Raw genomic sequence first — 569,935 nt, 5'->3', positions numbered from 1 at the left:
TTCCTCGCCCTCTGCCTCCCCAACTCCTATGCACTCTCTCTCTCTCTCTCAAATAAATAAATAAAGTCTTAAAAGAAAAAAACAACCTGGACTAGTCTTGTTCACAGTAGCCAAAATGCAGAAAGAATGCACGTGGCAGCAGGTGGGTGGCCCCTAGTACGGTGGGATGTTGTTCAGCCACGAAGACGATGAAGTCCTGAGCGGCTGCCGCACAGATGAACCTTGAACACGTGACGCTGAGTGAAGGAAGCCGGTCACCAAAGGACATGTGCTGTGTGATGGCGCTTGAAATACCTAGAGTTTGCAAATACACAGAGAAAGTAGGCGAGAGGTTCCGGGGCTGCAAGCACTGGGGAATAAGGAGTTACTGCTAGATGTTTGAGGTCACGGAAAAGTCTGCAAGTAGATGGGGGTGATGGTTGCACAACATTGGGAAGGTCATTAATGCCACTGAATTGTCACTTTAAAATGGTTAAGATGAGAGGCGCCCGGGTGGCTCAGTCAGTTGAGCGGCTGTCTTGGTTTCAGCTCGGGCCATGATCTCAGGGTGGAGGGATCGAGCCCCATGTTGGGCTCCTTGCTCAGTTCAGAGTCTGCTTGAGATTTTCTCTCTCCCTCTCCCTACTTCCCTCCCTCTCCCCACCTCCTCTCTCTCTCTCTCAAAAAAATGGTTAAAATGGTAAATTCTATGTTATGTAGATTAGAACGCAATAAAAAAAAGGAAAAAACTGGACTAGGTTAATGACATCACTTGACTTAAAAAAGAAAATGTCCCACGTCTGTATTTCTGCAGAGCATGAACGTCGGCTCACAGGTTCTGCCCCACACAGCTGTGCTGTGCTGGCAGCAGACGGTGGACGCGCGGCCCAGGGTTGGCAGGGCGCTCTGGCCCGCACTCCGCTCTGTCCGCATCCCGCTGCCGCCCCGCTCGGCCAGGCCAGCTTTCTGTTCTCTTTTCCACGGGGACGACTTGCAGCTCCAGTAGCAGCATGGGCTTCACCCAAGACCTCCAAGCACCCACCTGCCTCACCTCCTGTTAACCCAGCCCCCTGCACGGCGCACCCACCTTGGCCTGGCCCTCTCTGATCACTGCCCCTCGACCTGGAGCCCCAGTGTGCTCCCCTGGCCTGCAGAGCTCACCCACCCTCTCCAGGCACCGCGAGGCCTCCCAGCTGAACCCAGCTTGTCCGGAAAGCGCAGGGGGGCGGTAGGCATTGTAAGGAGAGCATGGAACCGACGGTGGGAGGCAGGACAGCACAGAGGTTAGGCACAAGGGCTAGGAGTCCCCTCATCACTAACCCGCACGCCAGGCTGCTGTGGTTGTGAGGCGCCAGCTTGGACGGGGCTGCTGGGACATCCCATCTCAGGAGGACCCTTCCCCAGGTCACTGTCGGCTCCCTGCCTTCTTCCTGGAGTCAGCACATGCGTATTCATTTGTCGCAGATTTCTCGCTGGCCTCCCTCCCTCACTGGACGGCCAGCCCCAGGATGGGCATGAGATTCTGTCCGGCTCACTAGCGAGGCTGACACCCTGGGGTTTTGTGGAAGAGAGCGAGTCCAGTGTCTACCGGAACCGCGGTCAGACAAAGCTCCAGAAGCATTAAAGATGTAAATTGCACAGGTGGGACTCAGCGAGCAGGGCTGCTCCCTCCGTTTGCACGTGGCTCCTGGGAGCCCACAGGAAAGGCTACACGTGGCTGCCACACTGACCTTTCCTCCCAGCCTCCGCACACCCTGGGCCTGGGACTACTGGGGCCCGAGGGCCACTTCCGTCGAGGCGGGGCACAGCCACGTGACTGTAGGAGCTAATTGCCCCACCTGGAAGGTTGGGTGCACTTTGACCCACTTTCTGGGCCACGACACCGCGGGGACTGGAGACGCATTAACCCAGGACGCCTAATGTCCCCTAAAGACACCCTCTGGGTCTCCTCTTTCTTTGCTCCTGCTGAAGGCTGCCAGGAGACGCAGCGCCCCCTTCTCGGCCTGGCCAAGGGTTCGAGGCTCCATGTGCAGGAAAGAATGGTGAGATGGCGGTCTTACCCTGCCCCCCAGGGCTCCTAATCAAACTTCAGGGCCGGCAGAGTCTATCAGATTGTCTCCAGAAATGATCTCTGAGAGACAGAGCACATCATCAAGGATCATTCTATTTATTTTTATTTTTTTAATTAACATATACTGTATTATTGGTTTCAGAGGTACGGGTCTGTGATTCATCAGTCGTATGTAACACCCAGTGCTCATGACCTCACGCACCCTCCCCAATGCCCATCACCCAGTTACCCCATCCCCCACCTCCTCTCCACCCATCTCCCCTCCAGCAACCCTCAATTTGTTTCCTATGATTAGGATTCTCTTATGGTTTGTCCCTCTCTGGTTTCGTCTTGTTTTGTTTTATTTTATTTTAAGGATTTTAGTCATTTGTCAGAGAGAGAGAGAGCACAAGCAGGGGGAACGGCAGGCAGAGGGAGAAGCAGGCTCCCCCCTGAGCAGGGAGCCCGATGCAGGACTCAATCCCAGGACCCTGGGATCATGACCCAAGCCGAAGGCAGACGCTTCACCGACTGAGACACCCTGGCATCCCTCCTCTTGTTTTACTTTCTCCTCTCTTCCCCTATGATCCTCTGCCTTGTTTCTTAAATTCCGCCTATCAGCAAGATTATACGATAATTGTCTTTCACGGGGGTTTCTGAATCGTTCAAAGCAGAGAGTCTGTCGGCCTGAGAGGCCAGCCTCCATGCCCGGAGTGAGCTCATGAGTCCCCTTGGTTTCCTGTCTGTGACGGGGGGACAGGCACAGCGCCTGCCTGGCCTCGCACCGGTGCCTGTGCAGGGGGAAACATCGTCATTGTCACGGGGGTGGCTAATTGCTGACGCACACGGTTCCCCCAGCATCTGGCCTTTCAGAAGAGTTCTCCCGGGATGTTGCGGTGCACGCTAATGGGAACTCCTCATGGGCCCACCCCTTCGAGGAAAGACTCTACTGAATTGTCGAGCCCAAACTTTGAAAAGAGACTCGTATTTCCACCGGCAAGGAATGTTTTCCTTGAGGAAAACTTCTAAGTCTCTGAAGGCACCAAAGGGAACCTGTTTTTTTTTTTAAGATTTTATTTATTCATTTGACAGAGAGAGAGAGAGAGACAGCCAGTGAGAGAGGGAACACAAGCAGGGAGAGTGGGAGAGGAAGAAGCAGGCTCCCAGCAGAAGAGCCTGATGTGGGGCTCGATCCCAGAACCCCAGGATCATGCCCTGAGCCAAAGGCAGATGCTTAACGACTCAGCCACCCAGGCGCTCCCCGAAGGGAACCTGTTGTCCTGGACAGCCTGAGGCTGAACGTGGGAGCCAAGTGTGTCTTCGGATGGTCCCCCTTCTGCAAACACCCCCAGGCCCCTCCTCCGTCTGCTGCCTGGAACTTTCTGGAGCTCAGCTAAGGCTTGCAGAGTTTTCTGTCCCGGAATGTTTGCACTGGGATGAGAAGCCCTAGGGTGGCTCCGTCCGTGAAGCGTCCAACTCTTGATCTGAGCTCAGGTCATGACCTAGAGTCATGAGTTCGAGCCCCACACTGGGCTCCGCGCTGGGCTGCGGAGTCTCCTTAAAAAACAAAACAAATCAAAAAACCTAGGAGGCTCAGAGAGAGTCTCAAAGTGGGGCCATTTCAAGGGGCAGGATTTGAGGTCTGGGCTCAGAGCCCTCTATCACCCCAGAAAATTACCTTCCCCCACTGCACCCCCCGTTCCTGCCCCCGCCCCCCGCAGTTACCACAGTTTTAATGTTACCGTATGAACAACCCACAGCATTGATGAGTTTGCCGTGCTCACAATGCAGGGTCTGGGTGGGGTTCTCTCGGTGGGATTCCTTCACCGCTCAGGGCAGGTGACCCCGTTCCAAGTCCCAGTTCTGACAGGCAGGTAAGTCTCTTCCTGAGCCTCCTCCTTGGCCAGATGGGGCCGTAGGTTATTTGCTTCAGGAAGGCATTTGGCCTGAGCCATCAGTCTGTGTCCAGAAGGACACAATGAGCCCTCCCCCAGCCATTCCGTACTCCTGCCCGGGACCTCAGGGCACGTGCCGGGCGGCCACCTGGGCGAGCACCTCCTTCTCCTGGCTGGCAGGGAGCTGCGTCCCCGTGTCTCGTTTTATTTTACTTTACTTTGTTTGGCATATGGTGTAAATCTCTTATAACTGATTTTGCTAAATGATACATCACATTTTCTGTGTAATAAAATATGCAGACAGAATTCTAGGGAGCAAAACGCATTCTTCTTCAAGCGGCCTCTTCTCTCCGGTTGTGGAGTGCATTGTCTCAGTCTCGAGGTCCGTTTCTGGGATGTTCGGGAAGATCTGATAGTTACCTGGTTGTGTTCACGGGACGAGACAGGCCCAGGGCCCTACTCTGCCCCCACCTCCCTCCCCTCTTCTGCGTCCCTCTGTTTCAAAACATAGGTTGGGGTTTTTTTTTAAGTTTTTTTTTAAGTTTTTGTTTTTAATTTGAGAGCGAGCACAAGCAGGGGGAGGCGCAAAGGGAGAGGGAGAAGCAGATTCCCCACTGAGCAGGGAGCTCGACACGGAACTTGATCCCAGGACCCCAGGATCCTGACCAGAGTCAAAGGCAGATGCTTCACCGACGGAGTCCTCCAGGTGCCCCAGAATTATTGAATTATTGAAGTCACTCAGGTACAGTGAGGCCGACAGGTCAGGAGTCTGCTGCCCCTGAAAATACGGTGTGTTACAGATCCCGAGAGGAGGGGGCCCACCGCGCCGCGGGGGCCACATGGGAAGGCACCAGGGCCGGTCAGGAGGCAGAGGGAGCGGGAAATGTGGGCAGAGGTCTCCACTGTGGTTTCTGCAGGACAGACGGACGGCCAGAATAAACAGGCTGAGGCTTGGCTAATCTGGATAATTTCAGGGGATCGAGGACCCAGGGGCTGTCCCTGGCTGTCTGGGGCCTGCCCTGGACCGATCACGGCAGGAGACAGAGGTCCTGAGCGCGAGAGCCCAGTAAGACAGGTGGGGGGTGAGGGCTCCTAAGTGGGCTTCTCGGCATTTGAAAGTCCCCCTCTCGGGCTAGTTATTTGCCGTCTCTTGGAATCGCTAACCCAGGGAGGGGCAGTCCCTCCAGAGTCAGCCGGAGCTCCAGAAACACAGTAGACGAGAGACACAGTTGACACACGCGGGCCAACAGCACGGACACCTTGTGAGCCTCTCTTCCCTACACGCCAATCAGAGCAAACAACCCCGTCACCTGCCGGGCAAATCCAAATCAGTCACATGTGCAATGACGCTCCGGGCAGGGCAAAGACCTGTCCACGCCGCCTTCTCCCGGGGCGGCCCCTCACGCTCACACACACACGCACACGTGCACATGCACACGCGTGTACACACATGCACGTGCACACACGCACACACACGCACACACACCAGCCGGGAGACTCCCCCATGTCTCAAGTCCTCGCTGGGACCCAGAGTCACGCAGGAGGCCCAGGCTGGGGACGATACAGTCACCTGGGCAACTGGCCGACCCATCGACCCGCAAGGTAGGGGCAGCACGTGGCCAGGAGAGGACCCCCCCAGCTGGAGGGCCAGGCAGGCCTCGGTGCAGAGTGGACACTGACCGTGATGCCACTCAGGAACTAAACAGCACCCACCTCACAGTGCCCTGGAGGAGGGAAAAAGCTTGAAGGTTCTGGGAACTGTCCATCTGGTGGTCATTGCAGAGGAGAGGAAGAGGGTGCGAGAGGCCAAGAGACGCCATCACGGAAAGCTGGCCTGGGTAGAATAAATTGCTTTGTGGTCAGGTGGGGTCCCTGGGTGGCTCAGTCGGTGAAGCGTCTGCCTTTGGCTCAGGTCATGATCCCGGGGTCCTGGGATCGAGCCCCATCCCATGTCAGGCTCTGCAGGGAGCCCGCTTCTCCCTCTGCCTCTGCTGCTCTCTCTCCCACTATCTTTCTCTCTCTCAAATAAATAAAATCTTTTTTTAAAAAAAGAGTAAATAAGGGCTTTGCTGCAAGTGCATTTCGGCGCATCTCACGCTGTTTCTCTACTTCCGGTAACGTCTGAGCCGTGCTGTGCCCCGTGTCAAACTCCTTGCAGCCTGGGGCCAGCTTCCCAGAGCACAGCCTTGACCCACAGGAGGAAGGCCACCCGTATGTACACGGTTCTCAGACTGCATGCTCTGCTTCTGCTCCTGAGGGGCCCAGGCATCCTAGCATCACGCGGGGCCAAGTCCAGGGCCTCTGGCTACCCGGGGGGAGGGGGGGGGAGGCCAAAGTCCAAGCTTAAGCAGTCTGGGGCCTCCCAGTCCACCCCTGAGCACGCACACACGTGCATACTGCCACCAGGGCCAACACGGAGAAGGGAGGCAGCCCCATCAGGTGGTCGTGATGGGTTGAATTATGTCCCCCAAAATTCGTATATTGGACTCCTCACCCCCGGCACCGTGGAATGTGGCCTTCCTTGGACACAGTGTCATTGCAGATGTGACCCGTTCAGATGAGGTCACACTGGACTAGGGTGGGTCCTGATCCAATGTGACCGGTGTCCTTTGGAAAAGGGGCAACGCGGACACACACACTAGGAGGACACCCTGTGATGTGGGGAGCGACACAGCCATAACAGGGGAGCTCCCAGAAGTCAGGGGAGAGGCCCGGGGCAGCCCCGCCTGGCGCCTGCAGTGGAGCCCGGCCCTACCCACCCAGTGATCTGACTCCCAGCCTCCAGCACCCCGCGACTGCAAACGCCCGATGCGTGAGCCCCTGGGTCTGCAGGACCTTCATCCAGCAGCCCCAGGGAACGAGGACAGTGGTGAAGATGGGGGATGAACACATCCTTGAATCGGCCCTGAACTCCGATTCCCGTCTGATGTCCCACTGGCTCCCAGCGTGCGGCTCTGCCCAGGTCTCGCCATGGACTTGATACACAGGTGTTCTTCATTTTCCTTCAGAAGCCAAGCCAGCCTCCCAGAGACCTGGTTCTCCCTTGCCCTGGTGGCCTGTGCCCCTCCGGAGACTGCCCAGCATGAGCTGGCTGGACTCATGGATAAGCAAATCCATCAGCCCCAAAGGCCCATCCGCCAGCCTGTCCGCTCTTAACCTGGATGAGATGTGGCCCTGACCAGCCCAACTGCTAAGAGGTAACCTAAATCACCACGTGTCAGACCCCCTGGGGCAGTTAAGAGCAAAGACTCTAGTCCCAACCACTTCTCTTTCCTTCCGACTCCCATCCCTGCTGATCCCTTAACCCCAAATGCAGCCACAAAACCCAGGGGTGTCCCAAATGGAACCCAGTGGGTGTGTGTTTGAATCCATTGTAGGACATTCCTTGGTAATGAAAGGTCACCGTTCAATTGTGGGGACATAGGGCCAGTGCCCAGGGATGTGTAGGGAGATCAGGAGTTCTTTTAGGAATCGCTCTAGGACCATGGCCCGGGGCGCCAGCCGTGTGTTCTTCCAGGAACCCAGCCAGGACCCGGCACACCCCTCCTCCTCCTTGAACCAACCGGTCATGCATTCTGCCTCTCGATCCTTCACAGCGGTGCTTGGATGGGTCCTCCCAGATCTGCTCCCTGTGGCCGCACAGCGGTGACCTGACGTCTAGGTCACTGCAAAAGCCTCCAGGCCAGCCTCCATCCCTCCGTGTTTGTCCTTCCCTCCAAATGCAGCCCACAGCCCACCCACTCAGAATCTCACCAAGTCTTTTTATTTATCCCCCAGGGAGGCAGAGCAACCTGCAAACAATGACAATATAATCACCTGAGCCCCACACCGGTGACACACTCTTCCCTGACCCCTGGGTCGCTGGAGCCTGGTGCTGTATGTCTCCACCAGCCACGGAGCCTACCCGTGCGGTCAGCAGCCCAACTCTGCCCCTGTAAGCCGGGAGCGCAGACAAAGTTGCTTAACCTGTCTCTGCAAAATGGGCGAAATAACCGTGGGTAAGGCACTGAGGTGCTTGTTTGAAGTGGGCTCTACACCCAATGGGGGGCTCGAACCTACGACCCCGGGATCAGAGTCGCATGCTCTTACCCACTGAGGCAGCCATGTGCCCCAGTAAAGCACCTAGAGTCATATGAAGGATTTACAACAAGATATAATGTTGGGGCACCTAGCTGGCTCAGTCGGTAGGACATGCAACTCTTTTTTTTTTTTTTTTTTAAGATTTTATGTATTTATTTGACAGAAAGAGAGCACGCAAGCAGGGGGAGTGGCAGACAGAGGGAGAAGCAGGCTCCCCTCTGAGCAAGGAGCCCGACGTGGGGCTCGATCTCACCACCCTGAGATCAGAACCTGAGCCAAAATCAAGAGTCGGGCGCTTAACCGACTGGGCCCCCCCAGGCGCCCCTCTTGCTGGTTGTTTTTATTGCCACCGACAGACAGGGGAATATTTGGGAACCGAAGCCAAGCTTGAGGAGAGGGTCTGTCTTGATCTCTCATCACCGAAGAACGTATTTGCAATGGGTTCAGACACCCACGCACTCGGTTCCGTAGGGGAAGCTGCTGCCGTCTGCTGCTTCATTCAGGGTTAAGGGCTTTGAGTTACAACAGGACACTTGGTCCTCGAGGGGCTCCCAATCCCGTCTGGCCGGGTCTTGTCTAGTTATCAGTAAATACTTATTCACAATGAACGAGCTATCTTAAGATACCATTTCACTTGGGCAAAAATTGCAGAAAAGTAGATGTTTGTCAAACCATGGAATATCTCTGGAAGTTTACACCCGAAACTGGCACGAGTGTGTCCCTTCAGAGCGGGGAGCAGGGAGACCAGGGGACCGGGAGGCGTGCTTTCCGTATATCCGCTTCTGCACCTGTGGGATTTGGGCCACGGGCAGGTCATGACCTGCGCGAACTCATCCAGAACAGCCCCGGTGAAGCTCCAGCTTCACGACTTCGCATTCACAGGGTCTCTGCGTGGAGGCACACGCGCAGCGCGGGGAAGAATCAAGGACGAACAATCCCCGCCTCGCATCCAGAACTTAGCGCCGGCCCGTCGGCGAGTTATCACTCACCCACCCGAGTGCGGGTTCTCCAGAGAATCAGCACCAGCAGGGTAGACAGAGGTAGACGGGGAGAGATGTACGGTCAGAGATCGGCGCACACAGCTAGGAAGTGGAGATGTCCCACCACGTGCCGCGTGCAAGCTTGAGACCCAGGAGGGTGTGATTCCGGGCAAGCCTGAGGCCTGAGCCCCACGCCCAGGGCAGAAGACGGAGGCCCCAGCCCAAGCAGAGAGGGCAAACTCACCCTCCCTCTGCCGGTTTGCTCCATCCAGGCCCCCAAGGATGGGCCAGTGCCAGGCCCCAACGCTGGGGATGAGGGCGACCCTTTACCTTCAGGCCCTCCCGTCAAAGGCTAATCTCTTCTGGAAATGTCCTCGAAGACAAGCCCCGAAACTGTGTTTTCCCAGCTCTCCTGGATGTCCCCCAGCCGGCTCAGGCTGATGTAAAATCAGCCATCCCACCGTGCGTTTCCCACAGTCATCCTGCAAGGTGGGTTTCAGGATCCCTGCCTCGCAGGTGGCGGGCCTGAAGCTTAGAGATGTTGGGGGACACACTGCCCAGTGGAGGCGCCTGGATTTGAGGCCTACCTGGGGAGGTAACAAAAACGCAACCGAGCAAATGTAACGACCTAATGGGCTTTATTCAGTGATTCGTGAACCCAGCAGCAGCCCAGCTAGAGGGTAGAGGGGACTCCCGGGATCTGTACGGAATGGATGGGTTGATTTTATAGGCGGGAACAGGACGCCACAAGGAGGTTATTAGCAAAAAAGCAGAAAGGATTGTTTTAGGCAAGGTCACCTCCCTTTGGGGGTGCGGGGGAGGGGAGGGCCTAGCAAGCGGATGACCTCACCGGCCCCGGGAGAGGCTGCAACTACAGTTAGGTTACGAAGGAAGTCTCGGTGGGGCCTAGTGACAGTGAGTGGAAGGGACTCCACTCTGGGTCTGTTGTTTCTTTCCTTCTCTTTTTTTTTTAGTACGATTTTATTTATTTCTTAGAGAGAGAGAGAGAGCATGAGGGGGGGAGCAGAGAAGCAGACTCCCCAACATGGGGCTTGATCCCAGGACCCCAAGATCACGACCTGAGCCAAAGTCAGACACTTAACCGACAGAGCCACCCAGGTGCCCCTCTTTTTTTTTTTTTAAGAAAATATCCCTTTTATTCCCATTACCCAAATGCTACATCCTTCTCAAGAAGTAACAGTTGATGGCAAAACCTTCTGAACTTATTTCAACCCATTTATCTCTATTAAGTGTTATATAATGTAGTATATATTTTATTTATTTATTTTTATTTTAGAGAGTGAGAGAGAGCACGAGGGGGGGAGCAGGGCAGAGGGCGAGAGAGAATCCTAAGCAGGCTCCAAACCCAGCCCAAGGCAGGGCTCGACCTCACAACCCTGGGATCGTGACCTGAGCCCAAAGCTTAACCGACTGCGCCACCCAGGCGCCCACATTTTCTTTTTTTAAACAATGCCTGTAGGGGAGGGAAAAAATCTTTTCCTCCATCCGTGGGTTGTGCAATTGGGGCCCTGTGAGTGAGATTGCCAAAGACAGAGGCAGGAGAGGAAATCAAACAGAAGTTTATTAACACGCACATCGCCTGTGGCCACATGGGAGGAGCGACCAGTGCGGTGGTTAGATTTTGGGCTTAAGGGGCGCCTGGGTGGCACAGCGGTTAAGCGTCTGCCTTCGGCTCAGGGCGTGATCCTGGCGTTCTGGGATCGAGCCCCACATCAGGCTCCTCCGCTATGAGCCTGCTTCTTCCTCTCCCACTCCCCCTGCTTGTGTTCCCTCTCTCGCTGGCTGTCTCTCTCTCTGTCAAATAAATAAATAAAATCTTTAAAAATAAATAAATAAAAATTAAAAAAAAAGAATTTGGGCTTAAATATACCATCTTATAATAACCTTTAAGAGCCACCGAGGTTAAAATTAAGGGGAAGGGGATTTGGGCTGCAGGGTGGAGGACAGGTCGCAGGAAAGTGGGAGGGGGAAGAACGGTAATTGATGTGCGTTAAGCAGATTGGAGTCCCGGCCTTCCCCACTGATTTGCGTGGGGAGCCCTCCACTTCCTGTGTGAGAGCAAGAGACTCTTTACAAATGGAAATTACCTTTATAAATGTAAATTTCCTTTACAAAAAAACCCCTTGTGCCCTGTTTTTAGAGCTTTTCCTGAATCTGCTGGTTTTCAATGGCTATTTTGAGCTAAACAGACTCAAAATAACCCAAAGGCCAAAGAGGCCTATTTTGGGGTGGCATGTGCTGGTGACCCAACCCTGCGTCCGCCCCCCCCGCCCCCCCCCCCATGCCTGGGAACTGCTCCCAGGACCCTGCTCCGAGGATTCTGCGCCTACACAAGTTGACCCAAGGTGTTGATCTCACCACCCTTGATGTAGAGTGTCCAGGGTTCTGTGGGGTCGTGTGTGGCTGACGGAGGGCTGTTGGGGCCAGAGCAGCCCGCTCTGGGCTGGACTCCATCAAGACACAGGGTGACTTAGGGGCTCTGGGAAAAGGCAATCCCATCAGATGCTAATGTTTGTTTCTTTCTCAGCCGCGAAAGTACCTCTCCACAAACAGCCAGCCCTCACTCCAAGCAGAAACAGCTGAACTTGGAGAGGTTGCTCTGTGTGTGAGTGTGTGTGTGTGTGTGTGTGTGTGTGTGTGTGTGTGTGTGTTAAAAAGAGTCAACTTTTTGGAAAGAAAATCAAATGCAAAGTGAATGTCATACTTCGCAAGCCTTATGGGGAGGATTTGGCAAATTGCTTCAAAAGTATTAGCATTCACAAACTTTGGTCTGGTTCTATCAGTTCTAGGAATTTGTCTTGAGAGGGGCACCTGGGTGGCTCAGTCTGTTAAGTGTCTGCCTTCGACTCAGGTCCTGATCCCGGGGTCCTGGGATCAAGTCCTACGTTGGGCTCCCTGCTCAGCGGGGAGTCTGCTTCTCCCTCTGCCCCTTCCCCCTTGCTTGCGTGTGCGTGTGTGTGTGTGTGTGTGTGTGTACACTCACTCTCAAAAACACATAATAAAATAAAATCTTTTTAAAACAGAAGATAATCAGACACATGCGGATCTATGTGTGTCCCAGGACGTGCACCATAGCTGGATTCATACATCGTGAAAATGGGACAAATGTGGACCCCCAAGGGTAGAGGGTTGCCCAAGTAATTACATGACGGCCATAGGGGACCCTGTGCGGTTACCAAAGAGCACATTGATCCCTGCCTGGGGATGGACGGGGAGACACCCACGCCGGTCCCTGGGCTCTCCGACGGACAGAAATTGACAAGAGGCCAAATGGTTTCGGGCAAGGCTTTATTGGGGCTTACGCTCCAGCACAGGGGAGGTGCACAGAGGAAAGGATCCCCAGGCAGACTCCCCACGGAGAGTTTTTTAAAGAAACCCAGGAGAGAAAAGGGCCGCATGGAAGGATGTGGGGGTGTGACTTACTAGCACCTGCACACTTAAAGATCCTGCGTCTGTCGTGTGGCGTGTCTAATCGGCACATTCAATCTCCACTCCCTGGGCGTGGTGTTTGGTGTTACAGGGAGAGGAAAAGTCGGTGAAAGGTCAACACCGGGGTTCATCTTGGCGCAGACTAGTTTGGCCCGGTCTCTGCCAGGCTTCGTGGCAAGCATCCCCCCTCCCTCTGAATTTCTGCGAGCTAAGCTATGCAAGAGGCATAGAGCCTTAGCTCGCTCTTCTCCTTACGGAGACAGCCAAGGATTTTTCAGTCAGGGCGAGGGGACCCATGTCCAGCTCCCGCTCTGTCTCAGGGGCAGGGACCACCAAGGGGAAGAGGAACTTTTGGAGGGTGATGGATACATTCACTGCAGATTGTGGTGATGGTTTCCCAGGGGTACACGTGTGTCAAAACTTTCTGAACCGTATGCTCTAAGTATGTGTGGCTTATTGTATGTGGGTTACACCCCAATAAAGATGTTTTTTTAAAAGAACCATTAAAAAAAAAAAGAACCATGCATTCCTTAAACCATGTTCCAAAAATATTTAATTAAGCGGCACATGGTATTGAAATAACAAAATGAAGGGGGAGGGGGAATAATTTTGTACGGCCTTTTCAGAGAGTAATTTGGTGATTTGCTGAAAAATGTGAAGTGCCTTAACCTAGAAAGTTTCCTTTCTTGGTGTTGTCTTCCCAAGGAAATGGTTGGAATGATCTTACCTGCAGCAGTCCAGTGCTGTGATACCCAAAACAAAATCTCACTTCAGAGTTACCTACAAGCCTCTCCGTGACCTGGCCTCCCACCACCTGCAGGACGCTGGTCTTGCTGTTCTTAGAACCTGCCAAGCTTCTTCCCACCTTCAGACCTCTATGCTTGCAGCTCCCTTTATCTGCAATGCATGCTGTTGGGGGTGGCCCCTTTCCTCATCCCATTCAGGCCTCCGTGCAAATGTCCTCTTCTCACGCCTGGCTTCCTGCTCAAAACCCCTCCCTGTGCCAGGACTCGGCATGTGTCTGGAAAAAGGAAAGAAGTTGATGTATATTTCACATCATTTACCAGAATAAGATCCAAATGGAGCCAAGTTTTATTTATTGTTTAAAAGATTTTATTTATTTATTTGTTGGGGGGGCACAAGCAGGGGGAGAGGCAGGCAGAGGGAGAAGCAGACTCCCCGCTGAGCAGGGACCCCGATGCGGGACTCAATCCTAGGACCTTGAGATCATGACCTGAGCAGAAGGCAGACGCTTAACCGACTGAGCCACCCAGGCATCCCGCCCAAGTTTTATTTTATTTTTTTTGAAGATTCTATTCATTTATTTGACGGGGGCAGGGGGTTACAAGCAGGGGGCAAACAGACTCCTGGCTGAGCAAGGAGCCCAACGCGGGACTGGATCCCAGGACCCCGGGGATCACAGCCTGAGCCGAAGGCAGACACTTAACCGACTGAGCCACCCAGGTGCCCCCCACCCAAGTTTTAAATATAAAATCTGAAAGCATACAAGTGCTAGAAGAGAGTATAGGAAAATTTCTTCATATAATCCTACAGTGGGGGCAATTTTCTCCATGAATCAATATTCGGAAGCCATAAGAGAAAATAGATTTAACTATAGAAAACAAATCTTCATTAAAAAAATCAGTCAAAAGTTAAACTGGTTAGCCATCTGAAATAATCAAATCAAAACCATGATGAGATATTCCTTTGTCCCCACAAGGATGGTGTTAAAAAGCAAAATTCAACCGAGTAGATTCGAAGATCTAATTGGCTTTGTTAATGATTCCTGAATTGGGCAGCAACCCACCAGCAAAGAGAAAGGAACTCGGAGAAGCTGTACAAAATGCGAGGCTTTTACAGGAAGAAGGGGGCAGAAAAAAGAAGTTTCTAGCAAAGAGTGGCTTGCTTCAGACAAGGTTACCTTCCTTTGGGGGAAGGCAGGGCCTATCAGGCAGATGACCTCTCTAGTATTGATCTGGAAATTCTAGACAGATTTGTTTAAAATTCCGCTTCTGGGAGGGGCTGAAACTGCTGTTAGGAGCTAAGGTCTTGGTTTGCTGATGTGGGGATTAGCATAAGCAACTCCATTTGGGGGACTGTCATGTCTTTTTTTTTTTTTTTTTAATGTATTTATTCACTTTAGAGAGAGAGCATGAGAGTGGGAAGGGGCAGAGGGAGAAGGAGAGAGAAACTTTAGCAGACTCCTCGCTGAGCTGGGAGCCCCATGCAGGGCTCAATCTCACGACCCTGAGATCACGACCTGAGCCTACACCAAGAGTCAGACGCTCGACTGCGCCACCCAGGGGTCCCAGGGGGCCCTGTCATGTCTTTTTTAACAATGGCTATACTCAAAGCTATAGGTCATGACAAGTGTTTGTGAGGATGTGGAGAAAGGGGAACCCTCGTGCACCGCTGTTGGGACTGTAAAATGGGGCTTAGCCGAAAAGAGGAAAGAAGCTAAACATTTCTCAATAAAAGAACGCATAAACAAAATGTGGTCTATTCATATATTGGGACATTAATCAGTCATAAAAAAGGAATTAAGAACTGACATATTACAGCAGAGATGAGCGTCTAAAACACGTTAAATGGAAGAAGGCGGACATAAAAGGCCACGTAGCGGATGATCCGATTTGTATGAAATGTCCAGGACAGGCAAATCCACGCAGACCAAAAGGACATTAGCGGTTGCTTAGGCCTGGGAACGTTCGAGGGAAATGACAAGTGACTTTCCTGGTAATGAAATGTTTCTGAAATTGTGCTGATTGTTGCACAGTTCTGTAAATATACTAAAAACCATTGAAATATACACTTTAAAAATATATATATACTTTAGATGGATGAATTGTGTCATATAGAATTTTATTTTGATAATGCTCATTATAAAAAGACATGCTGGTTAAAAAGTTATTTTTTTCAGTTTAATCGACCAAAAGGTCAACAACCCAGCAGAAAAAATAGGCAAAGTCTATGAGCAGTACACCGAAAAGAAATACAAACGTTGCCCCAAGTTCCTGAAAAGATACTCAGCCTTACTCAAAATGGAGAAAAAAGGGGGGGGGCTATTGAAACTGCTTTAAGACATAATTTTTCACTTGTCAGACTGGGGAACAGCTAACATTTTGACAGACACTTTTGGGGAGACCTGGAGAAACACTGCTCTCATCTCTCACGGAGAGCACAGGGGAGAGCAAACCAGGACAGCTGCAAGGAGGGTGTGAGGGTTAATTTCATTTGTCAACTTGACAAGGGGGGGGCAGATATTTGGTCAAACATGATTCTGGGTGTGTCTGTGAGGATGCTTCCAGATGAATATTTGAATCAGTGGATTGGGTAAAGCCCTTCCCTAACGTGGGTGGGCCTCATCAATCCTTGGGCCTCATCAATCCGTTAAGGCTTGAAAGGATGAATTTGCCCTGAATTAGAGGGAACTCCGAACTGCCTGAAGGAGAACTAAGTGCCTTGGAAGTGGGGCACTGATTGTGTCCCGTCCCCCCCCCTTCAGACTCAAATAGAAACATTGGCTCCTCCTCGCTCTTGAGCCTGCTGGCGTTCCCACTCTGGAACCCTACGTTCAGCTCTCCTGGGTTTCCAGCGGAGCCTTCCTACACCGTTGAGCACTTGTCGGTCTCCCTAGTGGAAGGAGCAAATTCCTCACAATAAATCTCCATCTTACATTACGGTGTATGTACAATATCCTGTGGGTTCTGTGTCTCCGGGGAACCCTGTAACTAATACAGCGGGCAGTTCAGGGATATCCATCAACAGTGCACACACATGGCCTGGGCCCAGCTATCGCACTTCTGAGGATCCAACCTAAAAGGGAACCATGCCCGCGGGAGAATGGACCTTTGTGCAGTCGTTCATTGCCGCAAAGTTTATAAAGCAAACGAGAGGAAACTAAATGTCACAGCGCACAAATAAATCATAGTAAGATAAACTATATGACGGAACACTGTGTACCTTCAAACAATCTACAAAATTAAAGGAAGCTCTCTATGCAATTACAGGAAACTAACACCAGGACATATTTAAAAAGGCAAACAGGTCTACAGCAAGCCACAGCAAGCTTCCTTTTACACGAGAAAGAACAGAGGGACGCCTGGGTGGCTCAGTCGGCTAAGCCTCTGCCTTCAGCTCAGCTCGAGTCATAATCCCAGAGTCCTGGGACCAAGCCCCACGTCTGGCTCCCTGCTCAGTGGGGGGCCTGCTTCTCCCTCTCCCTCTGCTTGTGCTCTCTTTCTCTCTCTCTCTGTCAAATAAATAAAACCTTTTAAAAAGAGAGAGAAGGGAAATATGCATACTTTCTCATTTTTTTGTTGTTTTTCCTGATCTTTAAAAGTTTTTACTTAAATTCCAGTTAACATACAGTGTATTAGTTTCAGGTGTACAATATAGCGATTCAACACTTCCCTACATCACCTGGTGCTCATCACAACAGGTGCCCTCCTTCATCCCAGCACCTGTTTCCCCCATGCCCCACCCACCTCCCCTCTGGTGACCATCAGTGTGTTCTCTACAGCTCAGAGTCTGTTTCTTGGCTTGCCTCTCTCTCTCTTTTTTCCCTTTGCTCGTTTGTTTTGTTTCTTAAACTCCACATATGAATGAAATCATATGGTATTTGTAATTCCCGGACTTATTTTGCTTAGCAGTATACCCTCTAGCTCCATCCATGCTGTTGGGAATGGCAAGATCTCATTCTTCTTGATGGCTGAGTCATGTTCCATTCGATATATAGAGAGACCACATCTTTATCCAGTCATCAGTCAATGGACACTTGGGCTGTTGCCATAATTTGGCTATAGTAGATAATGCTGCTATAAACATTGGGGTGCATGTACCCCTTCGAATCGGTATTTTTGTATCCTTTGGGTAAATACCCAGCAGTGCAATTGCTGGATTGTAGAGTAGTTCTGTATTTACATTCTTGGGAAAAGTGCACACTGTTTTCCAGAGTGCCTGCACCAGCTTGCATTCCCACCAGCAGTGCAAGAGGGTTCCCTTTTCTCCACATCCTAGCCAACACCTGTTGTTTTTCTTTTTTCACACCCGCTGTTTCTTGTGTTATTGAGTTTAACCATTCTGACAGGTGTGAGGCGATATCTCGTTGTAGTTTTGATTTACATTACCCTGGTGATAAGTAACATACATACTCGGTTTTGCTTGTTTGTTTTTTTTTCTCCCCTTGTATTTTTATAAGGAAATACTGGAAGGATAATATAAGAAACATAAAAGTGGTTACCTGTGTGCCAGATAGGGCAGGGGTGGGAGTAAGACTTTTCCCTAGATATTTTTTTTAAATATTGATTTGGTATTCGAACCATATTAGTGATTTGAGCATATTCCCTCTTCAAAACCTACAACATGCCCTCCTCACCCACATGCAGTGCACTTGTTGACTGTGTTTCTAGAGAGTGAGCTGCAAGGGGATGGCAACTCTTTTGTTCACTATTATACTTCCCAGCCTGGGAAAGGTACAGCACACAGCAGGTGCTTAAGAAACACGTTTGGGATGCATGATTGAATAGAGTGAGACTGGAAACAAACTAAACACAAGAAACAACTGGGAATGCTTGAAATAAATAAAGGTGCTTAATCATAAAGCAGTGGAGAGGCGGTAGGTCCAGACCAACTGCTTTCCAAAACATACCGTTAAGGGGGCAGGTGGGAAGCAAGTTCCAGGACTATAGACACAACCCAATCTGATGTCCCTAAAAGAGATCCCTAAAATAAAACTGTGTTTCTAGATATATATAAGGTGTGATATAAGAAGTGGAAAAGGTCTGGAAGAAGATACAGCCCACTAACAATTTTGGTTACTTCCAGAGAGGGGAGTTGGATGGGGGTGGGAAGGGAGGTGACAAGGGGGATTCGGGGCAGCTGTCATTTATCCCGGAGACAATCGATCTACTGGGGAGAAGGAATAATGTTAAATCAAGAAAAACAGAATAGAAGCACTCATATGCCCTACAACTTTCATTTTGTAAACAAGCGGGAAAGGACGTGAAAAGATCCGCAGAAAGCAAAAGACAGGAGGGCGCGTGGGAAGCGCAGTCCGTTAAGCAAGGTAAGCCTCGGGCTCGCGGTTTCCTCTCAGTTCCCGATCTCAGGGTCCTGGGATCCGGCCCTGCCTCCCCTCTGGGCTCCCGGGACTCTGCCCGAGCTTCCCTCTCCCTCTGCCCGTCCCACCCATGCGCGCGCGCTCTCTCAAATAAATAATCCATCTTAAAAATAAAACAAAACACACAGAGAGAAAGGAAATGTCGCCCAGTGTTACGTAGTGAGATTCCAAGCAGCATCGTAAAGCTTTTTATTGGACCGCTCAGGGTTTCCTGTGCTTTGCACGACGAACGCACGCTAACTGTAATTTCAAAGCGTAATGAAGGCGGTCGGAGCAGCCGGCTGGCCGACCACCCCCGGGGCGCTGCGCGCGGGCCCCCGGGCGCCCCAGCCCGACGCTGCGCTGCCAGCCGCCCTGCGCGTGGGGTCCCCGCGCTCCGGTGCCCGCCAGACTCCGCGGGCCGTCCCCGCGCCGGGGGGCGCACCGCCCCACTCCAGGCCTGCGCCGCCTCCTCCCCCCGCCGCCTCTCCCTCCTACCCCTCCCCGGGCGCAAACGGGGCTGTGGGTGGGCCCCGAGGGCAGCCTCCGCCCGCGGGGCGGGAGTGCGCGCGCCCCTCCCCGGCCTGCAGGATACCCCGCCGCGCGGGGTGCGGGGGACCTTGACCGCGCCCTCGGCCGCGGCGGCTCGCGGGGCACCCAGCCCGGCCCCGGAGGGGCGGCCGCGTCGCTAGGTGGCCCGAGCTTCCTGCACGAAAAGCACAAAGTCCGGGGAGCAGCGCGACGGGGCGTTTTTAACTGAACTGCCTCCTGCAACGTCCGGCGACCTCCGGTCTGCTGCTCCCGCCCCGTCTCCCTCCAGCGGGTCATTTCCGTGTCCCCACCCCATACCACCCCCGAATTTCCCGGCTCCTCTCTCCTCCCAGCAAAAGCGAGCGATCTCAAGGAAATAGCTTATGCGGCGGCCAATTAGCATCCGGCCGATTTCCCTCTTTTCCATTCCACCGAAGCTTCGGCGCGTTGGCCGAGCGGGGCCTCAGGCACCGTCGCGGCTGCACTTCCGGATCTGGAGTGGGGCGGGGAGGCGCCTCGGGTCTTCGAGAAGGTGGAGTGTCCTGCAACCGGGCCCTGCTGGAGGACCAGAAGAAGGGATTGTCAGTCTCTTGGGGGGGCATCTGGGGAGAGACATCTTGGAGCAGGTGGTATCTGAGTTGGTGTATTTCAGGGTCAAGGTCAGAGTGGGAGCCAGGCACCTGCAGCCTCCAGACATTGGGAGCTGATGCGTGGGTGCTCTGGGCATCCACCAAAATGTAGTCTAGACACACAATAGACTATTAATCCAGCCATAAAAAGGAAAGGAGTCCTAACACCTGCTACGACATGGATGAACTGTGAAAACATGGAAGGACCCAGACACAAAAGGCCACATAGTGCTGGGTGTCATGTGTGTGAAATGTCCCAGGCAGGCAAATCTGCCCAGACAGAAAGTGGAGTGGTGCTTGCCAGGGGCTGCAGGGCTGGGAGGACCACTGCTATTGGGAAGGGGGTTTCTTTTAGGAAGGAATGTGTGGGGAATGTTCTGGAACAGCACTGTGGTGATAGTTACACAACCTGGTGTATATATTAAAAACCACTGAATTGTACACTTTCAAAGGATGAGTATTACAGTACATGTGAGTCACATCTTGGGTTTCTTTTTTTTTTAGAGAGAGAGGGCACTCGCAGGGGGCAGGGAGGGGCAGAGGGAGAGGGAGAGAGAGAATCTTAAGGAGACTCCACACGCTGCACGGAGCCCGACACGGGGCTCGATCTCACCACCCTGAGATCATGCCCTGAGCCAGAATCAAGAGTTGGACACTAAACTGAGTCACCCAGGCAGCCCATATCTTAGATTTTTAAAAAGGAGGAGGGCTGTGAGCAGAGGCCCACGTGGACGTAGCACCGGCCCGGTTGCTGCCCATTTTGCAACAGAAGAACGTGTACCCTCTCTGGGCCTCACAGGTGGGCAGGGCCACAGCCGAGCCAGAGCTCAGATGCCCTTGGAGCATTTTCTCAGGAGCGTCAGAACTACGTCTGATTTACCCCATCTCCCTTCCTAACATCTAGCCACGGCTCTGTACAAAGACAAGAGGTGAGTGGGGAAGGCACCCTGGGCAGCGGGAACAGTGGGAGCAGACACCCAGAGGCAGGAAGTGGGATGAAGTCTTGAGGCATGGAGCACAGAAGTCATGGAGGCTTATAAGCCCAGGCTGGGTGGCCCTTTAAGTGCAGATTTAGGAAGGCCTTCAGGGCAGGCCCCGTTTCACGGGTGTGCTGCCCACGCAGTCAGAAGAACCAGCAATCAGGTCCCTGTGGTTGCTTTAATGCTCAGTCGTCACCATCTTGAAATTCTTAATAATTTTGAACAAGAGTCTCTGCGCTTTCATTTTGCCTTGGACCTGACAAATGGCGCAGCTAGGTCTGCCTGAGGCCACAGGGTGCATCAAAGATGTTGTGACTCAGAAGGTGACCTTAGGCACAGCATGAAGAAGAACAGACAGGAGAGAAGTTTAGAGCGTCCTGAAGAAGACTTCGTGATGGGTTGAGGGCCTAGAAAGGAAGGGCCCAATGGGAGAGGCATGAGGGAGCTAATCCCCCATCTACCACCCATCCATCCACCCGTCCTCCCATCCATCCACCCATCCATCCACTCAGCCATCCATCCACCCGTCCTCCCATCTATTTACCCATCCAGCCATCCACCCATCCATCCATCCACCCGTCCTCCTATCTATTTACCCATCCAGCCATCCACCCATCCATCCACTCACCCATCAGTTAATCATTCAGCTAACATTTCTGAGACACTATGATGGGTGAGGTGGGGTTACAAGGGTTTCCACCCTTAGGAACTTATGGTCTATTGAAAATAATAAGCTAGCCTCACCTACCCTGAGCTAGGCCATGCACCCTCGGTCCCACTCCCTGTTTTGTTTTTTCTCCTTCACCCTTTCTTTTCACATGAAAGAGTATTTGCTGCTTGCCTGCCTCTCCCGCCAGAACGTGGGCTCCTGAGGACAGGGCTTGGTCTATGGGCTCTATCACTGCTGAGTTCCAGTACCTAGAACAATCCTGGCACTTTGGAGGTGCTTAGTATATATTTGCCGAATGAATGAATGAATGAATGAATGAACGAACGAATGAATGAATATGGGTCTGACCAAGGTTGGATTCAGATTTTTTTTTTTTAAGAGAAAGAGAGAGAACAGATACACAAGCGGGGGAGGGAGGGTGAGAGGCAGAGGGAGAGGGAGAGAGAGAATCTTAAGCAGACTCCATGCCCAGCACAGAGTCTGACGCAGGGCTCGATCCCAGGACCCTGAGATCGTGACCTGAGCCAAAACCAAGATTCAGCCACTTAACCGACTGAGCCATCCAGGAGCCCCTAGATTCAGATCTTTTGAGAGCCCTATTTGCTAAGAGAATTAGGGTGACTCCCTCATATGTAATTAAAAAGATATATACTAAACTAAAATAAGTGTAAGAAAATTCATCGAAGTTCTAATTTTCCCCTTGATGACTATTTGCTGCTTTCTGTGACACAGAAAATATCACACACACACACACACACACACACACACACGCTTTTCTCTGTGGCCCCACTCCACTGGCGCCTGAAGCTGGCCTTCTCCTTCTGGTGGGTAACTCAGCCCCGGGAAGCAAGTGGTCCATCATCGCACCTGGGGAGGGCCCCTCTGGTGAGGATTTGGGAGGCTCGGAATGGGGGTGCTATCGTGGTGGGGTGAGAGCTCGCAGGGGAGCACGGCTGGTGACCGAGGCAGGGCCAAAGTCAGAGGCTTGGAGCCACATCTAGGTTGGGAAGGGCAGATGGAGGTGAGCCAGGCAAGGCATCTGAGAACAGGTCCCAGGGGAGGAGGAGAACCTGGGGCGTGGGGTGACTCACAGGTTACAGAAGGAGAAGGCTCCGGGGAGGGGAAGATGAGGCAACAGTGAAATGCAGCACGGGATGGGATCCAGGGAAGGAGGCAAATGTGGTTTGTTAAGTGGCCTCTGCTGGTCCACGGGGCTCATGGGTCACTGCTATCACTTGTGAGCTTCGGGAGGACTTGTGCTGGACAGGGAGGAGGAGGTGCGGGATGGGATGGAGCACGGTGGAAGGGGGCCCCTGAGGATCTCACATTCTGCAGTCACTCCCTTGTTAGCTTGTTCCCTGGCATGCAGCAGGTGCTCAGTAGATGCTTAAAAGTTCTCCCACCGCTGGGAGAAAGCTCCACTGATGAGTTTGTTTATTCGACCCTCCTTCCATAAATGAGGAGGGCCTGCTAGGGACAGGAAGGGACTAGCCCGGGGCAGCAGTCGGGGCAGGGCAGGACTTGGAGCCCAAATGGTTCACAGAGCACAGGAAGCAGACTATGCGTGCTCTGTCTTGAACCCAGAATCTTGAAGTATTTTCTGCTCGGGATGAGGACCAAAGACAAGTGTTGTCAGGCTGGACAGTGCTTTCCTCAGGCCCTGATATTTCCAGTCATCCTAGAGCTTTTTTAAGGAAAAAGAAAATATGGAATACATTGGAAGTGTGAGGGTAGCAGCACGGGTGAGTGGAAGGGCATGGTACAAACTGTAGGGCTTGGGGAAACGGTCCTGTGGTTTGCCAGGCGGCCGCTGCTGGCCCAGGGGGCTTTGGGCGTGGGTGCCCCCAACTCTTTCCCAGCACGGTCTCCCCTAGGATTGCACTGCTGCGGGAAGATGCTATGGGCGAAAAGAGCACCCCCCACCACCCCCAGCAGCTGTCATCGTCTCCGCCCTCAGATAGGTTCCACTTTGGGCGGCCTGAGAAGTGAGTCCGTTTACAGCAAGAGACCCCAGAGTCCCAGGAACGTTCGAGGCCCCGCCTGTCTCACCCTTCATTCCCTGAGACGCTCTGCACCAGGTGTCAGCCCTCAGAAAGGCCCCGGCTTCTCAGGCACAGTAATGTGTGTCAGACGGGGTTCTCAGTAAGTCAAAAACGCGACTCAAATACAAAGGGAGCAAATGTCCAAGATGTAAATTTGTCAGTGAGGGATGTAGCAGGACCTCAAAGCAGTTCAAAGCAGGAGGATTCTAGAGGCTGAGTCCGGAGGCTCCGACAGAGGAGAAAGCTGGACCACAGAAGCTCCAGACCTTGCCCTACGCCCCTCCTCACGGGGCTGTTTGTCGGCACCTTTGTCGTGCCCTCTAATAAATCAGTAAAACTAAGTCAGTGTTTCCTGAGCTCTGTGAGCCGCTCTAGCAAATTCATCGGGCCTGAAGAGGGGTCTTTGGAACCTCTATAGCGGGTTGGTCAGAACAGGTGACATGTCACCTGTGGTCTGAAGTGGTGGGGATGGGGGGGGGCATCTTGTGGGATGGAGCCCTTAACCTGTAGGATCTGATGCTCCCTGGGCAGTGGGGGTTTGGTGACGGGAAGTGTCAGAAGCAAAGCTCTCTGCTGGGGGGTAAAGGAGAAGCACAGGGAAGAGACACAGAGCAGGAAGAACTCCATTTTCCCTACACAGGAAGGTGGACAAAAATCTGAGTTTTTCCTAAATAGGTCCCAAACAGCTTAACATCCTATAGGGCAATGAAACCATAACTTTGGGGAATACTTTTTTTTTCTACCGACAGAAATCCTTTGCATTTCTGTGGGACAAAAATCTACTGGGTAACATGTAACTTTGTGTAGTCTGGGGCCTGGTCAAGATACCCTTTCCCAGAGAGGAAGCGAATCCGTGGATGGGCCTGTTAGACAATGAGCCCGTGAAAGAACAGTCAAATATCCTTTTGGTTTATTTCCGACTTTCAGATGATTTTTCTTCACCTGTCTGAGCTGGGAGTTTGTCGGCGGGCTTGAGAAGCTCCAAGACTGAAATTATTTCCCTCTGTTTGGGTGTGTGCGTTTTTCTGAGGAAAGGGTTGTAGCTGTCAGCAGATGTCCGTTAGTGACCCTCCCCACAGAGCGTAACAGCTACTGACCCAAGGGGCTAGCTGCCCATCTCCTCCTCCCTCCAAAGGAGGGGGGATTTGCTGCTTGACACAGAAGTCGTCTGCCAACGTTCTCAGTCGGCTATTCAGGCACCTGCTAATAGGCGCTATGGGAGGGTCACCTCTCCCCATCTTTGAGGCCCCAGTCCAGGCGGGCCCGGCTCCAGCTGGGGACCGGTCCAGCTGCCGACTTCCAGGACGCCCAGCTCAGTGCTCTGCTTTGTACCCAGCACGCTGCTCTGCTCACACCTGGAAGCTCAGGTCCCGGCCCCAGAGCCCACTCTCCGGGCCGGCTGGGCTCGTGGGGACCTCAGAGATGACGGGGAGCTGAAGTCACAAAGGTGGCCCTTGAACTATTCTGACCTTTTAAAAAGGCTTAAAGAGGTTCCACATGTATTTGAAACGAAACTGTGCGGTTCAAAAGGCCCAACTTTTTTTTTTTTTGCCCTTGGCCCGCAATGCACCAGGTCGTGGCAACCTGGACTTTGGAAGAAACATCTGTTGAAAGCGAGACCAGATCGTGAGCTTTGGCTGTTGATCATATCTGCATTCCTGGTTAATAAACCAGGAAATAAGTTATTCATTGATTACATCTTACTGTTTACAAACAGAAGCTTTTACAATAGAGGCTCCACGGAGGGAAGCTAATATTCATAGTTAACACTTACACGGCACCTACTGTGTCCTGGGATGTTTAAGCGCTTCCCATCAGTTACTCATGTCATTTTCATCAAGGCTCTCCAAGGCCGCTTCGATTACTCTCCCCATATTACAGACCAGGACACAGAGAAGCTTAAGAGCACTCGGCAGGGCAAGCGGGAGAGTCAGGGTTTGAACCCAGGCCATGTGGTTCTGGACCTCACACCCCTAAGCCACTAGAATTACTGCTTCTCCAAAGAAGCAGTGGTAAGAAGGTTGTGCATTCGTGCCCAAGTGCCACGTCCTCACCTGTGTAGGTGAGGGAACTGAGGCCCGGAGAGGGGGGTGAGATGTCCACGCAGCCGGCCAGCGGCAGAGCCAGGCTGGTGGCCAGGTGTGCCCACTCCCGGGCCCCTGCTCTTCTTTATTGTGATGCTTCCCCAGTAAGGCAAGCTTCAGCCAACCTTCCTCGTGCCCACAGCGGGCCCGTCGGGGCGCTGGCTACTTCCAGGTGCAGAGGAAACAAGAGTGGAGTCCTGGCCTTGGAGGGGAGGCGTGGCAGCAGGACAGGGAGGAGGAGTGGAGAGGAAGGTGAGGGGCTGGGGTGTGCAGGCCTCCTTTGCCACTCCTGCCCACAGCTTTGCTACCTCCCAGGCTCTGGACACTGTCACTGCTGCTCTCCCCGCTGTTCCCCTGCACCAGCAAGAGGCTGGCAGCTGGCCTTTCCTCCTCTCCCTTCTAACGCTGCTGTGTCCCCAGGCGAGTCAACTTTGTCAGCTCCTCTTCATGACCACCCAGATGGCTTCACTCTTGCCACCAAGGGTCAATGCCGCACCTACCTCGAAAACTATTTTAATTTTTTAGAAAGATTTTATTTATTTATTTATTTGAGAGAGAGAGAGCGAGCGAGCGAGCGCAGAGCAGGGGCAGGGAGGGGGAGAAGGAGACGGAGAAGCAAGCTCCCCACCAAGCCGGGAGCCCAACACTCCCAATCCCAGGACCCAGGGATCATGACCTGAGCTGCAGGCAGATGCTTCACGGACTGAGCCACGCAGGTGCCCCTTAATTTTTAATTTTAAAAATTGAGGCTTCACACGCAGGTAGCAAGGAGCGTCACCACGGGCGTGATCTCGGGCATCCAGAGCCTGGAATTTCACATTACCCCACGAGGCCCCCGTGGGCTCCTTCCAGTGCTTCTCATCAATACCCATCACTGCAGTTAATATGCACCACTTGTTACAGAAATCGTACAGCGGATAAACATTCTGTGCGTTTGGCTTTCACGCAGCGTAAGTTCCATAGGATTTGTCCACTTGCGTGCGGGCGTTAGTTTACTCTTTTTCCTTGCCACTTATTTTTCTGCTCTGTGGAGAACCTGCAATGGATTTAACCGTTCTGTGGTGATGGCCATTTGGGTCGTTTCTGGATTTTTGTCCCATAGACATGTGCTCTCGTTTCTTCCCAGCGGATAACTGGAGCAGGATTGCTGGGTCGCAGGGCAAGCCTATTTAATGAAGACTACCCTTTGGTCGTTACTAGGAGCTCCTATCACCGGCACGTGGTCGAGCCGCGTCGGTCCCGTTTGCTGGCGTCTGCATTACCTCATTTTGTCCTCACCAAACCCCAGGGATGCTGGCTGAGCAAACATTATCGCCAGCTGACGTGGGACTGCTGCTATTTGCCCACTACCTACCGTGGCCCGGGTTCAAGTTCAGAGGGGTTCGAAGCCCCGGAGAGGAGCGAAAATTACAGAACTCGGGGATTACAAAATTGTTTCCTTTGGGGAGCGAGAGCCGAGTTCCACAAAGTCTCACACGCTTTGGGATCAGACTCTGCTGCTGGGAACTGCCAGCAAGTAAGCAGGCTGGCGGGAGAGTGGCCTCAGCTGTGCTCTTGGCAGCCAAGAGGGCCTTACAAGTTTTGTGTTAGAATTGTTCTGCTATTTTAGGTTGGACAATGGTATTGAGGGTGTATTTTGTGTGTGTGTGGGGGGGTGTTTTTTAAAAAGAACCTCAATCTTTCAGGGATCTGTACTCCAGCAGGAGCGGACAGAACTGCGGGATTTCTGGGTTTGCCTTCAAGAATTCCAGAGGCAGTGGCCGGAGGAGAGACAAACACGTTTGGCCCTCACTTGGTAATTGTCGAACCTGTTTTGTTTGGTTATCCAGGACTTTACGATACTGATCTTGTTAATTTTTAGATGCTTGAATTTTTCCATGAAAAGATATTTTTAGAGTAATAAAAGTGATAATAGAGTGATAATAGAGACGTAGGTGCATTAATTTGTTTGAAGATTTTATTTATTTACTTGAGAGAGACAGAATGAGAGAGAGAGCACACAAGCAGGAAGAGGCAGAGGGAGAGGGAGAAGCAGACTCCCGGCTGAACAGGGAGCCCAATGTGGGGCCTGATGCCAGGACTCCGGGATCATGACCTGAGCCATCATGACCTTAACCGGCTGAGCCACCCAGGCACCCCGACAGTAGATGCACTAAAAAAAAAAAAGGTTTCCTTAAAGCCACGATAGCAGCTGTCACAGTATGCTCCATTCAAACTGGGCAAGAATTGAAAAACAACAACAACAACAACAGCAACAAACTGGAGCTTGAGAAAGACTCCTCCAGTTTCTGAGGCCAACTCGGGAATATTTTTGGCCCAAAGGGAACATAGGATCCGACAGGCCTGGAGGTCCCCAGGGGCCTAGCTCCTGGGCTTTTTATTAATAGCGGCTGCCAAGCCGCCCTAGGGAGCTGCAGTCCCGGGAGCAGAGCCTGAGGAGGGAATGAAGCCTCTACGCTGCCGCAGCAACTGCTTGCTGGTGGGCGTGGGCTTGCTCACCGTGGCCCGAGAGCCTAGTCACTGGGGCACAGGTGACCGCGGCAACCCGGTGGCCCCAAGGACCGCGGTCCTGCCCTTGCCCCTGCCTCGCCAGGCCTGCAGGTGGCACCGAGGCGGCACGCGGGGAGAGGTGCATGGTCAAGGCCGCAGAGCCCTGGGAACATACAGGACGCAGGAATAATCCCAGAGGGGAGCACGGCAGGGCTCGAGTACCCTTGGGCCGGGACCTGCACGCAGTGGGCCGGGGTTCTGGGGAAAGGAGGGAAGGGCATCTGAGGTGAGGGTGAGAGTCCAAGGCATCAGCGAGAAAGGCCTATGTGCCATGATTGTGGAGCAGAGGACACAGGGGCCAGGCAGCCACGCGCTCTGTGCAGGTGGGCCCTGGCCCAGCCCACTTGCTTTCGTGGGCTGTAAAATCTTGAGGGGAAGGGAGGGGGTCGCAACCTGGGACCGCTCGGGGGCCAGACAGGAGCCAGCAGGGGCAGGAAATCTCCAATTTCTAGCTTCAAAGAAATGCAAATTAAAATAAGGAGCGTTATCTACACCCTCTCCTCTAAGATCCGCAAAGATGAAAAGAACGGATAGTGACGGACAGCGCTGATGATCTCCTGGAGACCGTTCGGTTCCCACGCCTGGGTCAGAAAAGATGTTACTAAGCTTTTTTGAGGGTGGCTTGGCAAGTGACACCAAATATGTCTCCAAAATGTTGCAGGTGCCTGCTCTCTGACTTGGTTCCTCCGCTTCTAGGACGTACAGAGAGAAACCAGAGCTCAGAGAGGCACGCTGACAGGCTGGTGCAGCTCTCTTTGTACCCGCAAGGGTGAAAAGGGGGTCTAAGTGTCCACGGGGCAGGTTAAACACTGCGAAAGAGGAGGTCATCTCTGTCTCCACGGGGAACTCTGTGAAAACAAGTGTTACAAATAGCACCTATCCTATGACTTCATTTAAAACAGCCAGCAGAGTGTGCATCGGTAGTTAGCTGCAGTAGTGGCAGTGAGGGGGGCGGGAACAAGAGGGAACTTTCATTTTCTCTTCTAAATCTTTCAGCGGTAACCACCAAATAATACAGACCAAAAGATGGAGGGAAGCGTGGAGTTTTAATAGCCAAAAGAAGTCATTGACCTTTAGGAGAGCCAGGTCTCTGTTCATATAACTGGTGCATTTACGAAGCACCTGCTGTGTGCAGGACCACCAGCTAGGGCCTGGGAGCATTTCAAAGGAAGAGGGGGAAGGGGCAAGGGCGGGTTGGGGGGAAACACTGCCCAGTCTTCCCTGAGCGCCCTGCGGCAGCTGTCCCCCAGCCTAGACTCCTGGGATCTGCCAGTGAGCAGTTTCCACCCCTGGCCCCTCTCCTGAGTTCAGTGGCTCACACAAGGATCTCCCCATCACTCTGTTCCCACCTCCAGGCACGTCTTTCCTGGGACCTACACTGCTTTAAGCGCCTGAATAATTAGTTTACCAAATCTTATCAAAGCCCCCGAGGGAGGGGGGAGCCACGCTGCCTCCGGAAAGCCTTAGCTGTCACTCCGGGAATAAGGTCGGATTTGGGGCATGGGCTCTGGAGTCAGACCTGGCCCCGACGTCGGATCCATTTTCTTAGCTGTGTGGTCGTGCTCAAGTTAGTGATCCTTTCTGCAGCCCCGGCTGGGATCAGCTATTTATAGGGGGTGCTTTGAGGATTATAGGCGGCAATGGCTGTAAAGGGCTAGCCTGAGCCAGGCACCATGCTAAGCGCTTTTATGGGCTTGGCTCAAATGAGCTGGCCCATTTTTCAGATGAGAAAACAAGAGTCTCCAGGGTGAGGAATCTCGTCTTGGGCCCCATGCTGGCAGAGGCGGAGGTGGCGAGTCCCCCAGCAGCCTCAGTTTCCTCACCTGACAGGCTCCCCTAAGAGCCGCCGAGGCCCCGCCCCGTCCAGGTCCCGCCCCCCGCCCGCCCAGCGCCGGGAGTCTCAGCCCCGCCCGCACCGCAGCCCCGCAAGCTTCAGCCAATCGGCTGCGGCCGGCGTCGGGTGCACTCGGCCTCGCCCGCGGCCCTCCAGCCCCCGGCTCTCGCTCACTGCGCGCTCAGTCCGCTGCCTCCGCCGCCGCCACAGCACCTCCTTTCGCTGACTTGGTAAGGCTGGGCCGAGGCTGCGCGCGCGGCGAGGGCGGGCGAGTGGGTGCGGGCCTGCGGGCCGCGGCGGGCTCCAGGGTGGGGCGCGCGGGGACTGCCAGGGCCCGGACCCAGGCGGGGGCGGGGGCCGCGGGGCCACCGCGCGGACGGGAACCCCCAGCATCCCCCCAAGACAGCGGGGTTCGTCAGGAGGCCCAAATGGGAGCGCGGCAGGGACTCCCCACCTACCGCCGTGGGTTGGGTCGGGGGGGGGTCTGCTCGGGTGCCGATCTGCGCGCGGGCCTCGGGTGCCGGTCTGGTGCGGCAGCGGGAGGGATGCTCAACCTTCCGAACTTGGCAGGATGCGCCAAGCTCGTGACTCCCATTTCTCAGGAGTGGGTTGGGTCTGGGGGTACGCCCGAGGCTCGGTCAGCCCGCCCGCTGGTACAGTGCCAGAGCTGGAGGGATGCTTGGGTCTCTGGATTTGGCAGGATGCCTCCGGCCTGGAGCCACTAGGGACGCCGGCTCCCTTTTCCTCTCATCCCACCCCTCTCAGGAATGGATTGGGTCTGGGGGTCCGTCCGAGGGTCGCTGAGGCTGCAGGAGGGATGCTCGGCCTTCTGGACTTGGCGGGACGCCACCAGTCCCCTTTCGATCCCGCCTCAACCCTTCCCCCTCCGGGTGTGGATTGGGTCTGGGGGGCCGTCCTGGGGTCGCGGGCTGGTCCCAAGCGGAAACTAGAGGGACGCTCGGGCCTCAAGACTCCCAGGTGCGCGGTCCACCGTCTTCCCTGCGGCTGCCCCCGCATTGCAGCCGTCAGGACACGCCCTTGACGCGGGGCTCCCGGCGCGGTCCGAGAGCCCGCCGGGAACCAGATAGGGAAGCCCGGTCGGGTCCCCGCTTGCGAGCGCCCCCCATCCCTTGGTGCGGCGCTGGGCGCAGGGCAGGTGGGCGCGGAGAGTCTGCCCAAGGTCGCGCCGGGCCCCCGAGCCGCTGCGCGGGCGTGGGGGAGGGGCGTCACGTGACCAGGCCTGGGCTCTCTTGGCCCGCGAGCCCGGACGGCGCGGTCAGGGCGGCGGAGCGACCCGGGCTCCCGGGCCCCGACGGGCGCAGCCCCTAACCTCAACTTCCTCGGCGAGACTACGGCCAGGCCAGTTCCTTTCGTTTTGTTCGGAAAGGCCGTGGGTCAGCGTCTTTGTAATGTAAATTGGTGGTTGGCTTTCGTTAAAGCTGGAGGGAACGAAGGTGAGGGCCCACCTTACTTTTTTTTTTAACCCCAGGAGTTAAAAATCCCGAGTAATTAACCAGGTTCAATACAGAACAGACAGTACTCCCCACTCAGGACAAGGCTTTCGGTTCCTCTTGTGCTCCCTGTGCTGTTAAAATATTTAAGGGCAGATTGTTGTGGGAAACTGGTAACTTTGTAAGTTACCGAATAAAATGAAAATCCGTTTAACCTTTTGGAACGTGTATATTGTTACACCATCTTCTTGCACCGGCATCCGGTTTCTGGTCATTCCAGATATGCAAGCGTGTGTATTTTCTTCCGAACCTCAAACCAAGTGATTAAAACATGGCCGAACTCACTGGTCTTTTATTTATGCCAGCAAGCATCACCCCTGCGCCCCGCTTTTCCAAAGTATTTAAGGGGACTCGCGGTAAGTGTGGCGTCCAGAGGACGTTAATGCTGATGGGCATGCCGGTCGTTGAGGCGAGGCAGTGTCGGCTTGTAAGTCATCTGGGGCCAACGTGTCCGATAGGACCCGAATGCAGCCCTCAGACCGCGCGTTTTGGGTGGTTCTGCCTCTGTGCGCCTGGAGGCTCCTTTTCGCATATAAACGACCGGTTTCCTTCCAGTGAAGCATTGCTAGACCTGACCTTGCATACTGAACTCCATCTGTAGGAATGGAATCAAACAGAGAAAAGGGCGTCTTTGGGAGTGCACATACTTTGTATCATAGTGGCAGAAATTGGCATCATGCACAGGCCAAAATAACCTTTCGAGTTTGTACTGAAAACAAGTGGCCTAACCCGGAGGCTATGGGAATAAACCTGGCGTCCTTGCTGCTGCCGCCCTTGGCCCGACCCTGGACCAGAGGTAACCCAGCGGCCAAGCCTGGGCCTCCGCGGAGTCCCGGGGGAGGGCCCGCGCTTATGCAACCCAGACCCCTCGTGCCCATTCATAGAAACACTGTTAATTTTTCCCTGGGCTTCGCAGCGAGTCCCTCCCGGACGCGCTTTGGGCGCGCGGGGACGCGGTGCTGCGGTGCCGCCGTGGGACGGCATCGGGCGCACTAAGCCCTTAACTGTCCCCAGGGCTGGCCACGCAGGGCTCGGCCTTCCCACGGAGAGGCGCTGCGTGTCGCCGGGGGAGGAGGCTGGCAGCGCCGGCGATGCGCGCCAGCTCGCTCCGGAAGGTCTCTTCGAGCCGGGCGGGTGGAACAGGATCTGAGCGCCTGGGACGCGCCAGGCCGGGGGCGGAGCTCGTGGTAACCTTTCCCCTAGTTTTCGCAGCCGTCACGTGACGCTCGCGGTGGGGGCGGGGCGGGGCGCGCCTGCCGCAGCTGCCGGCGGTGCCCTCGAGGACGCGTTCCAGGCGAGCAATTAAAGACGCAGCCTGAGCTGCGAGGGCGGTGGGAAGGTGGGAGGCGGAAACGCGCGCCTGCTCCGGCCCGGGGCTCGTTCTGCGCTTTGATCCAGAGCAGTTTTTCCTTTGTTCGAGAAAAGGTTTAGTCATTCTGCGTGGTTATTGCTGGCAGGCGGGAGTGCTGCTGGTGGAAGCCTCAACTTCACTTCCGGAAGAACTGGTGGTTTTAAGGTTAAAATAAAATTGGCCTGTTTGGAGTGTGTTTCGGAGATTCTCGGTCTCCTACTCGAATGAGGCCTGTCTTTTCCGAATGGCTTGAGCCACTCCTGAGCTTCTCCTGCGGGGACTTTTCTGTTTTAAAGATAATAGAAGCACACGGTCCAAAATGAAGGCGGTGCCTATGGGAACAAAGCGCAGAGCTGGCCTCCGCACCGGGTCCCCGCTCCAGAAACCGCCACCCTAACAGTCTTTTTGATGCATCTAGAAATAGTCTAGGCTGTACAGGGCGTGTTGGTTTTGTTTTGTTTTTTTTTTAAGTCTGGTAATTAACGCAAGTAACGAATATGTTCCGTTTGTTCATTTCTGATATTCTCTTGCCTCTCGTGAACTTCACCTTTTACCCTATACAAATACTGGGTGGACCTTGGGTTCCCAGCAGACCCTGGGCTGAAGCCAGCTGACGTTTTTGGGTTAAGGTGATTTGGACCCTCAGTTCCCCGGAATGTCCACCTTTACTTTAATGTTGCGTGGGTTGTTTTTCTGCCTAGGAATGTTTTTGGAAGTTAATAATTGAAAGAAATTTTGCTGCTGCGACAGTCTCCCATGTCTGAGTATACAGTGTGATGTTTGCCACCGTGGAGGGCGGGACATAGGGTGGCTGCTGCTCTCTTTGGGAAAGATTATCCTCTAGTTGTTGGACCCCAGGTTATTTAGATAAAAAAGAGGACTCCATACTCCAAGGGCGGTGGTTCACCCACCCTTCCCAGGAACCTGAGTGTCACCCTAGATTCTTTCTGACTGTCCCTAAGTCCCACCTGATATCTTTGCTTGCCACGTGGCTCTTAAACTCGGCTTCGCCCTCATTCCTGTGAGCCAAAATGGGCACTCATATATTCATCGAATGGAAAGAATGATTGAGACTCTTTCTCCGCTGGATTGCTGCAGCCTTCTGCCTCCATGGGGTCCTTTGGGGCTGGGAAGTCCCTGCAAGGGGCATGAGATGGGCAGGGGAAGGAAGCCGTTGGGTTCTTCCACTCGGTGCCCTTGCTTTGCCTTGTTACCATGGTTGGGGATTTCTGGGTGGGAGACCTGCAAACTTGTTACTTCCCACATCAAGGGACCAGTGACCCCTTCATCCAACCAGTATGCTGGCTTCCTCCGCTGGCTCTTGATACCCAGTGCACGCACCTCTGTTCATTCTGATGCACGGGTGGGAAATCAGCTCTGTGAGGACCGGGGATGTCAGGTTTCTGCGGAGTCAAGCTAGGGGTTAATTCCTTCAATTTAGAAGCCCCTCCCAGCTCCTCCCACTGCCCCACAAAAAAGCAATACAAGTTTGTATTACAAGCAAACACAAAATGATCTTGCCTTTAAGAAATTGCCTTAGGCTTGAACTCAAACTTTATTTTGAAAGGCTTCCTCATTTATGAGATAATGCATCTGTCACTAATTTTCCTAAATGTCAGCTCCTCTGCTGCCCTTAAAAAGATTTAACGTGAAGAGTTTTGGTTTCTTTCTACCTTTTCAAGCACGCCCTGTTGCACAGTGGGAGGTACAATAAGGTCTCCTAGAAATGAGCCAGCGACGTGCTGCAAGCTGAATGCCAATGTTAGATGGTCGGGGAGGTGTCAGGAAGGTACCAGATGCTCGGGGCGTGGGGCGTGCGGTGAGCGTGAGGGGGAGGGGTCTGGTGGAAAGAAGGCACATGCACCCACTTTCCTGGAGCTCGGGACTGCAGCTGTGAGGGGTGGATTTTCTGTGTGCTTTCTGTGCCAGGAAACAATCTTATCATAAGGCGATGACATTTGCTCAAGGTCTCTTTGTCTCTCTGTCTCTGTCTCTCTCTCTCTCACGCACCCAGGGCCAAGTCAGTGGCAGAGCTGGAATTCGAATCCAGATCTGTGTTCTCCGAAGCTTGCGCTCCGTGCCTGTGACCAGCTGCTTCCCGGACCCCTGTGCAGGCAGAGGGCCTGGGTGTTAGCCTCACCCCCACCCCCGGTGCCCGCTGGGTGAGACACTGACTCAGCCGTGTGGGTTTTTCCTCCTCTGTAAAATGGTGCGGCTGACCCCTGTCGTTCTCTCGTAGGAGGGAATCCAGTAAGAGGCCCGATGTGAACACAGTTCCAAGGGTACGAAATGGGCATGGGTTCTAGCAAAGAATACCATGGCCGCAGGCAGGTTTTATGGTCCCTGAGCTGGAGCTGGGGTTGACAAGTTCGGTTGCACTTGTGGGTACAAAGGTGAAGAGCATGTGTGGCCAATCCAGCCTGCCCGTGGTTTTAGGAACATTGGTGGGAACGATGTCCCGGTGTGAGGAGAGGTTCAGGGACCTCTCTTGGGAAGCGGGACCGTGGTCGCGTGGCTGGAGGCAGGCGCCTCTCTAGAAAATACCGGAATAGATAGTGCAGGGAGTTGGGGTGTGCCAAGACATTCTGTATTTTCTTTATAAAAATGTGCCCTTGGGGGGGCCTGGGTGGCTCGGTCTGTTGAGCGTCTGCCTTCGTCTCCCGTCCTGATCCCAGGGTCTTGGGATGGAGCCCCACTTTGGCCTTCAGCCAGCTCCCTGCTCAGCGGGGAGTCTGCTTCTCCCTCTTCCTCTGGCTTCCCCCGCCTTGTGTTCTCTCTCTCTCTCTCAAATAAATAAGTAAAATCTTTTTTAAAAAATGTGATCGTCAGTGACATTTCCTGAATTCTTTGCTCTTGCTCAGATCGTATTTCTCTGTCTTTATCTGACTAGCCATTACTTCCCGAAGTGGGGCAATAGCAGGTATAAATTTGAATTTGCTTTATTTTTACTGTAGCTCCATGGGCAGAAGCTGTGTTTTTTTGGAGCTGTAAAAACAATGTATAATGACTCAGAATTCCCTCCATAATCAGCCCCGACTCCGCACGTTTACCCCATAAATGTGAATGGGGTACTATGATATCTTTCACCGCAGTACGTGAACTGTATGGCCAGTTAATTTTTGCGAATATTAAATTCTCTGTCGTGAATTCAAGAGACAGCATTTCGCGAGTGACAGTTCCTGCACGTTTCTGGTACCTGAAGCCTTCCCAGAGACGTCAGGTGAGTTTTGAGTTTTACACTTTTGCTTCTAAGATGCCTCCATTAGGTTAGGGAAATAATCTGTTTGTATGAATAGCATTTACTGAGAAAACACAAGAGCGCAGTTAGGGACAATCCTGTCCGGACCCGGCTCAGAGAGCGTATGTGCCCACATGCAGGTGGAGAGGGGCTCTTTCTATGTATCTTCCCGTCACCGCTCCTTTTTACCTGCACCTAACTTCTCACCCTAATTGTGAATGTGATAGCAGGAATACTAAATACCGAAGGAGCAAGAAGGAACCTGAGCCAAGTCATGAGCCGTGCTCCACATGCAGGTCTGGGGAAACCCCTGGGCTCATGATAGCCTTCCAGAACCTTCTGCGTATTTTCTTGAAGTGCTGTGGGTAACAACACTGAGGCTGGCCTGGGTGCCACCTGGTAGCCCTACTTGCCAGGAATGTTGGCAAAACCAGCTTTGTGTAGCTGAGCAGAACCCCCCCCCCCCAGGCCCTGGTCGCTGGGCCTTGGAAGACGAGGCCGTCGATGGGAACTGCTCTGTCCTCCAGGAAAGACCGTGCTGCAGGCTCTGCCCACGGTGTCTCCTCTCGAGAGTGTTTCCAGGTGTGGTGGCCTGACTGTCAGCCAGCCCCAGCTTCCTCCCTGGTGAGGGACCCAGGCTCTGCTCCTGGAGACCCTGCCTGGTGTTCATGCTGCGCTAAGCCGTTGCTTCCTGTGGGCAACCTTGCTTCAGAGGATTCCCAACGCAGCAGCTGTCGACCCGCTAGAGGAGGTGGGCGGCTGGTCTCCGGATTTTAATAGCAGGCAGGGCCCGCTCCTGTGTGCGAGTAAATTATGCAATTCTAGTGGAGAGACTGGTGCCTGTGAATAAATTCAGCGTTGGCACCCGTCGCGCTTGCAGCTCCTGTAGTTCTATTGCTGACGGCAATCACATCGCTTCGGTTACAACAGAGTGACCTAATCTTATATTTGTGTAGCTTTCGGACTCTTGCGTGGAACTTTTAACGGAGTACCCAGCGCTTAACTTGGCAGGCGAACACGTGGGGCTTGGAGCCGGGCCCCGGGTGCGATCCCCAGCTCTGCTCTGCTCTGTGCTGGCTGTGACCTTGGGCAGGTGTCTTGATACCCTCACGTTGGGCTGCTCCTTGGTAAGTGAGTGTCCATTTGCTGGCTTCTAGTGGGAAACGCGGGTGAGACGCGTATCACCTTGTCCGGCCTATGCCAAGTGGTTTGGTAGGAGGGCTCTTTGTACCTTGGTTGTTAAAAGCACAGAAACCAATCTGTACGCCGTTATCTGTCTATCTGCCTACCTGCTTCCTCTCCCCTTATCTGTTGGTTTCAAAGGTAGGTTGAAAGACCTAGAACGGCACTTAATTGCATATTTCGGTTGGATGTCACAGGGCGGGTTTTATTGTTTGTTTATTACGGAGCTGATTTCCACATTTGAATTTTCCCCGGGCCTGTTTTGGAAGCGGGCTAAGCACTTTGCTGACCTTTCACCTCCTTTCCTTAGCCCGCTGCCTGTCCCAGAATCCGAGGGCTGGGGGTGGCGCTGGGCCAGTGTTCTCCTGGAGGGGAAGGGGACCCGGCTTAGGGATGGCTGGTGTTAGGGTTGGCGGGCCGCTGACCTTGTAGTCAAGGAGTTATGGTGAGAAATTACTGTCTGAGGAAGAGGTGGGTGGGAAGGACAAACAGGCACATTTGAAAAACAGACCAATTTATTGGTCAAAGATCTAGTGAGTGGCATTGGGCAGAGTTATCAAAATTAAAGTACTCTTACCGTAATGGAACAAGGTGGTGTAACATCACCCCCCCACATCGTTCACTTGGCATTCAGTGTTGGAGAGCTGACTGTGGTCCTCACTGGAGTCCGGGTTGAAGAAGGATTCGTGTCCTGGAGACGCCCCCCACTTCTGTTGGGAGACTAAATGAAAGATTGACAAGTGAAAGTCACCTCCAGCCGGTGCCGGGAGAATCCCCAGATGGAACTGGTGGAAGTCTGTTCTCTGGGCACGGGGGCTCGAAGGCCTCCCTGTAGGAGGGGAGTTTGAAGCGAGGTGTGAAGCCAGAAGATGGGAATGGAAAAAGAGCAGAAGGCATCCCAGCTGTGAGTTGGCCTTAGCAGGCCCCCTGGTCATGGGCGGGGCGGGGAGGGGTGCTGGTGCAAGTGGGGGAACTGGGGGAGATGGGCTTGGGAAGCCCAGAGGAAAAGCCACGGGATAGACCAGTGATGTGACTTTATAAAAATGGTGATAAATAGGTCGTTGCTGTCAACCAGAGTGCCTTCCTCTGGACTTGGTGTGTTTCCGAGAGCGGATTAGGGTAAGATGCTTAAGCGCTCTGGCCCAGACCTTGGAGAATCTCTGTCCTGTGGTGGCCTTCGTGATTTCTAAGTTCGCACCGTCACAGGGTGGCCATGCTCAGCCTGGCGCTGGGGCGCCCAGGTGTGTTCCAGGCAAGGAGGTTCGTGCACGCTCACGTCGGATGGGGCTCCCAGGTGGGCGCTGTGCACCTGACGCGGCCCGAGGGGATGTCTGCAGTGCCTGGGAAAATAAGCAGGCCCACAGCCCACCGCCTGCCAGACGGCGTAGACAGAGAGGGCTTTCTGTCTCGGCACGTCTCCATGGCAGCTGGGGGTTGCTGCCTCAGGTGCCCACCTCCAGTTCAGCCCTGAGCTGATCTGGAAGGTGCACAGTGACAGTAGTCCCCCAGGGGCCTTCCCTGGCCCAGCCAGCTCCGGAGGAGGAGCAGCCAGCCTGTGCCCCCGGAAGGTGCTTCTACGATCACTCTGTTCCCTCCCGCTCAGGTTTCTTTGTTTTTTTAAACCAAACTAGTTTTTTTTTTTTTTTAAAGATTTTATTTTATTTATTTGACAGAGAGAGAGACAGCAAGAGAGGGAACACAAGCAGGGGGAGTGGGAGAGGAAGAGGCAGGCTCCCAGCGGAGGAGCCTGATGCAGGGCTCGATCCCAGGACCCCGGGATAACGCCCTGGGCCGAAGGCAGACGCTTCAGCTTCACGACTGAGCCCCCCAGGCGCCCCTCCCGCTCAGGTTTCTGGTCCGAAGCTCCTCCAGTAGTTGCTCGGTGATGATTCGAGGGAACAAGTGAGTGACCGAAAGGGGGGTTAAGCTCTCTTTGCATGCGTCCGTGTTTTCTTTGCAACCTCCCCCTCGTCTTTTCTGCTCTTCCTGCCCACGTGCTGTGTAGCCGGCTGAGAACTCGGGGCGCAGGTGGATCCTGGTGGTCATGCCGTGTACACTTTGTCCCCGGAGAAGCCACCTCTTTCCACCCAGGTAGACAGGTGCTCAGGTGAGGGTGGTGCGGTGCGGGGACAGCGTACCTTTCCAAACGATGCGCTTTAGTGCTTGCATCCAGCGCAGGGGTGAGGCACGCGGTGAGGGCGCTCCAGCCTGTGTGTGTCCGGGCCTGGCAGCCAGCGGCGTGTTGCGTACGGCAGCAGACACTGTGGGAGGGCGTGTAAAAGCTGACGGGATTGATTTGCGGTTGACTCGCTTTGGTGTCGCTGGAGGCGTGCGTGAGACACGGAGTCGTGCGTGCACGTGCAAGTTAAAGCCCCAGGCAGGTCCTGTGGGGGGCTGATTTCTGGGTACAGAGGAGCTGGAAGAGGAACCAGTGACCCCCAGCTCAGAATCCTGACAATCCCTGAGAGGGGCGAGTGGCAGGAGCAGGGAAACTATGAGTCTACGTGCCCGGTCCCCTTATCCAGGAGGAGGAAGACAGTGAGGGAGGCTGGTGCCTGGAGACTAACGGTTTAGTTGTGCAGCGCAGGTGGGATGTGGCTGAGCCAGCCCCCTGACAGCCCCAGGAGGCAGGGAGGGGGTGCTGCCTGCTCTCCAGGCCCCTGGGGCCCTCCTGTGCCGTGGCCTTCACTGCCGTCCTGGAAGGTGGAAGGGATACGGAGAAGAGGCTGTCCAGTGTAAGTGGCCAGCATCCAGACGCAGGCCCGGCCTGCCAACTGGCCCAGGGCCCTTCCTCTTCCTCCTTGGGGTGTTGGGGTTCCCAGCTGCTCTGACAGAATGGCAGGACAGCCATGCCTCGCCAGGCACTCCACGGAGGCCGACCCAGCAACGGAGAGTTGGAGACCAGGCAGTGTCGAGTCCATAGCTATTATTCTGTGTTTAACCTGTGTGCGCGACGCCTTATGATTTCCAGAAAACAGTCTGCTGTGTGGTGCAGGAAAGTTTGCTGGGGCTCTTTTGAGGTCCCCTCATTCCGGGTCGTCTGTGCATGAATGAATGGCTTGCCCCCCTCCCCTCCCCAGGGCAGGTTGCCTCTCTATTCCGCCAGCCCCTGGTGCGGTCAGCCTTGGGCAGCGACAGTAGCCGTGTCTTCATCCGTTTCTCTGGCTGTCCTTCTGGGGAGACGCGGAGGCGGGGCAGGCTCCACCTGCACCCACCTGGGTGAAAGGGGAGGGTGTGCCCAGTGCCGAGGCAGCAGTTCCTGCCAGGGTGCGGTAGGTCAAGGGTGCTGTGATCCGACAGAGAGCCTTTGTTGTTGTTATCCTAGGTGTCGTTGGGTGGGTCGGGCAGATACTGCCATGTCGTGAACGCGGAGAAATGCAAGGGCAGGCTTGATGTGGGCGGGCAGCAGCCCTGGAAACGGACCCCTCCTGATCTGACGTGGTCTCCTCCTGTTGCTCTGCAGGCGCTGGCGTGGGGCTCGTGGGGCTCGCGGGGGAGACGTGCCCAGAAAGGCAGCCACTGACGAGCCCTGGAAGGGGCTGGGAGCTTTGCAAGTTAGTCTCTGAGTGTCCGACGTAGCACCGAGCTACAGAGGGACAGGTGTTTTATTTCGTTGAATCTATTTTAGGAAATGATTAAGAGAGGATCACAAACCTATAGAAGAAAAGAGACCAGCGTAGCAGAGCCCCTCCCCCGTATGGCCACTGCCCAACTTCACCAGTTCCCACACTTGGCCCTTCATACCTGTGTTCCTCCGCACCCTCCACCCCCAGTGATTTTGAAGCTGACCGTGCACTTGACAAAGGACGAAATCGCATTGATACGTATTTCAGTATGCCTCGCTAAAAGATAGCAGCCCTTTTAAAAAATAACGAAATATCCTATGTCCCCTAAGAATATTTAACAGTGATTCCTCGATGCCATGAGCTGACAGTTGTTCGGAGGAGTGAGTCCTCGGTGAGTGGGACACTGGCGGCCCTGCCCACTTGCGTCCTGTATTTGAGGAGAGAAGTAGTTTAAGTGCATTACTGTTGAATAGACGACCCTTCGGTTTCACGAGGCGGCTTTTTTTAAATCACTGCTTTATTGCGGTATGACTCGCCCAGCCGTCCCTATGCCCATCCAAAGCTCGTGCTTCTGTGGTTATGAGTCCATTTGCAGACAGGTGCACCCAGCAGCATAGTGGGATTTCGAACGTTTTCGTCACCCCAGAAAGAAGCCATCCCTCCCCTCGGCCATCTACCCCTCGCAGTGCCCCCCACCGTGTACCCCAACCCCCTATCCTGGACACTTTGCGTAAATGGAAGTGTGCGGTATGTGGCCTCTTGTGTCTGGCTGCTTCTTTCCCGCAATAGGAGGTTCTCGAGGTTCATCCGCGTGGTAGCGTGTGACGGTGCCTCGTTCCTCTTTTATAGTGAAAGAACACTCTGTTGGGTGGTTACACCACGTTTTATGTACCCACTCATCAGGGGAAGGACATTGGGCTGTTTCCGTTTTTTGGTTATTGTGCATAATGGTGTTTTACGAACCTCTGTGTACAGGACTTTGAGGGGACACGTGTCCAGTTCTCTTGAGCAGGCAGCCGGGAGTGGAAGTGCGGGGCTGTGTGCTAATGCCACGTTTAACCTTTTGAGAAACCGCCAGACTGGTCTGCAGCGTGGCCGCCCCATCACACATCCCCACCGGCAGCGCGTGGGGGTTCCGGATTCTCCGTGGCCTTGCCAGCACTCGTTACCCTCTGTCTTGCGGGTTCTAGCCATCCTGGTGGGCGGGTGGTGGCATTTGGCCTTGGTTTTGATTTGCATGTCCGCGACGGCTACAGCAGGTGGCATTATAAGCGCAGATCGTTTCTTCTTTCTTTAAGGTAGGCTCCCCACGAGGCAGAGCCCAGCGTGGGGCTTGAACTCACGACCCTGAGTGAGATCAAGATCTGAGCTGAGATCCAGAGTCGGACGGTTAACCGACTCAGCCACGCAGGTGCCCCTGTAATCGTCAGTGTTTTTAAACGTGAGGCTCTGGGTGCCAGGGTAGAGGGTGGGGTTTCCCTTTACTAGATTTGCACGGGGAGTGTTTCAGACCTTTGTCGGCCGGCTCACTAATGCCCGCGATGACATGAAGAGCGAGGTCGGCACAGGGCGGCCCCTTGGCTCCTACAGAACGAGAAAAAGATTGTCCATTTAGGACTCTTATCTTTGGTTTCTAGTTTGAACCAATCCAAACGCGCAAATCCTTAGTTAAAGTCAGGAATCTGACAAGGCCATTGACTCCTGCCAGGGAGACCGCGATCGTCTGTCTCGCCCACCTCTCCCGGCAGAGGTCAGATCCCCGGGCGAACGCTGGGCCCATACCTTCGGATAGAGTCAGTTACAGACGCTGTGTTTAGTTCTGTCTAGTGCCACTGATAATCCCTTGTGTCTGTGTAAACCCCTTGAAAGATCTTATAAATCATCGGAAGGGCGGCCAGTCTGTAACTGTTCGCCGCGCTTCCCGCTCTGCAGAACTCTCTCCGTGACACCCACCTCCTCCGCACGTGCCATCGGAAGCCTTCGTGGAGAGGGGTTAAGAGTTAACCTTGAGGCGCCGGCAGAATCCTCGAGCCACTTGGATAGCTTTTTGAGAAAAGGAGTCAGGGCTGTTGGGGTGCCCTCTTCCACTTCCTGAATTATTGGTAGGAGGCGTTCGCTCGGAGAGCTAGCTGCTTTCAGACATGGGATCTAGTTCTTCAAAGTTGGCCAGGCCAGGGAGGTTGGCCCCATACCCGCTAAAGGACACCTAGGTCATCGTGAGACTTTGCAGGTTGCCTCAAGCTAAGGTTATTCCCAGGGCCTTGCAGTTTTGCTGACTTGCTCTTTTCTTTCGTAATCATCAAGGTGGAGTCCTAGGTCCGTGTGCTGACACTTTCCAGGTGTGCCCATGCCAGCCTCTCCCTCTGCCCCCAACAACATCAAATGTGGTGGGGTCCACACACCACTTCTCCCCTCCCGCCCACCCCCACCTGTCGTTCCCCATGCAGAGACCCTCCTGTGTCGGGGGGAGGCTCCTCTGAGCGGACGGTTCAAGCCAGATGCCCCAGGGTGCCTCTGAAGCCTGTCTGGAGTGGGTCGTCCTCCCCATCCCCACTCATGCCACTTTGGGCCACCGTCTCCTGGAAGACTGAGCCTCCACTTCTTACCGGTCTTGCTTTCCTGCCCTGCCCACCGTCCATACTGCAGCCCTTCTTCCTTTTTTTTTTTTTTTTTTAAGATTTATTTATTAGAGAGAGGGGGCGAGCATGAGCAGGAAGGTGGAGGGAAAGGGAGAGAATGTCTAGCAGACTCCTCGCTGAGCACGGAGCCCCATGTGGAGCCTGATCTGAGACCCCGAGATCCTGACCTGAGCCGAAACCAAGAGCTGGATGCTTCACGGACTGAGCCACCTAGGCGCCCCCAGAGTGCTGTTCTTGAGAACAGAAACAGTAACTTAAAGCCCTTGGACGCTTTTCCTTTGGCCTTCATGTAAAACCCAGCTGCCTCCGCTCGCTGCCTCTGGGCCTTCTGCTCCAAAGTTAGTGGCCTGCCCTTGACCCCAGCCATCCTGTCCTTGACCTGCCCTTGACCTCTACCTAAAGTCCTGTTTTACCTTTGGGCCTGAAAGGCTTGCCCTCCTGCCGATCCGCTCCTGGGCTTCTGTGTCACCCGGGAGGTCCCCTCTGACACCCCCCCTCCTTTTGGCCTCCCTGTCTGCGCTGTTGGGGGGCAGGAGGACTCTTCTGTGGGTGTCTCGATCTTCCCTGTGGCGGGAACGTGGGAGGCGGTGAACAGACGCTTGCCGAAGGAGCAGATGAGTGCAAGCCGCGTGCCTCTCGGGGCCTCTGATGGGGCACTTGCTCCAAGCAGCCGAAGACTAAGCTAGTTCGGCCCTTGTAACTGGGCGTCTGTGAAAGCGCGGTACCCGTTGATTAGGGCCGGTCCTCCACCTGCGCTCAGTGGCTTCAGCAGGTAAAAACAGGAGAGATAGTTGGTGATGAGAAAATACACACGCGATTTTGGGTTTTTGTTATGATCCTTCATAGTTTTTCCTCCTCTGTTAGCTTCCTTTGTAGGCGGGGCGCTCCGGCAGAGGCAGGAGGGGGTGGCTCAGTCCCACGGCTCCAGAAGTTGGCAGAGGGGCTGGCTTGGCGGGAGGGAGGCCTGCGGGGAGGCATGTCAGGAGTCCCCAGGAGGAAGGGAGCCTGAACAGACCCTGCTTGAAGCCGTTGAAGGAAACACGTTTTTATTCGTTGGGGCAGGGCAGGTAGCCCAGAGCCGGGCTGCTTGCAGGAGGGTAAATGCCCCCAGTTAATGTTCTGCCTCTTGGGTTGTTGACCCAAGTCAGTCAGAGCCTCCGAGGAGGAGGAGGGGGACCTGGCTCCGTCCGTAGACACCCATAAACACCCACTCCTGAGGGTTCTGTGTGTCTCCTTTTCATGGAGTCTTTTGTGGCGCCTGAGATGGTCTCTCAAGACAGCAGCCACACACACCCCAGAGTCCAGTGCTCCTGCCTGGAGATAGGGATTCAGGGCCTCACGGACTCATCTGTGGGCCCTCTGGGTTTCTTCTGCGCCAGGCGGCTGGAGGGTGGCTAAAGGGCCACCAGCTCCCTGGGTCAGCTGGGTGTGGCCTGGACTGCTGGCCTGGAAGGATGGTTCAGTGGGATGGCTGGGGCCTGGGGGTAGGGATTTCCGTGGGCCTGGGGCCTGGACCCCCGTGGTAGTGGTGGTGATGGCGGTGGCGGTGGCGGTAGGGGTTCCGCTCCTAGACTCCGCTGGCCACCCCGGGCCTCCCAGTGGAGGTGACGGTGGGCTGTGTGGTGCTGGGCAGGCGGGGGAGGGGGCGGCACGTCGTCCTGGAATTGGGTCCGTGACTAGAATATTGAGTTTGTGAGATGGCTGGGAAAGACTTCCTGCAGAACGAATCCCAGATGTGGGTGAGGGGTTCTCTGACGTCCGGTGACGTGCTGGCTGTGTCACACTGTCCCCTCCCCCTCCCAGGAGGTTCCCGAAGATGGCAGAAGCTCACCAAGCTGTGGCCTTCCAGTTCACGGTCACCCCGGACGGGATCGACCTGCGGCTGAGCCACGAAGCCCTCAAGCAAATCTATCTGTCTGGACTGCATTCCTGGAAAAAGAAGTTCATCAGATTCAAGGTTGGCCAATGCTCGTTTGAACACGTGCGGTTCTTCGGGTCCGAGAACGCGTCTAGGCGCAGGGGCAGCGGGAGTGTTTCACAGTGCTGACCGGCTGGTACTCCCTCGGTACTTAGGGAGTGTTTCCGTGTACCCCGGCTCACTGAATTCTTGAGGAAGTTCCGCTGAGGCAGGCGGGGGCGTCGGCACCCTCCGGGCGGGTGAGTGGGGGCTCAGGGAGGATGAGCGACCTGCTCAGAGAAGCAGAGGAAAGACTAGAACCCATGCCTCTGAGTCCAGAACTCCTTACACCTCATAGAAAAAGGATTGTGTCCCAGCTGTGTGAACAGCAGTGAGTTTGTCTGACAGGTGCCTCGCTGATAAAATAGTCCGATGATGAAATACATGCGTAAATTCAAGCGAAGTTAACTTCCTATGTTCTCATTCTGTTTACCTGGAAGGCTGGAAATGTATTCACTGTTTTTTTTTTTTTTTTAAAGATTTTATTTACTTATTTGACAGAGATAGAGACAGCCAGCGAGAGAGGGAACACAAGCAGGGGGAGTGGGAGAGGAAGAAGCAGGCTCACAGCGGAGGAGCCTGATGTGGGACTCGATCCCATAACGCCGGGATCACGCCCTGAGCCGAAGGCAGACGCTTAACCGCTGTGCCACCCAGGCGCCCCCGTATTCACTGTTTTTAATCAAGTTCCAGTCTTGTTCTTTTACTTACTCGTAATTTAATTTATTTTGAAAATCAGAGAAGGAGTAAAAAGCACGTTTGGAAAGAATTCAGACGAGATGACAATTCATCAGGTTACCTGCCCTGGGGAATGAGGAAAATTCCAAACTGTATTTGTTTTCCAGTGTCCTTTTCAGAGGGTGTAGCTCAGAGAAGGCTTTTGAGAAGCCCCAGGAGCCAGAGTAGGTGAGAGCAGTGACTCAGAAAAGGGGGACGGGCCCCTGGGAACCGGCCCAGTTGGATGGCGGCCAGTGGCTCTGGGTCCCACGCCTGCCGTGGCGGCACCCCCATGGTTGCGGAGGCGCCACCTACAGGGGGAAGCGTGCATTGCCGCCTGACCTTGCCGAGAGCAACTCCTTTCTACACAGATCCAGGCAAGGAGAGACTTGGGTGCAGAGCTGTGGCCTTCGGTCACTGCAGAGCCAGTGGAAGTGTTCTCCGGTTTTAAAGACGTTGTAGTACAGCTGAGGAGGCAAGACCAGTAGGTCGGAAGAGAGGATAAACAGCTCACAGCCGCGCCTGACCGCGTGGTTACAGAGGCCTGCGTGGCTCGCAGCTAGAGGGGCTGCAGGGGGAGGCTGGGGTGAGCGGGAGACCTATTATCTGGACCCTTCCTGCCTCCGTTTTAATGTAATATAATGTAGTACGTGTGTGTATCTCTCAGAGAGCACCGGGAGAACCCCCACTTTGCTTAACATCTCTCTCTTGCAGCTCTAGACAATAAGAAATCCGGTGGGAATGACATGTAGGGATGCAAGGAGCTCCTATAAGAACTCAGATAAGCTTTGAGAGTTTTTAAATCCATTGTCTTGGTCAAATCAATCTCTCGTTAAGATGGCTTTAGTAAGATACATTTTTTTAAATTAGGTTTGAAACGAACACAGAAATAAAGAGAATAAGGAGCCACAAGGCTCACCTGGGTTCCAGAATTTTGTTTCATGTCCGCCTTCTGCTCCTGCTACTTTTCTGTGGTTTTTAGGGTGGGGAATGAGGGGGGTTTGGCTGAGGGATTGTACAGCAAATTCTCAACGTGGAGTGAGGGTCTCCTGAAAATAGTTGGGGACTGAGCAGCCTCTTGATTCAGGAGTGGCCGGAAGGGTGGTTTTGGAGCGGGGGTCTTGGGGCATCCCAGGCGTAGCAAACTGGGGAGAAGACTTCATGGTTGGCTCGGTGACGTCCTTAACTCCAAGGTGTCATGAGTTGGTCTGGGTGGAGCTTGGGAATCAATGTTAGACTCATGCCTCTGGTGATTCTAATGTCCTGGGGTCACTCTTGGGGTATCTGCTTCAGGGAGGGATTTGGCTCAGAAGTAGAGGAAGAGAAGGGTCTGGAGCCTCTGGGGAAGATTTTTCTATAGTGACAACGTGGTCACTTAGCCACCACGTGCTACAGTCGCCTTCTTCCCATTGCCAGGGCCTGTGGGCTCTGTGGGTGGGACAGTACTCATGGCACATGTTCTGTTTCCAGAATGGCATCATCACTGGTGTGTACCCGGCGAGCCCCTCCAGTTGGCTCATCGTGGTGGTGGGTGTGATGTCAACCATGTATGCCAAGATCGACCCCTCGCTGGGGATAATTGCAAAAATCAATCGGACCCTGGACACGACGTAAGTACTCTTTTTAAATCTCAAATTGTCTGGGAAGGTAGCGATTTTTGTTGCTGATATTTTTATGTCTTTTCAGATATAATGGCCATTACTGTGCCGATTCTATTTGAAGCTTGGCTATCCTCCTGTAGGCTTTCTTCTGTGTTAGGCCCCACAGGGAGTTTGTGGCTCCTCGTGGCCCTTTCTCTGAAGATGGCCTTGGTCCTGGGTTGCGCTGGGACAGCGTGTCAGGGCCCAAGGTTGTGGTCAGCGTGCTTAGTCTGGCTGCGGGTTCCTCAAAAGGAATTTCCGCTTCAGGAACTGGTCCTGGACACGGTCAGCTCTTTGCACTGGGGTCTGTGACCCCGAGAACTGACTGCTCTGGGGTGACCTCAGCCCCTTAGCTCCCTGTCAGAGTGGCTTAGAACCCCAACAGGAACCCCAGCGCTCCTGAGAGTTTCTGGTTTTTCTAGGAGCTTGAAAATAGGCTCTCTTTCTACCATGCTATTTGGCCTGAAGGAGCGTCTGGGCTGATATTTCCTGGAAAGGTATATGTGGTGCCTGGGGTCCCACGTGGAACATGGGCATGCCCTGGAGCACATTTATGGAACCCCTCTGAAATCCTACCTTTCCTCCAGTCCCAGGGATGGCCCTGACACCCGTGCAAGATCCCCTGCGGGTCGGACCCTGCGTGAGGGTGACCTTGCTCACAGGGGTCTCCATTACCCCGTTTGTGTCTGGCCCTCGCTCTAGAATACTTGTTTTTGTTTTCTGGTTGGAAAGGATCTCAGTACCTCCAATTCCATCATGGCGGTTCCGTGCCAGACCTTCGATTCTGTTTCTCTGTTCCTTGTTTACCCTGGTCTCCTACAAGAGAAATCAAGTCCTCGGCCCATAGTTAGGCTTTGGTTCTGGGCCAGGGGTTGCGTGGGGAGGGGAGGGCCCCCTGACTTTCCCGGGTTGTGTCTGTGGTGTCGGGGGCTGGCCTAAGCTAAGCAGATGAACTATGGGCCTTTGGATAAAATAATGCTTTGCTGGTTGTGTGACTTTAATATCGTCCCTTTAGAAAGGAATAAACTGGCAGGATAGGACTTCAGGCGAAAACCCCCAGCTCGTGACCGAATTAGATTCTGATTACTCTCAAGAAGTAATTCTGTGGTTTTTTTGCTTAAAGGTGTGAACTTGTATCTCCTGGCGTGGGTGCCCCTTCCTCCTGGTTCCTTCTTGTTCAAAGCCCAGAGTCCAGCCGAGTCGCTCACGGCCTGCAAGCTGCCACAGGAACGCTGGCTTGTGCCTTTATAAGCGTCTGCAAGGCCTCGAATAAAAATCCCGTCATTTCAGGGGAAGCGTGCCTGGGCTGGACACCTGCCAGATTCCATGCTCTGCCTGGCGGCCGGGGAGCCTGAGGCAGGGACCCCGACGCTCCCTGACACTCCAGGGAAACCTTGCTCCTCCTGTCCTTGCGACCCCTGCAGATAGCTGGCCCTCCACACACTAGGTCGTGCTATTTCTGTGTACTTTTCAGACTCTTGTGGGTGTAACATGGAGTTTTCATTTACTCTCTACTGCGGGCTCTTAACGCTGGATTATATTTAGAAATGCTGGCTATTTAGAGCCCTTTGTAATCTGGATCTTTATACGCTTTGTTTCTTTGTCCCTCTAAACCAATTGCAGTGAACTGGGCCATCTCTGGCCCAAATTTAGAAAGACCAGGTTAAGGGTCAGCATCTTCCCAGGCTCAAGGGTCGTTCTGGAACCGTCTTTCCGAAGAGCACCTCTGACAGTCCGAGGCGGCTGTTTTCACAAACACAGATGAACTTGGCCGGTCCGCTCTGTGTCCATCCAGCCCGTGCAGCCTCGGAAGGAGCGCGTTCTTTAAAAGAAAGCTTTTTTTTTTTTTGCTAATGCTTTCCGTTGACACGCGCATCTGTATACTGTAGGAAAAATCACAACACAAGATTTGACAAGTTATATGGGCATAAGTGTTGGAACGGAACAAAAGTATTTTACCTTGAAGATAATTTGTTTCAGGGTCACCTAAGTGTCCGAAGGTGTTGACTTGGTGGTTTTTAAATATTGGAAGTATTTTTAGGTTATGTACATCGGTGGTTTTCATAATTTGAAGCACACTGAAATAATTTTTAAAAACGAGACATAACTGGCCTGTAACGTTATATTAGTTTTGGGTGTATAACATAATACCTGGTAGATGTTTATAGCTCAGGCTGATTACCACAAGTCTAGTTCGCTCTCATCTCCACATATTGGTGCAGGTTTTCTTTTTCTTATGATGAGAACTTTCAAGGTCTACTCTCCTAGCAATTTTTAAAAATACAATATGGTATTGTTAACGACAGTTACCATGATCCCTAGGACTTTTTTGTCTTATAATTGGAAGTTTACACCCTTTTTTTGAAAGATTTTATTTTTAAGGAATCACACCCAACGTGGGGCTTGAACTCACAACCCTGAGATCAAGAGTCACACACTCCTACCAGCTGAGCCAGCCAGGCGCCCCTAGAACTTTGTACCTTTGGACCAGTGTCCCCCGTTTTTGCCCATCCCCTGCCTCGGGCAGCTACCAGTCCGTGCTCTGTATCTAGGAATTCAGACTTTTGTTTCAGATTCCACATGCAAGTGAGATCCTACAGTGTTTGTCTTTCTCTGTCAGATGTAGTGCTCTTGGCGTCATGCCCTCAAGGTGCACGGTTGTCACAAATGGCAGGAGTTCCTTCCTCTTTATGGCCGAGTGACATTCCGGGCATTTATATAGCACACCCTTATCCATTCACCTGTCAGCGGGCACGGAGGTGGTTTTCGTGGCTCGGCTGCTGTGGGCGATGCCGAAATGGACATGGGGGTGCAGATATCTTTTCAAGACAGTGATTTCACGCCCTTCCGATAAATACTCAGAAGTAGAGCTACTGGATCATAGGGTAGTTCTATTTTTAGTTTTTTTGAGGAAGCTCCATTCCATTCTCTACAGCGGCTGCCTACCAGCAGTGCGCGAGGGTTCCCTGTTTTCTGTGTCCTTGCCAATGTTTGTTATTTAAATACTTTTTATTTTATAACTAGCTTGTAGCTTGCAAAGCAACTAGAACTAAAAACAAAACCACAAAGATTTTTTACAGTCCCATCTTTACCGTACGCTATATCGCTTTCCTCTTTTTGAGTTCATTATTTAAATGACTATTTTACGGGGCGCCCGGGTGGCTCAGTCGGTTGGGTGTCCCAACTCTTGATTTCGGCTCAGGTCATGGTGTCAGGGTCCTGGGATGGAGCCCCAAGTGTGGTTCTGCGCTCAGCGGGGAGTCTGCTTCAGATTCTTTTTCTCCCTCTCCCCTCCTCCTGCTCACGCTCTCTCTCTCTAGATAAATCAACAAAATCTTTAAAAAATATATAAATGATCATTTTAAAGCATCAGTTCCTTGATGAGCGTTCCTGCCTCGATCAGAAACAAGCTCGCTTGACGTAAGCGGCTGTAATGGTTTTCCCAGATGACGTGAGTGTCTCACGAGTAATGGTGAAGTCCAGGGATGTTTGAGGAAGAAGGGGCAGGAAGGGGACGGCCCGGAATTGCTGCGAGCGCCCAGCCGAGGAGGTGCAGGTGGCCCGGGGTGTGGTTTCATCTCGGGCAGGCCACCACCTCTCACGTCCCGTCACCGTCCTAGACCCTGGAGGAAGTTGTGCGTCTTGCCCGAGGACGCAGGAGGCTCGGTTTGTCCCAAGGACGGGAGAGCGATGCCTGAGTCTTTTGAGACTTGGGCGGGCGCTAAGGCGTGGCGTCTCTCTTGGATTCGGGGCCCACGGTCTCGCTCGTGTCGAGGGACGGCCACGCCGGCTGGCAGCGCGTGGCGGCCCGGCTAACGCATGCTCGGCTTGTGTCGTCTCCCCAGCGGCTGCATGTCCAGCCAGACGAAGAACGTGGTCAGCGGTGTCCTCTTCGGCACGGGCCTGTGGGTGGCCCTCATCATCACCATGCGCTACTCGCTCAAGGTGCTGCTGTCCTACCACGGCTGGATGTTCGCCCAGCACGGCAAGATAAGCCGGGCCACCAGGATCTGGATGGTAAATGGCCCTCACTGCACTCTTGGTGCCGCACCGGGGTGCAGTTTCTCTAACCGCTTTATTTTGGGGGTACGCTTGTCGTGCGACAGGCCTTCTGGTTGTTTAGCGGTGTGCACGGCTGGGTGTGTCTGGAGGTGCGTGTGCACCTGCGAAACCGTGTCATTATCAGTGCCACACACTCGGCTCCCCGCCCCCCAAAGCTTCCTCGTGTCCCACCCCGCTTTTGCCTTGTTAAGAGCACGTAAGTCAGATCTGCCGTCTTAACAAAGGCTTAGGGGCGCTGGGGTGGCCGCCACCCCTCCCGCCTCAGTATCCGGCCTTTCGTGTCTGGCTCGTCACTTAGCACGGGCTCTTATGTGGGTGGCTTTTACTTTGAAAGGGGGATCCTTGGGGACCTTTCCCCTTCCACACATGGTTGGGTGACCTGGGAGCTACAGGGGTTGATTCACCGTGACTCATAAGTGTGGGCCGAAGGGTATTTTCCTTTGATGATGTTTGGGAGTTCTGAACGTGGTATATTCGAGTCTGCTGGATTTGCCATCCAGGTTCTCCATCAAAGGAAAGTGACGCCCGTCCACTTTGTAGCTTTTCTGACTGACTTCAAGGCGGGCGCTTGGTGGTTTCCCTCGCCGACCGGTCCGACCAGGTCTCCCTGACCCACCTTGTGCTTCAGGCTGCTCTGCCAGCTCTCCTCGGCCCACAGCCTGTGTGTCCCTTGGTTGCCACATACGTGGACGCTTGTCCCAGTGTCCCCCGTGACCGCTCCACCTACAAGCTGAGCACCACCTCCCGGGGGCTGCTCGTGAGAGGTACCCGGGCCCCCCACACCCACGGGCTGCACTCTCCCCAGACTGACTCCCTGCGCTTGCCCGGCTGTAAGGTGACTGGTTTCCAGAGCACCAGAGTCTAGCCCCCAGAGGAGAGTCCGAGGGGGCCCACCCTTTACGGAATAAGCCAAACGGCATTCCCTCGGATGGCATATTCCTGGCTCATGTCCGCCCCTGCGAGCCCGAGGAATTCCCCGGAGGTCTGGTTAGCGTGAGATGACCCATTGTTAACACCAAGTTCAGATCCTTCCAGATGAAAGCAAGGGGAGACTAGGCAGACGTGTGTTGTCCGCCAGGCGTGAGGGCCAACACTGCTCTTGCTCCTGAGCTTGGCTCCAGGTCCAGGCTTCTCAGCTCAGCCCCCGCCCTGCCCCTTGCCGGGGCTCGGAGCCCGTCCCCAAACCCAGAGCCCCGCAGAGGTAGCCGAGTGGATCTTGGGCCCTGTGCAGATGTGCAGCCAGCCGGCAACCTCAGGGTGCCCACCCTGGCCGGGGTGTCTCGAAGCATCCGTCAGACTTGGGCTGGTTTTGGGTTAGGGTCACCTGTTTGCTGGCGAAGGCCTGTGAGGTATCGGGGTGGAAAATACCCCGGAGGAGATGAGCGGCACAGAAAATCAGTCAGGAGTCGGCAAGTCGAGGACTGGCTTCACTTCTTAGCGTGGTCTCACGTTTCAAAACTCACCTTTTTTTTTAAGGGCCTGGTCAAGGTCTTTTCGGGCCGAAAACCCATGTTGTACAGCTTCCAGACGTCGCTGCCTCGCCTGCCGGTGCCGGCCGTCAAGGACACGGTGGACAGGGTAGGTGTGGCCTCGCTCCCCGGGACGCCCCCTCCGGCTGCCGGTCGTCCGGGGGTTAAGGTCTGTGACCTGATGGCAGTCAGTCTGTCGGCCTGTCGGTCTCGGCCGTGGGCTCGTCCGGCTGTCGTCGGAGGTCTTCTCCTTGCTAACGGGTCAGCGCGTCCGAGGTGTTCCTCGTAAAGGCATCACACTTGATAGAGATGGCTTTGTTGTGATATAATCAGTGCACGTCCGGTAGAGTTCCCCGGAGCGTCTGACTCAGCGGTCTTTGGTACGTTTTGTGACTAGTTGTTTTAAATTGTGGTGTATGCGTACGTAACATGAAAATGACCGTTTTTAACTACTTGAAACCGTGCAGTTGTGTGGCACTGAGTAGAGGCCCATCGCAGTCTCTGCCATGGTCTAGTTCCAGAACTTTCCATGACCCAAAACCCACACCTGTCAGCATCACGTCCCATTTCACCCCCCCAGCCCCCGGCACACACCACCGCGCTCTCTGTCTCTGTGGGCTTGCCTGTCCTGGGTGTTTCCTGTAGGTGGAATCCTGCGATACGTGCCTTTGCATCTGGCTCTTAGACTGTTTCGAGGATTTTCTGTGCCATGGTGTCTATCAGTGTATCGTTCCTTTTCGGGACCGAATAACATCCGAGTGGGTGGTCAGACCTAACTGCATTCGCACATTCATCTGTTGGTGGACATCTGAGTTGTTTCCACCCTTTGGCTGTTGTGAATGGTTTTGTTCAAGGACCTGCTTGCCATTCTGTTGGGTGTAAGCCTGGAACTGGGGCCCTGGCCTGAGGGGACCTGTGCCTCACCTGTAGGAACAGCCAGGCTGGTTCCCACAGCACATGGGTTCCCGCCGCAGCCAACGAGGACTGCAGTCTCTGCCTGTCCCGTGGCCCCATTTTTAAAACCTAAGCAGGCCACGTCTTGGCTTTTGAATCCCGGCCTAGTTATTTCGTCCCTCTTGGCCTTTTCGAGTTCCCTCCCATCTCTGCTCTCGTGTGCCCTCACCTGTGGCACGGTGGAGCCCCGTCCCACCCCACTCCACCCCACCCCTGCAGCTCAGGGTCCGTGAGCGCGGCCGTCTGCTGGAGCCTGGAGCCTAGCACCCCACCCCTGCAGCTCAGGGTCCATGAGTGTGGCCCCTGTGCCGGAGCCAGGAGCCCCGTCCCGCCCACCCCTGCAGCTGTGGGTCCGTGAGCGTGGCCTATGTGCCGGAGCCCGGTGCCTGGAGCCTGGAGCCCCGTCCCGCCCACCCCTGCAGCTGTGGGTCTGTGAGCCTGGCCGGCTGCTGGAGCCTGGAGCCTGGCTGGAGCCGCTTCACGGTGTGATCTCCAGTTCCGCTCACGGGTGACTCACTTCAAGTAAACTCGAAAACTTGACCAGCTGCTCAATTTCAGGAGTGGCGCCCTACTTTTAAATATTCAAGGAGGGGTCCCAGCGATCTCCGCTCCCCCAAAGCTGTTTTCGCGGCAGACATAATTTGGCGGATCGACACGTTTCCTGATAAACCGAGTGCCTTACTTTCTAGAAGTTTGCTCATGTGCGTTGTAGCAGCTGTTGACGACGGTCTCGAAACCCCACCACATCTGTGACCTGCCACCTGGGCAGCTCTCACCTCAGGGCGGTGCTGGTCAAAGTCAGGGTGCCCCAAAACCCTGTACTGGAGACCTGGCCTTGACCCGGGGCTTGGCCTTCCCTGTCTCATCGTTCCGGCTCCTCCTTCCTGCCCTGGTGTCCCGGGCTCGTCCCCTTCACTTTCCCGGCACTGCCCTGAGTCACCGTCGAGCAGGTGGGAACAGGGCTTTCATTAAGGGCGCAGTGATGGATGGAGACTAGTGAGGTGTCCTGTCGGCCGAGCTGTGATCTTGTCACTCTGGAATTCTCTTTGGTGATCTGTGGTGACGCTTGTCTGGAGAGCGGGAAGGCCAGTAAGGGACGAAGGAGTGTGATTGTGTCATTGTCGCGGATATAAAGCCATCTGGCTAACTTGTGTGAGGACCCACAACACCAACTTAGGGGAGTTGTTCTTTTTTTGTAAGATTTTATTTTTAAGGGGAGCCTGGGTGGCTCAGTCAGTGAAGTGACTGACTCTTGGTTTCGTCTCGGGGTCATGAGGTCGAGCCCCGCATCGTGCTCCCCACTGAGTGTGGAGCCTGCTTGGGATTCTCTTTCTCCCTCTGCTCCCCGCCCCCCACTTGCTCACTCTCTCTCTCTAAAATAAGTAAATCAACCTTTAAAGAAAGAAAAGATTTTAAGTAATCTTGCCCAACATGGGGCTTGAACTCACGACCCTGAGGTCCAGAGTTGCACGCTCCTCTGACTGAGCCAGTCAGGCGTCCCTACTTGGGAAAGATTTTTCAGTCTTTCAGATGGGTTTCTGTTTTTTCTGAGGCGCAGATGCGGGACCTGTGTGTTTTAACGTGCGTGTGTGCTTTGTGTTAACGCTAGTATCTGGAGTCGGTGAAGCCTCTGATGAAGGAGTCCGACTTTAAGCGGATGACGGTCCTGGCGCAGGATTTTGCCGTCAGCCTTGGACCCAAACTGCAGTGGTATCTGAAGCTAAAGTCCTGGTGGGCCACCAACTACGTAAGTATGCATACTCGCCCTCTGTCTTGGCGGACACGCGTCCGTGTGCAAACCCTAGTTGGTGCCGCACACCAGCTGGGCTCCCCGTGCGTGGCGGGTGATGCGCGGTAGGACGTGGAGGAGGAGGCGTTCAGCGTGGCCAGGCGCACCCAGATGCTGGGCGGGGCTGGGAGTGGGCGTGGCTGTGGGGCGAGCAGGTGCCTTCTGTTTACATCAGGCGCCGGCTGCACGGGCGCTTCGGCTCCCCCACGCGCCGTGGCGTGTGTCACACAGACGCACTTGTGCCACAGAGCCCTTGTTGCACCCCCGGGGCCCCGCCGGCCCTTGGGGCTCCCGCTAAGTTGCCAGTGGTCTGTCGTGTTGGCACCCCGCAGGTGAGCGACTGGTGGGAGGAGTACGTCTACCTGCGAGGACGAGGGCCGCTGATGGTGAACAGCAACTACTATGCCATGGTGAGTCCCCTGCGCGGGTGCGGCGGGCGTCCCCAGGGCCCGCGGGCCTCCCGGGAAGCTCCTGCCCCTGCTGCCCTGACCCAGGCTTCCCGCCGGGGCCCAGGACCTGCTTGCCGGGTCTGAAAGCTGCGCGGCTGGCCTTTTGTGTTTGCCCCGAGCCACTGTGGAGAAATTCGGACTGCAGAATACTCTCGAGGCGGTCAGCGGTCTCTCCCCCGTCGTCACAGCTGGGCGCTGCGTTGTGATGCCACAGCGGTGGGCGGGCCGTGTCCCCGCCACCCACGGAGCCTGGCGACAGGCGGCTGCAGCTCCCCGGGCCAGGGGCACGGCGTCCTTGTCTGCTGCCCTAGGACGGCGGGTGGCTCTTGTCTTCCAAGGCATCGATGGCCTGGGAGGGCACTTCCCATCGTGTTGTTAGAAGCCTCATAGTTTGGGCTCTGATAACTGGCATTTAATAGCTTTGATAACTGGCCAACCTCATTTTTTGTCTTTTTTCTTTCTCTTCTTCACTTTTATTTTTATGTAAAATACAAAACTGTCCAAGTGTAGGAAATGCAATTTCAATTATTTGTCTATCAGAGCAGATGTGATTTAACACGGATGGAGATATTTTAACGGTGCGGAAATGCCTTCCATGTCTTTAAGTTAGCGTGGCTTCTCCCCCGGACGTTCTCTCTGCTGACACGTGTTTACCATTTCAGGACTTGCTGTACGTCATGCCGACCCAGATTCAGGCCGCGAGAGCAGGCAACTCTATCCACGCCATCCTGCTCTACAGACGAAGGCTGGACCGGGAGGAGATCAAGCCGGTATGCCAACACACTGCTGTGTAAACAGTTCTGAAACGGCTGTGTTGACTTAGTGCACACGCTTGAGGCATACAGTTTTAGGTCCTGTCACGTTTATATAACGTGCCCCCGAATCCATCCCCGCAGTCCAGAGAGCCAACACGTCCGTCACCCCCAAAAGTTCGCTTGGGCCTTGTGCCCTCACTGCACCTCCCCATCGCCCGCCAGGCGAGCCCCCGTCTGCCTTCCTGTCCCTCTGGGTCACTTGGACTTGCCAAAGCTTTATGCAAATGAACTCATACAGTAGGTTCTCTCTCTCTCTCTGGTCCAGCTTTCACTCTGCACAGTTACTCTGAGATTTCCTTCGGCCTTTGTGTTCCAAACGGCTGCTCGTCTGTTGTACTTCATCCCATGATCTCCCCCGGAAGACGCTCTTGTTTACTTTGGAGGAAAATAATTGAGCTGGTCAATTATTCAAGAAGAACAAGACATTTCTTTATTAAATATCGCTTTGATTTAAGTGTCAGTTTGCAAACGGTCCATGGTGTGTCAGTTGATAAATGATCGATTAGAAGGCGTCACTTGGGCAGGAAGCGCGCGGGGCGCCGAGCCCTGGCCCGGCTCTGCGAGTCTTGCGGGGAAGGTCGGCGTCCCAGGGAAGGGCTGCTCTCCGCAGTTTGGAAGAGGGGAAGTCAAACACCGTGTGCACAGAACACAAATCCAGTGTTTCATTTGTTCCTTTCCCCCCTCCCCCCGAGGAATTTTTGTTTGTTTGAAATGTATTTTTGTTGCAGATTCTTCTGTTGGGATCCACAGTTCCGCTCTGCTCTGCTCAGTGGGAGCGAATGTTTAATACTTCGCGGATCCCGGGAGAGGAGACAGGTGAGTGGGGCTCCTTCGGGAAGCCCTTCTGCTCCTTACGAGCCGCGGACGGGCACATGGATTCATGATGACCCCTCCTGAGAGCGGGAGATTTTAGGCTCAGGAACATTTCTTCTGTTGAATTTCCTTGGTCTTTCTTAGGCCTGGGCATGTGACGTATCTTCAGACTTCAGGTTCTCTCTGGTCAAAGGCTGTCTTCCAGGGTGTTCTTCCCAGGTCTGGTTAGGAATATTCCTTTTCTTCATCTGGCTCCCTTGGGAGCTTTGCACTGGCTCACACAAAGGGTTATTGTGTAACGCACGCTGATGTGCTCGGGAGGCTGGACGTGCGGTCCGGCAGCCCACTTGGAGCAGCCTGACCTGGGACCCCTGATCCCCACCCCCGACCCTCGCAGAATGCCGGGCGGCCACGTAATCTGAGCCGGGACGCCCTCGAGAATACAAGCGAGAGACATGCCATCACTTGGGGCTGTCCCAGGCCAGCCAGGGCTCAGGCTGTGCCGCCTGTCAGCCTCCGGGTGGCCGTGCAGGTAGCAAACGCTGGCCGCTCACAGCTGACAAACTGGACCCTGCCTGAGACCTCATGGCGGGCTGTTGTAATGAACTCACTGCTGCTTTTGAAGCTGGTTGTGTACAGAGTCCCAAGCTGTTCCAGCTTTTGGGGGTGTCGTGACAGCAGGGTACCTCCAGACTCTGAGCCCTGGGCAGGAACTTGTCCCGTGGTGGCAGGTGTGGGGGTCCTCGGACGCAAAAGCCAGCCTCTGGGTGGGCTTCTGGAAGTGGATTCAGCTTTCCTTGGTCCGGGACCCAAGGCTTTCTGAAAACTCAGTCCAGCAGTGCACTCAGTGCTTTCGCTGTGTGGGGTGTTTCTGGCTCAAAGGTCAACCTTTGTCTCTCTCATGCTCTGGAGTCCAGTGATCTGTGGCCAGATTTTTGTGAAAAGCAGACGAGTTGGCTAAAAGCGGTTTTGGGACAGGTGGACGGTAATAGCATTCTTAAAAATTTTTTTAATTTTTAAAAATATTTATTTTAGAGAGAGCAGGGGAGGAACAGAGAGGGTGAGAGAGAATCTCAAGCACACTCTAAAAAAAAAAAAAATTAATTTGTCAGAGGGTGAGCAGGGAGCCCAATGCGGGGCTCGATCCCAGGACCCTGAGATCATGACCGGAGCTGAAGGCAGATGCTTAACTGACTGAGCCACCCAGGTGCCCCAGTAATAGCATTTTTAAAAATGATTTTCGTGAAGTGCCGTACAGTTGTTCCTCTTATCCGTGGTTTCGGGTTCCATGGTCTCAGTTACCCACGACCTGCCACGGTGTGGAAGCTGATGATCCCCCATAACAGCCTAACCCGGTGTCACACCTGCGTGACTCGTCTTGCGTTATCATGAGAAGAAGGGCCGGGACCAGGTATTCTGAGAGAGCGAGACCATGTCCACGTCACCTTTATTAGCACGTATTGTTATAGTTGTTCTAGTTTACTTTCATCGTTAGTCTCCTGCTACACCTGCTTGTAAATCAGGCTTCATCATAGGTGCACAGGGCAGAGAAAATGGGTGTTTCTGGGGTTCGGTGCGCTCCGTGGCTTCAGGCATCCATGGGGGTCTCAGAACACATCCCCCTCAGATCAGGGGGTCCTCCTGTACTTTCTCTGCCAGGGTCTCGTGCGTTATCTATTAGAGTTATTCCTGACTCCTTCACGGCTTTTGTTGTTTTTTTGAGTTGTCTTTTTGAGTTGTTGGCTTCTGAGTATATTAGTTTCTAGGGCCATTGCCACAAACCCCACAGCCTGCGTGGCTGAAACAGATGTTCACCGTCGTGCCCCCCCCCTCCCGTCCTGGAGGCTGACGCCCGGGATGCAGGCAGGGCGGAGGTCCCTCCCCCGGCCTCTCTCCTCGTGTGTGGAGGGCCGTGCTCTCCCTGTGTCCTCATGGGGTTGTCCCTCCGTGCCTGTCTGTGTCCTCATCCTTTCCTTATAAGTACCCCGGGTCCATCTTAATCACCATGTGTTAGCATGATTACCTCTTTAAGGGCCCTGCCTCCGAGCACAGTCACAGCGGAGGGTAGGTCTTCAGCCTGCAAGCAGGAGGGGCTCAGGCCGGCCCAGAACTCTAGGGGAGAGAAATGCAAGTGATCCTAGACCCTGAGCTTCTCCGCAGCTGTGTTCTCCGTGACTAGACAGCCGGTGGTGGGGTCCTAGACCCTGAGCTTCTCCGCAGCTGTGTTCTCCGTGACTAGACAGCCGGTGGTGGGGTCCTAGACCCTGAGCTTCTCCACAGCTGTGTTCTCCGTGACTAGACAGCCGGTGGTGGAGTCCTAGACCCTGAGCTTCTCCGCAGCTGTGTTCTCCGTGACTAGACAGACGGTGGTGGGGTTGGTTGGATGTGCTGGGGTTCACCGTGGCTACGAGAGGCCCGTGCTCCAGTCCGGGCGGCCCTAGTGTGCTGTGCTGCCAGGACCTGGTGTAGCGTCGAGCGGAAGTGGTCGTGGTGCATCTTCTTGTTTCTGATTTCGAAGTGAAGGCTTGGAGGGCGTGTTTGCTGTAGTTTTCCGGTGGACACCCTTGAGCGAGCTTAGGTCATTGGCCCAAGATGATACGTCCAGTGAGTGGCTGAGCGGAGCTGAGACAAAGTCAGACTTGTCTGGTCCACAGCTCTCAACTCTGATCTGTACCGAATGGTTCTACAGATTCTGGAGAAACGGATGGATGAGCCGCGTGGAGGGGTGTGGGGGGAGGGTCGGGGCCACGGGACGGTCGGTGGGGGGGCTGTTCGCAGCATCCGCTAACCTCCCGCCTCGGGATCCGTGTCCTGCCGCAGACACCATCCAGCACATGCGGGACAGCAAGCACATCGTCGTGTTCCACAAAGGCCGCTACTTCAAGGTCTGGCTCTACTACGACGGCCGGCTGCTGAAGCCCCGGGAGATCGAGCAGCAGATGCAGAGGATTCTGGACGACCCTTCGGAGCCTCAGCCCGGGGAGGCAAAGCTGGCGGCCCTCACCGCGGGAGAAAGGTGTGCGGCTCCTCGGTGACATGGGTTGTGCCCAGGGACCGCGGGGGCGCCTCGCGGTTCTCTTACCCAGGGACGCAGCTGGAGGAGGGGCACGTGGGGACGAGTTGCAGCGGCACTGGGGGGTAGGGCTGGAGCCTGGAGTCCCGCCCCGGGCTGGTGGGCCACCGTGGCTGTGTGTCCGTGGCAGGCCTGCGTCTGCACGCGTACCAGGGCTCATGACAGACAGGAGTTAGGCTCTGTCACAGGGCTGCGGCGGATTTAATTGAGGACACAGAACAAGTTGAAACCAAGGCCTCAGTGTCAGGGATGAATTTCCTGCTACGTTTCAAAAGATCATTCAGAGGCTTTGTTTCTCAGAGGAATTAGCCTGCGAGGACAGAGCGGGTTTCTCCGCCGTGGCTCTGTGCGCGCTGGGCTGCCTCAGTCTGTTCTGGGGGTGCTGTCCAGGGCTGAGCGGCATCCCCGGCCGCCATTGGCAGCCACCCCATTGTGACAAACAGAATTGTCCAGACGTTGCCCACCATCCCTGGGGACAATATCGTCCCCAGGTCACCACCCGAGTTACCGCAGGCGGGGAGCTGGTGGCGAGGGGCCCTTCTCGGAGCAGAGGAGAAGTCCTGGGTGCGCAGCGGGTGGCAGGGGCGCTGAGGGGGTGGGCTGCACGCTCCAGGCTGGGCACGGCAGAGGGTCAGGGACTGCAGAAGGCAAGGCAGAGAGGATCTCGTGGGCCTGGCTACACGGGGACTTGATTCGGCCGCTGAAGGGGCCACCACCCCAGGGACCCGAGCAGATGTATGAGATTATTCTGGTCCAGGGGCTCCTCAAGCAGCGAGGGCTGGAATGGGCAGTATGAGCTGGAGGGGAGGCTCAGTCCCAGACACCCGGAGTATTGGGCCATCGCTGGGGCTTCGCCGGGGCTGGAAGGAACGGCGGAGGGCAGCGTGTCCCAGGGAACGCGCTCCCTCCCTAGGTGCTCGTGAGCGTCAGTGGGCCAGGAGGTGGGTGGGCACGACGTGCTGAAGAGTGGGCCTGCCTGGGACCACCCACCCCCAGGGGCTCCGTGGGCACCTGGCCCTGATGCTCCCCCATCTCACTGCCGGGAGCCCTTCTCATAGATGCCGAGTGTATACATGGGCGTCTCACTCCCCGCAGCACCTCTCATAGACGCCGAGTGTGTACGCTGGCATGTCACCTTCTGTCCCTTCACACAGCACCAGCTGCAAAGTAGCCATCCTTGTCACTGTAGCCCCTGGCAGACAGTGAGGACAGCGGTCCCAGCCGGGTGTGTGTGGGGACCCTTGTGTTTAGGGGGTGTTGGCACCACAAGATAGCTTGGGGAGCACTCGGGGAGAGAAGAGGGTGGGAGACAGGCCAGCTGACCCTGATCTGGAAGGGTGGGTGGGGTGAAGGACCAGAGGAGGGCCTGAGTGAGGGGCCTAGGAGCGATCAAAGGAGCCACGGCTGGGGCGACTCTCAGGAAGTGGGTGTTACTTCAGCTCCTTGTATCCCACAAGAGGTGGGATGAAAAGAATCCTTTTAGTTGGACCCCCGGGGGTGCCCCTTATCCCCAGGGTGTCCTGTGGTCATTAGTAGCATGGACTTGGGCAGGACAGCTTGGGTTTGAAGCTCTCCCTGCCACAAAGTAGCCGTGACCACGTCTGTGTGCCTCAGTTTCCCCCTCTGAAAGATGGGAATGGCAGTGTTGATCAGTGAGCTAGTACGTGGACAGGGCTGGAGCAGGGCTGGAGCAGAGGTGGGTAGAATGTCTTCAGGGTGGACCATGGCGGGGGTGCAGAGAGCCCTGCCTCGAGGTTGCTGCCCCCGGGTCGCGGAGCTCGAAGGGTGCATTCTCGTTGCCCACCCGGTGTTTAGTGAACAGAGGTATATGCCGCGCCTGTGCTCTGCTCTGGAGTGCCTGCCCACGACGGTGCGGCCCCGCTGCTGACAGAGAGGGTCATACCTACGTAGTTGCCCTAAATTCCAGCGAAACTGTGAAAAACGTTGTCATTTTGAACGTCACGTGTAAGATGTCCCCACATTCCTATAGGTTTGACTCTGTGTAACCCTGTTTCAGGGTACCCTGGGCCAAGTGTCGCCAAGCCTATTTTGGACATGGGAAGAACAAACAGTCCCTCGATGCCGTGGAAAAGGCAGCGTTCTTCGTGACGCTCGACGAAACAGAGCAAGGGTACAAGAAGGAAGACCCAGAGGCCTCCATGGACAGCTACGCCAAGTCTCTCCTGCACGGCAGGTGTTTCGACAGGTAACGTGGCTGACAGCCAGCCTCGGTGTCTCTGCTCTGAAGGAGTAAGGCTGTCATAAAAACACAGCTTTGGTTCTCGTTTCTGTGCACGCACGCGCGCAGCTCAAGCAGCAGACTTGAGATTTCCCCTCCGTGCCCGGCCACCTCTGATCGGAGGCGCTGGTGACAGGCGTGGCCGCTGGCGCCTGGAACCAGGCGGGAGAAGGTGGTGGATGGGGCTGAGCTGGGTATCGGCTCCCTGAGCTCGTGACTGTCTGGAGCCTCCTTTCCCTTGTCTGTGGGGCCGTCCTGCCTGCCCCGCAGGTGGAGGTGAGGCTTGGCCCGGGCGGGGGGTATGGGGGCGCGAGGCCTCCCGGCTCCCTGCGCTTGCCTTGTGGGTCCCTCACGATAGAATAACATATTCCGTTCTGCTGATCTCGGCACGTAAAGGCTTGTCGTTGTGTCTGAGAACAGAGAAGTGACGGATCCGAGGCCTGTGGGTGCTCTTTTTAAACAGTTAAGTCTCATGACTGTTTCTTCTCCACGTAGGTGGTTCGATAAGTCTTTAACGTTCATTGTCTTCAAAAACGGGAAGATAGGCATGAATGCCGAGCACTCCTGGGCCGACGCGCCCATTGTCGCGCACCTGTGGGAGGTGAGTGTTCGAAGCTTTGACGTGTGTGGGGATTGCTGTTGCAAATCCAGACCCCAGACGACGTTTCGTTGTGTGATACCCGTTTGATTAGAGAAGGCTTCGTAACATGCGTCGGCACTTCGTGTGACATTAATTAGCTGAACAAAAGGCCTTGTGTCTTCCCTTCCTACAACTCAGTTTCCTTAGACAGAAACGTGTTTAATGTCCTCTCCGGGTGGAACCAGTGTAACGGAATGGCGGTCGGCTCTCGTGCGTGGACTTCAGGGCAGAGCTAAAGCAAAACCATCGCTTCTTTGCTGTGTTTTTGAGATTTTTCCCTTGTGCCAAGTGGTAGGCTGACTAGAAGCAAGCATATTAACATCCTGGTTTTATAAAAACGCAACCACATCATTTAATTCTTAAATTTATCAAATTATTTAAAAACCGCCAAACCGCAGTCATCCTGTCTCTCTACCCAGCTTGTTAAAATGCAGTGTTGCATTGGCCCTGCCACTTCTTTAAATTTTAAAGAATTCATTTCTCAAAGAATCATTGGACCATCTTCGAGTTTGGCACGAAGAATTGAAGGAAGGTTTTGCTTTCTTAACTCATCCGCCACGGTTCTTGTTTGAAGCAATTTCTAAACTCCAGGGTTGTCAACAGTGGACCTGACCCAGACATTCCGTATTATCTTGGTGTGATGAAACTCAGGGTAACTTTACGTTAAAGCAACAAGGCCCTTTGAGATTCACCCTGAATGCCCAGCTGTAGTTTGCAGTCTCTGCTGCTCTCGTGAATGGAGTGGAATAATGTGACCCTACATTCACTGCTCCTGTGGGAGCCACATCTCCAGGACTGCAGGCTGCGGATCTCACTGTCCTGCACAGGGCGTGGAGCTCCGTGGGGGACGTGAAATGATGAAATCGTAGTGAACTTGCGAAGACATCTTAATGCACGACCTTGTTCTTTTTTTTTTTTTCAATTTCTTTGAAGGTTTTGAATCCGACGTTTATTTTTAACATATTCTATCTGTCCATTTTTTCCCTGGGATCACGCAAATCCTAGAGCATGTCCTGCTGTCTGTTGCAGGGCCTTGGCACACGCCCCCTCCTCTGCCCAGTACACTCTTTCCCTGGCCTCCGGCCCCGTCAGACCTCAACTTGACCACACTCTCTCCAGGCCCCTCCCCTGCGTTCTCCCAGTCCTGGGTTAGGAGCCCCTGATACCCCTCCGAGACTTGTCTGGACCATCTTAGCCCAGGTTGGGGTCTTGGCACAAACTAACCTGCCATTTCTTCAGCTAAGTGAGGTCTTCTCTGTGGGGGAAAAGCATAAACAGGGAAAACAAAGTGTTACTCGTAGTCTTTAAGATAGCGGTGTGGTCCCAAGACACGAACACACGATACAAGCAGTCAGTACTCAGCAAGGTCTTCACCGCTGCCCGTCTGCTGACGCCGACAAAGGCTGAGTGATCCTTTCAGCCGAAAACCCAGTGAAGAGCCAGCCACCTTCGGCCCCTGGACAGAACAGCAAGACAGCTGGGGTCTGTCTGCCGGCGGAGTCGTCCAGGCCTCCTGCAGCCATTCCGAGGACGTCCTGGGTCCTAAGTGCATGACAGCTGTTCTTCCTGAAGGAGACAGAACCGGAGCTGCGGGCACTGCCGACACAGGCTAACTTCCCAGGTGGAGAATCTGCGTGTTGACAAGGCAGTGCTTCATTTTAAGGGCTCTGGAAGAGATAAGGGTGAAGCGATTGCGTTGTTAGCCCAAGGCGATCACTTGTGTTCCTGCCGGCGGACGGAGTGGCCTGTGGCTCCAGGGACGCCATGGGGGCTCCAGAGCTCCCTGCCGGGATGGGAACTGACCCGCTGTCTTGTCACGGAGGCCGGGGCCAAATTAAAAGGGGAGCTGGTCTGCCCGTGGCAAGCCAGTCGAGAACAAATCTGGTCGGAGCTGGATCCTGTCTGCTTCCGTGTGTTCGACTCTGGGGGCCTTGACGCGGAGCCGCTCAGATGTAAATAGGCTGGTTCCTTCGCTTGCTCAGATCTGCATGGACGCTGACCACGTGTGCACACGTGGCCACCTCCACGCGCCCCCATGCAGGAGCCCCCATGCAGCCGGACTTGGGGTGTGGCTTTGGTCTTTTTTTTGGCCTCCCCCACTAGGATATAAGCTCCCTGAATGCATGCAGGGATTTCTTTTTTTTTTTTTTTAATTCGTTATTACTTACGGAGGTACAATTGACATATCGTAAAGTTTACCTTCTTAAAGTACACAATTCGCTGGGATTTCGGTGTTTACAAGGTGGTCGTACAACCATCACCAGCATTTAATTTTAGGACGTTTTCATTCCCCCCCAAAAGGAACTCCCGCCCCCCACCGCCTGGGGCAACCACAAGTCTGCTTTCTGTCTCTGCGACGGTCTGTGTTGGCCACTGCGGGTGGTTTCCACATTCCGACGACTACAGACAATGCCCCTAGGACACACTCGTGCCCAAGTCTTACGTGAACGTGTTTTCCTTTCTCGGGAGTGTGCACCCCGGAGCGGACTGGGTAGGTCAGACGGCCGTGTTTAATGTCCTGTGGAAAGGCAGAAATTCTGGTCTGTTCTGTTCACCGTTCTCTCACCGGTGCTAGCGGGTTGCCGGCCCGCAGTAGCCGCTCAGTAAACAGAGCTGAATGCGTTGGTGTGGGTGTCCTCGCCGGGGGCAAGAGAATGTCACAGCTGCGCCCGGGTTCTGGTGCTCGGGGAGTGTGAACTGGGGCACACGGCTTCCCCCTAGAGGCTCAGCCTCCTCATTTACACAGTGGGAATAATGGGGCCTTCCGGGCTCGTTGTAAAACTCGGGGGGCAGGGGGACAGTCCCCAGCGGGCACCTGGGACCCAGAAACAGGCTCCGCATGTGCTGGAGTCCTGGCCGAGCTGCTCACCAGCCCGCAAGCCGGGGGGCTCCCCACGTCCCATTCCCTCCCCTCCGAAGTGGAAATACGAACTTGGAGGTTGGGGGGCGGTGCAGAGGGGGTCCGGTGTGAACAAGCGTGCCAGCAGCACAGCTGGGGAGTTGCTCCCGCTAAGGCTTCATTGCGTCTCCGCGAAGAGCAAGGATCTGTCTCCCCTGGAGGTCGTTTCAGAGATGCTCTAGGTAACACTGTTGACTGTCATCTTCTCTGACCTGACGCGTGTGTCTTTTCATTTGCGACAGTACGTCCTGGCCACTGACTGCTTCCAGCTGGGCTACGCGGAGGACGGGCACTGCAAGGGCGACCCCAACCCGAACATTCCGTACCCCACCCGGCTGCAGTGGGACATCCCGGAGGAAGTGAGTCCCAGTGACCTGGGTGGGGGATGCGGGTAAACCGTCACAGCCCCATTGCCCCGCGGACTTCCCGGGCGTGCACCAGCTCGGCTGGATGGAGCTCTCGAACACTGACCTGTGTCCACTCGGGGGTTTTTACTGGGGCCGTGGAGCCACTCGCTACAGCTGGCGAACAGTCAGCGAGATTTCTAGCTCAGATTTGGCTGGACGTCACAGTGAAAAAGTGAAAAAAGTCACTTCCTTCAGAGTAGAAATAGTCTGAGGTCACTAACTCATCATTTCTGTCTCTCAAAGATTTGCATACACGGGCCGCTCAATAAAAGGAAGCCTTTGAGGAAGGAAGTTTAGGGTTGGGAATACCACATTCCTGCGCATCTGATCCAAGCACGTATTCCTGGGCCCCGAGAAGTAGTTCTCGAAGTAGAAAATGCCACGCGTGGGGCCACTGTCTTTGCCAGGCCTTCCGTCCTGTGTCCCCGAGGGCCGGTGTGCGCTCCTCAGAGAGGTGTCACCGCTGCCAGGGCGCGTGGACTTAGCGTCCTTGTACCTGACCAGGTCGGTCAGCATGTATTTTAAGTTTTTCTTTCTAAATTTAACTTTTTTGAGCAGTTTTAGTTTCCCAGCACAATTGAGCAGAAGGTCCAGAGAGGTCTCTCCTACCCGCTTCCCCCCTCCCAGCACACGCACGCGCCCGTCACGAACGTGGGGTTCGGTGTTAGCGTTCTTGGCCTTTGGACGGATGTACGACGGCCTGTACCCACATACAGCCTCAGGCAGAGCGGTCGCACGGCCCAATCTGTGCGCTCCCTGCTCCTGCCCCCACGCCTGGGGTGCCCAGGGATCTCGTCACGGTCTTCACAGTTTGCTTTGTCCAGAATGTCCTCTTCTCTGAATCCTGTCACACGTGGCCTCTCCAGACGGGCTACTTTCACTGGGCACGTGCACTTAGGGTTCCTCCACGTTCTTCCGTGGCTTGGGAGCTCATCTCCGTGGTGTGGTCAAACCACGGCCCGTTTGTTTTTTAAAATTGGTTCCTGGGTTGCCACCATGGATTTCACAAAACTAAATTGTGGACTGTGCGGAGTGCCCTGTGGGGCTGCGCTCAGACCAGGAGGCCGCAGGCTCCCACCAGTGTTCCTCTCCCGGATCGCGGCTCCTGGATCACGCTTCCGGAAAGAACCGGGAAGAACATGGGGTGTGTGTGTGTTCAGGCAACAGCCCAGTGGGCCGCACGAACATCTCGCCTCTCCGAGGTATGTCAGCAGCCAGTAAGGAGCACCTCTTTCTCCATTCTTCTCCAGTGTCAGCAGGTGATAGAGACTTCCCTGAACAGCGCCACCATTCTGGCAAGCGACGTGGATTTCCATTCTTTCCCGTTCCACACCTTCGGTAAAGGGTTGATCAAGAAGTGCCGGACGAGCCCGGATGCCTTCGTCCAGCTTGCTCTCCAGCTGGCGCATTACAAGGTACAAGCCTGGGGTTCTGTCCCGAGCACTTGGGGTCCTGAGCACGTGCCCGGAGCCGTTTACCCTGGGGGTGGGGAAGGCCGGACACCTGTCCCAGGGGGAGCCTCTGGCGCAGGCCTTCTGCCGCAGACGGGATGGGACGCGTGGGGAGCAGAACCCCTCTCGGCGGGGGCGGGTCAAGTCAGGAAAAGAAACAGATGGACGACAGCAAAAGAGGTCACGTTAAAATCAGAGAAATGGGACTAGGTAGGCCAAAATCGTACGTACTTCAGCTGACTCTGCGGTACTTGACAACAAAGATGGTCAAATGGTGAACCTTTCTTTTCCCAAGTAACATACTCACTGAAGTGCAGGCCCGCAGAGCCATTGGACAGAAGCACAGCCATCATAGGAGCTCGTGGTCCGAAGGAGCGAGGGACTGAAAGATACAGGAACTAGATCGGGGAATCGGAGCTTAGAATTAATGAGCTTGAAATTTAAATGGCGCGTAAATATGCAGCGTTTGGGAGATAAAAGGCGGTGCCATCTCAGATACAGAGAAGATTCTCCTGAGAGAACACCAGGTTCCACGGTAATACATTTGCAAATCTCGAGACGATTTTCTGCAGCAACAGAAGTTAGCAAAGCTGACCCGAGACAAGGTAAGAAGCCAGGAGGTCAGTCTCCACGATGAAGGTCAGAAGCTGGAAAGCCAGCTGCTGACGTGAAGCTGCTTAGAAGCGGCTTAGGGTTCCAGAGGCTTCGGAAAGTGAGGGGCTGTCTGGTTGATGCCCAGAACCAGCTTCCCTCTGGGCAAGACGGGGAGCTGCATAGAGCTGCCCAGGTCGTGCGGGGTGCCTGCGGGAGCTCGTTAATCCCCAGAGCAGCCGGGGAGGGCCTTTCTCTTCTCTGCCTGATGCACAAGGAGGTGAGCCCCCTCGCCTGAGACCCACCGCGCCCAGGGCTGTGGCTGAGCTTGGATTCAGGCAGGCTGCTTCTGGAACTGGTGTCTTAATTGGAGAGACGGCGAGAAAGAGCCGTAGACCCAGTTTTGCTCACGAATGTACATGCAGAAAACCTAAATAAAATACCAGCAAATAGAATCCAGCAGTGTAATCACCAGCAACAGCGTGTGGTGCCAACGGCAAGGGGACGGTTTGGGATTCGTAAATCCAGTCACAGGTTAAGTTATGTTATCAGATCAGAGAAGAAAAAGGACAGTCATCTCGAGAGATACTAAAAAGACATTAAAATCTTGGGGTGCGTTCCTGATAAAACCGCTAAGTAACAGGAGCTGTTTCCTTAACATGATAGATAGCATCGTGTATCAGCTGCCAGTGTACGGCTTTAAAGGTGAAAATGTGGTAACCCCAGTAGTTCTTGGGGCCTTTCTGTAAGTGCAGTGGGTGCAGCTGATGGGATCACTGGACGGGGGGACATCCGTACGTCTTCTCGGGAGATGGAGTCAGCAGAAAAGCTTTTATGATGAAGGACAGTGCTCAGGAAGGAGCCCGGTGCAGTATCATCCTTGTCCAGTCCTTGGCCAAGTAGAAAGTACGGTAGCAAGGGGAGTGGGAACCGGAGCCAGGAGCCTGGGATCCAGGCCCACATTTATCAAGCAGGTGGGGCTTTGCGGGAGGAAGGCCGAGACAGTCTCTAAAAGGGAGACAAGGCTGTGGTTTGGGATGAAAAGTCTTGACCCCACAGAGGCGAATGTGCCCAGTTCACACGTCCCGTGTGGACACAGTCCACGGGTCTGGGGATGTTTTTGGGAAGGGAGCTCGAGCGACTGGTCCTCATGTTCATTTGGAAGAGATGACGTTTGAGAATAACCGGTGACGTTCTGAAAAACAAAAGTCACGAGGAGCACACTTGTTCTTCCGATTTCTACGTTTTGGGCTTTGGAGGGGATGAGTCCATGAGTGATGCGGGTTGGGTCCTTTTGGGAAGCAAATAAGCAGCCCTGTAGGAAAACAGAGTCAGAGCAGGTGCCGGTGGTCCGCGAGAGCAGAAAACTACACATTGTCAGGGAATGTCGTGGAAAACTTAATCTTGTTAGGAATCTGGTAAATGCAACGTAAGGAAGACTGAATTTTTGCCTCTGTGATTTGCAAAGGTCTTCTTCCAATTCGTGTTTGCCCAGGGGAGCTTAGAGAGGGAAGTGCGTGCGCGGCGTCTGGGCTCACACCGTTTCCTGGGCAAGTTCTTCCTTGAGAACCGTATCCTTTAAGGACAGAAAGCTCATCACAAAGATGAGGTGAAACTACCCCTTGGTAAAAATTTGAATCAGTCGAAGAGGTGATCAGTGTGAAACGTGCTAAATTGTGGTACAACCGATGATTGTGTGGCCGCTAAACGTGTTTATGGCGTGTTCTGTGAAAACGCTCGGCCATCAGACACCAGGTGAACGTTTGGCTTCTTTACTACGGTGATCTTCGGATTCTGGCCCACGGGCCACACCCCACCCGTCACCTGTTTTCACATGGTCCTCGAGCTAAGAATGGTGTTGTGTTGTTAGTAATTGACAACAAAACAAAACAAAAGGAAGAACGATATTCCGTGATGTCGGACTATCACATGTCATTTCGGCGCTCACAGAGGACGTTGTGTTCGCATTCGGTCGGGCTCAGTCTGGAGGGACTGTCCCTGGGTGTTTTGAGTGGACTGAGCAGGTGCCATAGAGACCACGTATCAGGCCCACAAAACTGTGATATTGGCTGCCTGCCTGTTACGTTCTAGAACACGGGTCCTAGCTCTTGCTTTTTGCTGTGCAAACTCTAGAAGGGACGGATGGAGAATACAGCAAGGGGTGTGAAGGGTGATCTTTGTTTTCTTAGATGGTTCTGTGTTCACATTGTGTGGGCAAGCGTGCATTACAATTGCTTTTTAAGAAACCAAGTTACTTTTTCAGCATTAGAGATCACTTGTTTTCCGTACTTATAGCTGTTCTTTTCCCTCTGGCTGGAAATAATCAGGATTTTATTCTCCACTCCGCTACCCCCCCCATGTCAGTTCTTCACGGAGCATTCAACCTATTAAGGAGGGTCCGTGTATTAAGATGGCCTGTTAAAAAGGCGAGGCTGATCTTCCCATGCAGAAGTCCTTCCGTGCAGGCTCGGTTGAGCACCTGCTGTGTTAGGGACACGGCTCTTTGCGGAGCTGTGAGTCCGACCCTTCTCTGCTCAGCCTAGAGCTGCAGGACCTCCCCTTGGCTCTGCATAAGTCCAGATGTCCTGCATGTCCTGGGGGTCCGTTCCAGGCTTCTGACTATTCTCTGTGCCCTCGACCCTGTAGGCAGTTTGGGAAAGCCTTGGGGATCCCATCTCAGAATAACATTTATAAAGCATTAGAGGAAATACGCAGGGTTACAAAGGTAATCAGTTAATACAAATGCACGTCAAAATATTGAATGTAAATTTGTGGCGCAGCGAGTGTAATTATGCACTAAATTTGGGGTGGCAGAGCTAGTAACTGCTGTAATTTTGAAGTCGTGATGAGCGTAGATGGTATTTTGGGACATCTACAACAACCATAATTTGTTGTGCAAATAGCTGTGATTTTCTCTTCAAAGTCACTACACTGTTCATAATTACTGTGGTTCGTTGACTGTGCTTCTCAATGCTGTATTTCAGTTTGAGGTTAGTAGACATTAAAATGTATCTATTTTTCCCTTCCAAGTTAACACGTTCTGAAGGTTAGTCACCATCGCTCTGATCCCCGTCTGCCCTTCCAACCTTCTCTCATAACACGTTTGGTCTCATTCACTCAGCTTTTGCCACACTGGCCTTTTTGCTGTCCTCCAATATGTCAGGCTCATTCCTATCTCAGGGCCTTTGCACTTGCTCTCCACCGGTGGTTGCTGATTCCCAGATTGAGGTGTGGTTGCTTCGGTCTTTGCTCAAGTACCCCCATCTCCTATTTAAAATAGCCCCCACCCACTTGCTCTTTGTCACCCTGCCTTGTTTCTGTTTGGTGCACCTGTCGCTGTGTAGTAGCCTATGTCCCCGTTTCTCCTGTTAGAACATTTGCCCCTTGAGGGCAGGGACATGATCTGTCCCCAGTGCCAGGCACATGCCAGCCACAGAGGAATAGGCATCCGTAAATAAGTCATGACCGATTGAATGAAGACACTTAGCGGGGGTCGCAATTTTGGCTTATAGCTGTTTGCTTCCACTTTTGGGTCACGTTTATTTTTCACTTAGAAACTAGAGGTGAGGGGCGCCTGGGTGGCACAGCGGTTAAGCGTCTGCCTTCGGCTCAGGGCGTGATCCTCGCGTTCTGGGATCGAGCCCCACATCAGGCTCCTCCGCTATGAGCCTGCTTCTTCCTCTCCCACTCCCCCTGCCTGTGTTCCCTCTCTCGCTGGCTGTTTCTATCTCTGTCGAATAAATAAATAAAATCTTTAAAAAAAAAAAAAAAAGAAACTAGAGGTGAAAAATTCCTCCGCGTGCCAGCGGCCTGAACCCTGAGCCCGGGGGCAGCAGTCCCAGCGTGTGACAGGTTTGTGTGCTCACACTGGGCGTGTCCGTATTTTCATCGATCATGTCTTTCGATCCAGCTCGTTAGAAACTGGAGGTGTTCTTCCGACGGCGGCTGGCTGCGGCAGGTGAAGTGGGGCTGCAGGTGTAACCCGGCTTGGCTCTCGGAGGGTCTGAGCACGCTAACCCCAGTGCCTTTGCCAAGAAGTTTTTAGACGATCGTTTACAAGTTGTGGTATCCTGCATGGCCGTGCTGACCACTGACACAATTAAAGTTTGGTCTTGGAGAGTGGACTTAGCATAAATCAGTGCATTATATGTCCCAAGCTAACGTTAATTGATGACTAAAATGCCAGATTTCTACTTTTTTCTTATAGCTCCTTCTCTTCCCGCCCTCCTCCCTCCCTCCTGCTTTGTCATGCGCCCCACGGTAGCTGGTAGGAAGTTCTCTGAAAGACATGTTTGACCAACAACCTGGACCCCCTGCTTACCTGTTCTATTCTTATTCTTACTCTGCATAAATAGAATGAGGAGTTAGAGCCCCTCTTGGACCCCACCCAAGGGCAAAGTAATGACTGGTGTATGGAGAAGTGTGGTGAGTTGGTGGCTCCTTGTGCCGGGCGTCGGGGGCAGCGGGGAAGGCTCCCGTGGGGGTCCCGCAGGTGGATGGCAGTCAGCGGTGGCGCGTCACAGACCTCCTGGCCTGTGTTCCTCACCCCGTGGCCTGCTCGCCTCGTCACTTCACAGGCAGGACTGGGGGAGGGACAGAGCTCCGAAGGCCACTCACAGGCACGGCCCGCTTGCCGGGGACGTCAGCCTTGACTCTGGCACTGGGTTTTGCTTCGCGGTATTGGCTGGTGGCAGGGTGTCCTCGGTCTCCTTGGGGTCAGCAGGGCCCCGACGCCGAGAGGCATTGTCTGGTCAGGAATAATTGGGGTCCACAAACTGCCGTGGGCCACTTTCCCGTCCATACTGGGAACCTGGGCGCCTTGGAGCTGGCCCAGCGGCTGGGGAGTTTGCAGGTGATTTCCTCCCACAGCGCATGTGCTCCTCGGGCCCTGCCCTCCTGCACCACCTGCTGCTGCTCCCTGGAGCCCCTGCTGAGCTGTTCTCCTGTCCCCCATAGGGTCCCAGCGTCAGGCGCTGCCTCTAATGTCCTTCTGTCCCCTTCTAGTCCCTGGACCCCACAGGGCCTCTGCCTGTCTTGCCTTCCCTTTTCCCTCCACTAGGCATGGACTGCTCGGCCCTGCACCCAAAAGACTGGCATGGCTGAAGGCAAATCCCAAGGGGCTGGCTCCTCCACTTCAAATTACTGAGCGCAGACTCTGGCAGGCCCCCGGGCAGTCCCCCTCTATGCCCCTCTCTGCCTCTTCCCCACGCCTTCTCTCTGACTCCCGGCCCCTCCCTGTTTCCCCACCCTCAGCAGGCCAAGCCTTCTTCTTGGTTCACGGAGAAAACGAGAGCGTTCCAAAGAGACCTCCTGACAGCCCACAGCCGCCCCCTCGGCTTCATTTCCCCTCCTGTCCAGTGGGGCAGCTGGCCGCCTACCCTCCTGCTGGGGGACATTGCTCCTGACCTGTCCCTTCCCTCCTGGGTCATCCTCATTGTCATCCAAACACGATGGAATATTTCCTGCCAACACCTTGTGTCTCTAACAATTTCCAGCTTTGCATGCCCATCTCCTTGTCATGTATTCCTTCCGTAAGCGTGTCTGCACTCGGGTAGGTGTGTGAAGCTCGGGAAATCGTGCCATGGCATCAGCTGCATCTGGAAATAGAACCTGGGCTACCCAGACACTGACCCCCCATCCCCAGGCCTTTCCAAAGCTAATGACGTCTCCATCTGCCTGCTGCACAAGCCCGTGTGAAGACTGACGATGACTAAAAACTAAAGCTGACCATAACCCATCCCTTCTTGTGCATTAGAGCCCATCAGCCGGCCCTGCCTTGTATTAAAATACTTTTCCTCTCCTAGGACATGGGCAAATTTTGCCTCACGTACGAGGCCTCCATGACCCGACTCTTCCGAGAGGGGAGGACGGAGACCGTGCGTTCCTGTAGCACTGAGTCCTGCAACTTTGTGCTCGCCATGGTGGACCCCACCCAGACGGTAAGTGGCGCGAGGCTGAGGGGATCCCGTGCACACCTTGTCCTGGGGCGCCGTATCCGGCTTCTCTCCCTGCCTCCTTTCAAAGGAGCTAACCGTGGTCGGGACGCCCCCAGAGAGATGTCAGTTCTGTGACATCTGCAAACCAGCTTGGGCTCCCAGGAGTCTCAACTACGGTCTCACACAGCACGGGTGGCACGGGAGCTGGAGCAGGGGCCGGTCCCAGGAGTCAGTGTGTGGGCAAGGAGCCTAGAGCCGTGCCACGGAACCTTCTACTCGGGGTTGATGGAGCCCACCTCCCACCCCCAAGCTCCTCGCACAGGCTTGGGGCTCAGGTTTTCCCTACCCCGTCTTTGAGGATCCTGGCAGTAGCCTGGGAAGTATTATGTTAGTTTGTTTTCATAGCTAAGGAACAGAGACAACTCTGAATTCTGTCAGCTGCCGGGCCACACAGCTAGGACGTGGCTTAGGCCAGATCCGTGCCCAGCCCGCGTGGCCCAGAGCACAGTGTTGGCTGGGGAGACATGGGCAGGGTGCTCTGCTCTGCTCTGGGGAAACTTTGTTCCCAAGAACACAGGCTTCTGGTTCTTTGGAGGAAATCAGTAGGTATGAGTGAGGGGTTGCTGGGCGGGCTGCACCCAGCCCCGAAAGCGCTTCTCCCGCCGTGTACCAGCCCCGCCCCCGAGCCGCCCCCTCGGCAGCATGAATCTGGGGAGGGGGCAGCTGGTGGGGCTTCCGCTCGGGCACGTCTCTCCTGGAGACCCCCAGTCGCCTGCTTTGCTGGTGCCGTCGGGCCACTGGAGAGAAGGGCGCCTCGCGGCATCTCGGAGCCTACGTGGTCCGTCCCGCACAACGTGACTCCCACCCTTCACTGCTCAGTTCGAGCAGAGGCTCAGGCTGTTCAAGGTGGCGTCCGAGAAGCATCAGCATTTGTACCGCCTCGCGATGACTGGCTCCGGGATCGACCGCCACCTCTTCTGCCTTTACGTGGTGTCCAAATACCTGGCCGTGGATTCCCCTTTCCTGAAGGAAGTAAGTCCCGTCTGCCGGCGGCAGCTCCCCCGGGTTTGTGGCTAAGCCGATAGCAAGTCGGGGCAGCCTCGCGGGTGAGAAGTGGCCTCACAGGACGGGTCTTCGGGCTCAGCTGTCGTCACAGTGTCAAATCCGAGCTGTGCGTTTAGCGCTGTGTCCCTCGGCCCCCCGGGAACGCTGTGTGTCACACGTGCCCTCCTGACCTCCTCAGGCTTGGATCGTAAGATATACTCAAGTGGTTAGGAAGTGATGAGCTCTTGAGTATTATCGGTCTCGTTTTTAATACAGTTTATTTACTTCTAAGGTGTAGAATTTAACTCTTAATAATGCCGTGTTGACTAAGCAGCTTGAAAAATTCCTGAAAATAGGGGTGCCTGGGTGGCGTAGTCGTTAAGCGTCTGCCTTTGGCTCAGGGCGTGATCCCGGTGTTCTGGGATCGAGCCCCACATCGGGCTCCTCTGCTATGAGCCTGCTTCTTCGTCTCCCACTCCCCCTGCTTGTGTTCCCTCCCTCACTGGCTGTCTCTCTCTGTCAAATAAATAAATAAAATCTTTAAAAGAAAAGAAAAGAAAAAAGAAAAATTCCTGAAAATCAGCCTCAGCACAGCACGGCCCCCTTTCCAAATCTTCGTTTGTGTACCCGCCCCCTTTCCTGCTGTGTTGGCCCCTCCAGCCCAGCTGACCTCCTCTGCCCCGTCCCCTCTCTGTGCACACAATGGCCCGAGCCAGCGAGGCCTTCAGGGACGCCGCCCGGACGCCCAGCGAGCCTTTCCCTGGCTGCTGCCCGGGCCGCGCAGGGACACAAGAGGGCAGCACTGGGGAAGGTGTCACTACAGAATCTCCTTGTTCTGCTCCACAGGTGTTATCCGAGCCGTGGAGACTGTCCACCAGCCAGACCCCTCAGCAGCAGGTGGAGCTGTTCGACTTGGAGAGGAACCCGGAGTACGTGTCCAGCGGAGGGGGCTTCGGGCCGGTGAGTGGCTGCGCGTAGATGTCCTCGGGGCTGCGCGTCGGGGGACTGGACGTGCCCGTCCGCCTCCGCTTTAGGTCGTCCTGGACTCTGCGCGCCCCTTGTTACCTCGTTGGGTTCCCCCCACCCCCCAAGGAATTCTGCAGATGATTAATTCAGGTGTTCACACGGTCTTGTATCTGGAATGTGAGGGAGTCCTGTTTCCTCATCATCTCGTCGCCCGACGCTAAACTTAGTCTCACCTGCTTCTGTAGGTCGCTGACGATGGTTATGGTGTGTCGTATATCCTCGTGGGAGAGAACCTCATCAATTTCCATATATCTTCCAAGTTCTCCAGCCCGGAGACCGTAAGTCAAAATGAAGTCCCCTTTCCTAAAGACCGAGTATTTTTACTGTTTTCTTTTTAATCTGACAGACATGCGCTTCCTTAATTTGACAGAAAATAGCAGTTCAACTATGTGTTTTTTTACTGGGTTTGGGCTTTTTCAGATAAATGAATTTTTAAATTATTTCACCTAATTTTATTTTATTATTTTTTTTTCGAGATTTTATTTACTTATTTGAGAGAGAACGCATGCACGTGCATGAGTGGGGGGCAGGGGAGGGACAGAGGGAGAGGGAGAAGCAGACTCCCCACCGAGCAGGGAGCCTGACACGGGACTCGATCCCAGGACCCTGAGATCATGACCTGAGCCAAAGGCAGACGCTTCATGGACTGAGCCGCCCAGGCGCCCCTCTTTAACCTAATTTTAAAGAAATGATCCTATTTGGTTGCAAGTATGTCTTTGCCCATAGCGACGGTTTTGAATCTTAACGTGGGAGTGCTCGTGTAACTCTCACAGTCTGATATCAGAGGGAGGACTGAGGTCAGCGCACACATGCTAAAAGGACACATACAAGATGACTCGGGGTCTACGGGGTTCTGTGGGAGTGGAACACCTGACCGCCTTCCAAGCGTGGCCCCCGAATCCGTGTTTCTGTTCTGCCTTTCCACATCGTGTATTGCCTGCAAGCATGGTCGAGGTCACCGGTAGCGGAGGACTGGGGCTCACTCACTCACTGTGCTTCATGTAACCCGTTGGCGTTCGGGGAGCCTTACATCAAGACCACACCCGCACGAGCTTAGAAGCGGTTCTCTCTCGGAACCCCCAGCGCGTCTCCAGAACGGGCAGCTTAGTGATGAAGCCCTTCAGGCAAAGCTCAGGGAACAGACCTGTTCTTTGCATCAGGTTCTGAGTGTAAGGGCGTGAAGCGTGCGATTCCCCCGTTGTAATGTGCGTTTTTCTTTCCTGATTTCCCACGAAAGGACTCGCACCGCTTTGGGAAGCACCTGAGACAGGCAATGACCGACATCATCCGTTTGTTCGGCTTCAGCGCCAATTCCAAAAAATAATCCACGAGGGCCGCCGCCGCGGAGGAGAACGAGCTCTTCTGATAAAACCAAATGAAAAGTAGCTGCCGGTCCCGATTGTAGTTCAGGATGCAAGATTGCTCTACTAAACTCAGACGTTTTCCTTCTGTCAAGGGTTCGGTCTTTTTCTTTTTATAGGACAGCAGGTCCCCACCGCGCGCAGTACAGCTCCACTACTTCCTGGCAGGTCCTGACTTTGGGAACGTTTTGATAAAGTGCCCCCTCCCCCCGAAGGTTTTTGCATCCGCCTGTGTGGCTGCGGGACGAGCATGGTTGAGCTGACGCAGGGACTAGTGGGGTTGTGACGTCACGCGTTGGAAATGCACGTGGCACGTTTCCTCGGGGGTGACCGAATACCTGGTCCTTACGGGCATTTACTTTTACCAGAGCTTGTTTTTGTTCAGAGAGGAAAGCGTTCGAGTTTTGGAGACGTTAACCATTCGTAGCTGATGCGTGTATTACGCACTAACGGAAACACTGTGCTTCTGGAAACCGTTTTTGTCACTGTGGGTAACTCTGTCATCGTCCGATTTTGGTAGTATTTGCCTGTCCTTGTCGGAAGCGAGTAGTACGCCACGTGTTTAGTTTTACTGACCATGCAAGTCCTCAAAACCCAGTGCCTTAAAGTGGAGGGCCCCAGGCGAAAGGGAGACGTGGGGAAGATTTCCTGTGTCAGGTCTTCAGGTGGAATTGTGAGTGTCTTACTCCCTTCTCACTTTACCGAACGAGTATCCCCAAATAAGTGTTTCCTATTGTTTCCCTGCCCCTAGAAAGACCAGTTCCCTCCTGAGGGCAGCTGGGCTGGATCCCCCTTCATCAGACTGCTTTCTTTGCATCATTAAGCAACAAAAGAACGTGTGTGTTTGTGTGTGTGTGTGAGAGAGAGAGAGTGTGAGTGTGAAAAATGGGGAGCAAGGGATGTCGTGGTCAAGTGCGATGTGTCGGGAGCAGTCACTGAAGAAGAAAGCATAAGCCATGCCTCAGGGTCACGCTTACCCAGGCAGACAGCAAGGAGGGCGTGACATTTACCACTGACAAAGGAACGAAGCTTGAGAAACCGGAAGAATAACCTCAAAATGGTCAGGAGAGTGCAGCGCCAATAGGCCCCGGGAGTGCTTTCCAATCCCACCTGGCGAGAGAGAACCATTCTCCTTTCCAGAGGAGAGGGAGGGAATGGAAACCGTAGGCCACGTCATCTCGGTGACGGACGAAAATGTCGCAGGCGACAGGTGCTAGGTTTAACACAGCCTGCCCTTCAGGGGGGCGTGCCTTTATTTGAAGCGTCTGATAGACCAAAAAGCAATTATGCACTGAATCGTCTTCAGTATTTAATGTAAAAATAAGCGATCATGAAATGAGAAAGACCCACTGCCTCCGGGCTGTAGCGACCAGCTTAGCTGTCCACTTTAGAGCCGTGTATTTATTTTTCTGACCACTTTGTTCTGGCGGGGCTTGCCTCTGTAAGAGTTGTGCACTCCAGGGATACGATGACCAGGCGGACTGTCGGAGGGGGTGGGCGCTTTGCTGCAGCGCACATGCGTATTTCATTTATGTATATGTGATCATGTGAAAATCCCACCTAAACGGGCCAAAGATTTTTTTCTCTAAAAGCAAGAAGAAATGAAAACAGACAAAAAAAAGCTAAAATGAAAACGAACAATTACAGTAATAACCCCCACCCCCCATTCATCTGTGGTTCATAGTCTAGGAGGTGTGGGGGGAAATCGCCCACTCTGCCCCGGGCAGGCGCGGCTTCCAGTCACAGCTGGTGTCAGTCATGATCAGAGCCGCCCCAATCCCGCACTATTGACCACTGACCTTAGTGTTCACGTGTGAATTCCAATGTCGACGTGTAGCACTCAGACACATTTGGGCTTGTCTCTCAGGTTTAAATATCTCAAATGTAATTAATTGTTAACCAGTGCAGTTATCAATGCAATTTTATATTTCCTAAAAGAAGGAAGAGTGGGTTTTTTATTGTACATGTTGAAAGGAGGAGGGAAGAGTATTATGTATTTAATTTAATTTGGAATAAGCCATAGTCTTAAAGGAGCTGTGGTTTGAATTTGTTACCTTGAACTGTCCGCTGCATGTAAATACAGGATGCTGTCTTGGATGTAAATCTGGGAACTGTAGTACGAATGTTATCATTAATAAAACATTAATCCCAGTCTTTGTCCCTGGCTCTTTTGTTATATGAATAAGGAGGTTATAAATCAGGGATGAAGCCCAGGCGCTGGAGACAAAGGAGAGAGAGACCACAGGAGGCTTGCATAGATGGCCTGGCTTGGGCAGAGTGGACATCACAAGATTCCCTGACCTGGCTGAGAAGGGCAGCTGCTGACTTGGGCTGTGGGTTTCCACTCTACGTGTATGCATTCTCTCCCTGCTCCCGTGCCCAGAACAGGGTCTGACACATAGTAGGTACTCAACAAGTACATGTTGAGTGAATGCATGAATTATTTTCTCAATAGTCTTTATTGAGCACCCACTGTGTGCTAAGCTCTGCTCCGTACAGTGGGGACTGTGCCAGGTTCTGGCTGTGGTAGAGATCAAATCCAGTGGGAGGAGGACAGAACCAAGCACCCATTCGAAGGATCTTCAGTGTCCCGAGGCAGATGTGTGGGCAGAGGTAGCTGGCTGAGAAAGGCGGCGATGTGCGGGGAGGCCTGAGTCACAAGGCGCTGGCTTCGGCTGATCCAGCAGGGCTGGAAGAACATCTCGGAGTATGGCAGAGGCCCTGGGCCTTTGAGGCTGGCCAGCTGATGACTCAGCTGGGTGGCTGTGCCCGTCGAATGCATGGGAGCTGCTCTAGAAGCATGTGAACGGTACGGTCTTGCGGGCTGATGTGCTTGCTCAAGCTACTCAGGCTCATGAGATTTTCTTTTATGAGGGCTCTTCAGTGTATATCAGCTGCCTTCTCCATCCCTACAGTTTGGGAGCCCAAAGTGCATTCTCAGCCCTGCCCTGAACTCAACTGACTTCAACCGTGATGTGATCGCATTTCAGCCATAGACTCAGAGTAAGGCCATCTATGCAGGCATCTGTTTGTGAGGCCCTGGAAAGGGCTGAAAGGATACACAGCTGACTTCAGTGTCCCTTTTGGCAGGCAGCATGACTGGGGACTAGGGAACCTCGGAGGAACCAACGTGCACTTCCTGTCCTCCCTGCTGGCCCCGCCCCAGAGTCCTGCTGTGGTGCCCCTGGGCGCCTGGGCCAGGGAAGGAGCCGCCCACCCCGGTGTCCGGGTGATTCCAGTAAGATCCATGTGGGAAGTTCCTTCAGGGAACTTCAGCTCTCTGTAATGTATAAATATTTCAGTATAGAGTTTATTATCCAACGAAAGAAAAAAAATCTATCCTAATTTTGATCTGAAGAAGTCAGACTGGTCTAGGGGCCTTAGTTTCCCCCACGTGAGCCTGGAGCTGAGGAGCCTGGGAGCGTCCTCCCTGGCCCTACTCCCCGCAGCAGTCCGCCCCCGCCCGGGCCACCTGGCTCTCCGCGAGCCCCGCCCCGCCCCTCCCCCAGTCAGGCCCCGCCCACCGCCGCCCCGCCCGCGTGAGCCCCGCCCCTAACCGCCAACGGCCGCGGGCACGTGAGGGGCCGGCTCACCGCGCCCAGCCCGGCATCCTCACTCGGCGCCCCGGCAGCCGCGGCGGCCCCAGGTGTGTCCCCCGGAGGAGGCCTGACCCCGTGCCCCTCCGGCCGCCGTCGGGTCTGCCCGCGGTCCCCCGGCCCGGCCTAGGGGTCTGCAGGTGGGGAGGGGGACAGTGGGTCCCCCGGTCGGCCCCTCGGGGGCGGCGGGACCCCCTCCCCGGTCAGGCCCTCGGGCGTGGAGGGAGCCCCCACCCCGGTCAAGCCCTGGGGCGCGGAGGGAGCCCCCACCCCGGTCAGGCCCTCGGGCGCGGAGGGACCCCCTCCCGGGTCAGGCCCTCGGGCGCGGAGGGACCCCCTGGGGAGCCCGGGCTGGACGGGGCGGTGTCCGCCTCACCTGGCCGCGTCCTTGCAGGTGCTCGGCTCCCGGCCGGAATCTGCGTGGCGAGGGGTGCGTGGCGATGCCCGGCCCGAGGTCCCCTCAGTGGACATGGAAGAGGCCCCTCTGCTTGGCGGGATGTCCAGTCCGGAGGAGGAAATCGTGACAGACCTTTTCAGCGCAGAGAGTCCGTTTGCTTCTGAAAACCTTACCCTGAAACCCCCGGTGGTGGTGAAGCACGAGGAGGATGAGTTCCACGTGTTTAAAGACGCGTATCTGAGCTCCGCGGACCCCAAGGAGCCCCTCTTGCACGCGTTCAACCCCCCGCTTCACGTGGACTGTGAGAGTCAAGTCAAAGTGGAGCTCGTGGTGGACGACAACGACGAGGAGGAGATGCTCCCGGAGTACCCGAGTCTCCCCGAGCTCAGCCCCCTGGAGGACGCCACGCTGCCTGTGGCCCCGCAGCCGCAGGCCTACAACGTGCACTTCCTGTCCTCCCTGCTGGCGCCGCACCGGAGTCCTGCTGTCGTGCCCCTGGGCGCCTGGGCCAGGGAAGGAGCCGCCCACCCCGGTGTCCGGATGATTCCAGTAAGATCCATGTGGGAAACTGGCTCGGGACTCTGTCGCCTCGTCCCAGATAGAGAAGTGAGACCACTGGCTCGGGCCAAGGTTTCCCTCCCAAGCCTTTTCCCTGCATCGGTAGCAGCCCGGGTTGGATTCACTCGTTCCAACTGAGCACCTCCCTTTGGAAGCCTTGCGCCTACCCAGCCAGGCCATTCTCCCTGCAGGATTAGGTCCTGCGGGGCAGGTTCAAAGTGGCCTAAGGCTGCAGAGAGCATACAGCAGGAGAGGGAAACAGCTAGGCAGTGTGCGGCCCTCGGCCCTGTGGCTATCACTCACTGGCTTTAGGAAAGAAGCCCCATTTATGTTAGAGGCACTATGTCTGGGGAAAAAATGGAATGTGAGAGCTTCTCTCTGCTAATGAGGGATTGTTCCTTAAGCATATGTAATATAAATCACAGTCTACATAAATTCCTGCTAATTCTCCACTAAGTACCCTCTTTTGCTATCACCACTGGTGATTTTCTGCCTTGTTTTTGCTGAAACTAAACAAATCAGTTTTTTAAAGGAAACGAAGAATCCCAAGGAAATGGGTACTGGCCCCCTAAGAGGATCTAGTTTGAAAAACTAGATTACTCAGCCATTAAATCACTGTTGTAAGTTACAAGTCAAGCCTCCGTGGAGCACTTTGGAGTTGGTGTTGGGATGACTGTCGCCTGACTTCATGTATCCTGAGCCATAGCTTCAGCAGCTTGGGTTTCTGCCTTTCTGGTTTTCCTTCAGTGAAATCCCTGCTCCTTAGTGTAAAGAAAAGATAGGGAGGAGAGGCTGGGCCTCCACCACCCTCTTGGCTTACACAGAGGACCCTAGAGCTCACCCAGTCCTACCAGCCTTCACCCACGGTAGAGGTCTTCCTTGAATCTTCCTCAGATGGTTTGAAATGTCAGCCACTCCATTTTGCTTCCAGGCCAAACTTGGGTTCCTGGCACCTTTGGCCTGTTGGGCCTCTAGTACGGCTGCCTTCCTGTACAAAGTGGATTCAGTGAGAATTCACCAGAACAGGAACAGAACTAGCTCATGTGAAAATCATAAGATTTATGCCTTTTCATATAATCCAATTTTAACAAAATGTGGGTTTGACAAAATAAAGGAGAGGCTATTTGGATGGTATTTCTTTGCTTTAAAATTTTTTTTTCCCAATTGCCTAGTTAACTAGTAAAATGAAAAAGATACAGCATGAACATATTTATCGTTTAAATAGAATGGGATTATTTTTTAGTAAATATTGAGGATGAATTGCTAATTTCCTTTTTCTAGAAATTCATTCCCACACTGAACTTTGTTTATATCTCTTCTGTAAAAATGGGACTTTACTGAAGTAGTTCAGCTCATAGTTGCCTGCGGCTAAGGAGCTGATGTATTTACTGGATAAGTACTTGGTAATGACCGGGTGGTAAATTTTTTTTAAAAGATTTTATTTATTTATGTGACAGAGATAGAGACAGCCAGCGAGAGAGGTAACACAAGCAGGGGGAGCAGGAGAGGAAAAAGCAGGCTCCCAGCGGAGGAGCCTGATGTGGGGCTCGATCCCAGGACCCCAGGATCACGCCCTGAGCCGAAGGCAGACGCTTAACGACTGAGCCACCCAGGCGCCCCTACAGGGTGGTAAATTAAATCTAAACTCTGATGGCTCCTGCCTGGTGAGTTCCTCAAAGCAGAAAGCAGAAGAAAATTTGAAATTTTCTCTTGCTGTAAAATGTGAATTATCAAAATAAAGCCATAACTTGAAATACAGCAAAACCTTCCTGTTTTTAAAGATTTATACCTTCATGCTAGTCTGCTGTGCTCAGGAACCTGCCAGTAATTATTATCTGTGGGAGTTGCTAATTTCACCCTTCCACATCTCCAAGTTTGCATCCACAGCCACGCTTAGAAAGGTCGTTATCTGTGCTGTGATTTTTATATGAGGACTTCAGAATGTTACCCTAGAATCACCCTCTTCTTGGAAGGACTCTAGGACCTGCCTCCTGGCCTTTGGGGAGGCTCCCCTGTACTCTGTCTGCAGTAGGCGCTCTGGGCAGATGGAGGCTCAGGAGAGCACGGCCGATGCAATCCTAACCCTCCTCACATTCTTAGCAAATGTTAGAATCCTCACGATTTTGGAACACTCAAATCTGATGGTAATTTTTTTAACGATTGAGTCTTTTTAGTTTTTAAATTCCATTGGTTTTCAGTAGTATCACTGGCACTTTGCCCTCTCTGGGGATTTTGCTGTGTGTCACTGAGTTGGCGGTTGTAGCAGAAATGGCTTAGAAACAATGTTGGCAGCTCCTCTTGCCCTCAGGCTTTATTAGTTATCATCCTGCCACTCATTACACAATTATGAGTTTTGCTGTAAATACATGATCAATATTACATCTGCTACGTCAGCAAGGATTGGAGGCTTCTTGAGTAAAAACCAAATCAACTGGAACATTTCATACAACTTAATGGGCACGCTCTAAGAACGGTGAGAAAGGGTCAGCATTTGAGGCCATTTTAAGGAAGGTCCCCCAAGGCTGCCAGCTCCTGTAGAATGGGGGGCTGTTGAGCAGCTCGGGGGCACCGGCAGCTGGGGCCTCTTCTCTGTTCCTTACGCCGTGTGTTTGAAACAACATGAGCACCACATCGAAATCACACCGCCAGCTTTGTGGGCAGACGGTCCTCAGGGTCCTTCCTCCCCAGCAAGGCCGATCAGACGACTTATCACCCCTCCTTGTTGCCCCCCATAGGGAGAATGATAGTGAGGGAGAGAAGAAGTAAAGGTAAGGGTGCTCTTTACCTTAAAAACATAGAATTTTCCATAGTATGCAACTGTGAACCCCGGTGTCCGCAGTGTGGTTTCTAAAATAACAATTGCTTTTTTTAGGTGGAAATAAAGGAAGCAGGTGGTACAATTATAAGTAACAATCCAGAGGAAGCAACTTTTCAGAACTCTCTTGGTCCAGAATCCTGTTGCAAGTTCCCCTCATCACAAGAAGCAGAGGACGCCTCTGGCTGCTCTCACAAGAAAGACTCTAACGCAATGGTAATGATGCCAAAGAAACTGTGTTTAAATGACATTATCTTAAATGTTTGATTCTGATCATTGGTAATTTAATAGGAATCATTGATTTCAGTCACTGTTTTTCATTCTGTTTACTGGTTAAGTCCACATTTTTGTTTGCCTCATCTATCAAAAGAGGGATGTAATTAGAGCCTTTCTAATGCTCCGTTCACTTCTGAGATTCCCATTTCCTGGGTCTTAGCAAACCAAACAAAGATCAGGACATCACTGTCCTTGCTAAGGAGGGTAACCACAAGGCCCCTCCGGGGGTGGGCCCAGGGTTGGGGCAGCCTGCAGAGCTGTGTGGTTTGGCAGGTGGGCGGGTAGAGGGAGCTGCGGTTCTGTGGCCGTTTCCCTTCCTGCCTGCCTCCAAATTCCTAATGATACCAAGTGACACTCGCATGACATAGTCCATAACGTGTGTGGTTCATTTAATCCTCCCGTCAGCGCTGTAGCCTAGACATACTTTTATCTACACTTCATGGATAAGAAAAGAGTGATGTTACATGGTCCGTTTGTGAGTGGCGCATCTGGGACCCCAGGTCAGAGTGTGATGAGGACTGGGAAGGAGGGGAGCTAGAGAATCAGGCTCCGACTGTTCCTCTAGCAAAGAGTCTGAAGAACCAGAGACTGCCTTTTCCTTGGTAGCTCTTTATTCCAAGAAAGGTGGCCTAAGCTCTAAGGCACATACTTTAACTAGGAAATAGCTTGAGAATGAGCTCATCATGAACTTTGGCTTAGCTATGGAATATAGCAGTACCTGTCTGTCTGTCTGCGGTTCTGCTCGGGTGCACGTGGGTTCTGAGAGCAGAGCTTGTCCAGGATGTGTGGACCAGGTGATCGGGATGAGAACTCTTCCAGTTACACCAGACTACCAAGCAGCATGCACGCGCTCCTGGTGGGGGTTGGGGAGGGCACAGCAGAGCCCAGGAGGACCCACTATTTCTCCCAGTTTTGTGCACCTCTGTGTGTGTGTGTGGCTATAACTTTCTCCTCTGAATACAAATAAAATTCCAACCAAACATGACTACTGGCCTCTTATCCAGTGTCAGGGTGATATAAAGGTTTGACCCAGCGATCAGCACTTTGTTAACATAGGCTCTGTAGGTGTTATTCTGCTAACATCGATCCTTTGTGCTTATTTGGGGTTTCCTGTCTGGGAAACCCAAAGACAACCTAAAGTCGGAAACCACAGCTTCTCTGGGTATCTGTGGTTTTACCATCAGAATTAGAAGCTGTGGGTGGGCAGAAGCCATGATTTTTCTTGCCTTCATTTTCACGCTGCATTGCCTCGGACGGGATTGCACCCAGCGAGGGCTCCCACCTATTCTTTGCCTGACTTGTGTCTTTGACTGACGGACTCACCTGGCTCACTGAGGAATCATTTATGGTCAGAATCCAACGAGATGGTCTGAGAGTGCCAGTCAGGCCCAGGAAGACTGACATGGCTTCTTAGAATCTTCCAGTTCTTGGATTAACCTTTCTAAACTGTACTTGTAGGAAATAAAGTAAAAGGGCATTAAAAAATGTGTAGAATAATAATATGTGTGTATAGCAGGAAAGAATAACTCATAAAATATAAGACTATTCTAAGGATGTGATCAGCTCCAGAGATGGAGTCGGGGATGAAGTCTTTCTTGTGGTTAACTGGATCTGTTGGGGCTGGGGCTGGGGCTGGGCAGATAACCACTCTCTCCATCTGCGCAGACAGTGGAGCATAAGAATGGGGAAGGAAGCTCGGTGCATCATCACCCAGTCCTTACCCTCAGCCTCCGTGGGCCGACACCTCTGTAGAGGAAGGCATGAGCAAGACTTGCATTCCACACCTGAGCACGTCTCACAAAACATTTCCTGGGGGATTTTTGCCCTGTGGTAGCTCCAGAGAGCATGTGATTGTAGAGTGAGAAATCAAGACCAGGTCTTTAGCTTGCCATTTTCCATTAAAACTTAAAATCTGGATTAAAGTTACTTTCTCAGATTTAAGTTGATTTAGGTTCATATTACTGGATATCTTTTAAAAATGAAACCTGATCATTATTTTTCATTTTAGGTGATATGTCAGTTGAAAGGGGGTACACAAATGCTGTGTATAGACAATTCTGGCACAAGAGAACTAAAAGCACTTCATTTGGTTCCTCAGTATCAAGACCAAAATAATTATCTACAGTCAGGTACAGAGTACATTAATAAAAAAATTATGTCATATATCATATTTAAGTTGGTAAGTGGATATGTTTGGCTTTGTGTAGAGAGTAAAAGTAAAACAGGAGGCAGTTAGGTTGTTAAATAGGCAACTTGGCAAGCCTATTAGCCCTTATGAGTGAACTAAGAATAGAAACAAAGCCTTTATAGACCAATTTATGTACATTGTGCTCTTGGACAGTCATCCTCTACTTGGGCTGTCAGAGAGCTTGTGATCCTAACAGGTGATTGCCGTTCCCAGCAAGTGCGTGTGCCGAGAGGGGACTGGGTTGAAACATTAGCCTTTCCCAGATGGGGTAGGGGGTTGACAGTTCAGATGTGGTTTAAACTGTATCCATTTTAATGGAAGCATTTTCGTGTAATCAGTGAGAGCTATGACTATGCTTTAATCACCATGAGTTTTGAAATATATCAAATGCTGATTTTTCTCTGCCATTCTCTCAGAAACATCTTTAAACTGGGAGAATAAATGACCTATAAGTACTTAATTATCCTCAAATTACTTATAAATGATTGAAGAAAGAATAAGTGACATAGTTTTAGGATTGTGTTTACAAAAGTTAGACCCTAATTCTTGAAAACTAGGCATCTCTATGTGGATTATATACATAATCATGTTATTCTAAATCTTAGTTAATCAGAATATTTTAATTACCAGATGCTTTGCTGACCTTGCCAATGATTTATTTTTTTGTTGTTGAAGTATAATTAACCTACCACATATAGTAGTTTCATTTGTACAACATAGTGATTTAAAGTTTGTATACATTTGGAACTGATCAACACAATAAAAATAGTTACCATCTGTTGCTACACAAAGCTGATACAATATTACTGACTCTGTTCCTCCCCATACTGCACTTGCCAATAATTTAAATCAATATTAAATACAAATGCCATTTCAATGGTACTTCAGAGTAAAAGAAATATTATAACTCCTATTCCATCCTGATAGTCTCTTTATTTAGGGACAGATAAAATGCCTTCAAGACCTTTGCTTTTCTGTGATACAGAATTGGGGTTGGAGTTTTGTCTTCAAAACTTTTGTCTGACCCACCACGGTCTTCTGGCTCCGTTTCCTGTAGGTTAGAGCGGCATCCGACCCTCTGCGTGAGCAGGCGGGGCTTCTTTCCTAATTCCCTTCCTTCTGGAGCATGACAAATTCTAATGCCTTTAGGGCCACAAAAGGAAAAGGTTTATATAATGTTCTCCAAATCTACTTCCTTGTTGTATAATCGTAACCCCCTCACCACGTACATCTGAAATGCCAGCATAATATAAATGCATCCTGTTACCAAAGTCTCAAGGTAACATTACTCAAAGGATGCCTAAGCCTGGAGCAGCAATTGTGTTCAGCTGGTAGGTGATTCAAGACACTAAGACCCATTTCTCCCTCTGCCTCTACTCATAAACACTGAGATTTGCAGGGCCTCTAGTGTCTCAGGAATGTTTTCCACAGCACCCTTAGACCAAAGCAATACCAGTCAGTTCCAGTAGTTAAATAGTTTGGTCCAAAGAGCCTAATAAGTATTTACATCCTAGCAAGTTAGTAACCGTTTGAAAAAAAGGATACGCATAAATTGAAAGTAGTTCATGTGGTGTCCAACAGATGTCGCTATGCTTTCCTCGAAAGTGTGACATCCAGGGACCCCCTGGTGAGTGCTGTGGCACCTGAAGGCTCCTTGGCACATAGCCACACAGTTTGGGAACCTGGGCACTAGCAACAGTTTTGTTTCGTTTTGTTTTTAGTATAGTAGGCTAGCCCTGGAAACAAGTTCAGCAGCTTTAGGACCAAGAAAAAGGGTGTAATAAGTAAAAAAAAAAAATTGACTCAAAAGGTTTTGCAGAATAAAAAAACAAATAGGATCAAGATAAGTTTAAATGATTTTGCACATGATAAATCCACGATACATGATCATTTTTGTACCTTCTTCCATGTGCGAGTAGAAAAGGAACGATATAAACAATATATGTTATCAATTAATTTTAATTGTCTTCCTTACAGATGTCCCTAAACCAATGACTACTTTAGTAGGAAGATTTTTGCCAGTACCAGCAAAATTAAATCTCATTTCACAACAAGTGAGTCACTGTTTTAATAAAAAAATACAATTGGGCACTATTTTCTCTTAAAATTTCAGTTGTTGAAGTTGGAATTACTCAGGAAGCATCATTTATCCTCTGTTTTAAAATCAGCAGTGAAGCTTTTACCAAGTACTCAGTACCTTCACTGCTGTGTCAGACCCTGGGGGTTGGGAGGGAGTGGCATCGGTTCAAGACACAGTTCTGGGCCAACCCTGTAGGGCTGTCTTGCCCTTTCCTATAGCCTCCAGACTATCTTTCTGCCCATTTGCTGAACTTGTCCTTTGTGGCCCTGCAGTCCACCCACCAGCACACCCATTCGATGTGGAGCATTCCTCACCTTCCTAGGTGGAATGGATATGCTTTTCTAGAGTTTAAAATGCTTTTATCATTGCACCATAAAATGCATATACTAAATATAAGACAAATGTGCTCTTTTCCCCAAGTCTTGATATAAAATATCACCGCCTCAGAAGAGCCTTTCATGACTCCCCAGTGTTGACAGCCAGTCACTGTCATGGCACCTGTCTGATTCTCTGCCCAGTACTGTCATGGTCTTGCATTTTTTGGTTTGTTCATTTGTCTGCTTCTGCCCTGAGTATGCCAGGTCCACAGGAGTAGAGATCTTGTGAGTCTAGTGTGTCTGTGTAAACTGAGACCTGGAGCGAAGCCTGGCACGTAAAGGGCGGTCAGATAGAGTGACTTTCATTCAGTAGGGCCGGTGCTGGTCTGAGCACTGGGACCACATCGGTGAGCTAATGCTAAGCGATCCCCCCCCAAACAGAAGCAAAAGAAAACATGTGACTCTGCTCCCTGCAGCTTGCATTTTAGTGTGGGAGACAGACAATATAGGGAAATCTCTTAAATAAATTCTACTGTATGCTAGGAGAGCAGCGGATGGGTATAGGGTACAGAGGTTCCTCGGGGAGGGTGCAAGTCACAGTTGGCTCCATCGAGAAGGTGACAGTTGAGCAAAATCTTGAGAGGAGAGGGTGAGCTGCGTGACTCACATTCCAGGCAGGCAGAACAGCACAACGCAAGGTCAGCCTGCTGTAGAGACAGCAAGGAGGAGGCCAGGGGGATGGAACGGAGTCAGCAAGAGGAAGGTAGAAGGACATGGAAAATGAGGAAGCACAGGGCTGGGGAAGGGCGGGGGCCAGGTGGGTGCAGGGGAAGCTGCCACTGGGTAGTCTCACAGTGCCGGATGGGGAGAGATGATGGCAGCTCAGACCGGGGGGGGGGGCAGGGGGGCAGTGGAGCCGACATAGCCTGTCCGGATCCCCTGCGGGCTAACAAGGGGGCTTGTGATGGGCTGGATGTGGGATGCGAGAGAAAGAGAGGAAGCACGGATGCCCCGAAGGTTTTCGTCCAGGACAAATGGAAAGATGGCGTTTCCATCAAGAGAGCTGGGGGAGTGCACGTTTTGTGAGGAGACTAGGAGTTAGGTCCCCGGTCTCGAAGTATTACGTTGGAGATACCCGAGTAGCGATGGCATGCAGGAGTGGGACTCGCGGGGCTAGAGGTCAGTGTGAGGAAGACCTGGGCTGGAGGGAAGAATTCACCAGGGTGTAGATGGCATTTAAGGCCTTGAGACCAGAGGAGATCTCTGAGGCAGCGGGTGTAAACAGAGTCAGATGTTTGTCGAGTGAGTAAATAAGTATTTCTCAAATGATGTGTTAGCCGGGAGCGGGGGGAGTATAGGTCAGTGCAGGAGATCCTGAGCCGTGATCCTGGGAGTGCCCGAGGCGGCGTCTGCTGGACACTGCACACAAGGCGCCTGCCTTCCTTTCCCCACTGGGTCAGCCCCAACCAGAGAGGCAGTGCCCCTTTGGGCCACAGTGTCCTCTCTTTCCACCTCCTCCCCATCTTCTCTTGGCTGTGTTATTCTTATCCCCATGTTGGCTGCCCCTGACTTCTTATCCAGCGTGGAGACCTTGAGGCAATCTCGTTAGCCATGCATTTGCTGCTTCCTTGCCAAACTCCCAATTCTGCAGAGATATTTTTAAAGATTTTTAAGTCATCTCTACACCCAGCATGGGGCTTGAACTCACAATCATGAGATCAAGAGTCACATGCTCCACCGACTGAGCCAGCCAGGTGCCCCGAAATTCTATATATTTTTAAGCACTTTACTACTCACAGTGTGGTACATGGACTAGGAACCTGGGCATCATCTGGGAACTTGATAGAAATGCAGGATCTCAGGCCCTGCCCCAGACTCACTGACCCAGAATCTTCGTTTTAGCAAGATCCCAGGTGATGTGACTGAGAGGACCGCCTTAGAGTCTATGTCTTTACTCCTAGGTGGCCAGACTTTGCTGAAGAACATCATGGGCTCCGGCATAAAGTTGCTTTAGCTGAACTGCCTATGCCATACTGAAGCCATTTATTTTTCTCTGCTTTACTTTGGGGCTAAATAAGCAAAGGGGAAAGGGAAATTGTACCCCAGTTTATGCAAAGCATTGCCTCAATCCTGAGAACTGTGAAATCCTTTCTCCAAAAGAATGTAAAACTTTGGACCGCCACTGGGGTCATGGGCCTAACAGGTGTCTGGTTTCAGTAACTTGTGAACACTTCCCTCCTGTAAATTGAGTGAGGAGGGCAGAGCCCCAGACAGAAGAGAGGGGCTCCTGGGGTGAGGCTCCCCAGAGGGACGGGGCTTTGTGGTCAGGGACATGGACCCAGGGTGGCTTCTCAGGGTCTTCAAACCCCACAGGCAGTGATGACACACAATTTAATAAGAGGCAGAAGAGAGAAAATGAATAGAATGAATAAAATGTTTGTTTTTCCAAGCCTGTATTTTTTTAAAAAATAAGTTTTACTTATTTAAGTAGTCTCTACACCCAGTGTGGGGCTCAAACTCACTACCCTGAGATCAAGAGTCACGTGCTCTTCGATTGAGCAGGCCAGGCATTCCCCAAGACTGTACTTTTTATATAAAACTTACTTTTAAATTTGTTCTCAGGGGAGGAAGGGACAAGGATAGGGTATTGACGTGTGATATATACAAATCATCTCAAAACCTAAATTTATGCAATACTTTACATTTCTTCCTTCGCATAAGAAGAGAATGAGGTCATTGCTGACTTCACTACCCTTTCCTTTTCCTGGGAATATCGTCTGTCAGCCATGCTAACCAGTAGTAGAAAGAAAGCAAAATGAGAGCCGGGGAAGCAAAGGACACAGAGGGGACAGAGGTTGTGACACGGCTTTGGATTTGTTGAAACTGACTACAAATTTTTTTTTTTTGACAAGATGAGACACTAATGGTTGACAAGACTTTGGATGTCCAGGGCTCTTATGTTATACTAAGAATGTCATCATAACTAAAGAACAGTTTCAGTGTATAGAAGTTTGTCATTGAATTTCATTCACAATTTGTAGTCATGAAAATGAGAAAGCTGTCCGTTCCAGTGTCCGCAGCCAGCGCCCGACAGCTGTGTGTGTCTGGCCGGGCCCTGCATCCTTACCCCTGCCTCCGGTCCACACAGGCAGGGCTCTCTCCCCCCGGGCACGTATGGCCAGGCAGGTCTGGGACACAATGGACTGGGCTCCCCCACTGCTGTGGAGAAGCCTGGGCCGGAGTCCATTCCAGGGTGAGGGGAACTGTCATGGTGGTGGGGCCTGACGTAAAGTGATTGTGATGTAAACCTCCAGAAGAAAACCAGTCATTTTTGTCTGGACCTAGAGATTGACAGGATGGAACTTTGGAAACATGATCTAATTCAAAATATGCTTGTCTTTGACTTTCTACAGCTTGAAAACGGAGCCTTACCATCGCTAGTCAACGGGTCTACCCTCCCTTCGGGATCCGCTCTTCCAGGACCACCAAAAATAACTTTGGCTGGGTAAGGATTAAAAGCAATCAGTTGTCACTTACTTTAATAGAAGAGTTTAAGAGGCTTTTGGGTACTTTGGTGGTTTTATTCTAAGTTATAAAATCAGCTTTACCTGTAAACCTTTGCGACCTCTAGAAACTATATTTTGCATTAAGCAGTGGCACCAACCGTGCGGCTGTGTGTCTGGTTTGTTGATGGAAAGGCTCCCATGTTGTCCACTGTCCCATGTCGGTGTTTCAGGGGCCCGCTGCCATCCAGAGCTCTGTCTTGGTCTCACATCAGTTTAAACTGAGATGCTGTTTTTCACGGTCAGCCACATAAGTAACAGTGTGGCAGGCACTCAACATTGACGGTGGTCTTAGTGGGCCTTTATGGGCCGCCTCCGCCTGCTGCCGTACCCCTGCTGGGTCAGCCCGCGTTCAGAGACAGGTGCCGAGGCTCATGGTCTCCGTGGGGAGGTGGGCTGCACTTAGCTGGGGACTTGTCTTGCCATTTGAAAGTCACGTCTATAATTGTAACTAATTAAACTAACCAAGTCTGTTGCAACTCCTCGTTAACATTCATGTGCTAACAGTGGATGGGACAGCCCTTTCCGCTCATGGAGCCCTTGAGTTGGTTATGGAGATCAGTCCTTTCCTGCCTCCATGAGTTTGGGGCACACAGTCTACTGTGGTCGGACATCCCCGTCAGGTCAAGTAGTTTGTGACATGTCCACTGTGGCTCTGGTGCCCTCCAGGCTCCTGCATGCTGGTTTGGCGTTGGTGAGTGGGAGGAGGGCTGTCTGGGGGCAGCGTGAAAGGCCAAGCGAACCACTTGGCAGAGCTCGAGGCCTTCCCGTCTGCGTTGCCACTGGAGCGTGTCGGTGGCTCACGTGGTTCGCAGCTGGGTGGTTTTAGCAGTCCGTCTTTTGGTGGTTGTCGCCAGTGCCTCGGCAGATGGTGACTTTCAGTTCATTTAACAGGATCGAGCTGTGTGACGCCATTCTCCTTGCTTCGTTGTCTCAGGGGTGGGTCAGGGAGGGTGTGCGGTCGCGGCTGTTATACTTGGTCCTGTCATCATGGCTCTTCGCACTTCTGGACAAAACAGAAGCCACGTAAGCAACTTCTAGGTCCTGCTGGCACCCCCCCCCCCCCCCCCGTCTTTGGTTACACTGCATGACCTACGATGTTACCATCCCGAAGACACTCCCTTTATCTTTCTTGTAATCTGGGAGTAGCTGGCCAGCGGTAGGGCACTACTACGTGCTTTAGTGCACCTGGAGCGGCCAAGGGGACTTGGCACTTCGAACACTTGATTTCGAGTGTGCGCTCTTGGAGTCCCAGTGCGGTCTGAGGAGTCTCTATGACACGGCCGGTCCACGTTCTCGCGGGAGCAGGAGGGAGCTTCTACGGCAGTGTGTCCGTCCACCTTGTCCCCAGGCTCTCCTCAGTTCTCTCAGCCACATGGTTTTCTTTCTTGGACGTAATTGTTGCAGGTCATCAAATACTTTTATAAATGATGTGCCGGGAACAGCGCGAGCTTTGTGTTTGTGCGGTTTTTTCTGCAAAGAATGACTTGATGTCACTCCACTGAAAGAGCCCTGATGGTTTTTATCTCAGCATCCCCAGTACTGCTGGTAATCTGGCGTCTCTACCAGTGTGTGATCCGTGTAAGGGAGCACGCAGAAAACCGTTCGCTGTTGCCTCATCCTGTAGGAGTTCCCGACCGCGACCAATTTGCTCTTATCTCCTTACCTCTTTAGATGCTTTTCCTTAGCGTTCCTTTTGACTTCCAGACGATAACAAGGTCAGATTAGGTCCGAAGACGTCAGAAAGGAAGCTCTGTTGGCCCAACGTGGCTCAGACATTTCTAAGCTAGCGTGTGGCATAGACACAGGTCGGCCGGAGCCTCCTGGCCAGTAGTCCTTTGGGGGGTGTTCACCCCACCGTCGTTCTTCAGAGTTGGGTGGTGAACAGGCTAACTTATTAACTAGCGTATCATATTAATGAAAGTGCCCTTCTAGTAAAAATTCATGTCCTGTCACTCTGTAAGATTTCCATCATCTTGTCGTCAGTCAGGTGTTAAAGTGAACTCTCATACGTTGTTGATCCTCTTACTTTGGTAACATACTGAACGTTATAATAAAGAACATTCAAGAGTCTGCTTCTCTGAAAATTTTTTCCATAAAGATGAGGTCCTATCTCGTGTAGTGCAGTTTATTTCTCATGCTGTTCTCAGGTGGAATTGTGCAGATCTCTCCTGACACCTTAATTTTCAGATTGGCATGAGAGGGTGGACCGGTGTCCTCAGAGCGGTGGCTTTTTCCCCGGTTTACTTCCCGTCCCTTTCCGCCCCTCGTGCACTGTGCTCACCCCTACAGCACCTTCGCTTATGCCGCTTCCTCAGCTGAAACCCCCTTGTGGTGGATGGCAAGGCTCACAGCCCTAACAGGTGGTGTCGAGTTCTAGCTCCTTCGAAAGCAGTTTAACTTCTTCCAGCTATATTAAACTACCATCTCTGAATTTTATATCATTGACAATCAGTATCAAATAATTTGATAGCTTATTATACGATACCTTCTGTCTTCCAATTTTTCAATCATATATCTATCTATCTATCTATCTATCTATCTCATGTCCCAAATTATTTGCTGGATTCCTCCTGGACAGGCACTATAAATTTTTACACACATATTTTTTGGTTTTTCCCTGAAGCTCTTATCACAGTCCTCATCACTTGATGATCTCTCAGGAAATGCCTATTGGTACCTTCCTGATACTGGACATTTACTGAACTATACTTTGTCCTTCCACAATCATGGCAGGTGACCCCTGGAATGTCCCCATGTATCCCCACCCCATTTTTTAAAGGGAAGAATTTTGGTTCCGCTGGACAGTTAGTGCCAGGCCACCCTGTGCCCCATTGTAGGGAGAGGTCTGAGAGGCAGAGGGCAAGAGCAGTGAAGGAGGTGTCCAGCAACTCTCTGAACAGCCTATGTCTGCTCCAGGGCACATGGGCCAGGGGGCAGTGTAGCCAGATCTGTCACCTCGGGGTGCCTGCGGGGACAGAAAGCTAGGTACAAACGGGAAAAGTAAACTAGATGAACCATAAATTAACATAGCATTCAGTGACATAGTTTGGGGCATTATCTTATAAATGGGAGAATCTCCAGAAGTAAGAGTTAGCAGCTCGTCCATGAGTCGGGTACCATGTGTGTGTGTGTTGGGGGTGGGGGGGATGTCGCTAAACAGAAGCCTAGACGGTGAGGCTGGGGTGGAGGCTGCGGAGGCAAGCATGCCCACGTAGGAGGAACGCACGCCAGGGCGCAGAGAATGATGGGCTGAGCTAGGACTCAGGATGATCCCCGTCCGGACTCCGGGTAGCTGGGTATGTGAGTACGCGGAGTACCGGCAAAGGGGCTTGCCTAGCCCGCTGTCTCCAGGGCATTTGTGTCCATTACAACCATGGCACAGATGGCGCGGAGTGCTTCCGCTCTCTGTGTGGCGACAGGAGACTGTTGGCAAATGTTACCTGTGTGCCAAGTACCCCTGCAGTTTCTGTAGGCAGCCCCAGACCCAGCAGTGTCCCTGCGACCTAGCAGAGCCCTGTCACCGTCTCAGCCTTGGTGCACCTGCCCTGCTTTTCACCGTAGCGTAGTACACGTCTCACAGAACTAGGAATCAGAGTTCCCGCGGCGAGTAGTATTGGAAAGCAGCGCTTGGGAACTCTCCCCGATTTTTAGCCCACAGCTGCCCCTCGTGTGTAGCTCCCAGGACTCGTTTGTCCTCCTCTGATGCCCCTCACGCTGGCTCCTGAGCTAATTCCCGGGAGCAGTGAGGAGGGAGGTCTCCACTGGAAACTTGCTTTGCCATGGCTGGTAGCTCTGCAGCATGGGCGGCTCTAACACTCTGGAACAATATAACATGATGATTTGCCTTTTAAATTATACTATCTGATAGTGTTCAGATTTGGGAAAACTCAAAAAAGTTTATTAAAGGAGCTATTTGGTGTGAGGGTCTTCACACAACAGGGGTTTAAACAGATCAAGGGAAGAACATCCAGAGGGCTTCTTGGGGAGGGGGCAGCAATTGGGTCCTGCTCTGCACCCCCTGCGGGGCACGCAGGCTGGGATTGGCCAGGCTCATTCCATTGTATTGTAACACGCACACCGCTTCCATTTCGTGATCGGGCACCGATAAATAATACCTGTAACTACCTGGTGCTGAGATTTTCAGTATTTGTTCAGAAACACCAGATGCTTAGCTAATTCTCCTTTTAAAGAGTAACGATCTGAATATTTTCTTTTTTAATCTTTATAGAGTAACTCTTAGTTCATGGGACACAAAGTCTAAAAAGCCATGTAACTGTACCAAATCCCAGTGTCTGAAATTGTAAGTAATCACAAATCCTTCATTATTAAATAGAAATAAGGTTGTTTAGAAGTCAGTAAGCGGCGCAGAGTCCGGACAAGCGTCGGCGGCTAGCAGTGCGCCAGCCAGAGCAGCGACACGCCGTGCCCTCTGCACAAGCCTGGTCCGGGGCTCTGGGGTTCTCTTGACCGACTTGGAGAAGGGCCCCGCCTGCACCGCACGTGGTGTGGCTTCCTTGGGTTTTGGTTTGCATGTCCGCCCCCCGACGGGTGCTAACCGCGGCACCCTGAGACATTCCCACATCCTAGTTCTTACAAGTTTGGTGGACTGGTTCACTCAATAGTGAATTTTCACAGAAAAATTCTCCCCCAGGGATGCCAGCTCACAGGAGGCTCAGTCAGGGGGTGGTGGGGCAGGCCGTGCAGCAGAGCCGTGGGCGGGGGGCACAGTGTAGCTGACATAGGAGGTGGCCCCCGCCTCCCCTCCTGCCCTGTCACACGTGGACGTTATTCGTGTCATCTGCCCGGCTCTTAGTTTGCCCAGTGTCTGCCCTGAAGGTCTGCCCAACTTTAAAGTGACACCTTGGAGGGGGCACACATCCTCGTCCTGATGGCTAACACTGTCTCCACGTGGTTTTTCCGTTGCAGAGCTCCTGCTGCAGTCACTGAGAGCTCCACTGATGGGATAGTGACTTGGGGGTACACACGTGGTTACAAATCCAGAAGCCCGAGAAACTTGGGTCACTGAAAAGACAAATTCATTTTTAAAAAGCAATGCTGAAATCTAGGGTTGACTATGTGAAAACATTTGAGCTGTCACTGGTTTAGTCTGTGAATGCGAGCCATCCACCTCTCTGAACGCAGACACGCCATGAGACCACTAACACGCGGCTCTGGGTGAGGCGGAAGGAAAACAGAGGGGAAAGCCTGGACTGGGTGACCCTGTCGAGCCAGAGTGGCCCGCCCAGATGGAGACGTCCAATGCGGTGGAGGACAAGGTGGTGGCATGTAGAGTGGACAGAACCAGGAGAGGAGCAGGGTCCTGTCCAATGGGGCTGCCAAGCTGCAGTCTTGTTTGGGGACCGGGGAGACCAAATGACCCATGAAGCCTAGAGCAAGTTTTAGACGATCACTGGGGTTGGAGGGAGGTAACCCCTGAGGACTCAGAAGTAAGGTGGGGCTCCAAGAAAGGTTTAACTTATTGACAACCCCATGATGGAAGGCCAAAGAAATAGCTTCCTGCCTAGAAGCAGCTTTCCGGATTAATGGGCGACTGACGCACTAAAGAAAGAATTTGCCGTCCCGGGTGGGCTCGGTCAGCATTGGAACAAAGGAAAAGAAGGTTCAGAGCGTGTCCCCTGCTGTCCAGAGAAAGGAGGCACTGTCTCTGAGGGACATGGGCACCACCTTCTCAGGAAGTGTCGTGCGCTGTGCGCGAGAGGCTTACCGCCCTCACGTCATGCTTGGGGACCCTGCACCTCCAACTCCCGGCTCAGCACGTCCCCGTCTGGCCAGTGACCCAGCTTCCTCAGTAGCTCCGCGCTGGGAAGCCAGGGGCCTTGAGCACTGGGGGCACTGGAAGGGGTGTGATTTCCACCAGAATTCACAAGTGGCATTGGTCAGTCTATCACGGTTTGTTGGATCAGTCAATCCCCGAGAAACCAATGATCTCTGGAAAGACCGTTTCCGGAAAGGCTAAGGAGTGGGTAAATTCACCCACTCCGTGCAGAGCCTGCCGCGAGGTCTCTTGGGGGCAGACTGTGCCGGCGGCACCGTGGCCGTCTCTGCGCGTGTGCCCAGGTGCTCGTGCTGGGGAGCTGGGGCAGGGGCAGGTGTCGGGAGTGGACTCGCCATCCTCGGCTCCGTGAACACGTGCCATGATCACGGGGAAGAGCCTTCAGTTGTCTTTACTCTTTTTCTCCCCACAACTAAGTTGTGTTCTTAAAGCGATAGAACGTAGTTTTTGTCCTGCTTTTTTGGGAGTACCTAGAGGATAAAGGTCAAGAGGGATTACTATTGATTGGCCATCAATGAAGAGAGAAACACCTTATTGTATTTTTTGAAAATCACAGTGATTCACGCACACGGGTAAAAAATCAATGACTATAGCCAGATTGCAACGGAAAGTCAGCGCCTTGCCCCACCTCTTCCCATTCTCCAGATTCTTCCCCCAGAGTGACTGTTTTATTGATTTTTGTTTTTAGGCTTTCGGTGGTGGGAGGGGGGGAATTATCTACCGCCTTGTCACTGCGGTAGAGAGAGTTTTCACTCTGCACCCGTGTCCCTCCCTTGCTCTTCCAGACAGAGCTGGAGCCAATCTTGCTAGTTCCTCTCCCAGTTACTCTTGAAACTTTAGATAATGGACTTCAACCTTTTCTTGTGGTTTCATTATCCAGCAAAGGTTGGGAATTATTTTTAAATGATAAAATTAGTCTGTATAAGTAAAACAGAATTGATGTAAACTTAATAAAAAGGTAGATAAGTGTTTTATTATTTTATTGAAAATTTATTATTTAAAAAGTTTTTAAGATTTTTCAAGTTGTTCCCTTCTATCTTTCCACTGCTGCTACATAGGACTTTCTTAATATTTTTTATACATTTTAAACATTGATTTGCTTCATAATTAGTTTCTCAAAGCATTGATTGTGAAAGCCACTTTTGTAACAGGATTTTTTTATATAGGCCGTGACATAGGCTGTGGTATCCCAGTCGTCGGGGCAGTAACTTCGCAGCGTGAAGGCGAGTTGCGCTCAGGGACTGGAGAGGGTCTCCGCCTGGGTCATGAGCATACTCTGAGAGGAGAAACCGGCTTTACGGGTGTGGATGCTTTCCAGGACAGTTTTAATTAGTTCTGAAATATGTTAGTCAACAAATCCAAACAGAGTTTTTAAGTATCCATTCCAATTCAATTCTTGCTGAGATACGGGGTGGGGCTTGTTGGGAGCAGTTGTATTACCCACGTTGTTTTTACCCTAATCACATGTAAATCAAGATTTTAATCATAGATTGGGCAATCTCTAATTTTGATTTCTCAAATGGCCTTCTGTCTCTGAGTAGATAGGTTAAGTAATTGTAATGAACTAACCAGAATCCTGCAGCTGGAAGATCAGAGCTGGGTGATCATTTTGTAAGGTCTCTTGTTTCTTACTTGTACTTTAGATTCCTTCTTTTATGTTTAAAACTATTAAATACTTAATTCATATTCAGTAGCTCCTAATTCTAATATTTAAAGTCTTTGCTTGTCTGAATCTGGTGTTTTCATCTCTTGATTTTACACTCATTATGGTTTGTTACCGCATGTATTTTGTGAATTTTTAAAAATTGTAAATTATAATCGCCGGGACTTTGTATATGGGAATTCTGAGGCTGATCGGAGGGCGCACTCCTGCAGAGAAAGTTCGTGTTTGCTTCTGCTTGGCCTTGGTGGCACTTCCAATCTGGACAACTTAAAAGTTCTCCTAAGGTGTTTTTTTAGGACACACAGTAGGAATTCAGATCTCAAACCCAAATGAGTCCCCTGCTCCCAAGCCAGTGCCCAGACAGACGCATTGTCTTGCCTTTCCTTCTGCAGGACGTGTTTTCCTAGGGGGCTCGTTCACTGGGTACAAACCTTCCACTGTTCAGCCTTATGCGTAGCTCCTGGAGCTGACCCCCCGCCTGGGTGTGCGCCCGACTTTGGGTTGGTACACGTAAAGCTCTCAGAGCGATGGCCGGCAGATTCTCCGTGCTCGCCACCGCTATGGCTGTCGCTGCCCCGCCTCCTCCGTCCAGCAGCGAAAACCAAAGCCTTTGGTTGTTGGGATGAGCAGATGCCCCAAGACGGCTGCAGGCTTCAGCTTTAGCTTACGCCTCTGAATTTTGGTTTCTCTTTTATTTTTTGGCCTCCCAGGAGTGTCCTTAAATATTTTACAGACTCAAATATGCATCTAAAAAGGTTTTAAATACTTAATACCACTGATTTAAAGTGTTTTAAAGAATTTGTCACGATGGTCAATGAATTAAAAATAAGTTCAGAATACATGTCATCGTAGGTCTTTTCAAACACATCAAGACTCTAAAAATTCTAGGGTACAGTGTGCCTGTGCTCACCTTCTTGTGAAGTCACAGCGTGGGTTACCCGGAAGTATTGAACCGTTGCCGGCCTGCTGGCACCGAAGCAATGTCTGCCTCGAGGGCGGCACGTTTAACACAGTGCTGCTCCTTCGGTGTGTTTCACGGACAAGAGGGGCCACCAAACCTCATGTGCTGGCTGCGGCTGTGGTTTCCGTGGCAACAGTAGGAGTAGACAATGGAAGGGGACAGTACACGTCCACAGAACAAGAACACGTGGACTGCGTACAGTGGTGGTAACAAATCATGGACTTTGAGTGTACTGCCAGAGGTCACTGTCCACACTGACTCGTCAGCCAGCCAGACTTTCTGCCGTTGGAGACTTGGAACCCTGAGGTCTGTCTCCACCGAGTCTGTCGAGTCGGGGAGCCCGAGACCACAGAGGACAGTGCTTTGCGAGCTCTCTTGCTGCTGCCAACTTGAATAGGTCAGTTTGGTCCTTTTCGGAGAGGAAAGCAATTTTGCCGAGGGGAAAGTCCACAGAAGTGGTAAGAAAGGGACTGGGAGTTCACGTGGGGACCAAGGTATATGTCCTGACGCAGCACATGGGTTTTCAACCCAGACAGCACTCTAACCCGGAGAAAAAGGCACAGAGGGTTGTAATTCTCATGAAGATGAGGACCGTGCAGAAGATCTGATGTCTACTGGGCACTGGGGACACGTGGTTCACAGTGAGCAGTGACTTCTGGTGGACAGAAGTTTCAATTTAATGCGGTCAGAGTTGTCCCTTGTCTTTATTATTACTGCGTTCTTGTTGAAGAAGTCCAGCCATATCCCAAGTCCAAAGTCATTGTGCTGTTAGAGTTTGTTCTAGCTTTAAAGTTTGCTTTTCTCCTTTGCGGCCTTAATGCACCTGGAATTGATTTTTATGAATAGTGTTAGGTAGGTAATTTCATTTTTCTTTTCTGTATGTACAACTAATTGTCTGGCACCATTTATTGCAAAACACGACTATAGTCCCAGTGATGTGCTGTCAGGGTTTAATGTCTGTGTGTGGGTCTGGTTCTGGGTTCTCCATCCTGCTCCGTGCACAGATCCCACGTCTCAGTTGCAATGATTCGTCTGTGGACTTCCTTCACTATTGTATTTAAACAAGTTGTCTGCAAATAAGGACCATTGACATCTTTCCCCATCTTTATCCTCTTTTCCTTCTTCTTGCCTGATCATGCCAGTGAGGGCCTCTGTCATGTTGGGCACTAAGTAGTTTGTTCCTGGTTTCCTAGTAATACTTCTAGCATTCTCTTGCCCTGCCCTAGATAAGATCCTTGCTTTAGGTTTTTGAGAGATACTCTGTGCTCAGGCGCTGTAGCCCGAAGACTGTGAACTACAGTCATTCCAGGACTCGTGGGGCGGCGTCAGCATTAGTGGGTCAGCTGCCCCGTCAGCTGCTCTGCCATCCTTGGGGGAGCGCTTCCCCAGCTCCCCAGCTTCACCTTCATTCCAGCCACTGAGGAAGAGAAAAGAGGGTACAGGCACACTTCCCACCTCTCGCGGCATAACCAGAAATTGCCCAAAGCACTTCCACTCACGCTCCACTGGCCAGAACCTCGTTCTGTGCTCAGACCAAGCTCAGTGGGAAGCGGGGAAATGTTGTCCTGAGTGGAGCCACCTGAGTGCTCAGCCGAAATTGCCACTGCTCTAGAATCAGGGGAGGGTGGCTACTGCCCAAGGGCTGCTTCTCCACAGCACGCCTGGCTCCGGCCAAGGACGCTTCCTTCCATTTCCTTCTATTCCTACACAGTCATTCTGTTTTATTCTTATTATAAATGAGTGGTGAATTTTTTTTATTATGTTATGTTAGACACCATACAGTACATCGTTAGTTTTTGATGGAGTGTTCCATGATTCATCGTTTGCGTGTAACACCCAGTGCTCCATGCAATACGTGCCCTCCTTACTACCCATCACCGGGCTAACCCATCCCCCCACCCCGAGTGGTGAATTTTGTCGAAATCTTTTTCCTGCAGTTATGGAAATGATCACTGTTTTCTTCTTTTAATCTTATAATAGGATCTATTACAATAAATTTTCTAATGTTAATCCACCCTTGTACGCTAGGGATTGAACCCAAATTGGTCTTGATGCACCGATTCTGCCTTGTTGTGAACACTGTAAGGTCTGGTTCTGGTTTCCTAATACTCCGCCTAGGGCTTTGCGTCTTCTCTGGAGGGGGGTAGATCTGCGATTTCCCTTTCTCACATGTCTGAAGTGTGGTTGTGGTATCCAAACCAGTGTTTTGTATTGCCTAGGGCAACGCACTCTCAGGCTTCCCTACCCCTCCCCAGCCTCCTCTGTGAAGCCTCTGAGAAAGTGCGGGTAGGGTGGCCCTTTTTATTCTCTGAAGAGTGGTCACCCTCTGCCCGCAAAACCATCGGAGCCGGTGTCTTTGTGGGCTGGAGTGGGAGAGGGGACGGGCTACCTGGTCATTTTCTGTCATTGCTGTCGCTTTTTCTAAATGTTGATTTATTCTGGAGTCTGTGTTGATATTTTGCATTTTTCTTGAAAATCGTTGAATTTTCTAAGTTTTTAAATCTACTTGTATATTCCTATTTATATGTTCTTATGTTGTTTTAAAAATTGTCTCTGCATCCGTAGCTACAGCCTTGTACATTTTCTAAGTTTCTGCTGTTTTTTCCTGTCCCTTTTCTTGTTCTCGATCTTTCCCATGGGAAGTTTGTCTATTTTGTCCATCTTTTCAGGGCATCGGCTTTGCGTTTTCTGGATTTTCTTGCTTAGATTTCTGGTTCCCATCTCAGAGGTGCATTAAGATTTGCTTTTTGCTATTTCCCCTGCACACCTGTTTTATAAAACTCTCTTGTTTTGCTAGCTTTTTGTGCTAAGTGCTTATTTATTTTGTATCCTTTTTACTTTTTAGGAAATGCCTTTAAAGCTTTAGATTAGCCCCCTGAACTGCTTTAACGCACCTACAAGAGTTGGTAGGAGGTGCTCTTGTTGTCACTCACTCACAATATTTTTAAATTGCCGTTGTAATGTTCTCTTCACCCATGAGCTGTTCAGGTCACACTTCACAGTGTCCAGATATGTATGTAGACATATGTTTAAAACTACATTTTAATGGTTAATCTTTTACTTTGATTCCACTGTGGTTAGATAATGTGGTCTACATGGTACCAATGCTGTGAATTTAATGAAGACTTCCTTTATGACTTAATGTTCGATTGATTTTTAAAATATATTAACTGAAACGCATATTGTCTGTGTGTTGGCTGTGTTGACTGTGTATTAGGTCAGGTGTGTTAATTTTGTTGCTTAAATCTGCTAAATGCTCGTTAGATGTTATGTGATTTATCTGTTCTTGATAAAAATATGTTAAAACCTCCACTGGTTGCGAGTTGCCTACTTTTCCCTCTAATTCCATTTTGGTTGATATGTATTGAGTCTGTAGTAAAGGGCATACAAATTCACGGTTGTTGTGTCTTTTTGGTGAATGCTTCCACCAACGGTTAACTCTACTGTGTATCCTGTTGCTTTTTGCCGTAAGTTCTTTCATGCTGATGCTCCTGCCGCCCCCATGTCTTCTCCTGGTGGTGTCAGCAGGCGCGCTCCCTCTCATCCCTTGCTGCACACATGTTCTGTGCGGTGGTTTTATTTTAGGTGTGTCCTCTGTAATCTGACTATAGCTGGATTTTAAAAAAAGCAAATCTAGGGGCACCTGGGTGGCACAGCGGTTAAGCGTCTGCCTTCGGCTCAGGGCATGATCCCGGCGTTATGGGATCGAGTCCCACATCAGGCTCCTCAGCTATGAGCCTGCTTCTTCCTCTCCCACTCCCCCTGCTTGTGTTCCCTCTCTCGCTGGCTGTCTCTCTCTCTGTCAAATAAATAAATAAAATCTTTAAAAAAAAAAAAAGCAAATCTAATAACCCACATCTTTCATCCATTTGCATTCTTTTTGTCATTCTTGGTAAATGTGGGCTTATTTGTACTGCCTTATTTTTTTGAGGTTTTAAAATTTATTTAAGTTCTTTTTTTTCTAGTCACATGGCAGCATTCTATACATACTTTGTACACCTTGGTTTTTTCTTTTTGTGGTAAAATATAACAAAAAAGTTACCTTCGTAACCATTTTTAAATGTACAGTTCACTGGATTAATTGCATCCACCAGGCTGTGCAACCATCACCACCATCCATTTCCAGGACTTTCTCATCATCCCAGATAGAAACTCTGCAGCCGGTCAGTAACTATGAGCCGCTCTCCTTAGCCCCTGGCAGCCTCTGTTCCACTGTCTGTCTCTGGATTCGCCTACTTTAGGGACCTGGTGTAATAAGTAAAACCATACAACACTTGTCCTTTTGTGTCCGGCGTCTTTCACCCGGCATCCGCGGTTTATCTGTGCCATAGCACGTGTCCAAATTTCATTCCTTTTTAAGGCTGAATAACACGCCGTTGTACATATAGACCACGTTTTGTTTAGCCCCTCCTCTGGCAATGGACATATGGGTTGTGTCCACCTTTTGGCAACTGTGACTAATGCTGCTCTGAGCATTGGTGTACAAGCATCTGTTTGAGTCCCTGCTTTCAATTCTTTTGGGTAGATACACCCAGAAGTGTAATTGCTGGATCATATAGTAAGTCTGGGTTTTAACTTTTTGAGGAACTGCCATACTGTTTTCCACAGTGGCTACACCGTTTTACATTCTCACCAGGAATGCACAATACCGCTTTATTTTGCGTTTTCTGATCATATTTTCTTTGCTTCTTTTTGCCTGATATATGTTTTAGGAAATTAGCACTGATAGCAAAGTGGAGGAAGCTGGAAGTGAGATTTGTTAGGAGGCTATCACAGGACTATGGAAGAGGTGAGAAGGAGCTGAACTAAGGCAGGGACGGTAGCAATTAAGAACGCCACAGAGACTTGAGTTATTTCAGACATAACATTTACCCATTCATTCCACAAATACTTGTGAATGCCTGTGATTTCAGAAATGAGAAAGACTGAGATGAACAAGAAAGTCATGGTCCCTGCCTTCTTGGCACTCACAGTCTAAGGGGCAGATGGACATGAATAAAATAATCATATATATAAAGGTCCAAGTGGAAATGTGGAAAATGTGGCAAAGGAGTGGTAGTGGGTGTGTGTGGGGGGAGGAGGTGACCAAGTGTGAAAGCCAGGGAGGGCTTCCCTAAGGAGAGGTGTTTGGATGAGGAGAGCTAATCAGGTGGAGGTGGATTCGAAAGTGGGTAGCTAAGAATGTTCTAGACAAAGGAAACAGGGGCGCCTGGGTGGCTCAGCGGTTAAGCGTCTGCCTTCGGCTCAGGGCGTGATCCCGGCGTTCTGGGATCGAGCCCCACATCAGGCTCCTCCGCTGGGAGCCTGCTTCTTCCTCTCCCACTCCCCCTGCCTGTGTTCCCTCTCTCGCTGGCTGTCTCTCTCTCTGTCAAATAAATAAATAAATCTTAAAAAAGATAATATTAGACAGAGGAAACAGCACATGAAAAGGCCCTGTGGCAAGAGAGGGAAGGTCAGTGTTCTAGGACCACAAAGGAGGCCAGTGCCACTGGTGTAAAATATATAAAATATATAAAATAATCTAAATGTTCGGTGTGAGGAGATTTATTAGCTGAATCATGTTGCTGCTGAAGAAGGGGACACCGTGCAGTCACTGACGTGGTGTATGAATCTGTGTACATGGGAAACACTCATAATATTGATAAGTAATAAAAACAAGTTGTTAGGGTGATTCGTGATACTGATAAGTAATAGAAACATATTGAAACGATGTTTGGAATATGATTTTGCTTTTGTTTGTATATAATGTGTAATCAAACGACATGTTTATTTCAGTATGTATAGTTTTAGAGAAAAAGTCTGAAATGTGTTCACCAAATGATCATTTCTAGGGAGTGGAACTCTGAGTGATTGTATTTTTTTTCTTTTTGCTTATTTATATCTAAAAACTTTCCTTCAACAAATGTGATTTACTTGTATAAAGGTAAAATTTAAAAAAAAAGACACTTCTGAGCCAGAATTAGTAGACTTGATAACACCTCGGGCATGGGGAAAGAGAAAGGAAACTGTCAGAAGGGACTTGGGATTATGTTAGTGCTGGACACACCACGGATGCAGAGAGGGAGCACGGCTTGAGCAGAGAGGAGTGGGAGAAGATCGCAAGTGAAGGCTGGACACACGGAGCTGGAGGTAGAAATGTCTGACAGGAAGTTGGAAATGTGGTTCTGGAGCATGAGAGTGTCGCAGCTGCTGAGACAACCGTGCAGTGAAGAGGGCCTTGCTTCTCCAGTAAGGAGGCTGTTGATGGCCTCTGAGAGCCCGTGGGGCAGAGAAGGTCGGAGTGCAGTAGGATAAACGGTGCATGGGTGACGAGGAAGGATAAGCAGCAGGTGTAGATAACCCTTTCATGATGTCAGTGGAAGAAGAAAGTGAGCAGTTAAGGGTAGGAGACAGAATAGGTTTGGTGACAGAGATTTAAAATTCTTCAACATAAATTTTTAAAAAGCAGAGGGTCAAGTGTGTAGAACAAGAGAAGAAATGTGCCTGGGCTGGGCCTCGGTGAAAGAGCATAGTTGGGGTATAAAATTCTAGATGGTTGGTTTTCCTCTCAGAGCTTTGAGGATATTGTTTTTACTATTCCCCATTATTTCTAACAAAAAGGAAGCCGTCAGTCTAGATAACCTGTCTTTTCTCTCTGGGGCTTTTAAGATTTTCCTTCTGTCTTTCCTTTTCTTTGTATTCACCTTTTTGGGGTTTCATTAAGTTTCTGAAGTCAGAGGATCTCTGGAACACTCACAGGTATCCTCATTCCACAGCCTCTTCCCTTTTCTCTCTTCTGCCCTGTGGTGCTGGTCCGCCCTATGCTAGCCCCTCGAACTATGCGCCGTGCCTCTTACTCTCTTCTCTGGGTGTTTAGTCTGTCTGTCTGTGATGTGCCTCGATCTAATTTATCTTTCAGTTTATCCTTTCTCACTTTTAATTCAGTTATTCTTATCCAGATAATACACACATAGAGTTTATTTTTATCTTTTTTATTTTTTTATTTTTTAAAAATATTTTATTTATTTGTCAGAGAGAGAGAGAGCACAAGCAGGGGGAGCGGCAGGCAGAGGGAGAAGCAGGCTCCCCACTGAGCAGGGAGCCAGACGTGGGGGTTGATCCCAGGACCCCGGGATTGTGACCTGAGCTGAAGGCAGACGTTTAACCGACTGAGCCACCCAGGTGTCCCTATTTTTATATTTTTAAAGATTTTATTTTGAAGTAATCTCCCTATCTCACATGTGGCTCAGACTCACAATCCCAGAGTCAAGAGTCACAGGCTCCACCAACTGAGCCAGCCGGGTGCCTCGACACACACAGATTTATTTATTTATTTATTTATTTATTTATTTATTTATTTGTTTGTTTATTTATTTATTTATCTGGAGCAAAAACGTGGTTTTATTAAAGCACAGAGACAGGACCCGTGGACAGAAAGAGCTGCTGCCCACACACAGAGTTTCACAAGCCAAGGAATTACATAAGACTTGAGACAAAGAATGGTAGCTCCCTGACAATTGTTCCCTATTTTCTGATCTCCAGGAATTTTCAACTCTTTGAACAGAATCTTTTAATATTTGTCTCCACATATGTAAATAACATGCCTGCTTCGCTAATTTCTTGGCTTTTCGGTTTTGTCACCATCTCTTGTTTTTGTACCATGGAAGATGAGGGTTTGGCTGTTTCCTCCCCCCGCCCCCACAAGCACACACGCGCGCACACACACACACATTTCCCACACCCGACATCAGATATATGTGGTTAGATCAGTCGTAGTGTTTGTATTTCACAACTAGGAAAGCACTACTCACGGCTGGACCTTGATTAATTTCCTTTCCTGCATGTCTTCATCTTTCCCCTTGAGTTAAGAGTTGGTACTTAGCTTTCTATGCACACGACACTAATTTCACCCTAAACCGCGCTCTGGGTGTATAGCTGTCTTCCCACCATGCTCAGACCTGCTACACACTCGGTCCTGCCGGAGGAAGCCTTTCTCAGAGCCGTTCACCTGCCCCACTCTGGACGGTGCGGCTGCCAGGCCCGATGGACAGCTCTGACCCTGGACTCTCCCTCTGTCCCCACACCCGGGCTTTCTTCTCAAGTTTGAGTCCCTGGTTGCTGGGGCCCATTTGTCTCCTTCACTTGACTCACGCGTCATTTGGTGCGGCACAGCCTCCAGGAGCGTCCCGAGAGAGAGCGCGTGGAGATCGTCTTTCCAGAACCCCCAGCTCTAAACCCGCCAGAGTCTGTCCTCACTCCTAACGATTGTTTTGGATTGGATAGTTGGATTTCCAATTTCAGTTCAACTTCAAATGTTGAATTTTTCTTCAGAATTTTGAAGATCTTGCTGCATTTTCTTCTAGTGTCCAGTGCTGCTGTTGAAATGTTGACATTATTCTTGTTCTTGCTCCTTGTGTGAAACCTGTTTTATTCTTTCTGGAGCCTCATAGGGTCCTCTCTTTGTTCCCAGTGCTCTGGAGCTGACAGTGACGTCTTGCTTTGGGGCTCTCTCACCTCTTGTGCTGGGCTCTGGCAGCCCTTTTACTCTGCCAACACATGCCCTTTCGTTCTGAGAACTGTTTTTAAATTATCTTATGTCCTTCATTTTCAAAATTCTTATCTTTCCAGATCTCTAATTACATACATTTTGGACTTAGAAAATGAATCCTACGTTTTTCTTTCCCCTATTGTTTTTACTTCCCTTTTGGGAGGGGGGGACAGGGGTCCTAGCTTTCACATTTTCTGTTAAGATAATCCTCTCTGTAATTATTTTTTTATTTTCTGTTTTTTTTAAGTGTCGTTTTCTTGTTTCTTAATCTGTCCAAGGCTGTTGGTACCCCTGCTCCGCCCAGTTTCCTTTCCCTGAACATTCTGTTTCTTTAGGCCTCTGCCTTTCATGTCAGAAGGTTTCCTAAAATGTCTGTGGATCTCTGGCTGTCACTCCACTCACACTGAAGAAGGAGGCATAAGATGCCTGGGGACTCTTGGTGGTATGACTCAGCCATCTATTGGGAAGCCTCGCTGTGGGGCTCCTCTCTGTAATCTGTCTTGGGCTGGTCGGCACCCCCAGATAAGGCTTTTCCAACATGGTGCTAGGATTCTAGGGGCCAAGTAGAAGAAACCTGCCAGTCTCAATATTCACCTTTCCTCCTTTGGTTCATTGTGATACCCCTGCCCTCAATTATTTTGCCCCGAAAGTAATTTCAGTCTCTTGCCACAGTGGTGGAGAGGAGGAGGGTGCTGGAAAGGGGAGGAGCCTGGGAGCTCACTCCCTCCTAATTAGAATTTCAACCAGTTCTCTTCTCATCCCACCCTCCCCCACTCCACTTCCAGAGCAGCCTGGAACCACTGAGTCCAAGTCTTCAGAGCTGCTTTCTCGCTCTCTTCCGCTGGCGCAGTGTTTAGGGTTCTTCAGTCTGCTGTCCATAACTCTCTCCCCTCTGCTTTCCAGCCTCCGAATCTCTGTCATCGGTTCCTGCTTCTGTCCATCCCAGTGGCCAGGAAGCCTTAGGGGACACTCTCATATTTCGCCCTGTGCTTCAGAGAGGATGTGTCTCCACCCCTTCTCTGAAGTAGATTTGTGGAGAGGTTTCTTTTCAAGGACCCATGCTTTATATGGGGGGAAGGGGGGTGTCTCCGGTGCAACTGCCACCTTTGGTAGCCAGACTTTGGCTTCCTTCTGTCTCCTGCACGAGCAGGCTCTCGGTCACCAGGGACGGGCAGATGCCCCAGGACAACACTCGGCAGCTACCGAACTCTCCCCTTTTGGCTCACAGTTTCTTCTTTATTTCGCCTCTGATAATCTCTTTCCTCTTGGCTTGACATGCATTTTACAATATTATTTAAAAGAATTAAAATAATAAATATCAAAAGAATAATGTTTAGGAATTCTATAACAGTAAGGTTTCTACAGACATCCAATCTCCCACGTTGCCAGACATGGGCCCTCCTGGCCTCACGCAGCACTGCATGGGAGACAATCCCTGCGACCCCTTGAGACCAGTAGGTTAGATGCCACGACTTCCATTTTATAGCTCAAGACGCTGACTGACACATAACGTCTATCAGATAACACGGGGGCCCGGTGGCCACGCCGGTATTACACACCTGGATCTGAAGCTCTCTTCAATGACTCATGCTCTCGGGAGGGCGCAGGCGGTCTTCTCCAGTCGCACACGGGAGCTGTGGAGTGGCTGATGAGCTCCCGAAACCTCTCTGGGGTACAGGTTATAGGTAAGATGTTGGGAGTCCTTGCCTCAACACGGAATTTTTAAGTGAGTTGAGGACACTGTCTTGTCCCTGCCCATACTGAAACCACGTAAGGCACGGACTCTAAATGCCTCTTCTGTACAGCACGAGAGCACGTGTCTTAATAGGCATAATCGCTGATGGTTCTTCAGGGAAAACCCTTTCTGTCACCAGAATGACCTCCAGAATTCCAGGACACAGTGGACACACTCAGGGAGAGATTCTGCTAAAGAAGCCACTCTGTAGACTCTGAATTCACAAACAACCCTTTATTATACGAGACGATGACAGCAGTCGTTGGTACGTGGTTCTCGCACCATCCATCTTTTCCTCCACACGCCGACAGGGAGTGGAAGTAAGATCAAACCCAAGCCACGTTCGGCCTCCAGGCCCCGTTAGTTTTCACTCACAGTCAAGGTCTGGCCAAGAAGAGAACTCCCCTTCGGTTGAGTGGGTGGACTGGGACTGCGATGGTTGATGGTTTCTGCCCGCCACCTGGGGGTGCTCCTGGGAGAGTGTCGGTGGGCACGGGGCGGGGGCAGGAGACGATGGACAGCGATGGGCAGTATTTGAACTGGTTTCTCTTTCTCCTCTGTTGGTCACTGGAGAGCACCATCCCAGGTGTTGTAGTTTTCATAAAAAAGGAGAGCCATCTAGGGGAAAGTCGTGCCGAACTACAGCGTGCTGGCGGGCTCTCTTCCCGTGTGTTGCTAGCGCGGTCTGCTCACTGTGCCGCCCGCGCCTCTGACGCGCCGTGCTCTTGCTTCACAGGTACTGCGATTGCTTTGCCAGTGGGGACTTTTGCAACAACTGCAACTGTAATAATTGTTGTAACAATCTACGTCACGAAATCCAACGGTTCAAGGCCATCAAGGTAACAATTTTTCCACTAAATACATGCATTCTGAAAGTGTTTAAAGGTGCTTGAGATATGGGGCACCTGGGTGCCTCAGTCGGTTAAGTGTCTGACTCTTGGTTTCGGCTCAGGTCTCGATCTCAGGGTCATGAGATCGAGTCCCTCATCAGGCTCCGTGCTCAGCAGGGAGTCTACTTGAGGTTCTCCCTCTCCCTCTGCCCCTTTCCCTGCTCATGCTCTCTCTCTCTCTCTTTTTTTGCTCTCCTCTTTTTTTTTTTTTTTAATTTTAATGTATTATTTGTTTCAGGGACACAGGTCTGTGATTCATCAGTCTTACATAACAGCCAGCACTCACCACACATACCCTCCCCAATGCCCATCAGCCACCCTCCCCTCCCGCAACCCTCGGTTTGTTTCCTGAGATTAAGAGTTTCTTATGGTTTGTCTCCCTCTCTGGTTTCGTCTTGTTTCATTTTTTCCTCTCTTCCCCTGTAGATCCTCTGCCTTGTTTCTTAAATTCTGTATATCAGTGAGATCATATGATAATTGTCTTTCTCTGATTGACTTATTTCACTTGGCATAATACCCTCTAGTTCCATCCATGTCATTGCAAATGTCAAAATTTCACTTTTTGATGGCTGCATACTATTCCATTGTATGTTTATACACCCCACATCTTCTTTATCCATTCATCTGTTGATGGACATCTGAGCTCTTTCCATAGTTTGGCTATTGTGGACATTGCTGCTATAAACATTGGGGTGCAGGTGCCCCTTCGGATCACTACCTTGTATCTTTGGGGTAAATACGCAGTAGTGCAATTGCTGGGCCATAGGGTAGCTATAATTTCAACTTTTTGAGGAATCTCCATACTGTTTTCCAGAGTGGCTGCACCAGCTTGCATTCCCATTTTTCTCTCTCTTTAAAAATAAATTTTTTTTTCAAAAAGTGCTTCAGATATTCACAAAACTATCTCCAGAGACTCCCAACCAATTTCAATATTGGGAAAACCCAAAGTGTTGAGGAGTATACGATGAGAAGGACTCTGTTCCTGAAGGTGGAATATTGGCCCTTGACCAGAGAGCTGTCCGGAGTGTGGCAGCCATGTGGGATGGCTTCAGGGGTGCAGCACTGTCGGAAGGTTCTGATAGAAGAACGTGCAAATGTCCACTTTGTCCTGATATGGGGTTTAGAGATTTGGGTCCTATCATGTAGCAGATAAGCCCAAGCATGTAGAGTGCAGTCTGAGAGGTGTCGAAAGCCTGCTAGTCAGAGAACTGGGTGGAGGCTCTGAGCCACGACACGTGTCTAATTTCCGGGTGAGGGGAGAATCTGGACTTTCCTCAAGGGGCCATCAGCAGCTCCTGCAGCCCCACACTTGCAAAAGGCTACAGGAGCTCGCACTTTTCACCCCTTCCTGCAGGCACGAAACATCATCAGAGGAGGGAAGACAGGTAGGCGTGGGGTTGCCAGCCTGCTCTGGGGGCATATTTGGTGCCCCCAGTTTACAAAAGGAAACCAAGGGCCATCACATGTGGACTTGAGACTGTCAGGCTGTGTTATGGTTGGTCTGTTTTGTTTCTACAATAATTTAATTCCCCTCTTGAATTATAGATAAATCATTCAAAAATATCTTACCCATTTTGATACAGCCAGATCCATGGGACAGAAGAAAATTTGATGCCTCTAAACTTTAGTAGTGTAGCATTTTCTTTAGGCTTAAAGGGTATTGTCTACAATTATAAGCATATAAAGTTTTATTTTGAAAGTGTTGGAATTTTCAAGCATTGCTGGTAGGAACATAAGTTGGTACAACCGCTTGGGGAAATTGTTTGGCAGTAGTTTCTGAAGCTGAACCTTTGTAGGTGCTACGCCCCAGCGGTTTCATTCCTAAAAACGGAGACAACAGAAATGAGTGTATGTGTCCACTGCAGACACACACCGCAGCCCCACCCTGGAAACAGCCCCGTGTCCATTGGGGTGGAGTGTTCTCTCGTACAGTGGAATACTACACACCAGTGAAGAAAAAAGCGTGGCCACGGAGCGCTCCTCGCGGATGAGTCTCGAGGGCGTGGTGCTGGTGAAGGCAGCGGGCATCACAGGGCACACTGCAGGGGCCCACGCGCCGTGGAAGCAGTCGAGGTCAGCACAGTGGTTCCCACCCGGGCATGTTGATGGGGAGGAGTCTGGGGGAGCCTCTGGGGGCTGGACTACCCTCCAACCTGACCTGGGGGGGTTACACCGGGCACACTCCTGCTCCATTCCTCACGCTCCACCCCCGGATGGTGCACTCCCTGTCCCTCACCCTCAGTGAGAATAAGAACGTGCACACAGAGCAGCCTTGCTCCAGGCCCGTGCTGTCCGAAGGACCTTCCGCAGCAATGGGAAGTTCTGGTGTCGGGCGGCCCAGGTCCTAGCTGTTAACCTCTGCGGGGAGAGCAAAGCACAGAGGTGCTGCTGTGACTCCTGTGCTGCTCAAGTTGCTCGAATCACTTTGTTAATAAAAATATGTATGCATCTGTCTGTCTAGACAGATAGTGGAAGGATAGGTGAAAAGAGTTAAACAAGCCAGGATAAAAAGCTGAGCGTGTCGTGTGAGCAGGACACAGCCCAGTGGTTGAGCCTCTAGGCTGGGCGTGAGCACAGGGACTGGAGGTCGCATCCGTCACTCGCCATTTATTACTTCACCTCGCGGCCTCGATTTCTTCATCTGTGAGACAGAAGCAACGGTGGTATTTATTCCCCAAGGCTGCTGTGAGGGTTAAGGGCAAGAGTGCACATAAATCACATGGAACGTGCTTGGAACACGGTCAGCATTTAATACATGTGAGCTGTTAGCAGAGCACCACGACCCCAGCTGTCTCAGGAAAAGCACACGAGACATGCTGGAAAAGAAGTAGGTCACACGGACACAATCATTTTCTTTGCATCTTTAACATTCAGTTATTTTACAGTAAATATGTATGACTTTGAAACTCAGGGAAAAAAAGCAATGCCTTTCATGGTGTAAAGGAAGTAAAATGAAACAAGAAGGGGACGCACTTTCTGAACTATGGAAGGACACACTGCCTCATGTGGTTCTTCCTATTTTTATTATTTAAATTCAGTTAATTACCATATAGCGTATCACTAGTTTCAGAGGCAGAGGTCAGTGACTATCCGTTGCACATCACACCCCCTGCTCCTCCCATCACGTGCCCCCCTTAATGCCCATCCCCCACTTACCCATCCCCACCCCCTCCCCTCCAGCAACCCTCAGTGTGTTTCCTAGATTAAGAGTCTCTTCTGGTTTGTCTCCCTCTCTGATTTCATCTTATTTTATTTTTCTCTCCCTTCCCCTACGTCCATCTGTTTTGTTTCTTAAATTCCACGTGAGTAACATCATACGGTGTTTGTCTTTCTCTGACTGACTCATTTCTTTTAGCACAGGACCCTCTAGTCCCAGCCACGTCGTTGCACACGGTAAGAGTTTGTCCTTTCGACGGCTGCGTGATACTCCCTGGTGTCCTGCGGCTCTTCCTAAAGCAACAGATGGATTAACATGGCAAACAAACGAGATGCCATTCACTGAACCTAATTTTTACATAATAAGGTGCATTTTGATAGGATTTTGTGTTTTCTGTCCCAGGCATGTCTTGATAGAAACCCAGAAGCTTTCCAACCAAAGATTGGGAAAGGCAAGTTGGGGGATGTGAAGCCTCGCCACAACAAAGGCTGTAACTGCCGGCGCTCGGGCTGCCTCAAGAATTACTGTGAGTGCTATGAGGTGAGCCGCTCCCCAGGCCACGGGGCCCCGTGCGGACCTTGTCCCCAGGCTGGCGCACAGAGACCGGAGCGGACCGCGGGCCTTGCCGCCCGGCAGAGCGCGCCGCGGTGCAGAGCAGTTCCTGGGCCAGAGCGTCTGCCCGATTCTCACGAGCTCACTGGCAGTGGAGGGACTTGCTCTCCCCCTTCGTCTTCCCCCTCTTTTGTTGGTGTTGAAGGAAAGGGAAGGAGAGAGGAAGGAGCCCACAGGCCCCAGCAGTGAAGCAGCCGGGAAACCCTTCCTTGAAAGGCTCTCCTTCGGTTTGCTTGCGGTCTTTGCGGGGTACCTGTGAATTTTATTTTTAAAAGGTTGTCCCAGATGGTCAGGCTTGAGAAGAGTCCTCATAATTCCGGGGACACACGTTGGAAGCTCTTGAGTAAGCGGCCCAGCCATCCCCCTGCTAGGATTTTGAAAATGCGGTCAAAAGGAGTGCAGAATTAGAGAATTCCAGCAGTGAGTGGCACCCCCCAGCGGAGCAGGTCTCAAATGCACTCACAGTGTCTCTGCCTGCTCTTCCCCACTTTCCAGAGGCTGAGCCTGTGCCAGGCAGCAGCCGGCATGAGGTGCTGATCTCCTGTGGTCTCTAGAGTAGACTAGAAGTCCTGAAAAGCCTCCTGCTCCAAACACCCAGGGGGCAGAGTAAAACATAATAGATACCCTCTGATGAGCATCTCCAAGCTGAAGAGAACAGAGGGACATCCGTAGCAGCTGAGACCAAGTGGGAGCCATGGTTGTTGGCCAGGCCAACGTTCAGACGGCCCCTGTGGCCGGTGTGAGCAAGGGCTTGGGCCCCGGCTTGCCAGGCATGCTGCCTCGTGCCAAGAAGCCAAGTCCACCCACAAGCAAGCAGCAAGGGCCTCCCCTAGGACAGCCCCGCTAGGCGGGCCCTCGGTGGGTTTCAGACTCTCCCCCGCCACACGTTCCCTGCCACGGCTGAGCCGGCAGGACAGACCCGCCTCGGAGATGCTGGGGGCTCAGGTCCAGAACACTGCAGTGAAGCGAACACTGCACTCAGGCCAGCCCAGTGCAGTTCTGTTCACACTGCACGACGGTCTGTTAGGTGTGCAGTGGCATGAAGTCTAAAAAGCAAGGCAACACCTCTGTTAAATAGTACTGATCACCCTCCGATGATCTTGGTCACCATCACTAAGTACTGATCACCCTCTGATGATCTTGGTCACCCTCTGATGATCTTGGTCATCATCACTAAGTACCGATCACCCTCTGATGATCTTGGTCGTCATCACTAAGTACCGATCACCCTCTGATGATCTTGGTCGTCATCACTAAGTACTTATCACCCTCTGATGATCTTGGTCACCATCACTAAGTACCGATCACCCTCTGATGATCTTGGTCATCATCACAAAGTACCGATCACCCTCTGATGATCTTGGTCACCATCACTAAGTACTGATCACCCTCTGATGATCTTGGTCACCCTCTGATGATCTTGGTCACCATCACTAAGTACCGATCACCCTCTGATGGTCTTGGTCACCATCACTAAGTACCGATCACCGTCTGATGGTCTTGGTCACCATCACTAAGTACCGATCATCCTCTGATGATCTTGGTCATCATCACTAAGTACCGATCACCGTCTGATGGTCTTGGTCACCATCACTAAGTACCGATCACCCTCTGATGATCTTGGTCGTCATCACTAAGTACCGATCACCCTCTGATGATCTTGGTCATCATCACTAAGTACCGATCATCCTCTGATGATCTTGGTCGTCATCACTAAGTACTGATCACCCTCTGATGATCTTGGTCGCCATCGCTGGGCACAGATCAAATTTGCAATATTGAGAGCATTATCAAACGTGACACAGAGACACGAAGCGAGCTAAGACCATTGGAAAACCTGTGTCAATGGGCTTGTTGGACGCAGGGTGGCCACAGACCCCCTGTGTGTGAAAACACAGTATCTATCAAGCGCAATGAAGGGGGGTGAGTTGACACCTGCAGGTTGGGATCCTAGGACCCGTTTCCGGTCAGGGACAATGCTCCGACCCCTCCCTCTGCTTAGGACTCATGCCTGCACTCACACGCCAGCCTTCCAAACCCCCTCCCCATGTTTGTGTGAAAATTGTGGATCACACACACACCCACACACATAAACAAAGAGTTATTTAAGGTCCAAATAGAATGTGTTGTTTTTTGATGAATTATAGGACAGTCTAATTTTATTGAAGCGTTTTATGTTACCAGGCCAAAATTATGTGTTCTTCTATTTGCAAATGCATTGGTTGCAAAAATTATGAAGAAAGCCCAGAACGGAAAACCCTAATGAACATGCCCAACTATATGGAAATTGGAGGGTTTGAAGGCAATCTTCATTTGTCACCAACTAAATTCTCAGGACTACCAAAATTCAGACAAGATAGGTAGGTACTGTGAACCAGCCCTCCAGAGAGGGGAACAGAGGTTAATTTGAGGAGAGTTAGTCTATACACTGGGAAGAAAGTGTGTGTGTCTATGGGGGGTGCGAGGGATGGGGGGAAGGGGACAGCCCCCCGTGCTTCTGCGGGGCCTCTGCTGCCGAGACCGCTCCGTCCCGTCTGTCCTCAGGGACAGAGCTCCCCACGTTGAGTATAAGCAGAGGTGCCCCGCAGGGATGGCCGACAGGTCAGTGCTCTCGGGCAGCGAGGGCGTGATCTCCAGACAGCGGGTACGTGACCCAGTGCTTACCATGCGAGCTGACAGGCTGCCTGCTGCGCTCCCTCCTAACAGGATGATGGATGGCACACTAGGTGGACTAAGCTGAGGCCATGTTGTAATCCTAGCAGGTCTCAAAGGTTGAGTGATAATTTTACTATACATCGGACTAGATTTATCCATTTAAAAAAAATTCCTTTCAATTCGATGCCATGAGCGATATCCTGATAAAGTACCAGATATCATGAATTCATAAAATTTTGAAAAGCCAGTTCATGCTAATTTGGTCAGAGACATCAGAGGTACTCATCACGTGACCTGCGGAGGTCTTTATCAGTAAAAATTTACCAAACACGGTTTCATCGTCTCTGAAAGGGTGAGCGAAGATGTTCTGTCCTGGCATCGGGACGCCTAGTGTCCAACCGAATGTAGGGTGGAGTCTGGCCTCAAAATGTTATGACTCTCCTTGACCTGAGGGCGGCCCTGTTTCTTCATCTTCAACAAAAGTCATTGTGAGTTGTCTGTAGAGAGAGATTTTAACCAATTCCAAGTCCTGTGTCTATTTTCATCATCCAACACTTGTCAGGACTTCCGGAAGTTTTCCTGAACTCCTGCACTTCGGGCCTACCTGGGCGGCCGTCTAGCTGAGCCACCATGGCCCCTCGAGCGCAGTGGGGGCGTGGCCCGTCTTGCACGATAGAGTACCTGGTTCAGGGCTCCACGGGCATTCGGAGGGAGGCCGTGCCGACAGCACCCCTCCACGGGGGCGAGTCCTCAGAGCCGTTGGCCTCCTGGCGCTCCAGGTGCCCCTGGGGGTGGTGGGGCCGGCAGCCAGGGTGCGGGCTTTCCCGAGCGCCCGCATTCTGCCCGGAGCTCCGAGCAGGCGGCTCGCCGCACCTCTAGGGCCTGTCTTATCTGAGATTCCTGCTTCTACCCCTGCTCAGCCCCTGGGCTGGACGCTGTCGCCCGGAGCCTCTGAGTGGTACGGTGGGTCTGCCTTTGAAAATCTCTAGAATCTGCCACGAGATGGGTGTCAAGAAGCAGACAGCTTCCTCTAAAAGCAACCCTTCCTATGGTCACGGTTTCCAGTATTAGGAAGATAACATTAGGTTCCGCTGGTGACGTTCTTTAAAACACCCGTTGACTCTGTGAGGTATTTCAACGTGGCGCTGAGGACGCGGCCTGTAACCGCTCTGTTTCTGCCAGGCGCTCTTCGTCGTGCATCTCCTGGGAGGTGGTGGAGGCCACGTGCGCCTGCCTGCTGGCCCAGGGCGAAGAGGCCGAGAAGGAGCACTGCTCGGAGTGCCTGGCGGAGCAGATGATCCTGGAGGAATTCGGGAGGTGCCTGTCACAGATTCTCCGTATTGAGTTTAAGTCCAAAGGGTTGAAAGTTGAGTGGAGCTCAGTGCAGTGAGGTCTGAAGGCCGTAGATTTTGTTTCAGTTTTCTGAGGGAAAGAAAGCCGTAGTTTAGACAGGCCCTTTGAGGAACACGAGGCCGGGTCCGGTCAACGGCTGGGTCGCCAAGGTCAGGCTTTCCCTCCGCGTCGGGGTGCCGGGGGTTTCCTCAGAGCGGGTGAGGGTCTTGGCGATCACAAGCCCCCCTTGTGAGGACGTGCGGGACACCGCTGACCGTTGCTGTCTGGCCCTGGGAGAACCGTGGGCACGCACGTAGCGGGCTGGAGGGTGGGAGCAGGCCCTGGAGCGATGACAGTCCCTTGCCACGGACCTCACCCTGTCTGGGAGGTTTTCCTCGGGAGGCTTCTCTGCTGAAAAGCCGTAATGATTTTTCACTAAAATTATTTTGAAATAAATTCTCCGGATGGGCTGCTAAGATACAATGTAAAATCTCCCGAGAAGTACCGAGTACCTTGAGGAATTCCTGAGAGTGGACTTTTTCCCAGAGTCCCACAGATTCTCGGTCTCCCCTCGCGCCACCATGAAACCCGGGCGGCGGGCTCGTGGCTATGACTGAAAGTGATCTCGTTTCTTATGTGTTTTCATTTGAATGTGGAAAAGCTCTATTGTCCAATTAACTTCTCCCTAATTACTGTTCTAATATTATTATTGTTTGTTAAAATATGGTTAACTAGTTGTCAGAAACCAGCAGGTAAGATTAGTTATTAAGTTGACTCTCTTTTGGTTCTTTTGGAAAAGCAAAGAGGATTAAAAATTTCAAATGTCCTGCGTTGTCATCATTAACTTAGTGACTGAGAACATAGTCGCCGCGTTTCTGTGCTTAGAGTAGCGTCGGCCCCTTGGGGCCCGTTTCGGAAGCTCGCTTCCCGGCCAGCGCTGTCAGCGCGGAGCCCAGCGGCCGCGGGCGTTAGTGGAGCTGGACCTGGAACAGCAAGTTCAGTCGGGGAACCACAGAGGGGGAGAAAATCCTTACTTCTTCACCATTTCTCTCCCCCTTTGGCTCCTTCGGATGGAGACTGGTGGCGGCAAGCCGGGCGCAGAGCCCAGCACCGGGTGGTGGCGGGGCTGTGCCCAGGTTGGGTGCCCCGTTGCCCGGGGCGCTTCTGGTCCCACGTGCATCTGCCCGAGGAGCCCCGTCCACGGCACCCTGGGGGCTGGGGGGGGGCCTGAAACAGGGCCTTGTGACCCCTTCCTGGGGGGCGGCCTTCCCTCTGCGTCTCCCCTGAAGTGCTGCCAATGGCAATACAAGTAACTTAAAATTTTCTGGGAGCCACACATTTTAAAGAGTGAAAAGGAGTAGGTGAAATTTATTTAATAATCTTTTTTTTTTTTTTTTAAGATTTATTTATTTATTTATTTAACAGAGACAGCCAGCGAGAGAGGGAACACAGCAGGGGGAGTGGGAGAGGAAGAAGCAGGCTCATAGTGGAGGAGCCTGATGTGGGGCTCGATCCCGTAACGCTGGGATCACGCCCTGAGCCGAAGGCAGGTGCTTAACCGCTGTGCCACCCAGGCGCCCCTAATAATTTTTTATCTACTGTCATTTTGACACATAATCAAAGTAAAAATGATTGAGATATTCCACATTCTTTTGTACGTACCAAATCTTTGGAATCCAGCGTGTGTTTTACACTCCCATCTCGGCGCACACCAGGCACGTTGTAGGGGCTCGGGAGCCGCAGGGCACAGGTGTGGAGGGAGGCAAAGGGAGCACTGTTCTCCAGAACTATTCGGAGGCAAAGAGCTGCCTCGAAAGGCCCTGAAGCCAGGTGTGGCCCACCTGCAGAGCCCGGAGAATGTCCTGGCCAGGGAGGAAGGAGAGCAGCTGCCCTGGGGTCGGGCACCCGCCTGACCCAGGAACTGCCCGGAGCCCAGGTTCATGTGGGGTGAGGGACCAACGGTGCTGGGCCAGGAGACTCCGGCTGCGGCCGGGGATACTGAGCCAAAGCCTGAAAATTAGGGAAAGGGCACGACCCCTGGAGAGTTTCTCGCCAGGGAAAATTTAGTAACCCCATACAGCTTTTGGAAAATTCAGTATGAGGAGTGAGAGCAGAGTAGAGCTGTGTAGCAAGCCGGTGTAACGCCCAGAGGTGAGAGCTGCATATGATGACTAAAAAGATATAAAAGGAGCTCTTTTGTTGCTGGAAAGAGCCCATGCCATTTTAAACCTCTATAAAAATAAACAGAGCATGTCCCTACTTCTGGTGTTACTGTGCTAAGTGAACCCTCTCTGTCTCTATGCTGTGTCTACATCTGTGATTAGGGCGAGACTATCTGTTGGGTTTTCAGGGGGCTTTTTGGTTTTATTTTTCCCCAAATGCAGCTTAGCTTAAACCTTGCCTATTCAAGAATCTGAGAAAAAGTCATAACAAACAACATGCAGAAGGAAAGCTGTTTCTCCCCTCAGAACACGTTGACACGACACACGTGGCATTTCCCCTCCACCAGTCAAGTCTCCATTTCTCTGGACACCCACTGGGTGTCCTGTTATTACTTCATTCATTCTGACACTGCCTGGAGCGGATGTCGGGTTACCCAAGGGAAGGGCTCAGTCCCCCAGACTGCCCCCAACCTCAGGCACCCACTGCAAGTACTGGGCCCCCAGGTGAACCCACACACTTCTGTGTGACTTGGCTGCAGCTGGCGGTCCCCAGGACCCCGCCTCGGGTCTGAGAAGCTGCCATAGCCGCTCACAGAGCTCAGGGAGACACTTCACTTACTGCTACCGACCTATTACAAAGGCTGTTAAAGGGTCATAGGAGCAGCCGGGTGAAGAAGTGCATGGGGCAAAGTTCAGGGGTGCACTCTGTCCCTGGGAAGCTGGGGGTGCCACCCTCCTGGCAGATCACCAACCCAGAGACCCCGAACCCTGTGTTTTAGGGATTTGTACGGAGGCTTCCTGTCATAGGCACAATCAAGTATCAACTCAATCTCCAGCCCCTCTCCCTTCCCCCGAGCACGTGGCTGGGTCTTTCTGGTAACCAACCCCCAGCAGGAGCCCACCCAGAGTCGCCTCATTAGAATAAAAGACACTCTAACGACCCAAGAAATTACAAGGGTTTTAGGAGCTCTGTCAGGTGCCAGTGCAGAGACCACATGTTTCTGTTACACATGCTGAAAATTTTCTCTCCTCTCAGTTAACCATGAGCTTGTCAACAATACAGAAAACACGGGAACCTATGACACATCCTGGAGAGAGAACCTTCTGTTGCCTGGAAAACAGCAGCAGGAACCTGTCTATGGTCCTCCTCTTGGCTCTGAAGCTCGTCATCCTTTTACAAAACGCTGCACTAATTACCTGAAGTCCTACCGAGGTTGGTCAAATTCCAGTGGGATGCAGCTTTCAACAACAATAGACAAGTGTTGCATGGGCTAGGCTAGAGTACTGGTTTAGGGAGCGGAAGATGGAAGTTTCTTCTAAGATGAAGATGGTGCCGGGGGAATCAGTTTGGGGAAAAGACGGGCAAGGGCGCTCTCCCTCGTCTCCCTCTGTCTGCCTACAGAGGACCCTGGGTGCGGGTGGGCAGGGGTGAAGTGGGACAGCAGCATCACACTGTCAGCCTTCTGGAGTTTGGCCCATCCCATAGGCGTGAAGCTGTATCTCGTTTTCAGTTGTGATTCCCTGATGACGTACGATGTGGCTCATCTTTTCATGTGCTTTCTTGCCTTCTGCATATCTTCCTAGTGAGGTGTCTTGTCCAGGTCTTTGGCCCAACACTGGCATGTTCATTTTCCTATTGCTGAGTTTTAAGAGTTCTTTGTATATTTTGGATAACAGTCCTTTATCAGATATGTATTTTGCAAATATTTTCTCCCAGTCAGTGGCTTGTCTTGTCATTCTCTCAATAGTGGCTGTTGCAGAACAGAAGTCTTAAATTGTGATGCAGTCCAGCTCATCGATTACTCTTCCATGGATCATGACCTTGGTGTTGCATCTGAAAAGTCGCTGCCATGCTCGAGCCATCTAGATCTCTATGTTATAGGAGCTTAAGTGTTGCATTTTATATTTGTGTAAATGATCTACTTCGAGTTAATTTTTGTGAAGTGTGTAAGATCTGGGTCTGGATTCCTTTTTTTTTTTTTTTTTGAATGTGAATGTCCAGCTGTGCCAGCAGCATTTCTTGAAAAAACTGTTTTTGCTCCATTGTGTTGCCTTTGCTCCTTTGTCACAGATCAGCTAGCAGTATTTATGTAGGTTTATTTCTGGGCTTTCTATTCCATTCCATTGATCTATTTGTCTATTCTTTTGCCAATACCACAGTGTCCTGATTATAGCTTTGTGGTAAGTCTTAAAGTCGGCTAGTTGTCAGTCCTTCAACTTTGTTCTTTTTCTTCAATATTGTGTTGGATATTCTAGGTCTTTTGCCTCTCCATATAAACTTTGGAGTCTGTTTTGGATGCCCACAAAATAACTTTCAGAGATTTTAATTGGGATTGCATTAATTCTGTAGATCAAGTTTGGACATCTTGAAAATGGACATCTTGAAAATATTGAGTCTTCCTATCCATGAACATGGAGTATTTCTCCAATTATTTAGTTCTTTGATTTCTGTCGTCAGAGTTTGTAGTTTTCCCTATATAGATCTTGTACATATTTTTTTAGATTTTATAGCTACGTATTTCATTTTGGAGGTGCTGACATAAATGGTATCATATTTAATTTCAAACTTCACTTGTTTGTTGGTGTTATACAGGAAAGCAATTAACTTTTGGTTATTTTTGAAGATTTATTTATTACTTGAGAGAGAGAGAGCGCAGGGGGAGGGGCCAAGGGAGAGGGAGAGAGAGAATCTCGAGCGGACTCCCCACTGAGTGTGGAATGTGGGGCGGGGCTCAGTTTCACAACCTTGAGATCCTGACCTGAGCAGGAACCAAGATTTGTCCACCCAACTGACTGAGCCACCCAGGCACTTATAAAAGCAATTAACTTTTGTATGTTAACCTTGTATCCTGCAACCTTGCTGTGATGACTTTTTAGTTTCAGGAGTTTTTGTTGTTGTTGATTTTCTGGTTTCCTACATAGAGAGTCATGTCATCTGCAAACAGACAGTTTTATTTCTTCTTCCCAATCTGTATGCCTTTTATTTCCTTGTCTTCTTGCGTTAGTTAGGACTTCAACCACAATGTTCCCAAGGATGTCCCCGTGCCATCCTTGCTTTGTTCCTGATCTTAGCAGGAAAGTTTTGGTTTCTAATAAGTATGATGTTAGCTATAGGGTTTTTTGGTAGATGTTCTATATCAAGTTGAGGAAGATTTCCTCTATTCCCAGTTTGCTGAAAATTATCATAAATAGGTGAGAGATTTTGCCAAATGCCTTTTCTGTATCTACTGATATGATCACGTGATTTTTCCTCTTTAGCCTGTTAATGTTATGATTACATTAATTGACTTTTGAATGTTGAACCAAACTTGCTACCTGGTTAAATTCCATTTGCTTGTGGTGTGTAATTCTCTTTATATGTTATTGGGTTTGATTTGCTAATATTTTGTTGAGGATTTTACATCTGTATTTATGAGAGATATTGGTCTGTAATTTTCTTGTAATGTCTCTGGTTTTGTTATTAGGGTACTGCTAGCCTCATAGAATGAGTTAGGATATATTCCCTCTGCTTCTATCTTTTGGAAGAGATTATAAAGAATTGGAATAATTTTTTCCTTAAATATTTAGTAGAACTCACTTGTGAACATATCGGGGCCCTAAAATATATTTTAATAGCTTAAAAAACTATACTTTTTGTTTTGAGATCATTGTAGATTCACAGGCATTTGTAATAAATGATACAGAGAGATGCTGTATGCCCTTTATCCAGTTTTCCCTAATGGTAACATCTTGTGTGCTATCACAACCAGGATGCTACATTGATACGGTCAAGATGCAGAACACTGTCATCACTTCAAGGAACCCTATCTCTAAGTCACCCTTTAGAGCCACACTCATCGTCCTCTTTCCCCACCCCTTTCTAACCCTTGGGAGCCACTGACCTAGTCTCCATTTCTACGCCTCTGTCATTTCAGAACTCTGTATAAGTGGGATCATACAGTGTATAACTTCCTAGGATTTTGTTCACTCGGAAGAATGGCGATTCATCTGGGTTGGTGCATGTCAGCAGTCTGTCACTTTGACTTGCTGAGTGGTAGGTGTGTGGTGTGGGTGGTGGCAGTTTAACCATCCATTGAAGGACGTTGGGGCTGTCTCTAGTTTTTTGCTATTATAAATAAACCTTCTGTGAACATCTGTGAGCAGGTTGTTGTGTGAAGGTGAGTTCTCATTCATCTGGGTTAAATGCCCAGGAGTACAATTGCTGGGTCGAATGGTACCTGCATGTTTCATTTTCAGAGGAACTGCCAAGCTGTGTTCCAGAGCGGCTGTACCATTTCATGTTCCCACCAGCCGCGGATGCGTGACCTCCCTTCTCGGCATTCTCGCTAGCGTCTGGTGGCATTGCTTTATTTTAGCTGCTCCGATAGGTGTTTAGTGGAATCTCACTGTGGTTTTAATTTTTATCCCCCTAATGACTGACAGTGTTGAACATAGTTTCATGTGCTTATTTTCCATCTGTTCATCATCTTCAGTGAAATGTTTGTTCCTGTATTTTGCCCATTTTTTTTAAAGATTTTATTTATTTATTTGACAGAGAGAGACAGCCAGCGAGAGAGGGAACACAAGCAGGGGGAGTGGGAGAGGAAGAAGCAGGCTCATAGCGGAGGAGCCTGATGTGGGGCTCGATCCCATAACGCCGGGATCACGCCCTGAGCCGAAGGCAGACGCTCAACGACTGCGCCCCCCAGGCGCCCCATGCCCATTTTTTAAATCGGATTATTTGTTTTCTTTACTGCTGAGTTTTGAGAGTCCTTTATATGCTTCAGAGAAACATATCCTTGGTGGGATATCCCTTGATGGGACATGTGGTTTGCAGATATTTTCTCTTATTTTAGCTTAGCTTGTCTTTCCCCCCTCTTCCTTGATAAGAATTGCATTAACCCTTATACCAAGTTGGAGTGAGTCAGCCTCTTTACTCTGTTGAGAAGACAAAAAAGGAAACCCAGAACTCACCACTGTATCATCCTTGGGGCCTGAGGTCTGCCCTCTTCTTGACCATTCGGAGTCTTATGCTTGCTTTATGCAATACATCCAGGGCTGTACTTAGCAAGAGGACCAGGGAGAATGACATCTCGTCTGTCTTCCTGAAAGCAGAAGCAGCAACCTTTTCTTTAAAAGTTGGATCAGAGGTGGTCAGGCTTTCTGCTTTCTAGAGCCATCTCAGTTTGTACCATGGGTAAAATAGGGTAAAATCCAGGCTGTAAAATGGAGCACAGAACCTCTCGTTTTGCAGTGTGTTAAAAACCAAAGTTCATGGGCTGCACGTCAGAGTGACCAGCTTTGATCCCTTGTGTCGGAGGCTCTGCGCCTGCACTAGGGCTTCCTTAGCCCCCACACCTCTCCCCGTCCTCCTCCTCCAAGCACCTCCAGAGCAAGGCTCTCTCCTCCTCAGGCTCGGGGCAGACACGGCGAGGGGCTCCCCGGCCCCGGCCCTAGACTGTAGAAGGAGGGTTTGGTCAGCTTTCGTGACGGCGTGTTCCTGGCATGGAGACAGCTGCCTCTTCGAGGAGGGAAATAACCTCGAATTCTCGTTCCTCTCACACTCAGCTGGTCATCTGGGTGGTTGTCAGGACTGTCTGTGAATTCTTCACTTCCCCTCACGGCTGGCAAACTTTTTCCCTTGAAAATGCTGCCACTGGCACCGCTGACTGAGGCAGCCCGGCTGTAGCCAGTTCCGACGGCCTTGTCCCTGGGAACTAGAGTGTCCTCCCCCGAGGCCCCCGAGGACTGGCCCTTCATCCAGCACGATGTTGGGCAGCCCAGGGTGCGACAACCTCTCTCAGTGAGTCACGTCCGTCCGTTCCCCGGGAAGGAGCCGAGGTGCGGGCCCTGAGCCGCAGCAGCAGCGGGCCCTTGTTGGGAGGGCAGGTGCGGGCGCACCCAGCTCTCCCGAACCACGCGCTGGAGAGCGGCCCGCGGAGCCGTGTTCGGACATTAGAGAATTCGATGTGAGGGAGGGAAACGGAGGCTGCTGAGGGCCGGTGAGGTCCGGTGTGGCCCTGAGCTGGGAGAGGGTAACCTGGGTCTGAGCAGGGCGAGGGAACTGTGGAACCACATGGGTGCGGCTAGAGCCTTGGAGCCCAGCTTCACGTCCAGGGAATGGCTGGCTTCACAGAGTGGGGAGAGGGGCACCAGGGCTCTGGTCCCTGCCATCGGGGCTGGGATCAGTGGCCTGGAAGCACGTCTTTTGGTGGCAATTCTCATGCTCGGTGGCACATGGCGGTCACCTGGGGCAACGTTAAAGACACGGTGGGCCTCCAGACTCGGCGTGCTATGGTCTGTGGGCCACCGGGGACCCCCAGGGGTGCTGACGTGGGCCAGGGGTCAGAGCCACTGCTGGCGGTCCAGCCCCGGGAAGGCGCCCCTCCCGCACCGCACCTGGCAAAGGCATAAAGCTCCGAGTTCCGTGCGATGCAACAGAAGGGCTTGGCCTTTCGGCCTGTTTTCTCTCCGGATGTTCGGGTGTGATCTCTCTGGTTCTGCTCTGCCGAGTCTGCGGTGCCGTCCCCACAGACAGCAACCACTTAGCACAGCTCTCCTGACCTCCAAGGTCACTGAGATGCGGGGACACTTAGTTCCCGGCCCGGCCACGCGGGTTTTACCGCTGCCTTCTGTCAGCCCCTAGCTGGCCCTGGGCCTGCCCTCCGGTGAGGTCTTCCCCCTCGCTTCTCACCCTCACGAGCACCACGTAGCTCCCTCGCTACTGTGCTGAGGGCTGCGTTAGGGTTTCTGCTTCCATCTTTCTAAGGTATCAGCCCCCTGCGGGCAGGGCTTCTGTCCAACCCGGTTTTGCTTGTTTCGATAACGATCTCCCGTCGTGGTTGCGTTTGACCCCCTGACGACTGAGTTACGGGCCGCAGCCGGCGTCTCAGACCCGCTGTGCAGGGTAGGATGTGGATTTAAAACTGTCGTCTGCTGCACGTGATTATGACGCAGCTTTAGCTGGTAACACGCACTGGGGGCGGTGGTGACAGACACGGAAGGAAAGGACAACCGAAAGCCATTGCTCTTTTTTATTTTGCTGCTCAGAAGAATTACCAAAGGGGGGAAAGTCTTAACCACAAAACCCTAACGACACAGCATCAGAGCAGAGGGGACAGGACTGGTCACTCTACGTAAGTTGGCACAAGGTTTTCTGTCGGGTTCAAGTTTGACCTTAGGCGACACGGCACAGAGGAACGCGCCCGGAGCATCGTCAGGGCTGCTCCCCGTCCTCCGCGGAGACCTCGGCTGGCAGGTCGGGCAGGTGCTCCAGGGCCCCGGCCTCTGCAACGAAGGAGTGTGCTTAGTAGATCCCAAACGTCAGCAGCAGGGACAGTGACAGCGCTCGTCCTCCCGGGGGTCTCCCAGGACCAGCCCCGAAATGGAGGGCATCACTTGCCATATCCCACCGCCTGATGATTCAAGTCTCCCACTTACTATGAGTTTGAAGCTGTCAGAGTATAATTCCTGTTTGAGTAATAAACATTGGTATCTCCGAGTGAAAGAAGTTCCGTGTTACAAAATTCAAAACAGAGCAAACTAAAAAACAAGTGCCTGGGAGAATGGATCCGCCCCTTTGCAGGAAAAGTCGCCTGCGGATTTTCCCGGCAGAGCTCCGAGCTCCCTGCAGGCTCGGCGGGGTTCCAACACAGCGAACTTGCTTACGGGTTTTGAGATTTCTATGTCGTCCTCCACAGTCTCCGTCCCCATGGACGGCTCCAGGGAAGAAGGCGCAGGCCTTGACCTCCTCCCTCCCACACCGTCCTGAACTCCCTCAACCAAGGCAATGGGTCCAGCCAGCAAAGAGCATGGATCAAAACAGAACCCAAGAATCAGTCTCGACTCTACCAAACTCACAACAAGATAGTTAAGTGCAAAACTCGACAAACAGAGGTCTCTCCTAGAGAATCCAAGCACCCCCTCCCCTGGGGTCCCCTGTCCCAGTCTCCCTGTGCTCTGCTCCCTGGGCACTGCAGCCGGCCTCTGTCCTGACCGCTCTCTGTTGCCCGGATGACAAGTGCCATGCAGAGGTCCTGGGTAGAAACAGACCCACAGGGAGGCCTCGCCATTTGTGGTATCCACGGAAGATACCAGATCTAGGATGGAGACTGCTGAGATGGGCGTGCAGCCTGCTCTGCGGGGAGGCTGCATAAGCAAAAGTCGGAATCTGAAATACAGGTCAGTGGACCACGCTTACGAGACGTGGAGTAAGACGGCCTACGAGGAACTGCGGCCCTGGAATGTCTAGCACTTGTTACCCTTCCAGGAAGTACAGCTCCAGTGGAGGGTATGGGACGGGAGGCCCTCTCTCTCCCTGGTTCCCCTGCAGCTCTGATGACCCTTTCCACAGCCACTGTTGGGGCCAGCAGCAATCCCAGCCCCTCGGCAGCTCTCCCACCCAACAGCGGTGACTTGAGGCATGGGAGTGGATGGTAGGTTACTTCCCAGGAGAATTCTACAGAATTCTTTTTTGACAAGCTTTTTATGTGGGCAGGGTTCTAAGAGGTGACATTTAAAATCAGTAATATTTCACATACCTTTGAGATGCAAGAAAGTCAGAAACTCGATTATCGTGCGCATAGCAGCATTCTCGGACAGCGGCCTGGCAAAGCCCCCTAGAAAACAGAATTGGCGTCTACCTCCTGCCACACGGTGCTGTGGATTTCCCAGCCCCACCTGTGGAGGGCTGGCATCTGGAAGCCCCTGGACTGGCCACGGCCCCTCCCCAGGGCCTTGCTTAGCATAGCGGTCAAGGCCAGACTCTTCTGAGGCCTTGAGCCTAGTGACTCTGGCTCTGTGGCCACCCTGGGCACTGTCGCTGGGTCCTGGGCTTGTACTTCTGGCAGATGTGGCCGGGCCAGGCTCAGGTCGGGGGGCAGGAGCTGGATACCCCACCGCCATGGGTGCCCTGGGAGGCGAGCGGCAGTGAAGTGACCCAGGCACGCTCACCTGGCCTTACTTCATCTTCAGGTGGGAGTTCCCGTTTGCCGGTGAGGCCAGACTTCTCGTGAAATGATCTGTGGTTGTCAATGGCATCTGTTTGCAAATGAAATGAGAGGAAAGCACCTGACCTCCTCGTTACTATAATGACACCCTCCCACCTCCAAAGGACACAGTGGGTGCTGATGATCGAAGCGCACACCCGCCTGGACTGTAACAAGTCACAGTAGTGTGCCAGGGCCAGAGGCATGGTCCCCCATGGGTGCTGGGACTCTGCCAGAGGAAGGAGCCCGCCCAGTCAGGAGGGGAGCGAGAGGGAGCACGGCGCCTGGTGGAGCTGGCCAGGCCCTGGGGAGTGCGGCCCAGTGCAGCGAGGGGAGTGTCGAGGAGGTCCCAGGGGTGCTGGCGTCTGACCTGGGTGCCTCTCGGGGAGACCACAGGGGTTGGGGTCCTATGGCCCTGAAAACGGGGGCCACTGAAGAATTGAAGTTCAGACGAATCAGACTTACTTTTCAAGACCATTCTGGCAGCTGTGTGGGAAGTGGACTGGAGCCAGCCCGCCAGCCAGAGACAGACAAGCCAGCCGGAGAGAGGGGGAGAGGAAGGGAGGCAAGCAGGGGGGCCGAGTGCGTGTGCACCTGCGCGTGCTCGTGCCTGCGTCGGCTGGTGTGAAAGGAGGGAATCGTGACGGCTAGCGGAGCGGTTCCTTGAGAAACTCGGCACGAAAGCATGAGGCCCTAACCCAGTGGCCGGGCAGGGAGCGAAGCACCCGATTTGGGGTGTTTAGGGGGTGAAGGAGAAGAGGCCACGAGGACAGGGTCAGGGTGGCTCGGGGCTTGTGGCTGCTCGCCTGGTGGGCTGGCATCTGCAAGGCTAGGCCAAAGGACACCGACTCCTCTCCCCGGAGCCGGAGTTCGGGGCACGGCACTCGGCAAGAAGAACCATGATCCTTGCCACGCGCCTCGAGTGCGGTCACACCCCCGAGGTGCGCGGCAGCTGCTAGAGCGTGTCCCACACTGACGACACTGGCGCCTTGTAAAGCTACTGACAACCTCGTCTAGGTGCGCGGCCTCTGCTGACCCAGCTGGACTGTGACAGTAAAAAGAGCTGTTCCTAACTCAAGATGCATGTCCTCTTGAATGTATTTTCAATATCCCAGAGTAACGTAAGTATCTTCGCTAAAGGGTTCCTTCCTTTTTATGGGCCAGAAGCACAGAGACGAGATGCTGTCTGAGTGACAGGGCTCAGGGTTACAAAGGGTTCGGGAAAACGTGCGCCCTTTGTGCCTATGTGCCCCTCCTGCCGGCGAGGCTATGGCACGCACAGCGACAGGCCTGTGTGGGGCCCGCCCTCTGACTGAGCCTGAGACCAGAGCACCCAGAGGGCCTGCTGTGGCCCTGGCTGGGCTCTGTCATCTCTGTGCCTGTGTTTCTCGAAGCGTCCTCCCGGTGATCAGAGACAACCGTCTGCAGTGGGACAAAGTCTGTGTTCAGTGAGGGATTAAGAACTCGTCCCCGTGCTGGTTTAAACGCACCGTTCTTCCCAGTTACGCTGGTGGGAATGGAATATGACCTACATGTTGTTTGCCTCCTTTCCTGGTGCAGAAGACAGTAAATAAATAGGGGAGGTTTTGGGTTTTTTTTTAGGATTGATGGCTGTCCCCAAACCAACCATACCTGCAAATTTGAAAGCTACAAGTGTGTAAGCGATTGGAGAGGAAAGTAAAAGGTCTCCCCTTGTCCCCTCCTCTAGGATAATTAACACCTGAAGGTGCCACGGCAGACAGAGGATGGTCAGGAAGCAGAGTGGGGGCAAGGAGCGGCGAGGGGGAGGCATCCACACCCACAGCCTGCGGGGTCCCAGAGCTGCCCCCTTTGGGGCCTGGGTCACCTGGAGGCGTAAGCTGTCTGCACACCGTCTCCCCATTTCCTGCTGCCTCCTGCCCCTACTACGAATTCCGCAGCCTGTCTGCGTGCCGCTGCCACCCTGGGGCATCTCTGAGGTCCCTGGCACCTCTAGGTCCACTGGGCTCTCTGCATCAGGAAAGCACTAAAGTCACGCTCTGTCCAGCCAGTGTCAAATCAAGGACAGGACACCGAGCACTAGTTCCCGCCAGGCTGGCAAGGTCTGGGAATGGATGGCTGCAGGTGAAACCACACACTCCAGTTCTGCACGCACGCACACTTGCACGCACACTCGCATGCCCCCACCCCACCCCGGCTACACGTTCTAGCTGGTAGATTCGTGGCACAGAGTTAAGGCCCAGCGTGGCCTGGAATGCTGATGGACTATTACAAGTCGGCAAAAATGTCCTCCCATTCCACGCCACCCAGATTTGAACTTTTGAAGCAGAGAAAGTGCTAATGAGGGCGATCGGGGGTGCAGGCCCCTTCTGGGAACATCCCAGGACTCGGATCAGCTGACCCTTTTCCACATAAGGCCCCTGGTGAGGCGTGTGGGCGCCTCCTGCCTCTCCACGGGGTCAGATGCAAGACCCTGCCCCAGCCCCGGCCCAGACTCAGTCCTGCCCAGTGAGACCTTCACGCGTTCGTCACCTGACTCCACCAACCCACGCCTGCAGGCCCCAGGCCCGCCCTTCTCGCCACTCCCCTCCTACCGTAGGCATTTCGGTCATTCGGTAATGATCCAAGTCCCGCTCTGTGCTGCACAGACGCCTGAGCAAGAACGAGCCAGGCTGGGAGGGGCACAGACGGGGGGGGGGGGGGTCAGGGGACCCAGGAATTTGTCCCCTGCTGCGAGGCCTGCGGTGGGGCACGGGAAAGGGGGCCGCCTATGGATGTGGCAAGTACTTGAACCCACGGATCCCTAACCTCCATGCAAAGCCATCCTGCTCAGGGTCTCATGGAGCCCCCCCCCCGCCCAGTGCCCTTGATCTAACCCCGGAATAGGAGTGTATCAGAAAGGGCAGGGCTCACACAGACGCTACAAGAGCAGCTTTGGCTCTGAGGGGCCCACGTGTCACTTACGGGGACCGAGAAGGTAGCCAGCACTGTTCAGGGTCCAGCCTCTCTTTTCCTTCACCTGAAATAGGAGAAAAGGGTCATGCCGGGGATAGGCAGCATCTGGCCCACATCAGACAGGCACAGAATTTATGTCACAAAAGCACTTTTTTTTATATACTCTTCACAGAATAGGCCAAGTGATGTAAACTGTTAAACCAGGTCTGCAGGAAAGGAAGTTCACCAGGCTTTACAGGCAAGACATGAGCATTTGAATAATGCATACACTTCCGGGGCTGCAAGAAATTCCAGCTCTGCCCCAAATAAGCTCTGTTTGACCTGAAAACAGGACTGCTTGCTTTTCCAAATAATTCACTCTAGAGCCACAACCCCCAAACACGTGGGGCACCCACTTGCTTCTAAGCCATGTTGAGGACACACGTGGTTGAGGGCACCTGCGGGTAACAGGGCTCCCTCCCCGGGTAACTGACTAATGGATGGAATGAAATGAGATTTGCTGGTAACTCGTCTAAGGAGTTAAGCACGGGAGCCTCCAGGTTCTCCTGGTTTATAGCCAGGTCATGCGTTGGCGGAGACCCCGGGCCCGGCGGATCCGGGAGCGTCTCAGCGCGACCCCGGCCCGGGCTGGAGGATCCCGGCCTCCCCAAGCCACCCCCTGGCGGCCCGCCCGCGGCGCACGACCGTTTGCGCGCACCCTCCTCCGGTCCGCGTCCGTGCGATCGCCCCCCTTAGCCCGGGGACACGCGCCCCGCACTCACCGGTAACCCGAGCCCCGGGGTGGCGGAAAGGGCCGCGGCGAGCAGCAGCCAGGCGAGCAGGAGGGCGCAGCCGCCGGGCATCTGCAAGGGAAGGCGCGGAACGGGCGTGGGGCGGCCGGCCGGTCCCCGGGCGCACGTCGGGCCGAGACTCGGACGCCGCTGCCGGGGGCTGGAGCGACGGCAGGCGCCAGGGAGATGCCGACCGAGCGTCGTGCGACGCCCCCGCGGCCGAGCCCGGGCAGAGGCCGGGAGCGAGGGGCCCCGGGGACGTCCAGCCGCGGGCAGGGCGCGGAGCGGCGGGAGGAAGGGTCCTCCTCCCGTTGGGGCCCCCAGGGCGCGCCGTACCTTGAGCGGTGGCGGCGGGTCCCGGGGCGGCGGCGGGACCGGGCGGCGGGGCTCCCGAGGTGGCGGCGGGGCTCCCGAGGTGGCGGCGGGTCCGGGGCGGCAGCGGTCCCGGGCGTCCGGTCCGGTCCGTCGGGTCTGGCGGGGCCGGGGCGCTCACCACATGGCGGGGCCTCAGGACCACGGGGAGGAAGCAGGCGGCTGGGCTCCCTCGACGTGTCGGCTGCCCCGAGCTGCCGCCGCTATTTATGCGGTGCGTCCGGAGCCGCGCGCCGCGTCACCGGGCTCAGTGCCCGCCTCCCGCGCCCGCGCCGCCCGCGCCCCCGCCGAGCAGAGCCCGAGCCCGGCGAGAGTGACTGGAGCGGGGCTCCTACGGGGGCGGCCGCGCAGTGGTCCTGAGCACCAATGGAGGTGCGGGGGCGGCGGAGAGACGCCAAACCCCGCGGGGGAGCTCCCGTCACCCCTGCAGTCTCATAACCCCTGCAGAGAGGTCTCATCACCCCTGCAGGGAATTCTCATCACCTCTGCAGATAGCCCCGCCCACCCCTCGGAGAGCCCGCATCACCCCCACAGAGCCCCCATCACCCCTGCAGAGTTCTCATCACCCCTGCAGATAGCCACACCCCCAACCCCGCAGGGAGCCCCCGTCACCCTGCAGAGAGCCTCCATCCCCCCATGGGAGAGCTGCCATACACTGAATAGGGAGCCCCCATCAAGCCCACACAGGGAAACTCGAAAGCTGTGGGGAGAGCTCTCAACCTCCTATGGCCCACGTCCTTGCTGTGTCAGTGAGCCCCACCGCCCATCACCCACAACCCAGGTCCTGGGGGGGGAGGCCCCCACCCACACACTGCATTCTCTTGCTGCAAAAGCTGGGAGCAGGGTCCTCCCCTGCCACACCCCCCTGGAGGGTGAGCCCTCAGTGGGAACTGGCCCAGTGGGGTGGTCCTGGAGCAGGGGTGGGGTGGGAGTATGGAGCAGGTGCCCCCTCCCTTTACACGTGAGCCCTGGCTGGAGTGTGGGTTCAGCCTCGGAAGCCATTCATGGCTGGGAGGCAGGAGGCCCAGCTTCACTGCCTCCAGTGCCCAGTGGCCTTTGGGTGCCCAGATCCCTGTCCTGTTTTGCTAAAAAAGGGGCAAACCAGCCAGGGCCGTTGGGCTGTCTCCTGGGGGGCTAGTTGACTTCCAGCCTGGGAGCTGTGCCCCCCACCCCAACATCCCACAGGAATTGCTGTCTCAGAAAGCGTCTCGGTGATGTTCCCCATGGCTCCCTGGTCCAGGACACACAGAGCTGTTCTGAGCAAGGTCCTATAGTGGTGGAGCCCTTGGGGGTCTGGGGAGCCCAGACTGAGACAAGCCCCAGCTTCTAGAGGCACAGCAGCAGAAGGAGGCTGTCCTGTGGCAGGTGGCAAAGAAATCACGCGGGAACGAGGACCTCCTTGCCGCGCTCCGTGAATACTTCCTTAGTTTGGGCCAGGCCGGCGCTGTTCTTCCTGCTGCTCACAGACATCAAGGGGCACATGCGAGAGCGGCACCTCCAGGCTTCCAAAGGATGAGGTCATCAGCTGAAAGTCGGCCGGACTCCTCCCCCCACCTGGCTGGACAGCACTGGCCACGGAAGTCCTTGGCAGCGGCCTGCCCAGGCGGCCCCCCGCCTCTAGGTGCCTGGAGGCCCCAGGTACTTACAGGGAAGCTGCAACCCTCTCCACGCCCACCAAGCTGGACGTTAGGCGGGTTGACGTACTGGGAACCCTGGAGTGAACAAGACACAGGACAGACGATCATGATGATGCCACCCGCAGGTGTCCTACTTTTAGTCTTACCAACCTTCCTACACACAGCGGGAGAGCCCTTTGCCTCTGCCTGGGTGGGGAAGGACGCAGCGGCACTGGAGGACGGGAGTCAAGGCCAGCTGGCTGGGAAGGAAGGAGCAGGGCCCTAACCTGGCGTGCTGAGTGCCCGCCCTGGTTTACTGGAGGGCGAGGAGGGGTGCTGTCCCGGAGACCCGACTTGGTGAGGGATCTCCTGGACAGATTTCTGGCTGTGATGGGGTCATGGGGAGGGGAGTCTCAAGGCACACTTGACTTCCTGTCACACTCATTTCGGCTGACCGGGGTGGGAGGAGAGTGAGAGGCCAGAGGCCTGACCAGGGGAAGGGAGAGGAGGTGGGGGCTGTCACCCTGGCTGCTTGGGTCAGTAGTGGGCAGAGGGACAACCGAACAGCTTTCTGTGACAGTGACAGCCCCTTGTGCCTTGCATGCTCAGAAGTAGGGGGCTTTGGGGAGCAGGCAGGTGCCAGGCCACAGGCGTCCCCAGCTACCTGAGAAATGCCACCACCTCTGACAGCTGCTGGAGAAACGTGCTCTCATTCTGGAATGCTCGCTTTGCTTGGGAGAAGGAGCTCATCCCAGCACAGGGTACGTCTTGGCTGATTTCCTGCCCTCCCGTACCTTCCATCAACGGGAGCTCAAGGACCCTTCTGCTCTCAACTTGTTTTGTCTGTCCGAAGAAGCAGAAATTATAAACCAAAGTCCTTGGGACTCATTAAAAAACGGACTCCGAGCCCACCCCTCGCGTGGCTGGCAAGTGAGGCCTATTAGGTTCAGCTTCCCACTGCTTTCTTTTGGGTCGGTGTGCTCTTTTTGTCCCCTTTATTACTTTATTTTTTTTCCTAAGATTTTATTTAGTTATTTGACAGAGAGAGACAGTGAGTGAGAGAGAGAGAGAGCATAAGCAGGGCGAGAGGCAGGCAGAAGGAGAGGGAGACACAGACTCCTCGCTGAGCAGGGAGCCCCACGCGGGGCTCGATCCCAGGACCCTGAGATCGTGACCTGAGCTGAAGGCAGACGCTTCACCAACGGAGCCACCCAGGTGCCCTGCCTTTTTTACTTTAAAAAAAAAACAAACTTTACAGTAGTTTTTCTGATAAGAAGGCCTTTATTAAAAAGACATTTTGCCTGTAAGTCATCTTTCTTGCAAATCTATAGCGTGAGCTGGTAGAGCCACGAACTTCTCCGCAGCACGTGACACTCGTATGTCCACCCAGGAAAAGAAAACGTGGCCACAGGCGGGCTGGGGGCCAGAGCGCCCTGGCCAGGGAGCCAGCGCTCAGGTTGCAAAGTGGGGAGAAGGCGGTCCTGCAGGCAGGTGGGACAGTCGTGTCACCCTGTGAAGCGATGCGCTTGGAGGGGGGTCATCACACTGTTTATCCACATAGCCCCCAGACCTTCCTGGAGGCAGAAGCCTGGGGCTTCAGGGGCACAGGGGCAGCCCGGGTACACAGCAGGGATGCTGGGCCCCAACCTAAGGGGACACTGACCCTATAATTGATTGAGAACATGAACATTCCAAAAAAAAAAAAAATCTGTCCTTCGGCCACTTTCTCCGGATCTCTTGGAAAACTCGTAAGTGAACGTAAGCGATCTCTGTGTGTGCTGTGACTCCACTTAACAAACGTTGGCTAATTCGGAGACGTGAGCTCCGAACAAACGTGCCTCCTCGAAGTTCATCAGGACTTTCACCAGACAGCACTTGGGAGGACACCCTCCGTGCTGCTTCTCCTGAATCCCAGGCCAGGGGGTTCTGTCCACGTCCTGGCAAGGGTACCGGCGACCCTGGCCTGGCGGACCTCGGTGGGCCCGGGAAGGCTGCAGGTGGAGCGAGGCCGCGGTGGGAAGACGCTGCGACTTCCAAAGGCCGGCAGATGCGTTCAGACAGAGACAGCACCCCTGGGAGGACAGGCGCCTGGCTGCCAGCGCGAGCTGTGCTGGAACCCACAGCCCGCGTTTTAATGGGTTCTGTGTGCTCAGCAGTGACCCAATGGGAGTCATTGTCAACCTGTCATCTCGAAGACCGCCCAGCGTGTGGCAGACAAAATGGATCACCATTAGAGTAATGGGAATCAAGCAGAAAGCATAATTTTACCCTCACCTCGTGAGCTGGCCCATCTTCCCCCAGAAGCCCTGTTCCCCACCACCACCAAACACCCACCCAAGTCTGACAAGCAAAAAGAGCCAGCGTCCGGGAAAACCTCGGCCGTGGCTCACACCGGGGCTCAGCGTGCACCCCCAGGAAGGGAAATCGCCTGCCCTGGTGCCCAGCCTGCGCTTCTGGACACCACAGTCCAGCAGAGACCCACACACGAAACAGTCATACGCACGACCACCTTGTTATGGTGAGAAGGAGGAGCTCTGTGGGCTCAGGGAGACTGACCTGACAGTGAGCAGGACTGGCCAGGTGGGGCCCAGCCCATTCCAGGTGGCGGGGGTCCCAGGGGTCGGCCCGCATTTAGGTCCTTTTACCTTGCTCCTTCCTGCTGCCTGGAATGTGGATGTGGGGGCTAGAATGGAGCAGCCGTTCTGGGCCATGAGGTGATGACTTTGGATGGCAGCGAGACTGGAGGAGCATGGGTCCCTGGGCTACCACCCTCCAGGCCCATTTCACAACAGGGAAAAATGAACTTCTTTCCTATTTAAGCCAATGTTATTTGGGCGTTTTCTGTTGTAGGCAGCTGGAATGACTCCTAGCTAATTCAGTGTCTCACACGAAGCCGTGAACAGATGTGTGATAATGAATTAATGAATGCAAACAAACGAAGGGATGTACCGCTGCCAGTGCTGGTGGGGAGCAAACCTGGCGAGCGGCGCTCCAGGGAAGGACAGGCTTGGAAGAGAAGATGACAAAGGGACACAGGGACAGCACCTATCGACCCCACCAGGACCTCAGCACTTCCCTGAACATCCTGCCGGCCGGTGGCATCCAGCTGTGATGGAGGCGGTGACGCGGTCTCTTGTCGTGGGCGGTGCTGGTGCCCCACAGAAAGTGGGGTTCCGTGGCCACAGGGAGGAGGGCGCAGGTTAGCGATTAGGGTGGGGTTAGCAATTAGCGGCTCTGCCTTGAGCGGGTCCAAGACAGATGTTTCCATGATGGCCGGTATTTGTAAAATTTGAAATGAGCTAAGAGCACAATCAGTCCAGAACTTTCCACATCACCTTCCCCGTGCTGTGGTTGCCCTGAAGCAAAGTGGTGCAGGGAGGCTGCTGGTGCTTCTGGGTTCTTTTGGGGCAAGCTGGATCAGGGATGCATTTCTTTGGGGTTCAGGGGAATGGCTCTGTTGGGTTCACAGTGAGGACATTACAGTGTGCACTTGGGGTGCTGCAGGGGGTCCTGGTGCGGGAATGGCTTCCAGGAACACCCCTGCTCACAGGGCCCCCTCCACTGGCATCGAGACAGGTGGCCGAACGTGCCCTACAGAGTTGCCGGTTCAGCTCCGCAAACTGCCGTCTCCCCAGGGGGACGGGCTTGAGCCGAGCCTGGGGGCCATCCGGTCTCCACTAAGTCCACAGCCACACACCCACGGCATCCCACACTCCATCCACGCCAGAGGCGGCTGCCGTGCAAACCTGCCCGTGAGAGCCAGGGTGTGTGGAGTGGGGCCCGTTGTTCTGGATGGTCCTGCGTCGCTGAAGTCCTGGGCCCTCTGGCCTGAGCCTCCCCACGCGGAGCCTCCCTCTCCCCTAATCCCACCCCCAGCATCTTCTTTCCTCCACCTCCCTACCTGCCACCGGCTCCTCCACTGCCCTGGGCTCCAGGCCCCTCGCTCCCCTGGCCGCTCCCACCTCTCCGGGTTGGGGGGCACCTGCCTGGCCTCTTCCGCCTCCATGCCTCCCCACCCCCCTCGGCCAGCCCGCGCTGAGCAGCTTCCGGGATCCTGGATGTAGCTGCTGGTCAGAGGCTCGGCTCCGAGATTCCATCTGTGCCCCGGGCTGACTCAGCCCGCTGGGTGTTTTCCTGGTGGCTCACCCTGGAGGAAGGGGAGAGCTGATTTTCTGCACTCGGGGGGCTGGAGGCTGGTGACTCAGCTGCAGGCCCCGCACAGCTGCACCTGTTTCCTGGCCCTTCGGCCCATGGGCAGCACCCCCAGGGCCATGTGGGAGCCCATCTGGCTAACAGGATGGGGGTGCAGAGGGAGAGGGCAGGCCGCTGGGGGGCCAAAAGGGAGGGACCGCGTCAGAAGCAAGGGGGCATTTCCACCTGGGGTCCTGAGCTATGCAGACAAGCAGCTTGGGACCCGAAATACTTAAGGGACTTCAAACAACAAACATTTTTAAAAACATTTAGTTGAAGAAAAATCCACCTACAAAAAGATGCACAAGTGAGTGTTGGGTTGGCTGAGTGTTCGCCCAAACACTCGGTGTCACCGGCCCCCCGCTGAGGTGCGACGAGCCCAGGTCCCTGGGCACCGAGCCGCTCCTGCCCCTACCCACCACCTCCCTCACAGAGGGCCCCCCCTGCCGGACTTCTAGCAGCAGGGACTCGCTTTGCCTGCTTTTTAAGCTTGATGACGACGGACTCACTGCGGTCTGCTTCCTCCCCTCGCCCCTCCGTGGGAACTTGCCCTGTGTTGCTTCGTGTCTCTGCAAACCCCAAACCAGGCATTTTGCTGACCCCGTGGGCACCTGCGTGAGCCAGCCACTGCCCTGAGCCAGTCAGGGGGTGACCGAGTCCAGCTGGTGGCCCACTCACGGGTGGATAGGAGTCTAATCAGTCCCTTAAAAGGCACTGGGCACCGAGAGTCACCATGGATGTACGTCCCTGGGAGAGCAGGGCCGTCGGGAAGAGTCACCTCCCTCACCGTCTTCATCCACTCATTCAGGGATCGATGATCCCCTCCCCGAGGGAGAATCCCTGCTGCGGGGGGGGGGGGTCAGGTGCCCCCTCCCCAGGAGGCTCACTGGCTGAGGTGGTTTGGGGCTGGGGTGCTGGAGACACTTCCAGTCACCCGTCAGGGTAGGGAAAGGAGCTGGTGGCGGCCGTCTTCAAAGCCTGTCTCAGCGTTCACAGGCCGTGTGACTCTGACTCTGTCACCAGCCCTCCTCGTGCCTCCCATCCCTCACCTGTAAACCTCCGGCTTCACAGGGTCACTGTGAAAAGTAAACGGGCGGTGGGGTATGGGGGGAGACGGGTCAGCCAGCACAGGACTCTGAATGATACTGACCGATTATCCAGAATGATCTGGATTCGAGGCTGGGCAGTTCTGCAGCTCCGGGGGCCTGCTGGACGGGGCCCTGTTCCTTTGAACACAAAGTGCGTCCTCCATCGTAGTCCGAGTATGGAGTTACTTTACTTTAAATGTTTATTGTCAAGGATGTTATATCTGCAATGAGCAGAAAAGTGTAAAACATGAAAGTCACCCATAATTGTCATATCACTTTTCAAAAAGTTTTTAAAATAACAAACACCAGGGGCGCCTGGGTGGCACAGCAGTTAAGCGTCTGCCTTCGGCTCAGGGCGTGATCCCGGCGTTATGGGATCGAGCCCCACATCAGGCTCCTCCGCTATGAGCCTGCTTCTTCCTCTCCCACTCCCCCTGCTGTGTTCCCTCTCTCTCTGGCTGTCTCTGTCAAATAAATAAATAAATAAATAAATAAATAAATAAATAAATAAATAAAATAAAAATAAAATAAAATAACAAACACAAGTCTTGCCACCCCTCCTCCTAGAAGGGACTTCTGCAATGAGGGGCGTGTGTTTTCCAGGTGTCTCTGTTTCCACTTGGGTTATACGCACAATTTTAAAAAAAAGAAAGCAAAATGGAATCTCGTGCTGTTTATTTTCCTGCAACTCGCCACTCTTATTTTACGCATCTCACGTGGCTTTCCAGTTGAGGACCAGCCTTCCGTGGTCGGGCACCACCACGGCGTCAGTGCACCTGCCCGATGACCTTCCCTGGGTCATGGAGGGTCACTCAGTTCCCAGCGTCCTTCTGTGAGACGAACTTGCTCGTGCAGACGTCTTCCAGAGGCAGGTGCCAGAGACTCAGCCCGGGGCGGGGGGGGGGGCAGTGTACCCAGAGTGGGCACATCTCAGCATTTGTTAGAAACACCACATTGCCTTCAGGAAAGGCTGCGTCCCGTTACAACCCCCTCACAGAGTCGAAATACTCTTTGCCCCAGCCCCGGGCTGGGTGCTACCGAACTTCTAGAATGTTTGCCAGCTGGACAAAGGGGAGCGCGTTGGTTTGCTGGGTCTGCCGGGACAGAGCACCGCAAGCTAGTGGCTCACACAGCAGAAATGTGCTCTTCCTCAGTCCTGGAGGCTGGCGTCCAAGGTCAAGGTGTTTGTCGAACTGGTTCCTTCTAAGGGCCAAGGGGGAAATCGGTCCCGTTCACCTGGTCGGGACATTTCCCATACAGCAATCATGATGCGCGGCCTTATTGGTTTGTCTTCTTCCGCTGAGTAGAACGTTCATAAGTTGCCCCCATGCGGTAGCAGGTGTCAACGCCTCGTGCCTTTCACGGCTGAAGATGATCTCATTTTATGGCGAGACCACATTTTTATCCACTCATCAGTTGATGGACACTGGGTCGTTCCCACTTTTTCGGCAATTGCCAACAACACTGCTGTGAACGCTGGTGTATGAGTTTTTGTCTGGAACACCTATTTTCAGTTCTTTTGGACTCACACTTAGGGATTGATCATTGGGTCGTACGGTAATTCAATATTGCAATTTTTTGAGGAACTCTATTGGAATGTTTGATATTTTGTTCACCATGGGTATTTTTATACTTTCTTTGATAAATATTGCGTTGAAATATTTATCTTGACCGTTGTGTTTGTGGTGTCCCTGCCATTTTGTACCCATGGCAAGTGCCTCCCTCGCCTTGTCCCCGTGCTGGTCCAGCAGGGTGGGGGCAGACGGGGTGGGGAAGGGTGGACGGAGTCAGGCCATTTATGGGAGGCAAACCCACCTCCATAATTTTGCAAGTCCTGCTTCCTTGGTCTAGAACGTTCTTCCTGCTGAGGACGAATAACCATCCCAGTCTGCATCAGCCTGAAGGGCTTCTGGGAAGTCCCGGGGAAGGAGGACCCCTGGTCACCCGATTCCCACCATTTCTTTGCTAGCTGCTTCCTCTCCCTCTTTGCAAATCTGGTTTAGCTGGCCGGGACTCTGTGTGTCTTCCTCTTTCCTCCCCCTGGGTGGTTCCCGCCACACCGAGCCCTCTGGCTTCTGTGGTTGGCCCCCTAGCTGACTCAGGTGTGACCTGCAAATACAAATTTGAATTTTAGATGAACAACGAGTATATTCTGAGTGTAAGCATGTCCCATGCAACATTTGGGACGTGTTATGCTAAAAACTTATTTGTTGTTGTCTGAAATTCAAATTTAACCAGGCATCCCTAGTGGTTGGGATCAGTCCTCCAGAACAGAGACTCTCAGCCACCGCGACCACCTGGTCAAGACTCACAGCTCCCTCGTTTCCGCTGACAAGTATTTGGGGTCAAGTTCGGCTCTGAGAAAAACGAAAAGGCTTGTGTGGGTTCTATATTTTTAAAAAAGAAGACATAGATCGGTTAGGACAGTGGACATGAACGGTAATTAAGAGGAAATCAGGCTGACAGGTCCTTCGTGGGAAGAGCTTTCCTCCCCTGTAATGCACTGAAAATGGAACAGATCGTGAGCAAGGGGAAAAAATTAAATTCTCAAACCCTGTTATTATATTTGAAGAGTCAGGCTGACTTGCCGAAGGAAGGACATTGCCAATTACCATTGCCAGGACCATCCTTTTCCGGGGAGCACAGCTGTCCTGCAAGCTGCCCAGCCAGCAGCCCCCTGCCCGACAGGTGGCCCCCCAGCCCGCCGGCGGCATTGTCAGGGAGACCGCGAGCTGTTGGCTTGGGGGTGAGGGCGGGGAGGGGTGGCTGTGATCTTTGCAGGAAACGACCCTTGGAAATGGCTATAGAGCCTGCCGCAGGCTTTTCCTGCCACTGCACTGGTCCCAGCCAAGTCCCGCCACGTGTCTGTCCGTGGAGTCCAGTCAGTCCTCCATCTCACCCTCCCCGTGGCCAGCGTTTCAGGCATTCATGGCCATGTAACAAACAGCCTCCAAACCTTGGGGTTGAAAACCTTGACCTGGTCACAGCCTTGCAATATGGGCAGGATTCGGCAGGGACAGCTCCTTTCTGATGCGAGCAGGGCTGGGGGATACACAGCTGGAGCCTGGAGCTGGGACCCCATCCCCCTCCACGCAGCTCCTTGGGCTCCCTTACAGGGTGGCAGCTGAGCTCCCAGAGGCAGGAGACGCCTGGACCTTCTGCTGTGTCCCAGGGGTCAGAGCAGTCACAGGGTCTGCCCAGATGCAGGAGTGGGGAGACACACCCCACCTTTCAGGGGGCAGAGAGTCAGAGTGTCTGTGGCTGGTCCCAGTGCCCTGCCCACCGCCTTGCCTGCCCCTCCCTGTCCAGGCCACTCCGTGGAAGCCCCTGGGAGCTTCGATCTGACTGCACCTCTTTCCTGCTGGGGCACCGGACAGCCCCTTCCTGTCTGAGGAGTCAGGTTCAGGCTCTCCCATGTCCGACCTGTAACCATCTTCCCACCGCTCCCCAAACATTTGGTCCACACGCCTGAGCCAGATTGTTTCCAGGGATGACCTTTTCTATTGTTCTGGAAACATAATATTTTATACACACAGGATACTTTCTTGCTGGGCTCAGCTCCAGAGGTTAGCAGCAGGGCTGGGTCCTAAGAACTGATTCCGTTTTCAGGTTGATCAAAAACATCTTCCAAGCCTCTCCTCCGTCCCTCCCGGCCACCTCTTATTCTGTGTGTATTTGGAAAAGAGCATGCTGGTGTTTGTGGGTTTTTCCCCCTCCAGTTTTGTTTGTTTGTTTTTAATTCTCAGGAATGAAAACAAAATAGAACAGGAAAATTTCAGGTATTGACAGTCTCTTTTTTAATTAAAAAAAACATTTTTTGTAAGATAATACATTCAAAAATCAAAATTGATGTGAAAGCAGCCCCGGGAAGCCTTCCATCCTCCCCACCCACCCCTCCTATTTCTGCCCAGACCCCATGGCTGCGACTCGTTAGGGATCCGTGGTGCCTTCCCGGGCCTCGAATGCACGCACAAGGAAAGAAGACTGTATATTTGTGAGCAGAAATGAAAGGAAACACTGTCTACACTGGTCTGCGCTTTGCCGTTTCTCACTCATCCCGAGGACCTGGGGCGTTTTCCGTGGCCATGCGTGGCGGTCAGTTCATCCATCCCTTGCTCTGGCCAGCACCCTGGCCGGTGGTCGCCACACCCCTGTGGTATCTGCAGAAGATCCCCTGCAGTGGAGGCAGGGTCCGGGGTGAGTGCACTTGGCATTTTCACAGACTTTGCCAAAATGCCCTCCTTGGGGCTGCACCATTCTGCTCGTGCTCCAGCCCAGCTTCCGGAGAGAGGTGTGTGGTCAAGCCAACGACAGGTGAGAAGTGGCAACTCAGGATAATCTTGGTGTGTGTTTCTTTTCTTTCTTTCTTTCTTTCTTTCTTAAAGATTTTATTTTATTTAAAGATTTATTTGCTTATTTTAGAGGGAGCATGAGCAGGGGGAGGGGCAGAGGGAGAGGGAGAGAGAATCTCACGCAGCATCCCCTCTGAGCGCAGAGCCCAATGCGGGACTCGATCTCACGACCCTGAGATCATGACCTGAGCCGAAACCAAGAGTCAGACGCTTAACCAACTGTGCCACCCAGGCGGCCCTTTAAACATTTTATTTTTAAGCAATCTCTACCCCCAACATGGGGCTCGAACTCATGACCCCAGATCAAGAGTCTTGCACTCCACCAACTGAGCCGGCCGGGCGCCCTGTGCGTTTCTTTATTATGAGTGAGAAAGGGCATTTTTTCACGTGTGTGGGCTGTTTGCACTTTGCTCAGCAGAGCCTCTGCTCCTGTTTCCCTCTTATTTTAATGTTGGTATTTTCCTCCCTCGGGCAACTCTTTCTGCAGGAGGAAGGTAAGTCTTCGGCCTGTTCGGTGAGTGACAAGTATTTTCCTGGTTACCATTTGACTCTTGCCTCTGCTGGTGTAGGCCTCCTTGTTTGTTTTGCAGGAAGAGCTGTTTTTCTTCAGTGTGGTAGAATTTATCAATCTTTCATGGCTTTTGGCTTTTGAATCCATTAGAAAGGCCTTTCTCGCCCCGAGGTTGTAAAGGAAACGTTCTGTGTTTTCTTCTAGAAACAATTTGTGATTTCATTTGTTTACAGTTTATAGGAACGGTTGCCTCGCTATTTCTTAGAAGGTCGGATCATCCCGATGATTTGAGACGCCACCTCCCTCTTATACCAACTCTGTGTGTGTTTTGGGGCTTATTTCTGGACTCCCAGTTCTGTGCTAAGGGCTGGCTGGCTGCTCACGGACCAGTAACCACACTCTTATTATTGAGGCTGATAATATGTTTTTAAAACTTTTATATTATGGAAAATGTCCAAACATTGCAAAACACAGTGCGTGGATTTCCTGTGGCTGCCATCCACGCCCCGAAGACTTAGCCCCTGACCACGGAGGGACGGTCGCACAGCTCCGGAGGCTGGGGTTCTAGAGTCCAGCGGTCCCCAGGGCTGGTTCCTTCTGGAGGCCCTAGGGGAGGATCGGTTTCTTGCCTTTTCCAGCTCCTAGAGGCGCCGCGCTCCTTGGCTCGCAGCCTTCTGCACATTACTCGCACCTCTGCCTCCATCACCACACTTCCTGCCCCCATGTGCTGACACCAGGCCCACCCGGACACGCCAGGACCATCTCTCACCTCAGGATCCGTGACTTCATCATATCTGCCAAGTCCCTCTGGCCAGGCCACCTGGCATATTCCTGGGTTGGGGGATTAAGGCGTGGGCATCTTGGAGGCCACACTACCCAGCCACCTCCATGTGGAGTTTCAAGTTCTCCTCACACAGTTTTTACCCATTTCTTGCTGCATGTAATCCTGATTGTTTCACCCTGTTTCCTCCCATTATAAATGGGGTCTTTTCCCATAAACTTGTCTACCTGGCTGTTGTTTAAAGTAATGAAGGTTTATAGTTTTACACATTAGTAAATGTCCCATCCCTTTGCTGAAGATTCTTACTGTTTGGCATTTGGTTTTGTTCTGTTTTATGTTGTTGATTGCTTTTGTTTTCATCGGTCAGTTCAGGGAAGGAATCATTCTTTGTTGTGTGGCCCGGAAGGCGAGATGCCCTTACCTGTAACTGCAGAAACACCCATGGCTTTTCCCTGGGTCTCTTCCCGTGGTCGTCTTGTGCACCATCCATTTGGGAATCACCACCCAAGCTCCCGAGATTGCAAGTGTATCTGAACTGTCACATGGTAACAGTGAACATTCAGTGAAACCCCCTGTCATCCCCTGCCCCAACACAAACGCACAGGGCTGATGCCGTGGAGTCACATGGGCAGGGCAGGGCTGATATATCCCCTCAGCCCTGAGCAGGCCAGAGGGCTGGTGTGGGTCAAGGTATGGTGGGGGAGGGCCCAGGCTTGCTCCTAACTCCCTTTGACCCCACTGCCCATTGGGCTGGTGTTGCTGGACTCCTCCGAATGCTGGCAAGGTGACACCACCCCCAGCACAGCATGTGACCTCTTCAGGCTCTCTGACAGTATCAGCAGTCACATAGATCAGAGCCACCAAGGGACTCCACCAGGCTTTGTCACCAGTGGTTTGGGGCTGCCTCGCACCTCTGTCCCACTTTTGATGGCTTTTTAGGTGACACTCACACCTGACACCTGAGTTAGAGGAGACCTGCCCATGCTTCTGAAGCTGCAGCCAACAGGTGAACAGGCCTCGGTCAGCTTCATGTCCACAACCGCAGGGAACTCCAGCACATGTGAGGGGCAGCCTGCCCTCCGGGGGGTTGCGATCCCACCGATTCACACGACCAGGTGTTTAATGCCATCACTCTGTCCAAGGGCAACTGAACACTAACTCCTGAGGTTTGGATGTACCATAGGTTGTCCGGGCCAGGAGTCCAACCAAACCACACGAGGATGCTCTTTCTAGAAGGGAAGGAATGTCAGATGACCACTGAGAGGCGTCCCAGGTGCTCAGTCCAGCCTAAGCACCCCTGTGGAGGGGCATGGAGATGGGCAGAGACGAGGCTGGGGGGACTGTGGGGTACCGCATGTGGGACCTCAGAACACGGTGCAGCCACGGGGGATGTGGGTGTGCAGGGGTGCCCGGAGCCTGCGTGTCCAGAGGCTCTCGGAGACGGGTTTGATTCTGGCCTCGAGGGCCGAGTCTGGCAGCACCAGCGCCTCCAGCCTGACGCCCTGACTGGCTCCGCGAGCTGGGGCTCCAGGGCAGATCTTCCCGGGGTAAGGCTCATGAGCTAGTTCTCTGAAGATGAAGGGAAACTGAGGCTAGCCCCCAGCCAAACTCAAAGGAGTGGCTAGAATTTTGGGGCCTGTTGTGAAGTGCCCACATGGCCCAGGTAGGGGTCTCAACCTGGCGCCTCCTCTTTCCTCCGGGGGGTCGGAATCACACCAGGGGCACTGAGAGGTGCTCCGTCTGGAAGTCCCTCATGATTCCTTTGTGCCCTCGGCCTTTCCTCACCCGGTTCCCCGGAGGGGACTCCGTGTTTCCGCTCTCTCCCTGGTGTCCTTTAGCTCGTTTCCCCCTGATGTGCTCTTCATGCCCGAGAGCCTCCCCAGCGGGCAGACCCTCCCTGCCCAGTGCTCTCTGAGGCCTGTCTGAGGGCTTGTCATGGGCTGATCAGGCCTGCTCTCCCCCCGCCCCCCACCCACCTGCAGGGAGCGCCTCAACCTTGTGTCCGGAAGAGAGAGAAAGACTGCCTGGGGCTGGGGACCCAGAGACAGACCCTTCCTCCCGGCTGGCCCTGGCCCCCACCCCCCACACGTGGGGCCCTCCCCTGAGGCTCACAGGTGAGAGGAAGGAGAGCCCTTGGAAGGGGCTGGCGAGAGTCTTCCTGGCTGGAGGGCCTGAGTCCCAGGTGGGCTGTCCGTCGGGGTTGCCCACCTCGTGCGGGGGCCGCTGGTAGGGGGGGAGAAGCAGGTGTTTTCAGGGTAGCCCGCCCACTGCCCTCTGTGAGAGCACCTTCCCCGCAGCCTGGGCCCCAAGGCCCCAAACACGGTGGAACCGGAGGGACCACGCAGCCAGGCCTGTGAGGACGGCTCCCGGGGGTGGTGGGGCCCCAGGAAGCCCCCCAGCCCCAGCCGGCACCGGAGCCCTAACACTGTCACAGAAGCAGTTTCTCTCGTGCCTTCAGGCCCATCCGGTCCAAACGCGGCGAGATGCACGGGACCGGGGGTGTTTATGGCCATTTTGCCATTGCAGTTTTGATCAATGAAAGGACGTATCGTAAGGACAGTGATTAGTTTTTGTAACTAAGGTGGTCACAAAGTCTAATCGCCATGACAAGGGAGAAAACAGCTTTAGTCTCTCCTTTTGAAAATCATTCCACCAGGAAAATGACTGTTTGCACGACAGCCTATTAACTGAGAAGGGATTTCGAAACTGTCTTAAAACTTTCCCTTCCCAAGGAACAGTGTAGAAAATAAAGACGTATTTTCACCAAGAATAAAATGTCCAGAAAGGAAAGTTCTTATAAGCAGAACAAATGACAATGAGCACACGGTGAGACTTGTCACGTCCGGGGGAGGGGGTGACAGAGGTGGGGACGGGGTGGGGGGGGGCCCGCAGGGGGCCCATTAGGAAGGCAGCAGTTTCTCAGGCGACAGTTGAGCCGGGAGACAGATGAAAGCCGCTGTCGTGCTTGAAGTCAGAAGGGCTGACCCACTTCCCGCTTGGGGGCCATTTGCCCAAGTCCCATTAGAGGCTGCTTCTCGGCTCTGCGTCTGAAATACAGTAATTTGGTTCCTTTGGTCACTTTTTGGTTTGATTTCCCTCTCTGCACCTCCGTGGAGCATGACAGGGTCCATTACAGGGACTTTCATCTGGGGCTCGCTTTCTGTCTCTGAGCCCCCATGACCCCGATGGATGGCCCTGCCCAGGGGAATGGGGCTGGGGAGCCGGGACACCCGGGGCAGGACGCGGAGGCTGGGCCGCTGGAGGCCGGGAGCCTGCTGGCCTTGCGGGGAGCTTTCGCGGGGCCCGGGCTCCTTCCCAGTCCCAGTGGGAGTGTGCGTGTGGGTCTTCAAGAAATGCGCCAAGTGTTTGATCCCGTTGCAGAAATGTGTTGCCCGTTTGTAGCGTTTTGGAGAAATTTTTCTTTTCAGTTGACGGATTGCCAGGTGGGGAGAGAAGGAGGGCAGGCCTCTTCCGGGAGTGGGCGGGGGCTCTGGGTGAAAGAGGGGTGCTGGGAGGAGGTGGTCCATGAAGCTATGCCGCTAGGTGGTCTTCACTCACCGGAGTCAGTAAGTTCAGAGCGGATGGCTGGGCTATGGCCCCAGCTGTGGGGCGCACCCCCAGGGCGAGAGGATGGAGATGGGTGCGACACAAGCACAGGGTTGGCTCCCCGCATCTGACTGTTCTTACCTCCCCATATGGCTTTCACCCTCCCCTCTTCTCCCTCAGGCTTATTGGTTTTAGCTGATGCCTTGTTCTTACTCGATTTACAGAGGTCAAATTAAAAAAGATCTAATCATATCATTACAGACACGGTGGGGAGCAAATTTAATTCACCCCCCCCCAGCTTGGTTTGCAGAGAAGAAATTCTTTTTATTTTGTCTATTAACTAATGTCCCTGGTACCTCTGCTTGTGATGAAGCCCTGAGCCACCTCTCAGGGTGTATCCTGACTCTCCCGTATAAATTCCCAACAGAATTACTGATCAAACAATCTGAATATTGTTAAGACTCTTGAAATCCGTGACTCATTTCCTAACTCCATGTGGTTCGTCATTCGTGATGCAAAGCTCCTTGAAGCCTGCCTCTTCCTGGGACTCCGCCTGGAGACACAGGCCTACGGAGCTGAGCCATTGTAGGGGCAAAGGCCTCCCTGACTTCATTCTAGTACGTTCTATTGCCAAAATGACTGGGTGTGTGCATAGCAGCAACATTCACAACAGCCAAAAGGTGGAAGCAACCCAAATGTCCATCAACGGATGACCGGATGAGCAAAGGTGGCCTACCTATGTCATGGAAAATTCTCCAGCCTTAAAAAGAAAGGCCATTCCGACACCTGCTACCACACGGATGGACTGTGAGGACACCAGGCTGAGTGAAAGATGCCGGTCACGAAAGCCTGGTCCCGTGCGATTCCACTCCCACGAGGTTCCTAGAGGAGTCAGAGCCATAGAGACAGAAAGCAGGACAGAGACCACCAGGGGCTGGGGGAGGGGAGAGGGAGTCGTGTTTAATGGGGACAGAGTTTCTGTTTGGGAAGAGGAAAAACTTCTAGAAATGACTAGTGGTGCTGGCTGCACAACACTGTGGATATATTTAATACCAGTGACTCACACGCTTAATGTATAAAATGGCAAATGTTACGTTACGTATGTTTTACCACAGTCTTCAAATGTGCGAAAAATGGTCAGAGGAAATAATTATCCTCAAAGTAATGTAATTCTTTACAAATTCCCCCCAGAAGGAGTAGTTTGGAAAAACGCTTTTACAAATTTCACAAGCCGGCTTCCAGACCCTGCTGTGTTCCTGGGGAAGCTGGAGGCGTTGGTGACAAGGCGACAGGCCCGTGGGGCGTGACTAATGCTGTGGCCATCCGAGACGTCCACGGCTGGGCTGCTGGGCCCCTTAATGTCGAAAATGCTTTCTGATTATTATATAAATTTGTGCCTGTCAAGAGAATCATGAGGGCGGCGTGACCCTTCTGATGGCGTTATTCCAACTTGTGGGAGATGCGTTTCTGGGTCATCGTGATGGAAGGGTTCCTAAATGAAGATTGCGGTTTAGATGCGAACGCTCCTTGCGTGCTGCTCATGCGTCTGAAATCCATCTGAATACGACAGTCCACAGCATGGGGTGCGGGGATGGTCCGCCCTCATGGGACTGATGACAATCCATTTCCCCAGGATGGCTCTCCCTAGGGATTCGGGGAGCATGTTGAATTGGGGGCCAGGCAGACATGAGCATGGGAGGGACCTCTTCCCTCTTCTTGTTTTCCTGCTCGGGCCGTCACCGAGTCCCTGACAATACTCGGGCACTTGTCCATCAGCCCCTGTCCGCAGCCCCCAGATCTGCTGTGCGCAGACCCCCCTGGGCACCCAGGGCCCTTCCAAGCGCTCAGGGCTCACCCCTGCACCTGTCCTGCAGGATTGCCCTCTGCCGCTGGGACCTGCCCAGCTCAGTGATGCTGGGAGGCGCCCCTCCCTCTGCACAGCCCCTAATGAATGACTGAAAGGTTCCATTTCCTTTCTCAAGATGGGTCAAAACTATGAGGCCACTAGCTCCCGGAGCTCCCACAGGACCAGGCTGGCAGTCTCCTGGCTTCTCCTGCCCTGTCCTGCTTCCCTCACCTCTTTAAAGGCTTGTTCTGAGGCCACTCCCTCAATAATCCACTTACAGAACAATCCTGTCTCAGGCTCTGCTACGGGAACCCAACCTAGGGCCAGAGTTAAAAACCAAGGGCTTAGAGTTATTGAGAACCTGGGCTCAAGTCTTGAATCTTCTCACTTGTGTGAGCCTTCCACCAGCTTACAGTGACCCCGTATCTTGCCCCCTTATCTGCCTGGGCCAGTACCTGGTAGCCTTTTTGTACTATGCGGTGTCCCCCCCACCCCCCGTCGCCTTGCCCAGGAGTTATGGGACCAGTCTGGGCATCTTGGGCACCTGATTCAGATGGGATCAGTCAGACCTCCTCCCTCAGAATTTGGGACTAAGAAATAGTAGTCTCGTGGGCCCAAGTCTGAAGAATGAAAGCTTCCTACTAGAAATGTCACTTCCTGCCCTTCAGGAGGCTGGGAGGAGAGAGCAGAAACGGAGCCGCAGAGCAGAAAGCAAGAGGCCAGGGACAGAGCAAGTGCAACTGGTCCTCTGCCCCACGTCCCAGAGCTACCCGAGGCCCAGCTGCCCTCTTGTCCCTGAATTGATTCTCCTTTTTAGCTTAAGTCATCTCAAGTTGATTTCCATTACATTAACCAAAAACTCCTAAGTAACTCCGAGCTGAAATCATTAACCCCCTTCAACCGCGGGGAAATAGAACCTCAGAGAAGGTAAGTCCCCCACCCAGAAAGAGCGGAGCCACGATCAAAGCTGGGTTGACAGACTGGGGCTCCAGAGGTGGGCCCTCAAGCAGGAGGACAGCTGGACTGCAGTGAACAGGCCAGGGTAACCTGCCCACCCCGCCCAGCCCTTCCCTCCCTGCTCTCACCCTCAGGGGGTCAGTGTCCCCCCCGGAGCCCTGCCCATCCCCTCCTCTTGGCCCAGGGGACAAGGCCCTCCTCCCACCTTCCCTGAGCCATTGCTTTACCCCCAGGTGGCCTGCCGCCGCTCCCCCTCCCCAGGGGCCAGAGCCACAGGGAAAGTGAGTCCCTGCAGACACCGTTCCATCCGGGAACAGCTACTTACATGGACAAGACGTTCCCGGAAACAATGTCAGACATTTTACAAACACCGGGCACTGTAGCTCCCAGTGTGGGAGGTGCACCTGCTCCAACTTCTAGACTGTTCCAGGCTGCAGGGGCTCTGGGGGGCTGCTGGAGGCTGCGCCTGGCCCAGCCCCTGGCCCGGGACACGAAGGTCCAAAGCAGCCCCAGACGGGGATCACGGGACTCGGGGGCAGCTCCCTCTCCCTCAGACCAACTCCCCCGCCCCTATGTCCTGCCAGGAGCTCTCAGGAGCCTCCCACAGCCGAGTTCCGGGCAGGTGCAGGCAGGCCGCGGGGAGGAGCAGTTTCCATCGTTGACACGAGCATGCGCTGTCTGCAGCCACAAGCGCCTCCCCGCGCAGATAAAACAGCAACAGGTGGCACGCGTCCGCTTAGTGAGCAGGTCATTTCAGACCGAGCTAGCGCGTGCGAGCTACACGTGCAAGCGTGCACCAGTAGACTCCATCGTGTAAATGGGTAGGGATGTGTGCGAGCCTTCAGACCCGTGAGTGGGCGCAGGTGGGTGCTGGGCTCTGAGTGTGGGGGTGTGGCTGAGTGTGCGAGAGCGTGCATGTGGGTGAGAGCATGTGCTGCAGGGCTCGAGCAGCGTGTGTGCGTGTGTCTGGCTGTGCGTCTCCGAGGACAACCCGACCCTGGGTTCTGGTGGCCTCACCCTGCCTGGTGTTCGCTCCACTTCCTCCGGGAGAGACACACCCTTTCCGTCCTCGTGTCCCGGAAATCAGGTCTCCCCGGCCTGGGCGGTCTGCCTCCCGAGCTCCGACTCCGCAGCAGGGACCTGCCAACGCAGGGATGGGACTGGCGTCTCGAGAGGCTCTCTCCTCTCCCCAGCCGGTGGCACGCTGCCCTCCTCTCCAGTCCCTGCCCGGCCCAGGGGAGTGGGCCTGGCGCTGGGGCACCTGCCCGCCCCGCCTGGAGTCCTGTCCCCCCCCCCCCCCGCACCCCCAGCCCTGCATGCTCCAGCCCCTCGCTCGCAACGCCCTTCCCGGCCTTTCCATCCCCGCTCCTGATCTGAGCCACATCGGCATTCAGCTACTCTGGAAACTGTACAGACTCTAGTTTGCCAATCGAATTTGACTTATTAGGTTATTTTTGCCCTTTAAAAAAAATCAACGTGCCTGGCAGGTTTCCTAATTGAATAATATATAGTAAATGAACTTTTCTTTAAAAAACAAACCAGTCCCATAAAAGTGTTCTGAAGTGGGGAGATACTGCTGCCTGCCTTCTGTTCTTGCTGGTTAAGCCCCTTCCTTAGCAGAGAGGATTGCCTCCCACACATCAGGGCCTGGCAGGCCACGAGGGTCTGCTCCCTCGTCACAGTCTTGGTCATGGAGGCAGGCAGGACCCTCTCTGGCTAGAGACACATTGCACTGCGAAGGGCCAGGTTTCCTGGCAGGAGTGGCCCCTGCTCACCCCTGACTCAAGGCTGGATGCGTCTGGAGCGTTTCTTGTCCCCGGTGGGCTGGGCCACTGGCTGGGGACAGTCACGCCAGCGAGCGAGAGGAGAGGCTAATGAGAACCTCTCACCATCAGCTCAGATCCCAGCTCCTTCCCAGCTGCCCACCCTGAAGCCCGGTTTTCCAAACGGGGCCTGTGCCAGGGAAGGGAAGTCAGATGCCCCGGGCTCTGGCTCCTCCGCACACACGGGAGGCACAGCCTGGTCTGGCCACCTGCGGACCCTCGACTGCCCAGTGGGCTCTCGGCACTGCCCTCGGTTGGCAGCTGCCCCCCACTCGGCATCCGGGCGCTCTAGTCTCTGTCTGCTGGTGGCCAAGGGGGGCCTTGGGCTCTGGGCTCCTCCCCCATCACCCAACACAGCTGTGGGTGGGGACGAGCGGGGTCCCCACCTCCCAGGGCTGCTGCGGAAAGGATGAGCTGAGCTCTGTCGAATGGGAAACGGAAGCGCCCCCCAGGTCCGTGGGGCTCCGGGGGAGTGTCTGTGCCTGACATGCTGGATGCAGGAGGGAAACAGCCGTGGGGAGAGGCCAGTGATAAGAACGAATCCACCCTGCACTGGAATCCGTTGCTTAAAGCACCGCCAATCCCTGCATGTTTCTTCCAAAAATGGCTCCGCGGTCCCCCACAGCCCGCAGAATAAAAGCCGAGCCCCTTCGCCTGGCCTTCAGGCTCTCCGCAATCCCCACCGCCCCAGCCGTGGGCGGGCGCCTTCCCACCTGGCCTTCCTGTGTCTTGCCGTGCCTTTGCTCATGCTGTTCCTTCTCGGCGATGCCTTTCCAGTGGTTGGCATGAGGCTCAGTGCCCAGGTCAGCCCGGGCAGCTCAAACAACAGTTATTTCTCCATGTCCCGAGGCTGGAAGCCCGAGAGAAAGGTGCCGGCCGGACCGGTCCATCCAGAGCCTACTTCTCCTCTCGCTGTGTGCTCCCCGGATGGGCACGGTGCAGAGAGAGCGCCAGCGAGCTCGCAGGGGTCTCTTCCTACAAGGGCACTGATCCCAGCCCAGCCCCAACCCCATGACCTCGTCTGACCCTAACCACCTCCCAGAGGCCCGCCTCCGAACACTGGCACGCTGGGGGGGAGGGCTAGGGCTTCAACACATGCGGTTGGGGACACGCAGTTTCGGCCTGTGGCACCCCCCTACGAGCCCGGCCCTTCCCTGCCCCTGTGTTGTGCCCCCAGAAGCAGGTGCCTCACCTGTGTGTTGGACGCCCGCTCCCCAGAGGCCCCTAAGGGGCAGGGGCCCCACCACAGTCTCAATCCACCCCATCAGGGCTCAGAGCCTCTCTCCAGCTGATCCGCCGCCCAGGGCCCACGGGGGGTGCCTGCCCAGGGTTGGGGGTTGGCTGCCCAGGATCGCAGCCAGTGAGTAACGGAGGAGCAGAGCCCCGGCCAGGGACACCCCCCCACCCCAGCCTACACCCCTCAAGCCTGGAGAGGAGAACAAGACTCAGCCCTCACTTTTCATCAACATGGAAAAGAACAGTTGTGGCGGCACATAATGGCCTAATTTTTACTGAAATTATCAGCAATTTGGGCCATTGAAGCTTATGGGCAGATGACTTCTTTTCCTGAACACAGAACAGAGATGAGCTCTTTAGGGTAGCAGTTTCTGTGGTTATACTTTGGCTTTTTCTTCCTCTAATGTGTTCACAGCCGAGATCTGAGCTCCTTCGCAGCGGAGAGCCTGGATGCTTCCCCTCGAACCGGTGAACAGGCTGCTGGGGGGCGGGGAAGGCCGGGCGGACTCTGGAGAAGGGCCCCGGCCACCGCCTGGGGGCGAGTCTCCCCCCGTTCATTTGCATTTTTATTCCTTTACTTGCCTCTCTGTCGATAACTTTAATATTTGAAAACATTAAAGGCAAATGGAGATTTATACTTGAATTTGCTTTGACGTCACCTAACAAGATTTGAGTTTCATCTGAAGCTATTAAAAACACATTTCAAGACTATTTGCCAGAATTAAGAACTTGAGCTGAGAACATTCTAGAGAATTGACCCTTCAGAGCGAGGGCCAGCTCGCGGTAGGCGGTGGGAGGAGGGCTGGTCTGCGAGGCCCTGACGCTGTTTTATGCCCCAGGGGCTCAGGGCACTGAGGGGACGCAGGCGTCCATCCCCCGGGAGGCCGGAAGGGGGCGCACTCGGAGGCGCGGCGACCACCTGGAGGCCAAGCCCCGCCCACCGTCGGTCAGGGGCGGGTAGGGAATGTTCCAGGCTTCGCGGGCCATCCCGTCTCCGCCACGACCGCGCACGGCTGACGCTCAGCGCGAATGTACAGGTGCGGCTGCGGGCCGATAAAACTTTACGAAACTGTGGCCCGGGGGCCACGCTGTGCCAACCCCGATCAAAACCCAGGCTCGGCGGTGACGGCCGCGGACGCACTTTCCCTCGGGCCGTTGGCAGGACTCAGCTCGCGGGGCTGTGGGCTTGAACCACTCGGTGTGGGAGACACGCCGGCCGTACTGATGCGGGCTGTCCGTGCCCCGACGGCCGTCACCATGCAGGAGCGGCCCCGCGGCCGCAGCCGGGCGGAGGCGCGGTTGGGGTGACGGTGGCCCCCGGCCCTGCAGGCATGGGGGGCGCGCGGGGAGCAGGGCGGGAGGCGGGAGCCAGACGCCAGTGTGCGGGACCTGAGCTCACACTGCAGGCTCTCTGGTCTCCTGCCAGGAATGTGGGATGTGGGACGTGTGGCTTGTGGCGGGCACTGCACCTGCTGCCAGCACCGGCGGACAGGAGGGGCTGCCCCACGGCTCCCCACCCTCAACAGAGACCACAGGCCCTGGCGGTCTCGCCATCCTTCCTGGAGAGAAGAGGGGCCAGCTGCCCTCAGGGCCCCAGCCTGGGGACCTCCTGCGCAGAGAGGGGTCAGCTTCACCTGCTCCTGCTTTCAGGGCCAGGACCTCAGGCCAGGTCAGAGGGCACAGGTTGGTGGGCAGAGCTACCCACCCCTACCTGGGCTCCTGGGGTCCTGGGCGCTCTGGTTCAGTGTGTCCCCCTGCACAGACCAGCTGAGCCCACACCCCTTCAGAGGCACCGACCGCCACCCGAAATCCCTCCCGTCGTCCAGGCGGTGCCTCACCACTGAGCTTTGTTTCCAGGGCAGCCTCTCCCCGAAGACGGTCGGCGCCGTGAGACAGCAGAAAGAACAGAGCACATTGTTCCGGGACTCGGTGTCCCCAGCAGGGACGTGGCAGGAGACGACAAAACTCCTGTCTAGCGCGATGACACTTGCTCGATAAAAATTGTGTCCAGGCCTTAAAATGTCACCTTGCAGGATAAATGCAAGTGGGGAGGACAGTCGGTGTGCCCAGGGGACCGTGCCCCCTGCAGCCCCACAGTCCCCCCCACCCTGAACAGCGGGCCTGGGACATGGGACCTGAACAGGGAGCAGGAGCGAGGCGTAGAGCCCTGCTGAGCAGGGGGTGAGGGTGGGGGCCGCAGGCTGTGACTCGGGGGCTCTCAAATTAGGGGGTCTTCCTCGGGGGACCCTCACATCAGACCACAGCACCCGGGGCCAGCTGAAGACGCTGTCTGTGTGAAAGCAGCAGTGTTTTGTGTCTGCAGCACGAATACATCACACGCCCGTCGCTCGTGGTCACTTGTTCGAGGAATCCCGCAGGGCACCGGGCGCCCGTGAACAAGGACCACATGCAGCCGCAGGGGGTGGGCGAGCCGGGGCACCCCTTCCCATCCACCCCGCGTCAGTGTACCCTCGGGAGGGCTGTGGGCTGGAAGGGAAACTGAGGTGCTCTGGGTGTGGCCACGTGGGTGGGCAAGAGTGTAGGATGGGTTCTTACAAAATACAACCTCAGCGTATCTAAGTTATGCTGCAGATATTTCTCTTTGAAGTCCGTGGTTCTAAGTGGATGACAAAGCCCACCATGGGGTTTTTTTGTTTTGTTTTTTTTTATAATAATATTTTTTTATTATATCATGTTAGTCACCATACAGTACATCCCTGGTTTTTGATGTAAAGTTCAATGATTCATCAGTTGCGTATAACACGCAGTGCACCATGCGATACGTGCCCTCCTTACTACCCACCACCAGTCTATCCCATTCCCCACCCCCCTCCCCTCTGAGGCCCTCAGTTTGTTTCTCAGTGTCCATAGTCTCTCATGTTTCATTCCCCCCGCTGATTACCCCCCCTTTCTTTATCCCTTTCTTCTCCTACCGATCTTCCTAGTTCTCATGTTCCATAGATGAGAGAAACCATATGATAATTGTCTTTCTCTGCTTGAATTATTGTTTTTATGTTGACTTTCGTGTGGTCAAACCCATCGCCCCCTGCAGAGCGCCATCGCCGGGGACTCAGGGATCATGGGGTCCCCGGGGCCTGACTTGCTCCAAGAGCCCGGCCAGACCACGGCTGGGTGTGAGGTGAAAGGTGGCCTGGCCTCCCACCCCCGCACCCCTGTTTATGCACGAGGCCACTCCCAGGAGAAGTGCCCGCAGAAAACGCAGGATCCGGGTGTAGGGCGCTTGCCTGGGGAGGGGGGCAGACACGTGGCGAGGGAGCAGGGTCGCCGTCTGGGGCCCAGAAATGGCCCATAATGGGCCCTATGGGAGATGGAAATGGGTCACAAGCGAGCACAAAGGATTCGGGATTGAGCTTGGCGGCAGCAGCGAACACAGAAGGAAGGGGTACTGTCCCCCTGCCCCGCTGGCACTCTGAGCAGGGCCACCATCCCGTTCAGTGCACGGGCCCCTAAGGGCTCCATGGGGGGGACCCAGCTCTCTGCCGTCCTGGCTCCAGGGCAGGGTCAGGGGGTGCGTGAGCCCCTGCAGCTCCCCTCGAGCTGTCCAGCACGGACCCCCATCAACCCCGTGGAGGCCTGTGGACGGGCCCCCAGAGCTGCTGGGCTTGCGGGCAGGGAGCAGACCCCCGCGGAAGAGCCAGCCCAGGGCCCTGGGGCCGCTCCGGCTGGCCGGCCCCTCTCCTGAGCCCCAGAGCGGAGCTGAACGCGGCTCGGCCTTCAGAGGCTCTTTCGCGTTGCCTGCCTAATGGGCTTAATGTCTGGGCTGGATTCTAATGTGAGTAATCTTGCCTCCCACGCACAGATTTCAGGGAAAAAAGCGTAAATGGTCCTCGTCTGACTTAGTGGAGGAAACAAAATAGTAGAAAAATAACAGTAAAAATTATGATGCAGCTTCCATGGCCTTCATGTTTTTATCTGCTTGCTTATGGGTTTTTTGCCCCATTTTCCTAAATTTCCAACAACGTAGGTTAGGATTCATTTCTGGATAGTGTAACCTTTTTGGAAATTCCGCCCCCTCTGCAAACACACAGCTGTGGTCGTGCCGAGGCCACCCTGCACCCCCTGCTCGTGCTGACTAATTGACAACAGCAAGCAGTAGCGGTGATGGGTCCCAGGCGTCTAACAGCATCGGGAGTGCCTATAATTTTCTCCGTGAAGGGGTTTTTGTGTCTCTTTTCAGTCTCTGTCTGCTTTCAGGGTTTGGACTCTGGGCTGTCCTTTTCTCTCAGAAAGCTCCCCTATTAGCCTGGTATTCAACAGCCGGGTTCTCTTTTCAAAGGTGCAGAACAGACTGTTGGGATCGAACACTTCATTTCGCTAGTTTTTAAAATAAAGAGCGTTGGCTCCAAAGTCGTCAGCACGTCCCGGGATTTGGCGATTGTGAGAACGGACGTTCTCTGATATCACAGGGGAGCCAGGCGCTCCGGACCCAGAGGCAGGATTTACCCAAGAAATAGCCTGATAGAAAAAGACCCTAAAATCTAATATGTGTGGTGTGTTTCTTTTTAAAGATTTTATTTATTTCTTTGACAGAGAGAGAGAGAGCACGACCAGGGGGAGCAGCAGAAGGAGAAGGAGAAGCTGACTTCCCCGAGCAAGGAGCCTGATGCGGGGCTTGATCCCAGGACCCCGGGGAACATGACCTGAGCCCCAGGCAGACACTTAACCAACTGAGCCACCCAGGTGCCCCTCTAATATGTGTTGTAAAGAAAGCAAAAACAATCAATATATATTTTTGTATCACCAGAAATTGTGTGAAAGGAAGTCTCTAAAACCCCCTCCAGGGAAGACTGGCCCTGGGCTCTCTTCTCCCTTCAGCCTTGCAGGGAGACAGCCTGGGGGCAGGGCCAGGTCTGGCTGGGTCCTGCGGGGCCAAAGCTTCGTACTTAATCGCATTCCTGAGAAAGGACGTGGGTAAAAGTGCCCGGGACAGATGAGACCGGCAAGTCAGAGCCTCTGAAACAGAGCTTTCCACAGTGGTTGCCACAGGCTCAGGACCTGAAATCACAGGAGAGTTTCCAGAGAGACATCATGGGCTTCCTCCGGGTTGAAGAATTCGTGGGGACAGAAGCGGAAGGGAGGCGATGAAGCATGCGCAGCAGGGGTTCCTAGGGGATCGGCCCAACCCAGCTCCCTGGCGGGGTGGGATGCGGCCTCACTCCTGGGAGCTTGCCCTTGGTGCCCGGCCCGGATCCCCTCCCCCAGGCTGGGGGCCCCGGCCGCTGTCAGTGCTGGCGGTTTACCTCTCACTGCAGCCCCGCTGCTGGAGAAGGGCCCTCAGCTGATGGAAACGGACTGATAGGGGCGTAAGGGGCCACCCCGGCCCCGCAGCTCTGGTGCTGGAAAGCCGCAATCTTCCCGGCTTGGGGGGCCAGGGTCCAGAGCCCAGGGCTAGCAGAGGAGCTGGAAATGGGGGGTAGAAATCCTGGAAACAAGATCACTGCAGGAGGACGGAGGCCCAGAATCTGGGTGGACACTCTGCCCAAATCCCTGGGTGACCGCCAAACGGCAGCCACGTAGCAAGAGACCTGAGGGGGCTCAGCAAAAAAACAGGCCGCTGGGAGAGGGAGTCTGCCCTTCAAAGACACAAGGGCACTGGGTGGTGCGCGTGTGTTTTCTCCTCTTCGGCTGTGTGCACTCCCCAGCCCCCGCACAGCCTGGGTGGCAGAGGGCTGAAGCCTTACTGGCTTGGGTGTCGGGGTAGAGGATGGGGCCGGCAGGGCAGCTGGGAAATTAGGCATCAACCCCCAACGAGGGAGCTGCAGGGGGAGGGAGCCTCTGCTCAGATCTTTGGAGGAGGGTTACAGGAACAACAACAGCAACAACAAAACGAGGGGAGCCTAAAATAAATGATTAACGTTAATAAATCTAATCATTGTCAGTAACTGCGCTCAGCATAAACGGACGAAGCCAAAGTTCGGCCAACTATGGCTGGCAGGCCAAATACTGCCTGCTGCCCATTTTTACAAATAAGGTGTTGTTGGGACACAGCCACACACGTTTGTTCATGACTGTCCGTGGCTGATTTCACGCCACAGCGGCAGCGGTCGGTAGATACAGAGACGGCCCGGCAAGCCTGAAACGTCAGTCAGTACAGGAAATTAACCCACTCCTGGACTAAACGCCCTAATCGAAAGGCAGGTGTTGCCAGATGAGATTTTTTAAAAAGCAACAATATTCTACATACAAACGATGTATTTGAAATACAAAGACACAAATAAGTTGAAAAAAATGGTGTAGATTTATGCATATACGGCCAACAAATATGTGACAACAGAGCCAAGAACACTCGATGGGAACGTTCAATAAACGGTGTTGGAAAACCTGAATATTCACATGTAAAACAGTGGCTCCCTATATCACACTGCTCACAAAAATTAACTTGAAATGGACATGAAAACTTAGACGCAAATTACATGGCCTTAACTCTTGCCAAAGGGCTAGAAATGGGGGGGGGAGTACGTGAATATTCAGAGGGTCTTAAATGTTTCTGCCACGTCTAGAAATATAGACTTAAATGTAAGACCTGAGTATAAAACTCTTAGAAGAAAACAGAAAAAAAGCTCCCTGACATTGGTTTTGGCAAGAATTTTTTGATAGGACACCAGAACATTCAACAACAAAAGCAAATATAAACGACGGGACATCAGACGAACACGCTTCTGCACAGCAAAAGAAACAGTCAACAAAATGACAAGACAACCGACAAAGGGGAGACAATATTTGCAAACCATGTATCTGGTAAGGGGTTGCTCTCTAGCACGCATAAGGAACTCCTACAACTCAATAGTAAAAATAAAATTAAAAAAATTAAAAACCCTAGGGGCGCCTGGGTGGCACAGCGGTTAAGCGTCTGCCTTCGGCTCAGGGCGTGATCCCGGCGTTATGGGATCGAGCCCCACATCAGGCTCCTCCGCTAGGAGCCTGCTTCTTCCTCTCCCACTCCCCCTGCTTGTGTTCCCTCTCTCGCTGGCTGTCTCTGTCTAATAAATAAATAAATCTTTAAAAAAAAAAATTAAAAACCCACTTAGTGGGCAAAGGACCTGAGTAGACAGTTTTCCAAAGACATACGAATGGCCAAGAAGGACACAAAAGAGTGCTTCAGCGTGACTCATCATCAGGGAAAGGCAGATCAGCTCCACGGTGAGATGCCCCCTCGCCCTATTAGGGCTATTACCAAGTAGATAGTAAATGTTGGCGAGCATGTGGAGGAAGGGGAGCCCTCTTGCCCTGTTGGGGGGTGTGCGAACTGGTGCAGCCACTATAAAAAACAGCATGGAGGTTCCTCAAAAGATTAAAAATAAAACTACCATATGACCCAGTCATCCCCCTTCTGGGTATTTATCCGAAGGAAATGAAAACACTATCTTGTCATATATGGCCCTTATTATGTTGGGGTACATTCCTTCTATGCCCAATTTATTGAGAGTTTTGGGTTTTGTTTTGTTTTGTTTTGTTTTGTTTTGAGAGAGAGAGACAGAAACAGAGACGAGGGGCAGGGAGGAGCAGAGAGAGAGAGAGAGAGAGTATCTCAAGCAGGTGCCACGTCCAGCACTGAGCCCCATGCAGGGCTCGATCTCACAACCCTGAGATCATGACCTGAGCCAAAATCAAGAGTTGGACGCTTTAACCAACGAAGCCACCCAGGAGCCCCTATTGAGAGTTTTTATCATGAAAAATGTTGAATTTTGTCAAATGCTTTTTCTGCCTCCATGATCGTATGACTTTTAGCCTTTGTCCTACTGATGTGGTGTATCACACCTGGTGTGTGTTCTCGTGTGCTTCCCCCATGCTCACACAGTCCTATAATCATTACATGCATGTTTTTCTTTGGTCATTCATATTTCCTTTAATGAGACCGTATTTTGTATACTTCCAGAAAATACCATTTTGTCTCAATGATATCCAGTAGACATCCCTCCGAGTCAACTGAGCAAGTGCGGTGGGATCGTCCTTTATCCCACATAGTACCCGAAACAAGTTCAATCTGAGGAATCATGTCTTCTCTAACCCTGGAAAATTGCCAGCTAATGTTTGCTAATATTTCTCCAGATTCCAGTTCTCCACAACCTTCCAGAACTCTCCTTAGACCACGTTATAGCGGTTGGGCCATCCTCCAAGCCTTCTGGCAGCTCTCATCGCGATTTTCTCTTCACGCAAGGTGCCTGCTGAATTTCTCGGTACCATCTTCCAATTCATCAGCGTGCCGCCGACTAGAGTCTGCAGTTCACCCTATCAAGGGTTTTTAAAATGTCAAAGAACATGGTTTTGGTTTCTAAGATTTCTAATTAGCTCCTTATTTGCCTCCTTTTCTGCTCATTTTGTTTGTAATTGCGTTTCTTTGGGTGGGGAGTAATTCACTTCTGTCCTTGAGTCTCCTAAGCATACTTGTTTCAGTCTTTCCAGGCTGTTCTACAAAATCTATTTCATCTGAAAAGGATTTCAAATGTTGAGTTGGATAACTTTGTGTTAACGTGAGAATTCTGCATGTATTTTGAAATTTTGGTTTGCAAGTGGCATGATTTTTTCTTTCTCCCTCTGTGTTCCCTGTTCTGGTGGTTTTATGGTTGTCTCTCCCAGCTCCAACCATCTCTTATGATGGTACTTAGTGCCTGACCTTCGAGGGAACCCTAGAAGATTCTGGATGTCATCCCCAAGTGTGGAGCGGGCTGATTTCCTTTCAGGTCTCCAGCATGTGCCCTCTGGTCTCTGGTGGCAGCTGCCCTGTGAAAGCTGGAGTCCCAAGCAGAGGCTGGCATCCCTTCTCCTGCCTGTTTCATGAGGGACTAAGCCCACTCTAGCCCGGGCGTCAGCCTCCCCTCTGCACGGAGCTCTGCCAATAAAAGCTCTGGGAATCCTGGAGCCACTGCCCTTCTCTCCAATTCCCATCTGCTCTGTTTCCGGTCTTGGGAGATGTTTGTGTTCCTTTTGGGTCCAGAGATGCCTTTTCAGTTTTCAATGTCTTAACTGTGTCTAAGGTACTGAGTTTATCTTGTGTCAACTTGACTAGATGTTCAAATAATTTTTTAAAGCGACTTAAAACACCACAGTACCCAGTGCTCCCCGGGCGTCTCTTATAAGGAGCGTGCAATTGCATTTAGTATTTTTTTTATTCAATCAAACAATATTTGTTTTTTCATTGGGCCATTGAGCCCATTTACATTAAGTTAAGCATATTTGGACTTAAATCTACCGTCCACTATGTGTCTCCTTTGTTCTTTACTTGTTCTTCTCTGTTTTTTGTTTTTGTTTTCCCTCTTCAACGCATCGATTAAACTTTGATGAGAAGCAGAGGGCTGCGGCGAAGTTACAGTGACAGAGGCTTGTCAGGACTAATTCTGTGAAGGGAAGGGGGCTGGGGGACAGTGATTCAGATCTGGTAATGCCCCCCCTCCCCACCCAGCTAGGCATTTCAGAGCAAAGATTGCCCGATATTACAAATATTGAATCATTACACTGCATACCTGAAAAAAATATATCAATCATACCTCAATAAAATTTTTTTTTAGACATTGCCCAATAGAACAGTTTCACTTTGGACTGAAGCAGCTGAGCTCCTACACCCCCGTGTCATTCATCACTGAGGGCTGGATGTGACCCCTTGCTCAGTCACTGGCCCTGCTGTAAAGCTGACGGCTGCCGCCCAACCACCTTCCCCACAATTGGTCAGCAGATTATCCTTCCTTGAAGAGGGAGCTGACTCAGCTCTGTTTCTTCCACTGACCACTCCTGGTGCTGCGTGGGTCCACTTTTTCATACATGTGTAGGAAGCAACCCTCCAGGGCCTCTCTGTGTGGGGAAACTTAGAAGAGGGAAGTTAGTAGGATGAATTACAGCCCGGCCATTACAGTAGCCTTGGGGCCACAATGGTCCCTAGCATCTCCCTCCTCTGCTATCCAGTCCAAACTCCTTACACACAACTACCCCCTGTTGGCCTCAGGCTTCTCTGGTGGCCTGATCCCAGCCCTGTCTCCTGAGGACTGTGAGTCCCTGGTAACCATGCCCTTCTTGGGCTCAAGTTGTTGCTCACGCCCGTTCGCAGGCTGAGTGGGAAGAGGGAGCGCTGAGAAGTGCTCTGGCGGGGTACCGGAACTCCACACATACCCTCCCCTGGTCACCTTGGCAGCAGTAGCCCCACCTCCTCCCGCTATTCAGAGCGATTTATCCGTCTCGGTGGCGACTTCCTTTACAGCTTGCTGGCCTTGGGTCAGAAGCAGCCCAAAGTGCCCAGACAGAAGCAGTAGCTTGTCGTTTAGAGGGACCCTTAGTCTATCCACTGGCAAGCAAACGCCCCCCCTTTGGGGCCAAGAACCTCTAAACCTGTAGAGCCAGGAGTTGAGGAGATGAAAAGCACAAAGTCACCTGCGGGTCACTGGGACTGATGCCAAATCCTGCTTCCCCTCTTGGTTCCCAGAACAGTGCACTCTTCCTATGGAGGATATGGTGCCATATTTAAGATCTTTGAGTCAACGTGGATGCCATGTCCCGGATGATGGCGCCCCATCCTGATGGGCCACTGCCTCCAAGTTTGTGCTTTGTTGTCCATTCAGGATGCTATTCCAGTGTTCTACCAGTTTGATAGCTTCTGGATGGAAGCTGCAACTGGTGGGTCTCATGGACATGGGCCCACTCCCACATCTCCTTCACTATAAAGTGGGTTCGCTGGTCAGAAGCCGTGTCGTGAGAATCTATGCTTATAGGTCAGAGATTCCACAAGCCCTTGGAGAGTGGCTCTCACTGGGGCTCTGGAGCCAGGAAAGTCAAACCCACACCCAGAAAAAGTGTCTATTTTTGTGCACACCACTGGCCCAATGTCGTCAGCTTGCCACCAAGTGGCTTGTTGGTCTCCGTGAAGAGCAGTGCCACGCTGGTGGCTCCGTGGTGGTCTCCAGTTGTTGGCAGGTCGGACGTTCACATAGAGAAGCAGCTCGGTCAGCCTTGGAAAGTAGGAGTCCACGCTGCTGGGTCCACGCGTGTCCCCCATCCCTGCTGCTGTGGCATGTCACTCCTGTGCCCGTCCTTTCGGTGTTGGCGTGGCTGCTAATGGTGGCTAACACCAACTGGTTGAGTAATTTCGTCTGCGTGATTGCTCTGTGCCTCTCTACTGAAAATGCTGGGCTGTACATGATCCAAAGACCTTCACCCTCTGTGTCCACTCCCCAAGCCATCGCGTGCCTCTATTCCACCCCTTCTTATCTCTGATTGTTCGATTTTCCTCCTTCTAGGTCCTGAACCAGCCAGCCAGGCCATTTGGCATTGACCACGAGTCTATGTGTATTCTAACCTCGGGCCACTTCTTCCGCACAAATTAATGAGCAGCAGCACCCCACTGGGAGGATTCCCTGCCCTTGTCTTTCAGGGTCACCCCTTGACCTTTTCGGTTGCTGTGATAATTGCAGTCCCTGGGCTTCTGGTGGTTAAGTGCTACGACCGGGCCCCCGTTGCTTTGGGGCCCTGACATCTCACGGACATCACTGAGCCAAGTTCTGTAACCACCGCCCTCACTGTCCTCAGACTACCTTCCTGGCCGTGCTGAATGGTCTGACCTCTGGGCCTTCCTGGAACCCTGTGGATTCCGGCACACCCATGTCCACAAGCCTCTCTCTGCCATGTGCATGGCAACTCGGGCACTCCAGTTCAGGTCCATTTCTCAGCATGGGTCCTTGCTTTTGACAGGCTTCTAAGAAAGTTTATACCTTCTGCAGGGGCTCTTGACGGGGTGTTAAATTTTGGATCCCAAAAGAGTGTCCTCAAGTCAATAAATGCTCCCTTATCTAACCTTATACTCCTGTGCCCTCACATGACCCTCAGAGCCCAGTCTCATGGAGAGTTCTAGTCCCTGTCAGCCTCCTGGATCATCAGGCCCAATGGGGTGCTGAGCGGGTTACACTGCATCTTAACCCAGGCCTGAGCCTTGGACGTCAGGAGAGGAAATGTGGCCAGTTCTTGCGAGAGACTCCTGCTGCCCTGGAGAGAAATACCACTGCATTTTCTTTACATATGGGGGAGGGTCGGCCACTTCTACAGACTCAGACAAGTTGGAGGGGTCAAATTCTCCATAGTCAGCCACCAAGGTGTCCCCATCCATGCATCAGGATCGCAGACTTTCCCAGCCAGGGCCCTGGTATTGGCAGGAGAGCTCTGCCTCCAGCAGCATTCAGCCATGCGGAGTACAGCGTCTGAACTCAGCTCTGGCTGACCTCCCACTGTGTGCGATGAGAGGGTCTGCAAGCCGCTAAAAAGACCCACTTTTCATCATCTAGCTGAGGGGTCTCAATGCAGCTTCGTAACATCGACCTGTTTCCACGATCCTTAGAGTTCCCACTCCCACGGCCCTGCACATTTCCAGCGCCTGTCATCACTCTGCGAGCACCTTTCCCCCACCAGCTCGTTCTTTCAAGACCCCGCTGGTCCACGCTCCACCCCGTGGAGTGAGCCAGTCCCTAAACTCCATCTCCCCACCTGCCTTCCTGGACCATTCCTGCTGTTGACTGTTGGGTTCTCCCGGAAGCAGACACCGAGACAGAGTTGGGAAAACAAAGGGCCTACTGGCCAGGAAAGGAAGAAGGATGAAGCCAGGTTGGATGGGCTCTCTTTCCGCCAGTGGGGACCGGAGCCCGGGGACAAAGATTGTTGTTTAGAGGGGCTCCGCCCTCGGCAGAGAAGGCTAGGACCTGGTACCACCACTGGGCTGAGGGCCAGTAGAGCAGGGCTGGGGAGAGGAAGTGAGGCAGGTGAAGGAGCTGTTTGCTGCCGGTTGTCATCCAGCCCCGTTCCGTGAAGATGAACGTCAAGTCCTTTCAAAGGGGAGCCGAGTAGTGTGTCCTATGCCTGCCACAGTCAAGTGTAATTCTGTTCTCTTCTAGGAACTTAAAAAAAAAAAAGATTTTATTCATTTATTTGAGAGAGAAAGAGAGAGAGAGTGGGTGCACAAGCAGGGGGAAGGGCAGAGGGGGGAGAAGCAGAGCTGAGCAGGGAGCCCGACGTGGGGCTCGATCCCAGCACCCTGGGATCGTGACCTGAGCCGAAGGCAGACGCTGAACCAACTGAGCCACCCAGGCGCCCCTCCTCTAGTAACTTCCAGTTACACTTCTTTTTTTTGGGGGGGGGTGTTTTTGTTTTGTTTTGTTTTGTTTTGGTGGCGACCCTAGAGAGTACAGCCTGCATCTTTATCCGACGATAATGAGTATTTTCAACACTAACGAGATAATGCCAGGACTTTGCAAGGCAAACTGTGTACCTTCCTCTGGCTTCTGCGTCGTAATCCTCTATTTCTTTTTTAAAAACATGAAGTTCTTCACTAGTGAAATTAGGCATTTACTTGCTTGAAAACATTTTTTGAATTGTGGTAAGAACACTTACTATGAGACCTTCTCCTCTAACCCTTCTAAGCGCAGAGTGACGACTGTTGAGCGCAGGTCCAGAGTTCGCACCTCCCCGGAGCTCACTCGTCCTGCTTAACTGAAACACGCCCACTGGAAGGACCTCCTGCCGCCCCTGGAACCGTCCCCCGCTTTGATCCTATAAATCGGACGGTTTTCATCAGCTTATCTGAGAGGAATCACACAATATGTATCTTTCTGTGAGTGGCTTATTTCATTTGGTGTAGGGTCCCCGAGGGTCATCCGTGTCGTCCTAGATTGCAGAGTTCCCTTGTTTTAGCAGGCTGGCTGGTTTTCCCCTGGACGTGTATGCCTCTTTACCCATTCGCCCGTCAATGGGCATTTGTTACTTCCACACATTGGCTACTGTGACGAACGCTGCCAGAACAGGAGAGCGCTAGTATCTCTTTGAGATCCTGATTTCAATTGTTTTTTTTTGGTAAATACCCTGACGTGGGATTGCTGGATGGTATGACAGTTCCAGTTTTTCCTTTTCTGAGCAACCTGCCCCATTTTGCATTCCCGCAAACCGTGAGCAAAGTTTCCAATTTCTCCACATCCTCTCCAACAGTTGTCCTTCGATGTGTTTTTTTTTTTTTTTTAAAGATTTTATTTATTTATTCGACAGAGATAGAGACAGCCAGCGAGACAGGGAACACAAGCAGGGGGAGTGGGAGAGGAAGAAGCAGGCTCACAGCTGAAGAGCCTGACGTGGGGCTCGATCCCATAACGCCGGGATCACGCCCTGAGCCGAAGGCAGACGCCCAACCGCTGTGCCACCCAGGCGCCCCTCGATGTGTTTTTTTTTAATAAGAGCCATCTTGACAGTAGGAGGGGGTAACTCATTGTGGTTTTGATTGGCATTTCCCTGATGATGAGTGACGGCCGACCCGTTTTTCACATACATAATTGCGTGTTGTCTTTGGAGAAATGTTTCGTCAAGTCCCTTGCCTGGTTCTTAATCAGGTTATTAGCTCTCTACTGCTGAGTTGCAGGAGTTTCTTACACATTTCGGAGAGTAACCCCTTAGCAGACACACGCTTTGCCAACACTTCCTCCCGTTCAGAGACGCCTTTTCATTTTATTGTTTCTTTAGTTGTGCAGAAGCTTTTTAGTCTGATATCATCCCACTTGTAATTTTTGTTCTCGTTGCCTGTACTTTTGGTGTCCTTTCCACGAAATCATTGCCAAGACCAATGTCATGAGACTTTACCCCTGTGTTTTCTTCTAGGACTTTAACAGTTGCGGGTCTTACATTTAAATCTTTGATCTATTTTCGAGTTTATTTTTGTATCTGATGTGAAGTGAGGGTTCAATTTCATTCTTGCGGGTGGATATCCAGTTTTCCCAACACTATATTAATCCAAGTATATTTTCAACCCCCCGAGACACAGACACATTCATATCTTTTCACCACTTACTTCCCTTCCCGGTGTTCTCGCTTCCAGCTGGGAGGAGTTCCTTCTACCAGGAACACTCCTTTTAATGCAGCTCTGCTGGCGTTGAAGTCTCTCGAGTTTTTGTTTTTCTGAAAACGTTTTTATTTTGCTTTCATTTTGGAGGGTAATTTGCTCAGCGTAGAGTTCTAGATTGGCACCTCCCTCAGCTCATAAAACGTCACTCCGCACGCCTTGCTTTCATCAGTTCCACTGAAAAGTAACGTGTCTGTTGAAGGCAATGTCTTGTGCTCTGGGGTTTGGTAGGGCCGCCATGACGCTGCTAGTTGTGGTTCTCTTTGCATTTACCCTCCTTGGCACCCGGAGAGTTTATTGAATGTAAAGCTTTATGCCTTTTGGTTAATTTTGGAAAATTCTTGTTGGTGTTTCTTCCACCCCATTCTTTTCCCCTTTGCTTTCTGGGACTCCAAATACGTGTGTGTTAACATTTTTGCTGTGTCCTCTATTTCTCTTAGGTGCTTTTCTGGATTTTCCTTCCTTTTCCTCTCCACACTTGTCTTCTTGTTTTCTACAGACCTAGCATAAGTTCCTAAATCTTATCTTCTGCTTTGTCCAATCTGCTTTTAAATTCATATGGGGTTCCTAATTCCAGTTACGCTACCTTTCAGTTTTAGAATTTCCATTTGATTTTTTCTCTTTTTATGTAATAATTTCTTTGGTAGAATTCTCCAATTGGACACCTATTGTCTTGAACGTATTAATAGTTTAAAATCTAGAATCTTCAAGATCTGGATCACCTGCTCTCTCCAATTTTCAATCACTTGGCATGTGTTGTCTTCTGGCACATCCGAGAAGTTTTTATCCAGTGCCAACGTGTTTGGAAAATGGTAGCAGCTTTTTGGATGGTTAGTTGTCCTGTGAGGGGGTTTATTTCTTCTAGTGGATAAGACTGTTTTGTCTCAGCTGTCCTCTTACTCCTGGACTGTTGTCCTCCAGTGTTTTCAACATGCGTAAGAGTCCCTCCTCCTTTGAAGTCCCTAAACTCTAATTCCTGCCGCCCCGGCACTGAGCTGCCTGGACTCTTCTTAGCCTCTTAGTTTCTCAGTGGCTCTTTTCTACTTGGCATTTTAGCGTCTCTCCCGGCATAGCTTAGGGGTCATCAAAGGCCTCTAGAGGTAAGTAGCGAATGTCAGGCTCACTTATGTTTCTTTTCTCCAAGACCTTGTGCCTTGAGTCCTGGCCTCCTTCCCAGCCCTGTAGGTGCGGAAAGCGCTGAGCGCCTGCTGTCTGCCGGGCCGGAACCAGCGAACTCTGCAAGGTGAAAAGTGGCATGGAATGTCAGGTCTGCTTGCGCGCGCTTCCTTTCTCGCTAGGACCCTGGCCCTTTGAGCACACGCAGCCTATCTGCTTTCCACTCACTGCCTTCAAACAGCCAAGATTTTAGAGGTTTTATTGTTGTCTGCGGGATGTTTAAACTGATAAAATCACTCCGATAGCTGAAAACAGAAGTCCCTTTCCTTGCATTTCTAGTAATTGTGTAGCTGCTGTTATTCCTGGCTTGATGCGCCAACCCTTAACCCTACCCGGCAGTTTTAACTTTAAATCCCACTTTGCTTGATATTGTCTTGTCTTTTGTTTGCATTTTCCTCGACTTTTTATTTTCAGCTTTTGTCACTTTTACGACTTTCATACAAAAAACCTATTGCCGGTTTTATTTTCAACCCCGGTCTGACACCTGTGTTTTAAAAAGAGAATCTAGATTTGATGTAACAACTTATATCCTTGATTTCTTACTTTTGTCTGGGAGGAGGATTAGGGGAACCCATCTCTCTCTACCTGAAGTTCAGAAATAGGTGAGAATTATAACGTGGAAGACAAATGAAGAGCACCTGGTTCGAAAGTCCGGCTTGAGGGGCGCCTGGGAGGCTCAGTCGGTTAAACGGCTGCCCTGGGCTCAGGTCATGGTCTCGGGGTCCTGGGATCGAGCCCCATATCGGGCTCAGTGGGGCGTCTGCTTCTCCCTCTCCCTCTGCTGCTCCCCCTGCTTGTGCTCTCTTGCTCACGTGCACTCTCTCTCAAATAAATAAAATCTTTATTAAAAAATAAAGAAGGAAAGAAAGTCCAACTTGAGACATGTGGCCAGACGGGCTTGTGAGTACTCACCCCTGATGTAGAATCACTTACCTAAGTACTCGCAGGCTGGGCAACCACAGGTCTTGTCCAGGGGGACAGCTTACACATAGACAACAGACTAGAACGTACTCCTCCACAGACCGGCAAATGTGAGAAAATGCACGTAAGGGATTGAACTGAAAATGCAGATCCTTTCCAAATTAAATAAAGCACTCTCCCCTCCCCTAAGAGTGAGATCAGTTAGAGAGAGGCCAGGAGTGTCAGTGTACCAACAGGATCCCACAGAGAAATAGGAGGTCAGGAGAAACAGCAATTGCCCCAAATATTACTCACTCGTTGGTCCTTTAACCCATTAGACTTAACCATGAAGCTATGGTCAACCGTGGGTGTGGCTGTCCCCCCAAGGGAGGGGAAGCAGAGCTGGGACAGTTCCAACCCCACCTTCATGCCACTCCCTCCCTGCAAACTGCTCCTCCCGCACACTTCCTCCTGTGACTAAAGGTTGTTGGTGCAGTTTTAGGGAAGGTAATAAATACCGTCCGCCCCCTCTAACCTTCTGAAGTACCCCTTTGGAGAGAAGACACAGCAAACACATGGATTCAGAACATCCGTTTTATTAATGAACCTGTATTGAAGGACATGGCTTGGGGGTTTCCCAATACTGGATCCTGGGATTAGACACATTTACCCACCCGGCACAGCAGCAGTGAATAAACGCAAACCTCTCCCTCCATAAGCACAGAAAGATGATTGCATGGAAAGGGCCAATCCAGAATGTACCATGGGCAGACAAATCCAGGCTGGATTCCAGAAAACACTAACCCAAGCCTGCTCGGATCCTCTTCCCAAATCCACCAAGATCTGGCCTCTTCTCCCCCGCTGGGGAGGAGGCCATGTGTCCTCCCTAACAACGTTCAGTGTTTGCTTGACTTTTTGCTTTTCCTTGTCTTAGAAAAAGTTTAAGGTATAAATTACACGCAGTAAAGTGCATAGGTGTTAGGTGTTGAGTTCAGTGAGTTTTGACCAGTGTCTACACTCCTGTAACTTCCATCACACGAGGTGCTGACTTCCATTACCCACAAAATTCCCCTGGGCCCCTTTACAGCCACTCCCTCCCTTCCCCTTCAGGAGCAGACCACGTTCTGATTTCTAGCACCCTCAAGTCTTACTGGTTCCAGAGCTTCATCAAAGCTAAGTGCTCTTGCTTCTGCATCTTGCTCCTTTCCCTCGACATTTTCAAGATCGGTAACAATACGCTGCATTTATCATAGTTCGTTCCGGTTTATTGCTGAGTGATAGTCCACTGTATTAATATGCCGTAACCTGCTGCTCCACTTTTCTGCTCTTGGACATGGCGGGGTTTTTTTTTTAATCTTTTGTCATTATGAATAAAGCAACAGTAAACATGCTCGTTTATCTCTTGTGGACATATATTTCTTCTGGGTGAATATCTAGTAGAATTGCCGAGTCCGAGGCAGAAGTAGCCCTGATTTAAGAAACTGGAAACTTGCGAAACAGAGTTCCACGTTGGACGCGGGTTATTTACACGGCAGTGTGAGTCCTAGCGGCTCTACGTTCTCATCATACTTGGTAGCGTCAGACTTTTGGTTTTTTGTTTTTAATCTTGGCCATTCTATTAGATGGGAAATGGTATCTTTTTGTAAAAGGTTTTAACGTGCATTCCTGGATAACTAGTGACATGGAGCAACTTCCGCTTTTTCTTGGCCACTTGTGTACCATCTTTGTGACGATCGGTTCAAGTCTCTTGCCCATTCGTTAAACTGGGTTTTCCATCTTATTTTTGATTTGCATTTTTCTATCTTCAGGGTAGGAGTCCTTTGTCAGGACACAGAGATTATTTTCTTCATGGCAGTCCAGGGTCTCCCTATTCATTTTGAAGAGCAGGAAAACTTCACTGTGGTAAAAGCCCACTGTCTTTTCTTCTGTGCCTTGTGTTCGTGTCCCAAGAACACTTTGCCCATTCCACAGCGGTTTAGATATTTGTTTTCTTTTAGAAGCTGAAGTGCTTGTGTTTGACATGTGACCTATCTTAGATTAGTTTTTGTATAAGGTGGACAGGTAGGAGTCAACGTTCATTTCTTCCCTGATACCCAGTCGTTGGTTACGGGCCGAACGGACTCTCCTCGTGTCGCTGTCCTGGCGATGCTGCCGAGGCCCACGGACTGGGCATTTGTGGTTCTAGCTGCACATTTTATTCTGCCTCCTCATCTATTTCAGGGGCTGGCAACCTCTCTCTGTAAAGGGCCAACAGTCAGTATCCTGGGGTTTGCAGGCCCCCTGGTCTCTGTTGCAACAACTCTGTCAGCGGATCATGAGAACAGCCAGTTGGGGGGCAGGTCCAGGAGCAAGTGGGGGCCGTCCCAGAAGTCGCCCGAAGGTCTCTACTCCTGTTGCCTGACTCATCAAATTTAATTCTCCCACACACACCGATCGGCTTCAGAACTGTTTTGAGCACTACTCATCAGTCTTTGTCAACTAACATTTCTATTGTTCGACGGGCTACCCAGCATTCCACGCGGCTGGTCTCCCTTCGTCGCGCTGCTCTGAAATTGAACCGTCAAGTGCTAAGGAAGCGAACGCCGAAAGGCTCCGACGAGGAGACTACTACGGGAACAGCTAACATTAAGGGCACGTGTACAGTCACGCGTTATCGTTAGATATTTAAACACGTTAACTTAATCTTTACAACTCCGTCACTTGCAAGCCAGGCATCCTTGGAAAAAACCAGCTCACCTCGGGGCCACCCTTGTGCATGTACAAAACAACAGCAGCTCTCCAGCTCAAGTCGCTGAGGCAAAGCGAATGCACACGAAGCACTTAGAACAGAGCCCGCCATAGAGTCGGAACCCCGTTCTCCATGAACAGGCAGAGAATCCCCCCAAAAATCAAAACCAAGGCAAACCACGCGCCTCACCCAAGGCAGCGTGCAACACCACCAGCGGTGGGCCTCGCCTGACACACGCAGAACGGATGTGGGGGGATGGCTGCAAAGGCAGCCCGCGTCAGCGGTTTTGGGGTAGGTACTGAGGAACTGGCGAGATGGGGAGGGCAAGTGAAGCCAGCCTACGCCGAATGCTGAACATTGACCGCAAAGGGATTAACAAGGATGGGAGCGGGATCCAGAGAGGAGAGGGCATCAAGGTGAAGAATGGACGCGGGGTGTGCAAGGTGGCCAGCAGGGCAACCCCTCAAGTCTGTCACCGCAGTGCAAAAGCGGCCATCCAGGGCATGCGCACAGCACCGTCCAGTCAAGCGGCTTGTGGACACAGGCGGCAGCCCCGAGTGGGCACAGGGGACGTAGCAGACCTTGGAGCCAGCTGACTGGACAGAAGGGGCCTGAGTTTTCAGGAGGCAGTGGCTTTAGGCAAAACAGCAGGCTCAAAGCCAGGATTAGAAAGGTCAGCCTGTGACATGATAGGGCCGAGAAGTGAGCAAAGAGTTAACACTAACATTTATTAAGCACTTACCACAGGCAAGAACTAGTGTATCTACTTTTAGGCTCGTAAACTTGTTACTATCAAGTCCCATTTGGCAGGAAAAGCAGCTGGGACAGACAGAAGTCAGTCCTCACGAGAGGGTGAGGTGGGACGTGAACACGAGCCCCTGGCCCCGGAGCCCTGCCCTCCACCAACCAGCGAGAGGCCTGCAGAGCCCCGGTGTGTGGAGCCATGTGCCTGGACCAGCACAGAGGGCCCTGGGGACTGGTGGGCTCTGGGGAGCAGGAACCACACTTGTTCATGTTAACAGGTGGAAGGAGCGTGAAAACCTAGCAGCTGTGACGTAGCACCATATGTGAAACATCATTACAGAACACCTGAGAAATTCTACCACTGAAGAGTTACTGGTAGGGCTGGAGGCCAAGGAATACAGATTGGAGAAGTGCAACCCACGGGGCAGGTGAGAAGCTAGAGGACCAGACCGACCATCGAAGTCAAGAGCTAGTGGCAGTTCTCCATCAGAAGTAAACTCACGGAGCACCCGCACATCAGACACGGATGGTTCCGGGTGCTCGGATGACAGCTGCGGCAAGACGAGGCCCTGCCCCTAGGGATGGCATACCCTGAACTCGGGATCTGGCAGACAGCCTGCGAGCTGATGTCAGGAAGCCCTGACCCCTAAAAATCAATGTTCATAGCAGCCATGTCCATGACAGCAAACTATGGAAAGAGCCCAGATGTCCATCGACAGATGAGTGGATAAAGATGATGTGGTGTGTTTGCACAATGGACTACTACTCAGCCAGCAAAAAGAATGAGATCTTGCCATCTGCAACAACATGGACGGAACTAGAAGGTATTATGCTAAGCGAAATAAGTCAGAGAAAGATAATTAACATATGATCTCACTCATATGTGGAATCTAAGAAACAAAACAGAGGAGTATTGGGGAAGAGAGGGAAATAAGACCAAATCAGAGACACAAACCGTAAGAGACTCTTAACTCTAGGAAACAAACTGAGGGCTGATGGAGAGGAGGGGGTAGGGGGATGGGGTAACCGGGGGATGGGGATTAAGGAGGGCACGTGATGTAATGAGCAGGGGGTGTTATATGCAACTGATGAATCACTAACATCTACCTCTGAAACTAATAATACATTATGTTAAACTGAATTTGAATTAAAAAAACAGTAAAAAAAAAATCAACGGTGCCCCCACACACCTTGTCTGGTTATTAAAGCCCAAGCAAGGTACAAGAGATTTCTAGAAACAAAGAATCAGGCTTTATTTTTGTTGTAGTTATTTTTAATACAGGTCTGTATTGTAGACATCGGTTGGTCTTGCAATTCAGTATGGCCGATACACAGAAACTAGAGACTAAAAGAGAGTGTACTTGCTCCTGGCCCTGGGGCTGGCACCTGTAAGACTTTCTTCTTTCCATCCTCGTGTCCTTTCCCTGCCACGTAACGTGAGCTAACCAAAACACTACTCCAAAGGGCAACCTCGAGTGCTCGGGCATCAGCAGTAGGTGGGACGACACAGATGCCGTTACCTTGGGTGGGATGGAGAAGCCAACTGAACACAAACGGCGCAGAGGCGGCAAGAGCCATCCCTGCAGCCAAGCCCCGGCGGTGGCCGGCAAGGCTCCACCAGGCGAGACGAGAGCGTACCAGCCGTCCACGGTCCCCAAGGTCCTGGGTCACGGAGTCAGCATCCTTGAGACAAGCGAAAGGAGCCCTGTCCTCTGGCGGCACTAGGTTCCAGAGAATGCGTGAGGAGAGTGTCTTCTGAGAGGAGCTCACAACAGAAAGGGTTCCTGAGGAGGCTCGCCAGGGCCAAGGGAGACACCCCACCATCCGTCCCAGGGCGCACCGCTGACCCCGCTGTCCTTGAGGGCTACGTCTGCCTCGGGAAGCCTCACACAGAATTTCTACACCATTTACAATGGAAAAGTAAATAAGAAATAAGGCATTAAACGTTTGATTTTTTTTTTTATTTCCATATGCAATGTAATGTTTAGGCACGCTGCTTGGGATGCTAGTTCTAAAAAAATCGTTGGCCATTATTCAGAATAACCTTTTGGTTTTAAATACTGGTCAGGACAAACAAATGATGTAAAAATACGTGAATAGTTTTCTATTACAGAAATGAAAACCTGATCTGCATCTAGAAGTGCAAGAGGTGAAGAAATTGAACCCTTTCCCCAGACGATATGGCAATATACGGTATATTGCTTCAGCTGTTTGAGAAGGCCGTGATGAATTTTTATATTGACATAGAAAATTATAAATTACATTGAATTAGTATCCATAATCACTATATATATACACAAACCAGTTCTAAAAAAAACCACACTGGTTTAGAATTTACGTGTGGAAACCTCACCAGGTGCAGAGGACCATTCCCATGCTCAGGCGCCAGGTTCCGACTTCCGGCTGGTAAGGAGCCTGTGAAACGAACACGCTCTAATCCATGCGCTGCACGAGCGTTCCTCGACTGGCCTGCCTGATACGGTTTAGGTTTGTTAAATACACAAACTGCTCAGAAATGTTCATTGGTGATGCTTGTTAACAAGGTCAATTTTGGTGAATGGGTTAAAAGGCAGAGGAACTACCAAAACAAAACAAAAAACGAAAACAAAAACGAAAAACAAAATAACTCAAACCACAAGCCATGTACACTCCAAATAGTCTAGTGTTTCACCTGTAGGAATAACCATTTCAAGCAAACAAGACTTTAACAGAACATATGGCTTTACAATAACATCAATTTATCAACTAAGTTGCAGCAATAAATACTTAATCTCTACCAATAGACTTAACATTTTTTGATCCGTTTAAAACAATACAGAAAACAGTTACCAATCAAAAACTGGTTATAAAAAGAACACCAAATATTTCTTATTCAAAATCACGTTTGTAAGTTAGAACAACCAAAATAACACTTAGAGGGCATTTCAACCCTATAACTCCTTACCAGCCTGGAGGAGAAATGAATTCAGAATTTTGTACAAGGTGAAAAATGTATGAAAACTGCCTAAGACTTTGGTCACACTAATAATTGTCAAATAGTTATGCTTCAAATACAATAGCTCTGTGTCCTCACTTTTATAAAACTATTCTTACAGCCGTTTTAACTAGAGTATTACTACTATTATTACATGGGCGGCACGATCTTATTTCACAGGCTACCCATTATTTAGAACAATACAATATAAACATACGCAAAAATTCTTGGTATTTGTCAATGTGCAATATTTTTACACTTCTGGATTTCTCTGTACAATGTCTTAGAATCTAGAATATAAAGGTTGCTGGTCCTGATCCCTTGCAGAGTGAGTGCAGCAGTGACGGCTTGGTGGGCTCCAGGTGTAGTCTCCAGAGGCCCCGAGCGGTGGCGGCCTGCGGTCCTCAGTCAGCAGCAGCAGGGGTCACTCATCATACAGGGCCGTTGACAGACGTATCGCCTGGCATGCTTGGCTGGTCAGTCCTGCGGAAGAAGAGATACACATCTTAGGCACTTAAAGCAAAATGAACTTGATTTAGCTCCCTGAGGGTGGGACGTTTGGTTTCTTTTTTTTTTCTTAAAGATTTTATTTATTTGACAGAGAGAGAGAGCCAGCGAGAGAGGGAACATAAGCAGGGGGAGTGGGAGAGGGAGAAGCAGGCTCCCAGCGGAGGAGCCCGTGTGGGGCTCGATCCCAGGACTCCGGGATCACGCCCTGAGCCGAAGGCAGACGCTTAATGACTGAGCCACCCAGGCGCCCCGTTTAGTTCCGTATTGTTTATGCAATGTCTAGCACAAAGCCTGGCACTTGGGAGTTACTTCGTGGAATACTCCACAAACGCATTTATCGAAAACTCCAGGCAATCGAACAGTTTTCTAAGCTTCACCTCAGCTGTGGCCAACAGGCGTTTAGCAAGGGCTGCAGCAGAGCAGAGCTCCATGAAGCTATCCCACCTCAGCGTCTCAGCACAAGTGGAGACTAGGTCAGTGGTTTTTAGACTGTTGCTCCCAGACCTGTCACGAGCCACGTGTTCATTCCCTCCTTTAAACAGCTTTTTATTTGTTCCATGTATTAGAATCTACATAAAATTTCACTTGAAAAGCAGGATTCTTCTACTGAAAGAGGGGGGAAAAAAAGGCTTGTAAACAGGACCAGCTCTTGAACGAGGTGTGCACTCTAACGACTGTACTCCGCCAGGCAAGTGTTAGGGTTGAAGTTGGGAGCACAGAAGAGGGAATGCTAGGGGTGCCCGGGTGGCTCAGTCGGTTAAGCCTCTGACTTTTGATTTTGGCTCAGGTCATGATCTCAAGGTCATGGGATCAAGCCCAGTGTCAGGAGCCAACTTAAGATTCTCTCTCCCTCCCCACCCCCCCGAGTGTGCCCTCCGTCCCTCTCAAAAGAAAGGGGGGGAGGGGAGGGGAGGCTAGATAACAGCATGGTGGCAGATACACAAATTTAACCTTCCTCCCTGAACACGTAAGACAGTCTTGGTGGCGTTCCCACAATTTACAAAGCAGGCTTGGGAAAGGGTGCTTTGAGACGCACTGGGATTTTGCCAGCAGACACACGGGGTACAGATCCCACCATCACCACTCACAAGCTGCCAGGTCTCAAGTCCATTTTCTACCCTCTCCCAGCTCAGCTACTCCCCCTGTGAAAGGGGGGACAACAATCCCCACTAAAGGTGGGTGAGTATGTGACGTGTGCCGAGTGCTTGGCACACTGGCCAGCACAGGCATCGCACGTGCTCGATCCATAGTAGCTGTAACATTAAATTCCGTGGCAGTGCAAGTCGTTCAGTGCAGTAGTGCGCACCTGTCAACCCAAGGGCTCACGATAACCTGGCTGGACAGCAACCACGTGGGGAAGAGCGCATCTGACAAGCCCCAATGGCTCTCTACCTCCCGTACATCGCTCTTAGGATGGGACGCGCTGGACCACTTACCTCCTCCCTGCCATCACAGCAGCTCAATGTCACCTTCTGAGAGGCCCTCCTCCACCGCCCCATCTAAGTGGGACTTCTGATCTCCCATGCAGCTGTCCCGGTCCTTCAGCAGCACCTTTCTACACGTGTGATCCTACTGCTTTCCCCCCAGGCCTAGACCACACTGGCTGCCACACTCCCGTGTGTTGGATGGAGGAAGGACAGACGGATGAACGCGTGGATACAAGTGACGCCCTTGTCTTTGTTCACTGGCCCGGGGTCCCCCCACCACCTCAGTCCAGCAGATTGAAAGGCAGGGCTCTGCACACCAGACGTCTCTAGGCGGGTAGAAGAGCAAGCAGGTTCTCCCAAAGCAAGCAATTCTGCCCTCCAGGGAGCCAAGGAAATGATCCCAGAGCATCCTATATCATTTATGTCCGAGAAACAAAGAGACTCCTGAAGCAGCTCCGAGCTGGAACAGACTTGGATTGCCCTGCCTTCTAAGCAGCTCTCAATATAAAGGAACTTTGTAGGTAGAAATTAGGGAGATGACATAACTGGCTAGGAATAAGATCCAAGGTATTTCCAAAATACCTTGGAAAAATATCCACGGAAAACCCCAGGTGAAAAAGGTGACTTGCCCAGGACACTGTGAAGTATACCTGGGGCTGGATCCCTTAATGCTGCCGTGTCACCATGCCTCCCCCTCCCGAAGCCTTCACTAGAGCCAACACACTCAAATAGTTCTTATAATTAATTTGTTTTATACGCCAATTTTTTTTTTTTCAATCATGGAAGCAAACCCCTCATTCTGGCTGTAATTCCCAAGAGAGAAACAAAAGCAGGGTTTGCTCCACTACAGAGATTTGCCAACCAGTGAACAGAGTGCGCCCCCTGCTGGTTCCCACTGGTCACATCACCCCTAAAGTGACAAAGATTTTGGGTGTGGGGGTCTGGTGAGGGGGAAAGTACAACTTCTCTGAAATGGCTTTAAAGGTTACTTTATTCCTTATGGAAGGAATGTACAAACTTAGATATATATAACAAAAAAGTTAACTCTGGGAAGTGCTGAGCAAAGTTCCTTGTGGTCCAAGGGCAAATCCTCATCTTCTGGTGCGAGCTCTGGAGCAATCGGAGGCCGCCCTTGCTCTACCTGCGAGGCCGTGCGTACGGGCCGGGGCGCCGGCCCTCGGCGGCTGAGGCTTTGGCTTGGCCTATCCCTTCAGACCACTGGCTCAGTCTAAGCAATAGGTGACTAGAAAGAAAACATCACATTCCAAATCACTCAGCTCTGGCAGTGGGGTTTTCACACTTAATCAAGACAAACATTGTGCACACACAAAACTATACAGGGAATCATCTAAGAGTTAAGAATATTTAGCTACATCTATAAAAGGGTCTCCAGGAAGGCCCTCCCCGTGTGTCACACATGCATGATTACGGGAAAAAGGGTACCAGGGGTTGCTTGTGGCTGGTGATCCCATGGACCCCGTGAGAACTTGGCTGCAACTGCCTAGGGACCTCAATCCCAGAGGGGCTCAGTATCAGCCTCAACTTAGCACCTCCTCAAAAACAAAAACCAAACCAAACCAAACCAACGCATGCAGGGGAAGGTATGCCGGCATCGGAAATCCTTCCTTTCCAATGAGTAATTTCTTAAAGAGCCAGTAATGTTACTGAACCTCCAAAAAGCAGTCCGTTTCTGGCTTTTGGGGTAAGGAAGTAAACTGTTCTGAGTTCTTGGCTCAGGGACCCTGCCTAGACGTGGCCTGAAAAAATGCTCCTGTGCTTAGGAAGTCCCTGAACGCCTGAGGGCACCTGTAAGGACCCCTCCCATCTCCCCGCTCCCCAGCCCTGGATGCCAACTTCCCTCCCAGCTCCCGGGAGACAACAGCCACAGCCGGAGTAGGACCTGGGCAGATCTGAGGAAGTGGGGAGTTACCTCTGCTCTGGGCTACTGCTGGGGGGCCGGGGGCCCGCAGACTTCGCCTCTGCTGTCTCAGGGCTCTCCTCCACATCTTTACAAGCAGCATCTTGAGAGGTAGACAGTTTTCCTTCCTCACTGCAGTAAAGAGGAGGACAGGCGGCGTTAAGACATCCCAGGTGGCGGCCCCCGTGGAGGATGAAGGCACATGCAAATGACCCTGGAAGTCATGGTGGCCATGGAGTAAAGCCCGGGGGCCGAGCATGCTCAGGGGAGGGGCCACGGGGACCACAGACAGTGACTGGGAAATCACGAAAGGAAAGGATCACGCACGAGAGGGAACCAAAGGAGGGACAATGTAATGCAGCTGGTGTCTGATAAAGAATGGCCCGCATTACTGTACATACCGATAGGATTTCAACACTCTGAAGCCAAGTGCGCAAAATAGAAAAAGAAATGTACAAGAGTTTCAGAATACTCCTACAAATGAGGAATGTGGGGGGGACTATGTCCACGACTGCACATAAGCAGAACAGCAGACTCGGTGGAGGTGTCAAATGAACCTGTTCGAAGGAATGAGTCTTTAGTTAAGGCATTTTGCTCTCAGGGCCCAGCCCAGCATTCAACAGTCAGCAGGAGAGACCCCTATCAGCTTGCTGCTCCTGTCGCAGGGGCAGGGTACCAGGGCCTGCACCAGCACAGAGCTCCTCGAGCTGCCCCCTGACAGTGCATGAGAAGTACAGACATCGTGAAGGAAGAGAGCCAAGAACGTTGGCCAGAAGAGGTGAGAACGGACCCTAAGGGGGCAAACAAAATACAGGAAGGGTTATCTCCGCCTTTGATGGCTCCTGGCAGAGAAAGACAAGCTGCAAACGCTTTTGATTGTTTGCGGGCTGTACAAGTAGACTGTTATCTGTCCTGTCTGCACTTCCCATTTTGACACCATGGAGGCAGCGCTAGAACCAGCTAAAGGGCAGCTGGAGGTTCCCTCTGGGAAGGGCCATCATTCTCAGAGCGGAGTCCCGTCCTGGATTTGCTTACAAAAAAACTAACTTTAAGATGATTTCTTGGGTGGCTTTTAAATGGGTCTAGGCAATTTATAAGGAGGAAACTGGACCAAAGTCTAAAGATTTGTTGACAACCCAAGTCACCTGGTTCCTTACTCCTCTTTATCCCCAATCTCCACTCCTTCCCCGTGAAAGCATCTACCCTGACGTGCTTCCTACGTGTTATTTTCATTCTTAGAAAATAAACGGTGGCTCTGAATTGCACACCTCATTGTATTTATCTCTGTAACTCAGCACAGTTTGGAAGATCCATGTTTCCGGTGTTGATGGCACAGCGCCCCATGGCGTGAGCCTCCCCACTCCACCAGCTCGTCACATGACTACTCTTTCTGGGGCTGCTTTTACCGGCACTTTTTTCTCTCTCGATATGTGGGTCTAATTATTTAGGAATTATCTTAAGTTTGATGTACTTTATGACTGGTACTTTGCCTTTTATTATGCATTCTAGTTGCTTATTACTGATGCGGAGAAAGGCTACTGATGTTTAAGGCTACTGCTGTTACCCAGCAGCTTTGCTGAACTCTTACTAGTTACAAAAGTTGGCTACTGACTTGGTGGTAGGCGATCATTATTATCACTTCCTATCTGATCTTCACCTACACTGTTTTCCTCTCCTCGGAACGTTGCCCAGGACTGTCTACACGGTGCCAGTGACAACGGACAGCCTTATTTGTTCCTTACCTTAAAGCGACAGCATCTGCAACTTCCTCATTAAGTGTAAGCTCTGCTTTAGTATTTTCGTATTTAACTTTTACAAGTTAAGGAAATTCATTTCTGTTCCTGTTTTGCTCAGCTTTGTGTGTGTGTGTTTTTAAGATTTTATTTTTACTTACTTGAGAGAGATCATGACCTGAGCGGAAACCAAGAGTTGGACGCTTAGCTGACTGAGCCACCCAGCTGCTCCTGTTGTGCTCAGCTTTAATCACATGCGGGTATGGAACTTGATCAAAGTGTTTTCAAAAACCTCAAATGATTTCCCCTCAGTTTGTTAACCTATTATAAATGACACTTTTCTTGATGGTCCACGGAAAACCCTAACTTATCATTATAAATTATTTTTAATAGGATACCGTATTCGGTTAGCAAATATTTTCTACAGCATTTCTGCATTTAGTTTTGCTTGTAAGTGATAAGAGCTAATTGTTTTCTGTAATCATCCTTATCTGATTTTGGAATTAAGATTTCTCGGCCTCATAAAAAGATCCAGCAGGCTTTGCACTTTTTCTACTTTCTGCAACAACTGAGGTAGGAATGAGCAGACGAAAGTGCATGAAACAGCATCGAATCATTCTGCATCCAGCACATCCTATGTACTTGTAAAGCTGGCCCGCTCTGGAGCTGCTTTGCTCCCTGTTTCCCGCCACAGATAATGGCTTGCATGTGTCCTTTGTCCATTTAAAACCTACTAATCAGCTTGACTTTTTCTTGTTGATATTAGGTTTTTCTTAGATCCTGCTCCTGAATCTTCCTTTGCAGGTAATGGTGGGTCTTTTCATTTTGTCATTTAGAAGACCAAAAATTGAATTCATCAACATTTTCCTCTATGGTTTGGCTTTTTTATGGTTAAAAAACCTTCAGCCTCCAAATTACAAAGATACGCTCTCATGTTTTCTTCTCAAAGCTGTAGTTTTGCCTTTCATATTTATGTCGAGACAGATTTAATTTTATTTTTCCCTGACGTGGGTAATCGCTACTCCTCAGTCCACTCTTTCCTCACCGACCTTAACGCCGCTCCCACACGCCGAGCTCCTGGAAGTGCGGGGTTTACCTGCACGGCACACCCACAAGGAGATCTCACCTATGACGCCTCCCTCCCTTCCTTCTTCAAAATGACCCTGGTTATTTCTGGCTCTTTGGTTTTCTTTTTGAATATCACCACCAGCCTCTTAATCACGAAAAGCTCCACCGCGATTTTGATTAGAAATGCATTCATTGTATACATTCGTTTGTTACAAAATGCCGAAGATATCCTCTCATTAACAAACACGACATACTTCTCTTTACTTAGGTCTTTACTATGCCTTTTGAACTTACAGACAAGGCTTATTAACATTTTAGTTTAAAAGGGGGAGCATCTAGCACACGTCCTACTGGTTCACAGGATGCACTTGCTAAACTTCCCTAGTTATTCTGATGCCTGTTCATGGATCTGTTTGGAATTCTTGTGTAGAAAATAATAATCTACAAACAAGCAAGAACCATTTCAGTCTTTCAAATCTTTATGCCTTCTCTTTATTTTTATTTATGCAGCACTGGCTAGGACTGCCAGCCCCATGCCGAAGAAGAGCGGCAGAGGCCGCAGGCCCGCCCCATGTCCCGGTGTGTCTTGGAGGGGCATATTTCTCAGGCCAGGTGGTGAAGAATCAAGTTCCCTAGAGATTTTCAGAACACTCCTTTAGCAGTTTCAAGGATCTACTTTCTATTCCTCAACTGCCAAAAAGTCGTGAATGGCTTTAATTTTCATCAAATGTTCCTCTCCAACTACCTAAGGTCCAAATGGTCCTTATGGGTCTGTCAATCACCCTCAGTGCGCTTCACCGGGTCACCCTATCCTTACCCACACCGACACGTCCTCCGTCATGACTCAGGAACACCCTGCTGGATTCGGTTGGCTAGCTTTTAACTTTGTGGAGTCTTGTGCATATGTGCCGCCATGGGGAATCCGCGCTCCCGTTCTGCGCTGCCTGTATTTTGCAGGGACCTCACCACGAGGTGGGCCACACCCCTACTGCTCCGCAGGGCTCTGCAGGGCACGGAGACGCAGCCTTGGGCGCCGACCCCGCCGCAGCCCCAGCTCTGCCACAAGTGCCGTTGCTGCTCTTTCACTTTATGTTCCTAGTTTCCAGTAGGATTCCTTTTTTGATCCATGAATTTACAAGTGAGGTTCATTTCCAAACGGACTGTTCAAGCTATCATTCTGCTGAATTCTACTAAGCGCATTATGTCTGGAGAAGACGCTGTGCAGGGCACCGACCCTCTGGTTTTGATGGGCCAGTTTCTACTCAGCTACAGACGTGTCCATTTTTTATTCTCCTGTATTCTGAACCCACTAGACTTAATCTACAGTCTTCTGAGGACTAGAAGAGAGGGGAAAGGCACTCAGGGACCCCAAACTCTCCCAGTCTTCATGCAGATTCATGGGGCGAAACAGAGGCTAAAATGATGTCAGGCTAATGTCCGAACCCACATCTGAATCAAATTAAAGATGCCAACACTTGAGGTGTTCCCCCGCCCCCCGCCCCCAACGACCTGAAGCTGCCGGCAGGATCTGGCCCTGGTTACCTTTTGAAGACTGCGGTTTCTGTCTTGGCGTCTACAGTGAGGCTGAGCGTTTCCTTCATGCCGCCATTCATCACTGTCTCAGTTACCTTGTCTGCACTTTCTGCGTCCTCCTCTCCGTCAGAGCTGGCTTCCATGGCCACACTGGCTGGTGCTGGGAAAGAACATGCAGTGGACGGTCACACGTACCGCATCAACAACAGGTGTCCCTCACCCTCTGTGGGGACCCACCTACCTGATGTTCCATCTACTGCTTGAAAAAGAGCGAGCCTAGGCCACTTCTTAACGGGCACAGGCTTCTTAAAAATGCCCACACCCCACAGGTTTTCTTCAGCACAGGACCAGCGGGCCCCTCTGGCCTTCCCAGTCCAGTGTCTACCCACTCTTCCAACGTCTCCCAGCCAGCCTTCCTATTCTGGGGGCGTTCCAGTCCACAGCCGAGGGCGCAGTAGGCAGGCAGATATATTCTAGCCTCTGCCCACGTCACCCCACAAGTACTGAGGTTATAGTTTATTCAGGGTACTATTCTCATGCATCTTTTTCCTTTCAGTTGGGTCCCACCTGGGTCCTTTTTTTTTTAAGCTATTTTCTTATGGTTCCTTGTGGATTATTTCTTTGTTCTGTAATAGGGAGCCATATGCTATCCTGGTTATAAAGCTTGGGTTCTGAAGTCACATTCCCTGAATGCAAACCCCAGCCTCACCACTTACTAGCTGTATCATTCTAGGGCAAGGGTTTTCTTTTTTCTTTTTTTTTTTTAAAGATTTTATTTATTTATTTGACAGAGATAGAGACAGCCAGCGAGAGAGGGAACACAAGCAGGGGGAGTGGGAGAGGAAGAAGCAGGCTCATAGCGGAGGAGCCCGATGTGGGGCTCGATCCCAGAACGCCGGGATCACGCCCTGAGCCGAAGGCAGACGCTTAACCGCTGTGCCACCCAGGCGCCCCATGGCAAGGGTTTTCTTGTCCATAAAATGAAGTTAACTAAACCCACCTGAAGAACTGAGAGATAAAATGGGGTCATTTACATAAAATGTTTAAAAAAATGACAAATATGACCCATATTAGTTACTTGTTTTATTACCTTTCCTGCCCCTTGGTTCTTGTGCCCCCCCATGTCCCCCTTTTTCTAAGAACTTCCTTCTTTCTCCCCTCCATATACTGATTCCTCACCCCTCTTTCACCAACCTCCCTCTCCCACCCCCCACCTCCCAAACCCCATTCATCAGGCTGAAAAGAGCTCAGGGCCTCTGCAAGGAACAACGTGTGCAGTTTGAACATGACAACCCACTGGATACCCTTGACCATCTCAACTGTTCATAAAGGTGAGAAGAAAATAAACGGCCTTATAGCCTGAAACATGCTGAGACACACACGGGTGCTCCAGCAAAGCAAACTCCAAGGGACAAAAGAACTGAGTACCAGATAGGCTTGAAAACACACACATCTAATTCTGATTTTATTCACACTGGGCACTACAGACCAAGACACTCTTCTTTTCTGGGCCTGTTTCCATTTCTGTACAGTGACAGGACTGAACAACTGGTAACTTAGATCCCTTATGCCTTCCAGAATCACCATGCCTGGTTCTGGAATGAATACACAATTTCTTTTCATCAGTTGCCCTGTGGACCTCAGGCCTACCATCTCAACTCCCTAACTCCTTTGAGTCCTTGAGCCTGAGAGTCAGGACTGGCTTCATAAACGGTTATGTGGACAGAAACAACTTTTCAGATCTAGAAAACTAAGTACACAGTCCAAGCCTGAGCAGCCATCACCTGAGCGGCCAGCAGGCTGTGTTGGCTGGTGTTCTGCTCTCCACACCCACCTTCCGGCTGCGAGGCCAGTGTGGCAACACTGGGAGTCAGAGGGCCCATCGGCTCAGTGCTGGTTTCCATTTCCACCGGAGAATTACTCCTTAAAGAATCTTTCGTACTTTTAGAAAAGAGAAAATTCAGATGTTAGCAATGGCAAACAGCCCTCAGTTACCGTGGTTCACAAAAACCCTTGGAAAGGCAGTTCTGGCCCCGCTGGGGCGACATGAGCACTCGGTCACAGACTCCAGCGACACAGAGGCAGAGCCAGGTGCAGAGGGCTGCTGGCGGTGCGGGTGAGCACGGGCTGGTAAATATCCTGCCACATCAGCAGGACGGGAGCACGGGGTGTCACAGAGGTTTGCAGAAAGGTTCAAAATGCACCAGTCTCTCACCCTCCCCCTTGTCACCAGGTTCCCAGGGCTAGGACAGCGGGGGCTGATGGTGTGCGCCATCAACTGTATCTGCGGGACCGATCTTACGAAAATCCCTACTCACACTGAGCCTGGCTGTCTGAGGGCTTGAATGATACTTAACGAGAAAACATGACCTGTGCACAAGGGTTAAAGGGAAGCGAGCTGCTTCAACAACATTCCCACTAACCAAGGGCTTGTATCCCCTAGTTACAAAAGACAGAAGAAAGCGAGAGGTGAAAACTCGACTGTCCAGTGCTAGAGTCGAGTCCGTGAAATAATCTGCAATACTTTGGAAACATTTCCCACAAATCTCACTGTCGCCCCTGCACTACAGCTTCCTACTATCCCTAGAACTGCCATAAAGCCATGTGGGTTTTAGCCAGCTCTCTGGTTTGCTGAAGACAGTAACCATGAGCTCCTAACAGTCTGTGCTCCTGGCTTGCCAGTGATTGGTTAAAAACACTACTTGTCAGAGCAGGGAGAGCAACAAATGGGGTGGTGGAGACAAATAAAACAATGTTTAGCAAATCAAACTAAGCCTAGGAAGACAAGAAATCCATGGCTACTACTCAAATGTTGGCGATATTATTCAGGAAAATTATAAAATGCCAGGTCGCCGTCATCAAGAATTCTACCAACAGTAAGATGGACAGCCATCCCTGCCAGGTGATAGCGCCAGACTAGCTCCAAGTGAAATACAAGTTCACAGTAGCTGTTAAATTCACGATACATTCTGCATTTTCTGTAACGCTCCCGAGAGGTGCCTGTCAGTTCTTGGCTCCACCTCATTTCTATTCTCCTCAATCCTGTTTTGTTTCGTTTTTTTAAAGATTTTATTTATTCATTTGACAGAGAGAGAGACAGCCAGCGAGAGAGGGAACACAAGCGGGGGAGTGGGAGAGGAAGCAGCAGGCTCCCAGCGGAGGAGCCTGATGCGGGGCTCGATCCCAGTACCCTGGGATCACGCCCTGGGCCAAAGGCAGACACGTGACGACTGAGCCCCCCAGGCGCCCCTCAATCCTGTTTTCTGCTAGCTCGGTGGGGCTAGAGAAGCCCGAGGAGTCGGCACCTCACTACATACCTCCCAGGGCCACACCTTCCCAGACTACTTTCTGCACAGCCTACTGCCTTTCCCAGCTCATCCTGGATAAAAGGAAGGAGGACGGAGACTGGTTTCTTTGTAAATCGTGCTGACCTGTGATCTTGTGTAGGGCACTCCCTTCACTAGGGAGTAAATCAAGGTGACACCCCATCCCCAGTTCGCCTACAGAAAGCTTGAGGGAGCCGGCACACGAGCACTCACCTCAGGGAAGACGTGAACTCTGAGAAAGAGGCCCAGCCTGTCTCCTTGGTCGGCATTGGCTCCTCTGTACTCCAGACATCAGACCCCACAGAATCTAAGGGAGCACCATGGGTCGTCTCCATGGGGACATCAAAGTTGGCTGACCAGTTGGGTGCTAAAAAGAGGGGAGAGATCTCCTTTTGAGAAAACTTCAGAAGTTCAGTGGACTCCAGGATATTTTTCCGAAGACTCGCAGAGGTTAAGGGCTGGGGACAGGGCACTCACATCACTGGTAGGGCAGAGACAGCACAATCACTACTTAGAGGACGACTGGTAACATCTATCCTATTCTAATTTAGGTTTCCTTTAATCCCTTAATTCCCATTTCTAAGACTTTTTTCTCCAATAGAAATATCACACGAGGATGTAAAGCTACATAAAAGAATATGTTAATTTCTTACTTTTGACAAATGTACCAAGATTCTATTAACACGGGGTAGAAGAACGGGTGAAGGAAGGGCACACAGCCGCTCCCTGTACAATCTCTGCAACTTTTCTGTAAATCCAAAGTTACTCCAAAATACAAAGTTCAAAAAAAAAAAAAAAAGCAGAATGTTGGATATTCAATTGCAATAAACTGGAAACTGTAAATGCTTCCCAATCCAGACATGGTCCTACTTCATACTTTTAATGGCCTCCCCGCAGTCCAGTGTAGTCAGCACAAACAGGAAGACTTCTGGTGACATGAGAAGAAATCCGTATCGGGCTCCACTCACCACCACCCCCAAACCCTCGGAATCTCTGAGGCAGTGTCTTTTTGTATGCTAAAGAGATGACGGGGGCTCTGGATGGTGCTCAGGATGGGGCTGGCTGCCAGGGGAACCAGCCTGCGGTTAGAGGGCTGGAACTTTCAGCTTAACTCCATAGCCCACCCTCCTAGGAGGGAAGAGGGGCAGGAAGTGTACGAAATCACGAGTGGCCAGTGATAAAAAACTCAAACTTCAGGGGTTCAGAGCTTCTGGGCTGGTGAGCAGCAGGTACACCCCAAGCTCCACGGGAACAGAAGACCCTGCGCTTGGGACCCTTCCTGCCCATGTCTGTCTAGTTCTCCCTTCATCTGGCTGCTCACTTCTACCCTGTACAACAGCCTCACCGCGCTAGCTGCCGGCAGAGGTTGGATCTAACCTGCAGGTCTGTTTAAATGTCACCTCCTCAGAGATGTGTCCCTTCAGGTGAACTTAGGCCTCCGTTCACGTGCTCTCACTGCACACCATGCCAGGCTACACAGAACGATTGTCCCAGAGGCTCGCCCCAGAATCTACCACCATCTCTCTGTCCTCGGGAGACTCTGGACTCAGAGTCTGTGAGCCACACCTGGTACACAGCCAGAACCTGACACAGGCATGTAGACTTGAACTGAATTACAGACAGAAAAGCCCGTTTCTTCCTCCTGAAGGCGGTGAGCTGGGGAACCAATGAGAGGAGAGAGGCCAAACTTCTCTTCCGCCATGGCTCTCACTTTCTGAGTCTGTCCCAGGGGGCTGTGCTGGGTTACTGCTAAGGTCCCAGCCAGCTCTGGGGTGGTGAGGCCCACCCGACACCCAGAGCTGGCTTTCAGCCTCCAGAACTGAATGCATGAAGGCCTTCCTGGGGAACAGGAAGCACTGTCAGCCCTGAAGGAAGTCCTGATATCAACCCACAGAAAAATGTACTTGAATTTTCAGAAGTTAACAGGATTTTTTAAAGGACAGTGAATGCAAGTCTTCTTAGCAAGTAGCACGACACAAATAAGCACTGAGCCAGACACGTCTTAGGGTTCCAGGCTTCATAAATCAACTCCGAAGAACCCATTTCAAATGGTTTCAGCTTGAAGCTCTTTCCTCTGGTTTAGTGCATTCCCGACTCCACAAACATAGCCTTTGCTCATCTTCTATAATCTCTGGTCTCTCCCCTGCTGCCAGGCACCCAGAGGCTAGACCCCCCCCACCCCCCACCAGTATGCTGCACCCCTAGCCAGACCCACGCGGCAGGTGTCCACACTGTCAGAGACACCCCATCATCAGAGGCTCCTTCCTTCAGGCCTCATCCTGACACTGACACCTCCAAGGGGACTCAGAAGACTGTGTTTCAACCTAACTCCCAGCCTGCAGATCAGGGTGCATTTTAAAACACGTTTCTAGCACACTAACACAGATGAAGAGAAGATGACTTACGTTCATTCAAGTCTACCTCCATTTTGTCCTCTGTACTGGCACTACTGGGTTCAAACAAGTCTTGTTTCGCTCCGTCTTCTTCTTCAGAGTCTGTACTTTCTTCACTGTCTGTACTCCCCGAGCTGGGGGGGGCGGGGGGGAGACCGAAACAGTTAATGCTGCCTATCAGTTACCAGCTAAATCCAGGACATTCTGAAGCTCATCCAGTAAGAAAAAATCCTATGCACTTCAACTGGCTCATTCCTGCCTTCGTGAGTGTGCCACCTAACCCTCCTCTCAGCTGTCCCCACTGGCCCCCGGCTTTGCATGGACATGTGGGGCGCACCTACAAACCGCCTTCTAATAGGGCCCAGAGGTATCTCACTGAGGCGCTCGCTCGCATTTCCCTCGTGGCCAAGATGCTGAGCGGCTTTCGTGTGCCGATCTACCACCCACACATCTTTTCTGAGGGTCTTTTCACATCTGCAGCACAGTTTAAAACACAGGTTACTGTCTTTAATTCTTATACAGCCCCGAGAGTCCTTCCTGCACCCTCAGGGAAGCCTCATGTCAGGTGCATGATTTGCAAATGTCCTCCCTGAGTCTATGCGCCGTCCTTCCTTCTTACTGGTGTCACGAGCCAAGTTGAAGCGCTTAATTTTGACAAAGTTGAGCTTATGAAACTTTCCTTTCATGCATAATACTTTTGGCGTCCTGTCTCAGAAATCTTTCCCCAAGCCAAGGTCATAAGGATTTTCTAGTGTAAGTTTTATAGGCTGACGCTTCACCTTTAGGTTTCAGATCCATCTGGAATCCATGCGTACATATGCCGAGAGGTATGGACTGTGCTCATTTATTTTGCATACAGATGTTCACCTGTTCCAGAACTGTTTGTTCAAAAGACAAGACTATCCTTCCTCCACGGAACTGCTTTTGCACCTGCATCGAACTCAGCTGTCTCTACCCCTACTTATTTATACTCTTTTCCGTCCCCCGACCCACTTTGTCTTACAGATCACACCGTCTCAGTTACTCTGTTCTGCGATCAGGCACTGTCGGTCTCCTAAGTCCGTTCTTCATGAAGCTTGTTTTCGCTCTCCTAGCTCCTCTGCATTTTCATTTAAATTTAAGTACCAGCTTGTCGACAGTTACTAAAAAACCTATTATCATTTTACTTGAGACTGTACCGATTCTAGATCAACCTGGGGAGAGAACTGGCATGTTAACAATATTGAGTTCCAAATCATAAACATTTATCAATTCTTGATTTCTCTCAGCTGCCTTGTAATTTTCAGCGTCCAAGTCTTACACATCTTACCAGATTTATCCTTACATATTTAATATTTTGACACTACTATGAATAGGCTTATTTAGTAACTTGATTATATAGACCTAGTACCACGCAATCATGCCAAACCTACTTAATTATTCTAATAATCTTTTCGTAGATTCCAAGAACAAATTTTCTACATTGACAATAACTGTTGTCTGTGAATAAAGATAATTTTTACCCTTTCCTTTCCAACCTAGATAGCTTTTATTTCTTTTCTTGGCTTATTGCACTAGTGAGAGGCCCCAGCAACAATCCTGCAAAGCTGTCGTAAGAGCAGACATCTTTTGTCTTGTTCCTGATCTTTGGGGGGAAATCATTCCGTTTCTACCATGTTGCCAGCTATAGGTTTATTGTAGAAGCTTTATCAGGTAGAAGAAAGTCTCTTCGGTCTCCAGTTTGCTAAGAATTCTTATCAGGTATAGATGCTGGATTCAGCCACAGGCTCACTGATTGATTTTCAAATATTAAACCAACTCAGCATTTCTTTTTTAAGATTTTATTTATTTTATTTGACAGACAGAGACAGCAAGAGAGGGAACACAAGCAAGGGGAGTGTGAGAGGGAGACGCAGTCTTCCTGCTGAGCGGGGAGCCCGGTGCGGGACTCGATCCTATCCTGGGATCATGACCTGAGCCGAAGGCAGACGCTTAATGGCTGAGCCACCCAGGCGCCCCCAACTCAGTATTTTTGGAATACACCCTCCTTGGTCATGATGTATTACTGCTGCATTTATTTCCTAAAACCTTTAAAGGAGTTTCTGCATCCACATTATGAGAATGACTCAGTCACTTTTCTTGTCATGTCAGCTTTCATTATCAGGTCACACTGATGTGGTCTCACAGAATGACATGGGTACTATTCCTTCCTTTTCCATTTTTTAGTAGCTTTTATAAAGCTGGTCTAATTCCTGAAATGTTTGGTAGAATTCACCGGAGAAGCCGTCTGGGCCTGGAGTTTTTGTGTGTATGTGGGAAGTGTGAAACTAACAATTTCACTTCTTTAATAGACGCAGGACTATTTGGGTTATCTTTGTTTGTTTGAGCTTTGGTAGCCTGTGTCTTTCAAAGATCGTCTAAGTTGTTAGATTTATTGGCGCAGAGTTGTTTACAATATTCCCTTTTTGTTCTTTTAGTACCAGCACTGATGCTGCCTGGCTCGTTCCTGGCACAAGCCGCTCCTTTTTCTCCTGACCCTTCTGCCCAGAGGTGCATCAACTTCCTCAATCTTCTCCAAGAACAGCTTCTGACTGCAGCACTTCCTCCCTGTGCTTCTGCTTGCCCTTCATTCTGGTTTCTTAAGGTGGAAGCTAAGGTCATTGGTTTGAGAAGTTTCTACTTTTAATATAAACAGTATGAAAAGGAGAAAAGGACCCTTTAAATACAATCCCCTCCCCCCAATTTCTTCTGTAACTCACGTGTTATTTAGTTTCCATGTATTTGGAGGTTTTCTAGAGATCTGTTACTGATTTCTAATTTAACTCCATTGGGGTCAGAGAACATACTTTGTAGAACTTGAAATCTTTGGAATTTACTGAGAGGGGCTTTAGGGCCCAAATACGACCTCTCGTGTACACCTGGAAACAGTGCCTGTCGTGCTGCTGTTGGGGGGAGTGCTTGGCAAACGTCTAGCAGTGTCACGACAGTTGACAGTATTACGTGTTCTGCATCTTTGCTGACTTCCGCCCATTATACATCACCGGAGGACGAGCACTGCAGTACAGGACTAGGACTGTGGATCTGTCTGCTTCTCTTGCAGTTTCCTCAGCTTCCGCTCCATGTATTCTGAAGCTCTGTTACTAGGTACGTAGGCATTTTGAACTGTTATGTCTTCCTAAGGACCTGACCCTGTTATGACCCCTTCTTTACCCCTTTCCTGAAATCCACTTTATTATTATTAAATAGGTAGGCACTCTACCTTTTCTTTTAACCAGTTTGTGTCTTCATATTTCAACTATTTCTCAGAGGCAGCATATGTCAGACCTGATTTTTTATCCAATCTGACAATCTCTTCATTTTAACTGGGGTTTGGGGATCGCTTATTTAACAGTATTCAATGATTCCTGATGCGGCTGCCTAGCTTTAAAGCTAGTTGTCTTCTGTGTGTCCCGGCTGCCTTTTATTTTTTTGCTCTCTTTTAGGTATTTATTTTTGATTTAATTTCCTTTGTTGGTTTATTAACTATAATTTCTTGTTCTGTCGCTGAGTTGTTTTAGAGTATACTATGTATCTGTCACTCACCACAGTCTATTTTCAAGTGACACCACAGCCCAAACTAGAAACCCAAATGCCAATCGGCAGGCAAACGAACAAAGTCACCCCTTCAGTGGGTAGTACACCCATTCAACAGAACACCACTCAACCACAGAAAAGAATGAACTACTGATATATCACCCAACACGAATGACTCTCCAAATAATGTTGGATGGAAGAAGCAACGTCAGGCAGGTAATGTGCAATTTGGTTTATATAAAACTTTAGGAAAAAAACTACTCATCATTTTAAAGGAACAAAAAGCAGATGGAGGGAAGGCAATATAAAAGGGCAGGAGGAAACTTTTGTGGGTGATGGTAAGTTCATGATCTTGACTGAGATGATGGTTTCACGGATGTATTCATGGATATTCATATATCCAAACTTAGCACACTGTATAATTTAAATAAATACAATTTATTATATGTCAATGATCCCTCAACAGAGCTGTTAAAAAATAATAAAAAGTTGCCTTTTCTCATCATCCTGTGTTCCTCCTGGGGATTAACTGTCACGTCCTCCAGGTACTGTCTTCACCACCCTACTTCTCCACACTCTCACAAACAGTGCCCCACTGGGCAGTACTGGACTGCTGCAATAACGCGTGAGGACAGGCTGTCCCAAGAGCACAGATGGCAGTAGGCAATGGCCATTTAGTGAATTCATTCAACATGAGGACCAAATGTCATAGCAAATGGTGACAACAAGTCTGACTAGAGCTTTATCTTTTAAAAAAACAAAAACAAAAACAAAAACAAAACAAAAACGCCATGAAGATATTTGTCTCTTGCTCCCTGGTCCTAGAGCTCCAGCTACCTTGTGATTACAAACCCAGCATGCAGAAGATGGAAAAGCGGGCATAAAAAAAAGAAGCTAGGCTTAGTGACCTTCAACAGCTATGGATTATGAGACAAATGCACCTTCCCTGGTTCGAGCCACAGCTGGGTCTTCTGTAACCTAAAGCAAGAAGCCTTCCTAGAACACACGACATAACCGCTGGTCACACAGAGAACAGGCAGGTGTTGCTGGCATGCTCTGACAGCAAGAGGAATAAATGGCTAGGAGACAGGGGCCGGGAGTGAGTCTGACTTTTCAGTGTATATTCTGTTTTCTCTGAATTGTATGCCATGCAGAAACATTACTTACTAAAAATAAATGAAATAAAAATGAAGGTTCAGTTGCTATTAACTCGACTATGAAGATTCCGGTAATGGATACTCAGATAACAAGAACTCCCTGTGTACTGAAGCAAATATATTTAGGTTTTTGGGCTAGAGTAACTTCAACAAATTAGAGAGGCAGAAAAAAAACAACAAGACAACTGGACTGATTCCAAAGGGTCCCCACTGACAGGACTCTCTCTCCCCAAGTTAGATTAACTTTTAGAAACAACTTTTTCTCTTTCTTGGGGAAACTTCAGTCTTTCACAGGAAACAATACGTAGCTCAGCTGCTGCCACTGTTCCTGGGAAGGGAACACCTACTCAGAGCACTTTACACTACGCTGCGCAGCAACGCCTTCCGTTCAGAAGAGGCTGTGTCAGGACGCTTTACGAACTATGTCTAAACACTTCCAGCATTTTCAAGTTCATCACCTTGACTCATCCACACCCTGTCACACTGCAGACAGGAGTACTGGTACCACCTCACATCAGTTAAGGGCATTTCCCTCTCTTTGTAAGGAGGTTCCACACCCAGTGCAGAGCCCAATGTGGGGCTTGAACTCACAACCGTGAGATCAAGACCTGAGCTGAGATCAAGAGTGCTGAACTGACTGAGCCACCCAGGTACCCCAACAAGGGCATTTCTGATCATGACAAAAGCACTGGTTTCTAGGTCACATGTATTTATTTGCACAGGATACAGTGTATGTCTCCTAACCATCAGCTCCTTTATGCGCTGGGTATTACTGCTGCTCTGACCGACTCACCTGGACCGTCTCTGGGATTCTGGTGTAAAGGCAACGTGCTTTTCTTCCCAGATGTCTTCCTCATCAGAGCCACCATCATCAAACTGCTGTATTCTCTCCTTACAACATGCTTCAAACAAAGCAATATTTCCCTAAATAAAAACGAGAGAGAGAGAAAGAACAAAACAAACTTAAAAATCAAGTTATTTTCTCCAAAAGTTACCAATATAAATTGTGTTTTTCATTTTTTTTAAGAAAGATTTATTCGAGAGAGAGTGTGCACGTGCACGAGCAGGGGGAGGGGCAGAGGGAGAGGGACAGAATCTCAGGCAGACTCTCCACTGAGCGTGAAACCTAATGTGGGGCTTGATCTCACGACCTTGAAATCATGACCTGAGCCGAAATCAAGTCAGATGTTTAACTAACTGAGCTATCCAGGTGCCCCCCTCATTTCCTTTCAAAGAAAGTGCCTATCATATACACCAAAATAAAATGTAAAAACATCTAATGTCAGCTTTTGTGTAACAACAGAAAGTTCCCCCAAAAAGAATGGATTCAAAACTTCAAAGCAGTTCCCCCAAAAGACTGGATTCAAAAGGCCCATAGGAGCCTACCCTGTCATCACAGACTCCCTCTCATCCGGTAAAGCACTGGGTTACTTCCGAGAGCTTCCCTGCCTCACCACCTGAGATGCAGTCCCACCTCTGCCCTCACAGGAAAGCAACTACATCTCCTCTCCTTTAAGCAGTCTGGCTCAGCAGTGATGAGTGTCAACAGTACAATCAGCAGTTTCCACCTTATCACACCAGCAAATAAACCAGTGGTCTCTTATGTTAATCAACATAAAAATCAAGACTGTGCCGGGGCGCCTGGGTGGCTCCGTCGTTAAGCGTCTGCCTTCGGCTCAGGTCATGATCCCAGAGTCCTGGGATGAGCCCCACATCCAGCTCCCTGCTCAGCGGGAAGCCTGGAGAACCTCTCCCACTCCCCCTGCTGGTGTTCCCTCTCTTGCTGTGTCTCTTTCTGTCAAATAAATAAATAAAAACTTAAAAAAAAAAAAAAAAAGACTGTGCCCATTCAAATGACACTAATCCCACATCACCTGCTAATGGGGCTGACCTGGTGTCTAAACCCTGCCTGGGGCTGACAAGCTGGCCCTGATCTAGCCCAAATTTCTGCCCCGGTGACATACAGCTGAAGTAAAAGGCGGCTGCCTGGACCCAAACTGCAGTCTTTGAAGCTATTTGTCTACACTGCAATCACCAGTGGCCCCAGTTTTCTCAGCCCTGCCACATCTTAAACCACGCTTGAAAACTCACACCCACAAGGAACACGCAGGCCATGTGAGTGGGTGAAGTAATACCAGCCTAAGATGAAGTTTCCTGGAGCAGAGAGGGTCCCAGCGCATGTGGCAGCCATACGCACACTCTGACAGATCCCAGCTCCCCCTTGTCCACCCCTCATATACCTTGTTGCTCGGGAGACGAAACATTAATACTTACACTTTCATTTGTATTCAGAGTAAAGTTGATGTCTGATACCCGATCGAAAGAAACACTGTAAAGAAAACATTAAGTATAGGAATAGTTAATTACCTATAGACTGACAGAAACTATTCATGAAACTTTCTAAATGTAAAAATATTCACATTATCATTAAAATCTCCACAGGAAAAATAAGAACAAAAACCTGCTTGCATTAAATGATGTTTCTTCCCTTGGTGTTAAGGAGCTCATACAGGGTGGAAAGGAAGGCAGGGAGGCCTTGTAAGACAGAATAAACACACCCTCTAAGCCTTCCTATAAAAGACTTAATAAACATCCACGGTAACAACCATAGTTCCCTGGGCCATACTTACTTGGCCAAGACATAGGCTATGTGCAAAGAAGAAACAAGTCAAATCATGAAAAAGTACCCAAGAGCTGCCAGACACCGAGCTTTCCTCCAGGGATGGCCAAACTCATACACAGAATAGACATCCCCTAAATCCTGTAACATGGCATAATCAGGAAGAAAGGAGGGGTAAAAACTCCTAGCCTGTGAAATGTAACTTTTTGAGTAAGTCTAATTCTTACAAGATCTGTTTCTAATCAATCATTATTCCAAGCACCCAATATAAATTTGTATTAAAGAGATAGATTCCTAACTAGTAACACTTACTGAGAGTGGAGACAGGGGAGCGTGGAGATGCCAGCGGGGAGCCTGCGTGCTCTGCCGTGAGCGCCCCAGGGGTACAGACGCAAACACCATGTGGACAGTCCTTGCTCTATTTGGATCTGAAAGAGCTGATCCTTAGGGCAGCCGCCAGCCTTTAACCCTTGCTCTGCTTACAGTGAGGCCTCCACCCTCGGCGCTCACACAGCATGTCTCATGGTACAATCGGAGCTTCTCACATGCTAGAAACTGCCACTGGTGACAAGACAGCAGCACCGGCCGGCGTTAAACCACGAGCTAGGAGCCACCCAATGACGGGTGCTGATGAGCACATCAGGCAGTGCCCCGTGACGCTTAGCTCTGTTCCCCATGAGCTCAAATACCCCCTCGGATATATTTTATTTATAAATACCTCTCCTTTCCTGAGGCCAGATGCTACACCATTTGTTTTCATTTCCGTGGATCACCCACACATTTTTTATTCATTAATTTGGTACAGTACCAATCACTGCCATCTCGCTGCTCCCCTTCCCTGCCTGCAGGACGAGCGGCCTGCCTGCCTTCCAAACAGCCAACTCTATCTTACGGTGAGTCAACCAGAGAAGGCACACATGGTGAGCTGCTCCCACCACGACAGAATGTCGGCTGCTGATGGGAACGACCTGGGCCTGCTCCAGCCCACGAACTACAGCAGGGACTTGCTACTCTAGGTCACACTATCCAGCGCGACAACGGAAAGGGGCAGAGCAGCGATTCCAGCTCCCAAGAGAAGCTCAGTGTAAAGAACAAGAAGCTTCTGAGCGAGGCCATGCCCAGCAGCAGCTCCTCTTCGTGGGAGTGACACTCTCACCCCGCTTGTCCTCTGGGTGCTTCCGGGCACAACAGGCCAGAATTACAGGGACACCTTGGAGGACAGGCTCCTCTCAACACACAAATGTGGCAGAGTCCCCAGAGCCCAGGAGAATCACAGCATGTCTCACAAAAAAGCAGGAGTGCACGAGAGAGGGCAACAGGAGGATATACTCACTTGCCAATGTCATCTTGATCTGCAAACTTCTCATCGTTGAAGCCAAACTGGTCAATAAAATTGGACGTCATTTGTTGCATCTGATAATCAGAAAAGGCCTGGCAGCCCCAGGACCAGTGACAGTGATATAATGATTCTAATGACATTCTACATACTATTTGCCCATTTGTGTTCCAGAAACCATCTTATTTATTATAGCTTTAGGGCTTAAAAAGTTGGTGTGTTTTTCTAAGGAAAAAATCAAATAATTTCAGACACAAATTGCCCAAAAAAGGAAATGTTTGGACTTTGGCCCACAAGTCATTCTAACGCACGTGTCACTATAAGGAATGTTAAGTGACCACTCTGTCCTCTACTGTGAATTATCTTTAGAGAGAGGTCTGGGTTAAGTCTTGTTCAAAGAGGTGATCAAGTGACATATGACAGTCTGAAATTATAAGATGTTTCTATCACCTCTGGACACAACCAACCTTAACCTAAGATCCAGTAAGTGGTGACCACCCGACCTCCCTCCGCCTCTCCCACCCCCCGTCCACTACGGTAACATCGCGCCAGAGGTAAAACAACGCATCATCACAGTCACCAGCCTGCAACACAATGTTCAGAGACACCTCAATTTCTTAAAAAAAGACTTCAGTCTCAGAGGCTGGGAAGAGTATGAAAGTAGCTTCTATCCTACCTACCTTAGGGAGAGAGGACAAAGTTTTAACACTGATCCAACATCACTCTGAAAAACCTACAACTGTAAGCTCCACAGAGGAATCCGTTCTGTCTCCTACACCATTTCTAGAGAGCACCAGGCTCACCTGGGTTTCTTAGGTGAGGAATGGGGGAATGTTAAAATGGACTTCACAAAAATGTTAATCTTCTGATTTAAAAACAAGCAGGCCCAGCGGAGCAAGAGAAATCTGCGAATGTGTTGTACGTTCTCAGTCAGGAGTGAAGGACAATGACGATAAGCGCCACTCCTCGTTCCACCCCAAACAATTAATAACGGAGGCAAGTAACGATGTACATGCTGTCTCGTGGACAGAGCTCTGGACAGATGAGAAAGCTCTTTCCTGCAGGTGAGCCCCATCCAAGGGGCATGAACAGTAGCTGGTGGCTGACCTAGAGACATCACACCCGAGGCTACGTGCCGGGACGGAGGCAGCTACCACTGAGAGAAAGCGAATCCTCCTCCGTTCTCCTTCTGAGCAGAGCCCACAGATCCCACCCTGCAAACATCGGCTGCAAAAATGCCTCTACCGTTAATTCCTGATTACTCATTCTGGTGGCAGGGAATTATGGCATGGATAATCCAAACTGAAGATGATTAAAAAATAAACCTTATATTTGGCTTTGGAAGGCATCTCTTCCTTAGGTCTGAAAAAAGAGGTATCTAGCTTACCGAGAACCTAAAACCTCACTTTTTTTCTAACTCAAGAGCCCCACAGCCCCTCTACTCACTCACACACTTCCATGCCATCCCCTTTCCTGCCCACAGAGGTGACACTGTCTGAACATGGGGGCCAGGGGGCCAGCCTCACAGGAGCGTACTTGGTAAGGCACGCCAAGGCTGAGCCAGGGGAGTGTGGCTGGAGAGAGAAGGGCAGGGACACGTTCTGCCAGGCAGAGCTGAGTCTTGGACATATGAATGAAAAATATAATATGCAGCACTCATATTCATAAAAACCAAAAAGAAGCCAATTCAAAAAAAGAAAGAAAGAAGCCAGTTACTCTGAATTGCATCTTTATCTTTTATAAGGTAAAATGGGATATGTGCCACCTTCAAAGCCGTGCTCAAGAATCATGAAATCATTCTTCCGAGCAAGCGGCATAAGCCGGGCTCTGAGTTTATTTACAAATTAGAAACATGGTCACACAAGGGAAAAGGTCCCTCCCCAGTTGTTTTGTTTGAGTTTCTCTTTTTTTTTTTCCCCTTTAATCTTTCTGTGACACTGGTGTTTATGTTATGAATCTTTTTGGGTACAAAAGGAAAGAAATGTTCCCAAAAGTGTTTCTTTAAATGCTTCATAAAGAGCGTGCAAACACTAAATATATTATAAATGTATATATGTGAATATACATACATGTGTACAAATATACATACGTATGTACACACATACTTACACTGTCTGTCTCCCTGTCTAGTCATTCATCTACCTAAGGAGATACACAGCCACTGACAGACCCAAGTAACTTCCATGCAGTAACTTATAGGAAAGAGAAAACCAACAAACTGTAGTCCTCATTAGTTCTAAGTCTGTTCCAGCTTCTAGGAAGATGCAAGCTAGCAAAGAACCTCAGGTTCCAAATACAAGTTTAATAATAAAGCTATCAGAGCTTCCAAAAGCCACGTTTGTGAAGACTGTCACTGTACTGTATTTAAACCTATAGAAACAGGACTCTGGAGATGGAAAATCCAAGTCTGGAAAGCACCATATGGCTGTGTAATTATTAAAAACTTAATTATTAGGAAAAAAACCCCAAACCCACACTTCCTAGAACTATCATCCTGGCCAAAGCCAGGGACCATTCAAGTCAGTGACAAGTGAGCCTACCGCTTCATTAAGCAAATCTCTTTGGAGGTGCCACTCGAGTAACGAGCAACGGAAAATCCTGGTGTGTCCCATCTCCTGTGACTGCCTGTGAACAAGCCTGCTTGGACGGGGGAGTGGGAGGTAGCCAATCAGGCCTCTAGAGCCCGTCTGCAGCAGTCAGCCCCAATTCTCCAGACCCAGCAAGAGGAAGACCCCCTCACCCTCCACACCTCTTTCAGACAGAATCAGAAGGAAGAAAGAGTCAAACACTAGAGGTGAGGAAACCAGAAGGGACAGAAGACACAACCAAACGGGTCGGGGGGGGGGGGAGCATTCCCTGAGCCAAATAAGTCCCCACAGGTGACACAGTCAGGTAACCTTGTTAAAGGACCTGCCCTAAGTCTCTACACTCAAGACTTTACCAACAGGAGACCTAACTTCAAATGTGAATGAGAAACTGTAATGGATATATATAAACTAATATTCTAATTAAAATGGAGACTAGCATAAAATTCTTAAGTTAACTTAAACTTGTCTTCCCAAATTAAAAAAAAAAAAAAGTGGTTTAGAAACACATTTTTTTATTTGCAAAACGATCCACGCATGATCTATAGCTTTCCTAGAGACTTCTCCAGCAGAAAGGACTGATTTTTCCTACTTCGGAGGGTCCCATGAAGCGGATGGCTGTCACAGGATAGCAGGCTGCTGAGGGCTCCGCCAATGCAGCACTTCTGTGACAGGGACAGCCGCATGTGCACGTCAGCAGTCCAGGCAGTCCCCAAAAATGCCAGAAAAATGTCTCCCCACAACAGCCATGGAATCAGATTTCACAAGAAGGGAACCTATTTTCCAGGGAACTAAATGTAACCACTCCTAGATTAAATCAGCTGCCCGAACTTCAAGGCTATTGGCTTATCTGCAAACAGGTGTTCGGGCATTCTTTTTCTTAAAGCTATCTGAACAGGTTCAGAATCCCCTCGGTAATTTACATTTTTAGACCTCTGAGCTTCACGTCAGGGGTGGAGCAGGGTGTGGCGCTGGAGTTCGAGCCAGGCCCAGAGGATTCTCTTAATGAATGTTAAACTGACTTATAATCAAACCTAAGCAGCTGCCTAGCTCAGCCTTCCCCAGAGTCCGACAGCTTACTTGGACGCCCAAAGACAGGGGCAGCAGAGTCAGCAGCAGCTTCACCCTGGCCCCAGTAAGAAATGAGCCTCGAAGACTGAGAAAAAAGAAGCCAAGCAAACATTCAGGGCCGGGTGGGAAGGGGACTCCATCAGTCATACTGCCACACCAAAGTGACTGACATGCCAAGACCTGGTCCTGACCGAGGACGATTTCTCCACGTGAAGAGCCGGTAACGGCAATGAGGGGCTTCTACTGTTAGAAGCCCAAATCCCATACCCCGTCAAGACAGCGAAATCATCGGTTGCCTCCCCAAGAACCACCAATGAGTGATGGATACATCCGTACATGTATTTTTATATCCTGTTTTCTCCCCCACAAAGAGTTAAACAGTTGATAAACAGAGATGAATGTGGGGCAGGAGGGAAGGGTGACAATGAATTACTTCAACTAACACTTAATTTAGGAGTCACTACAAAAGACCTTGAAGATATTAGGAACATGTAAGCCATTTAGTTCAGAGATTTTTTTGAAAGTTACTTTTACTGACATTAAAAGTGTTATTCCCATCATTCTTACCCACAGGTCTCTACTACAGGAATCTTTAAGCGACACCACAACTACTGCACAGGTGTGCAGAATGAGCATGTCTGAGACACCTGCAAAACCAGTTCATTCAAATCTGAAAATTGACCCGACTCAACATTGTTGTTATCAGGTACAAAACATTTCCTGGAACTATAATCAATGCAAACCCTCCTCTCATATACCCAACACTTCCTATTTTAAACGCTTTTGCCTAACTAATTAAATAACCCCAAATCACATCCTAGTGCATAATCTGCCTCCGAAGCTGACTCAGAGATGGCAACTAGACTAAGCATTTAAAATAAAAACGAAAAGCAAAGCTTTAGGCATGACTCACTTGCTGCAAAGAAGAATCCTGTGAGAAACCCGTTTCTTTAAAGTCAATTTCATCATCACTGGATGAATGAATATGGCAGGTTGTAACCTATATGCATAAAAATGTAAAAAACTATTTAACAGAGAAAAGTTTTGGACATTTGTATCAGCATTTAAATGGAAAAATCACATTTAGTTTTTCTCTCAATGTGTAACAACAGCAAGAACAAAAGTAAGTAACAGTTAAGTAATCCACCCAAATAATTCAAAGGCCCACTTCACACAATCAGATGGTCAGGTTACCTGTCCTTTTGCTGCCCGTCTGAATTATTACTTGTCTCATTATTGATACCACCAGAAAACAGGTAAGAGGTTACTCCATTTAAGTGATTTTACCAATTATCTCCAATTATTAATATTTACAAAGGGAGGGTAGAAGGAGTGGCTCAGAGAGAATATAATTTGGTAAGTGCCCAGCTTGAAGGGTAAAACTGCAAACCCCAGGCGTTGCTAAGGAGCCACCAGGAAGGTCAGGTTTCAATACGGCATTTCACCGGAACATCTTGCAAGGCCTGTCCGCTCTAAGAAAAACACTGTCCATAAGCACCAAATGTGACTCTGCTCCTAAGAAGACCCCAAATCTTCTGCCCCTTAAAATGCAGCCCCTGCCCTTGAGACTACAACCAACTCACAGGACTTGAACAAGAACACAAACATGAACTGCTCACCAATTCGTGGTAAGTGATTTTTTTTATTAATTCATAAATGACACAGAGTATTGGCAAAATGTGTTAACATTAGAAACAAAGACATACAAGTGACTAAGCGGAGGACAATAACAGCCACTGCTATAGAGCAAATGACAAATAGGAACAGACTGTAAAATTCTAAAACAAGCAACTGTACTTCTGAGGGTAACTTACACTGTATTTCCTGAGTTATTCACCCTTTACTTTTCACAGCAGTGTAACTGGCAGAGAGCACTGTCATCAGGGGAAGACATGAGCGGCCGGCACCTGCCAACCCTAGTAGTGGTGCCTAATAGCCTGGAGCTGCAGAAATTGGCCTGGTTTGCTTTGTGATGTTCCAACATCGGTTCAAGAAACCCAGAGTAGAATCCAAATAGGTCTGCGTGTGGGATGGCTGATGAAATTCTGAATACATCACTGCCTGAATAAAATCAACTGCTTTTTCCTTTGACCATCTTTGGTAAAGATACTATGCCAAGTGACTAACTCAGTGTTTCCAATTAATCCCTTCTTCACCCTCCCTGAGGTAGAGAGAGAGCATTCACACTTCGATTCTGAAACTGGCCCGATGAAGTCAAAGGCAGAATTTGTGATCAATGAAGGGAGCCTGCTTGGGTCAATCATAGCTTTAGCGAGTTAGTGGGGAAAGCTGTGTGGATGGGGGGGGGGGGGGGTTGGGGAACGTCCCAGGAGAGCCCGGCCAGAGTGCGGAAGGGAGGAGGCGGAATACTGCTTGGTCATGGCAGCTGGCATCTTCCAGGAGGAAGATCAAGCCATTCTACTACAGTGGGTTTAGAGGAACCCCAGGCAACCTGGGGGGCAAGTCAGTGCAGGAATCATATTAATCAATATATGTTTTAGGAGGGCAACCCCACGGCAGGGAGAAGAATTACAAGACAACTCAAAGAGCAGGCTAGGTCTACTAAACGAGAGAACAACAACAAAAAAGACTTGGCTACTCCCAGCACGTCTGGTTGTCCAAGTTCAAACAGGATCCTCATTGACAGTTTTACTCTTTGCTACGAAATGAATCCGTTCATTAATGAAAAGGTGAGAAAAATAACTGGTTTTTGTTGAGCAACTACTATGTGCCAGACATTCTGACCTCTCTTTACATATTCTCCATAACTTGTATCCTTAAAGCAATTCTGAGAGGTATTTAAAATAATTTTTTCTCCAAAAACCAAGTTTTAGAAAGTTGTTAGTAACACAGTGCACACACACTTTTGCGTTTATGTACTGACGGATGTGGGGGTTCTGATTCTACCCACACTGTACCTGGTCTGACACCGTTACTAACAGAACAGGCTACAAAGATGACTGAATCCGCCACAGCCCTAGCAGGGAAGGGGACTTGCTAACTGGAACCCCACTTAGTCCATCACACAGACGAGCTATGAGAGTCCCCGACCGAACCTTCCAAACACACCCCTTCTGAGGCATCTTCATCTCAGCAGAAGCCACTTATTTTCTCCTCTTTCCTCAGCGAAAATCTTGGCCTTCTGGTTTCTTCTGTCCCACCTGCATCTATTCACTCCACTGTCAAAACATCACCTAAAAGCCCATAGCTTCTCATCACTCTTATTACCTCTCTCCAGTGCGAGCCACCACCATCTCTCGTCTGGATTAACAGTGTCCTTGGTAGTCAACCGGTCTCCCTGCTGCGATCTCCTGCCCCACTACAGTCTATTCTCAATCCATCAGCCAGAACGATCTTTTAAAATGTCCATCAAATTATGTCCCTTCTTCATTCTGTACCTGATGGCTTTTCATCTCACTAAGGTTACAACCCGAGGGGCCTGTGTGGATTAAAGGCGGGATGCGATGTGGCCTGCAGAGCCCCTTGGACTTCACATCCCATTCTCTCCCTCTGGACAACGTGCCAGCTTCTGCACCAGCTCTTCCCCACTCACTTCCCTCAAGCCTCTACACAAATGCAACCTTCTCAATGAGGTTTTCCTAGACTACCTAATCCTAAACTGCACTTCCACCCAAAACAAACCCCAGCTCCCTTCCCTGGAGTTTATCCATCCATTTGTTTATCCATTTCCACAGAGGCAGGGATTTTTACTAATCAAATTTACTACAATAGCTTCGGGGCAGAGCACACAGTAGCCACTCAAATATTTATTGAATTAATGAATACCAACACCTCACTGAATGAGAATAGTCCTAACTTTCAAAAAAGTAACAAGTATATAAGAACACTCTGACCAAGCCAGATGTGTTCTAAGTATACTCTTGATGCTTCAGTGAATAAAAGCTTTTGAGATGTTCCCTTCTTTCATAATAAAATTTCAGTTTTATTAACTGTTGTTACAGGAAAAGCAAGTGAGTGTTTTCTTCATCGTGGCTGGCTGGCTTACTGAGAAGATCATAAGCAGGACTAGAACATTAACCTAAGTGAAATGTGGAAGTCACAGACTCTTCCTCCTGGGTACGGTGGGGTCCTGCTGTGGAACCCTGGCACCTACGTGACCAGGGCTGGCTAGAAACACAAACTCTGGGAGGTTCCACCCCAACCTGCTGGATCTGTAGGCAATTCACGACTGCACATGTGATCGTTCTCTACAACCTCCCTGGACGAACTCATCAGTGATGAGAAAGAAGCACCAATACTTTAGAAAAAAACACATTCTCCCCCATGGAGAGGAAGGCAGAGAATGAAGCAAACTCAGCCTTCCAAAGTCAGTACCAACACATCGATGTTACCTAGATATAATGTCTAAATCTTCACCAATTTTTACCCACAGACCCAAAGAGAGGTCTCTGGATGTAATTCATATTCATAATAAAACTCTCAACATAAACACATAACAATCTACGAGTCTACTGGGTATATACTTCAGCGTGATGAGGTCAACAGATTAAAGTACTTCAAAAGACCTCGGAGAGAGGTAATTAAAATGCTGCCCCAGAAGTGGTAAGAGCCTGGGACTGGCACCGCTTTTCCTACATCAGTGAGCAGACCTCAGCCCACAGCCAGGAGCACAGGTAAGTGTTGGGTGCATTAATGAACGAATCCTTGTGGCTAGAACGTAAGAATAGGCCGGGACCACGTAACAAGGTATAACCCACGCATTTGGTGCTCAACTACAGGTTGACCCAAGTCCTAGAAATATACTGGAAAGGACTCTCAGAGAGGTATCTGGGCCATGATAGAACCAACTAATAAGGCAAGGCATCAAGATGGGGGCTCTAATCTAATCTATTTGGGGAGGGGGCAGGAATTAAGCAATCTATTACCCAACTGCCAATTTTAGGAATGAATGTGTCTTAAACATTTTTACTTGGACTTCACGCTCATTACATGGGTGAACACCCTTTCTGTAGGACATTTTTGCAAGGGCAAGACCCACTGCATTTACCAAGCTGGGTTTATAATAACATTCACTGGAACATGGTACCCAACCCCCACTAGGATATAACCTGAAACATTCCGGGCACAAAAATGGAGAGCCTGAGGCTGCAGTGAAAGTCTCCCTCATGGCCTAGGATGCTTAATTAAGCATCCTCAAAAACGTGGAACCTACATATCCCTAAAAATACGAAACAAAGCAAAATTCCCTCCTGGAAGGCCTTAAAACTAAAGGGAGGTGGTATTTAAGTACGGGGCACGTGGGATTGAGGAACTGAACGGGTCTCGAGACATCAACCTGGAAGTCCCAACAGACAATAAAATTACAGAGCAGGGCTAACTCAACGTGGGATATGAGCAGTATCAACAGGGCCCTAGAAGTCTGATGACTTTTAGCAAATGAGAACTAAGCTGCCATTAGTGATAGCTGGGCCCAGGGTAATTTTCCCTTCAACACAGGTATAAAAGTCCAGATGTCAGCTGCGTCTGCTGCACATGAGTTGTGCACTGCATGTTCACAGTCTGTTATGTAGACAGACGTAACATTTACACAGTCACAGACCAGATTACTGATAGCATCATGCGAAGTAGCCAAGTGTTATCTGAATTGCAATGAGGTCTTTCTTTACACAAAACTGCTCACAAGAGAAATGAGTTTGAATTACCAAAGATACATTTTTGAAAACTCCTGGTAACAAGTTTAACTGGAAATTCTGATGTCTACCTCTGAAGTCAATCCTTTGAAGGACAATTTTTAAAGGAGTTTCCCCAAACAAAATCAGAATTAATATTCCTTTATAAATAAGAAAAAAGACAAAAACCCATTAAAGGAGATTACATTGCCTGCATCCTTAACAAAAAAATCAATATGGGGCTTCTAAATTAAATGGTTCAATTTAACAGTATGAGAGAACAATTTCACCCTACAATAAAACCCTGATTATCCACAATTTTAACCAATTTGATTGGGGAAAAAAAGCAATCCACCATGGATAATATATTCATCAAAAATTACTTAACTCTTCCTTGATGACTCAGGGCTGTCAAAGCGGATGCCAGTTTTTCTGCTGGGCTATGATGCACTGAGACACGAAGGGCCATCAGACATATTTTAATTAAATGGCCTCATGCAGCTCCCCTTACAGTCATCTCTTAACTTCATAATTCTTCCAACTCCTACTGATTCTATCATTACACCCATCCTTAACAAGCCATTACCCAACCAATCTGTGAAGAGTCTGGAAAAAGATAACCAAATGTGTTAGACAATCTACCAAGTAGGAGGCAATGGCCCTTTGGGGGTGGGACACAGGAAGACCTAGTGACCGCTCCGTAGCTGTCAGGGTCTTTGTTTCTAAACTCTGCTCCGAACTGATAAGGCTGCCAAACACCGGACTGCCTAACAAGCCAGGCACAGCGTGTATTAGAAATTCAGGGTGCAGCGGCTGAATTCCAATCACAGAATTAAATGCCTGACACATCGACTTCCACGTGGAGTTAAGGCCACCACCTCAATTATCAGCGGCGTGTGCTTATGAAAGCAAATGCTTTTCCCTAGCTTTAAAAGCAAAAGCAAAAGCAATACTTACCTTAAAGCTTAATGCATTAAAAAAAAAAAACAAAGAATACATTCCAAAGTCCAATATAATTTTTAAAAATATTATCAATGCCATTATTCCCTGGCTAAAAGTACTAATCTGTTAAAGATGGGGTTTCAAAGTCATCTACAAAATCCCACCCCACGCCCCCACCCTGGGAACAATCTAAAATGAGGGCAAACTTAACTGAGTAATGTTAGAAAATATCCGAAGGAATCCTGGCTTATCTGAGGCATAAGGCGACAAACCCAACAGAGTAGAGATGCTTAGGGAACAGGGCACTGAGGGAAAGGGCGGGGGGAGCATAGAGATCAGTGGCCTCTCTGTACCCTCTGGTCATCCCAGGCAGGAATTAGGAGCTGACTAGACAAGTTATCAAGATTATGGTGAACACTGACCTCTCTTCCTGGTAAAGAAACATGAACTTATTCTTGGCCCCAAATTACCGAGACAAACGAAAGATCTTGCATCTCTGAATAAGCGGGCAAAGACTGAGAGCACTGGGGTCACAGAAATGTGACCTGGTAAAACCTACTAGATCTACCGTGTTCCTCTTGTTAGTTTCTCCCAAGGAGCTTGCACAGAATGCCTCCCATCGCTCCCTGACTGCGTCTGGAAGGTCTGCAGAGGGAGAAAGAGAAAAAGGCATTGTCACTCCAATGACATCCACACAGACACGTAAAACAAACAGGACATACAAGAGAGTGCCACCCACTTGGTCCATCAAAGGCACACATGTTCCATCAGCTGAGCACCTGTCTCTTGGAGAAACAGAGTTTATAAAGCCTTGCAGCCTGAGCCCCAGGAATTTCAGGAATCAAAACTACTCCCAAAATGGCCCATGCTTGATGCCAAGGGCGTTAAGTAGCTCTGTGAATTTAACAAGCTTTTAAAAATCTTTTGGTAAAACTGAACCTGGAAAATGTGTTTCCAACAAACTTCCGAGGAATTAGCAGGTCTTTAAGGTGGGAGGAAAAGCCGTCTTTTTCCATGATCACTCAAGTTTAGGAAATGCTGCCAACGCACGCTCCTGCACACTCCTCAGATACCGTGGCTGGCATCTGGCCAGTGAATGCTCCATGGAACCCGGTTTGGCTGTTTCCTAAATGTCTGTGCCCATAGGCCGCCATGCACATACATATGCAATAGTGAATTCTACCTACTACAGAAGTTTTATCTATTTATTTTTAAATATTTTATTTATTTGACAGACAGAGAGACACCGAGAGAGTGTGCATAAGCGGGGGTAAGGGGCAGAGGGAGAAGCAGACTGGACTTGATCCCGAGACTCCGAGATCATGACCTGAGCTGAAGGCAGACACTTAACAGACTGAGCCACCCAGGCGCCCCTCTAAAGAAGTGTTTTTTTGTTTTGTTTTGTTTAAAAGATACACAAATACTTTTTCTGAGAAAAAGAAACTCTGGCTATAATCTTGGAGAGCTTACTAGAGCTGTCCTCTGATGACTGGTTTCAACATGCATGCGTGTGTGACCCTCCCACACCAGCTGGTGAGCAACTTCGGTAAGACAAAGGCTGATCTGAAGACCGTGATCACCATTTCTCCTTGATGGTCAAGGTGGTCACCTTGATGGTCACCAGGTGACCATTTCTCCTTGATAAGAACATCAACTGTGATGGTCTGGCGTGTACCTCTCTCAAGAAGCAAAATTAGAGGGGGGCAACCGCCAACTGCTCCCTCACTCGGAGCAACTCTTTCAGTGCGGGCTCCACAGGCAACAGCCTCTCGAACACATAGACTTACTTTAAAGACAAAGAGAAAGATAGACCTGGAAACAATGTCCAGTTTCAGCAAGTTGAGCGTGGATGAGTTTGGTACCACAGGGGTTAAAGATTTTCACATTTGGAGTAAGTCACAAGACTGGTCCAAACCCCAGAGTCCACAGAGTTACGTTAAGGGCTCTCAGTTTAGAGACAGACTCACAGCCTGGGCGCCAGTGTAAGAGGGGGGCATCCTTCCCAGGAGACTCGGGCTGATTACATTTAAATGCTGGTACAGAGAGCGTCCTTTAGGGTGCACTCTCCCTCATCTCAGCAAGAGAGAGATGGCAAATATGCGGATCGATGTTTTATTTTCCCAGCTAAAGGAACTCAATCCATAGACTACATAGGGGCTTTCAGAAGAAAATAAAAAGCAAGCGTGACCATAGCTCAAGTGACTCAACAGTCAGCCTGTGGGGACCCCGTGCACACCCGAGCAGCGCACTGAGCAGGCCCCTCGAGAGTGAGAGTGGGTAACTCGGCTGAGCCTGCCATTACTCACTAAAAGGACTGCAGACATAAGACATACAGCCAAGAACTACATTGTTCAAACACATTCTCAAGAACTTCATTCAAATCTCCAGATAATTTGCAAAGTATAAAGGAACTCCATAGACTGCTATTAAAAACGCTACGAATATTTCCACTTTACCCTTAAGTCCTTTCTCCAATCCAACAAAAATATAATTAAACTTTCATAAAGCACTTACCTTTAATAAGCTGCTGTACTAATGCACTGTTGGGGCCCTTATCAGTGCTGTGCACGATACAGTTAGCTATCCTTGTCAGGTGTCCCATGTAGCCGTGCCGCCTGCCTCCCTCGGCCCTGACAGGGGGAGAGGACAAACACTCAGACTCCCGATCGGATGCAGTGACGAAACAGCTTAGTAAATACAGTGGGCTGGAGCAATCATTCTAAAAACTGAGACCCTAAAGATGAGAATGGACAGAAAAGGAGGTGCCAGAGTCACCAGGTCAGGCAGGGCCCACCCCCGTTCAAGGATCACCTGGTGGCCACACTCGGCAAGGTTTATTCCATATACAAACCAATCATTAATCTTCAATTACAGACCACCTTAAAAAAAAAAGCCCAAGCACTCACTGACGCCTAACATTTCTGTGACTTTCCTTTGTATCTTTTTATGAAACTATTTTTCAGACTTTAAAAAGACCGTAGGAACGTAAGGTGAGAATTTTGCTAAAAGATATAAAATCTTCATAATCCCAGTTCAATTAACAGACGTAATTGCCTACCAGTGGCACTTCTCAAGTTAAAAGGGTGGCCGATTTTGAGGATTTGGCCAAGGTGAGGGGTAGTCAGCTGGTCTCTGGCCTGCCCTGCACTTGGAACACATGTACACCAATTACTCCCTGCCCCTTTTCCCCACTTAGGGTCTACCCTTCTTAACCAGGACCCACCTTTACTAAATCCACCCACCTATCTATCTATCTACCTACCTACCTTTTTATTTGGGGGTGGAGGGGCAGAGGGAGAGAGAGAGAGAGAATCTCAAACAGGTTTCAAACCTGATTTCACAACCCTGAGATCATGACCTGAGCTGAAACCAAGAATTGGACACTCAAGTGCCCCAAGTCCACCCATTTTTATTTTTCTAAAGATTTAGTTATTTTAAAGGGGGAAGAGGAGGGACAGAGGGAGAGGAAGAGTCCCAAGCAGACTCCGCACCAACTGTGGAGCCTGACAGAGGGCTCGATCCCACGACCCCAAGATCACAACCTGAGCTGAAACCAAGAGTCGGATGCTCAACGCACTGCGCCACCCAGGTGCCCCCCAAATCCACCAATTCAGATAAACTTTTCACACTGCTGTGACTTTTCTGCCTATTTATAGTGTCAGGACTGTAAATTCTATTTGCTCGAAGATAGGAGGGAACAAACTGAACAGATTTTTGTTTAAAGGGAGAATCTTCCAGGAGCCACTAAAAAAGCTGTACTACGCTTGAAGGCTTGCCTGAAAAACAGAGTATCTGCTAATAATCTTAGAATGTCTGGGGACAGCTAAGGGCCAGAGGCACAGAGCTGATCTCAACTGAGTTGCTAAGAGCCTCTTTTGGGGCTTCAGAGGGGAGGGGGTGGGGGAATGGGATAGACTGGTGATGGGTAGTAAGGAGGGCACGTATTGCATGGTGCACTGGGTGTTATACGCAACTAATGAATCATCGAACTTTACATCAGAAACCAGGGATGTACTGTATGGTGACTAACATAATATAATAAAAAAAACATTAAAAAAAAAAAAAAAAAGAGCCTCTTTTGGTTTTACAAGAAGATCCCAAGACCCCAGTGTTCCTTGCAGGCAACTTCTCAGTCAGATACCATGCTGTGCTCCCACAAGTGAAAACAAACGCCCACCTGCCGGTATTCTGCCCCAAGGAAACATTAGAAAAACTCTTTCAGGACCCCCCAAATTGGGGACTATTAATAGTCAACCTTCTGGAGAATGGAGCTGAGGGGAAATAGAGCGAACAGGACACCTCAGCAGTAGTGATGAGAAGGCAGAGAGTGAGGGAGGTGAGGGAGGGCACAAAGGGGCTAACCTGGGGTCACACACAAAACCAGATGTCGATCTGGCCACACAAAGCAGCCCCAAAGGAGTTCCATTTGGAAGAAAGTACCTGAGGTGTACCAAGATGAGCCCCCTGCCACACTCAATCTAAATGCATGTTTCCCACAGAGTCAAGTCAGAATCCTACCAGTGCTAGTAGGCACTTTTTAAAAACCAAATATTACAGAATAAAGCTGACACCTCCCTTTAGTTCCTAGCTCCTCCAGGGGCCACAAAAGAAGTCTGAACAGATACACAGAACAAGAAAACTCCTGGCACAGTTTCAATTATGAAGGCACATGAAATGACTTTTTAGGCCGATGAAATGCTCTGTGTGCCTGACCACAGTGCTTACAGAACTGCATGCATTCGTCAGGTTTCTAGAAAAGTACACCAAAAAAGGATGAGCTTTCACTTTATGAGAATTGTACCTCAATAAACCTGACTTAAAAAACAAACGCAAGAAGTGTGCCCTGAGAGTGTTTCCGACACACACCCTACGCCACCTGCCTCAGAATCTACGGGATGGCATAAAATGGGAGAGAAAAAAATCCATATGGCAAAGCTACTCACACGTGTCAATACATTAAACTTGCCAATCAGCTAACAGAAATTTTCTAAATGAAAAATACTAGGCCAACCCCCCACATCCTCCTCCCACGCATGAAGTGATTCTCTCTACAGTGAGTCCATGGGGTAAGCAGGACGAACCTAAGTTAAAGCATCAGCAGGGAGGACTTGACTTTATGACTCTTTTCTTTAGTCTCCACATTCCTGCCAGAAAAACAGCTATTCGAACAGGACCAGGAAGTTTCAAAGGCAGACAGCCCCTGGATTCCCCTCAAGAGAGGTAGAAATACAGGGCACTCTAAAAATAAATTGTGAGAAAAATATCTGCTATGATAAATAATCCAGAAGTCCCGAGAGAACCAGTTATAACTATAAAGTGGCCTACACCACGTAATTATCTCCATTGTTCTCTAAGGCAAGGCAGATCTTTTCTTCAAATTAAAAATCACATTGAATTTCTATGGGAAAACAATTTACTTACTGTTTCTTCTCATTCATTTCCCAGGCATCCAGTATCCGTTCTATTAGCTGACATTTTTGAAAAAGCTGAATAGAAAGGAATATTCCAGTTAACATGTATATAAATGTCAGAGTGTCAAAATTTTAAAGTGAAATAGAACTCTATTCAAATAGAACAGTGATATGTGTTAGCCAGCGAGCTAAATCTAGCTGTGAATTACAGGCTCCATCACATGCAACGTGGTAACACATTTACTCGAGGCCGTCAGAACACTACAGGGACTCGAGACCAGATCCACGCCTTCAGCAGGGCAGCTACTGGGAAGCGGTATCTCAAGTACTTAACCTAAAGCAAAGCCAGGTTCTATTAGCCATGAAAACTGAGCTCAGAAATACAGAGGCTGACCACAATTTAGAAGGAATCAAGAAGATGAAGCCCTGGCAAAGCTCTCTCTCAGACTCCGCAGCGGCACTCGCTCCCGCATGCCCTGCCGCTAGCGCTCGGACTGAACACCAGCGCCACACGCGACGCTGGCGGGATGCGCGCAGCGCCGGCTCTCTCTCCCTTCTACTTGTTACTGCAGGTGGCTAGCCTCTCCCGTCCCCCAGGGTTGGCAGGAAGCCAGTGTGAGCCAGGAAATTTCATACGACCACAGAACTTCAGAGCAAGAAGAAATGTGAAGGCTGACTTAGTGAAATCACCTCGTATTTAACAAAAGGAAACACCCACAGAAGAGGTTCACTCAACACAGCACGGAGCCCACTTCTGCCACCCTTCTGTCCCATGTTTTGCCCACAAATTAAAACTGGCACACCAAACAACTGTTCAAATGCTTTCTGCGGTCTTTAAATTTTTATGGTTCTTTTCACGATATGGCCCACGATATGATTTATACAATCACCGGCCAACAGCACGACAAACATGAGTTAAATACCTGGACTCTAAGATTTAACTCCCTGCCCTTAAACTCCAACTCATTTCACACTGAAGTGGGAAAATGCTATAACCAGGAGCGACAGAAAAGGGACCCTGGTTAGCTTACGTGTTTCAGTAACAAATTGTCACCAGTGGAGTCTTGATCAGTAATTGTGCTATTTTCTGTATTTTCAAAAGGACTTGCAAGGATCAGTGCAATACAAATTTCCACTTGTGTATGTAAAAAGTTATTCCACGTATATTTGAAGAACATGTCCTACAAAAGAGAAAAACAATGCTTTCTTTTATCAGTTACCTCAATATTTAAAGCCACTACTCCAACACATTGCCCGAACAGTGATTTAATAAAATAAAAATGTTATTTCTTAGTCCAAGAGGACTAATTAAAAGGAACACAAGTTTACTTTAAAGGGGGTCTGAAATGTCACTGCACAGCCTCAATAGCATATTTGCTCATTCGACATGCCAGCATTTGCATGGAATCTAGCAGAAAACAACAATGAACACAGGAGGACAATAGTTAGTTCCTCAAAGAGACAGTATTTCTCTATGTTTTCCAGGCAACTAATAACAGGTATTCAGTTTAGTTAACTTCCAACACTTTTCAAAGAAAAGAGTTTTGAGAGTTTTATTTTGGCTCAACAAACATTTACTGATGGCTTCTGTCCAGGGCATGGTATTAGCGCAGTACAGGAGACAGAGACAGACAGAAAGACAGTCTCCAATCTGAAGGTACGCACACCCGACTGTAAGAACTCAGTTATAACCACTCAGGCATCTGAAACTCATGAAACTATCAGTGAATGGAGCAAAAGAGGACAGGTCTGAGAAGCGGTGACACGTGGACCTCCTCAAAGGACACGGGTTTTCCAGATTGCTCGAAAAGTTGACAGTACCACAAAAAGAAAAGACAATTCCTAAAAGCACAAAATGCATCAAGAATATATTCAGGACGTTCTTTGAGTCTGCTTATCTAAACTCAAAAAAGAAATGATTAATGACCCACTTAGGAGTTTTGTCAAATTTGTTGTCACTCAAAAGTAGTTCTAAAGATTAACAATGGAATGAATTAACAACAGTTGCATACTTACTATCAGTAAGATTAGAGGCTAATAATCGATGACTTCAGGGCAGGAGTAGAAAGTTATATGCCTCGAGTTTTATACAGCAGTCAGAAGGTAGGGCAAAAACTATGTCCCCAGAGGGCAACGGTTAATTTCATCAGAGAGACTGTGGTCCTTTAACGTTTCGCCTTGCTCTAAGATGTTCCTGCTCTCTATCCCTATACTGCCATCATTTAACCCAAAGCTGAAATCTAACTAAAAGTATCAAATATACCAGTGGCATAATGGTGTGGTTGATAAAGCAAGCACTGGTTTGAAACTGAATGTGAATTCAAATCTTGGCTCAGCCACAGAATAAGTCCCCTCTCTGGGCACAATCCGCAAAACAGATCCTCTCTCTCACACAGGCATCTATACCCAGCATCACATGAGAAATGTACATAAAGTGCCCATTACCATGCCTTTCATGTAGTGTGCAAACAGCCCAAACTCCCCCAAATGTACGCTTTGACCAGATGTCTTATGACACCTGCTAAGTGTTAGCTCTCATGCCTTCTGTGCTGTAGGATGGCAGGACAGACAAAGCAAGCATGGGTACCCAAGCTGGGCCTGTGGATTCTAAGCACAAACCTTGGAACGGGAAACTTAGGGGTCAGGGAAAACCAGATAATTCCCGAGCTGTCCGTTTTTGCCTCTACCAACAAGCAGACTAATAGCTGTGTGTAACAAGGAAGAACCTGGACTCAAATCAAAAGACCACATACAAATACATTATACAGATCTATGCCAGTGCAAAGATGATAAACACCTGTCCCTTTGCTAATTAGGACATGAAAACGATGCTGTAACCAGCACTCATTTATTGCCAACACAATCCCCAGGGGAAGACGACTACACTCGATCATTTGTGCCACACTGAGCTTCTTGAGGGAGAAGTCTAGGTCCTCATCATCTGAAATGTTCTACTGTACTTCTTTACACCCAGCAATAACAAATACTGAAAACTTAAAAGCACGAGAAATTGACAATAAACTGAAGATGAGAACTGCATAAAAGACCATTTACGCTCAGAACAAGGAGAGTCACTAGATGTACTGTAAATTTGTGAGGTTTTAACTTGAGTTGTATATCCATAAAACATCATGGGCAAATTAAGTTATCTTTGGGGGGGGAAATCTTACCAAAATGACCCCAATGCTATTCAGCTCCATGAGGTCCTCATTGATACTGCTGGTGTTTGTCTGAAGGAGGCTGGATATCAACCTGATCACATTTAATCGGGTATTGCCCACCGGAGGGTCCAGCACACCCCATGTAGTCTTCATCACACTTTTCTGAGGAAGAAAAAGCTTTCCAATTAAATCCAGTTCAGTAAACAAACATAAGGGGGGAGGGGTGTGTACTAATATGTAACACTAGGTAAACTAACCCTGTAAATCATGTGGCCCGAGTTCCACATCTGAAGGAAAATCCAAAGCTGCTTTTGAGATCTTCAAGATATGATGAAATAACCAAGAAGGGGGGAATCAAGTAATTCCCCTGCACTAGAAATTCCATAGGAGATCAGGTACCCCCTCCTTCAACATTCCAAACTGCCATAGGAAGAAAGCAGAAAGCTGCAGAAGTTCGGAGGGGGGCGGGGGGGAGTGCAATATTCCAAACCCGACCAGAAATCCTGAAACTAAGAGAAGTTGCAAGTGGTTTGGGAACACAGTCCTCAATCTTCGCAAAATCTGTGAGAAAAATGCAAACTCAGAACTTGCTTCTGGATCACAGCCCTGAAACGGGATCAACTTCAAACCCGTTATTGCCCATAAAAAGAAGTCTCTACACTTTGTTCACAGAAGACAGACACAGGACACTTGAGAATTTCACAGGTTTGAAAGGAAAGGGTGGTGAATTCTAACCCAGCAGCAAGGCTGCCGTTTCCTGACTCCCCTGCCTGCTCCTCTCAAGGCTTAATGGAATTGGAAGGCTGACTCCTGTGCTCCACGCAAGGCAGCTCCACGGAACAGACATGTTAAAAAGCTTCCGGAATCTACTCATATACCACATCACGTAGTAAAACCACGTACAAACTGAACTCACGGACTCCTAGCAGTAAAAGAAAGGAAGCCCAGACAAGACACTGCCTTGCTTTTGAATCAGGACCAAGAATACAGTGTAAGAATCCACACTAGATGCTGCCTGTTGCCCACTTAGAAAGACAACAGGCAGCCAACAAAGACACAGGCTGGAGCACCTGCTCACACATCCTCTTCTCTCCCAGCTCCTTCCCCCACCTCCAACTTCTACCTGGGATATTCTCTCCACATCTCCTAAATAAATCCTTTCTTTTTCTTTCCTTACTCTCTCATTCTTCTCACATCTTCCATGAAGGACGCCACTGATCATAACCACTAAACACCTACAGAGACACCGTCCCTGAGAGTGAACGCCAAACACTCTGGCCCACATCCAGCACTGACTGAACACAGACAAGACAGCACGACATAGGCAGGGCCCCTGCCTGCTAACTGGTAGCATCAGCCGTCTGAAGGGACCATCTGGAAGCTGAACTCGACTCCCTGCGTCATGGACATAAATTATTCTGTGTCCCCCTCCACAAATGCTAAAATACACAGAAAGCATCTAACATAGAAGGGAGAAACTGGGATCCTAAATTCCCAATACCCCGCACAGTAGATGCTGCAGAGGCACGAACTGCAACAGCGAGGCCACCTGCTTGTGATGATATAGGGCAGGAGGAAAAAGGGAAGTATAAGAACTGGTGCTGGCAGGGGACCTCTCCCGGACCTGAGTCTTCCACAGAGATTCTAAAAGGAAGAGCTCCTGACCCTGATCTCAATCTCTGCACCACCCTTAGGTGCTGGGGAGCAGCAGCAGAACAGCACTTAGGGGCTGTGGACAGCTCTCTCTCGTAGGGCCTCACTGCCTGTCATTTGTGATCTCGGTGGGCTCCCTGATTACAGTGACTGTTGGATTAGCATGCGGACGCTCCCAATGGGAACACTAGCACTCCGAGTCACGCTCAGCCAACCAGTCCTTAAATAAGATGACCTGCCCATCAGACTGATACACCCCTCCAACTCTGAATAAGGCAACTCAGTCTCAAAGACCAGTTTCTAAAAGATTAACCTTACCTCTAAAGTGAAAACAACATGCTATGAAAAGAGGACTGTTTATTTTATTGGCATAAAAGTACCAGAATTTACAGAAAGAACAAAAAGCTGAGTTTCCTAAGCAGATAAATATTTTGCTTAATTTTAATTCTACCCCATTCATCAATGTGGACACTACACATAGACAAAAGCAATACAAACAACTGGAAGAGCTGGTTTGTACATGCCGGTCGTAGCCGGTTCTATGACCCACAGGGTTCATATACTTTCTCATAACTGTTTGAACCAAATTATTGACCTGGCCAGCCACGACCCAGCCGTGCGTAAGGCAGCTGCCCTACCTTGGGTGGCTCAAGCAGGAGTTCGTGAAAAGATCCAAGTCTTCCTCGGATAGCTTCTAGAACACTCTTGTTGACCGAACAAGCCGAATGACTCATGCCTGGTGGACAGATCTCTATATGGCCTTCAAATCTTGAAACAAAGCAAGTTAATTTTATTATAATTTCAAAACAAATCAAGGTGCTCCCTATCAGCATGTAAGTAGATAACATAATAGCTACATAAATATGATTATATCAACATTTCTGGAGAGACAAGAAGCGGGTGTAATACAAGCTTGCTGGGGAGCAGTAACATGACCTGAAATCCACAGACCTACAGTATCAGGGGAGAAATTACATGGGATTTTTTCCCATTCTCCCAAACCTTCTAAGCTCTTTATACCTATGATACTAATAGCAGGTTTCTACCAGAAAATTTGGAAAGCAAAAGGAAGATTCAGATTGCTGAATTATAGGGCATAGCATACCGTGTGCCATTTGGGATGCTGATATATCAACAGGCCTGTATCTGTTCCATACAGTTTTCCTTGGGTAGCCAACATCGTTTCCTACTTTAAAAGCATAAATCACTCTTCCACATAAAGCTCAACCTATACTCATTATAATCTACTCCTGACAGGAAAGCAATTATGAGTGGAATGAGATGCTCAATCCCAATGGGCTTAATGAGCACATGAGCCAACGGGTCCTGCAGTGGGAGGAGGAAGGACCTCAGGAGGGAGAGGGTCTAAGAATGTGGGCGTGCAGTTCAAGTGAAAAGGCAGACACGAGAGTAGCACGTCAGTTGGACGTCAGTGCAAACCAGTAGTCGACGATGCACCTGCAGAGCCCAGCCCTGGATCCTCACTCACCAGCTGTGTGTTCTACAACGGACACTGGGAGCGTCTACACGGTCTCTCCCAGGCCTGCTATGAGGGGCGCGCTCACGCAAAGGGAAGAAAATGCCACCTGGCATGGAACTAACACCTGGAGAGCAATTATTAGGACTACTTTTGGAAGTATTCCAAATGTGTAAACCACTTCTAACTCAGAGCTGCACGTAACACCATTCAGAAATTCAATGGAATGGAAAAGAAAGGACTTTTACTTTGGTTAGTGTTTTTTAATGTTTAGGGGATTTAGTAAGTAACTGATGTGGCCAGATACAGCTTTCTTTTATTATAGTTTCTGTCCAGGGAGCCACGCCTAAAAGTTCTTTACAAGCCCATAATTCTAAGAGTATTTATACACTTTTCCTCTAGTACTTTAATTTAATACATTTGGAATTTATTTTTTACACAAAACAGGTATAGGTATGTTACTTCTTCTCAAATGGTGAGTCACTTTCTAAGCCACATTTATAGAAAATCCACATTTCCCTCCTTACGTGAAAAAGCATATAAAACCATACACCAAAATTCCGTAAGTATTCATATAAACTTTATTTGTTCATTTAATAAATATTTAGTGGGCATCATTTTCTGCACCAGCTCTGACCTGGGTACTACAGTCAGTATCCGCAGTGTTTAAGAAGACTTCCGCTGGTATCACGCCGTCACATCTCTCATAACAATGATGCAACTATAAGGCGCAGGAGGCGACTTAATCATTGGTATTGCTCAACACCTCTTGGCTAGTCTCACACTTTCACTCTTCCAAATGCATGTAAGAATTCGCTGATTCCAAAACAAAAACCATGTTGATACTTCCAAGCAGAACTATGTTAAATTTAGACGATGTTAAATTTGGAAAGGCACCAGAGATAACGAATGCTTTACGCATCGGAGTCCACTCCCTTTCCCTGCTGAAGAGCAATCCACTGTGTGGCTGTGCCGCAGCCTCTGCCTCCATTTACCAGCTTAAGGACACTCTGGGTTGTTTACAGTTTTGTGTGACTGTGAATAAAGGTGACATAAACATTCACTTACAATTTTGTGTGACACATTTTCCTTGTGACAATATCTAAGAGACTGCTGGATAATACAATAAATGTCCATTTAACTTTGTAAGAACTGCCAAACATTTTTAGAAAGCGGTCATAGGACTTTGCATTCCAGCAGTAATGTGTGAGACTTCCAGTGCTCTCCAAGGACCCTAGCACTGAGTACTGTCTATTTTGTTTGGCTTAGCTGTGCAGTGGGCAGAACGGAGCCCATCCCCTCCCCACCAAAGATATGTCTACACACTAATCCCCAGAGCCTGTGAATGTTACCTTAATTGAAGATGTAATTAATTAAGGATCCTGAGATGAGATTATCCTGGATTATCCAGATGGCCCCTAAATGGCATCCCAAATGTCCTCCAAAGAGAGGAGAGACAGACACACAGCAGAGAAGGTGATGTAAAGGTGGAGAGAGGTGGCCACAAGCCAAAAATTGCCAACAGCCACTAGAAGATGGAAGAGGCCAAGGGCTAATCTCTGCCAGTGCCCGGACGCAGCGCAGCCCTGCTGGCGCCCTGCTCCTGGACGTCTGGCATTCACGGCAGAGAGTAAGTGCCGCTGTTTCAAGCCACAGCTCGTGTTAATTTGTTACGGCAGCCACAGGAAACAGATACAAGTCACTCAAAAGGTGTGCAGCGGCATCGCAACGTGGTTTTAACTTGAATTTCAGTAATGACAAATGATGGCCATTTGTCGTGTATTTATTTGTATACAAATACATTTCATTCATTAAGTGTCTGCTCAAATCTTTTGACCTTAAAAACTGGATTGTTTTTCTTGTTATTAAAGTTTTGAGTGTTCTTTATGTATCTGGATATAAGTCCTTTCTCACACATGATTTGTAAATATTCTCTGACGGTCTGTGGCTTGCCCTTTTACTTTCACAATAGAGTCTTTTTTTTTTTTATAAAGATTTATTTTAGAGAGAGAGTGTGTGTGTGTGTGTGAGAGAGAGAGAGAGAGAGAGTGAACGAGAGAGTTTCAGCAGGAGGAGGGGCAGAGGCAGAGAAATCATCAAGCAGACTCCCCACCGAGCAGGACTGGAGAACTCAGGGCTTAACCCCAGGACCTCGAGACCACAACCAGAGCCGAAATCAAGAGCCAGATGCTCAACCAACTGAGCCACCCGGGCGCCCCACAACAGAATCTCTCACAGAGCATTTTATGGAATCCGCGTTGTCAACTTTTCGTTTATGGATCGGGCTTTGGTAATACATCTAAGACATCTCTGCCTAACACAGGCCATGGATGTTCTCCTGGAACATTATAGTTCTGGGATTTACATTTAGTTCTATGATCCATTTTGAGTTAATTTTTGCATAATGTGCAAGGTACATATTGAGGCCCCTCACCCCCTTTTTTTGCAGATGGATGTTCTAGCACCATGTGTTGAAAATGCTATCCCTTCTCCACTGAACTGCCTCCACATCTCTGTGAAAAACCAACTGACCACATGCTGTGTGGGCCTGCTTCTGGACTGTTTTGTTCCCAAGAGCTGTGTGTCTATCCTTTCGCTAATCCCACACTGTCCTGACTACTGCAGCTTTAAATCAGAGAGTGCCAGTACTCCAATTCTGCTTTTCTCTTTCAAAATTGTTTTGGCTACTGTATTTGCTTTGAATTTCCGTGTAAGTTTTAGAATTAGCCTGTTAATTTCTACAAAAACTCCTGCTTTGATTTTGACTGGAATTACACCGACACTGCAGATCAGTTTGGGGAGAACTGATATCCTAACAACACTGATTTTTCTAATCCACAAACACAGCAGCTCTCTCCATTTATTTAGATAGTCTTTGAGTTCATCAATATTGAGCGTTTTCGGCATTAAATCCTGCACACGTTTTGTAAACAGATGTATGTCCAAGTGTTTTCTTTTCTCTGTGCTATAGTTAACGGTATATCATAAAAATTCCAAATTCCAGTTGTTTGTTGCTATTATAAAGAAATACAACTAATTTCTTATGGGGTGCCTGGGTGGCACAGCGGTTAAGCGTCTGCCTTCGGCACAGGGCGTGATCCCGGCGTTACGGGATCGAGCCCCACGTCAGGCTCCTCCGCTATGAGCCTGCTTCTTCCTCTCCCACTCCCCCTGCTTGTGTTCCCTCTCTCGCTGGCTGTCTCTCTCTCTGTCGAATAAATAAATAAAATCTTTAAAAAAAAAAAAAAGAAATACAACTAATTTCTGAATACTGACCTTATTATATCTTGCAATTTTGCTAAATCTACTTGGTAGTTCTAGGAATTTTTTTATATATTCTTTAGGATTTTCTGTGCAGACAATCAATCCTGACCTCTGCAAACAGATTCAGTGTTCTATCTTCCTCTCCTGCCTTACTGCGCTGACTGGGACCTCCCCGCATGAGGCTGACTGGGACTGGCAATGGCGAAGATCCTTGCCATGTTTCTTGATTTTAGGGGTATCATTTTAGTCTCTGATCATTAAGAATACTGTCAGCCACGGATTTTTTAAAAAGGGGGCCTTATCAGTTTCTAAGATTCCGTCCACTACTAATTTACTAAGAGGTTTTTATCATAAAGGAATGTACTGAAATGACCAGATGGTTTTTCTCCTTTAATCTGTTACATGAGTTATACTGATTGACTTTTTTACTGAGACTTTATTTCTATAGAGCAGTTTTAAGTTCATAGCAAAGTAGAGGGGAAGGAACAGAGACTGCCCCCACATGTGCACAGCCTCCCCCATTACCAACACACCCACCGCACACCCAGAGTGGTTTATCCATTTCAATCACTGAACCCACAATGACACAACATAATTACCCAAAGTCTACAGTTTACCATCATGGTTCGTTCTCGGTGCTCTGCATTCCAGGGATTTACCCAAATCTATAATGACACGTATCTATCATTATGGTATCATACTACTTTCACTGCCCTAGAAGTCCTCTGTGCTCTGTCTATTCATCTCCCCACTGCCAACCCCTGATCTTTTCATGGTCTGCACAGTTCTGCCTTTTCCTGAACGTCACACGGTTGGAATCATGTAGTCTGTAGCCTCTGCACTGGCCTCTTTAAAGCTCTTAGTGATATACATTTAAGGTTCTTTCATGTCTTCTGAAGGCGTGACAGCTCATTCTTTTTCGCACTGAGGAATATTTGTTTGGATATACCACGGTTTATTTATCTACTCACCTACTGAGGGACATCTTGGTTGCTTCCAAGTTTTCACAAGTGTGGATAAAACTGCCATAAACATCCATGTGCAGGTTTTTGTGTGAACATCAGTTTTCAACTCCTTTCAGTGAATACCAAGGAGCTGGATTATGTTTAGTTTTGTGAAAACTGTCTTCTACAGGGGCCGTACCATTTTGTGTTCCCACCAGGCGCAAATATGAGTTCCTGTTCATCTGCATTTTCACCTGCATTTGCTGTTGTCAATGTTCTGGACTTTGGTCATTCTCACGGGTTGATCTGTGAAGGATGAATGAGCCCTGCATTCCCAAGATACACCATAGTTGGTCATGATATACTATCTTTTTAATATGTTGCTGGATTTAATTTGCTAATACTTTCTTGAGGAATTCTACAACTAAGCTCTTGTGGAATCTTGTTAGTTTTCTTTCCTGTAATATTTTGGTCTGGTTTCAAAGTAACGATGGCTTCATAAAGCGAGCTGGAAAATGGCCTCTCTTCCATATTCCTGTAGAGTTCTTAGATCTTTGGTGGAATTCACCAATGAAGCTAATCTGTGCCGACAGTTTTCTTTGTTGGAAGCTTTTAAACAGGAATTAAATTTCTTCGATAGGTCGAAGTCTGTTTCTGCTAGCTATTACTTTCTAGAGTGGGCTTTGGCAGTACTACTCCTTTAAGGAAGCTACCGTCTCCTCTAAACCACTGAAACTGTCTACCAAGTTGTTTACAGTACTCTCTTATTATTCTTTTAATGTCTGTAGGAATGCAGTTATGTCCCCGCTTTCATTCCTATAATGTGTATCTTTTCTACATTAAGTTAATCTGGCTAGATTTTAGGTCTCACTGATTTTCTGTACTATTTTTTCCTTCTCAATCTCTTTGATTTCTGCTCTTATCTTTATTATTTCCTTCCCTCTGCTCACTTTGGGTTTCATCTGCTCTTCCTTTACTAGTTTAAGGTGGGAGGTTAGATCGTGGACCCAAAACTTTGTCTTCCTTTCTTCTTCTTCTTTTTTTTGGTCTTCCTTTTGTAATTAATATAAACATTTAATGCTAGAACTTTTCCTCTACTACTTTCACTACATTCCACAAATCCTGACATTCCCTGTTTCCATTATTAGTTAGTTCAAAATATGTTCTCACTTCTCTTGTCATTTCCTCTTTGACCCTGGGGTTATTTAAGTGTGTTGCTTCATTCCCAAATATCCAGGGATATTCCAGCAATCTTTTTTATTGATTTCTAGTTTAAACCCATAATGGTCTGAATAAACACTGTGTATGATTAAACTATTTTAATTCACAACGGTTTGTTTGATGGCTCAGAATCTGGTCTATCCTGATAAAAGTTCCATGCGCATCTGAAAAGACTGTGCACCGTGATGTGGCCAGGGGACGGCTCTGCAAGTGTCACTCATGTCAGCCAGGCTGCCACTGCTGTTCCGGTCTTCCATACTCTCACTGGGTTTCTCTCGAGATGCTATGTTGATTTCTACTAGAACCATTTCCAACTGACAGAAAAATTGCAAAGGTGGTACAGAGCATGCCCACCTAACCCATACCCAGTTTCCCATTATTAGTACCTTACACTAGTACAATGCATATTCCAATTAATAAACCCACGTTGATGCATAAAATCCACATGTTAGTCAGATTTCCTTAGTTTTTACCTGAAGTCCTTCCTTCATTTTGGAACCCCACCCAAGACATCACATTGTATTTAACTGTCATGGCTGCTCAGCCTCCTCTTGGCTGTGACAGTTACTCAGACTTCACTGGTTAGGTAGGTACTGTGCAGAATGTCCCTTAACTGAAATTTCTCTTGTGTTTTCCTCATGACCACAGGGTCTCGGAGAGGTGTTAACACCACACAGGTAAGATGTCATTTTCACTACACCACGACAAGAGTGCAAACTGTCAACACAACTCATCGTTGCCTATTCGCTTTGATTATCAGGCTGAGGAAGTGTCTGTCAGAGTCACCGTCAAGTTGCTCTTTTTGTTATCTTTCCATACAGAACTCTTTGGAAGGAAGTCATGGTGTGTGTTCTACAATGAAAAGTGGGCAGTTATGTTCTTCCTCCTTGAGGAGGGAGCATCTACACGAACTGTCTGAAGTTCCTCCGCAGGGAAGATTTGTCTCTTCTCCGTTTACTTGTATCAGTGTGAGCTAATGACTATTTTGTACTTGGGTTCTAAGACAACACAGCTTTAGTTTATTGTACAAATTATTACGCTGTTGTTGCTGATTGTGTGAATCTGCTTTGGCCAATGAAAGCTCTTTCAGCTGTCTCCTGTGTTCCTCTGACATAACCCCTGCCACTTACACTGTGGGGTTTTCTAGGGTTTTTAGTACTTCCTTATTTTTGTACTACACGATGCTCTAGGCTCCTCTTGCCTCTCGTCGTAAAACTGACCATTTCTCTGAGAATCCCTGGTTCCTTTCCCTGGAGAATGGTGTGAAAAACCAAGATCTGGGAACTCATCCTTGTTCCCAGTGGCATGTCATTACTTCTAGACCCTTGTAGCCCACAAAGCAAGTCTTTTTGGTTTAACTCTTCATGGCTCAGTGTGGGTAATTTCTGATGTCCTGTACTAATTCTTTTCTTGAGTCGGTCCAAGTTCACCAATAAGCCCATAGGCATTCTTCATTTATGCTGTGGTTTTTAGTTCTAGGATTTCCATATGATCTTCCACCTCTCTGCTCAAATTCCCCACCTGTTCACATATTGTCCATTTTCCCCACAATCTTTTAACATGTTAATTAGAGTTACTTTAAATTCCCTGTCGGACAGTTCCAACATTTTTAAATCTAGTTCTATAGACTACTCAGGCTCGTGAGTTTTTTGGGATTCTTTTTATCTTGTTTGTGTTGCAATTTTTGGTTGAAAGGTGGACAAGTTGTGTAGGAGTAGAAATCGATGTAAGCATTATTTCTGGAAAGAACATATCTCTTTTTCTCTAGACCTTTAACGTGGGGTTTAAATCAATCTAAGGTCAGCAGCTGAACTAGGTTTGCTAGGACTGACTTCCCTCAGTGTGTTACAGACTTCAAATGCATCTCAAGTTAACTTTGTATTTATAGTTAGGGCTGGTTTGCCAAGTTTTTCTCTACGTCACTCTTTAGCTTACTCTTAGCTCAAGTTCTTCCCTTTAAGCTTGCTCCTGTGCCTGACAAAGTCTCCTCCCACACTAGCCTGTCCTGTATCAGCTGACTGCTGTTGTTACTGGAGGCCTGGCGGAATGGGAGCAGCGGGAGAAATGCTATTGTTTTGGTTCAGCCTGTCTCAGGCAGCTGAAGGGTCCCTAGGTCTCACTGACCCTGCTTCAGTGGAAGAGGATCTCTAATTGTTGGTGCGTGCCCAGAACATGTCCCTGCCTCTCCCATGGGCTACAGGATTTTTTCTGTTCCCTTCTCCCCACTGCAAATGGTCTTCACCTGTGTCTTTATGACTACGGGATTTCCTTAGTGGCCTAAGAGCTCCGTTCAGCAGGCACTAGGGGAAGGATTATGGTGGGGATTCGTGCATTTTCCCCAAAGGCTGCTGCTGTGTTTCCTGAGGCCCATTCTGCAAGGGAGGCTTTCTCTGGCCTCTCGGCCTGCCCCGCCACAGCCATTTCCCTGAGAAGAGCCTGCAGGTGTGCGCGAATTCCCCTGGCATCTACAGCTCTCAGGTTTCTTTGCTGTCCTTGTCCCCTAGGGAGCTCTGGGAATTACCTAGCCTACTACTGGTCTGCATTTATGGAAAACATATCTGAACTCTTAATTTTACCAAGATGAAAAATGAAACTATGAAAGTACCCCAGGTCCTTGGTGTAAGGTAAGAGCTAATATATACTAACCTACCCCTTCTCCTTATTTCTTGAGTTTTATTAAAATAATCTAAAATGTATTGTTTTTTCCAACATGTGGCTTATTCAATTATTCATTCTGAACATTTAACCTTCACATTCATATTAATAATAATTTTCAAACCCTATCCATTTCATTTATCATCACTTTTATGAATATTATTCCTTTAAGTTCTTTAACTTATTTCTGTTTGGTTTTGGTCAAGTCCATCTTCAGGTACTTCACGCTGGGAACAAAAGCCTGATGGAACGCTGTGGTCGCAGAGTCAGGGGAAGGCCTGCTCTGCCCTCACGCATCCTAGCAGTCAGCAGCAGTGCGCCAGGGGCACGGTCCTGCCCTCTGCCTTCCGCCTTTATTTCGCTTCACATATGAGATGCCTGGCAATCTGATTTGCTTTGTGGTTGACCCATTTTCTCCTATCCAGACACTTTTAGGATTTGTCCTTTCTTCTTGGGATTCATAAAGCTCATCAGGAAAAGGCTAAAATCTGAGCGCTGCCCTCCCTTTTAAATTTAATCTTGCTTAGCATCTGATCACTTTCTGATCTGAAGACAAGTTCCTTCTGGTCAGAAATTTCCTTCTATTGTTTCTCTTTTTGTTCTATCTTCTCTGCTCTAGATTATATAATTATGTGTTTTCTTTCTTCCATTTGAAAAGATGTACCTTTTTTCTCAGATTTATTCCTTTCTCAAGTCAGGGTAGTTGATACAAGCCTCACAGCACCATTTCAGGTGCTTTCAAACCATCTGAAGAGATGGTGCAACTGTCGTGAAGCCTGAGAAGCAAGAGGACAGTCCTGCACCACTTGATTAATACCTTAAAAGTCACTGGTTACATTCTTTAAAATAGAATTTGCAGGAGAAGACACAGACAAAGTCAAAATTGCAGACACAATCCCCAAATTACAAGAGCTTTGAAGCAGTGCTGCCAAACTGCCCTTCCATTACCACTAACCAAAGACTCAACAAACCGGGAATAGAGATTAGGAATTTGGGAAGTGGAATGACTGTGTTCACTACTTTGCTAGAAACCAAAATGACATCACTGAAAGTACATCCAGAAACCCCGGAGGGCTGATATTTTCATATGCTGACAGCAGCCTCCTCTGTCCTCTTCATGCCCTCTCGTTTACTGGAGAAATCTAACAGTGAGTGAGAAAATACAAACTCTAATCTCTAAACCACATACTCCTGGAGTGCTCACATATACATACCTCTTTAAATCCTCATGCTCCAGGGAACAGTCAGAAAATTCTGACAATTAGTAAGTGAATTAGCACTGGACATGAACTGTAAAGAGTAACATGATAAACATCACCTGGCTGGGCCAGGGCACATACATGGGAAAAGCAGACCACACTTCTGATTCTGAAACACCTGACACAAATCTGTCCTTAAAGGCCGTAAGCCACCTGCCCACCCATTTTAAAATAGCCTCACGAACTGCAGCACCCTCACATGTGAAATCCCCGAAGAACCAAACTGAAGCCTCAAGTTAGTATGTGTAGAAAAGAATCATAAGACAGAAAGCATCCTTGAACTGCCACTTGCAGGAGAGAGAGCTGCCCACTGACCAGGAGGAACACCTACTTTCAATTTCATAATTGAGAAATACGCTTCTCTTGTGTTACATGTTTTGTTTCTGACACCACTTGTTATAGCTACCTTCTCATGCTACTTCAAATAACCAAACACTGCCAGTAAACAGCGCTCACCAAACACTATCTTAACTGTATCCCTATATCCCACGCTCACAGGAAACTAACTCAGAGTTCATATGACGGAGAAAGACTCAGCACCTGCAATTCAAGGGCATGAGATTGTAGCATATCAACCAACAACTCTTAGTTTCTAGAAAATCTAAAAGCAAAACAAAATGGCTCAGCATTTGTAAGACAAATGGAAAGCTTACGTGGGCCGCCGTGTCTCAAGTAAAGTCAGCAGTATCTGGATTGCACTGACTATGGCTGATTCATTTTTCTCCTTGTGGAAAATATTTGATAGAAGCTGCTCTATAATTTCTTGCCTAGGGAAACAAATAAATAGTCAAGTCCTAATTGTAACATCAATTAACAGTAACGTCAGAGAAGAAGAGCATGGCACCAGTAAGGCAAGTACTCTACAAGAGCTCAACCTCACTTGGGCATATCTGTTTCACTTAATATTTAATTTTTAATACATTTATTAAACTAGACAAGTGATCCTGCTTATTCTAAAATCGAACTCTCCCTCATGTGTTCTCCTACTCCCGCCCTCCTTTCTGGAGAATCACCTGGGCCCTGCTTGCCTTTGCCAATCTTGTAGAGCCAACAAGTATTTCAAGACTGGAAGTCACCTTCCACTCAGACCAGGGTGCTGGTGGTGGTGGCTGTGGGTGGTAAGAAGATTTGGAACTCTTCAAAAGGGGGGAATTTTTCAAAAAAGGCTAATTAGAACCCACAAATGTCTTCCCACAAAGGCATTAGTGTATAATTAAGATCTAAAACACATAAAAGACAAGATCAATTGTTTCGTTTTACCCTATAATTAAAATTTGGTAAATCAAAATAATATGGTAGCAATGAAGTGGATTTGCCTGAACTATTGCCCAAAATGTATTTTCTATAGGCTCTTCCCATTACACACTCAAGGCCATGATGAATGTAAAACACAAGGGTAACTTATTAGGTAAATTTATATGGACATTCTCAAGGAAGATCTGTTTCCTAGAATCTCAGTAATTTTCAGCAGCCAAGTGAATGAAAAACTGGAACCTCCCTTACAATGGGACATACAGCTGGGCCGTCCCTGTTGCTCACCCAGTGGAGATGCCAGTCATCCCGAGGTACAGCTGTGCTCACTGCATCCCAACACCAGTCCCCTTACCAGGCTAAGGCAGCAAGTAGGAGAGATCTCTTTTTATTTGGGCGAAGCAAATAAAACTGGTATCTAACCTAACTTCAGAGGACCCCCACCCCCTTGATGGAAGGAGCTTTTAAGTACTCCCAGACCAGCACTAAAATGGTGAGAACTTTACCCAGAACAGCACTATAAAAGTCACTCAACACACAGCAGTCTATAGAATAAATACTAGGTTTGGGATCGGGCTCTAGAAAACAGACAGCTTTTTCACAGTAAATATATATATTTTTCAAAGACCAGCCTCATGCCCCATACAGGACTATGAACACAGCATCCAACTGTAGCTGTCCACCTCCTCATTCAAGGGTCGTGTTCTTACCTATCAGAGAGCGCAGTTTCACAAATGCCAACGCCTGCGGCAGCGGCTAGCAAAGAGGCCCTCGCTAGCTCACGGTTTCATCAGCTGACTAGATCTACGAAAGCAGCCTACTCATCAACAAAAACGATACGACAAGCAGCAAAAATGTGATGGTCAAGATGTAACATAATAGCTGAACCATGAGTCTTATCTGAACACACAAATATCACCCAATACAGACGAAATCATAAACTGAAGGACTAAGCTATTCAAATAGGATAAAATGAATGCCTTCGTATTCCTTAAATAAGGCATTTATTTACATGAGAGAGAAAACAGATTTACTCTCACATTTAACAAAACCGGAGTTCTAGGATGAGCATGAGTAAACTCCCCATGGGAGTTGTTCTGGGCATGTAACCCTCCAGGGACTTTTATCCAGGCCTTTGAGACAATGGCGCACTTCTGTTTTGATTCTGCTTTCTATATGGGCAGTCAGAGGGAAGCTAACTGGCTTGACTGGGATCAAACCCCAATTCATGCTAAGCTCCTCTGTATCAAAAATTAAAAGCTGCACAGTCCAACCTTCTCTAACACAACTGGTTTTAAAGGAATTTTTAAACTTCAGAATTCCTGAGTCACTAAATTGCATATACTCAATTTAAGCCCTGATGGCTTCCCAAGCTACTCACCATCTAACACTTCCATCCACTTTCTCAGAGACCCTCTGGCATCCCTACCCATCTTTATCATTCCCTCTAACCTGAGCTCATTTTAAACTCTTCCTTCCATGCTGCACTACACATATCTCTGTGTTTATATAACCCCAACTGAGGGCTGTCAGGCAATATAAAGAGCTGGGTAATCTGTATACTACGTCTTGCCAGTAGATTGGCCTAATAATACAATATTGCTATACTATTCATTGTTTATCAAATATAAACAGATATTATACATTAATACCTAATAATATATCAACCATATACAAATGCTGTTATGATTAGTAAGTTTACCAAGCCCGTAGAAGCCTTTGGTCACTGTGTATTTCCTTAATCAACAGATACTAAAAGAACCATCATAACGTGGGAGCATATCTGATTATACTAAAAGGGGCTGGTTCTCATTCTCAAGAGTGCAGGAGGCTGTGGTAGAGTAAGTCTTCCCACTGCTAACTGCAGTGAAGATTTAACTCAGTGACATCATCAGACCCCTGACTCATCAGGTCCATGAATTTGAAGAAATCTACTCCAACTTCTATTTAATGACGCCAATCCTGAGCACGCAGCTGCATGATTCCATTTACAGCTGCCCGATCCAGGACTAAAGACACAGTCTGCCTGTAACAGCTAGTGCCCACACAGACTCCACATCGGAGAGGGCTCCGGTGGCACTGACACTCGGTGCTCACTGCTGACCAGTCCGGCATCCGGGGGGAACCTGCTGTCCCAGACGGCCACTGTACTCAAACCGTAACGAGTCTGAAATGACCTGTCCTAAGTGTAAAATACACACCGGCTTTTCAAAACTGCATACAAAGAATATAGACTACCTCAGTAATTTTTTTTAAATGAGCACATGTTCAAATATTTTGTATCAATTAAATAAAATACATTGTTAAAATTAATTTCACCTATTTTTTACTTGAATGTGTCTACTAGACCATCTGAAATGACATGTGACTTTTATTTCTATTGGACAGCACAGCGCTGTCATGAACCATATGAGATTGTTGGTATTCAACATTTTTTTAACTTACTCAAATGGCAATTTTACATGGTTCAACCTAACACTACTATAATTACCAGCATTTGAATGTGGAATGTCTTATATTTACAAAAAGAGTACATATGCTATAATGCCAAGAATAACGGAAATGGGGAAGGAAAATGACATTTTACTTAGAAGCTGATAATTTAAGTTTTGCCACTTCAGAGAATTAGTCAACTCCCTTCCTGGGAAAATACAACTCTACTTCTCGGATGACAAAGTTTAAAAATGATACCACGTCTCTTAATTTGTTCCTTGTTCATCTAACACCTGCCAGGTAAATAATACACAAAATGTTTTCTTTTAATACAAGGGCCTTCCAGGCAGTTAAGCCAAAAGAAGCCAAGTGAGCATCAGTATCTAGAAGGACCGGAAGAGGACTGACAAAGTCATTAGCCGGGACAAGAGCGGTGGCAGCGAGCTGAAGCAGGGCTACCATTCACACTGAACAGTGCTCACTGTATGTGCACTCTTTCCATTTCCTTGTCCAAAGTGGGGAAATGCCTGATTGTTCTTTACTAAAAACACTTCCAGCTGTGTAGCTGCAGGTCAAATGTAGGCCCGTGCTCAGTGGCAAATATTCTTTCAGAAAATGTGTAAATCTAGGAAAGCTAGTACCCATGAGTTGGCCATTCATAAATTTCAAAACAGCACACCATCCTCAAACTATTTTCCACCCAAACATGAGATGGCTGCTCCCAAGGAATTGTCTAAAAATAAGGGCAGAGCAGTACAAAGACAAAAAACATACAAGACTTGTAACCCTTCAAATCAGGTCTGGTCAGGTTGCCCCAGTCAGCTGCAAAGGTATAGTGAACCCCAAGGAGAGCTTCTGGTAAAAATCCTTGACTACAATGGGTCAAGTCAGTCTGTGTAGCAGACGATTCTTCACCAAAGACCTGCAGAGAAGTTGACTGCTGTCATATGAGGGCTTTATGGAATTCTAGTTCCAGCTTTTGGAAAAGTTCGAAATCTACATATAAATGTCATTTCTTTACATTCTTACCCTCCAGGTAAGGTCGCCACTTGGCATCACAAATGGCTGAGATCAGATAAGCCAGTTCTCCTACCTTCTCCCCGACCTAGGGTTTTTTGCAGGGTCTTTTGCAGGGTCGTGACTCCCACAGATGGAACACTTACCAACCACTCACACTGGTAACACATTAAACAGCATCAATTAAAAAAAAAAAAAAAAAAGAACAAGAACAGAGTTTTAAACATACTTTTCTAGAGTGGCAAGCAGGGGATCTGGTTCTGTACTGTTCTGAATTTGTAACATCTGGTCTCTGCTCAGGCGAACAATTTCACAAAGTGACTGTGAAGCATTTGAATGCCGCTAAAGGAAAAAAGTACAATTTTAACTATAAAACACGTCAAATGTCAAATTTATAACAAAACGTTAGCGAGGAAATTGCTTAAGAAATACAAATGAACACTGGCCGTGAGAAGCTGCAGTGAGTAAAAAGTCAAGGTGAGAAGAAGTAACGTAGACACAAGAGTATGATTCTGCCAGGCTAATGAGCTTCATGCACCAATACCGCACAGTACAGATCACTATGTGTAGGGACATGGGATCAAAGTTCTAGCAAGGAAAAATTTCTACAACTGAGAACTTGGAAAAAATACACCCCCCAAATACAGCTGACCTTTGAAACATGGGTTCGAACCGCACAAGTCCACTTACACGTGAATTTTCTCAATATGGTATACTTATTTAAATGTATTTTCTCTTATGATTTTCTTAATAACATTTTCTTTTCTCTGGCTTGCTTTATTGTAAGAATATGGTAAGTAATACATATACAAAATATGTGTTAACTGGTGCTTTGCCTTATTGGTAAGGCTTATAGCTAATAGCAGGCTATTAACAGTTAACGGAGTCAAAAGTTTTACATGGGTTTTCAATTTCATAGGAGGTTGGCACCCCTAACCCCTATGTTGTTCAAAGGTCAACTGTATATATTTTTATCAGCATAGAAGCTGATAAATCGGCTTTTAAATCAGCACTGATTAAAAAAAAAAAGACAAATATAGCTTTCTGGAATATACCAATGGGTAAGAAATATTACATCTTCTCCCAGTGTACAGTGTGTTTACCTTACATGAAAGGTCTAAAATCTCAGCACCCAAATGCATTACGTTCTGTGGCACGCGGCACAGCCCACAGACGGAGCAGTTACGTGTCCAGCACAGCTAGACAGTGATATTCCAGCACAGATAACTACATACACCAGAATATCAAAATCCATTGACTAGAATTAGGAACCTAACATTCTCTTAATAAATATAAACTGGTCACTATGATCTTAGCATAGAATTTATCACTTAATACAAAGCAGAAGTATCGAAAGGACTGTCCAGAGGCAAAATTAACTTTCTTGCAAATCAAGTAAAGAAGCTGCTAATCCTCCAAATGCTTTGTCCAAGAAAGAAAGAAAGAAAGAAAGAAAGAAAGAAAGAAAGAAAGAAAGAAAGAAAGAGAGAAAGAGAGAGAGAGAGAGAAAAAGGAAGAAGAGAAAGGAAGAAAGAAAGAAATAAGAGCTGCAGGTGTGGGCTTCTTTACCAGTTTCTCTGAGCCTTGCAGACAAGTATACTTTGCTGTTGAGCAATCAAGTGGTGTTTGAGAATGTGAAAACCTAGCGACAGGCAAGCCCCGTCCATGGACAGGTATTCCCCATGAACGGGACAGGCCACACTCCCGTCATCATTCTCCACGGCCCACACTGGCCACACTTGCATCACATGGGAACGTGCTCAGACCGTCCAACTCCCCTGGCCATAGGAGGTGTTATCAGCCCAACCAGACTGCAGGCTCCCACTAAGCAGGGCTTCTCCCACTCCAGCACCCGATACTGGCACACACTGGGATGTGTTCTGAATGTTAACAGGAACAATAGCGTAGGGGAGCACCAGGTGCACTGTCCCAAAGGGAAAATGGGGAATCAACAGAACCTTTAGTGATTAACTTTTTTTGGTGGGGGGAGCCTGTTTTAGATAAATTCCAGGTATCAAAAGTTTTTGAACACACCCGAGGGACTAAATCAAGCTTTGTGAGTGAGAATAAACTCTGGTTACACACCTCTCCCTTTGTGCTATTCGTCCATGGTCTCACTCTTCAATCTAATTGGCAATCTAAGGCACACCAGAAGGTCCCCTGACCTCCCCATGACATACCCCGCGCATCTGCTTTAAATCACCTCCTTCCCAGAGAGCAGGTTGGGCTGCAGAGCTGTCATGTCCACAGGCAGAAATGGCTAAACACGGGCAATCCCGTGGGGCTCAGGCGGCGACGGAAGGTGGCAACCAGAGGAGCAGCAGAGCTGCCAGCTTCCTCTACCAGGGCTAGTCCCGGAGACCCCACCCAGACAGGATCCCCCAGCACAGAGCTCAGTCTTCAAACTCCAGAGCAGCTTCAATTCTACATCCAAGTCAATCCCCAGCTCCTGGGACAAAGCCACGCCTGTCAGTGCCAGAGGCCAGGCCAAGAAGTATGAGTGCCAAGGGCCTAGCACTCTAGGGGTTCGACGGTGGCAAAGCTTCTGATGTGCTGCCTGGACAGCATAGCCAGAACAGAAAACACGAGGGCAGATGTGACCACACCATTTGGGCTAACGATGTGCATACAAGGAAAACGAAGCAGGACAGAGGAGGTCTGGAACAAAGGCAAGCAGACTCAGCACGAAATCCCAATCTCCGAAAGTTGGTGCTAGAACCAGGGTCGGCTGTTTTCCACATTTCTGAAAATGTTTCAGGCATCAGCAAAATGTAATATTTGTTAAAGCCTTTAGTGCTTAGAAAATCATCAACTTTAAGAATGCCAGATTATGCCGGTCCTCTACCTTCATGTCTCGTACAATTATGCTGTATGCACAAATAAACACGGTTCCATTTTTGTTTTTTAAAAATCAAGTTTACAGTCACACAAGAGAACTTACATCTTCTTCTTGCGATGGATGAACTATTTCCACAAGTCTCTGGATAATTTGCTCCTCATTTAACCACTGTAAAACACATTGTAGAGGTAATCATAGCAATGCGTGGCTCTTGTTCAAGCCCCAATGAAGATTAACATACTTGGAAATATCCATCACATTTTAAGTAGAATGTTACAGGTTTCTCTGGACTTTGAACACTACAGGAAATTAAAAGTCCCCCAAGGAAAATGCCAGTGAATATATTATTTAAACAGTAGCCAACACTACCAACTATGCCCAAAATTACAATTCCCACATACAAATATTCTAACCTCAGCTTCTTAGCCACAGGGTGATTCTCAGACACTAAGCACTAAAAGGGCCTGTATTTTGTTTGGGGTGTGTGTGTGTGTGTGTGTGTGTGTGTAATTTATACATTTTCTATTAGACAGTATTCACCCTAAGACAGCATCAGAGGGTCGCCTGGGTAGCTCAGGCAGTTAAGAGTCCAGATTATGGCTCTGGTCAGGATCTCAGGGTCAGGCTTCACCCTCAGAGGACAGTGGGCTTGAGATCCTCTCTCTCCCTCTGCCCCCCCCAAAATAAATAAATAAATAAATAAATAAATAAATAAATAAATAAATAAATCTTTAAAAAAAAAAAAGGCTTCAGAAAGACTGAGAAAAATAGAATTTAGTATCAAGCCTGTGGGTTAAAACATAGATGACCTTTTAGATTCCAAAACCAGTTAAGAGCCACAGGAAACAGGGGCAGGGCACCACAGCAGGAGAGTTTACCTGCCCTGTCCCGAGTTAGTACAGAACTAGTATCCTGTCCAGGACAACCCTTTCTCACCTATATATGCAGTACTGCTGGGAATGAAAACAGGAAGAGGAGAAGAATAAAGGAGAATAAATTAAATATCAGCTAGTAGAATGTTAGGAACAGAAGCAACATAATAAACAAGGCACTTACAACCAAGAAAGGACACAAAAACAAAAACAACCTCAAAACAAAAGCCAAAGGTTAAAGGGAAATTGGGGGAAGGGGGGAGGCACGGGGCTGGGTGGCAAGAAATCAAACACAATTTGCTAGGGCACAGCTGCCTGCTCCTTAAAGAGAAAGGTGCCCAAGAGAAACACAAGAGGGCACAAAGCTAGAGGTTCAACTTTACATTTCAAGATCAGTTTTTAAATGGGGACATGAATCACCCTCCTGGGGATCTCGAAAATGCAGATTTTGATTTAGTAGGGCAGAGGTGAGACCTGAGTCCCCAGGTGATACCTGGGGTCACACTTCAGTAGCAATGGCGGGGGGGGGGGGGGGAGGATCCTGACCACAAGGGAGAGGAAGGAAACTTTGAGGGCTATTTTCATAGCCCCACACTCCTACTGCCTCCACAGCCATTAATAAGCATTTACTCCCCCATGGCGGGCACACAAATCAAAGTTTCTAACTACCTTTCCCCCAACCTAAGCCTTTATTAACTGCCTATCACCACAACCCTCCAGAAGCACATCTATTCCTTTAGAAATGGCCCTAAAATTCAACCCAGAAGTGACCAAAGGAATTCTAAGAAACTATGCTTAGTAATTTCCCCCTAGAACAATCCAAATATAAAGGTGACCCCTCCCCTCGCCCTCAACAACTCTCCTGGAATCCTCAACATCTTCTGGGAAAAGATATTCACAAAAACACACCTAAAAGGAACCAGCACCCCAATTTAGGGTCCCTTCCCACAGGTAACTCCAGGACATTCACTAGGTACCCTCAGCTGGTGTCCTCACAATGACAACAGTTCTCAGGAGACTTCTGTCTGGTTCTACAGACCCAGCCCTAACCCCAAGCCCCGGGCACGCCTGCTCACCTCAGCACAACATGCCTTTCCTGGAACACCACCTGACAGACCCTCCTGCCTCTCCTCTGGCTGTTCAAGGCTTTAATTAAAATCAGCATTTCCAATAAAACTAATTTCAGAGAAATGAGTAAGTGCTAGGGTTCGAGGGTGCGTATTACGGATGGAATGGGTTGGGGAAGGTTCTGGAAGAAGGCAGTGAAGAGAACGAGAGAGGAGGAGACAAAAGATTAAGAAGCAGCAGCAAAGATAAGAGCCCGTGAGAAACCTCATCTTCCAGTTACTCACACTCTCCCTCTTCCTACCCAAATTCCACTTACGACAGCTCTTCAAGAGGCACACGCATCCTAAAATAACCACCTACCAAAATTTAAAAATGTGTCCTTTTGGAAATAAACCCCATTCCCTTTCTTCTCCTATGATCTTAACTACCCACAAGAGGAATGTTACCCTGAAGGCTGATTTCCCGGAAACACCCGCACCCATCCTCGCAGCCGTGACCCTGTGGTGTGGTCACGCTCTCAAGAGCAACGCCACATGGCATCCTCAGAGATCTGTAACTCCCAATCTTCTGCTCTTACCACCAGACATGCTTTAAACACATGTTCAACCCATTCTCACTGCCCCACTCCCACTGAAAATCAAACCAGCAAAGGGCAAAGAACCCCTCACAAAGAAACATCCCAGGAACCTCTGGATGTGTACATCTCGAAAACTAATCCTGGGGGGAACATGAGAACCTACCTTGGAACCACGTTCCTTCCCCACCCTGCCCTCCCCCCACCCCACCAGTTTCCCAGACAACCTCCCCCTCCCTACCCTCTGGAATCCCTCCCAGCACCGAGCAGCCCCGTCGGCTCCTGGACCACTCCCCACCCTGCGGCAGGAGTCCTAATTCTACTCACGTTCAGCACGTCTTGCCTGGGCTGCGGAGGCTCAATGCACGTCAGGAGCCTGAGCAACAGATCCATGATGGCCGAAGTTCCTATGTGCTTTATTATAAGGTCTACAAAATCACGTTTCTTCTTTAAGAAATCCACAATCTAGAGGAGAACAGACCAAAACTGAAAGACACATAACTGGGGAACTATCAACTTTAGAATGTATTCCACCCTGACCCCTCAAACTGGCCCCTCTCAAATCCCACCACCATCTGAAGTGGAGGAATGGCAAATGCTGAGGTAGTAATCAGATGTAAAAGCAGAAAGCCCGCTAATTGTTAAGTATGCAAAAAACCCCTTAGGAAAAAACTCCCAAATTATCACACATTTCCTCATATAAATATACCATAATAGAATCTTATATTTCTGTTGACTTTTATTATTAATTTTCAAAGAATAAGGATAATTTAATACCCTATAAAGAGCACGAGAATATACCATTACACAGTTTATGGACATAAAGCAAGTCCATCAGACTGCACTAATATGCAGAATAAACATTCAAAATCCTAATTAGTCCCTAGAAAGTAAGAAAAAAACTTCGAAACATCAAGTATTTTTAAGCGAGTCTAAGTGGCTAACTCACCCGTTACAGCAACACCACACATGGGTCTGATGTCAGCTGTTCCCCTGACTAGATTAACACAAGGAGGGGGAGTGTGGAAGAGACGGGCAGCTACACAGAAGGGACACGAGAAGTCGCAACTGTCACCTGGGTCTCTCTGTGCCAGAAGAGGGAGCACATTCTGTCCTGCACACCCATGTGGGCCTTCTGTCCAGAGGCACGAAGTGTCTCTTCAAAAGTCCCAGAAGCAGCGAGGCCAGCGTGGCTGCAGCTAAGTCTCACCAAAATCTCTCAGAAGCCCTCGAGGTGGGGCTGCCCCGCTCAGCGCTCTGGACAAGGAACCAAGGCGCAGACCAGGTCAGTCTCTTGCTAGAGCCAAACTGTGGCTGCCCTGAGGTTTGAACTTAGGTCTGTATGCCACAAAAGCCACAAATCCTGCCATCATCCCACGTGTAGAAGTCTATGAGCCAGAGATGACAAAAGTGCTTCAAGCTATCCGGTACAAACGAGCAGCAACTCTCACAGACTGCTCCTCTCAACAGGGAGGTTAAACATCGCAATATAAAGCTTCAAGAAGTTAGACGCAAATCATCCACTCACAACTGAATCACACGGTAGTTTTTAAAAGCACAGCAAAGGAGAAAAGAGGAAAAAGTCCGACATGACCAATATACCGCATGATTCAGTGGCGAAAGCATCGGCTCAGGAGCCCAAAGGCACAACCTCCAGCCAGTGCTGTGGACAGCACAGCAAGGACAGCAAGATGCCCTCTATGGAGGATGACACCACTGAGACACTAACCCTCCCAACACTGTGAAGCCACCCGGCAGCTGGATGTCCTGGCCCGGGGGCAGATGAACGACTGGGGCGGGCCAGCCAGGCCGGGCCTCCAGTTCCCTCGTTACCCGCAGCTGCGTGCACGCTAACATCTCGTGGGATGGGAAACCTTCATTTACACTCTCAATTCTCAAACGGAGAGAGAGGTGCCAGGTTTGATCTTTTCCTAGAGCTAGAAGAGCGAGGGTGACTGAATCTTCTCATTCTCATTCCAAGAGTCCTAAGCCAAGAAGCACAAGGAGCCGCAGTGACCAGGCCCCTTTCTCGGCACTTCATTGCAGATGCCATCACCTGTGCACAGACAGGTCTGACCCCGAAGGCCAGCGCACACACTCAGAGTCCCAGCAAGCTTCAAGCATTCTCGCTCTATATAAAGGTATGGAGAGAACCGGAGCCCCTGAATTTGGGCTTCCCTAGCATGAAGTGAAGAGAAAAAGCATGATGAAGGTGGCCGGCCTGTGTCAGTAACAGCTACAACCATCTGAAAGGACCAGGACCTCAGGCTGATCGGACAGTGTGCACTTTGCCAGAATGCTCAGCAATACTGTTATTTTTCACCAGAAGGCAGAAGAGGGAAAGACAGCCTGCCTGTATTACAATAATCATGATTTGGGGATTACTATCTAAGAAAAAAGAACCTCAATTCCAATACATTTAGGAGAATAATCCTGCCTAATTAAGAACATGAAAGAACAATCTTGTCTTTCTACAATAAAGCCATGCATCCAGTTTGCCTTGGCAAAGGACAGACATACTGGGCCTGAAATAGTTCCATCCCTCCATGTCTGCTGATGGCAAGGACGGGTCACGGAGCCTGTGTTCCAGCAGAGAGGAGGCCAGGCTCGGCCGATCAGACCAGCTACAGCCCTGGCATCACACCCTTGCTCGCTGCGCTCTGGCGTCTGTTTGCACGTGAGCATCGGAGGCTCTCGTTGGTCCTTGGGTGCCTGTTTCCAGAAGTGGATCACAATCTCCTGGTAAGCACATCCTTCTTCACACCAGTATCCACTACAGCAGTGACTCTCAAATTTTAGTACACGTCAGAGTCATTTAGAAGACTTACTAAAAATCCCAGATCTCTGGGCCCCACCCTCAGAGTGTCTGATTCACTACGTGTGAGGTGCGGCTTACAAACTTGCCTTTCTAACAAGTTCTCAGGTGGTACTCATGCTGCTGGTCAAGAAACCATACTTTGAGAACCACTACACATATAGTAGATCCTTGGAAAATCAATTTCCCAAGTGTTTCTGAGTTGTTTAGGAACAAAACAGATGTGAGGGGCGAGGGGAGGAAGGGCAGGAGGAGAGGGAGGGGACAGTTCATGCCACAACAGTAAAGTAGGATTTTCTGCCCTGAACTACTGGATAGGAACGGAGTCTAAACAGAGACGTCTCGAGGCACCTGGATGGCTCAGTCAGTTAAAGTGTCTGTCTTTGGCTCAGGTCATGATCTCAGGGACGTGGCATTGAGCCCCACTTGGGCTCCATGCTCAGTGGGGAGTCTGCTTCTCCCTCTGCCCCTCCCCCACCTCATGCTCACGCTCTCTCTCTAATAAATAAAACCTTATAAAATAATAATAAAAAAATAAACAGAGACATCTCAAGCTTAACACTAAGTTTTTGAGTGGAATCAAAACAGAAAATAATCACCATTTGTATGAACTAGTCATCAATTACATTTATGGAAAAGCTTTTTGATTTAAAGCCTCATTTGTGTTGTGCTCATCATTAGGGGAAAGAAAAAAAAAAACAACTGTCGCTTCACCAGAGTCACTACAACTCCACTCACACCTTCAACCCTCAGTATGAGCCATGGTGCTACCTTCGCAAATGGACACCCCACGTTCTCATGCTTGTAACTATTTGTCAAAAGAGGAAACCGAAGTATACTACAGAGCTGAGCTGTGAGGCACTTCGAAAAGAATATGTCAAGTGAGAACGTGGTCATGAACGTGTAAGTCAGGGTTAAGTCCGTATACTTAAAACACACTCGTCTACAGAACCAGTCTGGACTGAAGGCACACTCAGAACACAATTACTGGGGGATCATCTCAGGGGGATGATCAGCCCTCATACTTACCTTCTGGAAAACGATATTTACCTGTTCTGGTTTTCTGCTGATAAGAATACTGAGCACCTTGCTGAAGAAACTGGCAAGTAGTGGGTTCAAGGGGGAGTCGTTTAGGAGGAAGCTATATAACCTCATGAGCAAGGACTCGTCTTCCCCCAGCCTATCGTTCATCTGGGAGACATCAGAAGTGAGCAACTCACAAGATATATTTGGGTACCTAGAAGAACAGGACACTTGTATCATCATCTGTGTTAACAGTTTCATTACAGAAAGTAAAACACAAATCAGAAAGGCTTCCTAAAATTTTGTGAAAAATAACAAAATCATCTCTGGGAATTAGAAAGTTATTTCAATCCATTCTGCTCAACCTCTAGATTAAAGTGAATATTCTAAAAATTACTGTATCTAAAAATTACTTCTACAGCAAGCGTGAACAGGATACACTTTCCCCAACAAAACTCGAGCGCACCTAGAGCTCGGGAGCCCGGGGAGGCCGCGCTGCAGGGCAGGGTGTGGGCTGACTCCAGCCACAGCCATCCGCAGCCCGCTCGAGCAGGAAGGCAGCAGAGCTTGCAGGACAACCGTGGGGGATGCTGGTTTCCAGGAAACTGCACTACACTCGGCACCTGGTAAGTCCTCAAGACACATTCAGGTTCCAAGACTAGCCACCTCTATTTTCACATAGGCTGCAACTGGTACTAAAAAGCTGTTTGGGGGGGCTTATCAAGTGTTCAGTCCACACTACACCTTAAGAGAATCAATGTTCTAACACAGGGAAGTAGAGAACAAGACACCAGCCTGAGTCACCCTAATGGGAAAGCTGTGTACAAAACACAAGCTCTCCACGCCAGCCTTCCCAGGTCTTCCAGGGATCAGCCCACTGTCAGGTCTCACTGCTGTGGGACACAGACCTCTTCCAGAGACCCCACAGCCCTGGAAATAGCTATACCCCTAAAGCATGTTTGCCTTTGACCCCCAGAGCACTCTCTCTCTCTCTGAAAACCAGAGAGCTAATCCATTTTCTCCACTCACTCCTTTTACCACAATTTCTCTTCTGTTTTCAACAGCAACAAATGCAGACTCCAAGGCCGGCCCACACGACACTCTCCGCCACCAAGTTGACTTCTCTGCTCTGTACGCCCCCCTGTCAAGCAGCCAGGATCCAAGACCAACTGGAGTGGCCGTCTGGAGTGGCAAGTCAAAGGCTGGCTGGACAGGGAGGTGACAAAACAGCCACAAGTTGCTGTCTGACAGGAGAGGCAAGGATTGTACTCCAGAGCACATACGACACCCCTCGAGGCATCCAAGACAAGCAAAGGCAGCCCGCTGTGAGGCCCCTGGCTCGAGAGGCCACCGGCCACAAACCAGAAGGCTGCAGCCCCCTGAGAGGGTCTGCTGTGAGGTCGGAAGATGGAACAGTATGAGAAATGTCCCCAAGTGAACCTTAGAAGGGAGGAAGAGAATGGGAAAGAAAACAGAACTGGCAGGTGTGTGGGCATGAAGAGCAAATTATCAAATAGCTGTCTTCTTCTGTGGCTCAAATTAAAGTCTTTCTTTCTTACTTTATGGAACATGTGGGCTCAAAGATGCCGTAATATAGTCGCCATTATGTCAGGGGCAGGATAATGCAGTGGTTGCAGGTGTGGCTTCTGAACTCACACCACTTAGGTTCAGACTCTGTCTCGACCACTTATGAGCTGCGTGACCTTGGACAAGTTACTTAACCTCCCTGGGCCTCAGTTTCCAAGTCTGCAATATTAAGACAAGAGCCTTTACCTCACGGGGAAGGATAACACAAAATACTAAGAATAAATGAAAGCTAGCTACTTTTATTCCTCTTTATTTTCTACTTTATAAAACTTCCAAAATGCTGCTGTGGGGGGTTGGGGGGCACATTGTCTCAACTGCCCCAATTTGAAACTATTGGCAAATAAAGCACTGGTAAACCAAATGCATAGGGTGTATTCTCCAAATTCTGACATACAAGGTCCAGAACAGGGCATGGGCATTTAAAACATCTTTTTCATGAAACTTTCGGGTATTTTTCCACAGTGACTGAGACATTTGATCTAGATAAAGAAGCACAAATATGGAGACTGGGCACTATACATAAGGCTCCAAGTCCTGGTTCTAGACGGGCTGGGGCTCCTCTCTCTCTCCTCAACATTAAACAAGCTTTTAAAACACCCAAAGACCCCCTCCATTTCTCACTGAGGCAAGGCCTCTCCCCCTCCCCCACTGCATGCTCTGACCTCAATTCCTTTGTAGTGAGAACACAGAAGCTATGAGAAGAATTGCACCCCAACCTGCATCTGGGAGCCTTCCTCCTCCCTGTCTGCAGAGCCAGCTGCTCTTAAAGCCGCCCTCCACCTGACCTTTTGCTCAGACGGCCTCCCACCTACACAGGCACAACACATCCCTGGATGGCCCACTCCCTCTGTCTGTCATTTCCCTCCGTACTGCATGGCTCTCACCAGCATACAAACGTCCCACTATTTCTCCCACCAGGGATAAAAACACCACCACACCTCTCCTGACTCCCATCTGCCTGCAGCATCCACTTTCTCTGCTGCTTTTCCGGGAGACTCTTGAAAGAGCCGTCTCTGCTTTGTCGCCAGTTCTTCCTCAAAGGCATTCCAGCCAGGCTTTCACCTCCACCACTCCAGAGAACCTACACTGATGGGGCCAAGGGCTCTGCTGCAAACGCCAATGGTCACATGGCCTGTCAAGAGCAGCATCTCTCCTTCCCTTGGCTTTCAGGGTGGCAGCCCCTCTGTAGGAAGCTTGACCCAACCAACAACATCTTAGCTTTAGGATTTATTATACTACTTAAGGACCTATTCTCAAAGTTCTGTTAGTTCAAATTTCTGCTAAATTATTTAGAACTGAGGTATTTGTCATTAAGATTAAAAAGGTTAGTGCAAAATGACAAACGTTTAATACCTTGTATATGATCACTGACTTATAACAGCGATGAGTTCAATCCACGTGTGTTAACTAATATGAAGTTATGAGATTCACAAAATACAGCAATCACTCTACCACCCAGACTCTATAAATACTAGTCTAAATTTTCTGAGATGACCACAGGTCAACCTTAACTCCAAAAAGCTTTCAGATCCCATCTGAAATATCCCTCTGCATATTCAGCTGTATCCTGTATCTTACGCACAGCTGGGGGCTCCATCCCGGCCAGAACTGCAGCAGAGAACTCATCTGCCCAACGGAAGGCATGCTTCCTCAAAATGGTGCCATCCAGAAGGCTATGTGTCCAGGGAGGCACACCTGCTCTCGCATCCTCAGAGTTAGCACAAAAAAAGCGCCGACCAAGGCAATACTACAAAGGCCATGACTACTTTTTGGTAAAATAAGCACCTTCCCTAAGGTGTGCTGTGCCTATTCTTCCCAGCTAAAGAGGTATTAGCTTCATTCAGCCGGCGAGGAAACCAAACCCAGAAGGGTAAGCCCTTCGGCTCATGTTCTGTAAGAGGGGAGTGTGACACCCCTCTTCAGGTGGGCCGGATGCAAAGCCCGCAGCACACCTGCTCCTACCAGGATGAGCCCCACGACAAGCCACACCCACACGTCCTGGTTCACTGGGAAGGGAATTCCAAAACAGCAAAGTGTCTGTCTTCTGGGAGACAGGAGTACGCTAGTCTTCCTGATGCAAAATTCCTTTCCTCTTCTTTTTTAGGGCATTGATTTGAGTGGAGGCTGTCGCTAATGCTAGCTGTCAATCTAATGGCCAGCAGAGAAAATAACCTCACCTCCTTGAAAGTCTAAACCACCAGTAACCTGAAAGCATTAATAAGTCTTATTTCTCTGACAGCAAAAATCTCCCCACAAAGAAATAAAAAGGTATCTGAAAAGAAGAGACTGGGGGAGAAAGGGCAAAGAAGAATCTACCAAAAGCTTTAATTCTTCCTATTCCATTAAGTTTATTTAATGCATAATCAATGACCCTTTGTTCCTGAATCTGTTCTATTTTCTGGGGAGGAGGGAAAGAGTCAAATACTTCAATCAGAGATGGAGATGGGAAGATAGTTCACCGAAACCTTAATACTCTACATGCACACGGAGTGCTCACAAAGGGTTTCCAAGCATGTGCAGTCCAAGTGTCCTAAGAGATGGTGAGGAAGCCCCCCCGCCCCCGGGGCACTACTACTCTGCTATGAGCAGAGGAAACTAGTGAGGACAGAAACCCGCTACAGTGATCCAAGGTGCTAGCTACTTAAATTTAGCTCCACTGATTCACCAAGACCCACTCCCTTATCTTAACAGAAGCCAGAATTTCTTGTACCAGTAACAGTATTCATAACCCAAGCTCTGGCTTAGATTTGCCATGTGATCTTGGGCAGTCACATAATCTCTATCTTCCTATTTGCAAAAAGAGAAAATACTTACTTGAATCGTCTTACTATTTTCAGAAACTTCATCACTGTTTACAAAGCACTTTGTCCCTCCACAAAGCCTTCTGACTGCAATTTAGAACGCTCATTTTAAAAACCCTGTGATTTCACTGGACTCGGTTCTAGAATGGATGAAATGCTCCACTGAGTCTGTCACTCTTGACCATCTTAACACTCTAAATGTTCTACAACAGCTCTGCGGAATTGCTGGACAAGAATAATATTCTACCCCACTTCACTTCAGTCCCACCCTAAAGAGAAGATTGAATTTTCTTACTTGTATCTGATCTTTTCATCCATGTCTTGAGGTGGTTCTTCTATAATGAATGAGACTAAATCTTCGAGACATTCTGCTTTTAACAGAAACTCTATAAGTTTGCGGTTCTGAGCTTTACATTCCTGTAAAACATCTTCCTCATCCATTAACTCCTTCAGTGTTACATCTTCTCTTTCTAGAAGTGTGTCTATGTGGGATGATGAATGAAGATCAAATTTCCAAAACATGCTGGTCTAAACAAAATGCAGAGAGTATTTCAAATAAAATTTCAACTTCACATATTAATTTTTCAAATTTCAGTTGAGTTTTACAATCTAAAATGCCAACTTGAGTCACATAAGTAAAATAAGTGTCTATTAAACCTATAAAATACTTTCTAAATAAGTAAAATCGGCAGGATTTTTCCTTCTCAGAAAATAGTTTTACTGACAATAAAAAATTTTGACTTAAAAAATGCTTAAAGAATGCTTAAACTTGGGATGATTTTAACCTACAAAATTAACCCATCCACACTTTTAAGAATTTAACGCTGGAAGGGGCGCCTGGGTGGCTCAGTCGGGTAAGTGTGTCCGACTCTTGATCTCACGGCCATGAGTTTGAGCCCTAATACTTAAAAAAAAAAAAAAAAAAAAAGGCAAAAAGCAAAAGACATTTAAAAAAAAAACCTAACACTGGGAAAGGAAGAAAGTAAACCCTTTCTTACAGTTGAAGAACACATTCTTACACAAAAGTAATGTCTTCAAGCCACAAATGACAAGCACTGTGACCTAAGTACCTAGTATTCTTCAGAATACTAAAGAATTAAACAAATCACCACCACACACTAGCACTTTTAGCCACTGAGAGCACTTTCACAGCTAAAAGTCTGAAAGTCATAAAATGATAAAATCTGTGCCATTCTTAATAAAGAAACTAAACAACTGGAACCTAGTTCTTGCTGAAATAGGGAAACCAACATCCTCATGTATCAGGAAAACCAATGGACACTAATAGGGCCACATACATACTCCTCCTTCCTCTTCCTCCCCCTTCCTCAACAGTGAGAATAGGAAGTTTGTTTTCCTCGAGTTACAGAGTTAAAGAGGGTCGTGAGTGGTTACAACCGGAAACAGGAAGCACAGGAGCCACTATGTCATCTACAGCTGTCATGACAAGACACTCTCAAATGCAACTTTTGAGCAACATATGACAAGATGACAGCATCAAACAAAAGTCCTGATTAGGGACAGGACTATTCACAAGTCATTCCTATCTGTCGTAGATGCTCACTGCAGAATTCCTGACAGAGGGTTTGGTAGGACACATTCTTACTTCATGTAACCCCCAAACCTAGAGATCAACTGCAGCTTTACTGTCCACCCAGTGCAGTGGCTCCTGTTACCATTATCACCAAATAACATGGTAAAATGCACATGTGCTCATGTAAAATCCTGTGTTGGAACAGCCTAGGCAGAAGGAAGGACGCTGCGAAGGTCATACTTATGTAGCGCGCACACTCATTGGGAGAAGTGTTTATTTTGGCTAGATCGTCCATACCAGAAGATCGGTAGGAATACACCCTGACTTAGTATTTTCATAAACATCTGATCAAAACAATGCTTTAAAAATTAGACACCACGGAGGGCAAATTTTATGTATACAGCCAGTCTTACTGATTGATCCGGGAACAGAAGAAAGATGTGCGCCACGGCAGGTCATTCAAGGACGTGTAGAAGTATACGCACTTCACGTGACTTAACTATTACGTATAAAATCAGAGTTTAAAATATAAGCAAAGTTTTAAGGAATTTTTTTTAAAAAAGCGTTCCTTAAGGGAACAATTTTTAGGTAAGATTATGAAATATGGTGTTAGAAAAGTTGTCCCTGCTTCAAAAAAAAACTTAAATGTTTCAAAAGACACACATGGCAATATGCTCACATCAAGTTAGCAGCAACAGGAAGACACAGTTAGGAATGAGAAGTGACTGCGACAGCTCCCCTGAACCAGACCGGCAGTGCCTCACTCTGGAGAAGCCTGCACGTGGACACGTGTGCCACACAGCTCAGTGGATGACACAAGTATAAAGCACAGCCATCTCTCTCTTAATGATTAGGCCACTAATTATGCACAGAACACATCACAGAACGTGCTAAAAAAGCGGGGTCACAACTGCCAGAATGGTCAGCAACCACCCACATGCTTAGGCCTCTCGCCTTCAAGGCCAGGAGCAGGCAAAGGCTCACTGAGAGTGTAACACTTTTGTTACTGAAGGACAGAAACACATACTTCAAACACAAGAGCAATCTACTTCTATTTCTAAGGCAATTACTAAGGAAATAAGGGCAAAGGTGATATATCCCTAACAAGAATGGAAGTTTAGGGAAGAAGATGGTGGAAATAAAACCACAAATTTTTTTTGGTTTCCAGATTGTGGAAAATGGCAAACAAACAAAAGATACGTTATCATGCCATTTTATCCTCATCAAACAAGGAGGGAAAAAAAGACACCAGGATAGCAAAAGAGAACTCCGAAGTAGCGCTGTCAGCACGGTCTCCGATGCTTCTGCCAGAGCAGTGTGGCTCATTTATCTGGGAGTTTAAAACTGCGAATTCTAAAAACAGCACACTCTACCACTCTGTCTCTTCCTTGCTACTGAAGTGTATGGGGACACAAACAGCTGTGTTCACACACAGACGCAACACGCAAGTCACAGGCCGTCCTTGGACTCCATGCACGTATTAATCTGCTCTGTTTTTTAAGGGCAGATGCAGGCACCCAGACAGACGGTGGAGCTCCAGTTCAGCTCAAGGAGCAAAAGCACCTTAAAGAACTCCAAAAACCTCATCCTCATGTCAGTACACCTTGTCTTCAAAGTCAATCATGGAAATTTTGATCCTGGGATGTCTATAAAGTGACAAAAGAGTTCGTTTTACCTATTTTCTCAAAAAATTTTAAAAGATTTTATTTATCTATTTGTCAGAGAGAGACAGAGCACAAACAGGGGGAGTGGCAGAGAGAAGCAGGATTCCCGCTGAGTAAGGAGCCCAGTGCGGGACTTGATCCCAAGACCACAGGATCATGACCTGAGCCAAGGCCAGATGCTTCACTGACTGAGCCACCCAGGCATCCTCATGTTACTTATTTTAAATACTTCAGCAAAGTCACCGACTGAAAAGCTACCAGGTGTATTCAAATACTTTCCCATGCTCCACCGACATCAGGTCAGGCTGTGCTTATTTAGGCCTGTAAATCAAATTTTTGATAATCTAACAGAACAGTCTCTCCACCTGAATTCAGAAAACTGGACACAGTTAATAATTTAGCCTGAAGTATTTTTTTTTTAATTAGGTCTCATTTAAAGTAATATGCATTTTTAAGGGCACCTGGGTGGTACAGATGGTTACACATCTCTTGGTTTCGGCTCAGGTCATGATCTCAGGATTCTGAGATCCAGCTGGGCGTCCGGTTCCACTCAGCACCAGTCGGCTTGTCCCTCTCCTCCACCCCCCACGCTCTCTCCCTGCACCCACACTCTCTCTCCCTCTCTAAAATAAATAAATCTTAAACAAATAAAGTGGTATGCCTTTTTAGGGTACCTGGGTGGCTCAGCTGGTTGAGTGGCCATCTCTTGATTTAGGCTCAGGTCATGATCTTGGGGTCCTGGGACTGACCCCTGCTTCCAGCATCAGGCTCTGTGTTTGGCTGGGAGTCTCCTTCTCTCTCTCTCCCTCTGCCCCCCCCAACTCACACCCTCTCTCTCAAATAAGTCTTTAAAAAATAAAATAGTATGCCTTTTTTATTTTTTGTAATCCCATACAGAAAGGCAAAGTATAATGAAAAATACTAAGAAATCAATTACAAAAAAGCAAAGTTGATTATCAAGACCTTACGACTGACTAGTTATAAACAAGATATACACTCACATCCATCAAGTGGAAACTATAAAAAGTCCACAAAGTAGATAAAGTCCATACTCCTCAATTATGGATCAGAATATAATCACATCGATATACTACAAGTAAAAACTGACTCCCTAAATTTCAACCTCATAAAGGTAACTCATTAAATACAGGATTTATAAGAAGACTGATAATTAGCCATGATGACGTAAGAGCGCCCACAGACCAAATCCAGCCCACAGCCTGCACACTAAGAATGGTTTAGATATTTTTAAAGAGTTGTTTTAGGAATAAAGAAGAAAGAGAAGAATTGTGTGACAGAAATCAAATATGCCCCGCAGAGCCTGAAATATTGACTACCTTGTCCTTTACAGAAGAAATTTAGCATCCCTTGCTCAGGAGAAATCAGGTTCCCACGAACTCTAATTTTCTTTCCTCTCCGCTATCTCTGAGACTACATGGGTCTCCACCCTGGACCTTCTCAGCCCACCCAGCAGCATGCAGTCACACGGTGCTGGGCCAGATATCTAGAGGTATCTAGAGATATCTTTCCCTAGGGGCTTACGCAGACCACGTTGCCAATTTCTTGGGCAGGCAGGTACTGCCACGTGACAATGTCTTCCCCAGTGTGCCATAAACCATAAAAACCTCCATGCACTCCCCTCTGCATCTGGCTGGACGCCCAAGACAAAAAAGGCTCTAAGGGATGGCAGAGCCAAAAAGTGGAAGATGCCTCCACATGCCCAAATCACCACCTGGAAGAAAGCTGCCTGCCAACCTCAAAGCCATCACACTCCTGGTCTGTGTGTTCCAGCAGTGTGTCCTACCTGATCAGCCAGCTCCTCTAAACCCTGAGCCTGTGACTTCTTGTTTTATTATTCTTATTTAAGCACGAGAACAGGAATTTTTTAGCAACTGTTTAAAAATGCCTAAGTCCTTTCATTTTCCACCATCCTGAATTAGAATAGCATTTTTAAAATGAGAACACTTTGAAATATGCATTTCCACAGTGCACTTTCTTTAAACTGGGTACGTTACAAACTTAAAAATAAAATAAAACCACAGTAGACTCCTTAAGCAAACATTATGCATTTTATCTTTTGTCCAAAGAGCAAATTAACTGGAAATGAATGGCACCAGTAAATTAGTTACCCTAGCTTCTATTCATGTCCTTTGAAGTAGAAACAAGCTAGGTATGAACTAACAGTTACAAAGTTCAACCAGGGCCCTGTGGTAAAATGGAGACCTTTCAAAAATACAACTAAGATACTCAGAAAAACTGAAAAGAGTCAGCACTTCAACAGCTAATTTTTAGTTAATATAAATACACTTTAAAATTCACACCCTAGCTATAACTGAATAGGATTTAGGGATAAAAGGGAACACAATTTCCTACAGTAAACCAAATCACTGAATAGGATTTAGGGATAAAAGGGAACACAATTTCCTACAGTAAACCAAATCGAGGGCTTTTCTATTAACAAGACAAAGAGGGAAATGGTAAATAAAACCAAACTATCTTTCTTCAAAATCCTAGAGTTGTTTTGTTTCTTTGGGTTTGGGGTTTATGTTTTGTTTTTCAGATTTTTACTTACCTATTTGAGAGAGAGAGTGTGTGTGTGCATGGAGGGGAGGAGCCAAGGGGGAGGGAGAGAGTTTTAAGCAGACTCTGCCCTGAGTGTGAAGCCTGACAGGGGCTCGATCTCACGACCCTGAGCCAAAACCAAGAGCTGAATGCCCAACTGACTGTGCCACCCAGGCACCCCCTTAGAGTTGTTTTATAAGTTGGATTAAGTAGCTTGCAAGAAGTGTTTTCTCTAAAAGAGCTGAAGGTCAGGCAGGCGGGTCACTGGGGAGTGACCTGTCAGCTTGCCACAGATGGCCTCTACTGTGCTCTGCACTCCCCAGACGTCAAGACACAGGTGAAAATGACCATCTTACATGCACAAAACAGGATCCATAAACCTATTCAGCTTAGACCAACCACTTTAATTAAAGGTCCTCTAAGATTATTGAAATACCTTCCTTCTTGGAAGCAAAATCTGGGCCATGGTACCTTTATTTCAAAGCAGTTAAGCAATAACACTTTGTTTCTGAGAGAAAAGGTGCCACTCTGTGACATGGGAACTAGTATAGTCATGTGGTTAAATTCTAAATTCTTTGTAAAAGGTATGAGAACATCAGACCCTCCGAAGAATTTTCCAGGGTGCCGCCAGCATAGTACAATCAATAGGGGCCCATCTGTGGTATATGTAAACCACCTACAACCACGTGCTTTCATCGAATAAACAGCATTTCCTCCCCAGCCTTGTGAGGACTGTTAAGCATCTAAGCAGACCTGGATTCCCATGCTGGCTCCACTACTGGCCTGCCCCGAACCCTTGGGAAAGTGACTTTACCTCTCTAAATCTCAGGATCTTCACGAAGCAAACTGGCTGTGAGGAGTCACTGAGAAAGGCCTGGCATGGGAGCTGGACCACACAGGCACCGCGACAACGGGAAGCGCTTGGGCAGTAGGCATGCCCCCCACACAAGTGTTTGAGGTTTAAACCAGTGCTCCCAAATGTTCCCGGGCATAGGAAACACTTAGGGGTCTTGTTAAAACACAGTCACAGATTCAGATACAGTAAACCAGCCATCAGGCCAGAGATTCTGCGTCTCTAGGAAGTTCCCAGATGCTGCTGCTATTGCTGCCCTGGGTTTAAACTACTGCTGTCATTTGCAACAAACTGCAGTAAGCATATTCAAAATAATCACATAACCATGAGAAACAGAGAAAAGCATATGATGCAAATATGTGACTATGTTTTTTATTTCAGAAACTCCCTGTGGACAAGCTGATATTAGAGGGGTTTTTTTCAACATGACAGATGTAGAACGTAACATATTGTATCACTTTCTAACAGGAGCCCAGAAAAACTGACAGGACAAACATGGTGAAAGATAAACTAGTAGCACTCTGAAGGGAGAAAGTGCTGACTGTCCTGCCTATAAATGACAGGCGCAAACCGAGGGAATGACAAAGAAGAGTGTTAATGAATTTAAAACTCAAACTCTCCTATTCCTAAGAACTGTGCTTAAAGTTAGCAATGTTCTATCCCAGAAGGAGAAGCTGTTCTCCATAAAACCCCCACCACACACTACTGTTAACTGTCGCAGGGCTGGCTGGGTCCAGGGCAAAATACTCAAAGATTCAAAAAAAGATTCCAAGATGATTAAGAATTTCTGAGCTTATGAAGAACAGCTGAACATGAAAGCAAACACTTGGGGGCCTGGGGCCCCGAGACCACATGGGTGGCGCATGCATGAAGACAGCCTGTCCACACCATGTCATCACTGGCCTCACTGGAATCGCCAAGATCCCGTGTCCTAAGTGAGTATTTGCTAATAACATCAACTCTTCCAGTTTCATAGCTGCAGTCCCCTCAATATACAGAGTACAAGCTACAAAGGGAGAAGGAGCAGCTGTTTACGTCCAAGACAACACAAAGGAGAAGACTTAATCTATACACTAAACGTTATAAATTTTTTTTAAAGATTTTATTTATTTGACAGAGAGAGACAGCCAGCGAGAGAGGGAACACAAGCAGGGGGAGTGGGAGAGGAAGAAGCAGTCTCCCAGCGGAGGAGCCTGATGTGGGGCTCGATCCCAGAATGCCGGGATCTCGCCCTGAGCAGAAGGCAGACACTTAACCACCAAGCCACCCAGGCGCCCAGATGTTATAAATTTTTAATATTTTTTCTATTTATGTGTGCGACGAAGGAAATATTCATAATATATTTTTCATGGTCTCAAACAAAGGTGTACAAACACATACTGTCAGAGTTCAGACCCCCGCGCACCTCAGGGGGTGCACTCCTCCCAACGCCCGTGGCTCCCCCCTGAGGGAACAGAGCTGGCTCCACCTACCGGCTAACATGGCCCTGCCAAACAGAAACAGCACGTGAGCCACAATAAGAGACACATGTAAGTTTAAATTTGCTAGCAGCCACATCAAAAATGTAAAAGAAACTGGCTACGTCAATGTTAATAGTGTATTTTATTTAACCTCATATATCAAATACTATTATTTCAACATGTAATTCTTTTGGTACGAAGTCTTCAAAATACGGGTGTATTTTACACTTAGAGCACATCAAATTTGGACCAGCCACATTTTATGCTCAAGAGTCCTATGTGGCCAGTGGTTACTGTACTGCACAAGACAGTTCTAATTATGTATTACTACAATTATGATTCAAAGTTTCTCCCCTGCTACTAAAATAACCACCCTCCCCTCAATCTCCTTCCACAGCCAAAGTCAACAGTTAACCACCTTTTCCACAAAGGGCTAATGTGGGGTTGGTGAGGAGAGATTATGGGCCATGTTTTTCCTTGCTTCTAATGTAAACATACATGAGAAATCATGTTTATTCTTATATATATAAAGCAACTTGTACAGTCTTCAGCTTAGAAAAAGCAGGTCACAAGAAAACTAGAACTGTTTTTTAGCCTCTAATATTTAGAAATATTTGTAGGAATAAAAGGGAAGTTTTCACATCTTTCACCTTGAAACATGAAGGACTAGAAGAGGAGGGCCATAAGTGGCTCACTACTGGTTTTGATAAACCCTGCCAAATTGTAAAATAGGTGCAGGTCTGTGGGAACTTCATTTTCTAAGCTAACTCAAAAATATCACAGGGGCGCCTAGATGGCTCTGTCAGTTGGGCGTCTGACTCTTGCTTTCAGCTCAGGTCATGATCTCATAGGTCATGGGATCGAGCCCCGTGTTGGGCTCCATGCTCAGCCAGGAGTCTGCTTGAAAATTCTCTCTCCCTCTCTTTCTCTGCACCCCCCCACGAAATGAATAAATAAATCTTTTTAAAAATATAAAGAAGAAAAAAGTGCCTAAGTCACTCAAATACATTGGGAAAAAATGATGTTTCATCAATGTAAAAAAAATAAACAAGCCATTAGACTCCCCCCTTCACCTTGGAGTAAACTGAACCTTCACGGCCCCCATTTAGATCAAAAACAACTTACTTATTCCAGGAGCAGCAGACATAGTTACTCCACACCTCTGGTCAAGTTTACAAGCAAGCTGGGAACTGGATGTATTAGGCAAACTGAGCTGCTGAAAGGCTGCGCATACTGGCTCACGCACTCCTGCCAGCAGCCAGACACCTGGAGTATCAGGACTCTCCTGGGCTTGGATTCAGGTATTCGGGGAACTTAGTTGGGCAGCATCTGACAAGACCTAAATGGGGAAGTGCCTGGGCTCAAGAAGGGTGAGTGGCTGCTCACTTGGTGCGCTGAAAGCTGCATGCCACAAACAGGGGACAGGGAGCAAAGTACCTATAAACAGGAGCGTGCAGTGTCACTCTGAAGGCAGATCGCTTCTGTGCTATATGTTAGCGATAAACTTCCTCCTCACAGCAAAGCTGAATGCCTAGGCAAACATTCTTTTACATGAAGAGGCAGAAACATGGAACACAAAGAGTAACAGCTGGACTCTGAAGGCGGCTCTCGCTCAGTACCCAGGGAAAAGATCACAACGGACTGGAAAGTCCACCCAGTAGCTGCTTCTCCATTTCCTACAGTTGCCCTCCCTCAGCCCCCACCCAAAGGCTGGACTAATTAAATCAAAGATCAGCGTGCCTATTAGAGATACGTATTTCTTTGGAGGAAAGGCAACACAAACTCTGAGCCAGTTTCATTGTATTTGCTTTGCAACTGCTTCTTCCAAAGAAAATGTCAAAGGCAATCACGTTTCTACCACCCAGATATTCCAGAATCGTTTTCAGTTTTACTTTGTAATTTCTTTGATATTTCAGCTTTTCTTTGAGAGTAATAAATAAAAGAGTCAATTCCATTTAGTATGTCTTATATTAATCAGCAGATACTTTGAATTCAGGAATATTATGATAAATGGTCCCTACCCCTTGAAAAATACAATAAAACTGGGGGGGGGGGAGAAAACACAGAGAATGAAAGGTATCAACTCCAAGCTTGTTCCGTAGAAAGGGAGCTCAAGAGAGGGGAGCTTGACCAGAAAGACTTCCTTATACATGAGGCCCAAAAGACAGGTAGGGTTCAGCAGGTGATGCTACAGCAAAAAGCATTCCAGGCCAGTACACATATGCCTGCAAACGCAGAGAACAGGCCAGAGGTTTCCAGTAGCTTCAGGAAATTCATGGCAGGGAGAAGGCCCTGCCAACAAAAGGAGCCATTCAGAAGGTGCAAGGATAAGCTTAGGCATGAAGACCCGGTCTCAAAGGGCCCAGAAGGAATACAGCACAGAGCAGCATGGGCTCGCTGTAGAAGTAGAGAGAACAAGTGAGTTTTGACTGAGATAAACATGCTTTAAAATATCTACAGTAAAGATGACGCAACATATTTTAATAACATATGGAAAGAAACAATTCTGAGCAGAAGCAGAGGAAATCGACGCAGAAGAGATGACATTTAAGCTGTGGAGGCACACTTTCAATAGAGGCTGGACTCCTACAAAGCCCGAGAGAGGGAGAGGTCTAACCTGTTCTGGGTATGGCCAAGTGTTTGGGTGTGACAGAAGTACGGGGCAGGGAGGGAGTGCTGAAGACAAGGCCATGAAGGTGGGGCGGGGCAGGAACCGGCAATACATCAAGACCTAAGCAGTGGAGTAGGCAAGACAGGGCAAATAAGCAGCGAGGTCAGATGTCTACTCTACACACCGAACTATCCACAGGGCAACAGATGGACCAGAGAGAAAGAAGCCTAGAAAGGGAGCAACCCATCCAGAAGCCTCTGTCAAAACCCACAGAAGGTGGGGAGCCCTGCAACAGCCTCCACTCTGAAAACCAGGGTATCCCCTGAGAGATTTCCCACTAAGCTACCGCTCCTCCTCCAACATCAACCACGATTCTGTCTCTTGGAAGCCCGATTTTCATTTTTCTTCAATCCTGGCTATACTTTGCAGTATCAGATGACAAATTTCTGGCTTGCCTTTGGAATTCTAAGCTGCTCGGGAAATACATGACCCTCAGAAACCAAACGTCACCCCCACGCTGGAGCTAACTCCAAATCCAGCACTCAGATGCTAAGGGCAGGGCGCACGCCGCAATCTCATCACACACTTCACCTTTACATTAAAAAGGCCAACTGCCAACCAAGGAAAACCCAGTCCTACTTTGGTCACCTGGTCCACATTAAAACAAGTTACTGTGTTCCTATACAAATTGTCATTATGAAAACTCAAATGTATATGAAATTTTATGCATAATTTCCACAATTTCAAAAACTTCAGTCCAAGGATATGTAAAGCATAGTATTTTACTACAAACAAGTTTTGTGGGTCTTTTCAAAGTGAGACTGAGGGCCTGGGAAGAGAAAACCTAAGTAATGAGGGGGATACAATGGTAACCAAATTCTTGCCAGAAGCCTTGATAGAGAGCAAAGGAATGAAGGCAAGGAAAACCCAGCAGCATCTAAGTGCTGTGTGTGTGTGAGAGAGAGAAAGACAGAGAGAGAGAGACAGGCACAGGGACAGGGAGGGGGGAGAGAGTGCACATGCAAACAAGCAAGGGTAAGACGTACCATCAGAGTCACACCAGAGAATTCTTAAGGGGTCTAACAGCGGATTTTCCATCTCAAGCTGCAGGATTCTCTGAATCTCTGAAACCAGGCAGAAGCGTCAACAAATCAGAGGCAAACATCAGAGAGCAGCAACATGTAACTGGACAGCAAGAGGGGCAGCTGTTCTCTTCCCCGGTGCTGCCTGTGGAGGTGGCAGCCACCTCCTATCCAGCATCATGGTTGCCCTCAGACCTCTGCAGAAGCCCAAGATCGTTAAAAAGAGGACCAATAAGTTCATCAAGCATCAACCAGACTGGTATGTCAAAATTAAGTGCAACTGGCAGAAACCCAGAAGCAATGACGGTTGGGTGCACAGAAGAGTCAAGGACCTGCTTTCGATGCCCAACACTGGTTACGGGAGCAACAAGAAGACAAAGCACATGCAGCCCCACAGGTTCCAGAAGTTCCTAGCACACAACGTCAAGGAGCCTGAAGTGTCGCTGATGTGCAACAAATCTCAGCATGCAGAGATCGCTCACGATGTCTCCTCCAAGAACCACAAAGCCCCTGTACAAAGAGCAGCCCAGCTGGCCATCAGTCACCAACCCCAATGCCAGGCTGCACAGTGAAGAAAATGAATAGACAGCTCATGTGCACGTTGTACTTGTGTTCATAAAACCATAAAACTACAAAAAACAAACAAACAAAGAGGGGCAGCAGTAGCTGGCACAGCACAGAATAGTTCTGAGGTCTGCAGCTACAGGGGGTGGCCCCAGGAGGAGAGCAGTGGCAGACCTGAGGCATGAGCTAGAACGAGCGGGTACAGTGTAAAGAGAAGCAGGTCCAAAGATTTAGCTGATTATAAGCTCCACATGAAGTCATATTATGATGAGACTAATAAGCAAAGCAACCTCCGAATAAAGTCAGAGATGAATCCTGTCTAGGACCGTGGAAGATCTAATCCCACTGCAGCCTTCCGGGACAGATCACCCATTGCCAGGCAACACCACACCCTGTTCTGGGCAGGAGGAAGGGATTGCTGATCACATGGCACCTAAAGAGATGACCAGGCAAAAGGACTCATCACTTGGGGGATAGAATAACTAGCTCTGCACATCTTAAAGCTCTTTTACACTACCATGTATGGCTCCCAAACATAAATGAGAGCCAGTGAGCGAAAAATAGAGATTATGTGTGAGCAGAAGCAGGAACTCGTTAAAGATCAGGCTAAAGGTTATGGCCATGAATACACGCAAAACCCTGAGACTGGAGGAACTCTGGCCAAAGCCTGGATGATCCTCTCTGAGGGCATCCGTTCAGGAAAGGAAGGCGATACTAAGTGCTGTTTTATAAATCTCTTCTCAAGTCCATTTGATATAAAAGGGATGGTTTCATCTGGGCTGACACGGAGCCTCAACAAGAAAATGAAAGGATTACACAACCTTCCAGATGTTTACTGGGTAAACATAATTCTCCACTCCTCTGGCAACTCAAGCAAGACAGCAGTAAAGGACAAAGAAAAAGAAAAAATGCCAACAAATGTATAAAAAGACAGAAAATAGAGAAATAATTCAGAAAGTCCAACATCCAAGTAACGTAAGCTTTAGAAGAACATATTACAATTCACAACCACCTGCCTCATCAAAACAACCCTTTTTTTCTCCGAGTATATGGAGTAAGGACTCTCCCCACAGGACCCACACATCCTATCACAGTGGGTCATGGAACAGACCTCTAAGGCACAGTGTGAAATCCCACAGTATCAGAGATAAAGACAGTATCTCAACTTTTCTAGTGAGGAAAAAATACTCCAAAAAACACTGAAAATCAGAATGGTATCAGCTTCCTCAACAGTAATTCTAGAAAAGAGCATTTTCAGACATGGAAGGTCGGAAAGATTTATTCGCCCTTTCTCAAAAAGCTACTAGAGGGGCACCTGGGAGGCTCAGCAGGTTAATCCTCTGCCTTCGGCTCAGGTCATGGTTCCAGGGTCCTGGGATCGAGCCCCGCTTCTCCCTCTCCCTCTGCCTGCTGCTCCCCCTGCTTGTTCTTGCGTGCTCTCCCTCTGTCAAATAAATAGAAATCTTAAAAAAAAAAAAAAAAAGCTATTAGAAAATGGGCTCCACCAAAGCACTGCAATAAGCCAATAGGGGCGCCTGGCTAGCTCAGTAAGTAGAACATGTGACTCTCGATCTCAGGGTTGTAGGTTCAAGCCCCATGCTGGGAGCAGAAAGTACTTAAAAATAAAATCTTAAGGAAAAAAAAAAAAAAAGCATGGTAATAAGCCATGAGAGGAAGACACAGAACACATGGAACCAGGGATCCTACACACTGAGACACTTAAGCAAAGAAAACTTTCAGAAGAAAAGTAAGGAGGGGACACCTGCCACCACAGAGCGCGTCAAGAGGAATCAGCTCAGAGTGAGGCATGCATGAGGCAGAGGGCTCTGAAAAGATGTGTTCACACAGGAGACCTATGTGCCAGATGTATGTGACCATGCTGAGAAGAATTTTACTAATTAAGTCAGAGACCTAGGGAACAATTCACCAAAATATACATACTTTTATACTGATTTTCACCAAAGCGTGCTTTAACCATGTTGGAAGACGGGGGAGGGAAAGAAGCAATGCATATGTAAAAGCAAACCTTCACCTTCCTTGTTAGAAGTCAGCTAGATTAGAAACGGCTACCTATAGGCACACAGCTCAAACACGGAAGGAATAAATATAAGAAAACAGCTCAGAGATAAAGGTAGTGGCCCCTAGGAAGTAATTAAGGGATGAGGATGAGAAAGGATAAGAGAGATAGAGCAGATGATTGTTATTTTTTGCTGTAAATCTTGTGGTACTGTTTGACTTCTTACACTATGCACCAATACAAACTATGTGCCCAAGTACGGTATGATATTACGAAAGGAGAGAAAATGGAAGAGCGCTTAGTACAATCCCTGGCACTTAATAAGAGCTCTACAAACGTGGGCTCAGTCAGAAATCAAGATATTGTGAAAGATTAGCTAATCTGCCCAGTCATATGGAAAGACAGGAAGTAGCTGCGTACACTTAAGAGTCTGTGTACTGGGGCGCCTGGGTGGCGCAGTCGTTAAGCGTCTGCCTTCGGCTCAGGGTGTGATCCCGGCGTTCCGGAATCGAGTCCCACATCAGGCTCCTCCGCTGGGAGCCTGCTTCTTCCTCTCCCACTCCCCCTGCTTGTGTTCCCTCTCTCGCTCACTGTCTCTTTCTCTGTCTAATAAATAAATGAATATTAAAAAAAAAAAAGAGTCTGTGTACAAAAAACAAGCAAACAGAACAAGCCAGTCACCAACCAACAGCAAAAACCACAATGGTACCTCTTCACATTTAGGTCCTTTTTGTCACCCCATTCTTTCTACCATCAGCAAGTGAGCCAACTCCAGAGCCCTGGGACACCTGGGGGTACAGTAATAAAGTTGCCAAATCTGGTCTGCCACCTATTTTTATATAGCCCCTGAGCAAAGAATGATCTTCCTATTTTTAACTGGGGGGGGAGGGGATCAGAAGAATGACATTCCATGACTTGTGAAAATTCTCTGAAATTCAATTGAGTTTTCCTGAAACACAGCCACACCATCCATTTACATCCAGCCTCTGGCGGCTGTCACACAACGAAGGCAGAGCTGAGGGTGACAGAGACCACATGTAGTGCACTCATCACTCCGCACTGTTGCTCTGCTGGATGCCTTCCAGATCACAGTGACAGAGCTGTAACCCCACCGTGCTTTGAGCGCCATGTGTTGAACCGTGACATTTTATTATTATCCTTGCATCCCCAACACGTCAAAACAAGAAAAACGGGACTTGGACTGCTGTGCTTGTAAGACAGAGCGGGGTGGGGATTCTCGTGTCCTGCAATCCCACGGCCAAGCGCCGTGCCTGCCCCGCATGCGCCCCGCCCCGGCGCTGGGAGCCGCAGCACGCACCCCCATCTCCAGACCATGCAGTGGCCAGCGCTCCCGATGCACAGGCAGGCTCGCGTCAGAAACGTTTACACATTTTCACCGGAACATCTAAAAGGAGAACTTCTTCACAAAAATAAAAGAAGAAAATGAAACTTCAAGCAAAGCTGGTCTCCAAGTGGCCTGTTAGCCAAGCGGCGAGGAAGCCGGTGATAGCTCTCCCTTGGATTCTCGAGGGGTTCACGAGGGGTTCACAGATACGACCGATGCAGCTCCGCTGGTGTTTATCTGAGTGTCTGAAATGATGACAAACGAGCCTTTATGAACAGTCCCTAAGAAACAGCCACAAGCCGAGCGTTTCCAGAGCAGCTGAGTGAAGAGAAGTCACCAGAGCGTGCAGGAGAAGCCGCTGTGACGTGTTACCACGGATGGGGGTCAAGTGATGTGTAGAGGAAAAAATGGCTTAACTAGACAATTTACAAAACCTGTGAGGATGTACTGTTCAAAGCTTATGGCTCTTCTTATTTTCATCAGAAGCTCCTCCGAGAGGTTTTTTAAATTCCTCATGTGTTACTGAACCGGTAATGTCAACAGTGAACTTCATTTACTCTCTCAGACTTTATATCACCTGCAAGCTTATGGCTTATCAGGGGTTAATGTTTTTTTTGCAACTTTTTGAGCCCAAGGCCAAGACTGAAATTTTCCTGAATGAGAGGAACAAACCTCAACCACTACTACTGAGCACTGAATGGCTCTGGAAATGGGCGTCTGCTGAGGTCTTGATGTTTCTTAGTGAATTCAACGTGAAACTGCAAGGCTAACCAGCACTGATCTGCAAACCTTCTGCTGTGGTAAGGTCATTTCAGTACTAACTTGTTAGGATCATAAATTCAAGCTGCTTCATACACTTCCCATGCTGTCAGAACTTGAAATTGAAGTGAGATCTCTGTTCCCATACAAATTTGCAGTGGGTACATTTTCTGAGCTCAAACTACAGTTAAAAAGCATTTTTCAGACCTTAATGCAAATGTAAAGGAAATTTTCCTATTACAAAATTCATACAGCTATACAAATGAGGATTTTCCTATCTGTCAACTGAAGTACTTAATCTACAATGTAATGACCTGCTAAAAGGCAAACACCAAGAGTAAAATTTAAAAGAATTCTATAAATGCCTTTCGAGTGATGAATATACATGCCTGTAGACTGACATCAGAATGTGGCAGCACCTATCTGTGTAAAAAGACATTTTCAAAGATGAAATATGTAAAATCTCACTACAGATCAGCATTAGGAGATTAGATGAACGCAATAGAATTTGAGAGGGGGAACTCTGGCTATGAACACAATTTAGATGAAATGTTATCCCCCTAGAAAAAGAATTCCATTCTTCTCATTATTAGGTCTGTATTACAGAATATTGAAACTCAAGTATTTTTTTATATTTTTAATTTCTTCAATAAAATCTGTGAAAATTTGCTCTCTTGTTATATAAATACCTATATAATATCCTCTTTTTTGCCTCTTTGTCTGCAAAACCTAAAATATTTCCTACCTGGGCCTTGATAACCTCTGGTCTATAGGACCCTATATTTAAAATGCTGCTCCTCTTTGGGAATCCTTCTCCACTGATTCTAGGACTCCTGGAGACTAATGGGTAACTTCTCAAGAGAGGAGTTCACCCGGCATCACACAGCATCTGATGAGCACAGAGTGAAAAAGAAACAAGAGGAATACAGCTAATGGTAAGGAACTGTTCTATAATTTGCCACAGCTAAGAGTCTTTGTTAGAAAAACAAAATAAAATTTTAAAAAAGAGAGAAAGAAAGGGAGAAAGTCCTAAAAATGTTATCCTGAGAAATATCTCTGAAATTTTAGCACTATCACTAAACAATTAATGATACCTATTACGTAAAAAGTACTCAAGACATAAAGTAGGGGGTGCCTGGGTGGCTCAGTAGATTAAGTGTCTATCTTTGGCTCAGGTCATGATCTCAGGGTTCTGGGATCGAGTCCTGAATCAGGCTCCCTGCTCAGTGGGGAGCCTGCTTCTCCCTCTCCTTCTGCCCCTTTCCCCACTCATGCTCTCTATCTCTGTCAAATAAATAAATAAAACCTTAAAAATAAAGATATAAAGTAGAAGTCAAAACTCCTTGCTCATAGAATACTTAAATCTACTCAAAGAGAAAAAAATAATCCTAAAATAATTTAATGAGATATTCTAAGAGTTCAGAAAAAAGGAGTGGCCACGGAAGAACTGGAACAATACAGAAAGGTTTGACAAAAAAGGTAGAAAGAGAACTGAGCCCTAGTAAAAAGGTAATCAAATACACAGAATAATAATAATAAAACCCTATGATGGAAGGTGGACAAAATGGTGAAGGGGGTCAAAAGATACAGATTTCAAGTTATAAAATAAATCATGAAATGTAATGTACAGGGGCACCTGGGTGGCTCAGTCCATTAAGCGTCTGCCTTTGGCTCAGGTCATGATTCCAGGGTCCTGGGATCAAGCCCTATGTCAGGCTCCCTGCTCAGTGTGGAGCCTGCTTCTGCTTCTGCCTCTGTTGCTCCCCCTGATTGTGCTCGCTCTCTCTCAAATAAATAAATAAAATCTTTAATAAAAAAAAAAATGTAATGTACAGCATTGTGACTATAGTTAATAATAACACTGAATTATACATTTGAAAGTTGCTACGAGAGATCATAAAAGTTCCCATTACAGGGGCGCCTGGGTGGCTCAGTCAGGTAAGCATCTGACTCTTGATTTTGTTTTGTTTTTTAAAAAACAAGATATTTATTTATTTATTTATTTATTTATTTATTTATTTATTTATTTATTTATGGGGGGGAGCAGGCACCCACATGAGCGGGGGGGGGGGGGGGCAGAGGGAGAAGGAGGAGGAGGAGGAGAATCCCAAGCAGACCTCCTGCTGAGCCCCATACAGGGCTCGATCCCACAACCCCGAGATCATAACCCAAGCCGAAACCAAGAGTCAGATGCTGAACTGACTGAGCCACCCAGATGCCCCTGACTCTTGATTTTGGCTCAGGTCATGAACTCAGGTTTATATCAAGCCCCATGTTGGGCTCTACACCGGGCATGGAGCCTGCTTAAGATACTCTCTCTCCAGGGTGCCTGGGTGGCTCAGTCGTTAAGTGTCTGCCTTCAGCTCAGGGCGTGGGGATCGAGTCCCGCATCGGGCTCCCTGCTTTGCTGGCAGCCTGCTTCTTCCTCTCCCACTCCCCCTGCTTGTGTTCCCTCTCCCTCTGTCAAATAAATAAATAAAATCCTTAAAAAAAAAAAAAAGGATTATCTCTCTCTCCCTTACCCTTTGCCCCTCCCCACCTCCCTCTTTAAAAAAAGGGGGGGGGGCCGCCTGGGTGGCTCAGTTGTTAAGCATCTGCCTTCAGCTCAGGGCGTGATTCCAGGGTCCTGGGATCGAGCCCCACATCAGGCTCCTCCACTGGGAGTCTGCTTCTTCCTCTCCCACTCCCCCTACTTGTGTTCCCTCTGTCTGTCAAATAAATAAATAAAATCTTAAAAAAAAAAGTTCCCATTACAAGAAAAAAATGTAACTGCGTGATAATCAATATCAACTTGACCTACTGTAGTGATCATTCCAAAATATATAGAAATATCGGATCACTATGTTGTGTGCCTGAAACTCACATGTTTTATGTCAATTATATCTCAATTTTTTATAGGCTATGTATGGTATTATAGAAACAGCTTAAAAAAAATCATTCTTGGGGGCGCCTGGGTGGCACAGTGGTTAAGCGTCTGCCTTCGGCTCAGGGCGTGATCCCGGCGTTCTGGGATCGAGCCCCACGTCAGGCTCCTCCGCTATGAGCCTGCTTCTTCCTCTCCCACTCCCCCTGCTTGTGTTCCCTCTCTCGCTGGCTGTCTCTTTCTCTGTCAAATAAATAAATAAAATCTTAAAAAAAAAAAATCATTCTTGGAACTCTAGCGTCACAATAGAAAAGTGGGTAACTTAAAATTTACAAACAGACAAGAGTCCAATAAACACAAATAAGATGTCCAACCTGTAAAAAAACCAGCTGAATTCAAGCTAGAGGTCTCTGCGGGTACTGAAACTAGTGCCCCTCTTCCTGTCACCCTCAGCTCTGAACCGGCTGATGAAAAAGGCAAAGTACCAGCTCATGTGCATATAAACTGCCTTCTTTATGATCAGTGGGTCTGCAGTTCTAAGTACATGGTCCTGACCTTCCCAAACCTAAACCTTCGACGTGGGCTGAATTCTCCACACAGTCAGGCAGGTGGGCAATGGAAGAGGCTTTACCCACAGGGTTAGGATGTAGCCCTGGGCAGAGAAAGAGAAGGAGCAATGGTGGGACCAAAAAAAAAAAAAAAAAAAAAAAAAAAAAACACCTTACCAGACAAGGTGCCAAGAGGTGAATGAATACTCAGGAGAGAATTTTCCCCGCCCAGATTTTTACAGAATAACAGAGGAAAAGTTGGAGAAGTCAGAAGACTCATAAAGGAAGCCTGAATATCAGGCCCAGGAGGCGGAGCTTCACTCCGTAAGCACAAAGGGAGGCCACAAGGCGGAGGAGAGCCATTCTTGAGGGGCTGAAGGAAAAACTGCCCTGGGAGGAGAAGCACGGACCTGCTTCAGCGCCCACCTACAGTATCTCCTGACACAATGAAGATGATTAAGTGGTTTATGCCCACCTTCTCCTCAAGACACAATGGAGCAAATGAAGATGGATTAAAAACGTGTCCTGTCCCCCAAAGACCCTACTGGGCCACTTTCTGAAGTGCCAACTGTCAAACATGCAAAGTCGACCTCTGGTCTTTAAGAGGAAGTTTCAGTGAAGAGGTCTAAAATGATAGCAATTAGGACTCGAAAGGAGTCAGATGGCTGGCTAAAAGCCAGAGATAGCGCTTGGCTGGTGTAAAACAAAGACGAAACAATCTCAAGCTCAATCTCTCATGCGCCTGCACACACGGACTTCAGGTGACCCAGAAGCAGCAGCTGAGTCTCCACAAGCAGTCTTTCCCGGCATGCTCCTTCAGCTTGCTAGGCCTGGCTTATCCTTGGGACCCAGACCAACCTCCCTAGGAAACAAGGAATCCCACAGATGGGCTGCTGCAGATTCCAAAACGTGCCAGAGCAAACTACAGAGGCTATTTAACTTCCTAAAATACCACAGTGCCACAGAACCATACTGTACCTGGTCTAGCCCTGGTCGACCTAGACTCCAGGGTCTCACAACAGAACACTGCTTTCCTTGATGTAACTCATGGAAGGAAACTCCTGATAATCGTTAACGGTCTTACCTTTAAACCAAGTTTAAAAATTAAAACAAATGTTTTCTTCTCTGTGGCTCCTTGCCCATTACAGGTTATCCTGTTAACAGTTGTCCTCCAATTCACTGCATTAGCAGATTAGCCGGAGTAAAGTGGGATGTGGAAGCAAAACAGAAGCTCTCCTATAAAGAAAAAAGAGCGTATGTTCACAGCATGCTTTGTTTTGGTCTGACAACAGCTGCCATTAAAAATACTGGTTAAGGGTCCTGATTCACATAGAACTGCACCTCAGAAGATTGAAAACTACTAGTTAACTGAAATTTTTTCTGTGTGAAAACAGGAAAGAAAAGCATTGTCATCCCTCTACCTCAGCTTTTATCCTACACTAAACAATAACTCAGAAACAGAGACACCATAATAGCATTATCAGTGAACAAACAGGAAAAACATATATATTACCTCTATCTTATAAAAACATCAATGATGTTCTTATCCAACACAGGGCTGATTGTAATGGCACCATACTTTAAGATGCTAAATCAAATTTTAAAAGTAGCCCAGTAGTCCCATGTAATACCTCTAAACACCGTAATGTTCACCAGGAAATGTAAGCAGAATACTGAGGTCACTGCAGTACTAACTATAGCCAAATTCTGTGTCTAATGTCAATTAATCAAACGCTACAAATGAAAGGACTATAAACCATCTTCCAAGGCACTTCACTGATAACACTGTAAAAAAAACACACAAATAAAACACTCAAACTATAGACAATATGCTAATTAGAAATCCTGTAAGAATGCAGTCTACAAGGCGTCTCAAAACATATGCTGTTCATTGGATGTGTTTCTTCCATAAAACTCACTACACTCAAGTCAATGTTTTCCATCAAGTAAGATAATAAATAGAAACAATGCTGACTGCTTGTTAAAACCATAAAATTAACCAACCAAAACAGTAACAAACCCAGGTTAAGAAAAAATTAAGTTCTAAACATTTTACCAAATGCTTTCTGAACATACACTTGAAAAAGTGTAACTGATCATCTAAATTTTTGCTTTAAACTGTAAGAGATCACGTGCCACCACCGTGTGATACTACAGTCCTCAGACACGACCAGGTTAACACGTCATTGTAAAAAGTCCATCACTAAATGTTGCAGGTAATTCTAGCTCCATCCCAACCATTCGGTGTGCTCAGAGTTCCGGATCCTTTTAAGAATCTGATAAATTTACATGTTCCACAAAATGCACACCTGCACACGCGCACACGCGCACACGCATTTAGCATTTCAAGTTGAGTGGTTGTAGGACCCTCAAAGATGACCTACAATTGTTTCTTCCAGTAGCCAAGACCACCCACTGCCCCCACTTGTAGGCAGGTCACGGGCTCCCAGCAGAGTTGGACCAAGCTGCCTGCCTCACCATGCCGCACACTCCCGTCCAGGCAAGCCAAAAGAAAAAACGGTTATCAAATGTGCTCACAGCACTATGAATCTGGGTGCTTATTAAACAGTAACAAGTATGCTCAGACTTAATCCACTTTTCTGGAATAGGGACTCTGTATAATTGCTCATACTCTTCACTCAGACTAATAAGGGAAAAGAGTGGGTCAATAATACTGATGGTAAGAAATATGGTAACTGTGAAGTGTGAGAATATGAGAAACAAGACCAAACAATGGAAAACAGAATGGAACAATGTCCGAGTGCAGTAGTGGGACTCCTGAGTAAAGAGTGTATATTGAATACACACTGAAATTCCTCTAGATCTACAGTAAAAAGACTATTTGGGTTGTTTTGCCTTGTTTTTTAAAGACACGATCCACGAGGACCAGGAGAAGGCAACAAAATTGGAGAGGTGCTGGAAGGGAGCAAAAGGAGTACTGGCTGAAAAAGTTATGCACCGAACACTGAGATCCCTGAATATCCTCACCCTCTCCCACCCTGCCGGCCCGGCCGATGACAGGATGGAGAGCCCTGAAAGCGGGCCTCTGCACTGGGAGAGCCCAGCCAGCACCACTGGGGATAGCTTGCCACTCTGACGACAGAGGGGCTGTGTGAAGTGCAGAATAAATGCTGAGACACAGGCACACCCCACTGCCCTCCCCAGCTCCAGCCAGATTCTCCTACTGGGCTCTGACATTCCCAGCCAGGCTGAAGACAGGAATGTCTTCAGAGTGAGCTAACTGACCTTGAGAAAACAGAACCTGAAAATCCTGACACTGGGGACTTCCCAACCAAAGAAGCACTGTCAGTCACTGTGTTGGAAAGTTAATAGTCAATGAGCCCCTCCCATGATGGGAGCCTCTCATCTACCACTCTTAAAAACTAGTATTTAAAAAAAAAAAAAAAAAAAAAACAAAACAAAACTTTTCATCACAAATTTGCTGAACAGCTGAGAGCAGGACAAGACACTTCCCCTAAGCCTTCCCCTAGACTCGCAACAGATCACTGTTGAGCGCCCCTCTCTCCACAAACCCCCAAGGGTTTCAGAGTTACTGCACATCACTGACCTTTCCGCCAAACAATTCACTGTGTATTTCCTAAAAACAAGGGCATTAATTCACACAACCACAGTACACATGTCAAAGTCAGGAATTTAACACAGTACTTGTTGACTATGGATTAAATAATTCATATTCCAATTCTGTCAAACGTCCTGTAATGTCCTCCATGGCAATCCTTCCGCACCTTCACCCAGGATTTTATGTCCTATTTCCTTCATTTCCTCGTGTCTAAAACAGTTCTGCATCATTTCTTTGTCTTTCAGTTCACTGCCATTTTTGAGGAATACAGGGTATGCACTTCCAGCAGGAATAAATGAAGTTTTGTTGTTCCTAGAGTTTCACATAAAGAGGACAAACATCCGTCCTGTTTCTGGCGAGCATCTTGATCACCGGGCTAAGAAGATATGTGCTACATTTCTCACTGTAAAATAACCACTTTTCCCTGAGTAATCAATGAGTAAGTAATCTGGAGGAAGATATTCTGAGATTACGTTCTTAAAACATGCACTCAGTAGTTTTACTACCCACTGACAATTTCTGCTGAATCAACTGTTCTCTGATGGTTATCAAGTGATGTTTTTGTAAGTCTACTCTTCTTCCTTCATTAGATAACATTCCAACTTTAGTAAAGTATGCCCCCTTCTCCCCACTCATCAATTCCTTAATAGTATGGACTCAGAGATTCTTATAAATGCCATTATCTACTCTGATGCTCAAATTATCCCACATTTGGCCAGTGAGAGTCCCTTCAAGCAGACTCCCGTGCACTTTTCATACTTTTTGAGCACTTCCTTATTCCCTGGCATAACAACACGTTCCAGATTCATCTTGAACATTCTCTGCCCCAGCTCTGAAATCATCTATTTCTCCAAGGAGCCCTGGGTTCTTTTAGTGGAGAATGTAATGTAGAAATAAGATCTGAGAGCCAACGATGTTCACAGGCAGCAGAGAAATCTGGGAAAGATGGTAATTTCATATAATTCAACTCTATGTGCTGTGGGTACATTTTCCTGACTTTTAAATATGAAGGAAAAACCAAAGAACACCAGATATCTCAGGAAAGCCACTATAATGAAAAGTTAAGGGCAAAACAAACAGAAAAATACAAGCTGGAGGAAAGACTACAAGAAAAAAAGAACATGTAAAAATACTAACGGATCTCCTCAGAAAGATAACACATCTACTGAACAAACACCAGAACACTATCTGAAAGAGCACAGAGAATAATTAACAGACTAATACAGAAGGAAAATGATTTCCAACCATCAATCGAGAGTACGCAGAAAGCAACACAAAGTCAAAAGATTTACCTCCTTCATAACTTATTCAGAGAAAATGCTGAGGAGAGAGCCTGTGTTCCACTGCCACAGACGGAGAGCTACAATGAAGACAAGAGAGAACACAGGAACAAGAGAGAGGCAAGAAGAATCCCTGGGGTCCTGGGAGACGACTGTGCTCCCACCAGAGAAGGTGAAGAGGGCAGACTGCCGCAGGGCAACAGTTCTTCCGAAAGATAAAGCTGATGGAATACCTGAACATGTAACTGACTAAAAGTCTGAGGCTAAAGTGGTGATTTTTTTTTTTTTTAAATGATGGGGCGCCTGGCTGGCTCAGTCAGTGGAGCATGTGATGCTTGATCTCAGGGTCAGAGTTTGAGCCCCACGGTGGGTGTAGCGATTACTCAAACAAACAAATAAAAGTGATACACTTTCCAAGGAAAAACAAGTTGTTTAGGAAAAGTATTTGTAATTCACCACTTAACATAGAAACAGCATACAGAGTCACAACCATTAAACCAAATATTGATTTAACCACAACTGCAGTAAAATTATCTTGGAAGGATGGGGAATTTAGAATGTGGGAGGGGAGAAGAGAGAGCTAATCCCTACCTTCTTCATCTTTTCACAACAGGAAATCAGTAGATAGGCTTGAAACTAAAAAGAAAAATCAGCATACAAGCACGCAAGTATGAACTCTTCAAATATGCTCTTCAGATACAGGGAGTAAATATAAATATTTTTTAATTGGCTAAAGGAGTTCAAAGAATTAAAGAGGCCTTTGGGAGAAGGGAAAAGAGGGTGGGGAGGCTAAGGAAGGCTGTTTATCTCACCCAACCTCCTAGAACTAGCCCACTCTTAACTGTGGATATGTAACACTTTGACAAAAAAAATTCCTTTAATCAATTGTTAAGAAGAATGCTAACCTGGGAAAAGGTATTAAATGTTGAGACCAGGCAGCTATAACACATCAGCAACTCACTAGCTCCGGACTTGAGGCTTCTAACTGAGTATCCATCCATTTCATCATCTATGAAATAAAGAGTTGGACTGCTTAACTCTAAACATTCTTCCTGCTTCAATAATTTATGAATCTAATACAAAAATGAAGTAATCTAGGCTTTAAATATGGTGCCAGTGGCTACAGATATTCGATTAAATTACAAAAAGAATTAAGCAGGACTAGGTGAAGAATAAATGGAGGAACAAATAAAATGGGGAGGGGGGATTTGCTGACAGCCCCGGGGTACTGAAAGGCTGCTGATGGTGAGGGAGGAGTAGACGTGCACTGTTCAGGGAATGAAGACAAAGAGTTCCTGCTCCCAGACCAGGAACAATTTAATACTGATAGTATCCAGACAAACTATGACATGAGACCATGGGTAAAAAGCTAAGTAAGCCAAAGAGAGATGTTTGCTTTGAAAGTTAAAATATACAAATGATGGTGGAATCCATGAGGATGACAAAAGGTGCTTCCCTCTCAAAAGGGGGGAACCCTCCCTAGGTATTTAACTTGTAGGAAACCCTGAGTTTCACATCATAAGAAAAGGGCCTGGCCAGAAAGCAGAGTATTCAAAGAGTGGGAGCAACAGCACAGTGTGTGGAGCTAAAGGAGGAAAAGTAGGGGCGCCTGGGTGGCTCAGTTGGTTAAGCGACTGCCTTCAGCTCAGGTCATGATCCTGGAGTCCCAGGATCGAGTCTGGAATCCCAGGATCGTCCCACATCAGGCTCCCTGCTCAGCAGGGGGTCTGCTTCTCCCTCTGACCCATCCCCCCTCATGCTCTCTCTTTCTCTCTCTCAAATAAATAAATCTTTAAAAAAAATAAAAATAAAAAAATAAAGGAGGAAAAGTAAGGATTCGCTAGTAAATAATATAATGTGAACTGTAATAGTCGATGTCCTAAGTCTAGTCAGGTCACTGTAACAGAATACCATACCGATGGCTTATAAATAAATTTATTTCTCACAGTTCTAGAGACTGGAAAAGTCCAAGATCCCAGCATCTGCAGATTCAGTGTATAGTGAGGACCCGCTTCCTAGTTCACAGACAGCTGTCTTTTTGCTGTGTACTCACATGGCAGGAAGGGGCCAGCAAATCTCTAGGGTCTCTTTTATATCCCATTCACAAAGGCTCCACCCTCATCGTCTAATCACCTCCCAGAGGTTCCCCCCACCAATACCATCACACTGATGAGGTGTGAAGATTAGTTTTCGACATACAGATCTTGAGAAGGGACACAAACATTCAGTCTATAGCAGTTGGTATCATTATTCTCTCAGAGGAAATGGATCCAGAGGGGCCCCTTCAAAAAAGGAAATCAAGATTTAAAAAAGAGATAATACACTTTTATATTTATTTTTGCCAACCATTCCTTAAAGGAGCCACATTTTCTTCAACAGCCATACAACCCAACCCTATCGCAAAGCATTTCCACTTTCAATACTCTGACCAAGGCCAATAAGAAGAATGCAAGAACAATATAACTATAAAAATACCAGTCAGAAATGAGGACTGGTTTAGCCTAAAACAGTGAAAAAACAGATTCTCGACTCAACAGTATCTAAATATGTACTTGCTTAGTCACAGAATTTGAGAATAACAAGAACGAACATCTACCCTTACAAATCCTTTGTGCTAGTTATACAAGAGCTTTCAATCCTCTTAGGTATTAATTCCTATATTATAGTTGAGGACAGTAAGAAAGACCTCACTCCATATAAACCTTATGTGAACTAGGTTGTTTTTTTGTTGTTTTTGAAAACTCATCTTAGGAAAAAACCAATGAAAATCTCTCTGTGCTGTCATGTAAATTCCACGATATTCCTCACATCAGTTCACAAGAGGAAGCAAATTCACAAGAGGAAGCCACAGATATTACAGAACATGCAAGAAAGCATTTTTCTCCTTGTATGCTACATCAAGCACAAACAATAAACACCTTCTCAACTACAGACAGGTGATACAGCCCAAAGGTGATACAGCCCAAAGCCTGAACACATAAAAGCAAGTAACTCTACTTATTACTAACATCAGGAAGCCCTCAAGTAGGCCGGCTCGACAGAGCAGCACTGGAACATGGATCTTGATCCCACTTCCGCAAGTATTCTCACACACAATGTTCTCCAAAACATTCAAGTCCAAAGAAATGGAATATAAAGAGATGGGAAAATAATCCATCTCTGTGAGGTCTTGTTCACCATTTTATCATCAATGCCTAGCACACTGTGAATAATAATTTAAGAAGTCCGCAAAAATTTGAATAAAAAAATCATCAAAAATGAGCATACAAAACAACTCATAACTGGGAGGAAAAGCCTAAATAAATTATTTATAATAATAATATTTATAATAATAATAAATTATTATTATTCAGAGGCATCCTTCAACAAAAATTTAAACATATATTTGCATGTAAATATTTATATTTAAATACATATACCACACACAAAACTCAGCTAATTTCAGAAACACCAATCATTTTAATACAAGCCATGGCAAGAACACCAAGACTTCTAAATCATTAATCAAAAATCACTATACCAGGACGCCTGGGTGGCTCAGATGGTTAAGCAACTGCCTTTGGCTCAGGTCATGATCCCAGGGTCCTGGGATCAAGTCTCACATCAGGTTCCTTGAGCAGCAGGGGGCCTGCTTCTCCCTCCCCCTGCTTGTGCATTCTCTCTCTCTCTCTCTCTCTCTCTCTCTCTCTCCCCCTCGGACAAATAAATAATCTTTAAAAAAAATCACTATAACAAGAATGCAAAAAAAAAAAAAAGACTTTATTAAAGTATAAAGCATCCAAGGTAAATCCATACTACTACCTTTTAAAAGCAAAATCATACATGAAAAGTACTTCAGGTAAAAACTTTGGCACCTGATTGGATTACAGCATCGTCTGGCTATGCCCCCTAATGGACACCCGAATCAAGCAGTCATGCATAAAGCCAACCCAATCTAAATTGCTATTAAAGTGAAGCCAAGTCATAAATTAGTAAATTATCCATCCAAAGTAAAGCCCAGAGAACCAACTCTGCCTGTTACAACAGTGTGCAGGGATGTAGAGCAATGGGACAGAAGACTACATGATCCCAACTGCCAGCTATACTTAACTGGCTCAGCCATGATAAACAAGTTAAATTTGATGTAAGCGCTGAAATTTCCATAATCCAGAGTACAACTGCAAGAAAGGCATCAAAACTTTTTGTAGGGCATCCTGGTAACCAAGTGATTAAGAAGTGAAAGAAAAGTACAGAGACTGAAAAACGTGCTAAGCACCATGAAAGTGAAAAGGATTTGTCCACTGAAAACTCAACCCAAGAATGGGATTTTCACTGGCAAAACAAGAGACAGAAAAAGAAATAATAAAGAAAAGATCTTCATAAAGGTTTCTGATTACTTTCCTAAAGAATGGACTTGATATGAACTAAGAAAAGGCCCATGCCACAACCAGTTGTAGCCCTGTCAAAAGCTCCAGGAGTACGTTTTTTTCTCCTAGCTTTGAACACAAGCCTAACTTCTAGCTGGCAATTCTAATCCTACTCATAAGCCTTGGTTTCTACCACTGATGCTTCAGCAGTTCTCAAAACAATTGTTTTTACAAAGGTAAGTGCAGGGCACCTGGGTGGCTCAGTCAGTTAAGCATCTGACTCTTGATCTCAGCTCACGTCTTGATCTCAGAGCTATGAGTTCAAGTCCCGCCCTGGGGTCCAGGCTGGGTGTGGAGCCTACTTTAAAAAAAAAAAAAAAAGTAAGTGCCCTAGAACTGCTGTCCAGCACAGTAGCTACCAGTCACACATAGCTATTAAGTACCTGGAAATATGGCTGGTAAGACTAACAAACTGAATTTTCAATTTTGTTTTAATTTAAATAGCCACACTGAGGACGGATAAAGAGTGTCATTACACAAAGTTCTACCGGACATCACTACTCTGACTCACCTTACAAACTAAGTAGAGAATAAATGTTTATGGTCTATAATCTTGGATGAGTAAGTTCACATCTCTCGGCAACTTTCTCAACAACAACAACAAAACGTAAAAAAGAAAAAGTTCAGCTAGATTGTCTCTGTGACTATAAATAATTTAGTGCAGCATATAAATTATCTTCATTAGAACTGCGGCAATGTAATTACAACCGCATCTCCCTCAAAATCACAGCAGGTTACTACTACCGGATGAGGCAAGCTACCACACCGCCCCCCGCACATCACCAAATTTAATGGGGAGGACTTAAAGAGAACACAGATTCGGGTTAGTCAACCTCCGAACAAGTAATTCATCTCTCTAAAGGTATTCTCTTATCTGTAAAATGAGAGGATTAGATTAAATTATCATGCTTCAAATCCTAAACTTCTTGAAATATAAAATAAAATACAAAATATAAGAGAAACCAGGATACTCAAAGAGATGAAGAAAAGGAATCAATGAATAACCACAGTCTCAAACTCTTAAGAAATTAAGTAAATTTAAACAAAATCTTAAAATATAGAGTCCCAGTACAGTTATCAATGTATTCTGCTAGGAAACTGATTTGGTCTCTTTGGGTATGCCTGGTTTTCCATTTTGCTTTAAGTCCACATGTGAACACTCTATCTCCAAAGAAGGCCAAACTGCAAAAAGGTCAGTGGAAGACAGAGCTCACAAAGGTTTGTACTGTCTCTTTCCCCCATAAAAAGTGGACCAAGAAAGTCTTCCTGCTACATCAGACTAGTATAATCCCTGTTGCTACATTCGGGGTTCTCAAACATTATCATATGCTTGCTTTGTCAATGACCCACACCAAGTACAACTTAATGCCCTTTTGATAGGAGCTGTGGTTATTTTCAGGTGCTGTAAGGTAAACTGGAGTGTGAATTCATCCAGGAAGCTTGTAAGATACACCACACCCACCTTTCCTGTGGGTACATGTATAAAACAGGACAGGGTCCTTGGGAAAGAATCCTAACAGGTTATCTAGAGAACGGAATTTAGCTTAACAACTTATGTGAGATGTGTTAATAGGCAGAAGATCAAGGCAGAATGAAAAGTTTAACACAGCTCTTCAAAGACACATTTACAAATACCTTCTGTGGACCATACTGGACCTAACATTTTTCTCCGTCTTTAAAAACGGAAAAAAAATCTCTTTCAAAGAGGTTGATTTATAGCATGGTTGGAAAAAAACAGAAACAAATTCAACTTTCTTGCAGAATAAAATGTTTTACCTACAGACTTTCCTTTGCATTACAGCTGATTTAACTAGACCACCACTAATGACCAGTTAGTTTTCAATTTTTACTATTACAAACAAATGCCAGATTTCCTCGGAGCGGAACTGTTGGATCAAGTGTGCATTTCTAATTAGAACATACTGGCACGCAAATGGCTCTCCATGGAGGTCACACCTACCCAGACTCCCACCAGCAACTTGGGAACGTCGTTGCCCCACACCCTTGTCCTTGCTGGTTTTCTCTTCTGACCACTGTTCATATGTTTGAGAGACATTTAACACTTCACTTTTCTGCCAACTGTTTATATCCTTTGTCCATTTTTCTATTGGGCTGGTCTTCTCAATGATTTGTAGTGGTTATTTCAAAGTAAGAAAATGAGCCCTTTGTCTGATAGCATTCCCTCTTCAACTCATTCCAATCTGGTGTCTATCTGTACCACTCAACTGAAACTGCTCTTTCAAGTCACCAGTGACCTCCAGATGGGGCCAAATCCAAATGAAACTCTTTCTGTCCTCATCTTACCCTCACGCTCAGCAGCTTTCAATACAGCTGACCAGTAGACCCTCCTTACTAGAACACTCTCCTCACTTGGCTTCTTTGGTATCATAGGCTCCTTGTTTTCTCACTGGCTACTTTAGTCTCCTCTGCTAGAGGTTTCCTCCGCTCCTTTCTTCCCCTTATACACGCCTACTAAGGTAGAGGCTGATGCAGGGTTCAGACCGCAGACACTGCCTATTACAATCTCCGGAGCTGACCACATTGGTTGCGGTGTCAACTCACAGCTCTTTTATTCACGCTGTTGCCCCAGAAATGGAAGCAAAACCCAGGAGACTTAAAACAAAACAAAACAAACAACAACAACAAAAAACTTCTGTTGAATAAATGAAGCCATTTCAGTGGGTTTTAAAAATACCTCTATAAACAAAGTCGAGATGCAAATTTATAAAACCAAAAGACCACCTTTGCACTTCTAACACAGGCACCCAACTACTAGCAGACCTTTTCCCTTGGATGCGTCACAAAGGCATCAAACTCAGTATCTCCAAAACAAAGCCTTTTTTCGAGTCCATCATACTGACCACCAACCAAACCTTTTCCTCCCCAAGTGTTCCCTGCCTCAGAAAAGGCACACCTCAGTTGTGAAAGACAGAGCCTAGAAACTGCCCTGGCTCTTCTTTTGCCTCCCAATCCAATTCACCCAATTCCACCCTCTGAGTGTCTCCCCTCTTCCACTTTCTGCCACCACGCAGAGAGCAGAAAGAGCTTCCTAGTTCATCTCCCTGTGTCTCCTCTGCCCCCTCTAAGCCACTGTTTACTCGGGTTCCTAGTCAGTGTCCCCTGCTACTCCATGTGAGCTATTAATAATTCTGCTCGATGTGGTCCACTGGAGAAGCCACAAGAAAGCTCTTGAAATGTAGATAATCTGAACTGAGGTGTGCTGTAAGTGGAAAATACACGTGTGATTTCAAAGGCTTAGTACAAAAAAACAGAAGTGTGGGGCGCGTGGGTGGCTCAGTCGTTAAGTGACTGCCTTCGGCTCAGGTCACGATCCCAGGGTCCTGGGATGGAGCCCTGCATCAGGCTCCCTGCTCAGCGGGAAGCCTGCTTCTCCCTCTCCCTCTCCCCCTACTTGTGTTCCCTCTCTCTCTCTGTTAAAGAAATAAAATCCTAAAAAAGGAGAAAAAAGTGAAAATATCTCATTAATAATTTTTATAGGGAGTCTGAGTGGCTCATCACTTGAGCGTCCTACTCTTGATTTCGGCTCAGGTCATGATCTCAGGGTGGTGGGATCGAGCCCCACACCAGGCTCCACGCTCAGCAGGGAGTCAGCCTGAGGATTCTCTCCCTCTGCCCTGCCCCATCCAGCTCACACGTGCCCTCTAATACAGAGTGTTTTTTAAAAAATAATAATTTTTATATCAATTACATGCAGAAAATTTTAAGATTATGTATGGAGCCTGGTTATATCCCTTACTGAGACACAGTCCTGAGCATTTCACGGAGAGCACCAGCACCATGGCCATTTTTGTTTTTCCTAAAGTAGGCTCCACACCCTACGTGGGGCTTGAGAACTCATGACGCTCACTCAGATCAAGACCTGAGCTGAGATCAAGAGTCAGACGCTTAACCAACTGAGCCACCTGGGTGCCCCCTTGGCCATCTTTTTTAACCCTGTATGACTAAAGCATGGAAAGTGTTGCGCCTGGCATGGGCCAGGCACCGAGACATTTCTGAATGAATTATGGCCAAGAATCAGTATCATCAATGTGTGCTCACTTAAAGGCAAAACACTACAAATGTAATTCTTACTTGAAGTTGAATGACACTTTTACAATACATCTGGTATTAAGAAAATTTTCTATGTTTAAACTGTAGACACACATGCATCTTAAATGATCTACTTCTTTAATGTTCATTCTAATCACATCGTCATTAATTTTTCTAACTTCTCATGACCAAAATTTCTGCCAGGAGAGAAAAAGACAGGGGAAGACAGGAAATCCAAGCTCGCCTAAAAATAACTTAAGATTCTGACTCATCAACTCTTAAAATATTGGTCATTGCAACTCAAAAAATCAGTCACAAGAGAAGGAAACTTAGTGGAAAGTACAAAGAGAAAAAAGCAAATAGAGGATAAACATGGAAAGTCTACGTAATGAGAGTTGGACCTCGTTTTGTTATGCCCTCAACATTATTAAACCACTGGAGAGGGTGTGGTATACGCTCAAGACGACAAGGCATACAGTTAGTATGCTGTCATTCTACAGAAAACACGGAAAATGCACTCTCAGATAACCTCACAAACACAGAAAGTGATGGAGTAGAAGAATGCACACTCCAAAACGGTCATCACATTTTACGTACAGAACTCTAACCTGAATGAATTTCAATGTGATTTCAGCTGGAAGCCCTTTACAAGATTTCAATTTAGATCCTCATTCAGCCTCCAGAGACAGATCACAACCAAAGAAGCAACACCAGTGAGAGTACAACAAAGTTCACCCTCAAACAGAGAAACTTACAGCTACCTGTTAATAGGACATAGAAAACCATGGAACACCACACAACAATCCAGGTCTTCCAGAGATAGAGGGTAAGAGGGGAAAAAGAGTGATGAATGGGGAATCTACCGATTTTTTTAAACTGGTAGATCGGAGCACCTGGGTGGCTCAGTTAAGCATCTGTCTTCAGCTCAGCTCGTGATCGCAAAGTCCTGGGATGAAGCCCCTGCTTCCCCCTCTCCTTCTGACCCTCCTCCCTTGCTCGTTCTCTGTCTCTCTCTCTCTCTCAAATAAATAAAATCTTAAAAAAAAAATAAATTGGTAGACCCCATTTGGATCCTGATTTGCCAAAATTAGAAAAATGTACCAAAAAATTATAATATTTGAGACAATTGGAAATTTCACTCTGACTGGGTGTTGGATAATACTAAGCAACTACTGTGTGGGTTTTTTGGTCTTTTTGTTTGTTTTTGTTTTTAGATATGAGAGTTTTATGGTTATGTTATGGTTAAACAATAAAAAACTGTTTACCTTTGAAAAATTGTGTGTGTGTCTATACTGACATGTACGGAAGAAACAAAATAATTATTTTGGGATTTCCTTCAAAGTAATATGGAAGAACTAACCATAAAGGGAAAAGTAATAAACTGAATTACATTCATAATGACTTCTCTTCAAATGACACAATGGAAACCCAAGGAGCAGGTGGAGACATCCACCACACTTAGATATCCCGAAAACCTCAGATCCATAATAAAAGAAATCCTACCAAGCGTCATGTCTGAAAATATGTCCTGAGGACAGGACACGGAGGATCCCCGACAGAGGCCCACATGAAGAGAACTGTGGCCTGCCACCAAGAGCCAGAACTAAGCTGCCATGCGTGTAACTGAGCCACCCTGGGAAGGGTCCTCCAATTGCAGACAAGCCTTCAGAGGCGGACTCAAGTTCCTATCCCACAGAAGCTGAGACAGTAAAGGTTGTTATGAGCCACTACAAGTTTAGGGATAATTTGCTATGCAACAACAGGGAGCTAATAGAATAAGAAAAGCAAAGAACAAAAGACTTTAAAATATACTCTTCATAAAAAAGGGTATCCAAATGACCAATAAAAAAGCATGAAAAGGTGCTTGACTTCACTAGTGCAAATTAAAACTATCGTTAAGATATCACTACACAGCTGGGAGTGTAGCTACAATGAAAGGGATGGAAAATACGAGCTGTCAGAGACGATATGGCGTAAGTGAAAGTCTGACAGACTGCTGGTGGAAGGGTAATTTCATTCGGTACAACTGCTACAGGAGGTGTAGCCAGTTTTGCAAAACCAAATGTACGCATACCTCTAAGACCTAGCGATTTTACTCCCAGATATATTCCCAAGAGCAACACATATGTATGTGCACAAAAAACCAAACTCTGATTGTTCAGAGCAGCACTATTTGTAACAGCCCAAAAGTGCCACCTGTCTAGATGTCCACCAACAAGTAAATTCATACAATGAAATTTCATACAGCAACAAGAACAGTCAAGAACTGCATGCAATAATGGATAATCCCATACACACGCCAAGAGAAAGAACTCCGACACAAGCGAACCTACTCTCAGAGTCTACTTATTTAAGGAACAAAACTGGGCAAACTCATCAGTTCAGGTAGATGTCAGGATACTGGGGGGGGTATTAAAGGGAAGCAGACAGGGGCACCTGGGTGGCGCAGCGGTTAAGCGTCTGCCTTCGGCTCAGGGCGTGATACCGGCGTTGTGGGATCGAGCCCCACATCAGGCTCTTCCACTATGAGCCTGCTTCTTCCTCTCCCACTCCCCCTGCTTGTGTTCCCTCTCTCGCTGGCTGTCTCTATCTCTGTCGAATAAATAAATAAAATCTTAAAAAACATAAAATAAAATAAAATAAAATAAAATAAAATAAAATAAAATAAAATAAAATAAAATAAAATAAAGGGAAGCAGACAAAGGGGGGCATCTGGGATGCCAAATTACCCAGGTACATTTCATCTTGTGAAACTTATTACAATCTCAGTCTTTTCTGTATTTCTATTATAATTCAATGGAGTTTTAAACTAGTAACAATACAGGAGAGAAGTGAGGAATGGGGGAGGAAACAAGACAGCAGTGTCCCCTAGTACATGGCTGTTTGGAGCTCCGTAAAGGAAGGGTCATTATACTATTCTGTCTATGTTTGTGCATGTTAAAATTTTCCCCTAATAAAAAAGGATTTTTAGGGGTGCCTGGGTGGCTCAGTCAGTTAAGCGGCTGCCTTTGGCTCAGGTCATGATCACACACCCTCAGCCTCCCTGCTCAGCGGGGAGACAGCTTCTCCCTCTTCCTCTCTCTCAAATAAATCAATAAAATCTTTTTTAAAAAGATTTTTAAATTTCCTAATATAAAACTGGCTGGAACTGCTGGTAAAAGTATAAGCTTACATAACTGTTCTGATCCTAGATATCAAAAGGTGTTGAACTCTTCACATTCTTTGACCCAATTATTCAACTTCTTTGACTTTATCCTAAGGTGTTTATCCTGAGCAAAAAGTCTTATATAAAATAATGTCCAAAAAGTTTAAAACAGAAAAAAAAATGTCTAAATATAGAGGACACAGGACACTGTGGGGACTATCACAGTAATCGAGGTCATTCACAAATACATGGCACCTAAATATCTAACAATAAATAACAATGATTTCATCTGAACCAAGGTTTTTTTATCCATCCGATGAAATACAGTCATTAGGGACGCCTGGGTGGCTAAGTCGGTTAAGTGTCTGCCTTCCCTAGGTCATGATCCCAGGGTCCTGGGGTCAAGCCCCATGGCAGGTTCCCTGGCTCAGCAGGGAGTCTGCTTCTCCCTCTGCCTCTCCCCCCACCCCAGCTGTGCTCTCTCTCTTGCTCACTCTCTCTCAAATAAATACATAAAATCTTAAAAAGAAAAAAGAAATATAATCATTAAAAATGATAGGATCATCTGAAAAGATGCTCCACATTATTATGTCATGAGGGAAATGCAAATTAAATTAACATTTAGACACCACCACAGATCTATTAGAATGGCCAAAATCCAAAAAAAGACACCAAATGTTGACAACACTGTGGAGCACTGGGAACTCTGGCTCGGTGCTGGTGGGAATGCAAGATGGTGCAGCCACTCTGGAAGATAGTCTGGCAGTTTCTTACGAAACTAAAAATACCATACCCTCTAGCAATTGTGTTCCTTAGTATTTATCCAAAGGAGGTGAAACTTATGTTTACACAAAAACATGCACACAAATGTTTATAGCAAATTTATCCATAATTGTCAAAACTTGGAAGCAACCAAGATGTCCTTCAGTAAGTGAGTAGATAAATAAACTGTGGTCCATCCAGACAACAGAATATTATTGGGTACTAAAAAGAATGAGGTAGCAAGCCACGAAAAGTCATGGAGGAATCTTAAATGTATATTACTAAGAGAAAGAAGCCAATCTAAAAAGGTTATAGACTGTGATTCCAACCATAGGACATTCTGGAAAAGGCAAAAGCATGGACCAGTTAAAAGACCAATGGTTGTGGGATGGGGGTGAATAAGCAGAGGACAGAGGATTTTAAGGGCACTGAAAATACTCTGTATGATACCATAATGATGGATACATGTCTATGCATTTAACAGAACGTGCCAACACCAAGGAGAGCCCATAATGTAAATATGGACTTCTGAGTAAATGTGATATGTCAATGTAGCTTCATCACTCTTAACAAACGTACTACTCTGGGATGCTGGTAATGGGAGAGGCTGTGCATAGTATGTAAGGGGGGGGACAGTGGGTATATGGGAAATCCCTGACCTTCTCCCTCAATTTTGCTGTGACCTTAAAATGCCCTAAAAAAGTCTTTAAAATGATATAAACAAAACTCTTAGAAAAAACAGGAGTAAATCTTTGTGACGTTGGATTAGGCAAAGCCTTCTTAGATGATATCAAAACTATAAGAAATGAAAGAAAAAATAGATAAACCTGGTTTCATCGAAGTAAACATGTTTGTGCTTCAATGACACTATGCAGAACATGCAAAGACAATCTACAGAATGGGAGAAAGTATTCGCAAGTTGTACATCTAATAAGGACTTACAATATATGGGGAAAACAGCTCAATAATAAAAAGCCAAGCAACCCAATTTAAAAATTGGCAAATAATTTCAATAGATGTATCTCCAAAGAAGATAGACAAATGGCTAATAGGCACACTAAAAAAATACTCAATGTCATCAGCCATCAGGAAAATTCTACTCAGAACCATGCAATGCCACCAAATACCCACACTAACATGGCTATAATCAAGAAAACACACAGTAACAAGAGTTGACACAGATGTGGAAAAACCATAATTCTCACACAGTGCTGGGAGTGTACAATGATACAGTCACACTGGAGATTATTTTGACAGTTTTTCCAGTTTTCTCTTAAACACAGAATGACCTTATAACCCCAGCAAGTCTGCTCCCAGGTATAGATCCAAGAGAAATGAAAGTGTGTGTCCACAGAAAAATCAGCACACAAATGTTCACAGAAACATTATTCATCAGTCAGAAAGTAGAAACACTTAAATATTCATCAACTGATTAATGAATAAATATAGGGTGGTATTGCCATAATATTTAGCAAAAAAAAAAAAAGTACTGGTACATGCTACAGCACACATGAACTTTGAAAACACAGTGAAGGGAAAGAAGCCAGTCACAAAAGACCATATATTCTATGATTCCATTTATGCGAAATGTCCCGAATAGACAAACCCATAGAGACAGAAAGTAGATCAGTGGTTAAAGGGGCCAAGGGGATGGGAGAGAAATGGGAGTGACTGCTAAAAAGTATGGGATTTCTTCTTGAAGTAATGAAAATAACCTAGACATGATTGTAGCGATGACAGCTGCACCCATTGTGAATATACTAAAAAAAAAAAAAATCAACACGTGTGAACTGTATGATATGCGCCTATGTCTCTAATAAAGCAGTTATATGATACAATACATATCTGCAAAGAAAGGTAAAAGAAAAAGTTGTTTGTTTTTAAAAAATGGCAGAATCTACACTTTACCAAATGTATTCATATGCATTCTCATCCGAACCTCGTAACAATCTTACATGATAAGTTATATTGCTCTTTACAAAGACAGTGAGTGAGTGACTGAGGTCACAAATGAGGAAGTGGCTAGGCCAGGGACTTGGAAATGCCCGCTCTCCCCACCATCGTGCCACCTCCCAGGCCGCTGAAAGTGAAGCTTACACTACTACACGTGGAACTACTGCAACAGCTGCACCACTTAGGGCAGGTCTAGTATGAGCCAAGGGGTTCTTAAACCTTTTCATACCTGGCACTTCGCAGGCACACCAAAATTTTGGTGAATAAATCATACTTATTTCTCATAACTCCATTTAAAATTGAAAGCACTAACACTAAGAAATTAAGTAACCCATCATGATTATATTGTAGTAAACTTATCTGATATGTGTTTTGGGGGGCTTATTATAAGCATATTTCTCAACTACAGAGGTGGGATGACCATAAATCAGAGTCCAGAGAGGAACAATGATTTAAAAGCACAGGAATTAAAAAGGCACAGGAAGCCCTTTCAAAATGTGGATGGGAGTAAACTGAAAAAACATTTTTTAAGCATATACGATGCCTAGTGGGAAACCAAGGAAATCGAAACCTAATGGTCAAAAGATCTGAAGAGAGCACTCATTCATAAAAAATAAAAAACAAAATATAAACCAACATGTGAAAAACATTTAGCATGGCTAATTTTTGAAATAAAAAAAATCCGTGAGGTATTCTTTTATATCCCATGAATCAGCAACAGAAAATAATTAGAATTAAAACTGGTGGGAGAATATGGGGAAACAGGGATACTCCTCTATCACTAATACACTATAAATGGGTACAAGCTCTTTAAAGAATATGATGACATACAAGATGAATGACAGTACTGGGGCACCTGGGTGGCTCAGTCGATTAAGCATCTGCCTTCGGCTCAGGTCTTTATCCCAGGGTCCTGGACAGAGCCCCTCATGAGGCTCCCTGCTCGGGGCGGGGGGGGGGGGAGTCTGCTTCTCCCTCTGCCCCTTCCTCCCCCCACCCCCCGACCCACTCGTGCTCACTCACGTGCTCTCTCAAATAAATAAATAAAATCTTTTTTTAAAAAATGTTTTAAAATGATAGTAACTTTAACTAGGTAATCTCATGAAAATTAAAAGAATTTTATCAGAATGGGGAGAAAATTATTTGTACAAAGGATAAGAGTAACTATGGTTATACTTGCTACCTACAACTCATGTATGCTGTAATGTGGACGTTACATGAACTATCATTTAATCCTCATAAATATATCATTGCTGTTGTACAAGAGAGGAAACCAAAGCTCAAAGCTCAAACAACTAGGAGTTGGCAGTAACGGGACTCAAGTTCCTAGTATTTAATCCCTACCCTACTAGGTTCATAACTCAGCTTGGGACAGAAAGATTATGAATGAGAATGCTCTGCAGGCAGCTGGAAGCCAACAGAAAATCGGCTAGAGACGATCTGAGCACTACTAGCACATACCTGATAAATTTAGCCATGAAAGTAGAGACTGCACAAGGCAAAGCACGGAAAATAAAGGCTGAAGAACAAAATGTGAAACTAGCCTGGAAGAAAATTTAAAAGGAGGCCAAGAATGGTAAGAAGAAAACCAAGAAAATACAGTGTCAGAGAACTTGTAAATTCTACAGAGAAAACTCTTCCCTGGCTTTTGCTGCCAGTAAGATTTAAATAACAAATAGTGTTCTAAACACCTTTCCATAACCCATGGAAAAACACTCAAAGAGATGTGCTTAAGAGGAAAAACTGGAGCTCTTGTGCACTGTTGCTGGACTGTAAAATGATGTAGCTTTTATGGAAAACAGTACGGTAGTTTTGCAAAAAAAAAAAAAGGAAAAACAGAATTAGATTATGCTCCAGCAATTCCACTTCTGGGTACATACCCCAAAAGAACTGAAAGCATGTTGGTCAAAGTGATATTTGTACACCGCGTTTGTAGTACATAAATCAAAACAGTCAAAAGGTGGAGGCAAGTATCCACAGACAGATGAATAACAGAAGGTGCTACACATACAATGGAAGAGAATTCAGCTTTAGAAACGCAGGAAGTTCTGATCCATGCTACAGCACAGCTGAACCCTGAAGACTTTATGCTTGAAGTCACTCAACAAAAGGACAAATACCATCTGGTTGCACTTCTATGAAGTACTCAGAGTAGTCAAATACCTAGAGACAGAAAGTAGAATGCTGGTTCCCAGAGGCTGGGGGAAGAGGGGATGGAGAGTAATTTATTTAACAGGTATAAAGTTTGAGAAGATGAAAACACATCTGAAGATGGACGGAATGTGGTGAAGGTTACACAGCAATGTGAACGTACTTGATACTGACAAACTGGACACGTAAAATGAACTCCCAGTTTCTTGCCCGGCCTGTAAGAAGCTTCAAAGCTGCCACTCTGTCCTAGCCAACAGTAAAAAGTTGAACTAAACAATCAACAGCTCTTTTTAGATTCATTAGAGAACTAAGGTCATAAGGCAAACTGCTGCCCCCAAAACTGTGGAAAAAGAAAGGCAAATACAGAGAATCACAACTTACCAGTCTTTAGTGAACAAAAAACTTCCATGGAACTACTGCCAGGGTAGGAAAACCTGAACTAAAACTAACGAACTGCTGGCGGCTCAGTGAGAACAACTCGTAGACCCACAAAATCCAGGAGGATTTTGAGTTTTACCTCCAGGAGTTCTACCAGATCCTAGGAGTGAATATAGGAGAAAAATCTCCTGCTTCTGGAGATCAGTTCTGAAATACGCCAGAGTTTTCTGTTCTTAGCAAGGCCTGCCCTCCCAGAAATATTTTTCCAGAGCTTAACCTCTCGGGTTTTATCAGAGCCTACCCCACCTGAAGGAAGGGAAATACACAATTCCACGCCCCTCTAACCATCCTGTCCCATCTAAGGAGAGAAAAAGTGGAGAAGCACTCAACTTCAGTCGAGGGGCACAGGCTCACCAAAAGGCTGAGACGTAACCACGGGACTGCACCACGGCCTCCCCTCCCTGACACTTCACCACATTTCTAAAGGCCTATTTACCACAGTTCCTTCTACCCAGGGCATCGTGTCCCCCTTTCAAAAAAAGATTAAAGGCAAAACACACTCTGAAGAGACCGAACAAGCGTCAGAACCGAGTCAGATATGACACGGATGTTGGAATTATCAGACCAGGAATTTTAAAAAGCTATGACTAACATGCTGAGAGCTTTAATGGAAAGGCAGACAACATGCAATAACAGATGGATAATGTAAGCAGAGAGATGGAAATTTTGAGAAAGAATCAAAATGAAATGCTAGAGATCAAAAACATTGTAACAGAAACGAAGGATGCCTTTGATGGGCTCATTAGAAGCCTAAACAAGGCTAAGGAAAGACTCTCTGAGCTTGAAGATATGACATGAGAAACTTCCAAAATAGAAAAGCAAAGAGAAAAAAGGTTGGGGGGAATAAATAGAATATCCAAGAACTGTGGGACAATAACAAAAGGCGTTAACATACATATAACAGGGAAACCAGAAGGAAAAGAGAAAAGGAACAGAAGCGATATTTGAAGAAGTGATGACGGAGAATTTCCCCAAATTAACATGAGACACCAGACCACAGATCCAGGAATCTCAGAGCACACCAAGCAGGATAAATGCAAAATACAAACAAACAAAAGCCAAAAAAACTACACCAATACATTATCATATGTCGTCTACCACATTAAATATAAAGACACATACAACTGAAAATGGAGAGAGAGCACACTAACACTAATTAAAACAAAGTGGGAGTAGCTGATTAATTAGATAGGGCAGACTGCAGAGAAGGAAAGTTACAGGGATAAAGAGGGGCACTACGAAATGAAAAAGGGGTCAATACTCTAAGAAGACATAACACATCTAACAATAGAGCATCAAAATACATGAAAGAAAAACAACTGCAACGAGAAATAGATGAATCCACTACTGTAGCAGGGGATTTCACCACCACTCCGTCAGAAATGGACAGATGCAGGGGCGCCTGGGTGGCTCAGTCCTTAAGCGTCTGCCTTCGGCTCAGGGCGTGATCCCGGCGTTCTGGGATCGAGCCCCACATCAGGCTCCTCCGCTAGGAGCCTGCTTCTTCCTCTCCCACTCCCCCTGCTTGTGTTCCCTCTCTCGCTGGCTATCTCTCTGTTAAATGAATAAATAAAATCTTAAAAAAAAAAAAAATGGACAGATGCAGCAAGCAAAAAATCAGCGAAGGTATAACTGAACTCAACACAGCACCATCAATCAACTACGTATAGTTGACACGTACAGACTACATCCAACAACAGCAATTACACATTTTTCTTAAACTCACGTGGAACACTCACCAAGACAGACCACACATAAAACACACCGTAACAAATTTAAAAGAAGAGCAATCATACAATGTCTGCTCTCAGACCACAATGCAATTAAACTAGAAATCAGTAACAGAGATCTAGATCCCCAAAGTACTTGAAAATTAAACAGCACACCTGTAAAGAACACATGAATCAAGGAAAAAAATCTCAAGGGAACTTTAAAAACTTTTTGAACAATATGAAAATGAAGATATACAACATCTCAAAATTTGGAGGATGCAGCAAAAGCAGTACCTAGAGGGAAATTTATAGCACCAAAAACATATATTAAAAAAGAAAAATTTTTAAAAGTCAATAACCTAAGCTTTCACCTTAAGAATCTAGATAAAGAGCATATTAATTCCAAAGTAAGCAGAAAACTGAAATAATATCCGAGAACTTAAAGAAACTGAAAACAAGAAATCACTAGAGAAAATAAATAAACCCAAAAGCTGGTTCTTTCAGGAAAAAAAAAAAATCAATAAAATGTATAAGCCTTTCTCTTGGATAAAGAAAAAAAGACCCAGGGATGCCTGGGTGGGTCAGTCAGTTAAGCATCTGCCTTTGGCTCAGGTCATGATCCCGGGGTACCAAAACCAAGCCCCACTACGGGCTCCCTGCACAGCAGGGAGTCTGCTTTTCCCTCTCCCTCTGCCTCTCCCCCTACCTGTGCTCTCTCTCTCAAATAAATAAAATCTTAAAAAAAAAAAAAAAGAAAGAAAAGAAAAGAAATGAAAAAAGACCCAAATTGCTAATATCAGAAATGAAAGCAGGGATATCACTCCAGATTCCATGGCCATTAAAAGGATAACAGAGGCACCTGGCTGGCTCAGTCAGAGGACCGTGCAACTCCCGATTTTGCGATTATGAGTTCAAGCCCCACGCTGAGTATAGAGATTGTTTAAAAATAAAATCTTAAAAAAAAAAAAAAAAGGATAACCAAAGGATGAACAACTCTATGGCCACTAATTTGATAATCAAGATGAAATGAACCAATTCCTTGAAAGATACCATCTGTCACAACTCACACAATAAGAAACAGACAATCTGACTAGGTCTGCATCTATTACAGATATATCAGTGATTAATAACCTGCCAAAACAGAGCATACCATGCCCAGATGGGTTTACTCATGAATTCTACCAAACATTTAAGGAAGAAATAATACCAATTTTCTACAATCCCTTCCAGAAAACAGAAGAAGGAATACCTCCTAACTCATTCTATGAGACAAGCATTATGCTAGTACCCAAAGCAGACAAACACCTTACAAGAAAACTACAGTTCAGTATCTCTCATAAACACAGAGGCAAAAATCCTCGACGACAGATAAGCAAATCAAAACCAACATATAAAAAAGAAATATAAACCAAGTAGGATTTATCCCAGGTATGTAAGACTGGTTTAACATTCAAAAATTAATTAATGTAATTCATGTCAAGAGGCTAAAGAAATAAAAAAATCACATGATCATATCCATAAGTGCAGAAAAAGCATTTGACAAAATCCATTTGTGACTAAAAATTCCCAGCAAACTAGGAATAGTGGGGAACTTCTCAACCTTATAAAGAACAGCCACAAAAACCTACACCAAACATCATACTTAAAGGTGAGAAACTCAAAGCTTTCCCACTTAGATCAGGAACAATTCCATTCAAATACAACCAAAATCCCAAGTTATTTTGTGGATACTGACAAACTGATTTCACGTTTACACAGAGAGTCAAAAGACCCAAAACAGCAAACTCCATATTGAAAAGAACAAAGCTGGAGGACTAGCACTACTCAACTTGAAGACATACTACAAAACTGCAACAATCAATACAGTGTGGTGCTGATGAAAGAGCAGACAAACAGATCAATGGAACAGGACAAATAGCCCAGAAACAGATGCACGTAAATGCAGTCAACTGATCTTTGACAACGGAGCAAAGATAGTCTTTTCAACAACGGGAACACTGCCATGCAAAAAATTAATGTACTCTTCACAAAAATTAACCCCGAACACATCACAGTCCTAAATGTAAAACGCAAAACCATAAACGTCCCAGAAGATAACACAGGATAAACCCTAGATGACCTTGTGCAAATAAGTCAGTATTTTTGTCCCTCAAAATTCATATGCAGAAATCCTAACCCACAAGGTGACAGTATCAGGAAGTGAAGTCTTTGGAAGATAATTAGGTCATGAGGGTGGAGCCCTCATAAATAGGATTAGTACCATTATAAAAGGGACCCCAGAGAGCTCCCTTGCCCTCTTCTGGCCATATAAAGATATGATGAGAAAAATGCCTGTCTGCAACTCTAAATTAGAGTCCTCACTAGAACCTGATTGCGCTTGCACCCTGATCTCAGATTTCTAGCCTCCAAAACTGTGCAAAATCAATTTCTGTTGTTGATAAGCCACCCAGTCTAATTCTGTTATACCAGGCCAAACTAAGGAAACTTGGGCTGTGGCAATGACTTTTTAGATACAACACCAAAACCCTGAACAGACACCTCACTAAAGAAGATACACAGGGACATCTGGGTGGCTCAGTTGATTAAGCGTCTGTTTGCCTCTTAATCTCAGTTCAGGTCTTGATCTCAGGGTCATTCAGGCCCCACATCAGGCTCCATCCTGGGCAAGGAGCCTCCTTAAAAAAAAAGATATACAAATGACAAATAAGCATATCAATAGATGCTCAACATCACATGTCATTAGGGAATTGCAATATAATACAAAAAAATGGAGGGTGCCCCGAAGTGGCTCAGTTGACTGAGCATCCAACTCTTGGTTTCAGCTCAGGGCATGATCTCAGGGTTGTGAGATCGAGCCCTGCGTCAGGCTCCATGCTCAGTGGGGAGTGTGCTGAGATTCTCTCTCATCTCCCAGTGCCCCTCCCCCTGCTTGTGTGTGTCCCTCTCTCACATATAAATAAATAAATATATATATATATATATATAAAATATAAATAAATAAGACACCACTACATACCTATCAGAATGGCCAAAATCCAAAACACTGACTCCACCAAATGCTGGCAAGATCGTGAAGCAAAAGGGACTGTCATGCACTGCTGGTGGGAATGCAAGATGATACAGCCACTTTGGAAGACACTTCCGCAGTTTCTTACAAAGCGAAACATACCATTACCATACAATCCAGTAATTGTGCTCCTTGTTATCTACTCAAATGAAGTGAAAATTTACGTTCACACAAAACCCTGCATACAGATGTTTATAGCAACTTTTTTTTTATAACTGCCAAAATACAGAGGCAACCAAGATGTTATTCAGTAAGTGAATGGATAAATAAGCTATGGTCCACGCAGGCTACAGAGTATTTATTCAGCACTAAAAGGAAGTAAGTTCTCAAGCCATGAAAAAACATGAAGGAACCTTAAATGTATATTACTAAGTGAAGGAAACCAGTCCAAAAATGGTATATACTGCGTGATTCCAACTATATGACATTCTAGAAAAGGCAAAACCATAAAGACAATAAAAAGATCAGTGGCTGTCCGGGGTTAAGGTAGGAGGCAGGAACGAATAGGCAGAGCACAGAGAATTTCAAAGGCAGTGAAACTATTCTGTAGGATTACAATGGGGGATATGTGTCATTATACATTTGTCAAAACCCACAGAATATACAGCAAGAGTGAACCCTAAAGTGAACTGTGGATTTGGAGTGGATACTGATGTGTCAGTGTAGATTCACGGATTGTAACGCATGCTGACGTCCATGGCGGGGATAACTGCGGGACGGGAATATGAGGCAACTTTTTTACTTTGGCCTCAATTTTGCTGTGAACCTAAAACTGCTCCATGAAATAAAGCTTATTAATTTTTAAATTGTTAAAAAAATAAATCTTGTTTGTATTTTACAGTTAAAAAGATTTGTTAAATAATTGTTCATTTTTAATGGAGCTTAAAAAGTCATGTTATATGTCATTTGAAAAGGAGATAAATGAAAAGTTTTCTGAAAGAAAAAAAGGTATTTTTCACTGCTTAATAGTTGTACTGTACATGCAAAAAACAAAGAACAAAAGAATTCAGCTTATAATTTAGCATTTACCTATTTCTGCAGCAAACTCTGTACTTCTAAAAGCTTCTAAGAACACTAACATAATATAATAAAAAATCATTTAAAAAAAAAAAAAAGCTTCTAAGAACAAAGTACTTTATTATGCCAAACTAAGCAAGCTGAGTTACTGGCGATTAAAAGGAAAAAAAAAACAAACACCTCTAAAGCCCACCAGTGTGGGACACGGCTGCAGTGGACACTTGCACCACGCAGCGACCAAAGAGGAGGAGGCAGAGAGCTCTCCGTTCTGCCAGGACTCAGTGGAAGTGATGAGTGGTAAAAATGTGTATATTCTCAACACTGTGTAGCTTCCATAAGCACATATATAAGCACACAAACACACAGGAAAAAATCAAGAAGGCAGACACAAAACTGTTAACAGCAGAATGTGGAAAAGGATTGGGAGAAGGTGATCAGAAGAGAGTTGGTATTATCTATGACTTTACTTTTTTTCAAAACAAATATAATCACATATTTGAGTAATTGAAAAAAAAAAACTTAAGAGTTTTCAGTCCAAACAGAAAAACAACAATAGAATGAAAAAGAAAAATTCACAATATCCTACACCTCTTGTCAAAATCTCAATACCAAAGCCAGTAAACGCTCATCAAATAAGCTATTAATCATTAAGAAAGTCAGTTTGGCCCGGGGCGCCTGGGTGGCACAGCGGTTAAAGCGTCTGCCTTCGGCTCAGGGCGTGATCCTGGAGTTCCGGGATCAAGCCCCACATCAGGCTCCTCTGCTATGAGCCTGCTTCTTCCTCTCCCACTCCCCCTGCTTGTGTTCCCTCTCTCACTGGCTGTCTCTATCTCTGTCAAATAAATAAATAAAAAAAAATCTTTAAAAAAAAAAAAGAAAGTCAGTTTGGCCTGAACCACTTGTTCCGTGCAAGTCTATGACGTCTACATTAGACTACTTGCAAAAAATAAAAAATAAACACCCAAAAATTCAAATTACCTCTTTTCTATGGAAAAGGGAGGAGAACATTAACATCTCCATTTTACATGTGAAGAAATTAGCTCAGAAAGGTAATGTGCCCAGTCAGACAGCTAATCTGGTCAAACCAAGGTTCCAATCCAGTTCTCATGAACTTAATCCACCGGTCCTCTAAACCATTCTGGCCAGACTGCCTCCCTCCCTCCCAGGAGGCTCCTTCTTGATATGAAAGATGAACATCCCACACTCACCTTGAGGGAAAAAGTTAAAAATAATGCATAATGAATCAAACACAAGTGGTAATTGTAGTAACAGGCTCAGGGCAAACAAACTAGGAAGAGACGCAATTTACACACACCAGGGTAAGGCATGTAAGCAACAGACTTATAATTTCTCAGGTCTTCTGAATACTGACTGACACTCATGCAAAACATGTATCTGGTACGTGGTTATTCAGAGGTAACAAGACACAAAGAATAATCCAAAATAACAGATAATGCCACCAGGCTGCTGAAGGTTTACACTAATCAGGAGGCAATTCAGCAGTAACTGACATCAAGAATTGAAAAACCGGGGGCGCCTGAGTGGCACAGCGGTTGGGCATCTGCCTTCGGCTCAGGGCGTGATCCCAGCGTTATGGGATCGAGCCCCACATCAGGCTCCTCCGCTGTGAGCCTGCTTCTTCCTCTCCCACTCCCCCTGCTTGTGTTCCCTCTCTCGCTGGCTGTCTCTATCTCTGTCAAATAAATAAATAAAAAAAAATCTTTAAAAAAAAAAAAGAAAGTCAGTTTGGCCTGAACCACTTGTTCCGTGCAAGTCTATGACGTCTACATTAGACTACTTGCAAAAAATAAAAAATAAACACCCAAAAATTCAAATTACCTCTTTTCTATGGAAAAGGGAGGAGAACATTAACATCTCCATTTTACATGTGAAGAAATTAGCTCAGAAAGGTAATGTGCCCAGTCAGACAGCTAATCTGGTCAAACCAAGGTTCCAATCCAGTTCTCATGAACTTAATCCACCGGTCCTCTAAACCATTCTGGCCAGACTGCCTCCCTCCCTCCCAGGAGGCTCCTTCTTGATATGAAAGATGAACATCCCACACTCACCTTGAGGGAAAAAGTTAAAAATAATGCATAATGAATCAAACACAAGTGGTAATTGTAGTAACAGGCTCAGGGCAAACAAACTAGGAAGAGACGCAATTTACACACACCAGGGTAAGGCATGTAAGCAACAGACTTATAATTTCTCAGGTCTTCTGAATACTGACTGACACTCATGCAAAACATGTATCTGGTACGTGGTTATTCAGAGGTAACAAGACACAAAGAATAATCCAAAATAACAGATAATGCCACCAGGCTGCTGAAGGTTTACACTAATCAGGAGGCAATTCAGCAGTAACTGACATCAAGAATTGAAAAACCGGGGGCGCCTGAGTGGCACAGCGGTTGGGCATCTGCCTTCGGCTCAGGGCGTGATCCCAGCGTTATGGGATCGAGCCCCACATCAGGCTCCTCCGCTGTGAGCCTGCTTCTTCCTCTCCCACTCCCCCTGCTTGTGTTCCCTCTCTCGCTGGCTGTCTCTATCTCTGTCAAATAAATAAATAAAATCTTTAAAAAAAAAAAAATTGAAAAACCGGCCGGACAATATGGTAAATGGCAGGAATGGACATCCTCCACATTTTTCTGGAGATACATACAAACATGCCCAGTAATGTTTCTTTTTAATCCTCACAACAATTCTGCTAAACCAGCTCGCTCGCTCTCTCTCTCCACCCCATGCCCCCTATAATTCTTTCTCATTCTTTCCTCAATGCCCCAGAAGATTATCCAGCTTTATTTTTTTAAGTTTGATGGAAACAATAGTTACATTGTCTATGCATTTCAAACTCTCTGTCCTCACTGAAAAAACCAATGGGATAGGACTAGAAGTAGCTATTAAGTCTTTGCTCCCGATATCAGCAGTGCTGGCACCAAACCCAACCCTCTCCAAGGAGGGCTGAGGCAGAAGCAGGACCACAATCCACAGGGCCACAAAGTGAGTTCCAACCCTAGCCCGGCCTACATACCTATAGGTCCCTCAATGCCTCTTTTGTTTCTGATTGTCTTTTTTTCATTTATTAGTCAACATAAGAAAAGACTTAACATAAAGAAATAAGTACAGAACAGTCCCTCCTCTCCTTCGGAATAAGGCCATGTGTTATAAATGTCTCCCTTTCCTCTTGGCTCATAATCTATTTTGATCCACATCCCTTTTCCTGATTGTTTTTGGTGTTCTGTACTTGGCTAGTCACATGTGAGGTCCACATAAATGTTTTCTAGCAATAAATGATCCCATTTTAAAAAGGTAATTATCCTTGAAATCTTTCCCATTTCTGGATATAAAAATGAGCTAACTAATGTGAAGAAGCAGAAAATCTCTAAGAAATTCCTTACTGACACAGGACCACTCCACACCAACAGAGGAAAAAAATTCATATTTGCCAGATCTTAACAAAATGAACATCCTCTATTACTTGTAACTTCTCACGTCTTTTGAATACTGATTGACACTTATGCAAAACATATATCTGGTACGTGGTTATTCAGAAGCAACAAGACACAAAAAATAATCCAAAATAACAGATAATGCCACCAACCTAAAAATGGAAGAGACTAAACATATCTCCTGGACTGACCAACATAACAAGTGCTTTAGGTACAGAACGCCTCAAATTCCTGGATAAGGAAAAACTAACAGCTAACTTCTAACTAATCTCAATAGCAGCAATTGGAAAAAGACAGGAAATGCTGTCAAAGTGCTAAGGGAAAATAATCATCAATCCAGAATTGGGTATTAGGAAAAAAACTACCTTTCAAGAATAGCAATGTATAAAAAAGGCAATACCGCATCTGTGGGATTTTAAAAGCAGCAAAATGAAAACCAGGTAAAAGCAACATATAAATTGGGAAGAGGTGCAGACTAGAGCATTTGGGGGCTCTCAAAAGGGTAGAGATATAATGGGGCGCCTGGGTGGCACAGCGGTTAGGCGTCTGCCTTCGGCTCAGGGCGTGATCCCGGCGTTATGGGATCGAGCCCCACATCAGGCTCCTCCACTATGAGCCTGCTTCCTCCTCTCCCACTCCCCCTGCTTGTGTTCCCTCTCTCGCTGGCTGTCTCTCTCTCTGTCAAATAAATAAATAAAATCTTTAAAAAAAAAAGGGTAGAGATATTAACTACAGGCTGCAAGTTAAATATGAAATGTCTTAAGATTACCAAGAAGAACAGTGTCTAATCTCCATATCACTGGGTATGGGCACAAGAGGTAGACAGGAGTGAAGAAAAAAAAAATCCCACAATACATAAGGCAAGAAAAGAAAAAGAACAACAACAAAAAAAGACAAGTTAAAAAGCAGAAAATAATATAGCAGAAATAAACCAAATATTTTAATCACAATTAACATAAATGTACTAACTCATCAGTTTCAAGTCAAATTATAAGGAGGGTACGTGTTGGATGAGACTGGATGTTACACGCAACTAATGAATCATAAAAAACACTAACATCAAAAACTGATGATGTACTATATGTTGGCTAATTGAACGTAATAAAAAAATAAATAAAAATAAAAAAGAGTCAAATTATAAAAACGCAATCTAAGGGCACTTGGTGGCTCAGTCAGTTAGGCGTTCAACTCTTGATCTCGGCTCAGGTATTTGATCTCAGGACCGTGAATTCAAGCCCCGAGTTGGGCTCCACGCTGGACATGGAGCCTACTAAGAAAAAAGAAAATTAAAAAAAAAAAATTGCAATCTAGCTAGTTAGTCCTGCTTTCAAAAGGCACATGTAAAACATTAAAGCCATAAAAAGCTTGTTAGTGAAAGGGCAGAAAAATAGTATCAGGCAAACATTAACCAAAAAAGTCACTTGGTACAGCCTCACCAATACTGACAAAATATACTTTAATGGAAAAGTATCCCTAGAGAGACCGAACGATTCTAAACTTACAGGCACAAAGCACAACCTGAGAGCACTACAGAGATGTGACAGGTCTCCCATCGTAACAAGGGACTTTGACAACACCCCTCTGTAAGTGACGTAACAGCAGACCAAACCAGTTAAGGATACTAGTTTGAATGTGAACTCAATTAATTCATTTCATCTAATACACATGGAAAAACCTCACCTTAAAACCAGAAACACACTGGCTTTTTAAACACAGACAGTGAATACTGATAAAAATTTGCCACAAACCAGGCACCATTAAAAGAACCTCAAGAAAATTCAAAAAAATCAAAACCACACTGGACCACATTTTACTAACATAATATATGTCAGCAATCAATAACAAAGATTAAGACAAAAATACACCAAAATTTTTCAATATACTTTCTAAACTCTTAAGTCAAAGAAGAAATCATAATAAAATCTGAATATATTCAGAACTGAAAGATAAAAATTCTACATAGTGAAACTTCTGAGATGTATGTAACCAAAGTGGTATTTAAATGGAAATTACTACTTTACTTAGAAACATATGTACATATAGGGGCACCTGGGTGGCTCAGTTGTTAAGCGTCTGCCTTCGGCTCAGGGCCTGATCCCAGCGTTCTGGGATCGAGCCCCACATCGGGCTCCTCCGCTGGGAGCCTGCTTCTTCCTTTCCCACTCCCCCTGCCTGTGTTCCCTCTCTCGCTGGCTGTCTCTTTCTCTATCAAATAAATAAAGAAAATCTTAAAAAAAAAAAAAAAAAGAAACATAAGTATATGAAAAAGCCAAATATTAAGGACCTAAGCATCCTGTTTAATAAGTCAAAAATTAGTGATTAATTCCAAATTAGGCAGATTCAAAAGAAATTAAGATGTTCTGCCAATATATTTAAAAACGAAGACAAAATAAATTTAGAAAAATGTAAATTACCAAATGTGACTCAAGAAAAATAAAGACTCTAATGATCCTGTAAATATTAAAGCAACCAAATGAGTAATTTTAAAATGTCAGAGAGAGTGGTGCCTCGGTGGCTCAGTAGGTTAAGTGTCTGCCTTCAGCCGAGGTCATGATCCCAGAGTCCTGGGATTAAGCCCAGCTGGCTCCTTGCTCAGTGGAGAGCCCTCCCCTCTGTCTGCTTCTCCCTCTTCCTGCAGCTCCCCCTGCTTGTGCCCTCCCTCTCTCTCATTCACACATACACAAATGTCAGACAGAAAACACCAGCCAGGCTCTGATGGTTTTACAGGCAAATTTTATCAAACACTGAAGGAACAGGTAATTCCAATTTTAAATATTCTCTAAGAGAATAGGAGGAAATACTATAGCTTATTTTATTAGACTAAAATAAACTTGATGATAAAATTTATCCAGGTTGATACAAAAAAAGGGAAAATTATAGACCAATCTTACCAATTAACAGATTCATAAATTCTAAGATATTAGCAAGCCAAAAACATTAAACAAAAAAAATATTTTAAAAAACAATACAAATTACAATACAATATTAGCAAGCCAAAAACATTAAAAAAAATTTAAAAAACAATTTTTAAAAAAGATATCATGTGGGGCGCCTGGGTGGCACAGCGGTTAAGCGCCTGCCTTCTGCTCAGGGCGTGATCCCGGCGTTATGGGATCGAGCCCCACGTCAGGCTCCTCCGCTATGAGCCTGCTTCTCTCTCTCCCACTGCCCCTGCTTGTGTTCCCTCTCTCGCTGGCTGTCTCTATCTCTGTCAAATAAATAAATAAAATCTTTAAAAAAAAAAAAAAAAAAGATGTCATGATCAAGATGGATTTATCCCAGAAATGTAAGGTTAATTTCAGTATTACCTTAATTTCAAAATTACCTTAATTTTTTCACATTATCAGATTAAAGCTGAAAAAATCATATAATCATCATCTTGGTAGATGCAGAAAATGCATTCAGTTGAGTTTAGTAACTACTTTTGATTTTTTAAAATTCTCCATAAACTAATGAAGGAATCTTCCACAACCTGTTAAAGGGGGAAAAAGTACCATATATTTAATGGTGAAAGATAAAAGCATTTCCTTTAAAACCAGGAACATCATCACCAGATGACGTTTAAAACCAAGTATCATCACAACAATGGCACCTGCCATTACCAGTTAAGTCTCCACTGCAACAGTTCTGCTGAAGCAGTGCAAAAAGACTAGAGTAAGATATAAAAAGTACAAGTACTGGAAAGAAATGAACTGCCATTATTCAAAGATGAGATGATTATCTATATAAAAACCCCAAGAGTCCACAGGCAAATTTGTTAAGTTAGAGAAGTTACCACAAAATGGGGAATGACTGCTGAAGGGGACAAGGTTTCTTTTGGGGGTGACGAAAATGTTCCAAAATTAGACTGTGGTGTTCATTATACAATTCTGTGAATATACTAAAACCCACTAAACCCTACACTTTTACTTTTTGGGTTTTTGGGTTTTTTTTTTAAGATTTTTATTTATTTGAGAGAGAGAGGGAGCAAGTGTGGAAGGGCAAGGGAGATCATGACCTGAGCAGAAAACAAGAGTCAGACACTTAGCTGACTGAGCCACCCAAGTGGCCCTAAACTCTACACTTCAAATGGATGAAGCATATATGTGAATTATATCTCAATAAAGCTGTTATTTAAAAAAAAAAACCACCAAATTGGCAAATATAAAAAAATTTGACAATATCAATTTGGGCAAGGATGCAGAACCACCGTGCTGGCAGGAGGGTAAATGGGCAGAACCATCCTAGAATAAAATTTGCACCATTCACAAAAGTTAAAAATGTACTGGTCCCACTACCCTGCAATTTTCTCCAAGGTCTATACCCTGGAGAAATGTTTCTGCATTTGTTCAAAGTAGTACTGTTTCTTTCCTGGAAACAATCCTATCCTCCAATGGCTGGACAAACATTAAAAGAGATACACACAGTCTGAAACAGAACACAGAAGTGAAAAGGAATAAAGCACAGCTCCATGCACCAACATGGTCAAACCTCTCTGTCTACACGCACTCACTTCCCTCCTTTCCAGGGGCAATTCCAGGGGGCCCCCTCACCATTACAATGACCCCCTTGACCTTCTCTTGCTTTGCCACTTATGCTCCAGAAAAACCACAACCCCAACACCACCGCAGCAGTGCCTGCTCTGCTTCCGGTAAAACAAAGGCAAGAGCCATTTGTTTCCACTTCAAACTCGGGATCGGCCTCTTTGTGGTGCTGGCCCATTCAGTCTTACTTCCAACAGACTTCCACACCTTCCCCTCTCTCCTCTTCCCCACCAGCCCCCACTCACCCTCATTTTCACTGACTGCTGATAACTTCTCCCTATTTCACCAGGAGAAAAAAAGAAAGAGGAGAACGCCCACATGCTTCCACTATCCCAGCTCCCCGACCCTGCTCTCCCAACTCTCAGCAAGGAGCCCGCGGGCTCTTGGCCCATTCCCTGCTGCCTTCCCAAGAGCACGGCTCCAGCCAGTGTCTGCCTCCCACTTCGCTGGGCTGCTCACTCTGTAAAGAACCATCTCCCACAACAGTTACCAAAATGCTGTCATTGTTCCCGTCCCAACAAGACCTGCTCAGGGCCCCAACGTCCCATCAGTGTCAAGGCATATGCCCATGAAAGAACTTTACCTGCTGTCCTCTTCTCTCCATCCTCTGTGAACCCTCCCTCCCACGCTTCGCACACATCACCAGGTGGGAACTGCTCTGGTCAAGGCTGTCAGCAGCTGCTACGCCGCCAAAGCTGCCCAACAAGCCTTGGCCCGCTTTTTACTTGACCTGACGGCGGTAGCAGTGGCCACGGGTTCTCACTTCCTCCCCTGTGACACTCTAATTGGCTTCACAGACAACACATTAGCCTGGTCCTCTACCTCAGAGGAGGCCCTTTCCCGTTGTCCCTGCTAACTCTGTCCTCATTCCTCAGTGCCCCCATTCCACCTCAGGGTGTTCAAGTGTCATCCAAACTCTGAAGCCTCAAACATTTCCAGCTTCAGCCCTCTCCCCTCAACTCCAGACACCTTAATCCTGCATGTGTCTGGCTGGCTCTCCAAAAGCTCCACAAACTTCACAGGTCCAAGCTTAACCCAACTCTCGATGTGACGTCCCCAACCCACACCTCCCGTAGTCTTCCCTCTCTTCACAGATGACAACTCCCACTGCAAGCAAATCCCCCAGTACCATCCTTCACTCTGCTCTCACGCCCACATTCAATCTGTCCACAAACCCTGTCAGCTCTACCTTCAAGATGCATCCAGAACCCAACCACTTCTCACGGCCCCCCTGGGCCCCCTCAGCCTGAGCTGCCATCACTGCTCTGCTGGATCCTGCGGCAGCACAGGGACAGCTATCCGACAGCTTCAGGGGGTCCTTCTGAAAACAGAAATCAGTCTCAGGTCACGCTTCTGCTCAAAACACTATAATGACTTCCCATCTCACTCAAGAGAAAAAGATAAAATCCTAACAATGGCCTGTGTGACTGGCTCCCAAGGGCCACCGCTACCCCCTCTGACGTTATCTCCTGCCACTCTCCCACCACTCTCCCTTGGGCTCTCCCCCTCCAGCCAGCGGGCCTCTCCAGCATCCCTCAACACGGTAGGCACAACCCTTCTTAGCACCTCCAGCAGGACCCTGCCTGAAAGGCTCCCCCCACACCTCCACTCCACCCCCACCCGGGGCCGCAGGGCTCCCTCCCACACCTCCTTCTGTTCAAAGGCCCCCTTCTCAGGGAGGTCCACCCTGCCCATCTTTCAATCTTCCCCCGGCCTCCATCCGCCCACTCCCCTGCTTCGCTTTGCTCCCGCTACATCATCCACCATGTTACTGCTATGTCCTCGACTTACCCGTGAACTGTCTTTCCCCACCTAAACGTAAGCTCCACAAGGGCGGAGACTTCTCTGCTTTACTCATGCTAACATACCCAGCATCAAGATTCTGCATCTTAGCGCCTAAGACCTAATAAGTACTCCAACATTTGAATAAAGGAATTTCAAAAACAATGTGGGGGAGGGGGGAAGTCACAGAATAAAATGATTCTATTTGTATAGTTTAAAGACTTGCAAAAAATTAAGTTACATTATATAAGGATATATATGGCAACACCATAAAGAAAATGATACATGCAGGGCAGTTGCTTGCCTTCTGGAGATGGAAGAGGAAGAGGTGGTCAGGGCAAGACAGAGCCAAAGGCAGCGGCAACGTTTTATTTCTTAAGCTGTTTAGTGGGTACACAGCTGCTGGTTTTAACACATAGTACCTACACATGCCGCTATATACCCTCTGAATACAGGATCTCATTAAAAATTAAAATAAAAAAGTTGATTAGAGCAGGACAGACCAAATCCAGCCCACCACCTGTGTGTGTGTGTGTGTGTGTGTGTGTGTGTGTGTGAGGTCTTGGTTTTCAGAATAGTTTTATTATTTTTCCATTGACTTATAATTGACAAACAATATCATATTCGCTTGAAATGTACAACCTGGTAATTTGGTATTTATATACTCTGCCCTGTTGTTGTAAATAAAACTTTACTGGAAGACAGCCACCTTCATTTTTTTTTTTTTAGAATTTCTGTTTTGTGGGTTGTTGTTTTTTTTGTGTTTTTATTTTATTTCTTTTTGAGATGGTGGAAGAGAGAGGTGGGTGGGGACAGAGGGAGGGAATCTTAAGTAGGCTCCAGGCACAGAGCAGAGCCTGAGGCGAGGCTCGATCTTACTATCCTGAGATCATGACTTGAGTCAAAAGCAAGAGTCGGATGCTTAACCACTGAGCTACCTGGGTGCCCCAACAGCCACCTTCATTTGTTTACATGTTGTCTATGGCTGCTTTCATATCACAAGCACAGAGCCGAGTAGTTACAGAGATCACACAGCCTGCAAAGCCTAATATATTTACTAACTGGCCCTCTACAGAAAAGTGTTGCCCAGGGGCACCTGGGTGGCTCAGGTCATGATTTCAGGGACCTGGGATCCACCCCCCCATCAGGCTCTCTGGAGCGTGAGTCTCCCTCTCCCACCCCCCAGTTCACGCTTGCTCGGTCTCTCTCAAATAAATAAATAAAATCTTTAAAGGAAAAAAAAAAGTGTTGTCTGGTTATAATGTGGAATCTGTAAAAGAAATTAAGTGCAAAATAAAAAAGATTCAATCATCTGTTAAAATGCGCTGATCCCTCAGGGCATACATAATTTTCTTCAAGAGCACAGTACACTGAAAAATATGGTGCTATGTAACACAGGAGACTCTAAAGCAACTGGAGTTACCTTTATAATGTCATAAGTGCCAGAAAGAGAGATTTTAAAGACTGTTTAAGAAAGCATAATGCAAAACCTCAAATTTATGACCTCTACTCTCATCAAAGAAAATATTATCACATTGACCTAAGTAAAGCATAATAACATGATCCAAATATGGGAAGAAAAAAACAAGTTGCATATAAACACTAATTCCATAACCTCTCTTAACCTGTACCACCATCACCCAGGACCTCCCCAGAGCAGCTAGTCAGACTTCAAAGTTCTCTAAGATCCCTCATTCCATTTCACTTCTTTAGGATATCCACTGCACCTTGTATTAGAGTCATTTCTGTACTTATTTCTATTGTTATTAGGAAGAAGACTGATAACAGTAATAATATTAATAAAAATACTACTCTGCACTAGGCATTGTGCTAATCAGTTTACATTTAATATTCATGTCACAGATAAGGAAACTAAGGAACAGAGATGTGATCTAATATTAGGATTACACAACTGGAAGACTGTGGGAACCAGAACTCAAAGCCAGCTATTTCAGATCCTTACGTACTCCTGACCTCCGCAACATACTCTGACTTGGGGAAGGACAACAGTATTAATCTGTGAAAACTCCCTCAGTTTAAAATAGTATGCCTACGACAGGTGCCAAATGCATAGTTGCTGAATCCATGTAAATGTGTACTAAGTCGAGGATGAGCGATCCATAGCGGAAAGAGCATTCTTTAATCAGAAGGGGCAGTCTTGCTTGCAGGCAACAGAGGCAGGAGAGTCGTGCCCACTGTCCAGAGGCAACAGAAACCCTGTGTATCTCCAGATCAACGACAGAAAACTGGAGACACTATCCTCTCGTCTACTACAAGGACAGAAACCTGACATTGTGCTACCACCAAAAGGAAACAACTCAGAAGTTAAGCATTTAATCTCAACACTCGTGAGATCCAGTTGCGATGTCACTCTTGAAATGACACTAGAAATTGTGCTCTAGTGGAGCCACCAAAACCCTAAGGAATCACCCAGGAACTGAGATTTGTAAGCTTTTCCAGCAAGCCCTATATTTTCTCTAAGAATCAATGACCTCTAAGGTCTGTTCCAGCTCCAAATCTATGACTCTTGAGAAAGAAGCCCCAAACACCCAATCAACTCTGTGCTTTTCAGTATTTTTCCTGCCACTGCCCCCATCTATAGGCTGCCAGCCCAGATCTCACCAAGGTCCAGCCAATGTCTATGAACTATACCAAGCCACCACAGAGCGTGCCTTAGTGGGTAGGTCACACACCTGCTTTACTTGCCCTGATTACGGTCGCAGGGTGCCTTGCCTTCTCATGTAAGCTTTCATTTCTCTTCTTGCCAAAGTAGGTCTCTGACATCAGCACTATTGTTCAGATTTATATCCAGGTATAAGAACTCAAAGCTCTAACCAGCAATCCAAATTGCTTTCTCCAAATCTCCAAATTCAGCCAGACTCCTATTTCAGCAGCCTTTTTGTCCTCTCTAATGTTTCAAAATAACAATCCTTAAGTCATCTTTCCTTTAGGTCATCAGATTTCATGGTAGTCAACCTCTGGGGCACACACCCCATTCCAAGTCAATATACAGTCCTACTGTAAGAAATTTTGGAAAAAATACGACCCTAGTTTTCTCCAGAGTCACCAAGAAGTACAAAATCAGGGATTCTTTCTGTCAGTAAGAAGATGTTCAGAACTTATCAAACTTTATTTGTATAAATTCACAGTTGACTATATAAGTCTTCACTAATACTTATAAAACAGCTCAACACTAGCCAGCTCTAAGTTACAAGTAGTAAACACCTCTGCTCAGAGTAAACCCAGATCTTTGCCAAGTCTGTGACATGAAAATGTCCCGTTAAGGTGAGAAGCCTTTCAACTACTGCCAAGGTTCCCTTCCCTTTTACTTGCTTCTTCACTAGGAGATCTACCTGGTATCCAGATGTCAGTGCATAGTCATTCAAATCCTGAAATAAACTGGGTATTTATCCGACTAGTAACTATCTCCCCTCTCCAAGTAAAATAAATAAATAAATAAATAAATAAATGGGAGGGAGAGAGGAAGAAAAGGGGTTACCGTGGCAATGAAATCTAAGCCAAAGTCAAAAGGCCAAAAAAAAAAAACAAATCTCCAGTCAGCCTAGGTCCAACTGCAGCAGGAAAAAAGAAAAAAACAAAAAACCCCATCCCCACTGGTGGCACAATCAATTTCAAGGATGCTCAAGATATTTGGCGCAAACCTACATCGAGCCTCTGATCAGTAGGGAACCTGTCAGTGTTCCCAGTATGACTGACTTGACAACCAACATCTACGGAGCAAAAAAACAACACAAACCAATCCTATTTGTCATTACAAAACAGCTTCACCAGCACTGAACAATGGCACTGCTTTCTAAAACACACCAAACCAAGGAGGCAAGTCGAAGTAACTGCTTAATACATGTAAGAAACAAAGGTGTAACTACTTTATTATTTGGCAAGAGACTTTTGGCAAACTCAACCAGCACAGGAGCAAACCTAACCTCCTTCCTCCCAGGCCTACAGGGCCTCCCTAGAGCCTCCCAGCTAAAACTGCATCCCTTTTATAACTGCTACCTCTCCCTCTAGACTGCAAGTCCTTAAGTGCCTGTTCATGAGTGAATACCTAATACAGTTCCTGGCAGAGTAAGGGTTCAATTACTATATTTGCTGATCAAATAAATGAAGATTAGAAGAAGCTGGGGGGGGAGGGGTCACTTGTCATTCTCAGCAACAGCCATAAGCCGAATTTCACGATGAAAGATTACAAAGTGCCTCCACAATCTTCTCCTTTTATATATCCAGATATATATGTGTATAGTTTTTAAACTAATATTCTTTCATTCAATAAGCCAGACGATCTAAATTGTAAGTCATGTGTGAGAAAAGGACCTCTGCCCTTCTACTTTTTTTTTTTTTTAAGATTTTATTTATTTGACACAGAGAGAGAGCGCGCGCGCACAGGCAGGGAGAGTGGCAGGCAGAGGGAGGAGAAGGAGCAGACTCCCCGTGGAGCAGAGAGCCCGATAAGGGCTCGACCAGGGATCGAACCCAGCACCCTGGGATCATGACCCAAGCCGAATCTGCCCTTCTACTACTGAAACTCATTCCCCCTTCCCCCAGGAGAAACACTCACCCATTTGGGCCAGAGTCCAGGGCCCAGAGGAACCCTCTTTTACTAGCAGGCAAGGGTCACTGTGTTACACGTGAAGCATGGAGCGTGCCTGTCTCGCTTTCAACATGCACAACGGGCAAACGGATCCAGGGCTAACTCTCTGGAAACAGGTCTTCATCACAAAGGGAAAAAAAGATAATGATGAAGCTGGCATCAAAAGCCAGAACTGACAGCTGACTCACAGGATGAGAGCAAAGGATATAAAACTCAAAAAATCACAGTATAAAGTTAGTAAGTGTAGGAGCAAACAACCCTAAACACCTGAGAGCGCTGCTAAGTTTCAGCACAATGAGGGAATATATTTTCATGAGGTAAAAAGCAAAGAAGTGTCTAAATTATATTATAAAATCAATTCATTTAAAATTTCTTTTAAAATTCAGTCTTCAGGCCCCTGAAAATAATGTGCACCCTCTCTCCCCACTACTAAGTAGTCTCCGAGGTAGGACCTGCAGACCACAGAGACAAAGCTCACAGATCACCTGAAGGATTCCTTGACCCCCAAGCAGTCATCAGTATCTATGGTCTTGAACAGCAGTTCCAAAACCTTGCTGCACTTCAGTATTCCCTGGGGAGCTATCTAAAACTATATTCTCAATACCATCACCAATTTCCAGAGGGGGCCCAACATCCACGGTCTTAAAGATGCCCCAAATGATTCTAATGCACGCCAGTGCAGCATCTACCTCGAACAGGGTTTCTCAGTTTCTGCACTATTAGTATTTGGGGCTGGATAATTTTAAGGTGCTGTCCTGTGCATTACAGGACGCTTAGCAGCGTCCCTGGTCTCTACCCCCTAGAAGCCAAGTCGCATATCGCCCACCCCTACAGGTATGACAAGGCAAAATGTCTCCAGACATTGCCAAATGTTTCCTTGGGGGCAAACCACCCCCCAACTTATCTAGAGTAAATAAAAAAACAATTACTTGAGGTTGTTGTCTTGAGGAAAAAAAGAAATAAGAAAGCCGCTTAAAGCCAAGAGCCCAGGCCTATTTTTTCAGTCCATCTCACCTAAGAAAAGTAGCTAACAAACTACTCAGCCCGCATGGGGACTCAGATCTTGACTCATGAGGACCAAACCACAGCTTCTTGTTCTTTTTATGAAATAAACTCAAAGCTGAGTTTTAGGTGAGCAGATGATTAGAAGAACTTCACTGTCACTATCATGTACTCATCTTAGGGGTATTAAAACACTGTAAAATTTTAGACCAATATACACTCATGCTGCCTCTCAAATATCCGAAATATAAACTACAAGACACAAGTTCATGATAGCAACAAACTAAATACTGATCCTAACAAATACTGTTTTAAGGAAGAGTACAGTAACTAACTGGAATTTAAATACAAACGTGGGGGGGGTAGATTTTGCCTGTAATAAGCACCAAGTACCAAATCGATACAAAAATTATCTTAAAGAAGTGAACCTCACCCCGTCAAATCTTAATTTTATTACCATTCATTTTCCGTCCAGCTATGGTCTGATTCTTGTATTCTCAAGCAGTTAATTCAAACTAGCAAGTTTTTGTTTTGTCTTGCTATACTTTACACAAAAGCTAAAGTTTTCTGATCCAAAACAATCTTCTTCCTCTCCTTAAATTACACCAGCAAGATGCTCACCTCTACTTAAAACTGCGTAAAAACATTTCCCCTGTGCAATTAAAGCAAGCCCGGTCCCAAGCAGTGATACCAAGGGACAGGCAAGCATGCTTTCAAGTACCAGGGAAAAGCGCAAAGGGCAGGAATTAAAAGATTGTGACTACTCGGGGCGCCTGGGTGGCACAGCGGTTAAGCGTCTGCCTTCAGCTCAGGGCGTGATCCCGGTGTTATGGGATCGAGCCCCACATCGGGCTCCTCTGCTGGGAGCCTGCTTCTTCCTCTCCCACTCCCCCTGCTTGTGTTCCCTCTCTCGCTGGCTGTCCCTGTCTCTGTCAAATAAATAAATAAAATCTTTAAAAAAAAAAAAAAAAAGATTGTGACTACTTGTGTGACTGAGTGGATGGCATTTTGTTAGATACTGTAGACTCCCCAATCAGACACACTGAGAGGCAAAACAGCTTCCTAAGCATCCATGCAGGACAACAGTTATCGCCCAAACTAGGTTCGATGAAGTGTATCTCAATACACACCAACCTTTCAAACCTCAATAACCCAGGAGTACACGGAGAAACCTCGGAGTTGATATGGGGACCAATCACACTCAGGACCTAGTATCCCAAGGGAAGTAGGAAGAGAATCTGACCTGAGCTCTTGATGGGCTTTTCTTTATTCAACCACCTCTTAGAGGAAACATGAGGCACCACCAATTTACTGCCCCACAAAACATCTGTAATGAATCTTCAACCACCCCTCTCCTGAAAAACTTAAAAGAACTTCCAGTTCATTTTCTCAGGAGAACTGTTAAACACACAGAGCTTTCTAAAGATAGTCACCAAGTCACTTAAACACTCATTTGCCTTCCAAATAGTAAGCTAAACATTTAAAAATCAAATTTAAATTAGTAATAATAGCCACTAATTGCACTAAGCTGATTCTACATGCCAAGCACAGTTTCTAGCCCATTTACTCCCGACACACTTACGAGGCAGGCACTATTATTATTGTCACATTTCAGGAAAAGCAGAGAGGCGTAGTAACTTGTCCAAGGTCACAGAGTTAGAAAGTGGTGAAGCCAAGACCTGAATCCAGGCAACCGAACTTCACAGTAAAGAAGCGGAAACAGCACCACCACTTAGGAGACATTTACTCCAGTGGCTGGAAATCCGGAGTCCCTTTCCCACTTGCTGCCTACCTGCCACATGACCTTGAGGGCAAAATCTAAGTAAACTTCACATTGTTACAAAGTGGGACAATATCCACATTAACAAGTGCTGTGGGAACGAAAGGAAAACAATCACCAAGTGCCCCTCCCACAAAAGCAAAATATAAACAAAGCTCCAGCCGACCCACGGAGAAAACGTTAAGTACCGGGAAAACTACACGAAGCCTGAGGTTGAAACGTCAGGACTGCAGGGATACATCCAAGGACTCATTCCGTGCACCTACAACCGAAAGTCTAAGTTGTGATGAGAGCACGCAGGATCTAGGAGGAAACCCCTCCAACTTAACAGCGAATGGGCTTCTTTAAGAGGGAGGTACTTCCAGCCGCTCGAAGGACCACCCCCCTTGCTCATATTCGCCAGGGAGGCGTTCGTGACCAGGTCTACATTCGAGTCACAACACCGGAGTTAAAAAACCGCTCGGAAGGCTATTTAACTACTCCGAGCCGGGTTCTGCGTATGCCGATGACTCTGCGGCGAAAGAGCAGAAACCCACAGAACTTGTTTCCCGCAGAACGGAGTCCCAACAATGGCCTTCGCGAATCTACGGCGAGATGCCGCCTCAACTTGACACGCTCCCGGGCCCGCGCCCAGAGAAGTTCTCCCGGGCGGGCGGCCCGGCGGCGCTCGGGGCTGGCGGCGGGGCCGCAGCAGAGCGGGGCCCGTCCGGGTTAGGGGCGCGCCCCGCCCGCCGCCGCCGCCGCGCAAGGCCGCGGACGTCAACCCGGGCGCAAAGTTCGTCGCCGGCCCGCCGCCCGGCCCCGCACCCGGCCTGGCGCAGCCCCCCGCGGCCCGCGGCGGGCGGGCAGGCGGCTGACAGGCGCGGGCGGGGACGGCCCGGGGAGCCCGGGCGCCGCGCCTCCCCAGCCGCCGAGCGGCGAATTCCGGGGGGGAGGGGAGGGGGCCGGGACGCTCCCTCCCCGCGCCGCCGAGGCCGGGCGGAGGGGCCTCGCCGCCGCCGCCCGCGCGCCGCGCGCCCCGCGCCCCCCGCGCCGCAGCCCGCTTCCCCGCTCCCCCGCCCCCATTACCTGGAGGTGCCCGCGACCCGCCGCTAGTTGCGCTCAGGCGGGAAACGCGCTCACCGACACCATCAGCGAAGCGCCCAAAATGGCGGACGTATCAAGCAGGCCTTGAGTTCCCCCCGCCCTCCCTCCGGCCGCCTCGAAGCCAATCGCGGCTCTATCTCCGCCCCCAGACCCACGCTCATTGGCCTTCCTCTACCGCCCCCTGCAACCTATTGGATCGCCCAGCGGCCCGGTTGCGCCCACTCCGATTGGCTCACAGGCCCGGTCAGTCAAGCGCGAGGGAAGCATTCTTTTCCCATGGACTTGACGGATCCGGAACCTCTAGGACCCCGGAGTCTGGAGAAACAAATCAGAAACCGGGAGAAACCTGGCTGGGTCCCCCTACGCCGTAGCAACAGCAGGGCCTCCGTTTGACGGACGCTTTGGACCACCAATCCGATAGCCAATGCTTTTTAAAACTAAATGGAGCCAAACCAATCCTGGCCGTGGAGCTGGGAGCAGCAAGGGAACCAATGGGGTAGCGAGACTAGCGGGCCGGCAGGCGGGCGGGTCGGAGGGCCCAGAGGAGACCCGTGATGACGTGAGCCACGATACGTTTCGGCGGCCAACGCGGGCCTGAGCTGGGGAATTAGCTCAAATGGTAGAGTGCTCGCTTAGCATGTGAGAGGTAGCGGGATCGATGCCCGCATTCTCCAAGGCTGAATTTTACAGGGGGCTGGGGTCGTCTGTCTCGGTTCCTTTACCCGTAAGTGGTGACTATTCCAGGAGTCGGCCTCCAGGTGAGGAACGGTCTTAGCCAGGACTGGCCTCTAGGTGAGGGGCTGATACCCCCCAGCTGTAGGAAAATGTGCGGGCGGTGGGGTTCCTTTTATCCTTCAGAAGGATTTACACGGGAGCCTCTTCCGAAATGTTCGCCCGGAGTCTCCCATCCCCTGTCCGGTCTGCCTGGGAGGGCGGGGCCCCGACACAGAAGAGTAGCCCACCTTGGCCCATCCCAGGCACTTTCCAGTAACCTGTCCGTCTTCTAAATAGATGCAAAGCGTCGTCCCGAATCCCGAGTAAATCGACAGAAGGGCGGAAGGTGGCAGCAAGGCTGAAAAGCTCAGGCCAGGTGAGGGTCCGGCGGAACCCAGCCCGAGCTGGGCAGAACGCTGCATCGCACCCCCGCTAGTGCGTGTGCGCTAGCGGAGGCCTGCGCTCGAGTGGAGTGCTGACCCCTCGTGGGCAGCCCTCGGGCGAGTACTTGGCCTGTGCCCCGCCTGTGCGGGTGCGTGGGGAGCAGAGGGTCCTGGCTCTGACGGTCTGTGGGGGATGGTCAGACACCCCCTGTAAGTAACACAGGCCGCAGAGTGGTGGGGGCTCCTCCTGAGCAGGTGGCATTTCAACCCACGAACAGGGAAGACAGAGCCGTGGGCTCCTGGGTCCAGGTGGCAGGGAGAGAGACCAGAGAATCCCAAGGCCGAGCTTTGGAGTGCTGGGGAGACAGAAGTGGTTGGGTTGTGGGGAGAGAGGTACATGGAAGTGGAGGTGGAAGAGGTGGCTGCATGGTTGCAGGGCCTTGGGGACAGTGCCACCATGCCCAGGAGAAACCAACAATCCTCAATGCCCAGACTGCACTTGGGCACCAGGCCTGGAGTCATAATGGGGGCTCCATGCAGGGAGGTTGGCGCTCTCTTGCAGTCTTTAGGGCAACTCACTGCAGTGGTGCTGGCTTGGTCAGGGATGGCCACTCCAGCTCAAGGAAGGCAGGGCACGGTGACTGTGGAGATTCCCCAAGCTGCTTCCTGAGAAAAGTGACGTAGCTTGGCCACCGGGGGTAGGGAGGGCAGGACCAGTGGAGTTGGCCACCGGCTTGCCTTCCAGATGCTCAGCATCTTTCTGCACCCATACCCCGTCCATCACACCAACCCCAGCTGGCCTGAGCTCCCTCCATCTCACCAGATCAGGCTCTCTGAATCCCCATGCCAAACAGCAGGGAGAACAAAACCTAATGGAGCTGGGTCAACCCCAGCATGTGGGAAGCTGGGCCTCTGGTGCAACCATGCCCCTCCCCCAGCTCACCCCTTCAGCAGGGCCTGAGGCAGACTCTCTAGAAAGACTGTGGGGCTGGTAGCCCCAGAACAGTACAGTATTGTCATCTGCATTTTACAGATTAGTTAACAGAAACCCAGGCAGCATTCGAACACCAGGTGTGGCTCGTATTAGCTGAGTAAGCTTGGCTGGGGATCTAACCTCTCCGACTCTCCAGGTCTTGTCTGTAGAGTACTGATAATACCTACTGACCAGTGTCCATGCCCAGAAGGGTGCTGGACCTCTAAGGAGTTAGCCTCCAAGGGCAGATGTTATTGGCGCCGGTCCGGCTGCTCAGAGCGGCTAAGGGCCTTGTCCAAGGCCGCCTGGCAAGTGAGGAACACAGCAAAGATTGAAATCAGTTCGGGAGGTGCACTGGTGGAGAGGGTTAGGGGAAGGACAAACACACAGATATTCTGGGGTGCGGAGCAGGTCGGCCTGGCAGAGAGAACGGTGGAAGGATGGTGCGGAATGCACATTTGTCAGAGGATCCGGTGGGGGTGATCGAGGTCTGGGGGAGGGGAATGGGAGGCATCGGAGGATAAGCAAAGGAACTTAGGGTTTATGCTCAGAGAGGGAGGGCCAGGAAAAACTTCTGAGTAAGACGGGCGTGTTCAGGGCTGGCCACAGTTTGCAAAGGACAGATTAGAGCAAGGGCGGCAAGGCCGTGCTACCGGAGTAGCACGGGGCCAGAAGGGTGGATCCCAGGAGCTAGATCAAGGAGCAGGGGAGAGGCTGCAGGAAACCCCTGGACAGAGGGTGGTGCCTGAGAGGGAGGCTGGGCAAAGGCTGGGACCTGCCCTCCTGGGAGCCTGGGGAGAGCCCAGCCACACGCAGAGATCCTTTACTCATTCATCATCAGAGAACTTGCCAGTACATGCTTCAGGCTCTTCCATTCCAGACTCTGAGGAGGGTCACAGGGACATGTGCACTATAATTAAATGAAATAATGCAGTACCTCGCCCAATATAAGTGGGCCCCAAAAGTCTCCAATTATGATGAGCTAACCTAACTGGAAGGGTTGAAGTCAGGGAGGACTTCCTGGGAGAAGAGGAGGTATCTGAGCTCAGCCTATCTCCCTGAGAGCCCTAGAGAGCCATTGCCAGCCTTTAAGCAGGAGAGTGACTTTGAACCTTTGCATTGGCCTCAGCACCCTGAAACTTCTGGAGTCCATGGACCACCACCTTCCCCTTTCCCCTCAATCCTTTTATGGCTTAATTTTTAATGTTTAAAAATTAAACCCAGGGGCACCTGGGTGGCTCAGTTGGTTAAGCATTTGCCTTTGGCTCAGGTCATGATCCCAGGGTTCTGGGATCAAGCCCCACGTTAGGCTCCCTGCTCAGTGGGGAGTCTGCTTCTCCCTCTCCTTCTGCTGCTCCCCCTGCTCGTGCTCTCTCTCTCTCTCTCTCTAATAAATAAAATCTTTTAATAAAATAAAATAAATTTTCAATCCATCTAGACTTTAAAAAATTATATGAATACTTTCAGATCTATTCAACAGTAGAGAGAAAAGTGTAATGAATGCCCACATACCCATCACCCAGCTATTACCCCCTCAACTTTAGGGAAAAGACACAAAGCTGCGAAATTGTAATTCTATCAAGTAATGATTTTTTTTTTAATTTTAAGTCATGATTTTTTTTCATGAAAGAAAGAACATTTTAACGCATACATACACTCAGATAGAAAAAGGCTTTAAATTGAATAAGCTCAACTTGGGGAAACCAGCCACCCATTATCTTCCCTATTGTCATGTCCCCGGGGTGCAGACATGGTCTGAGGGCTAGAGTGAGGCTACCCTAGCAGAGGTGGGCAGGTGCTTCACCAGGTCACCTGTGAGCTGAGGGTGAGGTCCAATAAGGGGGGACCCAGTGATGTGAGGGGTCAGCCAAGTGGCTCTCAGAAGGGAACCCTGCAGGAGCTAAGTCCCATCCAACTCCCCAGCCCCCATGTTTCTCAGGGACAGAACCTTCCACACCTGCCACATCCCTGTTCCCCAGCATCCTGCTTGGCAGTGGACATGACCAAGACCTGGCCACATGGATTCTGTTCAACTGCCCAGGGCAGCTGTGGACCCAAGGGCGTTGCTGGGCCTGGGGCAAGGAGGAGCTCCACATCCATCCTCGATGAGGGTTGGAGGGCTGAGCGGAGCAAACGATAGGGCCAGTGGGGAGGGAGACCCCACAGGACGCAGAGATGGGTGACAGAGACTTGGGGAGTAGTGGGTGTCACTGCGGGGGGGGGGGGGGCTTGGAGGGAAGGTGGGAGCCCTTGAGTAGTGCCCAGCTGTCAGTACTATTTCTCAACCAAAAGAATGGTTGAATAAATGAGTGGAAAAAAATTCTGTTTTTATTATTTTCCCCCAAGCCATGGTTTTCTCAACTACAAACTGGGGACACCAGCTGGGCTGTTGTGAAGTTTCAATGAAACAAGCCAGGTTAACTTCACCCCCTCACTTAAGACACAGCTCAGATATCACATCCTCCAGGAAGCCCCCCCACTCCTGCCCTCCCATCTGAATAGGATATTCACTCTGGGCCCCCGGATATCTCAACACAGTGCTCTGGCCCTTAGCTTTGGAAACTGTCTGCAAGTTTCAAGAGAGGGGCCCGCATCTAATTTCGGGGTCCCCCAGCATGTGATTTAAGTTCAGGGCTCTGCATACAGTGGGTGCTTACTGAAGGCTGGCAGATTCCCTGGAAGATAGTAGGCGGCCAGCAGGTTGGCCCCCATTCTTCCTAGCTGTCCTCATGGCAGGAAAGGGTCCAGCACGGTGGCCTCTGGAGACAGGCCTGGGATGCTGGGGGGAGGGGGAGGGGGGAGGAGGAGCTGGAGAGTGGACTCCCCCTATGCAGTCCCTGCTCCTGAGTCAGCCAAGCCCCCACCCCCTCTGCCCCAGTTGAGATTAGTGCTTTCAGTAGCACCTCAGGGCTCATGGCCCGACCTGGAAGAACAGGAACCCCGAGTACGCGGGAGGCCCCAGGCCCCTGTAAGCAGCTCTCTGGGGCAGGGGACCCCACCTTGGTCTTGAGAGCTCTGGGTGCACCGTCTAGCTCTGCCGGTCCTTAGCCGTGTGACCTTGGGCAAAAGCCTGTCACCTCTCTGAGCTTTAATAGGTCCCAGCTTCCGTTTAGCAAGGCAGTGCTACTTGCCAGGCGCTTACTGGGCAAGGTCTCTCCCCGACAGGCATTATCTCGTGGAAGCCTCCAACAGTCCCGGGGCGGAGGACGGCGCCCTTCCTTAACAGATGCGGCCAGCCGGGTGAAGTGAGTGGGAGGTGAAGCCGGCCTTCCTCCCAGGCAAACCCAATCCCTCCTGTCTACAAAGGGTCCTCTAGTGTGGGTCCCCATGGGGTGAGGGGCATAGCCACCCCGGGTCGGTACTCAGGCCTGGACTTCCTGAGCTCACCGCTGCTTGCACTAATGGCAGGTTGCCCAACCCTTTCGTCTGCAGTGTCTGCTTTTGGTCCCAGGGGCATCACCACCAGTGCTAAGCATGACCTTAGGGAACTCCTGCACCATCAGGGATCAGGGGAGGCAGCCCCCCGAAAGTCTCCGGAAACCAGATCTGGCAGGCTTCTGTGCCTGATGTCCCCAGCTCTGTCCCCTGATCGACCAGTCTTGGGAGCCCCCAGGGCCATCACCTTTCCCAGCCTGCCTCCCCGGCCCTGAGATCCCAAGATCTGAGTGTCCTGGGGTTTCCCCATCCTAGAGGCTGTCACCTCGGCATTCTAGGCGCTGGGGGTTGACCAAGGGTTCGATCTCCAGTCTTGCTGGGAAGCCCTTCTTCCAGATCTTTGTGGGTTTTTTTTCTTTTTTTTTTAAGATTTTATATATTTGACAGAGAGAGAGGGAACACAAGCAGGGGGAGAGGGAGAAGGAGAAGCAGGCTCCCTGCCGAGCAGGGAGCCCAACTCGGGGATTGGCTCGATCCCAGCACCCTGGGATCAGGACCCGAGCTGAAGGCAGAAGCTTAGCGACTGAACCACCCAGGCGCCTCTCTGTGTTGATTCTTCAGTGGAGTGTGTGCCGGGACTCCCAGTGGTGGTTCTTCTCTGACCTCCCTGCGACTTTCCGATTGGGGTTAGGCCCTTCCTGCCTGGCAGCCGGGCAGCAGCCAGGCTTCCTCATGACTCATGACTTGCTGACTTCTCAGTCTCCTACAGGCTCGAGACCCCCCAGGGGCAGGCGGCAGGCCTTATCTCTTGGTCTCCTCCAGTACCACCCCAGCGGGTAACAGGGCAGACCTGGGGCCGTGTTTCCTGACTACCTCTGTGAAGACCAGGCTCTCCCCGTCTGCTGGAAAGGACAGGGCGGCAACCAAGGAGGGCAGGAGGGCTGGGAGGTTCCCATCCCACCCTGGGCGAGCGTGGCCTGGCAGCCCCATCCACTGGGGTCCACACGGATGGCAGGGCCAGGAGGGAGCCCCTGGACAGCAGAAGCCTGGGGCGGCCAAACACAGAGGTCAGATGGTAGCAGAGACTGGCCAAGGAACAGCCCAAAGCCCAGGTACACAATCTGCGGTGCCCAGTGCAAGATGAAAACGCAGGGCCTCTTTCTTAAAAACTATTCAGAATTTCAGCGTGGCAGCAGTGGCGCACAAAATAAGCACAGGGGCCCTTCGTGACGACACGAGTCCGGCCTCCAGCCGGCACGCCTCTGCCCGGGCCTTCAGCCTACCCTGTGGGGGCCCGACAGAGAGAGACACGGTGCTCAGGAAGACAAGTGCGCAACCCTGACAGCTGCCCAGGGCAGGGCCAGAGGCCGGGATCCATTCCGTGAGGACACTCGATTCAAAAACACACATGGCACAAAAGAATGGCAGTGACGTTTTAAAAAAATTAAGTTTATAAATATTTTCTCCACTGTACAAAGTTTTCCCAGCCCTGCCCACCCCATCACTGTTCACATTTCTTGTGTTTTTAAAATCCCAACTATATTTATTTTTTTAAATCATAAAATATATTTTTTTCTTTGTTCATATTTAAAACTATTTACAAGGGCGCAGAGAGGCCAGGCTGGGCCGGCAGAGGTCAGGACGAGTCCGTGCAGGGGGACGAAGGGGGTGCGGAGAGGCCAGGCTGGGCCGGCAGAGGTCAGGACGAGTCCGTGCAGGGGGACGAAGGGGGCGCGGAGAGGCCAGGCTGGGCCGGCAGAGGTCAGGACGAGTCCGTGCAGGGGGACGGAGGGGGCGGGAAGAGGTGGAAGTAGCTCCGCTCGGTGGCGGGTGAAGGGGGGCAGCTGTCCTCCGCCGACAGGTACTGGCTGTGGGGCGTGGGCGGCGGCGGGTAGGGGTCTGAGTCCGAGTTCAAATCCAGGTAATACTTGCTGGCCTTCCAGCGGTTGGCACTGTAGTCGCTGTCGCAAACATCGGTGCTGCAGGGCGTCGTGGGGGGCGCCATGCCTCGGATGATGTAGGGCCTGAAGGGGACACACGAGAGGGGGGCCTCGGCTCAGGGAACAGGCACGGGGGCCCCTCACTATGTGGTCTCTCTGAGCCACGCATCCCCACCTCTAACGTGGGCGTGCCTGCACCCAACTCCAGGCGGCAGAGCCCAGGCCCTGACAAGGACGGCAGCCCTGGGCCAAGGTTGCCTTTATGGAGAACACGCCTCCAGAGCCTGCCTGCTTGGCCTTGGACGACTGACTTAACTTCTCTGGGCTTCAGTTTCTCGTTGGTAAAATGAGGAGGAGAAAACAGTACCCGCTTCCGAAGGGGCTTGTGAAGGTTAGATGAGATTCTGCATGGAAAGTGCTAGAAAAAGTGCCAGACACCAGAAAGTGCTTGACAACCGTTCCCCATGATATCATTCCTGTAACTATCGGAGACCAATGGGCCTGGAAGGGTCCCCTACTGAGTTAAGGCAGTCTGACCCAGGGGACGCCTCCCAGACGTCTCCCACACCCAAAAATTCTATGTGGGCCTGAGCTGGGGGTGCAGACCATGGTGTGTTGAAGAGCCCCAGGGGGCTCACCGAGGCCGAGGAGGTGGAGCCAGCGCCTTGGGGCCAGCGAGGGGCACGTGGTACTGAGAAAGTGCAGCAGGAGGACATGCCTCACAGGACCCCGGGGGGCAGGAAGGGACCCCGACAGACGGTGAGAGGGAAGAAGGGGCATAAAAATCGAACATAAGAAGTAAAGCCAGGGGTGGACCGGAGACTGAGGGATCTGGCCAGTGTGCATGTGACAGCCTGGGGACAGCCACCTATAAGGCCGCTGGGGACACAGTGGGACGCTGACCACTGCAGGTCCCTGACTAGGGCAGTGGCCCGGTAACAAGGGGTGCCTCTCCTCTTCAGGCCCCAGAGTTCCTGAAATGGCCACCAGATGGCAGGCGGCACCGCCCTCTGAGGCTCCTCTGCCCCAGCAACTCTGGGGAAGAGGAGGAGGAGGAGGTGGAGAGGAAGAGGGGGAGGAGGAAGAGGAGGGGAGGAGGGGGGGGAGGGAGGGAGAACGACGAGGGGCCCCCACCCCAAGCTTCTGCCTCCACCTGCCCCTTCAGGTAGCTCACATGGGGTGAGGGGTCCAGCGCACCTGTGCGAGAGGCCCTGTAGGCTGAGAGCACTGGGTTGAAGGTCACCTCAGGCCCAGACCTGGCCCCCGGACAGTGTCCGCCCTGCCCCGCCCCCCACCCCAACCCAGGGAGGTGGGGAACGCAACCCCAGCTGGACAACCTGGGGGGCGGAGCAGACCTGCAGGTTTCCCTGTAGTGGATAGGAAGAGAGGATCGTCCAATCGAGGGCCCACTGTGGCAGGTGCCCCAACGGCACTCGTGTGACTTGGATCTGATCCTTCCGGGACGGGGGGCGGCAAGCGGTGGACTCAAGCACGGTCAAACCCTGGCCCCTGTGCGTTGGCCTCTCTGGGCGCTGGGGCCTGGCCACGCCACAGTGGGAATCCCCTGGTGGCGCCATTCAAGGCCACGCCTGCCTGGATGCGTCCCAACTTAACAAAATACCCCCAGAACTACTTCTCGATTCCAGAGCCTGCTCAGAACATGGGATGTGGTTGGTTTCTGGACTCAACGGGTAGGCCCGGCTCATTCCACGAGGAGGCAAGCCGAGTATGGTCAGAGGGCCCAAGACGGCCCACCAGCACCCTGGACTTCTCTGCCAGGTTTTCTCACCCAGGAAATGGGGACAGGGCCCCTGCTGTACCACAGGCTTGTCCGGAGGCCCAGACGGCCACGGGCGTGCAGGGCTGTGGCAGGGGCTTCGTACCTGTAGGGTCTCGTGGTGCTGGGAATGTTGGAAGAGTAGAACGTGTCCGCGTTGTACAAGGAGGGGTCCGTGGCGGGGGATGGCGGTGGGTTCAGGATCTGGGGAGAGCCAAGCAAGGGTCACGCCGGCCTGTCGGAGCTGCGCGCGTCTGGTGACGTGCCCACCCACCCGAGCAGGCGGACAGGTCGGCACGGGGCCTACTTGGCTAGGCAGACCTCACAGCGTGGGGAACCAACAGGTGTCCTGTCACCCCTGAAGGTCATCACAGTGAGAGGCAGCGGTGCCTGTGGCCCAAATACCCGTCCTGCAGACCAGCAGGGACCCCAGGGCTGGAGGTCTACGTCAGCCCCCTGCATTGCCCCCTGCACGCAGCCGCGGAGGTCCCCGCAGGCCCTGGGCTGTCCCCCGGTGCCGGTGGGCACCTCGCGAGGCTCCTCTGGGACTTCTCGAACTTCCCTTTTGCACTGTGACTTCCCCATCTCTCTCCACAGGGTGCGAAGACTGATTCCTACAAGACCCTCCTTACTCCTTACACAGGCGGCTCCGCATGCCAGCTGCAACCCTGACCACGTGCGGCGGTCAGCCTGCTGAGGGAGGGGCCCCAGCCCCGCTGCCGGCCCACACGGCCCCTCCACGCAGATCCGGGGAAGGGGCCCCTTTCTCGGGATGTCTTGGCCCCAAACTCTGACAACAAATGATAATGATACGATGCATCCCCCAGAGCCAGGCAGCCCACGACCGGCCCCAGAGAGGGACAGAGGGACCTGGCACCCCCGGTGACCCACCCAGCTCTGCATCTTCCCCAGCAGCCGACACCGACGACGCCCCACCCATCGCGCGGCCCTGCTGAGCATGCAGGGCTTTTGTGGGGTCACAGCCGGACCCTGCTTCTGGAGCTCCCACCGCTGAATGGGAACATGGCTCTCACCGCGTGTCCTGAGGGACCGGAGGGCAGGAGAAAGGGCACAGCCCTTCCTGACAGGCCGGTGCGTGTGGGTCCTGACCCATCACTTCCCGGCTGTGGCACGCCCCCTGGTGACAGTGGTGAGGAACCTACACGCAGCGCCCTTTGGGAAGTGGCAAGGGCCCCTCTCCTTATTCGGGGGAAGGTCCTCTTGGGCCCAAATAGCCAGCCTGGGGATTCCTCAGGATGTGCCCCCAGAGCTGGGAGGGCACGATGCTGAGGGGGTGTCATTCAGAGAGGGGAGCGGACACTAGGTGGGGAAGCCCCGCAGAAAGGGCCCCCTAGAACTGCCCCCGCACCCCAGGCCCTTGGGGTCCTGTTTCCTCTTCTGCCCATGAATCTCACCGGATCTGGTTTCCCTTCACCTCCACCTGCAAGGTGAACTTAGGCATTCTGCCCGAACCCCTTCCTCTGCGGCTCACTGCTACTTCCCCAGCGCACGGTTGTCTGGCTGTTCTTCCCAAGTCTGGGGGCAGGGGGCAGCCCCTCGGCCACGCGAGCTCAGGATAGCGCCCCCTCCGGTCGGGCTGATGTAGCGCGTGGAGAGTGCCTGCGCCGGCCTGGAGGGTCAGACGAGCTCAAAGAGGCCAGCTTTGACTTTAGCAGCGAAAAGCAAAGCTGGGAGAGGGGCTGTCATTGCCTTAGTACGTATGAAACTGCTGTGTGTGACCCTGGAATGGTGGATTTGTGTCACCGCACGCGTGTCCACACCCACAGAATGCGCAACACCCAGAGGGAACTGTACCATCGGCTGTGGCCTCTGTGTGATTGTGATGTGTCCACGCGGCTCCGTCCGTTACTATAGCACCCTGGTGCAGGACATCAGAGGTGACAATGAGGGAAGCTGCCCACGTGGGGGCAGGAGGCATGTGGGAAATCTCTGTACCTTCCTCCCAGTTTAGCTGTGAACCTAAAACTGCCCTTAAAAAAAGTCTTAAAAACGAAAAAAGCACATTTGTAAAACTGGTAAGATCTGACTAGGGCCAAAAAATACCCTACCACCGCCCTACTACTTACGCTGTGCTGTTGCCCCAGACTGAACATTTGTGCCCCCCCTCGAAGTCCTATGCCGAGTCCTAACCCCCCAGTGTGACGCTATCGGGAGCCGGGGCCTCCGGGAGGTGATTCAGTCCCGAGTGTGGAACCCACACGACCCCCTTCTGCTCTGTGAGGAGGATGAGGCGGCCATTCGTGAACCAGGAACGGGGCCCCCACAAGACACCAAATCTGTCAGCGCCTTGACCTTGGACTTCACGGCTGCCTAAGCCATACCCAGCCTGTGATCCCTTTGTCAGAGCTCAGGAGGACCAAGACGTTAGTGATGCGAGACATTACCTTGGGGGGAATCTGGGTGAAGGGCACATGAGACCTCTCTGTGTTCTTACAATCGCATGTGAATTGACAAGGATCTCAAAATACAAAGTAAAAAAAGTTACTCTCTCGGCTGGGGAAACAAAGTCCAGCCTCCGGTATACTCGCTTGTGAGGACGCACGAGAAACTTGCCACGGGATGTGCCTCTGGGAGATGGGGGTTCTCGCTCAGAGTGAGGGGGTGACCGACCCCCCTTCTTTCTGCTGTACATTCTGTTGTACCTTTTGAATTTTGTACCCCGAGCCTATATTACTGATTGAAATAATGCAGTTAATTTGCTGGCTTCACACAGGGTTTCTTTTTGGCAAGATGGAAATGCTTCTAAAACGGTGGTGACGGCTGCACCCACCTGTGAATACCCCAACCACCACCGAATTCTCCCCCTCAAGTGGGTGAACTGTATGGTATGTAAGTTGTATCAAAACAAAGCTGTTTAAAAAAATAGTTGGGCTGGTAACAGTGTCATCTCTTGCTGCTAATAAGACCCCCCAGCTCCCAGCAGAGCCAGGGGACAGAGAAGCCAGGGCCCTGAGCCTCCTGGTGTCTGCATGGGGGGCTTGGGGGGGGGGTCCTAGAGTGAGCTGGTATTTCTAGCTGGTCACATAGCGCGTATGAGAGTCAGGGGATGGTGGCAGCAGAGAGGACCAGCGGGATGGTGGGGAGTATTCTAAGCTCCAGATTAGCCACAATGAATAAGGAGGATCCTTTCTAAACAGAAAAACATGTCCCAAGAGAAAAACGACAGGATGCGCTCAGGGAAGAAAGTGAACGCTCCCACCCTTCTCTGTGGTGGTAGGACAGCTGAGAATTCTAGGAATCCTGAGGTCACAGGAAATACCCCCTGGCCAGCCACTGATGGTGCAGAACCCCCCTGGATGGCCAGGCCCGCTCCCACCCCCACTCACCGGAGGGTACAGGGTGGCCTTGGTGCTGGACGAGCTGCTGGACGAGGCCCCGGTGACGTGGTTCCGGTCATAGAGGGGCACTCCGCCCCGGCCCCCCATCAGGCTCACAGAGCTCATCATGGACTTGCCACAGGAGATGCCTGCCGGGGGGAGGGGGCAAGGTGGGTCAGGGCCAGGCCACCCACAGACACAGCACACGCTCCGTGGCTCCTGCTGCCCGTAAGCCCCAGGCTCAGGTGGGCGAGTCCTGTCCTGTCCCTGCCCCCACAGGCCCCTCTGCCCACCCCCAGTGTGAGTCTGACCCGTTCACCCCACACCCTGCCCCGCCTCGCCCACGGCAGCTTCTTACCTGTGAAGGGACCGTGCTGTGAGCTGCCCGGGGCTATGAAATTGAGGGGAACGTGGGGGGTCCCACTGACGTACTCGTGCGGAAAGGGCCCGTTGGCCCCGGCGTAGCGCTGACACACCACGCGCTGGCAGACGAAGTAGACCCCGCCCATGACGAAGAGGGACAGGATGATGCCGATGACTGGCCCGATGGCACTGCTGTGGGCCGGGCTGTCATCAGACGGCGGCTTGGTGATCTCTGCCCGAGAGCGGCCAGGAAGAGACGGCGGATGTTAACCGCCAGGGCACAGGCTCTCCCGTGGGGGCGGACACTGTGTGTCCCCGAGGGGCCGTTCAGGCCCAGCACCCATGGGTGGACATTGGGAAGAGGGAGGTGCTGGGGTCCTGGGACACAGGGCTAATCTCAGTACCACGGACACGCTGTCCCCCTGGCCTGCCCGGAACACCCTCCCCCCTCCTCCTTGCCGACCCCCTTCCTCTCTCATCCCCCTTCCCCTGCCGGCTGGCTAATAAGCTTTACCTACTTTCCAACAGCCCCTCAGCCGCAGCCTCTATAGCGGCCTCGGGCTCATCCCTGCATCTTGGGGCTATTCGTGCAGCTGAAAGCATGTGGCTCTGTGAGTCACAGCCCCCAGACAGCTGGGCCTGGAGGCCCCCAGAGCCGGGTCCCTGAGGCTGACTATGGGGCCACAGATGTGGGGCAGGTCGGCAGGGCCCGGGGGCTGCGAGCCTGTCTAGCAGGGGACGTCCCCACATGCAGGGGCTGCACTGGGCTGATGACGCACCCAGGGCTGGAGGCCTGCACTAATTAAGCCCCACGCACCTGCCTGACCCAGAGGCCCAACGCGAGGGTAGCGTGAGGGGCACAGTGTGACAAAGCCTGGGGGTGGGGGCTCTGCCAAACCTGCAAAGCCGGAGCCCACTCAGGGCTGCAAGGTGCCCAGGAGTCTTTCTGGGTGCCCTGCCAGTACAACGGCCAAGTGGGGGGACTCCTCAGGCTAGCTCTGCTGTCAAGCCTTGGGGGATGGGGAGGGAGCACAGAGGCTCTAAACTCAGCTCGGACAGAAGGATGTTTACTTTCCCATCAGGCGGGCCCAAGGGTTCCAAGGGCAGCCCACTATGTCCCTCCTGCCAGCCGGAACCCAAGGGGAAGGAAGGAAGTGCTGGCTCGGGCGACAAGACCAGACTACGGATAAATGTCACCCCGACACCAGAACCACCGTCACGCCAGAGGCTGAAGAGAGACACTGTCAGACTGCACCTGCCCAGCTAAGGGGCAGGGGCTCAGACCCCCGGTGGCCTCCATCTCTGCCCTCTGGCCCCAGGTTACTCACTTTCTTGAGATGGTAACCGAGGTGCCTCACCTGGCTTCACCCGAAGGTATAAAAGTGTTCAGGGACCCCCTCCTCCTTCCCCACTCACAAGACCGCTCTCCTGCAATCAGCTCTCAGCCTAGGTTCCTCTACAGTAAATGGAGAGCCCATGTCCCCAAACATGTGTGCACATTCGCGCTTCCTGTCTGGGACTCCAGCTCCCTTCCTGTCTGAATCAAAGACAGCCTTTCGAGAGCCACCACCTCCAGGGAGCCTTCCCTGACTGCCCTGGCCTCACATCCCGTGGCCCCCGTACCCCTGACTACACAGGCCGCATAGCTCAGAGGCCACAGAACAGGCTGCCACGGGAAGGGCCACCGCGACCCCATCAGAGTAGTCCCGCTGCCTGACATGCTGCTGCGTGAGGTCCTGGCAGGCAGAAGCACGCCCTCTCAGGCACGGTCAGCCACAGCCACCACACCCCCTCCACAGGGGGCCTGTCTCTGTCACAGCCAGAAACACCCCAGGGCCCACCAATACGCCCCTCCGCCCCCTCCCAGTTCAGCCTCATCACTGCCTCTCCTTCCCGGAAGGCTTCCCTGCCTCCACCCCCACCCCCAAGGCTGAGTACCCCCAACCTTCTAGTCTCTTCATTCAGCCCCCCGCATGTTTCCTCCCCCTCGACCCCACACTGGCCCCAGGTGGCCCCTCTACGGGAAGCTGGCTCACCGCACATGAGCTCATCGGAGCCGTCGATGCAGTCGGGGAAGGAATCGCACTGCTGCTTGATGAGGACGCACTGGCCGCTGGCACAGCGGAACTGGTTGGGCAGGCAGACGGCTGCAAGGAGGAGTCTCGCATTCAGAGAGGCTATGGGGTGTGATGCGGCCAGGTGCGCTAAGTGGAGAGCGACCAACCAGTGCTCCCTGCCCCGCCACTAAGACCCAACAGGAAGGTCTGGGTTCCAAATGCAGGGCAGGCAAATGGGACCCTTTCCAGGATGGGGTCAGGGAGTGGTCACAGCAAATCCAGTCTCCACCCTCCCCTCGATGTCCCATGATCCAAGGCCTGTGCGATGCTGGGGTAGGGCTGGCAGGGAAGAGACCTCAGTGACCCCTGGGAAGCATGTATCAGGCTCCTACCATGGGTCAGGCCCAGGCAGAGTCAGGCCCCAAGGCTTGCCTTAGTTATGCGGAGGCGAGAGCCAACCAGAGGAATGACCTAGAACGGGTGGGGCAGGGGACAGGCGCTATCTCAGCAGAGCTCCCAGGGTGGAGGATCCGGAAGGTGGAGCAGAGCTCGACCAGGAAGGCAAAGGTAGCTAGCTCACAAGCCTCTTGGACTAGGAGGAAGAAGGCTGGGTATGGCTGGCCGTCTGTCTCCCTCCGTATTCCAGAATGACCTGGAAGGAGCTACAGCTCTGCGAGGAAGGCACTTCCCTGGGGGGCTCAGCCATGGCCCACCCCCAGGGCTTGCTATTTAAGCTCGCCACCTGCCTTGCCCTGAGTGCCCCTCCCTGGGAAGCAGAGATGAGGGGACCCTGTCCTTGCAGAGGGTGGGACAATCTGTTGGCAACAAAGCAGAGGAGGAGGCTTCTGAAAGAGAAGGTAAAGCCCAGGGTCTGAACACGGTTTGCTGTCAGTGCCGCACTTTGCACCAGGATAAACATTTACAGGGGAAGAGGCGGGGGCTCCTGCCGTCCTCTGAGATTGTCCCCAACAACCTGTGCTAGGGCAAGGGCGCATGGGGGGGCTCAGCAAACTCTCCTGTAAAGGGCCAGGTAAAGGTATTTAAGCTTTGAGGGCCATAGATCTCTATTGTAAGGACTTAACTCTGCTGTTTCAGGGCAAGACCAGCCACGTACAATATGTAAACAAAGGAGCCTGGCTGTGTTCCAATAAAACTTTACGAAAACTGGTGGCGGTCCGGATCTGGCACTCGGGCTGCAGTCTGCCAGTCCCCGGTCTATCACCTCCCTCAAATTCGCAAAGGGTCCGTAAGCGGGAAAGACTTCACGGCGGCAGCTTTAGAGAAAGAGCTGAGAAAGTGGCCCCCCCACCCCCAGGCCCTCATCTCCCACAAAATAGCCGCTCATCACGAGCGGGGACAGTGACCAACGAGCACGTGAGTTATCTGAGAACAGCATCCGGCGGCTGTGGGGGAGGCAGAGCAGCCCACTAAGCTCAGACATGGGCCGTGGCGCTGGCCATCCGTGGCGGGGAAACAACCGAGCCCATCGTTTACAAAAGGAAGATTCGGAGGATGTGCACAGATAGATGTTTCGCTGTCAAGGTCTAAAGGAAGATCCTGCTGGTCAGAGTGTACCGGGGATGACTAAGCAAATCTTTGGGTCACTTTCGGCTCAGTGGGGTGCTAAGACCACCAGGGAGTAAGCATTACCCCACAGACCGCTCTGTGGGGGGCAGCACTGCCTTTTGGCACGGGGGTAACCAGTGCGCGCACCATGGAAATCACCCGACTACGGGATTTGCCTTGGGTTCTTGTGAAACTCTTGATCCAGTGAGGGAAGACAAGACAGGCTCTTAGAGTCCGCCCTCCGGCCGCACTGCCTGGCAGGACAGGACAGGGTGGACAGCGAGGTTTTCCTCAGCCGGGCTAATAGTACCATTTTCCTCTCCCAAACTGAGGAGGGGCTGGCAATTTCGCCGCTGGCGAGGGTCCCACAGCGAACCCACCCTTGTGTGGCCAGACGGAGCCCAAGCCCCAGAAGGGCAGGGCAAGGGGCTTGCAGGGGCGCCTCTCAGGGAGGGGGCAGCCAGGATGGAGCAGGCCCCGGGTCGGGTGGGGGTGGGGGCGGGGCCAGGGCAGGCAGGGGCAAGGAGGGGCGGGGCCAGCGCGGGGGGCAGGGGCGGGGCCGGGGCCGGGGGCGGGGCCGGCCTCACCGTCGCAGTCAGCTTCGTCGGAGCGGTCCTGGCAGTCGGCCTCGCCGTCGCAGCGCAGGCGCAGGTCCACGCACTGGCCCCGCGCGCAGGGGAACTGGGCGGCCGAGCATACCGGGCAGCCCTCCTCGTCGCTCTGGTCGTCACACTCGGGGAAGCCATCGCAGCGCCAGGCCCCGGGGATGCAGTCGATCTCCCCGGTGGCACACGCGAACTGGTCCGGGGAGCAAGTGGGAGGCTCTGCGGAGAACACAAACACCATCACGCACCGCCCCGCGGGGCCACGCGCTGCTGGGCTTCCGAGCAGGAGACGGTTCAGCTCGATCGCGGTGCTGTACCCACACGGTACACAGGGCAGGGTGACCTGTCGCTGTCCCGCCTCTGGCCCCAGCGTAAGATGAAGGTGGGGTCATAAATGTTTGCTGAAAGGAGACACGAATCTTCTTTGTTGCTTTTTTTAACTGTGGGGAAAGGGTGCTGAATGGAAACCCGAGCTTCAAGCAGAAGGTGCTACACCAAGCTGAACAGAAAACGCTCTTCGCTAGAAACTCAACCCTGACCACTGAGAAGCCAGGGCCGACCCTGTGCGTCTCCATCTCCTCACTCCAGGCACTGGGCCGGGTGTCTGGGGATGCCCACTGGAGCCCCACCTTTGCCGGCCTGGGGTCCCAGGCTGGGCGGCCCATGTAGTGTAGAGTCCGTACCCATGCCCACCTGGCCACATCTGAGCAGCCACGGCACGCACACACACACGCACGCACACGACACACACACAGCCCTTGGGAGACGGAGGGTCAGAAAGCAGGTGCTTGGCATTGGCACCTGTTCCAGGTCTGGGGCAGCTGGAGCAGTCGGGCTGGGACTCTGCGGGTGACCAGCGCACCCGCAGATACGGCGGGGGGTTGGTAGAGGACCTGCTGGCCATCTTGCTGAGGAGCAGGCTAAGGAGAGGCAGGAGAGCGAGGACACCACGGTGGGAGGGTGCAAGGGGGGGTAGGAAGGCTGCCGGTGGAGGCAGTCACCTGAAGGTGGGGACCTGGGTGAGCAGGAGACGGGAGATCTGGGGCCATCTCCTCCCAGGTGACCATGGCCAGTCGCTCCACTCCTCATGTCCACCTTCCTCAGTGCAGGCCAAGTCCCGGCCAGGACTCAGTTGGGAGCAGGGTGGGGCTGGGTGGGAGCTGGACAGGTCTGGGGTTGAACCAAGGCTCCCCTCGGCAACTTTGCACAACCAGACGAACTCCCCAACCTCCCAGAGCCTCCGTTCCCTCATCCCTAACACAGAAGCAGCCACACTACGTCCCACGCTCCTCACAGGATAGCAAGGTAAGCGTGGGTGTGCGTGGCCGCGCCTGGCTCGGGAAGGGCTCAAATAGCTTTAGTGGTGCGTCACTGAGAATGCTGAAGCACGTGACTGCACCTTCCGCCGTCTGGCTCCTGCCACTTCGTGAGGTATGAGTTCCTACGTCACCCCTGACAACCCCTCCGAGCTCTTATGCTTCTGTGCTCTCTCCAGAGAAGCAGCCAGGCATCCACAAGTCTGAAGGGCCCAAGGTGGGGGTGGGGAAGGGACAGAGGGGGCACGTCGTTCAAGTAGAGGCCCAGGGCTGGGGTCCAAGGGAGAACTGAGCGCTCTGTGCAGTCCCCTCTTTGCCAGGGCAGCCTAGACATCTGTGGGAGTCTGCCACTCAGGCCACAAAACCACGTGAGCCCTGGGGCTGGAACTTGGAAGAAAGCCATGAAGAAGTTCAGAAGGGTCAAGGTGGCCCCCACCAGGGACAGCCACAAGATGTCCCCTCGGCTCTAGGCAAAGCCCTCTGGGGTTCGCAGTGTAAGGCAGGGCAGTAGAAAGCTCCAGAAGGACAGGCCCTATGGTCCTACCCCCTGAGCTCCAGGGGCAAGGCGAGCCGAGAACAGGCATCCATGTACTGACGGGCACGTGCTGAGCATCTGCGGTGCGTAGGACACAGTGTGGGTGCCGCAAGGGGCGAGGATAGGCAGAAAAGGGACAGGATTAATACCAGCCTCTGAGGTCACAGAGGAGATGGGGAGATGTGAGGATACAATGTCACCTGGGGGCCACTGGGGGCAGCAGAGAGGAAGTCCTGGGATTTGGGCTTCCTCACAGCGATAATAATTATCACTTTTTATTAGGACTGCCCAGTGTCCCACAACTAATAGCAGCTGGCAGTTCTGTGTGCCACATGTCAGATCATGCAAAAGTGCTCGTTACATAATACTACAGCAACTCCGAGGTAGGTGCTCTCGACCTCTCCATTCCACAGAAGAGGAAGTGGAGGCTCAGAGAGGGCAAGGGACCAGCCCAGGATCGCTCAGCTGGGAGGTGGTAGAGCTAGGATCTGAACCAGGTCTGTCTGACCCCAAAGCTTACATTCTTGACCACTCCCCACTCAGCTTTAGGGGAAGAAGAGGATCAAGGGTGGAAGGACAGAGAGAAGACAAAATTACAAAGAGAAACAGACAAGCCCACTATTGGAGAATTCGACACCCCCGCCAGTAACTGAGAGCTCACGGGCAGTCAGGAGGGACACAGACGGTCTGACCAACACCATCATCAACTGGATCTAACGGACGTCCACAGACACTCCCCTCAACAGGAGATGACACGTCTTTCTCAAGCTGACACGGAACACTCACCAAGAAAGGCCACAGGCTGGGTCATAACACACACCTGAACAAAGCTAAAAGGCTAGAAATCATACAGTGTTCTCCGACCACAGTGAAACTGAACTAGAACCCAAGGGCTCCTGGGTGGCTCAGTTGATTAAGCAACCAGCTCTTGATTTGGGCTCAGGTCGTGATCTCAGGGTCCTGGGATCCAGCCCCACGTCAGGCTCCGTGCTCAGCAGGGATTCTCTCTCTCCCTCTGCCCCTCCCTCTACTCGCACTCTCTCTCTCTCAAATAAAAATAAATAAATCTTTAAGCTAGAAATCAGTCACAGAGAGATAGCTGGGAAATCCCCAACTATTTTGATATTAAAACAATACACTTCTAAGTAACTCAGGAGCCAGAGAAGGTCTTAGGAGAAATGTTAAAACAATGTAAGCTAATGGAAGAAAATAGAACTTATCAAAATTTGTAGGATGCAGCAAAAGCAGTATTTTGAGGGCCATTCACAGCCCCGAATGCATACGCTGGAAAAGGAGGGCAGATGAAGAGACAGTTGGCCCTGGAGGCTGGATGCCACCGTGACTGTGATTTTAAAAGGAGGCTGGGCAGAGACCTGGCAGGCGGGGGGCCCGGTGTCCCAGGAGAAGGTGCTGAGGTCCCACCTACCACCACACGCCAGCAGGTTCTGCAGGAGCACGAGGTGGACCGGGCATGAGCACCGTGGTGTCCCGTCACCCTTGGCAATGCAGATGTGAGAGCAGCCGCCGTTGTCCCGGGCACACGGGTGGGCCGCTGTGGAGACAAAAAGAGGGAGGGGGTCGGGCTCTGCCTCTCACCTCAGGGCTGCAGCCCAGGGGGTGCTGGAAACAAGGGCCAGGCGAGAACTCAGAAGAATGGGTGCTTCCGTGGGCCAGGCCCCTACACATCGCCCCACTTAATTCCCAGGGCAGCCTACAGAGTCTACTTCCTCTGCCGTCCATTTTACGGACAGGAACACGGAGGCCGAAAGCACTCACGTCACCCCCTGGCCCATCCGCACCAGCTCCCGCTGCGCCCACAACCACCGCTCTGCACTGCCTGTCTCTCCTGGTGCAGTGGGTTGGGTGATGGTCCCCACATATCTATGTTCTCATGCCTGGAATCCGTGAATGTGACTTTATTTGGAAAAAGGGTCTGCACAGATGTAATCAAGTTAGGGATCCGGAGAGGAGATCATCCTGGATTTTCTGGGTGGGCCCTAAATCCAACAACAGGTGTCCTTCTAAGAGACCACAGGGGAGGTGCAGACGCAGACAGACACAGGGGAGAAGTCTGTGTGGTGACAGAGGCAGAGCCTGGAGGCCTGTGGTCGCAAGGAGCACCTGCCACCACCACAAACAGAAGGGGCAGTGAGCCGCCCACACCCACAGCCTCCAGAAGGGGTGCAGCCCGCTGCCACCTTGATCTCGGACGTCTGGCCTCCAGCCTGTAGAAGACACTTGCGTTGCGTTGAGTCACCCGGTCTGTGGCGATCTGTTACGGCCGCCACAGGAAGCGAAGACGCGCGGGGCTAAATAGCAGGACCGCGAATCCCCGGGGAACTTGCAGTTGTCAGTACAATGAACTGAATTAACCAACACCTGACCCACAGGAAGAAGCCTGGGAGCGTGGGGGCCTCCGTCAGGTGAGAGGAAATGAGAGAAAGCATGACCCGCAGCCCCAGCCCCGCAGAAAAACCGGTGCCCTGCTTCAGCCTCGGGGATTAAGTACTTAGAGTGACAGAGGCCACGGTCTGGAGCAGGGGTTGGCACACTTTTTCTATAAACAAGAAAGTAAATAGTTTTGGCTTGACGGGCCAGACCATCTGTCACGAGTCTGCCAGCTGTCACACAAAGGCGGCCATGCGTGGCACATAAACCAATGGGCGTGGCTGTGTGCCAATAAAGCTTTATTTACAAAATCAGGTGACGCCCAGATGGGGCCCAGGGGCCACGGAGCGCCAGCCGTGGTTTAGAGCTGAGCTGTAGAATTTCGGGAGTAACCAGGTTGGGTGCCCCACGTCCCAGACCAAGACAGGAGAGTTCGCTCAGGGATCTCCCACCCTTACCCAAAACCAGAGGCCTCTCCACGTCACCCTAGACATTGGACATTAGCACTCACAGGGACGCCCCAGTCTCCAACCTCATCCCTGTTTGTTAAACATTTCCTGGCTCTCCCACCCCGAGGTCCAAGGAGCTGCTGGTCGGCAGGCCGGGCTTTGTGCCAACACCAGCAGGCCTGGATGTTTGCGGGCTCAAAGTTCACCATTCTGACCACGGGCCAGCAGTTCTCAAGGCTGTGACACCCAGGAATCCGTGGCTTCACTGAGAATGGTACAAGGGGCCAGGGGACTCAGGCGCCCTGACCCACATCCATCAGGCACCTGAGCGATCTGGAAGCCGCTTACCCAGCTGCTTCACTTATCCAGGAACCGGCCAAGAACCCACAAGTCCAGAAACCAGCCACTCAGCAGTCAACACAGAAGTGACCGATTCATCAGAGGGGACGCCCCCAGCTCAAGAGAGAAGCTTATCCACTGAGAACATGACACTTGAGCCAAGGGGGAGCCAAGAATTAGCAGGAGTCACTCAGAGCAGGACAGGAAAGGTGATCAGAGACAGGGACTCTAGGGAGGGGACACACACGGCCAGTGGGAGGGTGAGGGGCCCCGGTGAGGCAGGCAAGTGGGGCACCCCCCAGGGCCTCGAAGATGGGCAGCTTGAAGGTAGCTGGACAGGACGGGGCAGCGATGGCCCTGCTCACCGCTCTGTCCCAGCAGCGAGCACCCAGCTGGCAGCCAGGGTCTACTTACCGAACAGAGTGGGCAGACAGACAGACAGACAGACACACACACACACACACGCTCCCAAATCCATCTCTAGCCATATACGGAGGGGACGGAGGAACAAGAGTTCCCAAGGGTAGGGGTCCCTCCTTCCCCGCCATTGGGCGCAGCCCAGACTGTTGTAAAGTAGAATCCTAAATCGCAGTCCCCAGCCTGATCCCCCGCACAGTGGATGCAACGAACCGTCACGCCCGTGCTTTTGTTACCGTGCGCGGCAAAGGGGTTTTGCAGATGGCAGCGAGACTACTCATGAGTTGAGCTGGAGTTAATCAAAAGGGTTACTAATTCCAAGGTGCGTGAATCTAATCACGAATCACGGGAGCCCTGAAAAGCAGAGCAGCTTGTCCAGCTGGTGGTAGAGGGGGAGGTCAGACGCGGCTCCGCTGCTGAGACGGAGGGGCAGCGAGGCCCGTCGGCCAACAGCCCGTCCCGCAGCCCTCACCCTGGCCAGCCCCCTACTCGCTCCGAGGGGTCGGTTCGGGGCTCTGCACAGATGCCCACCCTCCCGTCAGGCACCTGCCCACAACACCCTCCACCACGTACAGAACTCCTCTAGGCTGACATCCTCCACGGCGTGGATGCCGGTCAGGTGGGCGACTCGGCCCTGGACTCGTGTCCGCTTGTCCCCGGTGGTCTTCTCCACGCGCTCGATCATCTGCTGCTGTCGGTCAATCCAGTAGAGGTGCTTGCCCAGCACGGTCAGGCCCACGGGCTGCACGATGTTGGCATCCTCCAGGGTCAGGCGGTTGGCCCCTGCAAGTGGGACAAGTGCCCCCCGAGGGGCGGCTGACCCCCAGAGCTCAGCCCATGCTCAGCTCAGAACAGAGGGCTGCCAGGGACCCTGGGGGGTTGTGCGCTCTGGCCAGGCCCGGGAGCTAGAGCGGCCTCCCCGGAAGTGGGCCGATCTGCAACCAGCCCTTAGACAGCCCTGCTCCCGTCTGGGCTGCCTCCCCCTGGGCCAGCCCCTCCCCCCGCACCCCACGCATGGAAGAAAAGCCCCTCGGGGCAGCTACAGCGTGGGGGTGCTAGAGGCGGAGGGGTCAGACTCCTGCCCCAGCCCGCGCTGTGGGTCCCTGGGCAGGTCACCCACCCTCTCTGAGACTCCTCTTCTGCCACACCACATGGGGATCATTCAGGACCTATGTCTGGAACATTTAGCGGGGACTGTATGTGGTGGACACAAAGCCCCGGCACAAGGCCCACCCGAAACAGACCCCTGACAAACGTGGCAGCTGGTACCAGCGTTACTGATGACCAGGGAGGCCGGCTGGCCCGGGGAAGGTCAGACCTGTGGGTCGCTGGGGGACTCGCCCCCGGGGCGCCCCGAAGGCACATACCTGACAGGTCACAGCTTTCGATGCGCTTCAGGTCCGCGTCCACCCAGAAGAGCTTGCCCAGCCTGTTGTCCACCACGAGGGCCACGGGCCGGATGAGGCCGGTGGTGAAGAGGACCTCACGCTCGGTGCCATCCAGGGCGGCTCGCTCGATCTTGGCCGCGCGGTCCTGCATGTTGGTGAAGTACAGGTACCTGCGGGAGGGGGCGGGGGAAGGACAGGTGTCACGACCTGCCGTCTCCACGGCCACACAGAGCAGTCCCGGACCCGGCAGGGCTGGCCCCCACGGCTGTATGGGGTTGAATGGTGTCTCCCCCGAGAACTCGTATCTACCCAGAGCTCAGAATGGGATCTTAATTGGAAACGGAGTCTTTGTAGATACCATTAAGAATCAAGGTGAGGCCATCTGGTCCACACCTAGAGCCCCCGGAAGCTGGAAGAGAGACAAGGAAGGGTCCCTGCAGAGCCGCCCGAGGGGGCACAGTCCTGCGGACACTTGACTTTAGACTTCTAGCCCCTGGAACCGTGAAAGGACAATCCTCTGTTCTTTTAACTCCCCGGCTGGTAATCATTTGTCGTGACAGCCTTGAGGACTGGCACGCACGCTGGCTAAGAAGTCCCTGCCTCCGTGGAGGCCGGCCTCAAGAGGGTCTCATCAGGTTGCTAAGAGCCACCTAAAATAACTAGGCTTGTGCTCCCTGAGCCCTTGTGTGCCGCAGGGACTGACACCACCATCGTCCTCCGATCCCTGAGCTTGCATCATGTGCCCAAGGTCACAAGGGCAGTAAGTGATGGGGTCAGGTTCCAACCTTGGGTCTGCCCGGCCCAGGACCTGTGCTCCCACTAGCTGTCCCCAGGAATGCGCCCTCTCAAGCGGTGCCTCCCGACGTCTGAGCCCCACCTGGTGGCAGCCCTGTAGGTACCTGAAGGTGGCCTGTCGTGCGCCTGCCGCCCGTCCCCAAACCTTCACATGACTAGCTTTATTTCCGAGCTTTATGTCACGTGGCTCTCGGCCTCCCTCTCGCCCTCGTTATTCCGTTTGGGACCCTCCCAGTCTGCCTACATCTCCATGGAAGAAAGAAGCTCCAAGGAGTTGAGGCTGTGCCAGAAGAAGTAGTGAGCTCCCTGTGATGGAATGTATGCAAGTGAATAAGCAGCCATCAGCTGGGACGCTCTGGAAGGACTTTGCACTGGGTTCAGATTTGATAGGGATGGTACAAAACCTATGAACTAAGACTTCTATCCTTCCTGTGTCTCCCCACTGGGGTGCAGAACCGCGCACTGCGGTGCCCACCCACCCCTCGGCCTCGCACCCTCGCTCGGCGTTGACGACGATGGCCCGCGGCTTGTCTCGGTCCCCACGGAGCACCACACCCATGGCATCCCCATTCAGCCGGTGGACGTTGATGGTGTTGGTAGCCTCACACGTCCAGAACAGCGTCCGGCTATAGATGTCGATGCTGAGGTCGTGGGGCTGCCTGTCCGGGTTTTGGCTCTGGCTTGGAGAGGTCAAAACGAAGGGCTGTAAAAAGGAAGAGACGAGCCTTGGCTACGGACATCACGGGAGGGCAGAGGCCTTGGTGCCTGAGTCCAGACGGCAAGTCGAGACTCCAACCCTGTCTGGGGCCCCTCCCCGTCGGATCAGCGCACACCACACGCCTGCTTGAGGGAATCTGACCAGGCAGCAGCTCCTGGCAGGGCTCTCGGCCGTGAGCTCGGATCTCCAGCCCACCCATCCGCACGTTCACAGCGGGCTGTCAGCTCCCACGCCCTCTGGTGCTGTTCCTGCCCCACGGAAGAGCCGCCCGTGGCTCCACAGTCAGCCCAGGACCACAGCCTCCTTCTCGAGACATCTTTTCTCTCCTTGCCTATTGTCTTGGACTCAGGCTTTTGGAAGTAGACCTTCAAACCTTGTGATTTTTACATTTAGGGTACCGGGACAATAGGTGCATAGAACAGAAGTGCACCGCTCTTAGCCATCTTCCCCAAGGGAGAGGCCAGGGGTGCGGGCCCGGCTTGGGGTGGGGGGGTGACACACACTGCATCTCCAGAGCGAGGGGCCAAAACCCCCTCTCGGCGGGGGTACTGTCCACACCCTGGGTCTCTGCCCTGGGAGTCTCCCCGGAGAACTCCACCTGACTCTCAGCCATCCGGGGCACCTCGGGGTCGAGCCCTGGCTCTCGGAGCTACCGGCACAGGATACCCTGTTTCACGAAATGCTGCAGGAGGAGAGGGGAGCCCCATGGCACCCTCATCTCCCTTACCGGCCAGAAGCCTGACTCCCTGGTGGATCTGGGCCCCTTGGGTTACCCGTGAAAGACTGTGTTCAGATTCTCAGGCGATACGACCCGGTGCAAAGTGGGCTTCACAGAGCTGCTACCTGTGGTTTGGATGAAAAGCCCCTTCCTCTGAGAAGGGTGTCATTGGGACGATGACCTGCTAAGAGGTCACTGCAAATTTCACCGATCTCCAGTGAGCAGTCAAAACAAAGTCTCCTGGTGCAAGAAGGGGCTTGCGGCCAGAAAGAAGCCCCTTCACCAGGGCCAGCCTCTCAAACCCAGCTGGAAAGGGCCACCCCCCCACACACGAACAGCAGCTTCTGGTCCAGTCCCACTGGGCAGCCAGAAGCGTGTGACTCACGTCTGAACACAAGGCACCGATTTAAAGGGCCGTGTGTCTCTGCAGGTTAACAAAATCCACTTCCCAAAGAGCTGGGGGCTCTGGGAGCCAAGCGTCATCTCCAACTGGGCACATTCTTTTCCCAAAAGCCATAGACTCTGGCCAAAGACCACAGTGCTGAGCAAGTGCCAGGCTGGGAGTGAAGCAAGATTCCAGCCGGCCCTCGTAGCAATCAGGCTCCCGGGGAGGGCGGGTCTGCGAGGGCCGGGCACGCAACCAGACTTTGGGACACCGGTCATCGGAACAACCAGCTGTGAAATGCATGGGGCATGAGGCGACACACTGCCCACACCTCTCCTCAGGCAGACGGACTGTAACGACCGGCCAGTTATAAAACCCAAACTCCAACTTTAATGTCAGTAACGATACTTATGCAAATGCAGAATTCCTTAATAGAACCCTATTCGACACCACAATCAACACCCCGCCCTCCTCACCAGTACCAAGCAGCCCCTAGCCACATGGGAGTGTCCACAGCAGCGTGGACATGACAGCCCGAAGACCCAGGGTCCATCAGTGGATGGACCCAGAAGCAAACTGTGGTCCGTCCACACCGTGGAGTATTTTCTGCCTTAAGAGGAAGGACCTTCTGACACCTGCTATGATACGGATGAAACTTGAGGACATTATGCTGAGTGGGAGAGGCCAGACACAGAGATGAATACTGCAGGATCCCACTTACATGAAGGGCTTAGACAAATCAAATTCATAGAGACGGAAAGTAGAAGGGTGGTGGCCGAGGGCTGGGGGAGGGGGGAAGGGAGCGAGTGTTTAGTGGGGACAGACTTCCAGTGCGGGAAGATGAAGATGACAGAGCTCTGGAGATGGTTGGGGTGACAGCAGTGTGACGACGTGAGTATACTTAGCACCACTGAGCTGTATACTTGAAAATGGTCAAAACGGCAAATTTTATGTTATGTATATTTTTTAAAGCTTTTTTAAAAATTTTACTTATTTGCCAGAGAGAGAGCGCGCACAAGCAGGGGGAGCAGCAGAGGGAGAAGCAGGCTCCCCGCTGAGCAAGAAACTGGATGCGGGACTCGCTCCCAGGACCCTGAGCCGAAGGCAGACACTCAACTGACTGAGGCACCCAGGCGTCCCAATGTTATGTTTACTATAATAAAAAAAGTTTACTGGAAAAACAGTTTAGTCAAGTAGATGATAATTTAGAACATCATCCCTAGGCCAGGGGGGAGGGGCACCCGGGCGGCTCAGTCGGTTAAGCGTCTGCCTTCGGCTCAGGTCGTGATCCCAGGGTCCTGGGATTGAGTCCCATGTCGGGCTCCCTGCTCAGCGGGGAGCCTGCTTCTCCCTCTCCCTCTGCCCCTCCCCCTCCATGTGTGCGCTCGCTCTCTCGCTCTCTCTCTCTAACAAATAAATCTTTAGAAATAAATAAATAAAATGAAACCTCATCCTTGGGGGTAAGGGGTCCCTCTAATGAAGGATCAAAGCCACCAGAAGGTGGAGCTTAGCAAGACTCACAGGGAGAGAAACAGATGTTTCCCAAATTAAGTAGAAACCCAGAAGGTGTCCCTAAAGGACTTTTCCTTCAAAGTCTCTCCCTGCTTTTGCAGGACACCAGGAAAGAACACCTCTTGATGAGACGCTAAGGCAATTTGCGCCCAGTACCTTCCTCGGCAGGGAAGCCACGAGCCATCAATTCACACTTCCCATCCTCCAAAGCACTGCGTGTGACTGTCACGTGCGGGAAGGGATGAAAGGAACACATTCCCACCATTCCACCAGGCTCTGCCCCCCCCCAGAGAAGACACCGCAGCTGCCCAGGCTCAGCTGGGACTTTTATCACCAACCAAGGACACAGACGGCAGGGGACGGCTTGTCCACACTGTGCTGTCGCTGGAGCTCTGTCAGAACCAAGGCCCAAGCCGGACACACAGCGCTGGCACCCAGGTCAGGGTGGAGAACAGCCAAGGGAACTTTGCAGACACAAAAATCATCTGGAAGTCTCCACTGGCAGCATTTCTCTGCGTCGTCTTGTAACAGCACCAAGTTTCCACCATGATGACGTAAGGTCCTACCCTGACCACGCCACGGAGAAAGGGAGCACTGGGTTCCGTGCCTTCTGTAAAAGGGGTCCTCGGAAACTGGCAGGATGAGCCAGCCATGTCGGTGAATGCCACACTAACGGGACGCCGGCCACAGCCACATGGAGACCCCGAGTGGGCCCCAAGGCTGCCGTGACAATGTCTTATGTGGAACAGGCCACCGAAACCTAACACGAAAGCAGTCAGTTCTGCTACAAGAAGCATTTTGGGAAAACTCGTACTTGTTCTGGGCAGCAATTCACTGGGGCCAGTCTGAGCCTAACATGGATTTTGCATTTGCCAACGCACGATTCCGTCCATGAGAAACACTAGGGGAATGCGAGGACGGCCCGCAGCACCCCGCGAGCCACATGGGGACCCCTCCGGCGCCCTCTGCCTCCCGTGTGCCACGAGCCACGCCTGCGCACACTGCGCGTGTAAATCCCCGCCCCACCTCAGACAGGCCACCTCCCGTGGGGTCACACAAACCCAGAGCTGCGGCCCTCCGGCCCCAGGCCTCGGCCAGCTTCAGGTCTCTTCAAGGTCGCTAGGAGTTTTGTCTTGAATCATTTACATATGCGGAAAGGCACACCTGTATCTACGAGGTCCCTATGTTTTCTTCACGTGTCCCCGACGCGAGTTCTGAGTGCTGTGCACCCCGCGCCCTTGTCCCACAGCCCTGCGGTTTTACTGTGACTCGGCACGGTGCGGTGGGGTTTAGGAACGTATGTGTTTCATTATATCAAAACTGACTCTACAAGTCCAATGAACTAAGAATAAATCCAGAATAACCAACACCAACTAGCCTTGCACAAAACCACTGTGGAAAGAAAAAAAAAATCCCATTTCTACATATAATCACAATCTAAGGGTTTCACGCTGCTTGGGATTATACCCTGGGATGGCGTAATTAGAGCCCAGATCGTGGTTGACGCAAGCCGTGCTCTGTTGGCACCCCCCTGCTAAGCAAAAGGGGGTGGCAGCCTGGAAACGGGTGAGCTCCTCGCGGGAGTGTCCCCCGTGTCCCCCAACAGGCACACTTGCCTGGGTCCCGTCGTCCTTGGCCCGCTTAATGTTTTGGCGCCCATCCACCCAGTAGATGAACTTGTCCAGTGGGTCATAGTCGATGGCCTTGACGTTCCTCAGCCCGTGCAGCGGCAGGATGAGGTCCGGGCTGTGCTGGTCGTCGGGGATCATGCGGCTGATGGCACATTTCTGGCTGAACAGCAAGAAGGCGGTGGGTGCTAGAATGGGGCAGAGAGACGAGGGGGCTGCGTGTCAGCGTCCGGAGCCCAAGACGGGGTCGGCCGGGAGGGACGGCGTTCCGCCTTCTCGTGAGAGGCCGACGTACATGTGTACCTACTCAGAGCACTGGGGAAAACTCTGGAAGGACATAAAGCTCCTTCCTGGGGATGGACAGGGCGGATTTTACTCTCCACGTTCTATGTGCCTCTGCTGTTTCGATATTTCATAAGTGTGTGAACTATTTTTAAATCGATAGCATTTTTAAATTATCAAGACTTAAGACAGAAGGAGGGTAATGCTAGTAAATATCACATATTTACTAGCATACCCCCTCCCATAAAGCACTTACTGCTTGGAAACCGTATCATTCGCCGTGGGCGTATGTGTGCTCGCGTGACCTGCTGAAACTGAATGAACTGAACTTGACGCGCGTGGGGGGAGGGCTTTAGGGGGGTGTCAGCGAGCCAAACTGCCTACGTGCAGAAACTGCACTGCTGAGAATGTGTCGGAGGCAAGAGATAGAGCCACTGTCTGAGAATTACAGTTGGGTGGTTTGAAACGAAGTCATGGCCCCAGGTCTGCCAGCCGCAAGAGCAGAGACTCAAGTTATAGGCATCCCCAGCGGTGGTGGGTGACTGCATCTCTGCTTGACCGTTTAAGGTGATGGCCCCCAGGGGACCACAGGACCAAAGGGAGCACAAGAGTAGGGAGGACCAAAGGGAGCACAAGAGTAGGGAGGCCCAGGCTGGGTAGAGGACCTGTTGCTTCATCAAGACACAAGTACACGGGGCAAGCTCTCAGCTGAGACATTCCACAGAAGGATCCTTGGATATAAAATCCAGTCACTGGGGAGAGCCCTCACTCACAGAGCCAGGCCTGGGCTCCAGGTAACATGCAGCTTTATGCAGTGTGCAGCCTACTCAACCACCCATGAACACCAAGGTACCTCCAGACAAGAGTCTCCTTTCTGCCCCAGCCCCCGGGCCAGCCTGATCTAACACGGGGGGCGGGGGGCGGGGGAGGCACCGCGAGACACTTACGGCTGCAGTTGCGGCTGCTGGGGTCTAGGGTGTAGTGGGAGGCACAGCCACAGCGGTGGCCGCCAGGGATGGCGAGGCACAGCTGCCCACACTGCCCGTTGTTGTGCATGCAATCATTGAGGCCGTCCTGGCGGGAGGAGTGGAACACCAGGATGTCCATCACGAAGTCCAGATGGCCCTGGATGAGGGTGCGGTTCCGGCCGCTGGTCTTGTCGGCCCTCTCGATGCTGTGCAGGTTCCAGTCGGTCCAGTAGATGTAATCGCTGTACTGCGTCAGGCCGAAGGGGTGTGGGAGGTCGTCGGCAATCACAACGCGCTCCTGACCTGCGTGGACACGCACGGGCACCGCGTCAGTGACACGCGGCCGGGCCGACTGGTTCAGAGCTGCCTGGCAGCCTGTGTAAAGTCCAAGTGTTCCACCACTTTGGAAAAGAAGCAGGGACGACTGCAGCTGGGGGCCACCTGCCCTGTGACCGGGCAAGTCCCCTCCTATAGCACAACAGAAACGCACGTGCTGTCCACTCCCATTGCGGACTATAATGTGTACGGGGCCACACCCCGGAAACAACCCAGACGTCCATCCGTGGTAGAGCGGACGGAGCGCCTGCGCGGCGCAGGCAGTGAAGCATCTGCCTTCGGCTCAGGTCGCGATCCTGGGGTCCTGGGATCGAGTCCCGTGTTGGGCTCTGTGCTCGGCAGGCAGTCTGCTTGAGAGTCTCTCTCCCCCTGCCTCTCCCCAAGCTCGAGTGTGTGCATTCTCTCTCTCAAATAAATAAATCTTTTTTTAAAAAATTAAAAAAATTGGGGCGCCTGGGTGGCTGATCCCGGGGTCCTGGGATCGAGTCCCACATCAGGCTCCCTGCTCCGCTGGGAGCCTGCTTCTTCCTCTCCCACTCCCCCTGCTTGAGTTCCCTCTCTCGCTGGCTGTCTCTCTCTCTAACAAACAAATAAAATCTTTAAAAAAAGAAAACAAAAAAACAAATAAACAAAAATTAAAAATTAAAAAATCAATTAAAAGGGGGGCCCAGCTGGCTTAGTCCGTGGAGCATGCAACCACTGAATGGTCGTGAGTTTGAGCCCCACACTGGGGGTAGAGATTATTTAAAATCTTAAAAAAAAAAAAAAAAATCAATGAAAAATTTTGAGACTAGAAAAAAATACGCCAACATGTCACAAGTGATTATCATGGGGTGGTGAAAATTATGAATAATCACTGTTTCTTCCTGTGTTTCTGTGTTTTCAAAAATGTCCGACATTGATTATTTTACCGCCAGAAACAAGGCAGTTATTACATAAAGATGCTCCCCAACAGCCTCCATCAAACATACACTCACGCACGTGCCCCCGGCCCCGCACCAGGAGCGGACCCCCAACGATCAGCCTCGATGAGTAGCGCTTTCAGCCCAACCGCCTCACTTAGTTCTGCCCACGGCGGCTGCGTGAGGAAGGTGCCATCAGTATCAGGGAGCCGAGGCTGGGTAGGTTAAGGCACGGGGCTGAGGTCACGCAGGAAGAGGCAGGGCCAGGACCGCGCCCCCACAGCGAGGCCCCTGTCGTCAATGTCTGTCGCATTAAACAGAAAGCTCGCTAGAGCAGAGTGACAGCCAGGCCCACAGCACGTGGCCACCCTCTGTCTGCAGGGCCGTGCAAGCATCCGGGGCTCGCACCGATTTCCACCCCAGTGCGCCTTCCCTCCAGGGCAGTCAGTGAGCTTAATTATTTCAGGCAGCCTCTCGTAATTCACTGTGGGGCTGGCATGGCTCTTGAAGACAAGTTCAAACCTTCCTGTTGGCCTCAGAAACCTGGGTAGGCAGCGTGCAGGGCAGGTGCAGCCCGCCCTGAGCAGAAACCAGGACACCAGGGTTCCAGCTCTGGCTCTGCTCACACAGTACCTGGGACAAGACATTCAGCCAGCCTATGCCTCTGTTCTCTTACCTGTAAAATGGGCACAACCACACCCATCACAGGGGGGCCGGAGCGGCGATCAAAAAATCAAATTCTCTCCATCACATGGTGCAGCCCTATCACCCGGTTACCCAAGAGAGCTAGCACGGCCACTCCCTTCCACAGTAGAAAGTCGAGATTTGCACGTCCTGTGCCACTGGTGGGAGACGTGGAACGAGGTATTTTTCTTTTTTTTTAACCTAATCCCAGGATGTTGGGTGCGGCCTATGACTGGATCGGAGAATAATGCCCAGCACACAGTAGGTGCCCCGGTCAGATGGAGATGAACTGTGTTAGCCCTGGAGTCTGGGCAGCGCTCTGTGACCTTAGGGAAATCCTGTGACCTCCCTGGGCCTCAGTTTCCCCATCAGTGAAAACCTACGCCATATTAGAGCCCCGGCGCAGGGCTTAGCTGGGCCCCGGCTCTTGGTAGCTGTGCAGGAAGCAGCTGTCCCCGGGGCCTCTACTGACGTGCCTATGGCAAGGGCACCGGAGTGGAAAGTGACAACCCCCAGGAAACAAACTGGATAAGCAGCCAGGGCTGTGTCCACACTTCCTGTGGGGCTTCAGGGCTCATAGACCAGAGGGGTCGGTGCAGTGGGGGCTGGGAGGTAGCCGGCGCCCCAGCCCAGCAATGCCCCCGCCCAGCAGGACCCCGCCTGGCCCTCACCCAGCATGTCAGATGACTCGATCATGTTGGTGTCCAGGTCGGTCCAGTAGAGACGCTGGTCCGCATAGTCGATGGTGAGGTCGTTGGCCCGACCCACCTTGTCCACCAGCGTCATGCAGTTGGTCCCATCCATGAAGGCCCGCACGATCCTGGGTTTGCCACCCCACTCGGTCCAGTAGATGTAGCTGGAAGACACAGGGAGGGCAGGGCGGGCTCAGGGGCATCCGCTCTCACTGTAGGGCAGGGGGACACGATCACCACCGTCCTCAGCATGGCCCATTCTACCCTGGAGAAAGCTGCATTGATGATGTCCCTCCAGGAAGCGGGAACGGGGTGACACCCTGGGAGGCCCCCACGACCCTAACACCCCTCCAGGTGCTGTCACCGTGCTGCCTCCTGAATTCCCACAGCAGCTCACCCGCAGGGTAAGTGCGAACATATCCGTTTACAGACCCAGACCGGGGGCACAGACGGGGTGACCTCGTACTAGAACTCCAGGTGGCATACTTTCGTCAGAGACAAATGCTAATTAAGCCGGACAGTACGCCAGGGTGACAGGGGAAGGCAGGATGAATGTGGGTGAATCAGGACATACAGTCCCCTTACTCAAAAGGGGCAGAAGATAAGAATCCGAGGCCAGCAGGCGCTACAGGGCCAGGATCCAAACCCGGCTTTCCTGCTTCCAAAGGGTCCTCCCTCCTTCTTCCACAGCGCCACGAAAGGAACCCCCGTTCCAGAACCATGTGCCTTCTACCCGCCCTTTGGCTAAAACTGGGCCTTTCCCTCTGCTTTGCCGTCCTGCAATCTTTCCTTCCTAACGGTGTGCGACAGGCAGCGTCTGCGGTACACCGTACACACCATGGATGCGCTGGGGGCAAGCACTGTGTCCCCAGCAGAGCCAACTGGTGCAGAGGGAGACTCAACCCTGGCCCCTCTGGCTCTGTGCCCAGGGCGGGGCCCCCAGGCTCCTGACGGGTAAAGGCACGTGCCTTGCGGGCCAGGTGGAACCCTGCCTAGGAGGCCTGCAAGGAGCCCTTTCTGAGCACGCTGGAGTCCAAGGCCCTCAACGCCAGCAACACGGGGTGAGGGAAGGAGCCCAGCTCTGCTCTGCCTGCTTACGTGACCCTCGGTAAGTCATTCAGCTGCTCTGAGGCTCAGTTTCCACATCTGTAAAATCAGGGACAGAGACCCTTGCCCCTTGGAGTCCCCTCTCGATGCTGCATTGAGACAACTCGGGTAAAAGTGCCCAGCAGGGCACCCAACACAGCAGCCACCCCTCCTTCCTTCTGCTCTGGGCCTCAGTTTCCCCTCTGTGAAGTAAACTAGATACCTCCATGGGTCCTGCCAGCCCCAGGCACCTCAAAGCTAGTGGCGGTCAGGGCTGCTCTAATGAGAGGGCCAGCTGGACAGCCACCCCCTCAGCCTAGGGTCGGCACACGCGGGCTGATGTACGGAAGCGGGAGGGGGGCGGGGACACGCGTGACGAACAAAAACGGCTCTTACCCTTTGGTGGGGTCCAGGGCCAGCGACCTGGGGTTGTCCAAGTCCCTCCACACGAGGACCTGCCGGAACTGTCCATCCAACCGGGCCACTTCGATCCTGTTGGTCCCAGTGTCTGCCCAGTAGAGGTTCTTGCCTACCCAGTCGACGGCCATACCCTCGGGGTAGTCGAGGCCAAACTCGATCACGTGCTCCACGGAGCTCCCGTTCATGAAGGCTCGGCTGATGGTCTGGGGGCAGGGGAGGAGGCAAGGGCCGCGGGTTAGGAGCCAGCAACTACTGGCCACACGTGGCGTCAGATCGCCAACGTTTGACAGTTTTTCAATAAACGCTTGAAATGCAGCAAAATACGACGTTTTTAGAAAAAAAAAAGGAAAATAATTAAGTTTTTATATTTACATATGTATATCACATAAAGATAGGCCCTTTCATCCAGTAATCTTCGCCGTGAAGTTTTATCCAAGGGAACTGATAAAAATGCAAGAGATGAGGAGTTACGGAAACAACACAGAGGTGCTCGCGATCGTGCATTGTTCAGAGCGGGGAAGCTGGAAGCCACTAGAACATTTAAAGGAAGGGAATGGTCACATAAACTAGGGGCTATCTGTGCAGTGGAATACTTCACCATCTAAAGAACTGAGTTACAGAGTTCCTAACAGCGTAATCAAATACCCCTTACAATGTGAAGTGAAAAAACCAGGATACAGAATCCTCTAGAGCCCCTGACGGGCTCATGACCAACACTGACATCGGGAACTCCCCTGAAACGTCAGCCGGGGTGGGGGTGGGGGTATGAGTGATTTTTATCTTTACTTTTATTTTCTTCTTTATACTTTTCTGTCTCCGCCCTCTTTCCCCAGTGAGCCCCCATGACTTTAAGAATCAGGAAAATCTTGAATCTACCTTCGGTAGAATAAAAGACAAATGAGTAGGTTACCCCTGTTGTCCGGTACTTTAGAACAGAGGCCAGCAAACTCTTCCGTCAAGGGGCAGAGAGCACATCTTTAGGGTGCAAGGGCCACAGATCTGGTGCAACTACACGATCCAGCGGCACAAACGCAGGCGCGGACAACCCATAAACAGATGGGCACCGCTGTGTTCCAATAAAACTTTATTTACAAAACCAGGAGGCCGGCCCACGAACTAGTCTGCCAAATCCTGCTTTATGAGAGGAAAAGGCCCTCTATGTATTCCTGTATATTCAGGCCACACATAATGACAGCACTTGCCACGCAGGTGGGCACCGCCGAGGGAGTGAATCCGAAGACCGTGTCTACTTAGAACGAGACGTTTCACAGATCCACGGTCACTCCAGAAAAGCCCATCTGTGTGTCTCGCAGATCTGCTCGTTATCATCGCTCATGTTAGTTTATTAAAATAGTTTACTCATATTTTATTATTGTAGATCACGTTACAATAAACATTACAGCCCTTTCTTTCCTTCCTTCCTTCCTTCCTTCCTTCCTTCCTTCCTTCCTTCCTTCCTTCCTTCCTTTTGTTAAGTAGGCTGCACGCCCAGTACGGAGCCCCACATGGGGATAGAACTCACAACCCCGAGATCGAGACCTGAGCTGAGATCAAGAGTTGGACACCTAACCGAATGAGCCACCCGGGCGCCCCTAAACGTTACAGCTCTGTAAAAAAGAACCTGAAAGTCTCCGAGGTGGTGCTGTCACAGGCAAGGCGCTCGCAGCCAAGCTGCATGCGTCGGACGTCTCACAGACCGTACCTTCAGGCTGACGTCCGTCCAGTAGATGTGGTTGTTGGACACATCGAAGTCCAGCGCGGAAGCCTCCTTGACGCCCGTCAGCGGGATGGCCACGTCATTGTTGTTGGTCTCCAGGGAGATTCTGTGGATGGCGGCTCTGCTGGTGAACACCAGGAAGGCCTCGGGGACGATGCAGGTCTTCAGGTCGCTCAGTAGCTCCAGGCCGATGGGGCAGCCGCACTTGGTCGCGTGAGGCGTGAAGAAACACAGGTGGCTGCAGCCCCCGTTCCTGTCCGCACACGGGTTGGTTCCTGGAAGCAAGCACACCGGCTCTAAGCCTTGGCGCCTCGGCGCCCAGCAGAGACAGACGTGCACGGATCCACGGCCACGTGGGGCTCCACCTCAGCCGGATAGCACATGGGGACACCGGGTGGGGGTGACAGACGCCGACGTCCTCCCCTGCGACGGGGAAGGACAGAAACAATGACGACACGGCTGGCTCTGGGCCCGGGGCCACCCAGTGCCTGTGAACTCGGTCCGTCCGCCCAGCAGCCTGGGAGGTAGGAGCCACTCCCACTGCTGTTTTCCAGTCGCAGCAAGCGAAGCCCAGAGGCTGGTGAAGGTGACATGGGCAGGAAGCGGCACAGGTGTAAGAATGCCACGTGATGGCACAAGTCGCACACACGCGCACACACACTGCAGCCCTGGACTTCGGGCCCGCTGACCGGACTGAGCGCCGGGCTGGCCCTCCCAGGCACCAATGCCCTGCCGACTCAGACTCGCCCAGGCCCGCCAAAGGGGTCTCTTCACCGTTAGAGCAGAGCACTTAGGGTGTTCATTTATTGTCGGCCAGCCTGTTAATCTCACTCACCTCCTGAGGCAGCGGTAAAATGGGCTTTAACGTAGTGTTAAGTAGTTCGGCTAAAAAAAGAACCCCTTCCCCATCTCTCTGTCAGTCCTGAGATGAGAGAGAGGGATGAACCCAATTTCTCAAGATAAAGCACACACGACAGACACATCTTTTTTCTTACCTGTTGGGTTTTATTTTTTGTTTTTTTTTTTTAAACCGTCACTCACAGGCCTCACCTTCCAGGGTGGATAATCAGCATGTTCTAAAAGGCGACTGTGACTAAGCTTATCGGTCCCATTGCCTCTTTATCAGGAACCCAGGTCGCTGGACGGTAAGGCCCGTCCCAGCGACACAGACACAGCAGCTGCTCTCAGCAGCCCCCCCCGCCACGGCTCGCCTCCACCTTTGAGCAGCTGCCCCTCAGCCTGGTCAACCTTGCCCCCACCTGCTCCCTAAATTCCAAGCTCAAGTGACCTCCCGTGTGTGTTAGAGCCAGGCGTCCCTACCATCCCAGCTGGAGCCACTGCCTGCCAGTAGAGCTAAGAGTGTCTCACCGTCTAGACTGAGAGACTGGGAGCTACCCGAGGACAAGCACTGGATCCTCTCTGCTCATTCATTCATTCATTCATTCACCCAGGAGAGGTCTGTGAGCTCCCCGATGTGCTGGTGCTGTAGGAGGTGCAGAGGCCCCCACTGGGAACAGAGCCCCAGCCCGCATGGAGCCCGCGGTCCTGCCCCCACCACACCTGGACTCTACTCTCTCCAGGGTAGCCTGATGACCCACATTTGGAATCATTTTCATAAAGAGACAAATCACGTTAAGCGAGCTTTTTGCAGATCCTGGCTTTTAGATAAAAGGTGTGTATTTGGGGTGCCTGGGTGGGTGGCTCAGTCGGTTAAGGATCTGACTTCAGCTCGGGTCATGATCTTGGGGTGCAGGGATCAAGCCCCACATCAGGCTCTGTGCTCAGCGAGGAGCCTGCTTGTCCCTCTCTCTCTTCCTCTGCCCCTCCCTCCCCTCATGCTGTCTCTCTCTCAAATGCATAAATACAATCTTAAAAAAAAAAAAAAAACAGGTATGTGTTTGAAGGTCCAGCCTGGCCACACTGGACAACAATCACAGCCACCCCAGTGATGAGGCTGAGGCAGACTGGAGTGAGCCCCGAGCTCAGCCGCATCACTGATGGGGCCATGCGTCCCTCCTTCTTCCCAGTGTAAATGGGGCAATGCTGTAATTAGAGTAGGGGGTTGCTTCGGGCACGAAGGCTCTTTGCCAGAGCCTGGCACACAGCAGGCACTTAACAAACATTAGCCGTGATTATAATAATTATCACCAGCAGCGCCCGTTCACAACCCCTACCCAGTCAATATCCCCGGCCGAGATGCCACGTCCATTCCCACCTGTCCTTACCCAGATTTCACCATATCCTGTCCCGCCAACCCCCGGGGTGGGCGCCCGTGGACTGAAGGGCAGCCATGAGCCCACTGCTTCTTCCTGGTGCCAGTTGGCTTGGCTCACCCGCGGCTGGAGGCTGAACAGACTCACCGACAACCTTGGCCACGTTCACGGCCTTCAGCCCCATCAGGTCGGGCAGCTGGTCGATGATGACGTCCCGGCTGGCCTTGACCTTGTGCACACGCTCAATGCTGCGCCTCTGCCAGTCGGTCCAGTAGATGAAGTCCCCCAGCAGCGTGAACCCGAAAATGTGTGGGAGCTTGTCCTCCAGGAGCGTCCGCCTCTTTGTCCCGTCGACGTTGATCACCTGCAGGAGAGCAGACAGAGGTAAGAACTGGCCTCGGGCCTGAAACGAGACCCGCTCAACGCCTGGGATGCTCGGCTCTGTCTGTACCCTGTGAGGCCATGATACGAAGCTAGGTGCCGTGGCTCCCTGGCAGAGCTGGACGAATGACGTTTTCTGGGATGGGGCTGGTTCAGGGCTCTCCCGCAGCCTCCCCTAGCTGAGCACGGACACTGTGCTGAGAGGGCCAGGCGAGGCAGACGGCTGTCCTCTCCCTTCCCGTTGGGGACTGACCAGCAGTGGCTGCCTGCAGGACCGAGGAGCAGGTCTCAGAGCAGGTGCAGGCTCTGATAGCCACGTCCGCCTGCACGCAGCACCGGAAGGCTTCAAATCACACGCTCAACGTGGACTGGAGTTTCCAGAGGCTGCATTACTAACACGCGTGGGCCCTGGGCAAGACCTCCCACTGGCCTGTGGACCGATGCCTTGCTTGGTCAGGACCAGACGGACTCTGAGGGCACTTCTGGCCTTGAGTCTGAGCCCGTCATTCTTAAGACGCTTCCCACCCCCCACACACTAGTGGCCATTGACTCTGAGATATGAAAGCAAACTCTTTTTCTTGAAGAATCGGTGCTGATTAAAAGCATTAACCACAAAAGCCACAAAGGAGAAAACCGCTGCCAGACGTAAAAACGCCTTAACCAACTGAAACACACAAGTGGGGTAACATGGGATTCCGACGACAGATGATCCTACAGCGGTTTATGCTGAAAGGAAGACTCGATAAAACACCATGTGGAGATTCTCTGGCTCTCAGGCCAGGATGAAAGAGACATGACAAGTCCCAACAGGCCTTGGGACGATATTTCCAGCCAGACGATATTTCCAGCTCCTCAGAAAAGCGACAACCCCTGTGTTTTGCAGGCGGTGAGAACAGAAGACAGATCAAATTCATGCTGAACAGAAGAGACTTGGGTCCTCTGCTGTAGGACAGCGCAGGACAAAGCTGCTAGGTCACCCGGGAGGGGTGGGCAGCTCTGGGCCAGGCCCAGCAAGCCCCTGCGCCCCGTGGACCTCAGTTTCTCCACCTGTAACTGAGGGGAGCAGCTGACGTCATCCAGGCAACTTGACCAAAGACAGAACAACGCCTGGGCCCCAATCTGAGGCAATTCAGGCAGAAGTGGGGGCATCGGCCCAGGTATAGATCCTGAAAGCATCTCCCCGCAGGGGGTTCCAACGCACTGCCCAGGGGAGAATGCGGGATGGGGGGATGCCCTTGTACCAAGAGCTGGGGAGCTGCCAGCCTCACCTGGAGGGAGGAGCCCAGGTTGTACGGATTTGTGTGTTCATTTCCGGGTACCACTCCTGGCCCCTCCGCGCTCCGTGCAGTAAATGGCAGGTGAGGGACTAACTCTTCCAAACGGTTTGGGCACCGGCCCTCAGAGAACGCTCAGCTCAAAACTTGTCCCCAGGAGGGGGTCTCATCCTGGGCTCGTGGCCTAGGAGGTGAGGTTGGGAGAAGAGAAAGACTATCTCCAAGAATACATCCCCTCAGGGGTGGGGCTCAAGCAAGGCCTGGGGACCCTTGCTCCTTCCTGGGCTCCAGATAACGGGGGCCGCGCCGGGGCGGGGGGGGGGGGGAGAAGCGGTCCACACCCGCAGGACATTCATACCAAGAAAATCATCCACATCTAGAAAAAAAGACTCAGCTTTAATGCACCAAAATGTCACCACCACCTCTGTAAGAACTCTCCTCGTCCTTCGGTATTTCCATATTTTCTCAATTTTCTTTAATAACTGAATTCCAGACATAATAAATACACGTTCTATTGAACTGAGGCAAGGAAGTACCTTTTTCCTGGCTCAAGAACAAGGAAAACAAGCCCACGGAGGACGTGGGGCCAACAAGGGTGACGGTGCCAACTGGCAGCGCCTCCTCTCTCCCCGCCTCTGCCCCCTCCTTGGCTGCCCAGCTGTACCCACCGCGAGCGCAGGATCCCCTCTACTCGGAAGCTGCTCCCCCACCCCGCTCCCCTTCCACACCAACTAGAGAACCCAGGAAGCACCTCGCAGGCTCTCCATCAAGACTCTAACACTTGAGAAAAATACACGAGCCCAAAGTGGTTTTCTATGGAAGCCTTCTATTTCAGCTTTCAGCGTGAGCAAATCCAGCCCCATCTGTAAAAGTAACCCTGCTGGACCAGGCCTTTCCCCAGTCCCAGAGCACCCGTGTGGCCTGTCTACAGGGAGCACATGCATTTCAACATCCCAGCTTTCCTACAGCCTGGAGAGGAGCCGAGGGTGAGGAGACGAGACGCGGGGCACGTGTCCATCGGACTCCTGCAAGGGTAACGCGTCCAAACAGAATTCAGGCATACCGGAATCGAATTTGCACACCCAAGAAAGCTGGAACCAGGGGAGAGTATGGGAGTCAGATTTTCCAGGTCAGGGGCTGGCAAACTCTTCCTGCAGAGGATCATAAATATTTCCAGCTTTGCGGCCATATGGTCGTGCAAGAGCAACCGCAGAGTGTGTGTTAAGTGAGCGAGCATGGCCGTGCGCCAACAGGACGTCGTTAGTGCAAGAAACAAAAATAACTTTGTGGACGCGGAAATTTAAATTTCGTGTCATTTTCACACGTCATGAAATACTACTTTACTTTCGATTTTTTCCCATCATTTAAAAGTGTGAAAACCACTGTCATTTTGAGCGTGGTAAAACGCAGGCAGTCAGGCGCACAGGCTGTAGAGTCTGACCCCTGCCCTAGAATCGAAGCGCTTGTGCCCTCGATTTTCAGGAAAGGAAACTGGACGTCTCTCCAAGAAGTTATGTCAAAAACGACCACGCCAGATGCCAGAGATGCCCGGGGCCAGCCTTGCTCTCTCTGACCTTTGGCTTCCGTCCTCCTGCGCTGGGCCGCCTCCGCGCTCCGTGCCCGGGTCTGGGGTTGGGGAGGGGGCGGCAGAGAGGTGGGACGAGCAGAGCAGACCCCTGCAGGTCCCAAAGAAGCCCACCCTCAGCGGCGCTCGGAGGGGCAGCACCCACGGAGGTCCACAGGGAGGCCCACAAAACGGTGGGCCCCAGAAAGCCACCATGCGGAGAGATAGGAGCCCAAGACCAACGCTTTGAAAGCACACGTTTCAAGGGAAAAGGCTTCTGTTTTCTGAAGGAATGATTATCACAGGCAGACATAACCACCGAAATTAAAACTGCCCTGGTTATGTTGTTTCACGGAACAAAAAGATCTTAAACACACACTCGTGTGCACAGGCACACGGCTCAGCTGCGCGGGAGCCCCATGCCCTCACTTCTTCCCTGGGGGACGAGGGACACAGCCACCAGGCCTTGTAACCACCACTCTTGTGCCGAGCATTCATTCTGGTTGTACCGGAAGTCCCCTCCATCGACCCAATACGTGTCAGGAGCGGGGAGACAGAGATGTATGTAACTTCTCAGTCTGTGACTTATCCTCAGCCCGCCAGCCCGCCCCCCAGGTGCGTGGATGGGGTACTCCATCTGAGAGCCAACCCTGGACGGCAGATGTCACTGTCCTGGCCAGAGTGAGACAGCAGGGGGCCTCAGAGAACCCAGATGATCTGGGGGGACCCCAGCAAGTCCGTGGCAAGCCACGCACAGGCGACGCTTCCTGCCGCAGAAACAGGCTAAAGAGCCTGGGTCGGCCTGCAAGACCCCTGCTTGTTCCATCCTCGAGTCCGAGCAGCCCAGAGGGAAACGGCCGAGGATGAAGCTTCAGAAAGACTCAAAGGGCCAAGACCAGTCCCTGCTCTGAGTCAGGTAACAGCTGAGACCACCCTCCACGGACACGTGTCACGATGTGTGTGCCCGGCTGCTTTAATGCTTTGCCTGTGTCAGCACTGCTAATGGGCGCGATTCCTCCCCCGTTCTAGAAACAGAAGGCAAGAGAATCTGCACAAGTGAGAGAAGGCAGGGCTGCGGAACAGACGCGGCTAGAGAAGCAGCTGAGGCGCTGTCCGGGGAGCTAGGCTGTCACCCCCGCCCCCGCCCCAATCCCCTCCTCGGCGACCCTCTAGAGCGCGGACAGCCTGCGACGTGCTGCCGCTGCCCTGCGATGTGCTGCTGCTGTCCCGTTAGCCCGGGTCTGTCTCCCCTCTAGGGCACCTGCCCCATCAGGGTGCGGGTCTGTCTTTGCGGCTCTTCCAGCACAAGGCGGCCACTGTGGATGCTGGGGAGTAAACAGGTGCTCGCCAAGGGGTGCGGAGGGGGCTGGGGGGACATGATGGGAACTCTGAGCGGCCAGGGGAAAGGGGAAGTGGGAGCCACAGACAGAGTGTGGGGCGGGCCCCCTCAATACAGACCCGGTGTCCTGAGTCCATGCCCACCGTCAGCATGGAGACCCTGGGCAAGCTGGACCCGAGAGCTCCCGTCTGCTTTGGGGGCCAGGGCCACTCACAAACAAGTGGTGGTGACGGTGACGATGCTGACGATCTGTACGCTAAGCCAGAGCGCGAGCTCTGGACGGGCGTCGAAGCTGCTGCAGCTTCCGGCCAGGAGAAGCGGCCTCCAGGCGGGAACCGGGATGTCAGCATTTTGCAGAAGGTGAATCGTCCCCATGCACGAGACCACAGCACGTGGCAGAAGGTAAGTCTGGGCTTCCGAGGGAGGGGGCAGCTGGGCATGTGGGCTCAGAGGGCGCCTGGGAGGGAAGGAGCTGCCTGGGGGCGGGGGCACGTTGGGCTGTCGCGAGCCTGGTGTCTGCCAAGCAGCAGGAACAGAGGCAGAAAGGGCCTGGCGTCTGCCGGGAGCAGGAGAGAAGTGCAGGGCCCAGTGGCCACTGGGTAGAAATAGCTTAGGGAGACAATGAGCCCTGGTTGCTTTTATGAATCCGGTTGACCCTTGTGACATGAGACCTAAGACCAGCAGCGGGGCAGGGGAAGGAAAGTGCTCTCGGGGTGCGGAGCCCAGCAGGGCAGGGGAGGGGAGGGAAAGTGCTCTCGGGGTGCAGAGCCCAGCAGGGCAGGGGAGGGGAGGGGAAAATGCACAAGCAAATGGTGGGCCGTAGGAACGCTGGAGGCCTGGTCCTGAGGGCACGGCTGTGGGAAGGGCTGCACACGAGAACTAAGGGCACCCATGAGGCAGGACCCTCCGGCCCAAGGGCTCTAGCCCCAGGAAGACAGGTAAGGAGGTGTCCCAGGGAATTCCTAGCCCAGGAGGGTGGAACATGAAGCAGAGGCAGCTGTGAGGACACAGAAGGGAATGGGGGGCTGCGTCCATGGACCTCAGCCCCCACCCACCCCACGTGGCTCTAGTCTGCAGGAGTTGGGGAGGTTGGGGGCACCTCCCAGAGTGAGCCTGGAGGGAGCAGCATAAGCCCACCCCCACTGGGGGAGCCACCCCGCCACTCCCAACTGTCACGATGGCAGCTAGCTGGCCAGCTGAGGGGCTGCCCTGGGGGCGGGGCTGAGCCTGATGTCCAGGACAGCTGTCACAGACAAGGCCAGCGGAGGCCCCACCTGCAGGGCAGCCCGCGATTCGGCCTTGTTCTGTAAGTCGCATCTCTGCGCCGCTAGTGCCATCCAGATGGATCCCCGTTTCATCAGCCCGGCCTCTGCAGACCTTTGATCTCCTCCCAGTTCATCAAGGGATTAGCCACAGCTGCCCTATCAAGTCCTTCTCGGGGGGCCTGGTGGGCGGAACACGGGAGCCCGATTACCTCTTCAAAGGGGCAGCCAGTTTATCACCGTCTACAGTTCCTTTCCTCCAGCGCCTTCCCTCTGCGTTCAGAGCCAGGCCGTGCGCACAACAGGCCACACGGACTCCGTTCTCGCCATCAAAGGCAACCGTGCGAGGCAGGCCCGAGGCCAGCACTCTGGCTCCTTAGCACGTGGCCCGGCCGTTCCATGGTCACTGAGCATAATTTCTTGGAAACATTACCACTGCTAGAAGCACGTCCTGTTGCTGTCCTAGCCCCGTTTACACCTCTCCTGACCATCCCTCCCACCTGGAAACCGAAAAGTAGACACGGCCCCTGGTCCCTCAGTGGTTCCCCCGGAAGCCCTCGGAATCCTCTGTGACCTCCAGCACTCCAGCAGGGGCTTCTGCACGAAGCTGGTGGCCTGACCCGAAGCTTGGTCCTGAGAGGCGCACCAGAGGAACCACTGTTGGGCACACGCACCAAGGGGGCCCGGGCACCTAGAACAGAGCTGGCGCTCACCAGGTGCTCAGCGGCAAACCCCGGCACCCGAGAGCGAGGGCCAGGAGGCCACAGCAGGAACACGGAGGCAAGGCCCCTAGCACGCTCGGGCCACCTCCAAAATGTCCACCCCTGTGTCTGGGGTATTTCCGCCCTGGAGAGAATGCTGGAGCCTGAGAAGCCAGCACGACCCGAGAGCACCCGGGACTTACCTGGGACATCTCCCACTGGGGGGAAATGACGCACTGAGTTTACATGGAGGACGGTCTCCATGTTCGTGCACGTCAGCAGCCCCACAGCAGGGAAGGGGCCGAGGGGGTGTCCAGCACAAACCCTGTGGCTAGGGTCAGCCCCCAATGCACGGGAGGCGGCAGCGACGGTCCCTGCTGGTGCCGGCATTCCCAAACTGTGTGCCACCAGAGCCCAAGCAGGGAAAGAAAGGGACCCTCGATTGTGCAGTTTGAGAACACATACACGTCTACATTTCCCAAGTCTGCTGATTAAGATTCCTAAATACTTCTGTTCTGTAGCCTCTCTCTTCACACTTCCTGGTGATTAGCTCCAGACAGACAGGTAGCGTGCTCATTGTGCGCGTTCCTGGTTTGCCCGCGTAGCCTCCGTGCCGGCGAAGACTCCGTCCCTTACTTGGGGCCTCCCTCACCCTCGCGCTGCCATGCCGGACTGTCTTCAGTCCCTCTGTTGGTTACCCTCGGAACTGTGCTCCTACCTCTCCCCAGCCTCGTGCCACCTACCTTCTGTCCCTTCTGCTTAGCCGTTACCGAGAGGATAACGTTCAGATTCTGTGCGGAGCCTGACACTGTCTCCAGGCTTTGTGTGTGGATTGATTCTAAAAGTGGAAAATCAGGGGCGCCTGGGTGGCTCAGTCGTTAAGCGTCTGCCTTCGGCTCAGGGCGTGATTCCAGGGTCCTGGGATCGAGCCCCACATCAGGCTCCCTGCTCCGCTGGAAGCCTGCTTCTTCCTCTCCCACTCCCCCTGCTTGTGTGCCCTATCTCGCTGGCTGTCTCTCTCTCTGCCAAATAAATAAATAAAATCTTTAAAAAATAAGAAATAATAAAAGTGGAAAATCAAAACTCCCCACTAGCCTCATGACCCTGAGCAACGTACCGTCCCCCCAGACCTCAGTTTCTCATCCACAAACGGGGACCATGCCACATGCTTCCAAACACAATTGTGGGACAAACACACGGAAGGTGCTCAATGTCACCAGGAAAACGCAAATCAAACCCAGGAGACACCACTGCGCAGCCACCGGGACAGCTACGATCACGATAAAGGACATGAAACGTTACAGAGGCCGAGGCCGCGCTGAGAGCAGAACACTCGTCCGCTGCTAGCGGGAGAGCGCAGGACGGCGCAGACCATGGGCCAGTCTGACGGTTCCTCAGCGAATCACACATGAAATTCCTACACGACCCAGCAAATCCGCTCCTCGGTACGTGCCCAAGAGAACGAACAACAGGCGCTCAAACAAAGACTTGCACACAGAGCTCCGACAGCACTGCTCACGGCGGCCAGAAGGGGCAACAACCCGAACGTCCACCAACAGACGGGTGGATGACGTGCGGTCCATCCACGCAACCGAAGTTACTCTGCCATAAAACCGGAAGGCCGACGGGGGCCACCGCGCGGACGAATCCCGAAAACACTGTGCTGCGCGAGGAAGCCAGGCCCGAAAGGCTGCACGCCTGATGACGGCGCTCACAGGAAGTGTCCGGAACAGCCAAGCCCGCAGCGACAGACAGGAGATCCGTGGGCGCCGGGGGCTGAGGAGGGGAGACGGGACTGGCTGCTTAATGAGTACGGGGTCCCGGGTGACGAAAACGTTCTGGAACTAGGTAGCGGTGATGGCTGCTGTAGTTCAACACTGAATATATGAGAGGCTGCTGAACTTTAAAACGGTTAAAATGACCCCTGTAGATGACGTGTATGTTGCCACAGTAGACGACCCCAGCACCCTGCCGTGGGCGTACACGGAGCCATGCCTGTGACATGTCCGGCAGTGTCGACTAGACACAGGATGCGTCCCCAGCCCCCCAGCCCGCTCCCAGGGGTGGGTGGGGTCCATGGAGACGAAGCCTCGTCGGCTGACCCCGCCGGAAACCAGGGTCTTGCCTGCAGGCTCAGAGGCTCAGGAGAAACTGGCTTTAGCAACAAGGTCGTTTGTAGGGACTCTGACAGGAAACGGCCACTCTGGCAGCAACTTGCGTGGGAGAGGCATCGACCCAGCCCTGAGTCCCCTTCCAGCTCCTGCTCAGCAGCATGGCTTGAAACCCCGCGACACAGACACACATCGGTATCCTTGCTCCCATCCCCACCCCCGCAAGCTGCCTGGTGGGGGGCTCCCCGCGAAGCCAGGACAGGCGAGAAGGTGACCCCTAGGTGGGGATGTCAATAAGCGGTCATGTGACCAGAAGCAGACGAGGATGATCCAGAAGTGACCAGAACTGAGGGAGGCGTCCACACCGAGGAGAGGCATAAACGTCGGGGGCTTCCCTGCTACAGGAACAAATTTAATTATCATATCAAGAGCGACTCAAAAAAAATACACCTGTGAGCAAAAAGCAAGTTGCCAAAGAACACATGTGGACAGTGCTTAAATTAATCACGTAAATTACGCAGAACAAGACTACATACCGTTCGGGGAGATACCCGTGTAGTAAAAGAAAATGTTTTGGGAACGCATCACCAAATTCAGAGCAGTGGTCACCTCTGGCTCCAACTACGTTCATAAGATTTTCTGTCTTAAGCTGGACGGTGGGTTCGTGCACGGGATTTTTCATTAAGATTTTGTATTTTGAGGGATGCCTGGGTAGCTCAGTCAGTTAAGTGGCCAACTCTTGGTTTTGGCTCAGGTCATGATCTCAGGGTCATGAGATCGAGCCCCACAACGGCCTCCATGCTCAGCAGGGAGTCTGCTTGGGATTCTCTGTCTCCCTCTCCCTCTGGCCCTCCCCCTACCCCCAAACTCTTGCTCTCTCTCTAAAATAAATAAATAAATTTAAAACCAAAGATTCTGTATTTCGAAATAGTTCAAGACACACAAAAAGTCACTCAAGGAGCCCCCGCGTGTCCTTCGCCCAGCTTCCCCATGGAAACATCTTACACAACCATAGTAGACCCTGTCGTGGCTTCGCTCGGCCACACATCTTGTTAAAGGCCTCTTGCGTGTCAGAAATGTTTCATGATAAATTATTTTTCAAGGATGCTATCTGGCCAAATAGCAGAGCACAGGGACACCTGGGTGGCTCAGCTGGTTAAGCGTCCGACTCTTGAATTGGGCTCAGGTCATAGCTTCAGCATCATGAGATCGAGCCCCATGTCGGGCTCTACACTCAGTGCAGAGCCTGCTTGGGATTCTCTCTTCCTCTCCCTCTCCCCCCCAACCCCGCTCACACGTGCACCGCCCTCGTGCTCTCTCTCTCTCTAATATAAATAAAATCTTTTAAAAACCCCAGCAGAACAGAGGCATTCGTCTGATGCCAGCCTGGTACACGTGACGGGCGGCAGGGGCGGCCAGGCCTGGCTTCTGCCTAAAACTCAGGGCTCCAGACCTGCCGGGCTGTGCCAGACGGCACAGCCTATATTAAACAGCTTCAGGAACCAACGCCCACCGGTGGGGATGACTCACCTCAATTTTGTCCGTCTTGGCATCCCCCCAGTACAGCTTTCCCTCCTGCAGGTCCAGGGCCAGGCCGTTGGGCCAGCCGAGGGACGTGTTCACCAGGATGTGTCGCTCCTGCCCGTCCAGGTGGGCGCACTCGATTTTGGGGTTTTCCCCCCAGTCCGTCCAGTACATGAGGCTGGAGAAGAAGCACACGTCCTTGACGCTGTCTGTCTTGTCCCTGCTGCACCCCCGGGGCTGAGGACCACACCCTCCCCATCCCATGGCAGGTGCTCAGGAAACGCTGGCTAACTGGACAGGTGAATGCAAGCCCGGCACGCAGGCCCGGGGGCTCCACGGGAAACAGCGGTGCCCACAGTGCGGGCTTCACGACACAGGGTCCTGGGACTCGAAGGGGGCTGGTGGGACTCCTCTCCCGTCCTGCAGGTGGGCAGACAGCAGACGCCCTGCTGAGAGACCCATGGGCTGGAGGGGCCAAGCACCAGGGAGGAGGACAGGTGGAATGCAACTTTCTTCAAAGAGCCGAAGGGCTCCCGCGTGCAAAACGCAGGCTTCACAGGCAGACAGGCCAAGAGGCCCAGCTCTGCCAGCAGGCACCTCGAGCAGGTCTGCGCATGTTCTGAGCCTCAGCCCTGGGGGGAATGAGACAAGCACCTCAACGCCCGTGGGTGCACCACAGATGGCAGCCACTGCCGGTCACCATGGTTACTGTTACGGCAGCCCTACGACTCCCCACGAGGCACAGCTCCCAGGTCTCCCTCCTGTCCTTCCAGCTCCTCCTCCAGGCTGTCTCCAGGACACTGCCCGTATCCTGCGAGGAGGGCTGGAGGCTTCCCCTGCAGCCCCGGCTCCACCCACCAAGAGCTCCAATGGTTCCTCCTCCCTCAGGATCTGCCAGTTTCCCATTGTCAGTCATGAGCCCCAGGAAGGGGGCTGCTACCCTCCCCTGAGCTGCTGAGGTTCCCAGAAAGGCTCCTACATCGATTGAGAAGCTGTTCTCACAGAATCCTAAAATGGAAAGTTGGAGCCACACTGCCAGGTCTAATCCCAACCTCCTGGCTGTGTGACCTTAGGCAAGTCCCTTACCCTCTCTGGGCTTCAGCTTCCTCTACTGTACAACTGAACCCACCTCATGGGAAGAGAGGAGAGGGTAAAGATTCACCGTGTATAATGTTTAGAAGAGGTCCGGTCCATACGCAATAAGTGCGTACCGTGATCAGCCTAGAAATCACCCTGGTGAACCATTCCATTTTACAGGTGCGAAGGGTGAGGCCCAAGGAAAGAAATGACTCACCCAAGCTCTCCAGGCCCTGTATACTTATACACAACAGCCTGTGTCAGAGCTTCTCAAAGTCTGGTCCCTGGACCAGCGGCAGCAGCATCACCAGGGAGCTGGTGAGAAATTCAAGTTCTCAGGCCCCACCCCAGACCTCCTGAATCGGAACTCTGGGAAGAGGGCCCAGCCACCTGCATTTGAACAAGCCCTCCTCCAGGGGATTCTGATGCCAGAGAAAGTTCCAGAACCACTAGTCTCTCTCACTTCCGGGTGGCCTGGCTCCAGCCCCCGCCAGGTGGGAGGTCCGCCTACCCCCCAGCCTTACCCCATCACGGGGTGCAGCACAATGGCCCGGGGCTCGTCCAGGTCCTCGGACACCAGGATCTTGCGGGAGGTGCCGTTGAGACGGGTCACCTCAATGCGGTCGGTGCCCGTGTCCGTCCAGTAGAGGTTGCGGGCCACCCAGTCGACCGCAATGCCGTCAGGGTCATTGATCTCGGTGTTGACCAGCGTCTGTGCCCCCGACCCGTCCAGGTATGCCCTGCGGATGGCCCGCACCTCGTCGTCCGTCCAGTAGACGTAGCCCTCCAGCGGGTCGTAGTCGATGGCAATGGCGTGCCGGATGTCATCAACCTGCAGCACGATGTCGGTAAAGTCCGGCGTGTCCAGCGAGATCCTCCGCAGGTCTGTCCGCCGGGCCAGCAGCAGCACCTCCTCGGCCCCTGTGGACGGACACGCAGTGGGGTCAGAGGCCTGTGCTGGGCATGGCAGGGAGGGGCTCAGCCAGCTCCCGGGGTCAGAGTTTCCTCACAACAACCGGTGACTTTGGGTAACACTCGCCGAGACCTTACTACGTGGTCACTAGTTCATCCTCATGAGGGCTCTACGAGGCCAGCACTGTTTGTATCATCATCTTACAGATGAGACCACGTAGGCACAGAGAAGTCAAGTAACCAGCTGAAAGCCACACAGCCACCTGACTTCAACCACTGTAGAAGGGCTGCTTCACACTCCGTCCCCTTTGCCACTTGCCTGGTCTGATGAAAGGCCCAGAATGGGGAACGACCCACCTCAATTATGCAGCAACGCAGGATGGGGACAGGGACAGAACCAGCCAGGCACATCCGTCAAACTCAGGCCCCTAGGCCCAGCCTCTGCAGCCAGCTGCCTGGTCAAGCCACAGCCCTCAAACAGCAGATGCTCTCCTGTACCCGGCGCTAGCTCCCTGCTACGGTGGCAGAGCCCTCGGAGCCCGGTGCCTTGCAGAGCCCACCTGGGGTCCCCTGCCCGGCTTTTCAAGTAAGGGTGGGACTCAGATCCTCACTGTCCTGCCCCAAGGCCCAGAGCTCATAATCCAATTCCTCCACTAGAGGGCGCACACATGCCAGCAATGGCTTTATGAGCCCAGGGCTGGGAAACTGAGGCAGACAGTGCTCAGAAGGCACCTCAAGTGCCTGTCTGCTTTGGAAACCTCCGAGACCCAAATTCAGATTTGTTCCTGAGTTGGTATGTGTTGGAAGGAGGGGAGGGGAATTCTGAATTTCAACAAACTGTCTTCCTCTGGGCTCCATTCCCAAAATGTTCTGTTGACATCTGACCTGTCCTTCAAGGCCCTGGTCACACATGCCGCCGCCGCCTCCTCCTCCTCCTCCTCCTCCTCCTCCTCCGCCTCCTCCAGGAAGCTTTCTTGCCACCCTTACCCCAGCAGATGGGCTGACGGCACACACACACACACACACACCACACACACACACACACCACACACACACACACACACACCACGCACACCACACACACACCACACACACACCACACACGCACACCACACACACACCACACACACGCACACCACACACACCACACACCACACACGCACCACACACACACACGCATCCCACACACACGCACACACACGCACACCACACACATCCCCCACACACGCACACACACGCACACCACACACACACGCACCACACACACACGCACCACACACACACATGCATCCCACACACACGCACACACACGCACACCACACACACAACCACACACGCACACGCACACACCACACACACACACACCACACACACGTGCACACCACACGTGCACACCACACACCACACACACGCACCACACACACACCACACACCACACACACACCACACACACACCACACACACACATCCCACACACACGCACACCACACACACCACACACACACGCACACACCACACACACACGCACACAGCACACACAGCACACACAGCACACACACACACCACACACACACACCACACACACCACACACACATCCCACACACACGCACACCACACACACACGCACACAGCACACACACCACACGCACACACACGCACACCACACACACCACACACACGCACACAGCACACACACCACACACACACACCACACACACACACACACCACACACACCGCACACCACACACACACACACACCACACACGCACACACCACACATGCACACCACACACACATGCACCACACACACACTCCACACACACCACACACGCACACACACCGCACACCACACACACACACACCACACACGCTCTGCCCCTCGGCATGGGCACCACACTGAATGGTTCACTGGGATTCAGGCACATGCCCCCTTGGCTCCGCAGACCCCAGACCCACACCCAGCGCAGGTGCTGACAGCCTAAGACAAGCAGGGAGAATGCAAGGCAGAATACTCTGTGTGACTTTGGACAGGTGCCTAACCCTCTCTGGGCTTTGGTCTCCCCATTTAAAGTGAAGAATCAGCCCAATCCGATGGTGTCTGACTTTCTGTTTAGCTCTGACATCAAGGAAACCATAAATCAGACTCCATGCAGGGGTCTGGCTTCATCTGCCACCAGGGAGGGACAGGGGAAGCCCCCCAGGGCACAGCCAGGAAGAGCCCCGTCCAAGAGGGCATCTGCAGAACTGTCCGAAGAGACCATCAGGCTCCCAAGCTGAGGCCGGGGCAGCTCACTGTCCAAGGGTGTGTGTCAAACCCCACGTGACTTCAAGCGGCACTTCCTCCCTAGAGAAAACACTGGTCCCCAAGGGAAAACGATGCTCTGTCCCAAAACACACTTTCTAAAAAATTTTTTATTTTATTTATTTGAGAGAGAGAGAGAGAGAGCGCGCGTACGAGCGGGAGGAGGGGCGGAGGGAGAGGGAGCAAGAATTCCAAGCGGGCTGCGTGCTGAGCAGGGAGCCTAATGCGGGGCTCAATCTCACGACCCTGAGATCATGAACTGAGCCTAAACGACTGAGCTCCCCAGGCAGCCCCGCAAAACACGTTTCGTGCCTGTCTCACCCACCCCCGTTCCTATGGTCCTCCAGACACAATCACCTAAGACAGCGTGATCCACACACCAGTCCCGGAGGTATTGATTATGCCCCATCTTACTGACGAGGAGCCTGATGCACAGACAGGTCAAGCTCCCCGATCAAGGGCACACAGGAGCAAGTGGAAAAATGAGGTCCCACAAACACCTGGATCTCACACAGGAAGCCCGAGGCCGATGCGCCGCCCAGCTAGCGTGGTCACCCGCCAGCCACTATCTCTGTAGGCATCTACTTTAGACCAGGCCCTGGACCAGCAACCGGGGTGGGGGTGGGCAAAACAGACACAGGAGCCACCGCCACGGTACTCCTGGGGTCACAGGGCAGAGACCTTCAGTGAGGGAGACCATCAGTGAACGGGGACTAGGAAGGAGAGCTGGGGTTACAGGTGGGCCTGCTAAGGGGGCCGGCTGAGACCGGGGAATCCGGCTCCAAGAACCTCGGATTCATGCAGCTGTGACCACGTACTAGATTCCGGCAGAGCGTCCCCAAGGGCCACAGAGCCATCAGGGACTAAGTGTGCCTGGCCCCAGCCCTCCATTAACCAGGTCAGTATAAAGCCTCCAGCACACCCCATTGCCAGGGAACCCCATTATCAGCATCCCTTAGAATTAAGTCTCTGTGGCTGAGGCAGTAATTAAATGCCAGGATAAATCTGTAGGTGATAATTGACTCCAAGGGGGGGTGTCTGACACCCCCTGGGCTGCAGAGCCTTTGAAGTCTTTATTTGAGCTTTGCCTGGAAGACAGGGACACTCGAGGTGAGAGCCAGAGCCCAGCCTATCGCCTCAAGCACGGAGGGGGGAGCATTCTGTCCAGGACAGGCCGGTGGGGGGGCAGCTGCAGAGAGAGAACCCCCGGCCTGGGCTCCGTGCTGGCGGCTCGCAGAGGCTGCTGCCCACAGATGACCTCCAAGGCTGTTTGCAGGGAGGTCTGAGCGGCAAACCTGGCCTCGGGCCACCTGGGTGGGTGCAGGGCACTGTACCGGGCCAGGAGGAGGAGAGGCCACCCCCCTCCCTGGGACCAGACACAGATCCTGGGTAGGAGTTTGTTTAAACACCAGGGAAGTAAATTGTTTAGAAACTAACAGTTTGGCCAAATGGTTTTCTTTGGGGTTGTTTAAACCAATAGCCGGCCCCACATCGCTGCCAAGGAAAGTGAACCCTTCCCCTCGCTGGCTGGGCAGCAGTCCCCGGAGCCTCCTGCGGGCGGACTCCTGACCTCTCCCCTTCCTCCCTGCACACACACACGCAGGAAAGAAGGGCAGCGCCCTTGTTCTGGGGCCAAGCGCAGGGCACGGACCACAGGCCAGGCCGGGGCACAGCCTTCCTGGCAGCCGGCGTTCTCAAAACAGAACAGCAGACCTGAGGGATGGCCCAATGTCACAGGCATGTCAAGTTCAACACCATCCCTCCCAGCCAACACCCCTCTGGACCAAGCTGCCTGCCATCACAGGACACCGTCCTGCGGGTCGCACAGACCAGAAGAGATTCAGGAAAAGGCTGCCATTACACATCAGCACAAACGGGGGGCTCGTGACAGCGGAAACGGACCCCTTCATGGTTCTGGAGGCCAGAAGTCAAAACTCCAGGTGCTGGCAGGCCCATGTCCCTCTGAAGGCTCTGGGGGAGACGTCCTTGCCTCTTTCAGCTTCTGGCGGTTACCAGCAATCCCTGGATGTTCCTTGGCTTGTGGTTTCACCACTCCAACCTCTCCCTCTGTGCTTATACAGTCTCCTCCCCTGTGTCTCTGTGCCTCAATTCCCCTCTTATAAAGTCACTGGCTACTGGATTCAGGGCCCACCCTACTCCAGTATGACCTCATCTTAACTTGATTACACCTGCAAAGACCCTGTTTCCGAGTTAGGTCACATTCACAGGTTCCGGGGATTCAGCATGTCTTTTTGGGGGACACAGTGCAGCCCACAAGAGGTGGGGAGTAGAGGTGAGAGGTTCTGTGGAAGGACAGGCAGGTCCAAGGGGTGGGGGGACCCCAGGCAGGGGGAGCAGTGTGGCCAGGTCATTGCTGCAGCCAGGATGGACGGGAATGGGGCTGACCCACAGGACGCGGGGGCAGCTCTGCGCCCACCGCTATCTACAAGGAAGCCTCGTGCAAACAGCATGCTGTGCATGCAGCAGGAGCCCAGCCACAAGACAAACAAAGCCTCCCTGGAACAAAAGCCTGGCAGGAAACACACGCAAATGTCCACAGCGGCTATCTTTGGACCTTTCCCGGTCTTCCTTCTGGTCTCCAGCGGGGGTCTGCACACGTTTTCCGTAAAGGACCAGCCGTCAGCGCGCTAGGCTCTGCAGGTCACGACCCCCCTGTCGCCGGCGGCCAGCTCAGCATCATAGCGCGAAAGCTGCCGCAGACAGTGCATGAGCAGAGGGGTGCGAGCCAGACTTCACGTAGGGACACCGAAATTCGAATGTCCTCTGCTCTTCCCACGTTACAAAACATTCTTCTCGTGAGTCTCTTTTCATCCATGCAAAAATGTCCAAACCATTCTGAGCTCCAAGGCTGCACTAAAATAGGCTGCGAGGGGCGCCTGGGTGGCACAGCGGTTAAGCGTCTGCCTTCGGCTCAGGGCGTGATCCCGGCGTTCTGGGATCGAGCCCCGCGTCAGGCTCCTCCGCTGTGAGCCTGCTTCTTCCTCTCCCACTCCCCCTGCTTGTGTTCCCTCTCTCGCTGGCTGTCTCTATCTCTGTCGAATAAATAAATAAAAAATCTTTAAAAAAATAATTAAAAAATAATAATAAAATAATATAGGCCGCAAGCCACTCGGCCCACGGGCCATGGAGGTTTGCGAACCCTCGGCCGACAAGTATGCGTGCCTTTCACAACATGAGACGGCCCGTCCTAGTAACGGCGGAAACCGTGTCAGGAGAGCAGATACACAGGAGCTCTCGGGACCCTCCGCTCGACTTTCCTGTAAACCTAAAACTGCTGTACGAGATAAAGTCTGCACTTTTTTAAGTTCACTGAAAGGCATCTAAGTCAAGAAGAAAGCCGCCCAGACCCCAGCAGCAAACAGGAGAGAAGCGTAACCGGAAGAAGGTACTGCAGGTGGAAAATGCCGGCCGCGCAGCGGGGCTGCAGCAGGGCCCCCGCCTCCCAGAGGACGGTGCCCAGCACGCACTTCCTGGACGGCAGTGTGGCTCGGGGACCCTCTGCCCCAGCCATTTCCCCTCTGAGAACCCAGCCCGAAGCAGCTGCTAGAAATGCACGCGGATTCCTGGTCACAGATTCCTGGCTGCCCAGGGTCATCGTGGCCTCGCGATCACAGCAAAACCCAAACCCACGGAGAAGGGCCTGCAGGCAACGTCAATATCCCACAAAGCGAGAACATCAAATAAATGAAGGGCCCACGAAAGCACCGGGCTCTGGAGTAGGGCTGGGGGAGGTATGCCCTCCGAGCAGTGGAGGAGGTCAGGCCCGACGGGGGTCCCGCGCTAAAAGACATCGTGCAAACCCAGATCTGAATGCAAGCAGAGGGGACAGAGGAGCGAGAAACAGCCAAAAGTTAGCAGCGGTCATCTCTGGGCAGCAACGTCACGGTTACGGGTGGTTTCTATTTACTGTTCTTTTGTGTGATGGTTTCCTTTCGAGGGTGAACGCAAATGTTACTTTTCAACAAGAAAACATCAAGACTTTAAAACCTGGTGCCTGGCTTATGCCGAGAGGCCTCATGGTTCCAGCGGTGGGGGGAGGGGCTGGCCTCTGGGGACAAGGCTTTCTCACTGGCCAACCAGTGGGAATGGAACGGCCACACAGGGCTGACCTATTTGGCCTCCAGGTTCTGAGCCAAGTGGGAGAGAAGAATCACAGGAGGAAGGATGGGGCAGAAGGATCCACAGCCCCCCGGACAGCCCAGGAGGAGAGCCCCCTGCCAGGGGGTCCAGCATGGAGACCTGGAAGATCCTTAACGGTTAATCCCCTCTGCACCCCAACATAGGAAAGTATTTTTCATGATGAGCAAAACCACACGTCCCAGGATGTGGACCAACCAGGCCCTGCATTCCCCCCTACCCGCCACCCAGCATCAGGCCTGGCCCTCCCAGCGGGCAGAGTGGACATCACAACTGTCCCCTTTGAACCAAATGCATCTCTAAGAAAGGACGGTCCCCACTCAGAGGCTCACACCACCCCAGGGCGGCTCCTTCTACCAGCTTCTTTTCATCACGCTGCACTTGGGAAGCGGAGCCTCCTGTCTCCCTCCAGCCCCAACCCCCCTCGCTGCCCCCCACCTGTGACTTTGTGCAGGCAGAGCCAGGTCCCAGCACAGGCCGCCCTCCACACTACCGTCTCTGAGGCCATAAACAGCTTCACAGCTGGTAGGCAGCCAACTTATTTTTGTTTTTAGCAATTGATTAAGTTTCTCCATGGCCCCCTGGGGTAAGCTGTTGGACAAGCACGGAGACCACAGCCCGGCGTCATGGCCCAGGAGACCGTGCCGAGTGACCACAGGGGAAGTGGCAGGGCCAGGCACTGGCTCCACTGGAAACCTGAGGCCCGAGCAGCTGTCTGCCTGCACAGCCCACCCCGGGCCTTCCCTGAGCGTGTGGGAGGCTGTCGCCCACCAAGAGCGGCCGGGCAGACGCCTCTGCCCGGGGTCCAGCCTCCATCTGCACAGCTCTAAAATGGGGGAGTCACTCGTCTGCCTCGAGGCCTGGGGCGGCCAGGGCAGCAAAGTCAGTGACAGCCTCGTGCCTCCCTTGCAGCCAGCCCCTTCCTCTCCTATCACCAGGAGTCAGCCCCTCACATGGTCTTCTACCACCCGCCCTCCCCACTGCCCCTCAGGGGCTGCTCACCGTACAGGCCATACAGCCCAAAGGTCACACCCAACCGCGGCTCCCAGCCACACCTCCACACCTCCTCACTGAGTGACCTGGGGTGAGCAACTTGACCTCTGTCTCTTCACAGGTAAGAGTCAGGAGTGGCTAAGGCTCCCCAGCGAGGCTGGGAGGTCCCGTGACAAAGTCAGTGAGCCTCTGAGCCCAAGGCCACAGCCCCAGCACAGGTGTGTCGTCCCCCCCCCCCCCCCCCCCGTGGCACTGAGCACGCCCCGGGGACCTGCCTCAGGCCACGTTCTCTTCACGACCCAGGCCAGAGGGTCTTGAGAGAGAGAGAGAAACAGGAGAGCAAAATGCAGCTGGTTGGACCAATTAAAGGTGGGCGACCCGGTCACCTGAAATACGGGAACATGGGGAAATACGGGACGATATAAAACAGGGGCTCACATGATGGAAAAGGCCCGGTCCCACGTCTCTGGGCACGTGGCTCAGCTCTAAAAAACCGCACAGAGGGCACCGGGTGGCTCAGTGGGTTAAGTGCCTGTGTCAGCTCAGGTCATGATCCCAGGGTCCCGGGATCGAGACCGGCATCAGGCTCCCCGTTCAGTGGGGAGTCTGCTTCTCCCCACCCCTTGTTCATGCTCTCTCTCACTCTCTCAAGTAAATAAAATCTTTTTTTAAAAAACCCAAAAAACAAGAAAAGCACACAGAGTGCCTTCCCGAGCCCAGGTGCTCTGTAAATAGCAGCAATCCTTCTTCCTCCCGATGACACCCTGTCCCACAGCTCCTGGAGGTGGTGACGGCCACACCCCACTGTGCCATGGCACGTGAAAGTCCCCGGGGCCCCGACAGAACAGGGCAGGCTGCTTGGGTCCAAATCCTGCCGCTATCCCTTCTTCTGGGGCCTTGAGCAAGCTCTGACTGCCCCAACTTCTGAAGCAGGCTGGCCCCAGACCCTCTCTTACCCAGCTCCCGCGAGGCCCAGTGATATGGCGCTCCGAAGGCGCCTGCACGGCACCCCCGGGCAGCATTCTTACTGCTACTGTCCAGCCTGCCCTGGCGGTGGAGGCCAGAACCACGGAGGAGGCTGGTGGGGGGGCACCCGTGGTTCACGCAGTTCGACCTAACTCAAGCGCACTGCACCTTACAGGTTTTTTTGTTTTGTTTTGTCTTTTTAAAGTAGGCTCCACGCCCAGCATGGGGCTCAATGTGGGGCTTGAACTCACAACCCTGAGATCAAGACCTGAGCTGGGGTCAAGAGTCGGATGCTTAACTGACGGAGCCAGCCAGGCGCCCTAGCACCTTACAATGGATAAGGTGCTTTAGGACATGTGAGCTCACTTGATACTCCCAGGTCAATGAGACCCGAAGATCTTGCATTTCGTCAGGTCACGGCCACATCAGATGCCCTGATTCCCACCTAACCAGGGTGGCAGGGAGAGGACAAGGCGCAGTCACCAAAGTCGTTGCCCACTCCGGGATGACCAAAAACCTCAGCGCTTGCCACGGCAAATGCTCTTGAAGGCACCTACTCAACTTTCCCAGCATCTTTCCTGGGCCTGACGTTGGTCCCACGGGAAGCCGGGATCCCTCCGGCGCAGTGGACATGGGAGCGCAACCTAAAACATGCCCCAGGGGGACCGGGGCTGCCTGAATGGAGGCCTGAGGGAACAGGAGGTGAGCAGCCACGGGGAAGGGCACTCTAGGCAACGGGTGCAGCACAGGCAAAGGCAGAAAGGTGGGTGGGAAGGGAGCAAACCATCCACTTCTGCTGGAGTAAGAGGCCAAGGGTGGGGCGCCTGGGTGGCGCAGTCGTTAAGCGTCTGCCTTCAACTCAGGGCGTGATTCCGGCGTTCTGGGATCGAGCCCCACATTAGGCTCCTCCGCTGGAAGCCTGCTTCTTCCTCTCCCACTCCCCCTGCTTGTGTTAATAAATAAATAAAATCTTTAAAAAAAAAAAAAAGAGGCCAAGGGTGAAAAAGAGCCTCCTGGCCTCGGTCCGAGGACACACCGGAGGCCCAGCGTCAGCCCAGCACACGCGGGCCATCAGCTCACCGCCTCCAGGGCTCTGGGAATTGGGGAGGGTAGACGCACCGAGGCCCGGTCCGGGGAACCAAGACAGAGGAGCTGCAGCTGTCCGCAAAGCCAGAGCAGGCATGAGGGGCACGCGGCGGGCCGGGCTGCGGCAGCCTGGGGGCTCCCCGGCCTGGACCTCAAGCCCAGAACCCAACTCCACAGGCGAAGGAAGCTGCTGAGCTCTGGGGCCGGGCGGGAGCTGGACTCGGGTGAACCAGCGAGGAGGACGCTGCACGGGCTGGGGCTGGGGGACAGTGACTGCCTCGCAGCTCTCCGTCGGCGGCCCCAGGGCACCCAGGAGGCGCCGCCTGGCCTTACTGCCGGCCCCAGGATGACAGTTTTCTCTTTCTAAGAATACAGCGTGCTCCCCTCTTCTCTTTTATTAGATTTAGAAGTTAGTCTTGGGGCTCAGACACAAAAGAGCACGTGCAGTGCAGTTCCATTTCTGTGACGCCCCAGAATAGGCAAAACTAAGCCATGGTGACAGAAGTCAGGACGGGGCTGCCCCGGCGGGGCGGGGACGCGGCTGCAGAGGGCACCCAGGAATTCTCCGGGGGCCGGAAATGTTCTGTATGCGGACTGGGGTGGCGGCGAGGCAGACGCGTACAGCTGTCAAAGCCGATCACCGCGGACACTTAGACGGTGCGTTTTACTGCCCGCAAGTTATACCTTCATTTCCAAAAAGAAGAAAAAAAGAAAAAAAAGTGGGTGCTTGGAGTTGTGACACCATTTCCTGGGACTGTGCAATCCGATTTTCTTGCTGTTAAAAATTCACGGTCCATGGCTGAGAACAGCAGCTGCCTTCTGTTTGCAGAGTCAACGCCAATCACGGCCCGGGCGGCGTCGGCCTCGGCCACAAGGGCCTCCATTCTTTTCCCTTTGACCTACTTCCCTGATAAGTGACAAGACAGCCAGACTGGGAACAAACGCGCCCCTTATTCCTCGGCCCTGAGCCTCGGCTAATCCGCCCAGAGAGACGGATGGATGTGAGGGGCTTTGAGACATCGCCCCAGTTGTCAGTCTGCCCGGCAGACCCGACAGTGACGCCTCTGTTCCCCCACCCCCCGCCACCTCGGCCCACCACATCCCCTCGTCCTTTTGTTTCCTGTCCCCGCGAACATCTGTTAAAACTACTTCTTGGCAAGGTGCAGCAGGCGGCCCCGTAAATCACGAAGCCCGAGCCTCCCGCCCGCCCCAACATGCAGCCACAGCCTCCTCGCGGAAGGCCACAGTGGAGGGCACAAAACGGAGTGGCAGCCTGGCCCCCTCCCGGGGCTGTGAAGCCACATGCCCTGGACACAGCCCCAGGGAGTCCCCTGCCCAGGTCATTCGGGCCCCCAAGCAGGGATGCACACTGCCCAGAAGCCCCCCGTGGTGAGGCGGGGACAGAAGTCACAATAGGGCAGGTTCCACAAGGAGCCGCCGCTGGAGCAAGGGGAGCAGCAGGCTTCTTCGGACAGTGGTGGGAACTCCCAAATAAGGCCCCGCTACTGCTGTTTTTAGCCCGTCCCACATAATTGGAAAAACATGGGGAAAAGCAAAGCCAGCTGGGCGCCTCCATCGGCCAGGCTGCTGGGGGGTGGGGGAGGCTGGCGCTGGAGGACGCACGGTGCGTGGGATCGCAGCCTGGCCCAGCCATCCTCCCCGCTGGCTCACGGGACAAGAGTCACTCAGGACCCCAGGGTCTCACCAAGCCTCCCCCCCAAAAGAGCTGGGGTCCAGGAGGGGGCTCCTTGCTCCTTCCTAGTCTCAGAACCCACAGGACCCCCACCGGGGCCATGTCAAGAGGGGCTGGGGGACCTTGAGACATTGCAACCCACAGCAAACGGGTGTCACCCTGCCCACAGGGCCACGGGGACACAAGACACTGTTGATCCAAGGCAAGGGAGTCTGGTCTCCCGTCCTGTCCCTGTGGCCCCCACACAGGCACCGTGGAAAGCAGCCTCTCATCTGACCCCCCAGCTGCACGGAGGGGAGTCATCCTGCTCTCCCCATTTCACAGGTGAGAGGGCTGCAGCTGGGACGTGACCCGGCCACACCCCGCCCCATGCCATCCTCTGCTTCTGGGGCAGTTTGCAGGCCCTGGGGTCTGAGTGTCATGCCACCCCAGCCCCTTCCTTGGGGGAAGGCACCAACTCCCTGCACAGGGCTGGCTTTCATTTGCTCAAAAGCAGGGAAAAATAGGACTCATGCAAATCATGAAAATTTCTTCCGATTCAACTCCACAGCATAAATGGTCAGACGCCCAGAGTGAAAGCCCCAGGAATCCGCAAGTCATGCCTGAGGCCGTGGCTTCGGGTCCTAAGATGTTTCCGGCCTTGTGGAGGGTTCCCCAACTGCAACAAAGCAGCCTGCCTTGGGTGTGTGTCAAGTGCAGACTCAGCCCTCTGCCTCCCACGTCCGTCCCTTGTCCTGGAGACTCGGATTTGCTGGGGCTGGGCAACCTGGATGTGACGGCGGGGTCTGAGTAATTCTGACACATCCAGACCCCTGCCTCGGACCCCAGTCCTGCCCAGCCATATGCCTCCATCCCTGGAAAGGGAGCCGCGTGCCCAGTGCACTCAGGACGCACACCTCACTCTCCTGCCCGTTCCCGCCCCACACCCCCTCGAACCTCCTCTTGCCGCCACCCAGCCTCATCATCTACTTCTGATTTTAAATGATCAGCGAAGAACTGCTCTTCTGACATCACTCCCTGCCTGGCTCCAAGTTCAAGTTCAAATTTAAGCACAGCTCCTATCTATTGGGCAGCCAGGGCTTCCTCCCAAGAATCAGGTACTATTATCATCTCTTTTTATAGGTGAAGTGACTGAAAGCACAGAGAGGCTGAGTTATTTTCCCAAGATCACACAGCCGGGATGTGAGTGCTGGTATCATAAAACGATAACTGGACACACAAAGCCATCACGTGATTGGAAATTGCTCTAAATTCTGGGTCTGAATTTCCTCACCACCCCAAAAGTCTCTGGCAGACTCTCAACTATCAACCAAAGCCATGTTCGATACCCCGAATGTCGCCTCTGACGCCTCCCCTCTCAGAACAGTGGAGGTTGGTACCCTCCGTTTCTCTTTCCCAAAGGCCTTTCCTCTAGACCAGGACCTCCTGACCCTCAGCGTGCGGCCTCAGCATTCACCCCCGGGGGCGCGGGACCGCACCGATTCCATGGCCCAGAGGAGATCCTCCCGAGCCAGCCCCTGTATCCCATCCTCCCTCCAGCCGCCAGGAAGCCTCTCCTGAGCGCCGGCAGCGTCCACGCGGGCGGCTCAGTTCCGGCCGGCAAGGGGCCCTGCAGCAGGTTCCTGCGCCGGGACCTCCGAGCTCCGCTGTCGGCGGGGCATTCAGCAGGACTCTGTCTGCCTTCTCCGTTTTACCCTCATGCTGCCGGTGACCATCTCCAGGCCGCGTTCACAATCACCTGCACAACGTCCGCAGTCAAAGTCCACACTCGCATGTCATTTACACCCACCAGCAGCCAAAACCACACGCGCCGGCCGACGCGGGCAGCCAGGCGAGGAAAGGAAAACACCCCAGTGTCTTCATCAAACATTTTTCCTTTAACGTGCTATTCCGAGGCAAGGAATAAAACCCGGAGAGCAGGAGATCTGCACCCTAAAACCCAGCGGCCGGCGGAGCTGTCATGTGCTGTGAAGTCCCAAGCCCTCGGGCCCCGTTCACGGCCCCGTCTCTGACTCGCTGTGTCTGTCGCCCAAACAGGAGGAAAGCCCTTCAAACACAGAATCCACTCCCCACACATGCCCCGATCCCTGTGGATTAAGAAATACGGACAGATATCCCCCACATTTCCACCCCGAGTTTCCAGAGAGCCACCTTGCTGGAAAACCCTTGCAATGCTGTGAGAAGTGCCTGGATTTCTTCTCAACTCAAACCAAAACTTCTAGGAAACTCTGTCCCTTCCCAGCCCAGCTTCGAGTGGTTCCAGGGCAGGAAGCTACAGAAGCCCCACGCAGCCCCCAGAACCAGCCAGGCAATTAGTGGGAAGCACCTGGGGCGGGAACCCCTCTTAGTGAAACACGGAACCCAACGGTCGGTCACGCTCTCGCGCAGAACAGGAGCCCCAGCCCGTGCTTTCTGGGTCCTCTGGGAGCTTCCCTCTCCGGTGACATACCCTACAGGGCATCTGCAGCCAAAGCAGAAGGACGCAGCCTCAGCCCAAGAATCCCCTGAGCTGCTCTGTGCAGACAGATTCCCCCACCCACCCGCACGCCCACCCGAGCCGGTGGCGCCCAAAAACAGCAAAAATGATTTTCTTCCTCACGCCTGGCATTCTCCAACTGAGTTATTTGTGAAAGGGCCCTTTACAGTTAGGAGATGGAAGCAGCTCTCACAAGAGCAGGGAAGGTGGCCTCGCGCCGCTGGGTCCCAGGGGAATCTGCAAGCCGGCCATCCTTCCTGGAGGAGGCCAGGAGCTGCAGATCAGCCCCCTGCCAGACAGCTTCCCACAGGACAGGCCTTGCTGCTAATCCACGAGGTCCGCTCCACAGGGGTTGCTGTCAGCTCTTCACCACAGCTTCCAAGCCCCCACCCCCGTGCAGCCTCCTCCAGGAAGCCCTCTTACCCCAGGGTGCCTCCTCTGCTCTGCCCCCCGGGCCCCCCCCCCTCCCGTGGATGTTTGCAGAAAGAACAGAATGCCCTCAAGAGGCTCAACCACAGGCAGTGGGGCCCAGACTCCTCTGCCTGGAAAAGATGACCGGCAGCCATTTGTACCCCAGGGTAGCCTGGGTATGTCCGCTGTGGGTATGGTAGCCTGGGTATGTCCCCAGCTGTGCAGCCGCACTGGGCCCTGACTCTGGGATTCTAGCAGGCCCCACACTCCAGTCCTGCATCCCTGATGCATGGCTCTCCTGCCTCCCAGGGCCCCTTCACAAAAGCGGCCTGCACAAGTTCCCCGACAGGGCAGGCTCTATTGCACGATCCACCTTTTGGGGGGTCGTGTCCACCGCTTCCTCCTCCCCCAGATGTCCACGTGCAGCCCGGCTCCAGACCCCACAAGTGCGCAGAGATGGCAACCATGCCTGCATTCAGCCACGCCTGTCCTCCTCCCAGAGCCGACCTCACCTCCCCATCCAGCGCCGCGGCTCGGGCAGGATCACCAATCCACGGCAGCAACAGACAACAGATTCAGCCCCCTCGAGCCCCGTGGCCAGGCCCCAAGCTGGCTGTCTCAAGGCAGCACGGCTTGGACATAGCAAAAACACAAATAAAACACAAATGCCCAACAGGGGAAGGATGGTTCATTGGATAAATACTTTTCAGGCACTGAAACTCACGTTTTAGAAGCATATACACCTCCCGTAATTGCAAATACTCCTGCAATAATATCAAGTAAGATGGAAAAACCACACTTGGAAAACCAGCGGAAAAAGACACACCAAAATTCGAAGATGACCTCCAGACCGCCCTTCAGCTTCTCCTGTATACGAAGCAGGACCGGCTATGTCACGTACAGGGCCACTGCAAAATGAAAATGCATGGCCCCCTGTCCAAAAATAATTAAGCATTTCAAGTCAGCAACAAAAGAGCCTTAAACCAAGCACAGGGCTCCTCTGAACTCGATTCCCTGAGTGATTGCACAGATCAAACCCCTGTGAAGTCAGTCCTGACACCACCTAGCTCTCGCCTCAGGGCTGCTGCACAGGCTGTTCCTTCTCACTGTTCCTTGCCCTTCCTCCCTGTTAATCCTCCAGTCCCAGCCTGAATGGTGTCTCCTGGGAAGGACCTTCTCCAGCCTTTCATCCCAGTCCTGCCCCCGCCCATCTGAGTCTCTCCTTTGTGTCCTTCCTTACTCCGACCCAAATCTGAATTGGCTTTATTCATTTGTGGGCCTGCCTGCCTCCTGTCAACCCAACTAGCACATTTGCTCCAAGAAGGTCAGGAGGAACAGGCCAGTGTCGCTGACGGCTTTTTTTCTCCGCGCCCAGCACTTAACAGTCACTGCTTGTGAGTACGTGGAACTTAGTATACTCCATATTTTTCAGATTTGGCAGGATAAATTTTTGATTTTTTTTTTAAGATTTATTTATTTGAGAGAGAAAGCACACAAGTGGTGGGGGGACGAGGGAGAGAGAGAATCTCAAGCGGACTCCATGGTGAGCATGGAGCCCGACGCGGGGCTCAATCCCATAACCCCGAGATCATGACCTGAGCCGAAACCAGGAGCTGAACGCTCCACCGACGAGCACACCAGGTGCCCCTGAACATTGTGTTTTAAACCTGTGCTCATGGGGCACCTGGGTGGCTTAGTCGGTTGGGAGGCTGCCTTCGGCTCAGGTCGTGATCCCAGGGTCCTGGGATTGAGTCCCGCATCGGGCTCCTTGCTCGATGGACAGCCTGCTTCTCCCTCTCCACCGCCTGTGCTCTCTCGCACACTCTCTTTCTCTCAAATAAATACATAAAATCTTTAAAAATAAATAAATAAATAAACCCGCGCTCAAGTTCTGGTGACGCTCCCTCCCCTCTGCCCCCAGGTCCCCAGGGAAGCCCCTGGTCTCCCTTTCCTTCCTCCAAGTGTGACTGGCCCAGAGGTGGCTGCCCCCTGACGTCTGTCACTAGCCCCCCGCCAGCCACTCCGGCGCCCACTCCGGTGCCAGCCAGCTGCGCTGGGCCCTGGACGTCCCCGGAGACGGCCGTATGCTGCACACGCATTGTTTCCGGAAAAGCGCACTCTGAGCCTGACACCAGCAACGGAGAGCCTCAGACAGTGCCCCGGACGACAGGGTGACACTTCGGTAAAACGCAATCGCACTAGGAGTCCTTGAAGCAGCAACTGCTGAGAATTCGGGAGGAGAACGAAGAAGTGGACGAACACCCGAAGCAAAGGGAAACACCTGTGTGCGGGGAGGGGCAGCAACTGATCTCCGTGCGCCCGAAGTTTTCTCCCGTCGAGCACGTGCTTGCAACCTGAATTTCCATGGGGCAGGTTATTTGGGCATGAAGACCCCATGGAAATGGGATGCAAGGAGCAAAACGGATCATAAATTCCATATCAACGTGGAAAAAGCAGAAAAGCAGGAGACGAAGCCACACTGTCAGGCACCGGATCGCAGGGCGCCTCCCGATTCATGGGGTCCTCCCCCACTAACGTCACTGTTCCAGTCCCCACAGTTGTCGCCTGGCAATTCACGACGGCGAGCGTTTCGGCTACAATCACAGAAGGCTGGCGTCCCAACGGACCCCAGTCCCAGCTGCTGGGCTGCCCAAGTGCCCTTGGACGCAGAGCCTAGGACGCGAGACACCTTCGCTGGGGAGCGGACAAGGCGCTGACCGCGTGGCTGCCCCCCACCCCCTGCCATGCCGGCCCCCAGCCGGCGCCCCCGTCTCACCTGCCTTGCACGTCTTGCCGTTGTCCTGAAGCTGCACACCAGTGGGGCAGGCGCACGTGTAGAAAGGCTCCCTCGGGGACAGCAGGCACAGGTGCGAGCAGCCGCCATTGTCCTCTGCACACCGTGTGTGGACTGGGGAAGACAGGACGGAGTGAGGGAAGGCTCTAGAACAGGACCCTCGACCCCGCTCCCACCCCCACACACCACTCCTGGGGGGGCATCCTCCCTGCCCCCCCCCCAACCTCCTATAGCAAGAAACCCTCATCTTCTTCAGGGCCCTTTAGACGACACGTCCTCTGGGAGGGCCACCATCAGTCTTCCCGCCAGGATCTCAGGACTGCCCGTGCAGTATCGACTGGGGCTCTTGGAGCAGAGGCCTGTCTAATCTCTGTGACGTGCCTGGACCCCACGGGATCTGCACAAATGCTTGGTGGCCATGCCTGGACACTCTTGGTGCTGACAGCAACCCTTCTCATTCTCCCAAGCCCGTCCACAACCAACACACAACTGAACTGAACACTGCTGGCATTTCCCTCTGCCCGGGGCAGGCTGGGGTGCAGTACCCCGAAAGGCAGAGTATGAACCCCCGTCAGCTGGAGCAGACTTATGGGGTGGTGTCTCTCCTCTCCCTGACACTGTCTTCCATGTGTGGGCTGCCCCAAGTGTGGATGCGTTTAAGGACCATGATGTTCTCACCAGAAAACAACTCCAGAGAGCCCCACCTTCCCTTTGGCGCTGACAACGGTTGCCCCCACTGTTAAGTTCAAAGCTGGAACCTTCTACAGCACCCTGGTCCCCCAGGACCCTGCTAGCCCCTTGTCACAGGAGCCCTGAGCCCGTGTGTTGCAAGCTTTTCACCAACAAGGACCCCAGCCACCACCCTATGGGGACCCCAGGCCGAGAGCCTCAACTTACAGCAGATTGTTCATCAATAACTATGTAATTTCTGTTGGCCCTGAAAACAAAGCAAGCTTCCTTGGGAGTCCCCCTGCCACCTCCAGAGAGAGGACAGCTGGGTGGGAGGCCCCACCGGAAGCAGCCCCCATCCAGGCTCTGCAGACGGCTCTCTCAGTGGCCCCCCAGTCTGGCCCTGCACTCTGCATACACCTCCCTCCCCTCTACCAGCACCTTCTCTCCTCCATTGCTCTGAGGCCAGCACCCCTAGGCCAGGGGCTTCCGCCGGGGGAAGAGGCCATCCACCCCCCGCCCGGCCCCCCACTTACAGTAAGGCTGCCGCTCTGAGCTGAGCACTTGAATATCCATGGGCGAATAAAGGGCACTAAGGATCTCCTTCCTCTTCTCTCCAGTCCTCTTGTTACAGGCGTGGATGGAACGGGTCTGCCAGTCCGTCCAGTACAGAGTGTCCCCAGAGAGCGTCAGGGCAAAGGGGTGCGTCAGGCTGCCCTCCACCACCTTCTGCCTGCAGAGGTGGGAGGCAGAGGGAGGAGCCATCAGCAGGTTCCCCACAGTCCTGCACGTTCGCAGCTTTGAAAACCCTCCACGGCCACTGTGGACCCATTCACATCACACGGGACAACAGTGTGATGGCATCCCAGGCATCCCAGGAACCGTCCCAGTGCGTGCGGGGCACCTCCCAGACTCAGCCAGCCTCCCACCATCCCTCCCAGAGACACGGGCCTCCCCTCCCAACCTGTTTCTAGAAAAGTGGCTAATGGCAAAGGGCCCCACAGGGAAAAAAGGAGGCAGAAAAATGGCGGGGGTGGGGGCAGCCACAGCCGAGGACAACGAGCTGGTGACCAGCACGCCTGCTCTGCCCTGATGTTGCAACAACTTAATACAAATCGGACCAAACGCACTTGCTCACTCCTGTAAGGCCAGTACTTTCTAGGATCAGAGTAAATTGAATTTGATATCGATGCAAGAAAAAGCAGCTCTCTTCCATGTATTTTCTATAATGCCCAGCAAACGAGAACTTGTTTTTATGAGATTATGGACACTGATAACGATTCAGAATTTTACACCTGGTAGCGTGTATGATTATCTGGTTTAATGACCCTGCCCTGCCTCCAGCCTCGCTGGTGGGGGTAGGGCTGCAGGGAGCTGGTCCTCAGCACATCCCCAGCCCCTGGCACCGCACCTTGGAGACAGAAACACTTACAAGGTGTCACTGAACAGCTGAAGGCCACATCCCCTGCTCTTCCCTGATCTGACCCAATGTTGCCTCCTTTTTGTTTCCTTGATATCACTTTTTAAGATTTTTATGTATTTATTTGTCCGAGAGAGAGAGCACAAGCAGGGGGAGCGGCAGGCAGAGGGAGAAGCAGACACCCTGCTGAGCAGGGAGCCCAATATGGGGGTTGATCCCAGGGTCCTGAGAACATGACCTGAGCCGAAGGCAGACGCTCAACCGACTGAGCCACCCACGTGTCCCCTTGATGTCACTTTTTAAATAAACGTACTGAGGTGACCCCCTCCTCAATCACTGCCACCATCACTGCCATCGTCATCATCACCATCATCGCCAGCACCGTTATCACTACCACCACCCTTATCATGTCTTAAATGCCACCACCATCCTTGCTGTCCTGTCACAATCCCTCCACCAGGCACCCCCAGCCTGCAGCCTTTCTAGCCTCTAACACCCCCTTCACAATGGCCAGGATCACTCGGCTCCCCAAGGACCACAGCTCCCCAGGCTGCCACACTCCCCGAGTCTCCATGCAGGCCCCAGCCTAGTCTGTGGCATGGTCAGCAGAGGTCAAGGAGGAACTGAGGCCTCCTGCCAACAGCCATCAGAGTGATCCCCCAGCCTCGGTCAAGCCTTCGGATGACGGGAGCCCCAGCCAGGAGCTTGACTACAACCACAGGACACGCTCTCAGCTAAGCCAGCTAAGCCACTGCTAATTCCTGATATCCCTCCCCCGCAAAAAAACCCCTATTTGCAACAGATAACTAATACGCAGGCCTGGATAAATGCGGCAAACTCGCTAACATCCTCAAATCTGCTGGAGTTGCCATGTGCCTGTGTGTGCAGAGAGCTGGCCGAGTCCTCCCCATGCCACGTGACAGCCCACGGCACCAGCACCCACCTACTCCCCGCCTAGTTCAGGAGCTCCACCGTGCAGCAACAGGGTTCTGTCGTCCCAAGAGAACCCCCAAGACCTGGCACAGAGCTAGCAGGCAGTCTTTGGTCAATAAATAAAATTAAGTAAGCGCCTGTGCATGGAAAGGCTGTTCCCGTATCTACCGCGTAATGAGGTAGGGGGCTGTAAGGCTAAGCTCTCCAGAAAGCTCTCAACGCAATTACCTAACAAGTAAAAAATTCTTTGTAGCTCACTCATTTAACTCATTTTACTGAGGAACTGCTAGGTGTAAGGCCCTCTGGCAAGACTGGGGAAAGTGGTGAACCCCAAGACCAACCCCGCTCCTACCCTCGGGATGTGAACTTGGTGAGGGGAGGAAGGGGGTATAGTGAACTGTTCACAACCCCGTCGGACTCCTGGGCGTTCGGTCTACAATCCTTTATCTGCAATTCTGAAATCCAAAAAAACTCTGAAAATGGTGAGAGTTTTGTTACTGATTTGGTGGCAAAACTGTGCGTGGATGTGGGGCTATTTACGGTCTTCCGACCCCACTTAGAACGAACATTCGGTGTTTTGGTGCAAACATATTCACACAGTGGATGGCAGACGCCCCCCAGACCTTGCTCGGGTGTGGAGTTAGACGTGCCGTGTGCACTCCACTACTGTTTCGGGTTCTGAAAGTCCAGAACTCCTCAGGCCGCCAGGATTTCAGATACGAGACCCCGGGTCTGAGTTAAGAAGCTTCTCCTGCTGATGCCCAGCCCGGACCGGCCAAGGCCGTGGTTGGCGGTGGCTGGGGAGCAGAGGGAAAGGTGGGGGCCCACAGTGGGCGGGCACTTACCGGAACGAACCGTCCAGGTTGGCACGGTGGATAAAGCTGAGCTTGGCGTCGGCCCAGTAGAGCTTCTGCTCCTCCAAGTCGATGGTCAGCCCGTTGGGCCAGTAAATGTCGGAGTCCACTATGATCTTCCGGGTGCTGCCGTCCATCCCCGCCCGCTCGATTCGAGGTGTCTCGCCCCAGTCTGTCCAGTACATGTACCTAACAAGGAGCCAGAGCACGAGCAGAGACAGCTAGCCCGGGTCTGCTTTCTGTCTGTTCTCCGTCTACACGAGTGCAAACGCTAAGACAGAGACAGTGAATTCGTCCTCAAACCTCGCCCACGAGAGATAACCAGGGCTCAGGGGCCCGGCTCTTCTCGCTTCCCATTTGTTTCCTAAGCAGTATTAACTTTCAAACGAAGTTGGGTAATCAAAACATGCTGCTCCAACTTGTCCTCAGTTACCAATATACTCCGGGTAGCCTCTCTTTCCACTAATAGAAATCCTCCTCGTTCTCTTAATGGCGATAGAGTATCGTAAATTATTTACATGACGCCACGTCGGACGTGTGAGTTGTTTATGATTTTTTGCTACTATGAAAATGCCGTAAATGAACAGCTAAAGCCAATTAAAAATACGTTAGGATGGAATGTTATTCAGCAGATAAAAAAATGAGCCATCAAGCCATGGAAAGTCATGGAGGAATCTTAAATGTATATTACTAAGAGAAAGAGCCAATCTGAAAGGGTTACATACTGTGTGATTCCAAGCACAGGACATTCTGGAAAAGGCAGAACTACAGAGACAATAAAAAGATGAGGGGCTGCCAGGGGTTGCGGAGGGAGGGACAAACAGGTGGGGCACAGAGGATTTCTGGGACAGTGAAACTCTCCTTAAATTGACAATGATGTCACATCTTTGTCAAGACCACAGACTGCTCACGGGCCTGCGGGCAATCTCTACGCCTTCCCCTCAATTTTGCTGTGAAGCTAACACTGCTTTAAAAAATGAAGTCTAAAAATAAAATAAAATAAAAAATAATAAAAAAAAAGTCTATTAAAAAACCCCACATGAGTGGGGTGTGCCCCGAGATAGTGACGGCAGTCTTGCCTGGGTGGGTCTGTGGGTGCTTTGGTTCTGTTTATCCTTATCCTCCAGCTTCCAGTAAAGGGCAGGTGTCTCACATCCGTGAGAAGCCACCCCACAGCCTTAAAGGCTTTCTTACGTGACGGCCCCCAAGTGAGCGGGCATGATACGCAGTGACACTAGGCGTCTGGGGTAACTGGTTCAAATCCCACCAGCACCGAGAACGCAGCTAGTTCTCCAGGTGCGGCGTCCACCCAGTATGTTCCTCGAAGCTGGGCATGGGTCTTAGTGGCAGCTGAGAGGGACCACACCAAGCCTGGAGGACACGTGACCCTCAGGTTGCAGTCAGACGTGGACGAGCCACGGGACACTAGGGTGGCAGACCTACTTGATTGGGTCTGCCCAGCGTCCCTCTGCCGACGAGGACCAGTGTCCGATTTCCCTTCGAGAAGCCCCGCTCCCACGTGTCGTCTCTCAAGATCTCCCGGTGGTGCCGTCTCCCCCACCGCCCTCCTGCCAGGGTGGGCTTGGGTGGGTCTTGGCTAACCGGCAATCCCATAACCCTCGGCCTCAGCGACTGCTTTCAAGACAGGCAGCTCATCCACGCCCGGCCAGTGGGAGTCGGCCTGGAACCCTGACCCGGGAAGGCAGGGCACTCCGGGGCCCACCTGCGCCACCCACGGGAGGGCCTGCGGGGTGCAAATCCAGGCATCCCACTTCGCCGGCCACAGACTCTCTCCTTGCTTCGAGCTGCTTCTCTCTACCTGGCAGGTCCCCCGCCGCGCTGGGCTCGACTTCTTCCCAGGTAAGCTCTCCTCCCCTCTCAGCAGCCCCTGAGCTGCTGCTGTGCGCCAGGGGCCGGCGCCCTCACCAGGGGCAGGGGACGCACAAGCACCACCTTGCCTTTGGGGGGGTCCTCGTCCAGTGGGCCCCCTGCGGCCACAGGAGGTGTGGGTGCTGGAGGGACCCCCCCATGTGTGAGGCCGCGCAGCCTTCCCAGAGGGGTGTCATTTCTGAGCTGGTGCCAAAACTACCTGCTGGAGGAGCTGTGACAAGGTCACTGAGCGTGAGGCTGTAGCGGCTTCAGCAGGCAGCCTCCTCCCCACGTGACAGCAGGTCACTGTCACCAAGCGCCCCTCGCACGGAACACCTCTCCCATGGGTCTCTCTTGCGCTCTCTCCTCTGCATCTAGTGAGTTGTTAGCGACACAGGGGAAGCAGGGATTACTCTTCCCACTGGACGGATGGGAAAACTGAGGCTCCAGACGCTGACCTGCCCCAGGCACACGCCAATGGCTCTGGGAGCACGGCGTGGTTCCCTGAGTAAGGCCAGAGCCCGGCCATCGTGGGACTCACCCCTGTGCCAGCAGGCCTGGGGCGCTGGTGCACATTTTCTGGCACCCCAGGCTCGCAGGTGCTGTGGGCCAGCTCCGCGAAGGCTCCCGCTGGCCTGCTGCAGACGCCTTTCTTCCCAGTGCTTTTCCCGCCCCCAGCAGCCTGGAAAGGGCCCAGCCTTCCCACCACCCGCCGAGAAGATATCAGGAGACTAAATCTCCAAGCAATCCACCCATGACCTCCCTGAATGCTCCACTGCGGCCAACGAGAAAGGCCGGAAAATGGGAAGGCGCGGGACCTCCGCGAGGAGCATAATTCAAATTCCTTCCCCCGGGTTTCATAACAGAGGCCCGCTGGTTTCCTTAAATGGGGAACTCGCAAGCCACTCCGTTACCGGAGACCCGCTGGCGTGGACGTGCTTTTGCAAAATCTTGAACACTGCCACAGGCCCAGCCAAATTCCACGGGGGAAAATCAACTTCCGAAGGCACGCACGGCTGCTGGGTCTTCGTGCAGCGGCTGGCTGCGGTCATGGGTCGGGTCGCGGTTGTGTGTTATTTTAGGGAAGGGCCATTTTGCATTTTAAAGAAGGGGTTGGGTTTCAGCCTGGCTTTGACGTGAGACCCAGGAGCCACTGCAGCCCCTCGCGGCCGTGGCGTGGCCAATGCAGGCCTGGACCTCCCCCCCGGCGCGGGGCTGGTGTCTCCCCCGCTCCAGGTGCTCCAAGCCAGAGGGCCCTCGCCAGAGCCTGCTCTGCCGCCCACGCCGGCCCTTGGCCCTGGGGAGGGTGGTGTCTTCCCTCTACCCTGTCTGGGCGCTTATACTTTGCTACCTGTGCTGTGGAAACCGTGCCAAGCCCAGCCTCGGGCCCATGCGCCCTCCTGGCTGTGGGCCCTTGGTCGTGTGCACACTGAGACGGACTGAGACTCTTCCTTCCTGATGAGGTCCAGGGGTCCCCTCCTCTAGCATGGGAGACCATGTCACAGGAGGGCACAAAGATGTGGCAGAGGGGCGCCTGGGTGGCACAGCGGTTAAGCGTCTGCCTTTGGCTCAGGGCGTGATCCCGGCGTTCTGGGATCGAGCCCCACATCAGGCTCCTCTGCTATGAGCCTGCTTCTTCCTCTCCCACTCCCCCTGCTTGTGTTCCCTCTCTCGCTGGCTGTCTCTATCTCTGTCGAATAAATAAATAAAATCTTTAAAAAAAAAAAAAAAAGGGACGTGGCAGAGACTCCAACGGGAGAGGGAAGGGGCATTGCCGCTCCTGCCACCTCATGCTTGTGGCCAGGACAGAGGGCAAGACCCATGCCCCCAGTCTCAGGACAGCGCTCCTGCCCCCAGGACTCAGCCCCAACTTGTATTCGGCAAGAGTGCCGGTGCTGCCCGCGGCATCTGGGTACTGGCCCGGAGTCCTCCCCTCCCGGGCAGCACGATGCCTGAGGGGACAGAACGGGCATCTCAAACCTTCACCACAGGGGAAGCGTGGGGGAAAGGCCAGCTCAGAAGTCCTTCCCGGGGCCTCAACACCAAAGTCAACTTCGCCCCAGGGCCTGGGGGTGTTGGAGAGAATTCAGAGGCAAGATCAGAAAGGATTTCAAACATTCAATAAGAAAAGCCAGAGCTAGAGACTGACTGACTCCCAGCGATGGTACAGGCAAGGCCAGCCTGGAGACGTGAACGTGGAGAAGACTGCTCTCAACCAAGCACCAAGCACCTTCCAACCAAGCGCTGAGCACCTCCCAACCAAGCGCCGAGCACCTCCCCACCAGGCACCGAGCACCTCCCAACCAAGATGGCAAGAGATCATGAGGAAGAAAAAAGAGAACACCGTGCACAGACATGGAGACTATATTTGGGGTGGTGAGGGAGGGACACTTTTAGTGTGAACAACAACTAAGACTTATCGAAGCTGCTAACTGTTCTTGGTGTTTTCTGCATGCCACGGGACATGGTCACACCCTGAACAGATGGGGACACTGAGGCACAGAGCCGCAGTATGCCACCCCTGCTTCTTGTCTTTCTCTCTAATCCACATGCAAAGAGCCAGCAAACCCGTGTGATTCTGCCTTCAAACCAGATCCCAGATCTGGCCACTTCTCACCCACAGCCCACTAGCTTCCTGATCCAAGCCTCCACCTCCTGTCGCCAGCTCACGGTGACAGCCACTAATGAGCCCTCGGCTCCCACCCCAAAGTTCACCCTCACTCCAACGGCCAGAGGGACCCCTTTACACGTGAGTCAGATCCAGCCACTCCTCCACTCTAAACAGGACCTACCCCTTCCTCCGCTGTGTCCTCCATTCTCCCCCTCACTCCACTACAGCCCCTCCAACAGGCCGAGCCTCCTCCTACCCCAGGGCCTTTGCACTGGCCACTTACACTGCCTGGAATATCTGTCCCCTGGAAGGCCACATGGCTCTCACTCTCATCTGCTTCAGGTCTCGGCTCAAATGTCACCAACAGATGTTCTTAGTCTCCTGACCTACAACAGGAAGCCCCCTGCCTCACTCTCTTTGTCCTCGGGCCCCACATGATTCTCCTCTGCGGCACACATCCCTCTTGGACATGCTATCTGTTTATGGTCTTCTCCCTCCGGTGTGTCACAGGGGCCTCAAGGTGGCGCCCCTTAGCCTCTCCCATCACTGACAATGTGCCCTCTCAGCCAGGGAGACTCAGCCCGTGCCAGCTGCCACCTCCTGAAAGGTGGCGGTAACCCCAGGAGTCCTGGAGTCACCACGCAGAATGGGGGGGGTCTGAAATGGGGAACATCCTGGAAGGTCAGCCTGGCCCCGGGCAGCTCAGCCTGCTTGGAAGGCGGGGCAGGAGGGGCCTAAGGGAAGTCACTGTCGGGCCTGGCCCCCCAGGATGCTGGGGTGGGGTGCTCTTCCGGTGGCAGAGGCACCAGGCTTGTCTGTCCTGACGTCAGGGAGTCAGACACCAGGGCTGTAAATCACAGACCATCCTGACCTCGTGTGCGTGCATGTGGTGGACACTAGAGCCCACGGGGTGCATTTTCTAAGTCAGCATGCCCAACACGGCTGACGTAAGGTGGACAGCACCCCTTCACCCAAACTGTTCCCCCAGCTACCCAAACACCAGCCTCGGCAGGACGGGCCTCCACCTCCTGGCCCTTGTTCCTTCCACCCTGGGGCAGGCTGACCGGGCAGAGAAGGCACCGCAGGGACAAGAGCAAGCGGGCGACATCAGGAGCAGAACCCAGGGGTCCTACTGTGTTTCTGTTCGAGATGCCAGGGAGCCATCCACCTCCAACAACCAAACCAGCAGAGAACGGGACACACAGTCGTAGGTGGGCTGCCGCCAGCAGGGAGGAAGGCACCTGCTGCCCAGGTAAGGCTGTGTCACTTCAAGGCTATGGGAGGAGGGGACCAAGGGCAGAGGGGTGACTGAGCAAACAGCTCCCACTCCGAAAAGTCCAGAATGGGCCTGGCCGGGCTGGGCAGTGACACTCTGCCACCTCCCCATCATCTCCCCCTCCCAGCCTTCAAATCCAAGGATGTTCTTGGCTTCACTGCCAATCACACGCTCCCACCTGGAACTCAGGCCTGGGTCCTGAGCTTTTCCGGGTCACGGTGACCTCCACCAGACCGGGGAGCAGAGGGGGGCAGAGAGCATCCGCGAGAGGCCAGAGAAACAATCCCCGTGGCCAGTTTCACCTCCAGACAAGGACCTTGACCTTTTATACCATTGTCAGCAAATGCAGTCAGAAAGGTGTGAGAGGTAGATTCGACCCGCTGGAGTGTCCGTGCCTCCTCGGACGCCATCACACACACAACAGAGACACCTCCTGACTCCAAGCCACGGCAGCCACAGCCGGTGCCTCCGACGGGGCAGGTTGCAAACAGAAACACAACTACGGCCTATCGAGCAGAAACCGTTCTCAACAACGGGTTCTGAGAGGTGAACACCTTTGAAGACGGCCAGGTTTTCTCCAACAAAGCTGCTTGGGCTCAAGTAAATTCAAGAGGGAAACCATGACCCCCCTCCCCCCCACCAAGGAGAAGGGCAGCTGGGTTTACCCGTGAGCGGGGTCCAAGGCGATGGCCCGCGGCTGGTCGAGGTCCTGCCAGAAGAGGACCTTCCGGGACGTCCCGTTGAGGTTGGCCACCTCGATGCGGTTGGTCTCTGAGTCCGTCCAGTACAGCTTCTTGCCGACCCAGTCGCAGGCCAGGCCGTCAGGTGACACCAGGCCAGAGATGACCACGTTCTGCACGGCGACCCCCGTCTGGTTCAGGTAGGTCTGCTTGATGGCCTCCTCGCTCACGTCTGTCCAGTACACGGCTCCCTTGGAGAACTGGAAATCCACGGCAGCCGCGTCCTCCAGGCCGCTGACCACGACGGTGGACTCCAGCTTGACTCCGCCGGCGTCCACCAGCCGCACGTCCCGGCGGTTGGCGAACAGCAGGAGCGGCGAGGCTGCGGGGGTGGAAGCGAACGGTGAGGACCGCGGGCCCCAAGTGCTCCCGGCCCCGCCCAGCCGCACCCCGGCCCCCATGCCGCTCCCTTCCACACCCCTCGGCAGGCCTGGTCCAGGCCGTCACTGAGCTCCTCGGGGGGCTGCCATCCCGCGCCCCCGGGCCCAGGTGACTCTTCCCGCACGCCCGCCGCCTCATGCCGGGATGCCACGGCGACCACGCCACACTGCACCTCGAGGGGCTGCAGAGAAGTCACATTGGCCTGATGCAAGAGAAGGGGACGTGGGGGCACAGTCCCAGCCGGGCCACAAAACCCAGGCGCAGCGGAGCCTCAGGACTCCCTTACGATTCCCAGACCCTCTGTCCCAGCTCAGGCCCCTTGCTGGGACTGCGGCCTCGGCTTCCCACTCGGCAGTGCCACCCCTTAGCTCAAACCCCTTCGACAGTGCCCTGTGCCTCGGGGGCTGAGGTCAGGCCGCCATAGCAACCCCGGGCTCCTACCCAGGCCACACCTCTGCAGGACATGGGGACACGAGCACGGGGCTCCGCCATTGCCACCATCACCATCATGAGGCAGGGGGGGACACTTGTAAAGATCAGACGGGGGTGGTGGAGCTGCACCTGAGCTGGGCACCCTGACCTCTTTCAAGGAGGCGATGGCCACAAGGGACATCTGTCCCCGGATCTCGCCCTCCCTGCCCCAAGCAGACGCAGACAGTAAAGGACATTCATCATCACAGGCTGACAGCTCTCTGCAGCCCACACACCACGCGCAGAGCCGTGTGGGCTCCCCTGTAAGCATCCTGGGGACCCCCGTGCACGGGCTTGGGCCGTGGAGGCCGTCGTGCCCACTTTATGGAAGAGGAGGAGGAGACTCAGAGAGGTGCTCGCACAGCCAAGCTCAACAGCGCACCGAGGGCCTCTGCGCTTCGGACCACTTTTCGTGTGCTGGTTGCGTGGGTGTATTTGGTTTGTAAAAATGCATTACTTTCCTGTGTATATTTACTTCACTAAAAAGTTCTTAATAATTAAGAAATGGGACTTGTCCTGTTTTCCCAGCTTCTTATAGGAATCGCTCCCAACCTGCCTGCTAAGAGCGCTCCCGGCCCCGCCAGGGCCAGCACACAGCAGCTGCTCTACATGGTTCATCCGCCCCACCCAGCCTCCAGCACCCCACCTTTCAGAACGTGCCTTACCTCTGCCTGGGAGAGATGGGAAGGAAAAGAGGGACTGTCCGGAAGGGGGTAGGCCCCCACCCCCAGCTAGAAGTTCCGGGGAGTAAAGAGATGCCCACCGCCAGCAGCCTGGCCAGCGGTTGGGTGCCATCCGAGACTTAGGTGCCGGTCAGCCGTACAGCGCAGTGGGGGAAGGGAGATGATGCCCGGGACTAGGGAGGGTCCAGAACACTCAGAGGAGGAAGAATCCATGAGGACCAGAGGCAGGGGGGCCTTCACTGCAAACAGGGTCGTATGTGGGATCTGGAGGACACAGGGATACAGGCAGGCAAAGCCACCACAAACAAGGACACCCCACAGCACACGTAGGGTGAGGTGGCGGGCCTGGGGCACGCTCCCATTCATCATCGCCGTGCTGCTCCGGCCACCCAGAGCAAGGATTACCAGCCATCCCGTTCCGCCGGCGAGCTTTACGGTGCCCAGGCTCCCCAGGTTCCCTGCGGCCAGGTCCCCTGGCTCGTCCCCACTCATCCAGCCAAGGCACAACCTGCCCGGGCCTGCGGAGTCGAAATCCCACACTATGGTTCTCACCTTCTGAGGACCGCAACGCTCGCTGATAAACCGATCCTCTCCCCAGACAGACCCACGCAGGCGCACACACGGTGCTGTCACCAAGGCCCTAGTATGTCCCCCGACCAGGGAGGACCCAGCTCCGGCCTGAAGACCCCTTGCTAAAGCAAGCAGGGGAAGCTGCTGACCTCAGCTCCTGTAAGTTACCATCTGTCTCAGGAGGGAGCAAGCTCCCTGTGGCCACAGGGATTCAAGTGCTAGTCGGTGACTACAGGGGAGGGGCCGCAGGGGAGACTCACCAAGTGTGAGCGTCATCGGTGGACGGCCCCACTGACAAGCGGTCTCCAATCAGCTGCTCTCCAGCCGGGAGGGGAAGCTATGGAGGAGGCACCCCGGGGAGGGGGGTGAGTTGCCAGTGCCGGTGTTAGCCAGAAACCCAAAACACCCTACTGCAGGCTGGGGAGATGGGGGGGGAGCTCCTGGAAGCTGCCCCAGGCACAAAAAATCCTAGCTCTGCTCTGTACTTTCTCCCCAAACTGGAAAGACCACATTTTCACCACGGTTTACACTCTGGGCAGTTCAGGTGCACCCTTCAAAGGCCACAGATTGGGGGGGAGGGGAGTTCAATTTCTTGTGCTTTTCCCAAAGTGAACCTCTTGGGGAGGGGAGCCACCCTGGAGAGCCAGGGGTGGGTGGGTGGGCGGCGGGCCAGCTTCCGTGCAGCCCAGGCGGGTGTGGCCCCAGCAGGCAGGCTCTTTCCAGGAGGAGCGGCTGGCTGCTGCTTCTTGGATGTTTAGAAAGCATGGCACACTCCACTCCTGAGTCCCCAGAGGCACCTCACCCCAGTCGCCCTGGGAACTCACCGCCGGGGGGCTTCTCCAGCTGACACAGGCAGCACCTACTCTCCCGGTGGCCTGCCCCCTGGCCAACGTGGCCCTCCCACTGGGAGACATGGCCTCCTTGGGGTCTCTCCTCTCCCACCGGTGGAGAGACACTGGGGGCAGGATGGACAGGAGCCAGCCTGCCATGGGGATGCCGGTGGGAGCAGGGCCAGTGGAAGAGAGGAGAGCTGAGCAGAAAGGCGAGGAAGCTCTCAGGACAGCAGTCGAGACGGGTGGTGCTCTGCCCTGAGACCAGGACAGAGCCGGCCAGGAGAGTGGGGGGCAAGAGCCATGTGGCACCATCTGGGACATGCAGAACCCACCTTCGTGTCCTATATTACAGTGAGAAACAGACAATAAGCAGTAAATATAATGGACAGGCCAAGCTAGTACCTTGAAACATCAATGCTATGGTTTGGAAAAAGAGAGCAGGGTAAGCTGTCTGGGAGTGCGGGCTGGCATTTCATGTAAGATGGTCAGGACAGTCCCCCTGAGAAAGTAACAATCAGGCAAAGACATGAAGGGGTGAGGGAGGGTGGAAGGAAAGGTATCATCAGCAGAGGGAATGGCTAGTGCAAAGGTCCTGCGGGAGGAGCAGACGCTGGTCCTATGTGCTCCTTCCCTGCCAGGCACCATGCCCATATGCCCAAGACCCTCTCATGCCACAGCCCCCTGCGGGTCAGGGGTCTCAGCTGCATATCCCCCAGCTGAGGTAACTGCAGTTCTGGGAAAGGTACCCTGACCTGTTCCGGGTCACTCCACCCGGCGACAAGTTGTTGACTCATGGCCTGAGCTTCTGGGCAGTGAGGAGAAGGCATTGCAGGAAGAAAGAGTTCTATGCAAGAAGGAAGGGGGGGGAGGGCAGACGGGCCAAGAGCGGAGCCACTGGGCCCAGCCACCTCCCAGTTCCCGAACCCACATGGGTCGCCATGAAAAATCAGACTGTCACCTGGTGGCCACGGACGCCAGGAAAACCTTTTCAAAAAACACGGTGGCAACCGGTATTAAGGACCATGAAAATGTCTAAACCCTCTCCCCGGGGATCACCCTTGCGGGAATTCATCCCAGGGAACACCGGAGTAAGGGGAAAGGTCCTGGTCGCGATACTGCTGCAGCCTTGTTTGTAATAAAAAACGAACAAAGTATCCCCAAAGTCAGGGATGACCAGACTGTTCTCTCGGCGTAAAATCACATCCACAAAAGTACTAAGAAAGTGACTGCAATGACAGGTGTACGATACCGCGTTAAATCGAAAGACACCCACCCAACCAACTATAAGCCCTGATTTGTACTCGCACAGTTATGCCGACAACGCTAGGTGGGAACCAAGCCCACGGGACACTGGGGAAGATGACCTTGTTGGGCCTCCGGGAAGATATACTTTTCAGGGTTTTGCCCTGAATTCCACTGATGTTGCTACGAAGTTATCTGTGCCAATATATTTTCAGGACCACATATCAGAAGGGCCAAGAGACCAGGTCAGTGCTCCGAGTGTGAGCCCCGGGGCCAGCTCAGGGCGACCGCTCAGACCCGGCCCTCTCGGACCGCAACATCTGGTCTGAAATGGGGGTGGTCGCCTTACCTCCACTTCGGAGACCGAGCGGCCTGACCAGGGCGATTCATCCAAGGGCTCAGGCCAGAAGCAGCACATCTGAAATGTTCAATAGCCAGCAGCCAGGGTGGGGTAGTAATTATTTCCTCCATCCAGCCCTGGACCAGCTCTGCTCCAAAGGCATGTGGACAGACTTGGACTCGGGGGGCCTGGCCTCTCGCCGTGAGATTTGGGGCAAAACTTTAGAGGCAGGAAATGAGATCTACTTTTAAAAGGCACCCCAGTGCCCCAAGCAGACTGAATCCCCCTGGTCCTTGGTTTAACCAGGCAGAGATTACCCATTCTCCCAGTTGGTTTAACCAGGAGCAGATTACCCTTTCCGTGACCCTGGATTTCCACGGCCCCTTCTTGCCACGACCCTCAGGACACCCCAAAGAGTCCTGCGGGTTCTCCATGCCTTCCTCTTAGGGGACTGGGAGCAGGTCCTCCCACCTGTTTGCAGGTGGTCTGATGTTCCTGGGCCCCCTTGGCCAATCAGCATCGGACAAAGGCCGGCCCCCTCCCCCTCCTCCCTTTGGGGACCAGGACCCGTGACCAATTTCCAGGCCCTACCGCAGTAGGATCGGGAGTCTGAAAATCCAGCGCCAGCCACCCCACTCTACCCCATGTAAGCATATCCAGTATTTATATATAGAATTCAGAGCAGATGTCTGGCCTTCCATTCCAATAGGCTGTATTTTACACTGTTCACATGGTTACACTAAACACGACCCAGCTCACGGTAACCCAATCCTCCGCTGCTCCAGCAAAGAAGCGACGTCTGTAGTACCCGCCGTACTGACACTCAGCAAGCGTTACAGGGCTCACCAGAGCGGGCGAAGCCGGGACCCGAGCTGCGGGCTTATCAGCCAGGAGTGACCCCTCGTCCCACACCAGCTCTCGAGGGAGGGAAGGCTACGTGGGGCCACGTTCAAGGAGCCTGTAATTTAGTTGGGCATGACACAAACTGCACACACACAGTTAACCTAGAGGAGGAGAAACGGCAGGTGAGTGCCACGGACGGGAGGTATCTGGAGCCTGAAGGAGAATGAACCTTCGGCTGGACCTGGCAGGCTTCCTGGAGGAAGGGAGATCAGAGCCCTGAAGGATGAATAAGACTGTGAATGCCAAGCATGCCCAGGGTTGATACCAAGATCCATCTATGCACTCAAGGTAATTTACGCATGATGGCTTACGAGCAACTTACCCAACGCCTAACAGCGCTGGGTACCTTCTAGCAGTTTCTCAAACTGGGTATGGGCACCGCCCTCCTGCACACCCCATCCCCAGGGGCAGGAGTTCCAGCACGCCTCTCCTGCTCGTGCCACACCTCCAGCTACGCCTGGGCCCACTTCTGCCTTCCCTCTGCTCTGCTCCCGTCTACCTGCCGGCTCTGAACCAGCACCACGTGCCCCCACACCTGGCAGAGCCAGCCCCTCCCGATCCCTCCTCGGCGTGTCCTGGCTGTCCCTCTACACCCCCCTGCACACTTTACAACCAGCTCCCTGACTTCCACAGTCTCTGCGGCGACGTTTTATGGAACCTTAAAGGGTTCCCAATATGAAAAGGCAGAAAGGTCACAGCATAGCCGGCAGGACAGAAAGACACACAAGGACGCTTATTGCACTGCTGTCTCAGCGCGAAAGCCTGGCTTGGGGAGTGTCTCGACGTCACTGTGGGAGGTGGGGGGAGGGGACGCTTGCACAACTTCGTGAACGTACTCCATGCCACTCGGACTGGATGCTTGTACGTGGTGAAGACGGTAAACTGCATGCGATGCGTGTTTTCACACAATAGCATAAAGCAACACGGACGGTGTGGTAACATTACAGAATATTACAAGCTACTGAACAGAGTGACAGAACTACAGGTTTAGCCGCATCCGGGGTTCTGTTCTTAAATGTTGGGCCGTCATTAAAGCGTGTCCGCAATGTGCTACGGATACATGTATTTGGGCCAGTGTAGACTCACCTATTCCTACTCATTAAATGGGTTACGATCCAGTATTCCCGTTTACTCTGATGTTCATACCTCCCTACTTTCAGGCAGTGAGATTCCCTTCTCGCTGGCTCTGGTGTCCTCTTGGCACCTCCCCACTGCGCCCTGAGGATTTCTTTACTTTCTGGCCCCATAAAATGCTCCAGGCACAGGCGCCCCTTTCCCTCCCTCAGGCCTGGCGCTGGTGTCGCCTCTGACGAGCTCCGGCTCCTCTCCAGGGACAGTGAGCTGTGGAAGCCCGGACCTGGCCACGGGCTGTGCTCACTGCCACTGGGAAGTCACTGTCTCTGGGGTTGTCAGAAAGAGAACGCAAGCGTAGGCCACCCCCATTATCCACACACACCCCATGTCTGAGTTGGCCCACTCACTAAATTTTATTTACGGCCCTCAAAGTCACCGGTGGAGCATCTGTGATCGTCCCCAGACATGCACACGCAGAGGCAAAAAGGAATGTCGCCCGACCTGCTGTCCCACCCAGAGGGACCCAGGCGACACTGCCTTGTTTCCACTCTCGAAGCGTTAGCAAGTGTCCCTTCTGCGGCCTCGTGAGTGCCGTGTTGTTCATATTTCTGTGCCTGTGGGTGGTGTCACCGTTAGGAAACGGTCCCCAGGCACGGTGCCGGAGGGCCGTGTGGCCTGTGTGCCTCGTGCCAGATGAGCTCCCTTCAGGCACGACTCCCAGCACTGCTGGCCTTGCGTTCAGGGTTCCCGAATCAGCACCGCATACGAAATAAGGTGTCTTTGAACAAGAGCACGTGGGAAGCAAGGTTCCGTACTGATCGGTGGCTGACGCCGTTGTGACCAGAGGCTCACGGGAAGCCAACCCTCCATTTCCCCGTCTTCACTAATTCAGTGTCGGCAGCGACTTTCCAGAGCGCACAACTATAGACAAGGAGAGCCAAAGGTCGTGTATACACGCACTTTTACACACGCGCACACCTAGAACTATTCGTGTGTCTCCTGCGTGTGTGCGCACACGTTACAAATACACCGGTACACAGCAGTCCTCCTGATTTCACACATTTCCCCGGGGTGCTTTCTAATCTTTCCCCTTGCTGGGTGGGTCAGCAGCTTCTCCAAACCGGACACAGGGTGCTTGTGACCGTCGATCAATTTATTTACTTGCTCAATATAACCGACTTCCCGACCGCCCCCAGCCTCTACCGCCCACCACTGCTCACCGCACCCCTCCTTGCTTGTCGGAGGCCAGGCGCCCCGGGGCCATGTCACCACCAGCACCACAAGGACACCGCGCCCCGTCCACCCCACTCCCTCACGTGCCAGAGGCCAGCATCTGTGCCCTGCGAAGGAAGGACACTGTAGGACGGTGCCGAATCCTTAGATCGTCGGGGAAAGTGACATCTCTAGGATAGTGTCTTCCTATCCGTGAACGTTTATTTAAATCTTGTTTAGGGTCCTTCTATAAAACTGTATTCGTTTTTCCAAACAGTCTTGTACCTTATCACTTAGATATAATGCCAAATACTTTAAAGTTCAAATCATCATTTAAAGAAAAAAAATAAAGTAGCCCAGAGAGAACGGCCGGATTCCTTTGGACGTTAAGACAGAGCATACCTCAAAGGCACTCAGCTGGGGCGGGAGCACGTTTAAGGAGCCTGGAAGCCTCTCCCCACCCCCAGGCAGAAAAGTTGTATTTCCCCTCCAATAGGAAATGCATGAAAGCTGAGCTGGCTAAAATAACAGGGATGAGGAGAAATCAGTGTGGTCCCCAAAAGTGCAAGTGAGCCGGCCTCTCCAGCTCTGCACTCAGAGAAGCTCAGTCCCTCCCCTCCAAGTACAAGAGAAGCGTGCCCTTGATCTCCCAGCATGGCATGCAGGCATGTTAAAATGTCTGGAAATGTCTGTGGCTATACCGTGAGCAGCGATCTCAGCAAAACCCCACTGCGCCTTCTCACGGCAACTTCTCGATTACGGTCATATTAAATGCCCAAACTCCCTTTTACGTGGGCAGTTCCTCAAACCCGGGAACCTCCCCACCCTGCGCCTCTTCCCTGGAGCCCAGCGCGAGGGAGGCACCCTGTCACTAGGGCGCAGAGGCCGCATGCGACCCCTCGTGCTACGGCGACCGGGATCCTGGCAACAGAGTTTCACCGTCCAGCTGGGGCTTTCCACCCAACTAAAACAGGCTCCCCTCCGTGACACCTTCTGCAGCTCCTAAACATTCTGAAGGGGAGACTTGACATTTACAACGATAATAAATGTTGGGTTTCCTTTAACTGAACAGATGTCCTGCCTTTTACGGAAAGCTCCACAAAGTCAAAGCTGTCAGCCTGGAAGGGCTGAGCCTGAGCGGAACCCTCGATAACCTCTCCCAAAGCCCTGGGAAGACTGCTCCCCCAGCTCCCACCTCACCTGCCCTGTCATAGCCCCTAAAGCCTCCCCTACCCATCTATTCACCCCAGACCCACTCAGCCGGGGATGTGCCAAATGCCTCTCCCACCCCCAACCTGGTCCCCGCCCCCCAGGCTCCCTGCAGGCCTCCACTCCCCCCAGAGTAGACCAAGGAGACCCCCATTCTCTATCACGATGCCTCTAGCCATACCCAGCCCCACGACCCCTCCCTGGTCCCACACCCCGCCCAGGTGGAAGCGGGGTCCTCCATGAGACTGCCCATCTCCCCCCGCCTCCTCGGGGCAGGGATGGCCAGGGCCACCCACGGGCCTATGCTGAGCAGGGCCCAGCTGCCCAAGAGGACGTCCACCTCCCTGAGGCTGGCCTGGCACATGGGGCTTCTGGCAGAGGCCCTCCTTCGGCCCTTCCCGTTCCAGGTGCTGGCCCGATAATGACCCAGCCATCCATCAGGTATGCTGACGTTTGCACAAAAACAATAAATAAATCTCCTATTTTGCTTCAAATCCAGGGCAGATATAGCCAAGGCTGGCATAAGACGATAACCCACTACAAAGGACTGCTTATCCACTTGCAAACCAAGGCTGCTCGGGATAAAAAGAAAGAGCCTTTATTATAACCACAAGGGTGGGGAGCTCAGAACAGACAAAACTTGAGTGGTGCCTCCTGGGACAAGGCGGGCAGGGGAAAGCTAGAAAAGAGCTCGAGGAATCTTCCGGAACCTGGAAGTTCTACTCTCGACGGGACTGTGATGGTGAGCTGTGGACCTTCATCAAGCTGCTCTCCTGAGGTCCATGCACATCACGGGGCTGCAGAAGCAAGGCCACCACCTCTCATCCCACCTTCCCTGTCCCAGCCAGTCACGTGGGTCGGTGCCTAGCCCCTACCGGGCTCCCAGCATCTCCCCACCTGCTCCTCCATCCACAGGCTTGCTGGCCTGGGCTCACAGCACCGCTCAGGGCCAGCCCTCTTCCTCCAGCTTGGTCGCCCCATTTCTGCTGTCCCCCAGCCACCGCGCTAGTCTTACACACACACACACACACACACACACACACACACACACACACACACACACACACGGTAATTAACCCTGAGGCCCAGGCAAGTTTCCCGAGCGGGGACCACATTTCAAAGGTCAGGAAAGCAGGCAGACAGGAAATGACAGGGGCAGGTTTGGGGGGTGGGGCAGGAAAAAAGAAATCAGTTGCAAAAGATACAAAGAAAGTGAAGTTTCAGACACCTTAGAGCACAAAGAACCTTTCAGGAAGCCCTTAAATAGGGTTTTCATTCAACAGGGAGATGGGCTGGGGGGGTCCCCGCTGTTCCCCTGCATGAGGGGTCTGTGCCCTGGGGCAGGCAGGAGGACCCTCCGGCCTGGGCTCGGCTACTCTGTGAAGTCCTGGGAGACAAGCCCAGGACCTGGCACAGACCCACTGAGAGCCTGCTAGAGGGACGTGAGTAGCAGCGGGGTAGTCCACTGCCCCCAAGAGCCCCTCTGAGGGTCCCAACCCTGGCCCAAGTGACATGGGCCCTTTCCAGGGGGCACTGTGTGGTCTTAATCCCCACCCAGCACAGGCTCACCGCCAACCCAGGACATGTCCAGGGATGACTGTCAGACGGTCAGCAAGCCTCGCACCTTGCAATTCCCAGCCCCCTTCTCAACTGAAGCCAGCTCCCCAGCGCCCAGCCCCCAGACCGACTCCCTCGGGTCAGCGGACCCCAGAGGGATGGGCAGGGGAACGAACTGGCATCTGCTGTGGGCCTACTGTGCGCTCACCACCCTCTACCTTAACCCAACTCAATCTCAAAACACCCCCCCTGCCTGATGGAGATGACGAATCTCTCCAGCAGCTCACTGAGGCCACACAGCACACAATGGGGGTGCTGAGGGGTGGAGCCCCCAATCCTAAGCTAGCTTTTTCCTCCACTACCTCCCACCGTGGCACTCCTCACCCCGGTCTATTTGAGGGGACAAATCCCAAAAGCAACCAACAAGCAACCTCAAAGAGCGTCGAAGTTGACAAATCTCGCTGAATCTTTTGACGGGAGTGGGGAGGAGCTTAGTCTGACCTGGAACTCAGACATGAACTTAGGCCATTCCATACAGTCAGCAGTGAGACCAGTGCCCAGAGGTGACAAGTGCGAAGCAGCCACACCAAAGTGAGGGTGACAGGAAAGAACAGTGCCGGTGACATCCCACGGCACTTTGGGAACAATCCAGCTCACACACCAGTAACCACCCTCTTTCCCCAACCTGTAAAGTGAGCCGAGGGAGAGGGGGACATAGTCTAGCATGTAATTGCCATTCTAAGGGCTCTGAGAAGTCCTGCAGTAAGGAAACCTAGTTCATGTCCTACACCCAGGATTTCCCAAGTATATCTGATGAAAGAGCACCATGTCGTTTTGACCTAGGGAACACATTTGAAAAATACTGGCCTGAAGGTGAAGTGAAACAGAAAACACAAAAGCAAAACTGAACAGGACACATCAGCAGGGACCGAGCAGACGCAGCACAGATCCTGGAATGCCGGCCATCTCCAGATCGGCACACTCACTTCCCACCCCCCAGCCACCTCCTCCCCTTTTCGTGGACAGGAAGACTGATGTCCAAGGCTGGGGGCTCTGTGGGGCCACACGGACTTCCGACCAGAGGATGTCGGTCCTAACAAAGAGGTTTCTCCATCTGGTTACTGGGAAATCATCTGCAACAAACCACCCCAGATACAGATGCCCCAGCAAGCTCCAGGACGCTGGTCCACACGGGCAAGAGAGCACCCTACCCCGCCAACACAGCACACAAGCGGAAACGACCCCAGCTGACAGGGACCCAGGGCCACGTCCTTGAACTCGGCCCCAGAAGTGCATGCGGCCCCCAGAGCTGGTCTCAGCGTCAGTGAGGGAGGACACAGCCCACGCCAGGGCCAGTTACCAGCGACAAATCGCCCTTTCCAAAACCGAGTCCCTTAACAGAGCCCATTGGTGGTGGATGTCAGGGTCTGGTTACAAACACCGCAGAGATTTCCCTGTGAGGGAAAGTGCTCCTTCCTGAAGCCATTTCCTCTACCAACTATGTTTTAATTGGGCAAATACATCCATTTCGCCGCAGTGACCGTGTCGGTGCTGACAGGTGAGGGGGCCGGAAGTGGAGGCCCAAGCACCTGCAAGGGAAGGAAACGGGTGGCCCAGGCTCACCGACAGGCACCCCGGCGTCTCCCTCCCGCTCCCCTGTGCTCTCTCACACACACGAACGCAGGCACACACGCGCACATGCACTCTGCAAGCCCTAATTCAGCAACTGTGGAATGTTACCAACTCAGTGATACCTAGGACAAGTTTGTAGGAAATACAACATTTGATTTATGTTTGCAAATGTGCGTTTTTCACTAATTAGAAGGTTTAGGGCAGAGCAGGGAAAAATATGTATTTCAGAGTCCCAGTTTGACTTGCCAGAAACCAGCCCGTTACTAACATTCTTATTTTCGACAAAATATAGCATTCTGATTACATACCATTTCGGTTCAACAGCTCCCCGCTCCCGGAAGTGGCCCAAGGCCATGGCAGAGACTGACTCGGGGGCCCTGGGGGGCTGACGCTGCCGGCCCATCCCAGCACAGGGGGAGGCAGGAGCTGCCACCCGGCTCCTGGAGGCCCCATGGAAACAGGCACCAGGTGGCCGCTCAGGTTCAGTTCCCACAGAAGGTGGGGCCACCCAGGAGAGCCCTCTGGCCTCAGTGTCCTTCCCCCCTTATAATGAAAGCTGCTTATTCAAATGCACTGGGGGCTCTCTGCAGCCTATTTCCTTTATAGATGAAAGAAAACACTTTTATAATTCAAATGGCAATTAAGGGGTAGGCAGGGGGGCCTCAGCCTGCCAATTTTAGTCCCTGTGTGACCTTAAGCAAGTTTTGCAGGCTCTCCTAACCTTAGTCTGCTCATCTGTACAACGGGCACCCAGTCCCCGGAGCAGCTGCAAGGATTACATGAGTCCACTGAACATCCCTGGGAACCTGCCTGATACGCTATAAATGGGCCGTGACTACCCGCTGTGTTTATTTATTAAGTCTAGACAGTTGTATCGTGGGTGTTCTAAGGCAGGATGCATTGACCAAAACGTAAAGAGTACATGAAATGCACCCCAACTAGAAACGCACACCCTGCACAAAACAGTCTTAATGGAGACCAGTATCAAAACCACCCTAGGTCAAGCTTCTGTGGGTCTCTTCACAGTCCTTGGAAATCAACCAAGAAGGTTCTAAGGGTACTGCACGTGGGTGCACGCACGTGTGTATCAGGTGTGAGCCTGGGCAGCTGCGGGGTCCACAGCTCCCAAGGAGCACACCTACCACCCATCTCGAGTGAAAAAGGGGGCAGGCCAACCAGCCGAGGAAGGCCTGAGGCCCTGCTGACTTGGGGGAGGCCCACCCGGTTCTCCCTGGCTTTCCAGCCAGCTCGGCACCTGCGCTGTGTCCTGGATACCTGCCCTTTGGCCAGGGACCAGTACTGGATGCAAGAAAGAAGGGGCCAGATCAGCTCCAGGGAGCAGAGACAGTCCCACACCCCGGGGCGCGCAAACGTGATGCACACATAAGAATTTAGTGCAAGGCCACACAGCAAACTCAGGATTCAGGAACAAAGGTGTAGACCGCCCGTGCGTCTAAGGCCCCACCCTGCAAGTTCCCACCACAGGCATGCGGGCTGCCAAACCCGCAACAGTCAGCGGGGCTCTCTCCCCGGCCTGGCACCGACTGGTCGTTTCCACTGAAGTGGGAGAAGGTGGGACCACTGCAGCCCTCCCTCCAGCCCCACTGGCGAGGAAGACTGCGTTTTCCCCCCCGTGTGGTCACAGAGATCTCATTGTTCTGCTCCGCAGAGAGGAAATGAGAACTGAGCTCAGAATGCATTTTAGAATTGGCAGAAAAGAACATCTGGGAAAGGAAACGCATTTCAGAAACAAACATACCTTTGTACCAGCTTTTATTTTCTTTAAGTGGTGCAAAAAAAATAATAATAAAGGCATGCCAAATTTACCATCACTCTACAAAATCTCCTTTTTATGGGGCAGAACTGGGAGGCTCTGCTTTCAAATGATCTACTGTTCCTGAAAAAAAGCAGCCCGCTGGGTGCCGAAGGCCTCGAGGCTGTGACCAGGAGCCACACAAAAGACCTCAGGCTCGCGACACCTCTGTTCCAGGCAGAGCAAAGCAGACAGACAGAAACTGTCCTCACCGCGGTCTGCTTCAACCTCTTGCCGCTCGGTCCCCACCGAGGCCTCTGCAAGAGCTGGATCTTCTTGGTCCTGAGTATCTTATGCGGGTCTGGGGCTGCCTGCAACGCTCAGCACTGAAGACCAGCTCTGATTACCCTGGGAACAAGCTAAGTGTTGGGTCTGGAGGGTCATGAGAATGTGGAGAAGCCCGAAATCAGGCATGAGGGAGCGGGGTAACCTGCCCAAAGTCGCCCTCCACTAATCAGCGACACGGGAGAGCAAAGAGTGCGGGCTCTTACCGAGGTACTTGAACTTCATTCATTCTGCCTAGTGGGGCACCTGAGTGACCCCAAGATCTCTCTGCAGATGGGTCAGACAAGGGAGCTGCATCCAGCCCCCAAGGCACTGCAGTGACCCTACCACACACCAAGGAGGAAGCACAGCCCCTCGGCCTCTGCCCCTAGGGACAGTGGCCTCCCACCACCTGACCACATATCCGGGTCCTGTGTTCCAGGACAACCCCTCCGTCCCCAGGGAGAAGAAACGGAACAGAGAGAGGTACCTACAGCCCGGGGCTCTGCACCGCTCCTTCTCAGGCAGAGAAAGCAGGTCCCAGAAGGGGACTGATGCTTTGGAGGGGGAGCCGGGTCAGGCGGGCGGGTCAGCAGCCTCTCCTGCTCATCTCTGCGGCTCCTACCCCAGGCGCCCCCCCATCATCCCAGCACCACCTTGTACAGGGTCCAGGTTGTCCTCAGAGTCAACATTCCCATCTGTAGGAAGGAGGCATGGACATGCCAAGCATTAGAAGCATACAGCACCCCAGGAGTGTGAATCCACACTCTATGAGGGCCCCCTCCCAGGGACCACTGGGCTCTAAGCGTGAAGCTCCACGTCTCCCTCGCGACAGGGCCTAACATTCCTATTGCACACTGAGCAGGGGAGAGGGGGGAGGGAGTACCTGTCCCCCACTGTCTCACTCTCCAAACCTAGGTCAACACTCTGAACCTCTCCGGTGACCATGGAGATGCGGCCAGCCACCCTGCCTCCAGGGCTGGTGTGAAGGTCGAAGCAGCGGAAGAATGGCCTGGCAGGCAGCAGAAGGAAAACACTGCAGGGAGAGAGGTCACCATGCTCTCGCGAGAGGGTGTGACCAATGCCAAGGAAGTCGGGGTCCAGATGGCACAGGGTGGAGGGGTGCCCGCCCCTCACAGCCTCACTTCCATACAGTCATCGTTGGCCAAGGGTCAGAGTGTTCTATTCCCGTCCCTGGCCTGGCCTGGGCTGGCCACAAGGACAGAACCACTGCCTGCCTGTGTTCATCCTGTTCCAGGGGCCTAGTCCCGGGCCAGGCACATAGGAGCACCTGCTAGAGGCTTAAATTACTCTTGGGCTACAGGCAACAGGAAGTCAGGAAAGCCAGCCTAGGCCGAGGAAGGGATGGGCAGGTCCCACCTGGGCTCGCGGCCAGAGGGCAGGTGCAGAGGGCAGGCCAGGAGTTCAAGGCTGCGGGGTCTGCGCCCCTCCTGCAGGCTGTGGAAGACGCAGAGGTGGCAGTGGGAGCCCAGTGTGGCACATGGGCTGGAAAGCAGCGTCTCTCACTAATTACGGAGTGCCTACTGGGCACAGGGCCCCGTCAGCCACCCGGGGCAAAGGCACTGACCATCCCCATCCCAGGGCGGGGAAGCCGGATGGAGCAGGGACTTCCTCGCCTGAGGGTGAAGTCTTGGTGCCCAGGCTCCCTCCTCTGCCTTCAGCAGGAAACTGATGGGGCGGGAAGGCCGACAGATACAAGAGGACAAGAGACAACTGCTGGCCATCCAGGCGGCCGATCCACTGGAGAGGACGCCCTGCCCCAGCCCGGGAGGCTGTCAGAAGACAGGCAACAGGGAGAGAAGGAAGCGGGGTCCCTAACAACTTTCCCTGAGGAGGGAGAGCCAGGGGGTATGTGGGCAATACCCTACAAATTGATGGGGGAGGGGGTCTCCAGAAGAAGGAACGAAGCCCAAAGCACCCCCTGGCCACACCTCTAACAGAGCCAAGGCCCAGGAAGCATCCCCGCCCCCCCCCCGACACGTGCACCTGCTCTCCCAGGCCCAGGCCTTCCAGAGCCCACCCCTGCCAGGCTTCACCTAGGCACAGCAGCAAATTCAGTGCAGGGCGATCAGACTCAATACGGCCATTAGCGCGACCCTGCACTCCACCCTCTAACGAGTCCGAGCTAAGACGGTTTCAGCCAAGCCACCACTTAGCTGGAGTTGAACCTGACTCCAGAATCCCCTGAGGGCCCTCTCCCTGGAGAATAACAATTATGATTGTAATAATAACCCTAATAGCTAATAATTATTGAGTACTCACAGGGAGCCAGCCCCGTGCTAAGCACTTTGTAGCCTCGCTGCGTCCTCGGGCAACGATTACCACCCCCCCCACACATGTGAGGAAACTGAGGCCCAGAGGAGTTAACTCACTTGCCCAAGGCCGCAGAGCTGACAGCGGAGCCAGGAACGTGGGCCGGGCCAGAACAGGTGGAGGAGGCCTGCGCCGCCCGGGGCTCCAGCCTCCCCGGGGCCCTCCGGCAGCCCCCTCAGCTGTTCACAGTGAACCTGGGGGAGTCGGCAGGGAAGGAGGCTGGGGTGCAGCAAGTCCTCGGTCCGGGGATACCCAAGACAGTGACTCTGCGGGGGGCTAGCACCGGAGCGGGGGGCAGCTGCTGGATGCGAACATGCACCACGCCTCCCGGGCTACAGTGGGGCGACCTTCCCGAGTAGGTGACCCAGCTGGCCTTTGGTACTACAGGCAGGCAAGAAGAAACAAGGCCCACCTGCTTTCTTCACACCAACAAAGAGCGGAAGGGGGACACTTTAACCAATGTGTCTCCTGTCACTTTTGACAGTGAGGACCTCACTGACGCAACCGTGGACGGGAGCACGTCCCTAACTCTGCATTCCCACCAGCTTCTGGGTCCATGCTCTGCTGACACAACCTAGCGAAACTCAAGAAAACCCTGAACCTCTCCAGTGCCCAGATCCCAGCCAGCCAGGAGAGCCCTTACACCCTTACCGTGGTAAGACACAGTGATGACACGCCAGGAGACCTTGGGAACTCCGTCTCGCAGGCCCACGGTCAGGCAGTACCCAATAGGATCCCTGGGCCTGCGTGATGGAGTCCCACCTCCGGGGCCCCAGGAAGGCCTTGCTCCGTGGAGAGGTCCCAAGAACTGGGCCACACAGGGATGCAGGAGCCCGGCTGGAGGAACACTTTGGGGTGGTGGGGAAGGGGGGGTTCTGAGCAGAGCTTTCTGGATCCCTGCAGAGGGAGCTGAGCAAGGGGCTGCTGAGGCCCAGCGCCCACCTGGTGGCCAGACCTGCCTGGATTCTGGAATGATTCCACCTCACCACTCTCCATATCAGTTACTCCCAGCCCAGGTCCACAGCCCAAGGGGCCACAGAGGTGTCCTGGCTCTGAGAGGTGCTTTTGGTGCAGAAAAGCCGAATGAAGACACCCCCATGGGGGCAAAGGGAACCCGAGCCTGTTTCCAGCATCTCTGCATCTGGTGGGCCTGACAGAGCTCTGGCCAGCCACACCGGGCCACCTGCAGGCCGAACCACAAGCAGAAAAGGTGAATGCTTAACGAAGGCCCTCTCCTTGAAGGGATACAATCTTTCCAAACACAGGGAACATGTTTTCGAGACTAGAAATGGTAGCCCAATGGACAAAAACCGCTGTTAGTTCTGCTCTTTGGTTTCGAGCGATTCCCCGCACGCTCCACCGCCCACAGTGCGAGCCTCTCTGGGGAGGAGGTGGGGATGCCACGAAAACGAGCAGAGCCTCAGCGGGCCAGTCCACTCCCTGTGCTGTGGTCACCTGGGGGCAAGATGGGCAGAGACCTCCCCGGGGCCGCAGACGGCCCACACCACGTCCTCCCCAGGGATGCGGCACTCTATACCCAGCCCAGCAGGTCGGGGGCCCCAGCGAAGGGTTACTTGCTTCGGGGCTGTTCTGCCCAACAGACGCAAGGCCAGGTGGTCACCTGCTCTGTGGGGAGTGGCAAAGCTGGGCCCACACTCCTCTCAGGCAGGCGGCACCCACACAAGCCCCCTGTGCTGGGGCCGCTCCCTGGCAGGGCTGGGGATCCAGCCTCGGGGCCCTCGTGAGCTGATACTGCGTTGGCCCGTGGGAAAGGAGAACTCTGTGCAAACATAGGTGACACGGTGACAGCCGGCATGCACCACCCCCCACGGTGGGTAGGTATTTCATGGACAAGGACTCCATGGTGAAGAGCGTCCAGGATGCACTGGGTTCTTGAAGTCAAACAGCTCTATTTGTAGCGGGCCCTCTCAGCGTCCACACCTCAGGAATACGGGTCTCTATTGGCGGAGTGCGTCCCACACTTGGCCCCACAAGCCTTCTGCTATGTAGGACAGGTGTTCTATAATCCAGGGAACACAGCAGCGCTGGATACCAGGATGGGGGTGGGAGCTTACCACACTATAGATCTGGGGGCCAGAGCGGGTAAGGATGGATAAGATGTGCTCCCTGGACAGATGAGGCCTTGGGAATCCTCGAGACAGCTACTGAGCAACTACTGCATGCCAGACAGCAGGTGGAAACACAAGCATGAAGGCGGCCTCTGACCCCAAGGCCCTCTCAGGCTGGGTGGGCCATGGAAGGTTCTAGACTCCAAGGAGACAGATCTGTCTGGAGAGGCACTCAACCCAGGGAGCAAAGAAGAGGGCTAAAGCCAGCCCGGGGGCCGCACGGAATACCAGGCCAAAAAGCTCCAACTTCAGATGTTGGGAAACTGGTGTCATTTTCTGAGAAGGGGAAGGACATGATGAAACTAGTTTTGGAAAAACGTATTCTGGCCAGAGTGAGAGGTAAACGGGCAGGACGAGGTTCTAGGAGACCTGCTGGTGTAGTCTACCACTCCAGGCATGAGTGCTGTGGGGGCTGACAGGTGAGGCCTCGGAGCCAGACAAGTGGGGGGGGGAGGGGGTGGAAAGGAAAGGAGCACCCGAGCTTTCCAACGTGCAGGAGGGAATGGAGACCAGGCCGCATCGCAGAGCAGAGGAAGAACTGGTGTCAGAGGAAGAACGGGCGTCCGGGTCGGCCCCACGCTCCAGCCTCAATAAGGAGGAATCCCGGGGGGGTCGAGCCCGTGCATGCTCCCATCAGGCTCTTTTTGGAAACGAGCCTGTTCTGGAGAAAGTTCAGAGAAATGGCCTTCCCCCAAAAAAGCAACTCGAGAACACACCTTGCTCTGAACCCATCTTGCAGTGAGGACACCACTTCGGCTCCCACAGCGGAGAAGGCGGGCTGCTCCTCCCAGGGCGGACTCCAGGGTGGCAGCTGCTGCGAGTGGACAGCCTGGAAGGCACCCAGGCACCCGGCTGACATGTTCTGGCCAGGGCCACGCGCTCGGGCAGCTTTCAATGCCCGATTGAGCAATTCCCTAAGACTTCTGCTAGGCAGGTACCGCCTCCCCATTGGGCTAATAAAGGGGTGCAAGCCAGGTAAGAAATTAAAGTTACTTACATTTTGTTCTGGAATGAACTAGGGGAGGGGAGCAGTAATTTACGCGGTAATTATATTTGCTCCAGGCTAACACTGGAATTAGTTGCATTAGAGCTCGTCTCCTGAGCAGACGCTGGTGTGAGCCCAGGAGCAGGAGCGCGGCAGGCAATACAGCACAAATGTCACCTCAGAAGCACTCCACGTGCAGGAGGAAGCAAAAATAGGAAGGCCAGCTCCTTCGCCGCGGAAGATGAATTGACTTCCACAGCCAGAGGCCAGCTTGCTTGTCAGAGACCACTTCGAAAGTCCAGCCCTCTGACACCTGTTGAATGTGGCCATTTACTGTCTCCGGATCAAGAGATCAAAGGATGGAACCTGATAGGCTGACTCCGAAGTCTGTCACAAAAGAATAAATGTACAAGAACAGTCGACACAACTTTTTGAAGATGACAATGAAGGGGGAGTGGCACAGTCAGTCTCTAAATACACTGATGCTACAGGGGTGCAGCTTACTGGTACAGAAAGACACCCAGGGGTCCGCGGAGAGAACGGAAGGTGCCAGGACACGGAGCCACGCCATCTGTGAACACTGCACACGAAACAGTGAGTGGTATTTTAAATGAATGAGGATAGGATGGGCCATTCCAACAAGGTGTTGGGACAATTCCCTATCCACCCATGGTGGGGGGGGGGCACATCAGGGACAGTTCAGATCCCTACCTCATACCATAGACCTCCCCAAAATCAGATAAAATAACGTCTGAATATAGAACACAAAACAACAGCAGCTCCGGAAGAAAATAAAGGAAGAGGTGTGTATAATGTGGAGGGAGAGAAATAAAGCACAACACCCAGAAACCGTAAGGGAATAGACATAGCTTGTTTACATGAAACTTTTTAATGCCTGTATGATAATAAACCACCAGAAATAAGGGTGAAAAACTAAGTATAGATCAGAAGAAAAAATTGGAACAAATTTCACAAAGAGTCCACGCCAAATAAACAGCTCCTACACATCAGTGAGAAAGATAAACGACTCGACAGAAGAATGGACTCAGAATAAGAGCAGGCAATTTTCAGAAAAAATACATACAAAAAACAAACCGATTTCAGAAAAATGGAATCTGGTCATTGCCAGCACCAACGAGGGCATGGGAAAACACATACGTTCACAGACTCTTTGGAGGAATCTGTTAGTATCTTTACAAACTTACATGTGGATATACTCTTGGACGAGGAACATATCCCACAGAAATGCCTGTGCGCAAACGCACGGAATCGCGTGAATGAGGGGTCACCGCGGCAAGCCTTACAGTAACAAGAAAGTCTGGAAAGACATACACGCTCCTACAAGGGATACGAGCTATGAAGGATGGTAGATCCATACTATGAAATACTGCTTGGCTTTTAAAAAGAATAAAGATCTGAAAGTCCAGATGCAGAAAATGTTTAAGGTAGCAAGTAAAAAAGGCTACAGAATCAGGGGTAGAGAGTGATGAGGTTTATGTAAAAAATATATGAGCACCGTGTTCAAAACACTGTCCTACATTTGTTACAATATGCGTTAGAGGTCTCGTCATCTGTGAGGAGAGAGAGAAAACAGGCAATAAACAAAGATATTCAGCCTCCTGGAAACAAGAACCATGGCAAATATTTAAGCAGTGTGTACGCACCCACGTACGTCCTGCATTTAAATATTTATACATATTTATGAAAGAAAACGGCCAACAACGCGAAGGTGCTCGATGTCCTCGGCCACCAGGAAAACGAGATCAAAACCACAGTGCAGTACCGGCCCGTACCTACTAGGATGGCTAGAACCATCCAGCGCCAAAGAAAAAAAAGCAAAGCAAGCAAGTGTCGAGCAGGTTGTGGAGAAACTGGAACTCCTGGGCTGCTGCCGGCCACGTCAACAGGGCAGACGCTGAACAGCGCAGTTCGATGGATCCTCAAAAAAAAAAATCAAAGACAGACTTACCCTATGGTCCAGCAGTTCTACGTCCAGGCACATGCCCCAACGTGAAAGCAGGGACTCAGAGAGATGCTCGCACACCCGTGTTCTCAGCAGCAGCGTTCACAACAGCCAGAGGGGTAAAGGGCCCCGGGCTCCATCGACAGGCGCGTGAACAAACAAAACATGTGCGATCCACATGTGAGATCGATTCAGCCATAAGAGGGGTCGGAGTTCTGTCCCTCACTACAGCTCGGATCAACCCGAAAACATTACGCTACATGCAGTAAGCCAGGCACCAAAGGACAAACGCGGTACGATTCCGCCAGGAGGAGGCAGGTAGAACAGGCAGATGTGCAGCCACGGGACAGTGGAGAGAGGTTAGCAGGCGCGGCGGAGAGCGGCGAACACGGTCTCACCAATCCACAGACACAGCTTCTGTTTCAGGCAATAAAAAAATTGTGGAACTAAGGGACGTCTGGGTGGCTCAGTCGGTTAAGTGTCTGCCTTCGGCTCAGGTCATGATCCTGGGGTCCTGGGATCTGCTCAGCGGGGAACCTGCTTCTCCCTCTCCCTCTGCCCCTCCCCTCTGCCTGCCACTCCCCCTGCTTGTGCTGTCTCTCTTGTTCTGTCAAATAAATTAATTAAATCTTAAAAAAAAAACCAAAGAAGCAAACAGGTTCATGGAAGGGAAGTGCACCCCGGACACCACAGGGAGGCAGTCAGGGGCCCAGTGTGTGCACCACTCTGGCTGGCTCCTTCCAGCAAGAGGAGCCTTGGCATATTCTGAAAGGGGCACCCGAGACCCCAAAAAGGCTAAAAACTACTCTCCTCCCTGAGCGAATCTTTGCTTCCCTTTAAGCACTAGAAAATTGCAACAAGGCAAACTGAAAGCACTGAATTAAATACCAACCAGGGGCGCCTGGGTGGCACAGCGGTTAAGCGTCTGCCTTCGGCTCAGGACGTGATCCTGGCGTTATGGGATTGAGCCCCACATCAGGCTCCTCTGCTATGAGCCTGCTTCTTCCTCTCCCACTCCCCCTGCTTGTGTTCCCTCTCTCGCTGGCTGTCTCTATCTCTGTCGAATAAATAAATAAAATCTTTTTAAAAAATAAATAAATAAATACCAACCAATAAAGCAAGTAAGAAAATACCCAGAAAGTACAGTATACCCCACCCCTGCTCAGACGTGACATCACCCCGGGAGGGGTCCATGGCAAGAGGGAGCTCAAGCAAGAAGGACACAGTGGACATGTGACTCTGGGCATGGACTCCATCTGGACCTGACGTTCCAGCGCCACGCAGCCACTCTGAGGGGAGCACTCCCCTGGCCGGTGAGCTGAGGGTGGAGAGTTAACTGCTCCCGGCCAGGTGGGCAAAGGCCGGCCTGGGAGACGCACAGGGCACAGGGCTGCTCAGGGCTCGGGGGGGGGGGGGGCAGAACGGACGTGCACAAGGGCCCCGAGCAGCTTCGGGGAGCGGGACAGCCTTCCTTACCAGGGAAGGGTCAGCAGCCAGGTCCACTCCTGGTTGGGGCTCTAGTCAGGTTCAGGGCTACCAGGCATCCGTCGGGGACAAGCCAGCACCAAACGCAGACTCCCAACAGGTCTCAGCACTCCCGACCCCCCACTGGGGAAGGTGTTCTCCACCTTGACTCGAACCGTGCCCTCCGGCACTTTGAAAAGGCCACCTGGACACCTGGGGCAGGACCTCTTGGTGTCCTTCCCACTGAGGCCTGTCTTGAGGGACGAGCCTCCTGGTTCCTCCTCACGGACCCCCGAACCCCACAAGCCAGACGCCACAGCCCACTTTTGCGGAGGAGGGACCTGAGGCCACGAGCCAGCGAACCATTCCCCAGAGCCCGGCCTGGAGCAGCAGGCAGGACCCGGGGGCCCGGCTCTTGGCCAGACCTGCAGCTGCTTCAGCAGGTCAGCCCTGGGACCCACACTGTCCCCAGGACAGCCCCAGGGGGCTGCTTCGCAGCAGACATACACCACTTCCCGAGCAAGCGTGTCAGCGAGCCCCGGACACAGCCCCTCGCTCCATCAGAGCCTCCCTGTGCTGACGGCGTGTGAAGCGACTGCCCAAGCCACAAACGTCCGGTGTCCCTCGGCTTTGGCAATACTGAACACGGCCCCAAGCCCACCTCCCAGCAGCCCTCCTCCCGGAGGCCAGCACCGGCCCTCGGCTTGTCCCCAGCCTCGGCCGCCTGCTCTCACGTCTCTGAGCCGAGATGCAGATCTGAGGACAAATCTGTTCGTTCCGGGCCCAGCTTAAAACAACTTCCGCTGTTCCAAAACCATTCGGACAGCACGGCCCGCCGAGAGGGCCCCAACCCAGGTCGGTCCATCGATGGGTGACTGGATAAGCAAAATGACCATACGATGAATACTGCTCAGCATCAAAAAGGAATGGAGCAGGGACACATGCTACGGCGTAGATGAACCTAGAAAACACTGCGGCTCAGTGACAGAAGCCGCCAGACACAAATGGCCCTCGTATCATATGACTCCGCGTATAGAAATGTCCAGAACAGGCAACTCTATTGAGAGAGAAAGCGGGCTGGTGGCAGGGGAATGGGAAGCTCTTGCTAAATGGGTGTGGGGTTTTATTTGGGGGAGACAGAAATGTCTGTAACTAGACTGAGGTGGTGGTGGCAGAGCTCAGTGAACATACTAAATACCAAGGAATTGTATCCTTTCAAAAGGTTCATTTTATATTATGTGATTTTCACCTCAATTTAAGAAAAAAATCAATTCAACACCCTTCACCTAGGACAGACGTGACAACACCGGCCTGCATTTCCTATCCTATTTCCTATCCCTGACTAAATTCTTCCAGAAGCTTCCATCGCCTTCTGGAGCACATCTAGACTCTGCACTGTGATCTGGCCTCTTTCAGTGGAGGAGACCACCTGGTCGTTGAGGACAGGACTCTGGGACTGCAAGGCAAAGACCCCCTCCACCCCCGCCGGGCCCACCTCTCCCACAGCAGCACAAACGGCTTCTGTCTGCCTGTCTTCCCGCCGACACAGAACGCCCTGACAGCAAAGGCCCAGCCTAATCTGCCATTCTGTCCCCGCACTTCACGTGGCTCCGGGGGCCAGATACTAACAGCAGCAACAATAAGATCTGACGGAGTGCCAGGCAGGCGTTAACTCACTGAGTGAGTGAGAAGAAGTATTATTATCCCGTTTTACAGAAGAGAAAACTGAGGCACACAAGGTGGGTTTGACCACTGCAGCTCCCCCACACAAGCACCAAGGCTGACGTCGGCCCCTGGCACTCGGGCTCTGTCCCCACTGGGAATCACCTCACGAGCCCCCACCAGTACTGCGGCAATAAATGAGTCAGGACCGTGGACTAGATCTCCAAGGTCGCACGCGGAAGAAACATCCAGATTGTGTAAAGAGAGCTTTTGGACCTCTAGGCCAGAAAGATCAAGGACTCCACTACACGACAGGCACTGCGTTTCAGCCACCCCTGGTCCCACACCCGGGCCGGCGAGGGTACAAAGGGTTTCACACACATTTCATGCTCCTGAACTGCCCAGGGTGGGGGTGGGGGGGGGTCTAGGGGAAGACACTGGGCGCAGAAAAGCTAAGTCAGTCATCCACAATCAAACAGCTCCTGAGCATGGAAACCCAGGCTGGTCTGACCCCAGAGCCCCCATTCTCAGCCCAAGCTGCAGGGCAGGCAGCCATGCTGAGTCCCCCTCACCTGACTGCACCCCACCCCCAGCAGTGTGCAAATTCTGCTAAATGCCTGAGCGGTGATACAGTGCAGATGAGATTAAATGGTTCCAAATGCGACAGGATCTCCACAGCAAATGTGGGATCATACAGGTTGACGGGGTAAATTCTTGGATTTGAACGGGGAGGGTTAAAAGCACATGGGCCCTGCTTTGAAAACCGGGGGTGGGGAGGGTGGGGGGGGCCTCCCTCAGTGGACTCCACACAGCATTTAGTTATTAACTCAGCACCCACCTGCTGGAAGGGCCAGGCAATAGGCATCTGCAGGAACCACCCTCGGGGGAGAAGGGGGGGTCCTGGACAGGTGGTCCCGTAGCAAGTGCTGTGGGGCCGGCGGGGAGAGGCCTGGGCCTGCGGAGCCGGGGAAGGCCATTCCCAGCACCGGGACCACTAAAACAAAGGCATTTCCGTGGGCTCACAGTTTCAAATTGCAACAGGAAGCAATCAGGAAAAATAATTAGCTACCAACTTACGGGCTCCACTCTGGACCAACACAGAACTCTAACACAGAAATCAGGGGCATAACATGCCAAGAACAGCCAAGCAGTTGTGCAGAAGGAGTCCTCCTTCTCCTTCCATTTTAGGACTGCGTGGCCACATTAGCCGGTGCTGTTGACATGCTTCCTAATGTTAAAATAATCAACTCTATTTTTGCCTCCTACACGAAGGAGCTCCACAGATGTGATTCCTTCTCCTTAGGGGCTCGAACCACAAAACGACAGGCATTCGACTCCAGCAACGTCACCCCGAAAGGTACAGGAAATCCAAAACAGCAACGAAGTGAAAAGCAACATAGCCCGCTGAGAAACCCCACCTTTAAAACAAACATCTTCCAAAAAAAAAAAAAAAAAAAAAACCTTTTGCCTCCGTGATCCAGGCATTTCCGGAAAGAAAAGCAGCAGCGTTGGCCTGAACTACCCAGATACTGTCATTGTTTTGTCGTCACCTTGTTTTGCTAGTATCAGACATGGCCGAGAAATGTAAACACGCTCCTGAGGGAGATAAATTTGGGGTGAACCCACCAACATTCTCGAGGCTTGGGCTGGGAGGCAAAGGGACTTGAGGAAACTATCCCCTCTACGCCCCCCAAACCTCAATGAAGGGGCCGCAGCACTGGGAATGTGACCACAGCGCCTGGCCAGGACACCTCCCTGCAGTGTCCCACACTGGAAATATTCAGGGAGACAGCTGTTTGCCTTAAAGAGGCCCAGACAAAGGGACCTGAGCTACCCACCGCCACCACTACCACCACCACCCAAAAAATCTGCTACCAACAGCAGAACAGCAGCCCCGGGAACCCAGGGCTCTGTGGCCCTGTCCAGTTTGGCCAGCCACACTCCAGAAAAACAAAACACTCACGTCCGAAGAGAATGATTTAGGTAGCAAGAGATTTGCTTCAAAACCACATGGCAATCTCCAAATTAAAAGAACATGTGTAGCGTTTCACAACGCGCTTAGGTTTCCTGAGTCCTCCTGACCTCAACTCCACCCCCTGGGACACACCAAAAGTTGGAGAGAAAGGTCCCCAGCCCTCGATCTCCCAAAGGGTGTGCACAAGTGAGGGCACCGGCGCGCCTCCCGACCACGCCGTGCTCTGCCACCACGTCACCCCGCGCGGCGGCCCCCCGAGGCCACCCCTGCCGTGAACACCGGCCCGGTGCCACCGCGGGGGCCCCGGCGGCCAGACGAGTCCTCCGGGCACCTGGCAGGTGTCCGTCCGCTTGGAAACCGACAGCCTCGCAGATGAAAGGGGGCAGCGCAACAGGCCAGGCCGCCCGGCGCCCGATCTTAGAACTTTCTTTGCAACTTAAATCAGTTCTCGGGGCTGGCAGGCCAGCCGCGCGGCCATCGGAAACCGGCTCGCCGAGGAGTCCCCGACGCAGGGCGGCGAGGCCTGTCTCTGGGCCGAAAGTCCCCGCTCTGCGCCGGCCCGCGGCCCGGGGTCCACACGGTCCCGGCGCGGCCTCGCCCGGCCGGCTACACGCGGCCGCACTTCGGAGCGCGCCCCGGGCCGCGGACAGGTGAGGACCCGCCCGCGCCGCACCTGGCGGGGTCGGCGCCGCCCGCGCGCCCTCCTTGCCGACCCGGGACACGGGACGCGGCCCGGCCTTCCCGGGAGGGGCCCGAGCGGGCGAGACAAAGGGCCCGCGCGCGGCCCCCGGGCGGCGGGGGGCGGCGGGCACCCGCGGCGCGCGCCCCAACTCGCCCCCAACTTGCAAAGTCGCTTCCGCGCGCCGCGCACTTGGCCGCCGGGCCATTGTCCCCGCGGCCCGCGCCCACCTACCCGCGGCGGGGGCCAGGCTGCAGCAGAGCGCGAGCAGCAGCAGCCGCGGCGGCGCCGCCTCCATGTTGTCCGGGGCCGGGCGGGCCCGCGCGCGCTCACTCGGGCTCCATGGCGCGGCGGCGGCGGCGGCGGCTCCTCGCGCGGCTCCCGGCGCCTGCCGCCTCCCCCCTCGGGCGCCGCGGACCAGGACGGCGGGGGAGGAGGGAGGAGGCGCGGGAGCGGAAGCCGCGCCGCGTCTCCGCCCCCCGCGCCGCCGCGCCCTCCCGCGGGCGCCCCCCGGAGCCGGCCCGCGGCCCTCCCCGCTCCCCCGCCCCGCCGGGGGCTCCGCGGGGGGCGAGGGGTCGGCGCTGGCTTCACAGCCCGCGAAGGGGGGGGGGGTGCTCCGGGGCCGATCGAGTCCCGGAAGCAGGTGTGTCACCTGTAGAGCCCGCAAGGACCCGGCCTTTACCGACGGGGAAACTGAGGCACGGGGGGCGGGGCGTGGGAAGGGCACACCGCGGGGCAATTCCGCCGTCGGAAGCCAGGACCCCGGAGCCAGGTCTGTGCGCTTTCCCGCGACCGCAGCCACCCTGGCAGGGTCCGGTCGGTCGCTCAGGGCGGCCCCAAGACACCTGTTCTCACCGGTGAGGGCGCCCGGGAGGGCAAAGGAGGGCGACCGCGAGTCCGTCCGAGGCAGGGACAGAGCGGTTGATGGACAGAGGCGGGAGCTGCAGGGGCTGAGAGTGGAGGTGAACGTGAGGTTATTTTTTTAAACTAAATATACACCCTATTAGTTATAGTACCCGAGCACTGAGCAGTGGACACGCTGTTCTTCCAAATAGGATTCCAGGCCCGCTGAGGCAGGAAGCGCCTCGAGGATGGCCGACCTCACCTTTGGTTCATAAAGAAAGCATGCATCCGAGCTCCCCCCCGCCCCCGCCCCATCCTCCCCGCTCTGTGCCCAGCTGAGCAGCTCAGCTCTGAAGCCTCAGGGCACAGAGGGGCATGGGAGGGGGCAAAGCACTGGCCGTGGAACTGTTGAGCCCAAGTTCAAACTGTGGCTCTGCTGCTTCCTAGAACCAGGTGTGCCCTTAGGCAGGTCTAAATACAACCTCTCAGGTAGCTTTTCCTCCCTTATAAAATGGGTATAGCAATGCCGACCTGGCAGGTGCTGAGAGCGCTCGCTGTAACTCACATGAGCCGCCTCACACCGGAGCACATGCACTCTCCATGTATTTGGGACAGCTTCACAAAGCTAGTGACCAGACAGAAGTCTCTGTCCCCCTGGGGCTTATATTCTAGAGAGGGAGACCAAAAAACAAAACAAAACAAACAAACAACAAAACAGAGATAGATAAATTTAAAACAGAAAACTAAAAACATCATTAACAGACTACAAGGGATGCCATGAAAAATGGATGGTGTTGGGCTGCAAAGTCTTGGGACATTGTGACTTAGGAAAGTGGGGACATTCCAGCCACAAGGCAAAAACAGGTGCACTGTGGGGAGAGCAGTTCAGAGACAGCATCAAGGGTGAAGGCCCTGGGCAGGGACCCGTCTGAATGCTGGACTCGTGGGAGGAAGCCCGAAGGCCAAGGCTGCAGAAGCTACAGGTCAGGGTGGAAGGGGGCAGTGCTGCAGCGGGAGAAGCTAGCGGGGGCCAGCACATACCGGACCGGGAAAAGGGGTCAAGAATGTATCACAAGAGTAACAGGAAGCCATTACAGGGGTTTAAGTAGCAAGACCCTTGCTGTTCCTCGTGCAGGCCCGTCCTGCTGCCTCTCCTGGGGCCCGATGTAGAGTCCCAGTTCTTGTAGCCCCTCCACTACCAACACCTCCCACGCCCTGATGGATCTCCCACTTCCTGCTGTGACCCCCATCAGCCTCCTCTCACAGCACCCAGCTCAGAGTGAGCCTGTTGAAACAAGACAGATCACATTCCCTCATCTGCTCAAGAATCTGCTATGACTCCCATCTCAGAAGAGAAGCCAAAGGCCTTATGGCACTTAAGGGCCTGATCTGGCCACATCTGTTCCTTCATCTCTCCGACTTCCTAATGCACTGCCCTCCCTCTTCCTTACCCTGCTCTAGCCACAGAGGTCTCCTTGCTGGTCCTCAAACACACCAGGCACACTCCTGCCTCAGGGCCTTTGCACTTGCTCTTCTCTCTGCTGGTACTCTTTTACCCCAGTTATCCCCCTGATTTATTCCCTCACATCTTCAGCTCCTCAGCCAGGCCTTCCCTGTCCCCCTCTGAAAATAGTAAACTGCACCCCCTCCACCACCCACCCCTGCAGATACTTCCTGCTCCATTTCTTTGTTTTACGTTTCTCCTTGGCTCTGACCAACATCTGACATACTGTTTACTTACTTTTCTGCCCTCTGCTAGAATGGGAGCTCCAGAGAACAGAGATTTTCATTTGTTTTTTCCCCTGTGTATCCCCTCAGTCTAGACCAGGACACAGTAGGTGCTCGACAAATGTTTGTTGAATGACAGAACGAAGCGAAAAGCTCTGAATTACATTCATAAAAGGAGCACTCTGGCTGCTGAGTGGGGCAGGACAGGAGACGAGAGGGGATATGGGACACTGGTCAGCCTATGGGTCCCACAGCAGCAGCCAGGAGAGAAGGTGGCTTGGACTGACGGGGGCGGGGGCGTGGGGGGAGGCAGGAGGCTCACGAACGCCAAGAAGGAACCGGATTCAGCATGCTTTAGGAAAAGCCAATAGGACTCGCTAAGGGCGCTGGGGAAGAGGGCCCAGGGTGGCCACTATAGGGGCTCCGCTCAGGGGACACCTACAGCAGCAGCTTGTCCAGAGTTCGAATCAAGGTTCTAGATCTGAGAAGGAACAGAGAGAGCCTGAAGACCCTATGCCCAGTTATGCAAATGATTAAAAGGGAAATGAACCAGATAAAAGGACACACAGACAGACATGGAGATTGTTTATTCTCAAGGAGGGAGATGGAAAGCTTGACTCTCAGAGCGGGGGAATTCAGTCAACACAGAGGTGCCATGCAGGGCAGGGGAGGGCAGGCTAGAAGCAGCTCCGGGCGTGCCCCGCAGTTTCCTGTGCTGACTCCTGCGATACCAAAGGTGAGGAGCCACCAGAGACCACCACCACCCCCCCAGCCAAGAAGGAAAGGACTGAGCCCCAGGTCTCCAGGCATCAGAGCGAGATCCTAGGTTGCCTGACTCTTATCAGAACTTTAGAAAAGTCGTTTGCAGAGAACACATGAGAACGCATCACTGTTTGATTCTGCAGGATTCCGTCGTCACGAGGGCAGTCATTTTTAGACTCCTCACTCATGTAAGAAGCAACTGGAGAACGTGCTAAGCCCCCACTTCCCCAGAAGACTGCCTGTCACAGCTCATCGCACCACCGACCTTTTCTTAGGCCTCCCATTTGGAAGCGTTCACTCTCAGTTCACCCCTCAGATGCCAGTTCCGTCCCAGGGAGGTAATGGAGCTCGGCACCTGTTGGTTCTAATCGTTTCCGGGGACAGGGGCTCAATTGGGGTCCATTGAGGGCCCATCAGAGGAGGACATCTCAGCTCCGTGACACGGGGTGGGGGGGAAGTACCTTTTTGGTTTCCCTCCCCAGCTGGAATGTGCTGACTCTGGAGAGAGAGAGATTCTGGGCTTGAGAGCCCTCCGGCCGCTGTGATCAGAGGTGTGCACCGGGTTTCCAGTGTTCCTGGGCTCTCCCAACCACAAGCATCCTCCCAAGGGCTGCTCGGTAGAGACGCGAAGCCGGAACGTCACTGAGCCCCACCAGCCTCTCCCCTGCACCACCGCCTCCCAGCAACCAGCACCAGGGGCAATCAAGGAAAGGTGGCCACTGCTGTGTGGGGGTGGGCTGTGGAAGGCTTAGAGGGTAGCGGGCATGGTGGCTATGCAAGCAGCTGGACTTTAGCTCTCTCAGCCTCAGTGTCCTCATTCATAAAATGGGATTGGTGCTATCTGATCGACTTCTTATCTGTCAGTGCTGACGTGAACCTCGAATACAAGGAGACTCAGAAGAATGCTCTTCAGACGTTAAAGCCCCTCCTGAATGTGAACTGTGATGAACGTGGGCCCCAAACAGGGCAGGAGGATAGACATGCTGGTCCCCACTCGGTGTCACCTCCCCAGCTCCCCCGCTCCCTCTGATAGTTGCCACCAGCCCTGACCTTCTGCGGCCCTGAGCTCCCGCCCTGCCTGATGGTGCAGCGGCCATGTACGCTGCGTCCTTGGGGACCGTGTTCTTGACCGAGCCACACAGAGATCTGGTCCACCTTGGTTTTTTTTTTCCTGCAGATTAAGAAGCTGATGTTCCAGTTTTCTTTTCCTTTTAAGGCACTTTAAAGACACTTGTAGGGGTTGAATGGTGTCCCCCCCAAAAGACACAGCCACATCCTAATCCCAGGAACCTGGGACTGTTAGCTTACTTGGACAAAAGGGCTTTGCAGGTATCTTTAAGTTAAGGATCGTAAGATGAGGAGATCATCCAGGATGATCCGGGTGGACCCTAAGTCCAGTGACAGTTGTCCTTATACCAGAAAGACAGAGGTCGATTCGAGACAGAAGAGGAGGAGAAAGAGGAGAAGCCCGTGTGACCACGAGGCAGAGGCGGGAGGGACGCACCCCACCGCCCCGCCACGAGCCCAGGAGCGCCCGGAGGCCCCAGAAGGTGGAAGAGGCAGGAAGGATCCTCCCCCAGAGCCTCGGAAGGGAGCGTAGCCCAGCTGACACCTGCGTCTCGGACTTCTGGCCTTGAGGCTGAGAGAGGATACGTTTCTGCTGTTTTACGACATCCAGTCTGTGGTTTGTCTCAGCGGCCACAGGCAAGTAATACAGACCCCTACTTTTCTCAAACCCATTTTACAGGGAAAGAAACTGAGGTCAGAGAGGGAAGGGTTTGTCCAGTGTACCATGCCCCAACAGTCTTCCTACCATAAGGGCAAGGAGTTGCCGAAAATGTTTGCTATCTGCTCCCTTTCAGACACATTTCCCACCCATGCTCTGGGGAGTCATATGGTAATGCCTGTTCTGGAAAAAAATACAGCAGGGTAAGAGGGTCAAGGGGTATAGAAGGCAACATCCGTACAGGCACCTGGAAGAAGGGAGGGAGTGAGCCTTGCAGCCAGTGGGAAAGGCCAGTGCAAAGGCCCAGAGGCACAGTGAGGGACCAGAGGAGCCGAGCAGGGAGAGTGCCAAGGTCAGAGAGGCGTGGGCCAGCTCTGCAGGCTCTTGGAGGCCATCTCCTTTCTGAGTGAGACAGGGGTCCCTGGAGGGCCAGGGGGAGCATGGGATCTGATTTCCATGTCGTGGAATCTCTCTGCTACTATGCGGGAAATAGGCGGCAGGGGCAGGAGAGGAGCCAGGCCAGTGGAGGGGCCGCTGCAGGGGTCCAAGTTCAAGGTGGTGGGGACTAGGATGGCCGCAGTGGAGACAGCGAGAAGGAGTTGGATTCTGGGTCTCTCTGAGGGGAGAGAAGACATGGAGAGCAGTATCAAGGCTGAGAGAAGGAGTCGAGGATGCCGCTAAGCATTTGACCTGAGCACCTGACGGCTGGGCTGCCATTCCCTGAGACTGTCGGTGCTGCTGAACTCAAGGCAAGAGACCCCGGGCTCAGGGTGGGCGTCCTGCCTTGAACTTGTCTGCCTACTGACTTCCCAGCGGAGGAGGAGAACGGGAGGGTCTGGGGTTCAGGGAGGAGAGCTGGGCTGGGTATAGAAAGGTGGGAATCTTCAGTGTGAAGCCACAATCCTGGAGAAGCGTCCAAGCAGAAAGAGGTCCAAGACAGCATGTTGGGGCCTCCAAGCTCCGAGGTGAGGGGCCCAGGAGAGAGGGGCTCCCAGAGCCAGGGGAGAAAGTGAGCAGAGGGCCAGGGCCAAGTGTGGCCGCTGCCCAGACGAGTAGCCTGGGGATGGAGACTTGTGCACTGGCCTCAGCACATGGCTGGTCGTCTGTGACCTTAAGGAGCTGTTTAGAAATGCACGGGGCTCCCACGCACCTGTTTTCCCCAGGGCCGGGCACGCAACGCACACTTCACGGAACACGGAGGACTCTAGTGGTGGCGGCAGAAAGCACCTGGGGCCGTGCACCTGGGTGGAAACTGAGGCAGCTGCCACTCTCTGGTCACTCTCAGGTGCAGTGAGGTCCTTGGGCCCCTCCTGGTCCCCAAAACCGCACTGGTTAGCAGCTGTAATTTCAGTTCTGGCGTAACGATCAAAACTCAGGTTTATTCAAAGTCACTGCTTCTCCCTCCCTCCAGCTGGACTGCGCTGGGGGCAGGGGAGACACAGCGGGAGAGGGCTAGGTGGCCTCTGCTCTCTTCCTCAAGGCTGGGGCAGGGGGAGGGAGGGACGTGGGGGCGGGAAAGCACTGGCCGGGGGCAGGGATCCCTGTGACCAGCCTGGGGGCCTATAGCTTTGGGGATTCCAAATGTCGATTTTTTCCCTCGCGGGTTCTTTGTGGGCCCCTTGGCTACTTCTCAGATGCCATCTGACCCCCGGACACGTGACTTTGCCCAGTTCCGTGGCTGGCCAGACTGCTACAGCAATGGCCTTGGCCTTTAGTTTATCAAGCATGGAGCAAGCACCAGACACAGACCCAACTCCAGGGACATATGTCCCCCTGGTGCCTTGGAGCCCCTTTTGTCAGGTCTGGAGATGAAGGGGACCCACCTCAGAGCCTCTCACTCTTCTCACTGTGCCTTCTCCTCTTCCAGGCTCTCATGGTGGGCAGTGGTTTAATTAGGCACCCAGCCATCCCGGTTTGCCTGGCTCCGAGGGGTTCCCAGAACGCGGGACTTTCAGAGCTTAAACTGGGAAGGTCCCAGGCAAATGGGAACAGGGGGTTGTCCTAAGGCTGGTGGAACCAAGCTCCCCTCTGCAAGGCCCTGACCCCAAGCACATGGGGGACCCAGGGCAAAAGTACAAAGCAGGCCCTGCACTGTGCCTGCCGCCTAAAGGTTGAAAATCCCTCTTGAACACACTGATGTTGGGGTTTGTTTGTTTTTTAAGTAGAGGGATTTTCCTGAATAAAAAGAGGCAAAAGAGAGATCCTGGCTGATCATATCCTGATTAAAAAATAATTTTGATGATATTAAAAATTATAAGCATTTTTCAAAGATTTTATTTACTTATTTGAGAGAGAGAGAGAGAGCAGATGGAGGGGAGGGGCAGGGGGAGAGGGAGAAGCAGACGCCCTGCTGAGCCGGGACCCCCGATGTGGGGATCGTGACCTAAGCAAAACGAAGAGTGGGACGCTTAACCAACTGAGCCACCCAGGCGCCCCCACCACTTTTTTAGATGTGACAAACTGTGTGTATAGAGAATTTCCCTAGATCTCTTCCAAACCGTTCGGTGGAGAAACATCATATAGTCTACGACCGTCCTCAATATTTGTATTTTTGGCAAATGCGGCAAAAGCTTAGCAAATTTACAACGTAGGTAATAAAATTATGGGTGGTCACTGAAAAAAAGTCATAAATGAGTCCACAGACTACGGAACACGGAGTGGTCTGTCCTCCCAGCTGGACAAACACACCTTCCTAACATCAGGAAGACAGTGCTGCGTAGAACTTTGCGGATTCGTCGGAGTTCTGCGTTGGAGCCTGGTAACAAGAGTCAGGTGAGCTCACCTGACCTCTGCCCCAGGTGACATCGGCAGGTGGGACGGTGGGTTTGAGGAGCCTTGCACACAGCCTGGACTCTGTGCCCTGTGTTGTTGAAGCAGGGATTCAGGGTCCAAGGTGGGGTGGGACAGTGAGCGTGCCCGGTGTGGGGGATGGGCAGGCTGGAGGGGGTGCAGTGGGGGTCCCCTAGAGCTTGGAATCCCAGGCAGGATGGTACTTCCTATTTTGTTTGAGGCCTTCAATATCAGGCGAAAGTGGGGTGGAAAGTCCCACAATAACCCCACCCCCGAGAGAGACGCCACTGCTCAGAATGGGCATGGCACCTGCCCGAAGTCACACAGCTGGAAAATGGCCAGGCTAAAATTTGAACCCAAGCTCTGCCGTGGCCCTCCTGCTGCCAGGCTAATCCCTTTCCTTGCACCGACCACCTCTTCTTCCCAGGAACCCCTCCTGACCCCCCCACTTCCAGCTCGACCTGCTCAGCTTGCAAACTGGAGCGAGGGTCTGTCTTCTTAAAAAAGCACAACCCAAACTCACCATTCCCCTTCCTTCTTTCCTCTGTGTCCCCTCAGCTGCCAAGCCTCTCCAAGCCACTGTCTACACGCGCTGCCTCCTGTCCTCACCTCTGGCTCATTCAATCCTGCCCCTGCCGTGATCTCCCCGTTGCCAACCCCAAAGGCCGTTCCTGCTGTATCTTGCTTCTAGAATCTGCAGCTTCCTCCACCCCAGGCCTCCCTCCTGTGCTTCCTTGAGTCACCACCAACCCCCCTTCAGCGGCTCCCCTCTCCCAGTCCCGGCCCCTCCTGCACACACATTCCCCTGCTGCAGGCCCAGCCCTCCACTGTGCCACTTTTCTCCCTCTCCACGGCTAGCTGTGGGCCCCCTGGGCTCTCCCCACTGCAGTCTGGCCATCAGCATAACCAGCCCAATAATCCTGAAAAGCCCATCTGACCGTGGCCCTCCCTACACACAGACCCTCTATGGCTCCCCAGTGCCCCATGGCTCCTGCTTCTACCAGGTTCCAGATCTGGAGCCTCCTCTCCTGCTGGCATCCATCCCTTCCCCGCCAGCCAGGCACAGATTCTCCAGGCTGGTCACAGTCCTCCCAGGCCCTGGCTCTCTGGATCTGTCTGCTGCCTTTCTTCGGGCATGATGGTCCCCTTTCACTGGGTGAGGCCAAGGGGGCTCAGATGGGGACAGAGGGAGGGGTGAAGAGAAACGAGGTGCTGCAGAAACGCCGTGTGAGGGAGGCCCCCGCCAGCCATCAGTGAGGGTAAACCGGGTGAACTATGCCGTCACGGAGGGTCAGCTGGGACGGGCAGCCATGGAGAGGCTGGGGGCCCTGGTAGGAGACAGGGCATGCATGGAATGGTGACTCTTAGGTCTGGGGCCAGGAGCAGCTGGTTTCTGGGGTGCGAAGGGGAAGGGGATCTGTAGGTAGGCAGGCTGTAGGGACAAGGATTCAGACAGCGGAGCCCCCCAATGAGGGCTCTGCACTGCTGGAATACTGTACATTGTCCCCTCAGGGCACTCTAGGAGCCCCGCTGTGGGGTGGATCTCAACCCGTCCCTTCCTGCAGGACACACTCCCTCCCAGTAGAATCCTGGGATGTGGACACCCCGGGAGCCGTGATGGGAAGGGAAGTCATGGAAGGCACCCAGGACAGGAGGCTTTGCCAGATGGAGGAGGGTGCAGGTCTCAGGGCTGTTTGTGGCTGAGGGCATGCCGAGGGGGTCTTGTGTCCCTTCTAGTCCCGTGACGGCCCTTCCCTCCCCCTGCCGAGGTCTCAGAAGCAACAGCAGCCCCTAAGCTCTGGTGGGAGTGGCCTCATAGGGTCAGCAGGATGTCTGGGCCTGGCACTGAGCCGTCAGGGCAGCAAGGACACGTCCCTACAAAGCCGGCGAGTGAGACCCTGGGCTTGCCTGCACCTCTTCGGCCTTGGCCCTCAGCCCTTCCCAGCTGCAACAGGTGAGGCTGAGAGCCTGAGGCTTGGGGGTGCCTAGCCATGGGGGATGCGCCTCCTGCCAGTGTCCCCTCCCAGGCCAGGATCACACGTCCTTCCTGCTTTTCTGTAATTCTCTGACCAAAGATCACAGCGGGCAGTGGACAAGGGCACCTGGCGCCTTTGATGTGCGGCCCCCGCCTCACAGTCAACAAGGTGCTGCAGACTTTGTACCACACTCTTTTCTCCTGCAAGGAGGAAGTGGACCGCAGTCCTTCTCGATGCTCTCCCTGTGCCAGAGGCTGCAGGGAGAGCTCTCCAGAAGCCCCGCGGAGCCCCTTGTCCTCTAACAGCCCTTCAAGGAAGGTCTCACTTCTTTATGGCCATTTTACAGAGGGGGGACCTGAGGCCAGGGGCAAGGTAGGTGACTTGACTGAGGTTCCTCAGCAAGCAAGGGATGGAACTGCAGACTCCGCTATTTCTCCTCTCCACAGGGCTCTGCGTCCTTTCTAGGGAGAAGCCGCTGAGGCCCGCGAGGGTTGACTCAGGCATCTCCGGCGCAGGGCGCTCCGGGTGCTCGGGCCTGCAGTAAGCCATGCCGCCAGGAGGGGGCAGCCGCATCCCGCCCGGCCTGGCTCTCCCCGGTGCTGGGGGAACCAAAGAAAGCGCTCTTGGGAAGACGCGAAGACCGACCTCCCCAGAGAAACCACCGCGCACACCAGATGCTGTCAAGATAAGAGGAAAGAACGCAGGCTCCCTGATCAGTTGACGCTGTTGGAATGCCCGCTTGGGCAAGTTGTTGAACCCCACCCCCGCGCAAGGGGTCCTCCGTTTTCTAACCGGTGCTAATGTTACCAGCAGGGTTCAGAGGGCCCCCAGGGGGATTCAGCAGCAAGGACCAGGGCTGGGCTGCCAGCATGTGCCCAGAGGAGGGGTCCTGGGCATCCAGGCTGGAACCTCATACACTGAGGTCAGTGTCCCTCAGGGCAGGGCCACTCCGAGTCTCCCTGATCTGCCCACGACTTTCAGAAGCAGGGCACGTAGTTCCCCGGCCCACGCTGGGGACCTGCACATCTAGAGACCCATGACAGCCACTGAGCGTCCGTGTCCCGCCTGCAGGCAGACTCTGGTATCTCCATTTTGTGATAAGGACACAGGCCCAGAGAGGCTGAGCACCTCGTCTGGATCCACCGCCTGCATCGGCCAAGGATCCCAGGAGCTGGGAGTTGCGGGGGTGCAGGCGGCACCCTCCAAGTCCTGCACAAACCTGCACTAAAGGCTGTCCAGGTGACCTCTGCCGGGTCAGGGAGGTTAATTTCCTCCCAAATCCCCTCAACCAAGGTGAGAGCTGCTGACGGACACTTCGATGGTTGTCCTTCCTCACATCTGCCCTGGGCAGGTTTGCCAGATTCCCTTGGAAAAACTCTAGGCAGAGCTCCACTGTCGGCCTGCCTTGCCCCCCTCCCCACTGGCTCAGGACCCTCAGCCAAGGGCAAGACAATGGGCAGATGGTGGGGGTGGGGGTGCAGTCAGGATCCCCCCATCCCTTGCCAGCCCCAGTAGACTGAGGAACGTGCAAGTGGCCTGGGGCAGCCCTATGATCATTATAGTAAGGCTAGTGTCAGTGAGGCTAAAAGTCAAAGAGAGAGGAGCCCAGTTTCAGAGGCAGTGCTTATGGTTTCAATTAGGTTAGTGCGATTTATTTTGTATTCTGATTATAGAATTCGTTCATGCTCTTTGCAGATAGGAAAGGATAAAGAGGACAACAAAAATCATATATAATCTCATGACAGAGCTCTCACTACTGTTAGCATTGTTATTTATTTCCCTCCAGTCTTTTTTTTTTTTTCTAGGCATATACAGATTTTATTTTTAAGTGATCTCTACACCCAACATGGGGCTCCAAGATATAACAGTCACAGGCTCAACCGACCGAGCCAGCTAGGTGCCCCTGAGATGACATTTTTAAAGCAAATTGTAGTCAGAAGCTTCTGTTTCTGGCAGAATGACAGGCTAGATATCCAGAGAGCCTCTTGATTACAGAACACGTAAAAATACTGAAACAATATTAATTTTAAAAAACTTAAGGCACGGTGGAGTTGGCGGGACAGCAGGGGACATCTTTCAGGCCAAAAATAAAAAGAAAGCAATAATCCTATTTTTGAGACAACTGGCAAGTTGAGCGCTGATTATAGCAGAGACGTAAACACGGATGATACTAGGGAATTATTATTTTAAGGTTTTGCTGTGTGAATACAGATGTTGCGGCTATATTTTTTTAAGAGTTCTCATTGTTTGGAGACGCATATTGAAGTAATTTCAGACGGACAACACAATGTCTAGAATCTGCTTCAAAACCATAGTGAGGGCAGGTGGGCTTCAAAGTGGGCCGTGTCATTAGTTCACTGGAGTCGCTGCATTGTTCTCTGTATAGTGATGTGTATTTGAAATTCTGCATTAAATGAAAACACAATCATGGAGGCTTGCAGCTGACTCTGCCCTGGGGGCGTCTCAGCCCCCAAGACTACAGAGCTCGGGTGCCCTCTGAGGGCAGCATGTTGCAAACAGGAGCAAAGCTCGGGGCCTGAGCAAGGAGGAAGGTCAGATCAGAAAACCCCAGGAAGCTGAGAACACCCCTGAAAAGAGACATCCTCAGTGAGTAAACAGCAACAGAATTCTCTGCCCCATGGAGGGCTGTGGGGGTGAGAGGGAAAAGACTTCCTCACGTTGGCCTTGGGCTCTGAGTAGAGCAGAAACAGAAGGAAGAAAGAAGTCTCCCTGAGAATGTGTCGGCATGGCACTGTGCTCACAGAGGCTTGGAGCAAGAAGCCACGTGAAGTTTGAAGTTGAGGGTGTCCTCGAAAGTGGTCCCCGTAGAGCTCCACAGAGCCTGGCAGGGCAAAGGAAACTCGGGAGCAAATGCACTTCCGATCGAGCCCCCAAAGGCTTCCCGCTAATCAAGTTATGGAACTGGCTGAGCACATCAGGACATCAGGAAACGAACCGCCATGCGCGAGAGTCAGCAGGAAAAGCAAACTGTGGTCCAGAGCCATAAAAGCGGCCGACTCTCAAGTTCCAGAGAAAGTTCAGTTATGAACCATTAAAAAAAAAAGTGGTTAAAGAAATAAAACAGGGGGTGCCTGGGTGGCTCAGTCAGTTAAGCGTCCTGACTTGATTTCGGCTCAGGTCACGATGTCAGGGTCGTGAGATCCAGGCCCACGTCGGGCTCTGCACTGAGTGTGGAGCCTGCTTAAGATTTTCTCTCTCCCTCTCCCTCTGCCTCTCCCCCTGCTTGTGTGCTCTCTCTCTCTCAATAAATAAATAAAATCTTAAAAAAAAGAAATAAAACAGGATATTGAAAGTATGACAAAGAAGCAAGAAATCATCACATTTTCAGGGAAATTGCAGAAAAGGACTAAAGAAGGATTCCAGAAATAAAAATGATCATTGCAGCTGGGAACCGAATGGCCAGGTTAAGGGTCTGACAAGACTGGTGAGTGCTCCGGAGACCAATGGAAGAGATTGCCCGGAGTTAAGTCCAGAGAGAGGAACAGGTAGAAAGAAGTTGGCTCCACATTCCTGGTGGGAATGTACAATGGTGTGTGCTGTGCTGTTTCTACTGGAAACGCTCTGGGAGCTCCTCCAGAGGTTACACATAGTGCCACCACGTTTCCAGGCATCTACTCAAGAGAAACCAAGGGAAAAATCCACAGGAAAACGTGCACACGAAGTTTCGCGGCGGCATTATTCATGATAGCCCCAAAGTAGAAACACCCCAAATGTCCTGAGGTCCAGAATGCGATTTATCGATACAAGGGAATATTATTTGGCAATAAGAAGGAACACGGTGCTGTTACACATGACAACAGGGAGGAACCTTGAAACTGTTAGGCTAAATGAAAGAATCCAGGCACAAAAGACCACATATTGTATGATTCTGTTTACTTGAAACATCCAGGAGAGGCAAATCCGTAGAGATAGAAAGCAGATTAAGAGTTGCCAAGGGCTGGGGGCATGGGAGGATGGGGAGCGACCGCTGAGGGCCGCAGCATTTCTTCTCGGGGAGAGGAAATGTTTGGCGTCGGATGGTTGCACAACTCTGTGAACATATGAAAAACTATTGTATTCTTCACTTGAAATACGTGACCCGTGTGGTATGCGAATTATATCTCAACAAAGATTTTTTTAAAAAGAGGTGAAGAGACACAGGTTGGCGGGGGGTGGGGGGTGGAGTCAAGACGATCTAACATCAGCCTGCAGAAGGAAACCACAGAGGGGCGGAGGCAACCTTCAGTGTGCTAATGGTTGAGAGTTGGCAGAAGTTTACAGAAGTGGTCCCTGACCCAAAGTCCTGAGACTCAGAAAACCCAGCGAATCTCAAACAGGGTTTTTTATTTATTTTAGTATTTTTGATTTTTTAAAAGATTTTATTTATTTGTCAGACAGAGAGAGCACAAGCGGGGGGGGGGCAGAGGGAGAAGCAGGCTCCCCGCTGAGCAAGGAACCTGATGCTGGGCTCCATCCCAGGACCCTTGGATCATGACCTGAGCGGAAGGCAGACGCTTAACTGAGGGAGCCACCCAGGGGCCCCTGCAAGCAGGATTTTTTGTTCTTTAAAGAAAGGAAAAGAAAAAAAGAAATTCACACCTAGGCACGGAGTGATACATTCAGGTCTAGTTAAGAGACAGAAATCACACGATCATTGACCAAGTTTGAGCTAAAGAATAACGTGACGGGGAGGGGAGTGATGGGGATCCAGGAGCAAGAGGTCATGAGAGCTCCAAAGCACACAGGAGCAGCAGATACAAGGGCTGAGACAGAGGGCCCAGCAAAGATGATCCCCTGGGCGGTGATTCAGCCTTCACCCAAGAGGGCAGAAGAGGCCAGAGAGGTCACCGAGGTGTGATGCCAGCAGCACTCACTGGAGATCCACCCTCGAATGCCAGGGAAGCCTGTGGTGGCGAGGTGTCCCGCTGGTGGCCCTCCACGAGGAAGGGGAGGGAGGAACACAGAAACAGGACAAGCAGTCGGTCCCCCACCCCACTGTCCCTGGCGCCCTCCGAGTCCCCTGCCACTGAGCAGGAAGCAAGTTAGCAGCTGGCCCAGCTGCAAGACCGCAGGACAGAAGAAGGAGCTCCCAAGCTGGCCAGAGGGCAGGACGGAATGCCGACGGGCCAGTGCCCGCAGCCTGGCCGGGTCAGCGGGGAGATCCTCGGAGCAGAACCACCGGCACCGCGCCTCCCAGACCCAGCAAATCCGTTTCAAGCACGGGGCCAAAGAAAGCCCGTGCAGACAGAACAAGAGTTTGCCAACACACCCTCAGCGGTGACGCTGCTGGAACATGCTCTTCAGGGGAAAGGGAGGCAACAAAAATGGTAAACATTTGGTGAAATCGAAATAAATGGCTGTACGAGGTAGCGGTAACGTCCGGTATGTGTGCGGAGGAAGCCACGTGCGCCCGAGAAACCGTCGGACGGCGTTCTGCATTTGTTCGGTTTTCTCAGTCATGGAGGCCAGTGTGGACCCATGGATACTGTTTTGTTCTCTGGGTCATAATCGCATCCCGCCCTTATTTATCTTGTGAGGGCAGCTGTTGTGGCGCTCGTCATGGGAGCTCTGGACTTGGCTCTGGTCCCGGTAACCTGCTGCCGGAAAGAGAGAGAGTTTTACTCCCTCCTTTCCAATACCTCTACTTACTATTCCATTATTTTATCTAACTGCGTTTTATTTTTTTTTATTTTTTTAAAGATTTTATTTATTTATTCGACAGAGATAGAGACAGCCAGCGAGAGAGGGAACACAAGCAGGGGGAGTGGGAGAGGAAGAAGCAGGCTCCTAGCGGAGGAGCCCGATGTGGGGCTCGATCCCATAACGCGGGCATCACGCCCTGAGCCAAAGGCAGACGCTTAACCGCTGTGCCACCCAGGCGCCCCTATCTAACTGCGTTTTAAGTACACGTTTCATTTTTGGAACAGTTTTGGATTGGGAGTTACGAAGAGTACAGAGCGATCGTGTACAGGCCACACCCGGGTTCCCGTGTTATTAACATCTTGCGTGAGCGTGGTACACAGTTTATGAACCAATAACATTCTTAGTGTCTGAAGTCCATGCTCTGCTCAGATTTCCACAGTTGCGTGCGTGCGTGTGTGTGTGTGCGCGCGTGTGTTACGCAGGCTCCGTGCCCAGAGTGGAGCTCAACGCAGGGCCCTACTCTCCACCCTGAGGTCAAGACCCGAGCTAAGAGTCAGATGCCTAACTGACTGAGCCACCCAGGCCCCCCAGATTTCCACAGTTTTCCCCTAATGTTCTTATTGCGTTCCAGGAGCCCCTCTGAGATGTCCCCTCACATTTAGTCCTGTCTTCGTAGGCTCCTCTGGGCTGGAACAGTTTCTCAGACTTTCCTAGCTTTGGCTCGCCTTGAGTTTCGAGGAGCCCTGGTCATGGTTCTGGAGAACGTCTCTCCTTTGGAATTTTCCCCTCATGATTAGACAGGGATTTGGGGGAGGAAGACCACAGAGGTAAAGCGCCTTCTCATCACTTCACATCAAGGGAACGTCAACATGACGGACTTAACCGCTGTTCATGCTGACCGTGGCCACCCGGCTGAGGTGCGTGTGTGAGATTCCCCCGCTGCAAAATTACTCTCTCCCGTTTCCACACTGCGCTCTTTGAACGGAGTCCCTCCTTGCAACCCACGCGGAAGGAAGGGGTGGTGCTCCGCCCCTCTGAGGGCGGGGCATCTGTAGAATTTTTAGGATTTCTCTGCATGCGACATTGAACGTCTCCCCCTCCTATTTACTTAGTCATTTACTTACATCCTTCATGGATATTTATTTTATATTTAGGGTTCAGTATAATACTATTTTACTTGTTTTCTTGCTCAAATTTCTCCAGCTTTGGTCACTGTAACTCCTTCAGTTGGCTCCTGTGTTCTTTTGACAAACACCCTCCATTAGGGGTACTTTATAATTATAATAATGATAATTATTATTATTATTAGCATTAGCATTTCCCTACTTGTTGCCTCTGAAAGGTCCTTCAGAATTATTTGGTGTATTCCCTGCCCAGCCCTAGAGTCAACCACTTAACCAATTCTCCAGGGAGTCTGTTCCTTTTTATAACGAATAGTAATTAGGGGCGCCTGGGTGGCTCAGTCAGTTAAGCGTCCAACTCTTGATCTCAGCTCAGGTCTTGATCTCAGGGTTGGTGAGTTCAGCCCCATGTTGGGCTCCATGCTGGGAATGGAGCCTAAATGAAAAAAAAAAAAAAAAAAAGAATAGTATTTAGAAACAAAGATCAGGGGCGCCTGGGTGGCTCAGTTGTTAAGCGTCTGCCTTGGGCTCAGGTCATGATCCTGGGGTCCTGGGATCGAGCCCCGTGTCGGGCTCCCTGCTCCACTGGGAGCCTGCTTCTTCCTCTCCCACTCCCCCTGCTTGTGTTCCCTCTCTCGCTGTCTCTCTCTCTGTCAGATAAATAAATAAAATAAAATCTTAAAAAAAAAATAGAAACAAAGATCAGGGGTGCATCTTTTTTTTTATGTTGATTATCTTGGGCTCTCTAGCTGTTTAATCATTTCAGCTAAAAAAAAAAATAGAGAGAAAGGGGATGTTTTAACAAATTTCACCCCTACATTTATACATATATTTTCATTTTTAACTGCATTTTTTATTTTGTTCTTTACATTTTTAAACCAGCAATACATTCACATGAAATTCATGAGATAGAAAAGAGTAATTGCATTTCATATGCAATTTTTTTAAAGATTTTATTTATTTATTTGACAGAGAGAGAGACAGCCAGTGAGAGAGGGAACACAAGCAGGGGGAGTGGGAGAGGGAGAAGCAGGCTCCCAGTGGAGCAGGGAGCCCGACACGGGGCTCGATCCCAGGACCCCGGGATCACGCCCTGAGCCGAAGGCAGACGCTTAACGACTGAGCCACCCGGGCGCCCCTCATGTGCAATTTTTATCTTGCTTTTTTCCCACCTGATGTTGCGTCCTGGGCTTTTCCACATATTCTCAGCAGTCCTTCGCAGGCATCGTTTTTAGTAGCTGCTTCGTAATTTTGCTCTGGATATGCGGCAACTTCCTTGAGCTTTCTGCATGGCATCCAGCCCTCTCCGTGTTTTCAGCGTCGGGCCAAATGCTGCAGCTGACATCCCTGCGTGTGCATCTTTGGGTCTCTCTCCGGATGTGGCCTCGGTGTGCATGAGAGTCACCGCTCAGACCCCAGGTTCGGAACGTAGCCATGACACAGGGCTGGAAGTTGGGAAAGACACGGGGGTCAGGCTCAAATCAGAGCTGAGACGAAGGGTGATGCACAACTTTACTGCCCCTGTGCGCTCCGTCCACGGACGACTTGGATGAGTGTTTCTTCTATCAACCTGCATTTGCTCGTCCCGTATTCACTGGGCACCTACTGTGTGCCAGGCACTACTCTAGTCGCTTTGGATGCCAAAAAAAAAAAGACCCCTGCTGTCATGGAGCTTACGCTTTAGAGGAGGAGAGACAGATAACGAGTAATACATACATTTTATAATATGTTAGAAAACTTATGAAAAAAAAGAAAATGGGAAGCAGGGTTAGGAGATCAGGACATAGGGTGGTCAGGAAAGATCTCATTGAGAAGGTAGACTGAGAAGCAAAGGCTGGAAGGAGCAGAGGATGGGGTCAAGAGGACATCTGGAGGAAGAACAGTCCAGAAAGAAGGAACAGCCAATGAGAAGTTCTTGGGTTGAGAATGTACCTTTTTAAATTTTATTTTATTTTATTATTTTTTTTAAAGATTCTATTATTCATCTGAGAGAGAGAGAGAGAGCACAAGCAGGGGGAGTGGCAGGGAAAAAGAGAGGGAGAAGCAGGCTTCCAGCTGAGCAGGGAGCCCGATGTGGGGCTTAATATGACGACCCCGGGATCACGACCCGAGCCGATGGCAGATGCCCAACCAACTGAGGCACCCAGGCGACTCTTAATTTTATTTTAATTACAAGAGCATTTTTTCCATCTTTTAAATGTTATAAAACTGTTTTCTGAACTCTGTAGGAGCAAGTAAGCCTGTTCTTTTTTCCCTCACATGACGAGGGGGTAACTCTCCGTCCCCCTCACTGCTCTCTCTGCGCCACTGGGCTGTGTGGCAGGTCCTGGGATCGGTGACTTGCTGAGGGCTGTCATGCCGTGTCCCAGCTAGTCCCAGCACAGAGCGCCAGATGCCAAAAAAAAGAAAGAAAAAAAGAAAAGAGTTAATTCTTGGCTTTTAAGTTTCAAAACGGACCCTTGAAGCTCACAGAAGAGGTAACAGATGCAGGGAAGTCAGGGGAGAGGGTGAGCTTGACTGGGGAGAGGACGGGACTCCGAGGAACTTCAGCCTTCAGAGCACTGGGTCCCAAACCTTGTGGTCTCAGGACCCTTTTACACTCTTAACATTTCTGAGGGTCCCAGAGCGCTCTAAAAGGGTTCAATCAATTGATATTTTCCATAGTAGAAATTAAAACCGAGGGTGCCTGGCTGGCTCAGTTGGAGAAGCACAAGACTCTTGATCTCAGGGTCATGAGTTCAAGCCCCACGTTGGGTGTAGAGCGAAAGAAAGAGTGAAAGAAAGAGCGAAAGAAAGAAAGAGTGAAAGAAAGAAAGAAAGAAAGAAAGAAAGAAAGAAAGAAAGAAAGAAAGAAAGAAAGAAAAGAAAGGAAAAAAGAGAGAGAGAAAGAAAGGAAGAAAGGAAGGAAGGAAAAAAGGAAGAGGGAGAGAGAGAGAGGGAGGGAGGGAGAAAAAAATAGCCTTATTTGCCAAAAGAAAAATTTGTGAGAAGACCAACATTGTTTTACATGCTCACAGATCTCTCTAATGTCTGGCCTCTCGTATCTGGTTCTGCAGTCGATGTATTGCAAAATGGTTGTTTGGGTGGAGTATACGAAGAAGACAGGGCCTCACACGGTCACGGAGCTGGAGAGAAGTGTGTTGGCAACCTTTTCAAATAATCGTGGCTGGTCTCTGTTTCTTCACGGGAACCCAGCAAGTGGTGGTTTCGCAAAGGTTCCCTGTGGCGTGGAATCGGCAAGCATAGGAATTAGCATTCTGAACTTCATAACATTAAAGGCCGATGGGGCTAAGCCACTCAGAGCAGACAATACTGTCCTAATACCAAACTGGTCCTGGAAGTGGGGTGCTACTGTCAAAACAACAGGAGGGAGACACCACAGTATGCGGTGCCCGCTCAGCCACTAGGCAGTGCGCGGGTGGAAATGGGTACGAGACAGACCCATGCAACCCGGAGGCGGGCGTTAGGTTCCACGGTCGCCCGGGAGGGCTTGGCAGGTCAGCTATATACCTGTGGAGCCTGCGGCCCCGGGGCTGAGGGGGCTGGGGGGTGCGGGGGGGGGGGGAGCCCAGAATGCTACCAGTGCACCCTGGCTGTTACCAGTCACTTTTCGCCTCGTGTTAGAAGGAAGTGATAGGTTCACGCAAAACGAACCTATTTTCAAGCAAAAGGAATAAAATAGTAAAGAGTCTGGAAAGTTGGAGCCTCGTGGGTTAAGAAAGTCCAATTGCTTCTCGATGCTTCGTAGCGTGAAACAAGGGCCCCAGAAGTGGTAAGTGCGAAGGCCCCCATATGCTCAGCTCGGGGACAGAGACCAGACTCTTCGAAGAGGAGCAGCTCCCGTGGTCAGAGGACGAGGAAATGCAATCGTGGCTCAGGGTGTTTAGGAAAGCGTCGTGGGTGTGGCTCCTTGCACGCGCAACAGCCAGGAAACTGGTCCCTCGAATGCTTGGAGGGAACTGCTTTGCTAACGAAGTCATTAGACCAGACTTTAAAACCCTATACAGGGGCACCTGGGTGGCTCAGTCGGTTCAGCGCCTGCCTCCGGCTCCGGTCATGATCTCGTGGGGATCGAGCCCCAGGTCGGGCGCCCTGCTCAGCAAGGAGCCTGCTTCTCCCTCTCCCTTTGCTGCTTCCCCCTGCTTGTGCTGTCTCGCTCTCTGTCAAATAAATAAATAAATAAAATCTGAAAAATAAGTAAAATAAAACCGTATGCAGTTGAAGCTTCAAAACAAAAGTGACCTGGAGCGCCTGAGTGGTTCAGCTGGTTGGGCAGATGATTTGGGGTTTGGGCTAGGGTCATCATCTCAGGGTCATGAGACAGAGCCCTGGTCCAGCATTTGTACTCAGTGTGGAGTCGGCTTGGGATTCTCTCCACCCCCCTCAGAAATAAATAAAATTTAAAAAACAAAAACAAAACAAAGCAAAAACCCAAAACGAGTGACTCATAGGCCTGCAAGCTTGCACATGCAGGACGTGGGCTGCCAAAGCTGGACATCCCCCAGGGAGGGCCTAGTCTCCAAGCGCACACCTCGGATGTGGCTGCAGGGGACCGTGACCAGGGAAGACTCCCAGGGGCTGGTGCCAGCGCTGTTATTCCCGCCATCCCTACCCCATCTCTACCCCCCTTTCCCTTCTGGAAGTTCTGTCCTTCACAGCAGAGGGCTTCCAGATCTGACTTGCGGATCTCTGCTCTCTTTTGTGTTAATTTCTATTTTCACTATAATTTTGTTCTCTGTTCTCAGCTTTTCCATCTGATCTTTCAGAAGTTTCTCACCTGTGACTACTGTTTTTTTATATTTCCTCTTTTGAATTTTTACTGTTGGAAATGATGTCTTTTTGGCTTTGGGAAACTGCACAGCCTGTGTGCATCCGCGCCGAGGCTCCATTAGTCTCTCTCGGCCTGTTCGGGAGCTCTGACTCCATGAGAGCCACCTTGCTCGGCTTGGCCTCACTCCCTTGAGGCACTGAAGTCCACAAGCTGACCGCCATCATTTCCTCCGCAGACGCAAACATGCAGGTGCTTTGGCTTCTGGTAGGGCAGCCTTTGGGGCTCTGCGCTGCATCCGGACAGACTCCCCGTATCCCTTCTCCCCCGGAATCAAGCACTCATTCCCCGGCCGCTTGGGGTGCCGGCGGCCGGCTGCTCTCAGTGGAGTCCTTCTCCTGAACTTGCTGTTGGACAATGGAAGCTGCCTGTCCCAAGGTCACGGCCCCTTCCTGGGGCAGCTGCATTCAATGACTGGTTGACGTCAGGGAGTAAAGGCCCAGGCCCCTGGTCCCCACTGCAGAGATCTCTGTAGGATGAGCTGAGGCTGTGCTCTGGCCGCCTCTCAGTTCAGCTGGTTTTTGTCCAGTTCTGTGTCCCGCACATCTCCACAGGGGTCCATCCCAAAAACCTCCACGATAAACCTCTCACACGCAGGTCCGGGCATCTCAGAGTTTGACTTCCAGGGAATCTAACTGCAAATGTGTCTCTTGGGCAGCAGAAAGCCCACAGTGGTGGGCGACGAGGGAGCCTTTGTTCGAGGGGCCTGGCTGCAAAGCCCGCAGCAATCTGGGCCCTCCGCAGAGGTGTGTCAGGCAGGGCGCTCTCTTTTCTCAACTGCAAGCCGAGGTGCCCATGGGGTAGACAGGAATGCTCTGCAGCCCCCGAAGAGGGCTGCTTCTGCTGTAGTGAGAGAGATGAACAGCAGGTGTGGAAATAAGCAGAGACCACCCAAATGAAACAAGCCGAGGCTACTGAGTCAAGCTGGCGACGGCAAGTCAACCACCATTGCTTGCGCTCAGCAGAGACTCAGGGCAGGCAGAGCAGCGGGGAGGTCTTATTGGGGGGGAAGGAAAGGCTCCAGGTGTGCCCTGACTGGAGGCTGCTGACCTGGGAAGTTGGAGGCAGACTGACTAGGAGTGGGGTGTCCTCTGTGACTGGCGAGGGGAGCATATGGCTGGCCTGTGCTTGGCCTAAAGTTGGAAGCAGGGACAAAAATTATGGAAATCGGCAGTTATTCGTCAAATCCTGGCCATACTGGGCTGGTTGTTATGGACGTTATTGTTTAGCTCCCTGCATTGTTACCAGAGATCTCAATGTGGCTTCCCCCAAGTCTGACTTAGAGCAGGCTGCTTTCCTGGGTCATGATCTCACTGTCCTGGGAGTGAGCCCTGCACCGGGCTCCTGCTCAGTGTGGAGTCTGCTTTAGATTCTCCCTCCCTCCCCGTGCCCCTCCCCCTGCTCGTGCTTTCTCTCTCTCTCAAACAAATAAATAAATAAAATCTTAAAAATAAATAAACTGATATGCACCTAATAACACAGCCTTTAAGTAAGTAAAGCAAAAATTGATAGAACAGCAAGGAGAAATGGAAAAGCTACAATCCACAGCATTTTTTTTTTTTTTGACAGAGACAGACAGCCAGCAAGAGGGAACACAAGCAGGGGGAGTGGGAGAGGAAGAAGCAGGCTTCCATCAGAGGAGCCTGATGTGGGGCTCGATCCCAGAACGCCGGGATCACGCCCTGAGCCAAAGGCAGACGCTTAACGACTGCGCCACCCAGGTATCCCAATCCACAGCATATTTTAACCCTTCTCTCACGAACTGACAGAACAAGTAGACAAAAAGTCAGTATGGATATAGGAGATTTGGAAAACATAAATAACGAATGGCTTGATTTATGGGTATAGGGCACTGAAGATCACACGTTCTTTTCAGGCACTCAGAACATTTGTGCGAAGTGATCATATACTGGCATAAAGCAGTTTCAACAAATCTCAGGAACTAAAATAATACAGAACATCCTCTCTGACCACAGTGCAATTCATCTAAAAATCAAAAACAAACAAGCAGTTGGAAAATCCCTATTTGGTTGGAAATTAAGAAACACACGTTCAAGTAACAAATGGTTCCAAGGAATAATTCAGATAGGAATTGAGAAATATTTTGAACGAAAAAATAATGAGAATACTATATCCCGAAACTGTGGGGTACAGTGAAAGCAGCACATAGAGGATGTTTTTAGTCTTACCTGCACATCTTAGAAAAAAAGACAAGGTGGAAAGTTAATGGAATAAACATCCATCCCAGGAAGTCAGATGAGTGTTGCACTGTTAATGGGAGATGCCAGTAGAGAGGGAGAGGTGGGGAAGGGGAGTACTTGGTTGGCAGGCTTGGGTTCTACAGCAAACACTGGAGACCATGTGAGGAGATCATCTTTTACAGCAGAGAACTCCTCTTCCAACTTGGCAGGAAGGGAGAAGGAAAGTGGCTGTGGACCAGGCCCACCCGTGTGCAGTTGGAGAGAGTGAGTGAGGGGGTTTGAAGAGGGTGGAAGGAAGTGGAAGCAGAGGGCCTCCCAGAGAAGTATAGGATTTCTGGCAGCCCAGAGGGCCCTGCCAAGGCCAGAACCACGGATCTTCAGCACGCAGGCATGAAACAGGTACACAGCGGGATTCATCCGGGGGCGTGGTGTTGCCATACGGGTGTGTCGAAGGACAAGGAAGTTGAAGACACCATGTTGGCAAAAGACTGACTCCCTCGTTGGATCACAGAGTCCCCGCTGGAGGACAGCAGGACAGAGGGTGAGAAAGCAGAGAGGGGAAGGGGCTGCGGATGAGGATGAGGCTTATGAACAGGTGAGGTGGGTTAACTGGAAGGATGGCTCAAAAGCGGGGAGGCTCGGCACATGACCGATGACAGGGTCCCGACCGCGGCCTTGGGATGGCCGACTGAGGTGGAGAAGTCAGGAAGGTCACTGTGACAGGGGCAGAGAAAGTCAGAGCACACAAACCATGGAGTCTCCCCTTGATGATATCAAAGGAGGGGTGGGGGATGACAGTGGCCTGACGCCATCAGAGGTGGGATGGGGAGGTTGGTCGAAGGCAGTGCCCAGGGGTGGTAAAGGGTGGCACATCTTCCCTGAAGCTGAGGAAGACAAGCATCATCCATGTGCATTTTTCAAGGCACAGGGCCCTTTTCGGTAGGCTCTATGCCCGACATGGGGCTGGAGCTCATGACCCTGGTATCTGGAGTCGTGCGCTCTACCAGCTGAGCCAGCCAGGCACCCCAAACGTTAGAACTATTTTCTCAAGTTCCAAAAGAATACAAGATGAGGTTTTTTTTTATTAGAATTGCATTAAACCTACGGATTAACTTGGGAAAACTGACATCTTTATAAGATTTCATTTTCCTGTCCAGGAACATAATGTACCTCTTCATTTATTCAGGCTTATTTTTAAGTTCTCCGTATAAAGCCAATTAGAAAGCCTGCTTAAGTCCTGAATGTTGCTACTAACATATCCCGAGGTATTTTATAATTTTGTTATCAGAGTAACTGACATTAAAAAACTTTTAAGGGCGCCTGGCTGGCTCAGTGGGTAGAGCACGTGACTCTTAATCTTGGGGTTGTGAATTCAAGCCCCACTGTTGGGTGTGGAGCCTACTTTAAACAAACAAATAAATAAATAAATAAATAAATAAATAAATAAATAAATAAATAAATTTTTAAAAATGTTTTCAGCTCGTTACTGTTGGAATACAAGAAATCTACTGACATGTATTTATTTTGCATCTAGACAGATTGACTTGTTCTTACAACTTGTAATTGACTTTTAAGTTGACTCTCTTAGACATTTTAGGTAGTTATCATATCACATGTAAATAATGAAAGCTTGTCTTTAAAAAAAACCCTTATAGTTTTTCTCTCATTCCTTTGACTAGAACATTGTTCACTAAGAGCTTGAGAATAGTTATCTTGCTTCTGATCTTTCTAGGCATATCTCTAGTTTTTCTAAAATTTTAATCAGTAAGTACGATGTGGGATACTACTTTGAAGTAATCATTCTTTATCATTTTGAGTAAAGATCCTTTTATTCCTCGTTTACTAAGAATTTTTATCGAACCACATTAGCCAGTTTTTACTAAGTTGTGATAGAGGTTTCTGTCATTTGCTCTCCATCCATGTCATACATACTGAACACGTGCTTGCAACAACCACCCAGAACTCCTGATCAAGATTTTTAACGACGATCTCTTCAAAATTTTGGAAATCAGGATATACAAGATATGCTGTTTGCTAAGTAGGAGATATATATTTAAAACCAATTTTTAAAAATCAACCATGTCTCATGACAGTCCCTGCTTGACCTCGAAGTCTCTGCACCCTCAGTTTTTCATTTCTTGGACTCTGAGCCATGCTTCTTGGGTTCCTGGAATACGAACGCCTCCAGCAACAGGCGGCTCTGCAGCAATGAGAGAAATGCTGGTAACAGCCTCTCCTTAGACTGGAGAACCTCGCAGCAGAGCAGAGTATCTGTATTTGCTGCCTGGGGGCCCCCAGGGTTTGCCAACAGACCCTTCTCTGCATTGCCACCCTCCACACAGCCGTGGACAAGGTGGCCCCGTGGGGCCAATCCAAGGTTGAAGGTGAGCCAAGACACAATTGGTCAAAAATCCAGTATTAACTGTGAATTTGATAAGCATACCCCCCCTTTTATTAAGATTTATTTATTTTAGGGGCCCCTGGGTGGTGCAGCCGTTAAGCGTCTGCCTTCGGCTCAGGTGTGATCCCGGCGTTATGGGATCGAGCCCCACATCAGGCTCCTCCGCTGTGAGCCTGCTTCTTCCTCTCCCACTCCCCCTGCTTGTGTTCCCTCTCTCGCGGGCTGTCTCTGTCAAATAAATAAAATCTTAAAAAAAAACAAGATTTATTTATTTTAGAGATAGCATGAGCAGCAGTGAGAGAGGGACAAGCAGACTCCACACTGAGCATAGAGCCCGACACGGGGCTCGATCCCACAACCCCTCATGATCTCAGTTCATGAGATCATGAACTGAGCTGAAATCAAGTCAGATGTTTAACCAACTGTGCCACCCAGGTGCCCTGATAAAGCATACTCTTAACCCTTTCCGTCAGGACACCCACTAATGCTACTGACTATTCAGTTATTGGGTGGAATGATCTGTGCATGTCGAGGCCAGGATTTATCAGCTGTGTCACTCGAGTCTTGAATGATCTTACTGGGTTTTATAGCTGTTGCTGCTGTTGTTTTGTCTGCTCGTTCTACACATTACTAAAAGGAACATATTCAAATCTCTCCCTATGTTGGGGATTTTCTACTTTTCCTCTGCCAATTTTGCTTTGTATATTTTGAGGTCTTGTTATTGGGTGTATACCCATTAGAATATTTAGAAATGTTACCTCTTCCCCTTTTTTTCTTTTTTTTAAAGCGTGGAGCCCAATACGGGGCCAGAACTCACGACCCTGAGATCAAGACCTGAGCTGAAATCAAGAGTCAGACACTCGGGGCGCCTGGGTGGCACAGCGGTTGAGCGTCTGCCTTCGGCTCAGGACGTGATCCCGGCGTTATGGGATTGAGCCCCACATCAGGCTCCTCTGCTATGAGCCTGCTTCTTCCTCTCCCACTCCCCCTGCTTGTGTTCCCTCTCTCGCTGGCTGTCTCTATCTCTGTCGAATAAATAAATAAAATCTTAAAAAAAAAAAAAAAGAGTCAGACACTCGACCAACTGAGCCATCCAGGTGCCCCTCTGTTACATCTTCCTACTGAGACGGATTTTTGGATTTTGTATCAATTTGAAGTGACACTCTTTTCTTTTTTAAGATTTTATTTATTTATTTGAGGGAGAGAGAGAGGGGGCACAAGCAGGAGGGAAGGGCAGAGGGAGAGGGAGAAGCAGACTCCCCACTGAGCAGAGAGGCCAACGCAGGACTCGATCCCAGGACCCTGAGATCATGACCTGAACCAAAGGTAGACACTTAACTGACTGAGCCACCCGGGCGTCCCATGAAGTGACACTCTTTATCCCTAGTGTAATTTTTTAAAAACCAACTTTATTGGGGTATAATTTACATGCAACAAAATGCGTCCATTTGAAGTGTTCAGTTCTACTTACACACACACACACACACACACACATGTAACTGACATCACAATCCTTTAATTTTTGCCTTTCTTTACAGCAGAACATTTGTTTTATTCTTTCAGTTAAATGTATTGAGGCATAGTTTACATTCAGTAAAATTCACATTTTCACGAGTTGTAACAAAAGTATACAAGTCATGCAACCATGAATACAATCAAGATATAGAATATCTCCATTACCCCCTGAAATTCCCTTATGCTCCTTCATTAGTCAATCTAGAGTTGCCAGATTTAGCGTATTTAGCTGGGCAACTTGTATTTTATCTGGCAAGTCTAAGCCAATTCCTGTTCCCTCTCCCATCCGCTGGTGACTACTGATTTCTGTTTCTACACTTCTGGCTTTTCAGGAATGTCATATAAACGGAATCATACTGTATGTAGTTGTTGGTTTGTAACCTCTTCGGGAGCTTCCCATGTATAATCTGTAACTGGCCCCAAAATGCAGAGGGCAGGAAGAGACCAAGCCTACATCCTTGGAGCAGCCTCTGGGAGCAGGAAAGGCAAGCAGAACCCACATCCCAAGGACAGGGGAGAGGCTGAGTAGCCTCTGAGTGCCCAAGTCCAGCTCACAGGTCAACCGGAGGTCACATCCTGTCGATGACCTTCCTCAACAATAGTTTCTTCTGTCTAGTTGGTTTCTCTTAGCATAATGCCTTTGAGAATCTTCAGTGTTGGTGACTGTATCACTAATTCTGCTTTCCATGGCTGAGTAGTAGTCCGTTGTATAGATGTACCGAAATTTTATATCCTTTTACCCACTGTCATTTGAGTGTTTCCAGCTTTTGGCAATTGTGAATAGAGTTGCTGTAGACATTTTCATGCAGGTCTTTGTGGGTACATATGTTTTCACTTCCTTTGGGTAAATAACCGAGGAGATTGCTAAACTTAGTATTTCTGAACACTCTTAAGTGACGGGTCAGGAACGTCAGTCCAATAATGCATACAGAATTATATTTCTACCCTCAACATTAGCCATCTTTATTCTACAAATTCTCATAATTTTCATGTCCTTAATTTTCTGTTTATAGAGTAAAAAGGAACCTTCAAGTAATAATGACAATGAAGGGTTGAGCATGAAGGGAAATATTGCCCTTGTGTCTTTCCCTAGGAGCGATGGCTCAGAATTCACTAAGTTGGTCTTCATGGAGACCTTGCTGAACAGAACTACCATGAGTAACAATAAAACTTAGGCACAGGAAGTCTAAGCCTCTCGCTTGCTGGTCACTCAGCTAAAAAGTGGAGCTGGAGTTTGAAGCCAGGCAGGGTTCCTCCAGAATTCTTTACATGTGGAATCTAGCACAGACTATATTCAAATAATAGTGTAATTCAACAACTAAGAGCACTGGGCTCTGAGTTTATTATTAGCTATTTTTGTATAGAAAGCACCTGGGATGATCTGTACCCAGAGACAAAGCCTTCTCTTAACGCATCACTGCCATCAACAGCAGCGTACCAGTCCTTCTTTACTCTCCATATACTCCGCAGAAGCAGCTATGTGGTTCCCAGAGCTGTGCTCACCACGAGGTTCCAGGTGACCCCAATCCACTGAAAAGGTGCAAGATTCCTCTACAAGAGAATGAGTTTCCCTGCATTCTGGACCATCTTGGCAACATAGTCCCATTGTTGTCTGAAAACCATTTTCTAGTAACACATTAGAATGGGGGCTCACAAATATTTTCTGTAAAGGACCAGACAGTAAACATTTCAGGTGTTGTGAGCCATACAGTTTTTGCTTCAATTACTCAACCCCGCCCTTGCAGTGCAAAAGCCTAGAAAATAAATAAAAGGTGTTAACTGTAACCCAATAAAACTTTATTTACAAAAGCAGACAGAGGGCCAGCACACCCCTGCCCTAGCCTATGAGCTCTTCCATAAGGGCGCCTGTGTCTTTATCTTTGTAATTTCAGCCTCACCAGTAAAAACTGTCCTGATTTTACCAGAGGAAAACGGTCAGACTTTTTTGTGTGTGTGTGAGGAAGACAGGCATAGAACGACAACTGGCTATTTGGGTATATTTTCTCCTGAACATAGATACTGTACTTCTCATGTTAGATCTGAGCGAGTTGGGAAAATCAAAGCAAACACAACGCAAAAGGATCTTGTCTTCACAAATCCTCCCAACTGGCCTGGGTCTCGGCAAACTTGTTTTTGCAGGGTAAGTTCTACACAACTTGAAACTATGAACTATGAGGTTGAACTGGAGATGGCAGCTCTAAACTGCATTTCAGGTACTCCCAGAGCTCAGAGCAGGGAGGTGATCTCGTCTTTGCACACCGTGTTTTCCCCGTCCGGTTTAGTTTCTTAGCCCAGGACCCAAACAAAGGTTACACAACGGTCTGAAAATAAAGTCTTTTGTTTATTCCGAGATCATCCTTCACAGACAGGCTTTCTTTGGACTTGGGGGTCCTGAGAGAGTTTTACACATAATGGGATTCAGTCACGCAATTAGTAATTTGCAAAACCTACTTCTAAGTCGAGTCAAGTCCTATACACTTCCCTTTACGCTCTATTTGGCCCCATTGTTACCCCGCGTCTTACAATTAGTAAACATTGAGTGTCAGCTTCTGCATTTGTAAAACAGGCACAAAGCCCCTACAGAGCGGTCGCAGAATTAAAGCAATGAACTTGCCTGTAAACCACGGAACCCAGCGCGGGGCTTGACACGTGGTAAGCGCTCAAAGCACGGTAGCCACCCCCAAGATTCCTTACTAACTGGACCCAGGTCCAGGGGCTGGACCAAGTGAGAGGGAGGACGGCAGCACCGTGGGCCACCCCCAAGGCTCTGGAGCCCGCGCGTCGTCCGGATACGGCCGAGCTCCCACAGCCCAGCGGCCGAGGTCGACCACCACCACTTCCGCCGGACACTCGTCCGAAAGAGCAGCTTCTGGCGGCTTCCGGCCACGAGCGCGACGGAGCCCGAACCGCCCCGTGCTGGGCGGAGTCTGCGGGCAGCCACGCCCCTCGGTTCCGGCTCCCTTTCGGCGACGCTTGGCACCGCCGGGCCGCTCCCTGCTCCGGCCGGAGCTGCCCCGCCCCCGGACCCGCCTCCGGTGACGTCAGTTCCGGGGCGGCCCGGGCGGGGCCCGAGCTGGGGCGGCTGCCTTGAGCAGTGTTGGCTCGGGTTCGCTGCTCCGCCGCCGGCCACGTCTCCACGCCGGGCCGCGGGCACTTCCCCGCCGTCCGACGGTCGCCCGGCCGCCGCAGGCCTGCCGCGCCCGGGTAAGGGGCCCGCGCCGCCGTCCGGGGAGCTGTTGTCACGGCTCCCTGAAGCGGCTTGCGACCGAAAGAGGGAGGTGGGGGCAGGAGGAGGCTTGAACGGGGGCACGAGAGGCAGGAGGGGGACTGAGAAAAGATCAGTGGCGGCACAGGTGCAAGACGAGGAGGACAGGAGAGAGGAAGGAACGGAGGGACTCAGTTGGGGCACGGATGGGGGACCGAGAGGCTGGAGGGAGGAGGAGGGCTGCAGGGGGATCCCAAACCGGGGAAGAGGCCCGGCTTGTTCGAGTTTGGGAGCGGAGGATGGGCGAGTCGGGACACTCCCCTATGCGCGGGGGGGACCTGAAAGGTTTCCCCGGGGCAAGGCTGGGCCCCAGAAGTGCTGCCCTCCAAGAAAGAGCTGGCCTTTTAGGTGACCCAGGCCTTCCCCAGGCCCTCCACCTGGGAGGGGGTTGCGCCTTTCCATCTGCCTGCCTGCCTCCCCCGTGCGAGCCTGGTGGCTGCTTACTGTGTGCAGTTAACGATCAGGCTGACAGGAGGAATCAGCATCCACATGGTTTGCCAGAAGACATAAACATCATGCTTAGAAATCTGCTTATACCAACGTGCAGTTATTTTTACCTCCTGGAGGAAGCATCTTTAAAAATTTCAATGAAATCGGTGAGGCAACTATTAAAAATACCAATTTTCCACCTATATGCTGGACTTGCTTCGTGGACAAGGGAATGCCAGATTTGCCCACATCGCCAGCAAAAACTAGCCTTTGATCAGCGTTTAGCTGTGATACCAAAACTTAAAGAAACCTGGAAGCAAGCAGTGCAATTAAGATGATATCCACTTCAGGTTCCCAACTGCCACGAAGTCACATCCTTTAGACCACAGGGCAATGTCTATATACGCAAAACCACAAACGTGTGTTCCTTGGGTTCTGCTGCCAAAGGTCAGCCAGGTGACGTGTTGGGATTCGGTATCTGGCGTTTGCCTTGTATTTGTTTCTGCACTTCCTGCTCCTTGGTTTATAAAGCTTCTCCAGCTTGGAGTAGGGGCCCAGGCCTTCTTGGTGCTGATTTAAATCTTACTAGAGTGATGGAATGTGGGGGTGACACTTATAATCCCTTACCAAGCCTAAGGATTACTTGTATTGGATCTTAGGAACCTGTCTAGGCCAGAAAAAGGAATCCAGCAATTTGGAGTCTGATTCCATGTAACCTGCACACAGCTCTCAGCATATAACAAACAGGTTCATAAAAGAGTTTTGGAAAAAAGCCAAGGGGCAACCGGGTGGCTCAGTCGGTTAAGTGTCTGCCTTCAGCTCGGGTTGTGATCTCAGGGTCCTGGGATCGAGCCCCATGTTGGGCTCCCTGCCCAGCGGGAAGCCTGCTTCTCCTTCTCCCTCTGCAGCTCCCCCTGTTCATGCGCTCTCTCTTGCTCGCTCTCTCTCTCTCTCTAAGTAAATATATAAAGTCTTTTAAAGAAAAAATCAAGCCAAGGTTGGAAACACAAGAATTTGGAGACAGGACGTATTGGAAGGCATCACAAGATTATGGACCAGAAAAGGATCAGGAAGTTGATACCTAAGGCCACAGTCTGGGGGTGCCTTTTTGATGGAGGGTCACCTGGCTCAAGGGGTGCTGCCCCTTCCCAGCAGAACTTGTGGGGAGCTGACTGCTGAAAAGAGGGACTCCCAGCACCAGCCTAACTCCTGTCTTTCCATCTGTGGGTCTTCCACTTAATAATAACTTAATTCTTTCTTGTTTATTCCCTTCTTGCCCCAGAGGTCTCTTTCCTTTCCATCTATTGTAGTCTGAGGCCTCGGTCTACCTAGTCTCCCTGAACCCTAATAATGAGAATGACTGGCTGGCCCCTCACTTGAGGCTCACTAAAGCCTTTGCAGGACAACGTATTATTTTAAATCTTGTTAATGGTTCGTCCATTGTGAATCAACTTACAAAGATTAGTGCAGGCCCCCACACGTGAATCTTGACATTTAGAACATGCTTTTGGAAAGTGGAGGCAGACCATTCCAGAGAGATGAAGTCATGGCCCAACGAGAGCCGTTCTCAGTTCTCAGCTCTACGACGGCAGCCAGTTCCCATCTCTGTGGGAGTGATCACCAGCCCCACAGGCTGGGAGTGAAGAAGCAGTGACAGTACCCAGGAGAAGTTTCCTGAGAAACTTGTGGAGTTTCTTGACATAGTCTTAGGAAAATGCACCTTCTGTGCACTCACCTTTGTGTTTGTACACACACCTGCAGGTATCTGCGTGTGGCACATGCAGGCATGTGTGTGCCTGTGCGTGCGTGTGTAGCTGGATATGCACGCGGCTGTGTGCACACGAGTGTGACTGCACACAGGCATGTGTGTGCTTGTGCATTGTGCGTGTGTGCGGCTGTGTGTGCACTCGTGGGCGTTTGCATTAAAAAAGTGGGCCCATGCGGTCCACACGCATCACCTCCTCCTAATATCTGGCCCTTTAGGAGGTGAGGAGCTATTTCTTAATCTCCCGAGTTTACGTTAAATATTCATCAATGAGAGAATCATTTGTGCTAGTTACTATCTTTGCATCACAACTGTCCTGGTTCCTCTAAAGTTTTGGTTGGCTCCTAGAAAAATGCAACTCCTGTTATATAAATTATGGAGTTTCTCTAAATTATTAAAACCTACACGTGAAACTATATCCAGTGGGGTTAACTCTGTGCCTTTCTGCCTCATAACTCAAAATACTTGAAGAAAATCAGACATTGTTTTCTTTCATGAGCCTTTCAGAAATGTTTTCCAAAAGCAATACATGCTTGTGCAAAAAAAAAAAAATATATATATATATATATATGTATGTATGTATATATATGAAGTAGAAAATGAAAATCGGGGCGCCTGGGTGGCACAGCGGTTAAGCGTCTGCCTTCGGCTCAGGGCGTGATCCCGGCGTTATGGGATCGAGCCCCACATCAGGCTCTTCCGCTATGAGCCTGCTTCTTCCTCTCCCACTCCCCCTGCTTGTGTTCCCTCTCTCACTGGCTGTCTCTATCTCTGTCGAATAAATAAATAAAATCTTTAAAAAAAAAAAAAAAAAGAAAGAAAATGAAAATCGCCAGTAAATTCATTCCCCAGGCATAACCATCATTAATGCTCTGGTGTAAATGTCTCCAGACTCCTTAACAAATGTCTATTTAAATAAAAAGAGAATCATGGTGTGTATACTGTTGTATGACCTGCTTTTTTCATCTAATGATACGTGCGGCCCATGTCAATAAATAGATATATATTTTCGTAAGATTTTATTTTTAAGCAATCTCTGCACTCAAGGCGGGGGCTCGAACTCACAACCTGAGATCAAGAGCCACGCGCCGCACCGACAGAGCCAGCCAGGCGCCCAGAAGTGGTGTATTTTTGAACAGCCGCCATGGTATTTGATATGTGGATGGGACTGTATCTTCTGTAACCATTCCAGTGGTTTTGCTGTTATAAATAACGCCACGATGAACATCTTTTCAGACCTCCATCTTTAAACATCCATCCACTTGCTTCCTTTGAAGAAATTCCAGCAGTAGAAAGTGCTAGCTACCTCGCGAGTCTGGACGCCGGAAGTTCTAATACGCGTTGTCGTTTTCCCAGCATGATCCATTTAAGGTTGCTATTTCAGTGCCTCCCTCCTCCCTGGGTTTTGTCCCCTGTGCTTTACCTAAGGAGTGTTTATGCTTTTTCAAACCGTAGACGCGTCTGTTCCCAGAGCGGGGCATCTGCCCGTGTCCCCCGTGCCATGGCCTGCAAGCGCTCCTCCAAGCTGCTCTCACCTCCTGCGAAGCCAGACCTCACCCAGCAAGCACACGGTGCCAAGCCTGCTGCTCTCCAGGGAGGACAATGGCCCAGCCCAGGAGCACGCCCTGAGCAGCTGCCTCTGGTGAGTGTCCACGGCCCTGCAGGGCCACCTACTTGGTGTCGGGACCGTGAGCCCGGAGAGAGCCCGGAGAGGGCTTTGCTGCAGAGCGGGGAAAGGAAAGACAGCAAAGCCCAGGGTGCCCAGCTTTCCCACCAGCAGGAGGGACCTGTTCTGTGGCGCTTCATCGTCAGAGGCTCTGCCCTCCAAGGTAGACATGGAGGGTGGGCCACGAGCAGGGAGGGGCAGGAGGAACTGGGAGCATGTGGTCCTCTTGGCCCTCTTCTGTTCTTGCAACACAAACGCCTGATACCGCAAGAGGTTTTCTCTTGGCCTGGTGTTGAAATATCGCGATGCTTGTCCCCTCACTGGTGCTGGGGGTGGAGGAGGACCCGCCTCGCAGCCGCCGTCCCAGGAGGAGACAGACTAGAGGCTGTCCCCAGACCACGAACGAGACAGTCCGGTCTGTGTCTGTTCCCCATGAGGAACTGAAAGAGGAGGAAATCCATTGGGCGCAGTGCATCAGCTCCTCCCGCCCTTAGCTGGATTATCCGCTCTGAAGTTCATGGCAGTGCTGGCGCAGGGTTGGCAAACTGTGGCCCATGGGCCAAGTCCCGCCTCCTGTCTGTTTCTGTAAGTAAAGTTTTATTGGGACACAGCCGCACCCATCGTTTACAAATGGCCCACAGCTGCTTTTGCGCCACGGCAGCAGACTTGAGTAGCCGAGACAGAGACAGGGTGGCCCACAGAATCTAAAACATTTGCTGTCTAGCTCTTTACAGAAAAAGTTTGCTGACACTGCCCTAGAGATTCGTAGTGAGGGGGTTAGCAGAAGGCCACAAGGCCTGGGGTACGTGCAGGAAGCCCTGGTCACATCATCCCACCGCAGCGGACCCCAGATCCAGGCCTCACACACACGGAGCATGTTGGGCTCAGCAGTGGTGGCATTTTAAATACATTCAGTAGACGTGACCGGCCAGAGAAAGAGCCATTTAAATACATTTATTTACCAAAAGCCCAGCTGCATCGCCTCAGCTCATGGGGAGTGTGGGTTCTTTGTTCCTGAAACCTTCCAGTTTCAGTTCTTTCTTCTCATGGTATTGGTCTGTTTCTTCTCTCCCCACCCTGCCCCCACTGGTTTCTGTCAGAACAAAGAATGCCTTTTGCACTCTACAAAACAGATGCAGGGGCGCCTGGGTGCCTCAGCCAGTTGGGCGTCTGCCTTCGGCTCAGGTCGTGACCCCAGGGTCCTGGGATCGATCCCCACATGGGGCTCCCTGCTCAGTGGGGAGCCTGCTTCTCCCTCTTCCTCTGCCCCTCTCCCCGCTTGTGCTCTCTGGCTCTCTCTATCTCTCTGTCAAAAAAATAAATAGAATCTAAAAGAGGGAGGAAGGGAGGGAGGGAGGGAGGGAGGAAGGAAGGAAGGAAGGAAGGAAGGAAGGAAGGAAGGAAGGAAGGAAGGAAGGAAGGAAGGAAGAAGATGCACATCAGTAGCTTGTAGGGCTGAGTCCTCTAGACCTGTAAGCTCCCAGAAGCCCTTATGAACAGTTTTGGACAGAAGGTGCAACTTGAAGCTAAAATAAAGCTAGGGACTCTTGCAAAGGGGTGAGAAGCATCAAGGAATGCACCAGCCTTCCAGAAGAGTTTGTGCTCAAGGGGCTTTCCAGTCATGGGGCCACTTTCCCGCAGTCCCCTCTGATCACAGATGGCAAAAAGCCACCATGTGGCCACTCTCTGCACGTCCCTTTCTGCTGCATGGGAGCTGCTTGGCAGAGCGCCCAGCAGGGCCAGACGTGCTTGTTGGGGCAGACTGGCGGCTAAGCCTGGCGCTGGGTCGGAACCTGCAGGAATTCCACATGCCCAGTGGGGCTGGGCCCATGGGGCAGAGGTAGCAGGGCCGGATTTTGAAGGCTACCTTGGCCATGTTAATGAGTTTTGGCGTTATCCTGGAATAGTATGGGGTCTGAGCAGTGCAGGCTGGGTCACCTTTGTGGGTTCCAAAGATCTTTCTGGAAGCTGTGGGGTGGTATGTGGATCAGGGCCGGGATGGGAATGCATGAAGGTGATTCTTTGGTGACTCAGGGCTCATGGAAAGACAGCGAGCCTGCCCCGATCACCAGAACCCGGCCTAGTTGCGGGGCCATGGAGGGTAGCCGGTAGCCTCCATGCCGGGTGAGGAGCCGCTCAGGATGTTTTCACTTAGCATGACTCGAGGGCTGCCTTCCATGACGTTCTGTGCAACTCAAGAACTTCATGGTAAGGGCCAGTGGAAAGACCAAAGGCCTTGGGTGTCTTCAGGCAGAACTGATTTCAGAGGTACCCTCAGGAGCCCCAGGCTCATTGCCTACCCTCCAGCTCCCGGCAGGCCTATGTTCTGTGTACCCTGTGCCCAGATCAAGCGTTTAGTCACGGGACCAACCGTGACTGCATGGGACTGCATCATTGTCTGGAGAGGACCTGGGCCCTGCAGACAGCTACGCAGGACTCAGATGGGTGGGCGGCACCGAGGACAGGATCAGGGCACACCCAGGACCAGCAGGGCATGAAGTGATGGGATGCTGGAGGCCAGTGGGCCCCTCTGCTCCCTAGTGCACCCCTGCAGTGAGAGACCCCAGCCTGCCAGCACACTGGAGGGCCCCAGGGTGAGGGTGGGGAGACCCCTATGTGCTCGGGAAGCCATCTCTGGCTGGACCCCATCCTCCTCTTGGTGAGGCTCAGCTGTCCTGGTATTTCTGGAAGTTTCTGCAGACAACTGGGTGACCAGATCCTCGCAACTACCTCTGTCTCTCACAGGGGCACCTCCTGGTCCAGTCCTTCAGCTTCCTGTGGCCTTGTCTCCTCGTGCCTGCATTACCACCCCCGCTGCCTCCTTGCTGGGCTCCTGCCCCTCTTCTGACCCTCCTGCCCAAGCACCTTCCTGTGCTGGTGACACACCGGCCTCAGCTCCCCCACAGATCCGACTGCCCAGTGGTGACCCACCAATCTCTGCTCTAATCCCAGGTCTCAGCACACTGTCCCTCAGCCTCTGGCCCTGCTGCTGTCATCTGCTGCACTCTCCCATCCGCTTCCCCCACCCCTTCCCCACCAGGTGGATCCCATCCATCTTTCAGAACATGGCCCACCTGTTGCTTTCCCAGGAAGCCTTCCGTCGCCACGCCCCTCCACCCACCAGAAATCAGTGCCTCCTCTGGGCCCCACAGCACCCTGTCCTCCCCTACCCACCTTTGGGGCCTCCACACAGAGGACCAGCCTCCACTTACACGTCAAAGCCTTCCCATGTGCCATCCCCTGCCTGCTTCCAGGCACTGAGTCACACCTCTGCTCTGTGCTTGCAACAGCTTGCTGTGACCTCTTTTCTGTGTCTCCTACTGGATGGCAGCCTCCCTGGAAGAAAGAGTTGTGTGGCTTTCGTCTTTTTGTTCTACATGCACTGCCTGGCACGGGGAATATTGGATGGATGGCTGGGTAGATGGATGATGGATGGCTGGATGATGGCTGGGTAGATAGATGATGGATGGATGGATGGATGGATGGATGGATGGATGGATGGATGATGGATGGCTGGATGATGGCTGGATGATGGATGGATGATGCCTGGATGATGGATGATGGATGGATGGATGATGGATGGATGATGGATGGATGATGGCTGGATGATGGATGGATGATGGATGGATGATGGCTGGATGATGGCTGGATGATGGATGGATGATGGATGGATGATGGATGGATGATGGATGATGGATGGATGGATGGATGATGGCTGGATGATGGCTGGATGATGGATGGATGGGTGGATGGATGGATGATGGATGGATGGATGGGTGGATGGATGGATGATGGATGGATGATGGATGGATGGATGATGGATGGATTGGTGGATGGATGGATGATGGCTGGATGATGGATGGATGGATGATGGATGGATGATAGATGGCTGGATGATGGCTGGATGGATAGGTGGATATGAATGGGTGGATGGATGGGTGGTGAATGGGTGGATGGGTGGATAGGTGGGATGGGTGGATAGATGGGTAGATGTTGGATAGGTGGATTGATGGATGGGCGGATGGGTGGGTGGATAATAGATGGGTGGATGGATGACACATGATGGATAGATAGATGAATGGGGGGTTGGTGGCTGGCTAGCTAAATGATATTTCCCATGTGAAAGGTGTGGTCAGGTATCCTGAAGTGTGCAGAAGTACGTTGGGGCTGATACGTGACCTTGGCCGATCTTGGTTATCAAAAGGCCTTGGCCCTGTGAACATGGTCAGGTCTTGGCCCTTTCTCTACTGCTCTTTCACACTAGGAGCTCTGGGTGGGAAACTGGACACTTGCAAAGGTTGAGACACATAGTGAAAGTGGGCCAAGAAGTCCTTTACACCCATCAAATGCAGGCACGGGGCAGATCACTGGATCACTGTGGTTGAGACGCATCACACGCTTCCTGGGTGCCCAGCCCTGGTCCAAACGCTCGGCTCAGTTTGCACCCTGGACCTTCCAAAACTGTCCACGGCGGGCACCATGCCCTGCCCCATGTCCCAGGTGAGTCTATGCATTACTGACCAGACACCTTTCTTGACCACAGATCCTTCGGCCAAGCAGCAGGGAATCATTTGCAGCCTGAGGAGTGGCCAGCTGGGAGCCTCAGGGACCGCCCGGCCTTGCTCCTGGCTCACCCACAAGATGTGGACAGCCCTTGTGCTCGTTTGGATTGCCTCCTTGTCCTTATCTGAGAGCCACGTGCGAACCCAGGATCTAGGTAGGTGGGAAAGCTCTGCGGCTGCTGGTCAGGCCGACAGTGATCGCAAAGCACCCCGAGCCCGAGGGATGAGTGCGAGCCCAGGCCAGAGAGTCGGGAGCCCCAGAGCCGTCCGGGTGCTGCGCCGGGGAGGGTTGTGAGGCCAAGCTCTTCCAGGGCCGGCTTGGCTAGATAAGCCCCCAGGGGACTGGGCCTCTGAGTCCTGAGAGGGTCACTTGCTTGGCCCTGCAAAATTTCTTCTATCAACCCGATATTCGCTGGAGACTTCATCTGTTCATGCAGCAAATATTTCATGACACTCCTGCCCTGTGCCAGGCGCCGTTCGTCTCCAGGAATTCCTGCCACAAATCCTTCCAGAAAGCCAAGAATCGTTTTGTGGTGTGAATATCTGGACAGTGATTATCTGCTTTCTAAAGCCGGGTGTGTGTTAGCTGGGTTTTGTTAGTGGTGAACCACACCTCTAAGGTGAGACTTTCACTCTGTCTGATGTTTTGGGAATCGGATCAAAGAGTGAAGTTCTTGAGCCTTCAATGGGCTCAGGCTCAGAGGACGAGGGAGTGTTTACATCAAAGCGCCACGCGGCTCTCTCAGGCACAGCAGGCTCCACGCTCCGGGGGAAGATGAGAGGGAAACGTGTTCACACTTCACCTCCTTTGTTCTGACTGGGCTGAGGGGAAAAGGCCACCCAGGCCAGGCCAATAGACCAGAAATTAAGACGCTCTCTGAATCACCTACCTGTACGGGATGGAAAGTGATGGTATCTTCTTCTCCCTTTTCTGACTTCAAGGGCTCTTGGTCCTCAACAGGACAGATAATGCAGCCAAGAAAAATGTATCTGTGACGACAGTTACGAGAGTCCTTAATGGAACGTCTGAAACAATGACCGGGGTGACACCTTCTCCTGTCCCATTGGCCACAGGGACCCCAGTGGCCCACGCCAGCTCGCCTGCGGTCACATCAGGGAGAACACTCAGGACAGACGTGGGGACGGAAGGTGCCCCTGACCGAGTAGCCTCCGGGCCACCCCCGCCAACTGTCCCGGCGGCATCGTGGCAGACTCCGCCCTCCAGCACTGTCAGTGGCCCCCGTGAGCCGGTGCCGAGCGGCAGCCCGCTGCCAGGAACAGCAGCTCCGATGACACCGGCCACCAGCTCTCAGCCTGCCGCTGGGACTACAGCGAGTGCCCGCGGCCCAACGCACAGCCCTTCCCCGCACACCCCCGGCAACTCCACAGCCAGCCCTGCACCCCCCTCGAGTCCCCAAGCACTTAACGCGTCCACACAAGCCCCCACTGTCCAGGCGTCGACGGCCCGGCCCATGGCTGGCACGGCAAGTGAACCCACACCTACCCTCTCCAACACAACCTCAGAGCCCACACGCCCATCCGTGGCTTCCGTGGCCACCACAGCAGTGACTGCCACCACGGCACAGGCCCAGGAGCCACCTACCAGCACAGAGCCAGCCCCTGCACCTCACACCAGCCTGATCCCTAAGGTGGAGGCCATGTCCCCCACGACCCGGCTGAGCCCTGCTCCATCGACCCCAGGGCCCACGGGGCCGGGCACAGCCCAGACACCCGAACAGGTGCCGCCTGAAACCTCTCTTGGTCCCGTGTCTACCGCCCCGATTCCCGGGAGTCCCGGGGGCTCGAAGATGCCAACCACGGACTTGTGCCCGCTCAGCACCCAAGGCCAGTACCTGGTGGTCACCACCAAGCCCCTTACCCAGTCCCTGGTGAACAAAGGTTTCCTCCTGGCGCTGCTCTTGCTCGGGGTGACTCTTTTCATCGTAGTTTTGGTTCTGTTGGCCCTGCAAGCCTACGAGAGCCACAGGAAGAAGGAGTACACGCAGGTGGACTATCTCATCAACGGCATGTACGCAGACTCAGAACTGTGAGCGGCCGAGGAGGCCGAGCCCACGCCTCCCTCCATGTTGCCTCTGAGACCAAACCAAGTGCTTCCAGATCCTTTCGGTGCAATTAGGAGATATGCCGGATGCTTCAACACATCGACTTGCCGTCAGATGAATTCCACGATCACTCAAGAGTTGCTGCTTTTTCATATTTATTTTTGTAAACAATCATGTCCATGGAACGGGCCGTGATCCCACCACGGGCGGGACTGGCAGGGCCCCGGTGTGGATCCCGACTCGAATTAAAGCAGTGACCGCTTCCCATTCAGCCCCGTGTCCCCCCGTTTGTGTAGGCTCTGTCCTGCCCACCGTTGTGCCAGGGTGGGCCTTCCTGGGACGCGTGTGATGGGGTTTACGTTGGTCAGCGTTTACGGTAACACCGGGTTCTGGGGTCTTCTGTGTCTGCGCCGTTTTCTGGGGCCTCACGGTTATGCCCAAACGTGCCTCATGCTCAGTGTGAGGGGCGCCCCAGGCTCTGGGCATCTCTGGCACCCCTGGGGGTGGGGCCTCCCGCAGACGTCCCTTTTCTGATTTGTTCGGTGTGCAAGCTTAGAGCCTGATTTGGGCACAAGAGACCCGAGTCCACCACGGTAACCGGGTGAGCTGGCCAGTGTGGCCGGGTCAGCCTGGACCTGCTCGGACTGAATTCTTAGGGAACCTGTGAGGTTCACTCAAGCTCTCCACTCGCCTCGTGCAAACCCAGTCAGCTGGTGTGGCGGGACCGTCACCACTAGCACCTTGCCCCACGTCACCCTGGAACTCGGGGGAGCCCCAGGCCTGAGTGCTCCCAGGGCCCTCTCTCCCGAGCAGGATAACATCCTTGGGTTCCCAGGTTCCAAACAGTCCTCAGAGCTGACACGAAGTGCCTGTCTTGCACCAGCCACTGTCCTCGTGCTTAACGCATGAACCCACTTAACCCCCACCTCAACCCCAACACCGAAGCGCTACGATCCCACCTTAAAGGTGGGGCCACTGAGGCACGGAGGAGGGGAAGACATACTCACCCACTAAGGGCCAGAATCAGGGTTAACCCCACTCTGGAGTCTTGCCTCTTTGCCGACTCACCAGCCCCGCGGGAGCGTGGCCTTCGGCCCTGCTCTGCCTACCTGCCCAAGGCAGTGAGAGCTGGTGAGCAGCACGGAAAGCTGTGTTCCCAGACCAAGTGTGCAGCTACTAACTGTGACTTGGAGCAAGTGTGGCTTGTTCCGGAACCCCGCTTTTTCATCTGTGGAATGGGGAGACCTAGAATCACCTAGAAATCCCATAGGAGCCAAGGATGGAGAAATAGAGTGAGGAACACGGGGATCAGAACCTCCCCGTGGTCCTCGCCTGCCTTCCAGCTCTGCCCAGGTTTTTGCATCCTGTCTGTTCTGTCTGTCTGTAGTCGGTCCAGCAGCCCCCTTTCCCTTCTCTGGCCTCTGGCTGTCTCTGAGCCACGCTGTGTGTCCCGACAGCTGGGCCTCAACCAGCCTGTGCCTCCTGTTGCTCGTTCCCCGGTGGACCCATCACACACCCGAGCCCATCCACGTGTGTGACCACGGGTAGCGGCGCCGGCCGTGGCTGGAAGGTGCATGTTCCAGCCCCAGGCTCGTCGCTCTTGCTCCCGGTCTGAACGCCGGCCGGCCTGCGCCGCTATCCCCGGGCAGCAGCTCTCCACGTCAGCGCAGAGGATCGGCCTTCGGAGGATGCCCGTTCCTCGGCCAGCCACCACCTGGCAGCCTGGGCTAGGACCTACCTGCCTGCAGAGCGCAGGTTTCACACCCTGGCTGCTTGAGTCTCATGCGAGAGCCAGAGACTTGGACCCACGTGAGCCGGAGCTTGGAGGCTGTCCCCACAAACTGGGTGCTTTGTTCCCTTCCAGGGAGGTAGGATGAGGGGCCACCCACAGGGATGGCTTTCACCCTCAGCTTGCGACCGGCGGCCTCCACCCAGCACCCCTACTCACAAGGAGTGGGCGCTTGGGATGTCAGGGCCTGCCTGTCCCCCTGCCCCAGCCAGGGACTCCCTGCCCCTTCATCCCCTGAGAACTGGTTGCAGTCTCCATCCCTCCCTCCTTGGGGGGTCATATTCCCGACCATCTAGTCATTTTGACTCGCCACGTGGGCCACAGGTGCCTCAATCCCATGGCATCCACGGCCAAGCTCAGCCCTGGCCCCGGAGTGCGTTGGGCCCTCGGGTTCTTCCTGGACCTGAACGCATTACTCACCTGAGCTAGAGACTTGGGCTCAGCCTGGAGTCCCACCAACCACCCCGCATACTTTGGGTTTGTTTTAGATTTTATTTCTAAGTAATCTCCACATCCAATGCGGGGCTCAAACTCACAACCCCAAGATAAGGAGTCACCTGCTGCCCGCACCGAGCCAGTGAGGTGCCCCTTCTCCATATTCTTAGGCACGGGCCCCTGCTGCTGCCACTGGGGCTGCGGGGGACCCCGCCACCAACTGCCAGCCCCAACCAGCCACCCTCCACCCTGTGGCCAGGGGCCGCTCAAAGCACAAACATGACCACACCTTTCCCTGCCAGTATTCCTTCCCAAGAGAAAGGCCGCGCTGCTCTGCCTGGCATCCCTGACCAAGGCAAACCTGCTCGTGGGGCTGGCCAAGCAGAGCTGGAGGGAAAGAGCCAGGCTCGGGAGACCATGGGTGTCCAAATCTAGGGGGGCCACGGGTTTGAGCCCCCCTGCCTGGGAGGCCGCCACACTGCAGTGAGCAGGCAGCCGTTCCTGGCCTGCCCAAAAGACCCATTCAGCATTAGCTTATTGGGTATTTATTGAGCGCCCACTGTTGGCCAACCAATTGCGAATTCAGAAATCAATCTACCTGCCCTGCCCACAGGGGCTCACACCGTGGTGGGTGAGATGGGAGGAACACAAGGAAGGAGGCAGGAGGTGGGCCCACAGAGGAGGCCCCTGACCCTCCTGGGAAGGTCAGGGGGAGCTGCCCGGCAGAGGGAGCTCAGAGCCTCTCTTCCTAGCTTTTTACTCGGGGGGGGGGGGGGGGGGCAAGGGCTGCAGCTGGTTCAGTGCCCAGAGCCGCAGGAGTCTGAACGGAAGGCCAAGTTTCAGTGAAAATCAGATTTGGGGCTTGACCCCCAAAGGTCTCTCTTCCCTACAGTGAGGAGACCAAGGTGTGGGAAGGCCTAGAGGCTTGCCCAAGACCACCTTCCACGCGAGTGGCAGGACAGGATTTACAGACACGGGCAGCTGAGCCACCCAAGGCACAGAGCCGGCCCGTTTCCCCTGGGGGCGGCCCTGTATCCCCAAGCCAGGGAAGTCCAAGGGCTCCCCCTGGCGGCCAAGCCTCCCTCCCTCCCCCTGGGTGCCGGTCCTGGCCGCACCCAGCACCCCGGCTCTCCCCGACCCAGGGGCATCCCTCCAGCCTAGCTCTCCTGGCACCGGGAAGCCTTCCTGGTAACCCCACACTGAAGAACTCCCACCCCTGCCTGCTCCCGGACCAGGGTCTCTTCCTGGGGGACAGACTGCTCTCCGCTGAATTCTGTCATTTGTGCTTGCAGCCGTCTCCCCACCAGCAGGAAGCCAGGAGTTCAGGCAGAACCCCCACAGGCACACCCCTGCTCTTCGTCCCAGAAACAACCAGCCGGGTTACGTGGAGCCAAGCCACCCATGTCCACACTCAGCCACAATTTTTATATCTACAACTTTGCTTCAAAACAAGAGAGACCAATGTCTATGCAGCACAGGGATTGATAACAACTGATGTTTTTTGAGCACTTACTATTTACCAGACTTTGAGTGCCTTATGGCTATAATCTCATTTAATTACCTCAGAGTACGGTCTTCCTGCTCCCTGACCCCCACCCACAACTCATCCTCCAAAGCAGCCAGAAGGATGATTTAAAAATACAACCCAGATCATGATTACCGCCCTCCCCCAGCCGCCTAGGTCCCTCGGTGGCTTCTCGCTGCAGCGGGAAAAAAAACATCCAAATGTGGACCAAGGATGCACGTGGCCAGAGGGAAACGTTCACGAAAAATCTGGGAAATGGGGGATCCAGTCAGGGGGAGGAGGGACCGCAAAGCCCCTGGACAGGGAGAAGCTGGCGAGCATGGACAACAGAAGGGCAAGGGGACAGTGAAAGAGACAGTGGGACCGGACCGGCCAGGAGCACACGGCCCGCAAGGAGGTGGAGGGTGCTCAGCGGAATAATGTCATCTGGTTTCGGGTTTAAACATTATTTTGTTGCACTGAAGTCTTTACAGGTGAAGTGGAATGCTGTCTGGGGCTCACTTTTTTCTTTTTCTTTTTCTTTTTCTTTTTCCTTTTCTTTTTCCTTTTCTTTTCCTAAGTAGGCTCCATACCTAACGAATGTGGGGCTTGAACTCACGACTCAAGATTAAGAGTCCCATGTGATCCAGCCAGGCACCCATGCCGATTCCCTTCAGCATGAGGGGAAGGTGATGTGGGGAAAGATGCCACAGGACAGCGTGTCATTCTATATAATATGGTTGGTGGGGGCAGCAGGGTCCGCTACTTACTCCCTCTCTGTGCCTGTCTGGAAATTTCCATGATGAAAAGTTAAAAGAAGAAGAGAAAGGAAGGGAGACATAGAGTTGCCATTTAAATCCCTTAAGTAAGTGATGGCTCTGGTGGCGACACCGAGGGCAGGCTGGTCGGCAGGCTGCTCCGTCGTCCGAGGCAGCGATGACAGTGACGTGGCTTGAACCGGGGAGTGCTCCTGGAGGGACAGACGCACATGAAGGTGGGGACATATTTTGGAATCTGAGTCAACCGGACTTCCACTGTTTCTTTCCACACCGCCGCCTCCCAACACACACGCACCAGAAGCCAGGATGGCCTCTCCGTCTGGGGCTTGAGGAACTGGGACGATGGTGATGTCATTTGCAGGAGATGGGGAGCAGGGCACCCCTATTCTCAGCACTTTGCCCCTTAATTCATTGTGACAACCCTATGAGACAGAGTATCATTATCATCATCACCCCCAGCCCACAGAGGGGAAACTGAGGCTAGAGAATTAGTGAGGCTGCCCCACGTCATCCAGCAGTAGGGGGCAGAGCCCGGATTCACACCCTAGGACCGCACCCCAGTGTCCATGCTTCTGCCCTAGGCTCCGCTGCCTCCTGCTGGGGGGATGGGGGAAGGGGGGCAGGGAGTCCAGAGTCTGTGGCGATGTCTGTTAGGTGTCAGGGGGACGTGGGATACGAGTCTACAGACCTGGAAGGCCCCCCAAGGGAGAGAGCCATCAGAAGCCATCAGCAGAGATGGTGTTCTAAGCCAGGAGGCCAGAGCAGGTGGTCTGCGGAGAGAGGGGAGGGGAGGGGAGGCTGAGCAGATGAGAGAGATGACAAGTCCCCTTCCACCAAGAGAGTGTGTCGTCCTGGAATCTGAGAGAAAGCACTGTTTCAGGGAGGAAGCGGAACCATGTCAGATGCTGCCAACGGCTGGGTGAGAAAGGGACAAGGGGGTGGCTGCTTGCTTGGCCAAGTGGCCTCGGGGAGGCAGCCTCAGGAAGTCCAGATGAAGGACGAAGGAGGAAGGCAGGTGAGCAAGGGGGCAGTGACCTCGGGTAACAATCTGGAGAGGTTTTGCTAGGTGTGGGGGCGGGGGGGAGGGGACAGGGCAGCAGGGGGAGGTGGACAGGGGACCAGGAAGGGTATTTTCCAATTTCAGTATAGTTAGCGTAGAGTGCTGTATTAGTTTCAAGAGTACAATCTCGTGATTCAATAACTCTGGACGTTACTCAGTGCTCATCATGGTAATTGTACTCTTAATCCCCATGAAGGATGTTTTTTTTAAGAGAGAGAGCACACATGAATGGGGGTGGGGAGAGTGAGGGTGGGGGGGAGGGGCAGAGGGAGAGGGAGACAGAATCTTTCTTATTTAAATTCTATTAATTAACATGTAAGTGTATTATTACTTTCAGAGGTAGAGTTCAGAGATCCATCCGTTGTGTACAACACACAGTGCTCATTTTACCACGTGCCCACCTTAATGTCCATCACCCAGTTACCCCATCCCCCACCCACTCCCCTCCAGCAACCCTCAATTTGTTTCCTTTGATTTAAGAGTCTCTATGGTTTGTCTCCCTCTCTAATTTCATCTTGTTTTATTTGTTCCTCCCTTCCCCTATGTGCCTCTGTTTTGTTTCTTAAATTCCCCATATGAATGAAATCATATGATAATTGTCTTTCTCTGATTGACTTATTTCACTTAGCATGATACCCTCTAGTTCCAGCCATGTCGTTGCAAATGGCAAGATTTCATTTTTTGATGGCTGCGTAATATTCCGTTTTATATAGACCACATCTTCTCTATCCATTCATCTGTCGATGGACATCTGGGCTCTTTCTATAGTTTGGCTATTGTGGACATTGCTGCTATGAACATTGGGGTGCAGGGGCCCCTTCAGATCACATTTACATCTTTGAGGTAAATCCCTAGTAGTTCAGTTGCTGGGTTGTAAGGTAGCTCTATTTTCAACTTTTTGAGGAACTATTTCCCAGAGTGGCTGCAACAGCTTGCATTCTCACCAACAGTGTAGGAGGGTTCCCCTTTCTCCACATCCTTGCTAACATCTGTCATTTCCTGACTTGTTCATTTTAGCCATTCTGACTGGTGTGAGGTGGTGTCTCACTGCGATTTTGATCTGTATTTCCCTGACGCTGAGTGACGTAGAGCATTTTTCATGTATCTATTGGCCATTTGGATGTCTTCTTTGGAGAAATGTCTGTTCATGTCCTCTGCCCATTTCTTGATTGGATTATTTGTTCTTTGGGTGTTGAGTTTGAGAAGTTCTTTATAGATCTTGGATACTAGCCCTTTACCTGATAAGACACTTGGAAATATCTTCTCCCATTCTCTCGGTTGTCTTTTGGTTTTGTTGACCGTTTCCTTTGCTGTGCAAAAATTTTTTATCTTGATGAAGTCAAGTTCGTTGAATAGTTCATTTTTGCCATTGTTTCCCTTGCCCTTGGAGACGTGTCTAGCAAGAAGTTGCTGCGGCCGAGGTCGAAGAGGTTGCTGCCTGTGTTCTCCTCCAGGATTTTGATGGATTTCTGTCTCACATTTAGGTCTTTCATCCATTTTGAGTCTATTTTTGTGGATGGTGTAAGAAAATGATCCAGTTTCATTCTTCTGCATGTGGCTGTTCAATTTCCCCAACACCATTTGTTGAAGAGACGGTCTTTTTTCCATTGGATATTCTTTCCTGCTTTGTCGAAGATTAGTTGACCCTAGAGTTGAGGGTTCCTTCCTGGGTTCAGCATGGAGCCCAACTTGGGACTTGATATAATAACCCTGAGATCATGACCCAAGCTGAAATCAAGAGCCGGACGCCCAACCAAATGAGCCACCCAGCCACCCCCACAAGAAATATTTTTTTTTAAGAGCAGAGATCCTAGAGCATGGAACAGTGCTTCACTGCCTCCCCACACAGGAGGAACCACTATTGTGCCCATTTCCAGATGGGAAAACTGAGGGCAGGAAGTTAGGTGATTTGCCCAAGGCCACAAATGTAAAGGCTGAGCCAGGCTCTGAGTCCAGTCCATCTGGCTTCAAGTCACACATTCCCACTGCCAAACTGGCTAGAGCACCAGGTTTGCTCGGTTGGGGCTGCCACACCCAGTTGGCCAGTTTGACATTCTCAGTGAATAAGCTCACTGTGCCCCATGAGCAGGGTACATGGCAGGGGCTTGGCTCCACCTTGCCAACTACGTCGTTACCTGGTGTTCAGGGCACTGCTCAAGCGGAGCGGGTAGAAAGGAATCCAGGTAAGTAGAGAAGAAGCACAAAGGGACTCCAAGGGGGGTAGGTCCTGGGGCCCTGGAAATGGAAAGGCATGAAGGAGGAAGACCCCAGGTCCACCTACAGCCCTTTCTCCTGAACCTTTGGGAGACCCTCAGCACAGCATCTTGAGAGCCCCAGAGAACAAGTCCACTTTATCCCATGAGCCCTGAGCAGCTCTGTCTCAGGCCACCTTGGATTGCAAGGAACAGAAACCGTGGGCCTCGGTGATGGGTATTAAGGAGGGCACATATTGCATGGTGCACTGGGTGTTACACACAAATAATGAATCATGGAACATTACATCAAAAACTAAGGATATACTGTATGGTGACTAATATAAAATAATAAAAAATTATTATTAAAAAAAGAAAAAGAAACCATGGGCCTTTCCAAAGAGAGGGGGATTTGTCCCAAAGATGGAAGAACTCTAGGGAGTTGTGCTGTCTGCTCCTCTCCATTTCTTCTCTCTGTATCTCTCCATCCTCCTCTGGGCAGACCACCTGCCTTTGTAAGTGTTAGGGTCTGCTTTCCCCAAGGGGCTCTGGTTGTAATCTTGGCACCAGCAGTGGCCCATTTAAGCTGCATTGTCCAATTCCCAGGGTCACCTATTGTCCATCCAACGTGGCCAGGAGGCTATCCCTAGAAGGCTGTAGGTGCAGCCCAGATGTTAAGAAGAGAATGCGGACAGAGAAGAAAGGATGCCCACATCTTGGTAGGTTTCTGTTCCATGTGCAAGGCCCTGGGCTGAGCCCTGGGGCACAATGACTTAAAGGATGTGCTTCCTGCCCTCAAGGAGTTGCAGGCTAGTGGGGCATTCAGATGGTGGACAGTGAGGTGCAAACAAGAGTTACGGGAGAAATGGAAGACCCTGGGCTCTGCTTCAGAGCACAACTTGGTGCATGCACCTTTTAGGGCAACTGACAGGGGCATTAAAACAGATGTAATCACACGCCTCGGTTCCTTCTCTACAGAAGCCCGGAGGAGGCATGGATTAGAACATCACTGACCACATTATTTGTAAAGGCAAAAATTGCAAATGCTCTAAATAGTCTTCAGTAGTACTACACAATAGGGACAGCAGTTTAAAAGAAAGAGCTAGAATGATCTGTGACAGAATCCATAGTTTCCCAAGACATATCTTTGAGCAAAAAAGGAAAAGTTGCTGATAGTACAGTGCAATACTGTTTGCATTTCCCAGTTACCTATTTCTCCCTAACAACATCACCACAAGTCTAGGAGTTTCAAACAACATACATTCACTATCCCAGTTTTGTGAGTCAGGAATCGGGCATGGCTGAGCTGCGTCTTCTACCTCAGGGTCTCACAGAGCTTGAATCGAGGAGCAGGCCAGAGCTGTGTTCTCATCTGAAGCTCACCCGGGGAAGGAACTGCTTGCATGCTCACATGCTGTTGGCAGGACTCAGTTCCTCGCCAGTCTCCGGACTGAGGGCCTCGGTTCCTTGCTGGACGGGGGCTGGAGGCCTCCCAGACCTCCCCGATTACTCTGTGGGCAGCTAGCAAAGTAGCAGCCTGCTTCTTCAAAGCCCGCAAGGGAGTCTCCAAGCAAGATAGACATAAACTCTCTTATTTTACATAATGTAAAACTTTTACATCACTTAAAATTTACCATTTTAGCCATTTAAGAGTGTACCAGTTCAGTGGCATCAAGCACAGTCACGGGGTTGTGTAACTATCACCACCGTTTCCAGAACTTTTTCATCATCCCAAACAGAAACTCTGTACTCATTAAGCAACAACTCTCCATTCCCCTCCCCCAGCCCCTGGCAACCTCTACCCGACTCTCTGTCTCCATGAACTATGCCTATACAGATATGGCAGAATCATAAGCAGAACCTATTTGTCCTTCCATTACTCATTTTAGTCGTTCGAGTGTTCTTTCTTTTTTTTTGCCTTAGTTAATCTAGCCAAAGGTTTGTGAATTCTGTAGAGCTTTTCAAAGAGCCTACTTTTGGTTTCATTGATTTTCTCAATTGTTCTTTCTCCTCCATTATGTTTGCCTCTACTCTAATCCTTACTGTTTTCCTTCCTTCTCCTGGCTTTGGGTTTGGTTTGGTTTGTTCTTTTTCTAGTTCTTTAAGGTATATGGTTAGGTTATTAATTGAGATCTTTATTTCTTTCTAACACAGGCATTCACAGCTACGAATGCCCCTAGTGCTGCTTTCTCTGCATCCTGTAAATCTTGGCGTGCTCTCTCCTCATTTTCATCCATTCCAAGGGATCCAATTTCCCTTGCGATTGCTTCTTTGACTAGTTGGTTGTTTAAGAGTGTGTTGTTTGATGAACTTTTGGGACCTCATCAAGATAAAAAGCTTCCGCACAGTAAAGGAAAGAATCAACAGAATTAAAAGGAATGAGTGAGAAAATTTGTAAATGACATATCTGATAAAGCGTTGGTATCCAAAATCTATCAAGAACTTATCAGGGGCACCTGAGTGGCTCAGTCAGTTAAGCAGCTGCCTTCGGCTCAGGTCATGGTCCCAGGGTCCTGGGATCGAGCCCTGCATCAAGCTCCTTGCTCAAAGGGAAGTCTGCTTCTCCCTCTCCTGCTCCCCCTGCTTGTGCTCTCTCCCTCTCTCTCTCTCTCAAATAAATAATTAATCAAATCTTTAAAAAAAAAAAGAGCTTATCAAACTCAACACCCAAAAGCACATAATCATGTTAACAAATGGACTGAAGACATGAATAGATATTTTTCCAAAGGGGACAGACAAATGGCTAACAGACATGTAAAATGCTCAACATCACTCATCATCAGGGAAATAGAGATCAAAACCACCATGAGCTATCACCTCACACCTGTCAGAAGGGATAAAATTATCAACTCAGGAGACAACAGATGTTGGCAGGATGTGGAGAAAGGGGAACCCTCCTACACTGTTGGTGGGAATGCAAACTGATGCAGCCACTCTGGAGAACAGTATGGAGGTTCCTCAAAAGGTTAAAAATAGAGCTACCCTATAACACACAATTGCACTGCTAGGTATTTACACAAAGGATACAAAAATACAGATTCAAAGAGTTACACGTACCCCCATGTTTATAGCTGCATTATCAACAATAGCCAAACTATGGAAAGAGCCTAAGTGTTCATCAAGTGATGAATGGATAAAGAAGACATGATGTACAGGGGCGCCTGGCTGGCGCAGTCGTTAAGCGTCTGCCTTCAGCTCAGGGCGTGATCCCAGCATTCTGGGATCGAGCCCCACATCAGGCTCCTCCGCTAGGAGCCTGCTTCTTCCTCTCCCACTCCCCCTGCTTGTGTTCCCTCTCTCGCTGGCTGTGTCTTTCTGGCAAATAAATAAATAAAGTCTTTTAAAAAAGAAGAAGAAGACATGATGTATGTATACAATGGAATATGACTCAGCCATTAAAAGAATGAGATCTTGCCATTTGCAGCAACATGGGTGGAGCTAGTGTGTATTATGCTAAGTGAAATGAGTCAGCCAGACAAAGAAAAATACCATATGATTTCTCTCATATGTGGAATTTAAGAAACAAAACAGATGAACATATGGGAGGGGGAAAAAGAGAGAGGGGAAAACGCACCATAAGAGACACTTCATGATAGAGAACAAACTGAGGGTTGATGGAAGGAGGTGGGTAGGTGATGGGCTAGATGGGTGATGGGTATTAAGGAGGGCATCTGTTGTGATGAGCAGTGGGTGTTATATGTAAGTGATGAGTCACTAAGTTCTACTCCAGAAATCAATATTACACTATATGTTAACTCAAGAGTTTAAATAAAAATTTGAAAAAAGAAAAAAAAAGTGTATTGTTTGAATTCCACGTATTTGTAAATTTTCCAATTTTCCTTCTGTTATTAAATTTCAGTTTCATTCCCTTGGGATCAGAAAAGATACTTTGTATCATTTCAGTCTTATGATTTATTAAGACTTGTTTTGTGGCCTAACAGGTGATCTGTCCTGGAGAATGTTCCATGTGTATTTGAGAAGAAGCTGTTTTCAGCTGTTTTGAGGTTGAGTGTTCTGTATATCTCTGCTAGGTCCAATTGATTTATAGTACTGTTCAAGTCCTCTATTTTCTTTCTTTTTTTAAAAAAGTTTTATTTATTTAAGTAATCTCTACACCCAACATGGGACTCGAACTCACAACCCCGAGGTCAAGAGTCACACATTCTTCCAACTAAGCCTGTAAGGGGCCCCAAGTGCTCTATTTTCTTATTGGTCTTCTTTTTGTTTGTTCTCTCCCTTATTGAAAGTGAGGTATTGAAATCTCCAACTGTTATGGTAGAATTATCTATTTCTCCTTTCAGTTCTGTCAGTTTTTCCTTCATATATATTTTAGATCTCCTTTGTTAGGTAGGTATAGGTTTATAACCATTATATCTTCTTTCTGGATTGCATCTTTTACCAATATGCAATGCCCTTATTATCTCTTTTTTTTTTTAAAGATTTTATGTATTTATTTGACAGAGATAGACAGCCAGCGAGAGAGGGAACACAAGCAGAGGGAGTGGGAGAGGAAGAAGCAGGCTCATAGCGGAGGAGCCTGATGTGGGGCTCGATCCCTGAACGCCGGGATCACGCCCTGAGCCGAAGGCAGGCGCTTAACCGCTGTGCCACCCAGGCGCCCCATGCCCTTATTATCTCTTATAATCTTTTTGGCCTAAAGTCTATTTTGTGTGAAAATAATATAGTCAGCTCTCTTTTGGTTACTATTTGAGTGGAATATCTTTTTCCATATTTTTACTTTGACTTCTCTGGGGCTTTGTATCTGAAGTGAGTCTCTTGTAGATAGCATATAGATAGATCATGTTTTTATACTCAATCTTCCCATCTCTGCCTTTTAATTGGAGAATTTAAGCCATTTACATTTAAAGTAATTACTGATAAGGAAGACTTTACTGTGCTGGTTAGCTGTTTGTTTTCTGTTTTATATTGTTCTGATCTTCAATTTCCTCCATTACTGCCTCTTTTTGTATTTGATTACAGTCGATTTTTTGTAGAAAGCTATTTTGATTCCCTTCCTCTTTCCTTTTTTATTTTTGAGAGAGAGAGAGTGACAGCAAGGGGGGCGAGGGGCAGAGAGAAGGGGCAGAGGGAAAGAGAGACTCCCAAGCAGGTTCCATGCCCAGTACAGAGCCCAACACGGGGCTTGATCTCCCAATCTCAAGATCATGACCTGAGCTGCAATCAAGAATCAGACACTTAATGGACTGAGCCACCCAGGTTCCCCCTCTTCTGTATATTTTTTAGTTATTTTCTTGGTGGTTACTTTGGGGATTACAATCAACCTCTTAGCCTCATAGCAGCGTAGTTTGAGTAATACCAACTTTGTTTCAACAGTATATCAACATTCTTTCCCTGTAAATCCCTATCCCTTCCCCTTCATGTTGTTTGTGCCACAGATACACCTTTATTGCCCATTAACATAGATTTATAATTATTGTGTTATGCACTTGTCTTTTAAATCATATATTTAAAAAAAGATTAGTTATAAATCAAAAGTACAATAACACTGGCTTCTGTATGTTATGCAGTTACATTTACCAATGTTCTTTATGGCTTCAAGTTACAGTCTGTTGTCCTTTCAATTAAAACTGAAGGACTCCCTTTAGCATGCCTTGTAGGGAAAGTCTACTGGTAATAAATTCTGTCAGCTTTTGTTTATCTGGAAATATCTTACTTTCTCCTTCATTCTTGAAGGAGAGTTTTGCTTGGTATAGAATCCTCAGTCGAGTTTTCTTTCAGGTCTTCACATATGTCATCCCATTGCCTTCTGGCCTCCATGGTTTCTGAGGAGAAATCAGGTAGCTAACATTTAAGGATTCCTTGTATGGGATAAGTTGCTGAATTTTTGCTATTTTCAAAATTTTCTCTGTCTTTGGGTTTCGACAACTTCGTTATAATGTGTCTCAGTGTGGGTCTCTTTGAGTTTATCCTGTTTGAGATTTGTTGAGTTTCTTAGATATGCATATTCATGTTTTCTTCAGATTGGGGAAGTTTTCAGCCACTATATCTTCAAATACTTTTCTGCCCCTTCCTCCTTCTCTCTTCTCCTCAGACTCCTATAATGCATTTGTCGATGTGCTTGGTAGTGTCCTACAGGTCCCTTAGGTTCTGCTCATTTTTATTGATTCTTTTTTCTTTCTGCCCATCAGATTATATAATTTCAATCATCTTATCTTTAAGTTTACCGATCCTTTCTTCTGCTTGCTCACATCCAATGTTAAACCCCTCTAGTGAATTTTTCATTTCAGTTATACTTTTCAGCTCCAGAACTTTTATTTAGCTCCTTTTTGTGTCTCTTTCAGTTGAGATTCTCGTTTTCTTCAAACATCATTTTCCTGATTTCTTGTAGTTCTTTGTCCGTGGTTCCCTTTAGCTCATCAAGCATATTTAAGAATTGATTTCATGTTCTTGACCATCAATGCCAATGTCTAGGCTTCCTCTGTGGTGTGTCCGGTCAAGTTTTCTTTTTCCTGTGAATGGGCCATTCCTTCCTTTTTATTTGTATGTTTTGTAATTTTAGTTGAGAACTGGATGTTATGAATATTGTAATGAAGTCACTCTATAAATCCGATGCTTCCACTCCTCAGGAATTGCTGGGTTTTGCTTGTTGAGGGCTGGAACTGTCCAAACTATTGTGACTTTTCCAAACTATTCTTGCAAAGTGTGTATTCCTTGTGCATGGTCAGGGAAGTTTCTGTTCCATTAAATCTGTGATCAGCCAGTGACCTGACAAAGATTTCTTTAAATGTCTGGCCAAAAAAGAAGAAGAAGAAGAAGAAGAAGAAGAAGAAGAAGAAGAAGAAGAAGAAGAAGAAGAAGAAGAAGAAAGAAAGAAAGAAAGAAAGAAAGAAAGAAAGAAAGAAAGAAAGAAAGAAGAAAGAAAGAAAGAAAAAGAAAGAAAGAAAGAAAGAAAGAAAGAAAGAAAGAAAGAAAGAAAGAAAGAAAGAAAGAAAAGTTTTGTCTTTTTTTTTTTTTTTTTTTGGTCTCTTTAAATCTCCCCATAGATCCTGCCAGGGGATCTCAGCTGCTGCAGCTGAGAGGTCTGAGACCAAGGCAAGCATCTGCGCTGACCCCTCAAAACACTGCCAGACCAACCGAAACATACAACCCCAAAATATGTGAAGAACAAGGACACTACCGCCCACCCAGGCACAAGCTAGTCACTGCAGCAACATGGACCCCTATCCTCAGAGCTGTGGCAAGACTGAGGAACAGGGGGTGGTAGATGGTTATTGCACATTTCTATCTTACCAAAGAATAGCAGCTTCTCCCTTCATTAAACATTCCTCTGATTGTTATAAGTATCCAATCAGGTTTCAGAGTTCCAAAATGATTGGCTCCAGTCACTCTTCCTTGCTCCGTCATTGCTTCAGTGGAGGGATCAACTCCTAGAGCTTCCTACTCTAACATTTTGTGTGACATCATATGTAATACAATCACTTAGCTGTAATCACAGACATTCTATCACCTTTGCTGCATTCTACTGGTTACAAGAAGCAAGTCGCAGGTCCTTCCCACACTCGAGGGGAGGGGCTCACACAAGGTCTTGAATACCAGGAGCCTGGGACCATCGATTCTACCTCAGCCATCCTCCACACTGCTTATGTGTTACGTTATTTCTAAATAAACAAACATATGCATATATATGGAAGAATGGGGAAAGTTCTGGAAAAAGATGCACTGAATTCTTAAATAAGAGAAGGCAAGGGGCAAGGATTGTTCGCAGAGCATGGGGAAAAGTAAGGAGGTAAAGTTTTATTTTTTTGAAAGAAAATATATTTAAATATTATCCCAAAAAAACGGCTGGAGAATTGCAAATATCTCCTTCAGAGAAGAGATAAACATTAGTGTTTGAGCTGAGTCTGGAGTTTTTCAGGGAGAAGGAAACACCTATTAATTTAAGAATTTCTAGTGATTCCCTTTGCCCCAAACATTTGCAGGGCCCAGTCCAAGAATACAAATGGGAGCATTGAAAATGTGCTAAATACTTAGATGTTAGAAGTCTCTTCCAGTGTCCCTTTCTTTCTCTTCCCATTCTGAACAATTCAGCCCAAAGCCATTAGGGAGGGCAGAAAATAGAAGGCGTGCATGTAGGTGGAGGCAGAGTTTGACCTCCTAGAGCGAGGTGAAGACGCAGGACCGGGGCTAGGGTAGGGAGAGTGAGGCACCCACCTTCGCTGAAAACATTAAGGAGTGTTCAAAAATTCATTAATTAAGATAAATCACATTTTAATGTATTACTTTAAAAAAGCAAAATATATGCAAAAAATCCATAATGAGCAAAATACTAAAAATATAAAACAAAGGATCAGTATTACTGAATTATTCTTTTGCCTCAAGCTCCAGTATGACTCAACACAGCACTATTATTTCAAGAGGACATTCACATGAGGGTATGGCCCAAGGTGGGGTGTCAGAACCTGACCAGAGTCCATGAGGTGTCTACATGGGTAACAGCTCAGCACGGGGCTTCAGAGCCTGAGTGAGGAGAATGTCCACATAGGAGGCATCTCGGTGCAGAGTGTCAGAGCCTTAACTAAGTGAAGACGACACCCACACAGCGGTGGCCAGGTGCAGGGGGTTGGACCCCAAGAAAGGTGAAGAGAGTGTTTATGAAGGAGGGAAAACCAGTGTAGATTTCTAGAGGCCAGGAGGATTAAGAAAAGCTTCCAAGTGGCTCTGGGCATCCTGGCATAAGTTGTCAGTCTGAGTGTGGTAAGGAGGATATTGGCGTTGGGGAACATCAGTGGCAGAGTTGGTTACATTAAAAGGAATTGATTAAGTAAAAAGATTAAGTATTTAGAGAGACGTGTTTCTCTCTCACAGCTGGAGAAGGGAGGTACAAATTTAAAATGCAGAAATCTAGAATGGAACCTATGGTGTTGGATGGGTATTGGACATATTGGTATGACATCACAATTTTCTTTTTTTTTTTTAAGATTTTATTTATTTATTTGTGGGAGAGAGGGAGAGAGGGAGAAGCAGACTTCCCTCTGAGCAGAGAGCCCGATGCGGGGCTAGACCCTAGGACCTGGAGATCATGACCTGAGCTGAAGGCAGACGCTTAACTAACTGAGCCATCCACGTGCCCCAACATCACAATTTTCTATAAACTTCTAGTTTCTGCTTTTCATCCTTTGTGCTAAATTTTTGTCACACAGCTTACTTTTACATATTCTATAAATTATACATTGTTGGGGCACCTGGGTGGCTCAGTTGGTTAAGTGTCTGGCTATTGGTTTTGGCTCAGGTCATGATCTCAGGGTGGGGAGATCAAGCCCTGCATTGGGCTCCACGCTCAGTGAGGAGTCTGCTTGGGATTCTCTCCCTCTTCTTCCCCCTCTACCTCTTCCCCCACTCTCCAGCTCTGCCTTGTTCTCTAAAATAAATAAATCTTTAAAAAGTTCTACATTGTTACTATTTTTGCTTTAGATAGTTATGTTTTAGAGCGATCAGAAAAAACGTTTGAGGGGCGCCTGGGTGGCACAGGGGTTAAGCGTCTGCCTTCGGCTCAGGGCGTGATCCTGGCGTTATGGGATCGAGCCCCACATCAGGCTCCTCCGCTATAAGCCTGCCTCTTCCTCTCCACTCCCCCTGCTTGTGTTCCTTCTCTCGCTGGCTGTCTCTATCTCTGTCAAATAAATAAATAAAAATCTTAAAAAAAAAAAAAAAGAAAAAACGTTTGAGTCTTTTAATATTTACCTTCAATTTAACCATTTCCAGAGTTCATTTTTGTATGTCGGCCAATGTTTCCATTTGGTACCGTATTCCTCCTTATATCAAATTTCTTCCCAAAGAACTTCTTTTACAGTTTTTGCAGCACAGGTGTGAGCAATGAATTTTCTCAGATTTTTGTTTTTTCTTGAGAAGTCTTTATTTCACCCCCATTTTAAAAATATATTCTCCCTGTACAGAGAATTCTGGATTGAAAGATTTTTCTTTCAGCATTTTAAAGATGTCACTCTATTTTCAGCTTGCCTATTTTCTGATGAGAACTTGGCTATAAGTCTTAACTATGCTCTTATATAAGCAATGTACTTTCCCCCCATAGCTGTGCTCAGTATTTTCTCTTCTATTGGCTTGTCAGTAGTTTGAATACAATGTGTCTAAGAGGGGTGTGTGTGTGTGTGTGTGTGTGTGTGTGTGTGTGTGTGTGTGTGTGTGTGTATTGGGCTTGGGGTTCTCTCTGATTCTAGGACCTAGAATTTGTTACCTTCCATTGCTTTTGTAAAATTCTTAGAGACATTCTTTACACATCTGTTCCGCTCCATTCTTTCTCTCTTCTTTTGGGCCTCCAATAACATTATTTAAAACTTTTTGTTATTATCCCACAGTTTTTTGATGCTCTGTTCAACCTTTTCCCACACTTTTTTCACTTTGTATTTCAGTTTGGGCGATTTCTATTGACCTATATTCAAGTTTACCGATTGATTCCTTGGCCGTATCAAGTCTTCTGATGAACCCATTGAAGGAAATCTTCACATCTGAAACTTTTGAAAAATTTAATGTGTTTCTATTTGATGCCTCCTTTTGGTTTCCATCCCTCTGCTGGAATTCCCCATCAGTTCATGCACGGTGTCCATTTTCCCACTCGATTACCTTCTGCAATTATTGATCAGTTTGCATTTTCTAAAACTTCATATAAATGGAACAGTACCGTGTGTGTTTTCTTCTCGTGCGGCTTCTTTCCTAGTGTGTCGTGTGTGCCAACACTTTATTCTTTTTATTTTGAGTAGCAGTACATTGTATGAATATAGCACCATTTCTTTGTTCCTTCATCTGTTGGTGGACATTGTGTTATTTCCAGTTGGAGCTATTAAGCTCTATCAATATTTGTGTACAAGTCTTTTTATGGGCATTCGCTTTTGTTTCTTTAAGGTAATAACTCGGAATGGAGTGGCTGGATCATGTGGTGTCTAACTTTTTTTAAAAGATCTTATTTATTTATTTATTTATTTATTTATTTATTTATTTATTTAAGAGAGTGAGTGAGAGGGAGAGAGAGAGCGAGCATGAGTGGAGAGGGGCAGAGGGAGAAGCAGACTCCTCGCTGAGGAGAGAGCACGATGCGGAACTCGATCCTAGGACCCTGAGATCATGACCAGAGCCGAAGGCAGACACGTAACCGACTTAGCCACCCAGGCGCCCATGTTTGTACCATTTTAAATTCCCACATTGGTGTATGAGTGTTCTCGTTGCTCCATATCCTCACCAACATTTGATACTTTCAGTCTTCTTAATTTTAGCCATTCTAATAGGTATGAGTGGTATCTCATTATGGTTTTAATTTGCATTTATCTAAAGTCTAATGATTCAAGCATATTTTCCTGTGCTTGTTTGTTATGTATGTATCTTCTTTGGTGAATTGTCTATTCAAATCTTTTGACTATTTTTAATTTGGCTTATTTTCTAACTACTGAGTTTTGAGATATATATATATATATATATATATTCATATATAAACTCTCAATGCAAGTCCTTTAACAGATATGATTTGCAAAGATTTCCTCCAGTATATAGCTTATCTTTTCATCCTCCTAATGATGTCTTTTGAAAAGCACAAATTTTTTATTTTGCTGAAGTCAAATTTATTTATTTATTTACCCATTCATTCATTCAGTCATTAATTTTAAGATTTTATTTATTTATTTTAGAGACAGCTAAAGATAGACTGTAAATGGGGTTAGGGGCAGAGGAAGAGGGAGAGACAATCTCAAGCAGACTCCGTGCTGAGCTCAGAGCCCTACTTGGGACTCAATCCCACAACCCAGAGGTCATGACCTGAGCCGAAATCAAGAGTTGAACGCTCAACCAGTTGAGCCACCCAGGAGCCCTGGTGAAGTCAAATTTATAAATTAATGGATCATGTTTTTGATGTTGTATCTAAGAAAGGTCTGCCCAACCCAAAGTCACAACAATTTTCTCCTATTTTTTTTTTCTGGAAGTTTAATATTTTACATTTGTCTATGATCTGTTTTGAGATAATTTTTGTATATATTGAGAGGCATGGATTGAAATTTGCTCTTGCATTCACATGTGCAACTGTTATAACTCTATTTATTGAAAAGCCTATCCTTTCCTAAGTTATTTGCTTTTGTACTTTTGTCGAAATGAGTTGTACATATATTTGTGGACTCCTGAAATCTCTATTCTGTTCCATTGCTTTGCCTGTCTTTATGTCAACACCACGCTATTTTGTTACTGAAGCTTTATATTAAGTCTTGAAATCAGGGATGCTGGGTGGCTCAGTCAGTTCAGTATCTGCCTTCAGCACAGGTCCTGAACCCAGGGTCCTGGGATCGAGTCTTATGTCAGGCTCCCTGCTGAGCAGGGAGTCTTCTTCTCTCTCACCTTCTGCCCTTGCCCCTGTTTGTGCTCTTTCTCTCTCTGTCTCTCTGACAAATAAATAAGTAAAATATTTTTAAAAAATAAGTCTTGAAATCAGGTAACATTAGTCCTCCAAACTTGTTGTTCTTTATGAAAGCCATTTTGGCCATTCTAGGTCTTTGAACTGCCATGCGAATTTTAGAATAGGCTTGTTAATTTCTTTTTTTTTTTTTTAAGATTTTATTTATTTATTTGACAGAGACAGAGACAAACAGCGAGAGAGGGAACACAGCAGGGGGAGTGGGAGAGGAAGAAGCAGGCTCCTAGCGGAAGAGCCTGATGTGGGGCTCGATCCCAGAACGCTGGGATCACGCCCTGAGCCGAAGGCAGATGCTCAACCGCTGTGCCACCCAGGCGCCCCTGCTTGTCAATTTCTTACAAAATAGTCTACTAAGATTTTGATTGAAAATGTGTTGAAATTGTGTTGAATCTATATATTAATGGGGGAAAATTGACATCTGAACAATATTAAAATTGTCTCCACTTATTTAGGTATTTTTTTTCTCTCAATAATATTTTGTAGTTTTTGATATATAAGTCTTTGTAGTTTTTTGATATACACATATTTTGTCTCATTTTTCCTAAATATTTCAATTTTTGATGCTATTGTACATAGTATTATTTGTTACTAGTAGGTAAAAATACAATCAATTTTTGTATCTTGCAGTCTTGCTACATGCTTTTATTAATAGCTTTTTTGTAGATCTCACTGGATTTTTTAATATAGACAATCATGTCCTCTGAAAATAAAGGCAGTTTTACTGCTTGCTTTCCAATCTGATGTCATTAATTCCCTTTTCTTGCCTGATTACACTGGCTTATAACTCCAGGACAATGTTGAATAGATATGATTAGAGTGGACTGTTATGTATGTTAGCCGTAGGATTTTTGTAGATGCCCTTATCAGGTTGAGTAAGTTCCCTTTTGTTCGTAGTTTGGTTACTGTTTTTATCAGGATGGATGGATGTTGGCTTTTTAGAAAAGATTTAATTTGTTTATTTGTGAGAGAGAGAGAGCACACGAGCGGGGCAGAGGGAGAGGGAGAAGCAGACTCCGCTGAGGAGAGAGCCCTACCCGGGGCTCGATCCCAGAACCCTGGGATCATGACCTAAGCTGAAGGCAGATGCTCAACCAACCGAGCCACCCAGACGCCCCTGGATGTTGGATTTTATAAAATGCTTTATGCATCGATTGAGATGATTTTATAGTTTTTCTTATTTGGTTTGTTAATATGGTGAATTACATTAATTTTCTTGGAGTTCTTATTGTTAAACCAATCTTGCATTCCTACAGTAACACAACTTGGTCATGATTTGTTATCCTTTCAATATTTCTTGGATTTGATTTGCTGAAAATGTGTTAAGAATGTTTGCATCTATGTTCGTGAAGATGGCGGTCTGCAGGGTTTTTATTGTTTGTTTGTTCGTTTGTTTTTCCCTGTGATGTCTTTGTTTCAGGATCAGACTAATTCAGTCCTCAAAGAATGAGTTAAATATTTTCACTGCTTCAATCTTCTGGAAGATTTTGTGTAGAAGGGGTGTTTTTTTAATTTCCCTAAATGTTTGTTAGAATTCACTAGTGAAGCCATCTGGGCCTAGAGTTTAATCTGTGGGAAGAATTTCAACTGCAAATTAAATTTATCTAATAGAAATATAGCTACTTGGGTTGTCTATTTCTTCTTGAGTGAGCTTTAGTAACTTGTCTTTCAAGGAATTTGTCCACTTCATCTGGTCGTTGTTGAATTTTTAGCATGTTGTTCCTAATCCTTACTTACTACTCTTTTAATATGTATGAATCCTATAGTGAGTTACCTCTTTCATGCCTGAAATTGGTAATTTGTATCTTCTCTCCTTTATTTTTGATTACTATAGCTAGAGATTTATAAATCTGATTGATATCATAAAACCACTTTTAGATTAGTTGGTTTTTCTCTATTGTTTCTGTCCTCTATTTCATTGATTTCCAGTTTTCTCTTCATTATTTCCTCTTTTTAATTTTCTTTTACTGACTTCTTTTTTTTTTTAAGATTTTATTTATTTATTTGACAGAGATAGAGACAGCCAGCTCTCGAGAGAGGGAACACAAGCAGGGGGAGTGGGAGAGGAAGAAGCAGGCTCATAGCGGAGGAGCCTGACGTGGGGCTCGATCCCAGAACGCCGGGATCACGCCCTGAGCCGAAGGCAGACGCTTAACCGCCGTGCCACCCAAGCGCCCCTCTTTTACTGACTTCTTAAAGTGGAAGCTGAAGTCTTTGAGACCTTTTTTCTTTCTAATATACATACTTAGTGTTTTTATTTCCTCCTAGATACTACTTCAGGTACACATTTTGATATGTTGGGTTTCATTTTCAGTGGGTTAAAAACAGTTTCTAATTTCCGTACTTCTGAGTTTTTGATCCATTTATTATGTATAAGTGTGTTGTTTTGTTTCCAAATATTTGGAGAATTTCCAAAGCTATTTCTGCTATTCATTTCTAATTCAATTCCATTGTAATCCAAGAGCATACTTTGTATAAAGTGAATCTTTTTAAATTTATTGAAACTTTTTTTGTGGCTCAGAAGATGGTCTAGCGTGTGAGCTTGTAAAGAATGTATCCTGATGTTGTTGGATGATGTGTTCTATACACGTCAATAGAGTCAAGCTGGGTGATAATATTGATTTTCAATCTACACGTTCTATCAGCTACTGAGAATGAGGTATTAAATCTCCAGCTAAAATTGTGGATTTGTGCATTCCTTCTTATATTTCTTTCACTTCTTGCTTCATGTATTAGACGCATAAACATTTAGGATTGTTGTGCCCCCTCAATGAATTGACCTCCTTTTCACAATGAAATAAAATTATTGATACCTAGTAATATTCTTTACCCTAAAATCTACTTTTTAAAAAAGATTTTATTTATTTATTTGAGGAGAGAGAGAGAGGGAAAGAGAACGAGTGGGGGGAGCGGGAGAGGGACAAGCGGACTCTCCACTGAGCGCAGAGCCCCAGAGGGGCTCATTCCTGGGCCCTGAGATCATGACCTGAGCCAAGGTCAGATGCTTAACTGACTGATCCACCAAGGTGCCCCAAAACCCACTTTGATACTAACATAACCTCCCCCTGATTTCTTTTTACTGGTGTTAACACGATCTCTCTCTCTCTCTCTTTTTTTTTTTTTTTTGCCTTTAACTTAGTTGTGTCTTTATATTTAAAGTTGATTTCTTGGAGGTAGTATATAGGAGGGTATTTTTAAAAATATAATTTAACTATCTCTGCCTTTTTTTTTTAAGATTTTTATTTATTTATTTATTTATTTGACAGAGACAGGCAGCGAGAGAGGGAACACAGCAGGGGGAGTGGGAGAGGAAGAAGCAGGCTCCCAGCAGGAGAAGCCTGATGCGGGGCTTGATCCCAGAACGCCAGGATCACACCCTGAGCCGAAGGCAGACGCTTAACGACTGCGCCACCCAGGCGCCCCGTCTCTGCCTTTTAATCGGAAAGTTTAGACAATTTAAATTTAATGTGATTGTGGATATAATTAGGGTTTAAATCTATCATCTTGTTATTTGTGTTTTATTTGTCCCATCTCTGTTCCCTTTTTACACCTTTTTTGCCTTCTTTTGTACTAACTGGATATTTTTTAGAGTTCCATTTTGTCACCTCTGTAGGCTTATTAGCTAAAACTGTGTGGGTTTGTATTTTAGCGGTTGCTGTGTGGTGTGTGACTCACCACAGTCCGCCCGCGGGCGCTCTGTACCACTTCGTGTATAGTGTCTGCAACTTACGGTAATGCGTTCCCATTTCTTCCCTCATAGTCTTATGCTGTTGTTATCATACAGTTTACTTCTATGTAAATCCCACTACAAATTGTTAATATTTTTGTTTAAACAGTCAGTTATTTCATAATGAGATCTAAATAATAAGAACGCGTCTTACACATAGTTACCATTTCCAAAGCTCTTCATTCCATTGTGGTTGCCCTCAGGTAGCATTTTCCCTCTGCCCGAAGGACTTCTTTTGACATGTTAGTTCCAAATCTTTGCTTCTGCCATGCCTAATCTGCTGTGAATCCTATCGAACGTGTGCTTTGTCTCAGACATTGTAGTTTTAATATCTGCGAGTTTACTTTGGGTATTTTAACAAATATTTTCCACGTCTCTACTGAACATTCTTAATCGGTCCTTTAGTTTCCAGCATATGGGACACAGTTATAACAACTACTTTAATGTCTTTCTCTACTTCTTCTATCATCTGTGTTATTTCTGGTTCAGTTCAATTGATCGAGTTTTCTTCTCTTTATGGCTCGTAGTTTCTTGCTTCTTTGCATACCTGGCAAATTTTTTTGGATGCAATACACCATTTACACTAGTTGTTAAAATAATTTTACTTTGTTTTGCACTATTTTGTGTTCACATAAATATTCTCGAACTTTGTTCTGAGACACAGTTATGTTCCTCAAACAGAGTTTGATTCTGCCTAGTCTTGCTTTTTGAGGCAAGATCAGAGCAGTGTTTAGTCTAGGGCTAATTTTCCCCACTACACAGTCAGGAGCCTTCCAGGTACTTTACCCAAAGCTCTATAAGGTTTCCCCTATGGCTAGTGGGAGCATAGCCTGGCCCTGTTTAAGCTATTGTGATTGTTCCCTCTGATCCTTTTGGGCGTTTCTTTCCCTGGCCTGAGCATTTCCCTCACCTGCATTCTTGATCTCAGGGTCTTGAGTTCAAGCCCCATGTTGGGGATAGAGCTTACTTTAAAAACACAAGAGAATGAGATATAAGACATAGACTGGGGGTGCCTGGGTGGCATAGTTGGTTAAGCTTCCAACTCTTGGTTTCAACTCAGGTCTGAGCTCAGGGTGGTGAAATTGAGCTCCACCTTGACTCTGTGCTCAGTGGGGAGTCTGCTTGAGTTTCTCTCTCCCTCTTCCTCTGCCCCTCCCCCCACCCCACGCGCTCTTTCTCCCTCTCACTGAAGTAAACAAATAAATCTTAAAAAAAAAAGACATAGACTGGAAAAACTTTTACAAATTACCTATCTAAAAAGACTTGTATTCAGGATATCTTATAAAGGACTCTCAAAATTAAGCAATAAGAGGGGTGCCTGGGTAGCTCATTTGGTGAGACATCTGACTCTTGATTTTGACTCAGGGTTGTGAGATCAGGCTCCATGCCCAGATAAAGATTATCTCTCTCCCTCTTCCTCTGCCCCCCTTCTCTAAAAAAAAAATTAATAAGAGAGCAAACAATCTAATTTATTTTTTAATATTTATCTATTTATTTATTTATTTGTGTATTTAAGTAATCTCTACCCCCAATATGGGACTCAAACTCATGATCCCAAGGTCAAGTCCCACTTTCTGAGATCCCAGCCAGGGACCTCACAAATAACCCAATCTAAAAATGGGTGAAAAGTTTGAGCAGACACGTCATCAAAGAAGATATAAGCATGGCAAATAAGCCTGAAAAAAATGCTCACCCTCATTAGTCCCTAGGGAAATGCCAATTAAACTCACGTGACACCCCACTCCAGACCTATTAGAATGGCTAAAATAAAAAAGACTGACCGAGCCAAGTGTGGACAAGGAGGTGGGGCGCTGGACCGCTCACACCTTGACAGGATGCAACATGGCGCAGCAACTGGAAAACGGTTTGTCAGTTTCTTATAAAATGAAACACACACCGTCTGGCCCAGCAATGCCACTTCTGGTTGCTTACGCAAGGGAGACAAAAACTTCCATTCACATCAAAACCTGCCCATGAATGTTTACAGCAGCGTTATTCGTGGTAGTGAAAAACTGGAAACAACCCAAATGTCCTTGACAGGGGAACAGATAGTCAAACAGACAAACAGCCGCACACTGGAATACTACTTAGCGGCATAAAGAAACCAACTCTTGATACAGTGACATCATGAAAGCCTTACAAAAGCCCTATGCTAAGTGAAACAGACCAGCCTCAGAAGGTTACTTACTGAAGAACTCCATTTACGGGACACTCTAGAAAAGGATGGGGAACAGACCAGGGGTTGCCAGGGTTTAGGGGATGGCTTGACTACCAAGAGGCAGCATGAAGGAATTTTGGGGTGGTGGGACCGTTCCATCCCTCACTGTGGTGGTGGATGCCCAGATCTAGGAACAAGTGAAACCTCACAGAAGCGTATACCAAAACCAAACAAAATAAAATGGCATTTAATTAAAACAAACAAGAAACCTCAGTGGTACATTAGAAATGATTTGGGGTATATTTTATTCATCATTTCCGGGTGTTTGTGAGCAGAGGCGTTTTCAGGTTATCTTACGCCACCTTCTTGCCAGAGCTGAACTTCCTGATACTTTGACCCCTTTATCTCTCGGGTCCTCTTGCTGCCTCCAGCGCAGCCACCCACTCCCACGGCCGCACCTGGATCTTCCTGCCACCAGGAATTACTGCCTCCGAATCAGGCCGTAAGTCAAAGCAACCGCTCTCTAAGCCAGTGGCTCTTCCAGGGGAGTGACGTTGTCCCCAGAGGGCATTTGGCAAGGTCTGCAGACATTTTTTCCTGACCTGGGATGGTGTGGGTAGGGTGCTGCTAAACGTCTTATGATATGCAGGACTGACTCCATGACAAAGAATCCTTTGACCGCAGATGTCAAGAGAGCCGAGATTGAGAGACTCTGCTGGAGCCTGCATAGATAGACCCCCTCTGAAGCCACTTCAGCCTGACCCAGACCCCCCGGCTCTGGTCTTCTGTCCTCTTTCTCCGGCTGGCAGCCCATGGCCCACCACCAGCTCAGCCAGTCCTTGGTCAATATTCTCATCTTACTCAAGACTCTTGTAATTATAAGAAATATAAAAAAAAAAATTGAAACAGGTAGGACCCAAGGGGGGACTTTATTGGAAGAACTTGAAGATGGAGCACTGGCGGCTGAGTAAGAGCTGGCGTTCACCGAGCACCTACCCGACTGCCCCCAATCTCCACAGTCGTCCTTCGAGGTAGATACCATACTGTCCCATGTCGCAGATACCACATAGAACCCACAGGCAGCAAGGGTTGCTAGCCTGCCGCAGAGTGGGGAACAGGAAAGTAGACAGACAAAGCAACGAAAGAGGCTGTTCTTCGGGCTTTGTCTGGGACACCTCCCCCTCCCCATCTCGACTTTCCCTGCAGAGCTGCTCTCTTCTCTCCATAGACCGGCCAGTTCCATTTGCCCTGGAGCACAGCATCAGGGAAATGACTGAGGACTGCCGAGCTTATGGGACCCTAATTCAGGAGACCAGCAGGGTACAAATAGCATTTCTGATCGCCAAATTCAAATCCTCTGTTCAGTTGGTTTTTTTAATTAATCGACTTTCTTTCCTTTTTTTTTTTTTTTTTTAGAGAGATTTATTTATTTACTTGAGGGGGAAATCAGAGGGAGAGGGAGAGAGAATCCCAAGCACACTCCCCACTGAGTGTGGAGCCTGACACTAGGCTCAATCCCACAACCCTAAGATCATGACCTGAGCCAAAACCAAGAGTCAGAAGCTTAACCGACTAAGCCACCCAGGCGCCCCAATCGACTTTATTTCTTTTAGAGCAGTTTTAGATCTGCAGAAAAATTGAGTGATAGTACAGAAAGTTCCAGTATACACGCCACTCGACCCCAGGGTTTCTCCTAACAGTAACATCCTGTGTTAGTATGGCCCATCAGTCACACTCAATCAACCAACATTATACATTATTATTAACTGAAGCCCATACTTTGCATTATGGTTCCCTCTGTGTTGTGCATTCTCTGTACCCACGGTCGCGGTGATACAGAACAGTTGCATGCTCTCAGAGTCCCCTTGCTCCCCCTACATCCTTCCCAACTCCCCCAGATCCCTGGAAACCACTGATCTTATTACTGTCTCTACAGTTTAATCTTTTCTAGAATGTCTTACAATTGGAAAAACACAGTGTGTGGCCTTTTCTCATTGGCTTCTTTCATTTAGCAATATGCATTTAAGGTTCTTCCACGACTTTTTGTGGCTTAATAGCTCCTTTCTTTTGACCTTTGAACAACACTCCATTGTTTGGATGTACCACAGTCCCCTCCTTACACCTGTTGCATGACATCTTGGTTGTCTGTTTTTGGAGATTGAATAAAGCTGCATTCCTGGGCAGGATTTTGCGTGGACCTAAGTTTTCAACTACATTTGGTAAATACCAAGGAATGTGACTGCTGGATTGTATGGCAAAACGATATTTGGTTTTGCAAGAAGCTACCAAACATCTCCCGAAATGGCCGTATCACTTTGTATGCCCACGGGCAATGACCAAGAGAGTTCCTGTTGCTCCACGTCCTCGTCGACATTCACTATTGTCAGCGTTTTGGATGTTAGCCATTCTAAGAGGCGGGTGGTGGCATCTCATTGTTGTTTCAGTGCATAGTTCCCAAAGGACACATCATGGTAACCGGCTTTCCAAATGCTGATTTCCCCTCTGTATATCTGGTTTGGTGAGGTGTCTGTTCAGATCTGTTGCCCATTTCTTAAACTAAGTTGTTTGTTCTTTTCCAATCCATAGATACGATATGTCTCTCCATATACTTAGACTCTCTCTCATTTCTCCCAGATATGTTTGGCAATTTTCTTCTTTCTTTCTTTTTAAAGATTTTATTTATTTATTTGACAGAGAGAGAGAGAAGTGGAAGCAGGGGGAGCAGCAGGCAGAGGGAGAGGGAGAAGCTGGCTTCCCTGCTGAGCAGCGACCCGCATGCGGGGCTTGATGACCTGAGCTGAAGGCAGACACTTAACCAACTGAGCCACCCAGATGCCCCTGGCAATTTTCAATACACAGGTCTTGCATAGCATTTGTTAAATTTAGCCCTAAGTATTTAATGTTTTATAAATGAAATTGTTTTTTAAATTTATTTTTCCAATTTATTGTTGGTTTAGAGAAATATGCTTGGTTTTTTACATTGGCCGGGTTTTCTGTGACTCCCTAAATTCATGTATTAGCTCTACTAATGCGTTGTTGCTGGGGTGTGACATTCTGTGTAAACAACCACGCTGTCTACTAGTTGGGACAGTTACTTCTTCCTTTCTAATCTTTGCTTCTAAATTCTCCTCTTACCTTATTGCAGTGCTCAGAGCTTCCTGTACGTGTTGAGTGGAAGTGTCGTGTGTAGACGCAACCACCTTGCCCCTGATCTAGGGAGAGAACCGAATGCTTTTCAACCATGAAGTGTGATGTCAGCTGTGGGTTTTTTGAGGATGGCCTTTTTAAGATTGAACAAGTTCCCTTCTAGTCCTAATTTGCTGACGGTTTTCTTTCTCCTCCTTCTCTTTTTAAATCATCCAAGTACTGAATTCTGTGAAATGCTTATTAAATATATCTATTAAAATGTCACATGGGTTTCCCCTTTAATTTTAATTAATTGACATAGTTTCATTATCTCAGTATGGTGAATTATATTGATTTTTGTCAGTATTAAACCAGCCTTGCATTCATAGGATAAACCCTACTTTGTCATTATGTATTTTTACCTTTCATATATATTGCTGGGTTTATTTTGCTAATATAGTATTAAGAATACTTGCATGGAGGAGCCCTCCCTCAAGGCCATGAGATGAGCTGACTGCCTGCCTGCAGCCCTTCTCGTCTGCTGAGCTCCCTGGCAGCCAGAACCCAGGGGAAAGATGCCAGTACCTCTTCCCAAGGCCTGCTGCCTGCCTCCTGCCTACAACCGCCTATCCCGGGTCCCTGCAGGGCCCGTTTGACCAGGTGTTTCTTCAACACCAGCTCTGGACTCTGCGAGAGGGAAGGAGAACCGCTGCCTGGAGAAGGAGGAGGGGGCGAGCACCTGCAGGGCAAACAGCCGCGACCGGCCTGGGAGGGCCTGGCCCCTGTGCTCCCTGAGGTCCCAGGAGGCCTACGTAAGGCCGGCGGGCTGTAGCTGCTTCGGAAACAGGTCAGCCTCCGCCACCCCACCCTCCTCAGCAGAGCCCCGCCTCTTCCCTTCTCCAGCCGGGTAGGTTTGCTTTGGCTCTGTCTTATCCAGGAGCGTGGAAGGAAGCACCATGATAGCAAGAATTAGGCACCTTGGTTACTTTATCCCTAGCACTTAGCATGGGCTCCTGGCAGAAAGGAGACAGTCCATAAATATTTGTGGAATGAACGAGTGAATGCACAGGCTCATCTCTTCCCTACTAGAGTGTGACTGGAGGGTGAGAGGTTTGAAGCCAGGACTCTCCCCCCACCCTCATCCTCACTGTGTCCTCACCTCCATTCCCCACCATCACTGGGCTGGGGGAGGAGGACCACAGTGGTGGAATTTCTGACATCCAGCTCCAAGCATCAGTGATGGCAGGGCTCTTTCCACTAAAGAAGCCCCCCGCCCCAAGTATGTGACACGTTTTCCTGTCTATGGCTTCAAACTCTTTGGTCTTGTATTTCAGTAAATTTATTTTCTAATTAAAAAAATATATTTGCATGTCTGTCATGAGAGATGTTGTTCTGTGATTTTATTTTCTTGTAATAATGTCTTTTTCAGTTATGGCACTGGGATTGAGCTAGCTTTATAGAATGAGCTGGAAAGTGTTCCCTTCTTTTCTGTTTTCTGAAGGAGTTTGTGTAAGACTTATTCTTATTATTCTTCCTTCAATAAAACTAGAATTGACCAGGGAAGATGTCTAGGTTTGGACTGTGTGTGTGTGTGTGTGTGTGAGAGAGAGAGAGAGAGAGAGAAAGTTTTTCATAATGAATCCAATTACTTTGATAGATATGGATATTGGGTTATTCAGATTTTTATATTTCTTCTTTGGTTATTCATAGTCCTTTTTTTTTTTTTTTGTCTTTCAAGAAATACACCCATCTTATGTAACTTGTCAAGTTTATTAGAATAAAGTGGTTATATAATATATACCTACATATATAAAACACATATCATCCTGTATCCAAATAAAGAATGCTTATAACTCACTAATAATAAGACAAAAAATCCAATTTAAAAAGTTGACCAAAGATTTGAACAGACACTTTGCCAAAGGAAGATACACAGTGGACAATAAGCCCATAAAAACAAAACAAAACAAAACAAAACCCTCCACATCCTTAGTCATCAGAGAAATGCAAATTGCATCCATGATGAAATATTATTAGCCACTCCCTAGAACGGCCGAACTTAAACAGACCTACAGCACCGGACACTGGTGAGGATGAGAACAGATAGAGCCCCTCCCGCTCTCTTGGCGGGAGGGGGGACTGCGCAGCACTTCGGGAAAGGTGCGGTGGTTTCTATGATTAAACACACACCTGCCCTTTGACCCGGCCATTTAGCTCCCAGGAGAAATGAAAATATTTTCCCACAAAAAGACTGGTACACAAGGGGCGCCTGGGTGGCACAGCGGTTAAGCGTCTGCCTTCGGCTCAGGGCATGATCCCAGCGTTATGAGATCGAGCCCCACATCAGGCTCCTCCGCTATGAGCCTGCTTCTTCCTCTCCCACTTCCCCTGCGTGTGTTCCCTCTCTCGCTGGCTGTCTCTATCTCTGTCAAATAAATAAATAAATAAATAAATAAATAAAAGACTGGTACACGAATGTTCCTGGTAGTTTTATTCATAGTACCCCAAACTTGAAACAATCCCCAAATCCACCGCAGGGGAGAAGCAGACAAGCCTCGATATCTATCCATTGTATGCGCATCAGGGAAGTACTTCTCAGCGATACAAATGAGCAAACTCCTGGGGCGCCTGGCTGGCTCATGATTCAGGGTCCTGAGTTCAAGCCCCATGATGGGTGTAGAGTTTACTTAAATAAATAAACTTAAAAAAAAAAATGAGCAAATACCTGATACATTCAACAACCTGAATGAATCACAGAAACATTATGCTTCAATTATATGAAGCTCTTAGAACTGGCAAAACTAATCTAAGGTGGAAAAACTCAGCCCTGTGGCTGCCTCTGGGAGAAGACACTGGGAAGAGACATGAGGGAACTTTCTGGGGATCATGGGAATATGCTCTATCTTGATAGGCTGCGGGTTATGTGGTTCTATCCATTTGTCAGGACATAATTGTACACTTCAGATTTGAGAATTTTGGTGGTGCCTGGGTGGCTCAGTTGGTGAAGCGTCTGCCTTCGGCTCAGGTCATGATCTCCGGTCCTGGGATCGAGCCCCACGCTGGGCTCCCTGCTCAGCGGAGAGTCTGCTTCTCCCTCTGCCTCTGCTGCTCCCCGCTTGTGCTCTCTCTCTCTCAAATGAATAAATAAAATCTTAAAAAAAAAAAAAAAACGATTTGAGGGGCTCCTGGGTGTCTCAGTTGTTAAGCATCTGCCTTCAGCTCAGGGCGTGATCCCAGGGTCCTAGGATTGAACCCTGCATCTGGCTCCCTGCTCCACTGGAGACTGCTTCTTCCTCTCCCACTCCCCCTGCTTGTGTTCCCTCTCTCGCTGGCTGTCTCTCTCTGTCAAATAAATAAATAAAATCTTTAAAAAAAAAGATTTCAGAATTTCAATGCATGTACATTTTACTTAAAAAAAAAAAAAAAAAAAGGACCTGCAACCAAATACTGAATGCTTGTTAATAGGGTGGCTTTTTATGGTGGAATGTGTTGGTCACTTTGAAGCTACCTTCTGTGTATTTTAGACTTGAGCAAATGACTACATCTACTGAGGTTAATGGGAGTCGGGTCTGTCCATGCTGGGGAAGGGAGTCAGGAACACAGAACTGAGCTCCTCGTGTTTGACTGGCAGACTACACAGACGCAGTAACAGTCATACGTGAAATCCGTGTGTGGAGGCGTGTGCGTTGTGTAGGTGACATGCTCTGCCACGTCTGCGAAGACAGCCTAGGAGCAGTGATCCGCAGGAGGAGATGCGCTCACCTGGCAGCAGGATCTTGCTTCCTGAATCCACTCTCCACCAACAGGAAGCGACCCTTCTCAGAGAAACGACTGGTTCAGAACTGGGACAGGGAAAGTACAAGTTGATCCTAGGATTTTTTGTGACTTCACAAAGGAAGGAAGTATTCTAAGAATGACAGGAACATGTCCAAGGGGACAGGCTCCAGCTTGAAGGGGATGCCACTGGCCAAACCCAGGGGAATCAAAATAAGTAATGGTAGCACTGTAGACCGAATGTTTATGCCGCCCTCCCCAAATTCATGGCCAGAAACCTAATCCCCGGTGTGATGGTATTGGGGGCGGGGCTTTGGGGAGGCAATTAGGACATGAGGGAGGAGCCCTCGTGAATGGAATTAGTGTCGTCATAAAGGAGATCGCAGAGAGCTCCCTCGCCCGTTCTGCCGCGTGAGGCCAGAAGAGGATGTCTGTGAACCAGGGAGCAGGTCCTCACCAGACACCCAGTCCGCAGGCACCTTGGTTTGGCCTTCCCAGCCTCGGGAATCCTGAGAAAGAAACGTCTGCTGTCGAAGCCACCCAGTCTGTGGTCCTGCATTATAACAGTCCAGACAAAGACCGTAGTCATGGGTTATGGGTGCTGGTGAAGGAAGAACATGAAAATGAACTGGGAATGCTGTACTGGAATTAGGTTGAGATCTGTGTTTATGTGTATTTATTTACTTACTTATTTACTTATTTTGGTTATTATTTTTTAAATGGAGCCCAATACCGGGCTTGAACTTACAACCCTGAGATCAAGACCTGAGCTGAGATCGAGTCTGACGCTTAACGGAATGTACCACCCAGATGCCCCATATATATTTAGATATAGAAATATAGGTGTAGATGGGCGCCTGGGTGAAGCGCCTGCCTTGGCTCAGTTTATGATCTCTGGGTCCTGGGATGGAGCCCCGGGTCATGCTCCCTGCTCAGCGGGGAGTCTGCTTCTCCCTCTCCCTCTGCCCCTCCCCCTGCTCATGTTCTCTCTCTCTCTCTCTTTCTCAAATAACTAAATAAAATCTTAAAAAAAAAAAAAAGAGGGCGCCTGGGTGGCACAGCGGTTAAGCGTCTGCCTTCGGCTCAGGGCGTGATCCCAGCGATCTGGGATCGAGCCCCACATCAGGCTCTTCTGCTGTGAGCCTGCTTCTTCCTCTCCCACTCCCCCTGCTTGTGTTCCCTCTCTTGCTGGCTGTCTCTATCTCTGTCAAATAAATAAAATCTTAAAAAAAAAAAAAAAAGAAAAAGAAATATAGACATAGAGGCCCCTGGGTGGCTCAGTTGGTTAAGCATGGGACTCTTGGTTCCGGGTCAGGTCATGATCTCAGGGTCATGAGATCTAGCCCCGTGTTGAGCTCCAAGCTCAGCCTGGAGTCTGCTCAAAATTCTCTCTCCCTCTCCCTCCCCCTTAGCTCATGCACACACTCTCTCTCCCTTTCTCTCTTTCTAAAATAAATAAAGAAAATCTTTAAAAAATATATAGGTGTAAATGTATGTGTAAATATATATGCATGTACAAATGTGTGCTTATCATACATGTGTGTGCATGTACACTCACAGACACACATTCTCTGGCCTGGTCCTCGGAGAGGGCCGGGGAGCTGCAGCTGCACCGTGGTCCTGGGCATTCCTGGGGCTCAGAGCTTGACTGCCCTGACAGGAACCAGAGCTCCTTGGAGAAGTGACTGATCCTGGGGCTGAGGCCCAAAGAACAACGGAGGCATATAAAATGGGACAGAAGCCAGTGTGAACTGGTTCCCATTGGCCCAATCTAGAACCATGTGGCCATCAAAATGAACAGTGCTGGAGTCCGCTGAATGGTGCCCCCCCCCCAAAAAAGGTGTGTCCGTGTCCTTATCCTCAGAACCCACAAATGTGACCTAATTTGGAGTTTTAAGTTAAGGGTCTCCAGAGGAGATCATTCTGGATTCTCTTGGTGGGCCCTAAATCCAATGACAAGGTCATAAGAGAAAGGTAAGGGGGATTTGACACGAGAGCCACGGGAGGAGGGGCCATGTGCAGACAGAGGCAGAGTCTGGAGGGATATGCAGCCGCGAGCCCAGGAGCTCACGGAGCCCCAAGCAGCTGGAAGAGGCAGGAAGGATTCTCCCCTAAGCTTTGGAGGGAGCACCTTGATTTTGGACTTCTAGCCTCCGGAACTGTGAGAGATTCATTTTCTGTTGTTTGAAGCCACAGGAAACGAATACAACTCCCTCTGAGCTGAGCCCTTCCCAGACGGAAAGACTCTTTTCTGCTTGGTTTAAAGCCCTTCGTAAAGAGATATACCTTATGCAGGGTCGGTGCCTGGGATCTGGCTGGAACGAGATCCTGTACAACCAGTTCCTCCTTCAGAGCCTCCAGTGCGGGATGCCAGGGGCTGGGACCAGCGTGTGGCTGCAGCCGCCTGTGGCCGGGAGTGTGGGAGGGACCTGTGCCCGGCCGGCCCTCGGAGCCACTGCGTGCACTTCTCCCACACCTTGGCAACTCGTCCCCCCCCCCCGCCCCCTGGAGGTACCAGCATGTCCACCGGGCCTTCCCCTGGGGACCTCCTTCTCTCCAGCAAGTTCTTGCTGGTTCCCCCAGTTGGCTCAGGGCAACTCGCAGCCCCAAACCGAGGTCTAGTCTGGGCCGCAGTTGCCGAGGGTCCAATCTCCTGAGGGTCCCCACCAAAGCCTGGGCACTGCAGTGGGCAATGCCTGAGGGCTGGGGAGTAGATTCTGTGCTTCTGGATTGAGGGGACAAAGAAAGATTGATTCTTTGTTGCTTATCCTTTCAGTAGGTTCACAGGGGCTGCTTATCACATTTCTTGGACTCTGATTAAAGAGCAAGAGTGATCTCATTGGGGTGCCGGCCTGGCTCAGTGGAAAGAGCTGGAGACTCTTGATCTCGGGTCGTGAGTTCAAGCCCTATATTGGGTGTAGAGATTACTTAAAGAATAAAAAAACTTAAAAAAAAAAAGATCCCACAGAAAGATAGTCCAAACCCCTTCTTTCCCCCTTGGTGAACTAGCTCCCTCCCTGACCCTAAGGCCTTCTGGAACTGAACATCCAGGGGCCCCCCAACTCTGAAGCCAGTGTCTGCACTCCAAATGCCAGAGCCTCGGCCCTATTCACCTTCTCTGCCTGGCCACCCAGAATGCTCTGGAGGAAAATCATCTCTGCTTTTGACTCAGGAAACACCACCCCTAGGAATTTACGAGGGAACAAGCCAATAGCCCAAAGTGTATCTGTGAGGTATGACAAGGGGATTAAGGGTAATGATACAGGGCAAACCCTGATGCCACATGATCTCCTGGCCAGAGAAAACCAAGGTCAACTGAAAACTGGCTGGAGGCTTCCAGTCTGGGACAGGCAGCGGGGAGGGGGCCGAAGGGCCTGCAGCAGGGAGGCTCACCTGCTGGGAGAAGTTTCCATCAAGTCCAGCAGAGGCTGGAGTGGAGCAGTTTTTCCTCCCCTTTACTTATCACTCAGCAACGGCCAGCGCTGAGAGCGCGGGGGAGCGGGGCTCTTCGGCTCCCTCAGCTGCACTTTGGACCCTGAGCCTGCCATTGAACCTGGGTCCATCCAGAAGCAGTGTCCAGGAAACGCCCAAGAAAAACTGTTTTGCAAAATGTACTCGGTCGCAAGACAAGTCACAGAAATACTGAAGACCTTCTCACAGAGCAGTAGCCCGGTTCAACCCTCTTTTCCCCCCCAGATACCCCCCCTCTCTTTGGAGTGTATAATTTACATGCACTAATTTGTACAGAACTCAGACACCTGCTTGAGAGTTTTCCCGAGCCCATATTCCCAGGTAACCACCCTCCGATATAGAATGTTCCCATTGTACCGGAAGTTTCTCCCGCCTGCCTGGAGGCAATTGACTCTTCAGATTTCTATCCCTGTAGGTTTGTTTTTTTTCTGTTCTAGGACACCGCATATTTGAAATCAAATAATCTGTACCCTATGGTTTCTGGTTCCTATTCCCTCAACATAATGTTTTTGAAATTCGCCCATGTTGTAACTCATTCGCCCCTGCTTCGGTAGGATTCCAGTGTGGATAGACCACCCTGTGTCCATCCATTCTTTTGTTGATTGGCATTGGCCTTGTGACCAGTGCAGGTCTCCTATAAATGAAGCTGCCACAAAAATCTTTGAAGAAGGGGGGAGGAAGGAAAGGGATAGAGAGGAATGGATTATAACCAACTGAATAAAATAGGAACCCAGAGGTCATACTGACATAAATATATTAAAACATTGCAAGTTTGATGAGGAATACAATGTTTGCATCCCCTTGAAGTACCTTTCCACAGAATACTTAGTACAAAGGGAAAACAAGTGACTCTCGAGTGGAGAAGCTTGGCAGACATCTCTTCATCAGGTGACCCAAGTGAACATCATCAGTTATGGGGCAAATTGAAATTCTCCGCCACCTGATAGGAGGCGATGAGAACAGCCTCGCTCCCTCGACATTCCTCCTAGCGATTGCTGACCTTAATCGAAGCATAAGGAACCATCCGAAAACCCTAGATTGAAGGATGTACGACAAAATAACTGGTCCATAACCTTCAGGAGTGCCAAGGGCACGCAAGTCAAAGAAAGGGAGGAATGTTCCAGAAGGAAGCTGAAGAGACTTGACGACCAAGGGAACTCAGATTCTGGACAGGTTCCCTTGCCATAAAGGACATTATTATTGTCATTGGGAAGATCTGAATGGGATCTGAAGATCAAATGACAGCAACCTATGGATGTGAGTTCTTGACTTTGGTCGCCAGGCTCTGGTTTTGTAGGAGGGTATCTCAGTGGGAAGGAAATACACCCTAATGTGCTCTGAAGTCGTGGAGCACCTGGATAGCTCAGGAAAAATAATTCTTTGCGTTATATGTGGAAACTTCCTGTGAATTTGAAATTACTAAAAAATAATAAGATGAAGCTTTTCTTGCCCTTGACAAAACCCGTTTTTCAGCTGCCATCGCTCCTCTGCGTTTACTTCTCAGCGTGTGTGAGGACAGGGGTCACCACGGGGGGGGGGGGGCTTCTTTTTGGTGGTGGTGGCGACCTGAAAAGGCGCTATCCCTCAGGGGCACAAGGCTGTACCTGGGGTCTGTCCGATTGCCCCTGGGGTCTCGGGCCCCCTGATCTTGAAAGGCAAGGAAGGGTGCGGCTGAATGCACCTGAGCCATCCGGGCTGGGAAAGCAGGTAGAGAACCCTTTGCACCTCCTTTAACCCAGTAGCACTGCTGGAAGGTCCTTCGTGTATTGGGACTGCTACGTTAGCACCCGAGGCACTATTCTGGGTGCCGGAGAGGCAGCCATGAACCAGGCAGACAGAGGCTCCCGCCCTCAAGAAGCTTATAGCCTGGAAGGGACAGACAGCCAGTAGACACGATGAATAAGTAAAATGTACAGAATGCTAGACAGTGATATGTGCTATGGAGAGAAAGCCCCAAAGGCTGGTAACGGAGAATGAAAGCTAGCTACTGGACCCGAGCAATGGGAAGAAGATCTGAGAGGTGCGAGTGTGCACGTGCACGTGCGTGTGCGTTCAGTTTGAGCCATGCTATATGTGAAATGCCTGTTAAATACCTAAGTGCTGGAGTCAGAAGTTCAGAGGAGGGGGCCAGGCAGGAGATCAGAATTTGGGTGTTAAATAGATGAACGATTTTAAAGGCATGAGGGAGTTCTGGGCAGACCCAAGGACCGGCACGTTTTACAACTGAAGGGGTGGTGCGTAGACAGGCCACATCATTGGCCCCAGATCACATGGCTGGTAAGTTGTGGAGCTGGGATTCAAACCCGGGGCAGATTTGTGGCCCTGTTTGAAGCTGCCCTAAAGTCTTGCTACTGTTGACTATGTGGCCTTGGGCAGGTCACCTGACCTTTCAGAGGTCGGGTGTCCTCATCTATCAAAGGAGAGGTGAGCAGTGTAAGGTCAGGGGAAGGCAAAGATGCTACAGGGGGCCTCGTGGTGCTTGGGCAGCTGGGCAGAGAGCCAGCAGCTGTTCACACAGGTCACCGGAATGGTCCTGGGTTTGCCCCCTGCCCTTCTCCTGTTAGTCTTGGACACCTGCTGTCATTGGAACAGCCCTGTCTTCTGGGCAGGGGTGGGTGGGGGGAACCAGTGAGACACATGCGCAGAGTCCACAAGTCAAGATATCGATCTACAAGAAGCTACTGCCACCCAGCCTGGAATTCTGGGGTCAGCATGACCTGCGGGCCCTGTGGGCACGAGATTCCACCAAGCAAGTCCCTGCCAGCCGGTTGCTGGGTGAACCTGGCATTTGAAGAAGGGAAATTAGAGGGTGATGCAGGGTTGGTGGGGCCAGGATGATTCTCTAGGGAGTGCCCCTGGGCCCTGCTGGGAGGACCGGAACAGGCTCTGTAGCCTCAGCCAGTGCCCTGGCAAGGGCACCACTCCCAGGTCAGCTCCGGGCTGGGCTGGCTCTCCTGGAGCTTCCGGGGCTGGCCAGGCCCCTTCCGCCAACTCAGTCTTTCTTTAGAGTTGTTAATATCTTTCCATCTGTCCAGGCCTGGTGAGGGCCCCACTGCCTCTGTGGCTTAGCACTTCCACTTTGGGGCATCCAGAGGCTTCACAGTGTAAATGCCAATGGCTCCTGTCACATGGGGGCTGGGCAGGTGCCTGGCCACACTACTTCCTGTCCCCCATCCACCCCTCCCCTGCCAGCTGGCAGCAGGAGGCCTCCAGCTGGCCATGCTCACTGTGGGGAAGTCAAATTTCCAGTCTCCCCCAGGACAACGGCTCCCAGCTGTGCCCTCTGCCCAGCTTAGCCCTAGCCACCCTTAATCCTGGCTCCATCAGGGTCCTGAGCCCCAACTCAGCTGTGTCAAGAGCTCTGGCCCACCCTGAGTCTCTCAGCTGAGGCTGCAAGAGCAGCCAGCAATGCAGGGGGGCTGGAGGAGAAGCAGATCCAGAACCAGAGAGCCTGAGAGGACGCTGTGCTTGGGTCTACTCATCTGTCTCCCCTGCTAGGGTGTGTAGGCCTGGCCTGCTCCCTTGCAAGTCACCACCCAGAACACTTGGCCTGGCCCTGGGCCATGAGTAAATGGAGGCGCCACATCTTGGGAGTCTGGGGGCTTTACAGGTGTGGGGGTTTGGGTGTCAGTCCCAGGGATCTATGTTGGGGTGAACTCTGGAAAGCTTGGAATGGGGAGGACACTGGTGCCGGGGGCTGTGAAGGGCTGCTCAGGCATGGTTGGGCTTGAGGCCTGGGCACCTAGACCCACACAGGGCTGTGGCTGCCCATTGCAGGCAAATGAGGCTCCCTCATTTCCCTCATGTGCATGCCTCCTGTGGGCATCCAGTGGGGAAGGGGGTGGCAAAGGCAATCTGAGTGTTTCTGGGATGGGATTTGAGTATTTGGAGCCAAGCACTATAAAAATCTTGGAAAGAACGTTTAGTGATAAATCAGAAACTAACAAAACCAAAGCAATCATTTGTTAGTTGTGTCTGCAAGAGGAACAGGGCAAGGTGAATTCTGATCCAGTAAAAGCTGAGCTATGTGCCTGAGTCTGCTTTATTTGAGGGGTGGTGGGGCTCTGCCCACACTCTCGCCCGCAACCCGTTGACTTCCAGAGGAGATGTGGGGAAAGCAGGTACCCACAGTGGGAGGAGCTTTGGCTTGGAAGATCTGGACCCCCAGCTGCCTGTCTCTCTCTCTCTCTCTCTCTCACACACACACACACGCTCTTAGCAAATCACTGTGCCTCAGTTTCCCATCTGTGGAAGGAATAATAAGCGTCATGTCTACTACCCAAGGTCAAGGAGGGCAAATGAGGTAAGCACATGTGTTGGTGTTCGTTGGACCACAGTCCTTAATGATCATCCACAATCTCCACTAAATCATCCTTCATGGTGTGCCTAGTCTGTGCCAGGCCCTGGGGATACAGGGGAAGCCAAGGCAGAAGGGGGGGTCTTCCCGGAATCCGTCTATCCACCTGCCCTGTCTGCCTCCTCTTTGTAGGAGCTACACTGGGCTTTCCTCAGTTCCAGAGGCCAGAGCCGCTTCCCGCTCCCCTCCTCCCCCTCCCACCAGGACTTTGCACTTATTGGTCCCACATTCCCTAACCACCCCTTTTTCCTAACATACTGCAACCCATCCTTTCTGTCTCCACAGCCTAAGGGGACACCTTCAGGCACCATCTCTGTGCATCTGACCTCTGTGGCAACTTGACTTCTGGAGGTCTTCATTTTTCACCAGAGTACTGGATAAGGGCTCTGGCTCAAGCCTTGACTAGGTGTCCTAGGGGTCGCCTAACTTCTCTGCCTCAGTTTCCCTACGTGTAAGGAAGAACCACAACGGTCTCCACCTCCTGGCGGTAGTTGTGAAGAGTCGATGAGATACGGCACCAAAACCCTGAGAAGCGTGCCCACCATGCAGTAAAGACTGTATACACGTTACTCTCATTATTGTTATTTTGTAGCCATTATTAACAGACTGCAGGACCCAAAGGGCGGTGCTTCGCACGCTTCGCCCTCTTCCCACAGCTCAGCACCTGGAGCGTGCCAGACCCTAGGCATCTTCCGCACCTGCCCCAGGTCCTGGGCGGGGGTGCGGCTGCATCTCTGGCGCTGGCACTGCCCAACGAGGAAGGGAAGCGGAAGTAGCCCAGTTTCTCGGAAAGCCCGGCAGGCACACAGTAGGTGCTCAAGGGATGGCCGGCTGACACCGGGAAGCCAGTGCCCGGTGAGTGCACGCTCCCTCCTCCTCCTTCCCTCCCTCCCTCCCTCCCTCCCACTCTACGCGGCGGAATGCTCGGGCAGCCCACAAGGTCTGTAGGGGTGTATCCGCTCCAACGACACCCACTCCCACAACAAAGAAGCTCGCCTCCGTGGGCCACCTCCCCTCGGCGCCACCGGCACACGCGCAGCGGGCGAGGAGCCCGCCCGTCCCCCGGCGCTGCCCCCCGTCCAGGTTCGGGAAGCCGTACCCCGCGGGTGCAGCTGCGCTAAAGACCCGGACGGAGCCGGGGTGGCGCCCGAGGGGCGCGCGGCGACGCCGCCTCCAGCCGCGATTTAAAGGGCAGCGAGGGGCGGAGGGATCCCTGCCGACCCTCAGCGCGGATCCCTCCGCCGCGGGCGACGCGAGGCGACGGCTCTTCTCGGCTCTCCCCAAATTCGCTTTTTGTCCCTCCGCGGCCGGGAGCACCCAGCGAGGAACTCGTTTCTTTCCCGTGTTTCTCCGCCTCCCCCGCCCCCCCGCGAGTCCCGTAAAAGCAACAGAGGCAGCAGGGGTGGCGCGAGTCGGCGTGGTGTCCCTCCGCCCGGCCGAGGGCACTCGTTTTCGTGTCCTTCCACCGATCCCGGGCGGCGTCCGGACGGCTCACCGGGGGCGGCGACGCGTCTGCGGTGCGGGAGGCGAGGCTCCGGGGCTATGAGGTGAGGGCGCCCGGACACCGGAGGCGGCGCGCGCGGCGCCAGGACACGGGACGCGGACCCCCGGCGAAGGCGGCCTTTGGGACGCCGCGGCCGCGCGAGAGGCGAGGTGAGGCCGGGCGCGGGGACGCGGGGGCGCGGCGCGGTGGGGGCGGGGGGCTCCGGCCGCGGCTGGGACTTATTTCCCGACAGCGGATGGAGCGGGCGGTGCTGCGGCAGGCGCCGCCATCTTGGATTTTACTCTCCATTTTTCTCGGGAATTATTTTTTGGTGATTAATTTTCTTGGGGGCCGGGGAAGTGCCGCCCGGCAGCGCGGACCCCCAGCGCAGCGGCCGGGCCGCGGGGCCGCGCTGCGCCCAGAGGAGGAGCGGGCAGCGCCCGGCGGTGAGCGGGGGGCGGGCGCGGCGCGGGCGTGCGGGGGCGCCGGCCGGCGGCGGCGGCGGGCTGGGGGCGGGCCGGCGGGAGCGGGGGCGCCGGGCCGGGCGGGGGCCGGGGCCGGGGCGCGGGGGGGTGGCGGCCGGGGGAGGGGCGCGGCGCGGCAGCGGGCCCGGCGGCGGGCGGCGGCGGCGGCGGCGGGCGGGGGCGCGGGCCCTGCAGTGGGCGCCGCCGCCGGAAGGGAGCGGTAGCGGCCGCCGGGCAGCGCGGGGCCGGGAAGCGCCGGGGCGGCCCGCGGCCGCACGAGGGGAGCAGCCCCGGCGCTCGCGATTGGGGGACTCTGTTTTCCCTCTTCTCCAATGGGCAGCCGTGATCGGGCTCGCCCAATCTGCTACCTCTGCCGCGCTCCACTAAGGCTTGTTTTTGTTTGGGCTCGAGCCTCGTTCCAGGTCTCCTCCGGGGCCCGTCCCCCACCCTCCCCGTCCCTCCCCTGACAGCGGCGCCGGCCTCGGGCCGCGGCTCGCCTCCCTCGCCCCGGGCCCCCTCGGTCGCCGGCCGTCCTCGTAGAGTGGCGGTTGTCCTTCTGCACACCCAGAGGTGATGGGTATCGGCGTCGTTCCCACCTGTGGAGGGCGGGGGTAGGGGGGACGACCGTGTTTTCGTGGTGACAACGGGATCCAACTTGCGAGAGTGGTGTAGAAGCACGTTGGACCCGAGAAATTGACTCTCTCTCTCTTTGGGCTCCTTCGACCCCGTTCAGGAACTATCAGTTCCGACCCGTCGAGTGGGGGAAACTGGGATAACTAAGGAGGTGAACGTGTGTTCTTTGAAAGTGGTTTTTAGAAACTTGCCAAGTGAAATTCAGTCTCGCGACGAGGTCTTATGTAGAGTAGTGGGTAGATGAAGTGGTCGGTCGTGATTGTGACTTTTCATCAGGACCTTTTTAGATTTAAGCTACTTTTAAGCTTTATAGAAGTATCGTTAAACGTGGTCGGAACACTGCTGTGTAGGATCATCAGAGGAAGCAGTTGCCAGCTGGAACTTTTTCCTTTAGTTTTGGTATCGAGAACTTGAGAACACCGCTGTAACTTTTGATGATTAGTAGTAAAAGCGTAAATATTTCTAAAAGGTCGGGGGAAATAATTTTCGCCTGAAATAATCGCCGGTGACTTGTATATCTGAGGAACGTACCTAAAGAGTTACTTGGCTGTGGACACAAGTTTACTTTGTAGCCGAACGTTTGGCTTCTTGAAACACGGGTGTGGCCTCGTCACTGTCGGGGTTCCCTATATTCCAAGAATAAAGTCCACAAACGCTTTAATCCCAGCATGTGGGGGAACTCCCGGCCCATTTTCCAGTTTTTAAACTTTAAACATTCTACATTCTACTCTCCTTTTCCAAGGCTCTAGCGCAATGAGCTTCTCATGCCAGGCACCTTTTGGTCACGTTCTGCTCAGCATTCCTAGCCACCTTCTGCCCCCTGCCCGCCCCCCATCCTTCAGAAAGGCCCAGAGAGAAAGTTACCTGCAAAGACTGGCCCACTCTGGAGGATGCACACTTCCTCTATGTTCCCTGAGCAATTGTTACTTGGTATTATATTTGGTTGTTTGTCCATCCCTTCAGCTTTCGTGTGAACTTGTTGGATTCTTATTTCCTCTGCCTCGGCCGGTGCAGAGTAGCTGCTCAGTAGGCATTTGATGGAAGTGAACTTGTTAATCTCCAAGTTACGGAGCTTCATAGCTTGTATTTGGTGTTTTGAAATATGTCCATTCTAATGTTATTTTAAAACGTTGTTATTAACAAAGCAACTTAGCTTGCGAGTGAAAGGAGTATTATGGGTACTTAGTCTTAAGGAGGAGAGAAGGGCTCAATTTTGTACCCATGAACTTTGAAACCAGACTCTCTCACAGTAATTTCCAAGTGCTCTCCTGCCCGTATGTATGTTCATCCGTCTTCTCAGACACATTGAACTGCTGTCTGTGCTTGAACCAGATAGCAGTGGGCGTACTGGGGGGAGGCTCCGGAGGAGGGTTGGGTCGTATAGCAGAATATGACGTGAAGGAAGTGGTCACAGGCTGTTTGTGTGTTTGAGCAAAGAGTTTTGTGGGTGGGGATGTTGATGTGTTGTTTTTCCCTTGGGTCATATAAATCTGGGATCGAATCTGATTTTTCTCTACGTAGTATGTGGCCCAGTTGTGTTGCAAAAACATGTGTGCCATCGGCACAGCTCCCCGTCCACAGGAATGTCCTTCCCATGGCTTGTGAGAGCAAATCCTTTCGGATAAACCACGTGGATTCCATTATTTTGTACTCTTGCCTACCATATATTAGCTTTACTTTTTCTCCACTCACCAAAATCCTTCTCCATGGAGCAAGAGTTGCGGGGCTCTGTTATGTGTTAGCCCTAGAACACTGTAATTGTTGAGTTTTCCATGCAGGGACCCTGTATCCTTGCTCCGCTGTGACACAGTGCTGGTTACATAGATGCACTAAGGGAATGCAAGGAGAGACCATGGGGTGGTTCTAGCTCAGATACAGCCGAATGCAGTAGAAAGAAGTTTTTTATATAGGATGTAACGGAATTTTTCAGTCTGATTTTTAGTTATTTTGGGGGCAAAAACTTATTTTACTGACATGTCTTGGTGTAGGAAATGGGTTTAATTGCTATAAGAAGCACAAGCTCAAATTATTACAAGATAAAATTAAAATTAGCTAATGCATTTGAAATTATAATCATTAGGGTGTTCTAAGTATTAGAACGCAGTGATTTGAAAAGTAATTTCTTGGATAGACTGCCAACTTTGAACTCATAAAACTGCTTTCTATTTGGAGCTCTTAAGTTTGAAATATGAGTTAAGCCCTGAAGTTTTAATGTCTGAGTTCCATTGAACGTGCTGTACAAGGAGGGGGTCCTAGCAAACAGTAGGGAGTGAGTACTCTAGGTCTTTGTCTAAAGGATTTTTAATGAGGGAAAGTTTAACAGCTTTCTTTAAATTTTTTCTCCCAACTCTATATCACCCCTCCCCCAAAAAACCCTTTACAAATCTGCTTTTACTTTAGTTATTACTATAGTCCCTTTTTCTCCCCCATAATTTGAAGTGTCGTCTGAGAGGAAAGGTTATGCCTGACCAGTATCTAACCCTGTATTTATTGTGATCGGAGTTTCTTTTTGTCCTACTCAAATAAAGCACTTGTCATTTACAAACACATTTTGTTTCAACAGACATATTCTTAAATTTTAGTCATGGATATCTTAATTTATCTGCATTACAGGATTTTACTATTTTAAAGGAATGCCATGGAGAGAGTCCATCTGTACAGGAAAGACTCATAACCTTATTTTTGTAAAGCCATGGTAATGCCTAATGTTAGCTTTAACAAAACCAAACCAAACCTTTTTTTTTTTCTTTTTTGTCCTCTGTACTGCTTGAAGACAGAGTGGATATATTATCTTCATAGAGCTGGTGATGGCACCAGGAACTGTTTGTATCCTAAGATATTCTCACAGGAGAGAAGAAATCACTGATTTCCATAGCCATTGATGGCTCGAAATTATGTTTGGCTTCACAGTTTTGCATCCATCGTGCCAAAGGACCAGTTTGGTCACTTACTGTCTCTGGCTCCCGCCTCTGCCAGCCAGATTTGGGGCTGTCTGATGTCTGTGTGAGACAGACTCAAACCACACAGCCTTCTAGGGTTGTATGCAGTGATGACTCCATTACATGTAATTCTGGAGCTGGATGAAGGACCATTGGAGTAAGAATCAACACCTGGGTTCCGGTCTGCTCTGTCATTATCTATGTAAGACGCGGGGCCAAGCCTCACCTTCTACAACCGAGCTGTAATCTCGGAGATCACTTCCAATTCTAAATTATATTTTATCGTTTACACTTAATTGCCACCCTGTTTCCTCACTTCTAAGAGGTGTTTTAATATTTTGACCTCTCTCTAATTAGTATACATGGTTCATCTATATGTCCTGTGTAGTTTTCCCTCCCTTTTTCTGAATTGCTGTAGCTCACCATCAGTTGGGTTTTAGAATGGAGAGGCTCGAGTATGTTAATGGCCCCGAAAGCTTAATGGCTCCTACTTCTGTATGGCTCCCACTTGTCAGTTCCATCTCTACTAGATGTCTCTCTTTTCTGTATTAATAATAGTACGCTAAAGAAGAAGTAAATAGACCAAGGGAGCATTCCCTAGTGATAAGTCTTTTTATTTACAGGTGATGCCCATGCGGCTCAAGTATTGGAGTAAACCCCAGACTTCAGTTTGAGCGCTAGAGGGTTAGACCCAGCCTTACCACTGAATAGCAGTTTGGCTTCAGGGAGGAACTTTATTTCTGAGCTTTAGCCATCTCACATGTAGTGCTAATGCCTGTGTCACCAACCTCATAGGGTTGCCAAGCAGATGAACCCTCACTGATGTGTCAGGGTGAAACAAACACCTGTGGTTTCAACTTGAGCATCTTTATCAGAAGTCCTGCCCACCAGGGGTGCCTGGGTGGCTCAGTTGTTAAGCGTCTGCCTTCAGCTCAGGTCATGATCCCAGCGTTCTGGGATCGAGCCCCACATTGGGCTCCCTGCTCAGCTGGTAGCCTGCTTCTCCCTCTCCCACTCCCCCTGCTTGTGTTTCCTCTCTCGCTGTCTCTTTCTCTGTCAAATAAATAAATAAAATCTTTATTAAAAAAAAAAAAGAAGTCCTGCCCAGCAGATCTCTGATGGCACTGAGATTGCCTCTCAGGTCTCAGGCAGAAGGTCCCTTCAGTGAAGGGTCATCCTGCTTTCCACTCTGCACCTTTCTGCCCTGTTCTTCAGATAGCCGGTTTTCACAGCCTTCCCTTTGGACACGCAAGGGCTCCCACTCTAGTAGCCATGCCCGATTTTCCTGAAAGCTGAAGTTCACACGCGCCCTCTAGCGTTCCGTAGATGCAACAATATTCCAGCACCACGAACAGTGCCCGATGGCTCCCAGTAGGTTCTTGATAAATACTGGATTCTCGGTCTGCAGAATGATTCATTTTGTCTGTCTGATTTGTAGAACAAGGTTGCAGTAGCTGTACAGTGTAATGATCTCTGAGGGGTATTTTTTTTTAAGATTTTATTTTTATTTATTTGACAAAGAGACAGCCAGTGAGAGAGGGAACACAGGCAGGGGGAGTGGGAGAGGAAGAAGCAGGCTCCCAGAGGAAGAGCCTGATGTGGGGCTCGATCCCAGAACTCTGGGATCGCGCCCTGAGCCGAAGGCAGACGCTTAACGCCTGCGCCACCCAGGCGCCCCTCTGAGGGGTATTTTTATTTTCAAGGAAGTGCCTGTGTTGCATGATGTGGAGGGATATGTGTTTTTAGCAAGAGAACCAACCTACTCTTAGGAAGACGGAGTTCCCCCCACTGAAGAGTAAAGGGCGGCCTGATCCTTCAGCCAGTGAACCAGTGGAGTCTGGGGCTAGAGAGGCCATATGGAAACCTCCTCTCCCCCCTTCAAAAGAGAAACAAAAACAGACCTCACTCAGGGTCCAAGAGGATTTAGACAAAGCCAGTTGCCTCAGAAGATACTTGTTTGATGTAGATAGATACCAGGAGTGTTTTTGACACCCCCCCCCCAAAAGAGGGGTGATTTTTTTTCTGTATTTGTGCTTTTTATTTCTTTTCCCTGGTCGTCCAATGTAGTCTGTTCCCACATGATTCTCTCTATACTATTTGTTTCCTTTAAATCTCTTACCAGAATTTGTAGTTCCATACTTATTAGGGTTGTTTCTCTTCCCAGCTATCCTCTGAGTTCCATGAAATTAGGAACCATGCCACTTTTGTTCTAGGGTCTCACTCTTCAAATATGGGTCAAAGTATGTTTAAAATTTTGTTTGTGTTAGGATTGTATCGCTTTCTTCATAGTGTCAGGAGTGTACAGGCTCTCAACCCAGCCTCAGCTTAACGTGTTTCTAATTCTCTAAGACTTGCTCTCATTTGTAAAATGGGGGTGATAGCTAGCAGTGGTATTGTGTATGTTCTTGTACGCGTTTACTACTTTTATTGTATATAAAGTACATGTGAGAGAACTCGATGTTTTTGCTCCACGTTGACACATACGTTGAATGTACAGTATATGATTAAAGGGCTGTGCCGGGGTAAACAGCAGGATGCACGTCAAGGCACAGTTCTGGGATGCTGGCAAGAGCGAGGCTGTGAAAATGGTGCCTGGGAACTGAGAACTCAGAGCTGTCTCTCTGTCCTGTGCGGGACTGCCAGGTCACCTCTGCCATACTCAGTTCTCCCCTCCCGTCTTGAGCAGACGTTTCCTTAGCTGTGTGTTGCACACTGTCTGCAGGACCTCCGTCTCTCTCCCTGTGCGTGCTTCTGCCCCATGTATTTCCTTCTCTCTTCCCTCCCCCCGTTCCTTCCACTAACAGCCCATGAGAAAGCTCAACATTTTTTTTTTCCTTCGCTTTCGTGTCTTGGTAGCATATTATCTTGTCAGGAGGAGTGAATTACTTGGGGCAGGCAGGGATTCCTGAGCCTCTTTCTTTTAATCTAAGACTTTTTGTTTGCAGTTCTGTGATTCTCTGAATTGAGATAATGTTGAAACGCTTGGTAAACTGTAAAGTCGTTTTTGTTAGTGTTGCTGTCTTCACAACCCCCACTTCTCTTGTGAGTTCTGATGTCTTGGACAGCTTCCTGGGTTGTGAACCCCCCCTCCTCAAATTCAGCAGATGTAATCTTTCTCATCTTTCCTGCAAACCTGTTTCTTCTGTAGTTTGTGGCAATCTCGCAGTCTCCCCACCTAGAGACTTTTGACCCATCTTAAATTCCCTTCTGTCCCTCACCACCTGCGTCTGATTTGTTGCCAAGTCTTGCCAACCTTCTCTTTGAAACACCAGAACTTTTCCTCTGTCTCACCCTCTCCCTGCTACTGTTGCATTTGAGCTTCTGTCACCTCCATCCACATGCTCTTTCAGCAGTAGGATCCTTTATAGAGTATAAGTGAGCAAATCCTGCCACCTTCCCTCTGTATAACCAAGGAAAAAAAAAGTACATACTTTACAGGGTGTGAGAATTAAATGGTAAATGAACGGAGGAACTATTATTTATTGTTTTAAAAGTGGAGTTAGGGGCGCCTGGGTGGCGCAGTCTGCCTTCGGCTCAGGGCGTGATCCCGGCGTTCCGGGATCGAGCCCCACATCAGGCTCCTCTGCTATGAGCCTGCTTCTTCTTCTCCTACTCCCCCTGCTTGTGTTCCCTCTCTCGCTGGCTGTCTCTATTTCTGTCAAATAAATAAATAAAATCTTTAAAAAAAAATAAAGTAAAATAAAAGTGGAGTTAAAGTTGGGCGCCCAGCTGGTGCAGTCGGTGGAGCATGAGACTCTTGATCTCGGGGCGGTGAGTTCAAGCCCCACGCTGGGTGTAGAGATTACTTAAAATTTTAAAAAGAAAAAAAAATTGGAGTTACCGTAAGGAAAAAAAAAAGTCTTACCAGAAACACAACGGGCTAACTTGCACTGTAACAAAGTCTGTAATCCCGCTGGATGTTGATGTGTGAGGTGTGTAGTTTGGTGTGATTTTTAATTCTACATTTTTGCCGGAAGCCACATTTCTTCAGGAGCAGTAGGAAAAGCAAAGCTGATCTTAGGTAAAGCAAAGCTGATCTTAGGTTTCTATCATAAATTAGCACCCCAGTCCTTTTATTCTCTTGAAAATGTGTACTCTTTTCAATGGAAATCGTGATGTGATTGTTTTCTTGGGAGAGTTATGGTAGGATAAGGAATGGAGGGGAAGTTTCTACTTGATCGTTTTAAGTTTTGTGAACAGTGCGTCACCCAACGTATCTGACCTTCTGTTTCCGCCTTCGTCACTTGAGGAGGGGACACCTGGAGATCTTTATTAGCTATTTCTGCTCATTTGATCCATGTGCCAAACTGAGGAGGTCGGTCCTGTTTTCATTTCACTTACGAGGCATTTGTAGGTTAAATGACTGTACTGTGAATCCACGGCTGCACTGCCAGAGAGTAATGAATGGGGTCAGAGTGGAACCCGGGTGCATTGACTCCGTCCAGAGCCCCATTCTGAATGCTGTGTGCGCTGCCTCCTGCAGTCTGTCACCCAGCAGACTTGGTCTTGGCCTTGATGACCCAGCCCAAGAATCACCTTTTGGAAGTTTTTTCTCATCCATGTCTTTGGCCAGTAAAAAAAATTGTTCTTTGTTCTGCTTACCTCGCAACTTCTGAGGAACTGTGGGCTGTACTTATGGACTTTTGACACTAGGTGGCATCTGTTTATAGAAAAGTAAAATGCTGTGGGGGTGTCAGGAGTAACAAAGGAAGCATCCTTGATTTTATTTATGGGCACTACTAGGTAAGCAGGTGGATCAGATGTGGAGAGATGGGGAAGCAGGTTGTTTTGTTTTGTTTTTGCAGAATTTCTCCCAACAACCACATCAGCTAAAACCTTTATTTTGGAAATACCTACCAAGACAATTGAAGACAAATCTTTCTTATATCAAATTCTTTGTTGTGATACATATTGGATGAATATTGGACATTACTGCATAAATAAGGAACCGCGAATCAATATTTTTTGTCCTGAGACAGTTAGGGGGGAGTTTCTTGCATGCCCAGTTGCAGATCAGTGGGCTTAGGTGTTGTAATGTCTGATCGTGGACTTAACCAGTAGTGCATGTTTTGTTGTTTCAAGTGTTCTGCTAAATGAGAAACCCTGAGGGTTTTAGTTTTCATTTTTATTGTAAAATTTTCATATCAATATAAGAATGTTCGATCATAACACTTCTATGGAAGGTCTTGGTTATCTGGGGTTAAAGCAATTAAATGGGTAATTGAGATGCCAGCTTTATCTTCAAAATCCATATAGCTCTCTTTGTAGCCGCGGTTCACACCTGCAGTTGAAGGGGGGAAATGACCTTTTTTAAAAGTATATTTAAAACAACTTTTCAAAGTTTAAGAGTTTTTCCTGTGATACATTGAAATTTAATGTGTTTTGGGGGTTTGGTAACTGTAAAGCATTTTCACCTTGGTTTACTTTGTCATGGTCTCTGTATTAGTTGCCTGTGGCTGCTGTGACAAATTACTCCAAATTTGGTGGCCTCAAACAGCAGAGGTGTATTCTAAGTTGGGCAGGCCCGAGGTTCACCATCTGTTTCACTGGGCCATAGTCAAGGTGTGGTAGGGCTCCCCCTGGAGGCCATAGGAGAGAACCCGTTCCTTGCCTCTGCCGGCTTCTGCTGTGGCGTTCCTTCGCTGGTGGCCGCGTCACTGCAGCCCTCGACTCTCCTTCTCTTGGGTGTGTGGTGTCAAAACTCCTTCTTCCGCTCTCATAAGGTCTCTTGTGATAGCATTTAGAGCCCACTCAGATAACCTGTGTCATCTCAAAATCCATAATTGAAATCACCTCTCCAAAGACCCTTTTCCTTAGAAGCTAATATTCACGAGTTCTGGCTTAGGACCGGAGATCTTTGAGGACCATTTTTCAGCCCTCTACAGTCTCCTTTGGAGCAGTTAGCACGACCAGTTCCGCATGATAGCAGTGCTTGCTCTGGCCATCATTTCATCTTGGATTTTATCTTTAGCCATATCTTACTAAGTATTGTGGGAAACTGCTCTGAGTCAGGTGCCATCTCTCTCTGGGTCCGATGGGGCTTTACCACCTGAGGCTGCTTGGCGAGGCTGTTAAATCAGTTGAAGCAAAATGCTTGATGAGTTTGACTCTACCAAAGCTGGAAAAGAAAGCAGCAGCGATACTTAGTCATCAGCTTCTCCAATGATCCATCTTTCTCTCTCTTTCTTTCTTTCTCTCTTTCTTTCTTTTTTAAAGATTTTATTTATTTATTTGACAGAGATCGACAGCGAGAGAGGGAACACAAGGAAGGGGAGTGGGAGAGGAAGAAGCAGGCTTCCCGCCGAGCAGGGAGCCCGATGCGAGCTCGATCCCAGGACCCTGAGATCATGACCTGAGCCGAAGGCAGACGCTTAACGGCTGAGCACCCCAGGCGCCCCCCCAGTGACACTTCTGACAGTATTTATAGGAGCAGGTTGTAAGGTTACAGGTGTGATCGTGAATTCATGGTTGTCGTCTAATAAACTGGCAAGTGAGGAACTGTCTTGTCAAGGTGTATTACGGGATTTTTTAAAAATTAATTAATTTATTTATTTGACAGAGATAGAGACAGCCAGTGAGAGAGGGAACACAAGTAGGGGGAGTGGGAGAGGAAGAAGCAGGCTTCCAGCGAAGGAGCCTGATGTGGGGCTCGATCCCAGAACGCCGGGTTCACGCCCTGAGCCAAGGCAGATGCTTAACGACTAAGCCACCCAGGCGCCCCTGCAATACGGGATATTGACCACAAGTGCCTCTGATAGCTTCACGGGGCTTCTTATATTGGCCTGACAGTATGAATTATTCTAGGATTCCATGGAACCTTGGATATATCTTGATTACAGATGGACTTGGCATAATCATTGATAAAGACTGATTTGCGATTCCTTGACATATTATCGTAGAGCCTTTTTGTAACTTTAGATTGAAGAGAAAGAACTAATCACCAGTTGGGCTTATATGTAGCAGTGAGGTTTGCAGCTGGAAGGGGGATGTGATATGAATGGACCTGTGATGTGTTGGGCCTTGTGCTAGGCTCCAGTGATACGGAAGTGCACCTTAGCACACGCTGCAGTGGGGAAGCCGAGTATCATCAAGTAATTACATGAAGAAGTGCGTACAGTTGCACTAAGCACCACGAAAGGGAAAGCGTATAACCAGGCGGTCTGTGGGATGGAGGACTGGGATGGGGGGGGCTGGTGGGCAGCTTGACGGCATCCCAAGTACAAAGGCCCTGTGTAGGGAACACGCCTAGCACACTAGGCAGATGAGAACTGGGCTGTCTGGAGTTGTAGCTGGAGCGAGGGGAGAGGGGGCAGGGCTGGGTCATGCGAAAGCTTTATAGGCACCAGCAAAATAGGGTCTGTTAATGGTAGTTCGTAACAATTTCCAAATACTCTGTTTTTGCTATTGCATATAGGCCAGGCGTGTGAGCCTAGAATGGAAATTGGATTTTTACTTCATTGGTGGGACATTGTTGGCACTGACCCTAGCCTGTGCAGTCACTCCTGGTCCAGTGTGGGCGCTTTTGTTCCTTTGGGGGGGGGGTGTGTTTGTTTTTTGTCTCCTCTTTGGATAGTGCTTTCTTTCATTTTTATACTCTTTGTGTTTGTCTTCCTTGTGCTTATTGTAAATATAAAGCTCCGGGGAGTCTGGGATCGTGGCACTTGAGCATCGCAGAGCCAGTCCACAAGCAAAAGCATCAGAAACGTGTGGAAGTATTTCAGTGACATTTGACTTCCCTGATGTTTGAATTACTGTATTTAAGGTTTTAGAAATTGGCTTTAACTTACATAAGAATGATGTGTAAGGATTTTTATGATGTCTGTTTTATTTTCATTTTTATATGTTTAAATTTTTATTATAAAAGTAATATATGCTCATTTTGAAAAGTTGAACCTCGTGAAAAATATACCACGTAACACAAAAATTGCTCCTGATCTCATTCTCCAGAGATAATACTGTTAACCATTTGGTGTTTTGAATTGTTTTCTCAGCATATTGTAGCTGAATCACTTGAAAAGTGTTTGCTCTGCTTTTTCTCGGTGAAGTTTTCCAAAAGTCCTCCAGCAAGCTAGAGCCTGCTTTTTTAAAATGTGTGCTACCTTCTCAGCCCCTTGGAACTTGTTTCTTTGCCACTGGGTAATTTCTCTAAGATAAACTGAGACAAGTTCAACATGTAAACTGGTTAGAGAATTCTTGGTAATATCACAGGAATTATATCAAAATTCTTGATTCTTTTGGAATCAGTGTTTTCATTTTTCTTTTCTTTTTTTTTTTAAAGATTTTATTTATTTATTCAACAGAGATAGAGACAGCCAGCGAGAGAGGGAACACAAGCAGGGGGAGTGGGAGAGGAAGAAGCAGGCTCATAGCGGAGGAGCCTGATGTGGGGCTCGATCCCATAACGCCGGGATCACGCCCTGAGCCGAAGGCAAATGCTTAACCGCTGTGCCACCCAGGCTTCCCAATGTTTTCATTTTTCTGACACAGTTTTTAAAATCCTGGTTTGTGTTTAAGACATTCAGCAGGAAACGTCCAAGAGCTTTAAATAGGAAAGGATTAGAACCAGAGTTTTCGAAATGGGCATGAGCAGTTAAGTCAAAAGTCACTAAACAGTTTACAACCCCCCATGTGTCCACGGAGGGACAGTGGGAGGAGAGAAGGACCTTGACCTTTGTTGAGGATCTGTCACTGCTGGGAACAGTGCAGGCACTTGACAGGAGCCAAGCACAGTTTCTATGAAACAGCTCTGTGCTTCCTTTGAAAAATTTTCAAGTGTCAGCAGGTTTTTTGGTTTTGTTTTTTGTTTTTTCCTGATTATAAATAGTAAACATTTGGGGCGGGAATTTTTTAAAATTTTAATCCCAGTTCCCCGAAGACGAGGAATGCTGTTGGTGATTGGGACTGCGTGGTGGTGGTATGTGTGCGCGCCTCCTACCTTAGTTATGGTATTATTATATAAAAAGTTTCCTCTTTAAATACAGCTCTAAATCTTTAAGCATTTTCCTCTTTAAGTGCAACTCTTAGTTTAGCGGTTTTCAAGTATGTTTTGTATAATCACAAATTGCCTGCCCTTTTTAAAATTTATGTTTGATGGTAGAATCTGAAGTAGGTGCTTCCTTCCCCACCTGTTGGTCCAGTGAAGCCGCGTGAGGTGAATCCTCCTTTCCTGTTGACTTCAGAGTGGGTGAGCCTTGGGGGACTGGTGCTGCCTGTCCCGGAGCGTTGGCACAGCCGTGTTTCCTCAGAGCCCGCTTGCATCGTTCTTGTGAACACTCATAAAAAGAGAGGGAGCAGAGGGGCGCCTGGGTGGCGCAGTCGTTAAGGCGTCTGCCTTTGGCGCAGGGCGTGATCCTGGCGATCCGGGATCGAGTCCCACGTCAGGCTCCTCCACTGTGAGCCTGCTTCTTCCTCTCCCACTCCCCCTGCTTCTGTTCCCTCTCTCGCTGGCTGTCTCTCTGTCACATAAATAAATAAAATCTTTAAAAAAAAAAAAAAATAGAGGGAGCAGAGCCTTGCGCAGTGCCCTCAGGAACTCCACCCTCTTACACTCAGGTGGTTTTTGTCACTCCAGTAGAAAACTACTCTGTTCTTTTAAAAACTCTTCTTTTTAAGATTTTATTTTGTCTGAGAAAGAGAGCAAGCGAGAGAGCACGAGCACGGGGAGCAGGGAGTGGGAGAGGGAGAAGCAGGCTCCCTGCTGATGTGGTGGGGGGGACTTTTTTTTTTTTTTTTTAAAGATCCTTAGAAACTCTCCGAAGGGATGCCATTCTCAAATTAACCCCTTCCCATCATCCCTGTCCTCTGAGTTTAATTTACATGTGTCCTTTCGGTCACGTGCGGTTTTCTCCTCTAATTTGAAACAAATGACCTAGACCTTGGGACTCTATTTATTATTCCTTACATTCCTCTCTGCCATCTAAATCTTTCCCCACAAGCCCGTGTTTCAAGACATCACATCCATTTTAGAAGTTCTCCATCATTCTCACAGATCATCAGTGGCCCGTCCTGTCCGCGAGCTTCAGCTCCTGAGAGAGAACTTGGCCTCGTGAACATCTGCAGCCCGTGCCCAAGTGGGTCCCTGCCTTCCTGAAGCGCTGATCCCCGTTTGCTCTTGCTTCTCCTCCTCCCTCCCTAGCTGCCCCTTTCGGTATCCTTGGCTGCTGATTCCTGGTCTCGAGGGCTGCCCCTCTATCCTTAGACTTCTTTCATCTGTACTCACCCCTGGGTGATGTCATCTCATCCCATTAGTGCTCTGACCACCTGACCGGGACCCAGGCCCTTGGATCCGGCAGCCCATTCAGCGTCTCCGCTTGGTCTCTACCGGGCGTCTCACACAGGACCAAAACCAAACTCGTGCACCGACCCCTGCCAAGACCTGAGCTTCCTGTAGTCTTTGCACCTCTGTAAAAAGCTTACTTGAATTTGGAGGCACATCAGAGTCCTCTTTCTTTCAAAGATCCTGTCTATCCTTGAATCTTCAGAAGAGATCTCGAAACCAGCTACTCTCGCCACCTGCGCTGCTCCGAGCCACCAGCATCCTCTGGCTCAGCGCAGTGGCCTCTTAACTGGTGCTTTCTCTCACGTTCCCCAGTTACTCGTAGTGGCATGAGAGCTGCTGTTTTTTAAAAGCATTTATTTGTGAGCTTTTCTCCACGTAGCAAACAGCTAGCATGGGCCTTTATTTTTTTTATTATTTTTATTTTTTTAAAGATTTTATGTTTGTCAGAGCAAGAGAGCACAGGCAGGGGGGAGAGGCAGCAGAGGGAGAAGCAGGCTCCCCCCTGAGCAAGGAGCCCGATGCAGAACTCGATCCCAGGACCCTGGGATCATGACCTGAGCAGAAGGCAGCCGCTTCACCGACTGAGCCACCCAGGCGTCCCAAGCATGGGCCTTTAAAATGGTAACTTGGACCACATCATTCCCGCTTTCCATCTCCCTGAGAGTTCATGTCCGGTCTCAGCAGTGGCTTTGAGGCCCTCTGTTACATGTTCTGTCAGCCGGGCTGACCTCCCGCCCCACTCACCCTGCCACAGCCACACTAGGCACCGTGTGCCTGCACACCCACTGCTTTTCTCCCCCCGTCTTTGTGCTTGCCCTCTGCTGGTGCACGCTCCCCATTGCTGCCTGGCTTCCCCCCCGCCCCACGCCACCTGAAACACTCCGTGCCACTTAGAAACTGCTTTATTTTCTCCAAGGTGCTGGCATTGATTTGTTAGTTTGTTACTTCCTAGAGATTTCTTCATTGGAATATAAGCACATATGAGGGCAGAAAGCTGTTTTTGTTCTTTGCTGTATCCTCAGGAGTATAGTAGCCGTCTAATAATTTTCCTGATATTTTTACACACTTGACCCTTGAACGCCCCTGTGCAGTCAGAATTCCATGTACGACTTTTGACTCCTTAAAAACTTAACTACTAACAGCCTACTGTTGACCAGAAGCCTTCAAGACAAAATAAATGGTTAACACAAATTTTGTATGTTACACGTATTGTATACTGTATTCTTACAGTAATGTAAGGTACAGAAGATGTTACTAAGAAAATCATAAGAGAAAATGCATTTATAGTGCTGTACGTATTTATTTAAAAAAAAAATTCACGAGGAAGTGGACCCGCACAGTTCAAACCCATGTTGTTCAAGGGTCAACTGTATTGGGAAATCCGAACAGAGAAAGTTTTGTAGTTGTTACGCCATTTAAGGAGTGGCCAATACTCCTTTCTCGAAATTTTTTTTTCTGCCAATTTTGGCATAAATTTCAGGTAATTTTTGCTTCTAAGTATAGTTAGTGGCCATTTAGCTCAGACGCTGTCAACCAAGCCAAGACCATGGTGGTATTTCTATGTGAGCCATCTGTGTCCCAGGCCAGAGAGACTGCACCCTTGCCTCTGTTGGGAGTGGGACCTCTGTGGGAGCTGTGAAGCCTTTAGGCTTTGCTAGCCACGCAGTGTCCTCACCTTCTGTTTCTCCACAGTCTGCTACAGTATTGGCTGTGTTAGCTTTTGAAATTCCATCTCCACCTTTAATATGTAAGTGTTCTTTCAGCTTGTGGTCTTACGGGAAAAAACCGTGCCAACTGGAACAGAGTCCACACGCAGGAGGGCAGAACCGTCAATGACCAGATAATTAGAATATACATTCATTTTGAGCTAGAAATTTATTTTTTTAAAGATTTTATTTACTTATCTGAGAGAGCATGAGCAGGAGGAGGGGCAGAGAGAGAGGGACAAGCAGGCTCCCCACTGAGCAGAGAGCCCGATTCGGGGCTTGATCCAAGGACCCTGAGATCATGGCCTGAGGCGAAGGAGACGCTTATCAGACTGAGCCACATAGGCTCCCCTTGAGCTAGAAATTTATAAGTAGCTCCCAAATTTCTGATAGCTTCACTAGCACTGGTTTTACAAAATAATTCATTTGTGAGTATAAGTAAAGATTTTCGCCTTAATGACAGCCGTTGTTATCCGGACAAGTGGAGAGTGTTGGAACCTTTGCTAGAATCTATGCAGACATGTGCAGTGTATTCATACTAAAGAAATTCAGCCGTATTCTGTGACTGACAGAGTGATACCTTAGTATTTAAGTTCAAACAAAATATTATCGGTTGACTGAAATATAAATGAGACTCAGGGTTATGAATTTGCTCCAATTTGGATGGTTCATTAATCCTCAATTGAGTTGAAATTATGTGTACGTTAGAGTGGATCTCAGTCTCTGTTCCATGAACTGGGCTGAAGTGTGCTGCTAAAATGATTTATTGGTGAACTTTTCCTAATTCTGAGGGAAAAAATTAGGTCAATAGGTATAATTTCCTCAGATTAAAATGTTGGCATCTCTTCTTTGCCCTGACAAATGATCGAGTGAATGAGTAAGTAATGGAGAACAATGATTCTCACACTGGAGTTTACCTCAGAGCCACATGGGGGGCTTACTAAGGAGAAGTTGCTGGGCTCCATCCATGGGTTTTCTGCTTTTTGTCTCTGAGTGAGGATTGTGGTTGGAATTCAGGATTCTCTGTGGAGAGATGAGTTGCTGTTTCTTTTCTCTCTTCTCTTTAAAAACCACATTGCTCTTTTCTGTTCCATGTGGTTCTATTTTATGTCTCGCTGTTGAAGGGTATTAGGACTCCTGAGTCCTGAAAACACATCTTCAGTCGTGCTCCTTAAACCGTGTGTTCTAGGAGGGCATTCTTGAGATGGACTTCCTAAAGGACCAAAAGCACTTCACCTTCTCCTCCTTGTTCTTTTCCTCTGAAGGTGCAGAACTAGGGGGTGAAGCAAAAGGCGGAAGGGCAGGTGGTAGGGAGGTTGCTGTGGGCAGTGGCTGTGATTCCTGTCATGTCTGTGCCCGGGCGCGGGCTTCGCTTGCTGCCTTAGCAGCATAGGCATCTCGAGAAAGAAGAGGACTTGAAGAGGTCAGGTTATAACTTTAGTATTTTCCAGTTTAAAACAATACCGGAAGTAGTTCGGGGCGCCTGGGCGGCTCAGTTGGTTAAGCATCTACTCTTGGTTTCGGCTCAGGTCACGATTTCAGGGTCGTGGGAACGAGCCCTGTGTGGGGCTCCGCGCTGAGCAGGGAGTCAGTCTGCTTTGGATCCTCTCTCTCCCTCTGTCCCTCCCCTCACTTGCACACATGCACACGCTCTTTAAAATAAATAAAGCTTTTAAAAAAATGCTTTGTATTTTTGTTGGGTATCATTAAAGGTATGACCAGGTGTATGTTTCTAGAAGTACTTCAAAATAATATATCATTTGTGTTTTTCTATGTGTTTTTAAAAATTAAGGGAAATTGACCTTTGTGTGGTGTAGTGAGAGACCTTGTGCTGGGTTCTCACTCTGCCGCAGCCGGATGGTGTGGCCTGGGGCGTGGGACCTCAGCCTCTGGCGTGTTGGCTCCATCTACAAATCAAAGGAGTTGTACTGGGATCTTAAAGCCCCTTTAGCTCTAAAGGTCTGTGTGTTTGCACTTTCTTATCCCAGAGCTCTTTTAGTCTGATTTATACTAAAGCATAATTCCATAATGAGGTGATGCCATGGACGTCCCTATTCTCATTCCATTACCAGCAAAACGTAATCCGTTATGCCCTTACTTCCAAAGGTCCTTATAAATTACAAGCATCCCTCGCTATCCAAATCATTCAGTTCCCAAATTCAGCTAATTAAAATTCAGATGGTGAAGATATCTCTGTATTAGCAAAAACAATTTCTCAGTTTTTGTTGTTATTGATTGTAAAGGCAGACATTTCATGATGGGCAGTACTTTGATATTTGAATATTAGTCCCTGAAATACCTTGACTGTTGACTTCAGATTAACCACAGAAGACAAAGCTGTTGTGGACAAAACTTAACTTAGATACTTTTTCTTAAGCTTTCCTCCTAACAGAAGAGAGAACTTCCTTGTAGTTTACTCACAGTTAGCATACTGTTACTGAAACATGTCATTTGAGCAGTTTGTTGAGCTGCATACCAGCATAACAAGGTGCAAGATGAGTCCTACTGGTGTCTGAAAGATAAGTACTCATGGAGCACCTAATACCCCAGTCTCTGTGCACAGCACAGGCAATGTGCACGACAGAGTGCGCTCCCTCCAGAGTCCGGGGGTGCTGTAGACCTCAGCATGACACTGGATGGCTTGGGGCGCCAAGTGGTCTTTAAAGAGTGGAAACGTTAGTTACTAAATTACCTTTCCCCCAAAAAAAAGGCTTTATTACATACAGAGGGGTGGGGTTCAGTCCTTGGCTGCCGCCTTATTCATGGCTGCCAGGGTGGCGGCGCTCAGCTCCTCTCTCTTCCTCTTGGCACGGATGTGTGTCCCCACCCTTTCCTCAATGAACTTGAGGGCGCGCTTGTCCTTGGAGACCCTGAGCCGTGCCGTGGCACGCCTTGGATCGTGCCGTGCGCGGACTTGGCGTGCTTGGTGGGGCGGCCCGCGGTGGTGGCGGCTGGGCCTCGGCTGCTCCCGTTCCTCCGTCCTTGCGGCCCTGCTGCTCCCGCTCCTCTGCGCTCCCACCACCAAAGACGTAATACTTTGTATCTTTCTCAGGGGTCCGGGTAGTATGATCTTTTATGTATTTACCTCCCGGTTTTGTTTTCCATGTTTTGTTTCTGTCAGGAGAGAACGTTGGAATTACTCTCTAAGCTATCTGAAGAGAGCGACTCAATGCACCTGGGTCAGGCGGTCTGTGGGCATGAAGTGGTTGGGAGAATCCAAGAACATGGTGGTGAATGGCAGGAGGAGTGGAGGCAAGTTGTCTAATGACCATCAGCAGAATCAATCAAAATTGCAGCACGCGGGAAAGGAGGCCACGAAGGCTGGCAAGCACGCAGTTGAGAGGAGGTCAAGCAGATGTATGTACACAGTGCGACTGTCCTTCTTTTCATTGTGATCTGGGCGGTAATTCTTTGCAGCTTGTAATGTGTATTCTGTCTCTGTTCTTTTCAGAACAGTTGTTCATGTTCTCAAAATTAACAGTGGAGTTTTTTCACCCTTTCAAAGTTATACCAGTTCTTATAGTCATCTCATGTGCATACCTCTAGTTTAATGTTTAATATGATAACTGTAATTTTGCTCTTATATCCATGACCTTAAGTTATATTTTGTAGAATGTATACCTGAGTGTTTAATCTGTTCTATAGAAAAATACTAAAGTGCTGCCACTGGATTTCCTACAAGTTCAAACCATATTTTTTACATCTGATGTAAGTGTAAGTATGTCTTTCTTTGAAAACTTAGCAATATGAATAATCAAGTCAACTCTAGAGGAGAAGTGGCATTTAGGGCAGCTTCCCAAATTGTTCCCATTTCTTCTGTTTATATGGGATGAGCAGTCATTTATGCTGACACTGGAGCATGGTGATAATGAGTTACTTTTTTACCTTGCTACCTCTTGGTGGGAAGGAGGCTACTGTTGAGAGTTCAAGAAGTAGTTCTCTCGAGAGCAGGACAGTGCCCCAGGATAAGTGTGAACGTAAGTAGGCAGCTGCGTGAAGATACCCAGCGGTGTGAAGGGGGACAGCTTTCTCTGTTCTTGCTTCTCCTGAGGTTAATTCCGGCCCCTACAGAATAGCTTTAGTTTGTGTTGCAGTTGGCCTGGCCTGGGTAGAACTCTTGCCTGGGACTTGAAGCAGTTTCGGATCGGTTGCACCAGTTCGGATTGATTACCTCCCTTAGGTTTAGAGGTTTATGCAGTTTATTGGGCCCAGGCTGCCCTTAACGTTTCCATGTCCGAGCAGGTCACTATTTCTGTAAAAAACTGGGCAGAAAGCCCTGCTTGGGATAGGAGTTAGGGAGAGAGCCCAAGACTGAATAGGTTCTCCTCCTCATGGACACCTGCTCACCCCAGATCACGTGATGGGAACCTGGAGGAAATGATAAATGTAGTGACCGTAGCAAGTGGTATTGGCTCTGATTAGTAGACTAGGCAACTTTTTTTCGTTGTTTTTTTTGTTTGTTTTTTCAAATGGCTGTTGGCCTCCTTTTGTGCATCATAGAGCAAAAGACCTTAGTTTAATTGTCAGAAGTATGTAATAATGTAGAAAGTGATGGTTACATGTGCTGCGCTTTGGCAAGCGTAGACCGATTCTGAGGACAGGCTAGGAAAATCCAGTGAGTGTGAGATGGACAGCATCACGTTGAATGTCACTAGACAGGAATGGCACAAAGCGAGAGCTGACAATGAAGCAAAACGAAGTTGTGCTCCATCCGCAGTAACTACGTGACTTCACCGAACAGCAGAGCCGCAAAGTATGTGACGCAGAAACGGACAAAACTGCAGGGAGAAATAGAGAGTTCAGCAGTAGTATGGAGACTTCAGTAATGAACAACTAGGCAAAAGATCAACAGAGAAGAAAGACTTCAACAGTCCCCTAAACTAGTTCTTCCTGACAGACACCGTATAATGCACCACCCAGCGCAACAGTGCACGTTCTTCTTAGGTGCACGTGGAACATTCTTCGGGGTAGACCGTAGGCTAGGCCATGCAACAAGCCTCAATAAATGTTAAAGGATTGGATTCATACCATGTATGTTCTCTGATTACACTGGAGTAAAATTAGAAATGAATAACAGAAATTTGAGAAAATCACAAATATGTGGAAATTAAACAACACACTCCTAAATGACCAATGAGTTAAAGAGGAAATCCAAAGAGAAATGAGAAAGTACTTCAAGATGATTGAAAATGAGGATACAACATACTGTAACTTACAGGATGGAACTAAAGCGATGCCCAGAGGAGATTTATAGTTGTGAACATCTGTATTAAGAAAGAAAGATAACTCTTCATTGGTAACCTGACTTCTTACCTTAAAACACCAGAAAAAGCAGAGCAAACTAAACACAAAGCAAGCAGAAGGAAGGAAATTATATAGAGTGGAAATTTACAAGATAGAGAAGGACAACAGAAAATCAGCAAAGCTAAAAGTTGAGTCTTTGAAAAAAAGAAAACGATCAACAAAATTGGCAAAACCTTTACCCAAGACTAACCAAGAAAAAGAGAAGACTCAAGAATGAAAGAGGGGATATTACTACTGCCTTACAGAAGTAAAAAAAGTTACAACTCAATATTCGGAACACCTGGATACCAGCACATTAGATAACTTAAACGAACAAATTCCTAGAAAGCAACAAATACCAAAACTGATTCAAGAAGAAATAGAGAATCTGAATAAACCTGTAGCAAGTAAAGAGGCTGAATCAGTAATTTTTAAAAAACACTACTAAGAAAATCTCAGGCCTGGATGGCTTTGTTGGTGAATACTGGCTGATACTTAAAGAAGAATTAACACCAATTCTTCACACACTGTTCCAAAAAAAAAAAGAAGGGAGCAGCACTTCCTTATTCAATGAGACCACTGTTATTCTGCCACCAAAACCAAAGATATCACAAGAAAAAATACCCCAAAAACTATGGACCAATATCTCTAATAAATATGGATGCAAAATCCTCACTAAAATACCTTCAGAACAAATCCAGCAAGAAATAGGAAGGGTTCTATAGCATAAGCAAGTGGGATTTATCCCAGGAATGCAAAGTTGGCTTAATACCTGGAAACTAATGTCCTACCACCACGTCGATAACATGAAGGACAAAAACCATATGATCATTTCAGTAGATGCAGAAAAAGCATTTACCAGAATTCAGCACCCTTGTAGGGTAAAAAGACCTGACAAACCAAGAATAGAAGGAAATTCTTCAGCCTGTAAAGGACGTCTATAAAAACCCACAGCTGATATCCTATTTAATGGTGCAAGATTAAATGCTTTTCCCCTAAGATCGGGGACAAGACAAGAATATCTGTTCTTACCACTTCTATTCAGCCTTGTGCTAGAGGTTCTAACCACAGTAGTTAGGCAAGAAAATTAAAAGGCATCCAGATTGGAAAGGAAGAAGTAAAATAATCTGTTTGCAGATGACATAATTGTGTATATAAAAAATTCTAAGGAATCCACTTAAAAACTATTGGAACTGATAAATGAGTTCAACAGGATAGAGCAGTATGCCAACAATAAAAGTATAAAACTTACACTCTGAAAAGTACAAGTCATTGTTGAAAGAAATTTAAAAAGACCTAAATAAATGGAAAGACATCCCATGTTCACTGATTAGAAGACTTAATGTTGTTACTATGGCAGTACTCCACAAATGATCTACAGATTGAACATAGTCCCTATCAAAATTTCAATTGGCTTCTTTGCAGAGAAATTGGCAAGCCAATCCTAAAATTCTTATGGAAATTCAGGGGACCCAGAATAGCCAAAACAGTCTTGAAAAAAGAACAAAGATGGCACACCTGCACTTCTCATTTTCAAAACTTACTACAAAACTGCAGTGTGACATTGGCATGTGGCTAGACATATATCCATGGAATAGAATCGAGAGTCTAGAAATAAACCTTCATGTTCACAGTCAATTGGTTTTTTGACAAGCATGCCAAGAAAATTAATTGGGGAAAGAATAGTCTTTCAATAAATGATGCTGTGAGAAATGGATATCCACATGCAAAAGGATGAAGTTGGACCCAACCTCACACTATGTGTGAGAAATTAACTCAAAATGGATCAAAGACCTTAAGTATAAAATTCCTAGAGAACATAAGCATAAATTTTTATGACTTAGGCAGTGGTTTCTTAGGACACTAAAAGCACAAGGAACAAGAGGAAAAATAAAAGATAAATTGAAATTCATTAAAGTTACAGACTTTTGTGCTTTAAGGGATAACATCAAGAACATGAAAAGACAACTCACAGAAGAAGAAAAAACATTTTCAAATCACATATCTGATAAAGGACTGGTATTTAGAATATGCAAAGAACTCTTACAAGTCAGCAGTAAAAGACAAACTCCAATTAAAAATGAGCAAGGGAATCTGAATAGACATTTCTCCAAAGATACACAAATGGCCAGTACGTGAAAAGATGCTTGAAATCATTAGTCATCTGGGAAATGCAAATCAAAAGCACAAGATACCACTTCACAACCGCTAGAATGTGTCAAACTAAAAGGACAGATAGTAGCAGATGTTGGTGGTGCTGTGGAGAATTTAGAAGCAATCATACACTGCTGGTGGGAATGTAAAATGGCGCAGCCACTTTGGAAAACAGTCTGGCAGTTTCTCAGGAAGTTAAACCTAGAGTTACCATATGACCTAGCTCTTCCACTCCTAGGTATGTGCCTAAGAGAATGAAAAACGTAGGTATACACAGACACTTTAACATGAATGTTCATAGAAACATTGTTCATAATAGCCCAAAACTGAGAACAGCCCAGTGTCCATCAACTGATGAACTAACAAAATGTGATCTGTCCGCACAAAGGGATATTTGGCCGTAATAAGGAATAAAGTACTGCTGTATGGTACCACATGGGTTCACCCTGAAAACATTATGCTAAGTGAAAGAAGCCAATCACAAAAAACCTCATATTGTATGATTTCTTTTTTTTTTTTTTTAAAGATTTTATTTATTTATTTGACAGAGATAGAGACAGCCGGCGAGAGAGGGAACACAAGCAGGGGGAGCGGGAGAGGAAGAAGCAGGCTCCTAGCGGAGGAGCCTGACGTGGGGCTCGATCCCACAACGCCGGGATCACGCCCTGAGCCGAAGGCAGACGCCCAACAACTGCGCCACCCAGGCGCCCCTGATTTCTTACATCGATACGAAATTTTCAGGCCAGGCAAATCCATAGAGATAGTAGATTGGTGGTTGCCAGGGGCTGGGGGAAGGGAGAATCAATAGTGACTGCTCATGGGTATGGGGTTTGTTTTGGGGGTGATGAAAACGTTCCAGAATTGGTTGTGGTGATGGCTACACAGTTCTGTGAATACCTTAAAAACCATTAAACTGTACGCTTTAAATGGGTGAATCCTATGGTATGTGAATTACATTTCAATGAAGAGAATAGAATATATACCAACTTGGATAGCTTTTACATACCTACATGCCAACAGTTTGATTGCAGAACATATACCTACCTTTTGATTGGGACTTACATGTTTAGTGTTTAATTTGTTTTTTGAAAGAGTGTAGAAAAGAAGGTTACCTCTCACTGTGTCTTTCATTGTTCCACACTTTAATTGCAAGAGGTTTAAAGTTATACTGTTAGCATAATTACATGGCTGAAAAGACTGTCGCTGACCTACGTGGCAGACTTCAGTCAGCACTGGTGAAACTTCACCCAGACGAGTGTGGCCTTCCTGTCCACTCTGCGCACTGTGTTTCTTCCACCACCAAACCCACTTACTTCAGTTAGGTATCTCCGGCACTTCCCTGTTTTTATCCATTCGTTCAAAATCTGTTTCAAACAGGTTAGATATCAGCCTGTCATTCCCTCTACTTCTTTCCTCGCTTCTGCTGCCTAACTCTTAATCGAGTTTCTTAACCGGTTACCAGTGAAGTGGGGATAGTTCTCATCCACCTGCCCAAAAGCAGGAAGGTGAAGTGATCTCCTTGGGGCTCCTTTTGGTCCTTGAGATCCACCCTTCTGGCACTTACCGCGGAGCGTTTCTTGTGCTCTTCGTGTTTCCTTGCCCCTCCCTCCCATCTGTACCGGCCCTTGATGCTCTCTCGCTGTGGTAATGAACATCCACTCATCCCCTGCTTCTCATCGTCCTCGAAGGGGCCAGTAAGGCATTTGAGCCCCAAATCCTCTCACATAGTCAGACCCTGTTCTTGGGAAACCTGATAATATCATCTACTAACCAAAATACTCTCTGTAATTTACTATGTTTGTTTTTCTGTTTATGCAAAAGGTACTCAGCTCTTAATTAAACAGATTGAAACAAGTAATTTCAGTTCTTAATTACTAGCTTGAGAGGGCAGTGAAGCTAAAGGTTTTACAGATAAATTTAAGTAGTTTTCAATTTGAGTTACTTTTCTTTCTTCTTCTTTTCGTAGGTAATGGTAATTCGGGATTTGAAGGACAGAGTCGATATGTACCATCTTCTGGAATGTCTGCCAAGGAGCTCTGTGAGAATGATGACCTGGCGACCAGTTTGGTTCTTGATCCCTATTTAGGTTTTCAAACACACAAAATGAATACTAGGTAATTGTAAGTCTTTATCCTGAAGTGGAGCAGATGATGGTGTTGAATTTAAGAAAAGAGATGCTAAGTTTACTTTTAGTCAGAATTTAAAATGACATTAAAGGAAAGGTCTTTGCTGTAGAAGATTTTCTATATATGAGCCAAGAAAAGCAGCAGAATCTTCCAAGGGTCTTGTCAGCTTTAATTCTGTATTCTTATTTTATCTCAGGCTGTTTCTATTAAAATATAAAGCTGGAGGAGCATCTCATTTTCTATTTTAAATGTTAATGATAATTATCTTAGCTGAAAGAAAAATCTTGTGAAACCTTGAAAATGTATGTTTTTTTTTCCTGTTCAAAGTAGGTTACATCAGGGGTTTTTTTTCATGATTTTATTATAGAATTTTTTCTTTTAAATAATTACAAATATATAGAGAGAATTTTGCGATCATATTTAATCTTTGAGATTCAACTAATCGTTGTAAGTAAGAGTGAATATTTGTAAAGACGTGCTTCTGTTCAGTACACAGATAAGAAAAGAGATGTGTAAGTGCTTTATTGAGCCTGAGTATCACGTGCCATCTGTTTAAAATAGTATTACATTGATTTTGGAATCTATCATCCTTTAAATTTTTAAATTCATATTCTCTTAAACATCATCTTTCCCCCAAAAAAGGCGATTAGATAATTTCATAATTGCTACCGGACGCTAAGCTGGAATTTCACAACTTTTCTTTACCTCTTAACTTGAGTGCCAAAGGGTTTTCAAGGCTGGTGAAAGAGTGTAACAGCAGGGATTGAGAATGTAGAGCCACTTCTAGGGCCCTGATCCCTCCCACCTTCCTCACACTTGCGCTCGGGTTTGTAGCTCCAGGGCCAGTAGCACAGCCCTAGAGGGACTTGATCACCAGGTGATAGTGGGGGGAGGGAGGAATTGGTGAGTAAAGGTGATTAGAGGAAATCTTGTGCCATTTTTACCGCTTTTAATTCAGTCCCTTGCGAGAATTTAAAACAAGAGACTATATGATTTATTAATTATATTCTAAATCGAGAAAGAAATAATTCAGATAAAAATGAGCCTTACATATTTCTTCTTTCTTTCTTTCTTTCTTGTTCGTTCGTTTTTTCTTTCTTTCTCTCTCTCTTTCTTTTTTTTAAAGATTTTATTAGAGAGAGGGGGAATGAGTAGGGTGAGAGGTAGAGGGGGAGGCAGGCTCCCTGCTCAATCTCAGGACCCCGGGATCATGATTGACATGGGGCTCAATCTCAGGACCCCGGGATCATGACTTGAACCGAAGGCAGCTCTTTAACCGACTGAGCCACCTAGGCGCCCTGAGCCTTTGGTATTTTCATGTGATTTCCTGTCATCATAGATCTTTCCTTGTAAGTGAAGTGACAAGTTGGAGTGGACTTGAGAACTTATAAATAGCTCCCTGCCATTAGAGGGGCAGATACCTAAATTTTCTGAGTAGGCAGGTGGATGGCTGTTGTCTGGAAAGTCAGCAGGACTGGATGCCCTAGTATCCAATTAAACTCTGGTTTGCAGTATTTTTAAGTCCATTTCCCTTCTTTCCCAGTGAGGCCAGGGCCTGTTCTCCTAGAAGGTCCTGATAATATTTAAGAAACGTGACTCACTTTCACTTAACAGTCTTAGAGATATTCAGGGTATTACTGCAAAGGCCCATAATTATGACCCAGAGTCATCAAGAAAGAGAACAAAGAGGTCATATTCATTATGTCTTGTATACTGAAATATGGAAGCATGTAAACCATCTTAGAAAGAATTGCATCAGAATTACAACAAAATACTCAGTCGTTTAGGAAAGAATTCTTGTGTATTCAGTCTCCTCTCCCCTAGCTATTCTTTGTTCCAAAAGATGAGCGGTTACCTGTTAGTGGCTTCTGCAGTAGGATAGAACTCATATTTTTAAATAAAAGTCCTCCTTGACAACTGCTTCCCATAATTAGTTTACATGTGAGTCACTTGGGGAGGCTTGTTCAGATGCAGGTTCTGATTCAGTAGCTGTGGGCTGGGGCCTGAGATGCTCCATTTCTAAGAAACTGCCAACTATACTTGGAATAGCAAGGTCCTAGGCCATATGGCCTACTGAGCTTTGTTGTGATGCAATAAGTAGATAAAAAGTTCGTTATCGGTAGTTTTCTAGGCTCATTTAAAAACGGGCAGCCTGGGGCACCCAGGTGGCATAGTCATTTGAGTGTCCGACTCTTGGCTTCGGCTCAGGTTGTGATCTCAGGGTCCTGGGATCAAGCCCGGCTTCGGTTTCCGTGCTCAGCACGGAGTCTGCTTGAGATTCTCTCCCTCTCTCCCTGCCTCCCCTGCCCTCGCACACACCTGCTCTTGCGCTGTCTCTCTCTCTCTCTCTAAAGTAGATAAATAAAATCTTTTAAAAAGTAAATAAAAACATGCAGTCCTAAGATGTAAACTTTAGGGTTGTCCACAAATATTAAAATTGAAGACATTACGGTATCCAGGTACCCCTAAATTAAAATGCGGGATCAAAAATTGGTTAAACCACATTAAACATCCAGAAGAAAACGTGTATTCGTATTTTCCAGTACCGCATGTAATTCTAATCCAAGAATTCTTCGAGTAGCCGTTGGTGGTGTAGGTGGTTGTGCTCTGCCCTATCTAGACCACCTCAGGCCCGTGTGGCTGAGCAGGCAATGCTGCTGTGACTCCCGGCGCTGTCTGCCTTTCACTAGAGCTGTTCATTTCAAAGGTCTTTTTTTTTTTTTTAAGATTTATTTATTTCTTTGAGACAGAGCACGTGCCTGCGGGGTGGGCGGGGGGGCAGAGGGGGAGAAAAGAGAGAGTCCTCAAGTAGACTTCTCCCCACTGAGCATGGAGCCTGACATGGGGCTCGATCCCACAACTCTGAGATCACGACCTGAATCAAAACCAAAAGTCCGACACTTAACCGACTGAACTACCCAGGCGTTCCCATTTCAGAGGTCTTTTAACAGACTCTTTTGTAAGCTGCCGTTTGGGGAGTACACAGAAGTTTTATTAATGAAGCTTGTCAGTCTTAGTGAAAGGCATACGTGTTCATTTAATCTTAGTGGAGTGGGCTTACTCGGTGTCTTCTAATTCTTCACCTTTGGAGCAAGAATTTATCAGAATGTTGACTTACGCCATTCTAAAGATACCGTTTTATAGGAAATGAGGAAAATCAGTAGTGCTGCATTAGAATAATTTTGACTGTTTCTTAAATTATTAAGTGTATGGACTTCTCTTTCTAATGAACGACGTGCTTGGAGCTTGGGTCCTCACCGTCCAAGCTGTCTGTCACTTGTAGGAGTGATCTCCTCGTTCCCATGCTTGTACATCTGTAATTTGATTGTCCTTTTTCAGTTTCTCTGTTTTATGCCCTTTCCCTCCCTCTACTTCTTTCAGTGTGCCATCAGAAACCATGTTCAGATACAGTAGATACTTAACAATTTAAGAATTTCTCTAGCTGGCTCTGTTATGAATGCTTGTTTTCATCTTGATAAATCCCTACGTTTACGAACAAGTAAGTCAGAGTTGACTCTGGAGAGCATGACTCTGTAGAAATGGTACAAACAAAGTAGTAATTTCAATTTATTGGGAAATATTTAGATTTAGTTGACTCCTGTCAATTATGAAAATGAAATTCTTCCTTTTAACCAGAGAACAGAGTTACTAGTCATGTCTCTGTTTGTTTTTTAACGTCTCTAATTTTTTAAAAAGCACGCGGAGCAGTGACAGTGTAAAGCAGGGGTGGATGCCTTCCATAACGCCCCTTGTTGTAGGCTGCGTGACCTGGAGGTTTCCATCTCCTGGGGGAATGTGGGATGCTGAGCAGAAAATAACATGATGAAGAAATGGGAAGAGTCCTCACAGGATTTTTGGAACTTTTCTCTCTTTTTCTAATCCAAATTATACTTCGGCCTGTCTCATCCTTCTGTAACCATCTAATTTTAATTTTGCATATTTGTATATTTGATTTTTCATATCCAGTATGGGGCGTGAACTTATAAATCACTTTAAATGTCACTTTAAAATCAAGTGCTTGATTAGAAAACATGACATTTTGAGGCCTTCTAACTTAATGTGATCAAGGGATAAAGGATGTCATATGGGAAGGAGAGTTTCAGCATCTTGGCCTTTGTAACGTACTGAGTCTGCCCCCGGCTTCACAAAGCTCTTAAGTGTCACAACGTTTTAAGTACTGTGGGACAACTAGTATTGTAAGTCTGTTTAGAAGTTATAAATACAACTTATACAAATAGTTTTTATTGTTGTTGTTTGTTTTTGCATTTATATAGCGCCTTTCCTTCGAGGAGCTCAAGGCATTTTTCAAAATCTGACAGTTTTCCTCACAACAACCCTGTGAGGTAGGTAGAGTGCATTACAGACAATAATAAGATACCAGCTAACCTGTTTGAGTCTTTATGATGTTCTTTTGTGTTAAGTAATTGGAGGTGTCAGCATAAACACGATTTTTAGAACATTTTGCAAACCTTTTAAAATAGTTTGATCTTAGTAATAGCTTTATTTAAAAAACCACTTGTACTCCATAACAGGGTAATTTTAAGAGAAAGCGTTCATCAAAAGATCAGGAGTCACTCCCTGGATTAGCTGAGCACTGATTCAGGCCTCAGCCAGGTACGTCTCTGGTGGTCGTTTCCTTTCAGGTCCAGACGGAATGAAGAGCTGTGGTTCTAGCATGATTCCTCAGCATCTACGAACTGTCCGTGTGCAGCTGAACTTTCTTCAAAGGGGGAAATGTGTTCACAATGTTGCCTCACGGTCTTCTTATTTTATATCTTAAATATTTGAGCGTTTTCTCTCTCTTCCTCTCTCCTTCCCTTGCTCCCTTTTCTCTGTCCCCCTCCTCTTTCCCCTCCCTCCAGTCAGCTCTTGGGTGTACATGCTAATGGAAGGGCACAGTAGTACAACTAACACAAATCTGCAGCTTCCCTTCATTGCCCCAGTGGTCACTTGGGTTTGGAAACAGAAAAACCAAATAGCAAGAAAACCTGGGAAGTCAGTCTCTGGAAAGAGTGGGGAACAGGTGTGTGGGAGTGTGAATTCATGTTTCTTTCTGCCCTTTTTAATAATAAATGATTTAAGTGACATATTTTTGTATTTCTTATGCCAGCCATTGATCAGAGGTGTGGGAAGAGAAAAATGTTTGGTTTATTTAAAGTTGTAAAGTTTGTATTAAGAGAGGGAAGAGGGACGTACTGATTTGGAAATGCCAAATACCTGTCTCTTGCCTCCCCTGCCACGCCACTGGCCACCCCCCAGATACTAAATTCAAAAGTGTTCTTTTTGTGTCCGCCCCTTTCGCTGTCTCTGGCTGGGCTCTGTGCTGTGCTCAGTGGCGAACGCAAGTCAAATCCTATTCTGATCATGAAACACCAGGGGGCCCTCAGAGTCTATGTGTGACAGTAGGACTGGGCACAAGGCCTGAGTAATAATAGTCCTCCATTAACAGCCCTCATTAGGCCTTGTTTTCCTCATTTAGGGAACAAGAGTGTTTTTCACATAACCTAAATATTCTTCTAGCTTTAAGACCTGTGGTGTGAAGATAGCGTTGTACAGTTTGCGTGGTAGGTTTAGAATGATTGTGGTTTAGAAGAGGACGAAGGGTATTTTTCTCCTCAGTAATAGAAAACACTTTTTTCTGGGGTCTTCAGTGTCTTTTGCTCTGGCCGCATTAGTTGTAACAATCTTCTGTTATTAGGTAATTTTATCCCCCGCGGTATCTGTTGTAATGGGATTTGACTTGAACTGGCAGCCAGGTGATTTCGATGCACTTCTGTAGGATTATCGAAAACAACTGGCGCGTCCCCTTCCTGTCTGCACCCAGAACCATGTCTTCCTCCTTTGCCTCCCTATCATTTCACGCCTCTAGCAGCCAACTCAGTAAGTTTTGACAGTAAAGTGTATCTTAAGTGAAATGGAGGTTCTTGCCAGCGAATAGTAGCAAGGGACAGTTTCGGGGCTTTTGTTTGCGTTCGAAGCAATAGAAGTCAGGGAGCAGAGGCGGAGTCAGCACGGGAGACACCGAAGGCAGACGATTACCGAATCGCCGCTTGATTATTTTGTGTTGGTTTTAGCATATAAATTGTTTGGCATCATGAACAAAGAGTAATAAGCAAAGCTGAGGAGAGCTGGCAGGCGTTTTCAGAGAGGGAGGAACATGTTTCCGGACGTGGAGGGCGCACAGAGCCTGTCAGGAAGAGGCGGCGTGCATTCCGGGTCTGCAGCGCCTTTTTCTGACACGTTCTGAAGAGCTTTAGGTGAATTTAGCCCTGACTTTGGCTTGCTTCCTAATGCGTCGAGCCGTGCGGTTATGTTGAAATAGAACGTCACCGTCGCTCAGTTCCACGTGAAATGTTAAGAGATGGCCCGGCTCTTTCTGTGCTTTGTAGCCCCGCCACTTAACATCCTAGATGGTGCCTCGTGTTCGCTCTAAGTGAACCGTTGCTTTTCTGTTTACTCCACAAAACATGGGTCATCTGTTTCCTGCCATTTCATATTTTGTCTTGCTCAAAGAGGCGTGCCTCCGCCGACAGCTGCTGGGGTGTCTCGTCTGTCCTTCCTGTGCAGGGAACTTCATAGTGGAGCGTTGCGGCAAGGAGGGTTTAGGTTTTCTAAGAAACCCACTCTTGACAAACTCACTCGTGGTGGCTACAAGTAGGTAGGTGAATATTGTGTCTGTGTGGAAGTATGGGTGCTTCCACAATGCTGCGGGTGATTTTTTAGATCATTATCGTGGTGGTTCTCTGACACCGTATTCTGACAGCCTAAAGACCTTCTGAGTTGTTCAAAGGTCTTGCGCTCACCTGCCTGTGAGGGCTGGTATGCTAATTGATTGAAATGGAAAATAATATAGGACATTGTCCATTTATTCATATGAGCTCTCCAGGGTGTGCCTGAAGTCTTTCTCATAGTTCTGCTTGCCAGTTGTGAGAAGCTTCCTGACACTTGAGGCTGTGGCTGGTTAGTTCCCAGCGGTGTCAGGTTGCATTTCTAGAGCGGAGGTCCTTTAGGGGTCCTGTCTGGTAAACAGCATTCCCCCTGCTCAGGGGCTCATGTCTTCCCTCTTCCTTCTTCTAGTACTTTCCCTCAGTGTTGCTGGCCAAGCTGACTCCCAGGCCCTGTTCAACTCTTTGAATCCACCCTCATTAAGATTCTCTGCTTCGACTTCCCCTCACTTTGCCTGCCGCCTTTTGATTCTCTCCTGCCTATGGTAGTATTCTGCTTTTTCTTTGGAAAGCTGAAATCACCACTTTCCTCATTGCTCACATCACTGTCAGCTCCAGAACCCATTCCCAAACAGACCTTACACCGTAGTTACAGTTTCCATACTTTAAAGTGCTGTAGTGTGTAGTTTGTACCCTGTTAACTTGCATTAGTATAGCCATGCCTTGCTCACCGTTGGATGCTGTATGCGTCTCTTAGTCTCTAAGGGGTTTTCCATTCAAGAGCAGTGGTCGTGTCTTCTCTCGTATATTTCTCCACACCACCTGCGTACACAGCACCTAAAAAAGAATCCTTGGTGAGATCCTATGGCTTGACATCTCACTGCAGTGTGATGAAGGTCTTTGTGAGAGCTTACCTGGAAAAAATCCTGCTTGGATGCTGCTTCTGCTGGAGTTTGTGCCCGATCTTATTTCCATGTTAGTGTGTTCAGGGTTTGCAAGGTGTGCAGTTTTAATTACTGGAATAAGATGGGTAGTTCAAGTATATTTTCTCCTCAGCCACTAATAGTTTCTTCTTAACAGTTTATGTGAATAGCAGTCTAGCTCCTTTTTTCTTGTTGGACGTTACAAAAACAAAACAAAAGAACTTTCTTTGGGAAAATAAACCAAAAGAAATTGACGTGAGAGGAAATTTTAAAATTAAGGTCCAAGTACCTTTAAACATAGTCACATTTTACTGAGAACACAGCTTTAGAATAAGGGGCTTTGCAAACTGAAGTCTTTATTGGACCACAGTTGCATCGTGTGTTCATCTGTGCCTAGCAGTGTAGTATTCTGAAGGCATGGCTGGTTTTATTATATTCTGCCCCGACAGTTTTTCCTTTGAAATCACCAGTTTAGCAGTCTCACCGCTAGAGTTGTGCTTTTTGCAAAACTCTTCGCTCTTTGAATGCGGTTATCAAAGATTAATTTGACATGGCTGTTAGAACATCAAGGGGTATTTGGGGCCCTCTTGGGATACTGGTTGGTTTGGGATTTTTCTAACTGCACTTGGAGAATGCTGTTTATGGCATGATTTGTTTGCTTCATCCCTCTGAAGCTCATTGCCTTGCACTCTTCTGGCTTGGTTCTGCATGTTTTAAAAAAAATCTTGTCATTCTAACTCTCAATTAGAAACACTCTATTGTAGATCTTTTGTACCAGCCGAAGTAGATGGCTGGTGGGAGCCTGAATCAGCTTTCGTTTGAGTCGTCTGGTCATTTCTCAGTTAAAGGAGGTAACAGTAAAATAAAAGTATCAAAATACAGTTTGAAGAAAGGGAAGTTCTGGTTCTTGGTGATCACTATTACTGGAGCAGTAATTATCAGGATTATTGATTATTGTCTTTTGTTAAGTCTGGCTGTTTTTAGGTCATCTCTTATCTCAGGAACTCAAAACAGTGGCCCAGGGACGATAGATAACTAAAGTGAATGTTTTGATTTTGTCCAGATTTCGGCCTATTAAGGGAAGGCAAGAAGAACTGAAGGAGGTCATTGAACGTTTTAAGAAAGATGAACACTTGGAGAAGGCCTTCAAATGTTTGACTTCAGGCGAATGGGCACGGCATTATTTTCTCAACAAGAACAAAATGCAGGAGAAATTATTCAAGGAACATGTAGGTTTATTGATAAGATTACTACTTTTTTTCTGTTTGGGGAAGAGTAGAGGAAACTAAAGCTTAAATTTTCGTGAACACTGAAACTTTAAATCAGTTCTGCGTAGAGCCGATGAGGGTGAGGTAGTAATAATACATGAGATCATTTGTGTGACTCTGCAAAGAGAAAACTTTGTCATCTGGAGGTGAAATTTACTGTGAACTTTTAGAGGAACTTGGCCAAGCCTCTAGGTACTCAAATACGTGATATTTTAAAATAACAACAGTTTGTTACTTAACGATCTTAAATGTTTTACATTGTTGGTGATGGCTTCCTTTTATATTTCTGAGCAAGTCTAACAATAAACAATACAGAGTTAATATCTTTTTTTTGTTTTGCTTTAGGTATTTATCTACTTGCGAATGTTTGCAACTGACAGTGGATTTGAGATATTGCCTTGTAATAGATACTCATCTGAACAAAATGGAGCCAAAATAGTTGCGACAAAAGAGTGGTAACTATTACACTAGTGTAAACCCGTATAAACCCGTAGGGTAACTTTAATTAAAGTTCTCTCTTAAGTAACTATGGAAGGGCTGAGAAAGTTGTGGGAAGGAGTGAAGCCAGAGCTCACCCTAAAGAAGCGGTGCCATGCCAGTGCCTTGGCCCAGTGACCTGGGTCAGGACAGTGAAATTAGAAATCCAAGTTGAACCAGATCCTGTCCCTAAGCCATCGGCTTCTTGTCTTCCTTTCACTGAGTCTGAGTGCGGCTCGGTGACGAGGCTGCTGAAAGCCTGTGGGCTCCAGGGCTGGAGAACCTGGCTTCGAGAGTCCGTCTTCTCCTGGCCTAGAGGAAGGTGGGGTGTGAAGTCTCAACGATCCTAGGAATTTCACAGGTGGAAATTTCTACTGCACTGCCTGCCTAAATATATACACAGACATCTGTGCGCCCTTTTAAATAAGGGTAGTGAAGTTGAGCCCAGGTGGGAGGGATGAAAGCCTTTCATAAGAGAGAGAACTGGATTATTTTTCCTCTGAGGCCTGTTCCTATCTTATCTCCCAGAAGAAGGAACATGCTGCCCCTCTTATAAGCTACCCTCAATACCTTCAGTATTTTTTATAGCAAAAATGTTAAGATCAGGTACCTGAAAATGGAATGGCCAAAGCGCAGCCCACCCAGGCCCCTGGGACAGGTGTGTGCGTGCGAGTGTACCTGGGGACGTACCGAGCCTGCTCCCCCGGCTCCCTGTGTTGTCGGTGGATGTGGAGCTTCGAGGTCTTGTCGTCTGGAGCTGCGCTGTCCAGTGCAGGGGGCACCAGCCACTGTGGCTCAGTGTGAACTGAGAAGTGCTGTCAGTGTGGTGTACGGGCCAGATGTTACGTTACGTTAAACTGTAGTCCTCAGTAAGATTTCTCCTACCGATGACCTGCTGGAATAGGACTGGGGGTATATCGGGTTAAAGTACGTGACTAAAAGTGGTGCTGCTCTAGAGGGCGGCTTCCCACTCCTGGGCCCACGACCTTTTCCTCCTGCTCGTGTCTGTTGCCTTTGTCCCCTGTCAAGTCGAATTCAGGGCAGCGGGTATTTGAGTCCTTCCTGCCTGCAAGACACGACACTGCGTGCTGCAGGGGATTCAGAGACGCAGGTAGCGCAGCTTCCGGCCCGAGCGCCTTCCGGTCTCCCGGAGCGATGAGGCAGCTGCGCAGGCAGCCGTGGCGTGAGGCCGTGGGCTCCAGGGAGGCGAGGACGTGGCCAGGCGGAGGTCCCAGGGGCTCAGCTGACAGACACACAGCTAGGCTTTCTCGGTTCCTGGTATTGATTGGACAGGCTTATTTTATTAAAAGAAGCCTTGTTATTTATAATTACTAGTAATTTTTAACATGACATATTTTAAATAGGAAACGAAATGACAAAATAGAATTACTGGTGGGTTGTATTGCCGAACTTTCAGAAATTGAGGAGAACATGCTACTTAGACACGGAGAAAACGACTTCAGTGTCATGTATTCCACAAGGAAAAACTGTGCTCAGCTCTGGCTTGGCCCCGCCGCCTTTATAAACCATGGTAAGCTGTGCTTCTCGGGCGGGCGCGAGTGCGGGCAGGACTGCTAAGACTTAGCGTGGCCTTGTCACACTGCGTAAAACCTCGTCTCCCTTCAGAGGAGGTTGGAAACGGGACTTCTCTGTTTTTCCCCACCGGCTTATTGAATAAATGATCCTGTAGTTGAACTCGAGACCTTAACCTTCTATCAGAGATTGTAAAATTATATGGAAAGCTTATTTCCGATTTCTGTAATTGTTCGTGTTTCAGATCTTATCTACAGTTAATTGACTTTATCTTTTGGACATTTTTCAGATTGCAGACCTAACTGCAAGGTAAGCAGAGACCTTTTTTTATTTCAAGTGTTTTATTTTCTGCCTCAGGTATGAGTTTCTGAATGAGTCGATTGTATTTCAGTTTGTGTCAACTGGTCGAGATACGGCGTGTGTGAAGGCCCTGAGAGACATTGAGCCTGGAGAAGAGATTTCTTGTTACTACGGAGACGGGTTTTTTGGAGAAAATAATGAGTTCTGCGAGTGTTACACTTGCGAAAGGTAGAGTATCGAGTAAGGTGGTTGTGGGCACGAGCTAACGTCACTTCCTCCTCGTTGGCACTCAGGGGTGGTCTTCCGTGCTCCGTAGCCTCGCACCCGGCACAGCGTGCGTGAACAGCCAAAGATGCAGAGCTCTTTAGGGACCTTGATGCCTCAGCCTTTAAAACCTTATTACCAGCTGCTGCTGCTTCAGAGTCGGTCAGAATACCAGTGTGCCTAAAGAGAGAATGGGAAATAATACACATGTTACACACACACACACACACACAGTGCCAGAGTGGGGTTACCCAAAAAATGGCAAGTGACGTTCACCACTGATAATCACTAAAAACCCTGAAGTTGTCTTGTGTATTACCAAGCTGTGGCTTCTGGAATTTTTATGTTTGTTTTGTTTTAATTTTTTTATTCAAGTGTAGTTGACACACCACAATACATTAGTTTCAGGTGTCCAGCTTAGTGATTCGGCCTCTGTACATTTTGCTATGCTCACCACGGGAATTTTTATGTATTGATGTCATACTTTTCGTAATTCCTAAGTCCTGTCTCTTCCTTAATAAGAACCTCTTGTGACCCATCAAGATTCTGGAGTCCTTGTAGAAATCCCCCAGGTTGGATTTAGCGGGACTCTTGGTTCCCACTCACTCATTGCACTGGTTTCTGCATAGAAGAGCTCCCAAAGGTGGCTTCACCAGCTTGTCTTGCTAGTGCCGTGGGAAGGCGTCTGATACAAGGCATGCACATTGGCATAGGCCACACGGCGGAGCAAACCTGGATTTGTTGAGTCTGTTTTTCTTACCTTGTACTGTTTTGGGTGCTTTACTAACCCTGACTCATTCAGTCTTCATGACCGTCCTGTGAGAGACAGTACCATTGATAAGTCCATGTTGCAAGGACAGAAATGGAAGTGTCCAAACCCCAGGCAGCCGATCTTCAGAGCCCTTATTCTGCCCACTTCGTACTGCTTTTGCAAATACGAGCGGGGTTGTCCGGTAGTGCTACTTCTCCCTCTGAAAACACCCAGCCTGCAGCCAGCCAGCCTGGGGGGAGAGAGCGAATGCCCCAGAGGCCCCACTTCCCTTCTTTCCAGGTAGCTGGAAGTATCGCCTTATGTCATGAGGGAGCAGAAACATGGAGTCGTGGTACTGCCCCAGCCGTTCTCTCGCATCACCAGCGTCCTTGCCGTAAGGACTGGCGGAAACCTCTTCTGGTGCTACTCAGCCTTTGCCCCCGCTCCCCTTTTTTGGGGGAGGGTGATGTAAAAAATTTATCATTTTCTACATAAAAAACGATTTGAATGTTGGTTAAATCTTAGACCAGCCCACAAAAAGACGTTTAATCCATCAAGTAGTTTAATTATACTTGAATAATGCTTCAAAATCATTTTCTAGGGACTACGTAGTGTAGCACGTAAGTGCGTAAGATCTGGAACCTGCCTGAGTTTAAAGCCCGTGACAGCACTTCGTTAGCTACGTGATCTTGGGCACCTTAGCTGCTTTCTGTGCCTTAATTACCCATCGATAGAGTGGAGATAACACTAGAAGCGATCTCACAGGGTCACTGTGAGGATTAAATTGGTTATTTCCTGTGAAGCACATAGAACAGTGCACAGTTAATACTCACATGTTAGCTATCAGGTTATTTTGTGGTTTCTTGTTATTCGCCCGTTAGAGTGTAAGCTCCATGGAGGCAGGGATTTCTTATCCTTCTCACTTACTACTATATCCCCAGCATCCAGAACAGTGCCTGGCACTAGTAGGTTCTTGATAAGTATTTGGTCATGGAATGAATGAATGGACGAACGGACGAACGAATGGAGCAAACAACATGCTGTATAAGCTTTCAGAGGCTGTCCTGAGCAATGTAACCACATACTCGGGATTCCGAACCAAGCCCGAAACAGCTCTTTTACTAGTCTGGAATTGCGCATATCACCCCGTTCCTCAAGGAGGCAGGTTCGTTCTCTGGGAGCCTCAGTTTCTCACTGGTCGGACGTCGGTGATCCTGCCTCCTCCTCCACAGGGTTAGAGTGAGCAATAAGCAGACCCACGGCAGATCCACTTTGAATGGAAAGGCTTACTCCAGACAGTAGCCGTGGCTCTTTTCAGACTATTTGAGCACTTTGATTTAAAGGTTGATTGCAGATATTCTTGAAATTCTTAGGAGCGCCTAAGAAAGTAAGACTAGTCAGAGGGACTCATTCAGTTATTCACCAGCTATTAACTGAGTAGTTGACTTATGTCAGGTCTAGTACGTGCCGGGTAAACAATACTAGCACAATGCCAGCTGTGAGAGCAGCACAGTGACGGGGACATGCACACATGCGCTCTGCCAGGGGCTGCAGGATGAGAAGAGGTGGCCCCGTGAGGAAACGGGTGAGCGGAAGGTTTACAAAGGCACTGAGATCACGGGTGAAACGTTCAGGTTGCGTTTGATGCACGTTTCTGGCTGTAACCATCCTGACAATCACTGTTGTGAATGTAATGTGTTCATAAGTAAGTGCTGTGGATTTTACTGTAGAAAATGTGAGGAATAAAGTCTAATGAAGGATTAGATTATTGTGAAGTTTCTATGGAAATATGTCTGATGATAGCCAAGACAAACTTCTAAGGTATAATTAGAGGAGATTTGCGTTAACAGATACCAAAAGTAACTAGGAAACGATTGTGATCGACACTTAATGCTGTTGGCCCAGAAATGGACAAACGGATAAAAGGACACGAACAGAGGCCTGAAACAGAGGCGAGTGTGTGTGAGATCTGATATCACATATGGGGAAATGATGATTTCTCTAACGAATGATGTTAGTATCATTTGTTGTGCGTCTGGAAGAAAACCAAGCTAAGTTCAAGATAGGTTAAAGATTAAATTTTTTTTTTAAAGATTTTATTTATTTATTTGACAGAGATAGAGACAGCCAGCGAGAGAGGGAACACAAGCAGGGGGAGCGGGAGAGGAAGAAGCAGGCTTATAGCGGAGGAGCCTGATGTGTGGGGCTCGATCCCATAACCGGGATCACGCCCTGAGCCGAAGGCAGACGCTTAACCACTGTGCCACCCAGGCACCCCTAAAGATTAAAATTTTTAAGTACAATGCAAAATTGTTAGAAAAAATTAGGAGAATATCTCTCTAACCTTGGGGTAGTAGAGGTGTTCTGAAAGAAGTAAGGTAAAAAAAAAAAAAAAAAAACAGTGAATATGAAAATGTTTGAAAGGTCAAAAGTAAAATCAAAGACCACTGATGAACCAAAGGGAAAACAGTACGCATGTGGCAAAGGGTTAATAATCTGAATAACAGAAAGCTCCTAGAAGCTCATAAGGAAAAGACAGATTCCAGAAGAGAACGGTAAGGAGGATGCCACACAGAAAATCATGGCCACAGACAAGGCAGTTAAAACAGTAGTCAGGTATTCGTTGTCACTATCAAATTGGCAAAATGTAAGAGTTACACCCTCCGTGCTGGTGAGGATGTGGAGAAACGGGCATGCATATGCTCTTAGTAGGGCCATGAATTGTCTGGCAGTAGTTCAAAATAAGTGCACCCTTTTACCTGGTAGTCAGTCTCATATGGAAGAATCTCTCCTGGGGCATCGTTAGTAAGGATTTGGTTTCAAGAGCCACGTAACAGCAGTGTTCGTGGTGGCAAACAAAAACAAAAATAAAAATCCCTGCAAGTTTCACTAACCACCAATGAGGAATGATTGAATACATCATGGAATGTTTATTCAGTGCAAAAAGTACAATTTTCAAAACCTATGTTCAGTTTAGATTTATTTGTCCATTGCATAATGATAAAGCTGATTGCTGAGTATTACCATATATGTTGGTTTCGTTTTTGGTTTTGTTTGCTTAAAAAGAACCAACAGCGTAGATCAGTTTGGAGACCGTGCAGGGGAGCGGAGGATGACACACTGGCAGGTACCTCGGGGCTCTGGGGGTGCAGGCTGGCTGACCAGCGACTTTGGCTTTAGGGGTTTAGATCGAGGATTGTTTTGCTTGTTGCAGCAAGCTGGAGCACTTCTTACTTGCATAAGTTAGAAAGAAAAAATCAGGGAAGTAGAGAAGCAGATGAACAATTACAGAGTTTTACTTACAAAAAAAAAAAAAAAAAAAACCTCTAATTTCCAGAAAAAAATAATTCCACCATGATCATTTGTATGTAAGCATAATTTAAGTGTAGCCCATTTTTCTGAAATGAACCAGAAATGTTACAGGTTATGGGGGAAAGACATGGAATATCTGAAAATACTGTATTACTCTCTAATCCCTATGAGATAAAATCACCTTTGACATTTCTGCATTTTCTTTCTGCACACGTTTTAGTGTGGAGTGGAGTGCAACTGCTTGCCTGTCTGGGTAACGATTACCTGGACATTTTACTATGATTTCTGACACACTTTCCAAGACCAGAACTGAGGAAGCCATACAATAAGTTTGCTATGATTTTTTTTTTAAGATTTTTAAAGATTTTATTTATTTATTTGAGAGAGCAAGAGCGAGCATGCACACGCACAAGCAAGGGGAGGGGCGGGAGGAGGGAGATGTGGGACTCGATCCCAGGACCCGGGATCATGACCTGAGCTGAAGGCAGACACTTAGCCGACTGAGCTACCCAGGCACCCCGTTTGTTGTGATTTTTGCAGAAACATTAATAAAAATGGAATTCCAAATCCGTTCTGGAAAGGTGAAGAAAGCAAGAATGCTCACTCAACTTACCAGAGATGGTTTTGGCAATAGGTTTAGGTGTATGGCCCCCAGCTTTAAGAGGTAAGATGGTAGGAAAGGAAATTGAAAGTTTTGTTGTCCCTTAGCTAAAAGTGGAGCACTCTGATTATTTGGGGGAGAAGTTATTTTGTCTTCATCCACATCGTGAAAGGGGGGACTCACACGGGCTCTTACTGAGGCCAGTACTGCTCCCAGACTGGAGGGCGCCCACAGTTGTGCTGTGTGTTCAGAAGCCGTTGTTAAATGGCTTTTCATTAACAAGCTGAGGACAAAAAGGCAAGTCAGTGAAGGCAGTTTTGGCCAGAGATTTCCCATTTTTTTCATTGTAATATGTAGTGCCTTTTTTTTTAACCTCATTAACTTTCTCGAATTGAGCTGAGAAATTTACCAGTACTCACTGAATAAAGTTAATGTCTGCAAAACTAGATTAAGTTCGATGAGAGGCTCTTAACGAGCACCTTCACTTCAGAAGCACTTACATAAAAATATAAATTATTAGGGGCGCCTGGGTGGCACAGTCATTAAGCGTCTGCCTTCAGCTCAGGTCATGATCCCAGGGTCCTGGGATCGAGCCCCACATAGGGCTCCCTGCTCAGCAGGAAGCCTGCTTCACCCTCTCCCACTCCCCCTGCTTGTGTTCCCTCTCTCGCTGTGTCTTTCTCTGTCAAATAAATAAATAAAATCCTTAAAATATATATATATATATATATATATATATATATATTATTAGAGTAGGCTACAAATCATTCTTGTCCTGTGGTGAAAGCAAGTCTTTTAATGCCTTTTATTAAGTAACATTGTGTTAATTAGTTCATTCATGTGTATCTCAATAACTTGGAATAAATTAAACAGTTTTTATTGTTCTAGAAGTCAGATTTTCACGGATACAGTGTAGCTGCCTTATACAGAGTTTTAGTTAAGATTTGTTTGTATCTAACATTGTGTTCTAAGTAATGAATTGATTTATGGAAATTCTCTGGTTTCTTTTTTTAATTCTTTAATTCTTAATATTCAGTATTGTAGAGTTAACTTGCATAGAGCAGAGCTGGAATATAATTAAACAGGTGGGTTATTGAAGCTATGGTGTAGCCCTAACTATTGACTAACCAGCTTTGAAATCGAAAAATCAGTTATTTCCATCGACACGTGGACTTCTGCAAGGTCTAGGAATTTCTCATGGGCAGTTAATAATCAGTTGATAATAGAAATTTGTTATTTAGAGTCTAGAGGGTTAATTTTATATGCATTTTTAATTCTTCTGCGAGTCCTAGACCCGGCAGATTCCCGGTGATGATCGGGGCCTCAGCCGTGCGTCACATATGTTGACTTGAGGTGGCCATGAGCCCTCAGCAGCTGACCTTGCAGTGAGCACACTGTCTGTTTAACCTGTGCTGTTTTCTCTTTCAGACGGGGAACCGGTGCTTTTAAATCCAGAGTGGGACTGCCTGCACCTGCTCCTGTTATCAATAGCAAATACGGACTCAGAGAAACAGATAAACGCTTAAATAGGCTTAAAAAGTTAGGTGACAGCAGCAAAAACTCAGACAGTCAATCTGTCAGCTCTAACACTGATGCAGATACCACTCAGGAAAAAAACAATGCAAGTAAGTAAGGGAGATCGATAAGCATCTATCTTCTTTTTTTTATTATTATATTTTTAAGTATTCACACAATTATCTTGCTAAAGTGTGCTTCACTTCAGTAGTTTTGATCTTTTAAATATTGAGAGAAGCTCTGGGACTCACGTGCTTCAGCAGCACCGGAAGGTTCTAGAAACGATCTGAGCACAAAAGCAGTCTGTATCCCGCCTCCAGATTCAGTCCTCTACTCTAGACTGAACTGTCTGCTTTTCTTGAATTCCTGGTAACTGGATATTACGTTCTTCATCATGTGTTCCAGGGTCGTCCTATGTTTGAGAGAAACATTTTCAAGGTGTTAGTTTGACTGTCGCGATGGCAGTAGGACTGGGTAGAGACGTCAAGGCACATACGTGTCCCTGCGCCGAGCCAGTCCGTTAGCACGCATGATGCCAACCTGGGCAGTTCATAGCTCTGGCCTCAAGGCTCCCACCTTTTTACTGCTTGCTTGCCCTTTTCAAACTGAACTGAGCCCGTTTTGCAAACCACCAGTTACCAGACTCAGAATCGTGATAGAGGGGCATCTCGAAGGTCGCTGCACTATGACGTGGTGCGTTAGCCTCCACTGAAAGCAGCAAGAGAGGTGAAAAGAAGAAGCCAGCATTAAGATACCAGTTGTGCGTGGGGGCAAGACCGTATGGAAACTGGAAACAGAGAGAATGGAGAATAAAGAGGAAAAAGCGAAGCAAGCCTAGCCGGGCAAAAGGAAACGCGTCATGTTGGTGGAGCTTTGAAGTCCCGGGACCATGCTCATGGCTGCCGGTCTCCTCTGGGTAACACCGGTTTCCTCTCATTGCCACTACAGCTGTAGGCTCTCTAGTCTGACTTGTTTCTGACAGGACTAAAGTTTACAAGTTTTGACTCGGTGATCCCTAGGGACGCCAGTTTCGGCACACCAGGTGGCCGTAGGTACTCGGTAGCGCCTCTGTGCCTTCTGAAGTGGGTGGTTTGAGGCTTCTCTCCCTGTCTTCAGACGTTTGCAGCCCAGCGCGGTGCACCCCTCCCCTGCAGAAAACCCTGGAGAGAAGGAAAGGCCTCTCCCATGATGTGATGGTGAATGTCACTGCCGTGAATTCCTGCGTCCACCTGCTGCTGGAGGGTCCGAGGCCAGGTGTAACCCCGTAGCGGACGAGCAGCACTGTGTTCTAGTCCAGTCTCTCATGTCCCAAGTGAACAGAAAGAGCGCAGTTAGCCCGCCATTCACTGTTGACTGTTGGTTCTAATAATAAATGGAACATAATCAACGTTTTGTTTTCGGAGTCTGGTTCCTTGGTGAAACTGGAGACTTGTGAAGCCTGGTTTAGAAATATGTGCATGAAACACTACAGAGCGCGGACACAGCCACCACGCTGCCCACACCGGATCGCTCTGTGACACGGGGGGCACTAACTCTATTCCTACTGTATACATACTGAACTCAGTACACCACGAAGTCTAAAAGAGCATACTGTAGGTAGTTTCTGAGAGTGTACCAACTACTGTGTGACCATCTAGCGACTATTGCTTAGTAAACCAAATACTTAAAAGCCTACTGGGTGTTGAAGAGATACAGAGATGGGTGAGACTCAGGCCCCTCCCTCAGGGAGCTCACGCCCTAGCGCCAGGATACAAGTACACAGTCACGCAGAGCCGGAGTTCAGAGCGCACCAGTAAGCCCTTTGAGCTGTGGTCTCAGCATTACCGAGGAGAAATGCAGCACTTCCCAGTGATTGCTGATGGGAAGGGGCTGACTTTGTTCAAATGACCTTTCTGCAGGATGATGGTTCCAAGGACTTGGAGGGTCGGTGGAGCTAACTTTGAGGGCCGTGTGTAGAGTTGACAGGTGCGGCTCTGTGCTCTGGAGGAGCGCGAGGCTTACCGCCGGTCCTCTCTCAGCCTGCCCTCCACTAGGTCACCTTCCCAGCAGTGTTCCTGCAGGCCCCCACAGGTGTTCTTTAGACGGGATTTCTTGTGGTGTCTGTGTCTCGACCATAACCTTCTACCTGTTTGAAAGAAAGACTTTGAGATGGCGGCCGTAGCAGAGCCGGGGCTGCCCGGGCCTCTCGCAGAGGCGGCGGCGAGCCGGTTGCGTAGGGATTCGGAGTGCTTTCTCCGTGTGCAGCTGCCGTCCTCCCCTGCAGCTTGTTTAGAACTCAGCGGGCAGAGAACTGCTTTCTTTGAACAGCTTGTATGTTCTTTGTAGAGAAACATTTCTGCCTAGTCGGGAGATAAATTATTCCTTCTGCGCAGATTTCTCTTTTGAGAGGCGTCTCAAGAGCCACAAGTTGACTGTTGGCTTTAGTGTCCGGAAAGAGGAGACAACAAGAAATGCATTTTCACAAATTCGGTCCACAAGCCTGAATTACAATGCCGGTATTAGAAGATCGTGGTTTTGTAGGCCTCTTGTGCCTCGATGGCTAGGCCACCCCCCCATAGTCAGTGCTACGATACAGGGTGTGAGTCCTGCCAATGTCACAAGTCGGTGTGAGACCCAGAAGACAAGGCCGGTGGAATAAGGTTATCTTAACTCCGGAGCGCCTGTCCTAGACATAGTGGACTGGGTCACCCACTTCTCACTGTCAGCTGTCACAGACTTCACTGTTGATCTGAACGCTCCTTGCGGCTGAGCCTGTAGGCTGCTCCAGAGTCCTTCCCAACAGCCTGTTGCGGGCAGCTGCTGCCAGTCTGTGCTGCTCGCGTGAGATGGAAGATGCTTGTTGTGCCTGACGAACTGAACTCTAAAGTCTTACTCAGGGTTTTCTGGATCTTCAAGTTGTGAAGATGCCAGGCTGTGGATGGCCCTCATACTCCCTTGGTTCACGTTGATAGTGTGCAGTTCTGGGCTTTTCCAGTACAGAACCCAGCCCGAGCGCGCGAGGAGCTTTGATGTCGTTCTGCTGTTCTTGTGTCTGACTGTAATTCTCGATGCCCGCGCAGGGCTGCCCTGCGCTTTGGAGGACACCCTGAGATGGCGGCGATGGCCGTGCCTCGTGGCTCCTGCACCGGGGCACGGGGACCCACACGTACCTCCGTGGCGTGCTTAGTGCAGTGGACCTTGAGTCCTAGAGCGCTGTCCACATCCCACCTCTTCCCCTTACCAGGTGGACGATCTGAGGCCTGCTTGTCCATATGCGCTTGGCTGTCTCACGGATTTACTAGCACTACAGAGAATGCATGTTAGGGTTGAGATCATACTGACTGGGCCATTTTGCACAGCACCAGTATATAATAACTGCTAAGAATGTATATCTCCACCTGAAATTGCTGTCTTAGGTTTAGGCATTGGGGACTTGTCACTGCCGCCAGGCAAGAGAGTCGCCTGGGGTGTAGCCGCGCCGAGGCCAGAGTAGCCACAGGTGTACCTGATCTCTACTGAGTCAGAATCCCCAGTCTCTTGACAGACTTCCGTTAGTTTGCAGCGTGGCTCCGGTCTTCCGCGTTTACCTACCATCACTATCATCCGGAAACCCTGGAGGACAGCGTAGACCTGTCTTTAAGAGAAGAGCCCTTGGCGCCCATGGGGCTCCCATCGTAGTCACACTGCTCACATTTCTCTTGCCCGGCTTGTCTGGGTCTTTTCTGACCTTTGACTTGATGAGCATACCTCTTAGCTGGGCTTTTGTGAGATGCTGTTTTTAAGACGAGACTGACCAATACAAGAACATACGTGAGATCTCTGTATCGAAAAAATACAGAGCATCAAGGCAATCTATTTTGTGCTGTTGAGAACACAAACACAAGTGCTTTGTCCGTGGTTCACTGCAGTGGGTTAGCAAGGAATCCATTGGAAGCAGGGGTGGATTCAGAATCATAAAATGAGACTGACCTAATGGATTAAAATACAAGCTGGAGTAAGGATAATCTCAGGTGCTCTGAAAACACAGAGGAAGGGTGATCTGTCATCTGTAGAAAGTCATGAAAGGCTCCCCGAGCAAAGCATTTCCTAAGCAGAGTCTTAAAGAGGGTAGGGGGTTGGCCAAGTGAAGCATGGTCAGAGCAGAGGAAATTCATAAGTGGAGATACGGGGATGAGCGTAGGACTCGAATAAAGAAAGTACATCACGGCTGGAGTAGGGAGGGTGTGGGAAGGAGGGATATGACCATTGTTTAAAATTTTGGATTTATTCTTAAAGCATTAGGTTATTGAAAGTTTTAAAGCCCGGCAATGACATGTTGTACTAGGAAAATCACTCTGGCCACAGGGTAGAGAATGGGATGTTGGGGAAGCGATGGCAGAGATGAGAAAAGGTAGGGAGGGAGTCGTTGCCGCGGTTCAGGCAGGGGACTGTGAAGCGAGACAAGTAGATGGCCGCAGGGATGCCGCAGGAGTGGCCTCCATGGGACATAATGGCTGACCGGACGAGGCGGTTAGGGAAAGCAGGAGGCCAGGATGACCTCCCACTGTCTGCTTGGGCAGCTGGGTGGACGGTGGTGGTACTGAGCAGGTTGGAGGATTTAGCAGAACAGCCGTGAAGCTTGATGGTGAGTTCAGTTTGGGTATGTTGACTGTGATGAGGAGTCCATCCTCGGGGAGATCTAGATGCCAGCAGGCATTTGGTGATACGGATCTGTAATCTAAGAGGGAGGCTAGAGAAAGTGGTTCGGGAGCTGCCAGCACATCAGTGGTAAGAGCCACACAGGGCAGGGGTGGGTGCCTATCACCAAGAGAATGCGTGTAGTTTCCGAAGTCTAGGACAGCAGAGGCCTGAGGAGCGCAGCTGAAGGGGCAAATGGAAGGGCAGGAGAGAGTGCTCCTGTGGGCAGCCAACGAGACAGGAGTTTTCAGGAAGAAAAATGGTTAGTAGTGTCACATTCTGCAGAGAAGGGAAGTGGAGGAAGGGCTGGACAGTGCCCACTGGATTTCGTGACGAGGTTTTCCAAGATTGGCAAAGGCTATCTTATTAGAGGGACAAGCTGGATCCGGATTGCAGGGGGATTGCTGTCAAACGTGTGGTGTAGACGTTTTCATGGTGAAGGGGCGACTGCAGGTACAGAATGAGAACAGAATGGCAAAAGGAAAAGTAAGGCTGAGGACCACATAGAATGGTCCTCGAGGAGTCTGGGCTGAGCCAAAGGACTTCACAGCCACATTTGAGAAGGTCGAGTGCCGCACGCTGACGAGCATTTACGTCAACAAGCACATCTATTCAGTCTACCTTGTAGGAAGACTTGTAAGCGTGAAGAAATCCTCTAACAAAAGAATGCCCTGGATAGCCTTGTATTTTAAAAAATAATTTCCAGCTAGTTCTGTATAATTCCAATTCATGCTACATCAGTTGTTCTCCAATTGGATGGCATCCAAGCCACAACTCCTACTATTCTAAAAAGAAGTGGCCGCCTTGGGGTGGTAGCCCACATGGATAAGCACATTCTTGGTCTGATCAGGGGATCTCACTCCTGGGGACTGTGCTGGTTTGGGTACCCCAAAGCCATTCATGAGACACCCTTCTTGAGTACAGAGCCTTCTAGGTGGTTTGATATTTTTGGAATGCCTGTAATGCATTCTTGTTCTTCTCTCATAAAAACTAATGGTAACTTACTTGCTTAGCCATGCAGAAGGAAAGACAGTCGCCCTGGCAACCCTTGGGCATGTCAGCGGCGCCGACAGTCTTTGTTGGGCAGTGTGCTTGGCTTACCCATAGTTGCTTTTTACTCTCCCTGTTTTCTGGTGAGAAATGGGGATTATTAGTGTGGTCATCTCAGCTTCCCTAGTGGATGACTGAAAGGGGTAGTTGAATGGAGAAGAGGTTTTCAGGTGGGGCTGGGGAGATGGACTCCTGTAAAACACTATACATACAGGTCCAAAATGTAAATGGCGAGAAAAACATAAAGACAGCAGGAAGTCTATGGTAAGGTCACGCTCAGTGTGGAAGCAGCTTAAACTTGAGTCACCTGTAAGCCTTTTTTAGAACCTGGTCAACGGTCCTGTTGGTCTATGGGTTGGCTGTTCCCGGGAGGGTCATCGCAGCCTTTCTACACGCTTGCCCAGAGGAAGTTGGATCCCCTCTGTCCCGAGAGCGTAACTCTGGTAGCACGCTTCTTCCCGCCTCCGTTTGATTGTCAGCAGCAGTTCTGCCGCCCTCGGGAGTCTGCTGGTCCTCACGGGGTCAGAGCGAGAGCTTTGTGTAGTGCGGTTCGTTGTGGGAATGACAGTATATGGTTCTTAGGTCTCTCTTCCTTGCCTGAAACCATTGTGATAGAATGTGTCTGCTCGAGCTCGTTAGGAATGTGCTTCTGTTCTGTATTACTGGTCAAGTAACATACTTCCTTTGCGTTAATGAGTAGTGGATTTAAGAAACCTGTTTTGAAGGAGGATGTTAAGAATTTGTGAAAGAAAATCTGATTTTTTTCCTCAAGTTTACTTCAAGCCTTTTATGTGGTAAAAGACTCAGGAAAAGAAATACTTACTTTGGACGAGTTATTGTGATAGATCACGGACGAGCTCAGAGTGGAATCCAGGTCCTTGCTGTGTGAAATGCATGGCGCCCCGTAACTCGGAGGGAGCGGTTGGGAAGTTAGAGGAGGGTGGTGTGGGGTTGCCCGCGTGCCGGCCGAGACCGAACGGGGTCCACCTTGCACGTGCTGGTATAATCCGAACTTTTCATAGCTGCGGGGTTCGGGCATTGTTGTGTTGAGCGCTCCGGTGTTACTAAGGCTGGTTTTCATCCTTTTTTTTTTTTCCTCCTTAACTTGCAGCTCCTAACCGAAAATCGTCAGTTGGTGTGAAAAAGAACAGCAAGAGCAGAACATTAACAAGGCAATCTATGTCAAGAATTCCAGCTTCTTCCAACTCTACCTCATCTAAGCTAACTCATATAAATAATTCCAGGGTACCAAAGAAACTGAAAAAGCCTGCAAAGCCTTTACTTTCAAAGATAAAATTAAGAAATCATTGCAAACGGCTGGAGCAAAAGAGCGCTTCAAGGAAACTCGAGATGGGAAACTTAGTCCTCAAAGAGCCCAAAGTAGTTCTGTATAAAAACTTACCCATTAAAAAAGATGAGCCAGAGGGACCAGCTCAAGCCACAGCCGCCGGCGGGTGCTTAACTAGACACGCAGCGCGTGAGCACAGGGCGAGCTCCGGGCGGGGCGCCCCGCCGCCGGGGGACGGCGCCCCTTGCACCTACACCCCCCGGCGCTCCACGCGGACCAGGGTGAGTCCGAGGGAGCCCTCCGACCCCAAGCCGGAACCAAATGCGTCGGACGGCTGCAAGAGCAGCTCGCCAGAGGCCTGCCCGGACGGCGGCGAGCAGCCGGCCCCCGCGGCGCCGGAGGAGGACCTGGCCCCCGGAACGGCGCAGGAGGCGGAGGCCAAGTGTCAGAGGAGCGACAGCAGCGCGGCCAAGAAGAAGTCACGGCCAGGAAAACTTGTGAAACAGTTGGCGCAAGCCGAGGAGCCTGCCGCGGGGCAGGACTCCCCCGGAGAAGCCGGCGTGGCGCCCGAGGCGCTGGGGCCGCACTGCGAGCCGGGCGAGCGCGGCGCCCCGGAGGCCGCGCCTGGGGGCTTCCCGGACTGGGCGCCTTCGCCCGGCGGCGGGGCGGTGGTCACGTCCGACAGCTTCAAGGCAAGAGACGGCTTCAGAACTGCAAAGAGTAAAAAGAAGAGGCGAATCACAAGGTATGATGCCCAGTTGATCCTGGAGAATAACTCCGGGATTCCCAAATTGACTCTCCGTAGGCGTCACGACAGCAGCAGCAAGACAAACGACCAAGAGAATGATGGAATGAGTTCTTCGAAAATAAGCATCAAGTTAAGTAAAGACCATGAAAACGATAATAATCTGTATGTAGCAAAGCTCAATAATGGGTTTAACTCAGGGTCAGGCAGCAGCTCCACAAAACTAAAGATCCAGCTGAAGCGGGACGAGGAAGGTCGGGGGCCGTACGCGGAGGGGCTCCACGAGAACGGGGTGTGCTGCAGCGACCCTCTCTCGCTGCTGGAGTCCCGCATGGAAGTGGACGACTACAGCCAGTACGAGGAGGAGAGCACGGATGAGCCCTCCTCCTCGGACGGCGACGAGGAGGACGAGGACTACGAGGAGGACTTCGAGGACGACTTCATTCCTCTTCCTCCAGCCAAGCGCCTGCGGCTGATAGTCGGGAAGGACTCCATAGATATTGACATCTCTTCCCGGAGAAGAGAAGACCAGTCTTTGAGGCTCAACGCATAAGCTCTTGGTCTCACTTTGGCCTGGGAAACCTACTTTAAAGAAATAAAAACAAATTCCAGTCAGTTATTCCTCACCCGAGACGTTCTAGCGGCCGCGCTTCCCTCCTCTCTCCACTTAGCAGCGTCATACTGTAGAAAGTGTACAGCGCACTGACTCTCCCTAAGTCTGATTTGTGCAAATTTTTATTGTACTTTTTAAATAGCCTTCTTACGTGCAATTCTGAGTTAGCGGGAAAGCCCTGTTGTAAAATAAAGGCTCAAGCGAAATTGTACAGTGATAGCAACTTTCCACACGGGACGTTGAAAACAATAATGTGGCTACACAATTTTCTTTTCTGTTTTCTTTTTTTTTAAACCAAGAGCATCAACTGGCTCTTTAATATATGACTAAACAATAATTTAAAACAAATCATAGTAGCAGCATATTAAGGTTTTCTAGTATATGCTAATATCACCAGCAATGATCTTTGGCTTTTTGATTTATTTGCTAGATGTGCCCCCCTCGGGGTTTTGTCAGTTTCACACTGTTTGCTGGCCCGGGTGTAGTTTGTGGCCTTGCCTAAAAGAGCAAACCATCGGTTGGGAGTCAAATTGGTTTCTTTAAAAAAACAAAGTACAATTACACATGTGACCGCCAACTTTTCAGTACGTTATATGTACGAGGGTGGCAGTGTGCAGGATAGGTTCCGATACAGCGTATTTATTGCTTGTCGTGTAAATTAAAGACCTTGTATTTAACACTTTTCAATCCTTTTAGATAAAATTGTTCTTTGCAAGAATGATTGGTGCTTATTTTTTCAAAACTTTGCTGTGAACACCGTGATGACAACAAGCGACATTTATCTAATGAGCTCCAGCTCTTAATTCGGGTCTTCGAGGGTTCTGTTGCACTTGTAAAATGCTACAAGGAATATTAAAAACTCTATTCACTTTAACTTATAATAGTTTATGAAATAAAAACATGAGTCACAGCTTTTGTTCTGTGGTAACCTATAAAAATGTTTGTCTTTGAAATTCAATGTAAAGAACTGAAAACAATGTATATGTTGTAAATATTTGTGTGTTGTGAGAAACTTTTGTCATAAGAAATTAAAAGAACTTACCAGGAAGGTTTTTAAGTTTAGAAATATTCATGCCAATAAAATAGGAAATTATAAAATATATAGTTCTAAGCACTGCATCAGTGGGAGTTCTTGGCTTATGTTAGTTTATGTATGGAAATATCAAAGATTTTTTTGACTATATTATCAGTTAAACGAAAAGAGGAGTCAGATTTAATTTGTTTTTTTGAAGCACTTTGAGAAGAGAAATTAATTTTAAGTAACTTAATGAGCAAATTTTTGATTACTACTTCATGGTCAATACCAACCTTTCATTTCTCTGGATTATTTTACAAATCATTGGACAAAGAATTTGGGAATATAAAGCCGTAGCAGGTGTTTGACGCCGGTGGGTCTCTTTATTTCTGGGAAAGGCGTACATGTACTTTCAGGTATACAGTGTTCCTGAGTCAAATCGATTTAGGGGGTTCGTGTAGTGTCTATAGAAGAGTAGCCCATGTCTTAAGATATTAAAAGGAATCTGCCCGAAACGAAAAGTCCAGTGGAGAAAACCTCAATGCTTACTGTTATTTCTAGGTGATTCCTGCCGTTTTCCAGGTTCTGAGGACACCCTTTAAATTGAGTCCCATAAAACGATTGCCAATAGGGGTTCCACATAGAAATTAATAATAATCATAAAAGTGTTTGCAATGTAGAGTTTTGTTTCTCCCCATGTTCTTTAAGGCGTTACTCGTGTGGTCTTACGTCGCCTCATTCCTGTCCGTCCCGTGCAGGTCAGCCCCTCAGGTGGTAGCGTGGAGGTGGGCGCAGACCCGCTTGCCCACCGCACGCACCCCTGCTCCGCGTGGGGCTCTCCCCCTCGCGAAGCAGGACAGCCCCCCGGGCTCTGTCCCGAGGCCCTCGGAGCGCGTTGCGGACCACGTCCAGTCCTCACGTTGTCCCTCGTGGGAGGAGTGCGAGACGCGCGCCACTAAGGAAGGTCGAGCATAGACGCCGTGTCTGGAAAGTACCAGAAGCGGTGGGCCACCTCTTTCACTCCCGTCTTAGCGTGGAGCGTTTCGAAGAGGTTCAGAGACTGAATCTCAAACCGTCTCCCGGAATACCAACAACAGCCATTTCAGGAATTTCCAGCTTAAGGAAAAAGTCACGAAATACCACATTTCCCACGTTTCTCCATTTTTAAGCTTAATTTTAGTAACTTATTTATGTTTGTGTTAACTTGATGGTGGCCTCGGCTTTTCGAGGCTGACCTTCCCGGCCCGGGCGGCGGCGCCCGGAGCGTCCCCGCCTCGGGAGGGAGTCGGGGTGCACGAGCGCGGGGCGGCCGCGGCTGCCGCCTTCCAGGGAGACCCGATGCCGTTTTCCAGGCGGGCGCCTCGGAGCTGCTCGGCTCCGCCGGAAGCTCAGCGGGTGGCGCGGCGACCCCTCGGAGGAGGTCGCGTTCAGTACGACTTTGAGCTTGAGCTTATGCAATGATTCGTCAAGATTTTGGCTTTGTAAGAATTAGGAAATGATCATAAAAATAAGTGTAAAGTCTTCAATTTTCAATCATTTTTCAAATTACTGTTTTGAATTGTTTTGCTGAGTTGTAATACCTTTGAGATACAATGTATTCCTTGTACTGAAAGAATGAAAAAAAAGGACTTTTTCAGCATTTGAGGTAAGTTCTTTAACGTTTCATTAAAAACATTTTTTACAAATATTTTGTACATGCACTTGCAGTATTGAGGTTAATCATTTTAATAAATTCGGAAATTAAAACAACTTGGCCGGTGTTCGCTGTATCTGAGAAGAAAAGAGCAAAGTGGTGCCTTTCTCCACGAGGCTTTCACTTGAAGTAGAATTTGTAAAGTCGAAGATTCGGAAGCTTTCTAGCATCTTCGAGTGTGGCGTTGCCTGCGCCCCGGCCTCCGTTTGCTTCCGGTGCTGCTCCGTTGAAAAGACGGGGGGAAAGCAGTCCTTGTTACCCCGGGGAGGCTCCCCTCAAACCACGCGGCCCCGCGACCCCACGCTGCGCGACTCCCGAGCACCAGGTGCCTGCCCTCGCTGACGGCGACGAAACTGGCCCATGTGGGGCTGGCGTGCTCCCTCTGTCCTGGCAACCGTAGCAAAACCTCGTGGAGGGAGGAGGTAGGTCTGGCTTAGGAGTCAGGGAGCCGCAGTTGGCCGAGCCCCGCAGCTTCGAGTGGCCCCGAGTCCCCGTGGACACCCGCGTGAGCTGCACCTCGGCCCCGCGAGGCAGGCGGGCAGGGTGGGTGGTGCGGGCCGGACAGGAGAGCGCTGCCGTCCGATGGGATCCGCCGGCTTCCCAGCGCGTGGAAAGGCTACGAAGCCAGCGCCCGGTCTCGGGTTTTCTCTGTGAGATGAGTTACCTTTGTCCACTAGCCCGTGGCAGCTGGCTTGCAGGGGGCTGCCCGGAGCCCTGGCGTGATTCTGTCCCCCGAGTGCCGGCTCTGTCGCTGGCGTGCACCCCATCATGCTGGCTGCAGAGCCCGGTGGCACCTTGCTAGCCCCGGGGTTCCGGTAAGCGTGGCCCTGGCCTGCGAGGGTGACGTGGTCTCCAGCTGCTGCTCCTTCCCCGAGGTCAAGAGTGTGGGCATTGCTTGCATTCACTAGTGATGAGGCCCAGAGGAAAAGCAGATTTTGATTCCTCGGGAAGGGGCCGGGTGTGCGGTTGGGCAGGATTGGGAAGGGGACCTCCCGCCAGGGCTGCCCTCACCCCCTCTTAGGGCACCTCGGCCGCTGCACCTCCCAGGGCATCAGGTTTGTGCCTGTGGGAACTGTCGGAAAGCTTCAGGTCTGAAGGACCAAAGACGGCCTGCCGCCTCCCGTGACGACCTGGGTAATGTTCTTCCAAGAAAAAGTATGTCTGTTACCAGGTCCTATTTTCTCCTTGTCAGATGTGTGAGTTTTCCTGCTAAGTTCAGTAGATCTGTGACTTCCCTCTTCTGGGGGTAACCCCCCCCACACTGAGTCTGCTCTGCCGTGGGGACGCTCACACACCAGAAGGCTGGCAGGGGATGTGCAGGCGGTGGCGAGTCTGAGACCCTGAACGGCACTATCCCGAGTGACAGGAGCGAGGCGGCGTTTCTTTAATATTTGTTGAACACCTGTTCTGTGTTAGTGCGAGCGGTGGGGGGAGGCAAGAGGTCAGAGGCCTCAGTGTGGGTGTAATTAAAGCCCTGGGAGCAGGTGAGGGGACCTAGGGGAGGGGGGCAGACGGCCCCTGGGCCCCCCACACACACCCTCGACCTGGGGAGACCTGGGAGACCTGGGAGAGGGCAGAGGGGCGGCACTTCCAGGAGCAGCCAGACTGGTGGGGAGAGAGGAAGTCCGGCTGGGAGGGACAGGAGCATGGCTGCTGGACGGGGAGGTGGGGGTAAGGGGGGCTTCGTATCGTTAATGAAGGACAGGCAGGGTGAGAGGAGAAGCTTCCACAGGGGATGGATGAGTTCCCAAAAGGGATGGTGGGGAAGTTATTCCGAGTCTGGGGCGGACGGCTGGTCTTCCTTGGTAACAAGAGGAAAAGAGGAGGACCTGTGGGGGAGCCAGTTCCAGCATGAGGGTTTCTAGTTTGTCTGTAAACAGGAGGCGAGGTCACCTGAGAGTGAGGAGGAGGTGAGAGCCCCCAGACCTTTAGGAGCATGAAGGAGAAAGGAAAAGCAAGCCGACTCTAGAAACCTGGCATAATTCACGACAGAAATCCTTACCACTCACCTTCCAGGTGCCAGACGGTGTTCCAAACACCCCAACACACCAGCACTTCTCAGCCCGGGGGTGAGACTCTCAGCTCGGCACGGGGGGCGGAGTGATAGAGGGCTCAGGGGGCAGGAGAGGGCTTGAGTGAAGAGCCCCGGAGGGTGTGCAGGTCAGGGAAGAGAAGGTAAGTCCACGGCCTGAACAGGAACAGTACAGACCCCCGAGGCCTGGAGGTGCTCCCGTGGTCAGAGGACAGTCCAGCAGTAGTCGGACCAGCACGTGGGTGGACAGGGGGTTGAGGTCAGAGCGGGCTCTCAGAACTTTGGAAGGACTGCATTTAAATGATGGCAGCGTCCCTGATGGAACCTGGGGGCGTGTCCTGGTCCTGGGAGACCAAGACATCGGGCAGCACCGAGGTCACTCAAGATGACAGCAGACAGCCTTCCCTGTGAGTCCTGGGAGCCACAGACACTAGACGGAAGCAGCCTGCAGGGGATGCACGTGGGGAGGTACTCAGGTGCGGGGACGCCTTGCTGAGCCTCCCAGAGAGGTGAGTAAAAGCTCAGAAGTTTTGTTTCAATGAGTGAGTCAGCCTGCCTGAGGCCACGCAGGCCCAGGTGGCGGCAAGCAGCAGGGCCCAGCGTCAGTCCCAGACCCAGCTCCAAGGTCCTGGGTGCGTTTGGAGCCATGCCCGGGGAACGCTAGAGAGTCCCAGAGCCGAGGGTCACTGGGGCCAGCCAGCGCCACAAGGCCCCACCTTCCCTAGGTTAATTCCGGAAAGTTCCGTGGATGACAAATGGCAGTCACCGCCTTTCACCCTCTTTTCCATGCAGTTATGTGGGGCCAGGAGAAATTTGTCCAAAGGTTATCATGCAGATAAGCATGGGGACCTTCCCGCATTTGTCAGACAGACTCAGGGGGCTTGGAAAGTGGGCAAGGTGTCTCCTGGACTCGGCTTTATCTGAGTGAGTCAAGCAAGAGGAGGCCTGAAGACCGCCAAGGAAAAGTCCAAGGTTTCTTCCAGCCTGGTGAGCTGCTGACTCCATCTCGACAGTGACCTCATGCCAGTGTAACCCAGCCACACAGGAGGAACCCTATGTGACCAGGAGGCCTCTTGTGTCCCCCCTACAACAGCACGGGGTCCCCTCGGGCACTTGACTTCTCAGGGGACGCACTTTGGAAGCTAGAGTTACAAGGCTGGGGGGTTGGTAACACTCGCGTGTCTAACTCCCAGCTCGTTGCGTGTTGTGATTTCCTTCCACCTCTGGGTGAGCTGATGGGAAGCACCTGTTAACCTCTCCCCCAGCCTCTGGCAGGTTGGAGAAGGCCCAGCCCAGGGTCACACTCCTGCAGACCGAACAGAAGGACATTTATTTCCTCCTCTTGCCAGTGAAACGACATTTTTCTTGGGGTAAGAAGGGGGAGCAAAGGACGGCCTGAGCAGCCTCTGAGTGGACCAGAGCCGCTCCGGGGAGTGCTCAGCCCGGGTCAGGCGAGCAGAGGGCTGTGAGTCTTGCCGCCCTCCCCGGCTCTGCGGGCACAGACAGACGGAATGCTGTTGCTCTCTGGTCTCCGTTTTCGCACCTGTCAAGCAGGGCTTACACTGGCGCTGACTTTGGCCTCGTCGAGGAGTAGGTGAGGGCACCTTGAACCCCCACCTGGGGCCGGGTCCCCCGTCAGCAGTTAGTGCGGGCTGGCTAGCCTCCGGGCGCTCATGGGCCTCCTCTGGGCCTCTGACCTCTGCCCTCCCCAGCTAACACCTGCTCAAACAGCCTTTTCCATTCCAACTTCAAATCGCTGGGCAACCGGAACTGGTCTCTACTGGGACGCAGATGTAAAAGAATTCCAGTTCTTTCCTCCTCTGGCCAGTGCCTCTGTCCCCTGTGGGCCAAGCCGTGCCTCCTCCGCTCCCGGGAGCACGGGGCTCCATCCCCGTTCCTCTCCTCCTTCCAGAAAGGGGTCTTTCTGGATGTGCCTGCCCCCTTGACAACCTTCTCACCTGAGCACCAGGTAGGTGCAGGGCACTCAAAAGGCACAGAGGCTTGGGGGGGCAACCCCCCAGCTCTTCCCCTCACGACTGGCAGGTGCATAAATCGGGAGGAAGGGTGACACATGCCGGGATGGGAGTGAGAAGCACTGAGGGCGTTCCGAGGAGGTGCCGCTCCTGCTGGGAATCGAGGCAGGGTTCAACGAGGAGGGGAGACAAAGAAAGGTCCAGAGGAGTTTGTACGAATAAGAGTTCATAAGCCCAAGGGGCGGAGAGGCAGCAGACTGTTGGGAGTCCTGGAGACAAGGAAGGACAGGATGTGCTCTGGAAGGATGCCGGGAAGTTCTGTGTGGCCAATCCAGAGGGTTTAAAGGGGATGCGGGGGTGCCCAGGTGGCCCTGAGGAACTGGGTGAGGATGGGAGGGAGACAGGGACTCAGTGGGGTTAGGAGCAAGGGCTCTGGTCAGGTGCCCTCAGGGCATGTCCAGCCCATGCCACGTCCTAATTAGGTAGCCTTAGCTCCCTGCTCTGTGCAATGGAAATCATCACGCGTGCCCACCTCGCTAAGGATTAAATGAAACAGCCAAAGGATGCCCGGGCACCGGTGTGGCCCACGGTGGGTGGCCAGCCACTGCTGGTCACTGTTAGCTCCTGGGATCTAATTCCGGAGGTAGTGCTGTGTCTCTGGCTTTGCCCAGTCAGCCCCGCCTGGGCTGGGGCTCCTCCCGGACCCGACTGTGGCCCAGCCATCCCAGGAGCCAGAGAAGAGGGCCAGGCCCCTCAGGGGACAGAGAGGGGGACGGAACCCCCAGGCAGCAGGGACAGCCTGAGCCCCCTTGCTGGCCGTGGCAGGCGTCCTCCTGGTTTCCAGCAGAGGCAGGTGCCGCGGTGGGCCTCGGCGCGTCTTCTTAGCTACCTCGGCGCCAGGACAGCCAAGCCGGAGCAGGCCGAGCGAATGCACAGGCTGATGCAAGAGAGAAGAAAGCGACGGGCGCCGGGAAGCCGCCAGCTGCCGCAGCCACGGACGCCACGGAGCAGACGCGAGGAAGGCCAGAGGCGGGGGGTCCTGGTACAAGCCGTCGGGTGACGAGCCTCCTGCCTGGGATTCGACCAATGGAACTAGAACATCCATCACCATCTGATCCCAGCCACCGCCTCTGAGGGACGCGCCCTTCTCATCCCGAAGCGGTCCCCTTTGGTGCTTTGCCCCGGACCTGAGACACGTACTAGTTCCGTCCTCAGGTGCGGCGGGATGGAGCCCATGCACAAGACATCATCCTCTCTACGGCCGTGGCTAAAGGAAAAAAAAAAAAAAAGCAGGTACTTGACCACGCTACTGTGCCCTGCAGGGCTCATTTTTAAAGTAGAGTTTTTCTGCATATGCTTTTAGTCCAAGAAAAGTGCAGAGGGAAGCAATTTTTTTTTTTTTCTTCCGAGAGGATCCCGCAAGTTAGTTCAACTTAAAGTGCAACGTTGTTTCATCTGAAAACCAGGCCAGTTCTGCTGGAGGATCTTTGAACAGAGGCTTCAGTGATAGTCCCTTTGACTTGCCTGTGATTTCCGAAAAATAAAAATAAAAACATAAAAAAAACTCAGCCTGGCAGCTGGGCCAGGGAGGGAGCTGCCGTTGACCTGTGATAACATGTGTTTGCTTAGCTGGAGCCACTCACCAAAGAGGTTAATGTTCAACTTCGTCCAGCCCCTGGAGCAGCCGCGGGGAGCCGCCCGGGAGAGAGACCCCGGCCAGCACGGAGGCCACGGCCTGTCTGCCCTTCCTCCCCCCAGACAGTGACGTGAGTCCGGTCCTGCCCTCGAGAGCGCCAGCTGAAGGCTCCGAGCGTCTCTCTTGCATCTTTGGGAACACTGAAGGCTGGCAGCCTGGCATCCTCATTGCCATTCCCGGGAAGGAGGCAGAGCCCAAGGCTTGGAGTGGGACAGTGTCACCAACACCACAGAGTCCCCAAGACTCGCCACACTGGGCTAGTTCCTAGGGGCCCCTGGGAGACCCTGGTGGGTTGTGGCGTCAAGTATGGGGGGTGAGGCTGGTGAGTAGCCCTGGGGTTCACCTGGGTTAGGAAGTCTTTGCTGTTCCCTCCACCCGGACCCTCTCTCGGTCCTCCCCTCACCTGAGCAGCAACTTCTGAGCCCTCGGACCTCTGGCAGATGTCACCTCCTGAATCCTCTCAGAGGCCTCGCTCCCCCCACTCTGGTCTTCTCTCTGCTCGGTTCTGACCCCTCTAGCCCCATGTGGTCCTTGGGGCCTGATGGT

General features: G+C 50.3%; 7 protein-coding genes, 2 long non-coding RNA genes and 1 pseudogene across 35 annotated transcripts; 6 read left to right on the top strand and 4 right to left on the bottom strand.

Annotated features, from left to right (window-relative positions):
- Positions 1-29,928: 29,928 nt before the first annotated feature.
- Positions 29,929-80,824, top strand: CPT1A (carnitine palmitoyltransferase 1A). 4 transcript variants are annotated; one of them, XM_087855092.1, is made up of 21 exons: positions 37,788-38,040; positions 38,810-39,038; positions 45,145-45,298; positions 47,486-47,625; positions 51,501-51,672; positions 53,194-53,295; positions 55,750-55,887; positions 56,262-56,339; positions 57,041-57,148; positions 57,922-58,009; positions 60,827-61,022; positions 63,097-63,285; positions 63,814-63,919; positions 67,100-67,216; positions 68,515-68,679; positions 73,217-73,264; positions 75,111-75,245; positions 76,122-76,274; positions 77,133-77,246; positions 77,498-77,590; positions 78,550-80,824. In XM_087855092.1, exons 2-21 carry the CDS (start codon positions 39,022-39,024, stop codon positions 78,634-78,636), a joined length of 2,400 nt encoding a protein of 799 aa, XP_087711218.1. In that variant the 5' UTR covers positions 37,788-38,040; positions 38,810-39,021; the 3' UTR covers positions 78,637-80,824. The 4 variants fall into 4 exon arrangements, with proteins under 4 accessions (XP_087711221.1, XP_087711218.1, XP_087711219.1 ...); XM_087855095.1 differs by lacking the exons at positions 37,788-38,040; positions 38,810-39,038 and adding an exon at positions 29,929-30,084; XM_087855093.1 differs by lacking the exons at positions 37,788-38,040; positions 38,810-39,038; positions 73,217-73,264.
- Positions 80,825-82,230: 1,406 nt separating this feature from the next.
- On the top strand, positions 82,231-123,287 carry TESMIN (testis expressed metallothionein like protein). 2 transcript variants are annotated; one of them, XM_045775890.2, is made up of 7 exons: positions 82,290-83,215; positions 86,097-86,255; positions 94,314-94,405; positions 113,883-113,985; positions 117,596-117,733; positions 119,990-120,165; positions 121,643-123,287. In XM_045775890.2, the coding sequence occupies exons 1-7, from the start codon at positions 82,739-82,741 to the stop codon at positions 121,848-121,850; spliced, it is 1,353 nt and encodes a 450-aa protein (XP_045631846.1). In that variant the 5' UTR covers positions 82,290-82,738; the 3' UTR covers positions 121,851-123,287. The 2 variants fall into 2 exon arrangements, with proteins under 2 accessions (XP_045631845.1, XP_045631846.1); XM_045775889.2 differs by lacking the exons at positions 119,990-120,165; positions 121,643-123,287 and having other exon boundaries at positions 82,231-82,319; positions 82,664-83,215; positions 117,596-119,282.
- Positions 123,288-130,953: 7,666 nt separating this feature from the next.
- Positions 130,954-137,168, bottom strand: GAL (galanin and GMAP prepropeptide). Of its 2 annotated transcripts, XM_087855091.1 has the most exons (7): positions 136,961-137,168; positions 136,616-136,696; positions 135,864-135,918; positions 135,494-135,571; positions 132,886-132,972; positions 132,474-132,551; positions 130,954-131,220 (listed from the first exon to the last, which is right to left on the bottom strand). In XM_087855091.1, the coding sequence occupies exons 2-7, from the start codon at positions 136,694-136,696 to the stop codon at positions 131,150-131,152; spliced, it is 450 nt and encodes a 149-aa protein (XP_087711217.1). In that variant the 5' UTR covers positions 136,961-137,168; the 3' UTR covers positions 130,954-131,149. The 2 variants fall into 2 exon arrangements, with proteins under 2 accessions (XP_087711217.1, XP_045631887.1); XM_045775931.2 differs by lacking the exon at positions 135,494-135,571.
- A 14,361-nt stretch (positions 137,169-151,529) lies between these two features.
- Positions 151,530-156,544, bottom strand: LOC148107899 (uncharacterized). The gene is made up of 3 exons (XR_015721477.1): positions 156,210-156,544; positions 153,818-153,963; positions 151,530-152,582 (listed from the first exon to the last, which is right to left on the bottom strand). It is a non-coding gene; the product is annotated as an uncharacterized LOC148107899 (long non-coding RNA).
- Positions 156,545-181,302: 24,758 nt separating this feature from the next.
- Positions 181,303-320,233, bottom strand: PPP6R3 (protein phosphatase 6 regulatory subunit 3). 18 transcript variants are annotated; one of them, XM_087855089.1, is made up of 25 exons: positions 320,103-320,233; positions 275,410-275,561; positions 268,109-268,256; positions 254,759-254,991; positions 250,103-250,289; positions 246,565-246,702; positions 243,826-243,891; positions 241,114-241,226; positions 236,837-236,950; positions 226,002-226,131; positions 223,720-223,872; positions 221,581-221,730; positions 220,560-220,624; positions 217,653-217,768; positions 215,698-215,783; positions 209,480-209,566; positions 204,908-205,005; positions 203,229-203,283; positions 201,748-201,878; positions 196,258-196,379; positions 194,066-194,219; positions 192,361-192,467; positions 190,536-190,686; positions 186,205-186,324; positions 182,758-185,517 (listed from the first exon to the last, which is right to left on the bottom strand). In XM_087855089.1, the coding sequence occupies exons 4-25, from the start codon at positions 254,983-254,985 to the stop codon at positions 185,412-185,414; spliced, it is 2,676 nt and encodes an 891-aa protein (XP_087711215.1). In that variant the 5' UTR covers positions 254,986-254,991; positions 268,109-268,256; positions 275,410-275,561; positions 320,103-320,233; the 3' UTR covers positions 182,758-185,411. The 18 variants fall into 18 exon arrangements, with proteins under 18 accessions (XP_045631670.1, XP_045631671.1, XP_045631674.1 ...); XM_045775714.2 differs by lacking the exon at positions 268,109-268,256 and having other exon boundaries at positions 181,303-182,820; XM_045775715.2 differs by lacking the exon at positions 268,109-268,256 and having other exon boundaries at positions 181,303-182,820; positions 204,908-204,987.
- On the top strand, positions 266,409-266,814 carry LOC123778402 (large ribosomal subunit protein eL32 pseudogene; annotated as a pseudogene).
- Positions 320,234-320,650: 417 nt separating the features above from the next.
- LOC123778355 (uncharacterized) lies at positions 320,651-330,486 on the top strand. The gene is made up of 3 exons (XR_006775915.2): positions 320,651-320,878; positions 321,132-321,210; positions 329,880-330,486. It is a non-coding gene; the product is annotated as an uncharacterized LOC123778355 (long non-coding RNA).
- On the bottom strand, positions 327,122-426,295 carry LRP5 (LDL receptor related protein 5). Of its 2 annotated transcripts, XM_045775615.2 has the most exons (23): positions 426,107-426,293; positions 398,423-398,819; positions 391,993-392,190; positions 389,331-389,527; positions 388,108-388,239; positions 370,857-371,253; positions 369,262-369,433; positions 359,247-359,463; positions 356,872-357,161; positions 355,146-355,372; positions 353,643-353,827; positions 351,029-351,352; positions 349,788-349,987; positions 345,333-345,541; positions 344,023-344,213; positions 343,229-343,438; positions 340,489-340,614; positions 337,194-337,430; positions 335,020-335,130; positions 332,979-333,215; positions 332,630-332,769; positions 329,389-329,486; positions 327,122-327,589 (listed from the first exon to the last, which is right to left on the bottom strand). In XM_045775615.2, the coding sequence occupies exons 1-23, from the start codon at positions 426,168-426,170 to the stop codon at positions 327,328-327,330; spliced, it is 4,821 nt and encodes a 1,606-aa protein (XP_045631571.1). In that variant the 5' UTR covers positions 426,171-426,293; the 3' UTR covers positions 327,122-327,327. The 2 variants fall into 2 exon arrangements, with proteins under 2 accessions (XP_045631571.1, XP_087711214.1); XM_087855088.1 differs by lacking the exon at positions 391,993-392,190 and having other exon boundaries at positions 426,107-426,295.
- A 30,164-nt stretch (positions 426,296-456,459) lies between these two features.
- Positions 456,460-467,427, top strand: C24H11orf24 (chromosome 24 C11orf24 homolog). Its single transcript, XM_045775881.2, has 4 exons — positions 456,460-456,610; positions 460,321-460,507; positions 465,075-465,248; positions 466,036-467,427. The coding sequence occupies exons 3-4, from the start codon at positions 465,173-465,175 to the stop codon at positions 467,142-467,144; spliced, it is 1,185 nt and encodes a 394-aa protein (XP_045631837.1). The 5' UTR covers positions 456,460-456,610; positions 460,321-460,507; positions 465,075-465,172; the 3' UTR covers positions 467,145-467,427.
- Positions 467,428-508,742: 41,315 nt separating this feature from the next.
- Positions 508,743-563,744, top strand: KMT5B (lysine methyltransferase 5B). Of its 4 annotated transcripts, XM_087855086.1 has the most exons (12): positions 509,692-509,881; positions 524,182-524,371; positions 528,578-528,813; positions 534,860-535,007; positions 539,294-539,362; positions 543,671-543,836; positions 544,221-544,330; positions 545,717-545,883; positions 546,175-546,194; positions 546,277-546,413; positions 552,542-552,738; positions 559,446-563,744. In XM_087855086.1, the coding sequence occupies exons 3-12, from the start codon at positions 528,654-528,656 to the stop codon at positions 560,918-560,920; spliced, it is 2,649 nt and encodes an 882-aa protein (XP_087711212.1). In that variant the 5' UTR covers positions 509,692-509,881; positions 524,182-524,371; positions 528,578-528,653; the 3' UTR covers positions 560,921-563,744. The 4 variants fall into 4 exon arrangements, with proteins under 4 accessions (XP_045631901.1, XP_045631897.1, XP_087711212.1 ...); XM_045775945.2 differs by lacking the exons at positions 509,692-509,881; positions 524,182-524,371 and adding an exon at positions 508,743-508,807; XM_045775941.2 differs by lacking the exons at positions 509,692-509,881; positions 524,182-524,371 and adding an exon at positions 508,948-509,605.
- Positions 563,745-569,935: the final 6,191 nt, after the last annotated feature.

Source organism: Ursus americanus, chromosome 24, assembly GCF_024610735.1.
Source record: "Ursus americanus isolate L20-20 chromosome 24, mUrsAme1.1.p, whole genome shotgun sequence".
NCBI lineage: Eukaryota > Metazoa > Chordata > Mammalia > Carnivora > Ursidae > Ursus > Ursus americanus.
Note: the sequence above shows the minus strand (reverse complement) of the source record. Positions and strands in the feature narration are given on the sequence as shown.

What these genes read in the sequence shown, in the direction of transcription:
- TESMIN (XM_045775890.2), top strand. Translation starts at nt 82,739, where the DNA reads ATGGAAGAGGCCCCTCTGCTTGGCGGGATGTCCAGTCCGGAGGAGGAA. An exon ending in AACGGTTCAAGGCCATCAAG is followed by an intron (nt 113,986 to 117,595) that starts GTAACAATTTTT and finishes TTTCTGTCCCAG; the next exon opens with GCATGTCTTGATAGAAACCC. An exon ending in ATTACTGTGAGTGCTATGAG is followed by an intron (nt 117,734 to 119,989) that starts GTGAGCCGCTCC and finishes TTATGTTACCAG; the next exon opens with GCCAAAATTATGTGTTCTTC.
- C24H11orf24 (XM_045775881.2), top strand. Translation starts at nt 465,173, where the DNA reads ATGTGGACAGCCCTTGTGCTCGTTTGGATTGCCTCCTTGTCCTTATCT. An exon ending in CGTGCGAACCCAGGATCTAG is followed by an intron (nt 465,249 to 466,035) that starts GTAGGTGGGAAA and finishes TCTGACTTCAAG; the next exon opens with GGCTCTTGGTCCTCAACAGG.
- LRP5 (XM_045775615.2), bottom strand. Translation starts at nt 426,170, where the DNA reads ATGGAGGCGGCGCCGCCGCGGCTGCTGCTGCTCGCGCTCTGCTGCAGC. An exon ending in GGACGGACGTCAGCCTGAAG is followed by an intron (nt 355,373 to 356,871) that starts GTACGGTCTGTG and finishes CCCTGCCCCCAG; the next exon opens with ACCATCAGCCGAGCCTTCAT. An exon ending in GTCGTCAACGCCGAGCGAGG is followed by an intron (nt 344,214 to 345,332) that starts GTGCGAGGCCGA and finishes CCCCTCCCGCAG; the next exon opens with GTACCTGTACTTCACCAACA.
- CPT1A (XM_087855092.1), top strand. An exon ending in ACGGCGGCTGGCTGCGGCAG is followed by an intron (nt 73,265 to 75,110) that starts GTGAAGTGGGGC and finishes TTCCTCTCCTAG; the next exon opens with GACATGGGCAAATTTTGCCT. An exon ending in GCGGAGGGGGCTTCGGGCCG is followed by an intron (nt 77,247 to 77,497) that starts GTGAGTGGCTGC and finishes CTGCTTCTGTAG; the next exon opens with GTCGCTGACGATGGTTATGG.
- KMT5B (XM_045775945.2), top strand. Translation starts at nt 528,654, where the DNA reads ATGAAGTGGTTGGGAGAATCCAAGAACATGGTGGTGAATGGCAGGAGG. An exon ending in CGCCGCCTTTATAAACCATG is followed by an intron (nt 545,884 to 546,174) that starts GTAAGCTGTGCT and finishes GACATTTTTCAG; the next exon opens with ATTGCAGACCTAACTGCAAG. An exon ending in TCAGGAAAAAAACAATGCAA is followed by an intron (nt 552,739 to 559,445) that starts GTAAGTAAGGGA and finishes CTTAACTTGCAG; the next exon opens with CTCCTAACCGAAAATCGTCA.
- PPP6R3 (XM_087855089.1), bottom strand. Translation starts at nt 254,985, where the DNA reads ATGTTTTGGAAATTTGATCTTCATTCATCATCCCACATAGACACACTT. An exon ending in CCAGGCAAGACGTGCTGAAC is followed by an intron (nt 243,892 to 246,564) that starts GTGAGTAGAATT and finishes TGTGTTTTACAG; the next exon opens with TGGTTAAATGAGGAGCAAAT. An exon ending in AGAGGAACACGGTAGATCTA is followed by an intron (nt 209,567 to 215,697) that starts GTAGGTTTTACC and finishes TTATGCATATAG; the next exon opens with GTTACAACCTGCCATATTCA.
- GAL (XM_087855091.1), bottom strand. Translation starts at nt 136,696, where the DNA reads ATGCCCGGCGGCTGCGCCCTCCTGCTCGCCTGGCTGCTGCTCGCCGCG. An exon ending in CCCCGGGGCTCGGGTTACCG is followed by an intron (nt 135,919 to 136,615) that starts GTGAGTGCGGGG and finishes CTCCTATTTCAG; the next exon opens with GTGAAGGAAAAGAGAGGCTG. An exon ending in TGAAGATGAAGTAAGGCCAG is followed by an intron (nt 132,552 to 132,885) that starts GTGAGCGTGCCT and finishes TCTGTTTTCTAG; the next exon opens with GGGGCTTTGCCAGGCCGCTG.